Consider the following 568,578-nt stretch of genomic DNA (forward strand, 5'->3'; position numbering starts at 1 on the left):
CTGACATCTAGAATCACCCCAGGCATGCAGCCAATTCTGCTTGGAAAGTTACTGGCTGTGCCTTCTTGTCGTATTTAATCACCATACTTAGTCTACTTTAGGAAAGGGGAAAAGTTCCTATCTCCACAGCCTTTGGTTTTCTCACATTTTTAAATAAAATCTTTGGGCCATTGCCATCAGCTACTCCCACACTTTGCCTCAATTTCCTGACTACATGGTGAAGTTAGAAGCCAACAGCTCTCAACACACACGCACACACACACACACACACACACACACACACACTGTTTCTTGTGGGCCTGTTTTCCCAACACACTGGAGGCTGACCCCATGGAAATGATCTTGCCTTTGGTGGATTTAGCAGCCTACCCTAATCTGCAACATCAAAATCTGATATTGCTAAAATTCCTAAAATGTCCACTAGAGGGCACTATAACTCCATCTCTGACATCAATTTGTTACCAATGGCTTTTGTGAATTCCCAAGGGAAACTTTTCCTATCTAACCCACCCACATGTTCCTATCTATTTTTTATACTAAGCACCTAAGAATGGAAATAGATGGCATGAATAAGGAAGGAATGTAGTACTGCTATCTCTCTCCTATTCTTGAGACCCTGCTCCCCATACTCTCCCCATCCATCTTTTCCCTCAAGATGTATGTTACTGATAAAGATGTGTCATTAGTGAAGTTCATCTGACAGTGGTAGACTCCTGTCAGTGCTCCAGAAAAAGTCAGAGGGTTGAGCTGGGTCTTGGGTCATCATGCAAACATAAAGGTTATGTCCACATTGGCAGCCCCACCTTGTGACCAGGCTTTCCATGGTCTAGACCCAGCTCTTTTCATGGTCACCACCACCTCTTCCCCTCCTCCCTCCTACCCTGACCCTTTACCCAGGACCAGCTTTTATTGTTTTCTCTCCCCCAGGTTCTTATATCGAAAGTCAGGACGAATCTCTCATTAGCCCCCTCATGGGAATGGGTGGGTTAATGCTATTAGCACAATTCCTTCATCTTAAAAAAACAAAAATGAGCAAATTTCTGTATTGAAAACATTCCTATGACTGACGCTTCATAATAAAACATTGCTTCCTATTGTACCTTTTGAAATAGAAACCGACATATCTAAACATAAATATATTCAAGATGGTGCCTTTTGACAGTGCATGTTTTGTTTTTGGGTTTTTTTTTTTTTAATTTTTTAACATTTATTTATTTTTGAGACAGAGAGAGACACAGCACGAACGGGGGAGGGTCAGAGAGAGAGGGAGACACAGAATCCGAAACAGGCTCCAGGCTCTGAGCTGTCGGCCCAGAGCCCGACGCGGGGTTCGAACTCACCGACCGCGAGATCATGAGCTGAGCCGAAGTCGGACGCTTAACCGACTGAGCCACCCAGGCGCCCCAAGAGTGCATGTTTTCAAGCCAGACTGCCTCGGATCACATGGTATGCTTGCTATTTACTAGCCATGTGGACTTGAGCAAGTTACTTAATCTCTGTGCGTCAGTTTCCTCAGCTGTTAAAAGAGGAAGGTAAGAGTATCTACCGCACAGTGATGTGACGATCACAAGACTTCATGCATTTATATGGCGCTCTGCAAAACATGGCGGCCCCTGCCCCACGCTATGCCAACGGGAGCCGTTCCTTGGGATTTACAAGTACTGAAGCAGGGAAGGCTTATCTCGGCTCCTCTGACACCACTGGGCCCATGTCCTGTAAGACCTGAGCTGCTTTTGGTGGCGGTTTCCTGCCGTGGAAGAATCCCATCTGAAGTAGAAGCTGTAACAATAAAGGGGGAGAACGTTTGCGTCCCTGAACCTACATCTACTCTTGTTCCCTCTGGGCCCGTGTCAATAAACAACACTTCCTAACTGCCAGGCGCTATTCTGAACACTTGACAAGGATGGGCTCAGTAATTCCAGACACCTCCATGTTAGAGATGAAAAACCTGCCCAAGGTTGCAGAGCACGAGAGCTGGGATTCCAGCCCGGGCAGCAGGCGGACACTCTGCATTTGGGCCCAGTAATTCTTTCTTGTGGGGGAATGTCCTGCGCATTGTAGGATGTCGAGCAGCATCCCTGGCCTCCCCCCACTAGATGCCCAGCACACCTTTCTCCCAGTTACGGCACCCCAAACCATCTCCAGTTATAGACAAACTGCCCCCAGCTGAGAACCACTGCTGTCTCTCCTACTGCCTCTCAAATTCTTTTTCTTCATTTACTTTTATTTTTTTTTAAGTTTATTTTGAGAAAGACTGTGTGAGTTGGGGGTGGGGGGTGCAGAGAGAGAGGAGAGAGAGAGAGAGAAAGAAAGAGAGAGAATTTCAAGCAGGCCCCACGCTGCCAGCTCAGAGCCCGATGCAGCGTTCGAACCCACGAAGCCACAAGATCATGACCTGAGCCGAAACCAAGAGCCGGAGGCTCAACCGACTGAGGCACCCAGGCATGCCTCCAAATTCTTTTTGAATTGCTATCATGGAGTCACCCAGATCCTGTGTTAACCACGACTCAGGGTGACCCAATCCAAGTGTCAAACACAGACAACCCAATTTCTCTCAAACCCACATTGCCACCCAGAACCTGTGTTGTCTAAAACTCCACGTCGCCTCCAGTCTGTGTCCCCACAACTTCCTGTCACCACAGTCCTTTCACTGAGTTCTATGTGGTGTCCATGCCCTCTGTCACCAGCCAGAATTTCACTGGGTCAGGGCCACAGAGCTCTTCACAGAGACAGAGACAAGGAGACAGAAAAACAGACGCACAACACACATCAGGGAGAGGCAGAGAAACGTACAGAAGCAGAGATGCTCACATAGACAGAAGCAGAGACAGAGAGAGGCTCTACGCCTCCAAGAGGACCATAGCTGGTTATGCTAAATGGGTCACCAGGGACCCATCGAGGCCCTTCCCCCCACCCCAGGATTAGACCCGGGCGTGGGGAGGCTAGATTCTGAGAGTAAGGAGCTTAGACCCAACGTGACAGCTAATCACCCACACGAGGCTTTTGTCTAGGTCACCAAGCCCTGAGCAGCCCCCACCCCCACCCCCACAGTCACTCCTCTGTTCCTCCCATCAGGTACTCGACTGACAAGATCTCACCCCTGAAAAGTCACAGCTCGGGAGGCAGAGACAAGAAGTCAGACCCTCCAGCCTCCCCTCTAGCTCTACTACCAGAGTGCCAGGAGGGGGCAAGATCCACCAGCATCTAGAGTGTTGGTCGGGGCCGGGGGAGTCCCCGGACAGAGAGCTTGAGTTTCCCACTATATTGTCCCAGGAAGGATCTGGCTGAGTCCGGAGAAACACCTTTCTGAGTTGAGAGACGTGGTGGGGAGCAGATGGTTCCTCCTATCCTGGACCCCTCCGACACAGGGCCCTTGAGGATTACCAAAATGAAAGAATCAGGCCTACATTTTGAACAATAAAAGTCTTTAGAGCAGCCCCACCTGCAGGCTGGCCTGGCCTGGTTGCCATGGTGATACCCCAGTTGCTCCATAGGCAGCTGCTGGTCCTTGAAGTGGGGACCGGTGGGGGCAGTGTTTCCTCCAACTGCGGTGGGTTGGGGTGAGAGGTCGGTGCTCGCTGGGAACACTCCTGACCATGGCTGGGGCCTGAGTGCCCAGGTTTGTCTCCATTCCCGCTCTCTCAGCTCAGGCCCTATCCCCAACTTCCAGCCACTACTTCCTCTGCTGCTCCCTGAAATGGGCTACTCAGAGTCTGAATCCACCTGGGATGCAGTTCAGCCCTCAAGTGCAGGGTTCTGCTGTGAGGGCTGCTCGACAGGCTCCGGCACTCAGAGGCTCAGGTGAGAAGCTGGGGCGTGGTGTCCCAGGGTAAGGGCTCAGAGAGGTTCCAGTGGGAAAGATAGGGTGGGAAGGCTCAGCATAAAGGTTCTGGAAAAAATCAGGCAAGACATGGGTACCAGAGTTCAGGCTTGGGGTAAACACACCCTAAACGTGACATGGGACGTCGTGGGGGCTCAGGGGCAAGGACTCAAATGTGAGGCTCAGATGGGGCCCAAGGGAGGGTCTGTGTTGGTTCTTCCCTTCAGTAGTAGCTCAGTACTAAAGCGATTGCTAAGGGGCATCTGGGTGGCTCAGCCGGTGAAGCGGCCCACTCCCGGCTTCGGCTCAGGTCATGCTCTCACAGTTAGTGAGTTCAAGCCCCACACTGGGCTCTGGGCTCACAGCTCCGAGCCTGCTTCCCGTGTCCCCCTCTCTGCCCCTCCCCCACTTGTGCTCTCTCTCACACTCTCTCTCTCTCTCTCAAAAATAAATAAATGTTAAAAAAAAAACCGTTGAAAGCAATAATTAAGGTACTAAACTTTAGATGAATAACTTTTTTGAAAGTATAAATTAGAAGGGACTTTTGTGGCATATATACACCATGGAATATTATTATTCTGCCATAAAAAAAAAAAAAGAATGAAATCTCGCCATCTGCAAGAACAGGGATGCAGCTGGAGAGTATAATGCTAAGTGACACAAGTCAGTCAGAGAAGGATAAATACCATATGATCGCATTCATATATGGAATTTAGGAAACAAAAATGAGCAAGGGAGGAAAAAAGAGAGAGAGAGACAAACTGAGAAACAGACTCTTCACTATAGAGAACAAACTGCTGGTTACCAGAGGGCAGGGGGTGGGGGATGGGGGAAATACGGGATGGGGATTAAGGATTGCACTTACCAGGATGAAAAAATAAATAAATAAAATGATTATTTTTAAATATTCCTTTTTTTAAATTTATTTTTGAGAGAGAGAGACACACACACAGAGTGTGAGCTGGGGAAGGGCAGAGAGAGAAGGAGACACAGAATCCGAAGCAGTCTCCACGCTCTGAGCTGCCAGCACAGAGCCCGACGTGGGGCTCGAACTCACCAACCGCGAGATCATGACCTGAGCTGAAGTTGGACATTTAACCGACTGAGCCACCCAGGCACCCCGTAAATATTCCTTTAAAAAAATTTTTTTTAACATTTATTTATTTTTGAGAGACAGAGCATGAGCAGGGGAGAGGGAGAGAGAGAGAGAGAGAGACACAGAATCCAAGCAGCTTCCAGGCTCTGAGCTGTTCGTTAGCACAAAGCCCGATGCGGGGCTCGAATTCACGAACTGAGAGATGATGACCTGAGCTGAAGTCACACGCTTAACCAACTGAGCCACCCAGGCGCCCCTCCTTTTTTTTTAAAGGGACTTTAATGTAACTTAAGTTCACTTACATTCCTAGAAGTTTCTCCCAACCTTTCTGAGGTTTAGTTTCCTTATCTATAAAATGGGAAGAATAGTATCTAGCTTGTAGAGTCATTGTGAGTACTATTATGGGAAAATGAATGTAAAGTTCTTAACACAGAATGTACTCAATAAATAATAGTGTAAAAAAAAAAAGTGCACTTAGAAATGGAAGAGACTGCTTGAAGCAAGAGCTCTTGTAATTGCTTAGAACCCAGCCTGCCAGCCGATGTTATCAGTCCTGAGGGCAGCAGCTATTGAGAGATCAATTTTTCTTCTCCTTAAGAAAGACCAGACTGTATGGGGAGAAGGTGACATCAGGCAGATTCCGCAAGGGAGAGGGAATACTGCCAACCGCACCAGGAACATGCTGAAAATCTGTAGCTTATGTGCTTTATAATGTAAGTAGTAAAATAAGCGTATTTTCTCATAGTACACTATTTATAAAGGTTTAGAGCAAAAAAAAAAAAAAATAAGGGGAGGCTCTTTTCAAAAAATTCAGATACAATTGACATATAACATTGTATAAGTTTAAGGCAAACAACTTTTTTTTTTAATGTTTATTTTATTTTAAGAGAGAGCGGCAGAGCATGAGCAGGGGAGGGGTAGAGAGAGAGGGAGACACAGAATCCCAAGCAGGCTCTAGGCTCCGAGCTGTCACCACAGAGCCCAACACGGGGCTTAAACCCACGGATTGACCTAAGATGAAGTCAGACGCTAAAGTGACTGAGCCACCCAGGTGCCCTATGGCAAACAACTTCTTGATTTGCTACTTTTATGCTGCAATGTGACGGCCAATGTAGCATTAGCTAACACTTCTACTGGGCCACATAATTAACATTTCTTCTAGTGGTAAGAACAATGAAGATCTAGTTTCTTAGCAATTTTAATATTTATAATACAATTTTATTGTTTTTGTTTTCAAAATAAACCCCCAGTTCAATGGTTCTCAAACTTTTCGATCCCAGGACCTCTTGAGAGGGCACCTGGGTAGCTCAGTCGGCTAAGCCCCTGAGTCTTGATTTCCACTCGGGTCAGGATCTCATGCTTCATTAGTTCAAGCCCCACGTTGGGCTCTGCATTGACGGCATGGAGTCTGCTTGGGATTCTCTCTCTCCCTCTCCCTCCCTCTCTGCCCCTCCCCTGCTCATGCTCTCTCTCTCCCAAAATAAACTTAACAAAAAAATAACTGAGGACCCAAAAAAGTGTTATTTAAGTGGGTTTTATCTATTGATATTCACTGTATTCTAAGTTAAAACTGAGAGAAATTTAAAATACATATTCAAAATAACAACATAAATGTATTAGAAGCTAACAGAAAAAAATATGTCTATGAAAAAGAGCTATATATTTTCCAAAACAAACTTTAGTGAGACCAGTGACATTGTTTGACATCTTTGCAAATCTCTTTAACGTCTGGCTTGATAGAAGACAACTAGATTCTTATATCCACTTCTGTATTCAGTCTGTCGCCATATGTGGGTTTGGCTGAAATATGTGAAGGAAGTGCAGCTTCACAATGTATTTAGCTGGAAAGGGGAGAAGTGTTTTTATAGCCTTTTCAGCTCATTATGGATGTTTTCCTTTCATACTACACCAAAACTCGACAGGTGTGGTTGCTTAAAAGTTAGTTGCAGGGGCGCCTGGGTGGCTCAGTCGGTTAAGCGTCCGACTTCGGCTCAGGTCATGATCTCACGGTCCGTGAGTTCGAGCCCCACGTCGGGCTCTGTGCTGACAGCTCAGAGCCTGGAGCCTGCTTCAGATTCTGTGTCTCCCTCTTTCTCTGCCCCTCCCCACCTCAAAAATAAATAAACATTAAAAAAAATTTTAATTAATAATTTTACTGTTTCTGGGGCGCCTGGGTGGCTCAGTCGGTTAAGCGGCCGACTTCGGCTCAGGTCATGATCTCACGGTCCGTGAGTTCGAGCCCCACGTCGGGCTCTGTGCTGACAGCTCAGAGCCTGGAGCCTGCTTCAGATTCTGTGTCTCCCTCTTTCTCTGCCCCTCCCCACCTCAAAAATAAATAAACATTAAAAAAAATTTTAATTAATAATTTTACTGTTTCTGGGGCGCCTGGGTGGCTCAGTCGGTTAAGCGGCCGACTTCGGCTCAGGTCATGATCTCACGGTCCGTGAGTTCGAGCCCCACGTCGGGCTCTGTGCTGACAGCTCAGAGCCTGGAGCCTGCTTCAGATTCTGTGTCTCCCTCTTTCTCTGCCCCTCCCCACCTCAAAAATAAATAAACATTAAAAAAAATTTTAATTAATAATTTTACTGTTTCTGGGGCGCCTGGGTGGCTCAGTCGGTTAAGCGGCCGACTTCGGCTCAGGTCATGATCTCACGGTCCGTGAGTTCGAGCCCCGCGTCGGGCTCTGTGCTGACAGCTCAGAGCCTGGAGCCTGTTTCGGATTCTGTGTCTCCCTCTCTCTGACCCTCCCCCGTTCATGCTCTGTCTCTCTCTGTCCCAAAAATAAATAAACGTTAAAAAAAAATTAAAAAAAATTTTTTTTAAATAATTTTACTGTTTCATCAAGACATTTTTAAGTGAAACTGGCCCTTTTTATTCCTTTATATTTTTTCCTTTTATTTTATTTCATTTTATTTTTTTACTGTGTATGCATAGTGACAGACAAAACACAAAGAGTGCTGGTCCAGTTGGGAGCCATGCCGATTCCTACTTGGGCGTCAGCAGTTAAAACTGACCACTGTTGCCCTTCCTTCACTAACGTGAATATCAATGAAATAAAAATGGCAAATTATGAAAATTGCTTTTGTCTTGTGGACCCCCTGCAAGGTTCTTGGAGCACCTCCCCCCCCTCCTCCCCCAGGGATCTTCGAACAGCACCTTGGGAATCGGTGCTGACATTCAAATTAAAGAATTAGAGTGGCTACGTTTACTTTTCTTTTTAAAGGACTTTTTTTTTTGAGACATCACTCAAAGGTTTGTAAAATACCCCATGGAAAAAAAAGGAAGCCAGTTCCATTTGTGGTACTATTTGCTTTACTTCCTCCAAAAGAAGGGGAGGGAGAGGAGAGGAATAAGAAGCGGGCTGGCCCATGGGAGTGCACCAGGCATGTAAAGTCATCCATCATATGTGTCATGGTGAGAAGACACAGTCCTGGGACTGCAAACAGGCAAGTGGTGCTGGGAACTTAGGGCCCTCTGTCACCTTCCCCCACATAGTCTCAATAGCCACAGAAGCCTGCACAACACACACACACACACACACACACACACACACACACACACCACGGGCAAACAAGCCACATGTTTGCCATGGCTAATTTCACACAACTTAAATGGAAAGCCCAACCATGGTTATACTCACACAATACAATCAGTGGCATCAAAGCCACACAAAAAGTCTCAATAGTCAACTACCCAACCTTATTGTTCTCAAAACCAATTCACGTTTTTTTTTATTCACAGCTGGAGAATTTCAATGGCTATGTGCCCAATCATAGTTACACTCAAACTATCAGTATGGCACCAAAAAACACCTACTGGGTTGCCATGCGACTATGTATGCGTACCGTTCACAAGGTGAGAGTGTGGACTTGGGAGACAGGACAACATGGGTTCAAGTTCAAGTTCTACCACTTACTAGTTCTGTAACCTTGGACAAATTATTTAACCTTCCTGAGTCTTAACTCCAGAAAATGGACATAATTCCTACCTTGATGTGAGGACGACATAAAATAACGGGACAAGTGACAGGAGATGTGCTGGCCAGATGCGCCCAGGGATCCAGCTGTAACTGCTATGTATGACTTTTGTCACCAGAGGGCACCAGGGCTCCAAGGTATCCGTAGTGGGTGCAGGGAAAAACCAGGCCCAAAAGGCCAGGATTCCTGGGAAGGAGTCTTGAGGCAAATGCAGACCGGGAAGGTGTGGGGACTCATAGGGGGATGTGCAGCCTCGGAAACCCCAGACCCCGGCGAGGCCCAGGCCACCAGACCATGTTGCCAGGTAGGATGGGCACCTCCTGGAGAGGATCCTGACCTCTCCTGGGAAGGGAGATGAGTACTTACTGTCCACCAGAACTCTTCATTCCCACTTCACACATAATTAATGCTCACAATACTATGATGGATAGTCACTACTAATAGTATTCTTGCTGAGGAACACTGCAGAAACGGAGGGCCCAACTTCCCCGGGGTATGAAGTGGAAGAGCTGGGGTGTGAATGCAGGCATCCTGGCTTCAGAATCCCCGCTCCTGACCATCACTCTACACTGATCTCCCAGGGCCCCCTCCCCTCCCCCTCCTGGGTCTCTGTCAGGACTCCCTGACCCCTGCCGTCTGCTCTGGAGCTCAGCCAGACCCAGCTGACCCTTTCCCCTCTTCCAGCTTGCTCCCTGCCTGCTCACTGGGCCTGCCCTGGTAAGAGGCTTATCAGGCATGTGCGTGGGGGACAGATAAGGCGGGGCCCTGAATACAGCCTTATCCAGTCCTGCCACCCCCAGCTCCTGGGAGTTTGGGGAGCTGCCAGCGGATGGAACCCCACCCACCCAGACAGCCAAACACCACCCACCCCCAGAGCCTGGCGTCCCTCCCTGTGATGTCATAGCTCCCTATGATGTCATAATTTGCAGTGACATCATTGCTCTGTCCCTCCTTCGAGTCTAAAGGGGCTACTCAGATGGGAGTTGGGGAAGTAGAGGCAGACAAGACCCTATCCAGCGTCCAGGTCAGCAGGAAGAGAGGATGGTATTACAGGATCCTCTTCAGGGTGGATGGCTACTTTTGGTATTGACTGCTTCACTTATAGCCAGCCCTCTTCCTGCCTTCTCAATCCAAAGAGGCTCTGGGTCCAGCAGGAGCAGGGGCAGGAGGGAGAGGGGGGTCTCTAGGCCCACTGCAGGGCTAGAGGCTTTGAACCAGCCCCCTGCTCCCCACAGGTAGGAGTGACCCTGGCGAATAAGGGCCTTACATTCCTTCCCCTGGAAAGTAGTGAGGCAGGGAGGGACTATAAGGATGGCCAGACAGATGGATATAGTCGGACCTGCCCTGACAGTCACACACGTCAACTTGCGGACGCAGTTTATGTTCACAGCCCCTCACCAACACCATCCCGTGCCAAGAGCCATTCAGTCTCACAACCATGCCCTGTGTGGCCACAGGTGGCAACGTGGCAACATGGTGACCCACACCAATGCACTGGCACAGGCACATTGTCGTATGTCCCATATGGGAGAGCAGGGGCCCCTTTCCTCTCGTGGCTGCATTCCTAGAGATGAGCACACTTCCCAGTACACAGTAGATGTACACTCCTATGTGGTAACTGGGATGGGGATGGGCCTGGAGGAAAGCCATCCCTCCTGCAGCCCCTCTCGACCTCTCCAGATCCAAGATGGGGGCATCAAGGAAGCATTACTGCTGCTTCCAGCACCACCTGTAGCCCCAACTTCAGTGATGGCCCCTCCCCAGCTAATACCAGTCACTGAAAGGCCCTGGGCCATGCAGGGGCACTGCTCCATCCCCTCCAGGCTCTTTTCCAATGGGTTGGGACATTGGCACTCAAAATTGGGTATTAGGAATGTTGGGTGCCCTAGATGTTGGGTATGTCTGAGCATTAGGCTCTGTGGGTATTGGGCACCTGGGTTCTGGGTATTGAGAACTGTGGGCTTTGGATTCTCTAGAGTGTTAGGAGCTCTGGCACCCTTGGCACTGGGAATTCTGGATTTGGGGAGCTCTAAGGTGTTTCAGGATCCGGGCTTTGCATGCTCTGGACATTGGGGCTACCCCCAGACAGGGCCAAAGCCATTGTTTCCACTCTATAGGCCTAGTTTTACCTGGAGCTGCCAAGATCCAGTCTGGCACCCTGCTCTGAGCCCCATGATTGACTCCTGCTGCCTCCATGGACGGGAGCCAAAAATAGCACAACAGAATGGTCTGAGGGACACATGGAACCCCACAGACATCTCCTGGATCAGGAACCAATTTAACCTACTCCCTTGCATTGGGGTGGGGCAGGGAAGGTGCCAGGCACTGACCACTGGGCTCCAAGTTCAAGGGAGAAAGAATCTGAGAACAGAGCCCAGGCAAGCCACTCCCAGCAAAGCTTCCCGGTTCCTGAGGCTGGGACTCCAAGGAGGTGGAGACCAATGGTCAGGCCAGGCTGCAACTCAAACGGTGTCCACCCTCCTCCAATGTCTCAGCAGGGCCCCTCTGCACCCCTCCACCAAGTGCCTAATGCCACCAGCTCCTTCAGTGCCCTCCAGAAGTGGCCCAAGTTTGGCCTTATCCCTATTGCCACAGACATACATCTAAGCCAACTCTGTGTGTCCCAACACAGGCCTTGATCCTATAGGCTGACGACAACAAAGGAGGAAACCAGCCAGCACTGGGGGATCTGACGCTGGGTTCAGCCTGCGCAGGAAATAGCACAGTAACTAGAGGCTTGGGAGACACACCTTAGCCCACAGTGGGTGGGGCCCAGCCAGCTGCCTGCCCTCTTGCTGCCCTGCCCCAGGAAGAAGCAGGTCAGCAGGTCGTCTGACCCCATCGTCCTCCTGTGTGTCCTAGGCCTGATCCCCCTATTCTCCATGGCCCAGGCTAGCCATGGTCTTCCCACCCTGTGGGCCAGCTGCCCAGGGCCAGCAGCTCACAGCCAGGGATGAAGGCCATCCAAGTTCTGACCTGGGCTGGGCCCAGACCTGCCTCCCTTGGGGCCTCATTCTAGTTGGGGAAAAAAAAAAAAAAAAGCTGCTCTTGTCCCTGTCTCATGGAGCCAGCTTTTCAAACCAAAATCTTTCTCAAGTTTCTCCTTGGGTCTCAACTAACTGTATGGCTGCCTGAAGCCTTTTCTAGATCAAGGTGGTAAAATACATACATCCATGAATCTCTCTATATGAATACAAATATATTTTGTGCTATATCATCTCTGTCTAGCAAAACCCTCATGGGCAAATCTCCAACTTCCCCAAACACTCCAGGGAAAATCTTCTCCCCCCCGCCCCCCCGACCCCACGGACTAAGGTGCTAAACTGTCTCCTTGCCCCTGGATTAATCTCAAACTATCTTCATAATGAGTCCTCAGAGAGCTGACCCTGAGCACCCCACCCTCCGCTGCCCCCAGCCCCAGGGCCTCAGGGCCTCCTGGGGGTCAGCTCTGAGTATCCCAAACATGCCTCCCTGCATACGAGCGCCTCAGTGTGAGGTAGGAAGCCTCAGTGTTCGTGGACCATAATAATCATCAGAAACTTCACTTGGTGCCCCCTTCTTGTGCACCTTCACCCTCAGTCCACTGCTTCTTGGAAGAAAGCCATCACACTGCTCTCTGGCACACTTCCTTGTTCCCACTCCCTACCTGGGGACCTCTTCCTGCCTCCCCTGCGTGGTAGCCCTTTTTGACAAGCCTCAGGGGAGAGGGTGGGGGGGAGAAGCCAGAAACAGGATTTATGTCCTAGGCAGGAGAGTCGGGAAGGGCTTGGCTTAGATGTGCCCGATCCTTGGAGTTGGACACACACATACCACTGCACAGAGCAGTGCACATGGTCACTTCTCCACAAACACAGATCCACCTACACAAATCCACAGGGTAAGGGGACACAGACACAACATAGTGCCCAGGTGGAGATGCACTTGCATGTGTGTGTGTGTGTGCACGCACACACACACACATACACAAGACACCTGCAATTCTTTCATAGGAGAATATAACTCCCAAACATGTTATAACTCCTAGGTTTAGGAACAAAGTAAAAATGCAAATAATCTTATGATGAGATAAAGCATCTTCCCAGACTTGATGAGGTCTCCAATATAAATAGATTGTAAATTCTGAACCTAGAGCCCTGGGGAAAGTTTGTGAAATGGACTGTGTATGGTCTGAGAGTGCTCCTGTCGGCAGAAGTGTCTGTGTCTGGGGGCGCCTGGGTGGCGCAGTCGGTTAAGCGTCCGACTTCAGCCAGGTCACGATCTCGCGGTCCGTGAGTTCGAGCCCCGCGTCAGGCTCTGGGCTGATGGCTCAGAGCCTGGAGCCTGATTCCGATTCTGTGTCTCCCTCTCTCTCTGCCCCTCCCCCGTTCATGCTCTGTCTCTCTCTGTCCCAAAAATAAATAAAAACCGTTGAAAAAAAAATTAAAAAAAAAAAAAAAAAAAAAAAGAAGTGTCTGTGTCTGATACCTATTATCTTGCTCAGTGCCTCTGATTGTAAATTAATAAAGTGGAATCTCACTTGTGTGACTTTGGTGTGTGTGCATCAGCTTCTTGGAGGCTGACTGTCCCCAGGGAACAAATAAAACCAGCTTCCTGACCAGATAACAGTGAGGAACAGACTCAGGGTACAGAGGGGGTACTTTTGCTCCAGGCTGGGTCCCTTCAGAGTAGATGCCCCCACTCAGGCTGGGGCAACACCTGTTCCTCTGACAACCAGTACTAACTGGTGGCTCTCACAAGGTAAGGAAACTTTCCACCAACTGCCAGGCATTGCTGCCCAGAGGCAGCCTGGAGCAACGTGTTCTACATATAAGGACATGGATTACCTTAGGTTGTCCTCTCCATTTCACAGGGAAGGAAACTGAGGCTCAGCAGACTCCTTTTGGGGAAGTCTCCTTTATCGGGTATTGGAACCCAGGTCTGTCTTCCCAGGGAAGGAATAAGGGGCCCAGGTTGGTGTCTGCAACTCCCTAACAGAAGCAGCAGAGTAGGGGTGACCAAACCAGTGGTCAAAGGAGGGTCCCTGGAGGAAGGATTACCCCTAGACCTCCAGTTCTAAGGATTAGGACCCAGGCCTTACCCAGCTGTGCCCACAGTCCCTAGGGGCACCGTTCCAAAGGGAATGGAATTTGCTCTGATTTCTCCCTGGGGGCAACGCAGGCGCAGAAGACCAGGGGCCTGGAGGGCCAACTCCAGCTCCAGCCCCCCAAAGTGCCCCAGGCCTTCTGGCTTCATTCCAGTCTAGCCAAAGGGGGCAAAGACATCTGCTTCCTCCAAGGGCCCCAGCTGGAGGGCAGCAAGACAAGGGCGGAGAAGGGGGCTCCTTTGTGGAGCCCACTCCCAGGGGTTCCTGGGGATCAATCATCTGAAAGCTGGAGAGACTTGTAATTTTATTCCCTGGGAGGAGGAGCCTGAGAAGTCGGCCAGTGGGGTGGGGATGAAACGGGGGATGGGGGGGGAGCGGCCAGGGGAGCTGTTCAGGGAGGGGAGGGACTTGGCTAGGTCTCGCAAGCCTTCTCCACTCCAAACTTTCACCAAACTCTTGGCCCCCGCCTCCCCGAAACCAAAACACAACAAGCCCAGGAGGAGCCGCGAGCGGCGCGGCAGGGCGGGCGGACTCGCGGCGGTACTGAGCCTCGGGAGGCTGATGCAACTTTCCCTTTAAGAAAGCCACCTGGGCGCACCGCGGTGCGGACCCAGCACGCCTGGGCCGGGGGCTGCAGCATGGTAAGGGGGCTTGGGGAAGGGGGCGCTGCGGCCCGCGCCTCTGTCCGTCCTGCCGTCGGTCTGGGTTTGGTATCTCCGTGGGGCTAAGCCCCAGGACCAGCGAGCGTGAGTGTGTGTGTGTGTGTGTGTGTGTGTGTGTGTGTGTGTGTGAGAGATCGCGCTTGCATGCGGGCATCCGTGGTTAAGAGTGTGGGTGCACGCACGGGGATGTCTGTCTCGCCGCAAAGATCGGGGGTAGGTGCGCGCGTCTGGGTGTCACCGCTGTCGCCAAGGAGCTGAGGCGGGCGAGAACGGGGGGGGGGGGCGCTCCCGAAGGGGGGGCGCTGCGTGCCGACGCCGGCTTGGTCGGGGGCGGCGGGCGCAGAGCCGTGCGGGTAGCGCCGGAACCAGAACGTGTCACGGTCCGTCTGGAGCGCCAGTGGGTCTGCGCGCCGGGGGCCTTCGGCGGCCGGGAACCGGCGGGCCGGGTCTGCGCCCCGCGTGCGGGCTGCCGTTCCATCTCCTCGAACTGCTGGCCGGCCTGGCTGCCTATCTGGTTCCTCCAGCCGGCCTGCCTCCCTATCTGCCCACCCACCCACCGGCCGGGTTAGGGTTCCCGCGCACCCGCGGGTCCCGGGAAGCCGCGCCAGGGGGTCCCGACGCCCTCGGGATCTTTGTCCGCGGCTCCTGGCCGCGGCTTTGGGAAGGCACTACGGCCGTGGAGTTATTTTGGGGCTGCTACTCCGGGGAAAATCCGCGCCCTCCCTACCCCAACCTTCATTCCGGGTGCGTGTGGGGCGGGCCCGGGCGGCCACAGGTGAGGGCAGGGGCCTAGGAGCCGGGGGCGCCCACCCTCAGCCGGTGCCCCGCACCCCGTAGCCACCGCGGGGCTGTGGAAGGCGGCGGGGACGGGGCGGGACGGGAAGGGGGGCTAGCCAGGAGGGCCGGGAGGGGCCGGAGCCGGCCTGGGGGCGGGGCAAGGGGGCGGGGACCTCGGCGCCCCGGTACTTTTCCACCGCTGGGGCCGGGGGCGGGGCCGCCGCCTCCACACCAGCTGAGAGGCCCACACGTGGCGGCTGATGTAACACCGCCCCCCAACACCTCGCACCAGGATTGAATCGGACGCACCCCGCTTCGAGGAATCGGGGTGCTATGGAAGGTGCCGCAGCTCCAAAGGCGACCGCGCCCCTGCCTGCCGGCCCGGGGCCTCCTCGCTGTCTGCTGGCTGCTTCTTAAAGGAGCCGCGCCCCCTTTCGGGCCTGCTCTCCGTAGACCACGCCCCCTCCCTGGTCACTCTTAAAGGAGCCGCGTCCACAGCTCTCTGACAGCTCCAGCACAAAGCTTGGGTCTATTTCTTTGCTGAAACAAGCTTGATGCTTGGGCTGCTAGAAAATAAAGGTTGGGGTGGAGGGGGCGTGAGGAATGGAAAAGGAAAGAAGGACCGGAGAAGTCCAAAGTGAGGGAGCATCAGAAGGTTTGAGAATAGTGGGTGAGGGAACTGTGGAAGGGACCAATGGGCGGCACTGAGCATGCCCAAGTGTTTCCAAGGACCGCAGAGAAAACGCCCCCTTACTCGGCCTACACTGCGAGACTGCCGCGGTACCTGCTCTGTGCCCAGCCCTGGGGACACAGGAGAAGCACACCTTTGCCCTGGAAGATCTCTCCAGCTCATGGGGAGCCAGATTTGGACCTAGTAACCGTGCCTCAACACTGCATGTGACGAGCGTGTTAATTAGATGTACACAGCGTGCTTTGGGAGTACAGTGAAAAGGTGACTGCACCTGGAGGAGGAAGGAAGGCTTCTTGAACATAATGCTATTGAGACAGGTTTGAAGATGGGTAGGATATATACAGATGGAAATGGGGACAAGGATGCTTGAGGAAGACAGAGCCCCCTGAACAAACATGGAGACAAGAACCTTTGGGAAATGCTGAATAGTCCCACATGGCGGCAGGTGGCTGCATGCAGCCAACCTGGGCTCTAGGCAAAGCTAGAAGCCCTCCCTGGCTCCCACAGCCCCATCCACTTCCTCCATCACAGTGAACAGAGGTTATGCTTCCTCCTCCATCTTTCTCCTAAACTACAAGGTCCTTGAAGGCAGGGAAAGAGCCTGTCACCTTTCCATTCCCAGAGAGGACTCCCCAGCTGGCTCAGATGCACCTTTAGAATTGATTGACAGACAGCTTTAGCCCTGTTTGGGGAGAAGGAAATACTGAGCAGTGAGACCGTAAAGATAACCGGGTCCTGTGGCTGCCCTCTTACCATCCACAGCTCACTGGCAACTCACACCCAGCTCACCCTCTGCCCACTCTAAACCTGCAGGGCCCCAGCACTCCTGTCCCTGGGCCTGACACTGGCTTCTTCCTGTTGCACCAGCAGAAATCAGCGACCCCCTCCTTGTCCCTCACCTCCTGTCCAATTCATCACCAAGTCCTACCAATGTTACCTTCTATATTTTCCCAGATCTGTGCACCTTTCCCTACCCCATCACCACTTTCCTAGTCCAAGCCCCCTCATACCTGGCCTGGCCGCTTCCTGACTGTCTTCTCTTCCACTAACCCCTCTCTCCAGTCCTTTCCCCACACTGTATCTAGGGCTATGTTTTCAAAATGCACATTCCACCGATTGCCCCTGCCAGGTGCAACTCTGCCTCAAAGCCTTTGATCACTGACATTGCTCTTGGGATAAACACCAAAATCCAGGCCCCAAAGTCCCTGACCCTGCTTATCTGTCCACCTTTATCTTTGGCCACTTTCTCCCTGGCTATCTGAGTCCCAGCCTCAGGGTCTTTGCATGTATTATTTCATTTGCTTGACTCTCTCTTCCTTTTCTCTTCCTCACTATCGCCACTTTACCTAAATAAGTTCCTCTGAAATAAGTTCCTTAAACATAAACATCACTTCCTCAGGAGAGCCCTCTGTGACTCTCAGCCGAGGCCAGGTCCCCCTGCTGTAGACTCTCATAGAAGGATCTTTCTCCTCCACACCCTTTATCTCAGTGTGTGATTGCATTTGAGTCACAAGTTTCCCTCTTTCCCCCTAGCTTGTAAGATGCAGGAAGGCAGAGACCAATGAGTTCTTGCTGCCCAGTGCAGGTCGGGCCCAGAGCAAGCCTGAAATAAATATTTGTGGAATAAATGAATTGAATTGTGGCCAGCCTTAAACGCCTGCTAAACAATCTAGGCCATATCCTGTTGGCTGTGGAGAACGATGGGAGGGAATCAAGGCTTTAGGGCTTTGGGAAGATTAATGGATGGGAGGGGAGGAACATGTGGAGGACTTGTAGTAGAATCCAAAATTAAGCAGAGACTTCAGAACTTAACAAAGGAAGTATCACCAGACCCATCTTCCAGACTGAGAAAACTGAGGCTCAGAGAAGTTTAAGTAACTTGCTCAAAGTCACACACATGCTGAATGACAGAACCAGAATTCTAGCCCAGTTCTACCAGGTCTCAGTGCCCAAGCTCTTCATCACATGCTAAGCTAGCTGCTTGCCAGTGATGGTCCATAAGCGACAATGCTTCACACCCAACTCATTCTCCTGGAGACCAGCGCCAAGCAGTCTTTTCGTCACCGATCTCTAAACACTGTGAGCACAGGGACCGTATTTGCAGTCAGTGCTTGGGGATAACCTGAGTGAGAATGCTCTGTAGCCTCAGTTCCCGGGCAGAGTGTCCTCAGTTTACTTACCTCACCAGGGGCCATACTAATTACCCGCCCATGAGGTGGCTCTTAATTATGCCATCGGCTATTTTTACTATCATTATTATTACTGTCATTATTATTCGTTGGCTGAAGAGGGACGGCTTTGGCGAAGTCAGACCTAGAGTTTACGGCATGCGGTGAGTGAAGAAGACAAGGGTATGAGCTTCTAAGGGAGCATGCCCCTCCTTCTCCTCACAGCCTCCAGAAGGCCAGAGCCATGAGCAGCAGCCTCTTTAGGAGGACACTTTGAGAGGCAGAGAGAACAGCCTGGGTTACTGACAAAAGGGAGATGGTTACAAGTCACAACTGCACCTGCCCCTGCCTCGGGGAGAGGGCTGTATAGGACACTGAGTGGCCAGGGCAAGGTCCTAAGGAAGCCAATGCTTGGTTTTCACAGGCAAGGAATTTCTTCCTCATCTCTTCTGGCCTTTGAAAAACTTCCTGGGCCTGTAGGAGAGAGGTGGCCCTTGACAGGTGGCTGTGGGTGGGGCTGAGTGGCACAGAACGGCCTTTGGAGTAGAGTCTGCTCCCCGGGAGGGTAAAGAAGGGGCCAGAAGCTGAGCCCAGTCCCTCCTGAGACCTGACCCTATAGAGGTTGAACCTCCTTGTCCACCTGACCCAGGGTTTTCTTCCCATGAGAGAATTCTTTGAGGCTCCCTAAAGGTTGATTCCTCTCCTGAGGTCTGTCAAAAACTACCTCCTATTCCATCTGTGTTTGACATTAAACCTGTATACATCGGCACAGCCGTGTGGCCACTCCTTCCATTGGTCTGCTGCCTCCTCCAGCTTGTCAGCCCTACATTGCCTGTCAGATGTTTCCTACAAGGTCTCTGGCTGAGCTGGACCATCACCCCAGTACGTCAGCCTTACCCATCGCCCTTCAATTCAGTTCAACCAAGACTTGCTGCAAGCGAGCACTGGGCTGGGTGCTGACACAGGAGGTAAATGAAACACAGACCCAACCCTCGGGGGAATTCACAGACTCATGGTTGACGGACATAAGCAAATAAGTCTAATATGAGTTGATAAGGACACTAGTAGAAATATGCTTAAAAAAGAAAGGGTGAAGCAATTTGTTCACTCTCGTTGGGGAAGGTGCCAGGGAAGGTTACAGAGAAGTGACATTTAAGCATGGATTTGCAGTATTTTCCCGGGTGAGCAGGAGGGAAGATGTTGCAGGCAGAGGACAGCCTGAGCGAGGGCAGGGAGATGTGCCTGCCCGTGGTGTGTTTGGTGTTTGCAGAGCTTATGGTCCAGGTTGGTGACATGGCAACATGCCCAGCTGCCCCAGAGCCCAAGCTGAGTGGCACCAGGAGGAGGGAGGAGTCTCCTGGCTGTCTGGCTGGGGTGAGGTTGGGGAGTTGTGTGCTGACTCCCCTTCAGGAGAAAGGTTGAAGCCATTCACATAGACGATGAAGGAATTGGACTCTGTCCCAGTTCTGTGTTCATTTTTTTATCTTTTATAGAATTGGGCATCTGGAGAGTTAAAAATAGACCTTTGCCCATTGGGACGGGAAGCGTGGAGACCAAGGGATCTAGGGGAAGGGCTGGAAGAAGGGCTAGGAAGGAGCAGATCCAGGGTCATCCAGAAAGAAACGAGGAGGGAAATGGCCTGGCAGAGGGTGGGCCAGCCTGGGAGCGAAGTGAGGGCCTGCCAGCTGGTGGTCTGGGCCCTGCTCTACCTGTCCTGGAGAACCCTGAGGGCCACCCCGTCCCGTGTCCTGCCCTCCCCTTCCTGGGCCAGGTTCCCACCCCACTCTCTGCTCTCTCCACAGCTCTTGAGGTCTGTGGTCTGAAAGGTGCTGGAAGCAGAGCCTGTGAGTGGGGTCCAGGACTCCAGAGCCCCCCAACCTGCTGCTGCCATGGTAGGAAAAGGTGCCAAAGGGATGCTGGTAAGTACAGGGACCAGACTGCAGGGAGGAAGGGGGTGCGTCGTGAGCACCGCCCCCTCTGGGACCTTCTGCCAGCTGCTTGCTATGACAGGAGGGCCTAGGAGGCTTCTTGGGGCCCTGAGTCTGGCACTGCTAAGGCTCCTGAGTACTGGGGCTATCTCAGGCCCCAAGCAGGCAACCCCTTACCCAACGAGTTAGATGGTGGTGGGGCTCTGAGCCTGTAATAGGGCAGATTCTGCCACAGAGCCCACAAAGGCATGTCAGGAGGCAGGGGCACACTCCCAGTCCTCATCACCAGAGATGCTCTGGAGAGCCTGCAGTCTGTCCTGGGCTGGGAGGACAGCGGGACACCCAGGACCGTCACATGGTTGGCTCCCCAGCACCCCACCCCAACCCTGTGCTCTGCCTGCCTCAGGGAATGTCCAGTATGAGCCGATCAAGGGGTCTTCAGACCCGGTCTGGCTTTTCTCTACTTCCCTGGTTCCTTCTCACTCTGAAAAGTAACAAAGAGCGTTTCATTTTGAATCCTCTTCTGAGGCCTCGGAAAATTTCCCTCTCCCCCTTCCCCAAGCCGTGCCCCCCTTCCTTTGCCCACTGCCTCAGAGCACAGGAGAGGAGGTAGTGAGATGCCTCGAGAAACAGAGGGGCAAGGGCAGGACCTGGTCAGGGCTTGAAGGAGGCAGACTCATTGATGGATGGAGCAGGTTGGCACTGGAAGCAGGAAGTGGGGAAAGGATGTCAGATCCTATCCCAAGAGCAGTGGTTGGATTTCTTCTCTTGGGATCTTGCCTCGGGGACAGGCTAGACTGGGCAGCTGTCAGGGGAGGAAGCCAGTGATGAGTACAGCCCCTTCCCTTGGCACCTCTCTTGCCCGCATCAATTCCTTCTGTTGCTTTTCTCGTTCTGTTAAGAACTGATTGACCTAGGGTCTCTGCCAAGCTCCCCCCACCCCCTAAATAGGCTGTGTCTCTCATCAAAGATTTTTGGGACTCAGAGTACCTGGTCCAAAGGAATGGTCTGGGAGAAGGAGATGGGTGGTTTTTCCCCAAGGTAAGGACCCTCTATCTTGCCCTGTTCTGAGCTTCTAGCATTCAGCCCCTCAGACCTGCTCTGGCCTGACTCCTACCTGGTTGGAACAAGTCTGAATGAACTGGGCACGTGAAGGTATTCCTGAGCCAACCTGAACTCTGGGTGCTCAGAAACGGGCAGAAAGGGAAGCCTTATGACCTGAACACTTGCTAGAAATGGATGCTGTGACAGGACCAAAAATGGTCTCCCTTTCCCAGAGAAGTCTTGGAATTGCCACGGGCCTGTTGTACATAGGACATGGGGTGTGGCTCTGTCCCATCCTACATGGAGGCTCTGAGCCCCACGAAACCTAAGAAGCCCTCTGAGTATTCCCTGGCTGCTCTTCCTTCTCTGGAGTGACCCTGAAAGGACTGTGGCAGGCAGGCAGCGGGACCCATGTGGGCCACATAGGGAGCATGAATCACAATGTCCCATAATCCCTGCCAGGAGCTGAGCTTCCCGGACTCTGGGCTCTGCCTGCCGGGCCAGCATGTCTGTGGAAGGGAGCGCTGCCTTGGGACGCCGTTCCCAGCCCCAGGATGTGCCTAAAGATAGCCGGGGCTTAGTTTCCTCCATGCCCTCTGCCCTTTGGCTTCTGCCCGCCACTGCTGCGTTTTGAGGCCCGTAACATCTGTCCCCTGGGCTCCACCCCCACCCCCACCACCGCAGTGGTTGCTAGAGATTCTGTGCCTGCCTCTTTTTCAGTTCTGCTGATGACCTTGGGCTACTCTATTCTCTGGCCCCAGTTTGGAACTGGAGCCACCTCCTCCATTCAGTGCTTGTCTCTAGGATACAGGCTCTGAGGAGCGCCATCCCTCCTGGCTAACCTAGGCAGCTGAGCCAGGGCTTTATTAGGTGCCTGCGGTCCCCTAAAGGCAAATAGCTAAGGACGGTCCTTTCAGACGTCCCCTTCTCTGGATGCCATGGTAGGGCAGAAGAGAGGGCATTGAGGACCACGCATGGGAGCCGCTTGGACAGTCCCAGCCCCGTGACTTCTTTTACCACTTGTGCTCTGGTATGCAGGGAGCGGGTAGCTAGTCCCTGCCATGGGCTCCTCACTTCTATCTGCTTTGCCTCATGTCTGGGTGTGAGGACATGGGTCCCCTCGGCTCCCTTCAGTCAGCAGATACCCTGTGTCATCCTTGGCGCTCCTGCCCCGCTCTTCATGTGGCAGGTGCTCTGTGGAGAAGCAAGCCCCTTCGCAGCACGTGCCCAGGCCCACATGCCTGCTGCACGTGTCCCTCCCCCGACTCCCAGCCCAGATGGTCTCTGCCAGGCCAGCTCAGCTGCCTCCCTCACGCCTCAGCAGCTCCTAGGACGGGGCCGTGCGAGAACCCAGCTGGCCAGGGTGCCTCCAAGCCTGGGAGCAGCTGGGATGCTTGGGGGCACCGGGGGGTGGATGGGGTGATACTTCCATGGAGACCTAGTGCCTCTGTACACATGTGGGGTGGAGCTGCCTGAGGCTCAGAGGACGGGGAGCTAGAGGAGAGGAGCCCAGGACAGGAGAGCCCCACACACACATGGCCTCACACCAAGGTCACAAGCTGAGCTGATTCAGTCCCCTTCCCTCTGCCCACTGCCCACTAACACAGAGTCTTGGGCAACAGAGGCCTTGGTGAGCCTCGCTGGCCTCTCCCCATGTCTTCGAGCACACTGGTTGCTTCTGCCGCCGGGAAACCTTGTGATGAATAAGAACAGAGTCACCTGGGCTAGGGCCCCGGGTGCCAGAACGTCTAAATCATCCCAGAAGGCTTTGCAAGCACCGCTGGCCACCCGGGCTGCCCCGCCCTGACCTGTTCTGTTCCTCTCTGATATGAGGGTTTGTGCCCCTCTTATCTGCACCATCCATTGCAGGGCCAGGCACACAGCGGGTGCTCCCCCGGCCCAAGGCCTGGCATGTGGCACGTGCTCAACTCGTACAGGCTTGGCACACGCTGGGCACTCCCTCAGTATAGAGCCTATCACACATTGGGCACCATCTATCACAGTGCCAGGCGCACAGCGGGTGCTCCCCCATCTCAAGGCCGGGCATTCACTGGGTCCTCACCTGGCACAGAATTTGGCACACGAAGGATATGCTCATCTAGTGCGGAACATAGCACACGACAGGGGCTCACCGGCACCGGGCTGACACAAAGCGGGTGCTCTCTTAACACAGACCTGACACACTGTGTTCTCTTTTGGCCTCAGACGTTGTGCATAGTGGGCACTCTGCTAATAGGTCCTGGCACACGGAGTGCTTTCCAAACACCGGTCCTGGCATACGGTGGCTGCTTTGCTAGCATAGGGTTTGGCCCATAGTAGGTATTCTCCTAGCTCAGGGACTAGCACATAGTAGTGGGCACTCTCCTTATACGAGGCCTAACACAGAGGAGGGGCTCTCTTAGCTGGGACAATGACCCAGATGGTCACTGGTCTCTGAGCAATGACCCAGATGATCAACCAGGTGATTAGAGATGTGCAACGACATATACCCAGTGAACTGGACGATATCTAGATTCAGGGGAAAAGGTCCAACAGTCCTCAGGCCTCCTCTCTGGACCTGAGACCCTACCCTCCCTTCCCCTTGGTCTCCTTCCTCTCCCCCTCCAGCTTCCCTGGAGCACACCTGCTCAGTCCTGTGCCCTCACCTCCCCTCACGCAGCTTCCCTGCAGCCCTCCCCCCACTCAGGCCTAGCTCAGCGGGACCTTCCCCCTGGAGTCACAGGGCACAACAAAGCAACTAGATTGCTCGCCCCTCTGGAGGCATGCCCACTCTTATTAAGAAAAGTCAGAGGCGGGGGCTGGGGGAGTCGGCCTCCCAAAGTGGGGCCGGAGCAGCTGGATCCCACTAATGAGGCCTCATTACGGCCAGGGCCCAGCTGGGCTGCTGCCGCCTCCTGTCCCCATGGCCAGAGCCAGAGAAAGCTGTCCAGCCAGGGCTGCCTGTTCTGGGCAGCCTGCCCAGGCCAGGGCAGCCGGAGCCCAGAGCCCACCCTGGGTGGAAGTGAGCATTTGGGCATCATGGGTGACTGGGTCTTCCTGAAGCCAGTGGCCCAGCCAGCGCCTTGGCCCACAGTCTGCGCCCGCAGGAAGTCAGCAGAGCGTGTCTGGGGACCTGGCTGCGTGAGGCTGGCCCAGTGAGAGGCTGAGTCGGTGGGGTCTCAGGCCATTCTTAGGGGACTTGCTTGAGCCGAGGCTGGTCTCCACCTCCCCCACCAAGATGTACGTAATAATGTGTCTACATCAAGGCATTTGCGGGCTGTGGAGGGGAGATTAAATGAATTAATATATATAAAGTGTTGAGGACAGTGGCTCATAGTAAGCGCTGAATATGTACCATCTCTTACTATTATTGCTAATACTCACTAGATTCGATGATGGGTGGACATTATCCCTATTGCAGAGATGAGGAAACTAAGACTAGACATGTTAATGACTTGCCTAAGGCTGTATATGGTGAGAAACTGGCAGCGCGGCGGTTTGAACCAGACCTATCTGACTCTAAAGCCTGCGCCCTTTAAAAAAAAAAAAAAATCCATCCTGCCATGTTCCCTTTGGTGTCACCACACTTACCAAACTAACAGAAAAGCTGGCTGTTCTTTACATTAGAATCCATGCATGCTTCCATTTGGTGGATGCTTACCAAGATCCTTCCTTCTGCCAACCTATCAATTTCCGAGGACAGGTGCACCTTCCCGGGACCAGAATACTCATGCCCGCCTTCCTGACTGCTGGTTTGTGGTATCTCAGCATCAGCTGGAGACTGACTAGCGAGTGTGGCCCCAGAGAAGTGGGACTGGATGGGTCTGAGTGACCTCTCGCCCCGGTTACGGTGACACGTGCTGGTCTGTACCCAGCCCACACAGCACATACTCCCAGAGCAACGTCTGGGGTTCTGGGCAGTGCCGTGCAGATCTTCAAGGATTCTGTTGCGTGGCTCCGCCTTTGTCTGAACTCTGTGGTGACCACTCTCTTGGCTAGCGCCAACTTTCTTAGGGCAAGTGACAGTGCAGGCCCGAGCTTTCTTGCATGGTCACTCACATTCTCAATCATCTTGGCTGGTTGAGAGTCTCTAACTCTTGTGGGGGAACAGCTCCAGGGCCCAACACCCCCCCAGCCCACACCACTCTATGAAGTCTAAGCTGCTTTGGTAGTGCCTGTGGACGATGCCCCCTTCTTCCTGCCCTTTAATGTGTCTAGTGCCCAATGACACCCAACCACCCTACCAGGAGCCCACCAAGTGCCAGGACTGGGAGCTCAGAAGCGTCTAGGCCCTGAGGCCGCTCACTGTCTTCCGCGCTCGCTCTGCCTCACTCTGTGGTTGTGAGTATGTGAGTGTATGTTTTGTTCCAATAACTTGCTGGGAACAAGGGGAAAACACAACAAACCCCATGCCTCACTCTAGCTCTGGAGCACCCGCGCCGGGCTGCATGGGGACTGGCCGGAGGGGGAGGGCCAGCGGAGGGGGTAGGCAGAGCTTGGGGAGGAGATGAGGTGAAAGTAATTGACGCTGCCCAGCCGGCAGTGAGAGAGGCAGGGGATGCGTCAGTGTCGCCTAGAGCTGGCAGAGGTGTGAATGAGCAGCGGAGACACGCGCACTCCGCTCTGAGTGCTCATCCTGGGATGGCCTCGGCTCGTGGACCTGTGGCCCCCTCCTCCCCAGAACAGGTCAGTCACCTCCCAGAGGTTGAGCCCCCTCCGTGGAGCCAGGCGGTCTGGGAGGCTGGGCTGGGGGTGGGGAGAGGGGCTGAGTGGTCTGTGCCAGGGAGGGGCAGGCACAGCCAGCCAGCGAGACAGACACCGGCAAAAGTGACCCAGAAAGTTGCAACTGTGCAAAGGAGTGCAGGAAGAGTTAGCTATGTGGTGGGGGCATGGGGGAGGAGAGTGGGGGTGTGAGGGCTCCCCCAGCCCAAGGACCTGCTGAGAATCTGCTCTGTGTATCAAAGCTGCATTGTCCTAGCTCCCGGGGAGACGGGCCGGAGGTGCCCAGGAATTGTACTAATCAATACAGCCCCATTGTCCGTGCCACGGCAGTTACTCCTATGGGGAGAGTGAGTGAGGGGGCAGGGGACGTGGTACATGGACTCAGCAGTGAGGGTGGGGGAAGAGGATGGGATGGGAGGCTCAGCTGGGAGGCAAGAGACCCCAGAGAACGTTCACAGTGTCCACGGCAAGCGCCTGGGTGGGCATCAGTGTGGCCTCATCCCTAGAAGCTGGGGATGGGCAACGATGTCAGGGGCAGTGGGGCTGATGGCAGCGAGGGTTTGGGGACGGAGAAAGCCATCCTCCCCACCCTGTAGAGCATCCTGACTTGACCTTCAGAAGGCCAGAGAAGGAATGTCCTCTGGGGAGACATGGGTTGGGTTTGGGAGAAGCTTTATGCAGGGCTGCCCTCAAACCTGAGAACTGCCAGAGTCACAAACCAAAGCTACTTCCCAGAGTGCCAGCCTGCTGCCAACCGACTGGGGTAGAGGCTGCCCACAGCTGCTGCAGTGTGAGACAGGGCTGCTGGGCTTCTCCAGGGCAGGGGCAGGGCCCACCCAGTATTCCCCTTCGCTGCTCCCCAGGGCCTGGAGCGAAGCCTGGCGTGCCTGGGGGTGCATCTCCTGTCTGCTCTAAACAATGTCGGCAGGTCTGTCTCCACCAATGAGGGCTCTGGACGAAACAGCACAGGGCATGCCTTTGGTTCTCTCACCTGCTTGAAGGCTTGGACTCCTAACAGGTGCCCAGAGCTTGCTCTCAAGTTTTCCTTGGGGCAGGAGTCACAAACAGCCCCTGGGTACTGCTCGGGACTAGGGTGGATTTTCCCATGGTCCCGCTTCTTCACCTCTGGCCCCGGATTCTTTCCCATATCTGGATAAGCCAGGCAAGATGAAGGGTGCTACCTAAGGGCCAGCCTGGCTCCTGGATTGATGGGAGATAACTTGGGGGGGGGGGCAAGAATCTAGGGGGGCAAGGAGGTCGTGAGGTCTTCTAAGGCAGCCACAGTTTACTGTAATGGCTATTCTGCCTGAATTCCCCGCTGGGGCTCAGAGAAAGTTGCCAGTGATCTGGATTTGGCTCAAGGTCAGTCTGGGATGTGGGGTCTTGTCTGTCCTCCTCCATAAAGTTTGTCTTGGATGGGACTTCATCCCATGAGCAAACCCTGGGGCTGCAGAGTCCTGAACAAGAGGCCTGCTGGATCCCAGCGGGGCCCGCCCAGCCAGGGCAGCTCCAGGATTCTTTAGTGTCCACGGAGAGCAGGAGGAGGGAGCTCACAATTCACAAAAATATCCAGGGGACACTGATCTGGGAAGGCGGGAGTGAGGAGCCAGAGGAGAGCCACAGCCCAGGGTAGAAGTCTGGGCTGTCTCTAAGACTGTGCGTGACGAAAGGAGGAGGTACGTCCAGTGGTGGTGGTTACCTCTGGGGGTGGGCTTTGCAGCTCTGTTTCATTTTTACTCTTTGCTGTAGGTTCCTTTTTTCTTTTCTTTTTCTTTTCTTTTTTTTTTTTTTTTTTTGGTGCTAAGCTTGTAATGCTTTTATAATTAGAAGAAAAACAATAACATTTTAAAAAGTCATTTAGAAAGTTAGTGGGAACGGATGGAAGATACAGGAGAGAGTCAGAAATAGGAATATTCCAGGCAAGGCAGAATCACAGAAATTAGTAGATCTATTGAGGTTGTCTAGTCTGTCCACTGATTTCATAGTTAGTTAAGGACGCTGAGTTGCAGGGAGTGGAAATGACCTGCCCAGAGTCACTGGGGGAGCAGGCTCTAGAATGCTGGGGTTCTCACTGCCCCGTGCAGGGTCCTGCCCTGCCAAGGCCAAGACATAGAGAGGAGATCGGGATTCTGCCCTCATAGCTGAACACCCCTAGTTCCAAGAGTTCGTCTAGAGCAGGAATAAGCCAGGCACTGGGCTACAGAAAGGATTTATGTAAGTGACTGCTCAGAATGGCTCATCCGGCTAGCCAGGCACAGGGGTGGGAGGTCACAAGTCCTTGTGCGGGACTGGACACTGCTGCCTTAAGGACTGCTCCTAAGGGGAAGGGGCATCTGAGGGTCTTATGCACGTTGTACGGTAGACAACGCGGAGGATGATCATCCAGCTCACTGCACTCAACCATGGAAAGAAAGCTCCAAAGCCTGCATTCTGCCCAACTTGGGGGAGTTCAGGCACAGGGCAGGGCTGTCCATATTCTAGAGACCACCATCAGGCCCACGACCATGGAATCAGAGGTGAGGGTGGGGGCTATCCAAGGAGTCTGGGGAAGAAGCACCAGGCCACCATGGCTTAATTCACCACCGAGGTGTGAGCAGGGGAGGAAGAGAGAGCAGCGAGGGGCAGACAGTGAAAGATGGGTGATGGGCAGGAGAAACCTGGAGCCCGGCCAGTCGGCAGGGCTAAGCTGGGTTAGGCAGAAAGACTGCCAGTCTGGGTGAAACCATGAGCACCAAAGGATTCTTTCGTGGGCACCTCCAGGCCGACGTCCACTGCAGGGACAGTTCTTATCAGTGACACAGGCGTCCACCTGGCAGATGGAGAAAATGAGAGGCATAGGATAGGGAAGATTATGCAAGGAGAACAAAATCTAGGCAGCACTGGGAAACGCTCACCAGCCATGGGCTTTGCTGCCCAGGAAGGAAGTGACAGAGAGTCCCCAGAGGAGAACAGAGAAGGGAACTGGAACCCCCAGAAGCCTCGACGAGCACTTTGGAGATCCTTTCTTCCAGTGTACTTGGAGAAAGGTAGGCTTGCTCTATCCTCTGCAGAGAGCCAAGCCCTCACCAGCCAAGTCGCCTGAGCAGAGCTCGTGCTGGAATTGAAGTCCTGGCCATGGGGAGGCTCCCACAGTGACCTCCCAGCCACAGCTCCAGGAGGCGGCCCCACAGTGCTGAGATGCAGGGCTGGGGAGCGGGAGCTGTGCTGCTTCTGCCGGGCGCTTCTCACACTGCTTGCAGGGTGTCACTGACCTCCAGCTCTCTCTGCACTGCAGACCCCTAGTGCTGCCGGGAACTTCCACTAGAGCCCCATCCCCAGCTCCCCCGTCCCAGGCCTCTGTCCCAGGCCTCCTGCCTCCCCTCCCCGAGTTGTGGGCTGTGGCCAGCAGGGCTGAAGTGGTTAGCGCGAGGCCCAGTGGTATGCTGCTCATTAACTGAGCAGTGCTGGCTCCCGAGGGCTCAGCCAAGCGGCTGCCTGTGGCACGTGGCTGGGGGCATCACCACCCTTGCTGTCCCCCTCGATGCCAGGGAAGGAGCAGACCCCAGAACCCCAAGTCTCGTCCTGTTGCGCTTGGTTGCGGGGGTGGGGGGTGGGGGTGGGCGAGGGCGGGTGGCTGGGGCCAGGAGAGAGGCCCCAGGCTACAAGACTTCGGTCTCGGTCTCGGCAACGGGCCTTGACTCTGCCCTGCCCATGAAACCATCCTGGACCCTCGAGTGTCTCTTTTACAGCTGTAACCACTGCTTCGTGACCCCACCCATGTACTCCGCAGCTGCCACAGTCTCCCATTGTGCCCCTAAGTAAACAAGCTTTGGACAGAATAAAACTGTTATTGTAGGGTCAACATATAGGAGCCCTATTTGACCGGGATTTGTTTGGGAATGCATAAACTGCCCCCAAGCAGGCCTCCCAGCCTCTGAAAAAATGCCCCCCTGGACTGTGCAGAATTGCTAGGCCTGTCCCAAAGAAGGCCCTAGGAGGTGATAACAGCCTTAGGCGAGATTCAGTAGGGGCCGGTCCCAGAGGGCACGCTCAGACTGTGAGCCACCCTCTCCCAGAGCCAGACTGGCCTTCAGGCCCCTTCATCAGGGAAGCCTTCCTGACTTCACCCTACTTGCCCCTCACCTGGCCTCCTTCCATATTCCTGTGACTTGAGAACTTCCACTCTGTGGTCACCTTGTGGCTGCATATGAAAATCACATATTTGTTTATTTCATTGATGGCTTGCTTCCCCATTAGACTTTGAGCTCTGAGTGTGTAGGGGTGTCTGTTTAGTTCACTGCTGGATTCCCAATGCCTGGCAGAGGGCCTGGCACACAGTAGGTGTTAGTAAATCTCCATGGTTGCGTGAATGAATGTATGTAGACTCTTTCAGCCCGTCCATTTGCTCCGGGTGCTCCTTGAAGGGGACCCTGGTTCCTGGTGCTGTGTCCCCAGACCTCCCTGGAGGGTGTGAAGGTCAGTGTCTCCTCCAGGGGCAATGCTTGATTGCGTGTGCAGGACAGTTGATCCACAAGGGTGTCTCTGCCGTGGTGCCCGTGGCATGCAAGCCAAAATCTGCCCACCATGGGAACAAGGGGTGCTTGGCTGGGACCTCCACTGGCCGCTGGTGCCTCCTGTGCCTGCATTCCCAAATGGGCCTTTCTGGAAAGCACACAGGTCCCAATGAAACCGTTCCTTCCCTCTGCATTTGTGGGTCAGTGTCAGGATCCGACAGCATTTCAAAGCACCAGACCTCTTTGTTTATTGGCCAGTGTGACTGTTGTCCTTGAATATGTCTCTTTCAAGCTGAGGGTCAGTGTCACTTCAGCAACATCCCTCAGAAGCCATGCTGCTCTGTCTCTGATCCTGGTGTCCTCCTGGGATTCCTATCTGTTTCTCTCAAGAGAATAGCCCATCTCTGAGAGGCGCTCTCTGTCACTCAAGGACTGTGCTTCTCTGTTGGTGATTCTCAGGGTCCCTGTCTCCTAGTGAGACACCCCCACCCCCCAACCTCTAGGCTCTTGCTCAAGGTGGCTTGATTTCCAGTTCACCCTGGGAGGGGGTGGAATGGGCGTGGCATGGGAAGGGGTGCATTTACACTTATAAAGGGACTTGCTGAGCCAGTTCCAATAGTACGGTTGGGGTTTAAAAGGGGCTGTCCTCAGTGGGGCCTCAGGCCACCCAGCCCAGCCCTGCAGCTCTCCAGGAAGGCCTGACTTCCTTTCCTTGGGGCAAATCCCCTCTTCAGCCCTTCCTGGCCAGCCCCCTTCTCTCAGCTCCGAGACCTTTTTCCGGAGTCCCTCCCTCTGTTTCCCCTAGCAGAATCTGTCCTCCAAGTCTGGCGTGGTGCCTACAACTCTGGTCTCCTCCCCCAGCTCATGGCCAGCACCACCCAGCCCAGGTCAGCTTCCCCAGGGCCCTCTCCCCAGCCACGGGCGATATAGATGGCTCCCCTGGGCCCTCCCACCCAGAGTCCCAGAACGCCCTCCCCAAGTCTGGCCCTGCTCACTTGCTCCTCCAACCCCCACCTCACAGCCCTGCCCACCCTGTGCCCCCAGGAAAGCGCCTTCAGCTGGGGGGAAGGGGTCGGGCATCCCCTCCCCCGCACCGCCTGCCCATGGGCAGCGTGCTCAGCCTGGTGATGTGGTAGCGGCGGGTGGGGGGGGCTGTCTGGACACAGGCCCCTTTGTGCCCAGCCCGACTTGGCTGCTTGGTATGAGGCTCAGCTGCTCCCAGATCCTCACCCAGAGGGGAGAGGGGAGGCTTTGGAGGGGCTGGGGCTGGGGGGCTGTGGACTCGAGCACCCTCTCAGCGTCCCACCTCTCAGATGTTGGCAGTCGCTCCCCAGGTGGGCTGGTGCTCCTGGCACGGGGTGCTGGGGGGCTGGTGAGGGAGGCCCCGCTTGGCACCCTCTGGCAGCCACTCCTCCCTTCTCCCCTTCTCTGCCAGGCCTGCCAGCAGCTCCTGCCAGCAGAGGGGAAGCCCAGGGTGGGGGTGGGGGCTTGGAGGGTCCATGGTGTCCCCGCTGGGAGAGGCCCAGAGGGTCAGGCACGGGAGCACAAATGCCTTTCTGATGGTAGCTTCTCTCCTGTCCCCACAGAATGGTGCTGTGCCCAGCGAGGCCACCAAGAGGGACCAGAACCTCAAACGGGGCAACTGGGGCAACCAGATCGAGTTTGTACTGACGAGCGTGGGCTATGCCGTGGGCCTGGGCAATGTCTGGCGCTTCCCATACCTCTGCTATCGCAACGGGGGAGGTACCCAGTGGGCACAGGGCAGGGACCACCCACTTGGATAGAGCCTACCCACCAAGGCGCGGGCTACCCCCTCCCTGGCACAGACCCCACTCCAGACAGGCTGGCCTCTGGCCTCTGGCTCTCCTCTCCTTCGCCCCCATCCCTGGCTTAGGTACCCTTTACTAAGGCACAGACCACCACCCCCTGACCCTGGCTATCTGCTGTTTGGGCCAGACCCTGCTAGCCTGCTCCCTCGGGGCGAGGAGCCCTGGAGAAAGGCACCCCAACCTCCCAAGTTTCCCAGTCTTATACCCCCTGTGTTTCAACAACCCCCTAAATGGTTCAGGGAATTTGAGGATCCCAGTGACTTATGTTTGTGAAATTGCTTGGTTAAGCCATCAAAGCCCACCCTCACATGATGGCTCTGGGGCCAGGATTCTGCTCAGGAAGCCTCTGTCAAATTCAAAGACAGGCCGTAGGTAGGATACCTCGGACCCAGGCTCCTGTTCAATGCGTGGCTCACCCTCCTCAGGTCTCAGCCAAACGCAAAGGTTTTGCTGTTGGGTTCTTGGCAGGAAGAGGGTGGGACCCCCCAGGCCCACCCTGAGCCCGCCCTTTCCCTGCCTGCCAGGCGCCTTCATGTTCCCCTACTTCATCATGCTGATATTCTGCGGGATCCCTCTCTTCTTCATGGAGCTTTCCTTCGGCCAGTTTGCAAGTCAGGGCTGCCTGGGGGTCTGGAGGATCAGCCCCATGTTCAAAGGTGAGGCCTGGGTGGGGTGCGCACACACACACACACACTCACATGCACGTGTGCACACGCACACACACACGGGCTTCTGGGGGCCTACTCACCCATCTGTACAAACACTGCCAACCCCCACGGAGCCCTGGTGCTGACCCCAAGCCCTACATCAATGGCCAAGGCCATGGGTGCATGCTGGGATCCATGTTTACTCGGCCTCCACCCTCCCCTCCCACCACGTGTATACACAAAGCCCCTTTGCCCCCCCAGCTTGCCCCGGCCGAGGCCTTGACCTGTCCCTTCTGTGGCCCTCCATAACAGCCCGCCCCTTAAGCGCTTCGAAATTAACCTGGCCTCCTTCAGCTAGATGTGTGAGGCTGCTTCCATTCCTTCCCCTCTTCCAGGTGTGGGCTACGGCATGATGGTGGTATCGACGTATATTGGCATCTACTACAATGTGGTCATCTGCATTGCCTTCTACTACTTCTTCTCATCCATGACGCACGTGCTGCCCTGGGCCTACTGCAGTAACCCCTGGAACACGCCCGACTGTGCCGGAGTGCTGGACGCCTCCAACCTCACCAACGGCTCCCGGCCTGCTGCCCTACCCGGAAACCTTTCCCACCTGCTCAACCACTCCCTTCAGAGGACCAGCCCCAGCGAGGAGTACTGGAGGTGAGGCCCCACTGGGCCTGGGCCGGGCGGGGCGGGGGGGGGGAACTCCTGGTGCCAAGCCTCATCCCTCCCTCCCACCGTCGGGCAACTTCCCGCAGACTAGGTAGGATGCCGGGAACAGAGCATGGTAGAGGCGCATGAAGAGGTAGAAGGAGTTTACAGACTAGTTGAGGAGAAGAGGCTGACACCCCAGAGGGTGATGGAAGGCAAGATGTTGAAGTGAGAGTCCTTACAAAGTGCAGTGAGGGAGGCTCGGCAGGCAGGCAAGTCCGCAGAGGAGAGTCAGGGGGAATGGGGGTGGCTTCCTGGTAAGAACGGCATAGCAAAGGCCCTAGATCCCAGATGAGCAGAGGCTGGACCTGAGACCTAGGGGAAGCTGTTCTGATGTAACAGGTGTGTGGAAAACCCATGGACCATAAAGGGGACTGGCGGGGCCACCAGCCTTCTTCGAGAATATATGTGAATTAAGCTTAGACGTACTGCTGCAGAGCAAGGAGAGACAGCCATAGGGCTCTCCTGACCCCAGGGCTGTCATCATCAAGCTGTGCATAGGAAAGACAGCCTGGCACTCCTGTGCTCTGTGGTGACAGAGACTGGAGTCTTGGGGCTGGCTGCAGGGAAGCTGTTGCTGGAGGTGTTCTGTCACACCTCGTCCCAACAGGGTGGTTGTGAGGGCACAGTAGGATGTCCTAAAGGAAATTCCCCATGTCCTTGTGGGAAACCCGTGGGAAGAGAGTGTTGGGGGCGTGTGAGTAGGCCATGTTAATTCATTCACATTTTCGTGGTCTGCTCTGCCAGGCTCTGTGTACCCATGGGGTCTGAGTAGCCCAGAGTCCCTGCCCTGAGGAGTTCACCATCTAGGGGGGAGACAGGCAGCTAATCATATTAGGGCCAGGTACCTACATGCCGATACGCTCAGGGATGTGGTCGGGGACACAAAGGAGGTGGTCAGTTCTGAGGGGATGGGGGCAAGAGGAAGTGGTCCGCAAGGCTTCCCAAGGAGGGAGGAGGGAGGTGTAGAAGGGATTGGGAGAGACACAGGCAGGTAAGCTGTGACCAGGAGGTGGCAAGCTGGAGACAGGTGAGACAGAGTATTGAGACAGGAGAGGCCAGAGGCATCATAAGGCACAGGGCTTCCCGTGCCAGGCCGAGGGTTTGAAGTTTCTCCGCCAACTGGTAGAGAGGCATAGGGGAGACGGCCAAGGCCCCAGGGAGACTTGCAGTCCTAGGAGGTCAATATCTTCTAAGCCTGGTCCCAGTGCTCAGACCCTGCAGGGCCCAGCTTCCCTGTGCCAGCCTCTGTGGTGCACCACAGCCCTCCAAGGACAGCTAAGATGTCACTACCCGCAGGGGCTCATGGTGTAGACCACAGAGCTGCTGCCTCCCGGTGAGAGGCAGGCAAAATTACCTCTGGGCAGACTCAGCCATTCGGTCGCTGGACAGATCAGTTTTTGAGCACCTAGTAGGTACCAGACACTGCACTCAGGAGGGAGACAGAATGAGGAGTAAGACACACAGATCCTGCCCTCACGGAGGTCACGTCTACTGAGAGAACTAAGCAAATAAGTGCCCAGTTAGGTATTCTACTACGTTTGAGGCATGGCGTGGACTGGACAACTTGATTTAGACTAGGGGGTGAACCTGGGAGGACAAAGCCCCGCCCACACCCATGGGACTGCTCGGCGGGGTGAGAAGCTCTCACCCCAGAGGCCATCTGCCAGGGATTCCCAGCTGGGTAGGGCCACCCAGGGCAAAGCTCTGGAGATTTTATCCAGTACAATTAAAGGAGAATAGCTGTCAAAGAAAACTGGTCATGGGTGGGGCGTGGGTGCCCATTGGGTGGCCCATTGAACTCTCCTCAGGGCTGGAGCCAGGCCCGCCTGACTCGCCACTGTCCCAGACAGGACTTTCTCTGCAGGATGGCTCCCTGCTGCCCCCTCCTGGAGAGCCTGGGAACATGAGCCTTGAGAGGGCTGCCCAGGCTGGCTTCAGCAAGGGAAGTGAGGAGAGCAAACAACCGTATTTCCTGGGCACCTACTGTGTGCCGGGAGTATTATTTCGTATAGTGTTATCCCTATTTTTCAGATTCAGAGACTGATGTTCAGAGGTTAAGGAACTAGGCAGCAGTGCTGTGTCAGGATACGCATATCCCACTGTGCCTGGTGCCTGGTGTGAATTAGGCCAATGATACTCTGCAGGTGATCTCGGTCCACAGTCTCCAACACCCCTTTGGAAAGCTGTGTGATCGCATTTGAGCCCCACAACTTTGTTTGGTAGCTCGGGCAGGTAGGAGAAAATATTCCCATTTTACAAGTGAGGAAAACAACTCAGAAGGATTAAGAGACTCCTCTGAAGCAAGAGAAGCTCAGAGGGCAGATTTCCGAACGCGGGTCTGCCTCTTGCTCACCCTCTGGCCCATAATCTCCTCTCTCTCTTCCTCCCTTCCGTCTCGTTTTACGGTCCTCTGCGTGCTGGTCTGATTCCAGCCTGTAGGCCCTGAGCTCACGGCCATGCCCTCGCCTCCAGAGCCTGTGGTGCACCCCTCTCCCAGTGTCTTCATGGCAGTTCTGGAGTCACACAGACCTCACTCAAATCGTGGCTCTGCCGCTCATCAGCTGTCTGGCCTTGGGAGATCAGCAAACCTCTCTCAGTCATAGCTATTCATCCATTAAATGGGAGGAGTCACAACACCTACCTTGTCGTTATGAAGATGAAATGAGATAATGTGGCATAAATACCAAGAACAGTAATGGGTGTTCAGTAAGCCTAGTGACATCCACTGCTGGAGATGCAAAGAAATAGATTAGGGTGCTTTGTTTTCAAGGAGTTTATCATCAGGTTGGGGAAATTAATAAATAATGCAGAATGTGGGTCACCTGGGTGGCTCAGTCAGTCGGGCATCTGACTCTTGATTTCAGCTCAGGTCATGATCTCACAGTTTGTGGGATCAAACCCAATGTGAGGCTCTGCACTAACAGTGCTTAGCCTGCTTGGGATTCTCCCTCTCTCTCTCTCTCTCTCTCTGCCCCTCCCCCACTCTCTCTCTCTCAAAATAAAAAAAATAAACATTAAAAAATGATGCAGAATAATCCCAGAGATGTTATGCATCAAGAGCCAACTTATAAATGTACTGGGTTCCAAAAGTTCTTAGGTGAATTGATCTCAAAACACATGGTCCCAAAACAAAACAAAAAAATAAATATGGTGCCATAAAAAGAAAGGTAGAATTCATTATTTAGTTTTTAGCCCCTAATATTGTAAATGCTGTGCCCTCGCAAATAATATAAATAATTAAAAATTAAATGCTACCAGTTTAACATATATAATCAGACAAAGTTAAAAAAAAATCTTTGGAACAAGAAACAGTGCCTACTTTGAACGCTGTTGCTTGAAGTAAAGGAACTCTGAGTAATGGCAGTAGAAGGACCCTGGGCTATTCTGGGGCAGAGCTTCCCAGCCACAGGTGTTCTGAATAGGTGTGCCCGGTTGGGTGAGACCGGGGTAGCCTGGAGCCCCCAGTTGCCTTCAGCTTTGAGTGCCCTTGTCTGCTTACCCCAATGGCCCCAAAGTATTTTGTGTGTGTGCTATGAAGGAAAAAAGATTGGAAAGCACTGTTGAAGGGACCCAGGTGCCTCTTGGTAGTCCCACAGCCCCTGAACTTCTCCATCCCTTTTCCTTTGGTTCCCCCATCGACTAAGAGCCCAGAGAAGGTCAAAGGCAAGGCCTGGCTCTGATGCCTGTTCACCGTACCATCTCAGTGGTGGCAGTTGGGCAGGAGGGGGACGTGTTGGACAGCGCCCTTTCCTGGTCCTGGTGTGAAGGAAGGCCTCTAGGGAAGATTTGAGGCTAAGAAGAGGCCAAGCAAACAGCCTGGCAACATTGTCCCATGAGGGGACAGAATAACATCGCATCACAAGGTATTAAAAAATGCTGCCATGAGGTTTGAGAACTGATTTGGAAAAAAAAGTGAAAATAGCTGAGAATGATAGAGGACAGCCTATGAGCTATCCTGAGAGGTCCTAGCTGTAAGAGGGGAAAGAAGGGAGCCTGTGTTTACCTAAACTCATCTACATATTATGCTATGTTGGCGTTATTATGCCCATTTTGCAGATGAGGAAACTGAGGCTCAAGAACTTGTCTGTCACTCATCACTTCTAGCCTGCCTCCCTCCCCAGGTTCTCTCCTTTCTACCTCCTGGTCCATTTACCACAGTGTTCACTCATCCATTCAACAAATATTTACGGAGTACTTCTCTGTTCCAGGCACTTTTCCAGGCACTGGGGGTGCTAGGTACTCCTGCTTTCATAGAAGATGGATGACACACAAAATAAATAGATAAAATAAATAAGTTACAAAGAAAAAAAAAAGGAGACATGTGCTGTGGAGGAAAATATAGCAAAGAAGTGGGTGAGGAGTGCTGGGCTGGGGCCAGGGTTGCAGTTGGAAGCAGCGTAGCCAGAAAAGACCCCTTTGCAAAGAGGGTACCCTGAGTAAATACTTGAAGGAAATGCGGAGGGAGGAAGCCATGTTGGCAAACCCAGCTGCAGAATTTGTGGGGTCCAGTGTGAAATGAACATATGGGGCCCCATGTTCAAATGTATTAAGATTTCAAGATGCCAGTGGCAGAGCATTAAACCCAGCACAAAGCCTTCTCAGTATGGGGCCCCATACGACTGCATACCACGCACGTGTGTGAATGGATGTTTGAGGGAAAGAGCACACCAGACAGAAGAAACAGCACATGCAAAGGCCCTGAGGGAGGGCATGCCTGGCATGATTAAGGAACTGCGAGGAGCCCAGGGCAGCCAGTGCAGGGGAGTAGGGTGGGAAGACAGGCGACCAGAGAGATGGCAGGCAGGGGGCAGTAGGTCACTTAAGGCCTTGCAGCCACTGTAAGGACTTAAGCTTTTCCACGGTGAGAGCTGGGAGCCCCTGCAAAGTTTTGAGTCAAGGAGAGACCCTGACGATGCTCCTATAAAAACCCTTCAGAAGCTTCCCATTGCTCCTAGGATAAAATTCAAACTTCTTGGCCTTGACTTTGTGGCTTCTTATAATCTGGCTTCTTCCTATCCTTCACCCTTCTCTATTCCCTTTACTTTCTGTTCTAGCCTCACTGAGCTGCTGACATGCCCAGGCTAGGCCGTGTTATTTATTTCATGACCCCCTGTCCTGCTGCATGCTGCTGCCCCAGCCTGGCATGCACTTCCTCCTCCCAATTCCTCAAACCTTAGCTCTAGCCTCACCTCTTCCGGGAAGCCTTCCAGTGTGCCCCTCCCCGTGGCACTGAGACGCCCTTCCTGGTGGTACCCACGTGCCTGATTCAGGTCTGTATGCACAGCACCTAGCACAGGGCCTGGCACATAAGTGTCCGATTGATTGAAAGGGCACTGCTGGTGTGGCATAGGGCACCAGATAGAGCCACACATACCTAGGGGAGGAATTCTGGTTTGAGCCTAGGCCTGTACGCCCCAGAGCCTCCTGTCTTTAGTCAGCACTCCACCATCTCCCTCGGTTCATCAGAGATGGAGAAGACTAGTGTGGGTGAAAAGCTCACGGAAAGCTTCCTGGAGGAGGTGACGCCTGATAGGATATGTCCAGTCTAGAGGAGAAGATGTTACTGAAGGGAGAAACGCAAGCCAGGGCCTGGGATGGGCCTTGTAGGGAGTGAGACCTCCACATCCGAGGGACTGAGGAGGCCGGCCTCCAGGCGCCCTTGAGGGTCCTGGGAGAGGCTGCAACCAGTGGAGTCTTAGGGCAGCAGGCAGAGGGGGTAGGGCGGGGTTAGCTGGGGCTGGGGCCTTACAGTGACACCCTCCTCATACATGCGAGGACCTCTTGAGAAAGGAGGGAGCTGCCAGGCTGGGCCCCGGGCCTTGGGAATCTGTTGCTGGGTGTCAGGGTCCGGCCTTCAACCAGAGTATCCCCTTCCCCAGGCTCTATGTGCTGAAGCTGTCAGACGACATCGGGAACTTTGGGGAGGTGCGACTGCCCCTCCTCGGCTGCCTCGGTGTCTCCTGGGTGGTGGTGTTTCTCTGCCTCATCCGAGGGGTCAAGTCTTCAGGGAAAGTAAGTACCCCTCCCTCAGCAGGGTCTGTGCCCACCCAGAAAGATCCTGCCTCCCCTGCCGGGGTGGTGTGTAGGAGTCGGGGGCAGACGGTGATGAAGGGACATGAGAGGGGAGGAGGAACCGGAGGGCCGGCCGTGGTTGGGGGGCCAGGGAGGGGGCGCCCAGGGCAGGAAGAGCTTGGAGGAGTCCAGTGGAGCCCATCTTGCACGCAGGTGGTATATTTCACAGCCACATTTCCCTATGTGGTGCTGACCATCCTGTTCGTCCGCGGCGTGACCCTGGAAGGAGCCTTCACGGGCATCATGTACTACCTGACCCCACAGTGGGACAAGATCCTGGAGGCCAAGGTGGGCTGTGGAGGAGGGCCTGGAAGGGGCAGGGAGGGGCAGAGAGGCGCCCGCCTCTGACCCCAGCTGCTCTGCCCGTCCTGCCCCACAGGTGTGGGGGGATGCCGCCTCCCAGATATTCTATTCGCTGGGCTGTGCGTGGGGAGGCCTCATCACCATGGCTTCCTACAACAAGTTCCACAACAACTGCTACCGGTGAGACTCTCCCTGCCAGCCCGGGGCTGCCCCTCTACCCTGCAGCCTTCCCCAGGAGTCCCCAGACCCCCAGGTCCAGTGCAGCCCCCTGGACCCCCTGCTAGGGCCCTCCATTCCACTCACGGCCTTGAGGTCCTGGAAATGCTGAGTCTGGATCCGGCCACTGGAGAACACAGAAGAAGGTGGGGACAGTGATGCCCCAAGGGTCTGTGAGGACTCAAGAGCCTCAACCTACTTGAAAAGGCCCAGAGCAGGGGCATCTGGGTGGCTCAGTCGGTTAAGTGCCTGACTTCGGCTCAGGTCATGATCTCTCAGTTCGTGGGTTCGAGCCCCGCGTCTGGCTCTGTGCTGACAGCTCGGAGACTGGAGCCTGCTTCGGATTCTGTGTCTCCCTCTCTCTCTGCCCCTCCCCCACTGGTTCTCTCTTTCTCTCTCTCTCTCAAAAATAAATAAACTTTAAAAAAAAAAAATAAAGAAAGGCCCAGAGCAGACCAGGAAAGAGGTTGGGGGGCCTTCTGTTCCTAGAACTTTCCATCTCAGTTCTTCTCTCAGCCCTAACCGGGCAAAGGGAAGCAAATTGCACATCCTGAGCCCCATTTTCCTCCCCAACAGGGACAGCATCATCATCAGCATCACTAACTGTGCCACCAGCGTCTATGCTGGCTTCGTCATCTTCTCCATCCTGGGCTTCATGGCCAATCACCTGGGTGTGGACGTGTCCCGTGTGGCTGACCACGGCCCTGGCCTGGCCTTCGTGGCTTACCCTGAGGCCCTCACGCTGCTGCCCATCTCCCCGCTCTGGTCCCTGCTCTTTTTCTTCATGCTCATCTTGCTGGGGCTGGGCACTCAGGTATGAGGTGCAGGACCTGGGCCAGTGGCTTCGGGAGGGAGGAGGCAGGGCCAGAGGCCAGGCCCCTGCTCTGATGGCCACATCCTGCAGTTCTGCCTCCTAGAGACACTGGTCACAGCCATTGTGGATGAGGTGGGAAATGAGTGGATCCTGCAGAAGAAGACCTATGTGACCTTGGGCGTGGCTGTGGCTGGCTTCCTACTGGGCATCCCCCTCACCAGCCAGGTAAGACCTGAGGGAAAAGTTGGGCTGGAGTTGCCAAGGTAGGGGGGCATAGTGGGTGGGGGAGCCCAGCCTCAGGCACCCCCGGCTCAGCTGCCCACTGGCCCATAGGCAGGCATCTACTGGCTGCTGTTAATGGACAACTACGCGGCCAGCTTCTCCTTGGTTGTCATCTCCTGCATCATGTGTGTGTCCATCATGTACATCTATGGTAAGTGCCTGAGCTTCTGTGGCCTCTCTGGGCCCAGCCCCCGCCTATCCAAACTGCTCTCCCAGCCCTGCTGACACCACTCTCTCCAGGGCACCGGAACTATTTCCAGGACATCCAGATGATGCTGGGATTCCCGCCGCCCCTCTTCTTCCAGATCTGCTGGCGCTTTGTGTCTCCGGCCATCATCTTTGTAAGTTCCTGGGCTGGCCCCTCCCTCCCTGCTGCCCCCAGGCGAGCGTCCTTCTCTTGGGAACCAGCAGAGGGAGAACAGGAGCCCATTCATCTGGCCAGAGCTCCCCTACGGGGTCTCTGCATCCACAACTCTGGCCATTGGGAGACGGAGAGAGGTTGCATAGTCAGGCGAGACTTAGAAGCACCCAGGCACTGGCCTGGGGTTAGGAAGGGAGCATATAGAGAGCCCTGGATTTGACTGAAGACAGTGCCCAGCCTTGGAAGGGGAAAGCAGGCTGGCAGCAGCTGAGAGCTGGCCCTCCCTGCCTCCTTGGCGTTCCTGCCTGGTATCCCCAGAGAGGCCTCAGGAACAATTAGTGATATTGGTGTCAGCTCCATTGGCTTTGCTGAGCTCCTGCCTCCAACCCCTCTTAGCTGAGGTGCCTGGAGTACGTGGTGTGAATGCGTGAGTGTTCCAGAAGCGGGTGGTACAAGTCAGATGTCAGCTCAGGGTCAGGGGCAACCTCTTAAGCCTTCCAGACTTGGGAGAGGGAATATCTCCACCAGTATTCAACACCTGGGAAGCTCCCACGAGGGAGATGAATTGGTGGAGGGAACTTCCCCATGGCCAGCAACCAGGCATTTTCTGCATGGTGTTCATGTATCAACTCATGTGATACAACTCGGGTATCGTTATTATTCCCACTTTACAGATGAGGAAATGGAGGCACAGAGATGTTAAGTAATCGGCCGAAGTTTACACAGCTAATAAATGACAGAGCCAGCCTTCAAAGCAGGTAGTCCAATCTGGAGCCTGCAGGCTGGGCCAGTGCTACACTAGAAACACCCGCAGGAAGGGGGAGCGCTCCATGGACTACTATCTGATTTTGCCCCCTTATGGTCAGGGTGGGAGGAAGGGGCACAAAGTGTCTGACAGTGAAGTGGTCACTCCGCAAAGAGGCAGGGCCATCTCTGAGTGACGGGAGGGTCAGCCCAGTGGCAAGGGCAGCATTCAGTCCGGTTCCCGTCAAGCCCAGCTTCTCTGTGCCACAGGGAGCTCATCACCGGATTTCCACTTTGGCTCATGTTTCTGGGTGTGGTGGGGAAGGCCCCTGAGGGCTGAGGCCTCCACCACATGGGGGGTGTGGGATCTTCCCCGAGGCTGGCACAGGCACCAGCTCTGGCCACTGGCCCAGCTTTGAAACAGGAGGAACGGAAGCCTCCTGTAAGTGGTGGGAGGCCAGGGAGGCCAGACATTGCTGCCAAGCGCCCTGCTCTCCGGGGGTTGTGGCTGAGGCCGTGCCCAGGACCAGCCTGAGGGTAGCTCATCCTCTAGAGCTCCAAGGAGGCTGCCACCCTGGGCAGAGACCTGGGGTACCGACCAAGGCAGGGAAGGAGGCAGGAAGGAGATGGGCACAAGAAGGTTCCAGAGGGGCAGGCTTGGCCTGGGTCCAGTGTCTCTGCGAGATCGAGGCAAGGTGGGCAGTGCCCTCTCTGTGCTCAGAAAGCCAGGCTGGAGTCACCTTAAGGTGAGGACTCCAGGCCCCGTGGACTCGTGTGTCTGGGCTGTTGTGTCTTCTCTGGGAGCTTTACTTCTTTATATTTCTGAAAAACTCCTTTTGACAAACCATCTTTTTCTGTCAGGGATCAGGATCTAGTTCCATTCGGGAAACTTGACATAAGCTTTCACTATGTGCAGTATCCCAGGAGGGCCCCCCACTGGATGTGGGTCTTGCTCTCCTGAATTTGGTCACTGGGATGCATCTGAGAGCTCAGGAGGCCGATGCTGAGCCCTCCTGGTGAGTGGCGCACACATACCCAGGCCCTCTGGGTGGTCCATGAGCCACCCGCCCATCTTTCCGCTTCCTTAGTTTTTTGCTGTTGCTGCTGTGGCCCCAGGCTCCACTTCCCGTCCCACTCCTCTCTTTCCAAAGCGGCTCCTGGCCTCCAGCCTGACACCCATTATTTCTAGCCTTTGGGGCCTCCCCGGGCTCTCACCCTCTCTACAGCCATAGAGAGGGCTTCGTGCTCCCCTCTCCCCCATTGCCCCCACCTCTCTGCACAAGTCAGTTCAGATCAGCAAATGAGGTTGTGCCGGGCACTGTGCTGGGCCCTAGAGACCCAGAGCTGAGGCAATCCCAGGAGCTCCCCAGGCTATGGGAAACATTAAACGCTTAGCAGACAGAAAATGCCATTGAGAGCCCTTTGAGGAAGAGGGATGAGAAATCTGGAGAGCTTCTTGAAGGGGGCGACATTTGCACAGCATCTGACAAAAGGAAAATGTAGAGGATTCTCCAGAATAAATGAAGAGGGAGGAAAATGCTGGGTGCAGTCAAGACATTGAGACAAGGGTCATGTGGCCAGAAGGATGAGCTGAGATCTGGATGTGAGTTGGTAAAGCCCTAAGGCCAAGGATTTGGTCTTACTTCAGTAGGCAATAGGGAGCCATTGCGAGTCTTTGAGCAGAACTGACTGACTTCAAAGGGGACATCGATTGTTCCCTGGCTGATTCAGGATTATGGCGAAGATGGACCTCTCTTCCGCAATGCCTACCTGCCCACCATGCCTTGGCCTCTGGTTCCTTCCACTTCTTCCACTACCCAAAACTTGACTTTGCCCCTGTCCTTCCCCAAAAAATGTCTCTTTCTAGTTTGGGAAACTGGAGAGGAAGGGAAGGAGTGCTGAGAGGAGGACCGAGCCCCGGGGAAAGGCGGGGGTGGAGAGTACTGGGCAGGCCTCACGTGCACTCCCATCCCTCCTCTCTGCAGTTCATTCTCATTTTCACGGTGATCCAGTACCAGCCAATCACCTACAACCACTACCAGTATCCAGGCTGGGCTGTGGCCATCGGCTTTCTTCTGGCTCTGTCCTCCGTCATTTGCATCCCTCTCTATGCCCTGTTCCAGCTCTGCCGCACAGATGGGGACACCCTCCTCCAGGTGAGGGGTGGGGGCAGGCAGCAGCTAGCTGAACCGGGAGGGGGTGGGTGGATGGGGCTTAATGGCTTCTTTCTGAAGTGCCCTGCCCACCCCCCATGTCTACCTCTCCTGCAGCGTTTGAAAAATGCCACAAAGCCAAGCAGAGACTGGGGCCCCGCCCTCCTGGAGCACCGGACTGGACGCTATGCCCCCACCATACCGCCCTCTCCTGAAGATGGTCTTGAGGTCCAGCCGCTGCACCCAGACAAAGCCCAGATCCCCATGGTGGGCAGTAACAGCTCTAGCCGTCTGCAGGACTCCCGGATATGAGCACAGCTGCCCGGGGAGTGCCCCACCCCCGCCCATGCTCCCACCACAGAGACTGGGGAGACAGGGGACAGGTGTCACTGCCTGCCCCTGCCATGCCCTGGCCAGGGTGGCTGCTGTCACCTTGGCCATCACTGGTAGCGTGGTCATTTGTGCTCGTGTCCCCAGTGTTTACAGGTCCCTTGGATGCCAAGATGGCAGCTGGGGATGGGTGTGGGCGATGGGAGGGTCGGTGGGGGGCCCAAAGCACTTTGGAGGGGTCTCAGGCCAGGTCCCCAGAGATCTGCTGGGCTTTACATGGCCTCTGATGCCCCCACACTCTGCCCTGAGCTGAGGTTCTAGGTTGGCCCCCTACCTGTCCCCCTCCTTAGGCCTCCAGCCTCCTGACCAGTGTTCCTGCCCTCAGAGCAGACCCCAGCCCTGCCCAGGCAAATTTGGGTCTTCCTACCTGGGAGCAGGGTGACGGGCTAAGGGGCTATACAGTGTTACTCGTCAGGCTGTGCCACCCAGCCCTGTTTGTCTGTGTAATTATTTTTGTAAAAATTGTATTATCGTGGTTGCCACTCTCATGCCCCCAGCCTTGGGCCCCCTCTGTCTTCCAGGCCTGCCTGGACCTCACTTGGCTGCTCTGGGGTCTCCACACCTCATACCAGCCCTAGCTGTCAGGCCCAGCCAGCAGAGGCCCATGACCCAGCAGCCTGCCCAAAGCACTAGTTTCTGGGGGGTAGGGGTGGGGTGCTGCTCAGCAGGAGGTTTGAACCCAGAGCCCTGGGGAAGGGGACCTTACATGAAACCCCCTTGCCCTCCCTCCACCAGGCGAAAGGAAGGCCCAGGCTTCCCAAACTGGGCTGCCCTTGTTCATGTGCCAAATGGCCCCAGCCTGCGTGCCCCATCCCCTCTCTGGAGCCAGAGCTCCCTCCCCCTGCAGTGTCTGTCTGTCCAACCTCTGTGCCCCTCTGTGCAGTGACAGCCCCAGAACAGCCGCCTCTAATCCTCTGTAGCAATAACGGTGCACCGCCCACCCCTACCCATCCGTGCACCACTAGGATTTTAAAGTCCATAGATTTTAATGAAATTTCTATTCCTGTCTCTGAGCTGCTGCTGTGCTTTGTGTGAGTCCCCCAGGGGGACAAGAGTTGGGGCTGGGATGAGACCTCTGCCTGCCAAGAGTTTGTGGAGGGCTGAGAGAAGAAAGGCCAAAGGCTATGATTGTCAGAAGCAGACACTAGGGACTTGGCGAGGGGGTGGGGCAAGGGCCAGACAGACAGACAGCCTTGGCGTCCTGGCCAGGGCCCATCCAACCAAGACGAGATCTGAACCGGGCTGGGCCACGGCAGCTGAGAGGTGGCAGCAGCGGATGGGGCGAGTTCCACCAGGAGCCGAAGCCTACTTTGTGACCGGTCGTTCAGGTTGGGGCCTGGGGTGCTGTACTGGACATTGGAGTAGAAGCTGGCCTTTTCCCAGGGCTGCGCTGAAGCTTCCGTCCCCAGCGGCAGGTGGTAGTCAGGCCTCGAGGTCGGGGGCAGCGCTCCAGAGGAGGGGCAGGCAGGCAGCAACGGAGAGGCTCAGCCCAAACTCCAGAAGCGCCACGGAGGCAAGGCAAGGGTCTGAGACCCTTGGAGGACCCCGCGGGCTGCTGCCTGAACAGGAAAGAGTAGCTGTGAGTGAGCAGTGGCCTGACCCTAGGCCTACCCTGTCAGCCATCCACCTGCTCCGGTTTACCTGTGGCTGGAAGAGACACAGGAAGGCCTCAGAGGCACCTGCAGCTCTTGTTGCATGGCCACCTTCTGTTCCCGTAGCTCTGGAGGACAGGTGTACCTGAGTCACAGCACCCAGCAGTTCCGGGGTGTGTACAAGTGTGGGGCAGGGGGCAGCAGGCTGGGTGCTCTGGGGTCCACTTGGGATCCTTACCTGCCAGGGTGGGCTCTAGGGTGGCCTCAGAGGGCTGGGATGCCCCTGGATACTCCTCTTCCAGGCGGCGCTGCAGGGAGAGCTGGCTCAGGGCCCCGGCCACAGGCAAGGGAGGGGCAGGGCAGGATACAGAGGCCATGATCCCATGGCAGGACCCCAAAACCAGCCCAGGCAGTCCCTGGGGACAGCACACTCCCACCCTCCGCCCAAAAAGCCCAGCTTGGTAAAGTGCTGGCTGGCTTGGACTCAGACTTAGGGAAGGGAAGGAGCCAAGGACCAGGGGCAAATTTCACAAGTTAATCTAAAAGTGCTGACCTTGGACTTAGGGGCTCAACCAGAATCTTCTGGATTCACACACACACAGGGAACGTGCACGTGTGAGAAAAGGACACAGGACTCGCACACCTTTACATGCACACACGCACATGGACATGGCCGTTTGTGGGTCTCACACACCAGGTGAGAGGTAGGTGTGTCCACTCGGCAGAAGGGCTCTGGGCAGCGAAGCCCAGGGCCGCAGCTCACCTGTAGGATGGGGATCATCCTCTCCAACGTGTGACACTCCTCCTCCAGGAGGCTCCTGGGACACATGGGAGTAAGGCAGCCAGGACCAGTGCCACAGGACTGTCTCAGCTGAGCCGTCCACATAGCGCTAACCTCCAGCTTTCACCTCCACCAGGCCCTCCTTCCTCAGCCCACCTTGCTCTCTGTGGCCGGGTGCTGGCCCAGCCTTCCAGCCCTTGCGGGCCTCTCCCTGAGCAGGATGTGTCCGTCCCTTGCCTACCTCACAGTGCCCACCATCCTCTACTGCATGGGCCTCGTCCTGCCTCCATTCTGCCCTGCATCACGGCCATTCCCCTTCTCAAAACCCTTCCGTGGTTCCCCACCTCAGGATAAAAATCCTTGGGGCTCAGCGCCTGCTGGCATCCATCATTAACCACTTCCTGGCAGCAACTGCACAGGCCCTGCAGCAACCTGCCCTTTCCACCTCTCAGCCTTCCCCTCCTGGTCTCCTCACCAGGTGTGCGGCCTCCTCCTCCTCTCTCACAGTCCAGTCCCAGTACTTCAAGACTGGTCCCAGCCCCATCCTCCCTGTCTTCACCCTCACCACGCACACTCAGGGGCCTCACCGCAGGTGTCTGGCAACCTGGTCGATGCTGGACACGTTCAGCTGGTCCTTGATGACGCTGAGGTCCCTCTGACTGCTGCTGGCAGATGAGGCCAACATCATGCCCCCCCCCCCCCATGTTGCCTCACCCCAGGCCTTCAGGACACGAATGCCACTTCTCCCAGATAATCCTGTGTCTTTTCTCACAAAGGCAACATAACATAGTGCAAAAGGGGAGGAGTTCTGGAGCCTGGGTTTGCAAATGGACTCTGCCACCCTTCAGTGTGTGTGACCTTGTGCAAATCGAGTATCCCTTCTGAGTTTTAGTTTCCTCATCTGTAAAAGGGGGCCACTGCTCCCCACAGAGTTGTGTAAGAACTAGAAATAAGTGGCTGCTTCCATTCACTTACGAATGTGCTCCTTTCTCACTTCTTTCATTTGGTCCCCAGCGCTCTCTAACCCAGCCCTCACTGATCCATACATGTGGTTGTAGGAGATCCAGCTCCAGGCCAGGAACTTCTCCGTGGAGCCAGGTGGAACCCACCAGCTGGCTGGGGCCCTCTGCTAAGCAGGGAGCGATCCCTCCTCTCCTACATAGATTCACCTCCACTTTACCTGGATTCACCAGCTCTCATCTGGAATATCTCCTGTTCTGGCAAATCACACCCAGGCTCCTCCAGGGCAAAGCGCAGGACCCTGGGGCTATACTGGATCCAAGCCTGGGTCTGGTCTCTGCAGAAGATCACAGAAAGAAACTCCGAGGCTCCTTCCAGGGAACCACAGGAAGGCAATCCTGGCCCCTTATCAGGCACAGGGCTAGCCCCTCTTAGTTTTGCTGTGGGGCTTAGCCCTAGGTCTGAGGTTCCCACCTGCCCTCGCAGATGGCCTTCTGGCGGAGACCAAGGAGCAGCTGTCTCAGTTCCTGGCGCACGAGGTCTCTTAGGAGGGGCGGTGGTGCCAGAAGGGAGGAGGGGTCAGAGGTGGGTCGGGAGCCAGAGGCTTGGGAGGATCGAGCCTCACGGAGCAGTGACTGTAGCATCACCACCTGCAAGGAGAGCTGGGACACCTTGCGACTGGGGAGAGAAGTGACGGGCGTGAAGGGGGCTGGGGGACTGAGGGGCAGAGAGGAGTCAAGAGGGCTGGGCGGACAGTGAGATGCAGCAAGATCTCGAGAGTTATCGGGCAGGGCCAGGGATCCGGAGGAGGTGGGGAAATCACCCGAATCGTGGGACAGGCCTGGAGTGACCCATCAGCCCACTCCCTACCTCTGCCCGGAGTTCCAGGCTCAGGTCCACCGTCGTCTCCCCCAGAATCCTCTTCACTTCGGGCCGCTCCGGGAGCGGAACGTGCTCCTCTACCAGCACCCACAGCGACGGGGAGTCCCAAGACATGGCCCGCCCGCGCCGCCACTCCGCGACAAGCGGCCCCAGGCTCCGACCTGCGGGAGAGCAGGTCGGAGCGCAGCATCACTACAAGGCTGGTAGTCCAAGGCTGGGCCCTGCCCCTCGCTGGCCTCGCGGGCCACGCCTTCAAGCTTGTCGCGTTCTCCGGCCTCTCCCAAGCCCCACCCTTGTTCTGCCGCCAGTCAGAGACTGGAATTACTGGGTTGGGAGCACTGGCCTCTGGCGCTGTCCCTTCTGCCCCGCTTCTGCCTGACTCTCGGGGCCGCGATTCCCGGTCACGGCCCCCCAGGAGCCGGGCAGTGGAGACCAGGGCCCTAGCCCCGCCTCTTCCGCGTGGCCGTCACCCGGGAAACCGCGCCGCTACCCAGGCCCCGCCCCTAGCCATCCCAGGTGGGGTGGGCGGCGCCAGCTCGCGGGGAGTCGGACCCACGGCGGAGGCAGGTGGTTTGGAAGTCCGACCATCCACAGAGCTCTGACGCCAAGCGCTGTGGGCTCATCTCTGGGCAGCATTCGGCTTCGGGGCAGGTGGGAAGAACCCAGAAATGGGATTCCCCCTGGGATTATTACTTCGTTGCCTCCCCTAGCCCGGAGGCAGCGGCAGGGTAAACCTTTCCTCTTAGGCTCGGCGGAAGTCTCGCGAGCGACTGCGCTTGGAAGGGCCTGGGGAACCAGGACAGCCCGGGCCAGACAGAAGAATTGGGCCAGGTGCCCTCCCACAACACACAGAGGGACCTAGATCCCCAACCCCAAGCAGACAAAGGGGCTGCTCCATTCACGTTTTTTACTAAAGCACCCACACAAGTTTCTGTGCAATGTACAAACAACGAGCCGGCCCTGGGGCTACTGCCTTCTCTCCGACACAGGGAGGCAAGAACCTGACTGACTGATCTAAGCCCCGCCTGCCCCGCATGCAAAGCCCAACCCCAAGATCCCGGGCAGCGACACAGCACCCCCTCTGGTCCCCTCCTGGGGCTGCTCCTCAGCAGGGGGCGCACCAGAGTTTGCCCCTACAATGTTGAATGAAAAAGGTTTCCCCTCCCCTGGGAGTACGGGGGAATCCTCAGGTCTGAGAATTCCCCCTGGAAGCGACACTGCCCCCTAGTCATACCTCCCACTCTTCCAGGCCCTAGGGGGACTCAAGGGGGGAGAAACTGAGGCACAGAGAGGTGGAGTGACCTAGCCCAGGCCACTCGGTGAGGCAGTGCAGGGGCTGGCCCGACCCTGACGGCGAGGGAGGGCTGGGCTGGGGAGGAAGGGGCAGGAAGAAGGGTTGACCCCAGAGAGGGCCACACTTGAGGGGCTTGCCCAGGTTGGAAGTCCCCCAGAGTAGGTTCTGAAACTTCCAGGTGCAGCTGCAGGGGGGGCCTATTGAAGACCCTCCGGAAACAGAGCCCACAGTCTCAGTCCTGGGAGATCCCCCATAGAGCAACCACCAGCCAGGCTATATAGGTCAGTCCTCTGGCAGGCAATCCTTGGCACTGGGAGCCTTTGTCCATTAGTATCAGCCCCGAGGGGGCCATGATGGGGGCCGCCCAATGTCCACTGTGATATTGGTGAAGAGCGGTTGCCGAGACACCTCCAAGACCTGGTACCGCACTGACCCGATGCCATCCCGCTTCATGGTCAGCTTCGTGTTTTGAATCTTGGTAAACCTAGATAAGATGGAAGTGGGTCCAGATCAGGGTTACCCAGTAAACCCAGTAAACCTAGTATGAGATTTCTGGGCTAAGGCTCAAACCACCCTGGCTTCTTCCAGGGATGACTCCGTTCTCTCACCACCCCCTCTGCCCGTCACCGGCTTGGAGCCCTTTTGCTCTGGCATCTGCCTTCAGAACAGAGATCTTAAACCCTTGAATCCAGAACTGTGACACCCTCACAAATCTCTCTCATCTCAGACTTTTCTTCCAAGCCTTAGACCCAGACATGGGTAACCCACAGGCACCTCAAATGTGATGTGTCTTGTGTCGGGTCATCATCTTCACTCCCCAAGCCCCTCTTCTCTGTGCTATCTTCCCTGTCCCTCACCACTTACTTACTGAGTAGTCCCCAAGTGCCAGGCTCTGCTCTAAGTACCAGAGACACAGCCATGAACAGGACAGTAAGGTTCTTCCTCTCATGGCAAGTCTATTCCACTAGGGAAGACAGGTAACAGACAAGGAACACATCTGGGTGCTAAGGGAAACAGGAGAGGGAGACCAAGATGGCTGCCTTGGAAGGGGTGAACATGTGACACCACACTGACAGCAGGGGAAGAGCATTCGGGCAGAAGTAAGCATATCCTGACCCTAAACTGGGAATGAGAATTTGCACAGTAAGGGGTCAGAGCTTAATGGGCCAAGGGCTTAGGAATAGCATGGAGGCTAGAGCATGTAGAGGCGGGGCTATGTAAGTCAGAGGAAGCAGTTTTTTTATTCTGTGAGTGAGAAGACAGGGATTTTTAGCCCATTGGTGGGGTCGGGTGGGGGTGGGGGGGCAGAGGATGTGAACTGCAGAAGGGCAAGGGGAAACAGGGAAGCTGGTGAGAGGCCACTGCAGTAGTCCAGACAAAATGACAGAGGCGGTGGAGGGAGAGGTGGATGGGCTCAGATGTGTTTTGGGAATGGCACGGACACGACTTGCTGATGGTTTAGACATGGAGGGTGCGTGAAAGAAGAATCCAGGAGAACGGGATCTGAGGCAAAAGCAACTAGGTGGATGGAACCGCCATCCAGAGTTCCTTAAGCCAGAAATGCTGTGCTGTCTTGCCACGTCCTCACCCAAGGCAGATATCACGAACTGATGATGACACCTAGGCCTGAAACAGGACCTAGGCTCCTGGCATGTGCTTCTAGAGCTCTGCTCCCACCCTCATCCCGACTGTTTGGACCTTTCCGGTCCTTCCAAGCTCGGCTTGGATCCCTCTCTGGAGCCATCCCAACACCGAGCACTCTCCCTTGGATGCCCTGCAGCCCCTCTTCTCCCTCCCCCGCTCACCACGTCTGTTATCTGAACTGCTCTTTCATCAGCTCCCCGTGCCCTGTGCTTCATGCTCCTGCCAAATGTCAACCTTCCACTGGTGCTGCAACCGACCTCCCCACTCTTATATCCTGGGTTCAGAACAGAACAAGCCTACTGCTCCATCTGGGGGCACAGCAGGCACACACCTATCACACCCCTGGGCCCGGCGGATTCCTCCAAGCCTGGTCGGCTCCCTTCCTGGCCCACCAGCAGCTCTGCCAGCCCTTCACCTTCTTCAAACTCAAAGGGTGATCCTTTCAAACGCAAATCTCATCCTGCCCGTCCCCTGCTTAAAGCCCTTCTGTGACTCCCCAGTGCCCCTGGGACAAAAGTGAAACTCTCATCTTGGGATATGCGACCCCAAACACCCAGCACTGACCCCTCTACTGTCACTCCCAGCCTTCAGAGATTGTAATACCAGACTTTCAGACTCTCGGCATGTTCACATTTCAGACTCCTGCAAATGCTATTCCTTTTCAAACTGACCACCTCCACTAGCCTGGTGAAGATAGCACTGTGCCCAAGGCAGGTGTGTGACAAGTACCTATTGAATAAATAACCTTTCCAAGTTCCGAGTTTACCATCACCTCCTCCAGGAGGACTCCCACCATCACTCCCTCTTTCTGCCAGGACAGTACATGCCCTGAACCTTGTGCTGCAACTGCCTGTCTCCCTCCCTGGAATGAACTTCACATGGGATGTCCAGCTGGGACTGGCTCTGGGCCCCCCTCCCACCAAGGTTAAAGCAGTGCCAGGAAGTGCCGGTCTACACTGCATGCGCCCTCAGGTGCTCCTCCCAGCCAGCACCAGACACCAAATATTGCCGCATCCTCGGGGACGGAGCAGCCCACTCCCGTCTCAGAGAGGCCAGCACTATCTTTCCGTGCCCTGCCCCACATCGCTCAGGCCACCTTTATTGGGGCCCCAGGCCCAGGAGCTGTGCCCGGCACCTGCTATCTCTTGTCCCATCTGCTCTGGCACAAGGGAGGTCTGTGAGGACACCGACGGGAATGTAATCTACTCGGTGATGATTTGAGCCCTGCCTTTACATTCCTGTCACCTCTCCGAATCAGGAGGACAGAAGTCTGGAGTGAGGCTGAGCTAGGGGCTAGGGAACAGGAATCAGGGATGTGGGAGTCATCTCTAGGAATCGAGGGTCAGGGGCCTTGGGGAAACATCTGGGGATCAGCGGCGCTGGGGAGTCACTTCTAGGGAGTAAGGGATTAAGGGCACTTGGGGTCACCTCTGCGGGTTGGGCTCGTTATGCTTGTCCCGGTCGTGCTTGATCATGCGGTAGCGGCCTATGCGGATGTCTGGGCGCGAGATCTTCATCCCAGTCAGGGAGATCCTGGGGATGGGGACAGACGGGCTGGAGCAGGCACCAGGAAGGGCAAGGAGCCTCGCCCAGTCTGCGCTGCACCTTCTGCACCCGGTCTACTCCCGCCCCGCCCCTACTCACCGGTTGAAGATGTCGTCATCCTCGCCACCCCAGCCCCAGTACTCGTTGGGGAAGCCATTGATTCTCAGAAACTGGGCTTTACTCAGGCCCGACACACCTCCAAAGTACCCAGCATAAGGCAGCCTGTGGCATGGAAGGGCAGGTGTCAGTGAGAGGCCTGAGGGGATTCCAGAGGGAGGGCCAGAGATGGGGTGGGGGAGAGTGTGCCACAAGGGCCAGAAGCAAGGGGGCGCTGGGTGTGGTGCAGACAGTAGGGATGGGGAGTCTGGGTCCAGTTGAGAAAGGAGCCCTCACCGGAAACCAAACTTGTCCATGGCAATGGCAAAGTGGCGGGGCTGGTCACCACAGCGGTACAGGTTTCGGTCATCCATGGGGACCAGGTCCACGTCACTGAAGATGAAGCAGTCATAGGTGGCATCCTCCTTCAGCGCCTCTAGGAAGCCCACGTTGAGCAGCTTGGCCCGATTGAAGGTGTCCTCACCATGCTGGGGTTGGCGCAGGGGAAAGGTCAGTTCTGGGCCTGTGACTGGCAGGCACCTGCCACTCTACCACTGTCCAGAAGTCCCCAGGGGCCTACTACTACCCCCCGCCCCCGCCCTGCCCTCTGAGTGGATCCCCTAAGTCCAGCTTGTTGTCCTGGACCTGACTTCTAAGGCTTTCCATGACCTGGCTCTAGTCTCCTCTCTGGCTGTTGCCTTCAGACCCCATGGCCCAGCTGTACTATGTTCCTCAGCAGCCCCAGAACATGCCAGGCTTTACTGCCTCAAGGCCTCGGTGTTAGCTCTGGAAGGCTCTCCTTCTCTGCTTATCAGGCTTATGTCTGGCAAGGCCTCTCTGATCAAACCTCCCCTCCTCAGCATAATTATTCATTCTTTCCTATGAGCCTCACTTATGCCAGTGTCTGGGTAAACTGTGATTCAGAGCTCTCATTTCACTCCTTTCACCCCTACATTCCAGCACGCCCTACAGCCCTGTCCTTGATGCCAGGCATCATCTTTGTGCTGGTGGAAACCTTAGAGAAGAGCAGCCCTGTATCCCTGCTGAGCACAGTCACAAAATGAGATGAACAATGAATGCCCCAAATGACCAGTGTCTAAGGTAAAGAAACAATGGGGACTGAGCCACTAAGTCTCAGCCACCTGCCCCCTCTGGCTCATCTGGATCCACATCCAACTCCCTGGGCAGCCTCTGGGACTGGGACAGGACCTGGCTACATTCACTGGTCTCCCCAGCAAAATGACAAGCACAGGGTATACAGGCAGCCATGGCCCAGTGAGCCTGGGGGTCCCCTGAGAAATAGGGCTGCAGGGCCAGGCCTCCTTGAGGCTGGGTTCCTGGCCATGCAGGCCCAAGCTCCAAATTCTGGCCAGAGCGAGGAGGATCCCATGGAAGGAGGTGACCCTGAGCCCCTGTCCCAACTCATAAATTACAGACTGGAGCCAGACTGGAGAGGGTGGGCCCTGCTGGAAGAAGAAGAGGAATCCTGACCCCTCCTTCCCACCAGCCAACCTGGGCCTGACAGGGTGGGAGCTGCTCCCCTAAACCACCTAGCCCTGCTTGCTCTCTTTCCTCCCGGCCCTTCACTTCTCTCCTACCAGCCCTTGCAGCAACTCTGTGTTTTCTCCTGGCTCATCGGCTCTCCTTTCTGACCTCTCTCACCAGCCAGGAGCCCTAGGTTTCTCCCACGCAGCTCATAAGCACGCTCAATTTTACCCCATCTGAAAAATAAACCTCTCTCTAGCCACCGCCCTACCTTTGCCTTCCCTTCTCAGCAGAGTAGTTTTTTAAAGAGTTGTCTCCAATTGGCTATTTCCATTTTGTCAAATCTGATTCCTTCTTCAACCCACTGCAATCTGCTTCCGCCCCCACCATGCCCCTGAAATGGCTCTCGCTGGGCCCACCTTGTTGCTAAATCCACTGGACGCTTCTTAGTCCACATCCTCACTCCCCCGGCAATACTCACGTAGCCACCATGCTTCCTTCTGGACACTTATTCCTGGGCCTCTGGGACACCACACTCTCCAGGGGCTCCTTGAACATTTCTGGCCAACCTTCACAGCCTCTGTGGCACTGTCCCTTTCTCCACCCGTCCCTTACATACTGGTTTTCTCCTCTCGGGTCCCATGCTCCCTGGGCAGGTTGGATGTTGTTGGGTTTTAAGGACCATGTGCATGCTGGTGGCTCCCAGATCCCTCTCTGCACCTCAGGCCTCACTCCTGGTCCAACTGCCTCCTGAACATTCCTCTCATACTTCACCCAGACACTCAAACTCATCACATGCAAAAAAGAATTCAGAGTCATGTTCTCCCCCAGACTGGCCCAGCTCCTGTGCTCCCATCTCCCTCACAGGTGCAGCCAAGCACCTGGCAAACAGCCAAGAAGAAACCCTCGAGATGCCCTGGCAGAGCAATCTTCCCAATAAGAAACGTACACACCACTCCCTGTTTAGAACCTTCCAGTGGTGCCCCATTACCTGGGGCTCAATTGCTTCACATGCCTCCAGAGACCCTTCTGGATTTGGCCTCCACCAGCAACTCCAGCATCATCTTCGCTACCCACCCTACACGTTGGACTCCACACCTCAGCCAACAGTTCCCGAACACACGAGACCCATTCTCTCACTGGGGCCTGGGGCCTCCAGTCTGTCTGTTGGCTGATGCCTGTTCATCCCTCAGGGCTGGACAAGGCCTCTATGTGCTCCCACAGCGCCCTGCTCCGACTCATCTCACACCATCTTCCTGGAGTCTACAGAGATCCAAGTCCAAGTATGGGAGTCCCAAGTATGGGAAGGAGGACCTGATCGCATCCTCCCCAGACCCCAGCAGCCAGCCCCAGCGAGGCCCGTGGGAAGGCTTAGACACTAAGCTGAGTTCCCGGGCCTCTGCTATGGCCTTGGCCCTGATGCAGACTCCATTTCTCTTTCAGGGTCTAACTCTCCCTCTCCTGGGGCTCCTCCACATCTCCTCACAGCCAGCAGACCCTACATTTCCACCTCCATGGGGCGGGGCCTGTCAACCGTAGACAACGGGGCTCATCCCCATTGAGGCCATGCACACGCCTGTCAGTGTGCGTGCCAACATTCGCATGCGCACACTCCTCTTCACACACACGCAAACCTTCCTGTGTGTGCATGGGCGTACACGTAGCCCCAGGCGTACATCCACGGCTCCACACAACCATAGGCAGACAAGAACCCACGGATGCCCCCAACCCCACGGATGCCCCACAAGGCACGTGGGTCCCCACACCTACAGGTGCTTATGGGTTCCCTGGTGGCTGGTGCGCGGCCTGGGGCCACAGGAAGCACACCTGGTTGATGACGTAGACGCCATAGCGCAGCCGCTGTCGCCTCAGGATGGGGTGCAGGTAGTGGAGCCAGTAGCGTAGGTGGTGCTCCCGGTGTCGAAAGGGGATGATGACTGCCACTGTCTGGGCGGGCGTGCAGTCAGGTGGCGTATAGCGGCCGCCCAGAAGCACGCCTGGGTTCTCCCTCTGCACCCGCTCCAGTGGCATGGGTGAGGTGAACTCAATCAGCAGTCGGCCCACTGCAGGCAGGACGGTAGCGGGAATCAGGCCTTCATCAGAATCCAGGGACACCAGCCCTCTCCCGCAGCCCAGGGGTGGGCAAGGGAACCCCAGGAACAGCCCTCTCGCGACAGACCCAGAGCCCCAGCGCTCCCATGGGTCATTCCCCAAATCAAAATGGTCAGGTCTTCTGCCCACCCCAATAGGCAGGCCCCACCCTGCAGGCTCACCAAGACCAGGCGGCGAGTCAGGACAGGGAGGCAGGATGGGAGCCGTGGGGCCTGGCCGGGCACTGGGAGCCTCAGGGAGCCCCGAGCTGGGGGCAGTGGCGTTGGGCCGAGAGAAGTTGGTGCTGCTGCTGGCAGCTGGGTGGAGGGCACGGGCAGGGCCCCGAGCACTGAAGCGGCTGAAGAAGGCCAGGTGCTGGGCGTAGACGTCAAAGTAGAGGATGACGGCCACGAGAAAGTGCAGCAGGCAGAGAAGGAGCACAGCCTTGCACACGCGCTCCAGCGTCCCCCCCAGCAGTCTGCTCATCCCGCAGGCGGCCGCCGGCCCGCCCGATGGGCCCGGGCATCCGGCTGCCGGCCTGCACAGGGGGAAGAGAGAAACAGAGCCAGAAGGTCAGGGCCCTGTGGGCAAGGCTACCCACCCCTCTCCCGCCCGCTGCTCACACTCACGGATCCACATCCTCACACTTACCTGCTCGTACCCTGTGATACTCACGGGCTCACATTCCACCTGCAAACAGATACACAGACACGGTCCCTGGCAACTCACTACTCACACATCCTCACACACCTGAGTACTAACCCACATAGGTGTACATTCGTTGTCCTTGCGGACACGCATACACACAAGCACAGCCTCATGCACTCTCACACTCAGGTGCACGCCCTTACCGTATGTCTTGACACACACTCCCATGTGTTCTCAGAAACACGGACACATGACTTCTAGTCACACTGGTTCATACCTCAACACGGAAACACGTTTATCTGCAGACCCGTATGTGTACCTGCGCCCCCAGAGGACAACACCCCACAGGGTAGCATCCTCAACCCAGGACTCGTGGTCTGGGGAAGGGAGACCATTTATTGAGTACCCACCATGCAAGGGGGCTTAGTACTCACGACGTCAGTTAGTCTTCCCAGAAGCATGGGGGGCAGTGGTTGGGTTGGATAGGTACCAGTGGCAAGTAGGCCGGACCAACTAGGACCAGGCTGGGAAGTGGCCCTCAGCATCCAGGAGGCCCAAATACGAACGAGATGTTTATGGGCTCCCTTCCGTCCGGAGCACGAGGTCAAAATACAGGGTGGGGCATGAGACACCCCTCCTCTAAGACCTCAAGGATTGGGATGAACTTTCTGGCGCCTGCGCAGCACTGCTCGTGCTGATTCCCAGAAGAAGGAACATATGGGCCCTGGAGGTGGGTCCAGCACCAGCAGGCAGGAAAGGGTCTGCCTGGGCCACAGCTCCAGCTGCGGTTCCAACAGAGCACCAACACTTCTGGCAATGCTTCAGGAAGCAGGCTGAGTCTCACAGATACCCAGCAGCACACAACCACAGATACCTGGAGTCCCAGCTAAAGTCACCTGCACTCAGGACACACAGAGAACTACATATAGAGTCACAGACACACCCCAACGACAGTAACAGTAACGCAGAGTCACACACTCACAAACAAAGCCGCTGCTCCTCGATGTACACAGCCATGCATGCAGGCTCCCCGGCAGCTCAGACGCCCGGCCCCACGTGCAAACATTCCCACCCCTCCCTCCCGGGCAGGGGTTCTGGGTCAGGCTGGCGGCCAGGCTGCGAGGTGCGCTTGGGCGGGGCTGGAAGACAGAGCGGCCTGAACACGTGGCTCCCGGGACGGGGGAGGCAGCGAAGACCGGGTGGGTGTGGAGCCGGGGCGGGGGGCGGGGGGGGGGGCGTGGATGTGGGGCGGGGGCCGAGCCAAGGGGGAAACGTGAGTGGAGCGCCTCCCCGAGCCACGAGGCCAGGGCGAGCGAGGACAATAAGGGAGGCTGGCAGGGGGCGGGCAGAAGAGTCCGGGGGGAGCCGAGGGGGAGGGGTGGGGGTGGGGTGGGGAAACGCCAGGCCGGGGTCTGACCGCCGGCGCCTCTCACCGGCTCCTGGGCGGGGATCGCGGGGCCGCGCTCGGGGCGCTCCTGGCGGGGCCGGGTCTGGAATGTCGGGGCCCTGGGCTGGGGGCCGCGCGCGCACCCCTCTCACCCGGCGCTCGGGGCTCAGCAGGGGGTGCCGCTCCTGCTCGGGCTGGGTTCCCGGCTCCCGCGGCTGCGAACGGCTCCGTCCCCCATGGCCCGGCCCCGCCGCCTCCCGCCGCCCGGTCAGCGGCCCCTGCGGCCCCCGGGCCGCCTCCTGCCGCCGCCGCGGGCCATGGAGCCGAGCCGCCCCGGGGGGCAGGGCGGGGCCGGGCGGCCGGGCAGACCCACGGACCCGAGGACCGATGGACCACAGCGCCGCCGCCTCCCTCCCGCGCTACGGCGCCTCGGAGGGGCAGGCCCGGCCGGCGCGCCCGCGCGCGCGCCCCCGCGGCCCCCGCCTCCAGCGCGCCCGCACCCGCCGCGCGCCTCCGCCACCCGCCCCTCCCGCCGGCGGCCAAGCGCGGCGGAGCGAGGGGCCGGGGGTGGCGAGGGACCGGAGAGGGGCGGACATCGGTAAGGTCACTCCAGAGGTTGGATTCGGGGCCTGGATGGGGCGGTGTGGGTGGGTCAAACCCATTTCGGGGTGGGTGTGGGCTGGAGCTCGAACTCTGCCGAAGAAGGGGGCCTGGAAGTTAGGCGACACAAACGGGGAGGTTAGGGATTTGTCAATTCATGGATAGGAACAGGATTAAAGGCCCACCAGCTGGGCAGGACCCCTAAAGGCGAGGACAGACGTGTGTGGCAGGGGCTTCTAGGGTAACAGGAGGTTGGTTAAGAGACTGCACGGAAGTGGGAGGAACTGGACAGGGCCCTGGGAACAAGGATTCAAATTTGTTACTGGCAGGGGATGGCACGGGGATAGGCAGAGGCAAATGAATGGGCTCCAAGCTCCAGAGGGGTAGAGGGTGATGGATGCCGGAGGGTAGAGCCAGGTAAGCAGATGGCTCATCTGGGCTTAGACAAAACCTTGAAGACATGGGACTAAGGACAGACCCTTCCCCTGCACAATCACCTGGGTCCATATCCCCAGACTCCCTTGTTCCTTTCAGTAAGGATGTTCAGGGCCAGAGTCCTTAGCCCAGCACCATACCTCCCCACCCAGGAACTAGTTCTGTCCAGAGTAGAGACTATGTATGAGCCAGAAAAGTGCCAAGAGGCTGACATTAGGTTGAGGCCTACAGGCCCGTTTACCCTCCCTCCCTGAAAGAAAGTAGCAAAGGAAGGCAACAGAGGCGGCACTGACCCAGACAAATACCACGTTTATTTCACAAACACCAGGAAAATGGGTTAGGGGTGGAGGTGGGACACAGGTGCACAGCTGCACACGGTCATCAGTGACCCACTTCCCACACTGAGGCTCCAGCCAGGCAGTGCTTCCGAGTTGACAAACAAGTGAGTGCAGGGAGGGCTCTTGAACACAAGCCCCCTGAAAGGCCAAGGATGACAGCTCCAGCTGTCCCAGGAAAACCACAAATAAATAAGAGTGGGACACAGCCCCACCCATACAGATCATCTAGTCACCCATCTTCACCCTCGAGGTCTGCAAAAGAAGAACAGGAGAAATCAGACAGAGGCAGAGCAATAGATAAAACAGTGACAAATGACAGATCAGGCCTAGCAAACCCATGGCAGGATGGACAGACCACAACAGATGGATGACTAGACCAGGATGGGCATGCTGTGACAAACACAGATGAACAAGGACAGTCAGACAACCACAGAGTTAGGCGTGGGACAGAGAGATGGAGAGAAGTGGCATATGGACAGGACCAGTCACCAAGAGTCAACCCAGCTAAGCACTCAGTCACATTCAGACCATCAGGCTGATCCTTAGCCACGCTCACACATTGTCAAAGACAAGACGCACACAATTCAGACATGCTGTCCTACTGACAGCATACATACACACAAGCCCTGAGAAACATAGTCAAACACACCAAGACAGACTGACACACAGCCAAGATCCCAACCCAGTCTAGACTACAAATAGACAAAAAAATAACAGAACAGAAAGACTCAATGAAAGACAAAGACACAAAGCAGCAGGGAAATAAACATTACAGTTATCAATGATACCAGATTAGAAAGCTTCAAACAGAGAAACCAAAAAATGGGAATGAAATGGGGGGAGCTATTCAGGGGTTCTATGGTTATAGAGGGAAAGGGAGCACCGTGGCTCCTCTGGAAGGAGAATGAGTCTGGATTGGGGACAAGGACACAGGTTCCCCCACGGGATTCATCACCTGAAGGATTGCAACAATGACCCCAAAGAGGCCAATGGCACTGCCAAAGATCTCCACGATGAGAATCTTTACAAAGAGGCTGGGGTTCTGTGCATCAGCCAGGGCAGCTCCACTGCCCACGATGCCCACGCAGACTCCACAGAAGAGATTAGACAGGCCCACTGTGAGGCCTGCCCCAAACATGGAGTAGCCTGGGGGGATGGAAAGAGAGTATTGAGGCCAAGCCAGGCACAAGGGGAGAGGAAGACAAGGGCCCAAGATGGACTAATGGGGCCAGTCACCACCCCAACTCGGCAAAGCAGGCCAAACAAAGTGAGAGACTATTGAAATAAGTCTAAGCTGGGCCATGGAAGGGGGGGAAACAGACATGAAGCCCCAGCTTTTTTTCCTTCACACATCCACCTACCTGCATGGTAGTTTCGATGTCCAATGGCCTGGGGGTCAGTGGCACTGAAAGGCTGTGGGAGACAGAAAAGTAATCCGAAACCACTCCTTATGCCACTCCCCCTCCCTCAATATCACTAAGCATTGTACCCAACACACTGGAATAGATGCCCACCCTACCCTGGTTCTCCATACCTCCGCCATGTTGCTAATCACAATTGCCATGATGATGCCATAGATGGCCACAGCCTCACAGAAGATGATGCTGGTAGTGGTAGTGGTGGGCATGGGGATGGAGAGGAGAAAATAAGAAAGAAACCAACCTTCGTCCCCAGAGAGTCCCCAGCCACCATTTCCCCCACTGATACCCCACCCCATTGGGGGCTGGTCAGGAGCAGCATGTCAGATCAAACAAATATGCAGCTCACAATGCAGCTGGTTCTGACAACCATCCGAAGGCCCTACACTTACCTGACCAGGTTCTTGGTCTTGATCCTGGGGGCCTTCACCCCTCCCCCAATGATAGAAGATCCAGTAATATAGATGCCCCTGGTGGAAGGATAAGAAACTGATGAGCAGAGCCCAAGCTTGTCACTGACCCCAGGATGACTAAGGACCCAATGACCACCTGCTATGACTCAGCCCCTCCCCCCAGTCCCACCACCCCAACACTCACCATGCTGCCCCAACCACAGACAGGGAGATAGCCAGACCAATGCCCAAGTTTGACCACATGAAGGGGGAAGTCTCAGTCAGGAACCTGGTGTGGAAACAGGGAGGAAAGCAATTTCAGCCCCAGTGGAGAAGTGGGCACGAAATCCAGCCCCCAACCCCCCAAGCCCCCTGGTCCTAGATGTTGGGACAAAACATTTCATATCTCCCAAAGGTCCATATCGCAGGTAGCTGTGGATGGGGTGGAGTAGAGGCCTTAGGTCAGAGAGGAAAGGCTGCAGAAAAGCTCCTAGGGGAATCTTCTCCCTTCCCTCCCTTACCATGCCACATCAAAGCGGAAACCCAAGTCAAAAATGGTGTAGCAGATTCCTGCAGCAGTGAGAGAAAAAAAAAGGGGGGGGGGGGGTGGTTAGAGACGGCTCTCCAAAGAGAAGCTTCTCAACTTAGACAAGAAATTGCTGCCCGGCTGATGTGCCATCTCCTCGAAGGTCTGCCTACACCTAGGTCAAGGGAGAGTCCTCAAGCTGGCTTTCGTGTCAAAGCGCGGCTATCTATTCAAATCCCTCTGCTCATGGGGCGCCTGGGTGGCGCAGTCGGTTAAGCGTCCGACTTCAGCCAGGTCACGATCTCGCGGTCCGTGAGTTCGAGCCCCGCGTCAGGCTCTGGGCTGATGGCTCGGAGCCTGGAGCCTGTTTCCGATTCTGTGTCTCCCTCTCTCTCTGCCCCTCCCCCGTTCATGCTCTGTCTCTCTCTGTCCCAAAAATAAATAAAAAAACGTTGAAAAAAAAAAAAAATAAAAGCTTTAAAAAAAAAAAAAAAAAAAAAAAAAAACAAATCCCTCTGCTCAGGCCTCCATTTTCTGCCACTCCCTCAGTACCATATCCCCCCGCCCGGTGACTCCTCCTCCCAGACCAAGTCCCTCCACCGGCAGCTACTGGCAGACCTGGACACTCTGGAGAAAAGAAGGGAGCAGAAGCTCTGGCCGAGAACACCAGATTCCACCAGCCCAGTCTGAGCCGCTGTTTACCCAACAAGCTGTGGGTGGGGGAGGGCAAAACGACCGGGAAAAGAGGAACTGGAACAGTCGGCTCGTGACCCAAGCAGGCCCATCAGGAGCAAGCGAGGGGCGGCAGCAGTGAGACGGGGGGAGGAGGTGGTAGTGACCGAGAGGGACCGGGGCTGCTCTCGCGGCCCCTACCTCCCACCGCCCGCGCCCCTCCTTCAAGGAGCTGGTGATCTGGGTCTCCTCTGTCAGGGTCAGAAGCCCCAACAGGCATGAGGCAAGTCCTCGAGCCTCAGGCACAGGGCCAGCATAGGGGCCCAGCATTCCCGGGACTCCACTTCTCCCTCTGGGCTCTAACCCCACCAGCTCGGACTGGATGTCGGCCCCGCCCGCCAGGGCCCGGCCTCACCCACGACGAGCATGCAGGCCCAAAAGGCCACGAAGACCCCGGAGTAGAGCAGCGCTAGCCCCGTCATGGCGGCAACGACGGCGGGGCTCGGGTCCGTGGGGCCACTGCTAAACCCGCGTCCCTGCGTCCACCGTCCGCCCCGCAGTCTGTCCGCCCGCCCCGCAGCGTCACCTGACTTATCCACGTGACGCGCCCGCACCACGTGACCCCGCGCCGCGTCGCCTCCAGTCTAGGACTTGGCGACGCCGGAACTGCAAGCGCTAAGGATTGTGGTTGTTGTAGTCTTGCGCTTCGGAAGAGGCTCTGGCGTCATTAGTACCTCGACCTCTAGGTGGTCCCTGTCGCGTCTCTCCAAATCTGCGCCTCCTCAGCCCTGACATTCAGTCCCAGATCGGCCCACCAGCCCTGCAATACACCGGAGCCTGCTCTTGAGCCTCCCTAGCTTAGCCTCCAAGCCATTGCTTGGATCCCCTGGGCCCCCTCCCTTGTCGTCCTACCCAGTTCCGTGAGAGTGTCATGTTTTCTCACCTTGCTCATGCTTTCTTCTGCCTGGAGTACTCTTCTTCGTGCTCATCCCGTTGCCCAGCTAACACCTACTGGTCCCCGGAAAGCCCTGTCAGGAAGCCTTCCCTAACCCAGAGGCAGGGTGATAACCTGCTCTGGGCTTCCCGGTTGCCCTGGTGATCCTTACGAAACTTCAGATCATGTCACTCTTTGGTTTAAAATGCCATTTCACTTGGAATAAAAGCCACAGTCCTTATAATGGCCCACTAGGCCTCTCCCAGTGCGGCTTCCCATGCCCCTTACCTGACTTCATCTAATATTCTTCCACTAACTGCTTTTCCTTGAACATACCAGCCATACCCCCAGTACATCACCCTTGCACTTGTTCTCTGGTCTACTTATCCACGTGGTCCACTCCATAACTTCCTTTTGGTCTTTGTCACATTCTTAAAAAGGCCTTCCCTAACTATCTTGCTGAATATTGCAACCCACTCTTCCTTACACTCCTTCCCAGCTTTATAGTTCCCCATAGTACTTATCACCATCTGGCATGCCAATTACTTTATTTTGTTCATCTCTTCCCCCCCCCACCCCGCCCCATGAGAATGTAAGCAGTATGAAAGGGTTTTTGAGCTTACTGCTGTATTCCCAGTGCCTAGCACACTCCATACATTATTTGTAGAATACACGATTGGTGCCCACCTTGTCTGTTGCCATGGTCCTTTTACAGATCTGCCTCTACCAGTAGACCAGGCACTCCCTGAGGGCAAGGACCTCATCTCCCTGTTCACCTGCTTCTTTAACTAACTTTGGACAATGCCAGCATACCACGCTTCTCTGCAAATGTGGGGAATGAAGAAGTGTCCACAGGGGCTTCCCTCCTTATAGATGGTACTGTTTCACTGTGTGGCAATTGCTTACTTAACTGCCTCTCTTCCCAATTCCACTATGAGGACAGGAATCCAGTCAAATACAATTCAGACCTTCAGGACCTGTAGTGTTTGACGAATAAAAATAAACAGGAGAAAAAGTATCTAGTTTATTCAAGTTTCTGTGATTTCCCTGAGAAACAAATTAGTCATTGTAGACCAGCACTGTCCAAAAGAACTTCCTGCAATAATGGAAATGTCCTGTAGCTACACTGTCCTCTCATGTGACTAAATAAGCACTGAAATGTACTTGTTTTTATATAATATTCTATTTTTTTTTAACGTTTATTCATTTTTGACAGAGACACAGCACAAATAGGGGAGAGGCAGAGAGAGATGGAGACACAAAATGTGCAGCCTCCAGGCTCTGAGCTGTCAGCACAGAGCCTGACATGGGGCTCAAACCCACAAGCCGTGAGATCACAACCTAAGCCAAAGTCAGACACCTAGCCGACTGAGCCACCCAGGTGCCCCTATATAATGTTTTATAATATGCTTGTTATAAATAAATAAAACCTGCATTTTTATTTATTTTACTTACTTTTATTTTTATTTTTTTAATTTGTTTTTTAAAGGTTTATTTATTTATTTAAAAAAAAATTTTTTTTTAACGTTTATTTATTTCTGAGACAGAGAGACAGAGCATGAACGGGGGAGGGTCAGAGAGAGGGAGACACAGAATCTGAAACAGGCTCCAGGCTCTGAGCTGTCAGCACAGAGCCCGACGCGGGGCTCGAACTCACAGACCGCGAGATCATGACCTGAGCCGAAGTCAGCCGCTTAACCGACTGAGCCACCCAGGCGCCCCAAGGTTTATTTATTTTTGAGAGAGAGAGAGGGAGTCAGAGCATGAGTCAGGGAGGGGCAGACACAGACACACAGAATCTGAAATAGGCTCCAGGCTCTGAGCTGTCAGCACAGAGCCCCATGTGGGGCTCGAACCCATGAACTGTGAGATCATGACTTGAGCTGAAGCAGGATGCTTAACCGACTAAGCCACCCCGGTGCCCCTATTTATTTTACTTAGTTTTAAAGTTTATTTTTAGTAATCTCTACATTCAACACAAGGCTCGAACTCACAACCCTGAGAGATCAAGAGTCTCATGCTCTTCTGACTGAGCCAGCCAGGCACCTTAAGAAACTGAGTTTTTAATTTTAACTAGTTTAAGTTCATGTTTAAATAGGCATACGTGTCTAGCAGTTGCTTTATTGGACAACACAGGTCTAGACCAGTGGTTCTCAGCGAGGGACAGTTTTGCCCCACAGGAGACATTTGTCAATGTCTGGAGGCATTTTTGGTTATCACAATTGAAGAAGGGTATGTTAGGGGCATCTAGTGGGCAGAAGCCAGAGATAATGCTAAACATCCTATAACGTAAGGATAGCCCCTCACAGCAACGAATTATCTGACCCAAATTTGTCAATAGTACCAAAGTTGAGAAATCCTGGTCTAGACCACCTGGAACCTTTGACAAGGGTAGAACCTCAATTGCACACCAGAAACTGGGACTGGCCAGAGGTCCTGGGCTGTTCCCAGGAGGACAGACGGACCCATAAGACTTCAGGAAACCCCAAGTCAGTCCCCATCAGTTCAACAGACATTTATTAAACCGCTATATGCTAAGCCTCATGCCAGTGCCACAACAGGACAGAGCTGGGTCCCCTTCTTCAGTGAGGGGCTGTCTGTCCTTCCCTGCATCAAGGATCCAGGCAGAGGAGTAGGGTTGATGCAGGGAGTATTAAAGGTCTTTGCAGCAATTCTTCAGCCCATCTGTGTCTCTGGCCCCACATGGTATCAGCTGCCTCCCTCATCCTCATAGGCGATGGCAATCCCTCGTCTTCCACTCACAGCTCCTGTCACCGGTGTCTGACCCAGACGGGGTTGCAGCCCCTGCCAGCTCCGGGAACTAAGGAATGAAGCTGCAGAGAGAGGGGACTGAGGCCAAGTGGGCTGAATTTGGGGAAAGAGTTCAGCTGGGAGCAGAGACTTGGCACACTTACCTGCAGGGCTGCTCTCAGCCAGCTCCAGCTGGGGCCGCAAGGTCAGGGCCAAGCATCCAGGATCATTTGATGGCTTCCAGACAGGTGGGGGTCGGAGTTCCCCAGTAACGAGTGACACATCTGGGGTGTCCCACAGTTCTGAGTCAGGTGGTGGGAGGGGCACGTGGAAGGGAGAGCCTGGAGGGAGAAAGAGGATCCATACCGGCCCAATTCCATGCCCCAAGTGGTTCCAGCTCAGGCAGTACCCCACCACTCACCAGGCAATAAATCCGCATAATGTGTGAGGTAGGGAGCCAGGCCTGAAGGTGGCCAGGCAGGGTTGCAGGCAGCCTCCAGCTCACATGGTGCCAATACAGGCCGGAAGAAGCCACCAGAAGGTTGTGGAGCTAGAGCACCAAGAGGGCAGGCCAATAGCACAAAGACATCCATTTCAGGAAAGTTGGCAAGCTTAGGAGGTGTGGGCCGCCCCAGGGCCAACACATAGCTACGCTTGCCTGCAGCCTGAGCCAGGTTCCGCAAGTGTGACAATGCTTCACGGTGTCGGGCCACACCCAAAGTACCTGCCAACAGCCCCACCACTCGGGCATCTCTGGCCCTCTCTACCAGGTAGTGTCTACGTGCCCTTAGCCGTCCAGCCCGGACACCTTCATCCTGAGTCTGCCCTGTGTCCGGGCAGCAGGTGAAGAACGGCTGCCCTGGTGCCCAGCCCAAGAGCAACCGGCTCAGGTCTGGGTCAAGGTCAAGGTCAGTGCTGGCTTCAGAGCCCCCCACATAAAAGGCACCATATTCTTCCAGACACCTCCCTGGAGCCAGGGGAAAGCGGCGCCCAAAACGCTCCAGGGGCTCAGGTTCTGGACTGCAGGAACCCACTGGCAAGGGAAGAGCTGGGCTGGAGACAAGCAGGTCCAGGTAACGTGGGCGCAGGAGAGTGGCCAAGGCCTCTGGAAGAAAGGGGTGGTGTCAGGAACCCTTTCATCCCCAAAAGGCTGAATGTGACCCAAAAGCAAAGAATGGGATCAAGGCCATATCGAGAGCTCTACAGGAATGTACTGAAATGGGGCTATCAAGGCACTAAGCAGTTGGTCCACCCTTCCTGCATGCACAGGCAAAAACGCTCACCCAGGGCATGGGCACAGGCTGGCTCACTTAGCAGCACCACAGGCGCTTTGGGGTCTGGGTTCTGGGCCTCAAAGGCCTTGGCGCAGAGCTCCAAGTGCACAGAACGTTGACCAAGGACGAAGGCCACAGGCAGTGGGCGAGCTGGAGGGCTTAAGCAGGCAGGGCCAAAATGTACAAGGGCCTGAGCTCCAGCTTGCTCAGCACCCAGTACATCCACACAGCAGCTGCAGGAAAGATACCATTAGTGAGAAGAGTTCTCATCAGGAAAAGCTGCCTTTCATGGGAAATGTGGTCACTGAAGAAAATAATGTTATGAAAAGAAGACACTGTCATTGAGGGGAGGAAGTATCAGGAGAGGAGGAATCATCATCAAGGAAAAACACAGCCGCTGGGGGCAGACACTGTCCTAGGGGGGAAACACCATGAGCCCTGCATCAGTAGACCTACACCACCCTCAATCTTCAAGCTCAAATTCACACCTGCCATAAGCTGTGTCGCCCAGAATGAACATCTTCGACCCTGTGGTCTCCTCCAGTCGTGCAGCCACGGCCCCAGCATCTCCCAATAGCTGGTCAGGGAACTGCAAGGCCACCTGTAAGCATAAGCCATGGAGTCATGAACAACCTCTCCTCCACCGAGGGCCTCTTAAGGAAAACCTTCCAAGAGTCCCTACCTGACCTTCAAAGCCCCTCCTCCCAGAGGAGCAACTCCTCCCGCACCTCCATCCTCACAAAATTACACAAAGATCCCGATCTTCTGGGCGACCCATCCAGAGGTGAGCCACCCCTCCCCAATCTGCCCTTACCCGCTGACACTCTAGGTCGCGGACAAATCCAGCGACTCGCTCCAGCTCGTACACGCGGTCCAGGTCCGCGAGAGGAGTGAGCACTCCGGCAGCGCCCGCCTCTCGCAGCAGCGCTGCCTCCGCGGGGCTGCTGAACGTAGACTCCATGAGGTACAGCTTGGGTGGCAGAAAGCAGCAGGGACCTCCCTCGGTCAGCCTCAGGCACCGCGTCCTCAAAAGCAACCCCCAAAGAGTCAGAGTCACTTGGTAGGGACGGTGGGGCTGGGAAATCAGTGCGCAGCCCTTGAACCATCCCTCCACCCCTCCAAATTCACGTTTCTCCGTTACACCACTACACACGGACCAACGAGGGAATTACTTCCGGGTTTTTGAGGCGGGGCTGGTGGTAATTTTACCAATCAAACTAGCACGGCTCCCGCCCTCCAATCCTCGCCAGGCCGCCCACAGAGAACCAATAATCTGTCTCAGAGCCCCAGGCAATCGGTACTACCTCAGAAGGCGCGGGGCCTTGTGGGTATTGTAGTTCCCCTGGACCGCCTCTCCAGGCATTCGCGTTCCGTTCCCAAACCGCCAGCAGAGCTCAGAAAAACCGACCCCTAAGGGCTCCTGGTTGGCTCAGTTGGTGCAGCATGCGACCCCTGATCTCAGGGTCGTGAGTTTGAGCCCCACGTTGGGCGTAGAGATTAAATAAACTTAAAAAAAAAAAAAAAAAAGCAACTCCCTGAAAATACTCCAGTTTGAGCAGAACTTCATGTGCATTCTATCATTTGGGAGGTGACATTGCCTAATTTTCAACTCAGGTGCGGGGCTGTCTGGGTTTGAATATTGTGCTCTGCCATTACTTCTTACTCAACGTGTCTGTCACTGTTTCCTCATCCCCAAGATGGGGGTTGTAACAATAGCACTCCTGATAGGATTGCTGGATCAAATGAGTTTAGATATAAAACTTTATGAAGTAGTCCTTTGCATATCATATATACTGAAAGCATTTGCTGTTATCCTCACAGCAGTCTGTCAATTAGGCAAATATTGAGCACTTACTGTTCAGGCACTACATTCTTAGCATTTACAGCCTTTGGAGTCAGAATTGTCCCAGGAGTGCTTGGCTGGCTCTACCCAGTTGGTAGCGTGTGCAACTACTGATCTCAGGGTTGTGAGTTTGAGCCCCATGGTGGGTGTAGAGTACTTAAAAAAAAATTTGTCCCATTTTACAGATGAGGAAACTGAAGTTCTGGTAAGACACAGCAAATCAGTGGCACAATCAATATCAAAACCAGGTCTGACTTCAGGAACTAGGCTTTAGCCCCCTCAATCTCTTAGCTTATATATGCTACATTTGATCATGGGGGGTGGGGGAGGAAGAAGACACCTAGACACCATGCAGTAGGAGAAAAGGACTAAAAGAAGCATCCCCACATATTCTAGAAATGAGAAATTATGAATGTAATTTTGAATTATGAATGTAATACGAATTGTGAATGTAATAATGTGAGAATGGGACTGAGGAGGGATAGAAGAAAAGGAACAGAGTGGCCTCAGGGGATGGTACATGTAAGGGGGATGGATGCTGGCTGGCATTGGGAGAGATCGAAGAGAGATGTAGAATGGAAGACACAGAATTCATGCAAAGATTGGGAAAAGGACAGGGGAAGGAGTGAGATGAACAGGGGGGTAACCAGCTCTGTCACCTCCAAGGAGACTCAAGGTTCAGGAATGGAAATGGGGAGATCCAAGTCCTGCTCTTCAGATCTTACTGAGGGGAAGCCTGGGGTGTCTAAGAGACAGCAGGGGTGAAACTATGGCTGAGAGACAGAAAGTAAGGGACACCTACCAAGGGAAGAGAGCAACAGCCGCCGGGGAGCTGTCCCTGGTCCTGACTGAGCCCTGACCATCAAGATTTGGTCAGGTAGCACAGAGGTGGGAAGCTCCAGGTGTGAAGACAGCTTGAGGCCCTGCATTCCTCTTCCTCAGGGGCCTGCCATGCTTCCTCCTACACATCCTCAGCTCCACTTTCTATACCTTTCCTCAACCTTGTGCAAGTGTGGCCTCCATAACCCCATACAAGAAACCTATCCTGGGACTTAAAACCACTCTCCATTTCTTCCCTCCTAGTTGGACCCCACCCCACCTCACTTGCAGCTGAAAGCCCCAAGTCCTCTACCTGGGAAACCTTCCAGTCCCATCAGAAGTGAAAGTTCCTCCGAGCAGCCTTCCCTCACTGGTCCCATTCTCCCAGCTAAACATGGTAGCTATGGACTAGATCAGCCCTTGTTCAGACAGAACAAAGCAAGGCAGAACTAGAGGGCTAGTACTCAGCATTGCTGATTAAATAAATGTATGCATGCATGAATGCTGGGACTAATTTAATGGGTGGCAGTGGGCCGTGGGGAGGTTGCTGATACTACTGCAGGCCCACCCCAACCCAAGAGCAACAGCAGTATTATGTATGGCTCCAACCTAGGAGGCTTGGCTACAGCGGAGCACTTCCACTCTAGGAGCTAGAAGTTGGCCCCCAACTCCCTAATAAGGCCTGGATCCAAACATCCTCCCATCCTTCCCCAGGCCTTTGCCCAGTTAGGTGGTGGTGGCAGAAAAAAGGAAGCAGAGACAGCAATGCAGTGAAGATCCAGGTTTACTCTTTGGGAATAGGGAGGGGTGAGGAGGAGGTGTGGGTGGGACGGGGGCCCCTCTCAGTAGTCAGCTGTATAATCTGTGCCATGTAGCCCCCGGCACAGCAGTGTGAATTCTTTCACCATCTCCTTCACCCGCCTCTTGTTCACTCGCTCACTGAAGGGAAAGGACAGCAGGTTAGTACCGTCCACCACCACCACCCTCTCCTCTGGACCAGAGCCCAGGTGCCGCCGGCTCTGCTCACCGAAGGATCTGCTGGCTGAAGGTGTCCTTCTGTTCAGGGCTGAGGCGGGCGGAGGGAAAACCAGGTGGCTGTAGTGCCTCCTTGATCCACATGCTCAGGAGGCTGAAGCAGTGTTTGTTCAGAGCAAATAGGATGTCGGCAAAGCAGTCCATGAGGCTGCGGGAGGCCTGGCCCCCAATGGCCTGAGGGAGACGGGTTCTCAGCACACCAGGGCCTTGCCCCTTTTGCGGCAAGGGTGCCTAGCCATGCGCCACCCACTCCCAGACAGTTTCTCAGCCAAGCTGCACATGGTAAGTGCTGCTTTCTGAGAGCCAGCTGATCCTCACAGCAACCCTAACAACTGTCAGCCATTTAACTGCTGAAGAAATAGAGTCAGCTTAGGGAACCAAAGGCTCAAGCTTCCCAGAGGGCAGCTGCCTCAGGAGTGAGGGCCGCTCCACTCCCATCGAAGCCCCATCAAACACGGCTGCATCTCACCTCCAGCACTGCTACGAGCAGCACACGGCCATCCTCCTGTACCACTTTCCCCACAGGTTCTACTTCCCCACACCGAGGCAGCAGCTCTGTCTACGGAGGATGGAGAGGACTGTCAGCCTCAGCTCTTTCCCCACTCTCCCTGGGGACAAGACTTGCACACCATACCCCTACACTCTGGAGTCAGGGGCAGGACTGCGAATAGGGGCTGGGGTGCGGGGGGGGGAGGGTCAGGACTCAGCATGGGACTCACAAAGAAGCCACAGGAGGCCTTGACAGTAGGTGCCTCAGGGAACTTGAGGGCCAGCACAGCTGTAGGAGAGGCAGAGGCAGATCAGGTGGGGCTTAAGGATCCTCCTAAGGGGGACCCAGGCCCTCCTGTCCACCTGGCCCCACTTACCACACTGGAACACAGCTTTGACATCCAATCGTTCACACAGGAACAGATCTGGCTTCCGCTTCAGAGCCTGCAGGAGGTGGAGCTGGTAAGCCCAGCCCCAACCAGCTCCAAGGACCATCCCCCCTCCCCACCACTCACCTGCCACCCCAGGCCCCAACTTCACGCACCATAGGTACAGGCTGCCAAAATCAGCCACCCAGCCATCTCTGGGGGACCCAAACCACCCCACAGTTCAGTCAGGAGGGGAGCAGCCAGGGGATGCTACGTACATGTATGTGTACATGAATGCACAGGTGTGTGTGAGAGGTTAAGGGGGTGGTCACAATACAGAAAGCTTGGGTCCCAAGTCACTCCCTAAGCAAACGCTTTTATTTTCCCCTCCATCAAGGCCAGACCTCCTGCAGGCTCCAGGTAGCCAGCAGTGACTGCTTTGATTCAGAGGCAGTCAAAGCCCCCTGGATTTGTTAACAGGACAGCAGAAAGAAGAGATGGCAGCTGGATGTGGAGCCCAGTCCAACAGCCCCCACGTCCCACCTGCATTCCTCAGACACCCTCCAGCTTAGGAGGAGGAAAAGTAGGGTCGGAGCCTTGGAGCCATGGCCCCACCATTCAACCGGGATACCCTGAGTCCAGGCCCTTCTCAGCCACACCCAGCTCAGGAATCAGTGCTGCCATGTGGGGGGAATGAGTACAAGGGGCAGAAAGCCCACCCCAAGTGGTACTAGGACACGACTGGCACATCCTCAGGTCACAGGAGATGCTCTGCACAGCTCCAGCAGTTATCAAACACGGCTGCTCCCCACCAGCCCCCCAACACATACCATGTAGACCCCCAACCCTCCAGCCCCTCACATACCTTCCACTCCCGTTCATGTGCAAGCACCCCCACACTCACCCTCTCTGGAAACACCCTACTTACCCTCAAACACACCTCCATCACATCCCTTACACATACTTTCTCACATTTGCAACACACCCTGCTACATATTCACATCCCTCAAATGCCCCACATTCCCCAGTCATGTCCACATGCCCACACTTTCAAGCTACCCAGTCCTCTAGCACATGTACCCTCCTAACACACCCATCCACACACACACACACACACACACACACACACACACACACACACAAACGCCCTCACCCCCAAGGATGCACCCTCAGTTACCCACACACATGTCTATCCAGGCCCAGAACACACTCCCTATTCCCCCCTCCTCCTGCGCCCCACCCCCCCCACCATACTGTAAGTTCCAAGAGAGTAAGAACTATGCCTGTTTTTGTTTACCATTATACCCTCAGCACCTGGCAGAGCACCAGACATGTATCACACGCTAAGTATTTGTGGACTGATTAAGCGAAGGAACACATCATTTACCCCAACCCACAGGATCCCCACCATGGTCCCCGCACTAGCCCCATGTCCCCACAGCTCACCACATGTATCTTCCACAACACACATTCCCTGTATGTCAGACATACCGACACCACAACATACACTCCTTCCCCCAAATACGCACTCTCACAGCCCCACACACACACCTCCAACCCATGACACTGCTTCAAAACCCATCAATGCCTAATGCACACCAACATACAACATGCATCAGTGCACGTGCCCACACTTCAACTACACATTTTTCCCGACACAACACACGTACTACTTACAGCAGCTATGTGATTTGTTTCCAAACCAAACTAAACTGAAAACATACGAATAAGGTCCAACCCACTTACACATGCACCAAACACAAACACATCCCAACGCAGCCTCACAGTGGAGCCAGCACCCCACCTCCCAACAGCAGTACAACCTGAAGCCCAACTCCGGGCTCCACCCCAGCACATTCACCTTTGGCCCCTCCTTTCGGAGCTCCTCCCGGCCACCTCTCCAGAGCAGGTGGGGGGGTGGGGGCACTGAGGCAGGCAGTTCCCCGGCAGGAGCACGGGACAATGAACCCCAGGCCCTTCAACTCCGATCTCACCCCTGAACTTCAAGGGCACCCCAGCTACGAAGGAGCTGCCGGGCACAATTACTCCCCCTCCCCCGCCCAGGCCAGCCCAGCTCCCTCCCTTTGGGATCGCCTCTCCCTGGTCTTGGTGGAAGAATGAGCTAGTTGAGGCAAAGGGGCACTAAAGGAGGATGTTGGGTTGTCAACTTCCACGGAAACAGATGAAGAAACTCTATTCAACTGAACAGAAAAAAAATTTGTCAACAGAAAGCTAAAAATAGGCTTAAATTGAATTTCAACATAAGAGAAAGAGAAAGAGAGAGAACAGAACGTGAATGAATAAAACTAAAACACACCTGTGCCAGGAGTTGCATAAATGAATCAACAATATCAGGATGATCCCTGGGCCCTAAAATATAATAAAGATGGAACTTAAGAAAAAATTATACAAACAGCAACTCAACCTCATATAGTTATGTGGGACTGAGAGCCTGCAGGGAGACAGCGTGGGGGCACATGAGCAGCAGGAAGCAAGATAAAGAAACAAAACATACAAAAACCATGAACTGGGAGAAGCCCAACAGAAAGAGACGGCAAAGTGAAGGACGGGCCTGCCCCAGCTCCCTCCCAGGGGTCCTTCCACCTACTCCCCACTCCTCCTCAGGCCAGTCCCCCCAGTGAGCCTTTGGTGCTGAAGCAATGTTGGACTCCACAGAGCTGAAGAAACAACCCCCACTCTTGCTGCGGCCTCTGGCTGGCTGGGGTGGCCCTACACTGCCTCCTAGCACATTTCCCCAACACTAGCCATCAAAGAGGAGGGCAGGGATGGCGAGAGGTTAGTCCTTGGTAACTCCCTTGGGGGCCTGGCTGAAGGCCCTGGAAAGGCCAGGGTATCAGGGCCTGAGCAGGTGCCCCCTGACTTCCATGGCCTTAGGGCTCTTGGTCTGGCCAAGGGAAGGACTCCCTGGGGTCCACTTAAACCAGAGGACTCCTCCTTGGCTAGGGCAGAGTCCAATATGCTGTGGGGATGGCTGGGCAAGCCACCAGCGGGGCCTCGGGGAAGAAACTGTATCATGAGGCCAAAAATGAGAGCCCCACCCAGCAAAGCCCCTCCACACGGACACCAACTGAGCAGACAGCCAGGCTCAGGGCTGAAAACCAGCTCCCACCATCTGGACACACAGAGAAAGAGGGAAACCAGTCAACATGTCACCCCATGGTGCAGTGGGAGGGCAGAGGCTGAGAAGGGAATGGCAAGACCAGGACAGCATAACAGGTAAGGGGGCCATCCTGTCCTGCAAGACAACCAGCAAGCCCAGCAAGTATGATTGGTTTTGGACACTACTCTGCCTCCAGTTCTGTTGACACCTGTGGCAAGGACAAGGCATGTGTCTAGAGCTCCTGGGCTGTTCCCCTTTCAGGAGGAGGCGCTGCACGAACATCTGCCTGATACACCACTAAGGAGCCGTGTGATCTTGTGCAAGCCACAAATGCCCAGTTTCCCCAACTGTAAAGTAGATAATTATCTCTTCCATGCTTCCTTTTCCAGGCTATGAGGAGCCACTGATAAAGCCCATCTCTTTCACATCTGAGCCCTGATTTACTCAAGTCCTGGAGAGTGAGGCCCATGCCCTCTGCCAGGGTCCCCCTACAGACAGCACGTTTGACATTCGGCAGCCACCCTGCTAGTGGCTGGCCCCAGATAGTGAGGAAGAAAGGTTCCGAGGGCAGGGAGACCTCACCCTCCTTTCTTCAATAGTGTCTGATACCTACTCTATGCTGGCCTTGTTCTGGGCACTGAGGATGCAGAGAGAAGAGGCTCGACTCTGCCCTTGAGGGGCTTAGTCTAGGGAGAGAGACACACACATGAAAGCTGATTATTGAGTATGATTGGTACTATATCAGCAGTGTGTACATGATGCAGTTTCAGCATAAAGTCAGAAGCACCCAGTTCTGCCCCAGAGAAGCTTCTAGGACTGATGCATAAGTAAGGCATGGAGGAGTAAGAGCTCACCCAGTAAAGGGTACAGGGCATTCCAGTTAGAGGATCAAATGGGACATCAAAGGGAGAGGTCAGTGTGGCTAGACTGCTGGTGTCTCAGGGACACTGGCAGAAGACACTGAGGAGTATGCAGGAGCTGCACCATGTGGGTGGGAGCAGGGTGAGAACCGGAGGCAATGGACAGCCAACGAAAGGGTTTCCAGCCAGAGAGGGAAAATACTCAGATGTGTGTTTTCTAAAGAACATTACAACTGCAGGATGCAGAATGGACTGCAGGGAAGGGCAGATGTCAGGAAAACCAGTTAGAGAACTATTGGGGCAACCCGGACACTGAGGTGTGGTCATGGAGGAAGGGGAGAGGTGGGCAGTCTGCGGGATAATCAGGAGTCAGGACCACCTAGATTTGCCCCTGACTGGATGCAAGAAGTGGGAGAGGTGGAGTTAAGGATTTAAGGGTGGCCACACTTGGTTTCTGGCTCAAGTTTCTGCTCGCTTTGCACCTACCCATGGGCCACTGGAGCAGAGGCCAGCATCATGGGACCACATAATGATGACATCAGCAGAGAGCGCTCTGGCTCCAGCTGAAACCCCTGGTAAGCCTCAAACCTGCAACCACAAATCCAGACAAGACTCATGAGGCTGGTGGAGCAGCGCTGTTTCTTTTCCAAGTTAGAAGCCTGGGTTAGACAGCAGGGGAAGCCTGGAGCCCCCTGCTCCCAGCACTCTCAGGCAGAGGGCCACAGAGAACGGGGAGCTGGGACCACAGCCAAAAGCTTTGGGCCTAAAAAGGAATAAGCCCCGATGCAGGGAAAGGAACCAGAACTCCCTGAGTACTTCATGTGCAAAAACCCCAAGCCAGGGGACCAAGAGACACTGCTTTCATACCTATAACAATCCTATCAAGTACACGAAATCTCTATTTCACAGACATGGAAACAAAGGCTCCGCAAAGGTAAGTGACTTGCCCAAGGTCACACAACTAGTTGGTGGTGATGAGCTTAGAATCTAGGTCTATCTGACTCCAAAGCCCATGCTCTTTCCACTTTTCATTATATCCCAAAGAAAAGGAGCCAGCCTAGTGTCCCAAGTCCCTCAGAACTCTGGCCCCATCTCCCCCCACATCAAGACTGGCCCTAAGTCCAGCAGGCCAGTAGAAGACATCATTCACTCTCTTATCCACTTCAACCTACGGTGTCACTACTTGGAGGGTGACAATTGTGCTGTGCTTGATCCCCCAAGTTTCCCACCAAGTCCCATGTGCAACTCAGGGGACAGAGGAGAACAGAGTGGGCAGCTTTGGCTCCCCAATCGGGGAAGCAGAGGCAGTGGCAGTGGTGGCAGTGGCGGCAACAGCAGGGACCCTGGTCAGGACCTACCTTGTTGGAAGAGAGTGAGTGTGATGGAGGTGACGAGCAGGAAGAGGGCCTCGATTGGGGGAAAGTGGGCAGGTTCATGAGCAAAGATGTGGACCAGCTACAACAAAGCAGGGAATGCTGGTCAGCTGAGGCCCTGTCTCACCAAGAACTGGCCAGCATTCCTAGAATGCAGGTCAGGATCCCTGCCAGGACGCCATCCACCCCACTCTACCCACCACCCCATCCCTGGGTCAGACCTCTAACTAGGATGAAATTTAAAACACTGCTGCCTCAATCAGAAGGCCCACCTGTCGAGTGAGGTCAAGAGCAGAGGCCTGGGGGATGGTGCTGTACATCCGACCCAGCATCTCACACAGCTGTGGCACCATGGGGGCAAAGTCATCCAGCAGTGTCTTAACAGACTTCTCAAAGATAGCGCACACCGCCTTGGGAAAGAAGCAAAGGGGCCCAGGAAATAGACAACAGTATTATGATCATCAAACCTGCCAAGAGACTAGATCTCAATTATTCCAACCCCTAAAAAGAAGTATAATTATGTGATGTGATAGGGATTCTAATTATCATACAATGGCAATCATATTATAATCCATAAATGTGTCAAATCAACATGCTGTACACCTTAAATTTATACAATGTTAACTGTCAAATATATTTCGTTGAAAAAAAAAAGAAAAAAGGAAGAAAGCAAAGGGGTCCTGGTTAGCAGGTCACAATCACCCAGAACACAACTGAGGCTCTGCACAGAGGAGGCCTAAGGTGGGACCCTTACCTATAAGCCTGGCCTGGCCCTGCGAATCGAGAGAGGTAAATAAGCCTGACCCTCACCCTGAAAGGCAGCAGGCCAAAAGGCCTTCTCAGAGGAGCACGGGATGGAACTTTGTAACTCAAGTCTTGCTACTTACATCTCCACCATTTCCTCTCAGAGAGCAGCAATAGTAAGAAAATCCTGAATTGAAAACGGACCAAAGGCAGGTCTCTGATTACAAGTGGATCCCTGACTGTCACTCAGCCCCAACATCATAGTTCTTTGGTCAAGGACTTCCTGTGATATTGGAAAGTTCTGAATGTCTTCCCAAAACATTCCTTGTGTCTGTAAGGCAGGATTCACCTCCTTTATTTTCTCCAGACCACTGTAAGCCAAGATGGGGCAGCAACACCTTCATCCTGCTCCGTATCTAAGCAAAGTCACGATGGGGGCAGAGAGCAAGGATTGAGGCTCACCTCCACCACTTGGGCATCATTCAGCCATTTGCTCAGCACCTTCTGGATAAGCTGGAAGACCTGCTGCAACACCACAACCACCTGAAGACACAGAAGAAGTGAGGTGCCCCACCACCACTCTCACCCACCCCAGAAGGACCCGGTAGTACAAAGTTGGCCAGAAGTTCAAACCTATTACTCCAGACTGCATGTTGAGGACTCAATGGATGGGACCTTGGGGGAAGGAGTGGTGTGTTGAATCCCCCATGAATAAAGAGGATATCCTGAATTCTAGGGATCATTTTAGAGGAAGCCTCAAAGTGCAAAGCAGGGATATTATGAAGGCTTCAGAAGATTATTAACACTTTGTAACTTTTAAGAAAAATCACTCCCTATCCATTTCTGCTCAGAAAAATCCTTTCAGTATCAAAAGCCTATGGGTTAGCCCCTGCAGTGGAGATGCTGTCTCACTCAAACAGGCTTAGGGTGCAGAGCCCCAAGGGATGCACAGATATGGCAACTTATGGAGGAGCAGAGAGCAGACTGAGGTCCTGGGAGGTAAGGGAAGGCAGGACAATGACTACCACGGAAGGAGAAGGGGCTCTGTAGGAGGACGCTAGCCCAACTTTGGTCTAGAGCCAAAAGGGCAACTGAAACTAAGGTGGAGAGCTGAAGAGAGAAGCTAGGATACTGTGGCTCCCTTTTCTCCAGGAGAAACCCTGGGAACAATAATCCAAGCAGTGTCTCACATTTATACAAAATTTTACTCAAGACCACATATGCTACCCAGCATCATTCTATTGAGATAAGCAAGCCAGGTAGTCTGATGTTCATAGTTTTGAATGGGAAGCTGAGCCTTGCTCCAGATCAAACAGCTTGTAAGTGGTCACCCCAACCCCCTGTGCCTGAGCTTATCACAGTACTTATCACACTGCTTTGTGACAATCTGTTTACGTATGTTTCCTCTAGACTGGGAGCAAGTCGAAGGCAAGAACTATTACACGTAGAGCATGTAAGCATCCCCAGTGCCCACATGGGATGGTGAGGAGCCAAGTAGAAGACCCCCCCGGAACTGGGGGTCAAACAGGAACTCATAATTACATCATTTATGGGGTTGAAGGATAATGTCAATGTCTCCCATGAGATGGAGGAACCACAATGACATCACCCTGGTTGGGCTGGGGACAAAGACAAATATCACCCACAAGGTTGGATGACACAATGATATCACTCCCTACAGAATGAGGCACAATGATAAGGTCATTCACAGGGTCAGCACACCAAATGCATCATGCCCCATGGGGCCAAGGGAACCATGACAATATTATCCATGAAGTTGGGGAGTAACAATGATATTCCCACAGGGTGTGTGGTAGTGTGTGTGTGTGTGTGTGTGTGTGTGTGTGTGTGTTTGGGGTGGAGGGCAATGGCAACATCACCCACGGGGTTGGGTCCCTGTGGCACTGGCAGCTTCCGGAGCTCAGGGCCTTCATGTTCATCCTCATGATGACTGACATCCAGCGTGGTGAAGAGGTTGGAGAGAAGCCCCAAGATGTGGACAATGGCCAGTTTGTTGGAAGGATTAGGCTATGGGGAGAATCAAACCAAGCTCTGGATCTCCGAGGCCCAGCTTGGCCCCCAGACCCCAGCCCTGACTGTCAACTCCAACCCCACTCCCCAACAGCCATAGCCCACACAAAGGGCAACCCACCCCTGCCTTCTGGCCACACACACACACACACACACACCAGCTCACTCACTATCTCCTCTGCCAGCTTCTCCAGCTGCTGGATATAGGGTGAGATAAGGGAGTGCAGGTTCTTAAGGATCTCCTCCACCTGCAGGGCTGACAGCAGGAAGCCCAGTGCCTGCATCAGCCACATGCACTGGCTTGTCTGTGGGGCAGAACATGGAAAGTCAATCCTGGACACATCTGGATGTGGGCAGGAAGAATAAACCTCTTGGGGAAGCTTCCAAGAACAGAGAATAAAAGACAACGGGTAGGAAAAGGCAGAAGAGGATTTCTGCAGATTCCCATAATATCCCCAAGGACCCCCTAGAAACTTCTGGGCTCACCTTGTGGATCTGTTTCATCAACACATCCTGGAGATAAACAGAAGGAATTTGGTATCAGCACAGGGCAGTGTGCCCTGAGATCCAGCCCAACCCTAGCTCACGCATACCTGGGAGACAGCCACAATGTTAGCAGCATAGGGTGGCAGGTCATACTTGCATTCTCGGCAGATCTTCTTGAGGGTGGACACTGAAGAGACAGAGAGCTCAGGATTGCCTAGGGCATGCAGTACTAGGGGCAGAACACTGTTGATCATGACGGGGTGGTCAGCCAGCCATTCAGACAGAGCTCCTGGGGGAAGAAGGGAGAGGGGAGGATATCTGAGGCAGGCCAGGCTGGCTTTGTACCATGTCCCTGAGAGGCAGGCAGAGCTTCTGGCAGATCAAATTACAGCCCTAGAGCTGAATAGGCAAATATGCATGCACATGCTCAAACAGGAGCCTTATAGCTGAGAAGCAGGAAGAAGTTACTCAGAAGAGGTCTAGCACTGCTGTTCCATTGACAGCAAACTAGCTTCACTGAATTGCAGCTCAGAACACTGTAGGAAGGACCCCTAGATGTGCCAGGACAGCCAGTTGGCTGCAATGCTGATTGTGTGTGTGGGCATGTGTGTCTCTCCCATTTTGGACAGGAACCAGCAGGCCAACTATAGCTGGGGATGGGGTGCCTGTGGCTCTGGAAATGTGCTCATGGGTGTGTGCCAGGTCTCACCAATGGTGAACATGACAGTATCCGCCAGCTGCACGTTGCTGATGCTGATCCGTGGAATGAGGCCAATGAGCCCAGGCACCACATCAGAATAATTGACATCGATGGTCTCTGCGATGGATTGGAAGCCATAGAGCAGGGCCTCTGTGTGCTGAGGAAAGAGGGTGCCACTGGCTTGGCTGAGGAGGAGGGTGTGACAGTTCTGGGAGGGCTGAGGGAATCAGGCTTGGGAGGTACCTGCCAGGAGTAGGGCTCCTCTGAGCTGGTGAGCAAACGGCCCAGCTTGTCATAGAGGTTGCTGAGCAGCTCGGCCCCCAGCATCTCATACACATACATGAGCGTATCTGAGATGTCCACCCTAAGAAGTAGACGAAGACCTTATACACTGCCCGGATCCTGCTCCCAAGCCCAGGAGCCCACCCCAGCTCCCTCACAACTGCAAAAGTGCCTAGAGAATAGAGAAAGGAACCTCAGGATTCAAGAGGCCTGGTCTTGGGCTCCTCCCCTCATTGCCTTCATTATTTCAGGACTCTATTTAGAGGTAGGATTGGCCTGCTACCATCACCTGTAAATTCGGAACTGCTCCTTCTCATCTGAGGACCAGAATCCATATTCCTCATCAGAAGGAAACTGGGCCTTGTGCAGAAGCACATCCACCAGCTGGAAGTAGACCGGCCGGTACACCTGCTGGTACACAGCCTGCTTCTCTGCCTCAAAGGACAGAATGTCATCCTGAGAGAGCCAGGGAAGAAAGTTAGCCACCTCAGCACCAGGCCCAGAAGCCCATGATCTACCTTCTGTCATTACAGCCCAATTCTACTAGAGGTCACATAGACACACCTGCAACGTGTACCAGAAGGTGAGGGTCAGGGAACTGGTGGTCTCATTGACAGGATAGTGGCCAGGGATGCCGGTGCAGAACATAATCATGTTGACAAGGGCCAGGAAGCTCTGCCAGTGCTCCACTTGGTCCAGCAAGGCCCTTGGAAGGAGGAGGTATAGTAAGGTCATTCCCCCTCCCCCAACAGGGCTCCAAAACCACACCTCTTAGAGGGCCCTGCTATCCCACCCCCAGCTGCCCAACTGCTCACCGGGAGTGGTTCTCGCCCAGGGCCACAGCAATGCGACAGATGCCATGGGAGGTCTCCATGTCCCCATTCTGCACTGCCTGTCGCAGTTGATCTTGCAATCCCAGCACCAGCGGGATGAGTTTGAGGAGTGTGTTCACATACCTGGAGGCATGAGGTAAGGAGACCCATCAGAGCTGTCTACCCATCCCCCACCAGCTTTGAGAGAAAGGCATATTCTCCCTGTCTTCCATCAAAGCTCACTCCCCACAACAAACCCAAAGCAAAAAAGAGGTCAGGGCCTACATCGTAGCTTTGATGCTGCCCATGTTGAGAAGAACCTTCGGTCAGAGACTTCCAGGAGAACTCTGAGAAGGAAGTATGAGGTCAGTGTTACAGGTTAAATTGTGTCCTCTAATTGGACTTACAGTTGGTGCTGGTACGAGTTAAGACTTCTGGGGAAGTTGGGATGAGATGCATGTATTTTGCATGTGGGAAGGACATATTTTGGAGGGGCCAGGGGGCAGCCTGTTATGGGCTGAGTTGTATCCACCAAGAAGATGTGCTGAAGTCCTAATCTCCAATACCTCAGAATGTAATCTTATTTCAAAACAGTGTCATTGCAGATGAGATCACAGAGTGGGGGGGGGAGCTCTACTACAATACAATGGATGTCCTTATAAGACAACCATGTGAAGACAGAGGCTCATAGGGAGAATGACATGTGATGACAAAGGCAGAGATTGGAGTCATGCAACTTAAAGCCAAGGACCACCACAGATTGCCAGCAAACAAACAGAAGCTAGGAAGAGGTGAGGAAGGATTCTCCTCCGGGTTTTTAGAGGAAACCGACACCTTGATTTTGGACCCCCAGCCTCTGCAACTATGAGACAATAAATTTCTGTTGTTTAAAGCTGCCCAGTGTGGGGTACTTTATTACAGCCCCTCCAGAAAACTAATATAGACAGTGTTAAGGGAGACTGAACAGGATGAGTGACAGAGGAGTTAATACAGGCTCAGGAGCCCTGATAAAGACTTCAGAAGGCACCGACAGCATCAGTCCCCATCTTCCATTCCACTCCCTACCACCAGATCCTAATTCCTATGTACTCTGGTGGCAGTATGAAGGGACAGCAATAGATGATGAACTAGGAGACAGCTAAGAGGAAAAATGGACAGGACTTGATGACTGACTGAATATGACAATGGGGAAGAGTCAAGGACAACTCTCAGGTTATTGACTAAACAACTAAGTAGATGGTGGAGCTATTTACTGAGGCCAGGAGGGGTGGGTAGAGGGGAATAGTAATAAATTTAATGGGAGGCCAGAAGGCGATAAGTTCAGTGTTAGGCATGTTGAATCAGAGGTACCTGGTGAGATATGCAAACAGAGGTGTCCAGAGAGTTGGATATAAAAACCTGAAGCCCAAGGGAGAAGTTAGAGCAAGAGACATAGTCATCAGCAAACAGCTGGTAACTGAAGCTATGGGAGTAGATGAGCACTGCCCAGGAAGAAAGCGGTGAATGAGAGAAAAGAAGGTGCAAGTCAGAGTCCTGAAGCACAATGATCCTTAAAGGGGAGCAGGGGACACACAGTATACAAAGGAGACTGAGAATGCTAGCTCTATCTCACTGGACCCCTCCCCAGCAGCCTGCTGTGGAGATCAGACTAATCACATGAAGTGATACTCTCAGAGGTAATCAGATGCTTGAGACCCCTCTGCTACCAATCATAGTGTCACCATAGCAATCTATGGAGAGGTAGGAGGTTGAGAGTCCAGAGGAGTTCTATTTGCATTTGCCCTAAGCAGGCTGCTAGGCAGGTAGTCTCAACCTCAGGGGTAAGATGAAAACAAGGGGCAACCAGCCCAGATGTCAGCTTTCTCCAAATCCTCATTCTGGTTGGACAAGGTATCCACACCAGGATACTCCCAACCCAGAGACAGCCCTAGAGGGCTCTGCCTGGAAACAGCTGGGATAGCTTCAGTCTCATGACCCTGACACAGGCTGCACCACCAGACAATGGGCACCTTCAGGCCAGACTCTGGCACAGAGAGCAGGGACAGGGCCAAAGTCATGGCGTGTGAGCTTACCAGCAGCTGAGATGGGGGCAGGAGATAGTGCCCTGTCCCCAAAGTGTCCCCACCAAGGCTCCCTCACACCTGCCAAAGTTCATGTACACAGCAGGTACTCAATCTTCACTGAGTTCTTAATTGGTCACATTTGAGCTGCATAATAGGCTAAGTCACAGACAAGTCCAGAAGGGCTCAGAGTATAACTCAAGGTCATATAGCAACTTTGAGACAAATTCCAGGCTGAGGTAGCCTCTTCTGCTGCAGGACTGCTCTTTCAGAGCCCTACCTGAATTTTCCCCAAAGGATCTATGCAAATCTCAGCCCATATCTCAAATTCTAACTGATGGGAGCCCCCAAGAACTTGTCTAATTCACCTTCTCTCCTCCCCCAGCCCCCAGTGAAAGCTTTTCCAGGACTAAAAACATATTTCAGGAAAAAGAAAATTGAGGGAGAGAGAGTCAGGCAAGCAGCAGCAGCTGTGGAAGAGTGGGAAAGAGAGGACCTGAGTGCAAGCTCAGCCAAGGGGACAGCCAATATTAGGACACCTGGGGAAGGCAGTGGCTGGATAACCCAAGAGGCAAAACCACAGGTGACTTTCTCAAGCCAAAGTCTAAGAAGCTAGACTAGACAGAGCAAGACCCAAACTCTGACACTAGGCTGGTGCAGCACCCCGGTGGGGGAAACCCTTGTTTAGATTTCCCACCACCTGGGCACCTATTCCTGAGAACTATGCACACAGAAGAGCAGGTCTGAGGCTTCCAGAGGTTTCTAGGTTTGGGAGAGGGAGATAGAGAGGATGTCTTTAAGCCCATGGCTGAGACTGGGTTCAAGAGGCCTAGTTCTGTTGGTCAGCTCAAGCTGCCGGGGCAGGGCTGCTGGGACTTGCTGGCTGCCACTCACACTGAGCTCAGCCCAGACCTGCAATTAGAGCTCAGGGAGGAGAGCTGAGAAAATGGGGAGAGTTGCTAAGCAACCATGGGGGCTGCAGCCAATGGGCGCTCAGGAGGCTGTGGGTTCCCTCACTGGCTCCTTGTTCGCTCATTCGTTCAGAAGAGAAGAGGCATCAATTACCTGCCAAAGCCCTGGAGACCGGCTGGGCGGGTAAACCTGGGTGTATCCAAGGACACCCCACATCACCCATGCACTGGCCCTGGCCAATTCCCTTTAGCTACCAACTGTCTGAGTGCAGCCGGCACTCGAGCTTCAAGATGCCAAGAAAGGCTAGTCCTGGGACTTGATACCCACCTTGAGTTGGAAAACCTGGGAAACCATGGGAAAGATACACTAACTGCCAATGCAAAACGATACCAAATACTAACAACTGCCTTTTATGGGGCGTGCAAGAACCAGGCTAAACCTTTCATAGACATTTTCTTCTTTAATCCTATTAATATCAAAATATCCTTTATAGAATACCAGGGGCAGACCCTGTGCACATTGTCCTATTTAAGCCTTTACAACTCTCTCAGGTTAATATGATCACACCCATTTTACTGATGAGGAAACTGAGGCTTAAAAGCGACTTATCCAAGGTATCGGACCTAGTAAACAGACCATCTGGGATTCAAACTCAGACATGACTAATGCCAAGGCTAGAGCCATTAACCACTCTCTGATGCCATCTCTTTCAATGTTTTTCCCCTCCAAGTCTGCTAAGGGTTTCTAAAGTCCTACCTCTGAAGTGTTAGTGTCTCCAGTCTTGCCATGGCCAATCCAACTTATACCAAACATCTCATTATGGCATTTTCTCTACTTGAAATTCTTTAATATCTTTACATCATCCTCAGGATGAAGACCAAAATCTTAAGCCTGGCTGACAAGGTCTTACATAATCTGGGCCCAGACCTCCCACAACTGGTCCTTAAATCCTGCTGTTTAATCACCACCACTCACCAGGCTTTCTCAACACCCTTTCTTTGCTAAGGCTCTTTAAAGCACACTTCCTCTGGGAAGCCTTTCACAGTCCTAAGACCAGGTTAAATGCCTCCTCTGGGCTCTTACAGTCCCCCCACCATTTTCTCTATCATAGCGTTCATCTCGTTGACCACATTTGCCCCTCCATGTGTCTGTTAGACTATGAGCTCCTGGCTTGCTGAAGTCAACCCATTCATCTTTACGCACCTGGTGCTCAGCACAGGGCCCAAGACACAAAGAGGCACGCAACAAACATTTGCTGCACAAACACCTCGCTACACTCACCTTCCTTCAAGTCCTTAAAGGTACTATGGTGCTACGCACCAGGGGCCTTTGTCCCTGCTATAGTTCCTGAAGCCTGGAGCGCTCTCTCTTCCCCTGAACTCCCCCACCCTGCTCCCACCTCTCAGGCAACTCCTACTTTTCATCTGTTCAAAAAACACCGAATGCTACCAAATGCTGCCAGGCACAATGTGACAAAATAAAATGATTCAGTGTCTGTCCTCACAGAGCTGAGAGACCAATGAGGAGACATACATTAATTTATGATGAAACTGTGTTACAGGCTAAGAAGGAAAAACACTAGAAGCTCTGAGATACAATAATAGAGTAGACCAAACTTAGTCTTAAAAATCATTGAGGGCTTTCCTAAGATAATGAAATTTCAGTTGAGGTAGAGATGATGTGCCAAGTACCTGTGATGGTTCAGAAGCTAGAAGGAGCATGGAACATTCAAGCAACTGAAAAGACTATATGAGAGTGGAGAAAGGAGCATGACATGAGAAGAGGTTAGAGATGCCATGCTGTGCAGCACCTTGTGGATCACGTTAAGGATTCTGAACTTCATCCTAAGAGCTGCAAAAAGCCACTGAAGGGTTCTGAGCAGAAAGGACAAACTGGATCCTCCTTTTCAAAAGATCACTCTAGCTGCTCGGTGGACAATACGGGTACAGGAGTAAAAACCAGGGGACTAGTGAAAAATCTCTGCAATCATTTGGGGAGAGAGATGATGACAGCTCGGACTAGGGTGGTGGCAATGGAGATGGGAAAAATAGATTTGCAATGTGGTCAGGAGCAGAACAGCCAGGACATGGTGACTGATTGGTTGAGAGAAAGAGAAGAAAGAGTCAAATATTTTAACTGAATAATTTGTTGGATGATTAGTTGTGTCTCCCTCTCTGAACCATAAGGACAAGGACCATGTCTTGTTTGCCTCCTTGTGTATCTCCAGCATAGGACCAGGTATGCAGTAGGCACTCAATTCGTGTTTATTGAACAGATAGATGGAAGGCCAATCAAACTGTTCTTTTCTGGGAAGATGGGGACCAGCTCACCTCTGGGCATCAGGCTGTGAAATGGCATTGACAATGGCCTCCACACTGCTGTCGAAGAGCTCCGAGTCCTGCAGAGCAGCAAAGGCAGCCTGAATAAGCGCCTCACAGTCCTGCAGTGGCACCTCCAGCTGCACCCAGCTGGAAAAGCACTTGAGCACCTTCTGACGCACACAGCTGGGTGAGCTGGGCTGCTGTAGCAGCTGCTCTAGCAACGGGAAGACAGCCCCGCACTCCACTGCCAGGCTGGCCCGCACCAGGCCTTTGCGATACTGGGGCAGGCGGCTCGTCTGGAACTCCTCCGGCAGCACTGTCAGCAGCTCTAGTAGGGCCAGGCAGCGGCCCTGACCATCCACCGGTGAGTCCTCAGCCTGGAAGAGCCGTACCATATCTGCCACAGCACACGGCCAAGCATCAGGCATCATGCTGAGAGCCAGGGAGGCCAGTGCCACGCACAGCCGAGTCAGCACGATCTTGGAGCCACTAGCAAAGTGGGTGATCTGGGTGAAGAGCTGTGCCTTTAGACTTTCATACTGGTCAGTGGGGATGTCACTCCAGTAGCGAGAGATCTTGATGTGCAGGGCACTGGCCCCAAAGTACTGGATCTCAGGCACCTTGTCGGGCTGCAGTAGCTGCCAGCTGAAGTGCCAGGCCTGTGGGGAGACCTGGGCCTGCATCAGCCACTTCTGAGCCAGGTTCTTGTTCTCAATGTTGGGATCGTAGTAGAGCTGGTGCAGCGCCTGCAGGACAGCACAGGACTGAGCAGGTGTTGGCCACTCTGGATCCCGTCAGAGCCCAGAACTTGGTCTTGCAAATCTGCTCTCTCTTTCTGACTGAGGGGCTGAGCAGGTAGAGCTCACTGTTTCCTGAGCCGAGGATCCTACTGCTACCCGGAAAGCCTGAACTCTGCCCATGCTCTACCATGTTGTCATCATAGCCAAACATTAGGGGTTCAGAAAGTGAACCTTCACAGGAAAGCAGAAAGAGGCTGAGCTCCCCAAAGGGGAGGCATTTGAGGTAAAGGACAAGGCCCAGGTTGAAGGAATGGCTCCACAGGGATAAAGCTAAGCCTGAGAAGAGCATGGAACAGCCTGAAGGGCCCTGACCCTCCCAGGCACAGCTGGTCCCATCAACTCCAAAGGTTCTATTCAGCTCCCCCAGGATCATCCCTCGGTCACTCCAGATGCTGGCACCAAAGCCATTGTGAAATCTGAGCACGACTAAGGCTTTGCCAGGCAGCCTTAGGCCAGAGGCATACTGGAGGGGAGGGTGAGAACACCCCCCAGAGAGCGCATGTGAGGGTCCAAAAAGCTGGTCAAGAAGTCTTGGCTGGCAGCCCTGGCAAATGCCTTGCCTGGAGCTCTCAACTCGCCAAATCCCCAGGGTCCCAATTCCACAGGGACTTCACACAGTAAGAAAACAGTGGTTCGTCTCCCTGGTTGCACACGGAAGAGTGTGCCACCATGCCAACAGCACCCAGCCCCGGGGGGTGGAAGAGTGAGGTCAGGACTCTGACCCCCTAAGCAAGCTCCATCCAAGTAGACTTAGCCCTATTTGTACCTCTGACAGCAGCTTATATTTACAGTCCCTTGTTTGGCTCCTCAGGGATGCTGAATTCAGCAGGCAAAGAAGCAGCAGGGATGGATTTTCACCATTTGGTATGGCAAAAGGGGCTCAAAAATAACAAATGAATATCTGCAACCATTCCTTGCTTTCCATCTCCCCATTCAACCCAGCAGGGAGGCATTTCTGCATCCCAGGCCTCAGGGGCAGAACCCAGAAAAGAACCAGAGAAGCAGTTCAAAAAAGATGGGCTGGGCTGTGGGAGAGCCTGGGAAGACCGTGGCAGGAAGCTATGTGGACAGGTGAGCAGAGAAGGATCCTGAGGCTGCCAGCAGGACCGGATCCCTTAGATCCATTACCAGAGAGAGGGGGTTAGCCCTTCCTGCCTGCTCGGGACTCGTCTGGCCTCCATCCAATACAAGAAGGATCCTTCCCTAAGAAAGAGTGAAAACGTAACCCAGACTGTTTCAGTTCCAGGTTATTTTCTGAGCCCCTGGGTCACAAAACAGGTCCAGTATGGCTCAGCATCTGTATGGTTCCCGAGGGCTGAGCTGTAGGTCTCCTGGATTCCTGGTTTCTTACTGCACTGCTTATGCAGTACCCACGGAGCTGGAGAATAGCCAATCCGGCCGGAGGTCTAGGCTATCAGCACCCTGAAGGGACCAGCCCAAGACCCTAGAGTATCCAAAGAGAACCCATGTCTAAGGAAAGCCAAAAATAGCCCATTAGGACACCATAACACTGCTGTCCACGCCTGCCCAGAGAGACAGCAAATGCCAGGTGCTCTGGGGGCACCATCCCAGCAGGCACCCAGCCCAGGCCTGGGCTCTGGCATTAATGTCAGTCCCCAGAACTTCTGCTCTGTCACCGGTATGCCCACCCCCGGGCCCTCATACCTTCTCCACGTTCTCCACAGTGAAGTCCAAGGCTGGTGCTGCTCCAGCCCCTGCAGCCCCAGGCTGCTCCTCCCGCCGCTCCATCTTTGCTCCCTCCCCAGCAGGGAGGTGGACCCTGACCTGTCTCCTGCCCCAGCCCCTTGGCTGCTGGCCCCGTGCTAGACCCCAGCTTGGGTGCCCAGGGAGCGGTGGGGTGACAGGGGGCCCAGGGCGGGCATGGCTGCCGAGGCCTCCCCACCTCGGATGGGGATGGGGGGCTTGCCAGAGGCCAAAAGGAGTGCTCTCAGGAGGAGACCAACTGAGGGGGACTCTGAGGAGGGAGCCGTCAGTGAAGAGTTCACAGGCGGGGGTCCTGGTGGTAGGTCACGGCTCTGTCCCCAGACTCTCTGAGGAGGGAGTCACAGGGAAGGCAGGCCTGTGTGGGAAACCGAGCCCCTGGCCCGTGAGAGGTCACAGGGTCGATGGCCTGTACCCACAACACCCTGGTCTGAGTGCGCTCTCGGGTCCTACGAGGAGGTCACGGGGTGGGGGGTGACGAGGGAGAGAGCCCTTCGCGGGTTACGGAGGCGTCCGACGAGGCGCAGGGGTGCAGCTTCGCGAGTCTGGGGCGAAGAGTCCGTAGAGTTGAGGGGCTGTGGCAGATCCCCTCCGGCCGGCCTGGCCCGCGCTCTTCTCACCGCCCGGCTCCGGCCCCGCTACTGCCGCTGCCGCCGCCCCAGTGACTGACAGACGAGCCGGCCCGGCCGGGACGGGGCGGGGACCTCAGCGAGGCGCGGGCTGCCCCGAGCGCCTGTCCCCGGCACCGCCGACTCCGGCGCCGCCCTGCCCCTGAGCCTGCCCTGGCCCGGCCCGGCCCGGCACAGCCCGGCCAGGCAGAGCGGAACTGCGCGGAAACTCATTCCGGGTCCCTGGCCCTGTCCTCGCGCCGGCCCGCGCGCCCCCGGAGCAGGCGACGGCGCGGCGCGCCGCTCGAGGCCCCCGCTGAGCCAAGGCCCCGCCGCTGTGCACCCTGGGAAACGTAGTCCGTATTGCGCCTAGCGGGAGGGCGGCGCCTTGCGGCGGAGGTCGGGAGCACGTGGGCTGGGGACCCGCCGAACCCCGCCAGCCCCAGACGTTCTGCGGGCGACCGGGACAGACTCGCGGGTGGCGCTGATGAGCAGCTCCCTAAGACTGAAGGGGCCGGTGGATGGAGCTGGGAATCCAGGCTAGAGGATAAGGTGTGTGTTGTGGGTTCGCGGGGAGAAACAGGTCACTGATGCTGCGCTGTCTGCGCTTTCTGGCACCCAGGAAGGGGGCGGTCTGGGAAGAAGGTGTCAGCACCACCCTGAGAAGAAAGGGGGCTTGGCGCCCCTCAGGAGTAAAAAAGGACAGCTTTCCGGGCTGCCCAGTTAGCAACCCGGAAACCTCATACCATGGACAGTACTCGGAGAATTTTACGTGCTGCTTGGAAGCAACTTCTCTTTATGAGTAATTAGAATAAGAATAGCTCACCTTGAAGTGCTAGGAACAGTACTTTGCATACCTTAGGTCCGATTCTCTCAACATCTCGGAGGTGGGTATTTTAGTCACTATTTTCTGATGAGAAAACCGAGGTTGGGAAGGTTGAACTTTTCTTGTCCAGGGACACACGGCCTAGCCACAGATCTGGTCGGCCACAGACCCCAGCAGTCCCTACCCCTTACACTTGTCCTTTTATTAAATTTTTTTAAGTTTATTTATTAATTTTAGTAATCTCTAGGCTCAAACGCACAACCTAGAGATCAAAAGTCGCATGCTCTTCCCACTGAGCCAGCCAGGTGCCCTTTCCTGTTATTAACTCTTGCCAGCTATCCCAGAAGGGGAAATAGTAATCAAAAGGGAAAGGACCTCTGTACTTGTGTTCCGTGGAGGAAGCTGACATTGGCAATAGCTGCTGAGGCCTGAGGTGAATGAATGAAGGCTTCCCCGAGGAAGAGAAACTTGGTCTGAGCTTGAATAATAGAAACTGGTGAGGATGGGGCTCAATTAGATAGGAAGCAAAATTCAGTGGGAATTGAGACATTCAACAAATTTTAAGTGGGGTTTCAAGTGGGCAGTGATGATTGGATTTGCATTTTAGAAACACCTATCTGTAGTATGCAGAATAAATTGAAGGAAGGGGCTTTTCATCATGTTGGGGGTACAGGGAGAGAATCCTTGGCTTTCATCAGATTCTCTAAAGGACTCTATACCTCCAAAACAGGTTAAGAACCACTCCTATGGGGGCTCGTGGGTGGCTCAGTCAGTTAAGTGTCTGACTTTGGCTCAGGTCCTGATCTCGCGGTTCATGAGTTCGAGCCCTGCATGGGGCTCTGTGCTGACAGCTCAGAGCCTGGAGCCTGCTTTGGATTCTGTTTCCCTCTCTCTCTACCTCTCCCCTGCTCACGCTCTTTCTCTCAAAAATAAATAAACATTAACAAAAATTTTAAAAAAAGAAAGAACCACTCCTGTGAATAAGAAAGGTAATCTCACATGGCACAGACTCTTAGATCTTTTCTCAGATCCCTCAGCTTTCTATGCAACCTCTCCTTTTCCAGAAGACCTCAGTGAGTCGGCCAGTGCACATACACTCTGTCATAGGGATTCTAGGCAGGGGAAATAGGGCAACCTTTGGGCAGAGAGGAGGAAAGCCATTGGCAAGTGCAGGGGGAGCACATGGAACCCCAAACCTCAATTCCTAGATGAAACAAATCTAGAGAGAAGTTTTGGGTGCTCCCTGAAGCTGCTGTAGTTTTCAAAGCTGCCTGTAGTTTTCTTACAAGAGATGGTGACGTGATACCCCTTTGGAGGACACCGTACCTTAGTTCTGGGAAGATACTCAAATGGACGATGTAGTTTTGCAAATGTGAAACAAAGTCTGCAGTCAAAAATGGAGATAACCAGAACCACCTGTGGCTTTCAGGAGCAGAAAGTGCTCTGCCTGGTAAGATCATGTGTAGATCATGCCTCTAAGTTGTAGGCAGAGCACTGCAGTCCTGGAGCTTGTTTCCTTTGGGGAAAATGGCCTTATTTTTTAAAAGAGGGATTTGGGTTGTTGTGAGCTGCACACCGAGGCCAGTTCTTACAGGAACGTGTCTTCTCGTGGAGAAGGTGCTGTTTCATCTGGGACTTTGTGAGATGTTGGGCACAGTCTCTCTGGGGCCCCGAACGTAGCCTTGAGTTGGAAGGACCCTACTCGTTTGAGGACTGGCAATCTGGGGACTGTTGAGAGCTAGCGCCTTTGGCTTGGGTTCTGAACTGGCTCCTGCTATGAACATTGTCAGAGGTGCCTTCAGTCGGTCTCCTTTAAGTGGCTCAGAGATGACCACTGAAGGGCAGGGCCTGGAGGGTTTGGGGGCTAGGCTAGGCTTTCAAGTCTTTCTAGCAGGGGCTCCCTAGGCTCAGTGACCCTTCAATTGACAGGATGTCCCCCTTCACCCCTAACCAAGGCCAGGTAGTGTCTGCAAACTTGTATGGTACTGGTGCCACTTTCTTCAGGTGGAGGTGGGGAGCGCAGGAGACCGAGGATCCTGAATCAGTTTGGAGGCAGAAAGAGGTAAACACCAAAGGAGTGTTTGAAGGCAGTGCAAAAGCACCAGAGTTTGGGGAGCACCTAGAACTGGGGCAGTAAACACAGAAGAGTGGAAGCACAGACTTGTTTCTCCTTCTTGACCCAGAACGCACACAGCCCTCACTCTTGCCTGGGTGAAGGGGCACCTGTGCCAAAGCAGGCACTTAGTTTGGAAGGAATTTTGGTTCTCAGTGTCAGATGCCTTGGGCCGGGGGGGGGGGGGGGGGGGGGGGGGTGCGGCCTCCGCCGGCTCACTCTCATGGTGCTCTCCTGCGCCCCTGGCTGCGGCTACTGCCCTTGTACTTACAGCTGCGGAATTAATCTCCAGCCCAGACCTCCTTCCTCAGCTCCAGACCAGCATATCCCTTCCTCCCGACAGCCCCTCCGGATGTCCCATGGCTCCTCAGACTCAGTAGCCTTTCCATATGTATGTCTTATTGCCAAAGAACATCATATTGGACAAATTCACAGGACCCAGGAAACAGGGTTGCATAGGACATGCAGGAAAGCTCAGGATTGCATGGACTTTTAAGATGACTCGGGGGCACTGTGGAAGGCCAGGGTCAGCACTAACCTCTCCTTCCTTCCAGGTGAAAGTGTATACCGCTTAGCTTCTTGTCCTTTTTCATACTATTTGCCAAATTGAACTTAAAAAATAATTATTTAAGTAATTATTTATTGTCTGTCTCTCCCGATTTTAAGCTTAAGGGCAGGGATCATGTCCCTTTCACTTCTGCATTGCTGGTGTCTACCTAGTGTCTGACATATAATAGGTAATAAATATTTGTTGAATAAATGAATATCTTTGTTTATCACTCAAAATGCAGGTCCCTCTGGGGAGGGGGGAACCTCAGTTCTTTCCTGCCCTCTTATCCCTTGATGCACTCTGCTTCATTCTCCCAAACCAGCCTCCCGCTGCACCTTCTTCCCCACCTTCAGCCTTCTCAGATGCTCTTTTGCCCTGGGTGGCTTCATGGAATGTGGGTAGTGAGCTCCCCATGCTGGACTGTCTACAAGCAGAGGCAGTGTATGCACCCATTAGGGTGCCCTGGAGGGTAGGAAGATTAGTGACAGTGGGGTGGGGCAATGTGTGGTTTTCTGTGTCATTACACATTGTGAGGCCCCCAGGATGCCTGATGTCACAGGGATAGAGTTTTCTCCACCGGTAACTACAGGTCCCAAGTGCTGGGGACTGTGCAGGGGGGTGTGAGCTGCCCTTTCGGGACTGGTGAACACACCTTTGCCACCCACCCTGCCTGTGTTCTATGCCCCGTGTCCCAGAGCTGCTGGGTGGGGGGGCCAGCAATGGGAGATCACAGGCCTGTGATTGCTGAGTCAGCCTGAAGTGAGTGGGATGGCCAGCGCATGATCTCCATCCAGCTGCTTTTACCCATCCAGCCCCACTGCCCAAGAAAGGATGTGACAAACCACAGAAGTAAATAAATAACTTAGGAATAATAAATAGGGGTCCAGCAACCACGAAAGAGTACAGGCCCATGTCAGCAATGTGTCTCCTCCAATTCCATACTCCCCAGGGCCTGGGCTGAGGCTGGGACTTCAGAGCTGCTGAGTTCTCCAGAGGAGGAGTCCTGGGTCCGTGGCCTAGTCAGTGCCAGAGTCTGTGAGAAGTGGGTCCTAAGGTCTCCACAGCTGAGGTTGTCTGGTGCCTGCGGGGCTGGGACTTGCAGGGCGAGGACCCTGGGGCCGCAGGTCAGTCGTCCTTCCATCTCTCCAGGGCTGATAGCCATCACTCACCTGGCTGAGGCCTCCATCTCTGGCCCAGAGCCCCCCACCCGCCGGCCAGCGGGCTCCTGCGAGAAGGCCCCAGGTTCGAGGATCCGCGGGTAAGGGTACGGTCCGCAAACCCCTGGAGCGAGGTCTCAGCCCAGGCAGCCGCAGGCAGTGGCGGAAAGGCGGTCCACGGTCCTCCAGGTGCTGTTGACGTCCATGAAGGAGACCGCCTCGTAGCGCGTGGGTCGGCAGCACGGCTGGCTGACGGGGCGCGAGCCCGGGGGCGGCCGCAGGGCCCCGGCGCCCAGCAGGCTGGCCAGGCTGAGGTCGTGCGGGGAGCGCGCGCGGCGGCAGGAGCCGCTGCAGAAGCGGAAACGCACCAGCTCGTCGGAGCTGTGGCCCAGGCCGAGCGCGCGCACCGGCACCAGCTGCGACCGCAGGCGGCAGCCCCGCGCCCCCGCGGTCCGCGCGCGACTCCCCCAGCTCGCGCGGCCGCCCCGGCTCCCGGCCCGCGCCGCGCGGCCCCCGCGGGGAGGCGCGGGCGAGGGCGCAGGTGGCTGGGGCGCGGGCCGGGGCGGCTGGGGCGGCGGCCGCCGAGCTCTTCCGCCGCACGTGCGAGGCTGGCGGCCCCCTGCAATGAGATGGAGTCACTCGCTGGGTCCCGGGCCGGCCCCGCCCCGCCCCCCTCGCCTTCTCACCTACCCGGCAGGTGGCCGGTGGAGGCCGCCGGGGCCGGGGCGGGGCCGAGGCGCGGGGCGGGGCTGCGGGGCCCGGGGCCCAGGGAGGCCTCGGCGACGCTGCTCAGCAGGGCCAGAGCGGCCAGGGTTGGCCACAGGGCAGACTGCACAGAGAGAAAAGTGGAGCCTCAGGGAGGAAGAGGGCACCGAGGTCAGCTTGGGGTGTAGGGAGTTCGGGAAGGGGCTGGCTGGGGCAGCAGGGATCAGAGGCAGGATGGGCTCTTAATTGGGTGGGGGGAGCTATGGAAGGGTTTAGATAGGAGGACAATGGGTCCGCGGCTTCAGGGAGCCCAGGGGAGAGGTCAGCTGAGACACTGACTTTCCTACTTACTCCTAGTCCCTCCTTGACCATTTCCCTTTCTGCTTCTGTCACCCGCCTGCCGAGGCCAAGCCATGCGTTCTCTCCCCAATCAGACCACCTTTCCTCAATACCCAGTGGCATCACTGGGAGAACCACTCACCTGCCGCCCAAGCTGGGGCCAGTGGGACAGCACAGAAGGGCCTCCACATCTGGGCTCCATCTCTGTCAATACCAGGAGCTCCCATCAGCTGTAGTTGACCTGTTCACACACACACACACACACACACACACACACACACACACACGCCCCCTTCTCTTGAGGCAGCTCGGAACATTGAGAGCAGGCCACCGCTCCACTTCAGTGTCTTCAGGCCAGGAACAAGGGGCTTGGAAAGGCGGACCCAACCCAGGAGGAGAAGTAACTACATCAAGAACCTAACTATGTGTTGATGCTTTGCACCTGTTCCTTCTTTCAGTTCTCACAACTGCATGAGGTAGATGGCAGAATCCTCATGTTCCACCTGAGCAAATAAGGCTCAGAGAAGCTCAGTGACTGTCTAATGTCACAAGGCCTCTTTCCTCAGGACCTTCCTGCCCTGTGCTACAGAGATGGAGCTTCCAGGAGCAGCTGGAGAAGGAACTAGGGAGCTTTTTCTCCATGTCACAGAGCAGGAAACTATGGCCTAGAGAAGAATTAGGGTGCTTGCTATTGACCTAGCTGATGTTAGCGAGACCCCGGCCTCAGCCTGTGTTGCCCACCCAGCACTGCAGCACCTTGCTCCTCTAAGATTTCAGTCTGCACCCCGAGCTGCCAGAGTTCTGTCTTCTCGCCACAGATGTCCCTCAAGAGCTAGTCCATGATGGTGGCTGATGGGTCCTCTAACATAGGGCCTGGGCATGGCTCCCTATGGCCACCAGGGGGCAGCATTGCCAAACCTGTTGACTCAAAGGGTGGATGGGCTTTTCCCTTTGCTCAAATACTCAGGCTTGAGCTATTCCCAGGAGGACCAGCCAGGCCTCCACTTCAACCTCGTCTCTGAGAGCTGGTCCAGGTTTGTCCCCCTTCCAGCTTCCTGTAGGTCTGGAAACCTGGCCCTGCTTTTATAAGTTTCCCCCCATAAGCCATCCTTCCTGAGCCCATCCAGCCTTTCTGAGCCCCACCAACCTTTGGTGAACCCACATTGGCTGGCATTCCCATACACCCCTCTGGGGCCCTGGAGTCCTCACTAGCTGGTCTGCCCTTGGGTCCCAGCTGTCACTTTCCACCCCCACCCCATAGCCCACAGAACGTCTGCATACCTGTGGGCCAGATCTCCCCAGGCCTCACTGGTGTGGTCCTCCAGGGCTAGGTGTGCTCTGCTAACTGAATCGAGCCTTGATGGGCCAAGCTAGTAACTGTTTTCAATGATGGAGGGAAACCTGGGCCAGGCAGTCTTAGTAGCCCCCTGCACTAGGGGGAGCTCAGGAGCAGGTCTCTTGAGGGCAGGGCAGGGCAGGTCCAGTCTCCCTTCTGCAGCCTGGGGCCACTTGGTGGTCCTCCAGTCCTTGCCCCGCTTCTGCCAGCCAGATACTCACCACAGGGGTCCTGCTCCGTGTTCTTCTAGGCACCTTTCCTGGGACCAGTGCTGGGCTTTTCCCCGCAGCTTAAAAGGCTCATGCCCAAGGCTGTGCACCTGGCAGCGCCTCTTTTAGACAAAAGCGTGGCCTTGGCAGCCAGTCTGTGCCCTGTAGCGGCAGCAGGAGCCTCACATTACAGCGGGCTAGCGCAGTCCGACCAGCAACCGGGGGACCGAGGGGGCTGGGAGGGGCTGAGGGCTGTGCCTCCGGCCCAGGGGAGGGAGAGAGAATGTGAGAAAGGAGTGGAGGGGAACCATCCTGCCCGCTCCCCCTAGCCCCAGGGCTGGGCCAACAGGTCAGCTTACCGAGGTGCAGGGCTCCGGGTCCGGGACGCAGTGAAGGCTGGGGCCTGAGGGACCTGCTGCTGGCCGAGCCCCTGAGCCGTGTCTGGGGGCTGGGCCCAACTCCATCCCTCAGCAGCCTCATGCCCGCCGCCATCCGGTGTCAAATTCCAGCCCCGGCGTCACCGGATCCTGGGGTGGGGCCCAGAGCGCCCCCGCCCAACTCCACCTTTCAGGGCTCACCTGGCCACTCCACCTGCTGGGATCGAGTCCCCCCGCACCCCCCCCAACTACCCTAGGTCCCCAGAGCTTGGGGGGAGGAGACGCTGGGAGGGGACCCTGGGACTCAGAGCTAAGAACCCAGGCGGCGGAGAGGCGCGGGAACTGGGCGTTCAGAGTTTGTAGACACACGAAGTAGGGAGTCGGGAGGCTGGGCTGAGGGCGGGGAGGGAGGGGACAGGCCGGTCCCTGCCTCAGCCGAGGGCCCTGCAGTCGGTGCGGTCTCTGGGGTCCCGGCTGGCCGGCCCGCAGTGGCTGCTCCTTGCTGTCTGGCCCACCGCTAACTTCTCCCAGCGGACCCATGGAACTCGTCATGTTGGTGAGGCGCTGCGCTGGGGCCCTGGGGGCCTGACCCTGCTCCAGCCGCCCTGCCGCAGGGCCCCCACTGCCCGGGGCTTGGAGTGGAGACAGATCCGAGAACACCGCTGCTCACCCGGGCGCCACAGGGGCAGTGCTGGTAGGCGCGGGTGCCCGTGCTGGAGAAGGGAGGGTCACAGAGGAGAAACATGCGCGGAGGCTTTGAGGTAGCAGCTGGAGGGTAGTATTTCAGGTGCCTAATTACGGCAATTTGGCAGGTGGGGTGGAGGTTGAGTGAGTAACATGGATAGAGGTAAGGAAAGGCCAGATCCTGTGTGTCATACTAGAGTCTGGCCTTTATCCAGGTGGCACTGGGGACCACTGAAGGGTTTCAGGCAGGAGGATGGTGTGACCAGACAAGCATTTCAGAGACTGGCCGCAGTGGGGTGGATGGTCTGGGGATATGTAAGGAGGCTGCTGGGGAGAGAGGAGCCTGAGGCGGAGTGTGGGGCTAGCGGAGGGCTGCAAGCCTCTTTCGCGAGCACACCTTCTTGAAAACTCAATTGATCCCTGATTGGATGGGGTGAAGAGGTAGGACAAAGGTATGCCTTTGGCCTGGGTGACGAGGTGGAGGCGATGCATGCTGGCAGCTGGGGCTTCCCGGAGGAGGGGCATGTGGAGGACAGGAGCTCACGAGTTCAGTGTCCGAGACGTGTGGAGTTGGAAGGACCTGTGAATTACCCTAGCGGCGATGTTCAGGAAGTAGCTGAATCTGTAGCCTGCAGCAACGTGGAGAGAGCTGGGGTGGAGATGGCAATTTGGAAATTGTTGACCAACTGACAATTGGAAGCCATGGGTGGGGATGAAAGTGCTCAGGGGACGTGTGTGGACCAGCTGTACCTTGACTATGCATCAGAACCACCTGTGGACCTTTTAAAACCACCCACATCTGGGCTCCACCCCAGACCTGAATCAGAATCTTGGGGTGGGCATGTGCCGTTTTCCCAATCGGTGCAGGTTATTTTGGCATATGGCCGGGGCTGAGAACCACAGCTTTTGTGAGAGCAGTTTCTGTGCAGAAGCCAGACCACAGAAAACTGGTGGTGGCTGTCCGCAGGCTTGACAGGACCCTGGTAGGACAGGGGCCACGCAGTGAGTAGATCCTCTCTTTGCTGCCTCTTGCAACCTGGGGCTTTATCAGCCGTGGCTGCCTCTTGTAGGCATGCAGCCTATGCCCTGTACAACTCCAGGGGGCGACATTCCCGTAGAACATGATGTGCTTTGGAGTTGTGCCCAGTTGCCAGCAAAATCCCAAGGGAGTTCTGGGTGTGCCTGTGTCTCAGGGTCTTGCTTTCCCCTCAGCTGAGGAGGCTTCTGCCTGAGGACAAACCACGGCAGTAAGGGGGCAGGTGGGAAGGTGGTGGTCCTTGGGATGGCAAGGACTCTTGGATTGGGATGGCAGGTGAGAGGTGAGGGGACCAGCCAGCCTGTCATAGTGGCAGCTCTGGCAGAAAGCTCACTCCATGGCTTCAGATGCAGGTGTATGTTTGTCCCATTCTCAGGCTTGCCGGGGGATGCTGGAAAGGGAGGGATCAGACTCTAGCGCTCTAAGGGGGTGGGGGTGGGGATAGCCTTTCTAATGTTCACCTGAGGGTGCCCAGAGGGGGCTGTGCCTTCCTGTTCTGTGTGGGGAGAGGGGACCCTTTGTGCTCTGGATTGGGGTGGGACATACTCTCCCCAGGGCTCAGCCTGGGGTGCCAGGAGCAGGTAAGGTCTTTGAGCCTGTGTCAGAGGCTCAGTATAGATCTTTCCTGTACTTGTAGGAATCTCTGTCCCTGCTTGCAGAACTGGGGTTCTGGGGACTCAGAGGTGCTATCGTAAGGCTGTGGACTTCAGTGGCTCCTTTAGGAGGACTAGGGTAGACTCTGGGGCATGCCCTTATACCTTTGGTCTGCTTCTCTTAAAGCAAACAGGGTGTAGGACTTTGTGGGATGGGAGAGGCTTCAGGAGGCCCCTAGGTAGCTACCCGTGTCCAGCAGTTGACATGAGAAGGGAAAGAGACCCAGGAATCTGCGTGGGCTAGAGAGATGGCCCTTGAGTTTAACATAATTGCTGAGGCCCCAGGTTCCTGCCTCTTCCAGGAAAGTCAGAGAAAGCAAGAGGAGGCCAGATTCGGGGAAGAGCTTTATTGCTTCCAGGATGGCTGCCACAGCCTGGGTAAGGTCCTTGAGCCTCACTTCCCTCCGGTCCAAGCTAAAGGCAGAACCCAAGGACCTGACAGTCTCATTGCTGAAGTCCAGAACAGCTGCCAGGTTGGTCAGTCCAGGCTGGGGCACTGTCCTATGATCAGCTGCAGCTGGGGAGGGGGGCGCTATTCCCATCAGGTTGGGCCAGGCCCCATCTCCCAGGCTCTGTAGTTCTTTCTGCTTAACCCAGGGGCTGTCTTGTTGGCTTAAATGATGGCTCCAGGGTTTCCCTGTGGGGTAGTTAGGGGCTGGTGAATGGGAATACCCCATCTTCTCCTCAAGAAAGGCCAAACAGTGTCATGAGCTGGAGAGGGCTGGCATGAGACCTTGCCCACCTCCCCTGTAGTCCCGAGCAGGGTCCAGGCTAGTCATGGCACCCCTACGCTACAGGGAGCCCACTGGTACCACGACCCGATAGGCCCCCTAGTGGGCCTCTTTCTGTATGGCAAGTGGACCAAAGTTGACCTCTCCAACCTTATTTAAAAATAAATTATCCCTACCCTCCCCCCAACCCCAATTCACAAAATGATAATACACCAAACACTGATTGGAGAAATGATTCCAGCAGCAGCCCTGCTGCCTGACGTCCACCTCCTGCATGCTGGGCCTGCTGGGCACAGCTGGTGGCCTCCTGGCCCTCTAGCTTCAAGGACCCAGGCTGAGAATGAGGCCAAGTGCTGGTCTCTGAGGCTGGCCTCTGGGCAGACAGCTCTGGCTGCCCTGCCAAGGCCTCGCCACCCCTGGGGCCACTTGGCACTGTCCTTCTCGGGGTCTAAAGACTCCTGTGCCTTTCAGGCAGAGCCAGACCAAGGCCAATGAAGTGGGCAGGTGGTGGTGGCTGCTGCTTGCTCTTGGCGGTGCCAGGACCTCCGTGGCCATGTGCTGGGCCCGCCTCAGATGCCGCTGGTTAGGTCGGTGATGACACGTGCTTTCACCAGCTTCCGCAGAAACTCTTTCTCTCGCTGGATATTGTGCGTCCAGGACTGGAAGGAAAGACACGGAGATGTGATGAGTTGAGCTCAGTGCCCTCTTCTGACCACCACCCTCCCATGCTCCAGAAGGGCCACGGTTCATCCTCCCTCCTTCCCCACACTGGGAGAACTATGCCTCTTCTCCTCTTCCAAGTCTTAGATGTAGGCCTTCCAACCTTGTTCCCCACAGACTTCAGCACCTCCTTGTCTGGCCGTATGTCCAGGGCACCTAGGTCCTAGGCACCCTGAGGATAGGCAATGTGAGTCACTTAGGTCTGGCCCAGGCCTGGCGGGTGGGCCCTGCTGGAAAGAGAACCGCGTGGGGTGGCTTAGTCATCCTCTGGCCTGATGCAATCCAGTCTCCAGGCCTGGGGGCAGCTGATGAAATCCTGCCTCTCAGATCAGAGGAGCCAGGGGGCCCGAGACCAAGAGGCTCACCTTTCTGTTAATGTGGAAATTATAGGGAAGATGCTGCCTTCTGGGGCTTTCCTGGGGGAAGACTGCACCCAGGCTGAGGCTCTTTCCTGTCCCCAGTACTCCCACCAGGAGGCTCTGATGGCTAAGTCTCTGATGAAAAAGGGCTAACTGATTGACTCAGTGAGCGTGGACAGCCTCTTCACAGTTTGTACCCACCTGACTGCTCTGCTGGGTTGGTCAGCACCAAGCCTCACAGCGTTGTTAACAAGCACTGTTTACTGGTGCTAAGGATGCGGGGCTCTGTCCTGTCCTTATTCTCATTCAGTCAACTTTGTACAACTGGCCAGATCCTTTCAATCTAAAACGCAGGCAAAATCCCCTATATTCTCTGAGTGTTCCCTTCTACTTTTTTTTTTTAATTAAAAAAAATGTTCATTTTTGAGAGAGACAGAGTGAGAGAGCATGAGTGGGGGAGGGGCAGAGAGAGAGGGAGACAGAATCTGAAGCAGCTTCCAGGCTCTGAGCTGTCAGCACAGAGCCCAACACGGGGCTCAAACTCGTGAACCGTGAGATCATGACCTGGGCCGAAGTCAGACACTCAACCAACTGAGCCACTCAGGCGCCCCTCCCCTTCAACTTCTTATGCTAACCACAAACCCAGCTGCCCCTAAGGACAGTGTACCCCAGATGCATTTCAAGTGGGGACTGTTCTCCTCTCCCCCAATCCACACTCCATGACACCTGAAGGTCTACAGGGTCTTCCTCTCTCTATTGGTCCATCTACACAACTGTTCCTCCAAACTCCCTAAAACCTCTGGCTCCCTTGAGGCTTCTGTCATTATATTCTGCTGTCTGTGAACTGCCCCCTCCCTGTTGCAGCGTGATTTGCCCTCATTCCTTGAAAAGTCCATCTTCTGGCACACTCTCTCTTTGAGGGCAGGGACTGTTTGGCACAGAGTAGGTGCTCAATAAATATGTACTGAATGAAATTAGATTTTGTGGGTAAGCTTAGGAGTGCCTAGATGACGCAGTTGGTTAAGCGTCTGCGTGACCAACTCTGGATCTCAGCTCGCGTCATGATCTCACAGTTTGTGAGTTCGAGCCCCACATCGGGCTCTGCGTTGATAGCACAGAGCCTGCTTGGGATTCTGTCTCTCCTTCTCTCTGCCCCTTCCCTGCTTGTGCTCTCTTTTTCAGAATAAATAAACTAAAACAATTAAAAAAGAAAGAAAGAAAGAAAGAAAGAAAGAAAGAGGAAGGAAGGAAGAGAGAAAAAGAAAGAAAGAAAGAAAGAAAGAAAGAAAAAGAAAGAAAGGAAGAAAGAAAGAAAGAAAGAAAGAAAGAAAGAAAGAAAGAAAGAAAGAAAATGGATGCTTAGAGGAATGGTAGGGCCAGGATCTGAACAAATGTAGAAACTTACACTGCTCTCTGCTTATGTATCCCCTCCATCACCCCCAGCAAGAAGCAATCGATCTGATGGGTTAGTTTTAAGAACACCCACTGGGAATCACCAATGTTTGAAAGCTCAGTGGAAGAATGGACATTTTTTTCCTTAAGTTTATTATTTTTTTAGTAATCTCTACCCCCATTGTGGGGCCCACACTCACGAACCCGAAACCAAGGGTCGCATGCTCTTCTGACTGAGCCAGCCGGGTGCCCCAAGCCTAGACATTTTTTATGACGTTAAGGGATTATCCATTTTTTTAAAGGTGTGATAGCGGTATTGCGATACTTTTCATAAAGCTCTTCTCTTTTAGAGAAAGTTACTGAAATATTCAAGGCTGAAACAATACAATATCAGAGGCTTGTTTCCAAATAATCAGCGAGGAGGGGTGCATGAGGGGATAAACGGATGAAACACTGGCTATGTGCTGATAATTGAGGGATGTGGGTGACAGGTACTTGACAATTCATTATTCTCTGTATTTATGAACACGTTTGACAGTGTCCATAATGAAAGAGCAAACAAAAAGGTGCCCTGGGGTGTAGCTCTCTTGAACCAGGAAATTCCTCCTCATTCTCCCTTCTATACAGACAGCATAGGAGCTTACCAGAACTATCTGCACTGTGTTGTCTAGAGTGTCTACGGGCTGGGGCAGAATTCTGGTGGTCCTGGGTCCCCAGCCTCAGCAGAACCCCGAATTCTGGAGGCAGCTGTCTTTCCGACAGCCCTTTTTGTCTTCATCTCTGGCTCCCTGTCCTTCAGCCAATCATTAAACGCCAGTGCTGCCCCAACTGCCCATACTTCTACCCTGTCGGCTCCCTGGGCGATTCCATCCATGCTGGCCTTGTATCTGAACAGGCAGCTGTGACCACAACTCACAAAAGGACGTTTCCAGACCGGGTCTCTCTGCTGGGTGGCACGGACCTTTGTGAGCCTGTGTAAGCCTCGGGCAAGCTGCTGCTCTGTCCCTCTCCTCCTCCTCGTCCATGCTCCCCGGGAGCACGTCCTATGGACCATGCCTGCCTCTCTGTCCTCTCTGCACCACCTCTACTCACCGCTCAGCTAGCAGTCTAGCTCCTGGTCACCGGCCTTGGAAGCTGCTCTCGCCACCGTCCATGGGGCCCCCTCACTGGTGCAGCCACTGGCTATTTCCCAGTACTCATCTTGCTGGACTTCTCGACAGCACCCGACGTGGCAGACGGTCCATAAACGCTGCTCCCTTGGTATCCGTGACCCTGCACCTTCCTATCGCTTCTGTCCTTTCACTTTTCTCCCCTCTGAACTCCTTTGACGCCCCTTGCACATCCCCCAACATGCAATCCTTGCTCCACTGGCCTCCGCAGCCCGTGCACTCCCGCTGGGCCTGGAGAATGGGCCCATGGGCTGAGTGGAGGGGAAGCAGTGGTGGGGCCAGGGTGCTGCCTGGCTCACTTGCCTACTGGAGACACTAAAGGTGACGGCAGGGACCCTGAACCCAGGCACCAGCATTTCCAGTGCATCCTCGTCTAGGACATTGGGAGGTAACAGTGAGAAGCAGGGGTAAAACATTAATATTGGTAATACCGGTGGACCTTTATGTGTGCTTGCTATGTGGCAGGCCTTTTTTTTTTTTTTTTTTTTTTTTTTAAGCATCATCACATCTAATCTTCCCCCAAGGCAGTAGGTGCTGTCATTACCCTTTTTATTGGTAAGGAAAGGAAAGCACAGAGCCAGGCTCTGAACCCAGGCCATTTGATGTCATGGCTTGACCTCCTCGGCGCCCTGCATGAAGGGGGTGCAGCAGATACCAGGAGCCTCAAGCCAGCCTGTTTCACAGGGCTGGGCGGGGGCGGTTGGGCCTGAAAACGGAGATCTGGCGCACCGAAGAAAGGGAACGGTCTCCACCAGACGGCTTTTCAGGGAAGGTGCTGTCCCTTCTACTTTCTTCCCGTACCGAGGCAAGCCCAGGCCCTGCGGATTTAGAATTCTGTTTCTTTCTCTGTCTTCTCACTGACACTGAAAAGTTCCTGGTCAGGGGTGTTCATCTCTTGCCTAGACTGCTGTGACAGCCTCCCAGCTAGTTCTGTCTCCACCTAGTGCCCCTCATTTTTTTTTTCCTTTACTTATTCAAATTCAAGTGAGTTAACATATAGTGTAGTATTGATTGGTTTCAGGAACAGAACAGTGATCGTCACTTACATATAACACCCAATGCTCATCCCAACAAATGCCCTCCTTAGTGTCCATCACCCATTTAGCCATACCCCCCACCCACCTCCCCCAAAGCAACCCTCAGTTTGTTCTCTGTACTGAAGTCTGTGCCCCTGTATTTCATGCTGCAGGCGCAGTGGCCTACTATGCACTAATCTACAGCCTAAAATCCTTCCATGGCTCCTTCTGGCCTTCAGAGTAGAGTCCAAGCTCCTCACCATGGCACAGAAAGTCCTGAGTGACCTGGCTACTGCCCGTGTCTACAGCCTTTCACCCTCTGCCTGAAACGCCGACGCAAAATTTACACAAAGGGAGTATGTAAGAGACCACAGATACGAGGAAAGAGAAGCCAGGAGACAGGTAAAAGCTGTGCCAGTGGTTCAGAATGGGTGCTGGCAGGGGACAAGAAAAGCAAGAAGATACATGAAGAGAGACAGATGGAAAGACCAACAGGCTCCTGGCAATCAGGAGGCAGGCTTGGAGCCAGTCACTGCTGAAGGTGATGGGGTCAGACAGACAGTTCTGGAGCTGTGCTGGACCTGAAATGGGCCCCCTATTCCTGAACCCTATTCCAGGCAACAGGAGGCCCAGCCGTAAGGCAGTTTCTGGTTTCCCAAGTCTCTCTTACATTCTTGCAATAACTTCCCATTACTTGAGGTGGCCCGAGTGAACCCCAAGCATGAAACAATACAGATGGCAACTGAAGCCACGGATGGGGCTGTCAATCTCCCACAGAACGTGTACGGCAAGAGAAGACTGTCCAGGATGGAGCCCTAGCGAATGCTGACTCTGAAATCAAGGACGCTGAGAAAGAGAATGAGAGAGACTGGCAAGCGAAATCAGAAGAACGCCAGAAATTACTGACTCCGAAGCCCGAGCAGGAGAAGTTTCAAAGAGGAAGGAGTAGTCAACATAAAGCATGTTTCTGAGAGGTCAGGAAACATGTGTCCACTGGATTTGGCAGCCTTGAGGTGAGTCACTGGTGACCTTAGTGGGAGTCATGGCAGGTGGAGGAGGAAGCCAGGCTGGGAGGGAGTGAGGAGTGCAGCGGGCACGAGCCAGCAGGAGCTGACAGAGTCCCTGCCGCAGCCTCCGTTTTCCCCGCAGGACAAGAGGGTGGGGGAGCTTTCAGGGAGGACAGGGCTCTGGGCTGGAGAAGGGCGCACCAATAAGCGGTGAGCAGAAGGACGGCTGGCTGAGATGGGAACCCCTACACTTACAGAATCTGCACAGATGGGGGGCGTCTTCCAACCCCCCCTCCACCCCTCATTCCCTTGTGGGATCAGAGAAGCTGCTCGAAGTGCTGGCCCAAGATGTGCAGGTTCCAGGCTGGCATCAGTGGAAGGCTGGTGGTGGAGGTGGAGGGAGTTGTAAGAGGGGCTTACGTGGGCCCTGGGTGTGGAGGCAGAGATGCCATCAGAAGAGGCTGACTGATAGCCCGGGAGACCTGGAATGCTTCTGGAACATTAAGGCACCTGAATACAGGGATCACTTGGGAAGCAATGCTGGGCGATAGAGAGCTTCAGTGCTTTCCTCTGTGGGGGGGGCGGGGAGGGTCAGAAGAGGTACAGGGACTGAGAGGCAATGTCTGTGGGTGGTTTGAGGGGGCACAAAAGTCCTCGGGGGGAAGGTAGGACTTGCAGTAGAGAAGACGGTCCTGAGCTGGTGCCAGGATGAGCATGAGGGTTGGGAATAGCAAGGATGAGGCAGGTGCAGGACCAGGGCAGGGAGAGGGTCAGGGAGGGAAAGTTTGGGGAGAAGGGTGGGGAAAGGAGTCCTGGGTTCAGGGGCACAGAGGACGCTCGGTGGTCAGAGACCTGAATACAGGGATGGACCTTCAGGGATCCAACTTAGCTAAGGGCAGGGCAGAGCGTTCTTGCGAGCTCTTGGCAGCCAGACCAGCTGCTGGCTCACCCCTTTCTGTTCTTTTGTGCTGGGACACCCCTCCATCGGCCCTGCCCAAGGGACTGCCCCCCAGCCAGCCCGGCACCTCTTTGATGGCCGCCATGCGCACGGTCTCATAGTAGTGCAGGGGTGCATTGGGTGTGCTCATGTCGTAGCCAAAGCCTGCAACCGCCACCTCATCACAGCCGTGTAGTGCCATGGTCACTGCCACACTGCCAAGGGTCGGGATGTTCTGGAGGGGAGGGAGGAAGCGTAGAATTCAGCTGGAGGACCGAGTCAGGCTGAGACCCTTAGCGACACTCATCAGAGCTGAGTTCCATTTCTGAGGAACAAGCCCTCTGCCCCTCACCCTGCCACCCCGTCCTCCCCTCCCACAGCATCTCTGACCCAGCTCCCCTCTGCCCTCTCCCGGGGCCCCACTCTCTCACCCCGCGGCCCATGAGGCCGTTGTTGAAGGGCAGTCCGATGAGGGTGAAGGCGGCCTCCTGGATGAAATACGGGTTGAGGATGCGAATCTCAGGGGGCTCCTTGGGCACTCGAGTGGCCACAGATTTCCAGAAGCCATCCGACGCACTCTGTAGACACAGCGTAAGTGGGCATGAGCTGGGCACACAGCTTGAGATGGGGCCGCGTGCGTGTGTGGCCAGACCCCAAGTGTGTACAGGCAAATGAGAAACAAGGTGGGGCCTGTGTGGAATAAACACCGTGGTAGAGGGATGACCTGGTGTGTGTATGTGTGTGTGTGTGTGGCGGGGGGACACGGGATGTATGACAGTCACAAGAGGAGGTGGTGGGGAACAGAGAGCACATGGTGGGGCCACGGTGTATGATGGTGGACACAGAGTGAACTGCAGGGCAGGGGCACACAGCGTGGGGCACTGGGGTGTGCTGTTCCCGTTCGAGGGGATTCTTGGATCAGCACGAAGACCCAGTGGGCCAGTTGTCCCCTGCCCTTCGCAACTAGCTGAGGGGCCCACGAGGACCCTGCCCTCTCTCTCCTATCTGCTCTGCTGGGCTCTCCTCCTTTCCCTTCTGGTGTCTCCTTGCTTTCAGTCAACTGTTCTAAAGTGAACCTGAAAAATAAGGACAGAACGTGAGCTAGTAAGGCACAGAGGAACATAGTATGCCACTGATTAGTGGCGGATGACGTTAGGCAAGTCACAAACTCTCTGAACTTCAGTTTCTTTAACAGCAAAGTGGAGATCTCAGGGAGTGCAGTCCCATATGGGAAAGGCATCAGCTCTGAAACGCGACATCCCAGCATCCATTCCAAGGCCACACCTTCGTCTCCTCTCTCCCTTCTTCCAGTTCCCAGCCCTACATTTCTGTTCAGTACACGACCCCTTCCTGGTCTAGTCCCTGAAGTAGATCACGCCAGCTCTCTTGTGAGCTCCCTCAGTCCCCTGCCCCCTTGCTCTTCGATTGCCCCAGCCTAGGGAAACCCTGAACTTGGGCTCAGTCCATTCACCCACCTTTTCCACCCTTACAACTGGGCTTCAGTACTGCTGGAGAGAGTCACAGTAATCCTGCAGACTGGAGGCATTACCAAGCCATGGACTCTAACCTACTATTTCAGGGTGTTTGTTATTCGCCTAGAAAACCTAAAACAATCAACTAAACTTAGAAGGCACAGAATAATTTAGTAATGGGATCTGTACTCCAACAGAAAACAGTCACCAGATACAATACAAAGGAGATCCCATCTGCAATCCTAACAAAATCATCAAAACTGAGTAATAAACTTAACTATAATTAAAAAAAAAACAACACTACAATCCTTTATCGAGAGATATAAAAAGAGGACTTGAAAAAAAAATTGGAGATAAACCATGTTTTTAGATTGGAAGGCTGAATATTAACACAATGGCACACCCTCCCTGATAAATGAAGGCCTAACAGAAGTCTAAGAAAAATCCCAACAGGGCTTTTGAAATTTACCAAAAGGATTCTAAAAACCCACCCAAAATATTCAACAGGTAAAATAGCCCCCAGATTTAAAAATTAGATATTAACAGGGGTGCCTAGGTGGCTCAGTTGGTTGAGCATCCAACTCTTGACTTTAGCTCAGGTCATGATCCCCGGGTTGTGGGATCGAGCCCCCTGTCGGGCTCTGCACTGAGCCTGGAGCCTGCTTGAGATTCTCTCCCTACGCCCCCTCCCCTGCTCATTCTCTCTAAATAAACAAATAAATAAATAAGATATTAAGAATATATTATGAAATTGCAATTATTAAGATATGGGATACGTGTATAAGAATCTGTGTGTGACACAAAGATCCGTGAAACAAGACAGCCCAGAAGTAGAGCAATATATATATTTGTTACCCTCTAAAGTATGTGTATGCGTGTGTATGTGTCTCTGTGTATGTATCCTGGCGCTTTGTGGTGGAATGCACACCTAGGTAGAATTCTCCGGTATTGCTATAGGAGTAAAATTGGTAGAGCCTTTCTAAAAGACGATGTGAGGGGCACCTGGGTGGCTCAGTGGGTTAGGTAGCTGACCCCTAATTTCAGCTCAGGTCATGATCTCACAGCGAGATCTCATGTTGGACACTGTGCTGACAGTGCGGAGCCTGCTTGGGATTCTCTCTCTCCCTCTTTCTCTGCCCCTCCCCTGCTTATATGCACGCTCTTGCTCTCTCTCAAAATAAAAAATAAATAAAAGGCAATCGGACAATATGTATCAAAAGCCTCAAAGTTGTTTTTATATCCGCTGACTGCAATATTTCTCTTCTAAAAGTAGTCAGAATGGTGAAGACCTTTGGAAAAAGGTGTTTATTACAGTGTTATTCATAAAGGTGAAAAAAAAAATCCAGAGGCTTACAACAGAGGTTCGATTAAATGATACATCTGTATAACTCAGTGTTATAGACATCAAAAGTATGTTTTCTAAGAATTGTGTCACTAAGATGCACTGTAACTTATTTAACCAATCTGCTGTTGCTGGACACGGACCTGGTTTCTTCTGGTTTCTCCAGATCTGCTCTGCCTTCTGTGTTCTCTCTTCTACTATCCACCCATCTTCCAAACTAGAACACCAGGAATCCACATTAAATTCGTATCTTCAGCCCATCCTGGCTTACTTGGTCATCTGCTTCTTTCAATTCTATCTTCTTAGAATCCCACAGACCCAAGGTCAGGGGCGACAGTACCCGGTAGGAAAGGGAAGTGTGGACATGGCCCAGATCTCACGCAGACCTGGGGAGGAACCGCTCCTGGGAGGGCCAGGTGTGGACTGAAAGGAATGGCAGGTGCCAGCCTGTGCCAGGCCCCTGTCCCCTCTGCGGAGCCTGGCAGGCTCCAAGAGTTCTCCCCCCGGGGTTTCTGTCCGTGCCTGTCCCCCACACATGAAGAGCAGAGGGCACAGGGGCTGCTTGGGAGAGCCAGGAACAGGCACAGCCTGGGATGTGCGAGGTTTCAGGCTAGTTTTCACAGACAATACTTGATTTGTATCTCCTCCATTCTCCCCGACTTCACAGCTACAGATCCCAAGACAAAGTAGCATGCTCAAGGTCACACAAGTGGCTGGGCCAATACTCAAACCCAAGTGTCATAAAACCAAGACGGGCATACTTTCTCCACGCTAGTTATCACCATCACTACCATTCCCACCTCAGGAAGTCTGGGGCCTGGAGCTGAGGAAAAATGAGACCTCCCCTCTGCCTCCAGCAGCTCTGGGGTGAATAGGGGTCACCTGGTTGGTGCCCCACATCCCATTTCACGGAGGGCACTGGGGCCCAGAGAGGCGAGGAAATGGTCTGGCTGGATCCAACTTCAGAATCTGGCTCTCTCCATGACACCCTCTCTGAAACGTCTGAAGCCCCATATGTGACCACTATGCAAAACTGGCAAATGAGCTTATCACCTCAAACCCTCTGTGAAAATCTGATAAAAGCTTCAGCGGGGAGGAGGAGCAGCTGACCTGGCCACTTAGGTTTGAGGGTACTGAATGTGTCACATTTACTGGGACAAGGCAAAAAGTCTCTCTCTCTCTCTCTCTCTCTCTCTCTCTCTCACACACACACACACACACACACACACACACGCCTCTCTTTTTGACTCCCTGCTCCCATGCAGCACAGGCCCAGCTCCTGATCTTGGCCTCTGCTCCCTGCCTCAGGGGAAAAATGTAGGTCCCCCAGGGACAGGAGGCCTGCGCTTGGTCTCAAGTCCCAGGGAGCCCTGCGTGAGAGCCCTGGGAACTGGCATACGGAACAAGTCAGTGGCTCTGTTTTATTTTTCCCCATCTGTCACTGTCCTGAGGCAGAGTCTCCTTAGGAATTTCAGGGAAAGGAGGAACAATAAGACTAAGATATGATTTGGGTATTTCGGTGTTTCCCCAGCCATAAAATATCAAGTACCAGCCTGTCTCCTAAAATAGAAGCTATGGCTTCTCTTCTCAGAAAAACATATACAGGCACATACACATTACATTTTGCAACCCTTGCAGAGGTTCACAGAATCCCTGAACTCAAGGGATCTGCTGACTTCTGATTAAGAATCTCTGGTATCGTGGGGCACCTGGGTGGCTCAGTCGGTTGAGCGACCGACTTCGGCTCAGGTCATGATCGCACAGCTCATGAGTTCGAGCCCCGCGTGGGGCTCTGGGCTGAAAGCTCAGAGCCTGGAGCCAGCTTTGGATTCTGTGTCTCCCTCTCTCTCTCTGCCCCTCACCCACTCACATTCTGTCTCTGTCTCTCTCAAAAATAAATAAACTTAAAAAAAAAAAAGAATCTCTGGTATCAGGATGGGTTAAATAGGTGATGGGGATTAAGGAGGGCACTTGTGATGAGCACCAGGTGCTATATGTAAGTGATAAATCACTAAATTCTACTCCCGAAACTAAATTTACACTGTATGCTAACTAACTGGAATTTTATCTATCTATCTATCTATCTATCTATCTACCTATCTGTCTGTTTTGCTTTTAGACAATAATACAGGTATTTCTGAGGTCAGTTATGATCATTTGTTCCTTATTTTTTTAAAATTTTATGTAAATCCAAGTTAGTTAACATACCACTTACATGTAACACCCAGTGTTCATCCCGACAAGCGTCCTCCTTAATGCCCATCACCCATCTAGCCCATCCCTCCTCCCACCTCCCCTCCAGCAACCCTCAGTTTGTTCTCTGTATTTAAGAGTCTCTTATGGTTTGCCTCCCTCTCTGTTTTCATCTTATTTCTCCTTCTCTTCCCCAGTTTTGTTTCTTAAATTCCACATGAGTGAAATCATATGATATTTAGCTTTCTGACTGACTTATTTCCCTTAGCATAATACATTCTACTTCCATCCACATTGTTGCAAATGGCAAGATTTCATTCTTTCTGAGTAATGTTCCATCGCATACATATACCACATCTTTATCCATTCATCTGTCGATGGACATTTGGGTCCTTCCCATACTTTGGGTATTGTTGATAGCGCTGCTATAAACATTGGGATGTGTGTGCCCCTTCGAATCAGCATTTTTTATCCTTTGGACAACTAACTGGAATTTAAATAAAAACTTGGAAAGGAAAAAAAAATCTCGGGTTATCAGGTGAGAAGGGATGAGAACCCCATACCCACCAACGTCAACGGGGCAGGTGGAAGCAGAGGCACCTGGGGGAGACCAAGAAGAGCCATGAGACAGACAGGGATGCGAGTGAAAGAGCAGGAGCCTTGGAGTCTGGAAAACCAGGGTTCGCATCCTGATTCGACACGTGTGTGACCTGGGGGCAGTCACATCATCTCTTCAAGCCTCAACTTCCTCGGGCCTAACAGGGATGACGGGACCCACTTCCCAGACTGTTGCGAGGATTGTACGAGGTGCTATGCACTTTGCAAAAGCATCTGGCACCATGTTTGGCACATAGCGCGAGCTTAGTAAGTCTCGTCTATTATGTTTGTGAGCCAGTGTCACAGAAGTGGAGAGGCAAGGAGAGGGTGTGGTCGGAAACGCCGGATGCCACGCAGGCCAGTACACAGACACACACGCGTTCACACGGGGAAGCCTGCTTTTCCCTCCGGTTCCCTGCAGGAGGGCAGTGGGCGACGGAGCCTTCCCGCGCTGGGTGACCCTGCCAAGCCCGGCCCCACAACGCAGCCCTGTTCCAGAAGGCTTGCCCAAATTTGGCCCCAGGCCTCTCACAGCTCATTTCCCTGCCCCACAGGACACAACACAGAGGCCTATAAAGCCAGCCCATGACTCTGGCCCCAGAATGGTCAAACCTCTCCTCAAGGCCAGCTGTGGACTGCATTCCTTGTCGAGTCCCTCCCCCTCCAGGAATGTCCCTGCCTCAGTCAAGCCTGGACCCAGCTCATGGGTGTGCAGCCGCCAGTCTCCCGCTGATGCAACAGCCAGGAGCAATGGGGAAAGCTTCTGGGAAGAAGGTGCCTCCCTGGACAGGTCTCCTTCCGCAGCCCCTTCCTCCCTCTCCCTCAGGAGATGAGAGATCTGGGAGTAGAGAGGCTGACCTTGGGCTGGTGTCCCGCGGCCCAGGGCAGGGTGGGCGCACTCACTCGGGCTCCCAGCTGCTATTGCCTTGGGACAGGCTACCCCTTCTCCCTGGGGTCACCCCAACAGCTACCAGGTCTGCCCACCTCCACCTTCAGTTCCTTCCCTTCCCTGCACAGGTCTGACCTGCACACTCTCAGAAGGACTAGAATGTTCAGTGGCTTTCCACTGCCCACGGAGACAGCCTGTCAGGATAATTCAGCGCGTGGGTCTGGTTTTTGCTTTTGTTTTCCTAAACCAACAGGAATCTGTAACTCAGTGGAAAAGACAGGGTAGTATACAAAGACCTCAATACATGGTAGGATGATTATAATGTGAGCAAGAGCCAAAAAAGAGGCTTAGAATACCTGCCGTGCTTATTTAGAATACAGAGGAGACATACCCCAAAAATGTTCACACACGTGGCATATAAAATGGGAGGGAGGGCAAGGTGACACAGGAACAGAACTAGAAGCAAAATGAAGAGCTCGAAAAGAAGCTATTTACAGATGCAGATACTTCAAAGCTAATGATTGCAAATCACAAAGATCACAAATACTTGGGTGCCTGCTAGACATAAACCATGTTCTTTTTGTACAGACATATTCTATAGTATTCCAGACGACCAACCCTCAAAATGCAGATTACAATCATACAAAAAGAGACCTTCAAGAGCATGTGGTCCAGTCCCCTGCTGAAGAAACCCAGGCCCAAGAGGCTTGTTTTCTTATCCAATCTATGTCCCCCGAGGATCCACTACCACTGTTCTTCCCCAGCAACCCAAACCTAGTGATCCATCTCCCGTGACCTTGCCCTCTCCCTCCTGCCCGGGGACTAAGCAACTACCAAGTCTGCAGCTTCTGCGCTGGTTCACCGTGCGACCATACGCTTCCCACCTTCAAGCTTCAGCCCATCCTGCTTGCGGCCTGAGCTGCCCCAATTATTCTGCAGGTCTGTTTTTGAACCCTGACACCTTAACTGCTCACTCTGTGTCCCTGGCCTATGTTTTTGTCCTATCTAAGTCTTATTATCCTCGTCTATAGAGTAGGGGAAATAAGAATAGTTTCTGCTTCATGGCGTTTTGGGGCTATGACAATGAAGTCACGCGTGTCATATGTCTGGTGACAAGTCAGCTCTTTGGCTTCTGCTATTGTTTAGTCCACAGGATGAAGTCCGAGCTCCCTGACGTGACCTTTATACCAAAGACCCGTCCCAAGACCCTTCACCGTCTGTCCTCTGCCTACTCAGCCTCGTCTGCAGCCCTTGCCCCCCACATACATGCAGGCCAGCCCCATCGCTTGTGGGGCCAGGGACAAAATTTCAAATGGAAGTCCAGATACCACATGTCTGAATCTTGGATTCTAAATATTTGAGAGTTATAAATCAAGGTACCAAGCTGTTAAATAAAAATATATTCTCTTCTCCCTTGAAAAACCACCTGGGGACCCAGGTTTGAATTTAGAATCCGGCCTCCTGCAGATCTGTGCCGGGCCGTGGTGCTGTGAGGAGAGACAGCCCTAGCCCGGCTCCCTTCTCTCTCCACTCCCGTCCCCACCCCACGCCACGAGAAGCGTTGTGCACACGTGAGCAGACTCCCCAGCCCGCACCTCCACCTCCCTGCAAACAGCCCTCCTTGGGCTTAGGGGTCTGCACAGGGAGGTGGATTCTGTCTTTAGGAGGAAGGAAGTGGACTGACCGCTGCGAGTGCAAGAAATTCTGAGGTCTCTAGCAGCTGGTAATGGTCTAGCGCCTGGGGATGCGCCTGCGGGGGGCAGCTCCCTCTTGGCCTGCTTACTTCTCTTCACTCCATGGCAGGGGTGTGGTAGGAGGAGAACCAGGTGCCCTCCCGCCCCGGTACAGGGGCACTGCACTCACGTCGCACACCAGTTATACTGAATTATTTTTAATTCACCAACTGTACCACACTCACTACCAGTGCTCTTCTCTGTGCCCCAAACTTCATCTACGATCTCCAAGAGGCTGAGACGGGCAGCTGGTTAGGGTCCAAGGCAAATTTACTTAAGTGTCCTGGAGGCTGAGAAATGGGGTGGCTGGACCTTCCCGCCCAAGTGGCACTTGCCCTGTGCCCAGGCCCCGTGCTCTCCCTGACGCACTCACTCCTGGGCCCTTGCCTGGCTGAATCTCGCTTCTCAGAAGGGGACCGTCACCTGCAGGGGGAGCACACTGTGTCCAGCGTCGCCACGTGTACTGTCTTGCTCGCTCCTGAGGGCAGTCTGACAGGGAGACACACGGGGAAGCTTTTCCTGTCCCCACTGTACAGAAGAGGAAAAACGAACCCCGAAGACATGGGCTGAGGCAGAGGAATCATCGTTCCCAACACCGAACCCAGCACTGCTTTGCCAACCTTGCCTACACCAAAGGAGCATGGGGGGGGTGGGGGGGCGGCCGTGAGGACGGCTGTGAGGACAGCCATGAGGACAGCACTCCTTCACGTCACCGAACTATCATTTACATAATAGACCCCTCAGGTTATATTTGGGTTTGGCCATTATTAAATAACACTCTAATAAAACAATCTTTGTGTGCCGATCTGTCCTTCCTTTGGGTAATGGCTATTGGTGCCAAATGTCATTTTCTTTCCAAAAATCTTCTCCCCGTTTATACTCCGACCAGTAGCCTCTGAGAGCACCTGTCACTGAACTCTTGCCAGAATCACATATGATCATTTAAACATGTTCTTTAAAGATGTGGTGGGTGATAATGGCATCCTGTTGTCTTCACATGAATTTCTCTGACTGCTGGAAGGTTAAACATATTTTTGTTACTAGTTATATTTCCTTCTGTGTGATCTGCTCAGTCTCCTGCCCTTTATGTGCTGGGGTCCTAATGGTTTTCTTGTCAACTCTCATAACAATAACCATTTGTCTGTCATATTTCCCAAACACACTTTCCAAGGCTCTGTGGCATCCAGTCTCTTCATTCTTGTGAATTCAGTTTAAATTTTCATATATTATCAAGTCTCATTTCTCCTAGCGCGTCCACCCCTTGAAAGTTCTTTTCCCTCCGGGGATGTGATTTCTATTCTACTTACTTCAAAGTTCCCTTTGGTTGTATTTTTATATTTTACTTTTTAGTCCATTTGGAATTTATCTTGATGTGTGCTTTGAGGAGAGGGTCAAAAAAACCGTTTTGAAAGCTATATTTGGCAAAAGCAATGGACAGAAATAGGAGTCAGCTTGGGGCCGACTTCATGAGGTTGACAGACAACTGAAAGAGGCAAAGCGCCAGGCACCGTGCAGTTCTCGTTTTTTTTATCAAGGACAGTGATCTTGACCTGCAAAAAGAAGATCAAACATGGCTAAAGGAAAGAGAGGCCCCAGAGAAGCAAGAGGAGAGCAAGGGTCTGGATCTAAAAGAACGACCTCCCAGGGCCATGAAAGGGGGAGGCAGCCCAGCCAAGAGGAAAGAGTCCTGGCTGAGGGTCAGAAGACTTGGGTTGGAATCCTGACTCTTCCAGAGGTTCCTGACTTACTCTGGGCCTCAGTTTCCACATGTATTTATTCATTTATGTGTGGGCCAACTGTGTTTAAGACATTGCTGGAGGCGATGGACTTACAGAGACAAACCCCATGGTCCCGGTCCTCTGGGGGCTTGTGAGAGTTGGCAGGGCAGTGACCCCTCAGGCGTGAGGAGTGTTTCGGTGGGGACTCTGAAGAGAGGCATCTATGACAGCCTCACGAAGGGGAGCAGGTGAGGCGTGGAGGTGGGATATAGGATCTCTCTATTCCGGCACAGCCAGAGTGGAGGGTGTATGTTGGGTGCAAGGAAGAGGGGCAAGGACAAGGACCGGGTCGGCAGGGGCCAGGTCATGGGCGCTATGCCACAGAGCCTGGTTTTATCCTGCAGGCCAGTGGTTCTCACAGCTGAGCCTGTATCCAAACCTCCTGGAGGGCTCATTACAACAGATGGCTGGGCCCACCCCCAGAGGTTCTCATTCACCAGGCCAAAGGTGGGGCTCCAAATGCATTTCTGCCAAGTTTCTAGGTGATACCCACGTGTGGGCATAAGAAGGCCCTTTGAGAGTGGCAACATGTAGGCAAAGGGAACCATTAAGCAGGAGAAGGAACCAACCAGAGGGACACTTGAGGAGGATTCTTTTGGACACAGATTTGGAGAACAGACTGGAGGGTGACTGGACTGAAGGCAGGGAGATAGGAAGCTGCTGAAATAAGGCAAGTGAGGTTATTTTTAAAGGGGGGAAATCCCAGATTTGGAGACTGAATGAATACAGAAGGCAAAGGAGAAGGAGGAATGAAGCATGCCTCCCAGGAGTTTGGCCACGAGCCTGTAAGACCAGGGACTATCCCCGCAACTCGGTACTGTGCCCAGTTCACAGCAAATGCTCGCTGGGTATCTGCTGACAAGTTGTTCCTTTAAAGGGAGGCAGAGGTTGAGTCCACTGGATTTGGAATCAGGTCGCTGCCAGCAGAGAGACAGGTCTGGAAGCTGGACTGGAGAGGGTGGGGAAATAGAAGGGGAAGACATGGAGAGGCATCGTGGAGAGGTAATGACTCTTTCTGGAAACCTGAAAAGGAAGGAAGGACAGAGGAGGAACACAAAGTAAAGAGGGCTTTCACTTTTAAGGTGAGAGAGACCTGAACAAAATTACATGTGTGAGAGGAGGATCCAGTAAGAGGTGAGAAAAGAAGTAAAGGAAGATAGTTCCTGGGGAGGTGGGACAAGACGGCATCCAGAACCTGGGAGAAAAGTGACCTTGGATGGGAGAGGCACAGAAAGCATACTGAGGGAAGCCGGGATGGATGGGGAGGCAGGTAACTTCATACACTGGAGGCTGGGAAGTCCAGAGTTCTTGATTGCTGACCACCTTTATTCTCCCTGTGGAGTAGGGTGTGAGACTTCGGCTTAGGACAGGGATGGAGGTGTAGTGGAACTGAAGACGGTGGTGAGTAGGCTCCGAGAGGAACGACGGCCAGGGACAGGACACAGGGGTGGCAAGTGGCATCAAGATGCTGGTAAGGTGGGGCACCTGGGTGGTTCAGTCAGTTAAGCAGCCAACTTCGGCTCAGGTCATGATCTCACAGTTCGTGAGTTCGAGCTCTGCATCGGGCTCTACACAGACAGCGTGGAGCCTGCTTGGGATTCTCTCTCTCCCTCCCTCTCGGCCCCTCCCCAACTTGTGCTCTCTCAAAACAAATAAATAAACTTTAAAAAAAAGACGCCGGCAAGGTAACACCACTATCTCAGCTCAAGTTTCTCTCCATGGGGACTCCCTGGCAGTGGACTGGCTGGACGAGATAGTCGTGGGGAGGGGGAGTTGTCAGGCCAGGGAGACAGCACATGAAGCCTGGGGCTCTGTGTGATTTTGGTGATTGATTGGAATTGGCCGAATGAATGAATGAATGAGAGGTGTTACATGTTATGTTTACACAAGATACCTCTGGCTCCAAACGCGACCCTCCCACTTACTGTTACTTGTCGCCTGGCCTTGTAGGGTTGTTGACATGGCTGGCTGATGCACTGCTTGTAAATCGTGTGGCCCAGAGCCTGGTATGTGGAAGAGCTCAGTAAATGGCAGCTCTTATTCTCATGGGCCGTGACAGGTGGGAGCTGATCGACAGAGGATTCTACGCAGCAGGGTGATGTGGCTGAGCTTATTTCTTAGCAAGACCCCTGAAGCAGTCAGAGCTGGGTATGACTTCAGTTCTCCCACTCAGCTAGCTGTATGAGCTGGAGCAAGCAACTCATCCTCCCTGTGCCTCAGTTTCCCAATCCCCCAAATGGGGGTAGTAACAGAACTGATCTAATAGGATTGTTACGAGAATAAATTCAAAGGAGGCTGGCAAACTGGAGAGCATAACACGTGACAGCTGTGACGAGGGTGGCGGAAGCCGGAGGAGGCAGAGGAAGAGGAGAAAGGAGGATGAGGAGAGAGGCAGGAAGAGGGGAGAAGAGAAGGTGGCACAGTGATCATACTGATTATGAGGCTCAGTAACCAAGAGGTCACCGATGACAGTGACGAGAGGAGCAGGGGGTGAGACGGCATGAACCCCAATCCCTCAGCACTTTCTGTCTGCGCGCAGAGGAGTAGCAGTTAGCATGTGGCCGAGGGGCCGAGCATGGAGGCCTCCTGGCCCTCAGGGCAGAAGAGGAATGAGCCACCAGAGCTGGCTGCAAAGGAAACAGTGTCCCAGGAGAGCTTGTCTCTGAGGCCTGGCGGGGAGATGGTTGCTGGTTCAGCAGAAGCCTAGTCACAGCAGGAGGAAGCCACGCTGCGTGCCAGCCTCAGCACCCTTTCCAGGTGCCCTGTGCGGAGTCGCCCCTGACGTGAGGTGATGTCCACACTGAGCTCCTAAGGCTCGGCATCCCTCCCAGGTCTGGAACAGCATACAGGCTTAGGTGCAGATGGACATTCAGTCCCCATCTCGGGCCCAGTCCAATACGGCCTCATAGGCAGGGACCTGGTGGCCCTGTTTGCCCTGTGGATTTCCTAGACTATTAGCCCACCCCTGCTGTCTCTCCCAGGAGGCCCTGCGTCTCCTGCCTCAAGGCCTGGCCTCGGACCCCTGCTTTAGGTCATCTCCTAGGTCAGACCCTACAGCCTAGACAGACAATGCTTCATTCCCTAGTGCAACTGGGCTTTTCTACTGGCACCAATAATTAATAGATAGATAGATAGATAGATAGATAGATAGATAGACAGAAGTAGCATTAATCATTGCTACAGATAGCACTTGCTAAGTGTTGAGCACCAGGCCAGGTGCTTCTATATTTCAGCTGGTTTAATATTTAAAACAATCCTGAACAATGGGAAGGATTACTCCTGTTTTACGGATAAGACTAAATCTAAGGGGCCTGGGTAATTTGCCTAAGGTAACCCAGCTAACAAGTGACAGACTCTAAATCTAAACCCAAGTCTATATGACTCCAAGGCCTGATCTGCTTTCCCCTCTTAAGCCATGTTGTCTTCCCAAATTCTGGAGCCCAGTCCTCTCTTGTGCATGAATGCGGCACCCTGGCTGGCCTTAGGCCCCTCCCTCCTTCCGCAAGGCCTGAGCTACAGCTGGGAGGTTGGGCCTGTGTCCAGGCTATCCAGGGGCCAACCCCCCAGCCCCTGTCTTCTGTCCCCCTGCTGGGCTGGAACCACACCCATTCCAGCCCAACCTAGGTCTCAGGGCCTCGCTGAACTGACAACCAGTCAGAGGCCCCGCAGCAATGAGACCAGCTTTCCACTTTCAGGACTGAGGAGGGGGACAGGGAGGAGGTGGGGGATTAGGAAGGCAGCTCCTTTCTGGGTTACCGGGCATTCTGGGGCATGGGAAAGGGAGGCTGGTGGAGGCGGGAGGAATGGGGCCTGAGTGACTGCCTCTCACATGCCCTGTCCTCTCCAGACCCCACAGACAATGGACGGAGCACCTCCAGCCTTCATCAAGCATCAGGAGGGTGGTCAGTGACAGCACCTACTACATCGCATTACAACTCTAGTTTCGGGCCTGTTCCCACTAGACCGTGAGACAGGGAGCAGCATGGTGTCAGCACACAGGACACCTCAGTGACGCCTGGCAAATGAGCGCATGGCGAGATGGAGTGAGATGTGCCTCTGAACATTTCACAAGAGCTGGAGGCTGCCCTGTCCCACCATGGCCTTACATACACCTGCACCTCCGTGTCTCCGGACCTCATCTTCCCCACTCAACAGTCCACTGGTGCTCCTCTGAGCTGCCCTGAGCATGGCCTGCTGGGAACTCCTCCAAGCTTGCTGGCTGGCTCAGGGCTCCTGCGGGCTGGGAGATAACGAGCCTTGTGGTAACTTGTCTGGAACTTGTAGTGCAACTGTCCAGTGAATGAGGGAACCAAATGGCCACAAACGGTGACAAGAAAAGTTCCCATATGGATGAAGACAGTATGGCCAGCCTTAGCACAGGCTGTCTTCTGGGTTGTCCAGTCTTCCTTTCCGGTCTTTCCTCTCTCCAGACCCCACCATGACTCCTGGGTACCAGAAAGTTCCACCCACTGAGCAACTTGTTCACATAGCAAGCAGCAGGCAGCAGCCGTGACCGAGGCCTGACGCTTGTTCCAGCACTGCCCAGCCAGTCCTTAGCTCCCAAATGCAGAGCTGCCTCCTGCCAGAATTCTACAGGTGAGGCTTCCAGCAGGTGCAGAGAGTTCCCCAGTAGCCCAGAGGCTGCATGCTGGAAACATTGCTGCAGGAGCAGGACAAGCCTGTGGTTGGCACCAGACGGGGAGGCCCTGGAGAAGCAGTCTCTCCCACATTTACCTGGGTCTCAGATGCCAGAGAAGTGGAGTAGCGTGTGGGAGACGTCCTGTGAACTCATCGGCCCTGGGCTTGGAGTAGGGACGGGTTCTAAAGGACAGGCTTCTTAGGTCACCAGGAAGTGCTAGGGCGGGTGAGGCCATCGGCACTGCTGGCCTCCTCTGGCAGCTCACTCTAAAGGCCCAAATTATCTTTTTTTTTTTTTAATTTTTTTTTTTAACGTTTATTTTATTTTTGAGACAGAGAGAGACAGAGCATGAACAGGGGAGGGGCAGAGAGAGAGGGAGACACAGAATCGGAAACAGGCTCCGGGCTATGAGCCATCAGCCCAGAGCCCGACGCGGGGCTCGAACTCACGGACCGTGAGATCGTGACCTGAGCTGAAGTCGGACGCTTAACCGACTGAGCCACCCAGGCGCCCCTGGCCCAAATTATCTTTGACTTTGGAGCCAGGGAAGGATCACAGAACTTCAAAGGACTCTTCCCTGTCCCTTCTCTTCTCACTCACCCCTACCAACCCTGGGAATGAGTTCTCACTAACACAAGGCCAGTCCTACATCTCCAGGCACGGCCAGGCCAGGTCAGGACACAGACATCCACCAGAGTGACCATGTGCCTGAGCACAGCCCACACTTCCTCATCCCAACTGCTCTAGTATCTTCGATCAGACTGCAGCCTGGGCCAGGCCAGGTGGTAAGCTCCTCAGAGTCTTCCTGGGAACAGTGAGGCCCTAAGTGGCTAGAGTACAGTGAGTCTCTAATTGGCTGCCTTCCTTTTCTTCTTTCTTTCCTTAGTTCCGTGGATGAACTATAAAAGCCTTGAATTAACTGACCTTGTTGTTCTCAGAAGGAACATGTAAAAACAACCCACCTGGCTGCCCTGACCCACCTCCTTGGCCTGGCCTCCCGGTCTGCTCAGCAGAAAGCAGGATCTGGTATTTGAGCCAATTCCAGATCATTTATGATGACTGGGCATTGAGGGGTTAAAAAAAAAGCCAGTGGGATCAGGGCCCTGCCCTCCAGGAGCTCTTCTGACAGGTGTCCATGGGCAGAGGAAAGGATGTGCCAGGAGGGGGTGGGCAGATGGTCAGAGGCCAGGGTGAGAAAGCAGCTCCCAGCCGCCCTGGAGTTCACCAAGGTGGACCAATTCCCTCCCGTTTCCCCTTAGAAGTGCCTACCTGTGACCCCAATTCTGTTGCCTTCAAAGCAAAGAGAAGGGCTCTCCCACTAGTATCCAAGCCATGGTTCTAAAAACAGAGGGGTGCTCCTTCAGCCCCATTCTCTGCCTGGTTTGCATGGGCAGTGGGCCTTCTTGCAGCTGGAGCCGGCTGAAGCCAACCCCTTCCTCCCCTTTGGGGAGCCAGGCTAAACCCAGGGGAGCCTGCCTGTCTCATTCAGCTTCCCCTTCCCCACTGTCCCACCTACCTGAATTTCTGGACCTGACTTCTGTCTTCTCTCTCGCTTGCTACCTACTTGACACTGCCTGCACTTGGCCTTGCTTGGGAAAGGGCTGTGGAGTTAAACCAAATTGCACTGAGACCTCCATAGGAAGGTTAAGCTGTTCCCACCTCCCAACTCGCCTCTAAACCTCCAGAAAGAACAACTAGCTTCTTACTGTATGCGGAGGCCATCTGTCATCATTCTCCTCACATAAGAGGCTTGGGTGTTGGAAGACGAATGGCCTGAACTCTGCAGTACTCCTCCCCTGGGGTGGCTGGTGATAGCCGGTTGAGGGGAGAGGGGGGAACGGGCCTGGACAAGTTGGCAGGCATCCCTGTAAGCCCCGAGCTGTGAATGGAGGACTCAGGAGGGGATTCCGTGGGTGGTCCACCAAAAGGAGCAGTCACTCTACTTGGCCACACAATCCCCTAGAGAAACGGGCCTGGGCCCTAGTCTGCCTAGGACAAGGAGTACAGAATCTGATCATTCCTGGAGTAGAACCAGACTCAGTGGCAGCTGGGGATCTAACTGCAGGTCAGCGGTATAAGTACAAAGCAGGGAGAGGTGGGACTTATGGGCTTGGGAACTGGCACCCTCAAGCTCACTGAGGGGTCTGCTGTCCCTGCAGAATGGCCCCAGGGTCCAAATAAGGCCTTCCTCCCTTGGCTGGGAATGAGGGTAGATCCACATGAGAGTCAGAGTGTGAGGGGGCTTGGGGAGGCCACTACAAGGGCAGGGCAGGGCAGGAGAAGATGAATATTAGGAGTGATGCTGGGGCTAGCCAGAAAAAAGCGTTCCTTCCAGGGGGTCCTAAGGCCAGGGAAGGGCCTGCAGGGAATGCTGGGAGAGGGACTCTGAGTCTGGCTGAGAAAGAACTCACAGGCTGACCTGGAAGCCAGGCAAGGCCAGGGCAAAAGGGGAAGCAGCTGGCGTACGGGGAGCTTACCACTCTCTCCTTGTAGACAATGTACTTCAACCACTTGAAGTCCTGCCACTTGAAGCCAGCGAGGACAAAGAGAGAATCGCGTTCGTATTGTTCGGGCCGCTGCATGGCGCCCTCAGGGTAGGTGATGCGCAGTGTAGTTTTGCTGCCCACGTCCTTTTCAAAGCCTTTCACGGGTGCTGAGTTCAGTCTACAGAGAGCAGGCCCAGTCAGAGCCTGCCTTGAGCTCACTGCATGTAGTCTGTGGGCTTGTGTTTGGGAGGCACTATGACCCCGGAATTCCCCAGGGGCAGAGAATGGGGAGCCAGGTCACCTGGAGTCACCTAGCTTTTGGAGCCCTTCAAGCCAGGGTTCTTCTTGAGGCTTCTGCTGACCTTAGCCCAACTGGCCAGATGGCCAGATGGTTCTCAATGGACTCAGGGGCCAGGGTTTGGGCCAGGACACTCAGGTGCCTGAGGCACTGCTTTGGGGAGCTCACCTGACCACAATGTCATAGTCATCAATGCGTGACCCCAGAGACTTGTTGGCAAGGACACCTCCATTGCCCACGATGATGCAGCGGCGGCAGCTGAGGCTGAGGGGAGAGAGGCAGAGACCTCTGAAGAGCTGTCCGCTAGGTCTCCTTCTCCCTACCCCTTTGGCCCTTGGCCCCATGCCTTTGGCCATGTGCAGGCTGGAATGGGGGAAGAGCAATGGGCTTCTGGCAACATTCTGAGGCCAAAGGCATACTGTGGGTAGTTAGGTCACTCGGGACTCTCTGACATACCTAGTCCCAGATACTCTCCAGGAAAGCGTGGGTGTGGAAGGGGCAAGGGCACTAGTTCTGGGGTGGTGAGGAAGGAGCCTCTGGTAAGATGGCCTTCTAGGCTAAAGATTCCCCAAGGGTTAGTGGAGTTCAGAAGAGAGGGCAAAGTGTGCTGAGTTTGAAGGCTGTGCCAGAAAAGCAAGCAGAGAGGACAGGCCTGGGGGCACCAGGACCCATGGCTGGACTTATTTTCAAGTCAGAAGCCCCCATGCTTCCAGTAGCCACCAGAGAGCCCTATGCATTTTGCTTCCCCCACCTGGGGCTTCCCTCACCCAGGGCCCACTGGCTTCAGCACTGTCACCGCCTCCTGCATTTAAGCCATGGCATCTTCCGCTACCACCGCCACCCATGCCCTCAGACCTCTGATGGCTGAGGACCGAAATATCTTGCCAAGTGCTTTCAGTCCATGGGGTGCAGGCCCGCTGGAGGGCCTCGCTTATCTGCTCACCACCCCCAGCACGTGTGCTGTGCCTGCATGTGGGGACACGATACCCCGGGAAGTCTGGCTGGACCTCAACACCTCTGCGCATGCCAGGCAACTGAGGGCAGGAGGCTGGGTAGCAAGTGGCTCACCTGTCCAAGGCAGGGGTCAGGCGGTACTCTTTGGTGACTGACAGGATGGCTTTGATCAGATTGTCTGTGGACAGAGGAGGGAGGTTATTGTTAGAGGGTCACTGACGTCCCCATGAAGTGTTTGCGAATGACGTTGGAAGCACATGCTACTGCGTAGGTTGGAGGTGGATAGGAGGGTGGGGAGAGGGGACTCTGGGCACAAGGTTGGGCTGGGCCACTGGCCTAGCTTTCTCCCTGACGAACAAGATGGAGGCAGGGGTACAGGCAGGGACACTCAGCTCTGCCTGGAGCCGGTCCCCAGCGCTGGCATGCAGTTCCTCCCCTCAGGGCTCCCCAGCCCTTCCTGGGAAGTCTCCTCTGGCTTTCAAAGGCTCTGCAGTCAGGTCCCAGGACATGCGTTCCCAGGCCTGGGACCTGCTCAGAGACAGAGTACATGCTGGACTCACCTCTGTGCCCTGACTGAGCAGACACCAGAGAGCAAATGAGGAGACCACCAACGCTGAAGAGCTCAAGTGTGCCCAGGCAGCTCCCGACTCAGACCCCTTTGCCTCACTCACCCTCTGATATGGTCTTCCCCTCACTTCTCCCCCCAGTACTGCCCATCTCCAACCTTGGTCTTGGCAGACTGTCTCTTCCTACTTCCTTCCCTCTTCAACCTCTGAGGCCTGACATCTGCCCATCTGCACTCCACTCAGGCTGCCCCCAGCAAGGGCCCAGGACCTCTGTGTTCTCAGATCCTGTGACCACTATTCAGACCTCATTCTTCTTGGCCTCTCACTGGCTTTGGCCATGGTCATTGCTCTCCTTTCAAACTCTAGCATAATGAGAACATTATAATATACTGTATAATGATACTGGCTTTGGAGTCCAATCCTGGCTTGTGCTACTTCAGGGCTCTGTGACCTTAGATAAATCACTTACTTTCTTTGTGTTTTAGTTCCCCATCTTTCAAACGAAGATGGTAATTCCTACTCTGCAGTCATTAGGAAGATAAAAAGATAATGTGCACAGAGATCTAAAGATAAAGTAAGTAAATCGGTACAACCGTGGTGAAGACCATCTTAATAACATTAAGCAAAGATGTAGATGTGCACAGACTAAGATCTTGCAGCTCTCCTCCTAGGTAGATAGCATCAGAACACTCACTCATTTGTTTAAGGAAACCTGTACGAGAAGGTTCACTGCAGAACTGTTTGTAATAGCAAAATGTGGGAAGCAACTAAAAAGCCCGACAAAGGAAAACAGATTAAACGTGGTACACAGAATACTACCCAGCAGTAAAAATACATAAATCAGTGACCTTTGGCTTTGGGTACTAATACAGATATGCCTGTAAAGCATAAGCAAAAAAATCAATTTGAAACACACACACACACACACACACACACACACACACACACACACACAGAGTATTATTTGTAAAGTGTAAAAACATGCAAAAACGATAGCAGATTTTCAGTGGATATATAAATATGTCACAAAGATAGATAAAGAGACATTGAAACGATAACCCCCAAACCAGGATAATGGTCTCCTGGAGAAGGAGGAGAATGGAATGGGAAGGGATACACAGAGCTTTAATTGTATCTCCTGTTTTATTTCTTAAGCTGGGTACACATTGCATTGTATTCACCTTTATTCTTTTTTATATGCCTGAAATATTCCATGTAAAGAAAGGATGCCTCCCGACTTAAAAACGACAACTCCATAATTTTTTTTTAAAAGATGGGGTGGACAACACTGTCAGATGCAGCCAAGAGGTCAAGTTAGGAACTGAACAGTATCCTTTGGATTTCCCGGGGGCACTGAGCAGTTTCACTGGAATGATGGAGGAGAAGAGAGTGCTCCAGAGTAAAGGGTGAGAAAGAAGCAGTGAGCACAGTTAATCTTCCCAGGAGGTGAAGGAGAATGGGTAAGGAAATGAACCTTTAAGGAGTGTTCTATACTAAGTGCCTTCAGATGTACCTTATGGAGGGCTTCAGGGAAGGCCACAGACACCCTCCTTTTCCCACCTCCCATTTGACATCTAAGGAAAAGCATATTGCTACTAATTGCCCAAGGTCAAGGTATGGCTTGGGTTTTTGTTTTCTAGGAGGGGACCTTAGCAGAAAGGGTATAAATTAGCAGGTGCTCTCTTGTTGCTGGCCGATGGGCTATGGACCAGCCTTTCCAGGCCTTCATAGCTTTGTAGGATTGGAGTCTTGAGTGAGGATTTGGGAGAAAAGTAGGCTGCTTAGCTACCTGTACCCAGCAAAAAGGAGTTCTTCACATGGTTCAGCCCTACCCATTAGATTTGCCCTTGGGGATCTGAGGTCAAAACTCCCATTCTAGAGTGTCCTCCTGCTGGTCACTGTCTTCTTTTCAGGATGGTGTGGACTGGCTGAGTAGAGGACTCAGGTATTTTTAAGTCCCCTGGCCAAATGATATCACCCCTTCAACAGTTATCTTATTTAATTCTGACCACAACCTAATACAGTAGTATTATTTTCTCCATTTAACTGAGGAAGAAATTAAAGCACAGACAGGTTAAGTAACCTGTCCAAAGTCACAGCTGATAAAGAAGTAGTACTGAGATCTGATCCTTGAATGTCTGATCCTAAAGCCCAAACTCAACCATGCCATGAAATAGTGCAGGAACTTGACAAGGCATCAGAACCACTAAACCGTCAGAGGTGGGAAAGTCAGGAGGGAACTGCATGAGCGAAGTCCCTAAGGCAATGGAAGGGGACAGTTCTGAGGGCACTGGGGGGACATCAGCCTTGGACAGGGTAAGAAAGAACTGAAAGGGAGACCGGGGTAAAGAGGGGATGATGGAGGAGCCTGGGGGATGGCCTCTGTCTTCTCAGGGATTTCCCCCTCGTACCTGGTCCTCCAGGATGGATCTCCCTGATGTCCTTTCCTGTGATCTCTTCCCCCTTCAGAGCCATTACTGTCCTGCGCTCTAAATATCTGTGTCTCTACCAGACTGGAGCTTTTTTATGGAGAAGGATGGTACTGTCCATTCCACTGTTGTATACCTGGCCCTGGCCAAGTGGTGGGCTCAGAGTAAACGAAGAGTGAAGCAAGAAAAAGAAAGGAAGGGAAAAATGGAAGGAGAGGGGTGGATCACCAGCATGGGGACTTCTGAGGGTACAGCCCTATCCTGAGTGCAGGGAGACAGGCTGAGGGATGAGATGTTAATGTAGAGTGGGCCAGGGTTCCCAACGTACCTTGACCTTTGATCCCAAAAGGCGGCACAAATTCCCGAATCCTAGCCCACTTGCGGAAAGAGTCATCCAGGAACATGGGTGCTGGCTTGGAGAACCTGGAATACAACAGGGCTGTTGAGGATCCCCAAATGCAATAAGCTGGGGTATGGACTGGCTCTTCAGTACATCTGTCTTGGCAACGGATCTGCCGGGAGGACCTTGACACTCCAGCACACCCTCCCTGCCCCCGGTCAGTGGGTAGCTGCTGACATAGCTTGTCCAGTGGAACCTGAGTTCGAAGGGGCAGATCTGGCCAGTATCTATGTGGCCGGCCATAGGGGTGGAGAGGCAAGATCCACTTGCCCTGGATGGAACTGCAGCACGCCAGAAGCTCTCTGGCAGGCGACCCAGGCATGCACCCCACCAGTCGCTGCAGCCCATGCTGTTCCTGCGGTCTGGGAACACGGAGATGACACACTGGCCACGTGAACAGAAAGATACCCGAAGACAGCCAGTGCATGGAGACAAGAGTTTTGGAGAGAATTCTGGGAGGTGGACCACCCAGGGTGAGGAGGGAGAATTCACAGTGAAGACGGAGAAGAGCCACAGGAGACAGACGTTTGGTCGAGAAGAGAAAAATGGGAGCGTCCCATGGCTGAGAGGCAGGGCTGAGCGGAGGCCTCAGACAGGTAGGAGCCTGAGCACCTCTGCTGGCAGAGACCAGGAGGGAAGGCTAAGCTCCTCAGGAGGTGAGGGAGGGACACTAAACACAAGGGGGATGGTAATGTGGGCCTGGAGGAAAGATGGGAGGGAAACAGGGGGAGAAGGAAGGATGAGTTGATGCGGAGTTGAGAAGGGAAAAGAACGTTTCACTTCTCTTGGGAAAGCCCAAGGAGTGGGCAGGCTTTCAGGGGTGGGGGTGGTGGGGCAAAGTCAGAAGGGATTCATAAGGCAGTGTGGACAGAGGGAAAAGCTACAGGAGAAACCGAGCTCTTTGGGGATGCTTGGACAACACAACCTCACGTGGAACCAAGCACCCTGGCTCTAAGACCTTTCTCAGGGCACCTGGCAGCCTGGAAGAGGGCCAGTACCTGGTCATCTACTGTGTGTTGATTCTCGCTGTGGGGCCTGCTTGGGGCCTTGCTGGCCAAGAATGAATGTGTGGAGGCCTAGGCCTGGGCTCCGTCTCTGTATTTCTAACTCAGTCTGAATCAGCCACTGAAAACCTGAAGACTAGAGGAGAGGCCCTCTAGTCTGGGAGCCAGGGAGGTAGCCTGGGAGGTAGCCTTCTGAACGTACTCCAACTCAAGCAAACCTTTCTCACTTCCATCATCACTGACCACTATAATCAGCCTACCCAGGAGGAAGAATACCAGTAATCACTTGGACGTCTAATATTATTACAGATTTTGAAGTGAACTTGAAAGAGGCAGAAAACTTTCAATCCTGCTCCCTGTCCCATTACTCATGGCTGGAAAGACGTTGTCAACACTCGACAGCACGGACAGGGCATTCCTGCCGAACAGCCTGCCTCTGGACTTCTGAGTCAGCACACTTCCCTTCTGTGTACAAGGATCATGTATGTCTCTCATACCCAGTATATCAAATCCAAGTACATTAACATATTTGATGTTTCACCAGAGGCACCGAGGATCCTGGCCACAGCCTATATGAAACAGCGAAGGAAACAAGGTCCCTGGATAAGCCTGGAGCGAGAACCTCTCCTCCTGTGTCAGGAGCTTATAAAATGTTTGCAGGGGCGCCTGGGTGACGCAGTCGGTTAAGCGGCTGGCTCTTGGTTTCAGCTCAGGTCATGATCTCACAGGTTTGGGAGTTTGAGCCCTGCATCGGCCTCCTCACTGCTTGGGATTCTCTCTCTCTCTCTCTCTCTCTCTCTCTCTTTCTCTGCCCCTTCCCTGCTTGTTCTCTCTCTCTCTCTCTCTCTCTCTCTCTCTCTCAAAATAAACTTTTTTAAAAAGCTGGAACAAAGTCTTTGCAAAGTTTCTCAGTCAGGCTTGGACAGGCTTTATCTGCTTCCCAATATGTACTGGACATCATATGCTAATAAAATCTTCTAAGGTCTTACCAATGTTCTCAACATATTTTTTCCTTTGCTCTCTTTTCTTCCTGAGAAAGCGCATTTTGTTAATTTTTACTTTAAAAAAAAACTTATTTTCAGGGGCGCCTGGGTGGCGCAGTCGGTTAAGCGTCCGACTTCAGCCAGGTCACGATCTCGCGGTCCGTGAGTTCGAGCCCCGCGTCAGGCTCTGGGCTGACAGCTCGGAGCCTGGAGCCTGTTTCCAATTCTGTGTCTCCCTCTCTCTCTGCCCCTCCCCCGTTCATGCTCTGTCTCTCTCTGTCCCAAAAATAAATAAAAAAATGTTGAAAAAAAAAATTTAAAAAAAAAAACAAAAAAAAAACAAACTTATTTTCATTGTAGCTTGTAATATATGCTAATTATGGGGAAAATACTGACAGGTGCACACACATAAACAAACAAACAAACAAATAAATAAAACCCATAATCCTAAAACACAAAGGCAACTAACCTTATGGTATATATCTGTGCTGATTTTCCTTTTCCCATATTATTTCTTAAACTACTCTGTAGACTACTTTTTTCACTTTCTTTTTTTCAATTAAAAAAAATTTTTTTAATGTTTATTTATTTTTGAGAGAGAGACACACACACAGGCTCTGAGCTGTCAGCACAGAACCTGATGTGGGGCTTGAATGCAAGAACTGTGAGATCATGACTTGAGCTGAAGTCAGATGCTTAACCGACTGAGCCACACAGGCGCCTCTTTTTCACTAATAATGAAAACATTGCTGTGGAAATGGACACAACTTTCTCATAATACACAAAGGCTAGATCAAACAACAAAAACAATAAGCTGCTGGTCACCTGACACAAGTTGGTCCCCAACAATTGAATGTACAGGATACACAAATGAAAATATGACCAAAAAAGCAGAAGTTGCAACATTAGTGTTCTAGCCTGAATGTCTGTGTTCCCTCAAGTTTGTATGTTGAAATTTCATTCCCAGTGTGATGGTACTTGGACGCGGGGGCCTTTGGGAGATAATTAGGGCATGAGAATAGAGGCTTTATGAGTGGGATTAGTGCCTTTACAAGAAGAGGCCAGAGAGTTAACTAGCTCTCTTCCCCCATAGGAGGGTACAAGGAGAAGTCAGCCATATGAACCCTAAGATGCCTCTCACCAGAACTCGACCTTGCTGGCACCATGCTCTCCGACTTCCAGCCTCCAGAACTGTGAGAAATACATTTCTGCTGTTGAGAAGCCACCCAATTTACAGTAGTTTGTTACAGCAACTAGAGCTAAGTAAGTAATGAACAAAAAAAATTCACGGGAGAGATCCTGGCAAAAAGCATTAAATGGGTCTGGTAAGTGTTTTTTAAAAATCTTTGCCTCTAGGGGTGCTTGCATAGCTCAGCTGGTTAAGCGGCTGACTCTTGATTTCGGCTCAGGTCACGATCTCACGGTTCATGGGTTCAAGCCCTTGCATCGGGCTCTGTGCTGACAATGCAGAACCTGCTTGGGATTCTCTCTCCTTCTCTCTCTGCCCCTCCCCTGCTTGTGCACTCGCTTGCGTTCTCTTTCTCAAAAATAAATAACTAAATAACCTATTTATTTCTGGTTTTTAAACACTGTCCATCTCACCTTGTTCTTTTATTGGGTCTTTCTGTTTTAGGTGCTTATTTTGTAGACCCTCTTTATTCCTTGACAGATCAAGCCAGACTCCTCTAACATTTCCTACTGCTACTTGGGTGCACCTTTGTGCAAAGGGTACTCTTTTTTCCTGCTCTGGATATATTTAAAAAACTTTTTATTATGGGAAATTTCAAACATGCACACAAGTTGAGAAACAAAACAGTGAACCCCCATGGACCTATTATTCAGATGCAGCAATTATCAGTCATGATCAATTTCGTTTCCCTTCTACCCCATCTACTCTCTCTGTGTATTATTTTGGAAACTCTCAGAAATTATACCATTTAATCCATAAAATACCTTAGCATTAATTTCTAGAAGATAAGGACATCTTTAAAAACCTAACCACAGGGGCACCCTGTGGGTGGCTCAGTCAGTTAAGTGTCCGACTTCAGCTCAGGTCATGATTCCATGGTTCATGGGTTCAAGCCCTGTGTTGGGTTCTGTGCTGACAGCTCAGAGCCTGGAGCTTGCTTTGGATTCTGCGTCTCCCTCTCTCTTTTCCCCTTCCCTGCTCTCTCTCTCTCTCTCTCTCTCTCGCTCTCTCTCAAAAATAGACATTAAAAAAACCCAAACATAACCACACCTAAACAACTCTTCTTAAAGCCATTATCACACCTAAAACACTATAATTTCTTAATAGCAACAAATCATCAGTTTCAGATTTCTCCTTAATTAATGTTTGTTGTTATTTTAAAAGTTGTTTATTTAGATCAGAATGAAAGCATGGTCCACACACTGAATTGGGCTAATCTCTAGTCTCTTTCTAATCCATAGGTTTCCTCCTCTCTTTTTCTCTCTTTGGCCTTTTCATCTTGGCTCCTGAATCCTTCTAACACACTCCAGTAATCAAGGAAAGAAAATGTCCTTGCTTTCTAGTATGTGAAGATGTTCCCAGGTTTGGTCCTATATATTTCTTGCCTCCATCTGAAGTCAGTCGTTTTCCAAGGAGTCCTGGTTATTGGAAATGGTATTTAGAGACTACCATCTGGGTGGCTGGGTCGTGCATGTCACTATGGTTAGTCATTTTTCCCAGGTGTTTTCAGGGGGAAAAAGCCAGGAAATAATTTTTTTAACATTAATTAATTATTATTATTTTTAGAGAATATGCAGGTGTGGGAGAGGGGGAGAGAGAGAGAGAGAGAGAGAGAGAGAAAGAGAATCCTAAGCAGGCTCCATAGTCAGCATGGAGACCAACATGGGGCTCAATCCCATGACCCTGGGATCATGACCTGAGCCAAAATCAAGAGTTGGACACTCAACCAACTGAGCCACTCAGGCACCCCATAAACAGAAAATACATCATGCATTTATACTAGTATTCCCAACCCAAATTCAGGATTACAAGATTTGTACTTACTTTCTTTTTCTTGTTTAATAGCTTTATTGAGATATAATTCACATGTCATAAAAGTCATCTATGTAAGCTTCCTTTATATTTGTATCTCTTTTCAATTAAGTAGACATTCTTGCCTATAGTGATAGCAACACAATTACTTATCTGCTTTATCTTAATACATATTTACAGATAGATACATGTAGAAAAATATATAATATTTTTAGCATAACATTACTAACACTCTCATTACTAAAAACAATTTAAATACAGTTTCTTTACAGTTCTTTTTGTCTCTGGGTATACCATATTAGAGAAGTACAGACAAGTGATGGTGCTTTTGCCACTTGAAATAATTCTGCTGAGTTTTAATTCGTTAATGATACGTAGTTAAGTCCATTTGTTTCATTTTGCTTTTGCTTTTTAGGGGTTGCTTATACCCCATTTTAATTTAATTTTGTTTTATGACAATATAACACTTTACCTAGTGCCAAACTAAATTCACAAAACAAGATACATTCAGAGGAGTCTGACATTTATTTCTGTGTCTGACTTCTGTTGCTTCTATTCCCCTACAGTATTTATTTTTTATTATTAACTTCATTTTATTTGTATTTTATTCACATTAGTATTATTCCTACAATGAATTCATTTTTATTTTACCCTTCCTTTTTTTTTTTTTGAGGTGAGCAAATACACAGCACATATATATGTGTGTGCAGAGTACTACTATTCCCTTCTTTATTCAATAAAAATAACATATACTGTTTCGCCTACTGAGGTGTTTTTTTTTTGTTTGTTTGTTTGCTATACAATATTCTGTGGTAATCACTCCATAGTAGTATGTAGAGTTATATACATGATAATATCATTCAGTCCCCTGAGTTGTTGCAATCTTGTATAAAGTAGGTTCTACCAACAGCGGTTACAGTGAATAACTTCATGCATACGTCTTTTCTCTTTGCCAACATATCTTTGGAATAGATCCCGAGGAGTGGGTTGGTTGGGTCAAAGGGAAAATGCACATAAGTAATTTTGCTCCATGTTGCCAAATTACGCTCCACAGGGATTGTGCCCCACCAGCCATGTAAAAGTACACTGTCCAGCACTGCAATGCGGCCAGTCTGATAGGAGAGAAAAGAGTATCTCTGTGTTGTTTTCATTTGTATCTCTTTTAGTGTAAGTGAAATTGCACATCGTTATATCTATAAAAGGGCCATTTGCACTTCTCTTTCTGTTACCTTGGTTCCTATCTGTTGCCCATTTTTCTATAGGATTACTGGTTTTCCCTTTTTTTCTCCCAGCTTAAAAAAATTATTTTAATGTTTATTTTATTTATTTTGAAAGAGAGAGAGAGAGAGAGCGTGCAAGCAGGGGAGGGGCTGAAGCGGGGGGAGAGAGAGAGAGAGAGAGAGAGAGAGAGAGAATCTCAAGCACGCTCTGTGCCATTAGCACATGCGCCTGATGTGTGACTCACAAACCGTGAGATCATAACCTGAGCTGAAACTAAGAGACGCTTAACCAACTGAGCCACCCAGGTGCCCCTCTCCCAGATTTTTTGAGATATAACTGACATCTAGGTTGTGTCACTGTGTAAGAGTATGATGCGTTGGTTTCATATACTCGTATATTACATTATAATCACCAACATAGTGTTAGCTAACAATCTTCCCTTTTTTGACACCCTGCATATATTAAATATATAAACCCACTGAGACACAATTACAAATATTTCTCCTAGTTTGTTTATTTAACATTTACTTGGCTTATGGCATTTTCTTGCTTTCTTTTTTCCCCTCATTTTTTGCAATAGGTTTTTTAAAAATGTAGTAAAATTTGTCAACCTTTTACCTTATTGTTTCTGGATTCTGAGTCTTAGTTAGAAAAATTCTCTTCATTCTCAGGTTATGTCTCTTTCCTGGCTAGAATCCCATCCATTTCTCCTGTCTTTCTTGCCAGGACCCTGGACCCCCAGTTCCACTGTCTTTTTGCCCCATCCATTAGGCAAAATCTACCCAGAGATTAATCTAATCCTACACTCTTGTATTCTTTGTGCTGCTAGAACACACACACACACACACACACACACACACACACACACACCCCACATTGAAGTCAAATGATACCAATACAAATTCATAGACTTGAACCTTAGGCTGGACCCTCAACTTTGCTCAGTAGCTATTCCAAACCTTCTCCACACTCCACAAATGCTCTATCCTTTCCAACTTTGTTTAAGCAGATTATTTCTTCTCTCACTTCACAGCCCAATCCAGGACACTCAGATAGGAACTCATTCAGTTTCCTGCTTCCTTATCTCACCCTTTCGCCCCCCAAAGTTGATCTCTTCAGCATGCTCTGGTTCCCTTTCCTGTTTGTCGCCCCCCCTCCATACCGCACCCCGAGGCATACAATCAAGCTCAGGTCTCTCTTATGTGAAAACAAACACACAAACCCACTCAACAAACTTTCCTGAGCACATACCCCTTCAGCCATCCATCTCTCTCTCTCTCTACGCCTTCATGGCGAGACATCTAGAAAGAGCAATGGATATTCTGTCTCAACTCCCCCATCTCCTGTTCACTCTTTAATCTAACGTAATTGGGATTTACTCTTCTGAGACTACTATCACACTCCAGCACGGTGCACTATTTGTAGCTTCCTGAACATGCTGGTCTTCACACGCTTACATGTGCAGTGCCCCACCCCCCACTCTATTCCCCAATCCCCTCCCGTCTCTATCTGCCTGGAAAATCCCTTGTTATTCTTTCAGTTTAAAGGCTATTTCCTCTGGACAACCTTCCCTGCTGCCTCCAGGTAGGCCTGTCGTCTTCCTACAGTGTTTCCACTGCACTTTGCTCAGCCCCCATGAGGTGGCTCAGTGCCTGCAGAGGCCTTGGAAGCTGAGCTAGGGGCCATAAACAACAGGAAATGGGGTGGGGTGGTGGTAGAGGTGGTGCATGTATGTGTGTTTGTGTTAATTCTGCAGGTGGCCTGGGCAGAGCCTCATGCTACACCTGGGACGGAACCAGGGGCTTCTGTCCCGGGACTAGTGTGCCAGTGTGGGGGCCTGGCCAGGGTGGAGGTGGCCTCTGAGGTGCAGAAGGACTGGTCAGACTAGCGGGGGTGTGGGACGCCTGACCTGCTTGCCCTGGCCTGGGGGGTAGCAGGGTAGGGTGGGGCAGGCTCAGGCAGACGGGCCCCAGCCTGCCAGCCCAGGGCTCCAGCACGCGAGGCAGCCTTAGGATCAGGTTTCAGCAGGGTGTGTGAGTGCGTGAGAAGGAACAGGGGAAGGAGGAGAGGGAAGTTGCACTGGAACCTGTCCCTCTTTTCTCCTTAGATCCTAGAGCGTAGTTTGGAGACTTGTGGCACTAGGAGGGCACATGATGAGGGTGGGTCTGACCCCTGTGCCTCTCATAACAAGGCTGTGACCGCAGGAACCACAGGCTGCCCTGTCCACAGACCTACAGACTCTGACCAGCTAGCAAGGCAACCCAGGGCCCTCTGAAGATAGCTTTCAGCTCATTTTATGCCCAGTGGTGTGACTGAGGCGCAGTGTAGAAGGTGAATGTCCCCAACTCTGGCTCATCAACCTAAACCACTACTACTGAAGGTCCAGCACTTAAAAAAATTTTTTTTAATGTTTATTTATTTTTGAGAGAGAGACACACACACAAAGTGTGAGTGGGGAAAGGGCAGAGAGAGAGAGAGAGGGAGACACAGGATCTGAAGCACTGAGCTGGTTAGCACAGAGCCCGATACAGGGCTTGAACTCACGAACTGTGAGATCATGACCTGAGCCGAAGTTGGACGCTTAACCAACTGAGCCACCCAGGTGCTCTGAAGGTCCAGCACTTTAGCCTGTATCCAGAGACCAGCAAGAAAGGTGACTGGGTCTTATCAGGGCGTGAGGAGTACTTATACGTGGGCACCAGCAGACCCAGAGAAGGATCTCCCTCGTAGCTCCCACCAATCAAACTGAAAGAGGAGCCTCCAGATGTGGGTTTGCTGGATTAGGTAACACACATCTTCTGTTCTCTATCTGTGCCTGTCTGGCCTTCTAGCTAGTAAGTGTGAACAGCCTAAGCAGCCCAAGGGACAAAGGGAAGACAGAACCCAGCAGTGGGTCCTGAGGACCAGGGGCCACAACTAATCTGTCTGTTAGATTCAGCCATAGACCTTGGCCCCCCAGAAGTGAGATTGTCATCCAGCAGGGTGAAGGCCAATCCCCACAGATCCACTGTCCCAGAACCTGTTCTGGGAAGTGGGGAGGTGGACAACACAGAGGGACATGGGCTTTCTAGAATCTACCTGGTCTCGTTTGGGATCTTGTTGCAGCAGCCCCACCACAAAAGGCCCTGCACAGTAAGACCTTGGTATACATCCAAGCCAGCAAGATGAGCACTTCCTAAATGCCTCGCAAACTTCTGTCTTCCTGCGTATTTCCCTCACTGACCACCTGAATGGATCTCCTGGAGAACAGGAAGAGAAAGGATGGTCAACCCGTAGGGCAGGTGGACATATGTCCAGGGAGAAGCAGCACAGAGGTAGAGAACACAAACAACAGGTAACAACCAACAAGTCCTGTTCCAAACATCAGCATGCAGTTCCTGCCTCCTTACCCTGTGTGGGACTAGATGGAGTAGAAAATGCTGCCCTATCCAACAACTACTGGCCTACTCAGTGCCAGCCCTTGTGCTGAGTGCTGGCTGGGGCCTAAAGGAAAATCAGCTCTGGCCCTTCCCTTCAGGAGCTAGTAGTAGACATAGGTAAACAAATAATCATAAAATGCATCCGTCCATCGTGCATCGTGTAACAGGGATACAAAGGTCTTAGACCGACTTAGGGCTACAGGAGAATCTTCGTGAAGAAGGTGACAACAAAACTGAGCTGGGCCTTGAAGGACAAGTAAATGAGCCTGGTGGAGAATGTTAGGAGGAGAGTTCCAGGAGAAGGGTAGTGTAGGCAAAGGCACAGGAGAGAAGAGAATCTTCCCCTCAAGGTATCACTGGGGTCAGACAGAGTAAAGCAGCACGTACCAGGGGTTAGAGTAGCTCAGCCTGGTGACCCCTCCCAATGAATCTGCCCCCTAGTCCCACCCAGGGGGTGGAGCAGTGCGTGAGGAAGGAAGGAGCTGGCGAGTGTATTCCGACTGGTGTAAATAAAGCAGTTGAGGTGTAAACTCTGCACGGAGGGAAAGGCCAGGGCAGGGCGTGCATCAGCCCCGCCGGGGTTGGCCTGGTGCCCTGACGCTGTGTCAGGACCAATTTCAAGCCAGATCATCACTGGAAACTCGGGCACTCGGTTCATGCTCTTTCTTGTTGACACCTTGCAGTGGGTATCTGCATTCCTTCCCCCTCCCTGTGTAAATGCAGGCTACTTTTCATTCCGTATGGTTCCACTGAGCTGACCTCCCCTCCCCCCACTGCTGCTGGGAGGAGCGCATGTCCCAGGCTGGCCAATCAGGACGGTTCACCTGGAACCAGAGTAACTGGCTTAAAATGGGCACCTGATCCAAGTGGGACAAATCAAATTCTTCTCTGAGGTCTAATATTTGGCCACTGGGGGATATGGGAGTCTCTTTTTCTCTGAGATAGTGAGCTGTCATGACCGTGTAAGCCAAGAACAGGGCTTGTACAAACTGCAGCCCATAGACCAGATGCCGGTTTCTATAAATAGTTTTATTAAAACACAGACATGCGGGGCGCCTGGGTGGTCAGTCGGTTGGGCGTCCGACTTCAGCTCAGGTCACGATCTCGCGGTCCGTGAGTTCAAGCCTCGCTTCGGGCTCTGGGCTGATGGCTCAGAGCCTGGAGCCTGCTTCCGATTCTCTGTCTCCCTCTCTCTGCCCCTCCCCCGTTCATGCTCTGTCTCTCTCTGTCCCAAAAATAAATAAACGTTAAAAAAAAAAATTAAAACACAGACATGCTCATTCATTTACCTCATGTCTGTGCCTGATGTCACGCTTTAACAGCAAAGTTAAGTAGCTGTGGCAATTGTTTGTGGCCCACAAAGCCAAAATATCTACTAACTGGACCTTTAAGAAAAAATGGGCTGACCCTGGGCCTAGAGCTGCTGGAGCCATCTTCGTGGCTACATAGAGACAACAGTCTACATAACAGGCAAACCAAGATGAACCCAGAGCCAAAACACTGGGAGAAAGACACTGTTTGCGTCCCATATTCAGGCGAGCCTGAAGATAGTTCAGCCCCTTGATACAGGTTTCTACCCACGACAGCTGCTACCTAGAGGAAAAAGTTTAAGCTCTTTTGTCTGGTTTATGAAGCCCCTGTGATCTGGTTCCTGTCTACCTCTCCTGCCTCAGATACCCCCTCCTCCCTTTCCCTAAGGGCTACCCATACCCAACTATGTAGAGTTTCTGTAACCTGCCAGACTCTTTAATGCCTCCACGCTTTCATACATGCTATTCCCTTCGCCTAGAATTTTCTTCCCCTTTTCATTCACAGGCTGAATTTCTGCTCATTCTTCAACCGGACCCCAGCACCTCTACCTTCTGAAGGTAAGAGTCCTGGGGTGCCTGGTGGCTCAGTCGGTTAAGCAACCAACTCTTGATTTTGAGTCAGGTTATGATCCTACGGTTTGTGAGATCGAGCCCTGTGTTGGGCTCCATGCTTTCAGCGCAGAGCCTGCTTAAGATTCTCTCTCTCTCTCTCTCTCTCTCTCTCTCTCTCTCTCTTTGCCTCTTCCCCACTTGTGCTCTCTCTCTCAAAATAAATATTTTTAAAGTTTATTTATTTATTTTGAGAGAGAGAGAGAGAGAGAGAGAGAGAGAGCAAGTGGGGGAGGGGCAGAGAGAGGGAGAGAGAGAGAGAGAGAGAGAGAGAGAAAATCCCAAGCAGGCTCTGCACTTCCAGCACGGAGCCCAACACAGTGCTCAAACCCACAAAGTCATGAGATCATGACCTGAGCTGAAACCAAGAGTCAGACACTTAACCAACTGAGCCACCCAGGTGCCCCTCTCTCAAAATAAAGAAACTTTAAAATAAAATAAAATAAAATAAAATAAAATAAAATAAAATAAAATAAAATAAAATAAAATAATAAAATAAAATAGAATAAATAAAATAAAATAGAAAAAATAAAATAAAATAATAAAATAAAATAGAATAAATAAAATAAAATAAAATAGAAAAAATAAAATAAGATAAAATAAAATAAAATAAAATACAATAAAGGTAAGAGGTCTTCCCTGAGTCACACAGGGCTGACGGGGCCCTCCTCTGGTCTCCATGGTTCCTTGTGCACTCTGTCCTCATGGCACTTACCACACGCTAGTGCAATCGCCTGTTTCCCCACCAGACCGTGTGGTAGCCCTGGCACACGGCCAAGCACACACAGGTGTTCAGCAAACGCCTGCTGGCCAGAAGCAGGGGGAGCAGCTCAGGTGGGGGACTCCACAGTGTGGACCCTGGTGGGCCACTCCAGGCCTAATTTTTGCTCCGCTATTGAGGTCTGGGGGCTGCCTTCTTGGGGCTTCTCACGGAAACTTGGATCTCCCTGCTCCAAACGGCCAGGCTTCTAGCGACGTTTCTATTGTTTCAAAGCAAACCCTTCCTGAATCTGAAACACGGCCAGCTACTGCCCCTCGGCCTGCTCTAGGACTGTGGCCACAGACAGACTGGAGCCACATGTATGACATGTATGACAGGCAGGGAGGCCTATGCTGAAGGAGGAGAGGAAAGGCTGAGCCAGGCGCCCTTCAGGGAGCAGTGCCCAGGCTCCTGCTTGACAGGGCTCCCACTGACGATGTTGACAGCCTGTGCTCAGTGTGGATGAAGGAGGGGGGAAGGGGCTGAGACTTCCTAGTGAGGGGAGGGAAGCGCGGGAGGCAAAGGGGAGAACTGTGAGCTGAGAAGCTGCTGAGAGGCAAGCACTCCTCTCCCTGTGAGAGCGTGGGTGATGGCCAGACTGCCCATGGGGGCCATGTGTCTTTGGTGCCCACCATCCATCTCGTCAACGTGTGCTACAACAGCTCAGAGTCCCTGCCTTCGAGGATGATGGGGAAAGCAGCCAAGCACAGACAGACACAGCTGTGAAATATCTGACAAGGGCCACAATAATCACAACAGTAATGACAGCAGTTTACAGTTATCGAGACCTTACTACATTCTGGACGCTGCCCTAAGTGCTCTACGCGCATTATCTTTTTTCATCCTCACAACACCCTCATGGATTGGCACTACTTGCACCCGTATTTTTACTGATCACACTGCCTGTGGGAATACACTCAAGCCACCCACCCCTCTGGGAAGCGCGTTATTGGGGCTGGAGAGAGGACCGAGCCAGACTGCAGGGGACTGAGGAGGGAGAGAAGTAAGTGTTCAGGAGAGCTCAGGCCATTTCGAAAGGAACTTGGTAGTGAAGGAGAAGACAGAAATAGGATGATAGCTGCTGAGTAGGGGGGTGGGTAGGCAATGAGCGTGTTTGTATCCGGCCAGAAGGAGACGAGCAGAAGAGAGAGGGGGTGCAAGAGATGGGGCAGGGGGACAAGGGAACGAGGCCCAAGGAGGAAGGGGGACAGGATCCAGAGTAGAAGGGGAGGGACACAGAAGGCAGGATACCTTCTCCCTGGAAACAGGGGGGCAGGATGTGAAGATGGCCACTCTGAGAGGTGCGGCTACAGACAGGGGAACCTGAGAGAATGCTCCCCAGACAGACTCTTTGCTCTGGGAAATGCCTGGGCCTGGGGATTTGGGGGATTGTGGGTATGAAGGTGTAGACTGCAGTAACCTGTGAATGGTGAAGACTGGAACAGTCACCGTGATAAGTCCACCAGGGACAAGGAGCACTGAGCAGTGCTGACACTGAGAAGAGGCTGAGGCCATGGAGCCCCAGTGGGGCCCATGCATGCGTTGTGTTCTCCATCAGCAGCTCAGCGGCCCAAAAGCAGAAGCAGAGACATGGTTGGATGAATACAACAAGCATGGGCATTGCTGTATCGGGTTCGTTGGAAGGATCGGAACATAATGGAACTCAGAGAAATGATGAGAGTACCACTGATGCCTAAGACCATACTCCTTGCTGCCTTAGGGCCTTTACTCTGCCTGGAACGTTCTTCCTCCAGATATCCATTTGGCCTACTCCCTCCTCTCCCTCCAGTCTTTATTCAAATGTCACCTCTCCCACAAGGTGAACTCTGACCAGCCTATTTAACACTGCAATCTGCTCCTACCCGCCTACTACATTTTCTTTTTTCTCTACAGTATTTATTTTGTTCTGATTTACTAAATAATTTCCTGATTCATTGTTTAGTGTCTGTGCTTCCCTGGTAGGACATAAGCTTCGTGAAGGTAGGATTTTGAGGTGAGGACATTATCCTAGATTATCCAGGTGAGCCCTTATGCATTCACAAGTGTCCTTATAAGAGAGAGGTGGAGAGAAGTTTTCCCACATGCAGAAGAAAAGGCAATATGACCACAGGGGCAGAGACTGAAGTGATGTGGCCACAAGCCAGGGAACATCAGCAGCCATGAGAAGCTGGAAGAGGCAAGGAACAGATAATCTCCCAGAGCATCCCAAGGGAGTGTGGGTCCTGCTGACACTTTGATTTGTGCCCAATGACGCTTATTTTGGACTTCTGGCTTCCAGAACTGTGAGAAAATAATTTGTTATAGCAGCTACAGGAAACTCACACAAGTACACTATTTTCTCAGGCCCAGAGATAAATGAAATTCTTAGAAGAAGGCTTCAGCCATTTTTTCCCCTCTGCTTAGACATAGTGATAGTGAATGAGCAGAAGCTGTCTTGTCGTATGAGACCTCTTGCCCTCAGAGGAGAGGGCTGGGGAAGGCAGTCCAGGGGAGGGGCACAGGGCAGTTGTTGCTGACCACCATCTACTCTGCATCCCACCACAGCTTACGGGCCCAGGAAGGACTGGAAAAAAAAGACTAGAAAACATGACTGTCTTAAGAGGGTTCAAGTTCCAAATACCCAGATGCTTATGCCCAACTGGTGGTTGCCAAATTTCCGTCTCAAATCCAGACCTATATCCTGTGCTCAAGACTTATTATCCAGCTGCATCTGGAGTGTCTTGGCCAAGATATCTCACTGGCACCTGAGTTCAACATATTTTTAAAAAGGAATCCATGATCTTCCCCTAAACCTATGCCTCTTCTCTTTTTTTCAGTGAAGAGCACCCAAGTCACAGACTAAGGGGCAACCTATCTGGCTGCTCGCTGCTTCTGGGGTCTCAGGGTGGCCTCGCTGCTTCTATCGGCAGGGAAGCTGAAGGCTGTGCCATCTGTGCTGGCCACAGAAGCCTGAGCCTCTGACCCAACGTGCTGGATTATGTCACACACCTCTTCACTGGCCGAGGGTGGACAAGGCATCAATGCAGACTGCTCTTGGAATTTCCTCTGCAGGTCGCCCTGGGCCCTAGCTGGGCATGCTGTTCCTACAGGGAAGTACTCTAGCCGTCTTCTTTAGTCCAAGGGCCCCAGCTTTGCTCTGGACTTTGGAGACTTTGGGTGAGGCTGCACGGGCGGGATGTTCTCTCTCCTAAAGCTACACCAATTGCCAAATGGAACGGGTCAAGCTAGTGACAGATGGGAACCCCACCAGTCACAGTGTTACTGTTCAGATCCACAGAGAGAACAGTCTCACAATAAGAATTCCAGCCCACGTGAAACACAGACGCGGCTACTTGCACTGTTTCCGCCACCTTTTGCCTCCATACAGATGGCCTGGCCCCTGCAAACCCAAGAGGCCCTACCTCTGCACAATAAGCTGAGAGGTGTCCTGAGAGACAGACTCTCTTATCACCATGTCTGACACTTACCGCCATATCCTTAATACTCAGGAGAGCACCTAGCATATTGTAGTTAATCAACGAACAAATGAATGGCCAGCCACAACATGTGGGCCCTGCACATGAGGCAGGGATCCGTCAGAGCCGTAAACCAAATTGAACCAGCATTCAATTTCCTCTTTCACATCCATCCATCCTGTGCTCCGCTACTTAGCTCTGCATGGCCATCTAGCCAACCACCAGGAAGGAGGACCAGAGACTTGCTAGAGTCATGGAGTCATTCCATGTACTTTCCCAAGACACGCATTGCTAATGCCTGGTAGAATAAAGGGTCCTGCAGACAAGCAGGCCCCAGCCCATCCTGCCCTTCCTTGGAAGATCTTCAGATTGCGCTGTTATCTCTAGAGTAACTTGTTCCGTCGATCAAATTTTTGGATCAATAAGTGATGCGATGCTTTTGACTGGTTAGTCTAGATCAAAATCATTCGGAGGTTGTTTTATTCTCCGAGGTCACCCCAACCTAAATTGTTGACTCATGGTGAGGTCTGTTGTCCCTGTTGGTTGATTGATAAGGTCTCTTTGAGCTAGTTAATTAAAGCTCCATGGGGTCTTCTCGTCTTGTTATTATATTCCCGTCTCTTCACGGGAAGGTCAATTTCACGGATTGGAAGTAAGAGACAGTAAAGCCCTCGTGTGGCCATTCATACAAGTCCCTATTTAGGGAACAAGTGATTATGCTACAGAAGTTTCATATCATTGATATCATTGACCTAGGTTCAAATCCCTAATCCTACCTACTGATACCTTATAACAGCCTCTGTGACTTAATCTCTTATACTTGACAGCCAAGACCCTCACTTCTGATGCTTGACAGGCTCTCGTCCCCTTATGACCTTTGCTGACTTTCTGATCTCTGCCAGCCTTGACTGTGGCCATAGACTGGTTCCCAGATTTGGTGAAGTCTAGCACCACCTTCCTTAGCAGGCTCCTGTTCCCTCAACTCCAGTCTCAGTGTAAAATAAAGTGCAGAAGAGAAACCCTAAAGCAGTTATCGTCAGTCTCAATACTTGTAGCATATTCCTTCCTCACAAAGCCAGAAACAGGAAAGATGAGCTTCCTTCTCAACTAGAAACTGGTAAACTCCAAGGGGGAGGGGGGGCTGCCTTGACCTCCCCTCTCCTGGTGATCTTATTCTCCACCCCACCTCACTTATTTACTCCTAAATTATACCCTAGACCGGGTCATTACTGATAACCAAAGCCCTCTCTAATCCCAATCTCAAACTGTCTCTCTCGCCACCTCCACCTCTGTAAGCACAGCTCACCTACTCTTGTAGCTAAATTCCCATCCTTCAACCCACTAGATCTTCAAGCCACAGGTTCTGCCATCTTTCCAATGTCCTTCAGCTCCTTCTGTTCGTACTGTAATTCTTACCCATCTTGAATTACACATCAATCATAATAATCACTTCCTTAATTCACCCTCAGCTTCTTCGCTCCTCTCTCAGTCAGCTAAAACACAACCGTGGCTAAATTCTGCTCCCTACCTACTCCGGGCATGTGCCTGCACAGGTGAAGGAAGCTGGCTGGAGAAAGATGCATGCTGGTTCATCTTTTTTTTTTTTTTTTTTTTTTTTAAGATTTAAAAAAAATGTTTATTTATTTTGAGACAGAGAGAGAGCAAGAGAGTGAGCATGAACAGGGGAGGGGAAGAGAGAGAGGGAGAGAGAGAGTCCCAAGCAGGGTCTGTGCTGTCAGCATGGAGCTGGACGTGGGGCTCGATCTCATGAACCGTAAGATCCTGACCTGAGCTGAAATCAAGAGTCAGACGCTTAACTGACTGAGCCACCCAGACACCCCTTGTCTCACCTTAACTGCAAATGAGTGAGGCCCCTGTGCTGCCTGGCAACCATACTATATGTTACTAGTTCATTCTCTGGTTCTAGATAACTATTCACACCTTCTCCTCTTGTCATGTCCCCAACACCTCCTCCCTCATTCTTGCTGTCCACAGATGGTGTCACTTAGCACGGCACCAAAAGAGCAGAAACAGAACAGAGTTTCCATAAGCTCCCTATCACCACTTGCCTGCATCTGTGCCCCCAGTCTCTACTTTCTTTCCTGTTTGAAGTCTCCATACTCACCACCGGGCCAGCTTTTGTTCCCTAGACCTGATCCCTTCCCATTTTCTACAGACACTGCTCCGGGAAGTCTTCACTCCTGCATCATCTCATTTCTCGCTGATTCCCGTTAGCCTAGAGATGTTATTTTCCCCCCATAATGAACTTGCCCCTGCCCCCTCTCTCTTTTAAAGCTTTAACATTTTCACTTTCCCAACTCTCTATTACAAAAAAATCAAACATACAGAAAAGTTGAAAGAATAATACAGGGGCGCCTGGGTGGCGCAGTCGGTTAAGCGTCCGACTTCAGCCAGGTCACGATCTCGCGGTCCGTGAGTTCGAGCTCCGCGTCGGGCTCTGGGCTGATGGCTCAGAGCCTGGAGCCTGTTTCCGATTCTGTGTCTCCCTCTCTCTCTGCCCCTCCCCCGTTCATGCTCTGTCTCTCTCAGTCCCAAAAATAAATAAAAAACGTTGAAAAAAAATTAAAAAAAAAAAAAAAAAAAAAAGAAAGAATAATACAATGATCACCTATATATCTACCACCTAGATTCATGCATTTGCTTCTTTCTCTTTACAGAAACACACCTTGAAAGGGTTGCCTACACCTGCCATCTCTAAGCTCTCTCCTCCCATGTGTCCTGAATCCATTCTAATGACTCCCTCTCAACTCATCATTCAAGGTCACCAACTTTCTTTTTAAAAAAAAATTTTTTTAGGGGCACCTGGGTGGCTCAGTCGGTTAAGCGTCCGACTTCGGCTCAGGTCATGATCTCACGGTTCGTGAGTTCAAGCCCCGCGTCGGGCTCTGTGCTGACAGCTCAGAGCCTGGAGCCTGTTTCAGATTCTGTGTCTCCCTCTCTCTCTCTGACCCTCCCCCATTCATGCTCTGTCTCTCTGTCTCAAAAATAAATAAACGTTAAGAAAAAAAAAAAATTAAAAAAAAATTTTTTTTAATGTTTATTCATTTTTGAGACAGAGGGAGATAGAGTGCAAGTGGGGGAGGGGCAGAGAGCGAGGGAGACACAGAATCTGAAACAGGCTCCAGGCTCTGAGCTGTCGGCACAGAGCCCGACGCGGGGCTCGAACCCACGAACCGTGAGGTCATGGCCTGAGCTGAAGTCAGGCGGTTAACCGACTGAGCCACCCAGGTGCCCCATCAAGGTCACCAACTTTCATGTTGCTACATCCAATGGTCAATTCTTATTGACCTATTAGTAGAGTGACCACACAACATTCTGATCTTCCTGGGACGATCTTGGATTCCATGTCTCCTCCTGGAGTAATTACTAAAAGTGTCCTGATTTGGACAATTCATAGGCGCACCCTACCTACGAGCAACATATGATACAGTTCATCGTTCCTCTTAAAAGACTTTCATAGTTTGGTTTCCAGAACGCCACACTTTCCTGGTTTTCCTCCTGTGACACTGGGCATTCTTCTTTCTCCTTTGCAGATTCGTCTGCATCTTCCACAGCACTAAATGCCAGTTTGTCCTACGCCTCAGTCCTTGCTTTTCTTCCGCATCTGCATTCACTGATTTGGCAGTCTCTTCCATTTTCACAGCCTGGACCTCTCCCCTGAATGCCAGACTTGTACATTCTCCTGCCTTCTCGATACCTCCACTTTCATGTCTATGAGGCCTCTCAAATTTTACGTGTTTAAACTCGAGTTCCCGATACTCCCCCGAAAACCTGCTTTTCTTGCAATCATCTCTCCATCTTGGTAAAAGGCACCTTCTTTATGCTTCTAGTTGCTCAGGCTAAACACTGGAAGTCAGCCTAGATTCTTTTCTTTCTCTCACACCCACATCTGAGCTGCTGGCAAACCTGTCATCTTTACCTTCAGGATATCTCTTCTTACCGCCTCCGCTGCTTCCACCGTGGTCCGAGTCACCATCTTCTCTCTGGTAGATTATTATAACGGTCTCCTAATTGGACTCCCGACCTTCCTGGCAACAGTCGACTCTCATCAAGGCAGCCAGAATGATCCTGTAAAACCTATGATACTCCTCTGCCCATTCCTCCATCCGTATAATGACCTACAATATCCCCAGGCTTTGGACTTCTCTTAACTTTCAGACTTCATCTCTTATTATTCTCCACTCCAGCAACACAGGCCTCCTTCCTGTTCTGGGATCCCACCTCAGAGCTTTTGCACTGGCTATTCCCTGTCCCCAAAGGGCTCTTCCCTCAGATGTCAGCACACCCCACCCCCCCAACTTCCTTCAGAGTCTTACGTAAGTGTCATCTTTCCAGGGAGGGCTTCCCCAGGCACCCTATCTAAAGTGGCAACCCGTGGGGCGCCTGGGTTAAGCGTCTAACTTCAGGCTCAGGTCATGAGCTCATGGTTCCTGAGTTCGAGCCCTACATCGGGCTCTGTGCTGACAGCATAGAGCCCACTTCGGATCCTCTGTCTCCCCCCACTGCCTCTCCTCTGAGCATTTGCTCTTTCTTTCTCTCTCTCTCTCTCCCTCAAAAATAAACATTAAAAGGGGTGCCTGGGTGGTTCAGTCAGTTAAGCGTCTGACTTCAGCTCAGGTCATGATCTCACGGTCTATGGGCTAGAGCTCCGCGTCGGGCTTTGAGCTCAGAGGCTGGAGCCTGCTTCAGATCCTGTCTCCCTCCCTCTCTGCCCCTCCCCTGCTTGTGCTCTGTCTCCCTCACTTTCTTTTTTTTTTTAATTTTTTTTTTCTTAATGTTTTTATTTATTTTTGAGACAGAGAGAGAGCATGAGCAGGGAAGGGGCAGAGAGGAGGGAGACACAGAATCGGAAGCAGGCTCCAGGCTCTGAGCCATCAGCACAGAGCCTGATGCGAGGCTCGAACTCACAGACTGTGAGATCATGACCTGAGCCGAAGTCAGACGCTCAACCGACTGAGCCACCCAGGTGCCCCTGTCTCCCTCACTTTCAAAAGTAAACATAAAAAAATTTGTTTAATAAAAAATAAACATTAAAAAAAAACTTAACAAAAATAATGTGGCAACCGTTCCCTAACTTTCTAGTCCCCACTCCTGCTTTAGTTTTCTCTGGCACTCCCCACTATCTAATATACCACACATTTTACTTACATGTCTTGATTTTTTTTGCCTGCTTCCACTAGAATATGAGCTCCACGAAGGCAGGGATGTTTGTGTATTTATTTTGCTCACTGCTGTATCTCCAGCACCTGGAGCAGCACCTGATGCCTAGCAGGCACTCCATAAATATTTGTAGAATGAATGAATGTAAAATGGGGCTAACATCCCCACCTCACGGATTACCGTGGAGATGAAATGAGATAAAGCATGCAAAGTTCCTGGCACACCATGTTGCTCAATAACTGTCAGCTTCCTTCACCTCCCTCCCTCCCCTCCCAGTTTTGGTATCAGCCATGCCCTCCCTCTCCCTCGGGGAGTGCCGGGTCAGAGGCAGGGGTGATGGCAGTAGCTGCCTTACCAGCAACCACCGAAAGCCCTCCCGGGATTCCCTCAGTCCCGAGGTGCAGCCCTGCTCCCAGACACTGATTTCTCTGGTGAGGTGTGAGCCACCTCACTTTAACTCAGGAAGCTGGAGGCTCCAGAATGACTAAGTGAGGCTTTCAGAAACCCCATCTGCGACCAGATCTTTGTATCGAAGGCCCAGGGACTGTGGTGCCCAGTACCCCAGCCTCTCGCACACACCCCAGCAACACTGCTCTGATGTGCCTCACCCCTGGGCGAACGTCTTAGCCTCGCAGGTTTGTGCAGTGACACTACCTCACTGTCTCCCCAGCCGTCCTCCAGAATTCTCTACCACAGTGCTTCTGGGCCCCTCCACGTTACAGTGTGCAACCTGCCCAGGACTTTGCCCACTTCATTTCAGGAAGCCCGGTGTGCTCTGTGCCCCAGAGACTACTGCTGTCCCCACACACAGGAGGGTCCCGGGAACTAACATCCTTGGCCAGCTGCCGGCCAGGCACAATCCGTTCTGGCTATGGCCGCTCCCTTCTGGAATGGCCTGAGTCCTGTCCCTGCCCTGACTCTGGGCACGCTTCTCTTCACTTTAGGAACTGAGGCAGGCCTGGGGTTACCTCTTTTAGCATCCCTGCCCCTATACTTGGATGACTAAGCCAGCTGGAGAAAACCCTCACAAGCACAACTGGTGCCACTACAGATCCCGGGTCTCCCACGTGGCCTGCTCTGCTGCTTGGCGGTCTTTGGGCTGCCCATTCTCCACAGTGGCCTCATAAGCATCTTCCACTCTTCCCAAACCTCCATCCTAGCACCCCGCCCTCATGTGCAGCGCGTGAACCCATCTCCTGCTTTCTAGGGAAAATTAAAGCCACCAGGAGGGAATCCCTTCACTCTTGCACTGCACTTAACAAGCCCATCTATGTTTCTACCACTCTCTCCTCTTGAGATCAAAGGCCAGTCTCTCCCCTCCCTATCCTCAGGGACCTTGTGGTGCCACCCACCCAGTCATTCTCTCCTGTGTTCCCACCTCTCCTCTCTGTGAACAGGACTCTCCGACACCCTCTTCACTCTCATGGCCATACCCTCTTCCCTCCCTCACTCCCCAAAGACCACACACAACGACCACAGGTCCTGCTTCACAATTCGGCCGGAAGTGTGGCCTCCTCCAGGTCCCCTACCCCAGAGGCATAGGTCTCGCCCAGGACTTCTCTGTCTCTAGTTCCAACCTCTGAGGCCCCGTTCCTGCCTTGCCTCTGACAGGTTTCAAGCCTCTTATTCTCAAAACACGTGTTCTGACACTGGACCAGACTAAGCAAAGGCTGACTGTTCTCAGCCTGATCTCAGACCTTCCTAGGAAGCCCTTCCTCTACCCTGTCTCTGGTCCCTGAGCGCTGACTTCGCCTGATCCCATCTTCTGGCTCCCTTGTTCTTGGCCTGGCCTGTGACTGCTAGGGGCTGGTGGCATATCCAAACCTCCTGCTGGATTGAAATTCAGCAGGGTCTGTGTGGTTCCTATTTGCATCCTGCATAGTGCTTACACTCTCACCTACTGTTTTGCATTATAATAGAATTCTTTCATCCTCACAAAAGCCATGTGAAGTGAGCAGGGTGGGCATTTCCCCTCATTTACAGATGAAGAGACTGAGGTTCAAAGAGTTTAAGTGAGTTGTCCAAGGTGAAAAGGTGCTAAGCCAGGTCTGAAACCTGGGATTTCTGATTTCAAAGTCAGTGTGCCTCTTAGGACTCTGCAATGCTGATTTAAAGGATGTGTCTTGGAAGTGCGCCTGGGTGGCCCAGTCGGTTGAGCGTCTGACCCTTGGTTTCAGCTCGGGTCGTGATCTCCATGGTTCGTGAGTTTGAGCCCCACATCACCCTCTGCGCTGACAGTGAGGAGCCTGCCTGGGATTCTCTTTCTCCCTCTCTCTGTCTCTCAAAATGAATGAACTTAAAAAATAAAAAATAAAAAAATAAAGGATGTGGCTTGTGGATGGAGCTCTCAGACACCACATGGGGGTTGTGACAACGTCCCAGAAGAGCATGTGGCCAATGTCCTCTCGGATAGACTCATTCAGGTATAAGACACGGGTAGCAGAGTGGGCGAGGTGGTAGGACAGTTCAGGGGTTTGGTAGCTGGTGCACAGCTCTGTTCATGCCCACGAGGTCAGTGGCAAGATTCTGTTTTAGGCTTATCTTGGTCACTGTTCTTACGTATATTGTTTGGACAGGGATAGAATCGCTTGGTCATCAAATCTACGGAAGACAAAGAAAGGAAAGAAACAGCTTATGCTGGAGGTCTAAGGAGGATCCAGAAAGCTCCAGACAGGCAGCTACATGGCCAGGCCTGGTTTAGGCCCATAAATTCCACCATACATGCTGAGTAGGACAGGGATAGGGATTTGGCATCAGCATGTATAAAATAAGCTTCCAGTCTATGAGACGTGCCCGCTAAAGTAGTGTCTCTTGGAGGTCAGTCACTATAAGGAACATCAAAAATAGGGAAATGCCTACCCCACTATCCTCCGTGCCTGCAAGGCTACCTCGGAGTGAGCCTGAGCTCCATTCTGGGTGTCTCCTAAGGGAACAGCAATAAAGTAGACCTGTCCCAGAGAAGAGGACTACCATGACAGCAAGGGGCCTTCCGTAATTCAAGGGAACTAAGGTGTTGCAGGCTCAAGATCACCAACTTCAAATCTCTGACCATCTGATAGAGGGGATCCAATTTGTTCTGTGTGGCTCTGACAGGCACAATTAGGCCCGTAGGTGGAAGTCACAGAAAGACAGATTTTGCCTTTTCCTAGTTAAAACTCTCTAGTTACGGAGGATCTTGAAATGGATGGGCTGTTTCTGCAGGTTAAGAGCCTCTGGTTCTTGGGAATGGGGGTAGACTGGGCAATCTCCATGGTTCAGAGACACCGGGTTCTAGATCTACCAAGCCCGGGGAAATGGCAAGAATCGTCTCCTCCATGGGCCTCCCCGGGGTGAGGCTGGGCTGGAAGTGGTGGCAGGCCCAGCCTCCAGTACCACCTCCATGGCTGAGGCTGCAAATTCAGTCACTCAGTGCTAGTGTCTGGGGACTTTCTTGGTAGGGCTGTCTACAGCTTGGTTAACTTGTCTTCTTTCTTTAAAAGGAAAAACTTCAGAAAGGGGGGAGGCTGTGGGAGACTATTTCCATCTCGGGTATCTATTCCAAAGCTCTGGTGTTTTGCCAGGATTTAAGCATGGTATACACGACACTGTTAAAAATAACTCCTTGATTGAACAGGAGGCGTGGGAGAGAGGGGACAGCCAGGCAATTTTGCTGGAGGGTCGGGAGGTGAATGTGGAGATGAAACTTGTACCCAGAGATCCTGGGAAGGTTTTATTCCAGAAGAGTTATGTAGACTCCAAGAGCCTTAAGGACCACAGAAATACTATCCCTCAGTGCTCCTTTTCAGAGAATTACCCAATAAGTGCCCTGCTTTGGGCATGCCTAGGACATAAACAAGCTACCAGTTTTGAAGGGCTCTCCCAGGATTGAGTCTGCCATTTTTCGGTCCTGATTGCCAGCCTATGAGACAAAGGTCAGGGAATAACAACAAGAAGTTGAAGCCAAGAGAGGTTAACAATGTCAAAAGCCACAGAGAGGTCAAAGCCACAGAGGCCAGAGAAAGGTCTACTAGATTTAGCTACTGGGAGGTCCTTGTGATCATATGTGAAGTCTTCCAGACTTTTCCTTCTATAACCATAGCATAAATGGAATTATCTCATATGTACTGTTTCACAGCTTGCTTTTGAAAAATTTAACGATAAATTGTGGGGTCGTGACAATAAATATAATCTGACATCATTTTTTATGACTACATAGTATTTCATCATGCGGGCATACTATATTTACTTAATCATTCTCAACTAAGAGACATTCATGTTGTTTCCAATTTTTTGCTATTATAAACATGCTGCGACAAGCATCAGATTACAATAACTTACATGCACAGACATGATTATGTCCTTCTGTTAAGTATTTAGAAGTAGAATTGCTGGATCAAGTGGAATCCACATTTTATATTTTATTACACATTGCCTACGTTGCCCTCTATAATTTTGGGGAGAACAAAATGCTGTTCTCATGACTTCCTCCAATCTTTCGAGCCATTCTCTCTCCTCTTTCTCCTTTATGTGTTGGGATTCCCCAATTACATCCTTCTGTTTTCTTCTTCCTCCCCAAATTACAAACTCAAATGCCTACGAGAGCCAAGAAGGTACTGTAAATACAGGAATTGGGCCAGATGTGAGACAGTAAGAAGTGGCAGGGTTACAGCAAGCTGGAACATACACACTGCCTAAAAGCATTCACATTACTTGAAAACACTGTGCCAGCCACACAAAGCATGTCTGCAGGTGGGTTTGGCTGGTAAACAACTAGTTGGGACCCAGTCTATACACTTTTCCTACGGTACCTCATCCACTGCGAAAACTCCATCTATATGCTGACAGCTCCCACTGCATCATCTCGGGCCCTGACCTCTCCTCCTGGACTCCAGACTCATGCACGCAAATGACTACTCTACATCTCCCAAGCGTCCTCAAAGCATCTCAAAACCACCATGTCCCCAACCAAGTTCATTATCTTCATCCTTTCCTCTCCTCCTGACAAAAGCCAGAAAGCTAAAACCAGAAATAACTGCCCTTCTTTGCAGGTCCCCTATCTCAATGAATGGCACCCTCGGTTTTCCTATCTGGAAGCCAGAAACCTTGGGAGTCATTCCAGATTCTTCTCTCGCCCTAGCCTTCCAAATTATCAAATCAATTCAATAGGCATAATAAGCACTTCCTTGAGTACCTCATCAGTACCAGGTGCTATTAGGTGTTAGGACTGACCACAAAGGTGGATGATATGCAGCCCCTGCCCTGGAGGGGGAGACAGATAACAATGTCACGATCAGATGTGGCGGTGGTGGTGTGGTGGTAGGAGAAACACCATACAAGATGTTCTGGGATGAGAGAAAGGGCATTCTTTGATCCTATTTCCTAAGTGTTCCTCAAATAGTCCCTATTCTCCATCCTCACAGGATTGCCATTTTCAGTGACTGCAACAGTGTTGTAACTGATCTCCACGTTTCCAAGTTCTCTCCTCCAATTCATCTTCCATACTGGGTTAGAACAATCTTTCCAAATAGCAGATCTGGCCATGTCTTTCTCTCATCTTTTGTCTAAAACATTTCAATAATACCCCATGCTATTCAGGATAGAATAAAAATCCTTTCAGAATGACTTGTAAGGTGTCCCAGGATCTGGCCCTGGATGACTTCTCTAGTCCCGTCTTCCAGCATTATAGGATATAACCCTACACCCTGAACATGCCAAACCACTGGCAGCTCTCTGAATACCCTTGTGTGTCTCATGCTCTTGGTTTATGCATTCCCTCTGTCTAGAACACCTGCCCTATCATTTCTCATTTGCCTAATTCCTATGCAATCTTTAAGACTTGGAAAAAATATCACCTCCTTCAAAAATCTTTCCCTTACCACTTCACCAAAAAAGATGGCTTCTCCAGGTGTTTTCTGTTACACACCCTCCCCTACTCCCTACTGCAGGCTGATAGCAGGGGAGGGAAAGGAACTTCTGAGACATTTTGCCCTTGCTGCTGAAGGGGACCATGACACGTCCTTACCTGGAGGTCTTTGAGAACAGGCAGTGTTCAGAAACCATGGGATTGTGGGGCAGACAGTGAGCAATTCCAGAGGTTAGGAGACCAGAAAGAGGCACAGTTCTTTGGCTCTGGTTGGGCATAGCCTTGAGGAGCTCATGAATATTTCTGGTCCATAGACTACATATTTTGAGGAGCTACTGACATGACCTATCCTACCCACTGACATTTAAAGCACCCACTCCTGCCAAATACAAAACAAAACAAAAACAAACAAAAAAAGAAAGCAAGTTTCAACTAAATGATGGTGAGATACCACTCACTGTTGTACCAATGAAAGGATCATCTCTGGCTTTTACGTTTTTATTTTATTAAAAAAAATTTTTTTTAACGTTTATTCATTTTAAGAGACAGAGAGAGACAGAGCGTGAGTGGGGGAGGGGCAGAGAGAGCAAGACACAATCCAAAGCAGGCTCCAGGCTCTGAGCTGTCAGCACAGAGCCTGACGCAGGGCTCAAACTCACCGACCGCGAGATCATGACTTAAGCCAAAGTGAGCCGCTCAACCAACTGAGCCGCCCAGGTGCCCCTTTTTTTATTTTTATTTTTTTATTTATTATTATTATTTCTTTAATGTTTATTTATTTTTGAGACAGGGCGTGAGTGGGGGAGCAGCAGAGAGAGAGGGAGACACAGAATCTGAAGCAGGCTCCAAGCTCTGAGCTGTCAGCACAGAGCCTGACACAGAGCTCGAACTCACAAACCATGAGATCGTGACCTGTGAGATGAAGTCCGATGCTTAACTGACTGAGCCACCCAGGCGCCCCTATTTTTTTTAATTAAATTAAAATTTTTTTAGAGAGTGAGTGTGCTCAAGTGGGGGAGGGGCGAAGGGGTGGGGAGAGAGAGAAAATCCTAAGCACGTTCCATGCTGAGCACAAAGCCTGACATGGGGCTCGATCCCACGACCCTAGGATCATGACCTGAGCCAAAATCAAGAGTCAGACGCTCAACCAACTATGCCACCCAGGCACCCCCATCTCTGGGTTTTTTTTTTTTAACGTTTATTTATTTTTGAGACAGAGAGAGACAGAGCATGAACGGGGGAGGGGCAGAGAGAGAGGGAGACACAGAATCGGAAGCATGCTCCAGGCTCTGAGCCATCAGCCCAGAGCCCGACGCGGGGCTCGAACTCACGGACCGTGAGATCGTGACCTGAGCCGAAGTCAGACGCCCAACCGACTGAGCCACCCAGGCGCCCCCCCCATCTCTGGGTTTTAAATGCTTGAAGCAGATTATTAGAATGAAAGTCGAGAAGTACTGTAAATAATAATGGTACAGGAGTGGATCCAGAAATCCAAGCCTTCTCTGACCCCCTCAATTTAATTAGGTGTCTCCTTTCTGTACATTCATGGCATCCTACGCTTTCCTCTACCATTGTGTCAATAATCTATATTATAACCATTTTGTGTTCATGCCTGACTCCCCTTTCTAGACCGACTTCTAGGCTGGGAATTATATGTTACTCTGCATCCTTAGTACCTAGCATGGTGCCAGTACATGGAAATGCTTACAAGATACATACCGGGGGAGGGAGTCAAAGGAAGTTTAGGCAGACAGATTTCAAGTGAAGTCTGGTGATAAAGAGGGAGATATACAATGAATCTGTGTGATATCGAGAAAAAAAAATGTCTTTTATTACGTCAGAGACTTGAGGAAATTGTCAAGGAACCGCATAAAGACTTCGTTATAAGAATATGGTTCAGAGCGATGTTGAACCAAATGAGGGTTGCTGGAGGGGTGTTAGGTGGGGGGGATGGGCTAAATGGGGGATGGGCATTAAGGAGGGCACTTGTGGGGATGAGCACTGGGTGTTGTACGTGGGTGATGAATCACTAAATTCTACTCCTGAAATCATTATTACACTATATGTTAACTAATTTGGATCAAAATAAGATTAGAAAAGAACGGGCAGTAAAAGTAGACTTAAAAAAAAAAAAAAGAAAAAGAACAGAAAGGACGGTGGTGATTCTCATCTCCCCTGGATGTTCCACTGGAATCTCAAGGTCAGCAATTCCCCCAATGAACTCAACAGCTGCCCCCCAAACTTGTGTTCTCTAGGATAGGAAGTGGCACCCCAGCTGCCTCAAACAGCAGGGGGGCTGTTTTCACTACTCCCTCCACCAGCCACTTAACATCCCCATTTCTCTCCTGCTGACATCTCACCAATCCACCCCTGTCCCATCACTGCCTCCTGAGGGTCGCCCTCCTCATTCTCACCTCCTCTGACCACCCGCCCTTCCCCTTTTCAGGTACTGATCTTTCTAAAGCACAAATCCCATGCCACCCCTCCCCCGCCTTGCCTTGAAACCATCGCTGACCTCATCATAAACTCCTTGGCATGGCATTTGGGGCCTGTTCCAAGCCCAGGGCCTGTACTCCAGGCAGCCCAGGTGACCTGCCAGGGAGCCTCCTTCCCTCAGGGTGAGTGCCTTTCCTAGACTCTCTGCCTTGCCAGCTGCTAATGTCCTCTAATAGTCAGCATGGGTGGCACCTCCTCTAGGAAGCCCTTCCTGCCTCCCTGCCCCCATGTGGTTAGATGTCCCTAATTCTGCTTGGCTTGCTGGTTCCCTGCAGTCAACCCATTCTCCTGCTTGTCACCCACTCACTGCAAGCTCCTAGGAGGCAGTGACCATTTCTTACCACTGTCCCCCAAAGCTGTGCATAAGGCTTGGCAGAGAAGGGGTGCTCAGGGGCTGGGAAAGGGGCGGAATCTACCTTGGGTCCCTAGGGGTCAGGAATGGGGCAAGTCCCCATGGACAGGGTGCAGATGGAGATCTGTGAGGCCTGGTCCGGTCTTCACAGAGGTGGAGGATGCGGGAGGTTTTCTTGTATGCTGAGGGCAGCACTGCCATGCTGGAACCTGTGCAGGGGGCCCGAGGGATTAAGGCCACATGCTGTGGGAATGCAAGCTGGTGCAGTCATTCTGGAAAACAGTATGGAGGTTCCTCAAAAAACTAAAAATAGAACTACCTTAACAATTACACTACTAGGTATTTATCCAAGGGATACAGGTATGCTGTTTCAAAGGAACACATGCACCCCCATGTTTATAGCAGTGCTATCGACAATAGCCAGAGTATGGAAAGAGCCCAAATGTCCATCGATGGATGAATGGATAAAGAAGATGTGGTATATATCTACAACGGAGTATTATTCAGCAATCAAAAAGAATGAAATCTTGCCATTTGCAACTACATGGATGGAACTGGAGGGTATTACGCTAAGTGAAATTAGTCAGAGAAAGACAAAAATCATATGACTTCACTCATAGGAGGACTTTAAGAGACAAAACAGATGAACATAAGGGAAGGGAAACAAAAAAAAATATAAAAACAGGGAGGGGGACAAAACGTAAGATACTCATAAATATGGAGAACAAACTGAGGGTTACTGGAGGGGGTGTGGAAGGGGGGATGGGCTAAATGGGTAAGGGGCATTAAGGAATCTACTCCTGAAATCACTGTTGCACCATATGCTAATTTGGATGTAAATTTAAAAAAAATTAAATTAATTAAAAAAAAAGACCACAAGCTGTACAGACATGCCCAATCCTAGGGGGCTGATGTTGGCTTCATGATGGAGCCACGCTTTCCCCAAGCCATTCTTCATTCTTTATAGTTTCTGAATTGCAGAAGCAGAAATTGCTCACCCTCAGTCTGAAGCTTTTCGTGACTTGTGCAGAAGAAATGTCATCAACAGCCTTTTGTTTAGGCTTGACTTGGGTGAACGTGCCAAGAAGACTTGCTCAGAAGAGTCTTTTCAGATGTCATTTCTGTCTCCCTAAAACCCTGCTCCATGAAAGCCATTCACAAGCCGGTTTTTCTGCGGCTCCAAAGCTGTCATCCTCTCAGTCCTGCCACAGCCCACAGAGCTACCGTGACACTCACTCGGCAATGGCATGTGCTGTTAGCCCGGGGCGGGGATGCAGCAGTGGGGAGGCTCCCAGCCGAGTGTCTCGCTTTCAGCCCGGCCCGAATGCCCCGAGAACCCTGAGGTACAACTTCAACTTACATCCCCTAGATCGTGATCTGGCACCATGCCCACATTTTTCAAAACCATTTTCCCAATGCCCAACACAGGCACTCAATAAATGTGCAATGAGTAAATAAACAAATATGCAACGCTCAATTATTTGAGCTAATTGAGGGAGACCATCAAACTCAGAGTTTTGAGGGGAGAATTATCTAGAAATTAACATATTCTTAGACTTGGGGCGCCTTTGCCCTCTCCAGGCCAAAGCTAGCTGTGACAGCTGTGCTGGGAACTGACAGAGGCAAGGGAGATGGGAGCTGTCTCCAGCTCATTCTCAGTAAGCGGTGACACAGGGTGAATTAAAGGTGAAAATGAGACCGGGATCAGTGGAGGACTAATCAGAGGGGGGCACTACCAAACGGCGTGTGGAGTGTCAGGCAGAGACGCACAAAGGGCTGCGGGAGCCCCAGGGCCCACTCTGCCTGGGGATCCAGGGAAGAGCTTCAAGGAGGAGGCGACATTTGAGTCGGGAGTGTGAGAGGTAGAGAATGTGAGGAGATAGCAGGTGCATGTGGCCAGTCGCCCGGGCTGAGAGCGCACCCCATCCAGGCCCCTTCTGAGGGGGAAGCTGCCACGAGCAGCTCTTGGAGTAGAGATACCAGGGCATGGAGCCAAGTGATGTGTGGGCGGCTTGCCGAAGCTAAAGCAGTGGTTCTAAAGGCAGAGAGTTTGCAGAAGAGCGTTCCAGGCTGGGGGAACAGCACGTGTACAGCACAAAGGTGAACAAGACCATGGCTTAGTAGGGCGAGGCCACCCGGGGGGTTACAGCACCAGGAGGCATCAGGTCCCTGGTGCTCTGACAGCTCTGAGAAGCCGTTTTACTAAATTACAAGTTATCAGTTGCGTCCTGTGCGGCTGGAGTTGCCCAGAGCCACACTTCCCGATATGTGGAGGCATTCCTGTATCAACAAATGCCAATCACCTGGGTTTGTATACACAGTCTGTACAAGTCCTGACGGCTCCCGGCCGAGACGCACTACCGGAAGGTCTCACTGAAAGCTGAAGCAGCCAGGGTATGAGGGCAGAACAGCAGCAGCAACTACCACCACTGACCAGGTGCTCCCTGACTGGGTGCTCCCTGACCGGACGCTCACTGACCCAGTGCTCCCCGTCGGTCAGCACCACGCCACAAGCCTCATGGGTGTGAAACTCCCATAACTGCCCATGAGGTAGGACTATTACCTCACTCTGCACATGAGGGGGCCAAAGCCGACACGACTGTGGAGCTTGTCCAAGGTCACACAGCTAGGTGAGTGGCAAAGCTGGGATTCAAACCCACGTTTGCTGGATACCAAAGCCAACCTCTTTTCACTTGCCCAGAGTGAGGAAGGGGATCCCCGAGCCCCATCCGGTCGTTGCTAAGATAGCATGAATGAGCAGCTGTGAACCCGGCACGGGCACTGACAAGGCCCCGACCTCAAGGGATCGCTGACCCAGTGGTGAAGTCAAGTGGTAAAGATGCCCCTCCCCACATCCCCTGCCCAACTTCACCCCAGCACCGAGTGACAACAGTCTGAATATGGTTGGACCATTGCTGTCCCAGCTGCAAGGCTCTCTGCTTCCTGAAATCCAGGCCCACCCTCAGAATAAGGGCTGAAGTATAGCCTGTAGTTCAATCCAATCATGGCCCGGGAAGAAAATGAGCAACCTCTGGCTTGAGGGAGCATGGTGGCTGCAGCCATGGAGCCCATGTCCTTGCCCTCTCTCTCTGCCCGCATCTGGCCCCCAAGCCCCATCTAGAAGGGGTTCGTGGCTGGATGAGGACACGGCCTGCTACTCACAGGGGTGGGTCCTGGGGCTCCGGATGCAGGGCAGAGAAAGGCCAGTCCCTTCTTTCTTCAGCAAGTGCTCCTTCATGGAGTGGGAGTCCCAGCAGAGATGGATGGAGCCAGGCTCACTCCTGAACCTGCACCCTATATCAGCTGTGCCTGTGCTGACAGCTCTCCTTGGCCGGACCGCAGCCCCCAAACCCTTTGTTTCCTCCTCATAATTTGAGCGGCAAAAGAATGCATTTTCATGAGGGTCAGTGACTCTGCTGGAGGCTGCTGGTGACAGGGCTGGGTCAAAGGCCCAAGTGTCCCGATGAGCAGTCCTCCCCCACAGCCTCGAGCACTGGGGCATGGTTTGCTGTGCTCTGCCCTGCCACCTCTTACATTGCTCTTCATTCAACTTCGAGAAGACTGGGCCACCCGCAGGACTGGCTACACCACAGGAAGCTGCTGGGCGTATTAAAACAAGGTCACTCAGGAAAGGATTCTTTCCATCAGGGGAACCACGTGGGCTCACAGGACCTAATCAAATCAGTGGTCATTCTCACTGCATCCTCCCAAGGAGTTAAAGAGTGGAGACAAGCCCACTGAGGGGGAAGGGATACCCCTAAATTTCAGGGGCATCTGAGTATGCAACAGCTTCTGAGCAGGAAGAGAAAGGAGCAGCGTATAGGCAGTGGCTTAGAGAGGATCCTCAAGGCAAACACATGGCGGGGCAAAGTCCCGCCCTTAATCCCCCTTGCGGGTCCTGGGGGTGTGCAGGAGGGCTAATAGGGCAGACAGGGAATCAGGTGGAGACAGCTTTACCAGGCCAGAACTGATCAGAGCCACCCTCGGATGCATGGGAGCAAGGCCAGTGGGGATAGCCGGCACAGACTCATCCCTAATTAGGCCCCATGGAGCTGGTTTCTGAGCCCAGGCTCCATGCACCATTGCCTTGCCCCACGTGGGGGGCTTGTTCCATTTGGGGGTATGCTTCTCGGGCAAGCTCTGCAGCTGGCTTTTGGCCTAGACCCTCCTTCTCGAGGGGCTGAGCAACAGTGCAAGATGTCTTTTGTTTCTTCCAACTATTCCAAACTGTGTTCTCAAGTGGTCCTGCTGCAGGGAAGTTCCTCATACTAAGCCCCCGGAACACAGGGAAGGGGGGTGGGTCTGTCCCAACACGAGAGGCACAGAGATGTCACAGGGCCAGCTGTCAACAGACCTGCCTTTGTGACGCTGCCAGGAGTCAGACTTGTGTTTTCCCATTCAGGGTCTCCCAAGAGCAGAGACCGTGTTGGCCGATATTCTCCACATCATCTCAGACAATCTCGTCCACCCTCTGAGGTTCGTGTATGAATCATCTCCAGGGTTTTCCCTCCAGCCCGGACCTCCCCCCTGAGTGATCCACTGTGCTCCTGTGCGGAGCTATGGCTTCCCTCTGGCTACTTCATTCGCCCAGGTCCAGACTCCACACACAGCATTCGGGCAGAGAGTAGAAAGCTCTCGTGCCAGAAGGCAGGCATGGACTGGTGTCTTGCATCCACCTGGGGGAGGTGAGGCTTCAGCCCTGCTTCTCCCCTCTAGCTCTGGTCCCACAATGACCACTCCCATCCCCCGAAGTGCAGACAGAGTAGGGAGAGCAGGACTGAGTCCTGAAAATGCCAGCACCCTCCTCTCTGCCCACCTTCTGCCTGGGCCCTGGGACGTGTGTGGGTGGAGCTCGGACTGGAACCTTCCCTCTGGCTGCAGAGCCGCAGAGACGGAGCCCTGCAGGGCTGTTCCTGGCCTGGAGCCTCTCTCCTTGGGAGGAGGGCCAGGATTACGTTTTGTACTTTCACCAGCCGTTGCAGCTCACAGGCAGTAGGGCTCCCCAGGCTCCCCACGTGGGGAATTTGTAGCTCAACTAAGAAAAGCAAAGCTGCTAATCTGACAAGATCAATCCTCAAAGACCGCAGGAATGCAGCCTGCCTACTCTCACCAGGGACAGTGCTTCTGAACACCTCTAGGATTCCTGCTTCCGGGTAGAGCCTGGAGCTTGGTCTGCAAAGCAGGAAGCTGCTCCACACCTTGTCCGACCTTGACACTGAAGCCCCAGCCTTCTAGGCATAGCTCAGGCATCCCTTGCACCAGGAACTCCTCTCATTCATCTTTCATCAGCCCTTCCTGCCTAAGGGCCTCCTCAACCCTCTGTCCTCACCTCTTTCAGAGCACATATTCCGGATATGTGTTCATGTCCCTGCGTTGCCTCCTTGAACCCTGAGGTCAGTAGGTACAGATGAGGAAAGGGAGGCCCAGGGGGTTTAAGCCACCCAGCCCTACTCACTTTTAAAGCCTGGGCATTAATCACTACAGTCCAGTGCTTCTCAAACCATCTGTGAAGAAGGACTGGTTTGTTTGGCTTTTGAAATTTCAATTCTGTCACAGAGCGATACTTTTATAAAGCATAATAAAAATGAATCGCTAGAAAATTTAAAACATATAAAATGCGAACTCCATTCTTAAATTACTAGGTTCAACTGACATAAACTTACTCTAGTTGCTATAGACATGTCTAAAATTTTATTATCAATTTCTCAGAAATCTGGCTGCAGACCAGTTCACATCACTTTTGATTCCATAGCTCACAACAGGTTTCCAAATGACTGACACCCAAGGGTTCTGCCTGGCACTCACCTTCAGGAGAAGCTGGAGAGGGGACAAGACATGGCTCCGCAGGTCCTGAACCCGGCAAGAGAAAGACACACTGACATCATCAGGGGCTGAGGCCCAGCCCCTCATCTGCAGCAGATGAATTTACAACTAGGGAAAACCCAACAGGTTTTCTACAAGATTCACCTGTTCAAAGAAGTATGGGTCCCCAGTCATCTAGGGAAGGAGATTTTTCCAAAGCAAACACAACTTCTGGTCATTTACTGCACACTCACCTAGAAGGGTTAGTACACAGAGCAAAGAGGAAGGAGATGGAATGCACAGCTACAGGGTCCAGGGGAGGGGAGGGGGCAGGTGACAGTGGCTGAATTCCTTGAAGGGTGGGGGAGGCAGAAGGGATAGACTGAGACAGGAAGTGGTGTTAATTTAAAAGCAGATCATGGATTGGTTCCCAGAGGAGGTCAGAACAGCTGATACCAAAAAATGCATGGAGACAAAACTGACGCCAGAGAAACCAAGAGGACACAGATGGCGATTCCTCTAGCTTCAAGCTGGAGGCCAGGTCAAGGACAGCCATTCGGTCTGCCTAGCTAGCCCATGAGGGGCTGTAGATCCCTGGACAACACGCAGAGAAGCTTTAGTTACTGAGGACTCTGCACTTCCTGAAAAGGCCCAGCACCCAAAGATTTCACTGCAGGGATTCCCCGCTGAAAATATTTAAAACAGTCTCCAATCAAAAGGAATCTGCATTCCCCTCCGGGCTCATGGCTCAGAGCCATGACTCAAGGTAGGGTTAGTGGGTTTGATTGCTCGCTCTGTGCTACTATGACTATGGCCAAGTTACAGCTTTTTCATCTGTAAAATGGGCATAAACAACACTTATTCCACAGCGTCATTGTAAAAACTAAATGAAGAAATGAATATACAACGTTTAGCACAGTGGCTGGAACATAGTAAGTGCTCTATATAAAACTATGTGACCTTTTATATACACAGGCTGTCTATATCTGCCAATGGAATGTAAGCTCTTTGAGGGGACAGATTTTATGTATCTTTTTCTTTTTTAATTTATTTATTTTTGAGAGAGACAGAGAGACAGAGTGTGGGCAGGGGAGGGGCATAGAGAGAGAGGGAGACACAGAATCTGAAGCAGGCTCCAGGCTCTGAGCTGTCAGCACGGAACCCGATGCGGGGCTTGAACTCACGGATTGTGAGATCATGACCTGAGCTGAAGTAGGATGCTTAACCGACTGAGCCACCCAGGTGCTCCAGATTTTCTGTATCTTATACAATGCTGAAGCTCTAGCACCTAGAGAAGTGTCAGGCACATAGTAGGTGCTCAATAAGGTTTGTTAAGTGAATGAAATGGGAGCTATTACCATTGGGTTTACAGGATAGTAGAGTCAATGTGGCAGCCTTTTCAGGGAACTGAGAGACTTCAGTATGACTAAACAGTGGTATGAAGGAGTCAGTAAAGAGAATGAAGATCCAGGTCCTGGATCTTTAGGTCCAAGATCTAGGAAAGGTTGAAGAACCAGGGCACAGGGAAGAGACTGACCTCAGAGAAGAGATCTTACAGAGGGCAGAAGTGTCATGACTCAATGACTAGCCGGATATTTGGTTGAGAGAAGGAGAAAGAAGAACTCACAGATTTCTGGCTCATGTTACCCTCTCAGGTGGATACTGGTGTCATTCACTGAAAGAGGCAATATGGACTGATTTTTTTTAGAAATTCAGTGATTTGGGCACATTGAGTTTGAGATGCTCGAGAGTCCTCCAAGTGGAGTTGTCTGGCAGGAAGTTGGGCGTCTGGGTCCACAGATCAGGAGCTGAGAGAGTCACTGGCACACAGGTGTTCACTGATGCTGTGGAGTAAGAAGTGAAGAAGACCATAACCGAGCCCTGGCAGACATCAGCATTTAAAGGTGGACACAGGAACAGGAGGTTGCTTGAGAAAGAGACTGAGAAGGAACAATCAGAGAAGTAGGAGAACTGGAAGGGAGTGTGGACAAAGAATTACTGAGGAGAGAGTTTGAAAATGAAGGAAGAAATGAATACTGCCAAATGCTTCAAAGAGGTCAGAAAAAGAAAAGGTCCACCCTTGGATTTGTCAGTTAGTCCTTTCAAGTGATCTGGGTGAGAGCATTTCAGGGAGGGAAGTGGTGGGAGTGGAGAAAGCAATTGACGAGTCTGCACTCTCCTGTCTGGGCTGGGGCGGGGGCGGTACTCAACTTGCTACCACTCTGAAAGGACAACAATTCTGTAGAAGTAGATGATGATCTATTCTCCTTTGTCATTTATGTCTGGAACAAAGCTTAGCAAGGATGCCTTTCAATCCTACCATCCCTCTCTGGTATTGTAGTAATAAGAATCCTAGGATCTGCCCTGGAAGAGCAGAGAGAGAGGAGCTTTGGAATGTGGAGATACTAGGTACCCAGTTACTCTGGCCAGGAACCCACAAGCTTTCAAAACCCCCAGGAGGCAGTGCAATAGGCCTCCTGTACCTTTTAACGCAGGGGTCCCAAAACATGCAGCTAGGGGCTCTGTCAATATTCCAGACTTCCTGCCTCAGAGAGCTCAGTGGGGTTTCAAAGGCCATCCCTGCACTCTTAAGAATTCAGCCAGCTTGGACCGTGGCTAAAAATCACAGATACATACAGTCACAGATACCGTGCACCTCGGCTTTTTGAAAGCAAAGTACATCTCAAAAGACGTTCGTTTTCCCCTGTAGAGATGGGCAAGAGGGCAATTTCTACACCAGTACCTCATTAACCACCACCGGGCATCAGGTAGACCTCTGTACTCTGGCCACTAGCCAGCCTGTCCATGAGACAGCAGCTATGAGAGGAAGCAGAAAGTAGCAGTTAAGCTTGTGGGCTCTGCGGTCGGAGGGCTTGGGTTCGAAACTCGGCTTCATCGCTTCCTACTGCTATGACCTTAAGCAAATGGATGGACTCTCTCCACCCTCATCTTCTCCTGCTTAACACTGGATTAATGACAACACCTATGTCACAAGACTGTTGGGAAGATTAAAACAGGAAAGACAGGGAAAGGTCTCAGCATAGGAACCGCTACATCAAGAGGTGTGGGCTAGCATTGTTGCTACTGATGTTTCTGCCCTGCAGCACGGCCACCGCCTCAATTTGGATTCTGCTTTCTGCTGAAACTGCCTGCCACGGGCTTACCCTGCCGATGCTGCACTGGCTCCCCATGCCCATGGTTCCAATGGCCACCACCTAAAAGACACGACACTAAATCTTTCACGAAAGCACAAAAAGCGACTCCTACGCACATAGCAAAGTACTGCCAGGAGAATGGGGTGTGTCGATTAAGGTTTTTATCAGTCACATTTCTTTGCTTTGAAATCTACCTTTCCCCCCTGCCCCGGAAACCTACATTTTTAATGTTTATCATGATCTATTCTGGGATCTTTATTCCTTCCTGAAAAAAACTTACCTGTTCATAAGAAAAGTCACTGAGAAAACAGAATTCACTTAGTAAGTGTCTGACATTAAAATTTTCTGGAATGATCAGCATTTACAGCCCCAGGATACAACATCTCATTTCATTCTCTTCACTAATGAGATAAGCAATGCTCAGACTTTTCCAAGATCACACAGTATGTTAAGTGAGAAAGCCGAGAGAACTTTCTGTCTCCAAATCTCATCTCCTTCCAGTCTATCATGTATTGGTCTATGTCAGAATAATTTTTCTACATCAAAATAATTACTTTTCTTCACTCTTTCCATCAAGAGTATTTTATTAACAACCCTCATACCCTTGAGTCTCTCAATTTCCTGAGGGCAGAGATTAATATCCACTCGTAAAACAAATATTAAGTGCCTACTAAGTGTCAAAAGCTCTGCTAAGTGTTGGCAGCCATGAACAAGACCATGTCTCTATGTTGAGAAGTTCACATCCTACTATGGGAGAAGACACATCAATCAATAGTTGTAAGTACGATGACAGAGCTGTGTATGCGACACTGTGGTGGCACAAGCTGAGGAAAGAGTAACTGGGTGTGTGTAGATGGGTGGGGGTCCGGGAAGACTTTCCCTTCCATGAGACCAACAATGTTCAGAGCACAGCAGGTGCTCAATAAATCTGAGTTGCTTTAAGCCTTATGCCCTCTCTTCCCTATCTCTCTCATTAGAAGAAGATGTCTCAGGGCGCCTGGGTGGCTCAGTCAGTTGAATGTCTGGCTCTTGATTTTGGCTTGAGTCATGACCTCATGGTTTGTGAGATCAAGCCCCACGTCGGGCTCTGTGTTGACAACACAGGGCCTCCTTGGGATTCTCTCTCTTTCCCTCCCTCTCTGCCCCTCACCCCCTCTCAAAATAAATAAACATTAAAAAAAAGAAAAAAAGATGTCTCTAGGCAGGCAAGTCTCAGGGAAAGTAAGGAAGACTTCCCAGGAGACAGTACAAAGGTCTAAGAGGGAACAGGCTGGCTTCCCTGAGAGGCAGGACTCTGTAGGCAGAACAGGCTGGCATACTGGCATCCCTTCCATTACCACCGCCTGCTCCCCCACAAGCGAGGCTTGGGAACAGAGTAAGAATGTATGCTTCACACAACACTTGACAATAAAGGAGAAATAAATAAAGTAAAGATTTAATGGTTTATTTATATTGGGTTGTGTCAAAAACTAATACATCAAAACTGCATTAAGGCTTTTTGTGTCAAAATATTAATGCTATCAAAACTAAAATCCTGACTTTACTTAGTATATTTAGTCAAAATATCAAGAAATGCTAGCTACTCACTAGGAAAAAGTAAAGAAACCTCAATCGCAATATCAGGGATCACTCGTAACACCAAGACAACACAAAATACAAACAAAAACAACAACAACAAAAACGCAGATGGCTATATATATCCATATAAAAAATAAAGTTATAAAAATACTAGAAGAAAGCGTAAAGGAAGGCATATTCATAAACTACCACATATGGATGTGAATCCAGAAACTGCTACGGAAGGCAATTTGCCAATAACTTTCAAAATTTCAAACATCTACAATTGTGATCCAGACATTTTCTTCTTTATTCTAGATGATCTCACGTGTGTAGGAAAAAGTCATTCACTGATGTAATAATACTTGTTGTAATAGAAAAGATTAGAAGTTGCCTAAATGTCCATCAATAGGGAATTAACTAATTAAACTACTATACATCTGCACAATGGAATCCATGTAACATGGAATAAGGGACTTCTGTTTCTAGCCACGATGTGGTAACAGGGATGGGATTTAACCTCTTACCTTAAACAACTAGCAAGCAAGTCAAAATACACGAAAAAAACATTTTTCAGACCAGTGCAGGAATGGAGAACCCAAAAAGAGCCCAGTGGTCTTTCAGAGTTGAGATAATGGGTCACAATTTAGAAGACAAAAACGCTAGAATTTGTGAAGAAGACTAGTATAGAGGACAGAGCTGCACAAAAAGGTCCAGAGATCTTCAAAGGGTTCCCTTACCCCTCTGGTAACTATAATAGACTTTCCCCCATGAAAAATCTTTTAAAAACTGGGGGGGCCTGGCTGGCTTAGTCGGTAGAGCATGTGACTCTTGGTCTCTTGGATGTGAGTTCAAACCCCACACTGGGTATAGAGATTACTTAAAAATAAAATCTTTTTAAAATTTTGTCAAAAAATTAAATTGTTGGGGCACCAGGTGGCTCAGTTGGTTAGGCGTCCAACTTCAGCTCAGGTCATGATCTCGCGGTTTGTGAGCTCCAGTCCCATATCAGGCTCTGTGCTGACAGCTCAGAGCCTGGAGCCTGCTTCGGATTCTGTCTCCCTCTCTCTGCCCCTCCCATGCTCATACTCTGTCTCTCTCTCTCTCTCTCTCTCTCTCTCTCTCAATATTAAATAAAAGTTGGGGCGCCTGGGTGGCTCAGTTGGTTGGACGTCCAACTTCGGCTCAGGTCATGATCTTGCAGTCTGTGAGTTCGAGCCCCGCGTCGGGCTCTGTGCTGACAGCTCAGAGCCTGGAGCCTGTTTCAGATTCTGTGTGTGTCTCTCTCTCTCTGACCCTCCCCCATTCATGCTCTGTTGCTCTCTGTCTCAAAAATAAATAAACGTTAAAAAAAAAAATCTTAAAAAAAATAAAAAATAAATAAAAGTTAAAAAAAAATTTTTTTTAATTTAAATCGTGGTAAAATACACATAACATAAAATCTACCATCTTAAACATTTTTTTAAGTAAGCTCTACATGCAGCATGGGGCTCGAACTCATGACCCTGAGATCAAGAGTCAAATGCTCCACCTACTGAGCCAGCCAGATGCTTTCCATCTTAAACATTTTTGACTGTACAATTCAGTAGTGTTAAAGTACATACACATTATTACACAGTCAATCTCCAGAACTCTTTTCATCTTGAAAAAGATGATGAAACTCTATATCCATTAAAGAGCAACTTCCTGTTTCCTCTTACCCCCAGTCCCTGGCAATCACGATTCTGCTTTCTGTCTCTATGAATCTGACTGCTCTAGGTACTTCATATAGTGGAATCAAACATATTTTTCTTTCTATGACTGGCTTATTTCACTTAGCATAATATCTTCAATCTCACACATGTTGTAGCATATCAAAATTTCCTTCCTTTTTAAGGGTGAATAATGTTCCATTGTATAAATATATCACATTTTATTTATCATTCCATCTCTTGATGGACACTTGGATTGCTCTGGCTATTGTAAAATAATGCTGTTATGAAACGGGTGTACAACTATCAGTGTGAGACCCTGCTTTCATTTCTTTTGGGTATATATCCGGAAATGGAATTACTAGGTCACATGGTAATTACATTTTCTTTTTCTTTTTTTTTTTTTTTTTTTAGGAATTACCATACTGTTCCCATAGTGGCCACACCATTTTATATTCTGACCACGAGTGTACAAGGATTCTGATTTTTCTATATCTTCATCAACACTTGCTATTTTCTTTCTTTCTTTCTCTTTTTTCTTCCTCTCTCTCCCTCTCTCTCCCCTTCTTTCTTTCTTTTTTGATAGCAGCCATCTAATGCGGGTGAGGTATAGCTCATTGTGGTTTTAATTTGCATTTCCCTAGTGATTAGTGATGTTGAGCAGTTTTCCATGTGCTTGCTGGGTCATTTGCTTTGGAGAAATGTCTACTCAACTCCTTTGCCCATTTTTTAATCAGTTGTTTTGCTGTTGTTGAGTTGTAGTTCTTTACATATTCTAAACATAATTCCACATCAGATATATGATTTGCAAATATCTTCTCCCACTCTGCAGGCTGCCTTTTTCTGGTTCATTGCTAAATCACTTTAAATAACTGACTCTTTAAGACAAAAATAAATAAGAACAGTGCCATGTGGATTTACAATATATAGATGTAAAATGTATGACAAAAATAGCACAAAGGATGGGAGAGATAATGGAACTATACTGTTGCAAGGTTCTTAAACTCTAAGTGAAGTCCTATAATATTATTTGAAAATAGATTATAAATTAAAGACATATATTGTAAACTCTAGAACAGTCACAAAAAACATAAACAAAGAATTAAACCTATAAGCCAATACTGAAGGTAAAATGAAGTCATAAAACACATTTAATTTCTGGCTCAACAAGAGCCAGAAAAAGAAAGAAAAAATAAGAAAAACAGAAAACTAATACCAAGATAGATTTAAACCCAACCATATTGATGATTACATTAAATGTAAATGGTATAAGATCTGCAATAAAAGGCAGACATGGCCAAATTGGATAAAAAAGCAATACTCAGCTATGAACTACGTTCTGTCTACAAGAAACTCACTTTAATTGTGAAGACACAGTCAAACATAAAAGGACAGATTGTTGTAAACCAGCGCCGAGACTCAACTTTTCTGAGGCTCAAGGGTATACACAAACATATGCTTCCCCCCACAACACACACAGAAGTAAAAGTATGGGAAACATATACCACAATGAAGCTAACTCTAAAAAGGCTGGAGTGGTTACATAAATATCAAACAAGGGAGATTTAAGAATAAGGAAAAAAAGGACAATTCAAAATAATGAAAGGATCTATTCACATCAAGGGAATATGATAATCCTAAATGTGCATACACTAAATGTCACAGCTTCAAAATATGGGAAGCTAAAACTAATAAATGGAGACCTCAACATCTGTCTGTCAAGAACTGTTGGAAAATCAGTAAGGATATAAGAGACTTGAAAAACACTATCAACCAACGTAATCTAATTGCCATTTATAGAATACCCAATAACAGCAGAAAAATCTCCAAGTGCACACAGAATATTCACCAAAATAGACCATATTTTATCTTATAACTCAGGTCTCAATCAACTTAAAAGTGTTAAAATCCTATGAAAACTATTTTCTGATCACAACAAAAATAAATTAGATATCTGTCACACATGGATATTTGGAACACCCTCAAATACTTGGAAATTAAGCTAAATTTCCAACACTTCAAAAGAAACCATGGGACAAAGTAGAAATCACAAGTAAAGTTAGAAAATATCTTTAACTCAATGAAACTAATAATACAATATCAAAATTTGTGGGATGTACCTGATGCAGTTTATAGAGGGAAATTTATAGCATGAAATCAAGGAATCAAATCAGTGGTCTAACCTTCTATCCCAAGAAACAAACAACAAATTAAACCCCAAATAAGCGTAAGGTAGGAAATAATAAAGATAAGAACAAAAAATAATGATTACAGTGAAAAAAAATACCAATAGAGAAAAATCAATGAACCCAAAAGCTAGTTCTGTGAGAACAATGAAAACAATAAAACTCTAACCAGAAAGACTAGTAAAAAAAAAAGGGAAAATATATAAATGACCAATATCAGGCGTATTATGCCAATACATTCAACAACTTAGAGGAAATCCACAAATTCCCTGTCAGGCACAAACTACCAAAGAAGAAATAGGAAAACCCAAATAGAAATAGAAAAGCTCCAGATCTATTAAAAAAATGTAATTCTTTTTTTTTTTTTTTTTAGAAATATAATTCTTTGGGTTTTTTTTGTTTTTGGTTTTTGAGAGAGAGAGTGCGAGCAGGAAAGGGGCAGAGGGAGAGAGAAAGAGAGAGAGAGACAGAGAGAGAGAGAGAGAGAGAGAGAGAATATCTTAAGCAGGCTCCACACCTAGCGTGGAGCCCAATATGGAGTTTAATCCCAGGATCCTGGGATCATGACCTGAGATCAAGAGTCAGACACTCAACTGACTGAGCTACCCAGGTGCCCCTAGAAATGTAATTCTATGTTTTTTTATTAAAAAACTTCCCACAAGGGGATTTTCTTAACACAAAACCTAGGGAGCCCTAGATGTCTTTGCTGGTACATTCTATCAATCATTTAAAGAAAAATATTATCAATTCTATACAAAACTTTCAGGAAAATGCAAATGAAGGAATATTTTCTCACTGATTCTATAATGTCAGCATTACTCTGATATCAAAACCAAAAACGTTACAAAAAAACGACAGACCAATCTCTCACGAACAGAGAAACAAAAATCCTTAATAAAACATTAGTGAATTAAATCTAGAAATATATAAAAGAGAATAATAAATTAGAATAAAATGAAGTTTATTCTAGTATTAAAAGGTTGGCTTAACATTAAAAAAATCAGTCAACGAAAAAAATCACTGTGATTCACTATATTAATAGATTAAAGAAGAAAAGCCATCTGGTCGTGTCAAAAGATGCAGAAAAGGAAGCATTTGACAAAATTTGACATTATTCATTATAAAAATTCTCAACAAACCAGAAATAGAAGAGAATTCCCTCTATCCTAAAAGGGTATCTATGAAAAACCTACAGCTAACACCATAATGGTAATAGACTAAATGCCTTCCCCCTGAAATTGGAAACAAGTCACGGATATTCACTCTCACCTCATCTATTCAACACTGTATTGATGAGTCTAGCCAGTGCAATGAGGCAAGAAAAAGGAAAAAGAGGCAACCAGAATGGAAAGGAAGAAATAAAACTGTCCTTAATAGAAGACATGATTGTTGAGGTGCCTGGCTGGCTCAGTCAGCAGAGCATGTGACTCTTGATTTCAGGGTCATGAGTTCAAGCCCCACACTGGGCATGGAGCCTACTCAAAAAAAAAAAGACATGAGTGTCTACATATTGTGATATTAATGCATGGACAGATATAAAGATCCATGAAATGGAATAAAAATTCCAGAAAGAGCCCCACATACATATGTTTGGCTGATTTTTAACAAATAGGCCAACGTAATTCAATGAAGAAAGAAGTCTTCAACAAATGGTTCTGGAACAACTAAACATACATATGCAAAACTATATACAAGAATTAACTTGATATGAGTCATAGACCTAAATGTAAGAGCTAAACCTATAAAAATTCTAGAAGAAAACACAGGAAAAGACCTTTTGACTTTGGATTAGGGTAAGATTTCTTAGATAAACCACCAAAAGCAAAATCCATAAAAGAAAAAATTTATAAATTGGACTTCATCATGATTAAAAACTTCTGCTTTGTAAAAGATATTGTTAAGACAATGAAAAGGCGAGCCATAGGCTGGAAGAAAATATTTGCAAATCGCATGACAGAGGGCTTCAATCCAGAATATGTAAAGTTGTCTTACATTCAATAAGGAAACAACCAATTTACAAAATGACAATTTTGACAATTCCTCAGAGCTTTGACAATTCCTCAGAGATAAAAGAATGCTAAATAAGCACATGAAAATGAAAATGAATATCATTAGTATTACTAAAATGCAAATTAAAACCACAGTGAGGTATCACTAAATTTTAGAATAGCTAAAATTAAAAAGACTGATGGCAGAGACGTAGAGCACCTGGAACTCTTATACAACGATGGCAGGAAAGCAACATAGCACAGTCAATTTGGAAAACTCTGGCAATTCTTGGGGTGCCTGGGTGGCTCAGTCGGTTGAACATCCAACTCTTGATTTTGGCTTAGGACATGACACCATTCATGAGATCAAGCCCCGCAACAGGCTCTGCGCTGACAGCGTGGAGCCTGCTTGGGATTCTCTCTCCCTCTCTCTCTGCCCCTCCTCCACTCACATTCTCTCCCTCTCAAAATAAATAAATAGACATTAAAAAAAAAGTTTGGCAATTTCTTATAGAGTTAATGAGACATCCCATATACAAATTTTATGGTGGCTTTATTTATAATCACCAAAAACTGGAATCTACCCAAATGTCTTTTGACTACTGAGTAGATATTTTTTATTGTTTATTCATTTTTAAACTTTTTAAAATGTTTATTCATTTTTAAGAGAGAGAGCGAGCGAGCGAGCGGAGTGGGGGAGGGGCACAGGGAGAGGGAGACACAGAATCTGAAGTAGGCTCCAGGCTCCAAACTGTCAGCACAGAACCCAACGTGGGGCTCGAACTCATAGACTGCGAGATCATGACCTGAGCCAAAGTTGGACACTTAACTGACTGAGCCACCCAGGCGCCCCTCAACTATTGAGTAGATAAACAGACTGTTGTATCCATACGATGGAATACCATTCAGCAATAAAAAAGAACTGATACACACAATACATGTATGAACCTCAAATGCATTAGAGTGAATGAAAGAGGCACACTCAAAAGGCTTCATACTATATGATTCCATGAATATAACACTCTGAAAATGCTACAGGAACAGAAAACTGTTCAGTGGTTGCCAGGGGTTGGGGGTTAGGGGAGAGGTTAACTACAAAGCAGCACAAGGGAGCTTTCAGGAGGTGATCATGGGAATGCTCTACTGGATTGCTGTGGTTACTCAAAGGTGTGCATTTACCAAAACCCCTACAACTACACCAAAAAGTAAGTTTTGCTGCATGTAAATTAAACTTCAATAAGTCTTAACTTGTGAAAAAATTATTATACATCCATATAATCATGTTATGCAAGCATCAAATGAATAAGATTACCATGTATGCTGGTAATAGGATGATTTCTAACATATATTGTTAGGAGTAAAAAGCAAGATACAAAACAATAAATACATGATATTTCTATTTATATTACCCAGGCTGTCTGGGTAATATTGGCTATCTCTGGGGATCTAGAGTGAGAGCAAATACCCTTTTGCACATTTTCAGTTATTATTTTTTTGACCGTATGCTTGCATTACTTTCAATTATAAAAAGTAAAGGGGTGCCTGGGTGGCTCAGTCGGTTGAGCATCCCACTTCGGCTCAGGTCATGATTTCGTGGTTCATGAGTTCTAGCCCCACGTCAGGCTCACTGCTGTCAGTGTGGAGCCTGCTTCAGATCCTCTGTCCCCCACTCTCTCTATCCCTCCCCCAATGGTGCTCTCTATCTCAAAAGTAAATAAACATTTTAAAATATATATAAAGAAAGAAAGAAAAAAGAAAAAGTAAAACAAAACAAAACAAAACCCAACACCTATATCCAGGTCAAGGAAAACTCGTAGGTGTCTGGCCCAAGGCACTGAGTCAAGTAAACTTAAGAAAAGATGTATAAGAATATGGAACATAATACCAGACACTTACGAGGTGCTCAATAAATAGCTGGGGGAAGAAAAATATTTGGAAGCAAGTCAGAAGGCAGACCCTAGACAAAGAGATCTCTATCTGAACACCAGATATTCAGCAGAGTCCCTGTTTTAGACAAGGAGCTTCCATCACTCCCATTAGAAAAAGAAAAGGAGCATAAAAACCACATATTCTGGATCTACTTTGGGGCAAGTTGTTTCTCAGCCTTCCTCGGCAAGCACGTTGTATGCCCTAACCTCAGTCTTCTCAGGGATGGGATGTAAGCCCTTCCCCCAGTGAACGGACCCCACCCCAGGAGGCCACCCCAAGGGCTCCCCTGTGGTCCAAGTGCTGCATCCCCACTCCCAGAGGGTCCTGAGCGGCCTTTCCTCCAGCTCCTCTAAGTCAGACACTCCGATAACTTTCTGAAGGAACAAAATGACCCTGGCAGTCTCACTACACTCCAGACTGCAGACAAGCCCATCTTGGCACATCAGGTCCTTCTCCACACTGTAGCTTCATGGAAAGAAAACTCAAGAGGAAAAGGCAGATATGTAAGCAAGGCCCCTCAGCAGAATGTGGTCAAAGAAACTCCCAGGGTTTGGCACAGTTTCTTCCAGCAAGCTTGGTTATCAGGAAATCAGGAACTCCAGAATGCAAAACGGACAAAGAGAGAAGGTGCCAGAACAGCCAGGCCAGGCTCAGAAACCTCTCTTTGTTCCCTGCTTTATTTGGATATGCTTCCCTGAAGCCATGTAGTTTTGATGCTATGACTTGGAGCTTCTATGCTGAGGAGGCTTATCTGGCTGCCTCTGGGTACCTGGCTTCCAAGGAGTGCCACGCAGGTTCTACCTGTCCCCTCCCCTCCACAGAAACAGGCTGTGCTGGCAGGTGCAAGCTCCAGAGACAGGACGGGGGTAAGGTATAGCAAGGGCACAGAGTGGGACTGGGGTAGGAACCGACCCGAAACAAGTCCTCTCCAGGTACCCACAGACTCAAGGACACAGGGCAGTAAGTTACACCAGAATTTCACTTTCTCAGAGCACATCACTTGCACAGCATAGAGTTTCTGACTCCTGGGCCATGGACCAGGCTGTCTGGGCAGCAGGAAGAAATAGGAACACTTACCGAGGAAAGATGGCAGTCATCAAGGCTGAAGCATAGCCAGGCTTGCAAGCTCCCTCTGAAAAGTTTGCGTATTTGGTGGCTAACTCAGCAGGCCTATGGGAAGAAAAGGAAAGTCACAGCTTGCCAGGCACTGAGCAGTCAGTGGGGTATTAGTTCTTAAAGAGCTGTAGCTGTTTGAACCTTGAATAACGCTTCATTCTCTACAATCAGCCTTTCAGCCCCTTTTCCACACCAAGGCTTCGGGGCGGGGGGAGGGGGGGAGTGGGGAACCCAAACCAAAAATTCTAAAGGAATATAGGTAGATAAATTAGCAAGGCCCCTGTACAGAATTTGGCAAAAGGAACTTGCTGGGTTTTGCAGCAAGCTTAATACCAAGGAAATCACGAACTCCATCCAGGCTCCCAGACTAGAAATATGGAGCCTGCAGACCTAGGGAGAGAGCTGCCCAGGCTTTGACAGTCACAGGCACCTGCCCTTTCAGGCTTCATTGTGGGGTTGTACACGCCCAGCCACACCTGCCTCTACTCTCTCCACATATACTATGATCCCGCCAGTGGGAAACACTCTCAGTATCCTGAATATAGGTCAAATATATGTTGGGACTATTGCTGTAACCGTTAGATGTTTAGTTGAGGATGCTCTGCTGCTTTCCTATTCTCTTTGCCCAGAATGTTCCTCCTTGTCCTTCTCCACCTGGCTATGCCGACTGGTCCTTCACAACTAAGCTTAGGTCTCAGCTTCACTGGGAGTAACTCCCTGGCCCCCAGGTTGGGCTAAGTGCCTCTTCTGTGCTCCACAGTCTGTCCCCCGTCACCCACATTACATGCTTATCCCCAGAGGCACTTGCCATACTATACTGTAACTGTTGGTAGTTTGTCTCCCTCATCATACTGTGAACTCCCAAGGTCAGAGTCTGATTTAACCCTGCATCCCCAGTACCTTTGTGCAGAGATGGGCCCACAGAAGATGCCTATAATTTTCTGAAGGAACAAAATGACTCTGATAGTCTCATTGCACTTGTACTGAAAACAAGACAGTCTCGAGAGCCCACAAGCCCTCTAGAGTGTTTGCTGCATATTTGCTGAAAATTTTTTCAGAAGACCTGTGTGTTCCAGCCCCGGCTTTGTTGCTGTGTGACTGTAGTCGAGTCACTTCACGTCTTTGGGCTTCAGTGCCCTTATGTGTTCGATGTGGGGCTAGAGTCACCGCCTTGCCACCAAAATCCGTGCCAGTGCAGCTTAGAGAAAACCGCCGTGGAAGAACAGGACACATTCAGCGACTGCTGAGGCTGGCGGCCCTGCATGCTGGGGCACCTGAGAGAGCCCTGGCTGGCTGCCAGTTCCCAGGCCCAACCTCCCCCGCCTCCACCCTTGGGCCTGCCGCCAACATGCTGGTGCCCAGCTGCTCTACTGTGCTGGGGCCCCCCGTGGTAAGTCTTCCCTCGGGGCTGCTGCAGGAACTGGGTGGGGCAGGCCTGGGGGGAAGGGGGCTGGCGCCTATACTAGACAGCCAGAAACGATGATGCCACTGCCTAGCATGTGTCATGTGTGATTCACTCCCATGCCCCTGCGGGCCTAGCCCAGGGCCTTGCACAGAGTAATTGCTCACTGAATTTAGACAAACCCATCTGTATCCGTGTGCGTTTCTTCTGGAAATCTACAATTTTTTTTAGCATTTCCTACCAGTGAAATGTAAAGCCCGAAATGCAAATACAAATGCTGAGTAATAAGCCAGAGTCGAGACTTTATTTGGTAGGCAAAAGAAAAGTCAGAGGTTTAACAAGAGAATTTACATAACAGTATTTTCTTATATAAACAACTGTATTTCCGAAACAAAACAGAAACTTCAGCATACTTCGTGAACTTGCGGAAAGCTCTGAGACTAGGTGCAGTGACTGAAATACAGATTTTTTTCAATTACGTCTTCAACAGCCATGTGAGTAGGTGCTATTAGTTATCCACTTACACGTGAGCCCAGAAAGAGAAAGAGACTTATCCAAGATCCTATAGCGCGTAAGTGGTAGACATCAGTAAAGGAGCTCTTCACATGGAAGTACCACCAGTGCGGATCGTGGTAAGGGCCATCACAGAGGGAAGCACAGAGTCCAGGGACAGCACATAAGTGGTGAGCGCCAATGGACAGGGGTAGAGAAGAGGGTCAAGAAAGCCTCACACAGCTCTCCGACAGCGTGTCTACAAGCAGTGAGGTGTTGTGAGTCTCCCAATCCCCCACTCTCTGTGTCCTGCCTTGTAGCAGTGGATTCCTGTGCTCTTCCTGAATTCCAGAAAGTTTCACACTGAGGACGAAAGACGGACAGCAGCTGCCCCTCTAACACGGTGTACCACAGACACAGATATACAACAACAGATAAACCTTTGGCCCCATCTTTCCTCTCTCTGGCTTACATCGTCCACCTCTGGCAAGGTGCTTCTGGAATAAGGGCTATGGGCAGTCCAAGATCCATGGACTCAGGTAATCTATCATGGAAAAGAGGGGGGCACCGGCCAGCTGGAGCACAAGGAAGCCAGAACCTACCCCGGAAGGCTCTTCCCATGACAGTGCAAGGTAGTCAGATGTCAAGGATGAGCACCTCTAAATCAACCCCCCCACCTCCATTTAGAAAGCAACAGTAACTTCTAAAACATACAGCCCCGGGGACAGTGGGCCATGTCAAGTTATTACCAAATTAAAATGCCTTAGCAATGGCCTCCTGACTATCCCAGTGGGAGAAGAATAGGGGGAGTGTTGGGGATTCTGAGTCATACAGCAGGCTGGGACCTCTGGGGCAGTTAGCGGTCAAAACCACCAAGATTAACAGTCGCCAACTCCCTCAGGCCAGAATAGTTAGTTTCTCTAAGGCACTCACACTCCAAATGCCAGGAGGCCCCCACAGATGTCTGATCAAATCATTCAGCCCTTGTTCCTCTCAAACTCTGCAGCTGGCCTTTCATTTTGGGAGATTTAGCATTTCAACCAGTAAGAGCACCCATTGTCCTGCAAACGTGACGACCAAGCCCCTGGGGTGAAGAGTGTAAACCACTGTACTCAAGAGGAAATCCAGATGGACAGACTGGAACCCAAAAGAAGGAACCAAACATCCACTCCCCTGCTTCACCCCAGAGCATGGAGTTTAAGGATCAGGCCAAGCAAAGGGTTGTAAATGAGAAGAGCATAGGATCTGGGATCAGAAACTTCAGTGTCCAGGGGACACTGGCAAGTTGTGTGACCTTGGGCAATGATGAAACTCTGATTCTCAACTTTCTCATCTGCAAATGGGAACCACTCACTTCCCAGGGATCTTGGGAGGATGTGGCGAGAAAGTGCACGCGAAGGGGCTGGCTGTCCTACAGAGTGCCACCCAAATGTTATGTGAAAGATGAGATGCCAGAGGCAGGCATCGGATCGTGGAGGCTTTGAACACTTGGCTCTAGTTTGAATTCTGTGGTAGGGGAGGGTCACTGAAGGATTCCCAGAGGGCGAGTGCTCTGACCAACGTGTGCATTTTTAAGGATCAATGCCTGGGAGGCGAGGAGGCAGAGAGAGGCTGAAAGGAAAAGTCCAGGAGACAGAACACTAATCTGGAGAGAGTGCTCTCTCAGTTGCCGAGGGGAGGAAGTGTCTCAAGAAGGACACAGGAACCAACCGAGTGCAACACAGTGGGAGGCCTGGTGAGGTGTGGCCACTGGATCAACAGCTGGCTTTGGCAACAGGGAGGTTACTCTTGACCTTGACAAAAGCTGGTTCATTGGAGAGTGGGGGTGAAATGCTGATTTCATTGGGTTTAAGAGAACACAGAAAAAGTGGAGTCATGGAATACAGACTACTATTTTTAGGAGTTTTGCTATAAAGGAAGACAGAGAAATGGGGCAATGAGGGAAGAAGCAGGGAGAGACGTTTTTGAGGTTAGAAATTAGCTTAGCATGTTTGTAAGCTGGCTGGAATAAGAGGGAAATTCCTGATGTGATAGAGAGAGGATGGCCATAGGAGAAATGTCCTAGAAGAGGTGAGGGGGGAAAGGACCTAATACAGAAGTAAGAGGGTTGGCCTTCCTCTGCTCGCCCTGCCCTGCCCTGCCCTGGCCCATGACTACCTCTTTATCTTGCAACACTCAGTTTAAGCACCACCCCTTTATGAAACTTTGTAAAAATTTTTTCCCCTCCCTGGCAGAACCAACCTACCTGCCTGTGGACCCCATTTCGCTTTGCTGACTTTCACCTTAGCTCGCTCACTTGTTCCCACACTCTTCTCTCCCTTCCTCCTTCCCTTCCTCCCTCTCATTCATTCATGCATGCATGCATGCATTCATGTAACAAATATTTAGAGGCGAAAGAGACACTCTGCTTGGATTTGTAACCTGGCTCTATCCCTTCCTCGTTGTTTGACTTTGGGCATGTTATTTAATTGCTCTGTGCCTTAACTTCCACATCTTGAAAAACTGGGATTATACTCATACAATTGTACTGAGAATTATGTTAAGAATAAAGTGTGTTTAACTAACTAGAATTAAAAAAAAAAAAAAAAAAGACATGACAGGGGCACCTGGGTGGCTTGGTCGGTTAAGCATCTGGCTCTTGGTTTCAGCTCAGGTCATGATCTCATGGTTCATGAATTCAAGCCCAGCACTGGGCTCTGCGCTGGCAGGAGGAAGCCTGCTTCAGATTCTCTCTCTCTTTCTCTCTCTGCCCCTCCCCCACTTGTGCTCGCTCTCTCTCTCTCTCTCAAAATAAACTTAAAAAAAAAAAGACATGACAAATAAATACAAAAACAAAACAACAACAACAACAAAAAATAAATTGCATCCAGGTCTTTGCATAGCTTAATGTTCATTTGTTTTAATCACTGAATATTATTTAATTGTATGGATGCCCCACTCTTCATGTATCCATTCACCTTGACAGATATCTTGGCTCCTTCCAGTTTTTGATGATTTTGAATAAAATTGCTACAGTTATTTATATTTTAAAAAAGATAATAAAGTGCTTACTACAATGCCAAGGCACTTGGTTTTCTCTCAATACATGTGAACTGTAACAGCCTTGTTGTTGTTGTGTTCCAGACACTGGCCTGGGATTAGGGATACAATGATGACTAAGACCTGGTTATAGCCTAGCATTGACCACACTAAAGAGTAACTGTCCATTTAAATGATCTTTCTCTCGTACACCACGAAAACTGAGTGTGGTGCATGGCACAGAGTACCATGCATATTGGACTGAACTCAACTGATTACTTTGACAACTGGAAGGTTAATTAATAAAAAGTGGGGGGGAAGCAGTGGTGATGGCTGGGGGAAATGGAGATGGGACTTTGAGGGTTCTTCCTAGGCCTCTATATTCCAGTCAATGATCTAATTTCTAGAACCCTCCCAGAAAGGACTGAAATCAGATCAGCCCTCTACTATGTCTCTTCCTTCATTCAGACACTAGTTCACTGATGTAGAGTACAGGAACTGGCCATGAAAATGAAACAAGACCACATAGAGAACACTCAACACAATGCCTGACAAGGAACAGTTAATAAATATTAATGTCCTTTCATGCAAGCATAGTTATTTAATCAAAGCTGGCCAACATTACTGTTGGAGGACTTGCACGAACACACAGATGAGAACCCTCAGCCCAGGGTGGGTCCGACCACTGCTTCTTCAATACTCTCTTCTCTGACATTCCTGATGGTGCATTTCTCCATTTACTAAAGGGCTGTTCCTGGAACAGGACTTGGGAAATGGCAGAAGCAGCTTAGATTAGTTTTAGTAATCCTATTCTGTCATTAAACATTTTCATTTTTATTTTTTTCTGAAGTAGACTTCATGTAAGGAAGGGTACTTAATACTGCCACAGATCCTTTCAAGCTCCAAGATGGGAACTTTTCTCCTTAAGGACAATTTCTATCTCCTCTGACTACCTCTTCTGTCTGACTTCATTATTATGGATCTGCTGGCTCTTCCTACATTATCATTAGTCTCTTCATTTACCCACATTCAGGAGTTGTGGATCCATCCTTCCCTGGGCATCACCAACCCTCTGCTCTTGTGAACTCCCAATGCAGACCAGGGCTTCCATATAGGTTCTGCCCCACTTACGGTGACCTATAATAAACTTGGCAGCACTGGCTTATGTCTTTCATCACGTTAAGGCAGAGGGACTGCTTCATCTGAGCCATGTGGAATTTGTGGTATTTCTCAGCTCTAGAGGACCTGCCTTTCAGCTCTTGCTACTTACTGCGCACCGTAATACCTTTTCAACACACCAGGCCACTCTGCTGTTTGATCAGTGACTCTGGAGCTGACATAACTGCAGTTTATTTTTGTCTCCAGGATCTTGTCATTTATGTCATTTTGGCTGGGAAGACGTCCTCCAGTAATCTCTTGCAAACGCGTTAGCCTGAACTGTATAGGCAATGCTCACAGAGACTCTCCGTCAGGGATCTATTGGAAATGCTCCAATTCAATTTTGTTTCTACATTTCATTTATTTGGAAAAAAAAAAAACAAACAACCACATCCTCTTTAAGGATGGTAGTGGAAAGAACATGGAAACTAACATTTATTGAGCACAAGCCATGTGCTAATAGTTGACCTAGTTATTTAATTTAGCTTTACAATAATCCTCTAAAGCAGTACAGCCCTTAGATTCAGGCATGAGTCCAAAAGAAGACATGGTTGGAAGATGTACTGTTCTATTTTTAACACTATAAAATTTCAAATGATAAATTTTGATAGGGTTTGCACTGAAACTGTTGATTGCTTTGGGTAGTCGACATTTTAACAATATTAATTCTTCCAATCCAAGAGCATGTAATACCTTTGCGTTTATTTGTGTCTACTTCAACTTCTTTCATCTAAGTCTTATAGTCTATTGGTACAGGTCTTTCACCTCCTTGGTTAAATTTATTTCTAGGTATTTTATTCTTTGAGGCAACCGTAAACGGACTTCGAAGGAATTTCTCTTACTGATAGTTATTGCTGCATAAAAATGCAACTGATTTTGTGTATTAATTTTGTATCCTGCACCTTTACTGAGTTTGTGTATTAGTTCTAACAGTTTTCCGGTGGAGTCTTCAGGATCTTCTCCATATAATATCATGTCATCTGCAAATACAGACAGTTTCACTTCTTCCTTTCTGATGTGGATGCCTTTATTTCTTTTTCTTGCTTGTTTTGGCTAGGTCCTCAAATAGTATGACGAAGAAAAATGGTGGGAATGGATATCCTTGTCTTCTTCCTGATCTTAAAGGAAAAGCTTTCAGCTTCTTATTGTTGAGTATGGTGTTAGCTGTGGGCTTGTCATTTATGGCCTTCATTTTGTTGAGGTAAATTCCCTCTATACTCACTTTTTTGAGAGCTTTTATTATGAACGGATGTTGAAATTTGTCAAATGCCTTGTCTGCATCTATTGGGATGATCATTTAATTTTTATCCTTCATTTTGTTACTGTGGTATATCACACTAATTGATTTGCGATGGTAAACCATCCTTGCGTCCCTGGAATAAATCCCATTTAGTCATGGTGTGTGATCTTTTCAATGTATTGTTGAATTTAGTTTGCTAAAATTTTGTTGAGGATTTTTGCATCTATGTTCGCAAGGAAAATTGGCCTGTAATTTTCTCTTCTTGTAGTGTCTTTGTCTGGTTTTGATATCAGGGTAACACTGGCCTCATAAAATGAGTTTGGAAGTGTTCCCCACCCCCTCTAGTTTTCGGAAAAGTTTGAGAAGAATTGATATGAATTCTTCTTTCGATGTTTGGTAGAATTCGCCAGTGAAGCCATTTGGTCCAGGACTTTTGTTTTCTGGGAGTTTCTGATGACCAATTCAATCTCCTTACTAGCAATTGGTCTGTTCAGATTTTCTATTTCTCCATGATTCAGTCCCGATAGGTTCAAATGATAAACTTAACATGACTAGAAAACTAACTGCAATTCACATTTCCCCTGCATACTCTGGGTAAGACTTGCATTTGTGGCCATTGTCAACAAAGCACAGTCACAACCTTTGAGAGTCAATGGAAGCCAGTATTCACGGGCAGCACAAAGGATAAAGATAATGAAGCATCATGAGTAATGATATAACTAGCATGACATAAGTGGTACTGGAGAACTGAAGAGAAAGAAGATCTATACTGTTTCCATTCTTTTTTTTTTTTTATTTTTAAATGTTTATGCATTTTTGAGAGAGACAGACAGAGAGAGCGAGCAGAGGAGGGTTAGAGAGAGACGGAGACACAGAATCTGAAGCAGGCTCCAGGCTCCAAGCTGTCAGCATAGAGTTTGACTTGGGGCTCAAACCCATGGACTGCAATATCATGACCTGAGATGGTTGGAAGCTTAACTGACTGAGCCACCCAGGCGCCCCTATACCATTCTATAAAACAGGTTTCAGACAGCCATGGCTACTATGAATAGTAACAGTATTATTAGCTTTTTCTTGTGGGAGATGTGAATTAGCCAGGAATGATGCAATGGACCGTAAAATACACGAAGAGATGGTTCCTGAACCTGAACAGAAAGACATGGTGTCTGGATACTATGAAGAACTGTCATGTATACTGATTAGGTAATAAACAAATACATAAGTATCTCCTTTCCCCATTGTTCTAAATCCTCATCAGTAAATCAATGTATTTCACATGGACCCATCAACATGTTTACACACCAAAGGCATTACAAAAAATATTTAGCCAGGGCTCTGCACACCCTTAGAGAAGCCCTACTTTAAGTATTATTCTCATTTTTGACAAGACAAACTGACTCTAAAATCCATTCTCTGCTCTCACCAAAGCTCTTGCTTTCTTTGGTATAAACTGTAATGGGCATAAAGGTAAAAAGACTTGAATTTAAGTAACCAGCTCTTCACTTACTAGCTGTGTAACCTCAGGTAGGTAATCGGTTTCCTTAACTCTTGTAATAGCTGTAATAATACATATTTTATAGAGTTGATGGAAAGATCAAATGATTTCCTGCAACAACGTATGTCAGAGCATTCTTTGAAAGGTTATACAAATGTGAGTTACTGTTCCTACTGTTGTAATGCTTGATTTCTGTTTTTACTACTTCTAGATCATCTGAATTAGTATCATTTCACTAATCTAATGATGAAAAATTGTTCCTTTTATTTTTCTTACTTGGATTATTTTCTCCAACTTACTTGGCTGTCTCCAAACTTCTGCAAATAGGTAGGGGTGTGCAGGTGTGTGTGTGTGTGTGTGTGTGTGTGTGTGTGTGTGTGTGTGCAGTTAGATTTATGCCTAAGTCTTTCTTTGCATGTGTGCTTGCTAATATAAATGATATTGTGCTTTTAATGCCAAATTCCAATATAGGAAAACAACTGACTTTTGTATATTATTAGCCTCATATCCTATAATCTTGCTGTAATTGCTAATTAGCTCCAGGAGTTTTTGGCAAGTCCCTGGGTTTTTCTACATAGACAATCGTGTCATCTGTGAACAAAGACAGTGTTATTTCTTCATTCCCAATCTCTACGCCTTTTAATTCCTTTTCTTTTTTTATTGAATTAGCTGGAGCTTAGAGTATAACACTGGAAAGGAGTGGTGAAGGGGACATTCTTGCCTTTTCCCAATCTTGGGGGAAAGCATTTAGTTTCTCATCATTAAGCATGACGTTGGCTACAGGTTTTTTTATAAGTATTCTTTACCATACTCTATTCCGAGTTTGCTGACAGTTTTTTTGTAAAATCATGATTGGATGTTGGATTGTTATCAAGTGCTTTTTCTGCATCTTATAGGTATGATCATATGATTTTTCTCCTTCAGCCTGTTCATATGATGGAATACAGTCACTGATTTGCTAATGTTGAAGCAGGCTTGCATACTTGGAATAAATCCTACTTGGTTGGAGTGTTTGATTCTTCTTACATATTATTGGATTCAATATGCTAATATTTTGTTGGGATTTTTATGTTAGCAAAAGATAACAGTCTGTGGTTTTCCTTTCTTACGATGTCTTTTTTCAAAGTAAACTCTACCCCCAACATGGGGCTTGAACTTATGGCCCCAACATCAAGAGTCTCACACTTTCCCAAATGAGCCAGCCAGGCACCACCTTTCGTATAATGTCTTCATCTAGTTTTGGTTTTAGGATAATGCTAGCTTCACAGAACAAGTTAGGAAGTGTTCCCTCTGCTTCTATTTTCTGGAAGAGACTGTAGAGAACTGGTATCATCTTTTCCTGAAATGTTTGATAGAATTCACCAGTGAAACCAACTGAGTGTAGTGTTTTCTGTTTTAGGTTATTAAATTTTGATTCAGTTTCTTTAGTAGATACAGGCTTATTCAGATGATCTATTTCTTCTTGTGTGAGTTTTGATGGTTTGTGTCTTCCAAGGAATTGGTCCATTTTCCCCTAAGTTATCAAATATGCCTTTACAGAGTTGTTCACACTATTCTTTTATTATCCTTTTAATATCCATGGGATTCAGTACTGATGATCCCCCTTTTATTTCTGATCTTAGTCATTTGTATCTTCTTTTTTCTTGGTTAGCCTGGCTAGAGGTTTCTCAATTTCATTAGTATTTTCAAAGAACCAGTTGTGGGTTTTGCTGATTTTCTCTACTCATTTCTGCTCTCTACTTCTTTGATGGCCTCCTAAGTATTACACCTCTTTACACTTCTGTCCTCTCCAATCAGCAGCCCAAGTCATCTTCCTACGGGTCAAAACTGATGATGTTTTTCACCCGCTTAAAACATTTCAGTGGCATCTTCTGACCTCAAGATGAAGCCTAAACTTCTTACTGTTATATCTAAAGCCCTGCATGATTTGGCCGCCCCATTCTTCCAGACTTATTATGTCTCACCCTCAGATCTCCTGGAGATTTGACAGCCCAGCAAAGATAAATATTGAATATTAAGCCTTTACACAAATATTAATTTCAATTGTAGATAAGGATGAGATACTTAAACAGGCTCATAGGATATACAGAAAACTCTCCAACTGATTCAGAATTTAAAAGACCATAAAGAAAAACCAGATTAGCAAAATCTAATATATGTTAGCAAAAATTAATATATGTTTTTGAAAACAGTGTTTAGAGACCTAGAGATTATGAAAGTTTGAAAAAAATTACAGAAAAGAAGGCACATCCAAATATATCTTTTCACTGTAAATGTACATGAGGAAACACAGAAAATGTAAACTCAAAAGGAAGAAAAGTACCCACAATCCCACTATCCTAATATAACTACTACATTCTGCCATAGCGATTATGATATAGTCAGATCTGATTATAATGACAGACTTGAAGGCTATACCCCCATGGTTCTCAACCCTGGCATGTTAGAATCACCTGGGAGAACTTTTAAACTTTAAGGCACCTACACCTGATTCCTGATCAACTAAATCAGAATCTCTGGGTGGTGAGGACTTGGGTTGAGAGACACTGTATATGGGCAGACTCCTGTGTGTCAAGCAGGGCTCTCTCCTCAAAGCTGAGTTTACTCTTGGTATCAATCAACTGGGAAAGTGGAGAGTTCCTCAGACAGAAGGCAGCATCTTTTAGAGCAATGATTCTCAACTTGGACCCATATTGGACTCACCCGAAGAGCTTAAAAAACCCCTAATGCCCAAGCTACACCTCAACCCAATGACATCAGAAGCTATACGGGGTGGAATGCAGGCATCAGCAATTTTTTAAGCTCCCCAGGTGATTCCAATATGTAGTTCAGTTTAAGAGCCACTGTGCTGAGAGTTCCAGGTAAGCTACAAAGTGAGAATGTGGCTCTTTGGGTCTTGATCATATAGGTATCGAGATGTATAGCAGGAAGCCCTGTTGTGAAACAGGGCAGAAGTTGTGAGGCAAAAAGCCCAGTCAAATCCAGCGATGCTGAGCTCTCCTGTTGTGAACTAAGTATGGCCCTGGCTTGAGCTGTCTACAGAAGAGACAGACTACTATTTTGAGTTTCTTATATTTTCAGGGTTTATTTCTCTGTTGTCCTCTTTTAATTCTTAGTGAAATATTTTTAGCTCTGCTTAGAGGAACCAAGATAAAAAGGTTTCTGTTGTTGTTTTCTTTTTGACAGCATTAAAGAAAACCTATGCTCTCTGGAATCAACGTAATGGTAGTGGCAGTTCCTGAAGTGAGAGACCCTCCAGGAGATGGTGACACTCGGGGTTAAAGGCAGGGGCCACGTGACAGTTCCATTCCCCCCAAATCTTCCAATATGGAGACTTGGGCCTGGGTTTTGTTATTAAAGATGGCACTATTCTGTCTTACATCCTCTTCCTCTGCCCTTAATTAATTTAACATTTATCGAATATTTACTGTGAGCCACAAACACTATACAAGGCACTGGGAATACAACTGTGAGCAAGACATTCATACCTCCTGCCCTTATAATGCTTACTTAAGATCAAGTTGACAGAGTGAATTTGGGAAAAAGAGAAAGCACTATGGAATAGTGGGATGGGTAGAAAATTTGGAGCCAGGTGGAGAAGGAGTAGAATGCTAGCTTGATCACATACAGTTCTCTGAACACAGGTAAATTATTTCTATGGTTACTTTCTCATTTGTTAAAATGCATTTAAATACCACCTACTTCGGGGCGCCTGGGTGGCTCAGTTGGTTCAGCGCCCAACTCTTGATTTCGGCTTAGGTCATGATCTCGTGGTTTGTGGCATCAAGTGTCAGGGTCTGCACTGACAGCACAGGGTCTGCTTGGGATTCTCTCTCTCTCCCTCTCTCTCTGCCCCTCCCCCATTCGCATGCATATTCTCTCTCTCTCTCAAAAATAAATTTAAAAAACATTAAAAAACAATAAAATAAGGGGCGCCTGGGTGGCTCAGTCTGACTCTTGGTTTCAGCCCAGGTCATGATCTTGCAATTCGTGGGTTCGAACCCCACATCGGGCTCCATGCTAACCGTGTAGAGCCGGCTTGGGATTTTCTCTCTCTCCCTCTCTTTCTGCCCCTCCCCTGCTCATGCTCTCTAAGTAAATAAATAAACTTTAAAAACTAAAATAAATTAAATGCCACCTATTTCATAGAATTGTCCACCAATTAATCCATCCATCCATCCATCCATCCATCCATCCATCCATCTATCCAACAAATGTTTATTGAGCAATCACTAAGTGCTAGGCCCTGTTTTATGTGCTAAGAAATAGTTGTGAAAAAAAACAGACAAGTACCTTCCACCTGCCCTCCCTCTACTGGAAGGAGACAATCAACAAGTAAGTGAAACATAGATATCCAACAGTAAAAAACACCCTAGAGAAAAATGACACAGTAGAGGGAACAGGGAATGAATGCCAATGGAGGTTGTGGCTACAACTTTAAATGGGACGGACAGGGAAGACTTCACTGAGAAAGGGGATATTTGAGCCAACCTCTGAAAAAGTGGGGCAGATGTCAGGGGAAGAGCACCCCAAACAAAGAAATGAGCAAATGCCAAGAGTCTGAGGCGGGAATGGGCCTGGAGGATTTGAGGCACGGCAAAGGGCCCAGTATAGTATAATAAACAAGGAAAGTCATTAAGAAAACAGGAGTCTAGACCATGTAGGGGCCTTGGTTGAGCATGGTAAAACCAAACTGGCTCTTAGCTAAGAGAAGTCACTGGAGAGTTCTGATCGCAGGAGCAATCAGGTCTATCTTACACTTGAACAGGATCACTTTGGCTTCAGTGTGGAACTGGACCACCGGGAAACAAGCATGAAAGCAGCCAGGAGTGAAATAATGGAGGAGACGATGGTTGTCTGGACAGAGGGATGGTGGCAGAGATAGCGAGGAACAGTTGGCTCTGGAGGTATTTAAGGTAAAGCCAATAGGCTCTGCTGATGATTAGTGTCAGAGACATGATGCTAGGTTTTTTTCCTGAGCAACTGGAAGGATGAAGTCACCATTTACCGGGGTCGGGAAGATTCTGGGGGGAGGCAGGGGTTGTGAATCAGGGGTTTGGTTCTGGACATGTTAAGTGTGAGATGCCCACACATCCAAGTAAAGAAGACAACTGGATAAGTGAGTCAGAAGTATGGGGAAAGAGGACTAGGCTTGCACTGTGCATTTGGGAGATACCAGCTTCAGATGATACAGCATCTAAAGTCACGGGACTGGTGAGATCTTCTAAGAAAAGCATGAGGCACATAGTAAGTGTTCAATAAACACTTTCCCCATGCAGCCACAGGGACTTGGCAGGCCATTCTGGAAAGAGTTAACTGGCCTTGGGGTATATTACAGACTGTTCTGGGTTTATAGGCCTTTCACAGTTGGCTTGGTTTTCACAAGCCTTTGGGGGTTAAAAATGGTTGGTTTTGGCTTTCGGATCTTTGTGTCTTCACAGAGAATTCATTATGAAAGTAGACAGAGCGCCAAAGTCCCCATGCTCTTGCCCATATGGTGACGATAAAACACCACATCCTGGCAGTAGACAGGAGCTCTCCCAGAGCACAGAGCACCTACCCACATGCAGCTGATGTGGATGAAGCCTCCCTTTGACTAAACCAGCTCCCTGAAGGCTGACATCAGCTCAGGAAACACACACCTGGACACCACGGTCTGGCTCCGTCAAGGCTCCAGGTGGCTCTTCTCTCCATTCCTGGCTCCTGGTGTCACATTCCTCATAACTGAGATTTCCTTCAGGTTCTGTGCTGAATGTTCCTCCTGCGGATACTGGCAGACCTAACCCCCTCTCTTCCCCTCATCTGCTCGGATGTCACCTTTCAACGAGGCCTGCCCTGACCACTCCATTTAAACCTGTAATCTCTTCATGAGCATTTCCTTGTCCTGCGCGACTGTCTTCCGTGCCACATACTACCTTCCAAGATATTGAAAACTTTACTTATTTATTACACTTTTTGTTTAATGACCTTTTTAAAAAATATTTTTGAGAAAGAGAGACAGAACGTGATTGGGGGAGGGGCAGAGAGAGGGAGACACAGAATCCGAAGCAGGCTCTAAGCTCTGAGGTGTCAGCACCGGGTCTGACATGGCGCTCGAACTCACGAACTGCGAGATCGTGATCTGAGTCAAAGTCACAGCTTAACTGACTGAGCCACCCAGGTGCTCCTAATGACCATCCTGTTCACTGGGCTATCCTCAGAACAGAGAACGCTGCTTGCCACATCGCACTTGCTGGAGAAGTTTGTTAAATAAATGAGGAGGTGCTTACCTCAATGTTGGGGCAGCAGCCTGTAGCCCTGAGACTTTCCCCAGGACCCTCAACTTTAAACAACAGACTTGCAGAGAACCCAGAGCCTCCCCAGGGACCAGACTGGACACCCCACCCCCACCCCGGAGGTATCATCCAATCAAACTGTAGTTGAATACACTCAACAGCCTGAGTGTCCACCCCCAGGGGAATATGAGATTAGTTCTTGGGCAATCTTGAGGCCAGCAAAACCCAGCTCACCAGCCTCACATCCTGGTTATTCTTGTTCAGTCCCCCAATTATGCCTTCTCAGTTTCCTCATGCTCAAGTCACTGCTCTCTGCTTCTTCGTGGCCCACATCTCCCCCGCTGCCCCATATTCTAACTTTCCACTGTGTTCTCTGAAGCCTTGTTCCTTTATATCCTCAGCTTCTCCAGTGAACGTCCCTTCCATCTGCTGCTTTCACAGAAACCTGGGTCTCCCCTGAAAACGCCATTTCCTCTACAGCCCTGTGCGACGGAGGCTGCTCTTTCCTGTGTTCTCCACGCACCTGAGAATCCCTTGTCTCCTCTTTGTGCTCCATCTTTCCAGCTACCAGTATGTCATTCTTATTAGATAAAATCAGAAACAAGAACCTGTTCCTTGTTCGTGCTATCCAGAAATACTACCCCTTACCATCCCTCACTGTTCTCATTTACTCCCTTCCCATTCACTAAGTCTTTAGCTCACAGGATAGTCTTTCCCATCAAACTTATAAGGGTGTTCATTTGGCTTAGAATTTTCAGTTTTAGGGTGCCTGGGTGGCTCAGTCATTTGAGCACTGGCTCTTGGTTTCAGCTCAGGTTAGGATCTCAGAGTTTGTGAGTTCAAGCTCCACATGGGGCTCCATGCTGACAGTGCAGAGCCTGATTGGGATTCTCTCTCTCCCTCAAAATAAATAAATAAACTTTAAAAAAAAGAATTTTCAGGGGCGCGTAGATGGCTCAGTCAGTTAAGCATCCGACTTTGGCTCAGGTCATGATCTTGCTGGTCATGAAAGTGAGCCCCTTGTCGGTCTCTGTGCTGACAGCTCAGAGCCTGAAGCCTGCTTCGAATTCTGTGTCTCCCTCTCCCTCTGCACCCCCTTCAAAAACGAATAAACATTAAACATTTTTTTTTAATAAATAAAAGTATTTTCAATTTTATCCCAATTACAAAGCACAGAGTTGGTACTTAAGAAATAGTTGCTAAATGAATGAGTGAAAAAATGAAATCTGGGGCATGGAGCAGGAGGCAAGCTGAAGTTCAAGTCTCATTTTGGGGCTAGATTTTTCCTAGTTTAGCAGACACAGATAAGGGTACAGGATAGGCTGAATCTCATCCTTGGGTGATTATTATTATCCCCATTTTATAACTCTCTCAAGATTATATCAAGTGAGATGTGGAACTGGGCTTTAAAAATCCATGTCTGACACCATAGCCTATGTTTCTAACTGCCAATAAACACTGCCCTCCTCAACAACATAGCTTGCAGTTAAAAGACAAAGTTTCAGACAGATCACTGCATTGAAGTATTTTGAGTAATTTTCATAGTGCTGACACATGATCTTGTCATATACATACGAGCAGTAGGGAATTCTCAAAGGAAATGGAAAACTATTTTTTCCACAAAGGTATCAAGAAATATAGTGAAGACAAACAAAAATCCAAAGCATCTATTTTCAGATTTGTAGAGAATCACTGGATATAGAGACATTTAAAGAATATTTCTCTATATTAGGAATTTAAGAATGGAAAAACACCTGAGGTGGGGACACAATTTTTATGCAGCTATATCTGTGCAGAACTCTCAATTCAAGCAACTATGATTCATGGGCCAAATCTGACCCACTATCTTGTTTTTCATATGGCCTGTGAGTTAAGAGTTATTTTTAATGGTTGAGAATAAAAATCAGAAGAGTATTTCATGACACATAAAAATTATAATAAAATTTCAGTATCCATAAATAAAATTTCATTGGAATACAGACCTATTCATTTGTCTACGTGACATCCATGGCTGTTTTCATGTTACAGTGGCAGAGTTGAGTAGTTGCAACAGAAACAATAAAGCCAAAAAACCTAACATATCGATCATCTGGCCCTTACAGAAAACGTTGCCCAACCCATAATAGTTCATTTCTTCTGACTTATCTTCCAGTTTGCTAATGCTGTCTTCAGTTGTCTCTAATCTGCTGCTAAATCCTATTGAGTTTTTAATTTTAGTAAATGTGTTTAATTCTAGAAGCTTTGTTTTTCCAACCTAATATTTTGCTTTTTCTAATCCCCCAGTCCATGTATACAGCTCAATCTTGTCTTTATTTCCTTAAATATAGTATATCTAATTGCCTTATCAACTGTGTCTGGTAAGCCCAATTTCACAAGTCTTTGTGGGCCCCCCTCTGTTGTCTGTTGTTTTTCACGGTTCTCACTAATGGAGACTTGTTCCCTTGCGCACTTCAGTTATTTTTACTCTGAGCTGTTTGTTTCTTTTAAAGGTTATTTGCAGGGATTTCACGTCTTCCTCCAGAGCAGGTTTGCATTTGCCTCTGCCAGGACTTTGGCGGCACTGCCAGTCTGGGATACATTAAACTCTCATATAATTAAAGTTCACAGCTTGAGGTTCCACAGATCACCTGAGCGACGAGAACCCTGGCTGCAAATAGCAAGTGTGGCTTTTTTTTAATGAATTTATTGCTCTGATCCACTAAGAGTTCTGGAAACCTGAGTTGAACTTCTAGCTCCACCTATGCTAAGTCCTTTGGGGTTCCAGTTTGATGTGGAAAGGGTCAAAAGATGGAAAATATGGAAGACATGTCAGTAGACCTGGAGGCTAGAATGAAAAGGTCTAACAATTTAATCAGAGTTTCAGAAGAGGAGTGGAGAGAGGGTGGGCAGAGGCAATATTTAAAGAGATGATGGCTGAAAATTTTCCAAAACATATGAGTTCTTATACTACAGAAGTATAGTGACAGACAGTAGCTACACTTGTGGTTAGCAAGGTGTAACATATGGACTCTTCAAATCCCTATGTTGTACACCTGAAACTAATATAACACTGTATGTCAACTATACTTCAATTTAAAAAACCAATTCTGTAAACACACACACACACACACACACACACACACAATCTGTTTGATTTGAAAATTAAATAATTTTTGGGGTGCCTGAGTGGCTCAGTCGGTTAAGCATCCAACTCTTGGTTTTGGCTCAGGTCATGATTTCACGGTTCGTGAGCTCGAGCCCCACATCAGGCTCTGCACAGACAGTGCGGAGCCTACTTGGGATTTTCTCTCTCCCTCTCTCTCTGTTCCTCTTTCCCTCTCAAAATAAATAAACATTTTTTAAATTAATTAAATTTTAAAAATCTAAATGAATCTAATCACGATAAATAAAAAGAAATGCTCACATTTATAAATCTATTTATACTTTGTAGAACCCTTTCTTCTAGTCTTCCTTAAAAACCTTGGGAAGTGGATCTTATTATCTACATTTTTGATAAGAAAAAACTGGTATTCAGAGAGCTAAAACAAATTATCTAAGGTCGCATAATTCTTTTCTTTTAATTATTGTTTATTTATTTTTGAGAGAGAGACAGATCACGAGCAGGGGAGGGGCAGAGAGAGAGGGAGACACAGAATGTGAAGCAGGCTCCAGGCTCTGAGCTGTCAGCACAGAGCCTGACGCAGGGCTTGAACCCATGAACTATGAGATCATGACCTGAGCCGAAGTCAGACGCCCAACTGACCAAGCCACCCAGGCGCCCCTAAGGTCACATAATTCTAAGCAGCAGGGGCAGAATTCAAATCTAGTTCTTCTGATTCAAGTTCAGGTCCTTTCCTGTGCATTAGAATTAGAACACAACACAGCAGGGGCACCTGGGTGGCTCAGTCGGTTGGGTGTCTGACTTCAGCTCAGGTCATGATCTCCTGGTCGGTGAGTTCTCATGCTGTCAGCTTGTCAGTGCAGAGCCTGCTTCGGAAGCTCTGTCCCTGTCTCTCTCTCTGCCCCTCCCCTGCTTACACTCACTCTCTCAAAAATTAAAAAAAAAAAAAAAAAAAAAAAAAAAGAACACAACACAGAAGGTGACTTCATAAGAGGCGATCTGGATACTGCCGAGGGATCAACTCCAAAACCCAGAATCGTTCACTTGGAAACTTCTCCTTGGAAGCAGGTAAAGACCGTTTCCACACATCTGTGCTTTCTTCTAAAGATAGCACTGGATTGGAAAAGTCTTTGCAATCAGAGGCAGGAAAGTTCTAGCTTATACCTTAACTTGTGAGTTATTCCCCAGGCTAAAGACCAAGTTGACTCAAATGGCTCATGGATCTGGCCTGGTACACACCAGAAAGCTGCACATCAGCCTGCTGTGTACCACCCAACTGTTGAGACAACAGGGCAGGAGTGTCCTCCTAATTCCCCTTCTTACGCTGCTGGAGACAGTTTAAATACCATAGTTAACATGTCCTAAATAACATGCCTTTTGTTCATCGATGTGATTTGACTTGGTAAATTACTACATCTCTTCCATTCTGGTGGCATTTCACTTGCTTAGCTGATACTTGATTTTTTTTTTTTGCCCAGAGTACTAAATTAAGAATTTTCGAAGAGTGAAGGCTGTAGCTTTCTAGCATAATTGAGCCCCATTCCCCAGATGTTAACATATAGCTGACATCTCTCTACTAGCCTGGTATAAAGGGCAGACCATCCTTCCCTCGTGGCTGCCTCCGTGATGTATAAAAGCTGGAAGAATTACAATGCCTGAATTCACAGTATGAGGCATGAAAGCCAAAATGCCAGAAGCCAGGGAAAGGGTTTAGATGCTAGATAATTCAGTGGGAAAGCCAAATAGCCCCAGATTCAATGTCTTGTATGTAGGCACAGCCATCACCATCACAAGCGGCTGTGGGCAAGGCTTCATGCAAGAGAGGAAAGGAGACACAATGCCCATCTTTCATGTCAGTCTGGTGCTGGCAGGGGACACGGGACTACAAAAGTGACTGACAACAGAATGGAGCCACAGGCAGTTTTTCAACCATTTACTGCATATCAACCATGTGAGAGGTGCCATGCAGGGTATGAACACACAGAATGGATACAGTCCAATCTCAAGGCATCCCAGTCTAACTGGAGAAGTGCACGGTCATCCACCTATCATCCATGCATCCATCCATGCAGCCATGGTTACTGAGCACCTCACAAACATAAACCAGCGCTGGCTGGGTGCTAGAAAGGACAAGAAGGCCAGAACAGAGCAGGATTCTGAAAGGATTAGACTCTCTGTAGTTGAAAGCCCTTATGAAGTAATCACTTCAGTTAAGTCCTCACAATAACCCTAAGAGGTAGGTATATTGGTGTCCTCCTCTTACAGATGGACTGAGGCTCACAGTGGCTAAGTAGCTTGCCCCAAATCAGAAAGAGAATAAATGGCAATCTGGGATTTGAACCAAGGCAGGCCTGGCTCTAAGCCTGTGCTCTTAATAAATTGATAATTATGACATAGTTCATTATACTACAATGAGATAATCGGTGGCAGAAGGAGAAAATTCACAGGAAGCAGAGGGGGAGAGATCGTGAATTTTGTGCAGGGAAGAGGTAGTCTTTGAGTTTTCCCAGGAGACCAGCAAGGAAAGGGAATTGCAGGCACAGAGAAGAAGCACACGCAAAGGCAGACGGGAACGGGGGGTTTGCCAGTGGCAGAGACAGGAGCTAACGCAGCAGAGGAAGCCTGATCACAGCAGTCTTTTGCACATCAGGCCACAGAGCATCTCTGACAGGCCACTACCTCCTGCTACAATTCAACCATCCTCCGCTCTGTAGCAGAAGCCTTCCCAGGGCCTCCTTGTCCCTCAAACCTGGCAGTGGCTCCTTCTGTAGGGAGCTCCCTGTGCCAGCCAAATCTAAGGCTTCATGTTTGCACTCACAATCCCATCCCCTCTGGGCCCCTGCAGACTATAACATGCTCCAAGATTCTGCTGATGGCGGGGGCGGGGAGCAGAGGTCCCAGGGAGTCCCCCAACAAAAGCAGGGCTGAGGAGGTGACCCTTCGAAGATGGACCCCAGTTCTCACAGACGTCTCTACCACAGAGTCAAGGTGCTTTCTTGTTCTACTCACAGTTTAGAGTCCAGCTTCAGGAGGAAACCCAACCGATCATACTCTGAAAAAGAACAGAAAAGCAGAAAATGTCACTAAAGTCAAGCCACTGTTGACACTAGCAGGTTACATTCCCCAGACACAGATCATGGGGACAGACAACTGCTCAAGGAACAGACCCAAATACATAAGCCGTAACTAAATTCAAGTCTCAGAACTCTTGCTGAACACCTGTTTTATGAAGGACGAGGTTCAATGCCAGGTGTTTCCCAGACCCTCTAGGCCAACCAGTTCCTATGCTGGTATATAACTGCCTTCCTGTTTAAACGTGGTGCTTGACTGAAACTTAGTTAAACCGCAAAACTGGACCCCCAAAGAAGTAACAGGGTTAGAAGCAATTTCTGATTCCTCTAAGCTCTAGTCATAATTTTTGCTGGAGCAGCCGTGTTAACTATGGAGTGAAGATGTGGCAGCCAAGGGGTCCTCAAATCCAGGGCAATGACCCCATCGTCTTCATGACAGGCACAAGGAACTGACAGGTCTGATTACATAAAGGGTAGGAAATTTAGAGTGAAATCTAAAAATAAGTTGTAAGGTGTTTACAACAAACGATAAATCATGAATATTTTAGGTTCTTTATATCTTGTCTCATCCTAAAACGAGGTTGAAGCAGTTTTACAAAATTGTAATGAAGTACAAGATCTTTTAAAAAGAAGGTATCTGGGGGGAGGCACCTCGGTGGCTCAGTCAGTTAAGTGTCTGCCTCTTGATTTCAGCTCAGGTCATGATCTTAGGGCTGTGAGACAGAGCCCCGCATCAGACTCCATGCTGAGCATGGAGCCTGCTTAAGATTCCCTCCCCTGCTCTCTCTCTTTCTCTCTCTAAATAAAAAAAGAATAAAACAAGGAAGATATCTGGTATCTGGGACCACAGGGGAAATAAGCATAAGAAAAATAGTACAGCCAGGATAAGAATACCAAAACTGGATGATCTAAGGTCCTATGTGCTGGCTGGAGCAAGATTATAGATTTACCCCCAAGATTTCTCACAGCTAAAGCTAAATGCGAAGCACTGATGAAATGATTTATAGTGTTCATCAAATAAACCAGGAGAAACACAGCTATCCCTGCTACTAAGACTTGAGGGAAGTATCATGAGGTTATTTCTTATAGCTTTGGTCAATGTTTGCAAAGCGTGTGTGTGTGTGTTTGTGTGTGCGTGGTGTTGGCTATGTCAAAATAAAGCAGTCTATGAATTCAGTTCTCAGTTGGCCTGGCTTAACCTGAGGATAAAACAGAATACCAAGGCCAAACACCTAAATGGCAAAGGCCATGCAGCAAGGTTTTCGAGGAACTCAGTCTTCAATAAGAATGATGGCCAAGAGAAAGAAGGTACCCATATTGACAAGTACCTCACAGGAGCCATTCAGCAAGGCCAACTAAGGCCCAAATCTGTACCCTTTCTTAAACAGCAGAACTGCAGTGAGAGAATAATTCTTCTTAAAATTGAAGATACCGAATAGAACATACAGCTCAACAGAAGGCTTGCCTCCCAGGAGGAAAGTCAAAGCCTTTCCTCAAAATAATTCTGCTTTTGCTCGAACTGAGATAAATGGATGGGAGACTTTGCTTAATATATCAGGAACTCATAAAAGTAAAAAAAAAAAAAAGTGTCAATTTTTAAAATAAAGTGAAAACAAAATTTGCAAAAAGAGTTAGTTTCAAAGGTTAATACTCTTTCAACAATCCTAGTTATCATTCCATAAAAAAGAAAATCTCATTAACTTGCCAACACCTGTTGCTTTCCCCCCATGTGGTCATAACCTTGGGGCAAGTATTCTGCTACTGCTCCTCAGACCCAAGCTAAGACTTCACTGGATATACAATGAATCCACATTTTGGCTGTTTCCTTCCAGAGACTCCAGAGAATGCCCTCCCCTTGTTGCAAACTCAGATGTTGGGGGCCAGGCAAGAACCTAACACAAATGAAGGGAAGGAGGGAATGTGATACCTTTCCAGAGTAACTCATACTACTGATTTCAGTTGCATTAAAAACAAATCCCATTGAAATGTATTTTTTCACCACGTATTTTTGTACAGTAGCCATGATTATCTCTGCGGGTTATTTTCCAATGGCATCTTAAGTTTTGTTTTATGGACACATACACTAATTGCATATTAAACATATGAGAACACTGCATATCTAAAGAAATCCCCTTCATAGCTCTCTGGGACTGTTGTTTTCTCTCTTTTGCTAAAAGACAGGAGTGCCAGAAATATTTCTCTTCATTCTGTTAATTTGAGAAAAGGTAACTGCGTGAGCCCAATAATGATAAATGGCAACTGGCATTGCCTTTGGGTCACAGAGCCACGAGGGAATGGAGCCCATCTGGAGACTCCATGCCCTGTCCAACGGGGAGTTTCCACCAGCGCTAGCGGACGATGTCAGGCAGTAATGCAGGCCCAGCACTGCCACATCTTCTGATTTTTTTTTTTAAGCCAAGGATCTGGGGCACTTGGGTGGCTCAGTCAGTTAAGCGTGCAACTCTTGGTTTCGGCTCAGGTCACAATCTCAGTTGTGTGGGTTCAAGCCCCATATCAGGCTCTGCACTCTCAGTGCTTGAGATTCTCTGTCTCACTCTCTCTCTGCCCCTTCCCAACTCATGCTGTCTCTATGTCTCTCAAAATAAATAAACTTTATAAAGCCAAGAATCTGGATCTTTTCTTTCTTTTTTTTTTAAGTAGGTTCCATGCCCAGTGTGGAGCCCAATGTGGAGCTTGAACTCTCAAGACCCTGAGATCAAGACCTGAGCTGAGCTCAAGAGTCAGATGCTTAACCAACTGAGCCACCCAGGCACCCCAGAATCTGGATCTTTTAAGGTAAAAATTTTCAATGTGTAACTATTGGCAGTAGATTCCACAAAACTTTGGGGAGCACCTGGTCGGCTGTTGGTTAAGCGTCAGACTCTTGATTTTGCCTCAGGTCATGATCTCACGGTCATGAGATCGAGCCCTGCATCGGGCTCTGCACTGGGCATGAAGCCTGCTTGAGATTCTCTCTCCCTCCCCCTCTACCCCTCCCCATCTTGTGTTCTTTCTCTCTGTAAAAATAAAAAAAAATAACTTAAAAAAAAGAAAAATTTAAAGATTATGATGATTAACCAAAATACGTCCACGGGCAGGATTCAGCCAGTGGGCTAACAATCTGTAAACTCTGTCCTAGACTGGCAGCCTGTGAGGACTGGAAGCATTTCTCTTTTGTGGCTGCACACAGTAGATGCTCAATAAATATTTGTCGACTGTTACTACCAGGATTATTTGGTCACAATGGTCATAAATCCAAATCAAATTAGTCTAACAGGATGCTAAAAAGAATATTTCAGTCCAGCCTCCGGGATGATAAATTTCAGACACTAACGTGAGGTTCTAGACTGAGATGTAAATTTTCAAAGGAAATATCTGAAAACTGAAAAATTTCAAAGGAAATATCAAATCAAAATGATCTGAAAGGCCCTCCCTACATCAAATATAAAAGTAACCGGCAATGAGAAGTTAAGGAAAGAGAATTTGAACAACTTGCCTGGACTGAGCAGTGCTATGGACTCCTCACTTAAGGGGCAGAATGAGTACTTGTCTCTCCCTCATGCCTGGTGAGGGAAGCTTAACTTTGACCCTTAAAAAATGGGGAACACAGTGGACTTCTAGGTGCTTGACTTCTACCTGACAAGTGTAAAGGCCACAAGATAGGCTGGATGCAGGAACTGGTCTGCACTCCTGGAATTTGTTGTAAAAAAGGGTGCATAAATGAGCGAGAGTGGGTTTGTTTTAGGTCCTTTCCAAAACACGGGTCCAGAGGGTTGCCAGGGGCCTCAGCAGACAGCAGTGGGGACAGACACTGGGAGTCCTAGGGGCCACAGGAGTGAGTGACAAGGTTTGGGCAAGTACATGACCTCCATCAGGGGAGCTGTACAGCAGAGGTCCCTAGTTGCAGGGGTCTCCAAAATGCCTCCCAGAGCACCCACAGGCGTTAGTTTTAAACACTCAACAGCTCAGACAGCGCTGACACTATCTTATGTCTTTTCTATTCACATTGTCTCTTTCCCTTCCCCACCGATTCCAGAGAGGTCAGAAACCACAACCAGCATCCGAGGAGGAGTGGGAAAATGACAGGCAGGGCACATCCCCTTCCCAGGGTCAGGCACCTGCTGGTACTAAGCCCTAAATGCAGGGAGGGGAAGTCACTGTAGCTTTGAATGAATTGAAAGCTATGGCTCTTACATAAGGCCAGATACTCTAATTTTGGAATTGGTGACTCAATGTGACCATGGGATTTTTAGTACCTCCTCGATATCAAAAAATTCTCTGGACTTCCCACACTGAAAACATTTTAAGAGGGCACAGGGAGACAAAATAAAACCGGCTTTGATTATCTCCTGATGTGTCTTGGACGTTCAATACACTGGTTGTACTAATCTAGGCAAAAAGGGCAATGTAATGGTTCACGCAACCAGTGTGGAAAGGGTCAAGGTACAGAAGGTTTCAGGGACCACAGAAAGTGACTGGACCACCACTGCGCCTCCCTGAGTCATTGCTCTCCCCTGACCAGCTTCCTTCCTCAGTTAGAAAACATGCTGCTGGCAACCTTCAGATACACACCTTCAGCTTTGCCTCTGAAAGGGACTGAGACTCGGTCTCTGCACAAAATGGCAAAACTCCCAGGGAAGGGCCAGGAGTGGCCTTGTGTACATCTGTTCCTCACACCCGCTCTAATCACAGTGACAGGAAGCAAGGATTGTAAAAAAATTACTACTCCCACATTACACATGTGGTTAGAAGAATTTACCAGAAGAACGGACATGCCGTCCTGAACAAATGCAGGCTCTCGGGAACAGTAGGAAGTCTTTGGAAAACATACAGCTAGCTCAGTCTCCGCAGAAAATAGGTATAGCCATGGACGATATTAAATGGACCACTGTTAAAATGGGCTTCGGACTTTTTCCTTCCCATCCTCATTCTGCCGTGGGTTTTTTCTTCCCTGACCAATCTCCTTTTATTTAAAAAAAAATTTTTTTTTTAACGTTTATTTATTTTTGAGACAGAGAGAGACAGAGCATGAACGGGGGAGGGTCAGAGAGAGGGAGACACAGAATCTAAAACAGGTTCCAGGCTCCGAGCTGTCAGCACAAAGCCTGACGCAGGGCTCGAACTCACGGACCGCGAGATCGTGATCTGGGCCGAAGTCGGCTGCTCAACCGACTGAGCCACCCAGGCGCCCCACCAATCTCCTTTTAAAATCTTTCTCATAATGCGCTCTGGCTTACCTCCCTCGACCTCCTTGCAGACTTGAAGCCCCGCTCTGCCATATGAGACCTCACTTTTCCTGTGGCTTTCAAGGGGAAGCTGCTTTTTCTGTCAGATGCCAAGTCCCTGTGGCCATGAGGGGGAAGTTCTTCTGATGTGCTGTGGTGGTTTTTTTTCATCACTTTTCTTGGGTTTGGGGTTCCTTGAGCTTCTTAGATCTATTATGGGTCTATGGTTTTCATCAAATTTGAAAAATTTCTGGCCATTATTTCTTCAAAAAATTTTCTGCCCTCCCCTCTCTGGGGGAGTTCCAGTGACACAAGTATTAGGCTGCTTGATGCCCCACCACTCACTGATGTTCTGTTACTTTTTTTTCCCAGTAATTTTGCTCTCTTATTATTTTAGATACTTCCTATTGCAATATCTTCCAGTTGACTACTCTTCTCTTCTGCAGTGTCGAATTGCCTGTTTATCCATCTCGTCTGCAGTGTCGAATTGCCTGTTTACCCATTCAGTATGTTTTCATCTCAAACACTATTTTTTCACCTCTAAATTTCTTTTTCGTGTCTTATATGTCTTTCCTTAATATTCTCATGCTTTCTTCTACCTTCTTGAAGATATGGACTATGTTTTAATGTCTTTGCCTACTAATTCTATCTTTTGTGTTATCACTAGGCTTATTTCTATTGTTTTTTTCTCATTATGGGTTGTATTTTCATGCTTTTCTGAATTAGTTAGTCATTCTTTACACACACACACACACACACACACACACACACACACACACACACACACACTTTTTAATTTTAATTCCGGAATAGTTAACATACAGTATTATAGTAGCTTCAGGTGAGCCTGGTCACTCTTGACCGGATGCCAGCCATGTGAATTTTACTTTGCTGAGCACAGAATATTTGTGCATTCTTTATTTATTTTTGAGGTGCAGTTAAATTACTTGGAAACAGTTGGATCCTTTCAAGGCTTGCTTTCAAGCTTTGTAGGATTAAGATGAGAGGCAAAGTGGACTTTCATCTAGGGCTAATTTTGCACCACTGCTAACACTGCCCCACGACTAAGGCAATGCCCTTCTGAATGTGCCATGGATGCCCATGTATTATGATGCTTCACCACTATTCCCAGCCCTGTGTGAACTGTAGTGAGTCTAAGGGGACCCTCTACAGATCTCTAGAGCTGTCTCTGTGTGCAGCTCTTCCCTCTTTGGTACTTATGAATTCTGGCAGCCCTTCTCTCAAATTCTCAAATCTGTTTCCTCTTAGGAAGACTCTAGGATCCTGTATGGGTTCTTCTTCCCTGTGCAGGGGTCTGGAAACTCCATCCAGGCTGTTAGCTTGGACAATTATAGGGCTAACCTCATTTGTTCCTCTTCTTTCAGAGACCAGTGCTGTGTGCTACCTATTGTTCAATGTCAGAAAAAATTTTTTCATATATTTTGTCTGTTTTGTTGTTGTTGTTGTTGTTGTTGTTTTCCCTCTTTCTTTGCTTTTTCCTTATCCAGGGTAGACTTCACCCCACTCAACTATTCAGGTTAGCCTGCCCAACGATCCTTCCATCGCACCCAAACCCAACCTCTCATTCCTGCCCAACCCCTCTCCTGAGTCCCAGACTTATATATTCAGCTGTCTGCTGCACATTTCCACCTCCTACAGACACCCGAAACTCAGGCTGCCCCACACAGAGTTCACAATCACAGAACTCACATACCTGTAGAGCCTGGTTCTCCTCCTGTATTCCCTACCTTAATGAATTGTACCACTATTCACCCAGCTGCCCAAGCTTGAAACCTGAGAGAATTACTTGATTTCTGTTTCCTTCTTATTTAATTACCATGTCCGTTTTTTAAGTTTCTATTTAAATTTCAGTTAGTTAACATACAGTGTAATATTAGCTTCATGTGTACAACATAGTGATTTAATACTCCCATACACCACCCAGTGCTCAGTACAACAAGTGCCCTCCTTAATCCCTAACACCTATTTAATCCATCCTCCCACTCACATCTTCTCTGGTAACCATCAGTTTGTTCTGTATAGTTAAGAGTCTGTTTTTTGGTTTGCCTCTCTCTCTTTTTTTTCCCCTCTGCTCATTTGTTTTGTTTCTTAAATTCCACATGTAAGCGAAATCATATGGTATTTGTCTATCTCTTATTTCGCTTGCCATAACACTCTCTGGCTCCATCCATGTCCTTGCAAATGGCAAGATTCCATTCTTTTTTAAGGCTAACATTCCATTGTATATATATACACCATATCTTCATTTTCCATCCATCAATTGATAGACACTTGGGCTATTTCCATAATTTGGCGATGGTAGATAACACTGCTATAAACATTGGAGTGCTTGAATTACCATGTCCTTTTAATTTCATCTTCTAAATGGATCTCCAACCCACTTACTTTTGTTCATTTTTGTTCTCTAAGAAGCCAGCTTTACCTCTCATCTGGATTACTGCTAGGCTTCCTGCCTCCTGTCTTGTCCCCCTCTAATAGATTTTTCCTGATGTGATCAGAGCTATCTTTCTATAGGACAAACATGGTTATGTCATAACCCTGCTTAAAACCTTTGAACAGCCTCTACTGTTCTAAGAACGAATCCCAGTCTCTTGATTCATAAGGTCCTTCAGGATCTGACCTACAGTGACCATTCCAACTTTACTTTTGGAGTCCCTATATTACCGCCACCCTGCCCCTGCCAAAGTCTATGCTCTGACCAAACTGAACTATTTTATTTGCCTCCTAAGTATCTTTACAATCTCCAGCCCTTTGTACCCGCTTTTCCTTTCACTTAAAACATTATTCCTGGGGCGCCTGGGTGGCTCAGCTGGTTAAGTGTCCGACTTCAGCTCAGGTCATGATCTCTCGGCCCGTGGGTTCAAGCCCTGTGTCAGGCTCTGTGCCAACAGCTCAGAGCCTGGAACCTGCTTTGGATTCTGCGTCTCCCTCTCTCTCTCTGACCTTCCCCTGCTCATGCTCTGTCTCTCTCTCTCAAAAATAAATAAACATTAAAAAAAATTTTAACATTATTCCCAACCCCTTTCCACATTGGTTCTTTCCTACGCATTGCTCCTAAATGATCCAGTCACCGCAAACTCAGAATGCCGCAAATCAGATTTATGCGCACCCTGTTCCCCAGCCACGTTTTTTGTTTTGTTTTGTTTGTTTGCTAGTGCCATTGCCATTCAGTACTTCAAGGCAGACATGTTTGGTATACTCTTTCTCATTTCTAAATACAGATCCTGTTCCCTAAACCACGGCCACTGCTTTTGCCGCATATGCACTGTTGCTTAGACCACACAGCCACCTCTCACTCTGTACCTGTCTCCCTAGCCTCACCTTCCATCACTCCTCTGTGTGCAGCCTCTATGCCTGAGAGCTACTCAGACCACGTTACCTCTCTTTGTAATGCCCTCCCTCAGCCTGCTGACTTGGCAAACACCCACTCATCCTTCACGATTTTGGTTGTCACCGAAGCAAAATCTAACAGGTATTTTTGTAGAGCCACAAGACCTTTCATGGCTTGGCTTTTAGCTACCTTTCCATCTCCATCTTCCACTATCTTGCCCCCTGTGCCTGCTGCTCAGGCCATCCCAGCCTTCTTCAGTTCCCTGCATAAGCCGTGAGCTCCCTCGGCATAGGACTCTTTTGTAGAAGCAGCTTTTTTCTGCCTGAAATGTGCTCTCATCTCTTTACTCGTGTTAATTCCTGCTTATCCTTTAGACTGTAGTTCAAACGTACTCTCTTTCAGAAGAGCATTTGTTGACCCTCCTGCCTCGGATGTGCCCACTCTTACATGCTCCTCGAACGCAGCATTAGAGCATCAACGATTACTTGCCCTCACGGCACTTCTGCCTCCCCTTGGAAACAAGTCGCTTGAATTTCTTTTAAGGAACTGCCTTTCTTCTACAGCAGGCAAGTGGTGAGACTGTCAGTGGGATTTGCCTGTCCAGAGTGGGGGCACTCGACAACAGCTAGGTTAGCCGGACCCTTCTCTCTTAAGCGGCGTGGCACTGGGGAGAGCAACAGGATGCTGAAAAAATGGACCACTGGTTGCAATCTAGATTCCTGGCACTGCCTTTGTGTCCTGAGGGCCGGCTGTTTGACGCTTAATTTTATTCTATGGGTACCCGTGTCCTTCCAGTAAATTCCTTTTTCTTTTAAACTAGCCGGGTTCCGTTTCTGTTGCTTGCAATTAAACAATCCTAGCTATATGTATCTGTATCTCTAGCCCCTCGTATGGGGTGTGGCAGAGAGGCGGTATTCCGTAAATGTGCTAAGCAAATGGAAGAATGAAGGGAGTGACCTAATGACCAAGAGAGTCTAATAGTAACCTCAAGACCTGGATTCTTTGTCTTCCTCCACCCTTGCAAGGGGGCAACATTAAGAGCATAACAATGGTGGCATCAGTGGCTTCATCTGTCACTAGCCCACCACCTTTTGCAGTGCTCTGGCCACTTCTGCTCCCAGCCCTACAGATAACTGCATCACAGTCACCTCTGCTTATGCAGAGGCTGCCCTGCTCTTCTGGGGAAACTCCTCCCCTGTATCGGTTTCTGGCTTTTACTTTGGGGTTCCCTTTTGAGGACTCCACACTTGCCAAGGTTAATTCCCTCCCGGCATTTATAATAGCCTAAAACTTAACTTCCTCCACAAAGACTTTCTGAGGCTTCTGACTGCCCGTTTCCAGCACACCCGGGGATCTTACCAACAAGCACCCCACTCTCATATTCATAAGCTGGTACTGGTGGTTGGATCTGTGCCCAGCTCCTCATAGAGTTCCGGGACTAGCAGGGAAGCTTAAGTCTAGTGTTCAGGAAATATAAACCAGAGAAAGCAATCAGGAAGGCCGAGGCATAATGCTCTGGGACACAGGAGCAGAGCTTCCTACCGTCGGGTTTGCGCAAGGCAAATCTGCAGATCGCAGAGCATCTCACTGTTTATGAATGTGTTTTTGAAGTTGCATGTGAATTCGGTTTTACAATACGGAAATGCTAGTCTGAGCATTTCTTCAGCGTCAACTCACATCTGGGGAAGTTGGCAGTAAAGCCTGGGCCTCACTGACAGTCCACTGATCCCAAATCTGTAGTAAGTACAGAAGACTCTGGGACTCACCAGTCAGCCAGGCATAATGTAGGTTGATGTGCATATACAGCACCCCCAGCACCTGAAGGTATTCTCTCCTCAGGTGTCAAAGCAGCAAGCCCACAGCTATGCAGTGAAGGAGAGATGTTTAGTCTGGTGGTTTGGGCTTCCTGCCTTAGCCAGGCTGCAAAGCTCAGCAGTACAAAACCCCCTGGCCGAGGAGCACATGTGTGTCCTTTGCCTGGCTCCAGGTGGGAAGTGGCATGGATAATGCAAATATCTGCTCTTCTCCTCCTGCACCTGTACCAAGTCAGACCTGTGAATGCACACGGTGCTTTTTCAAATGACTCAGGTCTCCGAAATTAACCATTAACTCTTCCATTTCCATTCCAAAGGACTAGGTCAGTGTTCTGAGCTCACATAAACTCCTAGAAGGTTCAGAAACTGGACATAAACAAAAGGGGGCTATGTGCTCAAATGTGTATGTACCTAGTGACGAAGCCTCTCTCTCTAAAAGGCCAAATTCACAAAAATTACAAGGAGAAATATACAAGTCTCTTGTCATCATAATGGGAAACACAACCACTGAAAAACCAGGCTCTCTGAATCAGTGAGAATTCAAAGGATTTGAGCAGAACAATTAATAAATTTGAACCGATATAGACTACCTTACATCCACTGAGTGGAGAATGCACATTCTTTTCAAGCATATATGGAACATTTATGAAAACTGACCACCTCTGAGGCTCAAACCCTGATATGAAAATTTATGAACACTGAAACAAGCTCAAGCTTTTCACTTAAAAATCTGAAAATATTAGGGCACCTTCGTGGCTCAGTTGGTTAGGCGTCTGACTCTTGGTTTCAGCTCAGGTCACGATCTCATGGTCTGTAAGTTCTAGCCCCGCACTGGGATCTGTGCCGACAGTGCAGAGCCTGCTTGGGGTTCTCTCTCTCCCTCTCTCTCTGCCCCTCCCTGCCTGTCTCTCTCTCTCAAAATAAACAAACTTTAAAAAATTTTGGAAAATATTTATTTTATAGCAATTCAACATTTAATATATTCCATAATACTTTGTATTTCACTTTGTTCATAATTCCGAAAAGAAAATTATGAATGCTTGGGGTGCCTGAGTGGCTCAGTCAGTTAAGCATCTGACTCTTGATCTCAGGTCAGGTCATGATCTCATGGTTTGTGAGATCAAGCCCCACCTCAGGCTCTGCGCTAACATCTTAGGGCCTGCTTGGGATTCTCTCTCTCCCTCACTCTCTGCCCCTGCTCTCTCTCTCAAAATAAATAAATAAACATTTAAAAAAAGAAAGTTATGAATGCTTTCACAATGCCCGATTTACACACAGTGTCTTCCTGTTTATCTCAGCATGGTGTACAAATTAGTATCACTCTCAGCCTCTGTTCTCTCTCACGTGTAAACAGCTGGGAGCACTGCATGACACAGCGAGATCCTCTTCTAGAATGAAGGGAGACCTCCCTGAAAGTTCCCCAAGCCAAGTATCCTACTCTAGCCTCATCAGCAGGCCACTGAGCCCCAGAATGGAATTTCTGGGAACACAGGTGCATGTCGCGAGCCAACTGTGCTGCTGGCATTTTTGGTCTCCAGTGACCCACTTCCTTTTTTCATTCTAAGGGACCGCCAGAAATTCCCACCAGCTGTCCCTATGCTCTGCACAAAGCAGATGTTCATTAAGTAATTGCTGCTGCCCCCCACGTGAATCACGGGAGTTAACCACGGCCCGAGAGGGGCTGGCCAAAATGCAAACAGCTCCCACATCATCTCAAGTCAGGGAAATAAATCATAATGGAGGATCAATTAATCAAAGACAAACTAAAATAGGAAAAGCAGTATCATAAAATAAACAGAAAAATTCACTGACCTAGACTAAATTAAGTGACCCAGTAAAATAACTTAGAAGTTCACACACTGAAATCCAATCTCAAACGGGTGCACATCGGCATGGGGGCAGAGAGGGCCTCGCAAGAAACTCCTGATAAGCCCCGATCTCCTGTGACTCTGCACCACGCTCCCTCTGAGCACAGCACAGCTGTGACACACCTGGGGACAAAGGAAAGTGGAACCTCCCCTGGAAGGTAAAAGCCCCAGCCCAGCCAGTGGAGGCAAAGGGGTCATGTACCCATTTCCCCTCTGTCCTGGGAAAATAGCAATGTCCAGTGTCCAGAGCAGGGCATGCAGTGAATTCAATTCTATTCATGATAGCAAGCGTGTCCAGACCATGTCAGGCCATCTCGCGTGAAGCTGCAGCAGAATTTTGGTGGAAAACACGTCAAAAGAGCAGCTGGGGCAGGAAAAAAAAAATGGCTCACTCTGCAATTTGTATCTTAAACTTCATGGAGCTTACCACCTAGTAGGTAGAGAAGTACAAATAATCACCAAGCAATTATTGTATAAAATAAGACAGAGTCCCTCTCTCCAAACAAAAATAATTTTATTTTTTCCCCAGTTTAGGGTTAACACATGCTTACCATATAAGTTTTTTTACATTTGGATTTTCATTTTATTTTTTTAGTTTCTTTATTTTTGAGAGAGAGAGAGAGAGAGAGAGAGACAGAGGCAGAGAGAGAGAGAAAGAGAGCGCGCACAAGTGGGGAAGGGGCAGAGAAAGAGAAGGAGACTTAGAATCTGAAGCAGGCTCCAGGCTCTGAGCTGTCAGCACAGAGCCCGATGCGGGGCTCTAACCCACAAACTGTGAGATCATGACCTGAGCTGAAGCAGGATGCCCAACCGACTGAGCCACCAGGTGCCCCTACATTTGGATTTTGAAAGCATGAAGTAAGCACCATTTGAAATTCTGATTTTCTAAAGTTAATATCTTCAAACGTTTTGGTGACTACCTTCACAGAAATCTCTTTCCATAAATACATGTGTGAACGTGCATATATAATTTTATTTACGTGTGGCCTCAATATACATGTTCTTTGTTCCTGTTTTGTTCACTCAGCAATATCCCTAATGTCTTCTGTGTCAATAAACATAAGACTGCATCATTTTTAATGGCTGTTGGAGTCCATTTCACCATACGGATGTGCCATTTCTATGTAATCCCTAAGTATGTGTTACATGATGGACATTACGGTTTCCATTTTCCTACTTTTCATTCAACAAATATTTGCTGAGCACCTATTATATGCCAGGTACTGTTCTAAGTACCAGGGACACAGTGATAAATAAGATAGGCAAGGTCCCTGGCCAAATTCTACTGGGGGAGACTGACAGTATGCAAGTAAATAGCAGATAATTTGAAGGAAGGATGAGTGCTAAGAAGAAATAAAGACAAACTCTCTTAGAGAAGGACTGGGTGTCAAGAGAGTAGACTACTTTAGACGCAGTGATCCAAGAAGGCCTTTCTGCAGAATGACATTTGAACACAGACCTTGGACAGTCATGTAAAGCAGGAGTAAAGCATTCTAGAGGCAGGAGGCATGGAGTACAAAGGCCCTGGTGCAGGAAGGGGTCTGGCATATTCATGGATTCACAGGAATGACAATGTGGCTTGAGGGCAGAGAGGGACAAAATGGCCTAAGCATTGAGAAAACTCAAGAGAAACCACAGTAGGAGCTAGCAAGTCAGATCCTATAGGTCATGGAGTTTGGGTCTTATTTTAAGTGTACCATGAAGTCAATGGAGAGTTTTCAGTGGGAACAAGATATGATCTGATGTACATTTTAAAAGATCACTCTGGCTACAATGTGGAGAATGGACTACTGGGAAACGACAAATGAGCAGAGAGACCAGTAGATGTTTCCTTATCCAAGGGAGAGAAGATGGTACCTTGGACAGAGCTGCTGGAAAAAGGCTAGACAAGAACACATTGTGAAGACAGAAAAAGTGAGAAAGGGAGAGGAGGGGCAACAATCAAAGAGGTTTCCGGGTCTGTGGCTTGAACACTTGGGCAGATGGGGACAAAAACATGGGAGAGGAACAGCTTTGAGCACACAGATCCCACACACATTCCATTAGATTTATATGTAACTATTTTGGTTTGGGGACAGGAGGGCTACTGCTAATTTATTTTTTTTATTTTATTTATGTATTTTTATTTTCATTTGAGAGAGAGAGAGAGAGAGCAAAGGTGGGGGGGGGAGGGGAGAGAATCTTAAGCAGGCTCCATGCACAGCACAAAGGGCTTTATCCCACAGCTCATGACCTGAGCCAAAATCCAGTCAGAAGTTCAACCCTCTGAGCCACCCAGGTACCCCTAATTTTTTATTTTCAATTATTCATTGCTAACATATATAAATATATTTTTAATTTTTACATTTTGATCTTCTTTCTTATCTTGCTAAACTCAGTTATTAGTTCTAGGATTTTTTTTTTGTAGATTCCTTGAGATTTTCTATGTAAACAATCATGTCACCTGTGAAGAGAGCCAGTTTTATTCCTTCCTTTCCAATTTATATTCTTGTTGTCTCTTTTTCTTGCCTCACCACACTGGCTGGGACTTTTAGGAGTGGTTCCTGATCTCTGGGGGAGAACAGTTTTTTACCATGAAGCATGATGTTTGCTGTGGGCTGTTTGTAGATGCCCCACATCCAGTTGAAGAAGTTCCCTTTTAAGCATGCTGAGAGTTTTTGTCACGAGTAGATGCTGAATCTTTGTCAGATGCTTTTTCTTCACCAATTGACATGACCATGTGGTTCCCCTTCTTTAGACAGTGAACATGGTGGACTCCATTGAGTGACTTTTGAATGCTGACCCAGCCTTCCATCTCTAGGATAAACCCCAGGTGGGCACCAAACCTGGGGAGTTTTAGCAGTATCTCTTCTGCACTGCACTTTCTTCTTCTGGGACTCCAACGACAGACAGCAAAGCTTCTGGTGTTGTCCCACAAGTCACTGAGGCTCTGCTCAACTTTGTAACTCTTTCCTGTTGTTCATATTGGGTAATTTCTATTGCTTTCCTTTCAAGGTCATTGATTCTTTGTTCTTCATCTCCATTTTGTTATTGAGTCCACTCAGTTTTTAAAATTTCAACTATTGCATTTTTTTCTTATATCTCCATTTGGTTCCTTTTTATTTCCTTTTTGGAGGGTAGTGGCTAACAGTTTCTATCTTTTTTGCATCAATACCGTTTGCCCTTATTTTGGAGAGCATTTTCATAACAGCTTCTTTAAAGGAAGTGTCTGGTTATTCCAACATCTGTGTTGAGATGTTCCTGGTCCTTCACATGATGATTAATTCTGGATTGTATCCTGGATATTTTGAATATGAGGTTATGAACATTTAGGTCTTGTTTAAATCCAGTGGAGAGTGTTGACATTTTTGTTTTCCCAGACTCTCAACCAGGTTGGATTTAGGTGGCAAGTTTTGACCAGCCTTCCATAGGTTATAGTTTCAACGCCAGTTCCATTTTCAAAGCCTCCTCAAGTGGGTCCTCTGTGGACACCACCCAATGTCCAGTCTAGGACTCAGTCAGTGGTCTATCCCTTGGACCACTTCTCAGAGTCTTTGGCGTTTGCTAGAATCAGATGCGTGCGTGCACAGCTCAGCGGTTAGCTGTTCATAAACAACTTTAAAGGGCTGCTTTCCTGAGCTCTTCCCTGTTTTCTCCTGGTGATTTCCAGTTCATCGGGCCTCCCCCTCTCGGACCTCTGGCTAGACAGCTGAGATCTTAGTTACTGCCTTCTCCCTCACATTTCCTGAACGGTACCCAGATCTGGGCCCCAGCAGCAGGAAGGCAGAGGAAAAAGAGCAACCGATTTCACCCCCTGCCCCCACCATCCTGGGATTACAGCTCCTCTGATCAGAGAGGAACATTTCCCTTTTTCAGTTTTAGGTGCTTGGCGACCCCACTGCTGTCACAGGCGGTACCACCACCACTATAGTGGGGCTGCCTGCCGTCTAAGGCACGAGGGAAAAGGGAGGAAAATAAAACCAACCTTTGGAATTTCCCCCTCTGTCTGAGTCTCAGAGCCCCGTCCCCGCCCCAGAGCCATAACTAGAGGTCTTCTGGAATTCTCTCTGGCTGTCCTCTAACAGGCACTGCTGGGTTTGGGGCCTTGCATTGAGGACATGGGATACCAGAGGAAAAAATGAAAAATTCACTGCCAGCGTGGTAGTGCTTTTAATTCTGGTCTCTTCCCCCAATCTGCCTACTACTCTTTATATTTCAGAGTCCTCAAATAGCTGCTAAATGCACCTGTCCAGGCCTTTAGCTGCAGCCAATGAGAGAGATTCCTGTCCATGTATCTTGTACATATATCCTGGTACATACAGACGCATCCATTTCTGTAGGGAATATAGCTACGAGAGGAAGTGCCAGCTCATGAGGTATGTGTATATTCAAATTGTGCTAGATACTACATAGTCTTTTCTAAAGGGATTGCAACCAATTTACCCTCTGACCAGTGGAGACCCAGAGTTTCCACTGTCCCACATCCACACCAATACTGGAATATGGAGCTTTTCAAGTTTTGCTACTTTGGTGGATGTGCAGTGGTATCTCAAGGTAATCCTAATTTGCCTCTCCCTAGGCAGCGATGCAACCGAACACGTTTTCATAAGTTTATCGGCCATTTGGATTTCCTCTTTCATGGAGTGCTTACTCAGGCCTTTTGCTTGTTTTGATACTGGGTTGTTTCTTTATTCCTGTTGATTTCTGTAGCTCTCTATTCTGGAAACACACCCTCTGTTGGCTGTTCATGTTATAAATATCTTTTTTTCACTCTGGATTGCCTTTTCATTCTCTTAATGGTGTCTTCCTGGTGAATGAGAAGTTCTTAACTTTAATACAGCAAAAGCGATCGATCTTTTCCTATAGCAGCAGACACAACTTTTGTGTCTATTTAAGAACCTTCTGTCTGTCCACTCTATCTTAAAGTGATCTCTCTTGTCTCAGCATTTGAGTGGAGTATACCTCAAGCATACAAAGTATGAAAGAGCAAGATAGCAAGGGAGAGAGTATGAGCTCTAGAGGTGGACAGATAAGAGTGGTCCTGGACAGGTTACTTTACCTTTGGGAGCATTAGTTTCTTTTATCTGTAATCAAAGATACACTATCCACCTTGCACGATGTGTATAAAGCACCTACCACAGTGTTGGCACATAGTAGGCCCTTAGTAAGCAGTGGTAGCAGTGATTATAGTCTCTGAACTCACCTCTCCCCTTGCCCACATGGCCACAACTGTCAAAGCCTCAGGGCTGCTCTGTGAAACACCAATCTGCTGCATTCAAGGACAGCTACACGGATTCAATTAACTGCCCTCGGCAGGCCAGCAAAGTCTCCCTGTTGTTCACAGGCAGCACCCACCACCAAGGCCCACTATCTCCAACTAGAAATGCAGGCTTGATGCCCGGAGATGCTCTTCTCACAAAGGAAAGTCGTCCTGGGGCTCCCATACGAACGTGATGTCAGCCAAGGTGAAGAATCAAAACGACGTCTCTTTCTGCTCACTGCCAAGCTCCACTGAGCCGGAGTGATTTGGTGTCAAAGGTGACTTGTAAGTCCATATGTGGGTCCCACATTTCGACACAGGGAAGAGAGACAGCATGATGACATGCATGTGGGTTGGCACAAGTACACAGTAAAGTGCACACCCTGGAGGGGGTGTATATTGGGGTACATGGGATGTGCGTGCAAACGTGCAACAGTGTATGTCCGCAGGAAGCCGGGACATTCTCCTCAGCCTAAGGTTTTGCTGGAGAGGCCTGATAATTATCTACTCCAACATACCCGGAGCTCCGGGCCTCTTAATGCCCTCTGCCCCACCCTCTAGGCCGCAATCTGTGCTCAGGAAACAGATTCCTGTTCTATGGACCTGGATGGATCTGAATGAGGAAGGAGCATCTACTGCAAATTCTTTAAGCAACTGGCAGAGTCTTCTAGATGCTACATCCCACTTCTGAGACCACAAGTCTCCAGAAAAGCTTCATAAGACTTTCCCACAATCCTGAGATATCCCACTGCCCTTCCCAGAGACCCCCTCCCCCACCTCACCAGGCTCCACTTCAAATGTGGCCAAGTGCTGAGTGCAGAAAGGACAGAGGGGGGAAGATTGGTACCTGCGCCTAGTGTTTGTCCAGCGGAGTCAAAGGAAAGAACCACTGAATCTGCAACACAAGAGGACAAGTTCATTTCTTTCTCCTTGCTAGAGTTAAAAAGACAAAAAAAAAAAAAAAAAAAAAAAATCCAAGCTCCCACTGACTCTGCCCAAACCCTCCCCCATGAGGGAAAATCAACTGGATTGGAACTCAGCTGCATAGACAGCCTCCACAGGCCCATGCCCACCCATCCACTGGGCCAGGAGGCCCTACCGAGCCCAGCCCCTAGCCTCCCACCACTGGGAGGAACGCCTCAGGGCAGAGACAGGCCTCAAATTCTTCAGAGGCATTTCCTGCAAAACTAGGGGACAAATTTACTTTTTTTCCCCCTTCTTATAATGAAAATAAAATTAAAACAATGCAAAAGAAAACTCTTCTGCAGCTGGTTAAAGGCACTAACATTTCCCTTTGACTTCTCCCTTTCTTTTCCTACTCATATACCCAATTTGTTTATTATTTCTTCCCCAGAAGGGCTTAAAATGGCCTACAGGAATTTACAGGACACACTGGAATTTTTTAAAAAATGAAGAAGTCAAGAAAGGAAAAATATTACATAGTCCGGGGAATGTTAGTGCACAAAACGCATGCCATGAGGACCTGTGCATATGCCACAGGTGGAATCAAGAAGGCTTGAGCTCCCAAACTGCCAAAGGAAAGGAGAAAATGAACAGTCACAAGATTTAGTACCCACAGCACATTCATTCATTTGACCAGTCAGCAAATATTTATTGGGCATGACAATATGCTATGACTTTGAGATACAGCCACAAACAAAAGGGCATGGTCTCTACCCTCACAGGTCTCCCTAACATCAGTCTAAGAGACAAAAAAAAAAAGTTACCAAACAACAAATCACCCAACTAAAAATTGTCTGAGTGAAACAGAGTGCTTTGAATATCTCTATTAAGAATCAGACCGAGGGACACCTGGGTGGCTCAGTCAGTTAAGCGTCTGACTTCAGCTCAGGCCATGATCTCACAGTTTGTGAGTTCGAGCCCCGCATCGGGCTCCGACAGCTCAGAGCCTGGAGACTGCTTCGGATTCTGTGTCTCCCTCTCTCTCTGCCCCTCCCCTGCTCGCACTGTATCTCTCTCTCAAAAAATAAATGAACATTAAAAGAAATGAAAAAAAAAAAAAAAAAAGAATCAGACCGAGTTTGGAAGGGGACGGGGGGCTGGTTAGGGAAGGCTTCCCTGAAGAAGTGACACCTGGACTAACAGCTGAGGGATAAGTGAGGGTTAAACCCCACAAACCCCTGGAATGAGGCATTCCAGGTAGAGAGAATACCTGTGTGGAGACCTGAAGCGTGATGCAGCAGGGTGCTTCGGGGCGACTGAAGACCAAAATATAAAAGCAAATATGAAACAGTCAGCAGGAAGAAATTTCTCCTATGGGTCCTAATAATAAAAGGGGATCCTATATGACGTTGAAGACTGTAACTTCTACAACATTTCTATAATACATAAGCGTGACTCTTGTATGGCTATTTCTTACAACGCGAGTTCATACAAAATGATGGAATAAAGCCAATGCATAATTCAATAAAAGCTATTACAAGGAACACTGAGATAAGGCCCAAGATAACCCCAGAAACCCCAGACTCAAAAGGGATCATATTCAAAAGGCTCACTCACCACCAAGGAAAGCCAGCTAGATGTATATAGGACCAGGGTCTATAGCCACACCCCCACCCCAGCCATATCCTCTGACCTCAGGCTGAGGTCATTTTCTCTTAACTGCACAAGGAAACCCAACACATGATAAATCATTATCACAACTGTACATAACATCTGTCCCCACTGCTGAACTATCAGCTCCATGAGGGCAGACACTATACCTGCTTTATTCCCTGGCACATTACCAGCAGAACACCGGGAAGTAACCATCTGCTGAAGGGCCCAACCGTGGCTCAGTCGGTTGAGCGTCTTACTCTTAATTTCAGGTCGGGTCATGATCCCACAGTTGTGGGATTGAGCCCCGCATCGGGCTCCACGCTGAGCATGGAGCCTGCTTGGGACTCACTCTCTCTCTCTCTCTCTCTCTCTCTCTCTCTCTCACTCTCACTCTCTCTCTCTCTCTCCCTCTGCCCCTCTCCCCTGCTTGCATGCACTCTCTCTCTCTCTAATAAAACAAAAATTTACCCATTTGCTGAATAACAGTGCCTAGAGAAGGAAATGGATCACAGATGCTTCATAAATATCATGTCTTAAAACCAAATGTTTACAAAGAACAAGGTGGCAGAGAGCCGACAGATATGGTTTCTGATAAGGGTCCAGAGGCAGACATTCTGTGCTTCCAATAAAGGGCAGATCCATATGCCGTGAAACCTACCAAGTAGAAGGTAGGGTTGAAGTTTTCTCACAAAGATGCAGAAGCACAATTAGGACACCTGGCTGATCAGATAGGTGACTGTCCTATCTCGTATGAGATCAAATCAATGTCTCACTCTACAACCTCTTCTTCTTTATCAACATTTCACACATCTGTCTTCTCTCAGTGCTACTGCTCTTCTAGAAGAGAGCCCCTTATTTTTTGTCTCTCTTTTTAAAAGAAGCTTTACTGAGGTATAATTTACATACTATAAAATTCACTCATTTTAAATGTACAATTCAGTGGTTTTTAGAAAATTTGCAGAGCTATGTAACCATCACCACACGCAATTTTGACATTTCCATCATTCCAAAAAGATCCCTCATGTCCATTTACAGTCCTGCCCTGCTCTCACCTCCAGCCCCAGGCAACCACTGATTTACTTTCTGTCTCTGTAAATTCCCCTTTCTGGACATCTATCTATCTGCTTTTGTTAGAACTGTTCCATAGCCCCTAACCATACCCCTGCCTCTGATGTGGCCCACTTCCATCATCCTTTATAGCGCTGATCTTTCTTTCTTTCTTTCTTTCTTTCTTTCTTTCTTTCTTTCTATTTATTTATTTATTTATTTATAGACAGACAGACAGACTGCAGGAGAAGAGAGGGAGAGAGAATCCCAAGCAGGTTCTGAGCCATGAGCCCAGAGCCCAAAGTGGGGCTTGAACCCACAAACTGCAAGACCATGACCCAAGCCAAGACAAAGAACCGGATGCCCAACTGACTGAGCCACCCAGGTGCCCCTATATCCCTGATGACCTTTCTAAACAGTATGCCTCACTGTGGCTTTACTCTTAAATAAAATCCTTCAGAGACCAAAAACCATAAAATACCTAAGAATAAATCTAACCAAAGAGGTGGAAAATTTATACACTGAAAACCAAAGAAAGCTTATGAAAGAAATTGAAGAAGACACAAAAAAATAGAAAAAGATTCCATGCTCCTGGATAGGAAGAATAAATATTGTTTAAATGTCGATACTACCCAAAGCAATCTACATATTCAATGCAATCCCTATCAAAATTATAGCAGCATTCTTCACAGAGCTAGAACAAACAATCCTAAAATTTGTATGGAACCAGAAAAGACCCCAAATAGCCAAAGCAATCTTGAAAAAGAAAACCAAAGCAGGAGGCATCATAATCCTGGACTTCAAGCTATACTACAAAGCTGTAATCATCAAGACAGTATGGTACTGGCATAAGAACAGACACTCAGATCAATGGAACAGAATAGAGAACCCAGAAATGGATCCACAAACGTATGGCCAACTAATCTTTGACAAAGCAGGAAAGAATATCCAGTGGAATAAAGACAGTCTCTTCAGCAAGTGGTGCTGGGAAAACTGGACAGCGACATGCAGAAGAACGAACCTGGACCACTTTCTTACCCCATACACTAAAATAAACTCAAAATGGATGAAAGACCTAAATATAAGACAGGAAGCCATCAAAATCCTCGAGGAGAAAGCAGGCAAAAACCTCTTTGATCTTGGCCGCAGCAACTTCTTATTCAACACGTCTCCAGAGGCAAGGGAAACAAAAGCAAAAATGAACTACTGGGACCTCATCAAGATAAAAAAGCTTCTGCATATCAAAGAAACAATCAGCAAAACTAAAAGGCAACCGACAGAATGGGAGAAGATATTTGCAAATGACATATCAGATAAAGGGTTAGTATCCAAAATTTATAAAGAACTTCTCAAACTCAACGCCCAAAAAGCAAATAATCCAGTGAAGAAATGGGCAAAAGACATGAATAGACACTTCTCCAAAGAAGACATCCAGATGGCCAACCGACACATGAAAAGATACTCAACATCACTCACCATCAGGGAAATACAAATCAAAACCACCATGAGATACCACTTTACACCTGTCAGAATGGCTAACATTAACAACTCAGAAATCAACAGATGTTGGCGAGGATGTGGAGAAAGAGGATCTCTTTTGCACTGCTGGTGGGAATGCAAACAGGTGCAGCCACTTTGGAAAACAGTATGGAGGTTCCTCAAAAAACTAAAAATAGAACTACCCTATGACCCAGCAATTGCACTACTAGGTATTTATCCAAAGGATACAGGCGTGCTGTTTCAAAGGGATACATGCACCCCCATGTTTATAGCAGCACTATCAACAATAGCAAAAGTATGGAAAGAGCCCAAATGTCCATCGATGGATGAATGGATAAAGAAGATGTGGTATATATATATACAATGGAGTAATACTCAGCAGTCAAAAAGAATGAAATCTTGCCATTTGCAACTATGTGGATGGAACTGGAGGGTATTATGCTAAGTGAAATTAGTCAGAGAAAGACAAATATCATATGGCTTCTCTCATATGAGGTCTTTAAGAGACAAAACAGATGAACATAAGGGAAGGGAAACAAAATAATATAAAAACAGGAAGGGGGTTAAAACAGAAGAGACTTGGGGCGCCTGGGTGGCTCAGTCAGTTGGGCGTCCGACTTCAGCTCAGGTCACGATCTTGCGGTCAGTGAGTTCGAGCCCCGCGTCGGGCTCTGGGCTGATGGCTCAGAGCCTGGAGCCTGTTTCCGATTCTGTGTCTCCCTCTCTCTCTGCCCCTCCCCCGTTCATGCTCTGTCTCTGTCTCAAAAATAAATAAAACGTTAAAAAAAAAAATTAAAAAAAAAAAAAAAAAAAACAGAAGAGACTCATGAATATGGAGAACAAACAGAGGGTTACTGGAGGGGGTGTGGGAGGGGGGATGGGCTAAATGAGTAAAGGGCATTAAGGAATCTACTCCTGAAATCATTGTTGCACTATATGCTAATTTGGATGTAAATTAAAAAAATAAAATTAAAAAAAAAGACAAAAAAACAAAATCCAAAAAAAAAAAAAAAAATCCTTCAGAGGGTTCGCACGGCCTGGAAAATAAAGTCCAAGCTCTGACATTCCTTCATTTTCTCTCATTTGCCATTTTTAATATATCTTATGTTCCAGATATGGCAAACTACCTCCATTTCCCCAGAGGCATACACCGTCTTTTCTTCACACATCAGACACACTGTGCTCACTGCCTGTTTGCATGCAAAAACCTCCAACTTTTTCATTAAGATCCAACTCAGTCATCCCCACTTCTTGACGCCTTCTCTGGTCAGTTCTGCTCATCCTCTCCTTTAGGCCAAGACTGTACTGTTATTGTCATTTATTGTAATCCCTGGTTACCTCTCTTTTTCTCTTCTTTTTTTTTTTCTTTTTCTCTTATTAAACATTTCAAGTTCCCTGAGGACAAGGAATATTTATTCATCTTGAGGCTGTGATGCCTAGCTCAGTAACTGACACACAGAAAGTGGTCAAGATGCTTCTTAAACAAAGGAATAAACCGGTAAATGTCCTTGCTTGCTTCCAAAGGTGATGTTATCTAAGTGGTATTTCACAAGCTGGGAGGACAGGGCAGCGGGGAGGGAATCCATTCTGCATACAGATTCTCATTCGACTCAAGTCGACCTAACTGTCCCTGGACAGTGAAGCTTTGGGGGTTCAAGTGTGGCCTCCTCCCAGGAAGATAAAAACATGTGCACAAATCAGAATAAGAAAAGTGGCAGGGAGCTTCCTAGGTTAGAGGCTGCAGTCACCTGGAGAAGATTAGGCCCAGCTTCCTGAGGCGCTGACTGCCCGCACGACCAACAATAAAAACAGCATCTGAAATTTTTATTGCAGTTGACAAGTACTTTTCCAATTGCAATTTACCTTCTTTGTACTCACAAGCAGACTTGAAATAATCTCTTTTAAACTTTTCGATCTAAACAAAGACAAAGGGCTTAGAAGTTAAGTAAAAGATGATAACTTAACTAAGCCTTAAAAGAAACGAGACAAAATGTTAACAGTGGCTGTCTCTGGGTGAAAGAATTACAGGTGATAGTTTTTCTCTGCGCTTTTGCAAAATTTCTACAGTGAACATGTATTCCTTATATCATCAGAATAAAAATTAAAAAAAAAAACTAAAAAAAAAAAAGAACTCTACTCCAGCTGTAGGATTTTAACCTCTAATTCACTGGTACCAAAGCAAAATGATGGAAAGTTCCTGACTGCCTTCATTTTTCTGTGCATGCCCAAAAGCTGTTCAGCTCTTCCCTGTAGGTACTGAGGTCATCCTTGTATTTCATGCCGTTTAAATATTATCTCCATGACATCAATTCCTAGCTCAGCTACAACAATTCCTAAATAGACTGGACTTTTTTTTTCTTCCCTCTCCCCTCCCCCACAAATAGTATCAAATGCCTATTATGTGCCAGGCCCAGTGCTAGATACTAGAGACAGGGAGCCGAGTAAGAGACAGTCTCTGCCTTGCAGCCAAGAAAGACAGGCAAGTTCACTGGAACCTAAAATAAAAATAAAGTATGATCAGGGTATGCAAAGAGCAAGCAGTGAGCAGAGGAGAGACTCCCTGGAAAGAAAAAGTCAGAGTGTCGGTGGAATGCTCCCAAGACCACGTGTCCGTACCGTGGAAGGTGCAAGTAACAGGGCAGAAATTGCAGGAGGAAGTTAGTGACATATTCATGTTTTGTGTGAGTTTTCATGGATTTTGCTTTGAACGTGAAAAGCACTGACTTGAGAATGTTTGGTCATTTGTTGTTTACGTTTATTCTAAGGGATGGAAGATCACTTCAGACATAAACTACACTGTGGCAGCTAAAGGGGAAAACTCGGTATTCAACAAATCAAGAAGTTTCTTTTGTAAGACGCAGAGCAAGAATATCCAGACTGCTCCCTCTCAGGCTAACAAATATGTCATTTTTATTTCAAGCAGCCCAGGCTCCAGCTGTTCCTGGCTCCCAGGCCAGAGGCAGCCATGTGGTGCACTATACAAGTGAGCAAATAGAATTCCAGACCCAGGTACAACAGAGCATTGCTGTGTATGACTTTGTTCAATGAGGAAACCTAGAATTTACTGGAAATCTTTTATTGTAGTCAGATGTTTCCTGTGTCTGGTTTCTGAAGTGGATAAAAGGAGTATGAAGAAGAGTGGAGCTCAGTCTTTCTAGCACTGGAGGGGCTTCCAAAGCTCAAATGATGTGAACAAGCTATATATTCAGGTAGTACCTGGCACAGTACAGATTCAACATGTATCTTCTGCTATCTACCACGTGTAAGCGCTAGAGATCCACGAATGAGTAATTTAAAAAAAAAAAATGTCCCCTCAAACAGCTTGCAAGCAGGTAAAATAAAAACATACAAAGCTGGGGCACCTGGGTGGCTCAGTCGGTTGGGCGTCCAACTTCACAGGTCATGATCTCGCAGTCATGAGTTCAAGCACGACATCGGGCTCTGTGCTGATAGCTCAGAGCCTGGAGCCTGCTTCAGATTCTGTGTCTCCCTCTCTCTCTGCTTCTCCCCCACGTGCACTCTATCTCTCTCTGTCTCTCAAAAATGAATAAATGTTAAAAAAAATTTTTTAACACATACAAAGCTAAGCATTTGATACTTATCAATATCGTACTATACACCTGATATTTGCTAAGAGGGTAGATCTTAAATGTTCTCACCACAGGCACACCCACACAAAGGTAACTAGGTGAGCCAACGGACGTGCCAACTTGCCTTCTTTCACAAATACATATATATATATCAAACCATCACATCATACACCCTGACCTCACACAATGTTATTTGTCAATTAGCTCTTAATAAAGTTGGGGATAAAAAGCTAAGTATAATACACCAGGATAGAAATAAGAGTAACGAAGGAAATAGCTCACTGTTTCTTAATTTAACAGATATTTATTAAATAACTACTACACATCAGACTTAGGGATACAACGGTAAGCCAAGAACAAGAATGTTCCTATTCTCGAAGACTTTTATGTTTTAGGCAGGGAGCCCGGAAAAAACAGGAGTAAACGATCGAACAAACCAACTTCTGACAGTGAGTAAGTGGTATGAGGAACAGTCAGGGATGTGACAGTGACCGAGACTGAAGTACAGGCACTGCCAGAGGAAGTGTTTTGGGAAGGCTTCTCTAAGGAGGTGACACAGGGGCCGAGACCTGAAGGCAGGAGCCAGCCAAGACAAGATGAAGGGATAAAAGAGCTCCAGGCCAAAGGAGAAGGAAGTACAGCAATCTTAGTACATTTAAGGAACAGGGAGAAGGCAGTTGTTGGAACGCAGACCATGGAAAATAAAAGGAGGTGGGCAATGAGGTCAGAGAGGAAGACGGGAACTAGATCCTTGGGAGGCCCTGTGTAGGAGGCCATAGAAAAAGTCTGCATTGTGTTTTAATAGCTTAAACCCGGGGTGTAACATAATCTGATTTATTTTTTAAATATAAACTTTGCTATGTGGGAATGAAATTGACTATTCTGGCAAGGGAATGAAAGACAGCTTAGGGCAGAGAGACTGAAGGCAGGGAGATCGGTAATGTGGAGAACGCTCATTCCAGAGAGGACACGGCAGCCTGAACCAAGGCAGGGGCAACAGGAAGAGAAAAAAGGACGGATGCTAAATATTGAACAAAAGGAAAACTTTACGGGATGAGTGACTGGTGGGACAAGAGTGAGAGATGAGGAAGGAGGTGGATTATATCTACATTTGGGGCTTGGGGCAAACAGATGGTGACTGCTGCCTGATTGCAAATGGCCTTCATCTAAACTGCACAACCCTGCCCCTCCTCTGGCCACTGACAGCTGGACCACCGTGGGTACCTGACCCAGGGGCAGCCAATCCAAAGACCAATCATCATCCATCTATGAGGCAGATGGGAGTCTGCCTTTGGGAGACTTGAACTGGGAAGTACAGAGAGTTGGGGAGACACAAGCAGACAAAGAAGAGCAAAGACTGGGAGGCCATGGGCCAGACCTGATGCTGGGCCCTGGGGCCCACGCTGGTGGCAGAGATCAGAGTGAAAGCCACAGACCAGCCATTGAGGGCAAAAAGATGCCTTAAAGAGCGGTCTTAAATCCAGAATGTTCTTCCAGTGCCCTCTCTGTGGCATTTGACTGTGCCATGATCACCTTTCCACTAGACCTTTAGAGTTCAGCTTTTCCTCAGTTCCTTTGAAGCTTACCTTATAATCCTATAATTGAGATTCTCCTTGCCATATCTGTTGCTATCACAGAGCCATCTATAGTATGAGTGGGCTCACTTCCTCTAACTTCCAGTCCTCACCCTTTCATACCCTGGGGCACTCTCTCTCTCTCTCTCTCTCTCTCTCTTTTTTTTTTTTGGCCTTCCTGATGACTGGGTGTAATGTGTGGATCTGACAGCAGGCTGGACCTGCTCCAAGCACAACTTACCCCACAGGGTCTGACTCTCAGAAGTAAAAGGCCCCACTCGGACCTTAGGTCTAAGCTGTGTTCTCCAATCTAGCTTTACGGAAGAGCCTCAACTTTAGGGCTTTATTGGTCTATCAGCGGCACTAAAACTTTAATGGCCACACGGCTCTTTCTTGTAGATTCTCCATTGCCTAGATCCTGGGGGGAGGGCTCTAACCCCCTAGTCTTAGTCCCTCAATTTCTCCCTGATCCCAATCGAGACCTGAGTAAATGAGATTCCTGAAGATACAGAGAAAGAGGTCAGAAGACAGAATATAAAACACAATCATTAATGTGGTTTATGGAAGAGAAATCAGTGAAATAATTAAAGAGACAGGAGTAGCGGGACAGGGCGAGCCAGAGGAGGTGACAACCAGTTACAAGAAGGAATGCTGAAATGTGGCAAAGAGGTGGAAGAAAGGAGTAGATGAAAAGATACAGCAGAATTGTCCCCTGGGAAGACATCTGCAACCTTGGTGGGAACAATTTCGGTACAACGATCAGAATGCAGATGCGGCTGTGAGTAAGTAGAGGCTGTTGATACAGTAGACTTATTTCAGGGAGTTTCTCCTTAGATTTATTTCATTAATTTATCAAACATATTTGAGTCCTTCCCAAGCTCAAAAGACAGCAGGAAGGGACGCCTGGATGGCTTAGACAGTTAAACTTCTGACTTCAGCTCAGGTCATGATCTCACGGTTTCATGAGTTTGATCCCCACATCGGGCTCCACACTGACAGGGCAGAGCCTGCTTGGGCGTTTCTCTCTCTCTCTCTCAAAATAAATAAATAAACTTTAAAAAAAAAAAAAAAAAGGCTGCAGGAAAAGATCCTGTCCCTGACATGGAAGTGTTTACAAACTATCAGGAGGAGAATATAGAGAACTTGCTGTAGGAGTTCAGATGCAAAAGGCAGAGTTTTTGCTGGGAGAACCTGGTAAGATCGTGGAGATGGTGTTTAAGCTTGCATTAGATGACCTTATAGGTCACCTTATAGGCTATGCTGGTAGAGTGCGAACAGCTTAGGAGAAGCACTGAAGCACTGAAAGTAAGGGGTGTGTGGTTTCAGGAAGCTAAAATCAGGCCTAATTAATATATTAGGGTTTCTTTCAGGAGGTAAAAATGCATGTGACTGAAAGGGAACTAGTCAATACAATCTGTTTAAACTTTCAAAAAAAGGCTTTGACACATCAAAGACTATTTTTAAAAAGTGAGTCACCATGAAATTGAGGAAGAAACTGCTATATCATCCAGGAAACAAAAGGTGCTTGGCTGAGGATCTAGGGCAGGACACCCCCTGGGGCACCAGCACCCACAGGGAGACCAGAAAGTCTGGCAGTAGCTGGAATTCTACTACTCACTGCCTTTAGGAGGGTGGGGGATGGGAAGCTGGACATCTGTGTGTGCAACAGAAGAAGCTGGAATGAGAACACAACTAGGCATGTGCTGCAACTGAGTGAGATGGAGGATGAGGTCTGGAACTTCAGGGGCATGCGAAAGCTTTAGTCCTGGTGCCCTGCAAACTCAAGGACTGGATGTGGTACAGAGACTACAGTTTGCTGCACTCTGATTTACAGTACCCACATCCCTCCACTCCCTTCCAAACCCCTCAAAATGGCATAAAAGATTGTTTGTTGTAAAGCAGAAGTACACAGGGGCACCTGGGTGGCTCAGTCGATTAAGCGTCCAACTTCGGTTCCGGTCGTGATCTCGTGGTTCATGGGTTCGAGCCCCGCATCAGGCTCTGTGCTGACAACTCGCAGCCTGGAGCCTGCTTCAGATTCTGTGTCTTCGCTTTCTCTGCCCTCCCCCGCTTGCTCTCTCTCTGTCTCTCTCTCAAAGACAAATCAACATTTAAAAATTAAAAAAAAAAAAAGCAGACATACACAAAGACAAAGAAAACAGAAGAAGAGACACCAGCAATAAAGGTTTTGAAGCTGGAAAGCAGGTAAACAGACAGAACTAACGCAGCAAACCCCAAAAAGCTGAATCCTATACTACTAGTGGGGAAAGCTGGCATATAACCTGAAATACCCCACAGAACTCCCCAAAGGCTCAGTTGCTGAGGGCACTGGGTACCACAGGAAGTGGGAGAGCAAACAATACTAAAAACAAGACACCACACTCTTAAGTATGGGCTGAGATCATGAGACATTAGGAGAAAGTATCCAATGTAAACACAGAGACCAAAACAATTGAAAAATAAACACAGTGTGGAAAAACAGAAAATGCACACGGAGATGAAAACTTAGGGGGAAAAAATCATTAAAATCCTAAGAGAGAAAACATTTTATTTATAAAACAAATAAATGATGTCAATTATTCAAAAAGGTATAGTTAGTGAATAAAAAGAAAATTCTTGAAAAGAAAACTCTTGAAAATTAAAAACAGGATAGCAGAAATAAGAAGGATTGAAAAATAAGTTGAGGAAATCTCTCAGAATGTAGAGCAAACGACAGAGATGGAAAACAGGAGAGAAAAGTTGGGTTTGCTTTTTTTTTAATTAGAAGACCAGTCTATGAGACATGACATCTGAATACAGGAGTTCTAGGAAGAGAAAATAAGAGGAAAAAAATGGAAGGGGAAAATATTGAAGGAAATAATTCAATAAAACGCCTCCATAATTAGAGGGGTTGTTTTGTTTTGTTTTGTTTTAGTGTAAGGGACCTCTGAGTGCATAGCACAGTATGAAAATAACCCTCCACACCAAGGTACAGCATCATGAAACTTCAGAACACTCAAATTTCCAGAAAGAACAATGGGTTTTATACAAATAAAAAATCAGAATGGCATAAGATGCCTCAATAGGAACACTGAAAACCTAATTGTAGTGGGGCAACATCATTAAAACACTGAGGGAAAATAGTTTCTAACCAAGAATTCTATGCCCAGCCATACTATCAATAAAGTGTGAGACAAACACTTTCAAACAGACAAGGTCTCAAAAATTTATTTCTTATGCATCCTTTCTTGGGAAATTATTAGAAGATGTGTCCCATGAGATAAAGAAGAACATGAAAAAAAATGGGATCCATGAAACAAGATACACCAAAAGAAGATGATGGTAGAGGCTGACTCCAAGATCATAGCTCGGCAGCAGCGATAAACAGCAAACAGTCCAAAACACAGCCCATCAAAGCCTCCAAGAGAGATTTATTCAACAAAATGGAACTGATACACTACCTAATGTGTTTGAACATATGGAGAACAGATTCATACAGCTAAGGAACAGTTTAGGACTGAAGTAAAGATAAATACACAGAAAACTAAGCAAAATAAAAGGCAAGACTGTTAATGGACTTTAGAGCAAACAAAATGTGCAGCAAAAAACCAGTAATCTTGTTATCTATGAATAGCATTTTCATGGTCAGAATATGTGGATTGAATGCTGTTCTAACTATATTAGGAGAATGGGACGAGGTACTTCATATCTGTGGTGGAGAAACAGTGAGTGTGATAGAGTACTAAATCTTCATCTTCCATTGTGGAAAGCCAATAGATAATACCCTAAGTAGAGATATTAAGAACTGGCAATATAAGTGTGTTACTCTCAGGTTTGGAGGTAAATACCAAACAGATTAGTTGGAAGAATTGAAACTGGATGCTTCCTGGATAAGAAATCTAGTAGTGGCGGAAATGAGGGAGTGCTTTCTTTCTGGTTCATGTTTGTTGGTAACCAGTCTTGTAGAATTGTCTTTTTGAACTATGCACAGGTATAACTTCAATAAGAACAAACACTAAATTAGCTTGCACAAGATTACAGGACTACTGAGGCTGGCCTGGGGCTTCAAATCTAGTTGATCTAGTTGTCTAACCTATTTGTCATAGATCTACCAATAGGGCCAATGAAGACTCTATTAGAAACCTAGATGACTCATATTTTACCATATCCTACTTAATGCCTGACTAGATACTACTTTATGTTATTTTGTGATTATTTATCTAAATATAATTTATCAGGGGCACCTGGATGGCTCAGTCAGTTAACTGTGTGACTTCAGCTCAGGTCAGGATCTTGTGGCTTGTGGATTCAGGCCCATGTCAGGCTCTGTGCTGACAGTTCAGAGCCTGGAGCCTGCTTCAGATTCTGTGTCTCCCTCTCTCTCTACCCTTCCCCTGCTCATGCTCTCTCTCTCTCTCAGAGATAAATAAAACATTTTTAAAAATTAAAAATATTTCTATAAATATGGCACAAAAACAGATACTCAGGTCAATGGAACAGAATAGAGAACCCAGAAATGGACCCACAAATGTATGGTCAACTAATCTCTGACAAAGCAGGAAAGAATATCCAGTGGAATAAAGACAGTCTCTTCAGCAAGTGGTGCTGGGAAAACTGGACAGCGACATGCAGAAGAATGAACCTGGACCACTTTCTTACCCCATACACAAACATAAATTCAAAATGGATGAAAGACCTAAATATAAGACAGGAAGCCATCAAAATCCTCGAGGAGAAAGCAGGCAAAAACCTCTTTGATCTTGGCCGCAGCAACTTCTTATTCAACACGTCTCCAGAGGCAAGGGAAACAAAAGCAAAAATGAACTACTGGGACCTCATCAAGATAAAAAAGCTTCTGCATATCAAAGAAACAATCAGCAAAACTAAAAGGCAACCGACAGAATGGGAGAAGATATTTGCAAATGACATATCAGATAAAGGGTTAGTATCCAAAATTTATAAAGAACTTCTCAAACTCAACGCCCAAAAAGCAAATAATCCAGTGAAGAAATGGGCAAAAGACATGAATAGACACTTCTCCAAAGAAGACATCCAGATGGCCAACCGACACATGAAAAGATACTCAACATCACTCACCATCAGGGAAATACAAATCAAAACCACCATGAGATACCACTTTACACCTGTCAGAATGGCTAACATTAACAACTCAGAAATCAACAGATGTTGGCGAGGATGTGGAGAAAGAGGATCTCTTTTGCACTGCTGGTGGGAATGCAAACAGGTGCAGCCACTCTGGAAACAGTATGGAGGTTCCTCAAAAAACTAAAAATAGAACTACCCTATGACCCAGCAATTGCACTACTAGGTATTTATCCAAAGGATACAGGCGTGCTGTTTCAAAGGGATACATGCACCCCCATGTTTATAGCAGCACTATCAACAATAGCAAAAGTATGGAAAGAGCCCAAAAGTCCACTGATGGATGAATGGATAAAGAAGATGTGGTATATATATATATATATATATATATATATATATATATATATATATATACATATATATATACACACACACACACACACACAATGGAGTATTACTCAGCAATCAAAAAGAATGAAATCTTGCCATTTGCAACTACGTAGATGGAACTGGAGGGTATTACGCTAAGTGAAATTAGTCAGTCAGAGAAAGACAAATATCATATGACTTCACTCATATGAGGACTTTAAGACACAGAACAGATGAACATAAGGGAAGGGAAGCAAAAATAATATAAAAACAGGGAGGGGGACAAAACATAAGAGACTTTTAAGTATGGAGAACAAACAGAGGGTTACTGGAAGGGTTGTAGGAGGGGGGATGGGCTAAATGGGTAAGGGGCACTAAGGAATCTACTCCTGAAATCACTGTTGCACTATATGCTAACTAATTTGGATGTAAATTTTAAAAAAAATTAAAAATAAATATTTCTATAAATAAATAAACAAATAAATTTTTATCAAAAATAATTAGTTTAGGATAAAAAATAACCAAATGTGTGGAACTGATCTGGACCCAGGTGAAAACAACCTGGTCCCCAATACAACAACAACAACAACATGAGACTCTTGACCTCAGGGTCGTGAGTTCAAGCCCCACATTGGGTGTACAGCCTACTTAAAAAAAAAAAAAAAAAAACTATGAAAAGGCATATTTAAGATAATTACAGACGTTTGAGTATGGATTAGGTATTAGAAGATATTCAGGAATTATAGTTAGTGTGAGATAGTAACATTATGGCTACACTTTTAAAAGTTCTTACCTTAGAAATATATATACTGGAATATGTAGGGGTAAAATGACACAATGTCTGGGATTTGCTTTAAAATCCAATGTAATTTTAGAAATCACAGAAATGGACCCACAAACATATGGCCAACTAATCTCTGACAAAGCAAGAAAGAATACCCAATGGAATAAAGACAGTCTCTTCAGCAAGTGGTGCTGGGAAAACTGGACAGCGACATGCAGAAGAATGAACCTGGACCACTTTCTTACCCCATACACAAACATAAACTCAAAATGGATGAAAGACCTAAATATAAGACAGGAAGCCATCAAAATCCTCGAGGAGAAAGTAGGCAAAAACCTCTTTGATCTTGGCCGCAGCAACTTCTTACTCAACATGCGGAGAAAGAGGATCTCTTTTGCACTGCTGCTGGGAATGCAAACTGGTGCAGCCACTCTGGAAAAGAGTATGGAGGATCCTCAAAAACTAAAAATAGAACTACCCTACGACCCAGCAATTGCATTACTAGGTATTTATCCAAAGGATACAAAAATGCTGATTTTTTATAGGGGCACATGCACCCCAATGTTTATAGCAGCGCTATCAACAATAGCCAAAGTATGGTGAGAGCCCAAATGTCCATCGATGGATGAATGGATAAAGAAGATGTGGTATATATATATATATATACAATGGAGTTATTACTCAGCAATCAAAAAGAATGAAATCTTGCCATCTGCAACAATGTGGATGGAAATAGAGTATATTATGCTAACTTAAATAAGTCAGTCAGAAAGACAAATCTATAATTTCATTCACATGTGGAATTTAAGAAACACAACAGATGAACATAGGGGGAGGAAAGGAAAAATGAGATAACAGAGAGGGAGACAAACCATAAGAGACTCTTAACTACAGCTAACAAACTGAGGGTTGATGACAGGGAGGTGAGTGGGGGGATGGGCTAAATGGGTGATGGACATTAAGGAGGGCATTTGTTGGGATGAGCACTGGATATTACATGTAAGTGATGAATCACTAAATTCTATTCCTGAAATCATTATTGTACTACATGTTAACTAACTTGGATTTAAATTTAAATAAATAAATAAATACATAAATAAATAATAAATAAAATAAAATAAAAAATGAAAAAAAAAATTAACAAGGGTGCCCGGGTGGTTCAGTCGGTTAAGTGTCCAACCCTTGGTTTCAGCTCAGGTCATGATCTTGCAGCTTGAGCCCCACATTGGCACTGACAGGGCAGGGCATCTTTGGGATTCTCTCTCTCTCTCTGCCCCACCCCTGCTCGTCCTCTTTCTCTCTCTCTCTCTCTCAAAATAAATAAACTTTAAAAAATTATTAAATGAATAAATACAGGAGGACGGGGCGCCTGGCTGGCTCAGTGGGAAGTGCATGCGACTCTTGATTTAGAGGTCATGAGTTTGAGTTCCACGTTGGGTGTAGAGATTACTAAAAATAATAATAAACTATTTCATTTTTTTAAGTTTATTTATTTACCTTGAGAGAGAGAGAGAGAGAGGGCCAGGGAAGGGCAGAGAGAAAGGGAGAGAGAATCCCAAGCAGGCTCCACACTGTTAGCGTGGAGCCTGAGCAGCGCTCGAAGCCCCAAACGGCAAGATCATGACCTGAACGGAAATCAAGAGTCGGTCACCCGACCAACTGAGCCACCCAGGTGCCCCTAAATAAACTATTTTTTTTAAAAAGGAGGATATGCATCGCTCAATACCCCAGCTGAGAAATGAAAAGTTGTAACTGGTTGTCACCACTGTCATTCATCTAAAATATTAAGAGTGGATGGAAGGGGGAGAAATGGAATATATCACCGGTGAGAATATAAAATGGTGAAGCGGATTGGGAAAAGAGTCTGGGATTTCCTCAGTAGGCTTTTTTTTTAAGTTTTTATTTATTTATTTAAGCAGTCTCTACACCCAATGTGGGGCTCAATTCACGACCCTGAGATCAAGAGACCCTGAGATCAAGAGTCACATGCTCTACCAACTGAGCCAGACAGGCGCCCCCTCAGTAGGTTAAATATAGTTACTGTAGGACTCAGCAATTCTACTGAGAGGTATATACATACCCAGGAGAATTTTATGTCCACACAAAAACTTGAACATGAATGTTTACACCAGTCTTGTTCATTAATAGCCAAAAAGTAGAAGCATCCTAAATATCCATCGACTGACAAATGGATACATCAAATGTGGAATAACCATATAATGGAGTATCATTTCACCATAAAAAGGAATGAAGTATTGTTACATGCTTCGACATGGATGAACCTTGAAACATTATGCAAAGTGAAAGCCAGTCACAAAAGACCACATACTGTATGATTCCATTTATATGAAATGCCCCAAATAGACAAATCTATCCTGATAGAAAACAGATTAGTGGCTGCCTAGGGCTAGTGGTGGTTGGCGAGAAATGGAGCATGACTGCAAGAGGGTACAGAGTTTCTTTCTAAAATAATGAAAATGTTCAAAATAGACCTACCCTATGACCCAGCAATAGCACTGCTAGGAATTTATCCAAGGGATACAGGAGTACTGATGCATAGGGGCACCTGTACCCCAATGTTTATAGCGGCACTCTCAACAATAGCCAAATTATGGAAAGAGCCTAAATGTCCATCAACTGATGAATGGATAAAGAAATTGTGGTTTATATACACAATGGAATACTACGTGGCAATGAGAAAAAATGAAATATGGCCTTTTGTAGCAACATGGATGGAACTGGAGAGTGTGATGCTAAGTGAAATAAGCCATACAGAGAAAGACAGATACCATATGGTTTCACTCTTATGTGGATCCTGAGAAACATAACAGAAACCCATGGGGGAGGGGAAGGAAAAAAAAAAAAAAAAAAAAAGAGGTTAGAGTGGGAGAGAGCCAAAGCATTAGAGACTGTTAAAAACTGAGAACAAACTGAGGGTTGATGGGGGGTGGGAGGGAGGGCAGGGTGGGTGATGGGTATTGAGGAGGGCACCTTTTGGGATGAGCACTGGGTGTTGTATGGAAACCAATTTGACAGTAAATTTCATATATTAAAAAATAAAATAAAAAAAAAAATAATGAAAATGTTCGAAAATTAACTGTGGTGATGTGTGAATACTCTATGAATACACTAAAAAACATTTAATGCTATACTTTCAATGGGTGAGTTGTATGGAATATAAATTATATTTTAAGAAAGCTATTATCTAAAAAGGGGGGAAGGAGAGTGGAAGGTATGTCATGTTCACTCTAGGGAAACATGGACCCCTATTGCCATGGAGGCTGACCATGGGCAAATCTCTGCTCCTCTGAACAGAGGGAACCGGACTGTTTGGATTTTTTTTTTTTTTTTTTTAATGAAAGCAACAAAGAAACCCCATCAGCAGTGGGCTAAGAAATCAGTAAAGGTAATCATTATTTATTACTTATTATACTGAGGAGAAAATTAAAAGGAGCTGGCTTTGAAAGCCCTCTTTCAGTTTCTGTCCTTAGTATTCTGAACTTCTTGTTTAATAACCTTTTTATTTTTTTTAAGAACTAGACAAGAAGGGAATTTTGCCTCATCTTTTGACTTAGAATTCTCCTATACCTGAACTTCCGTCCCCTCAAGCAGATATTGCAAACTGGAGGCTCTCAGCTGTGTTATATTTAGCCCACAAAGTGTATGACCATTTTTGAATTTGGTAACATTTATAAGTCAGGAGATGTCACATAAAAATTTGCATTTCCAGCTTCTCTTGAAAAAATGGACAGATTCTGATAATAAAGAAGAATGTGTCTTTTATTCAGCAAGGTGACGAATGATCTTTGTACATCGATATCCAAAGTACTCGAAGAATAAGTTAGCCAGTTCGTGCTCTGAAACTGGGGAAGAGAAGGTAAAGGAATCAGGCAGACAGGGACAGGGTGTACCAGAGGCAGAGGACAGAGATGGAAGGGCGAACATCTTTAGAGCTATCCTCTGAGGTAACATGCAAGTTGGGACAGTCTTCCCGTTATTCCCTGTCAGAGCCCCTCTACCTCTCTCCATGGAGGGCTTACCACAGATCAACTGAGTATTTACTTGTGTTCAATGCTGGTTTCCCATAAAGACTTTTAAAAAGCTCCAGGTGACACGTACTGCCTTATTCACAATACTCTTCACTTAACACAGTACCTGACACACAGCAGACACTCGATAAATACCTATTGAATGATAAATTTAAAAATCAATGAAGAAATGATGTGGAAAGGGATCTGGAAACCAGGTAATCTAGGAAACAAAAATCCTAAAAGAAAGGGTCAAAAACTGTGTAGAGTCACTACAGCTTTTTAGAAGTCTGTATTTTAGAATATCCACAGGATGCTTGGCTCCCCCTCCCTCAGAGAGATGAATCATGTATGTCTTCATGCAGGACTTTCCCATACTTCACCGGGGCTTTACTACTCTAGTCCTGTCTCTGGCCCCTAAGCTAAAAACTCCAGTTCACGGTCTGCAATGCAAAGGTCCTGAATCTGCCACTCAGGGGCCCACATACCTGCACGTACAGCAAGGTGCAATCTTCTGGAAGCATTCACTGCAAAACTCTCCACAAGGGAATGGCACAGAACACAGCTTTGATTTTTATTAAAATATATTGTAAGTTACACAGCCCTATTTGCTCAGTGAAGCAAGAATCAAAATATCAAAAGAAAAAAAAACAAGTTAGAACTGGAATCACCACAACTTCTAACACTACTTTATATAATAACAAGGATTCAGGGTCATCACATACAGTACCTATTAAAATTTAATCAATTGCCCTCCAAATGTTTTTAATGGCTTTTCCCCTCACATCTGGGTTCCAATCAAAGACACCCATTGCACTTGGTTATTTTGTCTCCTTAACCTCTCTTAATTAGGAATAGCCCACCTCCTCCATGTTTGTTTATTCGTGTCACTGACTTTTTTTTTTCAAGAGTCCAGGTCAGTCAGCTAGTAGCATGTCCCACGTGTTGAATTTGTCTGATTATTTCCTCAATATTAGATTCAGGTTAAACATTTTTGGCACAAACACTCTGTAGATGATGGGTATTTACTACTGCATCACACTAGAAGGCTATCCTACTGGTCAGATATCATACTAGTGATATTAAATTTGATCATCTGGTCAACGTATTGACCCTCAGACCACTTTTCCCCCCTTGTGATTAGTAAGGTAATTATTAAGTAATTAATAATAAAGCAATTAAGGTAATTAGTAAGTAATTAAGTAATTATTAAGTAATTAATATGAGAATTAATAAGTCAATTTTCTCTATGTCATAATGGTACTGTGGCTATGTAGGAGAATATCCTTGTTTTTAAGAAATGCAAGATGAGATATTTAAGAAAAAGTACAAAAACTCTGTAACTTCTAAAGGAATACTATAAACAACTCTAGGCCCACTCTAGATGAGATGGACCAATTCCCTGGAGACACAATATGTCAAAACTCACACAAGAAAAAAAAATCAACAATCTGAATAGGCCTGTATCTATTAAAGAAATTAAATCAAGAGCACCTGGGTGGCTCAATCAGTTGGATGTTCGACTTCAGCTCAGGTCATGATCTCACAATTTGTGGGTTCAAGCCCCGTGTCAGGCTCTGCGTTGACAGCTCAGAGCCTGGAGCCTGCTTCAGAGTCTGTGTCTCCCTCTCTCTCTCTGCTCCTCCTCTGCTTGTGCTCTCTTTCTCTCTCTCTCAAAAGTAAATAAAAAATAAACATTAAAAAAATTTTTTTAAGAAAATAAACCAATAATTAATAACCTTCCAAAATAGAAGGCACCAGGCCCAGATGAATTCACCAGTGAATTCCACCCATCATTTAAGGAAGACATTAAACCAATTCTGTACTCTATCTTCCAGAAGATAGAAGCAGAGGGAATGCTTCCTCACTCATTCTAAAAGGCTGGCATTACCCTAATACCAAAATAGGACAAAGACATTACAGGAAAAGAAAACTACAGACTAATATCTCTCATGAACACAGATGTAAAAATCCTCAAGAAAATATTAGCAAACTGAATCCAGAAATGTGTTAAAAATTATATACCACAACCAAGTGAGATTTACCCCAGGGATGCAAGGCTGATTCGCCATTTGAAAATCAATTAATGTAATATACCAATATCAACAGGTTAACGAAGAAAAAGCAAATGATCATATCAAGAGATGCAGGAAAAGCATTTGACAAATCTAACAATCATGAGAAAAACTCTCAGTAAACTAAGGAAAGAGCAGAACTTTCTCAACTTGATAAAGAATATCTACCAAAAACCTATTGCTAATACCACTTAATGGTGAGAAACTAGAAGTTTTCCCAGTAAGATAAGGAATGAGGCAAGGATGTCCCCACTCACCACTCCTTTTTAACACTGTACTGCAAGTCTGAGCTAATGCAATGAGAAAAGAACAGGAAATAAGGTATACTGATAGGGAGGGAAGACAGAAAACTGTCTTTGTTCACAGATGACATGACTGTCTATGCAGAAAATCTGGAAGAATTGGCAAAAAACTCCTGGAACTAATATGCAATTATAGCAAGTGTGCAAGATACAAGGTTAATATATAAACGTCAATCACTCCTATAAACTAGCACCGAAGAAATGAAATTTGAAATTTAAAACAATACCATTTACATTAGTACATCCCCAAATGAAATACTTACATTTAAATCTAACAAAATACAAGATCTATATTAGGAAAACTATAAAACTCTGATGACTGAAATCAAAGAAAAACTAAATAAATGAAGAGATATCTCATATTCCATAAGAAGACTAAATATTTCCAAGATGTCAGTTCTTCCAAACTTGAGCTATAGATTCAAGGCAATCCCAATCAAAATCCCAGCAAGTTGTTTCATGAATACTGACAAATGGATTCTAAAGTTTATAGGGAGAGGTAAAAGACCCAGAATGGGCAACACAATACTACAGAAGAACAGGGGTGCGTGGGTGGCTCAGTAGGTTGAGCAGCCACCCGAGTTCGGCTCAGGTCATGATCTCATGGTTCACAAAATTCAAGTCCCACATCAGGCTCTGTGCTGACAGCTGGGAGCCTGGAACCTGCTTTGGATTCTCTGTCTCCCTCTCTCTCTGCCCCTCCCCCGCCACACACTGTCTCTCTCTCTCTCTTTCAAAAATAAACAAACATTTATAGAAGAAGAACAAAGGTGGGAGACCGGCATTACCTAACTTCAACACTTACTATAACACTATAGTAATCAAGACAGTGTGGTATTGGCAAAAGACAAACAGATCAATGGAACAGCATAGAGAGCCCAGAAATAGACCCACATAAATACAGTCAACTGATCTCGGACAAAGGAGCAGAGGCAATACAATAGAGCAGACACAGCCCCTTCAACAAGTTGGTACTGGACGCCCACATGCAAAAAAGTGAACCTAAGTAGAGACCCTTCAAAAAACTCAAAATGGATCACAGACCTATGTATAAAACAGAAAACTATAAAACTGTTAGAACACTGAGAAGAAATCTAGATGACCTTGGGTTTGGCTTTGACTTTTAAAAAAAAATTTTTTTTTAACATTTATTTATTTTTGAGACAGAGAGACAGCATGAACAGGGGAGGGTCAGAGAAAGAAGGAGACACAGAATCTGAAACAGGCTCCAGGCTCTGAGCTGTCAGCACAGAGCCCGACGCGGGGCTCAAACCCACGGACCGCAAGATCATGACCTGAGCCGAAGTCAGACGCTCAACCAACTGAGCCACCCAAGCGCCCCTGGCTGTGACTTTTTAGATACGCCACCAAAGATGGGATTCAGGAAAGAAAGAGCTGTTATGCCAGACCTCATTAAAATGAAAAACTGCTCTGTAAAGAGAATGAAAAGACAAGCACAGTTTGGGAGAAAATAATTATAAAGGCATATCTGATAAAGGACGTTTATCCAAAATATACAAAGAACTCTTAAAACTCAACAATAAGAACACAGACAACCCAATTAAAAAAATGGGCCAAAGATGTCAACAGACTCCTCATCAAACAAGATATACTGATGGCAAATAAACATTTAAAAAGATGGGCGCCTGGGTGGCTCAGTCGGTTAAGCATCCATCTTCTCTTCGGCTTAGGTCATGAGCTCATGGTTCATGAGTTCAAGCCCTGTATCGGGCTCTCTGCCGTCAGCACAGAGCCCACTTGAGATCCTCTGTTCCCCTCTCTCTCTGTCCCTCCCCCACTAGCATGTGTGCAGCTTCTCTTTTTTTCTCTCTCTCAAAAATAAATAAACTTAAAACAAACAAACAAACATAAAAAGATGTTCCACAGGGCACCTGGCTGGCTCAGTTGGTAGAGCATGTGACCCTTGATCTCAGGGTTGTGAGTTCAAGCCCCATAATGGGTGTGGAGCCTAATTAAAATAAATAAAATAAACACTTCCAAAAAAAAGAAGATGTTCTACATCATATGTCAACAGAGAAATACAAATTTTAAAACAACAATGACATACACATATTAGAATGGCCAAAATGCAGAACACTGACAACACCAAAAACTGACAGGGATGTAGAGTGACAGTGGTTCTCGTTCATTGCCGGTAGGCGTGTAAAATGGTACGGCCATTTCGGAACACTGTGGGGCCGCTTCTCACAAAACTAAACACACTCTACTATACAATGCAACAACGTATGTGGTATTTATCCAAAGGGACTGAAATTTTATGTCCACAGAAAAACCTTCATACAGATGTTTATAGCCGCTGTATTCATAACTGCCAAAACTGGGAAGCAATCGCAATGTCCTTTAATAGTTGAATGGAGAAATCAACTGTGGCAGATCCAGACAATGAAATATTATTAAGTGCCAAAAAGAAATAAACTATCAAGTCATGAAAAGACATGGAGGAGCCTTCATGCCTATTGTTTGGTGAAAGAGGCCAATCTGAAAAGGCTGCATACTGTGTGATTCCAACTATATGACACCTGGAAAAGGCAGAACTATGGAGGCCATAAAAAGATCAGTGGTTGCCGGCGGGGAGGGAGAAATGAACAGGTGGAGCACAGAGGATTTTTAGAGCAGTGAAACTATTCTGCATGATTATATAACAGTGGATACATGTCATTATACGTTTATCCAAAGCCACAGACAGTAGAACACCAAAAGTAAACCCTAACGTAAACCATGGGTTTTGGGTAATAATGATGTATCAATGCAGGTTCATCAATTGTAATAAATGTGGATGGTGGGGATGTTGGTTATGGGGGGAGGCTGTGCATATGTGGGGACAGAGGGTTTATGGGAAACATCTGTACTCTCCCTTCAATTTTACTGAAAACCTAAAAATGCTCAAAAAAATAAAGTCTTAAAAATAAAAACTCTGCAACTCACTTTCAAACAGTGAAGAAAAATGTGTGTCTGTCTACCTCCAAAGACAGAACAAATGTGGCAAAACATTAACATGTTAACTTTTCTTAATGTTTTCATTTTTGAGAAAGAAAGAGCACAAGCAAGGAAGGGAGAGGCACCGAGAGAGGGAGACACAGAATCCAAAGCAGGCTCCAGGCTGAGCTGTCAGCACAGAGCCCGACACAGGGCTCGAACCCACAAACTGTGAGATCATGACCTGAGCTGAAGTTGGAGGTTTAACTGACTGAGCCATCCAGGTGTCCAAAAACATTAACATGTTAACCAGATAATCTAGCTGAAAGGATCCTCATGCTCCCTGTACTGTTCTATCAACTTTTTACTGTTTGCAATTTTTCCAAAGCAAAAAGTTGAGGTGAAACACACAGAAAGGATTAACAACGAGTCAGAACTGAAGCCCTGAGACCAGAGCACGTGGTAACCGCTGTAGGACAACACTAAGATACCAAAGGAAGTCGAACCAGAATCTCTCCACTCCTTGGGGAAAAAGAATAAAAGAAAAAGAAAAAGAAAAAGAAAAGAATAAAAGAAAAAAAAAAATAAACTCACAGGTTGAATGCCAACCAGGAGCCAAAATCACAGCCACCAGAGCTGGGTCAGATGTGAACCTCCAAACTGAGGTAAACTGAGAAGGCACTGCAGTTACAACACGCAAAACCCTGCCCTTCCTCCTTCCTCACTTCCATTTTCCTACTTGTGAGGACATTCAGAACCTAATTAAGAAGTTCACTAATACAGAGACTTTTTTTCCAAAAAAAGATTTGAAAACAAAGGTTGTATTAGTCAAAAGAGAACAAATAATGTCCCCACTTGACTCCATTTATTGAACAACTGGACTAAATAAAAAATTCTTTCTTTAAAAAAAAAAACAAACCTTGTGGGATAAGAAAGGACACAGAAAATGTAGAAGAGCACTTAAGCAATGAGTTAGTTCATAAAGGAAGGTCAGTTCTGTCATCAGAGCTCTGGATTTCAGATAATATGTATATAATTAGAAAAAGCACACACATGTATCAAATAAAAAACTGGACTGCCCCTACTGGATGTGTTTGATTTCAAGTCAGCAGGCTTCGAATATTCCCCCCTTTCTTATTTTTTCTTTTAACTTTCATGCTCCTGGAGGAGAGACAAAGGAGATCCCATATCCAGGAGCACACATCTTTGAAAAGGGCAATCTTCTGTAGAATACGAAGTATCCATTTGTTTAAGAAACTTATTTTTCTGGGGTGCCTGGGTGGCTCAGTCAGTTAAGCATCTGACTCTTGATTTCAGCTCAGGTCACGATCTCCCAGTTCGTGGGTTCAAACCCTGCATCAGGCTCCATGCTGACAGTGTGGAGCCTGCTTTGGATTCTCTCTCTCTGCCCCTCTCCACCTGTGCTCTCGCTCTCAAAAATAAATAAATAAACTTTAAAAAAAAAAGAAAGAAACTTATTTCCCTGAAAATAATAGTATAGGTGTCACAGCTGTAATCACCCTGGATGGCAGAAACATCCATACACATACACAAAACACACATCCATGAAAATGGCCTAGAGAGATCCACGCCAAACCTTTCGAGTGGGACTGTGTGATGGGTCAGTTTTAGTTTTTACTCTGTACATTCGTTCACTGAAGTTAGGTAAATGAGCATGTGTTCATGTTTGAAACGTCTAATTTATGTATTTACTTTAAATATTTATTTTTGAGCGACTGCACACGCGATCAGTGCAAGCAGGGGAGGGGCAAAGAGTGAGGGAGACAGAGGATCCAGAGCAGGCTCAGCCCTGACAGCAGAGAGCCCGATGAAGGGCTCAAACTCACAAACCGTGAGATCCTGACCTGAGCCAAAGTCAGACGCTCAACCGACTGAGCCACCCAGGTGCCCCTAAAATGGATGCCTAATTTAATAAGGCCCTATGATCTTCTAATATCAGGCTACTAACGCTATACCATATAAGTCACACAATTAAAAACTTTAAAAAACATATGTATACACAAGTGTGATTCATTATATGTAACAAGGAAAAACATTCGGGACACAGAAAACAATTCAGGAAAAAAATAAAACAAAAATTACCTCAGATTGCCTCTGAATGACAGAAGCGTAGATGTTTATTCTAAAATGAGCCTTATTTTATCGTGGCTCAAACACACAGCCTCACAAAATTTTGTGAAAAATTGTAATTTCTGAGCTCTAATTTTGAGATTACTGCATCAAAAGTGGTCTCCAAAAAGACGCAGCCCCACTTATTCAAATATAAATGATGATTCCCAAGAATCTGTTTTTACAGTACATGGAAAAAAGGTCTCTAATTCATGTCTTCTAAACCAGCCAGTCTGTTTATGGCAGACATGCTCAAGCACTCATTTTGGATATAAAATGCATTCACAATTTTCACGTACATGTAAATAAGCGAAGCGTGTTGATTGCCCAAAGGGAGGGAGCCGGGAGAAACCGCAGGCTGGGAAAGGCAGAGGGAGAAATGCTGATGGACTGATGCGGGACTAGAGAATCCCACTGGACTTGGAAAACTGGAAGAGTGAAGGTCCGAGTCCGGCAGACACACGGTGAGGCCCTGAGACGCGACAGATGCCAGCCACCCTTGTTCCTGTGGCAGTCGAGGCTGCACCCATCAGAACGTGAAAAGGGCTTTGTCTACCTTGAGGGGAAGATCTGAATACCTCCTGCTCGAGACTGGGGCACAGCGCTTCCTTCCAGCTCAGAGATGGAACTTCATTTGATTAAGATCCCAGGCAGTTGGCAAAGTATCTGGCATGAAGCGGGAACTCGGCAATGTTTGCTCAACTTCTCCCTTCTTTTTTTCTAAATGTATGTTTGTTTGTTTGTTTTGTGAGAGAGAGAGAGAGAGAGAGAGAGGGGGGGGGGGGGGCCCTTGCGTGCAAGCAGAGGAGGGGCAGAGAGAGTGAGAGAGAGAGAATGAATCCTAAGCAATGCATCCACACTGTCAGCAGGGAGCCCGACGCAGGCAGAGCTCATGAACCGTGAGATCATGATCTGAACAAGTCAGATGCTTAACCACTGAGCCACCCGGTGCCCCTCTTCTCCCTTCCAAGCAATGAAGAAGCAAGGTGCGATTTTATCAGAGGCTTTGTTTCTAGCATTAACAGTCTGTCAAAAACTGTCCAACTGATTCTCATCCCTGTTCTCACTTCCAGGATAGCTTGTTTCTTTTCCTCGGATCAAGGTGGTGTTTGAACAAGACACCCTCTTTCTTTAGGATCTTGTCACCAGCTCTACCTGAACAAGTCAAGATGAGACTGCACCTTCCTTCTTGGGCCAAAAGCTTCCAATCTGCACTGTCTGCGTTAATCTATGCATACAGCTGAGGACTGCAGGCCGGTCACGGAGGCAGAAGTTCTCTCTCTCAAAACTTCTGGCATAAAATTGCTCACAATATTGTCTCTTTATCTTTTTCATGTCTGTTAGCTTCTCTACTGTCGCCCCTGCCCATTCCTGGTGTTGCTCATTGGGCACTGGGGCTCCCACGCTCTCCCTCCCCTGATTCCTCTGTGGTCAGTCTTGCCAGAGCTCTGACCATTTTATCTGTCTTTTGAAAGGACAAACTTTTGGGTTTGTTAATCCTCTATATTCTGTTTTGTTTTTCTCTTCATACTCTTAATTATTTTGGTTTCCTTCTTTGGGTTTAATTCACTGTATATTTTCTAACTTCTTGAAACACATGTTTAGATCACTGATTTTCACCCTTTGTTTCAGTTTTTTCCCCATATACACATTTAGGTCTATAGATTTCCCTCTAAGCTTGGTTTTAGTAGCATTACATAAGTTCTAACGTAGTGTTTTTACTATCATTTAATTCAAAATACTCTCCAGTTTCCATTATGATTTCGCCATTGACCCAATGATTATTTACAAGTTCATTTCTTAACTTCTAAACATACAAGGATTTTCTAGTTATCTTTCTGTTACTGATTTCTAGCTTAATTCCACTGTGGCTAGAGAATTTGTTCCATATGCTACCAATCCTGGGAAACTTGAGATTTGCTGCATGTATGACCTGATGTTTTCTCTTCATTTACCCAATAAAATCTACACTCTTCAACGTGACCTGAATCATGACCTACCCACCCGGTAAGGGATGTCCCCCCATTTACACCCTACATGCCGGCCACACTGGACTCCCCGTAGATGCCAGGCTCTTTCACATTCTGTGCCTTTTCCCATAATCTTCACTTTGCCAGAAATGCCCCTCTCTGTCTGCTCCTCCTCATCCTTCTCTATGTAGTTCAGAGGACCCCTCCTCCATGCAGCCCTTCCAGCCCTCTCCCCATTCCTGGCCTAAGGGGCAGCCAGTCCCTGTACCTCCAGGTTTTCCCTTGCCACCACTCCTCCACACTGCTGCCAGAACTATCTTACTCAAGCACAAATCCGACCACTTCTCTCTCTGGTTTACAATCCTTTCATCAGAGGCTCCCCTCCACCCAGAGCCCAAACTTGGTGCTCCAATGCAGGACTCTCTCCCAGCCCTTCTCCAGGTCCCCCGCACCTCTGTTCATGCTATTCCCTCCACCTAAAATGCACTTCCCAAACAGTAAATATCAAGGGCAGTGGTGGGGGCAGAAGAATTTCCCTTCATTAATTTGTAATTACAGTATTTATTTTATTTCAGGAGGATTCCAGTGCTCTCCCAGCAGAGTGTGGGCTGTGCAAAAGGCTGGACGGCACTGTGTGCCCACCTATACCTCTCTGTCTTAGTATGTGTAACACCTGGTGCCCTCGTGTTTTGTTTTTTTTTTTAATTTTTTTTTTTAACGTTTATTTAATTTTTGAGACAGAGAGAGACAGAGCATGAATGGGGGAGGGTCAGAGAGAGGGAGACACAGAATCTGAAACAGGCTCCGGGCTCTGAGCTGTCAGCACAGGGGCCCGATGCGGGGCTGGAACTCACGGACCGCGAGATCGTGACCTGAGCCGAAGTCGGCGTTCAACCGACGGAGCCACCCAGGCGCCCCGGTGCCCTCGTGTTTTAAAGCATGCCTTGCTCTGTCTCTCTCTGTCCCAAAAATAAAAATAAAAAACGTTGAAAAAAAAAATTTTAAAAAGGGGCGCCTGGGTGGCGCAGTCGGTTAAGCGTCCGACTTCAGCCAGGTCACGATCTCGCGGTCCGTGAGTTCGAGCCCCGCGTCAGGCTCTGGGCTGATGGCTCCGAGCCTGGAGCCTGTTTCCGATTCTGTGTCTCCCTCTCTCTCTGCCCCTCCCCCGTTCATGCTCTGTCTCTCTCTGTCCCAAAAATAAAAATAAAAAACGTTGAAAAAAAAAATTTTTTAAAGCATGCCTTACCAGGGACGCCTGGGTGGCTCAGTCGGTTAAGCATCTGACTTCAGCTCAGGTCATGATCTCACGGTTCATCAGGCTCTGGGCCGACAGCTCGGAGTCTGAAGCCTGCTTCGGATTCTGTGTCTCCCTCTCTCTCTTCCCCTCCCCTGCTTGCACTCTCTCTCTTTCAAAAATTAATAAACGTTTAAAAAACAATAATAAAATAAAGTATGCCTTACCTAACCAGGCTATAATTTCCTTAAAGGTATGGACTGAGGCTGATTTAATTTTGATCTCAGGAGACTAGCATAGTAACTAGCTTAATAAGTACAACTAAATGAACTTCACTGAGGGAATAAAGGAAGGCAATTTTAAATTCTAGGTACTCAAATGGAAAATCCAGAAGAAAACTCTGCGTTCTGTTAATTCTCCTTCACACCCAAGTCCAGAACACCACGTCTCCACCAGTTATTTCCATTCCGTGTAAGAATATTTAATGGCCGGGCTACATCAAACCTAAACTTGGACGGCTGATATGGGGGCCTCCATAAATGGGACTCTGCCCCACTCCAATCTTCCGTCCCACTCCCCCCGCCCCCATTCTTCACTGGCTGCTCTCAGCAATCACCGTCGCTTCAGAAATACTGCTAATGCTCTACTTACCTAGATCACTTTTCCTAGGTCCCCTAACGTCTTACCCCTTTCTTTTTTAAAGTTTTGTTTTTGTTTTTTTTTTGTTGTTTTGTTTTGTTTTGAGAGAAAGAGAGCTGGGGAGGGGCAGAGAGAGAGAGAGAGAGAGAGAGAGAGAGAGAAAGAAAGAATTCCAAGCAAGCTGTCAGTGCAAAGCCTGACACAGGGCTCGATCTCACAAACAGTGAGATCAAGACCTGAGCTGAAACCAAGAGTCGGACGCTTAACCAACTGAGGCACCCAGGCGCCCCAGTCTTACCCCTTCCATCAGGGTCCCTGCTTTAGGGCACATGTGTTTCTCAAGGCCCCCCTCGATTTCACTTCTTCCTCCTCACCTCTGAAACACTTAATCTGGCCCTGTCTTACCCCTGGGTCCTTTCTCTGAGCCTCGGCTTTCAGGCTGCAAACTTCCCAGACCCTGGTGCCTCTCATCCTACGTGTCCCACACTGCCTAGAACAAAGCTAGCTGTCAGCTGTCACTCAACAGTAACACCCGTTGACTGACAAGTCACTGATGTCTCTACCTTGGCTTCTCTCCGTCCGACTCAAGGGCTGCTTGGGTGGTGCCCAGGTGAATCCCCAGGAGCTATCAGTGCTATTTGCATGAACATTTCCTGTAATCCTAGCTCCCCCAACCACCTCCATGTTACCACGAGAAGACCTGCCTGCATAGCTGAGCGATTCTCACAGCTCTGTGACAGAACCAGAGGCTTTTCCATTTCCTTCTGTACCACTAGAAATACACACACACACACACACACACACACACACACACACACACACGCACGTACACAACTGAAGTCGTTTTGCCTCTTTTTGCCTTTCCAGAGCAAGTAAGCTTTAAATTCTCAGCTCTGTACGACTTTGTTCTGTCCCTACCCTCTGGTAAAACCTTGCTTTCCTGAGCCTTTGAAAAATACCCCCTCCCCCCCAGGTAAAAATAAAACTGTGATATTACGCTTTTGGAAACTTCAACATGTAATTCTATGAAAGTAAAAACATACAGTTTTGAAGTGTCTTTGGTTCACCAACAGTGACGGAGTCCAGCCACCGCAGGGTGTGAGCACTAGAATACCCCAGCAGTGCAGGCTCCACGTCTGTCTTCGTCCTCCCGGCCGCACGGCTATGCTAGGGTCCAGCTCCCCTCAGCCGGTGCCTGGCGTCTGGAGGATGGGATGTGGGCGGCGGAGGTACACCACCTCCGGCCCTGGCCCTTGGAGCTTCTGCAAAACCTCCATGTTCTCTCCTATTCGTCCTCTGTGAACTGGGTCAGAGGACCAGGAGAGGCCTCCAAGGCTGCAGGAGCTGCTGGGGTCACTAGATGGGAACGGTCTGTGTCCCTGAACGATGAGGTGGAAGGGAACTCTTCCCCCGGCCCCCACAGCCCTGCCCTAGAGGTGTTAAGTCACTGCAATTTGGGGGTAGTTTGTAATTATAGCAAGTCTGCCCTAAAATGATAGTATCCTGAATTCTTTTTATTTTTTTAAATATATTTTTAAAAAATTTTGGGGGCGCCTGGGTGGCTCAGCCGGTTAAGCGGCCGACTTCGGCTCAGGTCACGATCTCACGGTCCGTGAGTTCGAGCCCCGCGTCGGGCTCTGGGCTGATGGCTCAGAGCCTGGAGCCTGCTTCGGATTCTGTGTCTCCCTCTCTCTGACCCTCCCCCGTTCATGCTCTGTCTCTCCCTGTCTCAAAAATAAATAAAACGTTAAAAAAAAATAATAAATTAAAAAATAAAAAAAAAATTTTTAATGTTTATTTTGGAGAGAGAGAGGCGGGGGGTGGGGGGTGGGTACAGAGAGAGAGGGAGACACAGAATCCGAAGCGGGCTCCAGGCTCTGAGCTGTCAGCACAGAGACCCATACAGGCCCAGAACTCACGAGCTGTGAGATCATGACGTGAGCCGAAGTCAGACACTCAACCGACTTGAACCACCCAGGCACCCCCTGAATTCTTAAAGTTAAAAATAGCAATTATTCCTGAGTGTTACTTACAAGCAACTCTGTCTAAAGCCCTTTTGTTACACTGCACTAGCCATGTTACTATTTTCCCTTTCGGGTGACTTGGGCACTGGTGGGAGCTGTGGTGCACCCCTCAGATCCCCTCCCCACCGCCCCTTAAGGAACTGACGACTAGTCCCCATCTGCTGGGATCATGGTGGGCAGAAAGCCTCCAGCTGTCAGGCATCTTCAGGAAATGCTTAGATGAAAACAGATGCTTGCCCAGGATCATGCCTTCTTGGTCTTCCAATGACTAGTGGCAGCCTATGGCCAGTCAAGGAGAAACTATACAGACGAAGTCCCCTCCCTTCAACTCAGAAGGGCCATCCCAACTTTACAGCCCCCACGGCATCGGCTGAAGCCTTTCTTGGGACTGAACCACAGTCCAACTTCTCCCTCTGCACGATCCAGCCTCCCTTTCCTCCCTTTCCTTTCTTTTCCTATCGAGAATGTTGACCCCAAACCACTCCCCAATAAGACTAACCTTTGTGTCAGAGTTGCTTTTTCAGGATCCAAGCAGAGACAGGCACTGTATTCTTGACACAGCAACCCTGCCTCCGAATATGACACAAATACCATACTTCCCAATCAAAAATGAAAATACACAAAGTCCCAATGGGATAGAAGCTTTAAGCTTAAAACTTAGACTCTCCACGAGGGGTGAAACAGGTGATGGGGATTAAGGAGTGCACTTGTTGTGATGAGCACCGGGTCATGGATGGAAGTGTTGAATCACTATTCTGTGTACCTGAAACTAATATTACACTACAGGTGAACTAACTGGAATTTAAATAAAAACTTCCCCAAAATAAAATAAAACAGACTCTCTACAAAAATTCAGAATGTATTATACTATTAAAAGACAGACTCTTTCCAAGAAAACAAGTAAAAGAAACCATAAACATTTTAAGATCCGCTTTGAGAAAAGGAGCCTTGAAACTGTCCTAAAGAAAATGTTACCACCTGGCTTGTAATCAAATAAAATTATTAAATACGTAGCAAAGAGGTACACAATAAAAATTACTGAGGATCTATTATCCATCCATGCAGGTATTGAGTTTTTGTTTTTGTTTTGTTGTTGTTGTTTTGAGAGAGAGATCGCAAACAGGGAAGGGACAGAGAGAGAGGGAGACAGAATCCCAAGCAGGCTCCACACTGTCAACACAGCACCCAGTGTGGGGCTCAAACTCACGAACTGTAAGATCATGACCTGAGCCAAACAAGAGTCGGATGCTTAACCGACCGAGCCACACAGGCACCCCTAGACCAGTTGCTTTTTCAGTACTCACTACAACACAGCGCTGGGAGCTTTATTCACATGCACTATCTCATTAAATTCTTTCTAAGTTCTGCAGGCAGTAAAACTCAGGTTCAGAAAGCGTAAATAAACTACTTAAAGTCCCAGAGTTAGAACTCCAAGTCAGGTTGGGCTTCTTCCAGAGCCTCAACTCCTGTGGTAGTCTTTCATATTCAAGCTACTATGAGGTGTTGACTAAGTAATTTGCAAGGGGGAAGGAAGAGCAAAAGGCGAGTATATGTGGTTCCAAAACCTGTTCTCTCCTCTTACCTGTCTCTACTGACAGTAGGCACAGGCACTGCCTTCTAGATACACACACTCCAAGGAATGAGTTAAAGAACTATTCCATGCACGATTCTAACAGAAGGAAGATACCCAGGACAAAACTGTTCTCTAGCAATTCAAAAGGTTCTTCTGCCCTCTTGTGGCTGAAGGAGACTACTACAGATCAAAGCTCCATTAAAAAGCTAAAATACCATATAAAGGCAATTGGCAGTCACACAACACAGGAGGCAACTGTGATGGGCTCATAATGAACCAGATTTAATAACTCAAAAATTTGATCTTGCCACTCTTCCATGACAACCACTGCTTGGAATAAGATAAGAATAACAATACTAGAGATCAGGGAGAAAAACGACAAAAATCAGTATTTTTGTAATGATAATAAGGACTATGACAACCGCTACATCCATCCAAAACAATGATAAAAGTGTAAAACATTCTAAACCCCAAACAAAAATCCTCATCTTTACTTTCCACACATAACAATGTATTTTAGAAATCTTCTCACAGCAGCCAATACAGAGCCTCCTCATGAGCCAATACAGAAGCTCCTCAGAGCTTCTGGGGCACAGCACCCCCTTGGATGGGTGAACTTGGCCTCTACTGGTGAATGCTTCGCCACCTTCCAAACTTTCACCATTAAAAACAATGCTGCAAAAAGCAAACAAATAAAAACTACGACAGTGCTATCATTTTCTAAGTGTGCAAGGATACCTGCAGATGAATTCCTAGGGGAGGAAATGGGGGGTCAAAGGGCACATGCATGCCTTTGCACTACTTTTTAAAAACTCTTTTCTCCCTCTGATTTTCCCTCCTCTCTCTCTGGCTGCTCCTTCTCATGCTTTCTTAAAAGTTTTATTTTAAGAAAAACAAAAGTTTTATCTGGGGTGACTTTCTAAGCAGTGACCACGTGTGCTGCTCACCCCTTAGTTATAAATTCCTCCAGGACTTGGTCTTTGGTCCTCTTTCATCCTGTAACCTTTCCCAACTATCATTACTCTTCCCTGAAGGCAATCAAAGTTACTATTTGGGGGTTTTATGCTTCCAGAGTGATTTTATGCATATATATGCAAATGTATATGTACTGTGTATGCCTGTGTATGTATAAATATGAACATACATGCACGAGACTTTTTCCTCCCTTGCTCTACAAATCCATACTCTAAACTGAAGGGGTGGTAAGGGGACACTGCCAAGCAGCAACTTTCATAAGAGATGAAACTGAGGCCCCAAACCTTTTTCAACCTGCAGGTCTGTGCCAGACAACTGGAGTGGACCCACAGGGGAAGATCAGATTCGAGTACTGTCTCCCATCCTAGCCTACTGTAGGACAGGTTTCACCAAGTAGCCACAGATTAACTCAAAGGAAGGACAGAGCACAGAAGCCAATAAGTCAAAGATCAGAGTCTAAATACGATCTTTCACACCTATGGTTATTTGCCTATGAAAGATTTTTGATTTTTTAAAAACACTTCTTTATTTTGAGAGAGACGGTGCAAATGGGGGAGGGACAGAGAGGGACAGAGAGAATCCCAAGCAGGCTCCACACTGTCAGCACAGAGCCCGATGTGGGACTTAAACTCACGACCATGAGATCATGACCTGGCCCTAAAACAAGAGTCGGACATTTAACCAGCTGAGCCACCCAGGCGCCCCTGATTTTACTTTCAATGAAAGTTTTCTAACTACACAAAAGTAGAGAGGAATGTAATGAACCCCATCCAACAGATTAAGCAATTAAAACATTTTGCTATTGGTTTCCTGGTTTCACTCCTTTCTTCTTTCGCTCTCTCTCTTCCCTTGCCTCCCCTCGCCCCTCTTTCTTTCTCCTTCTCTCTGTTTTGGCTACATTATTTTAAAATAAGTCCCTGACATCATGCTATTTCATCTCTAAATACTTTGTCTGGACATAATTATAAGACAGAAAGAGATTTCCTTATTGTGACCACAGTATCATGATCACATCTAACAAAGTTAATTTCTTAATATCATCAAATGCTCAGTCCCCATTATTTCCACAATTATCTCAAAAAAAAAATCTTTCTAGAGCTGACTCCTTAGGTTTCAAGAGAACCTAGAGCCAAACAAATTCCAAGCCCAGCGTGCAACAGCCCATGACTACTAAATCTTAAAAGAATTTCCAGGTTCCTAAACCCCCACCAACAGGAAATGAACTGCTAAGGCTCCCAGGAAGGGCATTCCTCCCAATGCCCATGCTGACGTAGCCTTGGCAGGTATGGGTTCAGGAAGAACCACCCTATACCTCTCATACTCCCATCCCTCCAGTTCTAAGCAAATACTAATCTATTTTCTGTCTCTACAGATTTGCCTCATTTGGACATCTCATACCGCATGTGGTCCTTTATGACCGGTTCACATGCTTTCAATGTTCATTCACGTTGTAGGATATATCAGTACCTCATTCCTTTCTTCATATTCCATTGTGTGGAGAGACCACATTTCATTTATCCACTCACCAGTTGATAGATATCTGGGTTGTTTCCACTTTTTGGCTGTTATGAATAATGCCACTATGAAAGTTTGTACAAGTTTTAATTTGGACATGTGTTTTCATTTCTCTTGAGATCCTAGGTATAAACTCTAGGTCAAACGTTAGCCCTGTGTTTAACTTTTTTTTTTTTTTTAATGTTAATTTACTTATTTTGAGAGAAAGAGAAAGAGAGAGCGCGGGGGAGGGGCAGAGAGTGAGGGAGAGACAGAGAGAATCCCGTGAGATCATCACCTAAGCCAAAACCAAGAGTCCGACCAAGCCACCCAGGCACCCTGGTAACCCTGTGTTTAACTTTTTAAGGAACTGCCAGGCTGTTTTCCAAAGTGTCTACACCATTTTACATTCCCACCAGCAGAGCATGAGGGCTCTAACTTCTCCACATCCTCACCAACGCTTGCCCTGTCAGTCATTTTGATTACAGCCATCCTCCTAGGTGTTAAGTGGTGTCTCATCATGATCTTTATTTGCACTGCTCTGGTGACTCATGATATTGGGCATCTTTTCACGTGCTTACTGACCATGTGTACACGGGTTTCCCCAATATCCGAAAGCAGAGCATTCCTATGAAACCTTTCATAAGCCAAAATGGCCTAAAGTGAGGAAGCAATTACCACTAATTTATATGGAAAAATGTTTGAGCGTTCCCAGGCACAAAAATAATAACCCCTTTAGGCTTTTCTGGTATTTTAGGACACATCTTGCTAAAGGATGCACAAAATAAGCTGAGATAAAGCACTGATGCTCACAGACACAGTCCAAAGCTTATGGCAGCTTGAGGCTGACACAGTGACTGTGGTTCCCGCAGAAGGAACTAGGGGGCGCCACTCTCACTGCTTGAAGGGCACGCTTCCTGGATAATAGCTCACTGCAAAACACTGAACGCTACTTTCTCTTTTCACCTTTTTTCATAAAAACAAAAATCCTCTTCAGAGTTCTCTCAGCGAAAACAGGTACTAATAATGCAGGTCTTTCGGAAAAGCAAAGTGGCTAACACAAACTTTTGCAAAGCAGGAAATACCCGCATCTTCTTTGCAGAGATGGCTATTCGGATCCTTTGCCCATTTGAAAAATTGGGTTGTCTTTTTATTTTTGAGTTATGAGAGTTGCGCACTCTATTTTTCCCATCTGTTCCACTGAGAATAAAAGCTTCCCAACCACTTAAGAAAGTAGTGATTGTTCTTTTTCTATAGCAAGAAGTAACTACCAGAACTGGTTTCGAGCTCACCCAAATCAATGACAGCTTCACACCATTATACAAGCTTTTGAAAAGCCAGGCAATCAACAACAGCTTCACCTCAATGACCATGCTTCTGAAAGCCATTCCATTTAACAAGAATCCTACTCAGACAGCTGTGTATCCAGAGCTAAAGGTCAACCAACCCCTAAACACTCTTACTTCTGAAAGTCTACCAATGCCTGAACTCCACTCTTTTGAAGACTCTAGAATAAACAGGGGTTCTTGAAGTCCTGGTATCAGGACCATTTTACGTCTTTAAAACTCACTGAGGATTCCAAAGAGGGCCTATATGATATGGGTTAATAATTATACTAACATTTACTATATTGGACATTAAAACTAAGAAATAAATTAAAAAAATAATAAAAAAGTAAAACTAAGAAATATTTAAATAGCAATTTAAAATTAACAGTAAAAAGCTCATATTATAAGTTTAAGAAAAATAACTATTTTCCCCCCAAAATTAGTAGGAAGAGTGGCACTGTTTTAAATTTGTGCAAATGTCATTTACTGCTTTATAAAAGTCTGGATATGCATCCATTTCCACATTCAATCTGTTGTGAAATGTTTTAAATATACGAAATTTTTTTTGGCCTCTCACAGATACACAGTTAGAAGAGGGAAAGGTATTATAATAACCTTTTCAGATGGTTATGGATATTCCTCTTTGATGCTACCCCAAACTCAAAAAGCAGTAGTTTCTTACAAGTTAGTGGCAATACTGAATCTGAAAGCATATCAGTAAACATTTTCATACTTTGTTACATTAACATCCACTGCTCTTACACTTTGAATGAATCTTTTAGCCATGCATAATTTGTTAACATCGTAACAGTGGTCTTTTGGACATTATTAGTTCACTGAATTATACAAAACTTCCAATGTTTTCACACTCATTTTGCCATATTAAAAAAAATCACATTTGTTAATATCACTACCAATCTCATCAGAAACGTGTTTAAATATTGAGAAGGTGTCAGTTTCATGGCAGCAGACAGAAGCTTTTCAGAATTCTAATTTTCGTTTGAAAGCTCAAGTTTTATCTAAATAACAAAAAAACCCGTTGTTTCCCTTGAAGTGACAGGTGTACTGTATTCCTTTTTGAGAAAGTCTCCCAAATACCCAAGTCTGAATAACCATGGTTTGCCTGTCAGTCATTTTTTCAAGTAAAAATGGTGTTCCCTCAAAAGAGTAGCTAGTTCAGCTTGCAGCTCAATCACACAAGTGCTTTTCCTTGAGACAATAATAAAACGTCAGTGTGCATAGTAGTGCTTTATGCATACTTATGCATATTTCCCATTTCATCATCGTATTTGTTTTGTTATTAATTTATTTTTTTAAATAGGCTCTACACCCAATGCGGGGCTCGAACTCACAACTCCGAGATCCACAGCTACATGCTCTACCAACTGAACCAGCCAGATGCTCCCATCATATTTGTTTTTTAGAAAAATGATATATACTCAAAGGTCAAGATTTAGTCAAATTAATATCTGTTTCATCAAGAACTTTCTTCAAAAAAAAATTTACTTAAGTAATCTCTGCATTCAATGTGGGGCTCAAACTCACGACCCCAAGATCAAGAGTTACATGCTCTACCAACTGAGCCAGCCAGACACCCCTCACCAAGAACATTAAGTGAGGGGCGCCTGGGTGGCTCAGTTGGTTGACTCTTGATTTCTGCTCAGGTCACGATCCCAGAATTGTGGAATCAAGCTCTGCGTTGGGTTCCATGCTGAGCGTGGAACCTGCTTGGGATTCTCTCTCTCTCCCCTGCTCATGCTCACACACACTCTCTAAAATAAAAATTAGGGGCGCTTGCCTGGGTGGCTCAGCTGTTTGAGCATCCATCTCTTGATTTTGGCTCAGGTCATGATCTCACAGTTGGTGAGATAGAGCCCTGGGTTGGGCTCCATGCTGTTAGCCCTTTTAGCTCAGAGCCCACTTGGAATTCCCTCTCTCTTCCCTACCCTCTGCCCCTCCCCCCATCAAAATAAACTTTTAAAAATTAATAAATTTAATTTAATTAAAATTAAAAAACAACATTCTCAGGATGCCTGGGTGGCTCAGTCAGTTAAGCATCTGACTTCATCTCACGGTTCGTTGAGTTCAAGCCCCATGTCGGGCTCTGTGCTGACAGCTCAGAGCCTGGAGCCTGCTTTGGATTCTGTGTCTCCCTCTGTCTGTCCCTCCCCTGCTCGTGCTCTCTCTCTCTCTCAAAGAATAAATGAACATTAAACAATTTTTAATAAAAAAATTTTTAATAAAAAAATTTTAAACATTCTTAAATGAAACTGGCTTTTTTTTTCCCCTCAGTGTGTGGGGCAGTGAAAAGTACAATGACTGTTAGTTCAGTTTGGTACCCTGCTTTGCTCCGTGCTGAGGTGTGAGCGGTTGTACCCACCATCACTTTGCAACATCAATGTAAATGGCAACCCGCTGCAATGGGCAACCAGTATCTTATTATTAACATGAAAACGCTCTTGACAAAACTCTGAAAACCACTGCTAGGAAAGAGGGCTCTCTGTTTTGTTCTAAGAAACTATGTCTTACAAGCACAGTTCTTGCTCAAATGACCAATACGTTCAACTTTTTGTTTCATGTATAAGTGTTGGCCTGTTCTTTCAAACATTTGTTTGACATCCTGCCTTCTTTTTTCTTTTCCTCGCTACATTTTTTTCTTCTGTTAGTTCTGGAGTCACGCACTTTACACACTCTATTCATGTAGCAGTTAAGCGAGAAAACTCACCTGCACGTAAAACTTAGAATTCTAAATTTATCAATATATTGAACCCTCCTACCAAACAACGTAAGAATACTTTAACTCTTAACCTCTCTCAATTGATATGCTATTACTGACTAGTAGTATAGTTCTCTCCCTTTGTTTCTATAATACCAAATATTGGGCAACAGCATCAATGTTTGCTTAGATATCCTGACATTTACCATTCTCTTTGCTTACCATTCCTTCCTGCGTCTTTCTTCTGGAATCATTTTCTTTTTTCTGAGGTTTATGCTTTGTAAGTGCCTTTACTGAGTATCTGTTAGTATGAACTTTCTTCCGCGTTTGTGTCATTCTTGAAACATACATATGCAGGGTTCTAGGTTGACAGGTGTTTTCTTTACACAAAATAAAATAGTTCACTGTCTCTGGCTTTTACTGCTGCTCTTGAGAAGTCAATTGTCAGTCTAACTGTTGTTCTTTGGAAGGCAATCGCTCCTTTTCCTCTGGCTATTTTTTTAAAATATTTATTTATTTTTGGGGGAGAGAACAAGTGGAGGAGGGGCAGAGAGAGGGAAACGGGATCCGAAGTAGGCTCTATGCTGAGAGCAGAGAGCTCGACGCAGGGCTCAAACTCACGAACCATGAAATCATGACCTGAGCCGAAGTTGGACACTTAAACCCACTCAGCCACCCAGGCGCCCCATCTCTGGCTATTTTTAAAAACAGTATTGGGGCGCCTGGGTGGCTCGGTCGGTTAAGCGTCTGACTTCGGCTCAGGTCACGACCTCACAGTTCATGTGTTCAAGTCCTGCATCAGGTTCTGTGCTGACAGCTCACAGCCTGGAACCTGTTTTGAACTGTGTCTCCCTCTCTCTCTGTCCCTCCCCTGTTTGTGCTCTGTCTCTCTCAAAAATAAATAAAAATTTTAAAAATTAAAAAAACACAGTATTCCTGAGGTCTAAATTAACATACAATAAACTGTCTATATATAAAGTGTACAACTTGAATTTTGACATATATCTGTGAAACCATCACCACAACTATGATAAGAAAGATATCAACCCCACAAGTTTCCTCAGGCTCCTTTAATCCCACCCCTCACCCTACTCCATTCCCAAGCTACCCCTGACCTGCTTCTTGTCACTATAAGTAAGTTTGCCTTTTATAAATAGAATCATATTTTACGTACTCATTTGTGTCTGGCTTCTCTCAGCGCAATTACTGTGAGATTCATCCATGTTATTTGTGTATGAACAGTTCATTCCTCTTTTGTACTCACATGAGATGACAGACGTTACATAAATTTGTTGTGGTAGTTATTTCACAACACATACGTATATCAAATCATCGTGCTGGACACCTAAAACCAATAGAATGCTGTGTGCCAATTATATCTCATAAAACTGGGAAAAAACGGTTCACTCTTCTAAGTTCATTCCTTTTTAATGCTGAGTAGCATTCCATTGTGTAGATGTACCACAATGTATTCATTTACCTACTGATGGATCTTTGAGTTGTTTCTAGTTTGGAGCTATTACAAACAAAGCTATGATGAATGCACACGTACAAGTCTTTGCATGAACATACACTTTCATCCCTCTTGAAGAGGAATAGCTAGGTATGTTAGGTGAATGTTTAATGTTTTTAAGAACTGCCAAATTGCTTTTCCAAGTGGTTGTACCATTTTCCATGACCACTTGCAGTGCAGAAGTGTTAACAGCTGTCTCATTCTGGACAACACCTGATGTAATCTATCTTTTTCATATTAGCCATTCTAAAGAGTTTAGAGTAATACTTTCTTATGGTTTTAACTTCTATTTTCTCCTAAGGACTAATCATGATTAGTATCTTTTCATGTGCTCACATGCCATCTGCATATCTACTTTGGTAAAGTGTCTATTTACATCTCTGCCCACTTTGATGTATTCAAAATACAAGTTATTTATTGTATTTATGGTTTGCAAATTTTCTCCCAGTCCATGGCTTGCCTTAAAATTTTTGTTAACAATGTTTTTTGAAGAGCAAAATTTTTTACCTTTGATGCAGCCCCATTTATTAATGTTTTCATGCTTTTTTTTTTACCCTCCTATCTTTAGCAAATTCAAGGTTACCAAGATTCTGCCCTATATTTTGTTTATAGTTTTAGCACTTCCATTTAGATATATGATACATATCAAATTAATCTTGTATACGGTGAGAAACATGAGTCAAGATTTGTTTGCTACCATTTATCAAAAAGATTGTATTTTTTTCCTATTGAATTGCCTTGGTATCTTTATCAAAAATCAACTGGCTATTAAATAAGTAAATCATAGGAATAAAAGGCACAGCATAAGGAACACAGTCAATGTATGTGTATTTCCTTCCCTTTCCCTTATGTTCATCTATTTTAAGTTCCACATGAGTGAAATCAGATATTTGTCTTTCTCTGATTTATTTCACTAATACGCTCTAATTCCATCCACACTGTTGCAAATGATAAGACTTCATTCTTTTTGATCACGGAGTAATATTCCATTGTGCATGTGTGTGTGTGTGTGTGTGTGTATACACACACATACACACATACTACATATGTGTATATATACACACACATACACACATACTACATATGTGTATATATACACACACATACACACATACTACATATGTGTGTGTGTATATATATTGTGTGTGTGTATACACACACACACACACACACACACACACACACATACACATACTACATCTTCTTTATCTATTCATCAGTCAATGGACATTTGGGTTCTTTCCATAATTTGGCTATTGTTGATAGCACTGCTATAAATATTGGGGTGCATATGTCCCTTCGAATCAGCATTTTTATACCCTTTGGGTAAATACCTAGTAGTGCAATTGCTGGGCCATAGGGTAGTTCTTTTTTTTTATTACTAAAAAAAATGTTTTCTTAATGTTTATGTATTTTTGAGAGAGAGAGAGAGAGAGAGAGAGAGAGTCAGAGTGTGAGTGGGGGAGGGACAGAAAGAAAGGGAGACACAGAACCTGAAGCAGGCTCTAGGCTCTGAGCTGTCAGCAGAGAGCCCGATGTGGGGCTCAAACTCACGAACCACAAGATCATGACCTGAACCAAAATCAGACGCTTAACTGACTGAGCCACCCAGGCACTCCAGGGTAGTTCTATTTTTAATTTTTTGAGGAACCTCCATACTGTTTTCCAGAGTGGCTGCACCAGTTTGCATTCCCACCAACAGTCCAAAAGGGCTCCCCTTTCTCTGCACCCTTGCCAACATACATCTGTTGTTTCTTGAGTTGTTAATTTTAGCCATTATAAGTAAGCTCTGTGCCCAACCTGGGGCTTGAACTCACGACCCCATGATCAAGAAGAGTCACATGCCCTACCAAAACTATTTTGACAATTTTAAATTCTCTGTATTTTCATATTAACTTTAGAGTCAGCAATTTCTAGCAAAAAAGTGAATTTTTAAAAGAACCCACCACACCTTCTGGGATTTTTAGTGGAAATGTGTTGAATCCTAAAACAAATTGGGGAGATTCAGTATCTTAAGATCATGCCTTCTGCTCCATGAACACGGTGTATCTTTATTTCAATATTCTTTCATTTCTTACGCAGCAATGTTATGTGGATTTTAGCCTACATGCTGGCTATTCTGCTCCCTAGAGGGTCTTTCCTGCATTCAGATAGGCTAGTCTCCTAACTATCACAGAATGTACCTGCATACAGAAACGATTACCCAACCACATTGAGGGAATTGCAAAGAACCCTATGGAAAATAGTATAAATCAAGTCATAAATTTTATTCCCGTTTTTCTCCCATTTCTTCCTCCTACAGAGGCAACCATTCTATTGTTTAATGGATACATTTGCTTATGTTCTTTTAATATATGTATGTTTGATATGCATTTACTCTTTCTTATCAACTTTATCCAGGAGTAATTTACATACAATAAACTGCTTCAATTTAATGTATACAATTTGAAGAGTATTGACAGTTATATACATTCACAAAACCACTGCCATTATCAAGACACAGGGCATTTCTATCTCAAAAAATTCCTGTGCCCGTTTGCAATCCATTTCTCCCTTCATGTTTCATCCAAGGTAACTAACAATCTGCTTTTAATTATTAATAATTAGCTTGTATTTTATATAAATGGAACATATAATATGTAGTCATAATATACTATTATACTAATATCAATTAATATTAATGTGTACTAATATTAATATTAGTATGTACTTAATATGTACTTAATAATATTAATATATACTCATTCATGAGCTTAACATTCATCCACGATGCTGAACGTATCAACTTTTTTCCTTTTCATTGTTAAATGGTACTTCACTGTGTGAATATGTCACATTTTGTTCATCCATTCACCTGTTGATAGACATTTGGGTTGGTTTCCAGTTTGGAGCTCCTGGGAATAAAGCTGCTGTGAGCATTCATGTACAGGTCTTATTTGGTCATATGCTTTTACTTTTTCTTAGGTAAATACTTACGAGTGGAATGACTGCCATTTGGCAGGTGTATGTATAACTTTTTTTTTTTTTAATTTTTTTTTTAACGTTTATTTATTTTTCAGACAGAGAGACACAGCATGAACGGGGGAGGGGCAGAGAGAGAGGGAAACACAGAATTGGAAGCAGGCTCCAGGCTCTGAGCCATCAGCCCAGAGCCCAACGCGGGGCTCGAACCCGCGGACCACGAGATCGTGACCTGAGCTGAAGTCGGACGCTTAACCGACTGAGCCACCCAGGCGCCCCAGCTTTTTAAGAGATTGCCAAACTGGTTTTCAAAGGAGTTGCACCATTTTACATTCACAACAGCAATATAAGAGTTCCATTTACTTCATATTCTTGCTACCACTTTGTTATCTTTTATCAAAACTTAAGTCATTCTAGTTGATATGTAATGTTATCTCACTATGGTTTTAATTTGTATTTCTATGATGAGTAACAATGTTGAGCATCTTTTCATGTGCTTATTACCATTCGTACATCTTTTGTAAAGTGTCTCTTCAAATATTTTACCCATTTTTGGTTAAGCTGTTTACCCTCTTATTAAATTATAAGAATTTTTTATATATTTTAGATACAAACATATGCATGTACTAAATATTTTTAACTGAATGTTATATATACAAGCACTGAATATTCTTCCCCATTCTATGGCTTGTCTTTTCATTTTCTTGGTGTTTTTTAAAAGACATTTTTTTTTTTGACAGGAAGCAGGATTTATTGGTGGGCATGAATGGGGAAGGGCAGTGCTGAGGTTCTCATGAGTGCAGAGCCCTCCATTTGTCCAAGAGGCCACGATTAGGGGTGTATTTGACCCCACAGCCATCTGTGGATGAGCCGCTTTTCAGCCACCATGTCTTCAAATTCGTCCACATTAAACTTAGTAAAGCCCCACTTCTTGGAAATGTGGATCTTCTGGCGGCCAGGGAACTTGAACTTGGCCCTAGGTAGGGCCTCAATCACATGCTCCTTGTTCTGCAACTTGGTACGGATGGACATGATGACTTGGCCAATGTGGACCCTGGCCACTGTGCCCTGGGGCTTTCCAAAGGCACCCCGCATACCTGTCTGGAGCCTAGACTGGAGAAAGCGTGAGGCCAAACCTCAACGTCCACCAGAAGAAAACTGTCTCCAAGGTCCCTTAGGGCAACCCATACAACCAACAGGCTGCATACCTACCAAGGAGGCTGCTGTTCACAGCCAATGCACACTGGGCCCCACGGGGAAAGAGCACAGTCGGCTTAATTGGCTGCAGAGGACAAACATTTTTAGTTTGGGTCAAGTTAATTTATCACTTTTTAATTTTATGGCTCATGTTTTTTGTTTCCTAAGAAATCTTTGTATTCCTGTTCTTTTAATTCACAAAAGTGGCACTGTGTTATTCTGTTTCACTTTTGACTTAAATTATGTATTTTGGGGCACCTGGGTGGCTCGGTCGGTTAAGTGTCCGACTTTGGCTCAGGTCATGATCTCGTGGTCCGTGAGTTCGAGCCCCGCGTCGGGCTCTGTGCTGACAGCTCAGAGCCTGGAGCCTGTTTCAGATTCTGTGTCTCGCTCTCTCTCTGCCCCTCCCCTGTTCATGCTCTGTCCCTCTCTGTCTCAAAAATAAATAAACGTTAAAAAAATTTTTTTTTAATTATGTGTTTAAAGTTCCATCCATGTTGTTTTGTGTATATTGGATCTGTTACTTCTAACAGCTGGAAATCATTTCATGATATAAATACCCTACTTTTTGCCTACTCACCCCCACCCCTAGGATGGAAATACATTCATCCTCCAACTCCCTGAGCACACAAATAATGTATGTCTCTGGTAAGTGCCATGGAATGAATGAATATATATATATATATATATACACACACACACACACACACACACACATATACATATATATACACACACACACACATACATTCACACACATACATATATATATGGCAGATTTGCTGAGCTAAAGGATGTATGTATACTTCAGTTAGTTATTACAAGAATGTGTTCCAGAATGGCTTTACCAGTCTACTTCCCACTGACAAAGAATACAGGTTACTATATTCTCACATTCCTGCCAACACTTGGATTATCCAGCTTTCTAACATTTCTTTTGTCAGTCTAAGGTATAAGGAGATATCTTGTTTTAATTTTAATATTTGTTATAGCTCATGAGTTTGAATATCTATTCCTACGCTTAACCTTATGGGTTTCTTATTCTGTAAACTCGTTCTAATTCTTTGCCCATTTTCTACTGGGATTGCTGCCTTTTTCTTCTTCGTTTGCAGGAATTCCTTGTATATTCTAAATATCAAACCTAGCAAATTTTTTTTTAATTTTATTTTAATTCCAGTATCATTGACAAATACTGAAATTTTCTCCTCCCAGTATATTATCTACATATTAACTTCATCTATCATGTCCTCAATAGCACAAAAATCTCAATGAACATTCTCTGTACACTTGGAACGAATGTGTATTCTGCCATTGGGTAAAATGTTCTATAAATGTCAATTAGGAAAAGGTAGTTCATAGAGTTGCTTAGGTCTTCTATATCCTTACAGATTTTTGACTTGTTTTATTAATTATTGAGAGAGGGGTATTAATATATTTGAACATGATTGTGGATTTGTCCCTTTCTCCCTTAGTTTTAACCAGTTTTTGCTTAATGAAGTTTAACACTCTCTGATTATTAGGTACATACATATTTATGTATGTCTTCTTGACAAACTGCTCCTTTTATCATTATGTAATAACCCTCTGTAATCTCTTGTCATATTTTTTGTCATAAGGTATAATGACTGAAATTAATAGTTATGCCAACTTTCCTATGCTTATTATTTATATAAGATATATTTTCCATATCTTTGACCCTGTTTTTACTTTGAACCTGTTTTTAAATTTAAAATACAGGTCTCTTAGGGGTGCCTGGGTGGCTTGGTTGGTTAAGCATCTGACTTCGGCTCAGGTCATGATCTCGCGATTCGTGGGTTCGAGCCCCGCATCGGGCTCTGTGCTGACAGCTCAGAGCCTGGAGCCTGCTTGATTTTGTCTCCCTCTCTCTCTGCCCCTCTAGCTCACACTCTGTGTGTGTGTGTGTGTGTGTGTGTGTGTGTGTGTGTGTGTGTGTCAAAAATAAATAAACACTAAAAAACAGATTTAAAATACAGGTCTCCTATATCAGGACATACATCCTGCTTTGTTAACCATTCTGACAATTTCTGCCTTTAGCTGGAGTTTTAATCCATTCCCATTGAAATGTAATTGTTAACACAGTCAGGATTAAGTCAACTGTCTTAAATTTGTTTTCCATTTCTCTCTCCGGTTTTTTTGCTCTTATATTGCTGTTTTCCTGCTTTTGGGGGCGGTTAACTATTTTTTAGTGCTTTTTATTTCTTCATTGGCCTCTCAGATAAATATACCTCTTTGTGTTATTTTTTTTTCCTAGTAGTTGTTCTACCAAGGAGTTCTGCTAAGGAATACACATCCTTAACTTATCAGAGTCTATTTAGAGCCAATATAATACCTCTTCACGTCTGACATTTCCTACCTCTTACTTTACTCTTTCCTCACTTTATACACAACATTCCTACTTCCCACTTCTTCTTTTCACAAATGTAATAACTTTACGACAGGTAAGGTTCCACTTATCTCCCCTCTCCCCATTTCTTGTGCAAGTTTTGTCATATCTTACCTTTACATAAATTCTAAGCCTCATTCTACAGGGTTATTATTTTTGCTGTAAGCAATTAGTTGTCTTTTAAGCAAACGATGAGAAAAAAAGGAATGAGTCTTTTATATTTGCCCCTTATTTACCATTTCCAGCAACCTTCGCTTTTCCCTGTTGATCCAAATGTCCATCTGCTCTCACGTCCTGTTGGCCTGAAGGATATTCTTTAGTGTTTTTTCTGTTAATGCAGCTTTGCTAGCAACAAACTCTCTTAACTGTTATCTGAAAAAAATGTCTTCATTTCATCCTCATTTTTGAAGGATATTTCCAACAGATAAAGGATTCTGGGATGACAGGTGTTTGGTATTTCTCTTTCAGCACTTTGAAGATCTTTCATTGTGTGAACTCTACTGCTTCTGGTGAAAGGTCAGTGGGGTTTCCTACTCCCATAGACAATGTTTCTTTTTCTTTGTCTTCAAGATTTTCACTTTAGATTTCAGACGTTTAACTATCATATGTCTAAACTTTCCCAATATTTATCCTTTTTAGAGTTTGCTGAACTTCTTAGATCTGTAAGTCAACGTTTTTCACCAAATTTAGGAAGCTTTCAGCCGTTATTTCTTAACATTTTTTTCTGTCCAACACTCATATATATTAGACAATTTTATACTGCCCCACAGGTCCCTGAGGCTCAGTTCATTTTTCCTCAATATTTTTTTTCTTTCTGTGTTTCAGACTGGATAATTTCTATTGCACTCCCTTCAACTTCACTGACTTCTGTTATATTCAACCTACTGTGAAGTGCAATCTTCATTTTCTGTTCCTATACTTTTTAGTACTAGAATTTGTTTTTGGTTTTTTTATAGTTTTGATTTCTCTGCTGAGACTACTTATTGTTCACTGTATTTTTCTTTAATCCTTTAAATTATTTGTAATAGGAGCAGTTGGGTGGCTCAGTCAGTTAAGTGCCAGACTTTGGCTCAGGTCATGATCTTGCAGTTTGTGGGTTCAAGCCCCACACTGGGTTCTGCACTGATGGTACAGAGCCTGCTTAGAATACTCTCTATCTCGCTCACACTCTCTGCCCCTCCCCCACATGCATTCACACTCTCTCAAAATAAATAAGCTTAAAAAAAAAAAAAAAGAACAGCATTTATTTAAAAAAATAAAATAGGGGCAACGGGGTGGCTCAGTCGGTTGAGTGTCCAACTTCGGCTCAGGTCATGATCTCACAGCTTGTGAGTTCAAGCCCTATGTCGGGCTCTGTGCTGGCAGCTCAGAGCTTAGAGCCTGTTTCAGATTCTGTGTCTCCCTCTCTCTCTCTGTGTCTCCCCTGCTTGTGCTCTGTCTCTGTCTCTGTCTCTCTCTCTCTCTCAAAAATAAACAAAGAAATGTTTAATAAAATAAAATAAATTATTTGTAATAGCTATTTTGCTATGTGAGTTCTCTCATCTACAGGCTTTGTTTTTTCTTTAATATGGGTCACTATTTCCTTCCTGTCTGTTTGTATGTCTACTAACTTTTTATTGAACACTGACCACTCTGGATGTTGCATGCAGAAACTATGAATACTGCTATCTTCCTCTGAAGCGTGCCGATTTCTATTTTATCAGGCAGTTCAATTACTGCCTGACCACCTTGAATTTGTGGAGGCAGGATTCGACGCTATGTTTAGTGTGGATCTGAGGAAAGTCCATGGTATTTTTGACTCTTCTCTAACTTGACAGGACCCAGCCTTGGTTGGGGCTTGGTTTTAGGTCTTGTTAGGGTGAGTCTTACTCTGGAGTGAGATCTTTATTCTTAAGGCATGAACTTTCTGGCATCTGGATGCCAGGGGTAGTAAAGTTCTAATGAGATTTCTCCACTCTGGTAGGGCTGCAACTTCAAAGTCCCTGACTCTTCAGCCACCCACAGACTGCTTGACCTCTACTCCTGTCCTGTACAGCTGTTACCTACATAGTTAAATTCAGGTGGTTTTGCCCTGCACATACATAGCCCAGTCCACAGCTACCGACTCCTAGGAATTCCTCCCCCAGCCCGGCTTGTGTCTCTCAAAAATTCCCTACTCAGTGATGACCTGCCTCACGGACTCCAACTACTTCAGCTGCCCTACACCCTGATCTCTGCCTCCTCAGTCAAGTGGAGGCACTATGGTCTGTTGAGATTCCAGCTCTGTGGGCAGGGCTGGGAAATTGCCCCCACAAAGAGAACTGCAGAGCTCACCTCATAAGTTTTCCTTTTCTTAGGCACTGAAATTTTATACTGCTTCCTGTCCACTGCTTGGCAAGAGTTGCTTCATTTATACTGTCCAGCTCTGTAACTATTTATAGAGAGACGGCTAGCTTGATACCAGTTATGCCATTATCATAAGAAGCAGAGTGTTACCCTAAGCCACAGGCTAGAAATACCAGCCTCCATTTCGTTTTTAAGATGGAAAACTAAGAGTGAACATAATTTCCTATGTCTATTAAGCTAAACTTAATCTACCCTTCTCCCAACATCAGATCAAAACTCCAACTTACTTGCCAGATGGTATTCTCCATAGTAATCAGATCAATAATGCATATTTTATGATCTCTCCCGTTATGATCTTTTGTAAAATATAGGCAAGAACACAGAGGGAATTGCAATATTGATAAATATGGTAACATGAATTTTTAAAGGTCCCATAAGAAATTAATCCTACTCCTCCAAAATATCCACTTTAACTTATGAAATACATATAGATAAAAATTAAAATAATAAAATATGTAAAGTTTCCATGAAAGGGAGCACGGGAATCAGGTCTACCGATAAGAGGCAACAACCCAACTCTCCTATAAGACCTGACCTGAATAAAGCATCAGAGCCAAGAGAAATGTCAGTATTTTGTCTCCATTTTGGAGATGAAGAAACTGAAGTACATCTAACTCACTCCAAGACTGTGTTCATTTGTTCATTAAGTTAAACATATGTACATATATATTTTTATCATCTTACATGTGTGTGTGTATAAACATGCACACACATACATAAAATATGATAATTCTACAGTACTTTACTAAGAGTATTTTTTTAGAGCAGTTAGGTTCACAGAAAATTCAAGGGAAAGTACAAATATTTCCTATTATACCTCCTGCCCCCACACATGTATATCCTCCCCCATTATCAATATCCCTCACCAGAGTGGTACACTTTTAAAACTGATGAACCTATCCTGATACATCATAATTACCTAAAGTCCATAGTTTACATAAGGGTTTATGCCTGGTGTTGCACAGCCTCTGTGTTTGGACAAAAGTACAAAAACATATTCATCATTATGATATCTTATAGATTCACCACCCGAAAAATCCTCTATGCCCTGCTTATACCTACCTCTCCCCACTTCCAACCTCGGCAACCACTAATCTTTTTATTATCGCCATAGTTTTGCCTTTTCCAGAATGTCATATAGTTGGAATCATACAGTGTGTAGCATTTTCAGATTGGCTTCCTTCACTTAGAAATATGCATTTAAGGCTCCCCCATGTCTATTCCTGACTTGATAGTTCACTTACGTTTAGCGATTGACAATATTCCATTGTCTGGATCTACCACAGTTTCTCCATTCAACTATTAAAGGACATCTTGGTTGCTTCCAACTTTTGGCCATTATGATGAATATAGCTGCTATAAACATCTGTGTGCAGGGTTTTTTGTGGACAAAAAAACAACCAACTCCTTTGGGTAAATACCAAGGAATGTGACTGCTAGATCACAGAGTAAGAATATGTTTAGTATTATAAGAAACTGCCAAACTGTCTTCCAAAGTGTCTGTACCATCTTGTGTTCCCACCAGCAATGAATGAGGGTTCCTGTTGCTCCACATCCTCGCCAGCATTTGATGTTGTCAGTGTTCTAGGACTTTGACCATTCTAATAGGTACATAGTGGTATCTCAACGTTGTTTTAGTTTGTATATCCCTGATGATGTACGATGTCTTTTCATCATTTCCCATCTGTATCCCTTCCATGGGGAATTCTTTGCCCTCAAGGATGGAACTGGATATTTCCTTTCTCCCACGTGGAAGGCTAGAGATGACTGGAGCTGGATACTTCCCTTTCCCCAGATCAGTTAGGTTCTGATACTACTCCAACAGGCTGGGCTCTGGTTAACTAGTTTCCCTTGAGGGCAGGTCTTATTAAGAAGAAAAAACTGTCCTGGCATATTTCAAAACGGTTCCTTTCTTCTCATGTGCCAGATGCATGGGAAGACCTTTCCCCAATATCTCCTGTGAGAATCTGGCTGAGCCCCTGGAAATAAATCTCACAATACTGTGGGGGCCCCCTGTGACTGGCTCCTCCTAGAGTTTTTGATTCTCGGACTTGTCCAGAGCCTCCAGCAATTCATCTATTATAATTCAGGTTTTCCTATTCTGGCACTGCTTCCTGTGACAGTTTTTGCATGCCACTCCCTGTATTCACCTGTCTCTCCAATCTCAGAGGCAGCAGTCTGCCCTGTGTCCTCCCCTCTCTTATGGATCCAAAAAGAATTACTGGTTTTTCTGTCTGCTCAGGTTTTTAGGTGTTGTGAGGACAGAGCGGTAACTTCCAAGCTCCTTAACATAAGAAACCAAAAACTGCAAGCTACAGAACTTTTAAAAACAAGTTGATAATGAGACCAATCTTATACTTAAAGCCTTTCAGGTTAAGCACTTGACCCAGGTCCTGGCAAGTTGACCAAGCCTTGGCCACACACGGCTCTAAGCTGCTCAAAACAAAGCAGTGTGCACCTTGCCACAATGTCTTGGGACTGATGAAATCATAAGATTTTCTGTCTAGAAGGGATTCTATGCCCTAACATGGCATTTCATACACACATCTCTTTTAGAACACAACATATAAGGGGCACCTGGGTGGCTAAGTCAGTTGAGCGTCCGACTTCAGCTCATCTCACAGTTCATGGGTTCGAGGCCTGCATTGGGCTCACTGCTGTCAGCATAGAGCCTGCTTCAGATTCTCTGTCTCCCTCTCTCTCTCCGCCCCTCCCCTGCTTGCGCGCTCTCTTTCAAAAATAAATAAACTATTTTTTAAAAATAGAGCTGTTATTGTGTCAATAGGCTGAGACCATGAAGGTCTACGTTCATCTTATATCCACTTTACACAGAATAGTACATGGGCCAAAATAGGAATATACTGCTTACTGAATGCACAATAATAAAAATCTCTAGATTCCCCCCACCACCATGAAGGAATTCCAATAGATAACCTTGGTAAGTCATAAAAAAGTGTAAAAATTAAGGAAGAATAATGCTAAAGACATTTATTGTTCAAACTTGGAAATACCCCCCCGGATGAAAGACATACAAACTCTTATTGAGCCTCTTTGAAGCCTCAGCTCCTGCATCTGTAAGAGAGGATAATAATAATCAATCTAAACTATGAGGACCAGGGGCACTTGGGTGGCTCAGTCAGTTCAGCGTCTGACTCTTGATTTTGGCTCAGGTCACAGGATTGAGCCCCACATCAGGCACCACACTGAGCATGAAGCCTGCTTAAGATTGTCTCTCTCTTTCTCTCTCTCTCTCTCTCTCTCTGTCTCTGTCTCTCCGTCTCTCTCTCTCTCTCTCCCTCAGCCCCTCTGCCCCGCTCGTGCTCTCTCCCTGTCTCTAAACAAAAGAAATCAGTGTGCCTGGATGGCTGAGTCGGTTAAGTGTCCGACTTTGGCTCGGGTCACGATCTGATGGTTCACAAACTGGAGCCCCGCATCAGGCTGTCTGCTGTCAGCACAGAGCCTTCTTCAGAAACTCTGTCCCCCTGTCTCTCTGCCCCTCCCCTGCTCATTTTCTCTCAAAAATAAGCATTAAAAAAATAATAATAATAAATTTAATTAAAAAAAACTTTTAATGTTTGTTTATTTTGAGAGAGACAGCATGCGACCAGGGAAGGGGCAGAGAGAGGGAGAGAGCAGGCTCGACATAGGGCTCAATCTCACAAACCGTGAGATCGTGACCTGAGCCAAAATTGAGAGTCAGACACTTAACTGACTCAGCCAGCCAGGAGCCCCCACAAAAAAAAATCTTAATAAACTATGAGGTTCAAATACATTATGAATACAAAGTTCCCATCACAGCACATAGACACTCAGTAAATTACTATTTTCGTTTTATTATTATTAGCAGCAGCAGTAAATTTCACTGCACAATGGCCATCTCCTATAGGAGGCTCAATAAACTGACTTTTGTTTCTTGAGTAAAAGACACTTCTCTGCCTTGGTCAGCCATCAGAGTTGGTCATATTACCCTGCTCTCTGATGTTACAGTACAGAAAACAATATGCTACAGTAAGACGGTCTAAAACGACCTATTCAAAGTCAAGTATCTAAAAGGCCTGAGTGTCAGAAGAACAAAAAGATGCAAATAGTGGTTAGTCAGCTGATAATTCACTCCAAGGAAAGCAGACAGCTATTAATAAACTACTGAAGCCTACAGCGCTGGCTCGTGAACACACAGCACCCTGCCACCTCCAAGCCAATAAACTGCTCGCTCGTTTGGAGAACTTCCTTTCTTTCCCTTCCCCTTACTTCCCTTCCTTCTTTCTTCTCCGCCTCCGTCCTGACACTCTCTGCTATTTCTTCTCTGAGTCCCTCTCCTCTCTTTTTACCAATTAGAATACAGAATTCAATCCTATCCTTAGTCTTAGTATTTATTATACTTTTCAATAAAATAAGGAACATGGGTTTTAAAGACAAACCAGGATTCAGTTCCGGTTCTAACAATTAGCTGTGTAACATTTAATTAAGTCCTTGTTTGCTCAGCTGGAAAACAGGGATAACAGCATCTCCACATGGTTACAGTGAGAAGTAAATTTATTTTAATTTAATTTAACTTCATATAATTTAATATAATTAATAAGTTGTGTAGCCTAACACCTGGCATATGATAGGTCTTCCATAAAGTTAATGTCCTTCTCAACTTCTCTAGGAAAATATTATCTAATTCTTAGTTATGTTGTCTACAGGTCAAGAGTTCTCAACAGAAAAGGAGACCACCATTCCTTGAACATATTTCTATTTTATGGATACAGATGAAATCTATCCATGATGGATATAGAGAATGCTTTTGACTACAGAATTTTGCACTGCACTGATGCAAACACTTGATTCTGGGTAGTCTTCTTGTTTTAAAAAATAAGTTGGGACAGAGAAATTTAAATAAACTCTGGAAAGACAAAGTAATTAGTGAAAATTATAAGCTAACCGTTTAAGAGGCACTGAAACATTCCACGTAAAACAAGAAGTTAAGAGGTAACACTACATTTTAAAAATTGGCTTGAGGGGCGCCTGGGTGGCTCAGTCGGTTGGGTGTCGACTTTGGCTTAGGTCATGATCTTACGGTTCACAAATTTGGGCCCTGCATCAGGCTCTGTGCTGACAGCTCGGAGCCTGGAGCCTGCTTCAGATTCTGTGTCTTCCTCTCTCTCTGCCCCTCCCCTCCTCACACTCTGTTGCTCTCTCTCTCTCCCAAAACTAAATAAACATTAAAAAAAATTTTTTTTAGTTGGCTTGAAACTGCTTCAGGAGTTTGGGCCATGTAAGAAATAAATGAATTACTTCATAGGAATGGTTCTGCTATCAAGGTCTCAATACAATAATAGTAGGTCAATGCCACTTGCCTCTTCCCACTCATTTTAACCTGAGACCCAGAGACTGACTCGACTCTCGAGTGAATTCTACACTGGTAGCCAGTCAATGTTTGTAAAAACAAAACTATTTTAGGGAAGTCGCATTCACCAGGAATCAGGACCAGACTACCCAGTGTTTCCTGCACCGAACTCAGCCAGCCATCAGACAAACAGAACCAAAAGGAAAACTACATATGGTCACTGTGTGATACTTCGGGCAACATCCAAGAAGAGAATGTGCACCTGCTGGTGACGCCCAATGCGAGCCCTTTGGCCACAAGCCTCAAAACACCACAGCACAGGCCATACTGCATGAGTCGAAACCAAGTCAGGGGGTACAGAGAACTGTGTGGCAAACACTGTGTAACATAGGAGGCCAGGAGTACAAGCCAGAGAAAGGGATTAGGAGGTACTGGGGAGGGTGCGGGGAGGGGAGCCATTATTCTGTTCAGGTACAAGTTCAGTGCCAGCAAGGACAAAATAACTAGGTAGACAAAATTTCTTCAGGGAACATAAAACAAAGACAGTATTAAATTGAAAACTGCAAATTCAAAGAAAAGGTAAAGGTGAACGTTTTCAGGACAGAAGAAAACCAGCTGTGATACGGAGCCCCGAGGCAACGAATACAAATGGGAGAGGCAATGCACTTTAGTAATTAAAAAGCACGGCATTCAGAAACCAGAAGTACTGGAAGAGTTTGGGCTTTTATTGCAGAATAGCATGTTTTTACGGAGATCATAAGAGGATATGCCATGGCATGCAGTTTTTGAAAAACATCAAAGATCTCAACCTATAGCCACAAAAATGGGAGGCAATTTCTGAGCCTGAGCCCCAGGAGCGTGCGGTCTCCTCTCACTGCCTGTCTCCGAAGGGTGTGAGGGCACTGCAGCCCAGCGAACACCCCACGTTCCCTGGGGGCAGGCTGGGGTGACCATACTTACTGGGGTCCTCCCACTGGAGTAAATGCAGCTTCCACGCAGAGTAATACAAAAATCCCAGTACCAGAAAAAGGCAGAGGGCTAGCAGCAGATTGCGCACAAATACCAAGAGTCCCATCTTCACATGGTTTACAATTTCCTACATGACCTAAAAGGAAAAAAAAAAAAAAAAATCAAAAAAATAATTCAGGTCTTAAAGGATAAAGCAATCATCTTGTTGATATACTCTATCTTAAAATAAGTATTTACAGGAGAATTTCCAAACGAAGAACCACCTGGAGATACCACTGAGTTCCTGACCTAGCAATCCTCCAAGCTGCCCGTCCTGGCCTTGAGACACAGCTCCACCAGTCACTCAGCATCCAAAGCCAGAACTCAGCAATTGTCCCTGCGTTCCTCCTCTCCCTCCTTCCCAGCACCCAATCAATGACCAAATTGTGGCGATTCCAACCTCCCACGTAAGTCTTGAGTCATGCCCCTTCCCCCCATCACTACCCTAGTCCACACCACCGCTGCATTCCCACAGACGGTTCCCCGCCTCCGAAGTGCGCTCTCCCGGATCCATTCTCACACGGAGGTAGGACTGGTCCGTTATTCTGACGCCACTCTCCTGCTTCAACCCCGCTGAGCTGGCGTTCCACCGACGTGTAACAAAGTACCGCAAACCCGGCAGCTCCAAGCAACACAGATGTGTTGTCTCAGAGCTCCGGGTGCCCAACGTCCCGGTACACTGTGTCTCAACAGGGTCCTCTGCACAGGGTGTCACAGGGCCAAAACCAAGGAGTCGGTCGGTAGGGCTGTGTTCCTTTCTACAGACACCGGAGACGGATCTGCTTCCGAGCTCATTCCAGCTATGGGCTGAACGCAGTTCCCAGCAGCTGTAGGGCTGATGTCCCCATCTCCTCGCCGGATATCAGTCTCTGCTCCACGCGGCCCCCTTCAGCCACGCTGGGTTAGGTCCCTCTCACTCTGAATCTCTCCAACTTCCCTTTCTACCACATCTTGCTTCTGTCCCCAGCCAGAGAAACTTCTTTGCTTCTCAGGCTCATATGATTAGGTCGGGTCCACTTGAAGAATCCAGGATAATCTCCCTGTTTTAAGGTCTGTCGTCTTTAAAAAAAAAATTTTTTTAATGTTTCTTTATTTTTGAGAGAGAAAGAGAGAGATAGAGCATGAGCAGGGGAGGAATAGAGAGAGAGGGAGCCACAGAATCCAAAGCAGGCTCGAGGCTCTGGGCTGTCAGCACAGAGCCCGACGTGGGGCTCAAACTCACGAACCGTGAGATCATGACCTGAGCTGAAGTCGGATGCTTAACTGACTGAGCCACCCAGGCTCCCCAAGGTCTGTAGTCTTAACTGCATTTGCAAAGTCCCTTCTGCCACACGAGGGAACATATTTATGGATACCAGGGATTCAGATGTGGACATCTTTGGGGGGCCATTCTGCCTAACACATCTTTCATTAAATTCTCAATTCCTTGAGAATAAAGGAATTGCTCCTTAGAGTTTAGCAGTTTCTGACTGTACCCCTATTTACTCTCCAACCCATCTCTTGCACTTTCCAACCCTGTCTGTGTCCTTTGCCTTTCTTCTTCCAACTCACTGAACGCAGCCTTGTTTCTTTCCTCAAGGCCTGCCTGGAACATTCTCTGATGATCAGCATTCTCTGATGCTCACCTTAAATGTAACATCAGCCGGGAAGACTTCCTAGGATCACCACCCCCTACCCCACTAAGATATCTTGGCCATGAAATAACATATGAGAAAGAAATTATGTATAAACACTATACATGAAGTGATTAAAAAGTTATCAACTAGAGATTATATAACTGTCCACCTAGAAAAGCCAAGAGAATCAACTGAAAAAACCATCAGAACAAATAAGTAGGTGATAAGATTAATTTACAAAACTCAACAGCTTTTTTTAAGTTTCAATTTAAGTAATCTCTACACTCCACATGGGGCTCGAACTCACAACCCTGAGATTAAGAGTCGCATGCTCTTTCAACTGAGCCAGCCAGGCACCCCACAAAAATCTTCTTAAAAACTATACCAACAATAACTGATGAGAAGATGTAAGAGGAAGAATTCCATTCATGATGGCAACAAAACCTATAATATATCTAAAAATAAACTTAGGAGGAAATGGGCAAGATTTTCACCAAAGGGCATAAAAGATCTGAATAAATAAAGAAAACACACCAGGCTCCTAAGTGAGAAGTTTCGATATTGGAAATATGTCAGTTCTCTATAAATTCAGTCTGACTCCAGCCAAGATCCATGTTTGTTTGTTTGTTTTAACTTAAATCTAAAGTTAATCCAAAGACTTCATGCCCAAGAAGAGCCAAGAAATTGTTTTTCATGAAAAATAATGAGGATTTGCCTTACCAGATATCAAAACAACTCAAAAAACTAAAAGTAAATAAAATAAAAATACAAATAAAATTAAAAAAAAAAACAACAAAACTCAAAGTGTAATTCTTAAGATAGATGAGTACTGGCACAGGAAAAGACAAACAGATGAATAGAACAGAGTCTACAAATGAGCTTCCTTAGTAGAGACAGATAAATAGAGATATACACACATACATACATGTATAAATGATTTCACTTTATCTATATATGAATTTATTCTATGATAAGGATATAAATCTTATAAAGAAAAAAAACATGATAGGATACATAGCTGTTGATGGGGTTACCTCCAGGAAATAGGATGCAATGTTAGGAAGTACTTTTTCCTTTATATATTTCTAAGTTAAGTTTATTTGTTGTAAGTCACAAGTATCACCTCTACAATTTTTTAACATTAAAAAAACCAAACACCACACTGTAGAAATGTAAAATGGCAGACTCTTTCAGAAGCAATGGGGAAGTAAGTGGCTACTGAAATTTACAACATTCGTGCACCCTGGCCCAGCATTTCTATTTCTGTGGCTTCTTCCTAAAGGAACATTCCAACAAATACTTTACAAAATAGGTACATAAATGTCCATTAGCAACACTCATTATAAGAACAAAATACTAGAAAAAAAATTCAAATGTCCATCAACAGGGAACCAAACAAATAAATTATTGTGCATCTACACAATGACATCTATATCAGCTGGGGTCTTGGCAGGAAACAGATGGCACATGCAGAGAATGAACCGAAGGAAATTAATGACAGGATTTTTTATAGCTGTGTGAGTAGAGTGAAAGGAACCAACCACGGGTGGTGAAGCATCCAGGGACTATCAACAGTAGGAAGCTACTCTCGCCCTCAAGGTGAAAGAGCAGGAGACAAAGGGTATCATTGGAAAAGAGAGGCCAGCCATCAGGAAGATCACTACCAAGGGCACAGCGGCTCCTGGAGCCCCAGTAAGGGGTGGGAGGGGTAAGGAATGCTCTGACTTCTCCCACCACTCACCCTCTGATCCCTGTCCATGTCTTTTATCAGCTGATTCCAAGCCAGGGGGCAAAAAAGCCCAGATGATGCTGTTCTTAGATGTCAGTCACCAGCACAGAGGATACAAGGTGGGTGATGGATTGATGAGGGCAAGAGAATGACATGTATAGTATACGATGTACCCATTACACAGAATGAGACACAGCTGTATGTCCTCACATAGGCAAAACGTCTAGTATATACTGCTAAGTGGAAAAAAATCTAGTTGTAGAGTCGTAATATATATGTATGGCCCATATGCTGGTGGTAACAAACAAGGACGACACTGATATTGAAAATTAAGGTTACGTGTTAAGCACATACTTACAAGAATAGGCACCAAACTGAAAAGTGGGTTTGGAGGGTTGTTTTCTTTTCACAATCTGTTTATTTGTATATTTATGTTTAATTTTAATTTTTATATTTATGCAAATAACAAATGTACAAAGGGGTGCTTGGGTGGCTCAGTTGGTTGAGCGTCTGACTTCAGCTCAGGTCATGATCTCGCAGTCTGTGGGTTCGAGCCCCGCGTCGGGCTCTGTGCTGACAGTGCAGAGCCTGGAGCCTGCTTCAGATTCTGTCTCCCTCTCTCTCTGCCCCTCCCCGCTCATGCTCTGTCACTCTCTCTGTCAAAAATAAATAAACATTAAAAAAAATATAACAAATGTACAAAGTTTTCACATTGAAACAGGAATTAGAGACTTGCAATTCCAGCAACACAAAGGCCTGTATCCCATCCAGGGCTCCCGTTAAAAACAACAACAAATTTAAGGGGTAAGCAGCCTGCCTACAAAGGCAGGTGGCTGTTGGAAAGCTATTCCTTTCAGGGACGCCTGGGTGGCTCAGTCGGTTAAGCGTCCAACTTCGGCTCAGGTCAGGATTTCATGGTTCATGAGGTCGAGCTCCGAGTCGGGCTCTGTGCTGACAGCTCAGAGCCTGGAGCCTGCTTTGGATTCTGTGTCTCCCTCTCTCTCTGCTCCTGCCCTGCTCGCACTCCGTCTCTCTCTCTCTCTCTCAAACACAAACGTTAAAAAACAATTAAAAACAAAACAAAACAAGCCTTGCCTTTCAGAAGGCGGCCGTACCTTCCCCTGCTTTCTGTCCTGAATGCAGATGTGATGCCTGAACATACATACAGTCTACAAACCTGAGGCTCCAGCAGACACAGGACCATCAGTCAGTCAACAGATTTACCTATCTGTTCAGCAAATATGACAGCGAGAAGGCTGAACTAATCACCTATTTCACTTCTACCTCCTCTTCCATTAAGGAAAAGGATCTTCAAATGAAGATGTAGAACAAACACCCAAACACCCAAAGAGGAAACTGGTTTCCTAAAGTGGATGACATACAAAGAAACAAATAAAATAAGCGCTTAAAATACGCAAAAACCTCCAAGACGGAAAAATAACAGCACCTCAAAATTCTGAGAGACAAAATTTCAAACTCACAGCTAGGACAAAAGCTTGAGGGTGTTGGGGGAAACCGCTCCTCTCACACACTGTGTGGTGGTGGGAAGGATGGGGCCATGTCTAACGAAATTACATGCTTTGCCCTTTACCCCAGTAATCTCACATTTAAGAAACTATCCAAAGACACACCGACAAAAATTCACAATTCACGCACATGGCTATTTACCGCAGCACTATTTGTAATATAAGAGAGTTAAGTCCTTTGGTCGGAACTGAATAAACTACGGTATATCCACTAAAATGGAGGATTATGCAGCCATGAAAAGGAATGAGCTCCCTCCTTGTCTGCCTTTCTGAATAATTTAATCTAAAAGCCATTAAGCTTCAGGTGCCAATCAGGGTAGGCGTGGACTGGAGTGAAGAGAGGTGCGGGGCATCCAGCCATCGTGAGGGGGTCTCGGGGTGTGGCAACAGGCAATGCTGGGATTAACCAAATAAGTAAGTAAGTACACTGACGCTAGCTAACAGGAGCCAGATTTCTCCATGGTGGGGAAGGGAATCGCAAACAGGAAAAGGGAAAAACTAGAAAAAATTTTGGGGGTTGTACTGAAATTGAAAGGTTTGGTATAAATGGATGGTTTTTGATATATAAAGATATGAACTATAAAAATAAATATAGATGTGGGCAGTGTGTGTGCCTTTGTGTGATACATGCATATATTCCCTAGCTCTGGTCACTGGGAAGAGCCTGGCAGCAGTCATGTCCCAATTACAAAGAGCATGTCTAGCAGCTAGACCTTGGTTTCTAAATACCATTCTTCCCTGACAAGAACCAGGGATCCCTGGAAGCATGGCTGACTGCAGGGCTGAGGCAAAGAAGGCACAAACAAGATAAGCCTGGATCCTTTGCGGTGCCTCGGAGCAGGTAAAGGCTCAAGGAGTGAGGCCATATCGAACGTAAAATGAAGCCAACTTGTGGGGCTCCTAATGGTCAGCTCTGGAGCAGTTCAGATCAATAATAAAAGATCATAACCCATTAAACAAGAGTCTAATAAATGAGGAGAGGAGAAAGTGCTCCCTTAGATCAGAATACCAACTAATGAATGTAGAAGGAATAACGTAATTAGAAAGTCACCATTTGTTATAGCGGCATTATCAACAACAGCCATAGTATGGAAAGAGCCCAAATGTCCATCGATGGATGAATGCATAAAGAAGATGTGGTATATATATATAGATATATATCTATAGATATATCTATATCTATCTATAGATAGATAGATATAGATATCTACATATAGATATATATCTATCTATATCTATCTATAGATATATATCTATATAGATAGATAGATATAGATAGATATATATCTATATAGATACATAGATATAGATATCTATATATACATAGATATCCATATATAGATATATACATAGATACCTATATATAGATAGATAGATATAGTATATATATACACAGATATAGATATATATATAATATATAGATAGATGTATATATATATAGTATATATATATATACATACACACACACACACACACACTGGAGTATTACTCGGCAATCAAAAAGAATGAAATCTTGCCATTTGCAACTACATGGATGGAACTAGAGGGTATTATGCTAAGTGAAATTAGTCAGTCAGAGAAAGACAAATATCATACGACTTCACTCATATGAGGACTTTAAGAGACAAAACAGATGAACATAAGGGAAGAGAGGCAAAAATCATATGAAAACAGGGTGGGTGATAAAACAGAAGAGACTCTTAAACATGGAGAACAAAGAGAGAGTTACTGGAGGGGTTGTGGGAGCGGGAATGGGCTAAATGGGTAAGGGGCATTACAGAATCTACTCCTGAAATCACTGTTGCACTATATGCTAACTAACTTGAAAGTAAATTTTAAAAATAAATTAAATTTAAAAAAAAAGAAAGTCACCATTTGGTAACCATTTCAGCAATAATTCAGCTAAGAAACATCAAAGGATGCTAAAATTAATGGGCAGAATTTTGAGAAATGGGGTATTCTACAGTCTTCAAGTTTCTGCCCATAAGATACTTCTTATAATTAGAGGGGAAAAGTGTAACCTTACAATGGAGAAATCGGATAGACGACACAATAAATGAGCTAAACGCTATATGGGAATTCTTGGCAATATTTTTGCAACTCTTTTGTAATTATTTCAAATTATTACAAAAGAAAAAAATTAAACCAGTCCTCAAATGAATGTTCAAATACACATCCAAGTGAGAGATTTTGCAGCCACTTAAGATGTAATTTATGAAATTATTACATTTCATAAATTATGGGGGAAGATGTAATTTATGAAAAAATTATAGTGACATGGGGAAGTGCTTATGGTACAGTAGTGAATGAAAAAAAGACACAGGTATCATGTACCCAGCCATGAAAAAGAAAAGAAAAAGACTAGAGTAAAACATAAAAATAACACTAGATTAATAGCGAGAACTGTTCAGGCTGCAGGAGCTCACCTGGCCTCCCTGTACAGCCACAAAAAAAGCATGCAGGTAAAGAGTTGCCATAAGCTTGCTGCAGCACGTAGAGTGGAGCAGCAATCAGGCTCATCCTCTTCCCGTGTATTCACCTTGGAGAAGGAGGTGTCTCGCTTCTGCCCAAAGCTAGCGCAACAAACACTAAGTGCCAGGAATTATGCAAAGCCCAGGAGACACGAAGACAATCAAACGCATACTCTGCTCTAGAGGGTCACTAAGTTCGCCACTGACCTCTTAACTGTCAAACCCAATAGACATTACTGTCCTCTCGGGCCTTGACCTTCCTGCAGCCTCTGAAACTGGGAGAGGCAGTACAGCATGGTGGTAGGTCCTTTCTCTGCCTTCTTTGCCTACCAATGCCAGCTCATCTTCTAGGTCTCTAAGTCAGAGCAGACTTGGGTCTTACCTCTCTCAGGAAGCTTTCCTTAATGCCCTATACTATGGCTATGTCTGCTCCCATAACATCCCATGCTTACCTATATCACAGCATTTATAAAACATCTTGCCTATTTTTCTGTCTCTGCAAAGAATCAGCATATAATTTGAAAGCAGAATCTATAACTTAGGTCTGTGAATCACCTGCATCTAACAGCACAGCACCTAGTACAGAGCAACACTCAAGAAGTGTTTGTTTAGGGGCCCCTGGGTGGCTCAGATGGCTGAGTGTCTGACTCTTGATTTCAGCTCAGGTCACGATCCCAGAGTCGTGAGATCAAGCCACGCTGAGCGTGGAGCCTGCTTAAGATTCTCATTCTCTCTCTCCCTTTGCCCCTCTTCTCCCCGGCTTGCCGGCTCTCTCTCTAAAAGAAAAAAGAAAAATTTTCTGAAGTATTTGTTTAAGAAATAAACCAATATATTTCTAATTATGTGCACCAACTCAAGACACGATATAAGCTGTACACATTCCAAAACATAATATATCCTGAAGCTATGATTTGTGTGCAAATCATATATCGGCATAGCAATTTTGAAAGAGGAGAGGAGCTTGGGGTACTACGTGAGGCCGTCTTAACATTTTCATTCTGCAGATATCCCCAAGGCAATTTTGTTCCACGTCTATGATTTAATTTGCCATCATTATGCTGACCATCCCGAACTTTACCTTCTAAGTAACTGCTTCTGAGTTCCACATCCACGCAACGTCCTGCTCTACAGCATCATCTAGATGTTTCACAGATGCCCCACATTTCCTCCTTCTCCTCTGTTCACTATCTCAGGTGAAAGGCGACATCTTCACAGGTGCTTCTGTCAGAAACCTGGAAATCATCCTTGACACCACCCTCCTTCCCACTCCCACCTCCACATATAATCAATCACTGAGTCCTATGAGTTTCACCTGTGAAATCCTTCTTGCATCCATCCACCCCTCCACCTTCACTACCACCATCCTATTTCAAGTCGCTATAATCTTTGGCTTGGACTCCTACTACAGCCCCCTGGTAAGCCTCCATTACCCATTCTTGGTCTTCGCCGACTCATTCCCCACAGAGCAGCCAATGTGAATTTATCTCATTCCCAAGCTTAGACTTTGCAAATGTCCCACTGTCCTTAGGGTAAGGTCCCAGATTCCTTCACAAGCCACGTAAGGCTCTGCATCATTTGGTCCCTGCCCACCGCTTCCCACGTCTCCTGCCATCCCCTACACCTCACCTCGATGAGTCTGCAACACTGACCGTCTTTCAGTGTTTTCCACTCCCCATGCTCTCTCCCAAGGTCAGGCTGACACTGTCCCGACACTTACGCTTCATATCACCAATTCCCACTCAGACTTAAAGGTTAATTCCACAGAGAAAGCCTTACCTGTCTCCACACTTCAGGTCTCCCTGTTCTAAATTCCCACAGCAGCTGCTTATCCTCTTATGAGCATTTACAGCAATAATTTAACATTCATATTCTGGCTAATTCAGGCAGGGAACGTGTCTGTTTGGTTCACCATTGTATCCTTGGTAGTGACTCAAAAATCTACCTGCTCACTGACTGAATATTTAGTCAGAGTGTGCTCAAAACAAGGTACAGGGGCGCACCTGGGTGGCTCAGTTGGTTGAGCGTCCAACTGCAGCTCAGGTCATGATCTCATGGTTTGTGAGTTCGAGCCCCGCATCAGGCTCTGTGCTGACAGCTCAGAGCCTGGAGTCTACTCCAGATCCTGTGTCTCCCTCTCTCTCTGCCCCTCCCCCACTCACACTCTGTCTCTCTCTTTCTTTCAAAATAAATAAAAACATTTTAAAAAGGTACAAAAGGCATATAATGCTAGGTTATTTTAATTTAGCCATGAAAGTAAAATTATATTAAAAATATGAACTCATTGAAACAAACTGTATCAAACTCCTATAATTTCTAAAACATCCTACAATATGGTTATTTTCTGAACTATACTTAGCAAGAATTTTTAGCCTAAAATGTCAGAATTTTGCTGACCTTCAAGTATCAGTCCCTATTGGATATAAACTCAAGTATGACAAAAGCATGCAGAGCAAAAACCAAAGTATTTCCTGAGCATGTCTCCTATGAATATTTTCAAGGCAAGCTAATTAGAAGTTATTATATACTGTACTATTTATTATACAGCTTCCCAAAAAATTACTGAAAAGCTCATCAATTTTTTGAAAACATTTTTGCTGAATGCACACCTCCTATTCAGATGTTATGCATGACTAGGCAGATTTAAGTAATTAATATGCAATATGTTAAATCCTTCTATGCAAAAAAGCTGTGCATTTTCTAAGTGCAAGTAAGTGTGTAGGGTAGGTTAATATTGTTAATATTCATACAGCACACACCGTGAACTGGCCACAGTTTTAAGAGTTTTGAACAACTTAACTCACTGAATCTTCTCACCAATCCTGTGAGGTTACTGTTTCCATTGTATAGAGAAAAAACTGAGACACAGAAAGGTTAAATTACCTTAAGATCACAGAGCCAGTCAGTGACAAAGCCAGAATTCAAATCCTGACCTGGCTTCAGTCACATAACTTTTTCCACTTGAAGACGCCCTAGAATGTATCAAAACAATAATAAAAGGGCGCCTGGGTGGCTCAGTCAGTTACGCATCTGACTTCAGCTCAGGTCATGATTTCACGGTTTGAGTTCGAGCCCCACATCGGGTTCTCTGCTGTCGCCATGGAACTGGCCTAGGATCCTCTGTCCCCTGCTCTCTCTGCCCCTACCCCACTTGCTTTATCTCTCTCTCTCTCTCAAAATAAATAAACTTTAAAAAAAAAAAAAGAGGGGCGCCTGGGTGGCTCAGTCGGTTAAGCATCCGACTTCGGCTCAGGTCATGATCTCACGGTCCGTGAGTTCGAGCCCCGCGTCGGGCTCTGTGCTGGCAGCTCAGAGCCTGGAGCCTGTTTCGGATTCTGTGTCTCCCTCTCTCTCTCTGACCCTCCCCCATTCATGCTCTGTCTCTCTCTGTCTCAAAAATAAATAAACATTAAAAAAAATAATAAAAAAATTAAAAAAAGAGGAACTAGCCATAACCTCTTAAAAGAAAATAAAAATAGTAAAAAGAAATCAGTATAGGATCTAAACAAAAATGCTGCAACAATGTTAGAGAGGAACCGGAGGGTGGGGAGAAGCATAGTAGATGAAGACCACAAGACAGGAAAAATGTTGTCACAGAACAGATGAAGATCATTAACAAAGATTACCCCAGCCCTACCCACTCCCAAATGGCGCTATAAAGCAAGAGATAACTAAGAGCAGAGACTACAGGTAGCGCTCAGGGAAAAAACAGTAAGACAACATTAAAAAAAATAAAATAAAATTAGCATTCAGGAAGAGTAAACAAAGAAAACTAACAACATCATGGAAATTAAAACCTCAGTGGAAAGTGGTCACTGCTGAAAAGACAGTAAGAGTCATGAGAGCAACGGTGGGGCACCTGGTCGGCTCCGTCCATACAGCATAGAGCTCTTGATCTTGGGGTTGTGGGTTGGAGCCCCACATGGGATGTAGAGCTTACTTAAAAAAAATAAAATCTGTAGGAAGAAAGAAAGAAAGAAAGAAAGACTGGAAGAAAGCAAGCAAGCAAGCCATGGTGGATAAAAAAATGAGCAAGATAAAATGAAAAAGAATAAAAAGTATAAGAGGATTACCAAAACCCAAACAACAAAACAAAAACATGCAGCAGTAGTAGTCACAGGAGATCCAGCATAAGTGTAAATGGTATCTGAAAAAGAGAACTGGGCAAACAGAAGAGGAAACAAGATGTAAAAATGGATTAGAGAGAGCTGGGCTAAGGGCAAGTTGGCCCAAAGATACAGCGTCTTTGGCTTCTCCAAACCACAACAGCCTAAGGGCAAGGATTACCTGGGGACCTCCAAAGGGAATTCAAAAGCTAGAGGTATGCTGAGGTTCCGGTGACTTCTGCGTGGGTTACAGATTTATTGCCTTTCAGTTCCACATTCACCCTTTTTGCTTGCTCTGTGAAAATGAGCCCGGGCCCTTTTAAGTATTTTTCTTTGCCAGCTCGCATGACGTGGAGCTTTGTTAGAAGTTGCTGAAGAGCTACTGCAGGAGGAAAATAGTTTTGCTTCTGGGTGCCAGTGTGTTCCTCTGGGTAGGCTCCTACAGCGCACCTGGCTTTTCCAGTGCCCAGCCGTCAGCAATGAGGAGCAGCAGCCAACAGCTGCCCTCAGCACCCCTCCTGGGCGGTTTTGTACCAGTGCCTCTCATGAGACCCCTCTGTGCAAACAGCTTCCCCCAACACCCCAGAAGGCTGGTTTCCCACTAATTCCACCATGTGGCATCACAGGAACTCATCTGCAACCCAGTGAGTCATGGTCATGTCCACAAAGTCTGTAACTCAACCTGCAGCAGGTGTGGGGGAGACTGTGGGGCTCCTCATGGAGCACTCTCTCTCAGCCCTGGGGTGGGGGCTGCTCCTTATATCTGCTACATCTATATTCTTTAGAGTCCTCTTTACTTCTTTTGAAAAGCTTTATCGAGGGGCACCTGGGTGGTTCAGTCGGTTAAGCGTCCAACTTTGGCTCGGGTCATGATCTCACGGTTCATGAAATCAAGTCCTGTGTCAAGCTCTGTGCCTGCCTACAGCTCGGAGCCGGAAGCCTGCTTCAGATTCTGTGTCTCCCTCTCTCTCTGCCCCTCCCCACTCGAGCTCTGTCTCTTTCTCACTCAAAAATAAATAAACATAAAAAATTTAAAAAATAAAAAAGAAGGGGCACCCAGGTGGCTCAGTCGATTAGGTGTCTGACTTCAGCTGGGGTCATGATCTCACGGTTCGTGAGTTCAAGCCCCGTGTAGGGCTCTGTGCTGACAGCTCAGAGCCTGGAGCCTGCTTTGGATTCTATGACTCCCTCTCTCTGTCCATCCCCTGCTCACACACTCTCTCTCTCTCTCTCTCTCTCTCTCAAGAATAAATAAAACATTAAAAAAAGAAAAGAAAAAAGAAAAGCTTTATTGAGATATCATTCACATACCATACAATTCACCCAAAGTGTACATTTCGATGGCTTTTAGTATTTTTACACAGTTGGGCAAACATTACTACAATCAATTTTAGAAGATTTCCATCACCCCAAAACAATACCCAGCACCTCTTAGCTGCTACCCCCCTGCCCAACATCCTGTTCTCTGAGCCCTAATCTACTTTCTGTTCCACAGAATAGGCAAATGTCTATAGACATTTCATACACAGTAAAACCTTGGATTGTGAGTAACTTGTTCTGCGAGTGTTCCGCAAGAAGAGCAAACATTTCTAATATATTTTAACTTGATAAATGAGCGATGTCTTGCAACACCAGTAGCATAGAACACTGAATGTCACATGATCACAATGGAGTCAATGGTTCTTCTCTCTTGCACACGCTGCAGGATTGTGGGTGATCGTCTCCCATGCTCAGATGCTCCGTCTCAGGCTGCAGCGTTTGGCAGAAATCAGTGATTTTTCAGAACACTGGAAGGTGCCCACACCTGGCACTAGGATAATTTTGTCACTTCAAAGCACCTACAGACAGTCCTCTGCTTTTCCATACAAGAGTAAGCTTAGGAATGCTTTGCTTCACTCTAGGTCAGGCTGCTTGCAGACATAGACCCTTTCCTCTGCTGCCTTATTGCCAGTTATATTAAATACAGTATATGACAAGGGTTTACTAATACTGTACTGTAGTCAACATCCGTGTGAGCATATACAATGGTCCCCATGCAGAAAAAAGTTAAAAAGAACAGTGGTAAGAAGGAGATCATTACGGTGGAAATTAAGAAGGAAATCATCAAGAAGTACGAACAAGGTATGCGAGTGGCCGAAACTGTAAGATTTTCTAAGAAGTCTATGTCTGCATCTCATCTGCAGAGAAGGAGGAGAAAAAGGTGGAGGAATCCCTCACTTTAAATGAAGTTAGGGAGATGTGTAAAATGTGGGAAACAGTGCAAAACGAAATTCTGCAGAAAAGCACTACCCAAATAAGGCTGTAGCCCCCAAATAAGGTTGTAGCGGGGCAAACAATGAATCTGTTTAATGACAATGCAATGTCACATTTCTGCAACATCCTCAGAAGGAGGCAAAAGCAAGTGTCATTGGAAAGGTTCCTTGCTAAAGTTGCACAAAAGGAAAAAGATTACATTGAGCCAAGAGATAGCAGTGATTCCGTTAGTGATAGTGAAAGTTGTCTGACATGATAACCCTCCTCTCTTGTCTCCCTCGCACGAGCCACAAAGGTTTCCAAAGGTAAGTGCAGGTTAATTTACTTTTCTTTACATTTTGTATTTTATTTATTACTTTGTATTATATTATAGTATTGTAATCATTTTTATATCAATATTTTTGGGTTGTGGAACGAATCATCTGAGTTTCCATTATTTCTTTTTTTTAATTTTTTAAATGTTTATGTATTTTTGAGAGCAAAAGAGGCAGAAAGAGGGAAACACAGAATCTGAAGCAGGCTCCAGGCTCTGAGCTGCCAGCACAGAGCCTGATGCAGGGCTTGAACCCACAAACCGCAAGATCATGACCTGAGCTGAAGTCGGACATTTAACCAACTGAGCCACCCAGGCTACCCTTCATTATTTCTTATGCAGAAATTTGCTTTGATATACAAATGCTGTGGATTACAAGCATGTTTCCAGAACAAATTACACTCGCAAACCAAGGTTTTACTGTATATGGAATAATACAATATGTGGTCTTTTGTGACAGGCTCCTTTCACTTAGCATAACATTTTCAAGGTTCATGTATATTGTAGCATGTTATCAGTACTTCATTTCTTTTTATTGCCAAATAACATTCCATCATACGAACACATCACATTTTATTCATCCGTTTATCAGTTGACTGACGTTGGGTTGTTTCCACTTTTTGGCTGAATAATGCTGCTAGGAACACTGATGTGCAAGTTTCTACATGGACATAAGTTTTAATTTCTCTTGGGTATATACTTATGAATGCACTTGGGTATACACCTAGGAGTGAAATATACCTGGTACATATGGTGACTCTATGTTTAACTGTTTGAGGAAATGCCAGCTGTACCTTTGTATGTTCCCATCAGCAGGGTTGTGAGAGTTCTGATTTCTCCACACCTGTGCCAACCCTAGTTCTTATCTATCTTTTTGATTACAGCCATCCTAGTGGGTATGAACCAAGCAAATGGAACAACAGATGTATAGATACAAAAATGGATAATTAGAGAGAGCTGGGGTGAGGGCAAGCGTCTCATTCTGGTTTTGCTTTACATTCCATTAGTTAATGATGTTGAGGAGGGGCGCCTGGGCAGCTCAGTCGGTTAAGCTTCCAACTTTGGCTCAGGTCATGATATCGCGGTCCGTTAGTTCGAGCCCAGGCTCCGTGCAGACAGCTCAGAGCAGGGAGCCTGCTTAGGATTCTGTGTCTCCCTCTCTCTCTGCCCCTTTCCCCACTTGTGCTCTATCTCTCTCTCTCAAAAAGTAAATAAACATTTTTTAAAAATTGTTTTAATAATAAAAAAATGATGTTAAGCATCCTTCCACATGCTTATTTTTTTACTTACTAGTTGATTTCATGTTACTTCAAATCCCTGTTATAGTTAACAATTCTTGAAGTTTGGGGGCACCTGGGTGGCTCAGTTGGTTAAGCGTCCGACTTCGGCTCAGGTCATGATCTCACAGTTCATGGGTTCAAGCCCCGCATGGGCTCTGTGCTGACAGCTCAAGCCCTGGAGCCTGCTTCAGATTCTGTGTCTCCCTCTCTCTCTGCCCCTCCCTTGCTCACATTCTGTGAGTGTGATCAAAAGTAAATAAACATTTAAAATAATAATAACAACAATAATAATTCTTAAAGCTTGACTGCTCAAAGTCCCATGTGGTTTCTCTCCCCTGATTGGACCCAGGCTCCTATAACACAGGTCGTCAGTGACTAAGTGAAAATTAGATATCTACCAAGATGATAAAAACAGAAGACGGAAAATGTTTTGTCCCTGGTCGGATACTCCCTTCAGAAGTAGCTGAGGGAAAGGGGGGTTGGGGAGGGGTTACCCAAGGAAACAAAACTTTCAGTTCTTTGTTTTTACTCAAAAACCAAACAAACAAAAAACAACCCTTTCGGAATAGGAGCTGTTAAGGTTTGGTTTTAAGGGGGTTTTGCTTAACACTGTTTTAATGGTGTTTGGAGGACAAGGTTGTAGACATGATGCCTTATTTGGAAAAGGTAAATTCTATGTGGAAGTTTAAAAATTGCTGAACGCAATCAGTTTGAGGAGATGACCCTCCTTTGCCTGAGCCAACTGAGATCAACAGGCAGGGGCTGAAGGGGGCTGGGAGATGGCAATGTGTCCAGAAAACTATAGCATGAGAGCAGTCAATAACAACACTTAAACATGGGCATGGCAGTGTTCCAATAAAACCCGCAAGTTCATTCGCCAACCCCTGGTATGTACAGTACGTGGGATATAACGTGGCAAAAGCATAAAAACACATATGGGGCTTTAAAAACTTTAAATTCAAGATAGTTTTCTCTGGTGAACGAGGAAAAAGACTAGGGAAAAATACTTATGAGGCATTTATTGGAAATGTAATGTTCTATCTCTTTAAGCAAAACAAAACAAAACTCTGATACGATATGGCATATTAAGGCTTTAGGGGCACCTGGGTGCCTCGGGCAGTTTCCTGTCCGGCTTCGGCTCAGGTCACGATCTCACAGTTTGTGAGTTCAAGCCCCACGTCGGGCTTCCTGCTGTCAGTGCAGAGCTTGCTTCTGATCCTCCGTCCCCTGGCCCCCTTTCAAAAATAAACATTAAAAAAGAAAAAATAAAAAAAGACCTAGTGATAGGTATCATTATAGTGTTCTGTTGTTTTAAGCGTAAAATACAATATTAGAAAATATGGGGGCACTGGCTGGCTCAGAGGGTAGAGCATGCGACTTTTGATCTCAGGGTTGTGAGTTTGAGCCCCAAGTTGGGTAGAGAAAGTACTAAAAATAAATAAATAAACTTAAAAAAAAAATAAAACAGGGCCACCTGGGTGGCTCAGTTGGTTAAGCATCCGACTTCAGCTCAGGTGTCATCTCACTGTTTGTGAGTTCAAGCCCCATGTCAGGTTCTGTGCTGATAGCTCAGAGCCTGGAGCCTGCTTCAGATTCTGTGTCTCCCTCTCTCTCTGACCATCCCCCACTCACAATCTCTCTCTCTCTCTCTCTCTCTCTCTCTCTCTCAAAAATAAGTAAGCATTAAATTTTTTTTTTTTAAAAATAAAGCATTTAAGGGACCTGGGTGGCTCAGTCAGTAGAGCATCCAATTCTTGATCTGAGAGTCATGAGTTCAAGCCCCACACTGGGCAGGGAGACTACATACATACACACATGATCTAAAGACAAAGAAAGAAGAAAGAAAGAAAGAAAGAAAGAAAGAAAGAAAGAAAGAAAGAAAAGAAAGAAAAGAAAGAAAGAAAGAAGAAAGAGGGAGGGAGGGAGGGAGAGAGAGAAAGAAAGAGAGAGAGAGAGAAAGAAAGAAGAAAGAGGGAGGGAGGGAGAGAGAGAGAGAGAGAAAGAAAGAGAAAGAGAGAAAGAAAGAAAGAAAGAAAGAAAATACAAGTTAACTGTTCTCTTCACTCCCGTTATTTGAGACATTAAATGTCTTAGGCCTACATAGTAGTTCCACATTGTTTATCTGCCATGCTTTATATATATATAAATAATACTATATACGCCATATAGAACATATAACGTTAATCTATCTACAGACAACATGTTAGCTTAATGTATAGAACGTATATTATAACATACGTCCAGGCAGAAGCCATTATTAGGCACCTGAGTACAACAGTAGGAACACAGTGTGATGTCTGCCCTCGAGAGAGAGCAGGGTGGTGCATGCAGTTAGAGTACAAACATTGTAAGATGATGGAAATTAATGACATATAGGAAAAGCTTCAGCAAAGAAGGTGAGGCAGTAAAAGGGTAGGAGAGGCCTTAGATGCCATGCTAAAGAGTCTGAAATTTATCCCATTGGCAATGGAAAACCACTTCGGGGATTAAGCAGAGAAATGATACAGTCAGATCTGTATTTTGGAAAGATCACTGGGATAGTGATATGGAGCACAGCCTGGAAAAGACTAAGCCAAGACCAAGAAGAGGCTACTGCAATACCTCAGGCCCTTTGCCTTCAGACAGGATGTGCATCTCAAAGCATACTCAAAATGATTCACCAAAGTATGGAAAGAAACAAAACTTTTACTTATAAACATTTCTAACATTTAACTTCAACCAACACTTACACAACCCCATGTCAAATGTCTTGTGGCACGAGGCTCAGGAAAAATCCTCAGGAAGCATGAAAGTCCCACAGCATGGAGGAGAGTGGATCATTATTTCTTCACCTGCTCTGTGATGCAGTGCAGTTTACGCATTACAGAATGACATTAATGTCGCTAATCTCGTAAGAATCGAATCTCTGAAATAGGATCATAACCAAATTTGATAACGAGACGGTGAGTAACCACGAAACTCTTACATCTCAAAGAAGTTCTCTAAGTATTGTCTGACAGACAGCATATTAAGATTTCTAGAACTCAAAGAGCAGTTGTGTATTTTTCTTTTACAAAAATACTCGTGTTCCAAGTTTGCTGACCATGACTGGCATGACAAATGTCTGTTAGCAGTATGGTACTTTGCAGATATTCCAAAAATACACACAATTGTCCTTTCAAGGTAAAGGACTTGTCTTAACCAAAGCTAGAAACTAGTTACTTTAAAAAAAAAATATACTGTGTTGAACGCATTTTGAAAACCAATGTTTGGTAGTATATCCACCTTTATGTTACTTTGTTACCAAAAAGATATAAAAGTGTCACTTATAAAAACTCTCACATTTATATGTCAGTAGTCATCAAAGTGGTCCATGTACCCATGAGGGTCCCCAAGGCCCTTTCAGCAGATCCATGAGTTTAAAACTACTTTCATAATAATTCGAACACACCATTTGCCTTATTCACTCTCATTTTCTCACAAGGGTCTAGCACATTATCCAAAGGCTACATAACAGCTGTTGTCACATCACTGTCCTCACAGCTAATGGAATGTATGGTTGTATTCTTAGGATTTAAAGTTTTCTCAGTAATTTTTAGTACATTAAATATCAATAGACAAAGCCCACAGAAGTAGAAGTTCTTTAGGGTTTCAATAATTTTTAAATTTATAAAGGGGTCCTGAGACTAAAAACCCTAAGAATCACTGATGCATAATTTATTTTTTATATGTTTTAAAGATTTAGTAATAAAGCATTAACTAGACTTCAATTAAAAAAAAAAAAAACTTAGTGGGGTACCTGGCTGGCTCAGTCAGAAGAGCATACAACTCTTGATCTCGGGGTCATGAGTTTGAGCCCTACACTGGATGCAGAGTTTACATTAGTTAATTAATTAATTAAGAAAAAAACTTGGGGCGCCTGGGTTGCTCAATCAGTTAAGTGTCCGACTCTTGACTTTGGCTCGGGTCATGATCTCAGTTCGTGAGATCAAGCCCAGCATCCGGCTCTGCAATGACAGCAAGGAGCCTGCTTGGGATTCTCTCTCTCCCAGTCTCTCTACCCCTCTCCCACATGCACACATGTGTGCTCTCTCTCAAAATAAATAAACTTTTTTTTTTAAATCTAGCAATATAATTTTCTCTTTTTTAAACATTTTACTTTTAAGTAATCTCTACACCCAATGTGGGGCTCCAGCTTACAACCCCAAGATCAAGAGTTGCATACTCTACCAACCGAGTCAGCCAGGCACCCCAGTCATTGAATTTTCTAACCTGTTCAACATATTTCAAACAAAAGGCTTCAGTGGGTTTTTAAGTCATGTTAAAAATACATAAACATGCCATCTTTCTATTACTGTGTAAGAAAAACTGACATCAAGGAATGGGAAAATGTACTGATATATAGACAAATAATGATAAGACAAGGCAGTAGATGACATTTAATCAGAATAACATAAATTAAGTGGTACAGGAGCTCAGAGGGGAGGAACTCCTGTCAGCCAGGATGACCAGGGAGGAACCTAATGGAGAACAAACCCAATTAAAGTTCCATTATCATCTTTAAAAACATGTTCAGGGGCGCCTGGGTGGCGCAGTCGGTTAAGCGTCCGACTTCAGCCAGGTCACGATCTCGCGGTCCGTGAGTTCGAGCCCCGCGTCAGGCTCTGGGCTGATGGCTCGGAGCCTGGAGCCTGTTTCCGATTCTGTGTCTCCCTCTCTCTCTGACCCTTCCCCGTTCATGCTCTGTCTCTCTCTGTCCCAAAATAAATAAAAAACGTTGAAAAAAAAAAAAAATTTAAAAACATGTTCAGGGGGCGCCTGGGTGGCTCAGTCGGTTGAGTGTCCGACCTCGGCTCAGGTCATGATCTCACGGTCCGTGAGTTCGAGCCCCGCGTCAGGCTCCGTGCTGACAGCTCAGAGCCTGGAGCCTGTTTCAGATTCTGTGTCTCCCTCTCTCTCTGCCCCTCCCCTGTTCATGCTCTGTCTCTCTCCGTCTCAAAAATAAATAAACATTAAAAAAATAAATAAATGTTAAAAAAAGCTTTTAATAAAAAATAAAAACATGCTCAGAAGACTGAGGAGGAGCAAAATTTCAGGGGGGAAGCCGTCGATGATGACAACAGGCTGAAGAAATACACACTTTTTTGTTGCACATGCAGTGAGCACATTATAGTAACACCAGTAGCAAGAGTATGTGCACATGTGCATGTGTGACTTCTGGGTGAGGGCTGGCAGCAGCTGAAGAGCCATATATAATGTGCTGGCCTTTAAAGAATGTTTAAGTTGGTATGATATCTGTATCAATTCTTCCCTTCCTGATCTCAGAATAATCCCCTGATGCCTAACACTCCCAGACAGACCAGCATCACCAACCACTTAAAATGCAGAAATAAAACCACAGGGATGGCAGTGGTTATCTCTAGATGGTGGGATTTAAGGCTAATAATTTCATCACCTACCATGAGCCAGGTAATATGCTAAACCTTAGAAGTCTTAAAACTATTATTATCATTATCATTTTTTAAATGTTTATTTAATTTTGAGAGAGAAAGAGAGAAAGAGAGGGAGAGAGAAAGAGAGAGAGCACAAGTAAAAGAGGGGCAGAGAGAGAGGGAGACACAGAATCAGAAACAGGCTCCAGGCTCCGAGCTGTCAGCACAGAGCCCGATGTAGGGCTCGAACTCGGGAACAGCGAGATCATGACATAGGTTGAAGTCGGAAGCTTAACCAACTGAGCCGCCCAGGCGCCCCTTAAAATTATTATTTTTATTAGAAGAAGGTCCCTTATGTTATCTAATAGCACCAGGCTTTTAACATCTTTTTGCCCAAGTCTCCAGGGCAGCAATCTTGCAAGGTAGCTGTTTTTTACCCCATTTTACAAATCTGGAAACCAAGACACAAGGGGTTCTGAAACTGGCCCGGGGTCCTACTGTAGAAACTGCGGAAGCCATGACTGAAACCCTGGTCTGCTGGCCCCCGTCCAGGGCGCTCTTCCCGCCCAGGAAGGGCACGGACACAGCCTTCGCATCATGGCAGTAGTCCAACTGGTACCCTCCCCGCACTCGCCTCCTTCTCCTCTCTCCCCACACATAAATATTTTACAACCCTCGTGTAGCAGGCTCAGAACTGTGGCTGCACACTCAGCACTTCCCCTGTCAGGGAAACGGGATAATCACTCCTTGGCGCCCTCCACACACAGGGACCTTCCTAAAAGGCAGAGCTGATTTCCTACCCTGGAACCCCTCCGTGGCTACTAATCATGCGCAGGATAAAAGCTTTGTCCCCTGAACTCACAGCCTTCGCAAGCCGCCTCCTGCAGCCTCCACACACTCCACAAACATACCCTTTCCTCCTGCCACTCAAGTGTCCTCAGGATGTAGCCACACTCTCGTGTTTCTAGGGCATTACACACATTTCCTGCCTGAAAGCCTTTCAAACCCACATCCACCCTTCTTATAACCAGTCGTTCTTCAAGACTTGGGCTGGTGTGAACGTCTCCGGAAAACCATGATTTATATTCCAGTGTGACAGCAGGTGCCCTTTTAGGAGATCCCACAGGCCCCTCAAATGTATTTTCACTGCTGGGTTCACTGGCTTCCGGTCCTACCAGACTACAGGCCCCTTCAGGCCAGGGACACACCTTTCTTACTTACAATGCCATGACCCAGCACAGAGCCTTGCACACAGCACCTGTTCAGTAAATACTTGGGTCACAAGTAGGGTGTCGAGTGGGATGGAGGACACAGACAGGCACACAGCTTCGTCATATAAAATACGACACATGTGAAAATAAGAAAGGTGTGGCAGGAATGCTATCCAAGGAAAGGAAAAAGGTAGGAAAATCTGGGGGAACACCTCTACCTACATTCCTGAGTTTTCTCAAAGGTTTTTCAAATCCTGCTACTGCTGCTGGTGATGTCCCTGAACGGGGGTGCGTCCTCTGAACGAGGTACTGCGCAAAGCACTTGCCAATAAACGAACCCTTTTTATTCACCCTATGCACTGAGAACACCCTGCGCATTTTACTGATGGGGAATCTCGGGCTCAAGAATAAGATGCTTCCTCAGTGTCAGACAATTAGTGGCAGAGACAAGGTTTCAACCCAGACCCTGTCTTCTGAACCACAGCTCCAACCGCTCTCTGCTTCTCTTCTTTACCAAAAGTGAAATCCCCTCGCCAAATACCCAAGTTTGATGGCCTCAAGCAAACCCAATTAAACCAACGTGAAACTAAGAGTCCTTCTTAGTTCAGCAAGCAATAATGTACCTCAAGTTACTTCACTCTTCCTGGCTAAATAACTTGAATAGAACTTAACTATTTTTGGACCATTCAGGTGTTCATTACTGAGGGCACTATAAAACTGTGATGCCCTTAGGCATGACTGCACTGTGGTTAGGGTATACCCTGTACCAGCAGCCCTGGCCTGTGGGCAGGTACAGTGCCTGTTACGGAGTTCCAGCTTCCCAATTCACCTTCATCTCATGCCAAGTTAGAGCGACCATTTCTTGCTACTGTCAATGTGCTGGTCTCTACCGGGCCAGCTGATTTTGCTACTTCCAATCTTCTAGGGGCTGTGATAGTCATAAATGATGTAGCGGTCCTTCGTGCCGTCCACCAGTCATGTCCAACTCTTTGCTTCCCAGGCACATGCTAAGTGTGATTTCCCGTTCTTCTTTAAAGTCAGGTGTGGCCACGTGACTTGCCTCAGTCCATGAAATGTGACCGAAAGTGACACACGCCATTTGGGACCGAGACTTCAAAAATCAGTGCCCCTTGGGGTGCCTGGGTGGCCCAGCTGGCTAAGCGTCCGACTCTTGATTTCAGCTCAGCTCATGATCTCACAGTTTGTGGGTTTGAGCCCTGCGTCTGGCTCTGCGCTGACAGCACAGAGCCTGCTTGGGATTCTCCCTCCCTCTCTCTCTCTCTCTGCCCTTCTCCTGCTTGCACTCTCTTTCTCTCAAAATAAATAAGTAAACTTTAAAAATAAAAATAAAAATCAGTGCCCCTTGGGGTGCCTGGGTGGCTCAGTCAGCCAAGCATCTGACTAGGTTTTGGCTCAGGTCACGATCTCACAGTTCGTGAGATCGAGCCCCATTTCAGGCTCTGCCCTGACAGCACAGAACCTGCTTGGGATCCTCTCTCTCTGCCCCTCCCCTGATTGCTCTCTCTCTCAAAATAAACAAACTTAAAAAAACAAAATCAGTGCCCCTTAACCACCATCTTTCACTCAATCGAAGTGATCATGGAAAACACTATGTTCAGATGGAGTTTCCATCAGTCTGGGTCCCTGAGTGACTGTGAGGAGCAGAGTTCCCTGTGCATGAAGGAAAAATCAACTTTTGTTCTATTAAGCCACTTAAGTCTTAATGGGCTTTTGTTATGCAGTCTAATCCAAGTTATCCAGATCAATACATCAGATCAATACGTCAGATCTCTTAGTAAGGAATTCTCTCACGTAAGTTACTTTCTTTGCATCCATCTCTGTTCCAGGCTATGTGCAATATAAAACACACCTGTCAAGTACCTACTATGTACAAAATACCATGCTAGATGACGAAGATAGTCTATGTCTCGAAAAAGTTGCAGTCTTATGTTGACGACTGTGCCAAAAAGGCAGACGCCAGCGTTACAATGGTTTAAAGGAGAGACAAGTCCCATGTGGATGGGAAGAAAAGTACAGAGAAGTTTCACAAAGGAAGTTCCATATCACATGGCCCTGAAACACGGGTAAGAACCAACAATTAGAGATCCAAGGGGGTCATTTAAGATAGAAAAAGCAACATAAGCAAAGATATGGAGCACAAACAGCAAAGCACAAAGAGCAAATACTTCTACTGACCTGGAAAACTTAATAAAATCTAAGGGAATGACAAGAAATTGGTTCACCCGTAGTGTCTTTGCCAGGCGGGTCTGTGCCTAATTCAACGGACAGGAGGGAACCATTCAAAGTCTTGACTGGGGAAGTGAGATGTCTGGAGGTGATGGCAGTACACAGCATAGATGGGAGGAAAGAAAAGAAAACGTTGGGGGATGTCTGCAACAACTCAAGAGAACGGTATCAATGACCCCAAATAAGTGTGATGACAGTAGAAATGGAAAGAAGCAAAAACAGCGTGGCAGTATGTCAGCAAGGCCTGGCACCCAAGTGAACACGAGGGGAGGAGAGTCTAGAAAGGCAAGAGGGAGTCTCGAGGGGCAGATCCTGGGTAGCTACGAGGACTGTCCATCCACACTGCGGAGATTAATCACAAAAGTGACAAGAACAAATAAAGTGCTACCATGTATTTTTCTAAATGCTAGCTCCAGCTTCACCTGAAGTAAATGCTACTACTAGTTTAATCCTTTGCTCTCCTGGGACAAAGTTACTTCTCAATCTGACACTACACCTCCCTCTTTTGTACAAACTTATCTCCTACTTTTCCCTGATAGGAACGCCCTGGAATCACCCTTAAGCACTTTGGGTTCTCCCCTGCCCCCCCCCACCCCCACCCCAGACCGTCCTCACTTTCTCCTTTCTTCACTTCTTCCTCTTCATCCCCCCCCCCCCCCCACCCCACAGGCTTACCCATTCATGGCTTAAGTCAAGCTTCACCTTCCCTGTAAAACCTTCCTCAAACACATGGGTTTCTCCTTTTCCCGATTTCCATACCTACTGTCTAGGAATTCCAGAGGCAACAGCATTAGTTATCAGTTTCCCGTGTGTCCTTTATTCCCACAACTATCTCTTGGGCCTGGTCAGAACAAGTCTCTTCCATTACAGGTCTTGAGTTCCCCACAGTCCAATGACCTTGTGCACAATATGCATTCATTAGACACTCTAGTGATAACCCAAAGCCAATTAAGAACATGCACATCTTATTTCCTCTTTAATAACTTGTTTTCAGTAAATCACGATTATATAGACATGCAAAATAGGCAGCTTCAGCACCTAATACTTCAAAATGTCCTTGAGTTAAGCATCCTTAAATCTTAGGAGCTGTTTATTGCCTTAATAAGAGATCTGAAAACACCATTTGGTCATAAACTTTTCGGCCAGCTTCCTTTTAATCCTTTTGACTTGAAGGCATACCAAACAGTTCAATGATCATCACTCCAAGGTGATTCTGACTCAGAAATAAATAACCTAATTTCCCATGCGGACTATTTCACTTTTGGGAACCTAATAAGTGTTCCGTTGTACCCTCACGTTCAACCAGCTATATAGTATAGACAGCGCAAACTAGATCCACAAAAAAAAGTTCCTAGATTTTACAAAATAACAGCTGTCTCCATTGGTCTCTCTCTCTCTCTCTCTCTCAATTAACGACTATGCTTTATAGCTCAACACGTTTCACTCCTCCCTGGCATGTGAGGGAAACACAAACAGAAATCAAGTTTATTGCGGAATCCTAAAAATGAGCATTTGTAAAAAGGAATCCAAAATATTCGTAGGACACCATCCTAACCAAACCTGCTGTCATCACGAAGACTATTTCCTCTTGCAAGCAAGACCGGCGAGTTAACAATGGGGGAAAGAAAAGTGTGAGAGGGAAAGGAAGCAGGAGAGGAGGCGTACTATGCCGATCAAACTGACCGGGTTTCCAGGACGTCTGGCTGCTAGGAAAACGGTAAGCAAGGACAGCCGCTACCAGTACGCTGCAGATTCCCGCTCAAGCTCTCCCTGCACTTTTCCTTCCCCTTCCCACAGCCGAGGCCCGCCTGCCCGTCCTTCCTCTGCACCAAGGTGCGCAGCGCGGCGGGGTCCCGCACGCAGGTGACCTCACACCGCTCGGCCCGGGTCCAGCCGTCCTCCCCGGAGGCCTGGCGGCCCCTTCCCGGCCGAGGTCGCCCAGGGGCCGGGCTCCGGGCCGGAGTCCCCAGTCCGAACCGGACTTCGGTACTCGAGGACAGCTAGGCCGTGTGTCCCGACCGTCCCTTCTTCCCCAGCGCGAGCAGGCAGGCGGGCTCCGCGCGCCCCGCTGGGACCCGGGGCGGCGGGGGAAGGGAGGGGAGGGGAGGGGAGGGGAGGAAAGGGGTGGCGCGGACACCGTTAGCCGCGGTGGCTGCCGCGCCCCGACGCGCGCGCGACTGGCTCTTACCGCAGCGGAGAGGGAGGCAGGGGGGAGGCGGCGCCCGGCCCGGCGCGGGCGGGAAGGCGGAGGCGAGGGCGCAGGCGGCGGCGGCAGCCGCGGGGGACCCCGGCGGGCGCCCACGACGCGGTGGGCTGCCTGGGCGCCGCCATAGTGGGGACGCAGCGGCGGGCGGAGCGCGCGGCCGCGACCCGGGGACGGCGGGACCACCAATCCCGCTCTCCGCCTCAGCGCCCTCGCCGGGGGTCGGGCACATCCACGGCCAATCGGGGCGCGGGAGCCGGGCGGGGCGCCGGGCTGACCAATGCAGAGCTGCGCTGCGGGCAGCGGGCGAGCGCAAGCTCGCGGAGGCCCAATAGGCGCGGGCACCCCCACTTTCCCGACCCGGGCTGCGGGTGGTGAGGAGCCGAGCGGGGCCGGCCTGCTGGTCAACGCGAACACCTCGCCTTGGCTCCTCGGAGCACGTCCGCCGCCTGGAGACATCCTTCTCCCCCCAGCATCACGCCCGGAGGGCGCCCGTTCGTGCGGACACCTGAAGCCCGCGGGGATGACCCAGCCCCTCGGGAGCCTTTCTCGCCGTGCGGCACGGTGGGCCGGGGGCCTCCCGGGCGCAGAGTGCTGGGCGGTCACCGTCATTCCACGCCGAGGGCGCAGCTGCCGCCCGGAGACCAGCTGAGCGCCTCCACTGGGCTCTCGGAGGCCCAAGGCTTGGAGACCTCTACGGATCCTGTGGGGTAAAGGGTGGGTGTGGTGGGGGCAGGATTCGCTGGCTGCTATTCGTTATTTCCCATTTCAGAGTCTGGCAGGAAGGGTTTTAGTTCGGGCACCGGACCACTCGCCCCGTCTACCCTTTGCAGCTCCCGAGGTCCCAGCTCTCTTCCACCCTACCCCTCCTTCCCGCAGCAGAGCACCGGCATCCATCTGGGGCACAATTTGAAACGTAGGACCTCCAGTGGGATTAACGGAAGGGAGAAGATACTGTCGGGTTGCGATCCTTGGCTGCCAACCCAGGGATCCTACCTTAGGAAAAGAGAGCAGTTTGCCCTGACAAAAAGGGTTCTGGTTAGAACCTGCCTAAAACGCTTCCCTGGAGTGTGTCCTCTAAGTCCTGGGCCTGACTGCACTGGCAGGCAGTGAGGAAGAAAACCAAGGAGCCTGGAGTCCCTGGCTGACTCAGTCATAAGAGCATGCAGCTCTTGATCTCAGGGTCATGAGTTCGAGCCCCCCTAACCCCCATGGGGTGTAGAGATCACTTAAAATCTGAAAAATACAACAGCCTGCTCTGTGGGACTTGAGCAACGCTTTAAACTTCGGGTTTCCCCAGAGTTATTACTTAAACTAAAATTCAAAGTGCAAAATTTCTAGAAAAACAGCTGCTAAGAATTCTTCTGGGGTTAGACCAGGCACCTCAGCCCTGCAGGTCATTCAGCAGGGATGGGGATGGTGGGGTCAGTGAGAGGTAGCAAGGCCTGGGGCCCTGCCAAGTCTAGGGAAGTGTTCCTTCCCTTCAAAGATGTGTGCTCTGAGGGATCAAACAATTCATTAAGGCCTGGCTCCGCCTAGTCTCTCAAATGAATTCTTGGATGCTGGACAAAAAAAAGTCAACTTCCTTTTCTTGGGCCCAGGAAGGAGTTGGCATAGAAAAGTGTTTTTGAAACCTCCTGTTCCTGCCTTCCCCCACAATCAGACACGAGGTAGCATCCACCTCCTAAGCCCCAGGACACAAAGAAGCATTGAGAGCTACTGAGCTGACCCAAGCCTCTCCGGCACCTGGAAAGGGCCAGGCCATCCAAGGGCCAGCTGGAGCAGCTCTACTGTGCCCACGTCCTGCACCTAGTCACTGGCACCTCCCTGCCCTGCCGCTGCTCTATCCTCATCCACCTGGACCCCAGAAACCCACCAGGCAAAGGGACCGATCTTTCTCCAGGGATGCTTCTCAGCAACTAGACAGCTCAGAGCAGCTTCAAGACCCCACTGGATCCCACTAGGAGCCGAGTCTCTTGCTCTTAAAGCACCTAAAATACACTCCTTCCTTTCAAGCTGGCTCCACAATTTGTACAGGACACAGATGCTTGCATGAACTTAGACTAGCTCCATGAAGATAATAATCAAGCGCTGCAGGAGTGAGAGCTCAAACCCAGTTTGACTGTGGAAGTGGTCTGGTCCTCTATGCCCATCTCTTTCCCATACCTAAGGCAAAGGAAGCAAAACAAAGTGCTCAGAGCCACAGGTGCCTCTGCCCCCCATGTCCCACCTTGCTTGTCCTAACTCAGAGCCACAGGACCGGAGCCCATCGCTTTAGGACAGCTTCCTAGATCCCGCCCAAGTTTTCTTAAAGTGTCCAGCCCTTCTTCAGAGCCTATAACTAGATACACCCCCAGCCTGACCCTGGGCCACTCAGGCTCCTTGGGGCAGACACAGCCAATCCTCTGCTCAACACATTTTATTGCTAAGGACAAGGTGATGCACCAGTTTTCAAAATAATTTGGTTTATAGCGTTCATACGTAACAAAAAACAGGGAAGTATTATAAATCTGATTCTTGTATACACAGGGTATAGGTGTGAAGCCCTCCAATCCCAGGCAAACAAATTCATGAGGAGCAAAACCTGTTTAACCCCTTCAGTGTTGCCCTCCAGTCCCTCCCCCACCCCCAAATCAGCTCCCTCCCACCCCCAGACCAGGGGCATATCTAAACCTGCCCCTGGTCTCCAGTGGCCCCAGTTCATCTTAACCCTCCCAGCCCCTGCATGATTGCAAATTTTCTGTTGACAAAATCACCCACCAGGCTCTGCCTGCTTCCATCATTAAGATCCCCCCTTCAGGGTGTTCCCCACCCACACCCTCTAATACTGTGCCACAGGGGCTCTGTGCCTAGAATGATATGGGCACAAACCCACACTGCCCCTATCTGCTCCTTCAAGACAGGACAAAGAGGTGGCATTAACTCCTTAACATCTCAATACTGCAGCTTTGCCAGCACTTCCTTGAGGCAGTTCCAGGGACATAGATGCCACACTCATCTCCAGCCAACCCCCAGGAGCCTTTACTCCACTCAGCTGAGGGCAGAATTTCACATTTTGTTTGCCCTGGACAGGCAAGGAAGAAAGTAAAGGCCAGGGGCTGGCAGAAGCTGGTCCAAACCAAACATACATGTGCGCACACGTACACACACGCGCGCGCACGCGCATACACACACACACACACATATATACGCGCGCACACATAAATACAAAAGGGGAGAGGGAGTAAGCACCAGCACCTCTGCCTAGTTGGTGCAGGTGATTGTTAGGAAGCTAAGTCCTAGGCCAGGAACAGGGCAACCAGCCTGGCCAGCACAGTCAACCCCACTGGAGACTGGGGCCAGTGCAGCCACAGCATTTCAGTGCTCAGCCCTTCAGCTGGGTGATAGGCGGCTGCTGCCACATGTCCAAGAAAGGCTTGTCCTTTCACTACAGCGGAATGCGAGGGCGGGGGGGAGGGGTGGCGGGTAGGGGCGTGAGAAGACGATGGGGTCGGTTATTCCATTCCTTTTCATTTTACAACTTCACTTTCAGAGACTTCAGAGTTCCAAGTGTCTGCTGTGCTGTGGAACCCCCGAGTGCTCTCGCCTTGATGGCTGGGCACCTCTCGGCCCCTGGAAGCACCTACTCCATGATGGCTCGGTATAGTGCAGGCTCGATGTAATCTTCCCGATATCTTGAGTTGATCACTCGTTGCCGTTTCTTTTCCTGTTTAACCTCTTTCTCCGTGAAAATCTCATTGAAGCGCATGTCTGAGGCTACTGACTATAGAAGAATAAGCAAGCCAGATGAGCACTTTGTGGCCAACCACCCAGAAGGGAAAAACAAAATGACACACCCTTGCCTCATTCCCTCTCTCCCAGACCTGGAACAAGGGCACACAGAAAACACACTCACCAGTCTAGACTTGACTCTCTTGGGAAGCTCTTCATCCAGCGTGTACACATCATCTCTCTTAACCACAAGCTGTGAGCCGTCCTCGAACTCCACCTACCAAGCAAACAGAGGCCTTTGGCTAAGACATCCCTGACTCTCTCCCTGGTCCCCAAAGCACAATGGCAACTTTCTGCTGTCACAGGAAGGATCCAGAACACTGAAGTAAGGACTGCCAAATTCGAAGCCACCCCCGGCAAACTGAACACAGGGCAGCCCCTAGCTCTGAAAAGGTTGTTAGTGACCCCTGAGCTCTTCCAAGAGCAAAGGCTTGCCTCTAAGAGGAAGCACTGAATTAATCAAGAACTCCCCCAGAGCCCAACAAAAACTTTTGGCTACCTGGTACATCTGGATAGGATGGGATGCCACAAATTTGGCTCCGTAGACTTGGCCATCTGTCCATCTGACTTGGACCACTTCTCCCTCAGCAGGAGGACCCAACTGGAGGCAGTCCTGGCTCTGAGGGGACAGTAAGGGAGAAGGATGAGAGGAAGGCCCCTTGAGCACAGGGGTGACCACCACCTACTTAGGGAAGAATGAACCAGGGCAGATTCCTGCCCAGACACCCAAGCAAGGCAGGCTCTCTCCGAGCTAGAAGACACAATGGTTAAAGACCTACCTGCCTGCTAAGTCATAAGCTGGCCCCAGATCTCTGCCCTTGCTGCTTCCAGGGGACAGAAAAGAAGAGCCAGAATAAACTTCGAGTGAACTTCATAAACACAGTGCCAAGATCAAGAATCCTCCTTGTGTTCCTTCAACTGTCCCTCTAAAGAACAGGGGACAGAGCTCTACCCCGAAGAAATACTAGAACAAGAATTTCAGAGTACTATGAAAACATTAGCCTCATTCACTGTGCTGACCTTGGCAGTGATGGTATAAAATCTGTAACAGGCAAAACTGCTCACATCTTAACACAGGGCAGGGGCTCCAAGCATTATTAGTTGTTACTACATCCTGTATCACTGCGTGCTCATAATTTAGGGTAAAAAGAAAAAAGAAAAATGCCCAGTCTCACATGACAATATCTCTCAACAAAGCAGAAAAATGTATTAATTCTGTCAAACCCCAGTTCTTGAGAACACGTGTGAGTACTCAAAAGGGCGCTTTGCTGCATGCTGAGGTAGGATGGTTATCTTGAGGAAAAGCACTGTGTAACTTAATTGTTGTGTAGCTGCTTTGTTCATGGAGCACCAGCTTTATTTGAAAAAATGCCTGACATAAACAAACTATGGTTACTCAGACATGGGTACTGGCAGACATCTTGGAAATGAATGAACAAGCCTGTCACTTTACGGAAAATATCAGACCGTACTGCCAAGGATAAAACTTAAGCTTTTGGAAAAATTAGAACTTCAGAAATGTAGTAATCACCAAAATCAGCTTGAAGCTTTGCCAAATTTAAAGATAATTTCTAAGAATGGTGACACTAATAAATGTGTTTTTTGAGACTGTATAATAAAATTTAACATTTGGAAGATCTGCGTAGCCCAACGTATGAGTATTTTCTAAATAACCAATGTATGAGGTTGCAAAATTTGGCAGAGGTGAAGAACTAGTCTCAGTGCAAGACAGACCAGTGGATTTTAATGTAACAGAGTGTACAAAGCTCATTGACCTGCTTTCAGATTCCACCCTGCAACTAACTTTTAAGAAACTATTACTCGTTGAGTTTTGGTGTAGTATTAAATAATCACAATGGTATGAAAGGCTATTAAAAGACTCCTCCTCTTTCCAATTAGCACACAACTGTGTGAGGTTGAATTTTCTTCATAGACCTTAACGAAAACAATATATCAAAACTGACTGAATGAACACATGACATAGAGATTTGCAGGAAAATGGCATTCTTCCCACGAATATTTTGTTTTAAAATAGTTATTTTTCATTTTTAAAAACCCAGACTATTTCAAATCAATTAATCTCTATTTTAATTTCTAACAGAGTAAACATTGATAAACATAACCCACAAAAAAGCTCTCTGGGGTCCTCAGTAACTTTTAGAAAAGAGAGTGCTGAGGTCATTGATCTGTAAGTCAGAGATAACACCACCTGCTTCTCAGAACTGGTATGAGAAGTGAGAGACACACCTGATCTGAAGCACTTAGCACAGGGCCTTGTGTACTAGAAAAGCTAGTAAATTATAGCTATTCCACTGCCACAAATACTGTTAATATGATCTTTACCATGACTTAAGTCTACCTTGTAAGTAATGAATGTGCTTCTAGCAACTAAGCTGCTAATGAAGTATAAAAGTGGGAAATACCTGGTTTGTCAAAGGAAGAAGTGGCTTCTTCCCACTGCCGTGGTGCTTAATCTCACAAGTGAAAAGGCTGTGCGGGTGAGGGAAATTCGAACTAAGTCCTGAATACTGAGCCAGGAAACCTAGAAGTGGGTCCAGGCAGAGCCTCCAGTGTGTCAGGTGTCAATAACATAAGCAGGCCAGGGAGGTCTCCAAGCAGTTTCTGCTTAGCCCCTTCAACTGTAAAGGACCACACATCTACTAAGGGGGCATGACGGGAAAGAGAGTTGGATTAATTCTTCCAATATCACACAGCTACTAGGCAATGGAGCTAGTATTGGCACACTGGTTGGTTTCCAATGCCGGGCTCTTCCACTGCATAAGAACACCTTCAAGTGTAGTTTAGACTGAAATATAAGCATGTTTCACGGTGTTGCAGAAAACACAGATTCCAAGAAGCTTCCAGAGAGGAAGCAGGGCAGCCTAGCAGCACACAATTTTCTTTGCAAGGAAAGACCAGCACAAATGGTTCTTTCTGTTCAGGGAACTAATGGGCCTGAGGACCTGGCTAGAAATGGCGGGCTGGCCCACAGCCAGACCTAAAAACGCCCCCATCCCACCTGCCCAGGAAGCTCCTTGCAGACATTACCACTATGTCCTCAGGATAGAGATTGTCACTGAAGGAGCCATCGTCAAAGTTGACTTCATAGAAGGTCTCGGTGGTGAGCCTGACCACCTCACACTGGTAGAAGCGCCCGTTCTTGTGCTTGCTAATGACCTTCTGGCCTGCGGTGATGCTCTGCAAGGCCCCCTTGGCACGCTGGAAAAAACAGAGGCTTGGGTTACTCCCACATGGAGTTGCCAGGACTGGAAAATGGGGACCAAGATCAACTGGTTGTCCTTCACCAGGGAGAAAGAATGGGACTGGAAAAATAAAAAGGAGAAGGGGATGGGAGCTGAACCAGGTCTTTTCCATATATCCACACCTCAGCAGGGACACTACCAGAAACCAGTGTCCTATTTTCCTCCATAAATGTAGCACCTCCCTAGTTCCCGTTCCACAACTGGTCCTTACACGATACTGTCTCCCAAAATACTCTTGTGTTAACTTCCCTACTGTTGCCGGGAACTGACCAAATAGCATCTACTAATGCACACAGCTTAGATAGACATCCAGGGAGACACTCAACAGGAGATCTGAGCCCAGGGCCCCAGACAATGCTCTACGTAGATCTCAGCACTAGTTCCCTGGACATCTGCAGATGCATGTGACAAGGGGCTCCCATTACAAGGGCCATGCCAACCCTCACATCACCCCATCATTCTGAATTTGCCCTTGATGCAAATGGCATCAGAGAGCATCTGGTAACACTGTATCCAACCACTCCCCGCCAAGTTCCCCAAGCACTGCGCTCCAGCCATGCTGGCCTCCTTGCTGTTCCCGGAGCACGTGTGCCAAACACGTTCCCTCCTCAGAGCCATTGCCCTGCTGTTCCCTCTACCTGAAATGCTATTCCCCAGCCCTCTGCACACTGGCCCCTCACAACCAAATGTCAACCTACTGATGCTGTTCCTTATTATACCTCTTCCATTCCCCTTATCCTGCTACATTTTTATCCACCACCCTTCTCCCATCTGAGATACTCTACTAATGCATTTCTGTATGTCTTTCAACTACATGCAGCAAGAGGACAGGCACTGTTTTGTCTTGTTCACTTATATTTCCAGCACCTAAAGTTGGGACTGACATGTAATAGATGCTCAATAGATATTTAAAGAATGATTAGCGAGGACACATGGGGGGCTCAGTTGGTTAAGTAAGCATCTAACTCTTGGTTTCGGCCCAGGTCATGATCTCACGGTTCATGAGTTCAAGCCCCATGTCAGGCTCTGTGCTGACAGTGTGGAGCCTGCTTGGGATTGTCTCCTTCTCTCTCTCTCTCTTTCTCTCTCTCTCTCTCTGGGCCTCCCCTGCTCACTCACTCTCTCTCAAAATAAACTTTAAAAAATTAAAAAACTACAGAATGATTAGTGAAAATAATACTACATAGTACCCCATTTTCTCAAAGCATCAGCAGTCTATGGGTGCCAATTTAAGGATGTGCAATGTTAATGACAGTCCCCAAATCGCCATCCTGGCTCCATAACAAAACTCCTGCTTCCCTGAGCCCTCTGGGCTCAGCACTACCTCACCCACCACCCCTCCAGAGTTTCTTCCTCACAATGACTATCTTCCCCCTTCCTGAGCTCCTAACCCACCTGACCACCTCTCATGCCCAGTGTAACATCTCTATGGAAAAGGAGAAGCCAGTTGGCCAACAAGGCCTTTTCCATGACCCCAGATTGTAGTGACACGTTTGCTCCTCCAGACTGGTACTCCACTGTGCCCTTCACTACCATGTTTCCTGCACTGTTGACAAATCTTCATCACGGTCTCTTCTAGTAGCCTCTAACTTCCCCAACTACAGTCTGGTTTCTGACCAGAAGACCCCCCGACAACTCCTCAGTATGGGGCACCAACAAGCATTATACCAGACCTGCCTGCCCCAGAGCACACAGCTTCCTGATCCCCTCCACTGGCTTCTGTCTGCCCTTTCTCAGCTGCTTTCACTGGCTCGTCCTCTGCCATCTGCTCCTTACATTAGGAATCTCCAGAGTCCAGTTTCTAATGGCAACTGGAGTGAACTACCCTATTAAATGCTGAGAAGATCCAAATCTTCACCCTCATCGTTACAGCAGCTGTTTCCTGGTAGCTCCATCAGAATGCTCCAGCAATGACCTCAAGGTCATCCTCTTTTTCACTTCTCTCCCTTTCCCCTGGAAACCTGCCCTGCTCTGAATCAGTTCTGGTCACAGTTAATAGCATCACATATTCATCCTCTCCATCTTCCAGGAGAGCCACCTGAGCCATCTTAACTTCACATTCCTTCACCCCTTCCCCACTAATCTCTCCAGGATGGTCAACAAACCCTGTCGATCCCACCCATCGTAGGATCCCACGTAAGATGTGACCCCAGAGCTCTGGCTACGTGTTCCCACTCCAGACCTCACTTCGCTCCCAGCCCAACCAGTCTCCCTGCCTCAAATTCTTATTCTTTGAGCCCTGAATCCACCACCAGAATTAAGTGTTTCAAAATATGGTTCAAAATCCAAATTTTTGAGAAGTTCTCCTCATTTAGTGGAAGAGGGATCAAACTCCTAAGTAGGGCAGTCCAGGGCCTTCAGTGTCGGCTGCCATTTGTCTTTTATCACCCCTGCCATATTCCCAGAACATCTTCCATGTTCATTCTCCTGAGACTTGTTTGTTCAGCTTTTTTTTTTAATTTAGCTTGAGAGAAAGAGTTTGTGTGTGCGAATGGGGGAGGGGCAGAGAGACAGGGAAAGAGAATCCCAAGCAGGCTCTGTGCTGTCAGCTTGGGAGCCCAATGCAGGGCTCGATCTCATGAACTAGGAGACCATGACTTGGGGCTGAAATCAAGAGTTGGACACTTAAGCAACTGAGCCAACTGAGTCACCCAGGTGCCCCTCGTTCTACTTCTGAAGGCTTGAACACCCTCCCTCTCATAATTCCTACTTACTGTTTAAGTCCCACTTCAATATTTATTTATTTTTGACAGACAGACAGACAGACAGACAGAATGCAAGCTGTTCCGAGCTCTCTCCGTCAGTTTGCAATATCTGCATAGCTTCTGCTCTGCCCCAGACACGGTGGTAGGTGACAGGGACACTCATATTAATAACAGGACCCCTCAAGGAGAGGCAAACAGGTAAACATAATCACAAGGAATCAACCACAAGCAGTTTGGTGCCGGTGGATTAGGAAGCACAAGGCAGGCAGCAGAGATGGACAGGGGCCACCTCCGAATCCCTACTTATTAGCACTCTCCATAAAGGGTAAAGCTGGAGAAAATACGTGCTGACATAGGCAGAGAAAATGATCCCAGAAACAGTCAATTCTAGAAACAGAGGATTCTAGAACGGCACCTTCCCTCACCTCCAAATTCGGAATCTTGTGCCGAAAGCAGGTAATGAAGACGACGAAAGGCCAGTCGTCCGGCTGCATCATCACTCCGGCAGCCTGGGCGCAGCTCACGTGGAAGGCAGTTGGACAGCGGCCATGGGAGCACTGCACACAGCAGCCGGCGGCTCTTTTCCTCCGCTTCTTACAGAAGACACATTTCTAGGACACAGGGGAAGCAAGCCAGTGATTCCAGGAACTAACGGTGTGGTGTCCTCCACTGCTCCCCTGCCTAAACGCACAGAGTCCAACGGGCAAAAGCCAACCTTCTTCCCCAAACAAGAGGGTACACACACCTCTTTTAACCTCTTATCTGAGGACACGTGTCCTCTTTTAATATTCAGTGGCTCATAAGCCCTGACCTAACCCAAGGGTAACAGATGACCACTGGGCCACATGGGGCACGTTATGTTCTCCTCCACTCAGAGACTTAGAATAGGACAAAGATGCAGTGTCTCCAAGCTCATCTCCTCTTCCTTACCAGTTTGAAGCGGGGCAGGGGTATTTTGCTCACGTCCACTGGACTTCTTTCGGCAATGTTGACAAACCTTGCTTCCAAAATTGCCACAGCACACGAGACGTGGACCCACCTGCCAAAAGGCAAAGTGTACCTCAGTCACCTCTGGCTCCAAGGCCCTGTGGCCTCCTCATCAAATGTAACGATTCAAGAGTGGGTGGGCCTGCTGATCGTGCTTCCTCCTTCCTCCCCAGTCCAACACGGCCACTTACTTCCACCTACCTGCAAGGTCCCAGGACCCAGCAAGGAAGGAAACAGAGGTGTCTCCATACCAAGTATGAAAATGGGCCCCCACCACACCGCCCTGGGTTAGCACAGGGTTGCACTTCGTACACCGCTAACTCATTCACAATCTGTTGCAAAATAAGTGGAACCAGAACTAATGGAGTGGGGTAGGTTTCAGGGAGAAGGAACAAATCAGAGAGTCCTATACAGACCTCTTTTACCGCAGGAGCTGGGTGCTTCCTCAGATGTCTCCATCTGTGCCCCGTCTGCCCGTAGCCAGAGCTCTACCTTCTAGGCCTCCTCCCAACCTTTCCCTTGGGCTGAGATGACCTCTGCCTCTGCTCCCTCCATCCACTGCACACTCATTTGTTAAGGTCCGGCCCAAGCCCCACTTGCTCTGACAGGTCTACTCAGTGGATATCCTCAGAAAATTAAAGTTTCCGGGCATTTTGAGAAACTGACACGCACCACGAAGAGAACAATTAAGATGCTGAAAGTTCTTAATGTGAGGCCAGGTGAAAACCTACGACAGACAGCGCGGGGCCCACACGGAAGCCGTCTGCGGTGCTGGCGGGGCCCCTATGCAAGTGGGAACAGATCTGTCTGGCGTGGCCCCACAGGGCAGAACTGGCATTGTGCGGTTACGGTGGGAGGCTCAAGCAGAGCCCTTTCCACTGCAAGTAAGGAAGAACTTTTAACAGCGCTCTCTCCCAACTGTGAGGGACACGATCACCTCAAGTCGTGGCAGCAAGTACCTTTAAAGGTTGGAAGCAGCAATCAGAAGAGCGGTCTATGTGGAACAGCATGAAGGGGGTTCTCGTGCTGCAGGAGGCTCCGATCCCCACAGGACCTTAGCCGGAGGCAGGATATTCACCACTGGCTGCCTGCTGTTATCTCCTAGACAGCCAGGTTTTCCAGGGCAAAAACCTCATTCACCTCACATTTCTACCTCAGAACAAGTAAGCAAAGACCAGGTACAAAAAGCAACCTGACGGCTGCTATGCCCATACTTCTGTAGACTTGACTCCACAGCAGGTGGGTGAGGCTGAGCTCTCCAAGTCCCACTCTCCTCCCCAAGGACACACACGCTCAGTCAGACGCCAGGTCTGAGCCAGAGGGCGCATGCTCACGAGCCCACGGCCACGGCCACCTCTGCACCAGCCCGGCTGCAACAAGGTTAACAGTCCTTTCAACAGGCCCTGAGCCTCTGCATCACCTGTACAGGATCTCCACACCCTTGAGAGTCTGTCTTAGCTCCCCTGCAAGGAAGACATCACTGATACCCCTGCCTCGGAGGGGAAGGTGGAGTTGGAAAGGTGTAGGGCTGCTTGGCTCCCCTTGGCATCTCATTTTTAAAATTAGTCTTGGAGATGCTATTGCACCTCCAACAACATGCTTCCCAAACCCTCATCAGCCACTCTGATGAACAGCCACTGCCGTCTCGGTGCCTCTGCACGCTGCTCCAGAACACTGCTCAGAAACTCACCTGTCATCATTGGCTCTCTGGAGGGCTCCCCCTCGTAATGAGCACAAACAGCAGTCCTGCCAAGAAGGGAGGGGGAGGAAGGAAGGGTGGTTACCACCAAGTCATTAACATCCAATCTGCTCTCTCCTTGGCCTCCTTTGGATAACTGGAGCCTCCACATAAGAAAGTGGCTTATCGGCAGGTGGGGCCTCGCCTACGCAGCCCATGTAAGCAGGACTCCCCTACAGGAAGACAGGGAGACCACCCGGGGCTAAAGTACACCAAGTATTCCACTTGACTTAACATAATCCTCTTTGCTGTTACTGTTTGTTATCAACTGTAACCAATGATACTCTGCTCAAACTGGAAGCGTTACAGGACTCTGCCTTGTATGTGGGGTACTGCTAGGTTCCGGGGCAGGGAGTGATGAAGACAAAGCTACAAAATGAACCACCTGAACCCCATTCTGATGGCCAAACCCAATGCATTCTTTAAAGGGGGTTATAGCTTGTCCACAGGAGGGCCTCTGCTTAGTCTGGACACAATGTAGCAAACACAGCTTCCAGACTCCATTCATGCCCTGCCACAGCTGGGCAGCAACCACACTGTCTGGGGAGATTTATTCTGACAGTACGCACTCTCTAACATCACTGTGTACCAGGCTCTGTACAGACTGCTGGGGACAGAAAGTCCACACGAAAAAGCCTGGCCCTGAGCAAATCCCGAGTCTCAGGGGGAAGACAGCAACACTGTGGACACACTCACCTCCTCCAGGGCATTGGCGGAACACCGAGAACACATCCAGTCTTCAGAAGCCTTTGCAGGGGGTACTCCATAGCAACCTAACAAGGACACCAAGATGAGCAAATTAAACCCAGAGGCCAGAGTCAGAATGCAGACCTGTGACTCTTTTTCACATACCATGAGTCTGAAGGCTGCGACCAAGTCTTACGGGAAAACCCCTGAATTCTAGAGTCAGGGTCCCCCAGGATTCACCCATACACTATGGCCCAAGGTCTCGAAAAGTCAGAGCCTGTAGGTCCACTGGTACAAACACCTAGGGAGCAGCAGGGACTACTAATCCCCTCCTGGCATCTACAGCCCAGAGAACAGCACAAGGTTGACCGTACAAGGACGCACCCAAAGTCAGTGAAACTCCCAACTCCATCAGCAGCAAACTCCCCAAGAACACGAGAGCAATCTTTGCACTCGGGACCTGGGGGTGCCACTGGGAGGCTGGAGGGAGGCCAACACGGGGTGAGACTTGCAGTGAGAAGGCTCAGGCCCTCTGGGTCAAGACGCAGACAAAAGCGGAGGCACTCACTGGCATGGACCCGGACACTGCACTTCTTGCAGGAAACTAGAAGGCTGGTGCCGTCCTCCTCAAGGTAAGGGGTAGAAAGGTTGATGTCTGTGCTGCAGCCAGTCGAGGTGAAACACATTTCAGGAATCAATGGCTTGGTCCTCTGCTTCTGGGGGGCTAAATCTGGAGCGTTTCCACAGCTCTGACTAAGGCCTCCAAACTCCACCTAAGGAGAGACAGCAGTGCAGAGTTCCCAGAATCCCGTGAACATGCGCCTGTGTCTCCACTTCCACCTGCTCTGTCAGCAGAAAGCCGCCTCTCTTCCTGGTAGGACTCTGTGGCTAAGGCTCTCGGGTGCACAGCCATTATCCCAGAGCTGCTAATTGAAGTTACCTCTAATGACTCCAATTCAATTTCTCACAGAGGCATCAAACAAAGGACCCTGGGGACAACTAAGGAAAGGGAGCAAGGTAAGAGGCAACTGGGATTTCAATCTTCCCAAACCAAGTGGTAATAAAATGCACTGAGACGTTAGCGAGGCTGCTCTTGTGGGCTCCCTTATGCGCTGCACTGCATGGTGGCCCGTACCCAGGGAGAGGACCCAGAGCAGGTGCTCCTAATGGACCAGCACGGAATCCCTCCTGGGCCCCATGGCAGCACGTGACCTGAGCAGCAGCACTGCCACACGGCTGGAGCCCCACCTGTGATTCCTGGCTCGGGTCCCTCCAGAAAGAATGCCCAGAAAGAACATCCACATACTTTCCTTGGCAAACACCCTGACTGCAAATATTTGCTGGCTCTGTCTATGGATGGCACCATCACCACCATTTCAAGGACAGGGCCCAAAACATGTCACCCCTAAGCATGTGCCCCTCCTGAAACCCTGGGGCCCTCTCAGTGGACCTGCTGACAGTGCACCCAGTCCGTTCACTTGTCTCGCAGGCCAAGGGTACACACACTTCAGTTTTGCTTTTTCGTCAGTGGAAAGAAGTACTGAGCTGCTAATCCAAAGTATGTTGGCCTGAGGTTCCATTCTCTGGCAAGCGTGAATCTGTGGCTGTGCCAGCTCAGTGTAGCCATGCCACCTTAACCAACAGAGGACTGGTTATCCACATGCCGCCCTGTGCAGGTCCCAGGTGAACCTCAGCTGCTCACCCGGCACGTGCCCCTGTAGATGCATTCCCGACCTTCCCAAGCTGAACCCGAAGGCTACCATCAAGTGCCCCAGGACGGGGAGGGGCACAGACAAGCTCAGCTCCAGTGCTTCCCCCTCCACTTCCTCCCGCAGTCCCTCCCCTAGTTCCTTCTGGGTACTGCCAGTACCCACGGTGGCAATGAGAAAGGAAGACACAACACTGGAGAATCTGGCAGACTGTCCTGAAGAAAGGCACAGTGCTCCAGACTGGCCAGGAGGAAAAACCACCCGGAAGGAATCATCACTGCCTAGAATAATTACAAAAGAGCAAGATTCCTCTGCAAACAATGCGAGTGCCACAGGGTGCAGGGAAACCCACCAAGTCAAGGCTAAGCCACACTCCAGCTCTTCTGCAAACCATTGTCAAGTGAAAAGCCCCATTGCTAGATTATCTGCCTGGCCAGAGTAGCCTGGCCAGCACTCAGATCACTCAGATGGGGCACTGAACACCAGAAGAACGCACCTTTCCCAAGATGACCAGTGACAAGCTATGTACCCACAACTAAACCCCACCTCCCTCTGGACTGCAGGTCCCAGGTAAACAAAGGACGAAGTGGACTTACCTGATGGTAAGTCTGAAAGATCATACAGACAGCGCAGTGAGGGGCCTGCTGGGCCATGGTCTCATTGAATTCCTTCTCGGCCTCAAAGTTCGGGGGTCGGTTCTGCCATAGTTGGCTCAGGGGCTTAGCCCAGGCCTCTGTCTCCTCAGCCTCCTCCTCGGGGGTTGGCTGTTCAGAGGACTCTAAAGCAGGAAGCAGAACATGAGTCGGTACCAGTGCCACACATCTGTAGCTCTGCCTAGAAAGCAGATGAGCTCAGCCCAGACTTTTGGTCTCAGGTTTGGCCTAAAGCCAAGATCCTACAGATCATAAAGGCAAAGGGCAGAAGCGATTTCCAATAGACTCCTTCAGTACTTGGATGAAACTGCACAGTCCTGTCCGTAGCCCCCTCTCTGGCAGGAATTCAGACTTCTTGCCAGGAAGAAGTCCCTCTTCTTGCCCCAGGAGTTCAGCCCACTCTCCTCTCCCCTAAAAACTGCCAGCATTCAACCCTTGGGCAGCACAGTACAACGGGGTCTTGCCAGAAACCATGTTGCTTGCTGCCTCCAATACGTCAGCATATTGAGTCCTTATTTAAGAGTTTTCTCTTTAGTTACACTGAAGGGAAACAAGGGGAAAAACACACACACACACACACACACACACACACACACACACACACACACAAGGAAATAGCAAGCTTAATAATTTTTACATCATGTGCCTTAGTCAGAACTTTCTAGCTCCCTCTGGAAAGGCCAGTGGGATATCTGCCTTTCTGAACAGGGATCCGCAACCATCCTGGCTCTGTCTCAGAGGAAGGCAGAGTGTGTCCAAGACAAACCCTCTTTCCCAGCCAAAGGATGGAACACCTTGAGTCTAGACCAAGGCCTAGCAAACAACGGCCTGCAGGCCAAATGCAATCCACTTGGGGAGCTTTTAAAAATGTAAAAACAAAAAAAAATTTTTTTACATTTTTTTTTTAACTTTATTTATTTTGAGAGAGACAGAACAAGCAGGGGAGGGGCAGAGAGAGGGGGACAGAGGATTTGAAGCAGAGGTGCTGACAGCAGAGAGCCCCGTGTAAGACTTGAACTCACGCACCTCGAGATCGTGACCCAAGACAAAGTCGGACGCTTAACCAACTGAGCCACCTGGGTGGCCCTGTTTTTACATTTTTATAGGACTCAGAGAAAGACAGTGGGATATGTGACAGAAGGTGTAGCACCTCTGCAGACCTCTGGTCTAGATGACAAATTTCTATCTATTCGTTACTCCAAACAGCAAAGCATAGGATTCATCCGGCCTCAGCACTGCTGAGGAAGGAAAATCCCCTCTGGCTGCCATCTTCCTGGAAGAAAGGGACACACTGCTGAATGGAAACAAAAACCTACACTCGCAAAACAAGATGGAGGCAACAAAGGTGCACACTTTCCAGGTCCCCCCTCAATCGGAAGGGCACAGGCCAATCGATCCCCATGGAAACAGGGTCAAGGAGGTAGCAAAACACATTAACTCGAGGATTATGGGTGAATGAAGGCAATCCTTGATTGAAGAAGCAACACATATCAAAATAAATAAATCCAGAGCTTTTCTCCAAATCCTCCCCCAAGTGACGGAAATATAAGAAGTTATATCTGGGATGTTCTTCTTTGACAACTGAGTCCCCAAAGCAGTCCATGTATGGATTTGGAGCACCTGACAGAGCAGCTCCACGCCAGCTCCACCACATTAGGCACCCCACGCCTGGCATCTAGCTATGTGTGACCGTCAGGAGGCCCCAGCTACAACCCCTCAAATGGTCTTGCTTTGACCAAGACAGAACTGTTTTGAGGAAGCCCTAGAGACTCAGGCAGAGCAGCCCATGCAACACTCCACGACATGCTTATTTATTTGTTCATTTCCGGCAACTGCAGCTCAGTGCAGATAAACAGTTACCTACTCTGCCTTCATAGTCCTGTTTAACCGAATGAGACCTGGCAGCTGCCTCATGTGGGACCTGAGTGAAGCGTACCGTAACGTAGGGAGGCCACTGCAGACAATTAAAATCAACCTCTATAAGCCACAGCCAGGTCCAGCAAGAACAACGGTGCCAAACCAAAGCGGCTATTTTCCTTATCCTAACCAGAACAAGAGTGACCGACACAGACTAGAAGAAAAAGCAACAGGTACCCAATCAGAAAAGGAAGATTAACACAGTGATGTCTGCTGTTTTCAAAACCATAGGTGGCCAAAAATCACTTCACTCGTGAACACTGTAATGATGAGGAAAAATGTTCACCATGGTAAGTGAAAACCGCAGGAATTTTACAGTTTACATACATAAGACATCACGGAGACGTAACAGGTAAGATGTGTTCATTTCACCAAGTATTTTATGCCTCAACTGAAAAACAATTTGATGGCAGCGGTGGGGGGGGGAGGGGGGCGCGGGGAGGGGGGTGCAGGGTGTGCATGCTTGACTAAAAGAAACTAAAGAAAAAAAAAAAGAAACTAAAGAAACAAAACTTTGAAATGGATGACTCTGGTTTGGTTTATAGGTTTAAAGGAAAAAAAGCTATAAAACATATTTTTGGGATAAGCAGGGAAAAATGAACATGGACTGAAGATAAGACAATATTACAAAACACTGCTTATTTTCCTAGGTGTGGTAAAAGTATCTGTATAGGAGAATCCTGAGCAAAGCACCTCGCGGTGCACTTCGAGTGACTGGAGGGCTCCAGCTCGCTCTCAGATGAGACAGCAAGTGCGTGTACAGCAAGTTCATCAACGCCTGTGGAGACAGCGCCCACGGCAACATGGCAGCTGTTGGATACAGGAGGCGTGCACAGTGCTTTCCACAATGGAAATTTATCATAAAAAGTTGGGCGGCTGTATTTTATGATCTCAATTACACTATCATAAAAACATATACACGGATATACTCTAATGACTGACTAGAAAAGTCAGAAGATTAACACATGAAGACGTGCAAGTGGTCACCTTTGCAGGGTAATTTTATTGTCCTCTTTATAACTTTGTTTGCTTTTCCAATTTTCTACAACCTATATTTAGAGCCTTCGGGGGTGGGGGGGTTGCAGGGGTAAATCCTGAAGCCAGGCTGTTGCTACCCAGAGATCCCAAGCCCCACATGGGCCAGAGGAAGAGGACTTCCTAAGACTCTGAACTCAAGGTCTGGCCTACATTGAACTCAAGAGATTTTGATCTCAAGAGACTTTCCTCACCCAGTGTATCACGATCCTTCTACCAAGAAAAACAGTAGAGATGGGCACCGGCATCAGATCAGAAAGGGAACGTGGGGCTCACTTATGGAGCAGAGAGGCTGGTGAACTCTGGATCTTTCCACACAGCCACTGGTGTCAGGAAGGACAGGGCAGGAAGGGCCCGGGCACCAGTGAAGAGTGACAAGGGACCTGCCAGAGACTCACCCATGCTCTCGTTCCTGATCTCACTGCGCTGATGGCAACAACTCCCTGAGCGCCAGCAACACACACAGTTCCCGGTTCTGCTCCACACCGCTGTCTACTCCCCCCTGTCTCCTTCACAGGCTCCTCTTCCTGTCTCCCCACCCCAGTCTCTGCCCTCTCCAGAGTGGCCGCGTGTGCTCAAGGTAAAGATAGTGAACAGATGGCAGCGACACTCATGGGGAGCACAGGGAAAGGCAAAGTTGCCGAATCACTAAGTTGTATACCCGGAAGTAACATTAACAGCGTGTCAACTGCACTTAAATAAAAATTTTTAATAATTTTTTTAATGTTTATTAATTTTTGAGAGCGTATGTGAGCAGGGGAGAGGCAGTGAGAGGGACAGAGGATCCCAAGCAGAATCCTCGCTGACAGCAGAGAACCCAATGCAGGGCTCTAACTCACAAACCGAGATCATGACCTGAGCCGAAGTCAGACGCTCAACTGAGTTGAGCCACCCAGGTGCCCCTTTAATAAATTTTTTTTTTTAACGTTTATTTATTTTTGGGACAGAGACAGAGCATGAACGGGGGAGGGGCAGAGAGAGAGGGAGACACAGAATCGGAAGCAGGCTCCAGGCTCTGAGCCGTCAGCCCAGAGCCCGACGCGGGGCTCGAACTCACAGACCGCGAGATCGTGACCCGAGCTGAAGTTGGACGCTCAACCGACTGAGCCACCCAGGCGCCCCAATAAATTTTTTAAAAAGGTATCAAATACCACCTCTGCTCGCCCTCCTCTATGTTTCTCCACCAGTGGCCTCATGTACCCCAATAACATTACCAAACACCACCTCTGCTCAGCCCCAAGTTTACATCCTCCACAGACACTGGACGTAGGTTTCCAAACCCAACCACAACCAGAAGTCAGGGAGGCACTGAACCCAGGCTTCTCCGGACCCTACCAAGCTCACAGGTCTACAACCAACCCCCAAATCCAGCTGGCTTTAACCTCCCAACACCTTCACTACATCCCTCCCCAACCCCAACCACCATCATCCTGCTCCAGACCCTCCCCTAGCTCTCAGAGACCACAGCAAAAGCCCATCTGTTGCCCTCAAAGCCACTCTCAATATGCAGTCACTTCTAATGTAAATCTGGCCACTTAAAACACGTCAAAAGCTCCTGAAGGCCTGCTAGAAAAAGGCACTCCCTCTTTAGCCTCCCCCCACCTCACTCCTGCCTGCCCCACACCTTGGCCTGGCCCTTTGAGCTGCTTCCTCTGAATCTATCCTCCAGCTCCCCCTCCCTAGATTAGCATCTCCTTTCTTTAGATCTGTTTTCCTGTCAGTTTGCCCCACTACCTTGTAAGCTTTTTGGGGGCATGGACATATCTTAGTTATCTTTGTAGCTACACATTCAGCATTGGGCTTGGTATCATTGAAAGAAATGCTATCCAGAAAAATCAGCCTGTACCTCCTAGTAAAGAAAGAGAAGAACCTGCATGTGATCATCCTGTATCAGGCATATTCCAAGACACACAGACATATAAAGAAATCTGACTATGAAGTAAGTAACAAATGAGATCCTGCCCTCTTTGTGGAGCATCTGGGAGAACTAAGCCACAGGCCCACCCCTGGCGCTCAGCCCTGCCTCCTGATGTCCTGTCAGAGCAAGTCCTATAGGGTGAGCCACGTTCCCCTTCCTGGTTAAGAGAGAAAACACTTACCATCATCACTGACGCAATCCTGCAACACAAGCGGGTGATGGCGTGGGAGCTTGCTTAAGGGCTGACGACGGCCCTTGGACTTCTTATTCTCCTCCAGGGAAAACATGTATTCATCGGCCACCTGGGCAAACCAGAAGAGGAAATCAAATTGGTCTTGCCTCCACTTTGGGTCATAGCAGAAGTTAGTCTTACAATGAAAGCCAAGGGAAAAGACAGGCCTAGAGACATAAATATAAAACCAAACCCAGAAAACACCTGTCTTAGGAAAAGCCAAAATGACAATACCATCCAAACTAATTTAAACTAGGATTATGTAAAAATTTTAGGACAAAATTTGTGCCTAGTAAGCGTAGGTCCTGTTCTCAGAAGCAGCCTGAAACAAATGTACCAAAAATAAACACACTCTACAGGAGAGTCACGCCCCTCCCTTGAGCTCACTGTCATGAGATTATGTCTCTGAGAGCCCCAGAGAAACCAGGTGCCCCTCCTCTTGGACCAGAAGGCCAGCAGCACCTGTTACAAAGAGCCAGGCAGCCGGGCCATTGGACTTGAAAGCTAGAGGACATCCAAAGGGGTGAGGAACAGCTGACCCATTAAAGTAAAATAGGCCAGCTTCTCCTTATGTGCTGTCAGGCCCTCAGCTCTAACTGACACTATTCATTCTTGAGTTCGTTTCCTCAGCAGACAGGACAGAGTGCGCATCTAAAACCCTAACGTAGCTACAAAAGCAAAAGTTGACAAAATTAATGCTGTGTTTACATAATATCAGAGCAAATGCAATTAGGTTTAAGATGTACAAGACTGAATCAGTAATAATACCATGAGAGTTTCTTTCCAGTGTATTTAAAACTTGTCATACTCTCAGGTAAAGAACTTGACAAAGTACAACACACATTCATGATAACAACTCCCAAAACAGTAAGTTTATAGGGAACATACTTCAACATAATAAAGGCCATACGTGAAAAACCCACAGCAAACATCATACTCAATGGAGAAAAACTGAGAGCCTTTCCCCTAAGATCAGGAACAAGAGAGGGATGTCCACTTTCACTTCATTCAACACAGAACTGGAACTCCTAGTCATAGCACTCAGACAAGAAAAAGGAATACAAGGCATCCATATCAGTAAGGAAGAAGTTAAACTCTTACTATTTTCAGATGACATGACACTCTATATAGAAAACCCGAAAGACTCCACCAAGAAACTGCTAGAACTAATAAACGAATTCAGTAAGGTCACAGATACATCAATCTACAGAAATCTGTTGCATTTCTATACACCAATAATGAAGCAATAGAAAGAGAAAATAAGAAAACAATCCCATTTACAACTGCACCAAAAATAGCAAGATACGTAGGAATAAACCTAACCAAGGAGGTGAAAAACTGTACTCTGGAAACTAGAAAATAGTGATGAAAGAAACTGAAGACATTCCAATGATTAAAGAAAGGAAGACATTCCAATGCTCATGAACTGGAAGAACAATTATTAAAATGTCTACACTATCCAAAGCAATCTACACATTTAATGCAATTCCTATCAAAATACCAACAGCATATTTCATAGAACTAGAAAAACCCTAAAATTCATATGAACCCACAAAAAAAACCTCGAATAGGCAAAGCAATCTTGGAAAAGAAAAGCAGGGGACACCTGGGTGGCTCAGTGGGTTAAGTCATGATCTTTGCTTAGGTCATGATCTCACGGTTGGTGAGTTTGAGCTCCGCATCAGGCTCTCTGTCAGGGAGGAGCAAACTTCAGATCCTATCTCCCTCTCTCTCTCTCTGCCCCTCCCTTGAGCACACGCTCAAGCTCAAGAGCACATGCTCTCTCAAAAATAAACATTAAAAAAAAAAAAAAAAAAGCAGGGATGCCTGGGTGGGTCAGTTGGTTGAGCTTCCAGCTCTTGGTTTTGGCTCAGGTCATGATCTCAGTTTGGGGAATCAAGCCTTGTGTTGGGCTCTGCATGCTCACGTGCTCTCTCACTCACAATGAATAAATAAACATTAAAAAAAAAGAAACCTGAAGGCATCACAATTCTAGATTTGAAGTTACATTACCAAGCCACAGTAATCAAAACAGTATGGTAATAGCACAAAAATAGACATAGATCAATGGAATGGAAAATCCAGAAATAAAACCACAACTGTATAGTCCATTAATCTTCAACAAAGCAGGAAAGAATATCCAATGGGAGAAAGATGATCTCTTCAACAAATGGTGTTGGGAAAACTGGACAGCAACATGTAGAAGAATAAAACTGGACCACCTTCTTATACCATACACAAAAGCAAACTTAAGGTGGACTAAAAATCTAAATGTGAGACCTAAAACCATAAAAATCCCACAAAGTAGCACCGAGAGTAATTTCTCTGACATTGGTTATAGCAACTTTTTCCTAGATAGGTGTCCTGAGGCAAGGGGAACAAAAGCAAAAGTAAATTTGGGGACTACATCAAAATAAAAGGCTTCTGCACAGGAAAGGAAAAAAAAATCAACAAAACTAAAAGGCAATCTATGGAATGGGGGAAAATATCAGCAAATGACATATCTGATAAAGGGTTAGTATCCAAAATATATAAAGAACTTCTCCAAGTCAACACCCAAAAACCAAATAATTCAATTAAAAAGGGGCAAGGGTGCCAAGGTGGCTCAGTCAGTTGAATGTCCCCAACTCTTGATTCTGGCTCAAGTCATGATTCTAGGATCGTGGGATTGAGCCCCACACGGGGCTCCATGCTGAGCGTGGAACCTGCTTGAGATTCTCTCCCTCTGTCCCTCTTCCCAACTTGCACACACATGCTCTAAAATAAAAAAAAAAAATAAGGGGTGCCTGGGTGGCTCAGTCAAATGTCTGACGCACCTGTCAGAATGGCTAAAATCAACAACACAAGAAACAAGAGATGTTGGCAAGGATACGGAGAAAAAGGAGCCCTACTGCACTGTTGGTGGGAATGCAAACTAGTGCAGCCACTCTGGAAAACAGTATAGATGTTCCTCAAAAAAATAAAACATATAACTACCCTACAATCCAGTAATCACATTACTAGGTATTTACCCAAAAAATATAAAATACTAATGCAAAGGGATACATGCACCCCCTGTTTATAGCAGCATTATTTATAATAGCCAAATTATGGAAGCAGTCCAAGTGAGCATTTACTGATGAATGTATAAAGAAGTGGTATATATACACAACTATTATTCAGCTATTAAAAAGAATGAAATATTGGGGCGCCTAGGTGGCTCAGTCGGTTAAGCGGCCGACTTCAGCTCAGGTCACGATCTCACGTTCCGTGAGTTCGAGCCCCGCGTCAGGCTCTGGACTGATGGCTCAGAGCCTGGAGCCTGCTTCCGGTTCTGTGTCTCCCTCTCTCTCTGACCCTCCCCCGTTCATGCTCTGTCTCTCTCTGTCTCAAAATAAATAAATGTTAAAAAAAAAAAAAAAAAAAAAGAAGAAGAAGTGATATATATACACAACTATTATTCAGCTATTAAAAAGAATGAAATATTGGGGCGCCTAGGTGGCTCAGTCAATTAAGTGTCTGACTCTTGGTTTTGGCCCAGGTCATCATCTCGCAGCTTCATGGGTTTGAGCCCCGCATCAGGCTCCGCACTGACAGCGTGGAACCTGCTTGGGTTTCTCTCTCTCTCTCTCTCTCTCTCTCTCTCTCTCTCTGTCGCTCCCCCACTCGCAGTCTCTCAAAATAAATAAACCTTAAAAAAAAAAAAAAAAAAGAATCAAATCTGACCATTTGCAACAACATGGATGCAGCTAAAGAATATAATGCTACGTGACATAAATCAGTAAGAGAAAAACAAACACCATACGATTTCACTCCTGTGTGGAATTTAAGAAACAAAACAAACAAGCAAAGGGAAATAAACGAGAGTGATTAAAATAAAAAAAAACTTGGGGTCATCCTGCCTTTAGGAGACACGGAGTTAGCAAAACCCATTAAGCAAGGAATTGAGGCCTGGAAAAGGGCTACTTTGCAACTGTGACAAAAACCAATTCATTAGGAGCACTAGGAAGAAGTGGTGGCAGGGCAGGGCCACTTCAGAAAAGTCACACTGGGCCCACAGGCTCCACGTGCAATCACAGAACCCATAGCTGAATGCCAAGAAAAACCAAATTCTGAGCAGGCTGTGTCCAGGAAGAACAGAGCCTGCCCTTCCCAACATGAATTCAAACAAGTTTGAGTGTCCACTGGCCCATTCATTCAATAAATATTTACTGAGGGGCACGTGGGGGGCTCAAAGCACAGACTTCGGCTCAGGTCATGATCTGGCAGTTCGGGAGTTCGAGCCCTGCGTTCTGTACTGACAGCTCAGAGCCTGAAGCGTGCTTCAAATTCTGTTTCCCTCTCTCTGCCCCTCCCCCATTTGCACCCTGTCTCTCTCTCAAAGGTAAATGAAACATTGAAAAATATTTTAATAAAAAAATGAAATTAAAAAAAATAAAATAAACTTCCATCATCTTATTTCCGCACCCTAACAATCTTCTTGCACTCCCCACTTTGAAGACCTGCTAGATAACAGGCCTAAATCTGGGATATGGTAGTGGCGGGGACCAGGAAGTAAGAAAAGGACAAAATAAAGGAACAGAAATGATGGGATTTCCAGCCTGGATCGCCAAGGTGAGAGAGACTCAACAGGACTCACATGGATGAAGAAGAGGCAGTAGTAACAAGCCAAGTTAAACAGGCTGTGCACAGTACACTGCCCCATTTCTATAGAAATACCCAGGGGCTAAGAAGAAATTGAACCTGAGGGTTCAGAAAATAAGTCTGAGCATGGGGCACCTGGGTGACTCAGTCAGTTAAGCATCCAACTATTGATTTCAGCTCAGGTCATGATCTCAGGGATCCTCGAGCCTGGAGACAGGCTCTGCACTGATAGCATGGAGCCTGCCTGGGATTCTCTCTCTCCCGGATCTCTACCCCTCCCCAACTCACGTGTTTGCAGGCTCTCTCTCTCAAACATTTAAAAAAAAAAAAAAAATCAAGTTTGAGCAAGAGCTGTAGATTTGGGGATCCTCAGCATCAAGTTCAGAATTGCAATCATGGGAGTGGATGACATTACCAGTGGAAGATAAACTGAATGGAGACTAAGCCCTTCCAGGATAGGAGACAAGAGAAAAAAAGGGAGATTCAGGTGCGGAGTAGGATGAAAGTAGAAAGCAAGGAGGGGAGGGGCTCACGGAGGGGAAAGAGGCAGTGCCAAAGGGTACATAAGAGCTGAGCAGGAAGTGGCCAAGGGACTCAGCAACTGGGAGGTCTCAGGACTTTCAGAGAAAGTTCCAGCAGGCAGATAGTAAGGAACTAAGGAATGAATGCATCAGAGACTCTTCTTGAGAAGATTAAGGGAAGAAATGAGATCATAGCCTGAAAAGGGAATTTCCTATAATTGTATTTCAGGAAAGAGACTGAATATGGTTTTATAGGCAGAGAGGGAAAAAATGTGTGGAAGAAGAGATATGAAGATATGTGGTAGAACAAGGAAGGTGTGCAATTCTAACCCTTGTGAATGTTATGTTAATATGACAAGACTATTAAGGATACTAATCAGATAAACTTAAAATACAAAGATTATCCTAGATTATCTGGGCAGGTAATCAATGTAATCAAACAGTGCTTAATGATGAGAGGTGTGCCTGAGTGGCTTAGTTAAGCATCCAACTCTTGATCTCAGCTCAGGTCTTGATTTTAGGGTTGTGAGTTCAAGTCCCACAACTGGGCTCTGCGTTGGGTGTGAAACCTACTTAATTTTTTTTAACGTTTATTTATTTTTGAGACAGAGAGAGACAGAGCATGAACAGGGGAGGGTCAGAGAGAGAGAGAGACACCGAATCTGAAACAGGCTCCAGGCTCTGAGCTGTCAGCACACAGCCCGACATGGGGTTCGAACTCACGGACCACGAGATCATGACCTGAGCCGAAGTCGGCCGCTCAACCGACTGAGCCACCCAGGCGCCCCTGAAACCTACTTAAAAATGGTAACAAAGAGGGAAGCAGAACACTCGGTGTGTCCAAGTGATGTGATGTGAGCGAGACTTGGCCCTATCTGGCTGCTTTTGAAAATGGAAGAAAAAGGCCAAGGAATATGGGCAGTCTGAAGAAGCTAGGCAGGGCAAGGAGTCTCAGTCTGGAGCCTCCAAGAAGGTACACAGTCCTGCTGACACCTTGACTTCAGCGTAGTGAGGCCCATGTCAGACTTCTGAACTAAAGAACCGGAAGATAATAAACATGGTCTAAGACTCCCAGTTCATGGGAACTTGTTTAAGCAGCAATAGGACATGAATATGGGGTAGGAGACAGAGACAAATCAATTTATAGGTCCAAGTACTGTAGGAAATAGAGGGATCAAGACAAAGAACACCAGAATGCAGCTCTGGGAAAGGAAGACACCTGTTTATTCTGAGTGCTTCCTACAGGACCAGCATAGGTACCCAGCAGACTGGGTTCGGTGCTGTGGCAATGCAGACACAGGTGACACAGGATCCCTAGCCTCAAGGAGCTCATGGCCCAGCCAGAGGGGGACTTGGTGTGTGAGTCTCAAGTCTCTGCCCTTTCCACTACCATCATGTTGCCTCTGACCAAATTAGTCAGGTCTATCAAATAGTAAAATATCTTTCCACGTTTTCTCATCTTCTGGACAAAGCACTCCTCCTGCTACATGGTGCCCACAGCCTTGCTCAGAGCGCTGCCTTTTCCTTTTCCTGAGATGTGCTCCGACTTCTAAATCCCTTCAGTGTGTAACAAGAGCTGGGTCCAAACCTCAGTCTATCAACTAGCTGTGTGAGCCCAGGCAAGGAGCAATCCACTACCAGTGTGGGAGTAGTGAACACTGCCCCACCAAGGATCTTGTGTGAGGATGGAGTGGGACATCAGGTAGAGTCTCCCAGGGCCCTGCCTGCAGGAAAGCCACATCTCAGGTTCCTGAGTTCTATGTTCCCTCGTCTAACATCAGGTACCCAGGTCAAGGTCAATGTTCTTGATGGGGTTTCTTCTGTACAGAGAAGAACTGTGCCCTCCTGGTTTTGGGAACTCACTTTTCCAAAGCAGCTTAAACAAGAACTTTTACAGCAGACATCACTGTAGCTCTGTCTGCAGTTAAATGAAAATTCTGAAGCTTTGATGCTTCAGCAGTCAGTCGATCTGGGTGCTTTTACCAAGGCCCTCGACACAGAGCGTCACATAAACTGAACAGCAAGAGGCCTGAATTACACTGCAGGGGATGCTCAAAGTAGGGGTAGGAGGGACACAAGGGTGCTCTTCAAAACCCAGCTGTTTCCAAATATAGATACAATGCCATTAGACCTCTCCAGGGATAGACAAAGTGGTTCAGCTTCTGCCCCAAGCCTTGACTGTCAGTCCCCCATTCCACCCAATCAATCCATCCTGAGGTCAGCCTCCTACTACAACTAACTTCCCTGCATTCCTTCCACATTTACAGAAGGCTCACGGCCCAAGCCCCAGGACCATGCTGGGGCCACAAGAAGCCAGGCGAATGGGGCACAGGGAGTGGCTCCTAGTTTACCTTCTGCAGCCTATGACAACTGTGCTGAGACCAAGATGCACGGTTGTTAAAAAGAAGCCAAGTGCTGCAGGTGTTCAAAGGAGGAAGGAAAGTAGACGGGAGCGATGAAAGGTTTCTGGGAGCAGTGACTTGAAAAGAGCCGGGTTCCAATGAGCAAAGAACTGTTCCGGGAGACCTATGCCGAGGACTCCCTGACTCCTCCCACCTCAACATAATCTGTAGCCTGCCGACGGCCGTACACTAAATGAGAATGTATAGAAGGCCACTGAACTAGACGCTAAACAATGGTTAAAATGACAGATTTTAGGTCATGTGTATTTTACATATATTAAAAACAGATCAACCCAAACTTTTAAAACTAAATATAATAAAATGAAAGGAGTTAATTACAAGTTGAAAAAAACAAACCACCTTGCAGCCCTCCCCTCCTATGTCCACGTATGCTGGAGCCCCACACCCTCCCCTCCTGCTCAGACTTCAGGATCCAGTCCCCACACCTCACCCTCATGAACTCCAACAACACAGCCACACTTGGCCACTGCTCCCAGGTCTTCTTTAGTCGTTCTCCTCCCCCGGGCCTGGACACATGGCCTTCTCCTAGTCCCCCAAAACATCAAGCTATTCTTCTTCCCCGGCCTCTACCTCCACCCTAACGATGAAAAGTGTTCCTCCTGCTCCACAGGTGAGCTCTTCCATGCCCCTCGATACCCTGCTGGAGACTGCCTCCCACAGACCCCCCCTGAGCTTTATGTCTGTGCTCACATTATCTCCGTCACCCACCCCACACGCCGGTCACACTCAGCATGGCCCAAAACTGAACTCACCTCCAGAGCCACGCTCAAATACCCCTTGGCTTCTCCACTGATGCACCCCTATCCATCCGGTAACTCATGCCAGAACCCCGAGTCAACCCCCGCCCACCTCCTTACCCACCCCACAGCCAGCCCCCTAGTCCTGTGCTCCTGCCCTCACAGTGGCCCTCAGGTCCACTTCCTGCTCCCCTTCCCTGTCACCACTAGACAGTCCAGGTCCGCTCCACCTCTCTTTCAGACTAAAGGAACAGGTTCCAAATTGATTTCCCTATTGCAAATCTTTCGCTCCTCCCGAAATAGAAATATTTGATTATACACGGCAGTCATAAAAAATATTCCAATAATTCATATATGTAAGAAATGAAAATCATCCATAATACCACCTTCAGGAGAACCTCTGCTGTTTCTAATTTTGCCCACTTCCTCTCCCCACCCCAAAACCTTTATACTGTTTTCAAAGCAATCTTCTAAAACATTAGTGTAGAGCTTAAAAAACCCTTTGCCAGACAACTTGAAGAATAACTGACATGGTTTCTTGAGTAAGTCAGGGAGTGGAGGGAGCACTGCCTTAGAAGATGGGATTTAAGAGACATAATAAACACAAGGTGTGAGACTAGACTAAACCCTGATTCAAACAAACCTACTATAAAATCACTTTAGACAACTGGGGAAGCCTGATTTTGGACTGGGTATTAGATGCTGCTAAGTTTTCTGATTTTGCTATGCACAATAATGACACAGTGATCACAGAAATACCCGTTTTTGGAGGGAACACCAAGTGGGGAAGAAACGACACCTGTGACTTAACACACTTCAAATGACAAAAGGACAGATGAGGCAAATGTGGCAAAGCACTGACAACCATCGGGTCTAGGTGAGGAGCACATGCGGGTTTATTTATCCATATGCATCTTTGTACATTTAAAAATTCATTCTGGGGACACCTGGGTGGCTCAGTCGGTTAAGTGTCTGGCTCTTGACTTCAGCTCAGGTCATGGTCTCACAGTTCATGGGTTCAAGCCCCACATCGGGCTCTGCACTGACTGACTCTCTCTCTCTCTCTCTCTCTCTCTCTTTCTCTCTCTGCCCCTCCCCCACTCGAGTGCTATGTCTCTCAAAATAAACTTCAAAAACCACATGGTGGTGAACTTTCCAAACTCAAACTGCTTCGTGGAACATAGGCAAGACCACTACGACCTGGCTCCTGACACCCTCCAGCAACATCTCCCAAGTTCCTCTCAGAACCTGAGACCAAGTGCAGTCCCCCAAATGCTCTGACTCTGGACAAGCTACCATCACCACTCGGAACACACTCTTCTTCCAGATTCCCTTCCCAACTTCACTCCAGCCACCGGGCGTACTCCTGCAAACCTTCGGCCTAGCTACAATGCCTGCTTCACTGCAGTCTCGCCAAACGCATCGCCAACCCCAGGCTGAGCTGCTAACTCTTCCACCTGGACTACAAGATTTATCCCTAAGGAACACCCTTATTTGCTCGCACCTAGACTATGAGCTCTTTGAGAGCAGAGTCCACGCCAGAGTAGGCACACCTAAGTGATGACGGAGTAAAGCAAAGGGGCAGAGCAGCCAAGGTATCTTCAGAGAATCTGAAGTAGTTCCAAGATGGCAGCACATCAAGGAGGGGGCGGACAGAGGGTTGGGTGGGGATGGAGCAGAGAAGGGCATTACCACCAGACTACAGCTGAGAAGGCCATACAGAAGTAAACAGGAGCCAGGAAGGCACTCAATGATTTTTGAGCAGAAATAAGAAGCATGTCAGAGAGGAGCCTCCTTCTCCCTAGCACATTCCCATGTGGAGGGCTTCCTGGCTTTTCTCCCCAACACTTGGATGGTAATGAGCTTCACTTGGCTGGAATCTGCCTTTTGCAGAGTGAGTGCGCTGGGGTCTGTGTCCACAACACATGAAAGGCAGGTGGGAAATGTTCAGCCACTAGGAGAGGCCTGCGTCCTCCAGGACTACCTGTGACCAGGTAGGTAACCTGTGTCACTGAGGGTAAATGAGCAGCAAAGCCATTTGGCCATAGGTTTAAAGCCACTCTCTTCAATCATTTTTACTGGCAATGAAGTGACGTTCTGCGCTCCATATGCCTGACACCTGTATGATTCGTTCCTTAACTAGTTCCTAATTTGGGAAGGAAAAAGTGGGTTACATACACACACACACACACACACACACACACACACACAACCTTGACCCTTGACTCTGGTAAGATTAACTGAGCAGTAACAGAGTCTGAACGGCGTATGAAGTATCTTGCGTGTAGTAACTCCTTGCTACTGTCAGCTGTTTTTGTGGTTGTGAGTGCAACAGCAGGCAAGAATGTCAGGAGGATGCTGCAAGAGGACAGCGTGACCTGTAGTGTGACAGCAGGATGAAGGAGGACAGAGGAGCTTTGTGAAGAAGAATGGCTCAGATGTGGCAACGGGGACTGTGAGGGATTCTGGTGTCCAAGCTGGAAAGCCGCCTCTTGTGGAAGCTGCCACAGGAGAGCAGACAACAGCTACTGGAAGCAGTGAGAAGGAGACGTGATCCTCAGCTTATCTGCCTGCCTGCTCCCACCCAGATGGAGGGAGGGACACGCACAGGGGAAAGGAGAGCTACAGAAACTGAGCCCTGATATCGAGGGAAGGCAGAAAGGAAAGTTATGCGGGTATTCAAGACAAGGGACAAACCAACCACAAAAAGGGACTCCTGGGAAAACTAGAAGGACTGTAATATGTACTCAGGGTCAGCACTTCAGCCAAGAGAAGAGAAAGCCAATACGCCAAACGTGAACATTCAGAGACAATGAGTATATGTAAACAATTGGTGATGGTTATTCTATCTGCATACTTTTAAAATGTTTCATAATACAGGTGCCTGGGTGGCTCAGTCAGTTAAGCAGCCGACTTCAGCTCAGGTCATGATCTTGCTGGCTGTGAGTTCGAGCCCCGTGTCGGGCTCTGTGCTGACAGCTCAGAGCCTGGAGCCTGCTTAGGATTCTGTGTCTCCCTCTCTCTCTGCCCCTCCCCCGCTCTCAGTGTCTCTCTGTGACACAGAGAAGCTCCCCGCTTCTGTGTCTCTCTCAGAAATAAACCTTAAAAAAAAATTTTAAATGAAAAAATAAAAGTTTCATAATAAAAACTTTTAGAAGACCAAAGTAAGGAAATGGGGAATAAATGAAACCTTTCTGCACTGATCTCCATCTGCCACTAACCCCATCCCACCCCCACCTCCACCACCCCCCCCTCCCGCCTCACAGCTGCAACTTGACCCACATAAGCCGTGAGGCTGGGGAGTAAGAGCAGGTCACTTGGGTAGGCATGAGTCTGGCTGCATTCAATACAGCTCTGCTATATCCCACTCAGATCCACCAAGAGCCTTTTTACACAAAACAGAGAACAGCTTTTGATGACAACATGTTCTAGAAGGAAGCCTGAACAAACGTTCACATTTACAGCTTTGGGAATTCATTCTGGTCTCTGAGAGGATGTTCTGTCAACAATGCTGCACTTGAAGATGAAGAACGTATGGGGGGAGTGGAGGGAGAATCCCTCCAGGCAACTACACGGCAGCGGAGATTTGTAAGAAAAAGGGGACACTGGGGTGGCTTAATCCATTGGGTGTCCAATTCTTGATTTCCGCTCAAGTCATGATCTCACAGTCATGGGATCGAGCCCTGCGTCGCAGCTCTGGGCTGACAGTGCAGAGCCAGCTTGGGATTCTCTCTTTCCCTCTCCTTCTACCCACCCCCATCTCCACTTGTACTCTCTTGCTCTCAAAAATAAACACTGAAAAAAAAAAAAAAAAGATTTTGTAAGGAAAAAAACCTTGAATTTTAGAGTAAGGAAGACCACCTTGTCCCTAACAGATGAACATCTGGGCTGCAAGCACTACCCCTGTAACCCTCATGCTCTAGGGCAAGGAGGCTCAGAGGGCGCCCTGATAGCTACACATCTGCAGCTGTCACTAAGGCTGCAATTCTCTGCAACTGTCACCCAGGGGCAAGCGAAAAGGAATTCCCGGCAAAGAGCAAACTGGAAGGGACCCAACACCACTTGGCTTTCTGCCGGACACTGCAGATTGGAGGTCCATTCTGGGGGTCTCCCCTGCCATCCTGGACACCTGCAGAAGCACCTCCTGGCCCCCAGACTCCCTGCCCTCCACGGGACCCCTGCCAGGGTGGCTCCTCCCCCACGAGCGCTGCCCAGGGCCCATACCTCTGCCAGCTCCCGCTCACTGACACTTCCGGTGGCACTACCCTTCTTCCTGGTGCAGGGCTCTCCCATGGTGACCCTGCCATCCCCTTTGGCATAGCTGTGCACAGTGAGAACTCCCGACTGCCCTTGGGCTCGGCAGGCCAGAGGCTCACTGGTTTCTGAGTCGGAAGAAATAGAATCCCGTGAAGAACTGGAGCCCACGCTAGAAGATGATTTCTTTTTGGAACCTGAGAAGACAAGGCGTCCCCCTATAGAGGCAGGATTCACAGAAAGATCCAAGGCAGCCGCTTCTTGTTCCTCCTCTTCCTCCTCATCCTCTTCTTCCAGTTTAACGTTTTTAAGCTCTTCAAATTTGACTTCCGTGGAGTCAGAATAATCTGAAACACACATACACATTGGCCAGAGCCAACTTCCTCCTGCATGTCTGAAGCTACTGAAAAGCAAAGTGGCACAGCACAAGGAACGTGGGTGGCAAGTGAGGCCTGGCGTCATATTCTGGCTCTGTCACCTCCAGGGTCACTGTGTGATCTGGGGCTGACCGCTCAGCCGCGCCGGGCCTCCAGTTCTGTCCTGTGGAATGCAAGCCGTCTACCACCTATCTCCATAGTTGCGTCTACGATGGGGGCCTAGCCCGGCATGCAGCAGACACTCAGTAAGTGACAGCTGCTGTTTCCTCAGAAGTCTCCTGCAGGAAACAAAGGCCTGAGCTCAGCAGAGACCTGGTGACCTCAAAAGCTAGAAAATTTGAACAGAGAGGGGCTCCTGGGTGGCTCAGTCAGTTAAGCGTCCGATTTCAGCTCAGGTCATGATCTCATAGTCCGTGAGTTCGAGCCCTGCATCGGGCTCTGTGCTGACAGCTCAGAGCCTGGAGCCTATTTCAGATTCTGTGTCTCCCTCTCTCTGACCTTCCCCTGCTCATGTTTTGTCTCTGTCTCAAAAATAAATACAAACATTTAAAAAAAAAATTTTTTTAAGAAAATTTCAACAGAGGGAGCCCAGCCCCAGGGCCCCATCCATAGTGCCATCCAGGTGTCTGCAGACACACCAGGGCACCCTCAGTACAGACGCTCCAAGCCTCACCTGAGACTGAAGCGAGACCCCCCCCCAACAAGTCTGTCCGCAACAACTCCCAGTGACTGCTCCACCACGCCTCATTTGACGTCGCTTCCTTCCCAAAATACAAGCGGCCCCTCAAGCCCCGACGTGCGCAAACTCTAAGACGGCAGCCAGTCCACACACCATCTCACTCCTACTTCTCGTGCCTCATCTGCTAGCACAGCCCTTCCCACCCTTATCTTCAAATTACAGGACACCAATGCCAACTTCCCAAATTACAGCCAAGAAAGCTCACGTGCTTCCACACCTGCACACCATCACCCCTGCTACTCCCCTCTGGGCGCCCTTTCTATGTGCCCCCACTCCCTGCCGACCTGGAAAGCTCCCACCTCTCTCGTAAGAGCCGGTTCACTGTCACTTCACCAACCTTCAGCGTCTCCCTGAGCCCTCACCAGGTAGAGGGAGAGGGACTCCCCTACCTTCCACCCCTCATCCCTCATGTCCCTATCCAAAGTGCCTTCTCACACCAATTCTCACACTGCACTGACACTCTGTCCTCACAGACCCACCTCCCCACTTTTCTGTATCTGTGACCCTGCACTCAACATGGCATCCAACTCAGAACAGAATGCAGTTACATCTCTGGGGAAAATATAACCAACTAACCTGGGAAGGGAAGGCCGTCTTCGACTTGCCGCACGGAGCTGTGGGTGGGCCTCACGGGAGCGAGGGCAGCCTGGCACTCTGTCATATCGTACTGTCCCGTACTCAGCTCCTCCTTGGGGAAGAGCTCGCTCTGACTCACCTCCTGGGGTATTTCAAGACAAACTCGGTGCCTCTTTGTCCCTATACGATGCTTGGCTAGGCTGCAAGAAGGAGAGCCAACTTTTTAAGGGGCCGCAAGTTCATTTACCTACATACATATTCACACATAGCCCCAAATGAGTGAATGGCCAGGGTCTGTCTACTATGCGTCACACTTCAGTCCCACCTCTTATCTGTAGAAGAGACAAGGGACTTCACCTCTCTGAGCCTGTTCCACCCAATGGAAAATAGGAGTATCACCATCCTCCTCAAAGATGTGATGTGAAGCTGAAGGTATGCAGAGCACCTGGCACACAGCAGGTACCCCACAAATGTTCCTTCCTCCTCCATGTGGCCCAGATCCTCTGGCTCAGACACCAAAGGCGCTGGCCAACTTCACTCACACCACCCCCTGCCCTTGCGAGTTTCATTCCCACCACCATACTCTCCTTTTTAAAAAATGTCTCATATGGTAAGGAGAAAATGTGGCTTTTCTGGCTCAGAGGGAGCCATGCTCTCTTATGTGACCTCTGCTCCAGCCAATTACAGGCCCGCATACAGAGGTGATCACTCTTGGGTGACAGCTGTAAGAAATAGCCTGAATGCCCTCGCTCTGGGGATTCTGGAGCCTTTACCAAGAAGAAAGTTCCCTCCGCTGTGGCTCAAACACCCCACTTAGAAACAGCCTCCTGGCAGGTTATGGAAGTTGCCAGACACCCCTCCCTTAAACCGGGGGGGAGCTAGGCCCAGAGCCTGTAGGGTTACCTTCTCTTTAAGTCACCCTCCTCTCCATCCTCAATCCCTTCCATGCCATCCTCCTCTGGACACTCCTCCTCGTTTCTGGCTCTTGGAGGCAGTTCATTCTCCTTAAGAAACTCCGCTGCTTCTGGCGTGGGCAGAGTATGGTCGATAACTGTGGTGTCCTTCCCCGCTTTCCAAAGTTTGTACCTTTCTGGCTGGAACTTCCTCACAAACACATCCATGGAGATCTTCACCATGTCCTTTCTACAGGAGCACTATCCCAGGGAACCAGGAGAGCTCCAGTCAACACTCTTTAACGGCTTCCATGCGACTCCCACATCCCATCTCCTCCCTCCAAGTGCAAAAGACACAAGACAATTGAAAGCCAAACTGTTTGCGTTCACAGGCTGAGGCCATACTGTCCTTGCAGAGCCTTCGAGCATGGAGGGAAGCAGGGGAAAAAGCAGAGAGCAATGTGCAGCGCTGGGGTGAGCCCACCTGGGCACGAACTAGGATGCATAAAGAAATGCTGGAGGTGAGGCTCTGCACTTCGACCCAGGATGCTCCACATCCACCGTCCCTCTGAGACATATCCAAGCCAGGACCACATAAGCGAGTCTGCTCCCTGCCAAACGTCCAGCCCTGCTTGCTTCCCTAACCCTAAGAATTTCTCAACGGAGAAATCCCAGAGTGGCCAAAGCAAGAAACAGCCATGTGCGTGGGTGTGGTCTTCATGCTCAAATGGACTTTAAGCATGGAAACCTCACCTTACGCATCCCAAACCTGAACAAATTCTTCTAATTTCTGTATGAACGCAACATACTAGCTCTTTTGCACAGCCCTGTCAGTCTGTTTCTGAATTCCAGCAGTTCAAAGAACGTTCTAATCACCAGCCAGTGTATCTAACAAGAATTTGCTCACCAGACATTTTCGGTCATGGCGTTACAGAAAGCAATCAAACAGACTTACCAGCACAGCTTGTTTGCCATACTCAATCCACCGCCGGGTAGCAAAGTTGGTGGATTCCGCACAGTTGAAGCCATGGTTAAAGCCGGCATGGTAACCATAAGGAAAAGTGATCATGAATTCTCCAGCTTCTTGAGTCACCTGAACAAGAGCAGACTTGAACCAGCTGCATCAAATGGCTGAAGTCTAACGGACTGGAACTCAGAGCTCGGCTACAGCTTCATAACCCAGCATAAGTCATAAGACCACCAGGGTCTTTGTAAGACGCGAAGCCTGATCATATCAGACCCCAACACTGTAACTGACCATTCCCCGAAGTTAACAATGTTCTAGGGGATGTGACTCTCCTCTGGCACCGGGAAGCTACAGAACCTCCACCTTTAATATCCTTGGATCCAAGTACTGCTATATGGGTTACCTCTGGCCCACGCCTGGGACAGAGAGATGAACCAGAATAAAGCCCCTCTGTGAAACAGACCGAAAAGGGTGGCTGCCTTCCTTGTAAGCCTAAGACCATATGTAAAGTCAGCTCACCTTGTCAAAGGGAATTCCATATTTCTTCAGCATTAAAGGGGAAATCAAAGTCATCTTGTGGCGGAGAAAAGCTTCGCAGCTTTGAGCGCTTCCAGGGAAAAAGCCTGTTTCATTGAAAATGGGCACAGGTGAACACACTGCTCCACACCAGCTCTGCAGCCCTGCAGCCACTGCACACCTGTGCATCTCATCTGGCTGTGTCAGGAGGATAAATCAGCACAGGACCTCCACAGATCCTTCTGGCTTCGGGCCAATCCTGATTCTACAGTGAGCCTCCGGGCTCTCCAATGGCTTACCTGGGTAATCAAATTCTGTTAGGGAGACTGAGATCACCCAGCCTGCCTTGTGCTTAAAGAGAGCTTTGCAACTATTTAGGACCTTGCTCCTACTCTATCCCTCAATCTTTTGCTAGTAACACATCTACAGCACAGAATACCCAAACTCTCTTGAAATTGGCCCTCTAGAGGTACAAATCTATTAAAGTCCACTTAAAAGAACCAAAGCACAAAAATTCAATTTTAACCTTTAGGTTTCTGGCAGAAGAACCAGACCCAGGATGATGGGTATACTCTCCGTGGTCAAATAAACCTATGCTTGGTAAAACTGAGACAGAGACTGTCTAAGAATTACTTAGTCCCTTCCCAGGACAAATGGAGGAAGTTTCCAGATTTTTATTTGCTCTGCTAGGGTAACCACTCTGGCAGTGTAGCTTATCACCTACATGCAGGCCTGTGAAAGGACACATAAGAAATCTGACCGCAGAGAACGGACATTTTAGAGCAATTAGTGCAGTTCACAGGGTCTCAGGGTCTGAGCAGGCACAGGGAAGAGAGACAGTACCTTTGGCAAGGCGCTCCAACCGCTTTCCGTGCTCCGGGGGGACAGAGTACCTGCAATCACATAGAAGCACTGGATGCTGAGGAGAGCCCCCTTCAGGACCTAAGGGGCTCATCCCCACTCTCAAAACAGCTCCCAACCACAAAAACTGGAAAGGAGTCTGGAGAAATGATATATTGGACTTTGGGGAGAGGAGCCCACAAGGTACAAGTGAATTTATTTCTCTAATACTCATTCATTTACCGAGACTTTCACTGAATGTTTACCATGAGCCAGAATTTATAGTATGCAACCAGCCTTGTTCTCCTTTATAATGTCGAAGCAATAAAAAAAAATTTTTTTAAAGGATAGCATTAAAGTGCTCCTGGTGGAGGCTGAAAGCCTAACTGGGACAGGATGGAGGGGGAATGGTGAATGGGAAAAATGGATTTGATACTAGAGACCCGGCCCTGTATCTGCTGCTGACCCCATTTTCACATCATCTCTGTGACAGCTACACTGATTACCCAATAATTAATTATTCTTCCACCCCACAGGGTAGCAAGACACCACAGAAACTGTTCATTTAAAAAAAAAAAAAACCAAAAAAAAAAACCACCTGTAACTACGTAAAATTTTTGCAAAACTGAGGTGCCTGGTGGCTCAGTCGGTTGAGCGTCTGCCTCTTGATTTCGGCTCAGGTTATGATCTCAGTTGTGAGACTGAGCCATACTCCGTGCAGAGCCTGTTTAAGATTCTCTCTCCCTCTGCCCCTCTCCCTTGCTCTCTCTCTCTCTCAAAATAAAAAAATAAAATAAAATAAAATGAAATCTTAAAAAATAAATAATAAAAAATAAAAGTTTTACAAAACTGTTAAACTTTATTGTATTCTGAAACTCACAGTTAAGTCTATTTTAACCATTATAATTGATTATAAAGATCATTCCACGACAAGAGAAACTTCCCATCCCAAATAGTTTCACTACCAAACAAAACAGATGGGGAGTGGAGGAAAATGTTGGTCACCCAAAGGACCTTGGGATCCATCAGGCAACCTTGCCCAGAAGTCTCTGGAAGTCCCACTTTAGATGATCTAAAAAGAGTGTATGCAATAACTAGAAAATCTCTCTACAGGAGAGTGAAAATCCAATCTCAGGGAAGTTGGGAATAAATAGAAGGAAAGCACAAAAGCTATTTTTACAGATTCTAGAAGTCTAGCCATCTAAGAAAGGTTATGGGACAGCAGTCAGGGGGTCCACACAGGCTCAGAAGGTCACACACACCCCCAAAACTAGAAACTGGAAAGCATTAGAAAAAAAAGGAAAACCTCTGGGAAAAGAAGTGGTTGAAAATGCCGGAAAAGGAAATGAAGGTGCATACGGTTTCCACGACTCCCCGTGACCTGGCCCACAGTGTCCCTGTCAGCCTCCTCGCTCATCCATCCTTGTACACAGCACCCAAACCACAAAGGACTTCCTCTAGTTCCCGAAGACATCGTGCTTCCTCTCAGCTTAGGATCTCTGCACGTGTCATTCCAACCACCCGGACACACTTTCCTCAGTCTTCCCTGTCTGAAACCCGCCACTGTCTCACCCAGCTAGGCCTCCTCATGTTAGGCCTCAGCTTGGTGGTCACCTCTTCCAGGGAAGCTTCTCCAATTCCCACCCCACCTTCGTGTACCCTTCCTACGAGGATCTAGAGTGCCCATCGGTGCTTCTCTCACCCCTTCTCTCTCCTGACCAGTCTCCTGTGTGACAGCACATAACCTATGTCTCTGTCACTATAGTCGAATGCAGAACCTTCACTGAAATGCTGGGGTTGAGAGACGGATCAACACAGGGAGAGAGGAGAGAACAGATCTTTGCCTCCCCAACTAGACTGAGAACATCCTGGAGAGCAGGAAGCATATATGGAGTAGCCCTGCATCCCCTCTTGGGTTAAGCACACACTGCTGCTCACCAAATATTTTTTCCATGAGGAAAAGAAAGCTTTCTATCATCTGAAGGAGTGACTCCAGTCTTGGAAGTCTGCCTCTAAGAAATGCCTCAGGCCTGTTCGGAGAAAGAAATCAGAAAGCAGTGGGCAAGCCTGGGAGAGCCTCTGTAGCTCTCAGTAACTCAGACGACTTATCTTTCCATCCAGTAGTATTAAATGACCTGCCCTCTGAAGCCTCACTATTCGAAGAGAGGTCTAAGCACCAGAGCTCTAACAGCATCTCACAGCTTAAAAACCTGGAGAAAATGTCAAGTGCCAGTCCCACCCCAGGCCTACGGAACCAGAATGTGCATTTTAACAAGACCCCAAGGTGCCGCCTCGGCACACTAGAGCCAAGGGGCCCTACCGCGTCGCGAGAAGCCCGGTGCCAACTGCAACCCGACTTTACCAGGACTTTGGCTCTCCAAAGTGCAGGTAGTTGATGCTATACAGGTCCATGTCTTCAGTGTGCCAGGCAAAGGAGGTCTTCCACATGCCGAAGTACAGGTACGGGGTGTTCACACCCTCAATGGTGATCCCGCTCTCCTTCTCCACCAAGTCCAGGATGGTTTTCAGCCGCCCGATATTCCACTCATCGACATGCTGCAAAGTAAATCACAGCTGAGGGCAACTGCAGTACCCACAAGCTGAGGCTCTGAACCTACAAGAGCAAGGGTCACAGGTGACCTGTCACCCCTAATGATGATGTGGAACAATGTCAAAACAGCCTGGACATGAAGACCACAGCCCCCCTCACTCACACTTCACAGCCACCGCTAGAGCTGACGCCATCAGACCTCCAAAAGGCAAATACCACTCGGTAAAGAAAACTGGCATGTGAAAGATGAATAAGGAGGGGACAGCCACCTGTTTTTAACCCCAGGAGGAAGACTTTGATCTGAAACTAAAGAAACTGAGGTCAAAATAGGAAAGAACTCCTAAATCACTAAAAATACAAAACATGGGAATTTACCATCCCAGTCTGTGACTGTTTAGCCCCAGCTTCCACTAGGCAGCGTCATCAGTAAAAAGTCTACAATGTCACCCAAATCCATTGCCAAAACTTTAATGGTCAGCTAGAAGCCCACCTCTTATACGCACGTTCTCGATTCTTATGTCCTGCTTCTGTACCTCCCCATCCCAGATCCTTACAGTATCTTTCTGCCATTTAACATCTGTAAGTTTCACTTTCCGCCACTCAATAAATTGTCATCGACAAGTTGAGAATCTTTTCAAACTCCTTCTTTCCAATAATTTACAAAATCATTACAATTAATGTGAGTGATAATCCCTAAAATTCTCCACAGATTTTTTTAATTATCAAAAACAATCCCAAATGTTCCTTCCTTATGCCATCTAAGGCTGTTTTTTATTCTTTTTTTATTTAAAAAAAATTTTTTTTAATGTTTATTTACTTTTGAGAGAGAAAGACAGAACACGAGCAGGGAAGGGCAGAGAGAGGGAGACACAGAATCCAGAGCAGGGTTCAGGCTCTGAGCTGTCAGCACAGACAGAACCCAATGAGGGGCCCGAACCCATGAACCACGAGGTCATGACCCAAGCCGAAGTCAGAGGCTCAACTGACTGAGCCACCCAGGAGCCCCAAGGCTGTTCTTTATTCTGAAAAGCACTATACCGCAATCCGACACAAGTTGTTAAAATAGGTTCTGCTAAAGAATCTTGTTTGAGGGTTCTGAAAATCGGAATGTTTCTCTTCTTAAATACATACCCCTTTCACTAAATTAGTCAGTGATCTTTTTTCTGCAGAAACCACACTGCCTCTCCCCCAACATTTCATTTACTGTGAGCCCACCCTTTGAAGAACTATCGGCTACCACCCACAGACTATTCTAACAGCCCTTGCAAAGAACACTATATCACCCAATTCACATGGAGAGTGGGAGAAATAAAATTCAGTCACATGCAAAAATACCCACCATTAAGTGTGCATAGCACATCGGCTGGTGGTGGGTCACTCTTTTGTTTAACTACTCAACTCAGCAAGCAGCTTCTGGGTGCCTACTAAGTGCTGGGCAGGTAAAAATTGTGTTAAATTGCAAAAATGCTGCAGAGGGCTTCCTGGAAGTCTCACCTTTTCATAGAGAGTGCCATTCACATCTGCACCATAGATTGGAGGATTGAATGTGAGATTTTTCCAGTACTTCCGTTCAAGCTCTTCAAACTCACTGTAGCGTGGGGTACAGTACCTTTCAAAAGTAAAACAAAAACAAGTAAAAAAAATATATATATATATACGTATATATATATATATATATGTATATATATATATTTTTTTTTTTTTTTTAACAAGGACTAAATTCATCAGGCATTATGAAAGGACAAGACACAATCCCATTCTAGGGAAAACAAGACATTTCAAACGAACAAGACAAAACCTTGGCCTTCAAGGCTCCATTACACAAGTAACCTCCTCCACATCCCTTCCTTGGGCTCTGGGCCTGAGGAAGGTAACATATATGAAGACGTTAAGCCCATCTTCCCTAAGAAGCAGAATACTCTCAACTTTTTCAAGAGACCACTAAAAACAACATCCTGGCCAGAATCAGGAGTGGCCCAGACACTCAGGGAGAAACCAAGAACTGCAAATCCCTATATATCCACAGACAACCAAAACCTGCCAGCATGTGAAGGGCTGAGGTTCTAGAACAGTATTGCACTCTGTAAAGGAAGCGGCTCCATGACAGCTCATCTGTATTGTCACTGTTACATTCCCACCACCCTATGTAGTGACTAACTCAAATAATCACACCTAAAAACAAAGTATTTTAATAAAAAAATAAAATTCTTAAAAATGTAGATTTTTGCAAATCAAATGTTTAAGAAAGATATTTTTAAAAAGATATTTTTATATATGCACATACACGTACACAGCTGTCTATATATAGATGTCTATATCTCTATATAAAGACATTAAAAATATCTATATTCTTTAGCTCAATTATCACATACTGAGAATTTACTCCAAAATCTTTTTAAAAATTCAAACCCCTTAAGATTACATAGCAATTTTAAAAAGAATAATGTGTAGGGGCGCCTGGGTGGCGCAGTCGGTTAAGCGTCCGACTTCAGCCAGGTCACGATCTCGCGGTCCGTGAGTTCGAGCCCCGCGTCAGGCTCTGGGCTGATGGCTCGGAGCCTGGAGCCTGTTTCCGATTCTGTGTCTCCCTTTCTCTCTGCCCCTCCCCCGTTCATGCTCTGTCTCTCTCTGTCCCAAAAATAAAAAAAAATAAAAAATAAAAAAAATAAAAAAAAAAAGAATAATGTGTAAATTGAATAGATATTTGAAAATGCACATTATAAATCAAATGGCAAGAAAATATTATGAATGGATAAAGAGTAGAAGCAAAGACCCAAGACAAACTGTGGAGACAACGGGCTGGGTGGGGAAAAAAATCTTACTTTAAATGCGGCCTTACATTTTAACCATTTTAACTTCAACCTATTGAATGATCAAGTTTAAGACCCCTGAATTCCCTTTGAAATATAAGTAACTCTTCCACCTCCAACTGCTCTGCTTTATAAACTTAGATTTTTACCTGCTGGGTTTTCTTAAAGCTGGCTGACCAAGCAGATAAGAAATCAAGGGTAAGAATTCGTTGCATCTCAGGTAAAGGGAAAAGACAGGCCTGGCTAATTTAAAAAGAAAAGAGGTATCCTGAAAGACCTACCATTTTTGAGAAGAGAGACTGGATACAGGAGGCTGAGGCCTCTGGTGGAACCCCATGTGAGCTTGAAAGCAGGGGGCCCTGGCCCCAGCGCACAGCTAGAAACCAGACAGAAAGGACGGCACAGCCTCTCCTGTGCAGAGCATGTCGCTCTTCTTCAACATGCTCTTACACAAATTCACTCATTAGACAGCAGGTGAGTCAGCAATACAGAGGTTTTTAAGAGTTAAGCTGCCAGGGCAACTGGGTGGCTCAGTCAGTTGAACGTCCGACTTCAGCTCAGGTCATGATCTGTTTGTGGGTTCGAGCCCAGCGTCAGGCTCTGTGCTGACAGCTCGGATTGTGTGTCCCTCTCTCTGCCCCTCCCCTGCTCACGCCCTGTCTCTCTCCCCCCCAAAAAATTAATAAATAAATATTAAAAAATTTTTTCTAAAGAGTTAAGCTGTCAATAAAACTGGAAAACCACATTTTGAATTGTGCGAAGTTAAAGGAAAAGAAGGCAAAGCATAGAAATAGAACAAGATCTGATGTGAGACAGAGCAATGAATAAAGCACAGGAAGGGACACCCCCAGGAGCGTGAAGACTGGCCAGCTACAGATCTAGCTCTGGGCTCATGCACAGAAAAGACGAAATATAATGTCTGACTGGCTGAAGTCATGACATGCACAGATCAAAAGGGCTCAGGAAAAAAAAGCAAGAGAGAAGGAAGGAATCCCTTGTGGACACTCAAAATTGAGGAATAACATTGGAAAGGAGAAAGTCCAAGAGAGAGAATTAAGAAGGAACAGTCAGAGCTCAATGAGGGAACCACAAAATTCATTCCAAATGTGAGGTCAAATGAAGCTAAATATTATAAACAGAAAACAAATGAAAACAGCAGGCCTAAACAAAGATGTTTCTAACAGATCAATCAGCACGTATGGATGATGAAGAATGGAGACAGAAAATAGCAAACAGCTTGACAGTTTATTCACATTCTGTCATGTCAAAATGGAAAAGAGATAGCTTCTGGATGGGTAGTGAGGAATTTGAGCATGATAAAACACAGAAGGACCCAGAAGGAAGAGAATAAACTACTGAGGCCACTTTTCGATAAGCAGGTGTTAAGACATCCGGCAAAAACTCCTTTTGAACCAACTCCAACACTCTCCTTTGCAACTCTGCAACTTACCAGGGTCAGAAAATGATTCTGCTTCTGATGGAAGAACAATGGGATTACTTTAGGTAAGGACACAGACGTGTTTAGACTGCGACACAGTACTGAGAGTAGGAATGCTTCCATAAAAAGAGCAGAAAGGGAGACAAGCTAGAGCTGAGAAAAGTGTTCTTCAGCGTCACGGCAGCAGTCTTAGGAGACAGCTATGAAGATGAGACGTTAGTTCCTAGATGCTATGGCAGGTGGGAAGGAACGTGTTTTCACTCACTTATCACTATTGGCTATCTTGCGGAACTCTCGAACAGTCATGGCTTTCTTCTGTATGTTGTACTGAGTAAAGAGGCCAGACTGCCCAGTCACCAACTGTTGGATGGGGGCAGGAATGACCAGATCATCAATATCATCGTAGGACGCCCGGGGCTTCCACTCCTTTGGAGGAACAACCTGTAGGGAACACAGGAAACACAGAGATCAGAAATCCAACAAGCTGCTCATAGTCCAGGACGTGGGTAGGCTGCTATCCAACCAGCCAATTTTACTACAAAGTGACTCTGATTTAACCACACTCACCCCAACATAGCGAGTCACACTGCTGTGCTAACCCTGATCCAGTTCAGCCACCAACTAGCTGCCTAGTTGCAGTGACCAAAGACGAGTAATACTCATTCTCAGCTCAGCATTTCCTCTGGGCACAGAGAGGAGGCTGAAGAGTTGACTTTCTTAATCTAACAAAGTGCACAAGAGAACCCAACCTGCTATCAGAGTACTGGATGAGACTGAAATGAGAACAAGAGAAGGTGGATGGCATAAGCCCTCCGAGTGCAAACACTAAAGCACCCATCTCCACCAAGAGAATGGAAGCACCACAGCAGCTGGCCCGGGGACACTAGCTCTACACCGCCCTTTAAAGACTCCAAGCTCTCCTCCAACTTAAAAGGTGCTTCAGATGTTAACAAAAGGAATTAACTTGCAAATAGGAAGTGTATACTCCACACCCTGCCTTTAGGAAAGATTTCTGCTGCTGCCCGGTTGGTCACAAAAGCTCCGTGGACCAATCCCACCCACCCTCACCTTGGCCAGCCCAGCCCGATGAGCTCCTTGGGATTCAATGTAGGCCATGTATCGACTGAAGTTCCGGAACTCCTCCATGGTCGGGTAAAAAGTCATTATCCGAGCACTGGGATTCAGAGTTTCAGATTCTGAAGCCATTTTCCCTCCTTTTTGAAGTCACTCTGGTCAGACAGGAACCTGAAGAAATACATTAAGAACATAAAATCATATAAAATGTAATTAGAGTTAAATGCTGGGAATGTCAAGGAGGATGGGTGATGGGAATTAAGGAAGGCACTTGTTGGGATGAGCACTGGATGTTGTATGTGAATTCTCCACCTGAAACAAATATTACACTGTATGTTAAATAACTGGAATGTAAATAGAACTTGAAAAAGAAAGAAAAAATGCTGGGAATGTCAGGGCTGAAACAGTAAAAGATGCAGAAATTCTGAAGAAGCATTAAGACCTCACACCTGGAATCTGCCTCTACACAGGTTATTTAAATGAACAAAAAAACAGATAGAAAAGTTTATATTTAAAAGAATCTAAAAGAATCGGATGCATTAGGGCACCTGGGTGGCTCAGTGGGTTGAGCGTCCACACTCAGCTCAGGTCACGATCTCACGGTTCAGGAGTTTGAGCCCTGCATTGGGCTCCGCACTCAGTGCAATGCCTGCTTGGGATTTTCTCTGTCTCTGTCCCACCTGTGTGCTTTCTCTCTCAAAATAAATAAATAAAAACTTAAAAAAGAAAAAAGAATCCGATGTATCAAAATTGTGGGTATTCAAATCTCATTTAAATGGAGACACTGTTTCAGCTAAACTGTTACTAGAGCGTTAATCCTATCTAACAATATTATCGCTGCCCTGCCCATATTTTACTCTTATCTTTTCAAGTTGCTCCCTTATTCACCTTTGATAACTGCTTTGGGGTATATTAAACAATGTATTACAACCAGATGTAAAAAAACAACCTTTGGGCTTCCTTCTAGGTCACAGCTTAAAGCTTAAAGCAGTATTCTAGATTCCTAAAGACAGTTACTTGGCTACAAGATTACAAAGTTTAAGAGGTAAAAAGTACACTGATATTAGTTTTTAAAACCCTAAAGTGAAACTGTTCTCATATCTAAGCCAAAATGTAATTTCAGCAGTATTACATGAGATCAAACTAGAGACTAGTTCAACTGTACCATACCCAGAATTCAAAGGACAAAATTTAAATGGGCAATAACCTGGCAATACAGGGCAAGCCTCAAACTGACTGGAAAAGGTCAAATATTGTGTTTCTAGATGAGGCCTTCAACTAAGTGGGTGCATCCCCATTACCTGATAACACAATAGACTATTCCAGCTGAATAAGAACCAAGCATACTAGACAAAAGGAGCCACTTCAGAAGCAAAAACATTTCCCTCCTCAACTCCCCCAATCTGGGCCCCAAAGCCATGGCAGTTCAGCTTCAAGTTCCCTAGAGAGCTGGAGAGCTCAGAAGGGAAAACTGTCTCCAACCTACCAGCAACCTAGTAACAGACTAGGAAGACAGCATGGGCACAGAACTATCTAAGATAGGAGAGAAAAGCCACTACCCGCATCTCTCAAGCTTCCATTTCTCCAAAAACAAAGTCTGCTCTTGGCCAGGAGCTTTTCACACACCTCACCAAAACTTTACATGGCAGGTTTACGTTTATCTTTTTACATACCAGGAAATTTCCCCACAGTCCTGCGATGCACTCCCAGCACTTCTTCCGCTACTCGATGCTGCCTGCAACATAACTTCCACCTAGACTAAGCAAGTGTGGAGGAACCTCTCAAGTTTAATCAATTTTGAGGACCCTCTTTTTTAAAAATGCCAAATATCTTACTTCAACAAATTTGACAACAACACACAATCCTGTGAACACTGTAGGCCCCGTCACCTGGGCCTTGGAAGCCACTAATGGGGCTTCACCTGCCTCTGGACTTGGTCATCTTTGTTATGCCTACAACCTAGAACAATGCACCGCACAGAGTAGGCACTCGGTACCTATTGAATAACTGATTTCCTCGCCCCCACTTCAGTTGCTCACTCCCTTTTTCAACCCTAGGATTCCCTTCCCCCAATCTACTCCCTGGGGAAAGCTCTTGTTCCTTGACTCCTTCATTTCCCCCATCCAGCAACAAAGCCGAGTAGTTTCAGAGCACCGGCTCCGGGATCAAAACAACTCTGAATACAGATCCGGTCTCTGCTATTCAGTAGCTGTGTGACCTTGACTGTATGAGTTGCCCAAGTCTCAGTTTCCCCACCTGTAAAATGGGGATCCCAACCTCCCTGCTCAGCAGGGTTGCTGTGATTAACTCAGATGATGCAAGCGAAACCCTAAGCACTAGGCCCTGTACCTAATAACTCAATAAAGGTCGCTGTTGCTAACAACCACCTCTAACTCCCGCCCCCTCCCCTCGCAGCCACCCCCGCGGGTACCACTCCCAAGGTAGCCCCCGCTCCCAAGGTCCCCGATCCTCACCGCATAGAGGGCCAGCCCCTCCCGGCCCCGCCGCCTAGGCGAGTGAGGCCCGGCCGCAGGAAGAAGAAAATAAGGCCTAAGAGACCCGCCTCCCTTCCCGACGTGCATTGGCCATAAGAGATTAGAAAGGACCAATCTTAGGACCCATATTAGAAGCTCCTGTTCCCATTGGCCAAGAACCATGCCTTTCACTCACCGCTGACGGCAACCCCGCCCCTCCCCCACTGGAGCTCACGGTCACGGCTACAGCAGCAACAAACCTAAAGGATTCCAAAACCCTGTGGTTCCTACCTAAAGCCCACCGCCCCGGCAGGGCTAATGCTGGGCTCCTGCTGTCGCCACTAGCCGTATCTACTGCTTTTTCAGCCGGCGAAGGGCGAAGCTCCGCCTCCTCTAGAAAGTCGGCCTCTGCGCAGCCGTACAGCGTCAACCAATCTGAGGGACGCTATCACTCCTCAAACAGCCAATGAGCACGCGCTGCAGTCGCCCAAGTCAGGGCATATCAATCTGCTCAGCCTATGAGCGCTGGGTCGGGCTGTTGCCAGGAGGAAACGCTGTACCACTCGGGACTGCGGCCACTGAGCATCTCGGCTGGATTACGGGGCTGGCCAATCATAGGCGCGCTTCTGGCCGCCCAGAGCTAATCAGAATTGAAAGAGGCGAATGCCTGGAAATAGGATGGTCGGCAAAGGTAGAGGCAGTGAGATTATTGTAGGATGTTACTAACGGAAGGGTGGGGCAGAGTCTTTTTAGGGTGAGACCCTTGCCTAAGGTAGAAGTGCGCTGGGAGCCTAATCTTCCGAGATCAAGCAATTTCTGATAGGGTGACCAACTTGTCCCATTTTACGAGACTGCCTTGGTTTTTAAAACTGTAAGTCCCGTATCATGGGGAACCCCTCGCCCGCCCGCAAAGCGAGACATTTCCTGAAGGGGGCAGTTCCTGAAAGGAAGAGAGCTCCGAGGTGGGATGTCCTTAGAGTCATTAAAAAGCAGTTTCTCAATGAGCAGGGATTTGGGGGTCATTAAGAGCAGCTCTTGGGGCGGGGGAGAAGGTCCTGGGAATCATTAGACACACTTCTGGTGAGTTGAGGGGGTGCCTCGAAGTCATTAGGAGCTGTTCCTAAGGGGTACTTAGTCGCCCTAAGGACTTCCAGATTATCACGGATGATGAGCAAGGAAGCCTACATACAGGGCGCTCTGATAGGTACAATAGAAAAGTAGAATACTCACAACCAGAATCATTAAAAAATGTGCAAATTTACCCATAGATGAGTTAGGGAGTAGTGCACTGTAAGGAGCTATGGAGTCAGATCGGTGTTCAAGATCTGCCACTCCTCTGAGCCTGGGTTTTCCCATCGGTAAAATGGAAACAATAGTACCTGCCTTGCGGGATTGTTGTGAAAATGAGAGGTAATATATGTTGGCAAAAAGGATGATATTACCTACGTGGCACGGAGGTAGATCAATCGTGATTTATTCCCCTGGGTCCGGCCACATGTGTCCTGGAAAAAAAAAAAAAAAAGTGGGGGGTGGGGTCTGTTTCAAAAAAGACAAGGGAATGAATTCGTTGTTCATTGGGTAGGCAACCAATAGCTTTTCACAATTGCAAAGTTGTTCTCTCGACCTAGTAAGAGAATATATTGGATAATAGATTATATTGGGTAGCCCACAAAATTGTTGAGAGCCTTAAGAATTCAACTTGGAGGACACATCATAAGGAAAGCCAGCCCAAATCATGCCAAAGAATTCACCTACCGCTCCCCTAGCTGCTCCGTTGCTGCTGCCGCCACCAAGCGAGATGCTACAGCGTGCCTTACCAACTCCACTGACCTGGGAATAGATACAGTTGCTACTACTTCTGTCACTACCAACTACATCATGAATTTTATCTTGCTAGAATTCCCACTGCTACCGAAGAGGATTTTTCCAAGATCACTGCTACTTTGTATCGCTAGATTCCGATTGGTGTGCGCTAGTGAAAGTGAAAGACGGGCGAGCTCTCTTGACATTCTCCCATTTCTCTGGCCAGTTTATCTGTCACCTTTTTAAGCCCATCTTTCCTTTCCCACAGCTTAAATGTTGATATTTACAGCAAAACTAATCGTGAAGAAAGAAGTCAAAGGTGAGGTTACCTTTGGGTGGGGGGCAGGCAATGATGAGGGAGTAGTGTAAAGAATGATTCTGGAGGGAAAAAAAAAAAAAAAAAGAATGCTTCTGGAGTGTTAGTAAAGTTTGTCGTTATTTGGGTTTTTTTCTTTTCTTCTTTTTTTTTTTTTTTTTTGGTAATGTTCTATTTCTCCATCTGGATAGCAGGCTATTACAATGGCATGTTCACATTTTAAAATGTCACTGAGCTGTACACTTATAAGTTGTCCATAACATCCAAAACACATGATACCTTAAATGTTTTTGATACCTTAATTTTTTTTAATTAGAAAATTATTTTTTAATTTAAAAAAAATTTAAAGAACTAAAAACATGTTGATGTCCTCATGGCTCTCTGTCTTTGCCCTCTTCTCTCATTCTACAAACTCCTTAGGTGTTTCTGTTTTCACGACCCACTAGCAGTATGACCTCGGACAAGGTTACTTAATTTCTCTAATCTTCAATTATAACTAAAATTGGAATGGTACTTCCCTTTCTTGGTACTTCCTTTTCTTGCAGTGACAACTGAATGAGATAATGCAGATAAAGCACTTACTAATGAAACTGGCATGTATTAAGTGCTCTGTAAATGTTAGCTGTGGAATGGATGATGATGGAGATGGTAATAAGACAAAGCTCTCAGCATAAAGCCTGAAACAAGAATTCAAAACACTTAAACTCTCAGGCTTCACTCACGAGCACACTGACGACACCTATTCTGTACTCCAGGGTAATCTTCCCTGTGTTCAGATCCAAACACCCTCCTATCTCTGGATGCCTCCCCCTGGATCCCTACAGGTACCTAAAACCCACATGCCCAATAAAGAACTAATCTATTTGCCCCACAAATGAGCTCCACCTCCTAGGGTTTTCTTTTATCTCAGTTAGTGGGGCAGTCATCCACCTAACCACGTAAGCCAGAAACCAGTATCTAACTAGGGATTCCTTGATGGGGTCCATTACCTCACCCTGTACAGGGTGCCACAAACAAGTGTTCTACAAATGCCTTGATTTGTTTACATGTCCATCTTCCTCCACTAGACAAAAATCTCTCAAGAGTATCCCTTCAGTCTTATTGATATTATCATTTAGAAAAGTGTTCCATTACCAGAAATAGAAAACCTTAGCAACAAGGTCTTAAATAAATATGGTTTGGGGCGCCTGGGTGGCTCAGTCAGTTAAGCATCCAACTTCAGCTCAGGTCATGATCTCACAGCCTGTGAGTTCGAGCCCCGCCTCAGGCTCGGTGCTGACAGCTCAGAGCCTGGAGCCTGCTTCGGATCCTGTGTCTCCGTCTCTCTCTGCCCTTCCCCAGCTCATGCTCTGTCTCTTTGTCTCAAAAGAAAATAAACACTAAGAAAATGTTTTTTAATAAAAATAAATATGTTTTTTTCCTCATGTGTAATAATAAATCTGAAGCGGGGTATTTATTGGCTTTGGCTCATTGCCCAACAAAGTCACCAAAGAGATGGGCTCCTTCCATCTTTCTCCACACTTCACAACCTGGCTTTGGGCCTCAGAGGAATGCACCTCATGGTTGTAAAGTGACTGCTGAAACTCCAGACATCCCATCCGCATTCATGGGAATAAGGAGGAAAGGGACAGTATCAGCAGCAACTACTGTTCCTATCAGACCCAGCAAAAAGTCTCCCAGAATGGGGCCCCTGGCTGGCTCAGTTGATAGAGTTCTCCCGATCTCAGGGTCATGAATTTGAGCCGCATGTTGGGTGTAGAGATTACTTTTTAAAAAATTTGGGGCACTTGGGTGGCTCAGTCGGTTGGGCGTCCGACTTCAGCTCAGGTCATGATCTCACGGTCTGTGAGTTTGAGCCCCACGTCAGGCTCTGGGCTGACAGCTCAGAGCCTGGAGCCCGCTTCGGATTCTGTGTCTCCCTCTCTCTCTGCCCCTCCCCCATTCACGTGCTGTCTCTGTCTCTTCAAAATTAAATAAACATTAAAAAAAATTTTTTTTAATTAAAAATGAAGGGCACCTGGGTGGCTCTGTCAGTTAAACATCTAACTTCTGCTCAGGTCATGATCTCACCATTCCTAAGTTTGAGCCCCTCATCGGGCTCTCGGCTGTCAATGCGGAGCCTGCTTTGGATCCTCTGTCTCCCTGTCTCTCTGCCCCTCCTCCTCACTCTCTCTTTCTCTCTCTCTTCCTCTCTCAAAAATAAGTTAACGTTTTTAAAAAAATAAGTAAATAATAAGCCAAAATCTCCTAGAAGGTGCCTATCTGCCGGTAATGAGTGGAACGGAACTTTCCCTGCCCTCGTGGTGTTTACAATCCAGTGAGGGAGACAGACATGAAACAGGTGTTCTCATAAATAAATAAAATCACAGAAGTTGTGCTTACTATGAAGGCAAAAAAACAGGGGTGAACAGATGTAAGAGTCACTTGCTAGCAGTGGCAGTAGGATCTGAACATTAAAGTCCGTCTTCATGGCATAAAGTTTGTGACCTTCTAGCTCAAGGATTCTTCCTTGGAGCTTCACTTTATCCAGCACTCAGCATGGTGCCCAACACATAGTAAGTACTCCATCGGGAATGATAATGGTAACATTATCAGCTTAAAAGGTTAATATTGAGGTGCCTGGCAGGCTTAGTTGATAGAGCATGCAACTCTGGATCTTGGGGATGTGAGTTTGAGCCCTACACTGGGTGCAGACTTTAATTTTTTTTTTTAATGTTTATTTATTTTTGAGAGAGAGGGAGACAGAGTGCGAGAGGGGAAGGGGCAGAGAGAGAGGGAGACACAGAATCCGAAGCAGGCTCCAGGCTCTGAGCTGTCAGTACAGAGCCTGACACGGGGCTCGAACCTACGGACCGTGAGATCATGACCTGAGCCGAAGTTGGATGCTCAACCCAACTGACTGAACCACCCAGGTGCCACTAGACTTTACCTTAAAAAAAAAATTAACGTTTATTGGGTGCTTATTATGTTCCAGATGCTCTGCTAAATGCTTTATATACACATAAATTATTTACATTGTCATTGACATTGTTCTTTTTTAAAAAAAACAACTTTATTGGGGCTCTTGGGTCCAACTCTTAATATCAGCTCAGGTCATGATCTCACAGTTCATGAGTTGGAGCTCTGCATAGGGCTCTGCGCTGACAGTATGGAACCTGTTTGGGGTTCTCTCCCTCTCTCTCTGCCCCTTTCCTCTAATGCTCTCTCTCTCTCTCTCTCAAAACAAATATACTTTTAAAAATAAATAAATAATAAAAACAATTTTTAAGGTTTATTTATTTTAATGTTATTTTTAATGTTTATTTACTATTGAGAGAGAGAGAGAGAGAGAGAGCAAGAGCAGGGGAGGGGCAGAGAGGGAGACAGAGGATCCAAAGTGGGCTCTGAGCCATTCACACAGAACCCAACACAGGGCTCAAACTCATGAACGGTGAGATCGTGACCTGAGCTAAAGTCAGACACTTAACCGACTGAGCCACCCAGGCACCCCTTAAGATTTTATTTTTAAGTAATTTGTGTACCCAATGGTGGGACTTGAACACACAACCCCAAGATCAAGAGTCTCATGCTCCACCCACTGAGCCAGCCACATGCCCCTGGCTTTTTTCACTTAGCATAATTTTTATTTGAGATTCATCCCTGTTATAGCATGCATCAGTATTTCTTTCCTTTTTTAATGTTGAATAGTATCCCACTGTAGTATTTTTTTTTTTAAAAGCATCTCTACACCCGACGTGGGGCTCGAGCTCACAACCCCGAGAAAACAAGAGTTGTATGCTCTACTGACTGAGCCAGCTGGGGGCCCTCCCATGGTAGTATTGTTAGCTAGGATGCCATGGGAAGTTATTCTGCGGAAAGGAGGAGGGGGAGGGACAAAAGCAGGGAAGAAATGTGTTTTGTTTTGCAGAACCAACGGTTCTCCAGCCCAGGAGACACCCAAATAGTTTTGTCACCTGATAACCCCTTGCTAGGTGTGTCACACGTGATAGCCTCTTATGCCAGCCAGTTTCGGATGGATCGGAACTTCAGACCTGTGCAGATGTCCCGAAACCCCTAGTTGTCCTCAGGTTACCTTTGGCTCATTACGATACTAAGATCTTCTCCTATATGTGGAGTTTACGGTCATTTTTTTAAACATTAGATGTATGCACTAGTGTGTTGACATGTTAGGAGGAATGCACAATTGAATCGGAAGTGTCTAGGCAAGCTCCCCACCCCCATCCCCTATGATGCTGAATAAGGGGCGCCTGGGTGGCTCAGTCGGTTGTGTCCAACTTCGGCTCAGGTCATGATCTCGAGGTTCGTGAGTTCAAGCCCCACGTCAGGCTCTGTGCTGACAGCTCAGAGCCCGGAGCCTGTTTCAGATTCTGTGTCTCCCTCTCTCTCTGACCCTCCCCCGTTCATGCTCTGTCTCTCTCTGTCTCAAAAATAAATAAACGTTAAAAAAAAATTTTATACTGAATAAAAAATCCTCCTGCTAACCCCTTCAGTGCCTAAAGCACTCTCTCCCTGTCTCCTTACTTGTAACAAGCAATACAAATTTCTTTGCTTTCTACATTTCCTTGGGTTGTGTTCAATTTGATGCACTCCAAGGAGTGAACCCTCTGAGTTAGATTACAGTATTGATTGACATTTGGGTCGTTTCCACTTTTTAGGTATCATGAATAGGGATTCTATAAACATTTATGTGCAAATCTTTGTGTGAACGTATGTTTTCATTTCTTTTGGTAGATAAAGGGCGGAATGTCTGTGTCATATAGTAAATTTGTTATCTTTTAAGAAACTGCCAAACTTTTCCAAAATGGTTGTACATTTTATATTTCCATTGACAATAGATGAGGGGCCCCATTTCTCCACATCCTTGTCAACATTTGTTATTGTCCATCTTTCTGATTAGAGCCATTCTAATGAGTGTGATGTGGTATCTCCTTGGGGATTTAATTTGCATATTTCTAATGATGGATGATGTTGAATATCTTTTTATTTGCTTATTAGTCATTCACATATCTTCTTTGGTGAAATATCTATTTAAATCTTTTATCCATTTTTTTCCTTTTGTCTACTTTTTAATTGAATTGTCTTAACATTGACTTGTAAGAGTTCTTTACATATTCTGGATGCAAGTCCTTTATCAGATTTGGCTTTGTAAATATTTTCCCTCACTCTGTGGCTTGTCTTTTCATCTTCATAGGGTCTTTTGAAGTGTAAACGTTTTTAATTCTTTTAAGTTTATCTATTCTGGGAGGAAGAGATATCCCATGTGCCAGTGGGGGAGGGGCAGAGAGAGAGGGAGAGAGAGAATCCCAAGCGGGCTCCACACTGCCCGCACAGAGCTCAATGCCGGGCTTGGTCTCATAAACCGTGAGATCATGACCTGAACCAAACTCCAGAGTCGGAGGCTTAACCGACCGAGCCACCCAGGTACCCTGCAAATGTTTTTTAATTTTGATGAGGTCTAACTTATTGAATTATTTTCTTTCATGAATTGTGCTTTCGGTGCATTCACATTAACATTTATATCAGCCTGATCAGGATAATTCTCCTTGCCTCTGCCCCTGCCCACTACAGTCTCCTCAACCCAGCTGACAGAGTGATTCTTTAATACTAGAACCAGATAGATCACGTTGCTCCTCTTAGAAACATCAGATGGCTGCCCGTCTCATTCTGGAGGGAAGCCAAGTCCTCTGATGACTTACGACGTTCCCCTGCCCCCAGTCCTGTGTAAGTGCTCTCCCAGCTCACTGCTCCAGTTCCCCTATTCTCCCAAGTGTTGATGGCTTGCTCCTTTACCCGCTTCAGGGCCTTGCTGACATATGGCCTCCCCAGTGAGGACTTCTCTGCCCACCACGACGTGCTTTATTTGCTTATTTTTCTTTCCGCTTTCCCTGTTAGAATGTCCGCTCCATGAGGGCAGGGATCTGTGTTTTGTTCACCACTATCCCGAGCACTTAGGACAGCCCCAGCTCTTTGTGCTACATATTTGTTGAGTGAATGAATGACATCCCCTAATTTCATCCTCCCAATGAACTTTGGAAAAAGGCATTATTACTGTCCCCACTGTAGAGCTCAGGGAATTGGGATGCAGAGAGTCTCAGCAACTTGAACACCAGACCTGAGGCTATTTGTTGAATAAACGAATGAGTGATGAACGAAATGAGTGAACAAACAGGAAGGACTGTTTGTATGGTAATAAATAATGCTTTCGGTTTTCACCTCTGGGTCAGCCACATTCCAACCCTTGCCTGTGGGCGCTACCTACTCAACTTAAACATCTCTCTCTGGAGCTTCGAGAGGCTCTGGGCTAAGAGCCTGACACTAGCTGCTCAGAAAAGTAAGCCATGATCCGCAAGCAACAGGAATGTGTTGCCTGACCCGAGCTCAGCCTGGCCCGCTGGGGGTTGGGTGGGGTTCTGCAGTCAGGTTAGTCCATGTAAATGAGAAGAGAATTCAGCCTTGCAGGCAAGGTCAATTGGAAAGACCAGGGCCTTCTAGCCTATGAAATATAGAAATACAAATATAAAAATGCTTAGAGGCAGACACGCACATACCCATGAATACACTCTAGATTCCTCTGTTTAATAAAAACGTACTTTTTCTTTGTCGCCCTGACTTACTTTCCTGCTCAGCAGAGGACGGCTCAGCATTAGAGGCAAAGGCACAGAGGGCCTTGGTGAACGGCGACTCCAGGCGACCCGTGGGTCACTTCTGCATCACATTTGGTCCTTTATTTGCTTCCACCAGCTGTTGTATTTGGGTTTTGTTTTGATCTCAGGCTCTAAAATGTCTTCATCTCAAGGCCAAATCCCATCCATTCTTCAAGACTTGACTCAATGGGGCGCCTGGGTGACTCAGCCGGTTAGGTGTCTGACTTCGACTCAGGTCATGATCTCGTGGTTCATGAGTTCAAGCCCCGCATTGGTCTCTCTGCTGTCCCCATAGAGCCTACTTCCAATCTCTGTCTTTCTCTCTCTCTGTCCCTACACCATTCCCTCTCTCTCAAAACTAAAAAAACAACAAAACAAAAAACACTCGGCTCAAATTCTACCCATTTGTGCATTCTTTTATTTACAGATTAAAATTTTTTTAATGTTTATTTATTTTCTAGAGAGAGAGAGAGAGAGAGAGAGGGGAGAGAGAAACAGAGCATGAGCGGGGGAGGGGCAGAGAGACAGGGAGACACAGAATCCGAAGCAGGATCCAGGCTCTGAGCTGTCAGCACAGAGCTCCAGGCGGGGCTCGAACCCACAAGCCATGAGATCATCACCTGAGCTGAAGTCAGACGCTTAACCCAGGCACCCCCAGGCATTCTTGATTCTTCTTTCATAGCCCACATTCAATCCTACTGGCCTTAGTTTCAAAATGATATCCCCCTTCCCCCTCTTCTTCCCTCTCCTGTCATTACCATCCTACATCACCATCACCATTTACCTGCACGCACCCCGGTAACTGTTGCCCCTTCCAATCTGTTCTCCAAATGGCAGCCAGAGAGATCTTTCCCAAAAGCAAGCCTGGGGGCGTCTGGGTGGCTCAGTCGGTTGAGGGTTGAGTGTAGGACTTCAGTTCAGATGATGATTTCATGGCTTGTGAATTGGCATGTCTCCTCTCTCTGCCTCATCCCAGCTCGGGCTCTGTGTCTCTCTCTCAAAATAAATAAACATTAAAAAAATTATTTTAATAAAAAATAAAATAAAAAAGACAAAAAGCAAGCCTGAATTCACCACTCTACTAAAAATCCTTTAAATATTCCCAAGTTCCCTACCTTGGCCTACCAGGCCTTCAGTGATCTAGCCCCTGCCCACTCCCTCCCCAGCCCTGCACCACTCTCTGGTGCTCTCTGGGCTCCAGCCATGTTGGCCTTTGTCCTGTTTTTCTAAAATACTCCTTGAAGGAGCTACGTTCCCTCCCTCCTCAGGGTCTTTCCTAAAGCCCACTTCCTTCCAGAAGCCTTTCTGAATCCTAGTCCTGTGCTGCTTCCTTTTTATTTGGTACTTTGCCCACAGAGCATCCAGGAGAGCTTGTAATTATGTACGTGAGATTTTTGGGATTGATGTCTGTTTCCCACCAAATGAGGCTTCTCAGGGGAGGGACTTTGTTTTGCCACCATCGAATCCCATCACTTTGTACAAAGCCTGGTTCATAGCAAGTGCTCGGTTAACACTCCTGGAATATTATTTGTTGGAAGAATGGATAAACGAAGCCTCATGGATTGTAATTTGTACAGTAGTTTAAGCATTCAGGCTCTGGGGTCACACACATCCGGGTTTTTTTTTTTTTTTTTAATTTATTTTTTCAACGTTTTTAATTTATTTTTGGGACAGAGAGAGACAGAGCATGAACGGGGGAGGGGCAGAGAGAGAGGGAGACACAGAATCGGAAACAGGCTCCAGGCTCCGAGCCATCAGCCCAGAGCCTGACGCGGGGCTCGAACTCACGGACCGTGAGATCGTGACCTGGCTGAAGTCGGACGCTTAACCGACTGCGCCACCCAGGCGCCCCACACATCCGGGTTTGTATCTAGGTTCTGCTCCTTTCCTGTGTGCCTTAGAGTGACTTGCTTGACCTCTCTGAATCTTAGTCTTCTGCGAAAGGAGATAATAATACAACCAACGGTCCAGGGCTGTTGGGGGAATTAAATTTTAACAACACAGGTAGAGTGCTTGTTAATTTAAGTGGTTGGTAACTAGCAGGTAATATTACAGCACTTGATAAATGTGTACCATGGGGCTCCCGGGTGGCTCAGTAGGTTAAACATCTGACTCCAGGCACTCAGGTCATGATCTCACTGTTCGTGAGTTCGAGCCCTGCATCTGGCCCTGCGCTGACGGTGCAGAGCCTGCTTGGGATTCTCTCTCCCTCTGTCTCTCAAAATAAATAAATAAACTTAAAAAAAAAAAAAGTGTGTGGCGGCACCTGGGTGGCTCAGTCGGTTGAGTGTCCGATTTTGGCTTGGGTCATGATCTATCGGTTCATGAGTTGGAACCCGCATCAGGATCTCTGCCGTCAGCCTGTCAGCGCAGAGCCCCCGCTTCAGATCCTCTGTCCCCTCTCCCTGCCTTGCCACCGCTTGCGTTCTCCCCAAAATAAATATAAAAAAAAAAAGAAAATGTATGCCATGTTTGTTGGATTTAAATCTTCAGGACCACGTAGAAGCTCAGACAGCAGTAACTGCAGAGACTGCTCTGAGATGAGGCTGGAAAAGACCATCCCTGGAAAGGGGTTTGGGACACAAGGTGGTTGAGGAGCACCCTAGTTCCGGGGCCGAAAACCTCTCTGCCGGTCGAAGTCCAGTTCAGGTCCCGGGTGACCCCTATTTACTTATTTATTTGTTTGTTTATGAAAAAAACTGTTGCTGGGCACATCTCCATTTCAGCCATTCCTACCATTAGTGTGGGGGAGGGGAGAAAAGCAGCTCATCAGGGAGAAGGTTGAGTCTGGTGGGGTGGATGCAGGTCCTTTCTTAGCTGAGGTGGCTGAAGGGTGGGAAGTCCCTCTAGGAGCTGACTAGGGGGTGCGCTCCTGATGGGAGCAGAAGGAAGGGCTGGGAGGGGAGATACTGAGGACTGAGTACTCTGGCAGCCCCAGCCAGAGTTCCTCCTGCCCAGATTTACTTCTTGCCTCAGGGCCAGCGCAAACACCTTCCCCTTCATCCATTTAGTCCCTACTCTGGGCCAGACTGAGTAAGCTAGGAGGCAAGTGAGACACGGTCCTTGCCTTTGAGAAGTTCACAGTCCACTGGAGGAGACAGATGAATCAGGCCATAATTATAATGTCAATTTGCATCTCTTTTCTGCGCGGCAGCCTGGATAATTTCTTTGGTATTTTTTCCTATTTTAGTTTGTGAACAGCTGAAGGAGCAAGGGTAATAATTTCAGCACAGCGCTATGGTTACTGGACTAACAACACAGCTGGATGTGAGGCCGTTCTAGTTGGGGGTGGAGAAGGAAGGGGCTAAGATTGGGATTTCCTAGAGGAAATTTCCTTGGTCTTGGATGAGGTGTGCCCAGAAGGGTGTCCAGGCATGTTTCACCACGGCATGGTGCGTTCTACAATTGACACATTCTTATGAAAACAGTGCGTGTCAGAGGTAGAAAAACTAGCAAATGCAGTTAACATAGGGAGCATCACTACCCAGAAAATCACTGCTAACATTTTGATGTATATCCTTGCCTGGGCTTCTCGAATCTTTTTTTTTTTTTTTTTTTTTTTTTTTACATTTACTTATTTTTGAGAGACAAAGCATGAGCAGGGAAGGGGTAGACACACAGAATCTGAAACAGGCTCCAGGCTCTGAGATGTCAGCACAGAGCCCGAGACGGGGCTCCAACCCATGAACCTCGCGATCATGACCCCAGCCGAAGTTGGACGCTTAACCGACTGAGCCAACCAGGCGCCCCATGGGCTTCTCGAATCTTAATGCTCATACAAATACCCTAAGGAGCTGTCAGAATAAAAATTGTTTCAGTAGGTCTGCGGTGGGACCTAAGAGTGTTTCTAAAATGTCCCCAGGTGATACAGATAGTCTCCAAATTCACTTGAGCAAGACTGAAGTCTATGTAGGTGTTTGTGCGGGTGTGGGTGTGTGTATTTTGGGTTGTTTCCAACTTTTTAGTATTAGTAATGAGGCGGTGTTGAATCTTTGTCCATAAATTTTTAAAATATTTGTCCAATTGTTTCCTTTGTATAAATTCCTAAATATCTATCTCTAGGTCACAGATAAAGCATGTTTTAAGGCTTTTGATAGATACTGCAAATATTCCTCCAGAAAGGTAGAACCAGCTTATATCCCCACTAACAATTATGAGCATGCACTTCCCCATATTAACACACGATTTTTGCCAATTTGATAGTCAAACAACAGTACCTCATTGTTGTTTCAATTTGCATTTCTTTTTCTTTTTTTGATTTGCGTTTCTTTGATAGTGAGACTGAGTATCTTCCACATTTTTATTGGAATTTGTGTATCCTATTTTGTAAATTGCCTATTTGTGTCCATGCACAGCTTTCAATTAGGGTATGTGCTTTCTTTTCTTAATGTTTATTTATTTTGAAAGAGAGGGAGACAGAAAATCCCAAGCAGGCTCCACGCTCAGTGTGGACACCTCCACGGGGCTCGATCTCATGACCGACCTGAGATCATGACCTGAGCCAAATCAAGAATTGGATGCTTAACTCACTGAACCACCCAGGTGCCCCTAGGGTGTTTACTTTTGTTCTTATTGATTTGAAAGAAGTTTTGGACTTAACCCTTTCATTGTTACAAACCGTCCGGCATGATGTACTTAAGAAATGGCAAGTCTTTAGATCGGCCTGGGGTAAACGGTTTAAGGGGAGATGAGTCACGCGTGGAAAAAGAGGATGGTGGTCTAAAGTGCCAGGTTGTCAACACTGGGAATGTTGAGAACCTGTGACATCTTTCAGCCACGTTATAGCACTTGCTCTAGAAACTGGAATGGGTGCGGACACCGGGGTTTCCTCCTTGTCAGTGGTGCTGGATGTGCACAGCTTACTTTTGATCCCAGATTCTAGGTTTCATTGAGACCTCAACCAGCTTTTTCTGTCTTATGTTAACACATATTCTTCATACACATTGTTGCCAATTTTATTTATTGAGGTACAATAAGATCTGCAACCAACATTGAGGGATGGGAATTTTCCAAAAAAAATCTAGAGTCCAGTTGGAAGAAAAACGTGAATAGCACTACTTTTTTTTTTTTTTTAATGTTTATTTATTTTTGAAGGAGACAGAGCATGGGTGGGGGAAGAGCAGAGAGAGGGAGACACAGAATCCGAAGCAGGCTCCAGGCTCTGAGCTGTCAGCACAGAGTCCAATGGGGGCTGGAATCACGAGCCGTGAGATCACGACCTGAGCTGAAGTTGGACACTTAACCGACTGAGCCACCCAGGAGCCCCAACCATGTGACTCCTGATTTCGGCTCAGGTCATGATCTCACAGTTTGTTAGTTTGAGCCCCACATCAGGCTCTGCTTGGGTTTCTCTCTCTCCCCTCTCTGTACCTACCCTGCTTGCTCTCACTTTCAATCTAAATAAATAAACTTAAAAAAAAAAAGTCGCACATTCTACTGACTGAGCCAGCCAGGTGCCCCCACCCCCAAAGTATTATTATTATTATTATTAAATTTGTTTTCAGAGAGCGAGCGAGAGACAGAGAGAGCAAGAATGGGGGCAGGGCAGAGAGAGAGGGAGAGAGACAGAACCCTGATGTGGGGCTCGAACTCATGAACCATGAGATCAAGACCTGAGCTGAAATCAAGAGTCAGATGCTTAACTGACTGAGCCACCCAGGCACCTCCAAAGTATTTTTAAAAGTAAGAATTCCAAAAAATAGTAGGCAGACGGAATCAGACTGATGGAGAAGTCAGAACTTAGAAAACCACATTTTCTTAAAACAAACAAAAAACAAATCCACGTTCTTCTTAAAACCAAGATATTTGAGTCAAAGGTTGTTCTTCCCAAGGGAAGCTTGGACAGGTTTTGAGTTCAGAGTCTACAAATAAAAAATCAACGTGATGAACAGGGCAAATATCAGAGTAATTTGGTACAGAAACCTATTTGCAGAGCCTCAACAGTGGCCAGTACAACCCCTCCTCCTTTAACAAGTGGTCAATACAAAACTAGGAAAAATGTCTTCAGGTTTCTGGGGAAAACAATTTTTTTCTTTATAAAGAAGTCCATTCCAGGCAAAGTTAAAACTTGCAAGTGAGCGTAAAAGATATTTTCAGATATACAAGCATCAGAGAGGTTCTAATCCTGTGTGAAAAAACTCTCACGAGAGAATACTCACCAAAGAAAAAGACGAGCAGGCTGTACAAGAAACAACAGCAGCTGAGAGGGAGCCCCAAAGTGAAGGAGGTAAAGAAGAAATTAGAAAAAAAATCTTATTTGAAATTGGTGCTGGAAAGATGTTTCATAAACATACAACTGAAGTGCTGTTTATCGGTTCTCAATTTCTGGAACGAAGACTTAACTGTACTAATAGGACAGGAACTATTGCAAACCACGACAACGTGAAATACAGAAAATAGTTGGGAGGAGGGAGGAGGGGGAATCTAGGGAAGTGAGCTAATGTCCTCATTCTTCTTGGAGGGCAATCAGTAGGTACTGCCTAAAGCCTTAAGTCAAGTCAGAGATGTTTAAGGGTGTTTGAAGTCATGAGGGAGTTCCAGAAACATGAAAAGTAATAATATATCTAACGAAAGCAGGAGGTACAGGTGGGAGGTCACATAAACTGATTAAACCCCACACCTGGGTCACCAGGTATTGTCTATTAAAAGTGCAACCCGTTGTTTGAAGCTGCGATGCTTCCAGCCTGGAAAAAACTACAACCGGAAGCTTCAGGAATGAAACTAGGGCTGGGGAGAGGAGTGAGGAAGGCTGATCCCTTGTTTTGTACCTTCAAGACTTACGTAATTATTTTTTTAAGTTTATTTATTTATTTTGAGAGAGAGAGAGAGAGAGCGCACGCACCTACACGCAGGTGGCAGAGAGAGGGAGGGAGAGACCATCCCAGGCAGACTCTGCAAGAACAGTGTGGAGCCCGACGCGGGGCTTGAACCCACAAACCAAACTGCAAGATCATGACCTGAGCCAAAGTCGGACGCGTAACTGAGCCACCCGGGTGCCCCTAGAGTTAATTATTTTTATCTATAATGTGCATTCATTTTTCTCTTTAGTAAAAAAAGTTGTATTGATAACCATTTAACAAAATTATGGGACATCTGTAGCAGTAGAGTGTGTAGCAGTTTAAATGAGATACTGGAGCTCTTCCTGCCCACAGGTCCTGTCCCTGTGCTTTGTTTAATAAAAACACCGTTTGGGGCACCTGGGTGGCTCAGTCGGTTGAGCGTCCGACTTCAGCTCAGGTCACGATCTCACGGTCTGTGAGTTCGAGCCCCACGTCGGGCTCTGGGCTGACAGCTCAGAGCCTGGAGCCAGCTTCACATTCTGTGTCTCCCTCTGCCCCTCCCCCGTTCATGCTCTGTCTCTCTCTGTCTCAAAAATAAATAAATGTTAAAAAAAATAAATAAATAAATAAATTAAAAAAAAAATAAAAACACCGTTTTGCCCGGGGGCGGGGGGGGGGGGGGAGATGAGGTACTAATATGGAAAGAGGCCCACGATATATTTAAATGAAAAGGGCAATTTACAGAAAGATATGACTAGGATTCTAGTTGCATAAAAAAATAAAGTTTATATACATGTTCGTATATTCATAGAAAATGCCCAGTAGGATATAGACTAAATTGTCCAGTGATTTTGAGGGCAGGGAAAGAATGGGGACTTTAACATTTTCCACTTCTATCCTATTTGAAATACTTTTTATTTTCTTCTTTAAAAAAATTTTTTTTAATGTTTATTTTTGAAAGAGAGAGAGACAGAGTCAGAGACAGAGTGTGAGCAGGGGAGGGTCAGAGAGAGAGGGAGACACAGAATCTGAAGCGGGTTCTGTGCTGCCAGCTCAGAGCCTGACGTGGGGCTCGAACTCACAAACAATGAGATCAGACCTGAGCCGAGGTCAGACGCTTAACCCACTGAGCCACCCAGGCGCCCCTTTTTTATTCTTTATTTGAGAGAGAGAGTGAGAGCGCAAGGGGGAGAGGGGCAGAGGGGGAGAGAGAGAACCTTAAGCAGATTCCACACAGTGTGGTAGAGCCTGATGTGGGGCTCGATCCCACGACACTGGGATCGTGACCTGAACCAACTGACTGAGCCACCCAGGCGCCCCAACTTTTGTTTTTAAAAACAAAGAAGTATTCATTGTATAAGTTTGTCTTTTAAAAAAATTAAAGCAATATTCTTTACAAAAAATTTGAAAAATTATGAAGAAAATCACCCAACCTTACAACTCTTGGAGTATTTCCTTCCAGATACTTTTTCCTCAATGCACCTGTGTTCCCAGCTGTAAGCAGGTGGCAGTGTGGAAAGTGCCCTGGAGTCAGGCAGACCCGGGAGTGCGGTCAACTCCACCACATTCCAGTTGGGATCCTCGAGTAGGCTATTCAGCACTTAGGTCCGGGATGGGTGGGGGAGAGGGGAAAATGGGTGATGGGCATTGAGGAGCGCACTTGTTGGGATGAGCACTAGGTGTGGTACGTAAGCGATGAATCAAGGGAACCTACCCCCGAAACCAAGAGCACACTGTATACACTGTATGTTAGCTAACTTAACAATAAATTACATATAAACCCCTCCCCCCGCAAAAAACCCCGAAAAACCAAAGAAACTGAACTTAGGTTCAGCCTTCCCGATCTCAACGAATGACAACTTCATCCTTCCATTTATTCAAGCCAAGACTGTGGGGTCAACCTTGACTCTTTATCTGACCCATAAGCAAATCGTCTTAGTGCCCACTCCAAGATAAAAGCAGTATCTGGCCACTTCTCACCACCCCTGGGTTTCTGCAAGGTTCTCCCTGACGGCCTAGGAGCTGGTTCCCATTTCCTCTCTTTTACAAGATTTTTTTTTTTAAATGTTTGTTTTTGAGAGAGAGAGTGCAAGTGAGGGAGGGGCAGAGAGAGAGGGAGACACAGAATCTGAAGCAGGCTCCAGGCTCTGAGCTGTCAGCACAGAGCCCAACTCGGGGCTTGAACCCACAAACGTGAGATCATGACCTGAGCAGAAGCTGGACTCAGCCACCCAGGTGCCCCCCCCCCCCCATTTCCTTTCTAACCTCATCTCCCACTACTCTCTCACCCCTGGCTCAGGGTGTAATGGCCACACCAGCCTCCACAATCAGGCACATTCCTGCCCAGGGCATTTGCTTTAGCTGCTTTCTGCCAGGTGCTCATGCGTTGTTGGGGCAAAATCCCTCATCAGCTTTGTCTTCCTTCACATCCCATGTTTTCAATGAAGGTTCCTCTGACCACACTTCCCCAACAGGAGCCTGATCCCTCCTATTTTAACCCCCCCCCCCCCCCCCGCCCGGCCACCATGGCACTTATCAGTGACAAGTTACATATACATTTGCTTATTATTTTTCATATGCACCATGTTTCCTCCTATGAGTATAAACACTACAAGGGCAGAAGTCTCTGTTTAGGTCACAGGTGTGACTAGCACACAGCCAATGCTCATAAAGTTATGTGTTGAGTGAGTGGACGAGATCTAATTTTCTCACCTACAAAATGGGCCTCATAGGACCCCCACCCTGTACGGCTTTTTGAGGATTACGTGAGAAAAAATTCAAATTCCCTTTGTACAGCAGGGTCACCTAATCTCATGGAGGACATTAAGGGCAGATTCTGAAGGAAATATTTCAGTGGAGACCTAATGAGCAGGATTAGGCTCATGGGGTAGAACGTTCCAGAATAGCTTGAGAGAAGGTATGGAGCAGAAAGGCAGAATGGTGAGACAGGCACGAAGCTGACAGAGCAGACCGTGTGATGGCTGGAGAGCAGGGGGTGACGGGCAAGGAGGAAAGAGGAGGCCACAGAGGCTGGGTCCTGCAGCTTTGGAGACGACCGTGAGGGTTTGGCAGGGTCTGGTCTGGACAGTGACATAGTCACGGCTGCCCACAGGAAGAGCCACTCTGGCCGCTGTGCTGAGAATGGGTTGGTGGGGGCAGGCAGACCTGGGTAGGTGGGGTGCCACCCACTGTGATGGGGGGGCAAGACAGGGGAGGGGAGGCTGATGTGGGGTGATGGCAGACACCCCGGAGCAGACACAATCAGGTGTGGGTCCCAGCTCTGGCGCCTCCTTGCCCTGTGGTCTTTGACAAATAAATCCACGGAAGCCTCAGTCTTCTCTGTGAGGCCAAGAGAAGAGGGTCTGCTCAGCTGGCTTGTTCTGAGGTTTAGTGATCACGTCCTAAAGCATTCTCTGTGCAGAGTCTGTCCCACAGTCCTCGCACTCTCGTTCAAGTGACGATCTGAGATTTGTCCCTCACTCAAAGATGTTTAATGGCCCATTCTTTTCGTTAGTAATTAATTACTCAAACTTAATAGCATCGACTGTAATGCAATGATGGTATCATTTTTCTACACAAGTAGAAATACGCCAGGCACTGACATAGGTGCTGGGGAGCCAAAAGCCCTAATCCCAAGCCTCGGTCACTCCCAGCCTCCAAGGAGACAGCTGCCAACACTGGATGGCAGTGAGGCCCGAGGTGGAGGCGGCACGGTCACCTGCCAGGGACCACGTCCCTTCCACAATCAAATCAAGCTTCGCGCTGTGCCATCTGGCTGTTTCCAGCCTACCTCTCTCACCGCGTCCCACCTGCCCCAGTCAAGCTGCGCGCCTTGGGTTTCTCTTTTTTGTTGGTTTCATGTTTCCAAGCCTTTGTACAAGTTGCTCTCTTCATTGGAAATGCCTTTCCCACTTTTTTTTGGTAACCACTGCTTGCCCTATGGGACACTCAGAATCCAGCCGACGTCACCTTCAGAAAGCCTTCGTTGACCCCAGCTCAGGGTTAGGTGCTGCCTTAGTGTGGGGCTGGTCACGGCACTAACAGTCCGGTCACTGCTGACTTCTCTTTCCCATTTGTTCTGGGTCTTGCTCTTCTCTGTGCCACGGGAAGTTCCGCGGCCTGACTACTCGGTGGGTCTAGTCTGATCACTGGTGGAAAGGCTGCAAGGCTCAACAAGCAGATGTTGCTGGCGGTCGAATGGCCACACTGTGTCCAGTATCCCCATTGCAAGGACTACAAGGGTCTTCATTAATCAATTTCTGTATCATCCCAGCTTCCACTGGCACATGCCATCTCTATCCTTACAGCAGGGGAGGAGGAGAGGAAAGGGGAGGGGAGGCCCGGGGTCCCAAACATGATGGCCCAGAACATCCTGAGGGTGAGGAGAGGCAAAGGGTCTGCTGTCTGCCTGGGGAGCTGGGTCCCATGTGGGGTGCCCTTGACAACACACTGGCATCTGGTTTTCAGGGTTTATAATGTTCCTTTCTGAAAGTGGGCAGCCACGCTGGGAGCCCGACTGCTGCAAATACTCAGGACAGCTCACTGTCTCCTTAGGAGCAGGAAATCTCCAGAATGTACCCCTAGGTATTGAACTCACAGAGCCCACTCTTCGGTTCCAGAAAGAGCTGAGACGGAGGCCCGGTTTGTAAGAAATCTGATTATTCAAATTTATTACCATCAAGAATTATGCAATGATGCTGTAGTTTTCTTAACAAATAGAAAACAGACTGTGTACAACAGTGGACTCTACAGCACTAGCATCCACAAGGTAAAAATGAATGTTTCATCCAACATTACCAACCCTGGATTGTTGATCTTGACTGAGCCTAGCTAGATCTGGGGACATGTGCTCCACATCCCTCAGCTAAAACAGCTATGCACCCTTCCCCGCCCCCACTTACCTACCTAGATAGTGCTGCCCAGAGGAAGAGGCCCTCTCCCTGCCCCTCAGCAAGCCAAGATAATAAGGATCGAGTATAGTACCATTGAGAGAAGTCCAGTAGTCTTGCCACATTGGTTTAGGAGGGCATCTTGAAGGAGTGGAAAAGAGCGATTCTCAGGGGCTTTGAAAACAGCTGCAAACCAGGGAGAGAAATCATCTGGCCCTGCTCTGAGGACAGACATGTGCTACCAGGCCCACTGGCCTGGACCTGAAGGGCCAGCTGTGCCCCTGCTCGGCCCTGAGGTGTGCGGGGCGTGGTACACACCCTGACCTGTGTCAGTCACCTTGGCCCCATGGCCAGATCCACAGCTTACCAACACCACGCCGTACCCGCAATGCTGGGGACAAAAGCAAGGCTCTGTGGGCCCAGAGGTCAGTCTGGCAGCTCCCCTGGGAAGCCCAGGAACACAGAGCTGCCTCCCCTCTTGGGGTTTTGAAGCAGAGGCCAGGGGGATGACTCTGTGTTTTTCTTGGTGGGTTTTTTTTTTTTTTGGTTTTTTTTTGGATTTTTTTTGTTTTTTTTTTTTTCTTTGTGTTTTTTTTTAACCTTTGCAAACACGATGGTGATGAGGAACGCCTTGCCAGGCTCCCCGAGACACGTCTGTGGTTCTGGGCTGTGAATGTTACACACACACACGGGAATAGACAACTGGGGATGAGTGTTTCCTATCTCCTCCCCGCCCACCACTGTCTGTGGGGCCTAAAATAAGGCTCTGAAGGAAAAACAAAACAAAACTCAAAAAAAGAATTGTGTTTCCCTGCATTTGGCTGAAACAGGATCTTGTCTGAACGGCCAGAAGAGCAGCTGGACCGGTGATGCCTCCCAGGCCCACGGCTGGGCCCGCACTTAGGCTGGTGGCCCCAGCTCCACGCAGAGGAAGGCATGTTCTGTCCTTCAGCAGCAAGACTCATACAGAAAGAAGATCCAAAACGAACTCAGAAAAGAAAACAAACTGAACCCCAACCCCCACAGCGGCCCATTCTGCAGTTAAGGATTTGCAAAAGGAAAATCAGAGGGAAGAGGCTAGAATCCCTCAGTCTACCCCACTTAACGTATAAAAAAGGAGACTTTGTCTCCATCCCCACCCCATGAAAAGAAGCATGAGAAACGCGGCAGCAGCGGAACAGAGAGCTCGAAGCAGGCTCCGGGCGGGCCTGGTGGACAGAGACGGGCCACGGCACCTGCCTGCCGGCCCACCCACTCGCCCAGGGGTGGTCTGGGCTCTCCATTTGGTGTGGCAATGTTCCTGAAACGCTGTGACCCCAGTGGGCTGTGCTCTGCCAGCAACAGCATCCGTGCAGGAGGGCTAGACGATGGTCGGTATGGCTCAGAGGAGCTGAGTCCCCTCCGGAGCCCCAGGCAGGGGCGGCGGAGGAGAGGGGAGCGGTAGTTACGTTGCATAGTGGTCAAAGCTGCCAAGGTACTCCAGGGCCGCACGATAGCACAGCTGGTACTGGTCCTGCCGGAACAGGGGACTGGTATGAGTGGAGACTCCCGACACGCTGCCAAGGGCACTCACACTGTAGCTGGTGGGCCACAAGCAGGTGCTAGACACAGACATCTGCCCCAAGCCGTGTCCAGAGAGCCTGGAGGAGCCTCCGAAGGCTCATCTTTCTCCCCCGGTGCCCCATACTTACCTGCTCCCCCAGCCCCCACAGCCACCTCCATCAAGTTTATCTGCTCCTAGAGCGTGCACTCCATAAGGACTCTGGTCCAACCCTCGCCGGAAACCCGGCACTCTGCTAGTGCTCAGTGCAGAGCTGCTGAATGAGAAGCGGGTTCCACTCATCCTACTCTGGCACCTCAGGCTGAGCAGGTAATGGTAAATGCTGGCGGCGTGTACATGTGAGGAGCCTGGCCTGTGCACCGGCCAGTGGGCCCGCCTACCTCCGTCTGCACCATGGCCGGGCGCTGTGTGCGTAGGGTCTTCACGGTCTGGAACATGTCGACCACGCCCTCATAGCGCATCCGCTCCAGGACGATGCTCAGAGTGATGAACACCCCAGTGCGGCCCACACCGGCACTGCTCAGGGACAGCACTGGATCAGGGATCCCGCCCACCAGGCCCACAGTCACCCCCCCTCCCCCAGCCCTCCACGGGGTCAGCCCGACCTGCAATGCACCGTGATGGGCCCGTCCTGCCCGAACTGCTCCTTGGTCTTGTGCACCTGCCCGATGAAGTCAATGAAGCCCTCACCCGTCTTGGGCACGCCCTGCTCGGGCCAGTCTGTGAACTGGAACTGCCGGATCGTCCTCGACTGCCCATCCTGGGAGAGGCGGGTAGGGAACAAGTACGTCGCTTGTTCCCCACGCTGCAGCCCCACCAGGCCAGGCGGGCAGGACAATGACACAGGGTGTGTACCCGTGAAATTACGACACCTGAAGCCACCCTGGGAAATGCATTCACACACACCTGCGCCCTCGCCTCAGACTCCTGCAGCCTGAGCCAGGGCGCCATGCAGGCAGCCACCACCCCACATGTGCTCGGGAAATGTCGTAGACATGCTTTCACGCAAAGGTACACGCTCCCCTCTCCACACTTACCCGGGCATCCGTGACCTTGAACTCACGCAGGATATACTGGGGCATGTTGTACTCAGCCATTGGGTCAACAACAAAGTACTGGTAGCGAGCAGAGCGCTCTGCTGGCCAATACTGGTGGCATTTCTCCTGTGGACAAAGGACCCAGCCCCCATGATCAGGCAGGGAGGAGTCAGGGAGGAGAGCCCCGGGTTTCAGAGAACTCTGAGGTAGGGCACCTCAGGTGGTGAGGAAGGGGTCCGAGGGCCTGGGTGTGAAAGGAGGGAGGGGTGAAGACGTGGCCGGCGTGCTCCCAGGCATGGCAAGGGCCCTGGGGTGGGGGTAGGGTGGTGGGCTCACCCTGCCCATCTCCCGAAGCCTCGTCAGCATGACGATGATGGTGGAGTTGTGCTCCCATAACATGCGCCAGAAGTCCTCGGTGCTCTCTGCCAGAGGCCCCTGCGTGGCGATGTAGGCCTTCTGCTGTCTGCAGTGGACACAAGACCGGACATGCCGGAGGGGCTGCCGCCCCTCGAGTCTCCCTCAGACTGTCTAGTCCCTTGAAGCCCTGCCCAGATTGACTACCCCTCCTCCAGGAAGCCCACTCTGATCTTCTGGCCTGGCCCTACTCTGCTGGGCCTCCAGCTAGCCAGCTGCAGGCCTGCGCACCCGTGGGGCGTGGTGTGCAGTCACGGGCATGCTGACCTATAGCCATCCAAGAAGCTGGCATTGATGTAGTCAGAGCCTTCCACACCACGGATGGGCTGCAGACACACGCGGGTCAATTCATAGGGCATGATGTTCACCAGGCGGTTCTTGAACTTGTTGCAGGGGAGGTTGGCGCTAATGAAGCGGGATGTGTGGGCCTTGGAGCTGGCCAGCAACTAGACAGAGGAAGGGGCTGGTCAGGCCTGGCCTTCTGGGGAGATCATCCCCATGACCCAGTCCAGGCCCCTGCGCCCACCTTGAACTCGAGCTCCATAGCGGTCACACTCTCCCCGGGAGGCACTTGGCCCAGCTTCTGGATGTGGGCATACAGGCTGCGGGCAGGCACCTCCGTGTGTCCGCACGTGGCGGCTTCCAGCAGCGCCTCGTGGATGAACACATACTGGTCCTCTGTCTGTACCATATAGTTCCGCTGCGATCGCATGCATGTCACATGGCCATAGATGTCGACCGTCTTCTCATGCTTCATCCGCTCCAGCATGGCATCGATAACGATGAAGCAGCCCGTGCGGCCCACGCCCGCGCTGCAGGACACGGGCTCGGCTTGGGGCAGAGGTCCACCCCACCTCCCACCCCACCCCTCTGGTGGCACTCTACCCCCTCACCTGCAGTGCACCACCATGGGCCCTGCATCGAGTGGGTTGCAGGCCTTGACCCGCCGCAGGAAGGCCAGGATGGGGGTCGGGTACTCGGGAACCCCGTGGTCTGGCCAGGCCATGAATTGGAACTGACGCAGCTCCCGCTTCTCACTGGAGCCACTCTGGGAAGAAAAGTGGGGGCAGGTGATGTCACAGGGGGAGTATGCTGAGGCCAGACCTGCTGCTCTCACCAGACTCAGAAGCCATGCGGGGCGGAGTGAAGGAGCTCGAGGCGCTCTTTCCATTCATCCCACCCACAGCCTTGGCTGCCACGGGGCACTCGCATACCTCTAAGCCCCGGCTTCCAGCACTGAGTTCCCGCTCGCCCGTCCCCAGCACGCTTAGCTCACGCTGCTGTCTGGTAGGGCCCGGGTGGGGAACGAGTACCAGGGCAGGGCCATACCTTGTGGAGTGCAAAGGTGCGTACGGTGTATGTGGCCAGCTCCACTGTGTCCAGCAGGGACACCTGAATGAGGCCGTAGGTCTCAGTGCCCCGGGCTGGCCAGTACTGGTCGCACTTCACCTACAGGGGGACAAGTGGGGCAGGTGCAAGGGTGCTCAGAGTTGCCCAAAGGCTCAGACTGGCAGGGGCCCCAGGGGCAAAGAAGGGTGGGAGGTCTAGCTTACTTGGCTGCAAGGCCCCCCCGCCCTGACCTCTCAGATCTATTGTGCCACCCTCTCACCAAACCGTATCAGGTTCTCGTGCTATAATGCCATCCCTACCCGAGCTGGGAGAATGAGGGCCGTAATTGAAAATTATTTATTCATGACCAGATCACACCAGGCACATTTTCTGCCAAATTTACCCATAAGGTTTATGCGCCATTTTCAAGCTCTGTAAATTTTACGTTCCAGTCAATGCTTTGCAGTGCAAAAGCAGATAACAGCAGCTCTTTGCACTAATTAACTTAGGAGATGTGTTAATGCCCCAGGAACACTCCAGCATCTGGGGAACATGTGAACATCTTGGGAACATGCTAGCAACTGGGGAACATATTAACATTCTTGGAAAATGACAGCATCTGGTACAACATGTTAATATCCTAGGAACCTGCTGGTGACTAGGGAACACGCCATACCCCAGGAATACCCAGCAGCTAGGGAACGTGGGAACACTCCGAGAAGACAACAGCACTTGGTGCGTTCCTTGAGGAACTTCGGACAGAGACAGAAAAAGGTGCCTGAAGTCACCTGGTGGCTGGGTGTTTCCCACCCCACCTCCTGGCAGGCCCCTGCACCGTCCTACCCGGGACTTCTCCTCCAGCCGTGTCATCATGACCACAGTGGCCGTGCGCTGTTCCCACACCATCCGCCAGAAATCGCCCATGGTCTCAGGCAGTGGGCCCTGTGTGGCAATGTAGGCATTCTGTTTGCGGTAGCCATCGATGTAGTTGGCGTTGATATAGTCACTCCCTGGGACACCTATGGGCACGAAGGGACATGGGAGAGCATTATCCCAGAGCCCCCCGTCCAGCCCACCATCCCCTGGTGCACCCCTGGGACTCACGGGCCTCTCGTACAGGATGGAATGTCACCCCAGCCAGCAAGGAGGAGAGCAAGGGGATGGGAGGGGGCGCTGCCCTTGGCTCACCATCGATGGAGGTAAGGATGACCCGTGAGTGGTCGTAGGCGATGACATTTGCGTAGCGATTCTTGGGCTTGTTCACCTCCAGGTTTGAATTCTCCCATGTGAACTGCTGTCCAGGGTCAATGGACTGTAGGAAGTGGAGGAGGCAGGTAGAGCAGGGTAATAGCTGAGGTCTCCCTACTGCCCCCAAGACCCAGACTGCCAGGTGGTGGCCACATGCTGCTTTTGCTCCTAGGCCACAACCAGCTCCGTGCCCCCAGCTGTGGAGCTCAGAGGCTCCCACACCACCTGTCAGGTAGGTGATGAACAGAGGCCCTTCTGACCATGGCACCAAATCCCCTTGCCTGGTAGAGTGGTCGGGGTGGGGCAGAGGCAGAGGAATGTCCCTCGAGCCCTGCACCCAACTAATGAAATGAGTACAGACCAAGAGAGAGCAATGGTAGCCAGCCATGCAGTCCCCGACATCGTTGGGGCCTCTGGGCACCTGCTGCACCACCCTGTCCAGCTCTCCTTCCTGCAGGCAGGGCACAGTGCTCCTCGGGGTTCACTCCCAGGCCTTTGCACTCTGAAACCTTGCGGGGGGCCCTCCTTTGCCCGTGGGATCTTGCACGCACAATCTGGAGCTGCCCACTACCCCGGCTGCATCCTGGGCTCCCCGAGCTCCCGAGCTGAAGTGAGTGGTCAGCAGCCACCTGGGGGTCCCCCAGGCCCTGCCATCTCAACCCTTGCCAAGCGGAGCTCATCAGCTTCCCTCTATGCCCGGCTCTGCCACTGGAACACCATCTCGGTCAAAGGCACCTTCACCCCTTTACCCCCAAACCCTGGCCAGAACCCTCAAGCCATCCTCAAAAACCCCTCCGTGCCCGTCCCCTCAGTCACTGTGCCCTTGTGCTACCCCGCCCCCGTGGCTCTCTTCCACCTGCTGCCACTGGCCTCAGCCAGGCCACTGCAGCCTAGACTCGGGTATTTCCCTCTTTGCTTCTGCCCCACTCTGACTTACTCTGTCCTGGAGCCAGAACAATCCTCAGAAAATGCAGATCTGATTATCCATTTCCTGCTCCAATGCCTTCCACGGCTCCAAATCCCCACAGACGATGATGACCGTAACAGCTGAGTCTCCGTGAGAACTCACCGTGTGCCTGGCACTGTTCTAAGCACTTTGCATGTATTCCCTCACGTAAGCCTCCTATGAAGCAGGCTCTATTATTATCCCCCTTTTACAGAAGGATACGATCCAAAGTTCCCAGCAGAGCCCACGATGCCCGCCATGTTTTGGCGCCAGCCTACTACTCTCCACACGACAGCAGGCACTGTTTCTTTGAGACATTCTTGCCCACCCCACCCCTCAGCCTGCCTCGGTGCCGTCAGCCTACTTTCTCTGCACACTCTGTCATATTTAATACTAGGGTATACTGTCATATTCAATGTCGACTATCTGTCTGAGCTTGTCTCCCCCACCGGTTGAGCTGCCTGAGGCATTTGTATCCATGTTCCCAGTATTCAGCACGGGTAAGCGCTCGACAGCGCGTGATGACTGACGGACTGACTGACCGACAAAGGTGACAGGGCTATGGGATTCGGGCTGAGGGAAAGCCCACAGCAGGCCTAGGCAGGCAGAGAAGGCTTCCTGGAGGAGGAGGGAAAGCTCACACTCGAGAAGTGGGCAGAAGGCATGAGGGGGAACACCGTGAGCCTAGACAGTGAGATGCAGAGTCTCGTGGCAAGGAAGGGCCGGTGTGGGACATGGGACTGGATGAGTGTGGGCAGAGACTATGGAAGGCCCTCCTGGCCAGGTCAAGAACAGGGAGCATGATTCATCAATCTTGGTACCTTTGCAGCAGGGACTTATCGCAAAGCAGGCTGCAGTGGGTGCTCTACAGGTAGAGGCGGTATGCTCTCCTCGCAGCAGACACGTTCATCAATTTGCCTGCCAAGCTCAATTGCCTCTGTGGAAACCTGGCCCACAGCCCTCAGAAGGGGAATCCTGGGACCCCAGGGTACCACGCACAGCCGAGGGCGGACGTCTGACTAGAGGGAGCAGACTTGCCGGCTGGGCTGAGCCAGCCCATCAATCACCTATCCATTCATCATTGATCGAGGGTGAGTCCTGGGCCAGGCCTGTGCTAGGAGCAGGGGCAACAGCGGGACAGGACCCGACGAGGCAGAACGACACCTCTGTCTGTGCTCCTTAGAGGAGGGGAGGCTCTCCTTTATCGTCTCCTTCTCTAGCAAATCCTTCCCCCAGCCCCCGACCAGCTGGGCTGCCTGGAAGCCCTCAGACCCCAGAAGCTGAAGTCGGGGCCCCAGCAGCTAGGAGCGAACAGAGTGAACCAGAGTGAACAGAGTATGTGGAGGGCTGTGAGCAGGAAGGTTTGTGCAGCCTGAGCGGCGAGCCTCGAGTCACCCAACTGTCCACTCTGTGACCTGTGCGGCTCTGAGAACACACGTGAGGGTGTGCGTGAGCAGGACAAAGGCTGTCAGGCAGGCCTGGGTCTGACTGCCGGCTCCACTACACATCAGCTACTTGACCTCGGGCAAGTCACTTCCCTTCTCTGCGCTTCAGCTTCCTCATCTGTAAGATGGGATAATAATGGTACCATTTCATACTTCGAGGAAGACAGGATGAGAGGGCACATGCAAATTGCCCAGTTTGGTCTGGCCTGAGGTAACCTCTTGATAAATGAGCTATTACTACTTGTCTCTGTGTGTGTGTGTGTGTGTGTGTGTGTGTGTGTGTGCGCGCGTGCGCACGCGCGACCCTCTGTCTGCTTCTGTTAGCATGTGGGCACGTGTCTGAGTGTCCAGACTTAGGGTGCTTAAAAGGGCCTCAGCCAGGCCTGGCACCCCAAGAGCTGAATTCCCTACTTGCCACTGCTGATCCCTCCAATCTGTACTCTGGGGAAGCCTGGAGCCGCCCACCCACAGCTGGGGCCCGAGGCAGGGCAGGAGCTGGCACGGGGCTAGGCCTGGAGCAGGCACATGGCAGGGGGTACGGACGTCTCACCTCATACTCCTGGGAGAACTTGAGGCCATCGTTGGCTTTGAGGCGCTCAATGTTGTCTGCCAGGTCAGTGATGGGGATGGGCGGGTGGTCTCGCATACCTGGGGGCGGAGGCACATAAAGGCAGAGTCAGCGTGAGGCCTGTGTGGGGTGGTGGAGACAGCCCCAATCCATGTATGTGCACACGTGAACATGTGTGACCATGGAGCACTCGGCACTGGTGGCATGGAGACGGCAGCACATGCGGCGACAGGATGGTGGAACACACGGCGGCCAGAAGGTGGGAGAGGACAGAGGGGAGTGTGTGTGCTGAGAGCACGTGTAGGCATGTGCGCAGGGCATGTGTGCGGGACACGGCGCTGAGTGGGGGCACCAGGGCCTTGCCCGGCGGGTTCTCAGGGATGCCAGGCATCCTTCCTCCTGGGCTGGGGCTGGAAGCCCAGGTTGGGGGGTGGCGCAGCCGCACACCTGCCCCACAGGCCCGGCTTATGCACAGCCCTCCTGCCCCTCACTGGCGCCAGTCACTGTGGGAGACTGGGTGACGTCATCGTCTCCACACTGAGCGTGTGGATGGAGTAGACGCAAAGTACAGAGACATGGCAGAATGACCCAGAAGAATCTAGAGAGAGAGGCAGAGATGAGGAGGGAGATGTGGAGACAGGAGAGGCACCCAGAAGGGGGTCAGACTGGGACTGGAGGCTACAGAGGCAGAGAGACAGGGCCGGGGCCAGAGGTAGGGAAGACAGGACTGGAGGGAGCTGGGGAGAGAGGTGGAGAAGGGGAGAAGAAGAGAGGAGAGAAGGGAAAGAATCTAAGGAAGGACGGTGGAGGCGACGGGGTGAGAAAAAGTTGAAGGAAACACACAGAAGCCAGAGTAGCCCCCGGAACTTGGAAAACTAACTTGAGATATTCGGGCAACTGGGGACACTGGAACCTGCAGAGAAAGAAAACACAAAAGATAGCGGGGCACGAGAAGAGAGCCCATCGACCTTCTCTGGTTACAGGGGACACGTGGAGGGGCTGAGGGGGGTGGGCAGGCCCCACCACGGGCCCCTGCTGCCTCCCGGGGACACAGACCCATCTCCCACCCAGAGCGGAGCGCTCCCAACACCCGGGGGTCTGGACAGCCTTGGGGGCCCCTTTTTAAGACTGAATCCTATCCAACCAACCCTCATCCCCACTGGTATCAAAACCTGACCTTGGCTATTTTCAGATGGGGAGGCGAAAGGGGAGCGTGCTGCTTTCGTATTGAGAGAGGAGGCATGTATGGCCAGAAATGACAGGGTAAGTCTGCACGAGGAGGTGCAGGAAACAACTATATATTCTGTGGGTCTGAAAACTTTTCAGAATAAAGACTAAATTATAGGAGGAAAAAAAAAGTTCACTCAAGTAAAAAAAACAAAAAACACTAAGAAAACTTGCCATGCCCCTGGTCCCTCTGCCCCTTCTGATTCCTGGTTCTCTCAACACTCTGGGGACCACCGTGTCCACAGAGATGCCTCTCCCCACTGGCAGCCCCATTTCCTTGAGCTCCGCATCTCTGGGGGCTCATGGCCGGCCCCATTCCACAGTCCCTTCTGAACGCCCTCATCCTCTGCACTTGGCCTTTACCACATCTACACACTTCGTCTTTATCCCTCCTTTCCTCCCAGATCTCTGCAGCCACAGTGACTCAGGATCAGGGCCCTGGGCTCCTAGCTGCTCAGCAGTCCTCCTGGGCATATCTGCTCAGTGCCCACACCCAGGCCATGCCTTCCCTGCTGTTCTGACCACTTTCTTCTCATTGTGGAGAAAACCGAGCCCACCAGCCTAGAACCCCGGCTTCACCCGCCTCCTGTCCTCTGCTGACCTGAACGCAGGGAGGCATGGCCACACTGCTCCCCTGGGCTACGTCACACCCCTCCCACTTGGGCCAGGGGCCTGAAGCCAGCTTCTGGGTTCTTGTCCCACAGCTGAGCACCCTTTACCCCTGCATCGATGGATCATCACCGGTAAGCAATTTCCATATCAGTTAAAAGAAAAATCCCTCTTTAAGCCACACCTCTCTCCTCTCCTGCTATGGTCCTGTCCATCCTATCCGTCACACCCTGGCCTCTGGAAGGGGTCTCTCCACCTGCTCACTCCCCACTCACTGCTCCTCAACCAACCGAGATGCTTCTGCCCCCAGGACTCGGCCACCATGCTCTCTCTCTCCCCAGTCCCAACTGCCAAAGCCAGTGGTCCTCCTGGGTGCACAGCCATCCCCGGCCTTGGCTTCAGGGACACTCCACTCTTCCCATACCCTGCCTCCTTGGCTGCTCCTTCTTAATCTCCCTGGCTACTCTTCATTCATCGTTTCTCAACATTTCACCTCCTATTGGCTGCCCCCCCCTTCCGTTCTCCGGCTTTGGTCACTGCAGGCCGCTTGGCACCTCCTCCCACGTCCGTGGTTTCAGGCGGATGGGGGTGTGGAGGTCCAGACCCACAGGCCCAGTTGCCACCCGGAACCCCCTCCTCATTGTTCAGCCATAAGCCCGAGCCCTGCCATCTACTTCACGCTTCCTAAGACTGCCCTCCACCCCCACAGCCACCCTCCTCATGCACCTTTCACTTACTCCCGGGGCCTTCCAGGCTCCCCATTTCTCTCCTCCAATCTGTCTTCCGCACAGCAGCCAGAGCGAGATTTCCAAATCACAGTTCTGACTCTGTCACTCCCCTGCTGAAAACGTCTAATGCCTCCCTGGTGCTCTCCTGATGCAGTCCAAACCCCTGAGCCTGGTGCTCAGGTTCCTTTGTGATAGACCTCTGCGTACCCTCCAGTCTCATCCGTGGGCTTTCAATACCTCAACTCCAATGAGGCAGGACACCCAGTGTCCGTATGCTGACTCCGCAGGACTATTTCCAACGAAGGGAGCTCCCTCCCATTTGCTTGACTCACGCCCACATGGCTCAGCAACCCCTCTCAGAGGGGGCTTCTCTGCCCTGCAGGCCCCCTGGCATCCTGGAGCATGGATTCCTCACAGATATGATTCTGCTGGGTCACAACAGCCCACTAGGCCACCCGGTTCACTTGCTCTCAGGACGCAGGACTTTGGAACTCAGTCACCATGGTGTTGAGGGAGCCCAGGCCACAGAAAGAGGCCGCGTGTGGTCGTCACAGATGACAACCCCAGGTGGGCTCATGGCTGACTCTCGCACCAACACTGAGTCTTCAGAATTCAGAGGACAGGAAACTTTTCCATAAAAGCCAGACAGTAAATATTCTTGGCTTTGTGGATGTATGGTAGATGCTACTTAGCTTTACCTTTGTAGCGTGAACGTAGCCATACATAATTCATAAACGAATGAGTGTGGCTGTGTTCCAATAAAACTTTATTTGCAAAAACAGGTAATGGACCATATTTGGTCATGGGCCAAAGTTTGCTAACCTTTGCTTTAAGTTTGTATTTATTTATTTTGAGAGAGAGACAGTGTGAGCACGAGCAGGGGAGGAGCAGAGAGAAAGGGGAACAGAGGATCTGAAGTGGGCTCTGCGTCGACAGCAGAGAGCCCGATGTGGGGCTCAAACCCACAAACCGTGAGATCATGACCTGAGCTGAAGGCAGACGCTTAACTGACTGAGTCACCCAGGCGCACCATTCCCCGCCCCCCAACCTTTTTAAAGTTTTTATTTATTTATTTGCTGACCTTTGCTTTAAATGATTCTAGCTCTCAGACTCCAAGTTTTCCAGGTGAGGGCCCAGACATTCTGGAATAGAGACAAGCTGTTCCTGCTATACTCTTATCTGAATTTCTAATTCACAAAAACTATGAGGGGTAACACATAATTATTTTTTCAAGCCATTAAGTTTTGCAGTACGTTAATATGCACCGATTTAACTAGCTCACATATACACAAGCCCTGTATGTATGTTAGTTCACTCACTCAACTCAGTTGTCTGTGTGTCCATTTTACAGGTACCCAATTAGAGACCACTGTGTGCACAGTACAAGGGATGACAATGAACAAGACACAGTTCATGGTCCCACAGAGCTTGGATTGTCATTGAGGCAATTCTAGCCCAGTGTAAGAGGAGTCATAGTGGAAGAATCAGAGAGGTTCTGGGAGCCAGGGGAGACCCCCAGGCCTATGTAGGGGGCTGGGGCAGGTTGGGAAGCTTCTAGGGGACGGGTCTGAGCTGCATCTACTGGGGCACAGGGAGGGAGTGACACCTTAGAAAGAGGAGACAAGAGAGCCATGCGTAAGTGGCTGGAGAAGGAAGGCAGATATAAAGCCCTATGTGGGGTCCCTGTGCTCACACCGTAAATCTAGGTACCCTATCCTACCCCAAATGACTGATGGGGCATTTCCTACCAACACACCCCTCTTTGGGGCAGAGGAGACAAAGTGCAGGTGCAGAGGCTGGCCACCTTGTGGCTGGGATGTGGGCTATGTGAGGATCCTTAGCCTATATTTGGAGGCCTGACCCAAGGTAAGGCAGGACCTGAGTAGCTGTTGGATATAGAAGCTTCTGTCACTTCAGTGAAGTGAATGGGTTCAAGAAGAGGGGCAGAAAGAAGAAACAGGGATAGGAAATGGGGGCATGAGGCTAGAGTCTCTTGGTAGAGACTCCAGCACCTGCAGGCCCGGGCTGGGGGGCAGGTGGGCTGGAGGAGCCGCCCTACCTGGCGTCTGGTAGTTGAGCCGTCGCATCTCCACGGGATCTGAGGAGTGGGCCAGCAGGGAGTCCTTCAGCCCGATTGACTGCTCGTCCTTGGACGATGGCGAGTGGGTCCTCTTCCTGAAGAGGCAGAAGGATGATTGGTGAGAACTTGAGGTCCAGGTGGAGGACAGAGATGGACGGCATGGTTGGCTGTGGCAGAGCCCCTGTGTGTCCGGCTTGGTCCCTCCCACTGCCCCACCCTGGGGTCTCTGAGCGCAGGGGAGCCAGTGGCAGAGCAGCTTTAACATGGAGAACACAGGGTGGGGCGGGTGGGGACACAGAAGGACTGGAGAGTGGACAGAGGGCCAGTGCAGCGAGGGGGAAAGGGGTTGCAAAGGCTGGTGGCACCTTCCAAGAGGGGGGAGGTCACCACTGGGCAGTGGCTGCTGTCCCCAAGGCCACCACAGCTGAGGCAGCAGGAGCCACCAGGAGTAAACATGCAAACAACACGTATGATACACAAACATCACAGAGAGCTGGGCCCCGGATGTCTGTCTCTCGGTATCAGGGTAAATGTCCAGAGCAGCAGGGGAAGGACGGGGAAGGCGTCACCCTAGCTGGGCGGAGTCCTCCCTCATCGGCCTCAGTTCCCCCGTCTACAGGGACAGGGTCAGAGACAGACCACGGGGTCTAGCTGCTGACAAGCATCCAGGGGCTGCTCCCGCTATGTGCACGCGGGTGTTTGCATAAGTGTGAACGAGTGTGTAGAAACACACACGTCCCCCTGCCCTGCAGCCAGTGCTCTCTGCACATAGGTCTCCTGCAGCACTCAGGTAATCTTAGAGAACTGGTTGCTGGTAGAAGGCTCTGGTGAGCTCGGAGTCAGTCTGTGCACTCCGGGGAAGCACTAAAGTCTGCACTATGCTTGTGCCCTGGGGAAGGGGCATCCCCTGTGCAGCGTACAAGTCGAGACAGTGACAGAGCCCACCCCAGAGCCTGCTGAGCCGACCAGACAAGCATAGGCCAGGAGGCTTCCGGTCAAAGCACCGCCCCTCCCTGCTGGGCCCAAAATGTGCACAGGGATAAGGAGTGAATGGGGAGGCGTGTGAAGAGAGAAGGAACGAGTCCTACCTTTCTTGTTTACTAGGTCCCGAAAGACAGGCAAGGACAGAAGAGAGGAACGGTCATTGTTTCCACCAAGCACTCAGGCCCTCTCACGACATGGGGAGATGCTGAGGGACCTGTTTACGGCACCTATACGGCCTTCACAGGCAGGGGGTTGGCTCTCCTAACAGACACCAGGACCCAGACGGGATGGAAAGGACACTCCTCAGGGTCCACCCCCCACTAGTCTCCATGCCCTGGACCAGGAAAGCCTGTCCCTATTCACCCTGGGAGGAAGGAATGAACTCTTCAGGAAGGAGGCCCTCGGACCAGGTCAGGGACAGGGGAGAGATGGGACACAGAGCACAGGAACTCCTATGTGGAGACGTGTTCAGACATACAAACCGATGTGTGCTCACTGACAAACGTTCGTGAACGAGCCTTATGGGCTCAGCAGTGTGGTGGCTGCTGAAACACAGGCCTAGTGATGTGCCCAATGAAGGGCAGAAGTAGGGACCTGGGACAGCCTTGTGGGCACCAGAGCCGGGAAGGGAGTCTTTTTTTTTTTTTTTAAAGTAAGCTCTATGCTCAACATGGGGCTTAAACTCACAACCCCACGATCAAGAGTGGCAAACTCTCTCAACTGAGAGCCCCTGGAAGGGAGTCTTGAAGGACGCAATGACAGCAGCCTGATGGGCACGAGTGGGAAAGCTGCAGAATGGAGGGGGCACAGCCCCGGCCAGCCAAGCGAACTGCATCAGTTCCGTGACAATGTTGGGAATGGGACCAGACTGGTTAGCCAGGCGTTTGTCTGTCAGGTTAGAGAGCTCATGCTTTACTTCAGGAGCCACTAAAAAGTTTTAAACTGAGGGTGACGAAGCTTTGGAAGTACCTTTCAGGTTGGCAGGGGGATGGGTAGGAGGGGAGGCTCTAAGAGCAGGTGGCTACTACTAGCTGAGAGAGAGCACTGAGGAACACCGTTTACCAGGTCCCCAGCTGTGCCTGGACATGCACCGTCTTGTGAGGAGCCTACTGGGAGTGGAGGAGGAGATGTAGCCATCTTTAGGACAGAACTCCCGGGAGACCAGGTGGAGTGAGGGAAGAGGAGGGCTGAGGCTGGCCCCCAGGTTTCTGACTGCCAACTAGTCCCTCGTGGTAGGGACTGCAGGGGAAGAAGGTTAAGGGGAAGGTTCAAGACACGCTGAGTCTGGGACTACTGGGGATGCCGTGGTTACAGCAGGTGTTCAATAAATGTGTGCCAAATGAATGTCTGTGGGTACATGGGCCCGCAGCTGGGCCTGGACCTCTCTAGGCCTAAGCGGGAGAGCCAGGCTGGGGAGTCATCTAGGAATGGCGTCAGAGGAAGTGCTGAAGGTAGGAGACCAGGAGAGGGCGGTGTCCTGAAGCTTAAAGACAGACATGTTCACACCCACCGAAACAGAGAGACAGATGGACACACGTGCCCAGGGATGCAGGTGAACCAGCCCTCTGTGAAGCTGTGGCTCCTCGTCACACCTAGGCTAACATACACGCGTGTGCACACACACTGCTTCTGCTCTTGTGGGCTCCCACTGAGCCCAGGGGCCGGGTGCAGGCCGCTGTGGCTGCCCTGTACCTGCGCGAACCATGCCGGGAAGGACCTGAGAGTCCAGGGGCAGGTGGCTGTCTCCTGGGGTGCTGGGTGCAGCACTCACCTCTTGAACAGGAGGATGGCGATGACAATGAGGATGATGAGGATGACTGCCAGGACGGGGCCTGTCACCCACAGCATCTCAGGCTCCTCCTGCTGCTGGGCTGGTGTCACCTGGACCACGATCTCATCGGAGTAGGGGCTGGAGGCATAGCGCTTCTGTGGCCCAGTGGAGGAACAGCATGGGCGGTGAGTTCAGTGTGAGGTCCCCCACCCTCTGCCCACCAAACTTGGAGAAAGGGCTCTGGGGCTGGGCTATGCTGGGCTGTAGCCAAACAGGCCGACCTGAGCCTGGCCAGCTGACCGAGTCCCTAGGGCTAGATTACGTCTGGCCTTCTGGGTCCTAGGGGCTGACGTCTTTTGAGATCCCCTAGTGCAGGTCTGGGGTCTCTGGGGCAGCCCTAGGGCTGGGATCTCATGGTGTTTGAGACTAGTCTAGTCTCGGGGTACTGAGAGCCCAGGCGGCTCAGGCAGACCTGGTCCATGGGTTCCTTCAGGGAGGCGAGCACAAAGCACTGATAGCTCAGGTCCGGAGACAGGGGCCGGTTGTAGAAGCCCCGGTAGCTCTTCTTGTCCCCCAGGGTGAAGGTCTCAGGGAGCACGTCCACCTGAGCAGCCACGTACGGCTTCAGCCGCTCTGCCTGTCGCCGACGTCGCCGTTCCTCACTCCCCTGCTCGATGGCCTCCAGAAGCTGACAGAGCAGAGCACAGGAGTCACGCCGGACCTCAGACCACGTGCCCCTGGGCCTGTGGCCTCAGACATCTTCTCCTGGGACTGAGACTGAGGCTCACCGTCTACATAACAGGCCTGGGCCCGGCCTGGCCCACTGCCCTCACGGAATAATGCCACACACGGGCACAATGCCACTCTACCCTGCCAACCCAGTGAGGAGAGGCCCTCTGGGTAACCTGCCCCTCACTCTAACCAGAGAGGGCTGGCTCCACACCTCTGTGAGGACAAGGGATTCCCAACATGCCGAGGGCTCTACTCTAGCCTCTCGGGACTGCCCCAAGTCTACAGGGCTCAGGAACTTCTAGACCCGTACAGGGGTCTCTGCTTCTTCCTGTCCTGAGGGATCCTCAGCAAATCCCTCTAGGGAGTCTCTGCAAGCCTTCCAGTTTCCTGGGAAACTCCCAGGGGGCTGCTTCAGAGTCCCAGAGAGGACCAGGCTTCCAGGCAGAGCAGCCAGAGAGTGAGTCCAATTTGGGGGAGAAACTGGGGCCACAGCCAAGCAGAGCAATGGGGCTGTCATTGCCAGTGCCCCGTCCCATCGCAGGCACCTCGTCCAGCTCTAGCTCCTCGGGTGTGCTCCATCTCGGGGCCAGCATGCTCCCGCCCACACGGTCGATGGGTACCACCACGATGTAGAACCACCTAGGCAGGCAGAGCGGGAATCAGGCCTGTCGTCACCCACGCACCCGTCGCCAGTCCTGCCCCGCCCCCACCCACGGCCTCATCTGCACACCTGATGAGGGTGCTGTCCTGCACGTGGGGCATGGAGAGGGTGAAGCGACCGTCCTCTATGTAGGCGGAGGCAGGCAGTGGCTTGTGCGGCAGGAGGTCCGGGGCCGTGCGGATGGACACGAGGTGCTGCAGGCCCCCCGCGCTGCTGCCGCGGTTCATCAGCACAAATGAGTACTCCGTGTTCGGCTGCAGGTCTGCGATCAGCTTCCGCATGGAGTGCCCGTCCACCTCCACACTCTGCCCGTTGTACAGAATCTGTGGGGGAGAGGGACAGGCAGTGCGCTGGGGTGAGCCCCCCCACCCCCCACCCCCCACTGTGGGCCTACAGGGCACAGAGTGTGCATCCACCTGACCGGGAAACCGCGCCACAGACGCCCACACCTGGGACTGGCGTGACGCCCTGGGGCAGGCCGGCAAGTGTGCCGGGCTTGGCTGGCCGTAGCCCTCACCCACCTTGAAGGGTACCGTGGACTTGTAGGAATCAGGGACCTCCCAGCTGAGCAGCACAGAAGTTTTCATAGCAGCCGCCACACGGAAGTTCTTGGCGAACACTGTGGAACACAAGGAAGGGCGGGGAGTCAGCCGTGGCTGTGTAACCGGGGGCTGGGGCGAAGGGTTCCCTGCCAGGAAGAGATGCTGGCCAGGGCTGAGGGTCCGGAATGGCTGCGGAGGCCAGGTACCCCACTCCGAGCCAGCTTCAAATCCCATAGCTCGGCTCTCAGCCCAGACTCCTCTTCACAGGGAGGACTGAGCTGGGCAGATGCCACAGGACCCGTGGTCAGGATCTCCAGAGGTGCTGGTCAGTGACCAGATGTCAGTGGGATTCAGTCATGAGAAGCACGTGACCCCACGCCAGAGCACGGTGGAGCATGCTCACTAGAAGTCAGTGGGTCATGGCCCCAAGAGATCAGTGTCCCACACCCAAGGATGGTGATGCAGTCAAGAGATCAGTGGGTCAAGGTCACGAAAGATTGGAGTCACACAGCAGAGGTCAGTAGGTCAAGGAGAGCAGAGGTCAGGGGTCGCACACTGAGAATGTGGCGCCTGTTCGCTAGAGGTTAGTGGTCATGGTCATGAGAGATTGGAGGGTCACACAGCAGAGGCTGGTGGATCACAGTCGCCAGAGGTCAGTGGGTCAAGGAGAGCAGCCAGAGTTCCCCAGGCGCAGCCACATGCCCGCGGCACACACCTTGCTCCACGGGCATGGTCCGGGACTGGATGCTGGGGCTGAGTGGGCCGGCGCCTTTGCTGGTACGAGCGCGGACCTTGATGTCATAAGTGGTATCCGGCTTGAGGCCGGACAGTACCAGGTGGGTGTCAGCAGTGATGTTTTGTAGCTCCTGCTGGCTGTTGATGTCACGGTACACCACGGAGTAGTTGGTGATGCGCCCGTTCCTCTCCGCCAGCACTGGGGGGTCCCAGGTCAGCTCCGTGGTAGAGGTGGTCAGCCCTACCACACGCAGGTTTTGGGGGAAGCCGCTGGGTGCATCCTCAGGAGTGGTGATCTCCTTCTCGAATTCCTCTCCGGGGCCAGCCCGGTTCTTGGCAGCAAGCCAGAAAATGTAGGTGGCCCCCTTGTGCAGGCCGATGACTGTAAAGTGCTGGTCATCTTTGCCAAAATCCATGATAGTGGGCTCTGCCTCGTCGGCACGGCGGTACCGCAGTCGGTAGCCCAGCAGTTCGCCAGGCAGCTCCTTGGGAGGGTGCCATTGCAGCAGGGCGGTGTTCATGGCCGTGGCGCTGACCATCATGGTGGGCCGGCCTGGGACTGAACAACCACGCGCTGGGCTCTGGCGCTGCCCGCCCTGCCGCACCACCCTCGGCTCTGTCCCCGACCCCGCACTCACCTGCCCCGGTCGTCGCCACAATTTTGGGCTTGCTGCGGGCACCATCCCCCTTGGTGGTGTAGGCGGCGACAGTAATGGAGTAGGTGGTCTCTGGGGTCAGGCCGCTGATGGTGGTTTCCTAAGAAGGAGGAGGGGCCCAGTCTCATCACAGAGGAGCCAGGAGGCCAGCCCGTGCCAGCCACCTGAGGACCTTCACCGGCAGGGAGCCTCCGGGGCACACAGGGCCAGAGGTCCCGGGGTGTGGGATGCTGGGCGATGCCGGACTCTGCTGGATGCGGGGCAGGCAGGTGGGATGTGTGCCCAGGAGGACCCCACCTGTCCCAGGAGCTGCACGCCTGGAGCAGACAGCTCACCCTTCCTTTCAGATTAGAACAAAGGGCTACACTGTTCCTCCACTCCACTGCGCTGCGAGTGACCCCTCAGGAGGTCTGTGTACACATGACACACAGGGCACAGAGCTCCGCACGCACGGGGCACCTTGCATGACTCTTGGCACGCACATGCACGCAGCCTACAGCTTCTCTTGTAGGAGGGCAAAGGGCTACCATAGTGCACGCGTGCACACACCACACCCACACCCACACCCACACCCACACCCACACCGACAAGCAAGGTGCAGCGGGCCAAGGTGCTGCCCTGCAGGACCCGGCCAGGACCCCATCTGGCCACATGTAGGAGTGGGCTCTGTGACTACCGAATGCCTTGCAAATACGTTGTGAGAAGGGAAGAAAGATGAGGGAAGGAAGATGAATAGGACAGGAAACACCCACCCCAGGGAACGTACTTCCCCATTGTCCCCAGTGATACCTAAGAAGTCAGCCAGGGCAGTGTCTCCCAGCCTTGGCAGGCCCTGCCTACATGCCCATCTCCAGCCAAGGCATCCTTTCCAGACATGCGGAGAAACACCACAGGAGGCCAAGCCACGCCACACGGGGAGAGTGGGAAGAAGGGAGGGGACCACCGTGCAGTGGGAACAGAGCTGTCACCACCAACCCTGGTGTCCCTCCAGCTCTGAGTGGTAGGTGGGGCCCCCGCAGCCACCACCAACCCCTCGCAGACACCCACCTGCCCCGGCTGGAGGGTGTCCCAGGGCTGGGGCTCCAGAACGCACCAATGCCGGAACCAGCTCCCCAGGTTTCCCTCCCAGCCTGGGCCCAGGAGCAGGTGATTTTTCACTCCAGGGATCAATAAGGCCTAATGATCAGGATCGGATTTAACTCCATCCCTGTCTGGCCAGAGCAGGGGCCAGGCCCTGGTCGATCACAAACACTGGCCCGAAATTGCTGCTCGACAGGCGAGAAGTAAGGATTAGAGGAAATGCCAATCGCTGCTCAGCTCGCCGCTTGAGTCTAAACGCCAATTTTCTCTGGAGGTGGCTGGTGGCCTGTGGATCTCGGCGGCTCAGGCTGGGGGGAAAGGCGGGGGAGGGGAGTGTCCCATGAGCCCAACCTGACCCAGGTCTCGCCCGCGCTCGCACACCTGTTACTTACATAGTCCTCGGACTCCTCTGGCCGCCACTGACCGCGGGAGGGAGAGAAAGGGAGACAGGATGTGAAGGACTCTTGCTGGAGGGGGCCCGGCCCAGCAGGGCAGAGGGAGGGCAAGGGCCTCTGAAATGCCCATGGGGGTAACACCCCAAAACCACTCCCCATCTGGAGATCCCAGCCCATGCCGTAAGCCAGGGCCGAGGAGGGGAGGGAGACTAGGAAGCACACAGACTGAAGAGGGAGGGCTCCTGGGCACGGGAGGGACCAGAGAGCGCCACCTATAGGTGCTTTGAGGGAGAGGCTGCCAGACAAGGGGTGAAGAAACCCACTCCTTTGGGAGCAGGGCGACTGTATCCGAAGGTCCTGGCCTGCGGCTGTTGTCATGGTATGATTATTCAGCGTCTCCTTTCACTCTCAGTTGGGAGACAGATTATACAGTTTTCCCAGGCAGGAGGGTGTCCCAGGAATAGCGAGAGCTATACTGGGGTAGGGCGATGGGGGCAGGCTGGCCAGCAAGATGACGGAAGTGTGAATGCCAAGCTTGGAGTCTAGGCCCTTCCCCATAGGCACAGGGGGAACAGTCAGACCCCTATTCCTTCCTGAGGGTGCCTGAGATCTTATTATGGTAGCAAGGCATGGTTCAGGGCTGGCAATGTCGCTGTTTCTTGGTACGTTCTTTAGGCCGTGATGCATGTAGGTGGAGGGACTGAGATGTCTGCTCTGTGGTCTGGGGACACTGGAGGACTGAGGCTGGCTGGTGTCCAGCACAGCAAAGGGAGATGGCCCATGACATCTTCAGGCTAGAGCAACCAGAGGGTCCTCTGGCCCAACCACCCTTAAAGTGCTGGTCCAACCTCTGTCCACTGACTGCGGTCCCTCTTGTTCTGAGAAAATCTGTTGGAAAGGCCTTGCAAGGAGCATGGGACAGAATATGGCAGGAGGCCATCAACAGGTCCCTACTGGCCACGGACACTTTCAAAGGTATGGCTGGGCCCACCTCTGCTCTAGGTTCCTTGTCTCGGAGCGGGGGTGGGGGGTGGGGGGGGTGGGGGGGGAGACTCTCGCTGTCCAAGCCAGGTCTGGGCAGGAAGGTCTTCACAACGCACCTCTCCCACGTTGGAGGCAGAGTGAGGGCAAAGAAGGAGAGACAAAGCAGATGAAGCACAACGGAGGGAGAGAAGACAGAAGGGAGCAGTGGGAAGGAGAGAGGAGAAGAGGGCGAGGCAGGCACAGGCAGTGAGAGGAGACACAGAGAGGGAGGAAAAACATCGAGTGAGAAACAGACAAACCCGACATGGAGACACACATAAAAGGAGACAGGTCTGGCTACACACTCGAGGGGGGCAGGACCCTCATGGTTTTTCCAGAACTGATGGGGACCCTGGGCTAAGCAGATGGTGATGTTGGGTGAAGACGGACAGGCTGTGGTGTCCCTGACAGGGTGGTCGGAGGACAGCTGGGCCCTGTGGCTGGGCTGGGGACCAGGCCCCTCCATCTTCAGTTGGCTTTCCTGGAGCTCGGGTTTACCCCCGTCATGATATGTTTGAAACCAGATGGACAGTGTCCCTCCTCCTGTAGCCCAGCTCCCTTCAAACCACTTGGAACCAGAAGGGGGCACCTGAAAGGGTGGCTCCAGAACCCCACTGGCTGCAGCTGTGCCGCTGGCCCTCTAGGATGGGAGGGGCTGGAGGGAGCCCATTCCGGGGATGTTTCTGGGTGGGTGTGTCTGTGGAGGCTCCAGGAGGAGTCCTCAACCTGCCCCAGGAATGCAGGCGGGTGCACATGTCCGCCTCCTCCACCCCCGTTCTCTCTCAGCACTGGGCAGGATGAGAGGAGGAAGAGGGCACCCTCTGGCCAGAGAAGAATTTGGCTTCAGAGTGCTAAGCTCAGCCGGAGGCAAGAAGGCCCCATCTGTCTGTGTGGGTGAGCCCACCCTGAGTACAGTAGGCAGAACATGGGGTCTGCACCTGCACTTCTGGGCCCAGCCCAGGTAGGGGTGAAAAGCTGGATGGGGAGGGCATGTGGGCTCTGAAGGGAATCTGGGCTCCTTCCCCCAGGGCTGCCTCAGTGCTGCCCACTGTAAACCCCCTCCCCAAGACCCTGATTCTGGATGGGGAGACCTTGAAAGCAGACCACACCACATGTTACGACTCTTCAGCAGAATCTTTTGGGAGGAAACTCGCCATAACAATTACAGCCCTTTCTAGGAGTTCAGAGTCCAGAGACTGGGTTTCTTACCCGAGCTCAGCCACCTATTTCCTGGGAAACTCTGGGCCATTCACATAACCTCCCAGTATCCCAGGCTCTTTACCTGAACAGCAAACCAGTGCTCAGAATACCCCAGGGACCTCACCCTAAGCTCACTGGTGAAACTGTTATCCCCTGGAGGACATTAGTGCACAGAGGAAGACAGGAGGCTGGCTGGCGGGCCCAGACCTTGAGCGTAAACACCAGGGGCCAAGCCATCCTCCTGAGGGCCAGGTGTAGAGCCACACCCAGCTGGACCATTCACAGAACTCTGCCATGGCCAAAGGCTGAGTTGGGGGAGATGACAGGAGGAGGGCTCTCCCTGCCCTGGCTGTGGGAGGAATGGCTGCCCAGCCCAGCACTGTTGAGGGGGGGAAGGCAAATCTCAAATCCCAGCCTAACTGACAGTGAATGTGCTTTCTGCAAAACACAAAGGAGGGCTTAGGGGGCTGAACCCCGGACAGGGGGTGACAATGGAAGCCGAGCTCTGTGCAGAGAGGGCTCCTCACTGCTAGTGCTGGTATCTGAGCCACAGAGGTGGCTGCCAGGCTGGGATAGTCACCGGGGCAGATGGGGCCGGCAGGGCCTGGGCTGGCGTAGGCAAGACGGAAGAGAGTGTTTCCTGGAACCCAGCCCTAACCTTCTGGTCTGAGCACCTCCCAAGCCTAATGCGGCAGGACACCTTGGTGTCTTAGTCCCGAGGGCAGGCAGGGGATGGGTCAAACCTGGGCTCCAAAGAGGTAGCAGAGCATGCTGGCCTCGTCCACCTTTCCACCCCACCGCCTCCCAGTGACACACCTGAGCCTCAGCCAGCATGACATCCTGGATGATGGGTGGGCCACGGGGCTCGCCATTCTCCAGCCGCACGTAGGTGACCTGGTAGCCGCGGATCTGGCCATGCTGCTTGCTGGGGACGGGCAGCTTCCAAGAGACACGCACAGCAGTGGAGTTCAACGGTTCCACCTCCACCTTTCGCGGTGGCCCACTGGGCACTGGGGACCGGGAAGAGAAGAAAGTCAGGCCTGGTGGTACGGACCTTGGCTCGGGGGGGGGGGGGGGGGGGCACAGCACATTCCAGGGCCTTGCCTTTGCACCCCACTGCTCCAGTAAAGGCCCTCACAGAGTTTTTGTAGACTGTCTGTCCCTGCTGAGGACACAGGAGGGGTCCCTTCACCTAGCACAAGGAAGCCCTGCCGACCCCCTGGGCCCAGAGCTATCTCACTTGGTGGGGAGGGCAGTGGTGAGGCACCAGGCCTTTGGTCATCCTAAGGTGGGCACAACCTGTCCCATCTCCTCCTGGCACCCACATCATGCCAACATCTGGCCAAGAGTGAGTCTTGCTGGTTCTACTCTGAGCGTCTCTTGGACCAGTCTTCCCAGTCTCCACCTCCCAGATCTTAGGTGGGACTGCTTCTTTCATCTTAGCCTTTTAAGGCTCCAGCTGCCTTGGAGACCGCTGCAAAGGCTGGGATTTGGTCATGGGCTATCCCACAAGCTCTGTTTCCCCACTCTGGGCTATTAAGCCCCCACCAGGAAGAGGAGTCCTTCCCGGCTTGTGTGAGGCAGAGGCCCTGGGGTGCGCGGTGGGTGGTGTCTGGGAGGGGTGCCTCCCCTCCCCCGCCCCTCCCCTCGGTGCCAGCGCCTACCGTCCTCGTCCGTGCGCACTAGCACCGGGCTGCTCTCCGGGCCGGGGCCCACGTCCGTGTGTGCCCGCACCCACACCCGGTACTCCGTCCACTTCTCCAGGCCCACCAGGTCCCAGCTGGAGTGCTCGCGACTGATGCTCTCCACCACATGCCGCCCTCGGTCCTCGCCGTCCACTGCCTCGTAGGCCACCGAGTACTGGGTGATAACGCCGTTGCGGCTGTCGGCTGGCGGCGGGACCCAACTTACCCGGACCGTGGTGGAGCCCGTGCTCACACAGGTCACCTTCTGGGGAGGGGCGGAGGGGGCTGGGGAAGACAAATGGGGGGAAGCAGGCAGATGGAGGGTGGGGGTCACGGACACAGTGACGAGTCACAGAGGATGGGAAACTCACCCAGGCCGGCTAGTCCCTGAGTACAGAATGGCTAACCCAGGGCCCCTCCTAGGCAGGCTGCCACCGCTGTTGCCAGACAGCCTGGCTCCCTCTGGACCACAGGCTCTGCCTGTGTACACACACACACACACACACACACACACACACCGTGTGTCCCACATACACATATGGTGTCTTTCGCACATATGGGGCTTTAACAGCACCTCACACACACACAAGGTCTCTCCCACACATATGCTTTCTCTCACAAAACACACACAACTGCCAGATACACATGAGCGTGGGCCGGGACTCCCTGACCCCTTGCCCCCATCACACACACAACCACATATGGAGAACTCTAGCTGCTGTGCCCACAGCTCTTGTCAGGACCAGCAGCCCCAGTGGCTCTTCTGGCACAAGGTAGCTGTGGCCTGTGCCTTCTTGGACAGGGTGCCGGAGCCACAAGCAACCACAGAGACTGGAGGCCAGATGGGAAAGAGGCCAACGGCCTTGACTGATTTGGAGAAAGTGTGCCCTATGGAGGTGCTCGCACTCAACCAGTTCCTTGGAGTTAGGACACAGGGCTGTGCCTCCCTTATTCCCAGTGACGTTTCTAGACCTTGTTCCCACTGAGGAACCTAGTGCCACAGCATGGTTTCCTCACCGTCCAGAGTTCTGCTCCCACCCCTTGCCTGGGTGACTTCGGGAGTCCCCCTCCCGAGCCCCCAAGCCCCTCATCTCCAGGGCTTTCTCCTCCCCGGCACGGCTGTGGCCGTGCCCTTGATACTGCCAAGGCTCAGAATGGCCCTATCCCCCAAACCGTGGCCTCCGACATCCCCTTGCAGACCTTCCCCCTCCCCCAGCTCAGCTGCTCAAGGTCCCCAGCACTGTACTGGCTCTTCAGCGCCCCCAGGGACCTCCGCCCATTGACCTACCATTCTTTACCGCCCTCAATACTGAGCTTAGACCCGGAGGTCCCACACCTCACCGCTCTTACATTCCCCTTCAACTCTCTCACCTACTTCTCTTCCCATGCTCTTGCCCGGCCTGTGCCAAGCCCTGGATGGATCCAACCCCTCTGCCCTCTTCCAGGCAGCCCTGGGACAGGTAGGTCACCTGCCCTGGAAGGCCGGCATCCTATGAGCACGTCCCCAGTGGCCTCACCCGGGCCTGCATGCTGCCTGTGGCCTCTGTCCTCTGCCCGGCTTGATTCACCGCTGTACACAGCATACTTTCAACCTCCTCCACGCTCTAACCTTCAGCTCTCAGCACACAACTGTCTCCCACCTTGCAGAGAAGACCGAAGCCTCCCACCAGCAGCTCCCTCCATCTCTTGCTACCAAACCCACCCAACAATTGTAATCTCACTGAGCCGCCCTTGCTTCCCACACGGAGAGAGGTACGCCCTCCTGTCCAAGGCAGATCTCTCCCATCCATGCTCTGCCCCCTTCCCCAACCTCCTGAGCTTCCAAAATCCTTCTCTTTCCCAAATTTTTGACTTTTCTGAACAGACTCATTCCTAGTAATGCTTAAATATGCTCAAAATCCTATCTTAAAAGACAAAACCCACACCGAGGACCACAACCCTCCTCTCCAGCTGCAGTGGTCCCTCCCTCCAGCTAAAGTCCTCACAGTCCTCAACCCAGTGGACACTCCAGTGTTCCTCTGGCTCTGGTCAAGCATCTGGTCTGCTTCTTCCAACCTCTAAGATGCTCCCCTCTCCTTAATTTCCTGCCACCTCTGGTCATCCTCCTCAGGGTCCCCCACCTCTAGCCCAACATCACCACTGACACGGCATAAGGCATCTCGGGCTGTGGTGCCTGCTTAGGTCCCACTTCCTACACTCTTCCCAGGTCCATACCTCAGAAGCAAGGAATCTGCCTGACACTTCCCTTTCCCTCAGCACCCCAAACCCAATCCATCACCAAGTCCCAGCCAGCTGGCATCCCAGGCAGCTCTCCAATCCACCACCACCTTATCTGAGCTGCCACCTTTTGCACAGACTACCACACAGCCCCCTACCTGGCCTTAGGCATCCTGCCGGGCTGTCCTGTGCACTCTTGCACAGTGGCCAGTCAGCCCTCCCACCCGTCCTCTGAACCTGAAGCCAGCTGCCATGGTCTGGTGGCTGCTCCAGCCACACTGGCCCCCTGCTCACCACTCACCACTTTAGGGCCTTTGCACCTGCTGACCCTCTGCCTAAGGCCTGTGTCACCCAAGGAAGCCCCTTTGGCCCTTCAGACCAGATGAAGCTCCCATCCCATCATCTGTCTCTTCCACAGCACTTAACACAAACATAATTAAGAGCTCATTTGGGTAACTGCAGGTTTAACATCTATCTGCCCCACTAGACCAGGATCCCCCCAGGTGGAGGCCACGTCAGGGTCACTGCCAGCCCCGCACCGTGCACGGGCGCAGCAGGAGCACAGCAGGTGCTCGCAGGATGGATCCATGAACACCAGGTCCCACATAGCTGCCCGACATCACTGGCACATTCACACACAGCCCCGTGTCACATGGACCGCCTCACAGACGCTGCCGTGTCTAGGGTGAGCACCTGTGCTGCCTCAATGCCATGATCCTCTCCAGCCATACATCTGTGGCCCCCATTATCACACAGACCCTCATGGCCACTCCATCACAGGGCACGCCAGACACTCGTTGGACACACATGCAGGTGCTGTACAGTCAGGCGGTCAGACGGAGTCACACGCAGGCAGGAACACGGTAACACACAAAGCCACAAAGTGTAGTACAAATGGCCTCACAGACAGACCCACACGTGGAAGGTCACGTGGTCTTAAGGCAGGCACGTGGACACTCTCAGTCACAAAGTCTCATGCTCACAGATGTGTCCCTACATGCGGTTGGCCCGGTGTGATGACACAGCTCACACATCTTTCTCATGGTGGGGGGCACGGGGCAGGGAATGTAGGTGATGGGGGAGATGAGATGTGGGGACATGGAAAGGGAGGACAGCTGCCAAAGCGGGGGCGTGTCTGAGACTGGGCAAGCGTGGCCGTCCCACCAGTGGGAATGGCCTAGTCAGCCAGTGTGGCCAGCGCAGACAGGCCGGGGGTAGGGGGGGTGGGGGGGAAGAGGATGAGTCACAGACACAGAACTTACCTGGGTGGTCGTGGGGGGGGTGGCCTGGGAGAGGGAGGGGCGGGAGCGGGTGGGGTGTGGGGAGCAGCGCGGGCAGCAACCGCCCGGACGCAGACCAGTGGGAACTTACCTGTCCCTCTCTCGGGGTCCAGACCTGGAGCCCAGACAAGGGTCCAGTCCAGGGCCTGGCAGACCTGACCACCCCCCTGGTCAAGGGAGAAGGGTGTGTATGTCTGTGTCCCTCCCAGCTACAGCAGGCAGTAGCCTCAGAAGACACTTACTGGACTGCGCTGTGCGGGCCTCAATGGTGGGGGTGAAGACGCCCACCCCCATCTCGGAACGGGCGGCCAGCTGGAAGTGGTACAGTGTGTCAGGCTTCAGGTCCTCTAGAGTGTAGGAGGAGGTGGGGTCGAAGGTCACCTTGTGCTGGAAGAGCAGGGAGCACTCACTGACCGCTCTGACCTCAAAGGTCACTCAGAGGCTGTTCCCCAACACGGGCTGCAGCTGACCCCTGCGGACCCACCGTGGCTCCAGGGCTGGCTCCACGTCACATGGCCACCTGGACCATATAAGGGACTCGGCCCAGCCCATGCCACGGACACCGCACAGACTACATGGCCACGAACACCTGGGACACGTGGCTCCAGTGGGGAACTTTAGGGCTCCGCCAGTGCCGTGTAAGCCACAGAACCCAAGAAACCCACGGACAGACCCAAGGACAGACTCTGCCCCCAGCAAAGGGGCAACAAAGACTATGGAACCTTATCAGCCATGTGAGCCCCAGAGCCCCAAGGAGAACCCTGGGGGCTGCGTCCGTACAACCACAAAATCCAGAAAGCCTGCCTGGGTGAGCCCACCACAGACTCTAAGGGATCAGGAGGAGCCCCCCTCCTTTCTCCTGTCCCCGCTGGGCACTCACCTGCTGGCCTTCATCCTCCACGGCCCAGTACACCAGCTCATACTTGATGATCCGTTCCTGCGGGGGCAGCAGCCACGAGAGCTGGATCCTGGTGTCCGACTCTGCCTCCGCCTGGAAGTCCGCCGGCTGGGCAGGCACTGCAACGCCCCATGCCAGGCGCCGTGAACCTCACCGATCCCCTCGAGGGCGGGGGAAGACACCCTCGCACCCGTGTCCTGCATCCCAAGTGACCACGCGTGTGTGGAATATAGGCCCCCAAGCCCACGGCCTGACGGAAGAGGCCTCGCCACAGCCTTGCCCACCCCAGCTCTGCTGTGGCCACCCAGCCAGCACGCTGCCCGCACTTACCTCCCTGCTGCGTCTTGACCTGGATGGTGGGGCTGGGTGGGCCGTCACCCACGGCAGTGAAGGCCAGCACGCGCAGGCTGTAGGTGATGCCAGGCAGCAGGCTGCCCACGGTGGTGAGGAGCCCGGCGTCTGTGTTGTGCTTGTGCCAGGCGCTCAGGGGGCGGCGGGAATCGGGAGTGTAGTAGACGCGGTACCCTCGCACCAGGCCATTGGGCTCCTCAGGCGGCTCCCACTGCACCAGCATGGTGCTGGCGCTCAGCATGCGTGCCTGCACACGGCGCGGGGGGCTGGAGGGCGCCTGCTCCCCTGTGCGTGCCCGCACTGCCTCGCTGGGTGGTCCTCGTCCGATGCTGTTCACCGCCAGCACGCGGAAGGCATATTCTGAGAAAGGGCTGAGGCCACCAATGCTGTAGCGGGTGGTGGCCACGCCATCCACCTCCTGGAAGGGGCCCTCCGCACCTGCTGCACGGTACTGGATGCCGTAGTAGGACACGGGCTCTGAGTTCCCAGAGTCCCAGGTGAGGGTGACACTGGTGGCAGTTGTCTCTGTCACCACAAGGTCAATTGGAGGCTTCGGCAGAGCTGGGAAGAAAGTGAGAGGCTCAGGATGGCCTGAGGTCATGACTCCAGGAGCCAAGCCTGCCTTTGATGTTATCCAACCAGAATGTGGTTGACCCCCAGAACCCACCTTGAAGAACAGCTTGAAAAGTTCAAGGTGACCTCTAAGGGCACCTAGCAGGGGATGGTGACCACACCTGTCAGGGCCTCCAGGGGCCTTTGGTCATCTAGTGTCTTCGAGACACTACTTCGTTACTTCGAGACTGTTCTCGTTACTTCAAGAACTCACTGGATCCTCACCTAACAACCTAAGACACAGAGGTGGCATGGCCTGACCAGGTCCCATGCACACAGGCTGGGACGCTGAGGTCTGCCTCTGGGGCTTGCCTGCGCTCCCTGTGGGCACCTACGCGTGACTGGGGCTGGTGTTGGGGAGAGACACGCCTAAGGGAAAGGTCTGGATTTTAGAAAGTGTTGGGGCTTTGGGCCCCACACACCTGTGGCTTGGCTCAAACTGAAGGTAGAAAAGCCCCAGATCCACAGCCGACCATTTAACAAATAATTATCAAAAGCCTACTAATTGCTGGGCACTGCGCTGGGGCTGAGGACACAGGTCACACGGCCGCACCCCTGCCCTTGCGGAGTTTACACTCTAGGGTGAGTGGGAAGCACTGCGTCCATACTCATGATTCCGGTGCACACAAGGACAGCAGACAGCAGGGTGCTGAGCTGGGGACATCCATGAGGGCCTCACAGGGCTGAGACCTGGACTGGGGGAGAACCAGCATAGTGAGGGCTGGGTGAGCGCCCGGCAGAACTGAGTAGTGCCAGCAGAGCTGGGTGAGGGGAGTGAGGATCCCGGTGTTTACCCTAAAAGCAACGGGAAGCCACTGGAAGGCTGTTTTCTTAAAAGAGAGTGGTGAGAACCTGCTTCACATCTTCAAAAGATCACTTCAGTTGCCGAATGGAGGACAGCTCTGAGGGAGGAACGGAGGCAGGGAGCCTGGAGGAGTGTGCATATGCATGCCTATCCCAGGGAGCTGGTGGAGAGCCCATGTCCCCTTGGCCACTATTTCACCATATCCTTCCTGCCAGGGGGTTGGTAAACCTGAGGGTCTGGTGCCATGTAGTGGCTAGGGGGTCATACTGTAGCATCAGACTATAGCATCAGACCCCCAAGGGTTCAAGTCTCTGCTCTGTCATTTCCTCCCATGTGACCCTGCATCTCTGTTCCCTCACTTGTAAAACAGGAAGAGGGCCTACCTCCCAGCATAATACAAATGAAACAAAGTACTCTGTGCTTACCAGTGCGGTATCTGCCCACGGGAACTCAGTATCTGTTTGCTATTACTAACACTATGAATGACAGAAACTCCTCTCTCCACCAGTGAGGGCCAGGAGACCCCAGGAGAGGGCGATGACCCCTAGACCTCATCCATCCCCACAACAGCCATCCTCACCAGCTATGGGTGCTGGGACCTCCTGTCACCCTGTGCGACAGGGCGGGCCGCAGGCCACGGCAGGCATGCATGTGGCACTCACCTTTCACTGTGACCTGGGCTGTGGCTTCGATCATGCCCAGGGAGGAGATGGCCACGCAGGTGTAGTTGGCAGAGCGCACGACATTGCTGAGCTCCAGCACGTTGCGGCCAACAGGCATCTCATCCTCCTTGGTGAGCTCCTCAGCCCCCATCATCCACTTCACGTACGGCATAGGTGCGCCCACCGCAACGCAAGTCAGGTTCACGCTGCCACCTGGCATCACCTCTTGGCTGCTGGGAGGGATGGAGAAACGAGGAGCCACACGGCGCACTGTGGGAGGAGGGAGAGAGGTACTCACGGGCCGGGCAGGACACTCTGGAGGATGGAAGGGCAGGGGCCCCTCATCCAGGAAGCCCCGCTTGCCAGAGTCAAACCCACCTCAGAGACAGGTGGGGTAGAGTCCCTGGGCCCCAACTTACCACCTCCCACCACCCCACTTTTGGGCTAGAAGTAACCCCCACACTCAGACCGGAACATAAGAGATTCCGCAACCAAGCTCCCACTTTACAGCCTAGGAGACTGAGGCCCAGAAAAGTCCTTTCTGCCCAGGGTCACACAGGGACTCAGTGCAAGGTTCGGGCCTCAGGTCTACACTGAGGGCCTAGTCAGGGCCACATCCCAGGTTGCCTTCCAGTGCCTGCCCCCACCTGCTCTTGACCCTCTCCAGAGGGGCTAAATGGGGCACCAGTGAGAGAAGTCCAGGCACCTGAGGGTGGAGGACCTCAGAGCATGGCTGGGGCAGGGGAGAGGGTCTGCCCAGGAGTGACACGGCCACCTTCTCTGGAGTCACTGCCTCCACCTCCAGGCTGTGACCCGAGGTGAGAGATGAGGGCAAGGGGCATGACCACTTGCCAGGACCTCAACCAGGCTCAAGACACAGCCTGGGAACCCAAGGGGAAGAGCTGCCCCTCAGAAGGGGCTGGGCAAGGGGTCAGGGCAGGCCAGGGACGTGGTCCGCGGGCAGGATGGGCATGACGATGGCAGTAACACGATGAGGGCGCCGAACAGATGGCTTTCTGCGCCAATGAACAAGGGTCTCAAGAGGGAGGGTAGCTGTGCCTGGCCACGACCTCTGGTCTTGGGCTTTCCAGGCCAGAAGCTGTTCTGAGCTTCTCAGGCCAAGTTGTAGCCTGGAACCCCCCCCTGAAAGTTGGAAGCTGGGCACAGACATTTGGAACATGCAGAAGGGGGGAAGGCAGGCAAGACCTAGCCATGGGCAGGCATGCGTGGCATGCTGACGGGTCATGCAGCTGGTGGGCAGGGGCACCCCTACAGACAGTGCTGGAGAAGGCAGGCAGCGAGGCTAAGGAACCAAAAGGCGGCACCGAGAGTGCGTGCGGGTCTCCGAGGACCCTTGCTGGGGAGCCAGGGCATGCAAAGGACCCATGCTGTCACATCAGGAGCACCTCCACCATAGGTTCCAGACTCTGCTGCTCAGACAGCCTAAACCACAGAATCAGAGCTGGAAGGGACCGCAGAAACCACCTGGTCCCATCTCTGACCTCACTGCACAGGGGTCAAGCTGCAGCCCAGAGACTAGACACCCAACAAATCACCAGGTCCTGTTGGCGCGTGGCTAAAGTATCTTTCAAACCCACTAAATTTCTTTCCAGACCCAGAGGCCACTGCCCCCACCAAAGTCTCGGCCACGGCGGCTTCCTCCAGGCCCCTCCACAAACAGCACAGTTCTGCTCACATTACTTCTCTGTTAAAACACCTGCATGGTTCCTCAGGCCACATGACCAGACCCCACCTCACTCAGCTCCTGCCCCAACTCTGTCCACACCACCTCACTCCGAGACCTCTAGGCAGAACCCCCAAGAAAGCCACGTGTGACTGGCATCACGGGCTGAGTCTACTTCCCTCTGTGTCCCCAGGCTCACTTGGGATCTCAATGTGTCTCATGGACATCTAGTGTTCTGCCTTCTAGAATTGGCCTCCTCATCTTCTTTAGGGGAACTGCCTCTCCTCCCATTCTTGCTACATGGGGCATGTGACCCAGATCGGGTTAGCGAGATATATAGCCTTTGGACTTCTGCAAAAACTATTAGAACAGCTTTCTTTCTGTACTGCCGTGGCTATTCTTAGAGGGACTGGGGACCACCTTTTGTAACACTTGGAAGAACACACTTGAGAACAAAGAAGTCAATTGAGGAGAACAGAGCTAAGAGACACACCAGAGCCTGACCAAACTGTTTAAATATCTGGATCCAGCCCTGCCTGACACCAAATTTCTACCTCTACATATTTGAGTTTGGTTAAGACAAGAATCTCCTTGTTTTGCTTAAGCCAATTAAGTAGGTTTCTGTCACTTGTCCCAAAGCTGGGAGTCCACATGGAACAATGACAACATGTCACAGGTAGAGAGTTCTGCATGGCAGAGAATAGTTGGATCCTGGGCACAGCTGGCAGGAGGGACCCACAAGAGCGCCCTTTGGGCACTCACTCCCTCGAATGATACCAGAGTGAGACTGGGATGCACAGAGAGAAGCACTGCCCAGCCTGGTGCTGTGGGCCCTCCCTGAGCTCCAGGGTTGGGCCTGGGGGGCTGGCAGTGGGAGGAGAGGTACGGGCAGGCAGGTCTATTTGCAGACCAGGCCCAGGCTTGCCGACGAAGGAAGGGGTCCAGCACAGTCCTGGCTTGGGCGGACAGGCACAGGGGAACAGTCTTAACTGATCAGGTCTTTATTCTCAGCCCATGTCCTCCTCATTCATGGGCACCGAAAGAAGCTCGGGGAAGGGAAACCACTCTTGAATATCTATTACGTGCTGAAGGCTTCCTTGCTAGAGATGCTATCACCTCCCAATTACAGACAAGAGAACCGACTTAAGACTGATCCTTCTAAGTGCCATGCCCGAATTTACGTATTACCAGGAGATCGTCTGTGTGATGAAAAGCTCACACCCTTTTGAGCCCTGGCTGATAAGTCTTAAAAAAGACAACTGGGAGGCTCTAGGGAGAAGCTTCTGGACAGCCAGGGCTGGCAGAAGATATTCTCCAGTTGGCAGAAGGATGGGATTTGGATGGGGCACCTGGGTGGCTCAGTCGTTTGGGTGTCCGACTTCAGCTCAGGTCATGATCTCACGGCTTGTGAATTTGAGCCCCGTGTCAGGCTCTGTGCTGACAGCTCAGAGCCTGGAGCCTGCTTTGGATTCCATGTCTCTCTCTCTCTCTCTCTGCCCCGTTCCCCCTCACACTCTGTCTCTCTCAAGAATAAACAAACAAACATACAAAAGAAGGATGGGACTTGGAAAGCCTGTGCCAGGGGACACCATGGCTGCAAGCTTGACCCTGGTCAGTGGTGGAATCTTGGGGCCTGATTAGTGCCGGGACATAAAAACAAAGAGCCCCAGGGAAAGGACATAAATAGTCCTGGGAGGACAAGGTCTTCTGTTCCACTGTCAGGAAGTGGAGGCCCTTCAGAATAAACGTTGAGAATAGTTTTGTTTTCCCTTGTATTTTTCCCCTCCTACCTGCAGGTGGAAGACAGAACATTGCGGGGACTAAGGATGAGGTCAGATGTGACCCTTAGGATCATCCCTAGCACCTGGGCAAGTGTCTCAAGCCCAGAGGCTGCTAGGGATGCACCCTTGACTTTGCCGGAGCACCGGGCTTCGGGCACACACAAGGAGCTCTGGAGCGAGACTTCCCAAAGCTCAGGCTCATCTTCACTGCAGTGTGAGGGAGGTTAGGGTATGTCTGCAGAGGGAGGGTGGGGGCAAGAGAGGTAAGAAGTGGCCTCCTGGGATCCCGAGTGCCAGTGGGGCCCTGCACCCTGGACCTGCCTGGACAGCCACCCCCGCCCTAACAGCCAGGAGTGGCCGGCGCCTCCCTGCAGCAGCCCCATGGTCACTCCTCCCACCGTCCCAGACACAAGGCCTCCAAAAGGGGCAGAACTTGCCCTGGACTCAGTCTATTGACAGAGCAACAGCAGGGAAGAAAAAAGCCAGAGCCAGGAAAAATGCACTTAGGTCTAATCTTGGGCTCCAACAATGCCGGTCTATTACTGTTCCCCGTGCATCTTTACTGCTGACATTTTATAGACAATTTCCAAAACAGGGCTCTGCCATGTCTGGATTATATTTCAGCTGTAACTTTTAAGTCTAATTATTTGCGCTGACAACCCCCTATAATAGGGCGGTGTGGCGCCCGGAGGCATCAGCATTCAGTGGAGTGACAGCCTAATCGCAGGGGGAGGCAGCCCCGCAATCTGCATTCACTCACAGAAATTTCTCTGATGAAAATAACACAACATTAAGGAGGGGATGAGGGGCAGGATCCACTGTATCAAGATAAAATAACTCTTTAATAAATAACCTTGTGGCTGCCGCAGAGCAGTAATTAAATGCCGGCGCACTCGGCACACAGTTTTAAGTAAAGCTGGAAAAATGTAAGATGTAATTATCAGCGCCAAACAAATTACCAGCCCGGCAAATCCCCCTGGAATATTTAGAAACTCATTTCTGCTTTCCCGTTAAATATTTGTATACGTGCTTATTTTTGGTGGGACCACAGAGGGGGAGACAGAAAAGGGATGTGGGACCAGGATGGTGGGGGAATGGGTGTAGGGGGAGGCGGCTGCAGGCAGGCTGGGCTGTCTGCTGATGACTGCTTTCTGGACGCCCCGGCAGATCCGCCTGGTCAGCGAAATGGTGTAACCGAAATGCCCCAGAGCTCAGGAGCGCATATGGACGGATGCTCAGGGCTGATATCTGAGCTGGGGCCTCAGCCCTCCTCCCGCCTGACTCTCTTCTCCCTCACGGAGGAAAGGGGACCAGGTGGCCTGAGTCTGCTCCCTGGGGCTCAGCCTAAAGCCCAGTGGACAGGTGAGTCTCCTCTGACCACTGAGATCATGTGACACAGGAAGGAGTGCCAGCCTCTGCTGCTGGCCCCAAGGCTAGCAGTAGAGGTCTGGCCCTGAGGGTGGGGCTGAAAACAGAGCCCCATGTGAGAATGTTCTGGAATGGGCTGGAGCAGGGTCTCTGCGGAGCCCTTCCCAACCTGTGGCTGGGCCGGGGCCTCTTCTGGCTCCCATGTGGGCCTTACCAAGTTGCAGTCAACTGTTCGGTCAGGTGTGAGCTCCCTGAATCTGAATGCTCAGCGCCCAGCACAGGCCTGAGGAAACACCAGAGGGCTGGGAGGGCCTTGGCAAAGGGGCTGGGGCAGGTGGGAAGATCTTCATTCAGCTCTGGTTGGAAAGGGGGAAAAGACAAGAGTGTAGATTTCCTTCGGCCCAAGATGATGCCACCCACCTGTGCCATGGACACCAAACTTCACGAGGCCCATCGGGGCTTGGTGGGAACCTCAAGGTCAGGGCAGACCCGCAGGACTTTGTGGGGTGAGCTCATTCTACATTAGCCTTTTCCCTTCGTCTTTCCAGTGGCTGCAGCTGAGCTCGGGCAAAGGTGGAGTTTAGGTGATACGGTTGGGGAGAAAGGCCCCACAGGCACACTTAAGGCTCTACTGCTCTCAGCTCCCCCAACCACTCCTGAGCCCCACCTGGAACAGAGAGCTGGCCTGGCCCAGGCACAAAGGGGGGCACAGTTTCGTGTCATGCACCATGCCTGCCTGACCGCCCCAGCAGGGGAGCCCAGCTAAGGGGACATGCAGCACGTGGCACATCAGGGACCCAAGCGGCACAAACATGCAGGGCAGGGGGCCAGCCCGCCCACCCCTGGTCCTGCCGGCCTGCCGGCCCAAACAGCAGAGAGCGGAGCCCGACTGGCGGGCAGGCCTGGCTGGAGCGAGCCTGAGGGAGCTGACCGAGCCCTCTGGGCCGTACTGACGGGAGCATCCCATCGACGGGCGAACTGCAGATGGATAAGAAGTGAAAAGGACCAACCTTCTCGCTGATCTGAGAGATGAGAGTTTGGGTTGATGGCAGAGTGCGATGAGGATGAGGAGGGAATAAAAAAAAGACAAGGAGAAACACAGAGAGAGTAAAAACAGGCCAACCTTCAACTGCCCACACAGCACGGAAACAAGACAAGACTCTTGTGCCCCACGCACACGCACGTGCACGCAGGTGCACGCGGACCACGCCGCTCACGAAAGACTCAGGACTCATGGAGGACATGGTGGACAGGGCTGGGTCCCACTGGCAGGCGCTGGGGCGCCAAGGGTGGAACAGGGCGGGGTGAAAGGGGAGCACAGGCGGGTCCCCATGCCTCACACACACCCCACGGCTCGACAGACCCAGTGAGCTGGGCTCTGGGGTCGGGACCCACCCAGCCCACAAACGCACCAAGGCACACGGGCTGCTAGATTCCCACCACCTTCAGGAAGCCCCACACTGCACAGCACCAGCTTGAGGAGCTGGTATGGACACCTATGGGGAGAAAGGCTGTAGAGACACTGCCCCGTTGAGACTCAGCTGTGGCCAGCGGCCAGCTCCCTGAAGAGAAGGGGGAAGGTTGGGCGTGGCCACACCCTGGCCCCTGGCAGCTCTGTGTCCTGAGAGCTGGAGGAGAGAAACGCTGTGGATGGAAGGAGAGTGTGAGTCACTCGGAGACAAAGACGTATGGTGACACAGAAAGGCTGGTCCACCCAGCCTGCCTGGGCCCGCTGGACTGTGGGTGGAGCTGTGGGCAACCGTGAGCAAAGGCACGTGTAACTGGATGACACATCCCCAACAGCTATCTCGACAGCAGCAGGGGTCACTGGCCACCAAGCACTTCCCATGTGCCTGCCACTGTGCCGGGAGCTTCACACATGCTGTCCCATTAAATGCAGCGGCTGCAGGGGCTCAGACAGAGAGCAGAGCCCTGAGAGTTTAGAGGACAGAGGAGATGCGAGGCACCGAAAACAAATCCAAGGAGGAGATGTGGCCTCGAGCCCAGTGGACACAGCGGGAGAAGAGAGATGGAGGGAGGTGAATGCTGGCAGGGAGGCCATCTATCTACTGTAGTGGTTCCCAGCAGGTAGGGTCCCCCCAGGCGACACTGGGCAAGGTCTGGAGAAGTTGTGGATTGTCATGGCTAGGGGGTACTGCTGGCATCTAGGGGGCCAGAGGTGCTGCTAGACATCATACAATGTCCAGGATAGCCCCACATAACTGAGTCACGCAGCTGCAAGTATCGACTATGCTGAGGTTGAGAAACCTGGGCTAGAGTCCACACCAACCCGGATGCCGAGGCTCCCGACAGCTGGAGCCCACTGGCCTGGAGGGGCCCCAGGTGCCTGCGCTGGAAGACCTCACAGCCGCTCTGCTGGCAGCAGGCAGGCATTGGGGGATTTCTCCATGGGCGGCGCACTCGCAAGCAGGGTTCAGGATAGAGCTGGTGGCCAGCACAGGAGAGGCAGTCTCAGAGGAGCTGGGGCTGATGGGCCCTCTGCACTGCTGGGGGTGGAAAGCAGGGGCTTTGCCAGGACAGAGATGAGGAGCAGTGGGGACATGGGAAGCAAAAGTCCTAGGAGCAGGTTTTCCAGGTCTCATTACAAGTCCTGGGGCTACAGGGCAAATTGCTGTTGACCAAACAGGGCAGGTACAGGTTCAGGTGGGGCCTGGGTATAAGTCAGGTCTTGGGGACAGAAACTTAGGGCTGAACCTTACATATCAGGGGCCACAGGAACATGTGTGTGAGGGAGGAAAAGACAGAGCCAGGCTGGACGGCCTGCGTTAGGGTCCCTGGCAAGTGGGGCTGAACTAAAGAAACTCCCACACTCCCTGCCCCAAAGACTTTGTGGGTATTGGTCAGAAAGGTGATTTAGGAAGACTTGGTGGGAAGGGGGGATGGACCATGGCAGGGTCCTGCCTGAGGACCTTGTGTGGCTGGAGGTAAGAGTTCCCTGGTTAGTGCCCGGCTGGCAGCTACAGTGGCTGAGCTCTCCTCATCTCCAAAGAGACCCACCGCCTCGCCTCAGGGATGAGGCCAGTGTGACGGTGACTTCAGGGACTACCACCCAGTCAAGATAACAATGCAGGGCCCATCACCTATGTCTGGGCCTTTTCCTGCTTCAGTAGGACCTCCTGCAGATCTGCTCCAGGAAATGTGCCCATAGGACCAGCCCATACCCAGGCAGCAAGGGTTTCTCAGTGGCTCTGCCGGGCCTCTCCTCTCCCTGATGCAGCCACTCTGGACCCGATGATCTTTTGGAAGAAGTGTTCAGTCAGGACCGCAGAGCACTTGGAATGGACAGTCCAGGTGGGAGGAGGCACCTAGGGCTGTTCCAGCTGCTCCTCTCTAGGAGGGGACTTGTCAGACCCCTTGTGTGCCAGTCAGAAGCTCTGGCTGCAGCCGTGTGGGGAAGGGCTGTGCACCTCACAACTCCACTCTCTTGGCCTTGTGGGTGGCTCTCAGGCGCCTGGCCTCTCTGTTCTGATGATGTTCTTTAAGATAGGTCCTGGGTCCACTTAGGCGTGCCTTGATGAGGACACCTGACAAGGGGGCTGAGTGGGAACCTCCCACCCCACACCCCCAACTCTGATGAAGATAGTTCCATAGTCTCTGAAGCACAATTTGCCTGTCACCCAGTGGGCTGGCAGGCTGGGCCTCTTGGGAACCTGTGCCCTAACACAGAGCAGCTCCTCCATAACTATATGGTTGACAGCCTGATTTTCCCTGCCCTGTCTATGTGGCCCCAAAGAGTGGGACAGGCCATTGACAGGGCCTGGGCAGACAGGCAGATGACCCCCTCAAGAAGCGGCCCTAAGCACTTAGCATGATGAAGTCATCGCTGCAAGGAAGCCGTGTCCACTTTCCTTTTCAAATCCCCTGAGTAGAGACAGTTTCACTTGTAATGATGTCCATCTGTGCGGGAGGGCTAAGCGAGGGGATGTGGGAGGAGAAGCAGGGTCCCTGCTGGGCACTGTGCACACCAGACCCTGGGTGTCCTCAAGGAGGAGCAGGTGGCCGGCTTTGGTCACCCTTGGGCTGTGAGCAGAGCAGACACTGGACACTCCAAAACAGTCCCCAAGCTCTCTCTGCTGGGTATCTGGACTTGTGAAAATGCACGATCCATTAAGTCCCAGCAAGGAACACCTGAAATACAGTAGGTGCTCACCTACAGGGGCTCACAACTACCTCAGACTGACACTCTCTACAAGAGTCCTGGCTGGTGACAGAGCACAGCCGGCTCTTCCTCCAGGAAGGCCCTGGGCAGACCTGGCCTCCAGAGGGGCAGGTTCACCTGGCCTGGAGGTCCCCCCGCCCCCCCTCGCCTCCCGCCGGCTGGGGTAGGCAGGACAGACTCGAGGAATACTGGGCCGGTATGCCCATGTTTACACACAATCATGTATGCTCGCCTGTGCACACACACACACACACACACACACACACACACACTGACAGTGAGAAGTCTGCTTGGAAGGCTCGAGACTCCCGTGGGGCTCTGGGCCCACGTGGCAGGACCTACAAGAGATACAAATGCTCCCAAGAGCGGCTGCCTCCCAGAGGGCCTGCAGAGAAGGAAGGAAAAGTAGCAGTAGACATGGGGAGTCTGCCCAGTGGGAGCACTGTGACGGCTGTTCTTGCTGCGGCAGAAAGAGGTAGGAAAGGAGAGACTGGGCCCACGGCAGCCCCCACCGTCCACACCAAGGGCTCCGGACAACGTGCCCAGCAGGGCCAGTTCAGCTCCGCAGAGACAGGGCTGGGCTCTGCCTGCATCCTTACCTCGCACATACAGGTTGGCGGGGGCCGAGTAGCGTGTGCCTTTAGAGTTGGTCGCCACACACTCGTACTTGCCTTGGTCCGACTCCTCACTGCTCTCAATCTGCAAGGCACCTGTGGGGACACAGCGACAGAGGTCAGGCCTGGAACACGGGGAGGGGGCTTGTGTTGATGAGATGTTGCAAAAATCGGGGCCACGCCTGGGCACCAGTGTTGCTTCCAGGAAGCTCTGCCTGATGAGCCCACTGGCCTCCCGGCTGGAAGCAAGGGTCACACTCTGGAACACAATCCTGCTTGTCCTGCCCTGCAGTCTAGTAGGGCCTGTGGGCTGGGCCAGGGGCTCCATCACACCCCCTACCGCCCTGGAGTGTCCAGCACTACAGCCCGTTTGCCAGGGAGCATCCCCATTAGTGCTCCCAGACCTACCGGGCCTGCCAGGCAACGCGGAGCCAGGCATAGGTGGGAGCAGCCTGTATACCTGGGGGCCTGGGAGCTGCAAGCATGCAACGGCTCTCACTGGGCAAGAGCCTGAGAATCTGCCGCCCGCCAGAAGTCCGCGGGAAGGAAGGGGCTTGCTCTGGGGGCCTGGTGCCCTGCTCGCAGCACCCATCCTCTCCTCCCACCCCATCCCCACCCCACTGGCCCCACCCATTCCGGCTCCTCTCCTCAGCCTGGTCCTGCTAAAGTGCTTCGACCCACCACGGCTGCTGCATAATTCAGGAGGCTAATGGAGGCTGTAGCTCCCACTCGGGCCAGTGCTCTGAGGGGCTGCTCCGGCCGCAGACGGACAGACAGGAGCCAGGATTCGGGGGGGAGGGGGGGAGAGGCGGGCAGCTGAAAAGGACCCTCACAGAGGTCCAGTTGTGGCAGGTACAGGTAGGGGAGCCCAAGGCAGGGGGCAGGTGGCAGGTGTAACCACTTGACTTGGCCACCCCCCAGCTCTGGCAGTAAACACTGGAAAAACACCGTTCATGAGCGCACACCAGAAAGCTGTCTGTGACAGTAACACCCCGAGGCACAGGCAACACCCCCTCCCTGGAACAAACCGACAGACAATCAAACCCACACAGGACAGCCCAATGGACACTTAACCCCATAGCACACAGCCTGACAGAAAACCGCCGCCTGCATGGAACAGCCAGGGTGACCCTGACAGTCCCACCCTTCCCAGGGGAGGCTGGTTGATGGTCACCACACCCACACAGGACACAGACAGAACCTGTGGGACCCCACCTGACTGGACTGGTCAGGGGCCACAGGAAGAGTTCCACATCACACTCTAGTGGCCCAGCCCCCAGGGGAGGACCCCCACGGGTCCTGGCTGCAGCCTCTTCACTGCCTGACACCCCTCTCCCACCACCCAGGCCCAGGGCAGCAGGAGGGGCCCTGAATATGCAGGGGGCTGGGCGCTGGAGGTGGGGGAAGAGCCTGCGAAGGCTCAACCCCGATGCAGGACAAAGGGCTGGCCTGCTCCCTGGTCCTAGCCTCAGCCCTCCCCACTGGGCGTCAGGCAGCACGAGCATGAGGGCCCAGCGCACGTGCCAAATACCCATCTCCTCCAAGAACAGCCCTGTCGGGCACTCAACAGGTCATGTGTATGGGATGGATGGACGTTGTTACAGAAAATGTTCATTTGAGCAGGTGGGGTCAGCCCCTGGCTAGTGGTGGGGTAGGGGTGGGGGTGCTGCACTGGGTCGGCTCAGCTGGGGAGGGAGGGGAGACACAGTGGCTGGTGCCACAGGCAGGGACAAGAAGTAGTGCCTGGGTGGGACCCCTGCTGGGGGAGGAGGCTCCCCTCCCCCCCCTCCCCCCCCATGCCGTGCTGAGAAGTAGGACTGGTCAGGGGACCCAGTTCAGACCCTGAGCCTATATGCACACAGAAACTCCCAAACCTGGAGTCAACACCAAGCCCCAGCGGCAGGGACATGAAGAACTGGTACAGGCTGACAGGACGGGTGGGGGGTCTGCAGGGTCAGTCCCATCCTTGGAGGGTGATGGACAAGATGCCCCACAGGGAGGCAGCTGTTCCTCAGCCCAGCTTCCGTCCTGAGACCACCCTGGCCCTGGACTGAGGGGTCTAGAGGTACCCGAGGACGCTGAGAGACGTGTGAAGAGATGAAGTGAATAAAATCAGTGCAGAAGCAACCATTTTACAGCGTGGCTGCTCCAAGCCAGACACCGCCCAGACCCCTGTCTCCTCCTCTAAATCTCATGAGCCCTGAAGTGGGCCCTGGCCCCGATTTAAAGATGAGGAAGCAGACTTCTGAGAGATGGATTGATTTTCTGAAGGTCACACAGGTGAGTCAAACTCGCACCCAGATCTCTGAGTCCAGAGTCTGATTTCTGAAGCCCCAGGCTGCGGGGCTCTGGAAGCAGCCGGGGCTGGCAGGTCATTTGATCTGGTCACAGGAGACCCTGGTTATTCTGTGTTACTGCAGCACCTACACTAAAGTCTTCACTGCATGTTCCTCCTAGCGTGTGCTGAGCTAACGGGATTTACAGGATGGTCCTCACCCTGTCCTAGGGCCAGGAGGTTAAAAGGAAGTCAAGCAGTCATTGAGGGCCCCAAGAAAAAGGAGCTTCTTGGGAGGCAAGGCAAGGCAAGGCCTGGTCACGCTGCCCCACTTCCTGGGAAGACTCTCCATCTGTGACCGGGCTTGGGGATCAGCACTTGGCTTCGCTGTGGGAGCTGACAGGGTCCCTTCTGTGGGGTTGGCCTGGAAGGCCCAGGAAGCAGGGCTTGCCATCCCCGAGGCAGGGCTCAGTGGAGTTATTTCTACAGTCCAGACTTGCAATGGATGAGTCCACAGGAGGGAATGACCAAGAGTGGAGGTGTGTGGTGGCCGGTGGTGCTGAGGGGACCGGAGCTGGAGATGAGGAGGCTGGAGAGGTCGGGATGGGCATGGGGGAGGTGACGGACTGGACGGGATGGAGTGGTGGTGACAGCAGTGGCGTGGCGTGGCGTGGCGAGATGCACGGACAGCATTCTTACCTCTGATTGGTGAACCACCTGGCGAGGTAATTTGAATGCAAATAAGATCAGAGAGAAGCATTAGTACAAAAGGAAGGAAAGCCACAAAAAGCCAAACCAGATAAAATAAAACATGAGAAAGGGCCTTAAATACACGGAGAAATCGAGGCCCGAGTTAGGCCGACGCAGGTGACAAGTGCGCAGGCACCAGGCTGAGCCAGGCTGAATGCAGGTGAAGCTGTGTCCCCCGGGTCACTGGCACTGCTCTGAGGAGGTGAGGGAGGGTGGGGCCGGGGATATCGGGGCTGGAGGTGATGGGACTCAGGAAGGTGGAATCAGGGCTCCTGCAGACCCAGCTGGCTGAAGCCAACGAGGGGAAAAGTGAATAAAAGTAGTAGCAACCCCACTCCTTAAGGGCACCTAAATTTCATAGGTGGGTAAGATTTCAAAACAAAGCACTTACCAAAAGCAACCAAGGAGGTTAAGCACACAGAAAGGGCTAAAGGGAGGGCCTGCCACAGGCCACCACCACCAGGCCAGGTTTCCCTCAAGCAAAGCAGACATACCAGCCAAGCCCCACCATGGCACTCGGGGTGAACTTACACCCCAGTAGCAAACACCTTCTACAGCCCACTCGACCCTGCTCAAAAGCAAGTAACTACTGAGTTTACCCCCAACCTGACTGGTGAGAGCCAGAGGCCGGTGTCCCCTCCCTGCCTGTTCAGTGCTTCAAGCCCAGAGGGCCAGACGCACACCTCCAAATGCCTGTTGCAGGGTGGTTACGAGGTCTGAACAGCTGCCTTCCCAGCAGGTGCCTCCTCTGAGGCTGTGTTCGGGCCCCATCTTCTACCTCCGCCTCATCCAGAGGAGTGAGGAGCCTCCGGGCGAGCCTGGGCCCAGGGCTGTCCACCCTGACCCTCTCTGCCCATTGCTACGGGAGGGAAATATGCCAAAAGACAAATCAAACACTGATTACTCTCTCATTAAACTCGATGACAACTGCCTAGGAGGATTTATCCATGTTCACACGGGAAAGATGAAACAAGCTGAGGAACAGTAAGTGACTTGCCCAAACCCCAAGGTCACATGGCCTGTAAGTGAGGTCGCAGGAACTAATCACGTCTGGTGCACAGCCTCCCCACTGCAGATACAGAGGCTGGAGGGGAGGTAAAGGCAGCTGCTGGGACCTGGGCTGGGGGTGTGAGGGGCTGCAGAGAGACTGGGAAGAACCATCATCACAGTGATCCTCCAGGCATGGTCCAGGGGACCTTTAGTGGCCCTGAGACCCTTTCAGAGGGTCCACAAGGTCAAAACTATTTTCATGATACTAAGAAGTTATTTGCATTTTTCACTTTTGTTGTCTTGTGAATATAGAGTGGAGTTTTCCAGAAGCTCCGTGAAGTGTGATACTGCAACAGAGCAAATGTGGAAGCAGATGTGAGAATCTAGTGACCATCTTCGATCAAGCCCCAAATTAAAGAGATTTGTTAAAGTGTAAAACAATGCCACTGTCCTCGTGAAATGTTTGCTTGAGGAAACATAATTATTTTTCACGAAAACATATTATTTAACATATAATGGTTTTTTTAAAAATCTTTTTAAAGTTTAAATATTTAAAACTTTTTCAGTCTTAATATGTAATATGGTAAATGCTGACAGGAAAAACCTCCAGAAACGAAAGCTCCTTGAGATTCTCTAATATTTACAATCGGAGGTGCTAAGACGAAAAAGTCAACAGCCACTGATCTACTTCTACAGTGCTTGCTGGACATGGCAGAGGGTGGCTGTGTAAATGGCCCAGGACTCGGATCCCTAGCTTCTGGCCTCTGCTCTCCCCAAACCTAACCTGCTGTGTGACGAGTCTCTGGACCTCTCGGAAGAGTCATTTCTCTACCAAACTGAAAGAAGAATTTGCCTTACCATTTCACAAGGTGGGTGTGGGAGACTGGCAGGGACCCAGGAGTCTGCATGGTTCCCGAGAGGTGCCAGTGTGCTGAGGCCAAAGGGAAATCATGACCATGCACCGCCAGTGTGCCCGCCTGACAGACCCAGACCCTGATGGGTGAAGAGGGTTGGGGGCAGGCTCTTCTGGTCAGAGCTGGGCCAGCCAGCAGAGTAGGGGACTGCAGGCGTCAGGCCCACCCTGAAGCCTGCTCCGCCCTTGGCTCTGGGTCCTATCTGCCAGAGCCGGTGGGCCTCCGCCTGCAGCCAGATGCTGGCATCTCTGCTCAGGCCCTGTAGTCTCAGCTCAGGTTTCAGAGGGTGTGGAAGGAGGCTGTGCTCTGGGTGAGAACGTAGCTGTGTGGATCAGGTTGTCCTCGACGGTGATGAGATGGCGGCTTGCACATTCAGGCCACTGAGCAGAGCACGGGAGGTCTCCTTGGCGCCCTGTCCAGGCTTGGCAGAGCGTGTGGGCCACCAGCTCCTTTCAGGACCCGGCAGTGGCTCTGAACCCCACTTGGAGACTGGCCCCTGCTAGCTGCTCCAGTGACACCATCTGCTCCTGACTTGATTTCCATTCTCCCTGAACTTGTCTCCATTCCTCCTGGGTCCACCAAGGGCCTCGAGTTCAAATTCCCAACAGGCTCCTATGTCAGCACGTCATGTCACTTCAGTGAGGAAAGCGCCCGTGGAGCAGAGCTCACACGTGAGTAAGGCTCACACCAGCTGCCTTCCTCTCCAGCTCCTGTTCCGGGGCCATGCCCCGTGACATGTGCTGTAGCTCAACCTGCAGGTGCCTGACAAGTTCTGGGACCGGTCAGGGAGGGCCTGAGCTCTGGAGAGGATGGGGCCGTGGAACTCTGGAGGGCCTGCAGTGTCCAGCCACTCCCCAGGTCCCAGATTTGGTGTATGCGATACTAGAAGGCCTCTGGGTGACTGCACAGGGGGGCTCCCTGGCTCTGGATCTCCACGTGTGACCCCAAGTGACTCCCCTAAGTCAGCTGTAAAGTGGGCATGATAATCACAGCCTGTCCTACTTCTCAGGCTTGGGGAGAATCAAATGCAACAAAAGACAGGAAAATACTTTGTGATCTGTCGGCGATGCGTAAACTGTGACGGTCCCTGTAAACGGCTGAGTGCTTGGGGGCCTGATTCCACTCCACTGAAGGGATATCCCTGTCACATGTGCAGGGCACCCTTTTAAGTGATAACAGGACAGGGGCAGCAGCGACTGGAGTGGAGGGCCAGGCAGCAATGGGGGAGAGAATCCTGTCTATCACTACAGAGGTGGGGTGATTGAGACCCCAAGGGTGTCATCCTAGGAACTGGACCCTGGGTCCACAACCCTCCAGGTGACGGCTTCCAGGTGGCAGTAAAGGTCAAACGAGGTCTTCCTCAGAGCTAAGAAGCAGGAGAGGTGGACATTGGTCTGCAGGAACAGGGCCCAAAGGTCACGTTCATGAAATAATTTATCAGAGATAAATTTATCAGAGATACCTGTCCTACAGGTGGGTTTGTGCTAGGAGCTGGGGGAGACCTTGCGGCTGCACGGCAGGGAGCCAGACCCAGGCCCTCCCTGCAAGCAGCACCTAGCCTAAGTGAGCAGAACAAGAGCCAGGCAGTAACAACACAGGGCGGGTGCGTCCTGAAGGAGTAGGCCTTACTTAGGCAGAGGAGGGAGAGGCTTCATGATCTGGTGAATTAGAGCAGAGGGCAAGGATGGGGTCAGGGTGGTTCAGGGCAAGTGGGGAATGGCCACCGGTAACAAGAGCCCGGTTCACGGAGCCCTCCCAGTACCCGAGGCAGCAAACTACAGTTTCCACTGCTGTCGTCTCACTTAGTGCTTACTGTCACTCCGTTTTAATGGTGAGAAAACAGAAGCTCAGAGCAGTTAAAGGACTTAACAGAACTGCTAAGTTGGGTAGCTGAGATGGAGGAGGTAAAGCTGGAGATGTGAGCTGGGAAGATCGAGAGGGGTTCCGTGTGCCTTGTTCGGGAGCAGGTGCCCGGCCACTCAGGCAGTGAGAGGCCACTGCGGTTGTCGGAACATGGAGGCACCAAGGGGAAAACTGACAGCTGCTGGGGGACAGATTCCCGGGGGGAGCCTGGAGGCAGGGAGGGCAGTGCTCGGCACTGCGATATGGCCGAGGCAGCAGAAGGAAAAAGAGGGGTCCAACATGAGAACCATGTGGGTGATGAGAAGATTTGATTCTTCCTCAATGGAAGAGTCGGGGTGTGTCCCAGGTTTCGGGCTGAGGGGGCTGCCACTTGCCGGGAGAGGGTCAGGATGGGGGAGAAGGGTGTGGCTGTTTGGGAAGGAAGTCACCACTCATGGCGGCCAGGGTGACACTAAGAAGGCAGATAGGTTTTTTTAGTCTAAAGCTCAGGTAAGCTGTGTGGTGCTGGAGAGACAGACCTAGGCATGCAGGAGTGGAGAGGCGACCTGAAGCTGCAGGAGCGGGTGAGCTGGCCTAGGGGAAGGCCCTGCCCGTGGGGCAAGGGCAGGGTGACAAGGGCTCCCCGGCTGGAGGAAGGAGCAGGGGAAGGTGAGGCCTCCGGGAAGACAGGAGTGAGAGGGAAGCCAGGGAGAAGGGGAGGAGCAGCAGCCAGTGGAGTAACGGGCAGGCGCCGACTCACTGGGCAGTGAATGGGTGGCACAGGGCCTGGCATACAGTAAGCACTGCATAAATACTTGATGAACAAGCACGCAAGACAGTGTGCCTTCCCAGAATTGCTGCCACGGGCAGTCAGTGCCATTCTGGGGTGGAGGCCAGGCTTGCAGGGAAGACCATCTGCCTGTTTGGGGAGCCTGCCTGGGCGGACTGTGGGGAAATGCAGAGGAGCCGAACCATGCCGGCCACTGGGCAGCGCTGGGCAGCGGTTGCAAATGCTACCGGACCATTTCCTGCCTTGATTATGGCTGTTTTAATTAACTGCGTTACAGCTGCCTCCATCTTGTTGAGTTTTAATTAAATTAAATGAGCTAACACTTCGTAGGCCGTCTCAGGCGGCCATGGCTAGGGCCTGAATCCTGCCCTGCTGGGCAGCTCATCCCTCCCTCCTCCCCTGGGCACTGCAGGGGTGTCTACCTGATGGGAGGTAGCAGGGAGGGGCTGGAACCCCAGAGAGTGGCAGGGGCACCTCTAAAGCCTGCAGGGCCCTGAAAGGGTTAGAGTCACGTCCTCCTTTGCAGTGTTGACATCACAGCTGATGGGCAGCAGGGGCTCTGGTTGGTGCCGGCCATCTTGCCTGAGCCCACTGGCCTGCAGCTAGCAGGAGTTTCTGGACCAAGGTCTATCGGTCCAGCCCTTGCTGGCGGCAAATGCAGAACGCAGCTAAGCTGATTCTGAGCCTCCTTTCCCGCCTGCGCCATTCCCACAAAAACTGAATCAATTATCCTGGCGGGAGCCTCAGAGGTGGATCGATCAATGGGGCGACACCTCCTGCCTGGTCATGACGGCATCCTTGCTCCCGGGCCTCCGAGCTGGCTCGACTGAGATATCCAGAGGAGACAGGTGGCCCTGGTGGCCAAGGGATGGCAGCAAGTCCTCCTGGCTCTAAGCTCCTGAGGTCCAGCCTTTTGAAGCCTGATGCATAAAGCATCTTTGGCCTCTTGGCTAAACCCTGCTGTCTGGAGAAGTAAGGAGAAGCATCACGAAGGCCCCCTCGCAGGCCAGGCTATAGGAAAAATAGAGGACGAACGCCCATAGAGCACCCCTGCAGAGCCCAACGCTATGCTGGGGCACATCACTCATGCTGCAAGGAGCCGGGATGGACCAAAGTCTAGACTCTGATGATCCCAGGAAGGTAAAAGAATCACCGATGACTAGACCTCGCTGTCCAGCTCTTTCCTGGGCCAGGTGGGCCTGTACCAAGATCTGGCCTGCCCAGTGGATGCCCTCTGCATGGCTCCAGAAGGTCGGCCCCAGGCTGAGACCTCCTGTGGCTCCCAGGTATCCAGGCCCAAGAGGGAAGGATGTGCTTAGTTTCAGCTGGACACCTTTCCTAAAGTCTGTGCAGCCCCTTGTCCCTCACCCTCTGCTCACCTGAACGCAGCTGCTTGATGCGGCCATTGCTCGTGGCAGGGTCCACAGGGAGGAAGTCCTTGAACCAAGAGATCTCTGGATCTGGATTCCCGCCTGCTGCACACAGCATGGTGGCTGTGCGTGCCTTCTCCACCACCTTCAGCTGAGGCCCCATGTCGATGGAAGGGAAGCCAGAGGGCAGCTGTTCCTCTGCAGACAAAGGACAGACATGTGAGTTAGGGCTGGCACTGCCTGCCCTCTAGAACCCTCTGCTATGGGCAGCTTCTCCTGACTCCCAGGTTGGATGGCACCCTCAAGACCCCTGTCTCCCAATTCCTGACTTTTAAGGGTGGAGCCTGCTCCACGTAAGGACTGGGGAGTCCTGAGTCCCACTACCCAGGCCTGCCCTCTCTGGGGCTCAGGCGGGGGCAGGGAGGGGCTACAGTGGGGCCCGTCCTGCCCTGTCAGGGAGTTTCCAGGTCTGAGAAACAATGCCTCAGAGGGGAGATGTCAGCACTTATCTCTCTGGGCCCCGGGAAAAACAAGGATTGATGCTCTGCTGGCCACAGCAGAAAGTGCTATACAGATGCTGGGCTGCACGTGGCCCACAGCTCGTACGGCAGCACCCAGAGCCACAACTGAGCCCAAAAGCCCCCTGTGCTGTCTAATCCCCATTCCCGCTTCTGCACGTGCAGTGTCCCCTCCACTGTTCACATCTAGCCTCTAGCTCTACAGCATAGCAGAGCCCCACATCACAGCCTGAATTCTGAACCTGACTCTGGGTACCCCCTGCCCTGCCAATGACCCCTCACTCAACCCCTGGTCCTGACCCTGACCCATTCTCTACTGCAGTCGTGACCCTAACCCTCGTCCCTCAGGCCTGGGGACCATGTCAGAGCATGTGGAGGCTAAGGAGATAAAAAAACTCTATGAGGAGTTCACCAAAATTTGATGAAGGCAAAACCCTTCCCTGGCTGCCTTTTTCCATCTTGCCGGGGGTTGGCGACTCACATAAGAGTCAGTTCCCTGGAAGCAACAGGTATCAGCGCATCCTCACTCCTGCTGCACCTAGGCTTCTGCACACAGCCCCTGAGGGGCTGCCGGCACAGGCTCTGGACTAGCACAGGCCACATAGGGCTTAACCTCCACCACTAACTAGCTCTGTGACCTGGATGCATTACTAATCCTCTCCGTGCCTCCATTTATCTGGAAACAGGGTTCAAGTGCCTACCTTGTAAAGCCATCTTGAGGACTACATCTGATGATGTATAAGTGCTGGGCAGTGTCTGACACAGAACCTGCACCAATGAATATTAGCTGACGTTATCATTATAACTAGCAACGGCTAAGCCACCAGGGCAGACAGGTACCAAGGCTAGGGCCTGGGGCTGGTGAGAGGTCCTCCCCACCAGAGTGTGTGTGTGAGAACTGGGCAGAGTCTCTCCGTCGGTGTGGACACCAGGCACGCCCAATAGAGGATGGGAACACTGTCAGTCTTCCTCTGGGGCAGGGGGCGGGGGCAAGGCTCTATGGTGGCAGCGACCAGGATATAGCACCGCCTGGACCTTCCTCTCTTGGGCCCAGCACAAGATGGATGTGTTGGGACACTTGCTGAGGTCAGGCTCCTGTGCCGGGAAAAAGGCACATGGCATTCTCAGAAGCGATTCTAGAAAGTAAAGGCTTGAAAGGCTGGTTCTCCCTCTAGACTCTCAGGGAACCAGGGGGACTGACTGGGGAGGCAGGCAGGAGAGGAAGCTGGAGGAGCCCCAGTAGGCAGGGGCAAAACATCCCTCTATCTGCTGCTAGATCCCAGGAGAGGCCCTGCTAAGGTTCCAGCATCCCAAATGCCCTCTGGGGCATCCCAAAAGGACTGTGGCCCCCTCAGGAGAGGGGGGTCTCAGGCTAGGGAGCAGTAGGATTCCCAGCACGGCCTTGCCTCCTCAGCCTCTCCCAGTAGCTGGCAGGATGCTTACTTCCCCATCTGCAGCCCTATAAATTCCAGATGTGAACCCAGCATCTCCTTGGCTGTAAATATGATCCCACTGTGTCCTGACTTTCAGCTCTGATTTTTAAAAGGAAAATGTTAAACAGTGGCAGGAAAAAGGAAAGTGGCAAGAAAACACGACTTGGGAAATACCAAGCAGGAAGCAGCCTCCTTTGGGTCTGCTGTCACTTGCTTTCACAGAAAGGCCAAGGCAGAGGCCCAGCCTGAGGGGCCCGCCCCCTACACCCTCCTTGCCCTTCCCAGCAGCTGGGGGACACTCAGGAGAGTGAGAGCCACCCTAGCCCACCAGGGTGCCAGTCCTGAATCCTACCCTGCTCAGTTCCTCTGAGCAGTGGGGGCACAGGGGTGTCAGGGCCTGCCAGAGTTCGGGCCCAGGAGTCGGCTGGTCCCCATCTCCACCAGCAAGGTAGATCAAGGGAGAAGGGAAGAATCGCAAACACCTGCAGCCCCGTGTCCCGGAATCTACTCTGAATTCCTAACACGGGGAAGGTCTTGGGGATTTACGCCAAATTAAGGACAATTAATTTTCCTCCCTCAATTATCGTGCCCTCAATGGCTCCGTCCTTGGCTCAGATCATGCCTCAGGCACTGCCGCCAGAGCCTAAAACGGGCATGTGTGAAGAGCTGTCCATAAAACAGCGGGACCCAAAAGCCAGTCCCTTGTGCCAACTAGGCTTCTAGGCAGAACTGGGAAGGCTGCAGTTCTGCACCTCCAGCGGGGGAAGCGTGTCTCACAGGAGGACTCCAGCCCCTCGAGAGTGACCGCGCTGCTGTCTCTTCCTTCTACACTCCCCAGGAGGCCTCCGGCACATTCAAATGTAGCCAAGGTCAGCAGCTGTTTACTGATGCCTGTCGTGTGTCTGGCCAAGCTGGGCACTAGGCACGCTGGTGTAAACTGACCCATCCACTGGTCCGGCACATTTATTCTCTGCACACCCCCAGTACCCACAGGGATCAGGTCCACCATAGCCTGAAGCACTGAGGCTAAGGACCAGGGCGAGTCTTTCAGTCAGACTTCACACGATCACTCCAAACCCATCAGCAATCAGGAAAACTGAGGCTCGGATATGAGAAGTAAAAAGTTACAGTTATGGAGCATTTATTATGTTCCACGCACTGAGTTAAAATGCTTTAAAAAAATGAGTTAATCTTTGCCAAAACCCTATGTGGTAGATGAGTGAACGGGGGCTTAGACACCCGCCCAAGGTCACACCACTAAATCTGAGGTAGGGCCGGGACGACCCCCGGGGGTGGGACCCCGCCCAGGCAGGGTTGGGTCCTGGGCTCTCGGGAGGGGCGGCCCGGGGAGCAGCGCCACCATCCTGCCACATACCACGCCCTCCGACGGCTTCAGGGCTCCGCGCTCCACAGAAGCCCGCTGCACACAAGCTGCACGCACCCACACCCCGATGTGTGGTCATCGAGTCCCCTCAAAATCTGTCCCCCCCACCCCCCCGCGGCTGCGGGTGGAGGGAAGGGCTCCTCCCCCTCCAGGCCACCCGGTAACCATGGCAACGCGAGAGGCGGGCTCGCGGAGGAAGGCTGCGCGTGCCCGCGTCCCAGCGGGCGCGCAACCGTGATTGGTCCAGGCAGCTGCCGCCCCTCCGGCCCCCGTCTGGGTGGAGCGGGCGTGCCCCTCCGGGACCCTGTTCCTCCACTCCAACTCCCCACCTCTCTGCTTCCCCCCCCCCCCCCCTTAGGCTTCCTTCCCGCTCAACCGCCCAACCGCTCAACCGCGTAACTGGGGTTCCCTACACCTGCCTCACAGCTCAGCCAGGCATTTGCAGTGTCTGTGCCTCTAGGGCGGAGGCCCTTCTGTTCTCTGAAAAGGGGGTCCTTGGGAGAGAAAGAGAAGTCCATGGGGCCTTTAAGGGGCTTCAGAGGTACCAGGGAGCCTAAGTCTCTACAGCTGTCTGTGGATTTCACCTGCACGCACAGGTAGGGCGCGCACACATTCCCAGGGCTCTCCCGCCAGGACCACTGTCTGCGTACTTGGGGTGGGTGCGCAGGAGTACATTAACGGCTCCTGCACCAAACTGCACTGGTCTTTAGATACTGCAACGGGAGGTCTAAACTCCTTCCCTGCTGTCCCCACTGGGCAGAGGAAGATGACAGGGTGTGTGTGGTGGGGGGAAGGGGGTGGAGGGAGACTAAGGCTCAGAGAGGGGTAGACACTTGGCCGAAACCCCACAGCAATGGTGGAGCTGCTTCAAATCCATGACTCACCTGCTATCTTGGTGGCTTCCTGGAGGAGGAGACAGTCACAAGAGTACTAAACCCTTGAGCATGGGAGGCAGGAAGAGATTTCTGGGGGGAGGGAGAGACTGCCCAAATAAAGGCTAGGGGGAGGGTGGGGGGCCAGTAGTAAGGTGAGGCTGGTTGGAGCTAAGGCAAATGTTGGGGTTCTGACAGATGAGGCCAGAGTAGGGGTGGACAGGGGATGGGCTTAGGCTGGCTGCGATGGCTGGAGGAGGGAGGCTGCAGAGGCCCCTACAAAGCACACACAGGTTTCTTTGTCCAGCTCAGCCTGGATGCCTCAGGCTGAGTCTGGGCCAGAGGGAGGGGGCTGCACCAGGGAAGCTGACAGATGGAGACGCCTTGCAGGGTCCTGGGGCGGGCAGCACCGTCTGTCAGCACGACCTTCTCACCCGTGTTTACCCAGCTTCATGGCGTCTCTGTGCACACGCAGGCACACATCGGCACACACGTACACAGGCTCCCTGGGGTGGCACCATCTGCAAGCCTGACCTCCTCCTCTGTGCATGAGTGTTGGGCCTGGCCTCACCCGGTCTCTGAACACAGACACCTAGAAACATGCACAGCCAGGGACCCACAGAGATATACATGGCGAAAGAGACAGGTGCAAAAATAGAAACCTCCACACGCGTATGGAGGGGCACCTGCAGTGACAAGCACCTGTGGAAACAAGACTCATGCAAGCAGATCCAGAGGCAGTGCACACAGGCACTCCACACACATGTGGAAACATGCAGTCAGAGATACACGTATGCTGAGGCACGTGTACCCAGAGACACGGGAAATGCAGAGACGTGTAGAGAAACACGAAGAAACGTCATGAGTAGCGGGGCAGCTGGTTCCCCCAACCCCTGTGCACTCTAAGGAAACCAAGGCCACCTTAAGCCTTGTCCCTGAGGCAGCTCCATCCTTTGCAGGGTTGGGGCCAAGACACCACCTATCAATTCAGATGCCTTCCCCAGACCTACAGTCTCCCCGTCTCCCAGCTTCCAAGCAGTAAGCGGGGGCCTAGGGAGCCTTGGGCCCATCTTCCTTCACAGCTTTCAGTCTCCATTTTCAGCTTTTTCTAAGAGAAAACTCCCACCTCTTGCAGCACTCAGATTTCATCAAACTTGGCATCTTAAAAGCCTGTTTTGTTTTTGAATCTGAGCTGTTTGGGGCCTGTCAGCAGCGAGAGCCCAAGAGTGGTAGTGAGAGCGGAGAGCAGCCGTGGCCTCCCCCTCCTCCAGGGCTTCCCTGGCACCTCACACTACCCTACTCAACCTGGTTGGTGAGGCCTCAGGGCCACACACACTCAAGTGAATCCTGGGGCTGTCCCTGAGCACACACCTCAGCAGCACTCTGGCTTCCCGGGCCCTGGCCCAGGCTGGACTCGGCTCCTGGGGTTCCCCCACCTTGGCCCTACTCCAGGAAGATTCTTTTCATCCATTTACCCCCCTAGGTTCAGACCACAGACAGCCTCCCACTTACTCCTCAGACCCCGCCACCCCCACTGCTTCTGGCCAGCTCACCAAGGTCAACCATGACTCCACGAGACTAAATTCAAAGGGCACTTCTCAGTGTTCATCTCGCCTGACCTCTCGACAGCACCCCGCCCCACTGACCACTCGCTCCTCCTTCACATGCCTGTCTTCTCTCCATCCCCGCAGCCTCACTCCAGGTCTCTCTCCTACCTCTCAAGCCCCTTCTCACCAGATTCCCAGGGACCACCCCACCACGTGCTGCCCCCCAACATGAAGCATTAGCCAGCTGGGGCTCCATCCGGGCCCTCTTCCTCCCTCTTGGCTCTGGCTCCCTGAGATTTGCCATTTCTCAGCCTTCAAAACGCCATTTCCAGAGGTCCCTTGAAGTGCTGGCGAATCTGCACAAGCCTCCTGGATTCTTCCGCCTGGATGCCTACACACGCCTGATACAACAGATTTCTAACTAGACTCGTTGACTTGCCCTTTCAGACCTGGTCCTGAACCGTAGAAAATAGTACCACCATCTACCTGGGCCCAGAGCCATAACCCACAGTTTCCCACCTCCCCGGTTCCATAGTAGCCAGGCAGGTCACCACTCTTTCTCCACCGCTTCTAGCCCATTCTCCCTTCCTCCCCTTCCTGCTGCCTGGGTATAGGCCATTACTGCCTGTAAGGCTGCCCCAATCTCTCGCTGGTCTCCTTTCACCCTGCTCTGCACCCCCAGGGACCTTTCTGAAGCATACATTTGATCATGTCATTCCTCTGATTAAAATCCTCTCTCCCCAGGCAACCAGAGGGAGGCACCTTACTAAGGATGGAGACTGCACACACGGGGGCATTTAAAACCTCCAACTTGGCTAGCTATTCCCAGAGCTGCTGGGCTCCACTCTGTGGTCATGAGTCTGTGGGAGAGGGGAGCCAGCAAGGAAGCCAAACACATAGTAGGGCCTTGTAAGTACCTCTGAGTGCAGGAGTGGGGAGGAGAGGCAGGCTGGGCGCAGGGGAGGTGCCTACTGCCTGTCTAACAGAAGAGGCAAGTGTACTGCCTATACCACAGGAGGACCACTCAGAAGGGAGTCCACTTGGGCCCTTGGAGAAGGATCAAAACCAGAGAAGATGGGGGATTCTAGGTACCAAGAAACCCAGAGCCTGACCTTAGGCCCTCCTGGCAGTGCCCACCTACCTGACACCTCTCCCAACCCCATGCCTAGGGCCCAGAACTTTCCAGGAAATGGCTGCAGAGCCTCATGTCTGCGGGGTCCCAAATGCTACAGTGGTCATGATGGGGGATGGGAGGTGTGTGGAAGGATAGGTCAGAGAGACCACAGTCACTGGACCAGAAAAGCATGTAGGTCATGCCTTGGCTGTGAGGGGAGGGGCAGGAGCTGGCCTGGGTTCTAGGCCTTCTGTGGCTGCCAATTAGGGCGGTGACAGGCCCAGCTTCTGCAAAACCAGCCTGTTACCCAGACACTTATGTAGGCAACAGGGAGAGGGCACAGCCTGCCACTTGGGAAGTCATCCTCTGCCTGTGGTAGCTCTTTATCCCAACGACCCCAACCCCAAAGCCAGGCCTGGGCCAGGGGCAGGGAGGAGGGTGGGGCAGGGAGTGCTGACTCCCTGGGAAAACACCCACCCGTCCTGAAAGCAAGCTCCCTTCAGGGTCTGCTCTGGGTCCAGCACAGCCCAGGATCTCAGGACAGGGTCATATGTTGCTCATCAGCCCTCTTGTCCCTGAGGCTGTTTCCAAAAGGACTGAGTATGGGGGTGAACAGTGAGGGGGGGCGGTCTCAAGAGGTCCTTCATCACCCCACAGGTCCCAAAGCCAGCCAGGGTCAGAGCCACTGCAGAACCCGGGGGTCCAGGCCCAGCACCGACTGACCCCCTACCCCAGTCACTGTCCCACTTGCCTAACGGCATCCCCTGAGCCTATCACAAAGTAGGCAAGACCAGACACACTCCATGTGTGGCACCCGTGGGTGGTATGGTTCTGGTCAGTCGACTGGGTGAAAAAAGGTGAAAGGCAGCCTGGCCTTGGTAAGAAGAGGGGAGGAAGAAGTGGGGTCCCAAGGTCTGGGCAGGATCTCTATCTGGTGCACCCTCCCTCCTGGCTTGGCTGCACAGGAAGTGCTGAGGAGCTACTGTACTCGAGAACAGGTCAGCCTGACCACTCGGTCCCGCGTTCATCCCTGTCCAGCCGTCCTGCCTGCCAGCAGCTCTGAGCAGGGAACCCGTGGGTCCGAGAGACAATGAGCCCAGATGCAGCCTCTCTGACCATCCCCCCAGTGTCAGACCGACCCCCACACATTCAGCTCAAGATGCTTGTCGCCCACCACACCCCACACACACACTAATGCGTGCACACACACACAGACACTGCATGGTATGGAGTGTATACCACCTACTGTATACACACCCCCTACAGTGCTCATGGGCACACAGGCATGCACACAGGCACACACAGTCCGCTGCGCACCCCGTGCTGTACATGTAGCACGTAAGGCACACACCCGCTGCATTAACACCATGCCACGCACCTCACACAATGCCTTACCCTGGCACACGGGGCACCCACAGCACACACAGGGTGCCTGTAATCTGCTGCATCCATGATCACAAGGCAAACGCTGCCACCTGCACTCTGAGCCGGGCCCCTCCGGGACAGAGTCAAAAACAGCCCATTCCTGCTCTTGGGCTCACCTGCCCCCCCACCCCAAGTCCTCCACCTCTCCCCCTCCCCTTCCATCGCCCTCCAGAACCTACCCAAGTCACCAGGGCCCTGCCCACATCTCTGCTGTCTGGCCTCCTCCGGGGCTTTCCTGACCACTGTCCTGCCTGGCTTGGAACCCACTGGCTCAGCTGAATCGTAACCTCCAGAATGAGCTCTAAGACCCTCACTCCCCCCACCTCCTGGAGGGAAAGGCCAAGAAGCAAAGCCTGCCTCCCCTCCCCCTCCCTCCAGAGGGAAAATGTCAGATTCTCTGTCTCAGTGGCGGCAGCGGGCGGGTTGGAGGGGGAGTGATTCAGCCGCTGCCTCAAGAGTGCGGAGTGAGAAGAGCTTTTCCTGCCATTACCGGGCGAGGGAGAGGCTGGCGCGCTAATGGCTTCAATTACCACTCAGACAGGAACACTGGGCGGCAGGGCCGTCACAGCCTGGACAGGCTCACCCCCAGTCAGCTTGTGCTGGGCACCCCTACCCCGTCCACAGCCATGGGTGTGGGGGGAGGGCAGGCAGCCGGCTGCACACCACAGGGCAGCTGGGGCACATTGGGCCACACCTGGTCACACGGGGAGTGGCAGTCCTGTCGGGGAGCTGGGTGCAAAGGCCGGGACCAGGGAGAGGCTCAGGGAGCCTTAGGCAGTGTGGGGTGTTTCCCGAGTCACGTATGGGGGAGGCTGGGCCTGTTGCGGAACAACACAGGACAGGGGGGAACAGGACCAGACTCGCAGGCCTGGGCTCCCTTTTGGGGGTACACCAATTCCTCCCCTGAGCCAGGTCGCCGCAGGCGGCCCTCAGCCACTCCTCTGAAAAGCCCAATGCGCAGTAAGCATGACCGTGTACTGGTGCTTTTGGCCTACGTGCAGTGTGTGACGCCAGAAGAGGACTCCACTCTTATTCCTGTCCCCCAAACCAGCTTCATCCTCACCCCAGGCTTCCTGAGAACTTGTGGTGGCCTCCCGGGATTGGCCCTGGCTCTCCTCCCAGTCACACTATCCTTTCTCCCTGCTCCCTCCACACCCCCCAACTTTCCAGGCCTGCACTGGAGGGCAGGGAGGGGTGGGATGGTCGCTGTCTGGGCTGCTTCCTCCTGGCCCCACCTCCTGGCCCCTTTGAGGCCTCCTACTCCACTCCTTTCTGCCAAGCCAGGAGCCTGGTCAAGGTTACACAGACCAACACGGTAAGTCAGCATTTCATCTTCCTGGATGGGTGTTTCAGGAGGAGGAGGGGCTCAGAGCTCCGCCCTCACGGGGGACAGGAGCACAAGCAGGGCAGGGACCTGCCCCACACTCACCACGGACCTCCTCCCACAGCCCAGAAACACAAACAAACCCCAGACCCCTGCTAGAGAAACCTTCATTCAAGAATGCCCCTCAGGACGGAGGGGGTCCCTCCAAGTCTGAATCCCCTCACTTTCCGAGCCTGAAAGACCAGCTGTATCCTCCCCAATCCTTTAAAATACAAAGCTGTCCAGGGCAGTGGTGGGGTTAGGAGAGTGTCCACAAAGGAACAGGGGCATAGAAGCTCTGGCAGGGGCCTGGGGGGGGGGGGGGCGGGGAGTGGAGAGGGGTGGATTTCTCTTTCAACACTAACCCAGAGGTCCTCTTTCTTCAACATGACAGTCTCAGAAGATGCCCTCTTGGGCAGGAGCCACAGTTCTGGCCCTTCAGCCAGATGCCTGGATGCCAGGGTAGGACAGAAGGCTCCCCACTGGGGCAGATGCCAACAGGAGGGAAGGCAAGGCTGAACTACTTGTCCCCTGGTTAGAGGACAGAAACTGAGCTCAGGGCGCTTGGCAACCAGTGGTCCTGGCCCAACGCCTGTCCTCTGGGGCCCTGCTCCACAGGGGAGTCCCCTCCATGGGAATGGACCATGGGGCCGCATCACCTGGATGATGCCATGGGAGCCAGGTACCGCCAGGATGTACAACTTCCAGCACAATAGCAGCTACCGTTCGCTGGATCCTGCAAGGTACTTTACATCATATTCAATCCTCCAAATCAGCTTGGGCAGTAGGTATTACATCCCCATTTACAGGTGGGGCAGATGAGGCTCAAAGGCATAGTTACTAGTCAAGGTCACAAGGTAAGAGAGGAAGTGGTCTGGAGCCCCTGCTCTTAACCACTGTCTTCCACTGCCCCTCTAAACTGGAGTTCCCCCCATCCCTCACCGCCCACAGGAGACACACAGGCACGAGGAAGTTACTGAATGGATGCATGCGAACACATAAAGCCATAGCGTAAAAATGGCCAATGTGAAAAGATGTTCAACTGCTCTTGTAATCAAAGAAATGCAAATTAAATTGAGATGCCATTTTTTGCCTATTAACTTGGCAAAGACTTTTTTTTAATGATAATTCCCACTGCTGGTGAGGATATGCAGAAAAGAGGCCCTCTTATGCCCTGCTTGGTGGGAGTGTAAACTGACACAATCTTCTGGAAATACTGAAAGGCTTAAAAATTCATGTGTCCTTTGATTCAGCAATTCCACTTCCATGAATCTAGAATAAGGAAATAATCAGGAAGGTGAACACATCTGATCTGCAAGAAAGTGTATAGCGCTTTGTTTATAAAAGCAAAAAAAAAAAAAAAAAAAAAAAAAAAAAGGGGAACAACGTATGTGTCCAACAATAAATGAATGGCCAAATAAACTGAGGTACTTCTTGTGATACCTACAGCCATTAAAAATAATGATACAGAATATTTAACGGTGAGGAAGATGTTCATGATGTGTTACGTTAAAAAGTGGTCTACCGGGGCGCCTGGGTGGCGCAGTCGGTTAAGCGTCCGACTTCAGCCAGGTCACGATCTCACGGTCCGTGAGTTCGAGCCCCGCGTCAGGCTCTGGGCTGATGGCTCGGAGCCTGGAGCCTGTTTCCGATTCTGTGTCTCCCTCTCTCTCTGCCCCTCCCCCGTTCATGCTCTGTCTCTCTCTGTCCCAAAAATAAAAAAAAAAAAAAAAAAAAAAAAAAAGTGGTCTACCAATGAGGGGCACCTGGCTGGCTCAGTCAGCGGAGCACATCACTCTTGATCTCGGGATTGTGAGTTGGAGCCCCACACTGGGTGCGGAGATTACTTAAAATCTTGGAGGGGCGCCTGGATGGCTCAACCAGTTAAGCGTTGGACTTGGGCTCAGGTCATGATCTCACCGTTCATGGGTTCAAGCCCTGTGTCAGGTTCTTTGCTGTCAGTGCAGAACCCACTTCAGATCCTGTCTCACTCTCTGCCCCTCCCCCACTTGCACACGCGCGCGTGCTCTCTCTCTCTCAGAAATTTATTTTATTAAAAAAAAATTTGTTTTGGGGCGCCTGGGTGGCGCAGTCGGTTAAGCGTCCGACTTCAGCCAGGTCACGATCTCGCGGTCCATGAGTTCGAGCCCCGCGTCGGGCTCTGGGCTGATGGCTCGGAGCCTGGAGCCTGTTTCCGATTCTGTGTCTCCCTCTCTCTCTGCCCCTCCCCCGTTCATGCTCTGTCTCTCTCTGTCCCAAAAATAAATAAAAAAAAAAAAAAAAAAAAAAAAAACACGTTGAAAAAAAAATTTGTTTTAATGTTTATCTATTTTTTGAGAGAGACAGAGACAGAACACGAGTGGGTTAGGGGCAGAGAGACAGGGAGACACAGAATCCGAAGCAGGCTCCAGGCTCCGAGCTGTCAGCACAGAGCCCGACATGGGCCTCGAACTCACGAGCTGTGAGATCCTGACCTGAGCTGAAGTTGGGCGCTCAACCGACTGAGACACCCAGGTACCCCTCAGAAATTTTTTTTTAAATAAAATCTTGGGGGAAAAAAAGCAGTCCACAAATCATTGGGGAGGGCCCGATCCCACTTTTCTTATACAATTGACCCTCCCACAACACGGGTTTGAACTGCACAGGTGCACTTATATGTGGACTTTTTTCAATATAGTATAGGACTATATTTAAATGTATTTTCTCTCATAATTTTCTTTTAAGTTTATTTTTTTAGTAATCTCTACACCCCATGTTGGGCTTAAACTCACAACCCTAAGGTCAAGAGTTGCATGCTCTACTGACTGAACCAGCCAGGCACCCCTCTCTCATTTTTCTTTTTTTATTTAAAAAATTTTTTTAAATTTACTTATTTATTTTGAGAGAGACAGAGACAGTGTGAGTGGGGGACAGGGAGAGAGAGAGGGAGACAGAATCCCAAGCAGGCTCTGCACTGCCAGCGCAGAGCCCAATGCAGGGCTCGATCCCACAAACCATGGGATCATGACCTGAGCCACGCCAAAACCAAGAGTCGGATGCTTAACCGACTGAGCCACCCAGGAGCCGCTCTCATGATTTTCTTAACGAGATTTTCTTTTCTTCATCTAGTTTTATCCTAAGAATACAGTATATAATACATATATAAGAGATGTGTTAATTGACTTTTATGTTATCGGCAAGGCTTCCAGTAGACCATAGACTATTAGTAGCTAAGTTTTGGAAACGTCAAAAGCAATATGCAGATTTTCAACTGCTTGGCAGTGGTGGGGAGGGTTGGCAAACTAACCCCTGCACTATTCAAGGGTCAACTGTATATATAATGCCTGCACAGAAAATGGGCAAGGAAAAAACCAAATGTTACTGAAAGAGGCAAAATAACATCTGATTTTTACTTTTTTCTACGTGCTATTTCATATTTATCAAATTTTCAACAGCCAACAGGTATTGTTACTGCAATTTTTTTTTAAAAAAGGCAACAATCAAGGCTCTATTTTGAAAATACACACAGACATATTCAGACTGATGAATCCATTGTGGCTGGGGACTGATCATGTCACTCCCTAGCCCGTGGCTTCTTACATCCCCAGGAAAGTGTTCAATTCTTAGCCTGGGCCTGTGTGATCTGCCCTCTAACCTCCCCAGGTCCATGCTGAATGGTTTCTCCCCCGGCTTCTCTCTGTGCCCTCAAGCTCCACCCATCCCCCAGACCAAACTGAACTACTCAGAGTTCCGTGAAAATTCCCTTCTCTCCTCCCTCTGGGCCTTGGTATATGCAGATGCTGTTATTTCTGCCTAGCCCCCCACCCCAGCTCCTACTTATCCTTAGGACTCAGCTTAGATAACAGCTCCCCCTCCTCTGTGCTCTCCTACCCCCCTGGCTGCCCCCATAGGACTTACTGGAAACTATATCAAGGGCAGGGCCCTGGTCAGATGCCCCCTGGACTTTACGGCAGCATTAGGGAGTATTTGTGAATGAATGCAGCAACCATCAGGTGAGAAGACACTAAAATCCACCCACGGAGTCCTAGCCCCCAGCCTAGGGCCCTGGTTCATAAGGGAACACATCTCTCTGAAGCCCACTGCCCCACAGGACAATCAGATCCACCGCTACAAGCCAAGTAACCCAAACGATACATAATTGCAGCCCCACACCTCAAATCAGACCTCAGACCCAAACCCTACCAGAGCAATGCCATGGCTCAACAGGACATAAAGACACAGCTGGCCTCGGCGCAAGCCAAACAATCCAGGCCAGATCCAATGACCATCCCTGTCCACTTCTGACCTTTGCTGATGCCAAGATGGCCAGTTTTCCTTTCTGCCAAACACACACCCGCCCATGGCAGGGACGGGGCTGGCTGACTGGCTCTTCCCACACGTCATTCTACCCACCCACCATGCCACGTTCCTCTCCAGCACGTACCTTCAAGCACTGAGAGCTTGGCACTAGTGTTGATCTCTCCCAGACTGTTGGTGGCCGTGCACTCGTAGATGGCTTCATCTCGTTGCGCCCGCAATGGCTGGATCCGCAGCACGGACCCTGCCCCATCATCAAACTCAATCACCTGCCAGAGGACAGACACAGGGTCACAGTCTGCTCAGGATCAGACATCCTCCCACCTCCAAAAGGCCCCTGAGGAGGAAGACCAAGGAGAGGGGATGTAGGACCAGACCCCAGAATAGGATAGGCAGACCCTGAACTCTCTGCCAGCCCCTTCCTACCCAAGGTCTTACCTCAAAGCGCTGGGAGCTGACTTTCTTCCCCTTCTTCATCCATGTGATGCGTGGCTTGGGCTCCCCTGTGGCTTGGCACACAAAGGAAGCCACTCCTCCCGACAGCCCAGTCTGGTCCTCAGGGACTTTAATGAAGACAGGTTTGCCTGGAGAGATGGAAACACCAAGTCACCATGACACAGTCACCACCGACATCACCAACACTCCGCAGGTGGCAGTCATGGGGGGGGGGGGGGGTTGTGTGTGTGTGTGGCAAGATCTATAAAGAAAATATGAATACTGACACCTAACCCTTACACAGTGCTTACTATGTGCCAGGCACTACTCAAAAGAACTGCAGTATATGAGGTGGGTGCTATAATCACATCCGCTTATAGAGAAGAAAATCAAGGCACAGAGAGGTTAAGGGATTTGTCTAACATGACACAGCTGGTTAGTGGCAGAGCTGAGATTTGAACCCAAGAGTCCTGTGTCTGGAGTCCATGCTTTAACCACTATACTACTCGCTGTCTCCCATCCCCCATCAGTTCCAAGCAAGAGGACAAAGGCATGCTGAGTGCTGCCTGGAAGAGCCCCAGCACCTCTCAGACTGGTCCCTCCCCCACTGCTCTCCATCTGGGGGATGGTACCTCCATCTACCCCAAGGCTCAAGCCAGAAACCGTGATTCCTCCTCTCTCAGCCCCCACATACCAGCAGTCCTGAAAGACCTAGACATTCCACCTCTTTAAGTGTCTCTGGACGTCTTCCCAGGTGAATGCTTTCCTGTAAATCTGCCCTGCCCCCACCCCCACTGACTTGGCTATTGCCTTCTGATAGCCTGTACATCTCCCCGGCGTGTCCACTGGGAGGTAGGGGAGGGGAAGGAAGAAGGGGGCTCAGACACTGTACTGTCATGCCCATATCACCTTGGTACACACACCAGGGCTGACCTGGAGCACCTGTCCCTATGAATCCCACCCCCTGGCGGGGGTCACAAGACCAGAGAAACCTGCTTTTCATTAAAATGTAGCAACGCCTCGTTAATCCTGACAGAGGATCCATTTCCTATTAATCAGGCCAATGAACAGCTCCAGAAAGGCTAATACCGTGAGAAATGACCTTTCAGACCACCTGCTCAGTACCAATGAGCCCAGGCCTGACCTGATCTCTGGCACAGAAACACGTGTGTGCAGTGATGACCATCCCTCGCTAAGCACCCACTCCGCACCAGGTACTTTATCTCATTTAGTCCTTCCTCGTTGTTATCCCCAGTTTATAGGCCCAGAAAGGTGAAGTCACTTGCCCAAGGTCACACAGACAACGAGTGGCATTTCCGAGGCTTGAATTCAAGCCTGTCTGACTCCCAAACACCTGGTACAGAATAGTGGGGCTTTATGAAGAGCAGGGTCAGTGATGTGCTGGGGGAAACCGGACCAAAGAAGGTGGAAGGGTGAGCGGGGATGGTGAGAAAGTGGAGAGAAGAGTGCAGTGACCATTTAAAGGAGACTGGTTGTGATGAGAAGCCACAGAAAGGATGGCACCTACAGGGGGTAAGGGGTCCAGGGAGGCTTACATCTTGGTTTCTTTCTTGATTTCCTAAGACGTGAAAGACAATGTTTAAATGCTGCTGGGAAGGAGGAAGCAGACAGGGAAAGCGTGCCGACCCAGGATCCAGTGGACATCGATGGGCGCAGTCCCGCAGGAGGGGAGGGTCCGGGGACCAGCGGGGTCAGCAGTTACAGAGTAAGAGGGCTTAGCCTTGCATCGAGCAGGAAGGGAACCACTTTATCCAGCACCCAGGGGCCCGGCAGGCTCTGCAAGTTTTATGTAATTTTTACGCAAGTCACTCATCATCTCTGAGCCTCTGTTTTCTCATCTGCAAAATGGTGCCAGGGCCCACGGGTCTGTGTGGACAGAATGTGATGAGGTCTGTCGAGGGTGTGCACAGACATGACGGTTGGTGGGTCCTGCGTGGGAGGCAGCTGCTGCTCTCACTTGAAGTCTTAAAACAATGATGTGGGGGCACCTGTGTGGTTCAGTCAGTCAGGCGTCTGACTCTTGGTTTTGGCTCAGGTCATGATCTCACAGGTTCGTGACTCGAGCCTCATGTTGAGCTCTACCCTCAGCGCAGCACTTGCTTGGGACTCTCTGTCCCCCTCTCTCTCTGCCCCTCCCCTGCTTGCTCACGCACACTCTCTCTCTCTCTTAAAAATAAATACTTTATAAAGAAAACAAAACAAAATGACGTGGGTAGTAGTATCATCTTCATTTTAAGAGATGAGGAAATGGAGCCTCGGAAGGTTAAGTAACAAGTCACACAGTGATGGGGGGGGTGGAGCTAGGGTTTGATTGGTGTTTCCAATCCTAAGCTCTTCCTGCAGCACTGAAGGCTCCCTGGAGGAGGGAAACTCAGGCCTCCCCACCTGACTGCTTGCGGAGTACTCAGAGGGGGTGAGAGCAGCTGGGCCCGAAGAGCCAGGGGCAGCCTTGGTGGGGAAACACATACCCTTGGTGAGGGTCAGAGTGGCATGGGAATAACGTAGAGGGCCTAGAAGCTACAATTTGCTCCCCATTTCCTCCGACTGCGCCCTGAAAGAGGCTCCAGACTCTCCCAGTCTGCCGCTGTCCGCAGAGCCTGTCCCTGTTTGCCGGTCCTTTCAGACGGGCCTCCTTGGTCCTCTCAGACAGGACTCTGCCCACTCAGGCTCCACTGGGTGTGCACCTCCCCGACACCCGAGGACCTGCCGACAGCAGCTCCACGATCTCCTTCTGCACTGCCACTACCTTAGTCCAGATGCCACCTTCCCTTGACTGAAGATTCGGCCCGCCCAGCAAGCTGCGTCCCTGCCTCCAGTCTAGTGTCTATTCAGCAGCCCGAGTGAACTGCCCCTCTCCTCTGACCAAAACCCTGCAGAGGCCTCCCACTGCTATCAAAACAAAACTTCAACTCCTTTCAGGGTGGACAGAGCCTCGCCAGGTCTGACCCCAGCCACTCCCCACCTGCCCCCCACCCCAGCCCTGGCTTCCCAGCCCCTGGAGGAGTGACGTTCCCTGTGGCCTCAGGACCCTTGAAGTAGCTGTTCCTGCTGCCACAAACCTTTCAGACATCCTCTTCACCCACGAACTCCTATTCACCTTCCTGATCTCAACTTAAACATCATTTCCTCAGAAAACCTTCCTTGGTCTCCCTGTCGCCGTCCGCTGCTCCATTAGCTCAGTTCCTGGCTTTAAGCTCTCTCGTAACTCTCCCCGCCTCTCTCACAGCACTGCTCACAGTTTGTTACATAGCACGTGTGTGAGGTTATTACTTTTTCTACATTTGGGGGGCGGGGAGTATCTGGTTCACAGCCGCTTCCTCACCCTGCTTTGCTTCCTGCCCCGTCCCAGTTGCCCGACCCAGTTCCTGGCACACGGGGGTGTAGAACAAGTGAAGGGGTGACCTGACGAGGGAAGGCATGCCTGCGGAGGATGGAGACCGCAGCCCCTCACACGCCAGGGGGAAGCCCGCTCCACCAGGGAGAGGAGCCCAGGGTAGAAACCCTCCTGGACTCCTGCCTCAACGTGTCTGCAGCAGAAAGCAGAGGCTGGAACCTGCTGAACCGGAATGGCCGGAGAGCGCGCCTGGGGGCGGGGCCTCCCCACCAAACAAAGAACCAGGGGAGGCGAGCCAGGTCTGGGTCGAGAGAGAGAGAGAGAGAGAGAGAGAGAGAGAGAGAGAGAGAGAGAGAAAGAGAGAGAGAGAGACAGAGAGAGAGAGAGACAGAGAGAGAGAGAGACAGAGAGAGAGAGAGAATGGCGAGGAGGGAAAAGGCCTAAGCAGTGCGGAGGCTGGATGGTGCCCAAGTCCTGGGGCCACTGAGGAGGCAGAACCCTGGAAGGCTGGAGAGAGGCCAGTGCCCCGCCCAGCCCACCCACCCGCCTGACTGGCAGAGCCTCCTGAGCTCCCCCCCACCCCCCACCAGTGCTAGCGGGCAGGGCAGGCCCCTCCCCTTACTCAGGCCTCACCCTCCACTTCCTGAACCCACCCCCACTCCCACCCAGGGGCCCCTCACCCAGCATGACAGCCAAACCCCACTACCCCAGCTCGTTGGTGTCCCACAGCCCTGCCAAGCCCCTGCCCCTTTTGTTCACCAGGCCCACCTTTGGGGAGCACAAATCTGACCAGGTCTCTTCCCAGCTACAAACCCTGGGCTGATTTCGGTCTCCCTACTCCCCTTCCCACACTTGCTCCTGCTAACCTCTCTCCAGGTTCACCTTTCCTGACTCTTTCAAAAGAGAGCACCTATCATGGGCCAAACAGTGTGCTGGGGCACCGCTTGGCTCTGGTGGGCTGGCTACCCCCTACCCAGACCTGCCCTGACAGGCCAGGCCAGTGGGTACCTGCTTGCCTTTGCGTGTGCCCTGCCCTCTCGTGCACCCCACGCCCAAGCCTGTGGGAGCCTGCCCTGCATCCAGCAGCCCTCTGGGTTTCCCATTCCAGCACTGGTAACAGCTACACTGACTGATTTCGTCCCCAGACATGCTGTCAAAATGAAGCCACTAGACCACTCTTGCCAGGTGCTGACTCAGGTGCTGCCTGGTGTTTAGTGGGGGTCTGAAGAACTTCACAGACCACGTGCCGGGAGGGGCTTTCTGCCCCCACCAGAATGTCGTTCCAGCGCTCCTCTGGACCTTCCCCCCTTCTTCACTGCACGGAGGTTGTGGGCCACACAGCAATTTGGGCAGCAGGTCCCAGAGGTAAGCCCTGGGACACTCTCCATTCAAGAAGGCCACTGACCCCATGTACAATGGGAATGAGTGGCCAAATAAAGGAAACGAGTGGGCTAGCTTAGACAGAGGGTGGGCACACTTCTGGGGCAGAGGGTGTTCAGCCAGCCAAGCTGGGCCACCCTGGAGGCTCCTCCACAGGGAGAGACGGACTGCTATTTTGTGCCTTCCCTGCAGAGCACATACACACACGTCCACACACGTGTACACGGAAGCAGAGAGCAGACACGTGGCCATGAGGGAGTGAGGGACAGCGAGGCAGGGGAGGGAGCTCCTGGAGAGGTGGATTTCCCAGGCCCTGAACCGCCTAATGAGCTGGGGACTCATTAACTCTGGCTCCTATGACCGTTCTTGGTGCCCTCCAGAGGGGAGCCTGCTCAGAGACAACCCTGGGCTCCCAGGGGACACACAGGGAGCCCCCAGGTCATGGCCCCAGATGCAGGGACCACATACTTGGTGCCAGGTGCCTCGAACATGTGACCTCAGTTAACCTTTCCAGGTAGGAATGACTACCCTTATTGTGCAATAGGAAAACAGGCCCAGAGAGAGAAAGCAACCTGCCAGAAGTGCCACGGAGGGCAGAGTCTAGGCAGGCCACCAGGTCCTACCTAGCCGGTGGCCCTGCCTCCCCATAAGGCTGGCAGGGCAGGGGTATGACATGACAGACACACCCTCAGCCACTCAGGCCCCTGCCCTGACCCCATCTACCCCTCCAGCATCGGGCATCCTACTCCAGGCTCCTATGATTCCAAGTCACTAGGCTGTAACCAGGTCCTTGCTCAAACCTGATCACCTGTGCTGCATCCCTGCCTCTGTCCTATGCTATCCGGGAACAAAAGGGAGATGGTTTTCACTGTATCTCTTTCATGAGCTCCATGGAGAAGGCCAAGGGCCATCCCTATCCCCCCCGCCCCATCTTATCCCATTGTGCAACACCCACCATCAGCAAATATCCAGTCACTGTTCAGGGTTCCCTTCTTCCAGGAAGCCTCCCAACGCCCTTCCCAAGTGCTTAGATCACTACCTCTGTGCCAGTGCTGCCCCCCAACAGCACACACCGTAGTAACCCCCCACTGCATGTTCCAGAGGCAGGCCTGGGTGGCCACCTAGCACCTGACTTGCACGTTAGAGAAGGAGAAACCTCTTCCTGCTTGGGACCACCTTTAGCCCCCTACAAGCCTTCCCCTTGAGAAACCACAAAGACCTGGGCTGGAGGAGCTGCCCGCACCCCGCGTGCCTGGGTCTCCATCGGAGCTGAGTCGGCATTAACGCTGGGGCCTCTGGGCTAACTCTTGGCAGCTGCTTCTCCACCCCCCTTCCCTCCACTCCCCTCAGAGGCCAGGGCTCCCATTCATTTGTCTCGTTAAGAGGCCTATAGAAACACATTTGTCCGCTCCGCGCTTCACTGCTCCGGTCGTCAATTCTCTGGGGCGCCTGCCCTACCTTTTGCAGTAGCTCTGTCCACGTTTGCTCAGTCACCCCTGGCTAGAAGTCTCCTAAGCCCAGCCTAAGCCTGGTCACGGTGGGAGGGGTACAGATCCAAAAGCGTATGTAGCATGAAGCAGGTCTATAGGACAGACCCTGCTTCACAGGGCCAAGTCACAGTCCCCAACCCAGGCTCCCCTCCCATGGCTCTCTGTCTGGGAGCAGAGTCCCACTCACCCTATTTCAGCATCTCCAGCTGGTTCCTACTTTCAAGACCCTGGTCCTTGGGTTCTGGTTCTTAAGGACCAGCATGGAGGTTCTGGGACCCTGTTCTAAAAATTGTTTCGCTCTGTCCCCCAAGTAGCACATGACCCAGACTCCTGGAGGAAGTGATGGTTCCAAGTGTGTGGGAACTGGTCAGGTGGGAGGACAAGGAAGAGTGTTCCAAGCAGAGGGATCAGAAGGAACAGAGGCCCGGGGAACATATGAGTGACAGAAGTCAGCATGGCGGGAGCCTGGGGCGGGAGGCAGAGTGAAGGATGAGGTTGGCAGAGGCCAGAAAATGCAAAGCCTTGAGAAGCGTCGAGACCCCTAGGCTTGATCCTGAAGGCAACAGGGGAGGAGAGTGAGGGATTTTAAACTGAGCGGTGACACAGTCAGGCTTTCATTTTGCAACCTGACTCTTAGACTCCGGAAGGGAGAATGGATTATGAGGGAATGGAGGCAGGGAAGACATCAGGAGGCAGTTGCGTGCAAAAGCCCAAAAAAGAGCTGAGCGTGGCTTGGGTGAAGGCAGTGGAGAGGAAGGTGGATGCATTCCAGAGATGTTTAGAAGGGAGAAACAACAGAAGTTGGTGATGGATTAGATGTGCGGAACGAGACAGGGAGGAGGCCCTGGGCTCTGACTTGGGTGGCGGGGTGGGTGGTAATGCCATTCGCCAGGGGAGAGAACACAGAAGGAGGAACAGGTTTGGGGGGAATGAGGGTACACGTCAGGGCATGTTTGGTCTGAAGCAGGAGGGGAAGGCAGTTATTCTCCCAGGATGTGTTCTCTGAAAGTCCAGCTGGGCGGTCCTCCCTCTGCCCTCAAACTCCTGTCTGAAGGCCATGAGAGTGTCCGGGGTGAGGTCGGAGAGCAAGGACAGTATTTCAGTGTCTAAGGGCTACTGACCACACCTGACTGTTGACAAGCCTTTGCCTCCCCTGCCAACGTCAGAGTCACACCCAGTGACTTCTACCCCAACCTGCCCCTGCAGGCTCAAGCTCTCCAGCAGCCCCAGCTAGGCCTGGAGATCACCCCCTGCCCCCAAACCCAGCCCTGCTTCTGCTTGCCCAGCCCTCCCTTGGCCTGAACCTCAAAGCTCCCACTCCCCCTCAGCCCCTGCCCCCAAGAGGAATGCCCTCCCCTTCCCCTGGCCCTACCAGCCCCATCAGGGCCCAGCCTCTGAGGACAAAGGGCGGGGCGCCCTAGTCCCACCCCTCTCCAGGATCTGGTCCTGAATAATCAATGAGCCATTAGGAGAAAGGGTCTGGGAGGGGCAAGGATAGAGATCTGTGCCCAGATACTTGGAGAGGGGGGTGAGGGAAGCCCTATGGCTTGCTGACCCCCAGGCTGATCCCGGGGTTGGCCCCTGGCCACCTCTGGGCTCCGGACAGGCTGGGAACAGCGCCTTTCCCCAGGGACCTTGGCTCCGACCTCACCCCTCCCTGTCAGTGTGCAGATTGGCTAAATCTGCCCTGTGCTCCGCCTCCCACCAGTAACCAAGCAGTGGTAACCATGGTGACGGGGCGGGCTGCGGCCAGTCTTGTAGTGCCAGGCAGGGGGAAGGGCGGCAGGAAAGGAAGGAAAGTTCAGAGTTGGATTTGGGCAGGGGACAATCCCACTTCCGCCAACGCGCGCACGCGCGCGTGCACGCGCGCACACACACGCACACACACACACACACGCACACACACACACACACACACACACACACAGGTCCACTGGAGCCCAGCATCCTGCTGGCCAGGTGCAATCTTCCCCGGATTCCCAATGCTGAGGGGCTGGTGGAAGGGGGATGCCCTTTTGCCTTGAAGGTGGTGGGGAAGGGGAAGGAGGGACTCAGTGTCCCCACATATGAATCCCAAGGGTCTAGCCCAGGGGAAGGGCTGTGGTGGCTCCAGCTTCTGATCTCTCCCTGGACCTGTGGACACATGTGGCATCCCATTCACACATCCATATAGATTCCTTGTGAGCCACCCCCCCTATTCCCACTCAACTCTGACATGGCTCACACTGTGTCTTTTGCACAGATCTGCAGTGGCAGGCACAGTACACGCCTGAGCATGTCACCCAATGACCACATGAATCTTGGACATGGCTCACTCCCATTCCATAAAATAGGGGCATACTTAGACATGCCCCACTCCACAGTGCCTTAAGGGACATGCAGGCATTTCACAGGATGCTCCCAGGAAGCATGAGGCTGGAGTACTCCTTGGGAGGGGGGGTTATCTAACTGAGAGGGCGATGTCTTTCTAGGACAGTACGAGGTCTGGGGAGGTATCTAACTATCTTGCCTCTTGTAGTACCTGGTTGTGCCCCTCACCCTAGAATCTTGCTAGGAGGAATGCCACCTTTTAACCTGGGAGATCCCGCACCATGAGGGGTCAGACTTACTGTCACCATGGGCACCTGCCACCAAACCAAGCATCACGAGTGCAGGCACAAGGGGTACCATCGTCTTCCCTGGGGCTGGCTCTGGGGCCATCCAGGGCTCTAGCACCACGGCCAGCCACAGCCCAGGACAATCAACCTGTGATAGAGAGAAGGGAAGAGTCAGTTAGCTGGTTTCCAACAATGTCCCTACTGCCCACCTAATGCCACCTCCTCATCCCTACTCACCACCCAGACCCTGCTCTTCCTCACGGACCATCCAGAGTCTAGTTCAACAGACACCCCCACCCCCACCTTGGACTATGCAACGACCACCCAGACCCACAGAGCCCTGGCTCCTCACTGACTCCCCCTGCCCTTCCTCAGTGACCCCAAAGGTAATCCAAAAGTCACACTGTAGGGAGAGAGTACAAGAGGCCTTCAGGTCATTCTCTAAACCTGAGTAGGAGGGCAGGGGGCCACTGAGGCCAGAGGATGTATAGGGATGTTCTGTCCCAGACAGTGAGTTTCCAACTTGCCTCCATAAGGGGACAGGAAGAGGGAAACAGGATTGGACAGACACAGAGACACACAGGTGGAGACAGACAAAGAGAGAGCAGTGAGAAGGTAGCAGACCCATGTAGGCTAGTCCCTGGGGCACCCCATTGTCTCTTCTCTCCCCAGCAGGGAGGGAGGAGGCAGTAGGCCAGACCCCGCATGCCGAGCACGGGCCCCAGAGCACTTGTTAGCAGCAGACAGGATCCACGTATCAGAGGCTCGAAGCCAAAGCCACAACCCGTCCAGGCTCGCCAGGACGCGCTCTTGACAAGTTGTAGATGCCCTGCCTGACCACCCTCGTCCTACCCAATTCCCATGGCACCTTCCCACTCCAAAAGGAAACCATAGGGAAGCCCTATTGGCCAGGAATGGGGGGGGGGTGGTGGCTGGACCCTCAGATTCCACCCACATCACCCTTGCTCCAGTGGCCCATTACAGATCAAACTTCAGGGAGCTGCTTGCTGAGAACTGCCTTCCAGGCTGAGACAGGCACCTGTGCACAGGGAAGACCGTGTTTGGGATTGGCTCAATGCCTCCAGGCCTTTACTCATAAGGCTCCTCAGCCAGGTGTGCCCTCCCCACTCTAACAGACACCTGTATGAAGCCTTCAGCATGGCCACACCATACACTACAGATACACTGCTATCACTCCACAGGCCCAATGATGAGCTCTCTCCTATGCCCCCCCCAACCCAGGGGGTTTCAGGGGATCCCCAACAGTGTCCACTAGCACTGCTCACACCTTACTCTGAGCAGGTGGCTGGTGCCGTGAGAAGCCCCCCAGTAATGCTCTGAAAACACAACAGGACATAGAGGGGCAAGTGAGTGACAATGAATGCAGGGACTCTGGTGAGAGTCTTGATCAGATCCAGGTACTAGCTGACCCACAATGGTAACAGAATTTGCAAGGAAGGACAAGCCTGGTGAATGTGAAGGGGCAGGGCTCAAAGATGGCTCTGCTCCTTTCTGGAACTTGAACCCTAGTCTCAACTGGGACAGTCAGAGGTCCTAAGATCAGAGGGCGGTAGGTGAGCAAGGTGCGAAGACAAAACAGGAAGGACTGTGAAGTGAGGCGGGGGCTGACCGCAAAAGGCAAAGGGAGGGAGATGTCCTTTGTCCCAAGATCTTGCTAAAAGTCTCAGATAGGAGCTGAGAAGTAAAAGCAAGAGAGCTGAAGGGGGCGTGATGGGCACCGAGCCCCATTCACACCATACCTGGGGTTCCCACTCAGTGATCACAGAGCTCAGGTGGCTGAGGCTAGGAGAGAGGGAGTCCCTACCATGATGCCCCGTACGGCCAGTCTGGGATTCCGGCCATGGGTGTCAGAGAATTTGAGCCTCTGGTAACCCCACCCCCAGGGTGACACTTATTTGGGGATTCCAAGGACCTCCCACGTATCTGAGTCTGGGATACTCAGCTCACTGTTCAGATACTGAAAGCAGGACAAAGGTTAGAGAAATTGAAAACAAAGACATCCCCTCCCCAAAGAGCTTCTCCTAGGGGTCCATGGACACAGGGACGTGGCTATACCCAGAGGCGGGGGACACGGGACACACAAACATGGACACATTCTTAGGGAACTACTCTGGCAACCACACAGCTATCCAAGGCAAGGCCTCTCCGTCACCAGCTCCTGGCAAGAGCAAACTGCTACCTACCCCAAACACTGGAAACAGAGCCTGCTCCCTCATCTGAGTCCTGGGTCCCTGGGCCTGACCTCAGTCTAGTCCTTGGCCCTGCCCCCACCCCCAGAATGCTCAGGGTCATCTATGGGCAGAAAGTGGGAAAGGAGCAGTGAGGCAGGACTGATGCTAACGTCGCTGGGGTTGCCGAGAATTCAGTGCAAGTGTGAAGAGCTAGGCGTCCACTTCCCCCAGCATGGCTGGGTGAGTCGGGGATGAGAACAAGGCCTGAGCCCTTGACATTAACTAAGGCTTGTCTCTGAAGTGCACTGTGGGCCACTGGTTCTCCCACACTGATGTACTTGGGCAGGAAAACAACTCCATACTGTATGACATTACAGAATATAATTGGATATGATTTTTCTACATTCAGAATGGTTTTAATATATCCTTTTTCCTTGCTACATCAGTGCAAAGCTGCCAAATGCCCTTTCTTGGGAAGAACTGTCCGTTATTTCTCATATTTTGTTTTGGTGTTAAAAGGTCCTTTCTTGTATGCAATATGGGTGTTAGCAGATAGTGGTATTTTCCCATAATATCCTTACTTTGCAAAATAAAAAATTGCCATTCCCATGTCTGGCCCCCAAGTACTTTTGGAAAGTGTACTAGTTTGTGAAATCGAAGAGCCTGGGAATCACTGCTTGGAGGAAAAAGGAATGAGCAGGCACCACACCAAGCCACAAGATTCAAATAAGAACGTCATGGAAATGCATATAACACAGAGGCCATGTCACCTCTCCGTAGCCTGACCTAAGCACCCCTGCAACCTCAATGGGTGCCCCCAACTCCTGAGACCATGTTACGCCAGAGATGGGGGGGCGGGAGGGGCTCCCTGGCTAGAGAACAGCTGGGATCATTCATTCGGAGTCCTCTTCATGAATATGCAAACACAGATTGATTTGTTTCCCATGGGCACGTGTTATTATTCAAAAATATTAATTAGTCTCCAAATACCACCTGTTCCTACAGCTCCCCCACCCCCAGACCAGGACCCTGGCTCCCAGGAGGCTGGGGCCCCAAAATGACATCAACAGGAGAAAGGATATTCAGGGCCCCCAGAGGGGTCAGCCAAGAGGAGAGACCAGTGCTTGGGCGAGAGGAGCCTGAGGGCAGGGAGAGCCAGGAGCCGTTCATGTTCAAAGCTGCAGGCGGCTAACCCAGCCCTTTTGTCATGTCCTGGACAGTTCACCGCGTGGCACTGCAGCAGCGGCCGCGGAGGCGGAAACAGGCCTTGTTACACTTGGGAAGGAAAACCAACGTGTTTCCAACTCTCACCAAACCGACCGCGGGATTATGACGGGAATAAATCAGTCTCAGCCTCGACCCCCGCCCCAGGGAGTGAGGCAGCCAGCAGCAGGCAGCTTCGCTCAGCCAGCCAGTTGGCCAGAGTCTGTGAGCACTGCCTGGCACAGCCCGCCCACTCTCTTACAGCCAGGCCCCCTGCCCTCTCAACAGCGCTCAGCTTCTTGGGCCCCTGGGGAATGGAGGGAGGAACTCAGGAAGAGCGTCCCAGAGTCTCTCCGGGTGGCACAACGTCCAGCAGAGGCTTAGCTCGGGGCAGAAGACCAAGGGGACCAGCAAAGGCACCTGCCTCCAGCTATCGCCCCTAACCTACCAGTCCTCCAATTTCCTTCCTGCGGCAGTGGAACCTCCCTCGGGTTAACGCTCTCCAAAACCTGTAGACACACCTCTGCATTTGCTGTTCTCTCTCCTGGGAGGAATGCCCTTCTCTTGCCCCCAGCCACCTACTCACCCCTAAGAACTCAGCTCAAGCGACCCTCCCCAGTTTAGTGAAGACAGCAAGAGGTGGTGTAGACCAGTGGTTCTCAATCCAGGGTGATTCTGCATTCCCCTCCCCTCACCTCCATGGGATATCAGGCAATGTCTGGGGACATTTTTTACTGTCAAGACTGCAGGTGTCGGGGGGCAGGTGCTACTGGCATTTAGTGGGAAGATACAAGGAATGCTGCTAGATATCTTACAGTAATAGGCCAGGCCCCCGCAACAAAGGATTGTCTGGTCCAAAACATCAATAGTATCTAGACTGAAAAACCCTGATGTAGACAGCAAGATCCCTTGCTGATATAGGCCAGGGCCTGCCCCAGAACCAGGTCTCCTATCAGCACCTTGGGCCCTGTACCTAAAGAGGCCTCAGCCTGGCTTAACTCTTGTACCAGCTGTGCCAGGGCCTCAGGATGTTAGGGCATCTTCTCCCCCTCAAAGTCAGCCCTGCCTCCAGAAGCCAGGCAGGCCTTACAGCACATCTCCTGCACCCCTTCACACATGCCATCAGCAAGCGGCCTCCCTAGAAGACACAGAGCTCCACTTTCAGGCACCTCTTCCTGCTGAGGATGGGCTCCCAGGTAGGCCATACCCAGCTTCTGAGGATGGATAGGTGAAGGGACGCATGGTACCTCCACCTCCACCTCCCCGTCTGCCCGGGGACCCAGCCTCCGCCACACACTGTATATTGCCCCAGTGCCCATCTCGCCATGCACAGGGCCTGGCCCGTAGCAGTACCCAGCACATGCTCAGTTCCTTTTCCTACCTAGCCCAGACCCATCTCTCGTAACCCTCTTCATCAGCTGACCGTGCAGAACTATTCAGTGGGTCCTCCCGGGCCCTGAGCCAAGGGGCAGCCATGGGCTATGCCTTCCAACAGCTTACAGAAGACGGTCCAACTAGAACTCATTCTCCCCAGCACCGCCCCTCTTCAGGTCCCCATCTTGGTGACAAGCACTACCAGCGACGTGGTCACCCAAGCCAGCCAGTCCTCCTCAAATTCTCTCTTTTCTTCACCCCATTCACCCAACTGGTCAGTAAGTTTGAATCTGCACTGCCTCCACTCCGACCTCCACGTGTCAGTAAGACCTCAGGAGTGCATACCTCTTTAGGGGGCTTCCGCCCTCAGATTTCTCCCAGTTCACCCTGCACACAAACCAATGCCCCAGGCAAGCTTATAAAAACGCAAGGTGATCGTGGCCCTCAAGCACATTTTGCTGCTTGATTCCATAGCAGACACACAGATAATGTTTCAGGACTGAACAGATGGGCAAATGGAGAGATGTTGCTTCTCTGCTTAGGAACCTTCGGTGTCGGGGCGCCTGGGTGGCTCAGTTGGTTAAGCATCTGACTTCAGCTCAGGTCACAATCTTATGGTTCGTGAGTTCGAGCCCCACATCGGGCCCTGTGCTGACAGCTCAGAGCCTGAAGCCTGCTTTGGATTCTGTCTCCCGCTCTCTGCCCCTCCCCCACTCATGCTCTGTCTCTGTCTCTCTCTCCAAAATAAATAAACATTAAAAAAAGAAAAAAAAGAACCTTCAGTGTCTCCATATGACCCTCAGGAAAAAGTCTAGAGTCTTAGCCAACATCCATGGCTCCCCGTGCTCTGTCTCCCAACTTCCCTCTCTCCCAACCCAACCCACCTGCTCTATGCGGTGGCAGAAAGACGAGAGGAGAAGTGGACCTGAAAAAGATAAGGAGGTGCTCCAGATCCTGGAGGTACCTTGCTCTTTCTACCACAACCTACAGTTGATGGGAACAGACTTCCCTACAGAAACATGATGACTGAAAAAGCAGACAGTTCCTAGTGGAAGTCCCAGAATGTCACCCAGAAGCCTATTTCACACCTACAGCAGCTGACAAGCTGTATGTATATCACTCCCCACCCACCTCCATCAACCATTCTGGCCAGAAACCCAGGCACCATCCTGGACACCTCCCCTTCTTTCTCATGCCCCACATTCAGTCCTGCACCATGTCCTGTCTCCTCCACGTCCCGAAACAGCACTCACATCCCTTCTCTCCACGTCCATCACCACCTCCCTTCACCGTCACTCAGCCATATGCACACTGGACCATGTCACGCCCCGAGTGGCAACACTTCCATGGCTCGCCACCAGTCTCCATCACAATCTGAGGTGCTCGGCCTGGCCCACAGGACCCCTCTGTGCCCTGGCCCCCGCCACCTCTTGGGGCACACCCACCAGGTCTCTGCTTGCTCACACCAGTCACTCTTGGACAACCAGCACTGAGGGCAGGGCACCAGGGTCTCCGCTCCTTCCTAGAGAGAGAGGAAAGGATGAGAAAACACCAAGAATTTCATCACAGCATAGTATACACTGACACAGAAAGACATGCAGAATTTGCTGTTTATGGAACAACAACAACAACAACAACAACAAAGCAGGCGTCAAAACTTTGTGCAGGACAATCCCCATTTAGTAAAAATGCCCATCTCTTCACTCAGTTACTCTTTTCAGTACTCCTGAGCATCTACTAGTGTGCTGGGCTTTCTTCCGGGAACCCGGCATACAGCAAACAACACAAACTGAGACCCCCCACCTCAGTGGTAACACTTGTGTCTGAACCCTCGAGGCACCCCTCCAGCTACCCCTCCAGCAGAGCCCAGGCCCCGCCCACCTCTGCACCTGCCAGCCAACCACAAGAACTTCCCCCTCTGATCCTCAAATGTGCGCTCTCTAGCCTGCCAGTGCCTGCAACATGTTGCCCACACTCTGTGCCAAGTACCCCTTAGACATCAGAGCCAATGGCACTTTCTCAGGAAGGCCTTCCATGATGTCCCAGACTACACGCCTGGACCTTGCCTAGGAGCAGTGACCACAAATGTGAGGAATTATTTTTTTATACAATTGTTGCAGGGTCACGGAGTCATGACCACGAGCCTGGTGTGTGCCTGGCCCCAATTCCATATTCCCAGCGCTCAGCAGAGAGCAGGCACACAGTAGGTGCTTCATTAGGACACAATGAACGAGTGCACAGATGCATGAATGAGTTCACAGAAAACACCCCAGCTTCGGAGAACCACACCAGCATACATTATGGCCTTCAAAGAAACTTCCGAAGCAATATTTATTTTTGACTTTCTGCTTCTCTGTAATTTTTTAAATGAAGGTGTGCCCCTGGATGCCTCCTCTGCTGGCACATACACAGCCATGCAGCCCATCTCTTCCCTCTAGAATGATGACTGAGCCCCCACCAGGGTGGGCACCCTCCTGAGTGGGGTGGGGGCTGAACACACACCACCTCACCACAGCTCAGTGACCTGGCACCACTGGGGCCCACTCGACACAGGACGCACGTCACAGTGGGTTTCTCTTCGGCCTCACATGCACAGTGATGACCCCGACACATAGCAATTCTCCCGAGGCTCCTCCCAAAATGGACACTCAGGGATGGGGGTCAGGGAGTGCCCTCACCAACTCTGAGCCAGCCTCCCGCACCTGGGAATTGTCCTCACTTGAGATTGACCACCTTTGGCAACATGGGGGGTGTCCTTGGAAGGCCCATCATATCTGACCAAGACGGGCCCCGCCAACCCAGTACTGTCTCATGCTGACCCTGCAGCACACCCTCTCTGGCCTCCATTGCCCCCTGCCTGTGCCAGTACCAGCAGTTCCGGCCTCAGGAGGGCTGCCCGCCTCCCTGTCCTAGTCCACTGAGTTTCCACAATGTTCCCTGTGGCCGCTGCTCCCAACACACAGGCTGCTGGGCGAGTCCGGGCAGAAAAACCAGCTTCCATGTCCCAAACTCCAAGGCCGGTTTGTCTGGGGACGCCTGCCTTGTGGTACCAAATGTGAGGTTACTGGCTCCACCGTTGCTCAGGGACCGTGGGACAGAGGGACAGAGTCTGAGGCAGAGAATGGGGAGGGTCCCCTAAGCCAGCTGGCTCTAGTGCCATGCCCGAGGCCATGCCAGGATGGACCTACACTGAGCAGGAGTCACACCTGAGAAGAGATGTGTGTCCAAAATGGCCTGGAGGTGGGTCAGAGAACAAAGAAAACAGGCAGAGACAAAACTCTGCACGTGGAAAGACCTTCAAGTACACGGAACAGCACCAGGGCAGGATTCTGGAACAGCCAGGATAGCACCTGGTACCACACCAGTCCAAGATCAAACCGGACTCAAAACAACCTAGACAGGCAATCAGAATTGACCAGCAGCAGCTCCCAGAACCACTCCAGACTCACCCTGGGACACACCTAGATCACGACCACCAGACACGCCCAGAAAGCCAACTAGAAAGCTACTCAGTGAGGACTTGACTGGTACCGAGCCCAAGTCTGCAATCGCTGGAAAGGCCTCAGAAGTGGTGAGGCTGGCAGCAACGACCAGGATCAGGTAAGAGGCCTTGGCACCAACACAGGGCTGGCCCCCAGGAGGCCTCTCGGTCACCTGCCACACCTGGAACCCAGCCTGGCAGCAGGACCAGGAGCAAGCTGAAATCAGAGGAGCACAGGCACTGGGGGCCCTCCAGAGCAGCTCCCCGGCAGGCCCTAGGACTACCAGGAACAGTCCCCGGAAGCGGCAGCTAGAACAACGCCAAGGATCTCGACTCAGGTCATGATCTCACTGTCGTGGGACAGAGCCGTCGTCGGGCTCTGTGCTGATGGTGTGCAGCCTGCTTGGGAATCTCTCTCTCCCTCTCTCTGGCCCTCCCCCACTTGTGCACGCGCTTTCTCTCTCTCAAAATAAATAAATTAACTTAAAAAAAAACTTTAAAACAATGCTGAGGAGCAAAAACCGCTGTTCTCAGATCTGGAGGTTGGGGACACAAAGAGACCGGTGCATCTGGACCTCAGACGCAGAACCTCATTAGACACCCAGGGCCCAGGTGGGGTGGTGGAAATGGGGAACTGAGCGTGCTGAGGCCTCTAGTCTTCTCATACCAGCCCACCAGAAGGTCAAATACACCTGAGCCATACACACAATCCCAGAGATGATGACAAGGGCAGAAGGCTAGGGGCCAGGCACTCTCCTTGCTGAGCTCCCCCAACCTGCAAACCTCAGCTCAGAACTGCAGTTACTTTAGGCGAGCAGGTGCCCTAACCTTAACAAGGTATTGTCTTACTTATTTTTAAAATTATTTCTGTTTTATTTTATTTTCAAGGTTTATTTATTTTTGAGATAAGGAGAAAAAGAGGGTGCAGGCGGGGTGAGGAAGGCGCAGAGAGAGGGGGAGACAGAGGATCCACAGCAGGCTCCATGATGACAGCAGAGAGCCCGATGCAGGGCTCGAACCCAAGAACTGTGAGATCATGACCTGATCATGACCGAAGTCAGATGCTTAACCAACTGAGCCACCCAGGCGCCCCTATTTATTTTTTTAAAGTTTATTTATTTTGAAAAAGAGAGCATGAGCGTGAGTGGGGGAGAGGCAGAGAGAAGGAAAGAGAGAATCCCAAGCAGGCTCCTCACTGATAGAGGGGCTTGAACTCATGAACTGTGAGATCATGAGCTGAGCCAAAACCAAGAGACAGACACCTAACCGCTTAACCGACTGAGCCACCCAGGCTCCCCTTACAAGGTATTGTTTTAAAGGCCACCCCCCACCCCCAATTCTGATGGGGGTGGGTTTGCACCCACTATTAACGACTGCTGATACCATCGAGACACCATTGCTTACTAGATGCCAGGCCCTGTTCTAAGCACTTCTTGCATATTCGACCTTAATCCTCATAACAACACACGGCATGGAATTGTCTTAGGCCCGCTTGACAAAGGAGAAAACGGACTCAGAGATGTTAAGCAACTCGCTCAAGGTCACACTGCTACTAACAGAGTGGCACCCCAACGGTTAGGAACCAGAACCCACACAACCCACTGAGATTGTGGGCTCCTGATGAGCACAGCTCAGCACGCTCTCAGAGAACTCTCCGTCCTTCCTCTGGCCCAGCTTTCTCTCCCAAACTCCAGATCCTCACACCCAGCCCCCTCCTGGATGTCTCCCCTGCCCCCACTGGACCTCAAATGCCCCAAGCATCTCAAAGACAAGGCGCCCAACCATGAGCTTGTTATCTGCCCCCCCAATCTCCCTCTCCTCCCCAAGTTCCCAGCTCAGTGAACCTGCAGGGCCTTCAGTAAAGGCCTCACCCAGTCGCTCCCAGGAACCCGGACCCCTTCCTCTTCCTCTTCCCCACCCCCACATCCAATAAATCATCCTGTCCTGATAAAGGTGCCTTCTGAATCGCTCCATGCTACTCCCCTATCTAAGACACCATCACCTCTCACCTGATTTCCTCCTCAATGGGCATCGTGGGTCCATCCGCTTCCCATAGCCACAGAATCCTCTTCTGGAAACATCTGATCATAGCACATTCCACACCCCCTACCCAAGCTTTAAATCTTTGGCGGCTCCCTTCTCCCTTCTGTGTTCTCAAAGTAAAGTCACAGCTATTTAAAACAGGGCATTAAAGGCCCTCTGATCTGCTGTATCTTGGAATACGTCAAGACCTCTGAGTCTTTACCCACACTATTCTTTTCTGCCCGGAGTGCTCTTTCTTCAGCTGGAAAACTCCTGTTCATTCCTCAAAACTCACTTCAGATAGCCCCTTCTTGGGCTCTTCTGGGACTCACCTCATTTTGACCCTTGAACTCTCCCTTGCCTCATATGGAAGCAGCTCATCCAACCTTGTAACTTCGGCTCAGAATTGTAGCTGCTTTAGATGAGCTGATGCTGGGCTCAACCACAGCAGTTCCTAAGGGATGGGCTCCCTCTTCCAAAAGCTCCTAGTCCCATAGGAAGCAGGGCAGCTTGGCTGAAAGTGCCTAGCCCAGTGTCTGGCACACAGTCGGCAATCAATAAGAGTCTAGTGAATTGCTCTGCATTCCCATGATGCAATCTGTTCCCCCAGGGACCATGAGCTTCTCAAGGGCAGGGCCCTGGCTGCAAGCTTGGCCCAAGCACACAGCAGTGTCAGTCATACGAGAAGGGACTGCCACTGCTGATTATGCACTGCCACACATCTCCCTTAGATTCTCACAACAGCCTTGGGACCAATCAAGGTTGGACGAGATGCCCCATTTCACAGGAGGGGAAAACTGAGACCTGGGAAGGAACAAGCTAGAAAGTGGAGAAACTGTGACATGTCTCAGCCTCTATCAAAGAGCTGCGGGGCCCACTTGAGGGTCCTCAACACTGAACTCCCAGTTAGGGCTGACGGAAGAGCTTACAGACCACAAATTGCCAGGGCCAGCATTTTGCTGCATATCAATACAATTCCCAAGAAAAGCTCTTCAGTCATCTACTCTTACTGCAGCCATCCCTCTCCAACTGCTCCATCAGCCCCCAAATCAACACCCCCAACACCACCCCCATGCTCACAGTGTGAACAAGGTTGAACAGAGGAAAGGTCAGGAGCTGCAGGGCAAAGAGCAAGAAGGAAGGAATAATATTAAAACAATGCCCTCATTAAAGGAAAGAAAAAAGGGAAGAGGAAGAACAACTGGAAAAGAAAACAAAACTACAGACACATTTCAAATAATAAGGGGGAAACTGAGCCAGCCAAAAAGTGCAAGAAAGTGTGTGCAGGAGAGTGCAAAATTCTGTGGGTGTGCACATACACACGGTTCTTAGGGATGTGCAAAGAGGTGTTGTGAGGGCACAAGCAAACAGAGTGGTGCATGGCCATGCGAGCACGGTAGATTTCTGAGCTCCGGCTGCTGTGCAGGCCCAGGTGTGCAAGTGTGAGGGCAAGAAGGCAAGTGGATGCGCAGGGGGGGGGGGGGGGGGGTGAGTGTAGGAATGATGGTAGAGGGGTGTGTGTGTGTGTGTGTGTGTGTGTGTGTGTGTGTGGCCTGTGCCTGAGGGTGCGGATGTTGGGGGCTGTGCTTGGGGAGTTACACCTTCTCCTTCTTGAAGCCTTAGGCTCATTCATATAATCAGTGAAAAACAGGGATTTTCTTGCTCCCTGAAGCAAGAGTTAATAAGGCGCCAAGCATAGAATTTTCTAAGATTTCCTCCCAGAACCCTCTTCTGGATCCCATCAGATCTCTGATGTCTCCCAAAGGATCTCTCAGCAGAGCTCTTCCCTTCCCGGGGGATCTCCCACCATTGAGGATCCCCCAGAAAGACCCTTCTGAATCTTTTTCTAGGCCTACCACCCCAGTGCACTTCCCAGGATTTTATGGCCAGATTCCGCACCAGGTCACTCTGGATCCCTGCCCTTGTCTATTCAGGAGCCAAAGTGGAGCCTTCATCACCAACACTCAGCAGTCCAGCTTCCCAGGCTCTGCCTGGCTGCCCCCAGGGGAATCCAGAGAATCCCCTCCTGCTGGAGGGCTCCCAGCTCAGGTACAGGGCTCCCACCCCCAACCTGCTCCAACTTGGGGGGGTGCCCTGCACTGCGGGGGGGGGGGGGGGTGGATGTTGAAATGGGGAGAAAGGCTAGCCCCTCCCCCACCCTAGGGTGGAAAAACCAGAGAGGCAGCATTCCAGAGAAATGGGGAGGGGGCCTAGCAGAGGACGCACAGAGATTATGGTCAAGTGGGAGACAGAGACACCAAGAAACCAATAAGAGACACGAGAGAGAGACCTGGAGAGAGAGACTCAGAGATGGGGGAGGGAGCACAGCGAGCCCTGGGAAGAAAAAACAGAGACCCAGGAAGAAAGAACAGAGAGACCCGAGGAGAGAGAACAGAGAGATCCGGCACGGGAGGACAGAGAGACCCGGGTAGAAAGAACAGAGAGACCCGGGAGAGAGAACGGCGAGACCCAGGGCGGGAGAACAGAGAGATCCGGGGAGGGAGCCACAGACAGCAGGAGAGACCCCGGGGCTGCGGGGGGTGAGACTGGGAGGCAGTGACACAGGGAGACAGAGATACACAGACACTGAAGGGCACTGAGACCAAGGCACGGAGGAAAACAGAAAGCAGCTGAGACTGAAACGTGGGCACAGCGATGAGGACCGGGGCACACCAGGACGAGACGGGACGGGACGGGACGCGGGGCGGCGACTGAGTGAACTTTCCGGAGCCGGTCCGAGTGGACACGTCCTCACGGGACAGGTCGCTCCGGGGCCTTCAGGTCGTTGCACCAGGGTGGGGGTGGGCACAGTCCGCCAGGCCTCTCCCCTGCCCACGCCGGCGACCGAGGCTGGCGGGGGGGGGCTCCAAACTCGCGCCCGGCAAACCCCGGGCCCGCACGTGCGCCAGGGCGGCGAGCGAGACGGGGGCGCGTCGGCTGCGGATCCCCTGCCGGCTGGGAGGGGGCGCCTGTGCGGCGGGGGCGGGGGCGCGGCCTGGACCCGCCCGGGGCTGGGGTAGCGGTGGGTGGCGGTGAGAGGTGGAGGGCCGCCCCCGGAGCGCGGCCGCGCCGGCGGGGGGAGACGAGGCGGAACCGAGAACGGGGAGCACAAATGCAAAGGGAAACTTTGCACTGGGGGCGCGCGGGCTGCGGCTCAGGTGCGGCGCGGAGGGCGGGGAGGAGGGGGGCGGCGAGGGGCGGCGAGGACCTAGCCAGCCGGCGGCGGTGGGGGGGGGGGGCGCGTCTGCCGCGGGGTAAGCGCGGGGAGGAGCCGCCAGGCTCGGGGCGGGGGGGGGGGGGGGCGCCCAGCCGAGGCTGCGGGCGCGGCAGGTGGGGGCGCGGCCCGGCCTAAGCGGCGCCTCCAGCCCCGCTCGGAAGACGCGAGGAACGGGGAGAGGGCGGGGGGAGTGGGGAAGGAACGGATGCGAAGGGGACTGTAGGGGGGCCCGGGGGTCACTCACCGCCAATCCAGGGGCCGTCGGTCCGCATGTCCCCCCCCAACACACACAAGCCGCTGGGGCCGCTGATCCCGCTGCTCTTCTGCCGCCGCCGCCACCGCCGGGTCTTACTCCCGCCACCGCCGCCCGAGCCGGAGCCGGAGCCGGAGCCCGAGGTGGAGCAGGAGCCGGAGCCGGAGCCGGAGCCGGAGCCGGAGCCGCCGCCTCTGCCGACGCCGCCGCCACCGCTCCCGCCGCTCCCGCGCCAGCTCCAGCCGCGCGCCCCCGCTCGCGCCCGCGCCCGCGCCCCTGCCCCTGCCGTGCGCGTCCCCGGCGCCGCCCCTCCCCTCGTGCACTCTCGCTCGTAGAGCCGTGGAGCCGCGTAGGCCCAGCGAGGCCACAACCCAACCCTGAGTCTAAACGGACTGAACTCCAATATTGGACCAGAACCTCAGTTGTGAGCAAGGACAGACCCAAACTCCCATACGAAGTCCATATCCTACTAGTGCCTCCCAGTCCTTACTATGAACCGGATACTACTCTTGGACCCCATTTCCTTCCTCTACAAATATGCCCCTGATACTGAGCCCAGACCCGTCTCCAAACTCAATATTGAGTCCAGACTCCTAATTCTGCTCCCACATTGGCCCAAGTAGTAATTTTAATCTACACCCGTATATTGGCCCCCAATACCGGTTCTGACTCTAAATCCCTCTATCATCTCTACCTACCTAAGCTTGATAAGGACACCAGCACTAACTCTGGGCCTTAAGTGGACTCCAGTTCTAATACTGAGCCCCAGATCCCTATATTAACCCTAAAGTCCAACAGTTACTTTGTTATGGGCCCCAGTACTTTTCTGAACCCCAAAACTTACATAAAACGCCAACACTGCACTCCCAGTCCCAGGTCAACACCAATACTTTCTGAATTGGGATTCCCAATTCCAGAATTGGGTTGGGTCATCAGAAAAGAACCCTACCACAGATGCTGACCTTAAACCCCACAAATCCTTGGGGCAACTTAGGACCCTAACTTGCCCCAACCGTAATTATCTTGGAATGCAAGATTAGTGAGACTGGCTTTGCAGAAACTCCGCACGAATCTTCATCCCCATGTTTGCCCTCCACTTATCTGACCTGATTTCAACCCCAGTTCCAACTGTGAACCTGAATCAAGTCTTTCATTGGCCCCTGAGTTCAAGACTTAATAATGTCACTCGAACCTGATGTAAAAAAAACTTTGGTATTGAGTTTCTGATTCCTCATACCAAAACTCAAATGCTGACCTTATAAATTTCTGGGCTAAACCCATAAATTACCTGAAGATTTATTCCAAGTCCTAACTCAGAGGGAGACTTGGTAAGCTCCACACCAAGAATCACACACACCAAAGTCCCCCCGCCATCCTCGCCCACCATCTAGACCCACCCTCCCGGTCCATGCCACCACTATTTAAGAATCAGCCACACAACCCTCTCCTTCCCTGGGCAAGATGGCAACCTGCCCCTATTGCCCTAGCTCAGTTGAGGATCCCGATGAGATTTCTGATCTCCTATGGGTCTCCTTGATACCTTTGTGAGTTTGGAGGTCAGGTGAGAAATAAACAAAGCTTGGGGATTGCTGAGACACCTGGATTCAGGGATCAAAGAGTTAATGTGCAGGGCAGGTGTGGAAGAGGGGTTTAGAGATCTGGGCTGAGGGGTCAAGTTCTGGTTTATCACGTAATTCACTGCCTGCTTTTGCCCAGGATTTGGATTCAGAAACAGTACGTGTGCGCCCCCTGGTGTGTAAGAAGGGGATGGACTGGCTCTGGTGATTCTGGGCAAACAGATCCGGATGACAAATGGATCAAAAATGAATATTCCTAAACCAGTGGTTTTTCACCCATTGGTAATTTTGGTACCCTGAGGAGGAGGTATTGTAAGTTTCATGTATCTTTAGACATTTTTCTTGGTTTTCTGAGTTTGGAACCAGTTTAGTTTCTTGTTTTTGTTTTCTGAATTTAAAAACATATACTTTTTAGTCAATTATGCCTGCTCTTTGCTGACTTATGAACAGTCCTTCCCCTTGGCGTCAATGACCTATACCTTCCTCAAAGGCCTATTCCCTTTCTCAATCTCCTTTACCATCGCCTGCTTTTCCCAAGGTCTGTCCTAGGCCACCCTTTTTCCCTATCTGCCCCTTCTCCCTGGGCCATCTTGATCACTGCCAACTGTATGTTGATGACTTCCAAATCGATCTCCAGTTTGGGCCTCTCTTCTGAACTCAGTTCTCGTATAGCCAACAACCTTCTCCATAGCGCTCCCTGGATGTTCCTCAGGTAAACTGAATTCACTCTGTCTCCCACTGCAGATCTATTGACCACCAGGTCTTCGTGTCATGCCATGGAATCCTTCATTCCATCACTGGGTGAGAAACACAGACACTTTCTCTCCCGCATCCCCATCCAGTCACCAGTCCTACAAACCTTGAAAATAGAAAGGGACTAGAGGCCTTATATGTAGCTCTGTGAGGGACATAAGGGAGGGTGCAGGAGGAGAGAGAGAAAGATGAGGAAGGGGGAGGGAAGGAGCTGCAGGAGAGAGAGAGTTTATGATTTTTGGGGGTTTTGGTCCATACAAAACCAAGTTGGCCATCAAATCTCTTGCATATGGTGAAAAAATCACAGCCCTTAAGTCTTGCTCTTTCTTTTTTTTAATATTTATTTTTTTTTAATGATTATTTTTGAGAGAGCGTGAGCAAGGGAGGGGCAGAGAAAGGGGGAGACAGAGAATTTGAAGCAGGCTCCTTGCTGTCAGCGCAAAGCGCGATGTGGGGCTCACACCCACAAACCATGAGATCATGACCTAAGCTGAAGTCAGATGCTCAACCAACTGAGCCACCCAGGTGACCCAAGTCTTGCTCTTTTTTAAGTGGGTACCTTGGAACTTGTTTACAGCCATTGCTTCCTCCGGAAAGCCATTTTTTATGTGTACTTACTTATTTTGAGAATCCCAAGTAGGCTCTATAATAATAGCATTCAGAGCCCCATGCGGGGATCAAACTCATGAACCATGAGGTCATGACCTGAGCCAAAATCAAGAGTTGGAGGGACGCTTAACCCACAGAGCCACCAGGGGTCCCAACTTTTTTTTTTTTTTTTAATGTTCATTTATTTTTGGAGCGAGAGAGTGGAGGAGGGGCAGAGAGAGAGGGAGACAGAGGATCTAAAGAGGGCTCTGCGCTGACAGCAGAGAGCCTGATGCGGGACTCCTCACTCATGAACCGTGAGATCATGACTTGAGCCAAAGTTGAACCCTTAACCAACTGAGTCACCCAAGCACCCCTAGAAAGACATTCTTTTTTTTTTTTTAATTTTTTAATGTTTATTTTTGAGAGAGAGAGAGACAGAGTATGAGCAGAAGAGGGGCAGAGAGAGAGAGAGGGATACACAGAATCAGAAGCAGGATCCAGGCTCTGAGCTGCCAGCACAGAGCCTGACATGGGGCTCGAACCCACGAACCATGACATCATGACTTGAGCTGAAGTTGGACGCTTAACCGACTGAGCCACCCAGGCTCCCCCCCCCCCCCCCCCCCCGCCCCAAGAAAGCCATTCTTAACCCCTGGCTGGGTTGAGGGCTTGCCCGCTGAAGCACTAAGCACTCAATATCACCACCCCACAAACTGTGGGTTCCTTGCAGGCAGGAGGGATGAGACTGTTGTCCACTGCCATATCCCTGTGTCTAGCACAGGGGCCTGACACACCTGACAAGAGGTGCTCAATACGTACTTGTTACAGGCATGGAAAGGTACATTTTCCTCTTCTGTGCTCAGGGATGCATCAGACATAAAGGACTAGGGAGGGAGAAGCTCCCTGACCAGGCCTCAGAGCTCATCCATACCTGGGGCTTCTGTAGGCCCAGCATGTGAGGAAGAGGGGCTTATGATGTTTACTGCCATGCACACCTGCTAGCCCGGGCCACACTAGGTCTGGAGCTCTGGCAGCCCAGCTCCCTCTGCCCAGCACAGCCTGGTCTGTGACCACGACGCTGGGAAGGTAGGTGGCCAAGGGCCCTCACACTCCTGTGGTTGAAGTCGGCAGCCCCCTCTCACCACCGCGCTGACCAGGCTCTTGCTTCAACCCCCACAAGGACGCAGTGGTCTTAGAACCTCGGCCCACTGGGATCCGGCCCCCTGCTCACCCACCTTTTGTTGCCACGTGTGGTCAAGTGTTGGCTGAGGCACGGCACGAGAGTGCCTATGTGCAGGCTGCCTGGGCCTCACGTGAAACTGGACACAAGGCCAAGGTGGAGAAAGCAGAGGCCCAGGCCACAGGGCCACACAGACAAGAGCTCAGGTGGCTCGGCCTGTGAGAGCATGACAGCTATGGAAGGAGAGGAGCCAAGGCTCTGTCCGGACTGCCAAACTCTGAGCACAGGGTCCATGTGGGACTGCCCTGCCGCCCCGCTCCTGGGCCTGGCGGGGAGGGACGTCCTTGTGCTCATCTGTGAAGGCCGAGTGGTACCACGTGGTAGTTCTGTGTCCGCTGTGTTCCAGCCCCAGGGTGCAGGGTGAGGGGAGAGCCAGATGTCAACTCCCACTCACTGTTCACCCTTTGTCCAGGTCCTGGGCCCACTGGACACACTCTTCAAACTCATGACGTAAATACATCTCTTAGTCAGTCTAAATCAAATTAAATTCAGCTTGAGTCCCCACCCAGCAGATCAGCAAGACGTCCGTTTCACTCGCAGCTCTCCTTCACCCCCCTCCAGTTGTCCAAGAATTCCAGGGGCTGCATAACCCCCAAAACGCTAAGTCTGTGCTCCACGGCTTTGCAGGGAAAGGCTGAGGTCTTTTCTAATGTTTATTTATTTATTTTAAGAGAAAGAGTGAGCACAAGCTGAGGGAGGGACAGAGAGAGGGAGAGAGAGAGAGACAGACAGACAGAGAGAGAGAGAGAGAATCCCAGGCAGGGTCCACCCTCAGCACAGAGCCTGATGTGGGGATCGATCCCATGAGCCCTGAAATGATGACCTGAGCCGAAATCGAGAGTAGGACGCTCAACCCACTGAGCCACCCAGGCGCCTAAGGCTGATGTCTTTTTGACGCCACTGATGTTGTTGTAGACTTCAGCCGTCACTGCCACGGGGCTCCACTATTCGGCCCTGTCTTCAGGGCCTCACTTGTCCGGCTTAGGCCTTGGTAAGGGGGCCCCTCACTCCCTCCATCCAGGCCCTTTCAAGGGGGCCTCTCCTCGAGGGCCACAACGTTGCAACCTCAAGTTCTTGGCATTTGGGGTGCTACCCAGGCACTTTCCTGGAGGTTGTGTCAGAGTGGTCTGGGGAATGCCTGACCCCTGGTCCTGTCTTCTGTGCTGGCCAATCAATACCCTGAGATACATGGTGTCCTCCCTTTCAGCCAGTCGGAAAGAGTTTAGTTTAGACTCCAGAACTGCAAAGCAGTCTGTTTACCCTCTCAGGTGTGGGGTGGGAGAAAAAAGGTGGAGGCCTCAAACACAAAGACCTGGCTAATGCCTTTCATTCCTTCCTGATGAGTCACTATAGGGGGGGCGGGGGGAATAAGCCAGGGGTTCATTTTTCAGTAGAACACTCGGCTGAGGACTTCGCCTTAAGCTTCTCTGAGGAAACAGAAGCCACCAAAGGAAGACTCCATCATCCCCCCTCAACCGCTACCAAATCCATAGACCCAGACACTTCTATTCCTTCCTCTCTGTCTCCCTCCTGGTTCCAAGGAGGCTGCACCCCACCATAGCAGGGGCTGACCCCCACCTGTGTGCAGGATGCTTTGGCTCCTCCAGGACTTTGTTAGTCTCCCCGCCCCCGCCATATTTTTTTCCCTTGTCATTTCCACCTGCTTGCAGTCAAGCTCAGGTCTCTCCCATCCTCAGAAAAATTCCTTGCTTTGATCCCACACTCCTTAGAGGGGGGACATTAACCATTTCTCCGCTCTCCTTCACAGCAAGCCCCAGAGTTGTTTATACACGAAGCTCCCACTCTTTCATCTCGTGGGCACACTCAGCCCACTGCAATCTCGCTTTCGGACCAACTCTCCACGGCGATTGCTCTTGACATGATGGCTATTCACCTCCATCTTGCCAAACCCGATGGCCTTGACTCTGTTTTCAGCTCAGTGGCCTTTGCTACCTCCTGCCATCCACCGGAGTCACTTCAGTATAAGTGCAGACAGGCCAGCTCCTTGACCTCATCACAATGGCCATCTTCCACAGGCCACTTAGGTCACCCATTCTCTCTCTCTCTCTCTCTCCTTTTTTTTTTTTTTTAAGATTTTATTTTTACATAATCTTCACACCCAGCACGGGGCTCAAACTCACAACCCCGAGATGAAGCGTCTCATGTTGTACCAACTGAGCCAGTCAGGCGCCCCAGGCCACCCATTCTCACTGGGTCTTGTCCCCATCTCTGACCTCACCTCTGCTGTTCCCACCTTGCTCTTGTGACTTCGTGATAGCTCTTTGGTCTCCTCAGACACCACCCTTTTTGACCTGTTGGTGTTCTCCTAACACATCAGCTCTCTCCCTGTTTCACTTTTTTTCTTGGCCCTCTTAGATGCCAAGGCCCCAAATTTTAATAACACTTGACAATACCCCAAGTCCTTTGCCTCTTTGCTTTTTGATCATATGTATTGGGCATCCCCCAACTCCGATGAACACTCCTATCTGCTTTCTTTCTTTCTTTCTTACAATTTTATTTTTTTTATTTTAAAAAAAAATTTTTTTTTAACGTTTTATTTATTTTTGAGACAGAGAGAGACAGAGCATGAACGGGGGAGGGGCAGAGAGAGAGGGAGACACAGAATCGGAAGCAGGCTCCAGGCTCTGAGCCATCAGCCAAGAGCCCGACGCGGGGCTCGAACTCACGGACCGCGAGATCATGACCTGAGCCGAAGTCGGACACCCAACCGACTGAGCCACCCAGGCACCCCACAATTTTATTTTTAAGTAATCTCCACACTCAATGTGGGGCTTGAACTCACAACCCTGAGATCAAGAGTCGCGTGTTCTACCGACTGAGCCAGCCAGGTGCCCCTCCTGTGTGCCCTCTTGTGCTGTGCTCAAGCAAGCAAGTGACTCCACAGGTCAGCTTGACGTTCGCATAAATCATAGGCACTGGCTGCATGTTGGCCCTCGACACGGCTCTCTACCTATGCTCGGTGACGGCTACTTCCAGCCTTCCCCTTCCTCTTTCAGCCTCCCTCCAGCCCATTTCTTCCTCCGTGGCAGATGTGACTGTGCTGCTCCTTGACAGGAGTAGAGCCGCCAGACCAGAACTCCCCCACTCTCCATCCACAACCCACATCTCCCTACAGCTGCCCTCTCCCCTGCTACACTAGAGAAAGCCCCCCTCCTCCTACCTCAGGCTGGTTCTGCCCATCTTTGATTCCCTAGGCCCCACTCCTTCTCTGAGCGCCCTCCCAACTAGATCCTTCCTATCAACCTGCCCCCTGCGACCTCCACCAGCTCCCTTCCCCACTGCTGGCCATTATGGGTTCCTGTTCACTCCAGCATTCAGTCAGATTTGACTTTCACCTCCCACAGCTCCCCCAAAACACGATATTGGACATATCACCTCTGTGTCTCACACTGGATGGGCTTTTAATTTTTTTTCAGTATTCATCTTATTAGACCTCTTGATTATGTCACTCTTAAAAAAAAAAAAAACACTAGCTTCTTTGACTCCCTGGACACTGTACTTTCCTGGTTTGTCTCTTAACTCCTTGATCTCCTCCTCAGGCTTCTCTGCAGGGTCACCTTCCCACACGAAATGCTCATGTTCCTCAAGGCTGATTCCCAGGCCTTTCCCCTCTCTCACTGTGGAGTCTCCCTGGTGATCTCATCCATGCCTACAGCTTTGATTACCATGTATCTGCTGACAGTTCACACCTTTATGTCTCCAGCCCGGGGAAGCTCCTGTCTAAGCTCCTGACCAGCAGGTATCTGGCCAACCGCCTAGTCAACATCTCCACCTCGATGTCTCAAAGGCACCCATCCCCAGCATGTCCAAGATCTAACTTGTGACCCTCGCTTTCTCACCTCTCCGATGTTCTCTCAGTAAACGGCACCATTGTCCACCGAACAGGCAAGCCAGAGTCCTAGGAGCCACCCCCAAATCCTGCCAATTTTCCCTCCAAAGCATCTCTCCAACCTCCCTTCTTCTCTTCATCTCTACGGGTACTTCACTAGTCCTAGCTACCATTGCGTCTTGTCTGGATTCCTACAGTGGCTCCTAAGTGATCTCACTCCACCTGCTCTGCCCTTCTCCGGTCTTACCACGACACTCCCCTTTCAAGACCTTCTAATGGCTTCCTATTACTCCTGGGATAAAAAAGCCAGCTCCTTACCTTGTGCCGACTGCTCTCCTCTTGCCTACCGCCCAGTCTCATCCAGGATCATGCTTCCCCTTGTTCAGCTCCCTCCAGCTGTGCTGTCTTCCTTCCAGTTCCTCAAACACACAAGTACACCCCACCCCCAACCACCAGTCCATTCTTTCTAGAAGATTTCCCCACCCACCTTTTTTACCTTTTAGGCCATCTTTAGCCTTCCTTGACCCTTGGCCTAGGTCAGAGTTGTTTGTTAGACATTCTTACGGAGCCCTGTTTCCTCCATCAATAATGATGCATATATATCTGTCTGGGACCCCAGCTCTGTGTAGAAGGTGGATGGAGTCCACGGGCATCCCAGGCAATGTGGGCGATGGGATTCAGAAGCGCGGTGAGAGCTTCTGGCTAGAGCCCTGGAGCTGCATAGGTGTATGTCGGGAACACCTCCAGTTTTCCAGGGAGGAAACCCGCGCCGCCAGTATCCCCAACGCCAGAGGCTGGACTAGCCCCCGTCAGGACAGACCAGACGCTGGGGGCAGCCTGGGATCTGGAGACAAACGCACCTGGTCTGAGTTACTCCCATGGCACTTACTAGCCCCGTGGTCTTGAACAAATTACTTCTCTCAGCCTCAGTTTCCTCTTCTGTAAAAAGGGCACGCTACTTACTTTGCCAGCATTGTAAGAGTGGCATGAAATTGTGTTTCTAAAGAGCTTCACCAGAGCCTCACACCACAGGTTCTTGAAAATAGAAGCCATTTGATGATTATTGGAATTAGCATAATCAAGCCTCTAATAGCACCAGTTTGGAGGACTGTTTAAAAGCTAATCCCACTGGGCCCCATATCCTGGTAATCCTCAGCCACTATCTGAATGAGAGCTGGCTTCATCCTCCATCAACCTTCTTCTGCATTTCCTCTCCCCTGATCCAGCTCCCCACTGCTCCCTCCCCAACCTTCCCTGGAGCCCTCCAGAAGCCCTCAGCCCCCTTGGAGGTCCTTCTTCTAATTCCCGCCTAACTGAGGACCCAGCAACAGTCTCCAGGGCGGCTGCCATTCTCTACAGCTACAGAGTGAGGAGGCAGGGGCAGAGCCTTCCTCGTTCTCAAAAGCCACTCCCAGATCATTATTCCTTCAGCCTCACGGAAAAAAAGCCCTGCTCATTTAAGGCTCATGCCATCTGGCTCTTGCAATTCATTCATTCAACCAAGATTTATCGAGTGCTTTTTCCTCCTTCTCTCCCTTATCTTCTTTCAGGAAGGATTTTGGTGACTTGGAAAAAAACACGTAATGTAAGATGCCTAGAACCTAGTAGGACTCTGTGTTTGTGAATAAATGAATACATTTAGAAATATTATATAGATATCGACCTCTCCCCGATACCCGCTTCAGAGGTGGGTTTCGACGAACACAGAAAAGCGGAAGGCTTAGTCTTAGACCTCCCTTGAGTTGTTCCGTTGGGAGCTGGTCTGCCATTTTAAATGTCCTTCTAAGTTCTAAAGGGGATCACATCTCATAATGCTTGTCACCATCTGGAGCTTGGGATATAGATACCTCAAGAAAATGTTGCTCTCTCCCCATGAACCCCAGCAAAGAGATGCAGGAAAGCAGGACCCCTACCCCATTTACCACAGCACGTTCTTATTCTCCTCAAGACCATCATATGAGGCTGGGCTGCCAAATGTGACTTGCTTTAATGACGGGCAGGGCAGCTTAAAGAGAAATTATGATGCAGAAAGAGAAAATTACAGGTGGACAATAAGCCAGACTTTCCCAGAGATCAAAGGAAAAAATATCTCAAGGTTCAAATGTTAACTTGACTCTCGGTCCTCCATTCTACAAGCCACTTTCAGAAAATCCTTTCCTTCTTGGCCACATGGGGCAGTGGGGCAGCGGCGGGGGGGGGGGGGGTGTCTATCTCTCTGGCTCTCTTCCCTTCCTTCATTCATTTCCCCAAGTCAAGATAACTGAGGAGTCATGTCTGCAGCTTTATTAAGTTGGTCAGTAACATTCACGCTGACACCTCTTCCCAAAGATCATGCTTGGGGGGAAGGGTGTCGGCAGTCTACATTCCATCTTTCAAGGTGGGTTTCTTTTCTTTGAGGGCTTTCTTTTCGAGATTCAATATCTATACTGGTTTCCTTAAATGTTGAACTCGCTAAACAAACACATTGATACCCATAACTCAAAGACAGATGTTTCTTCTTATTCTAAAGCCATGTTGAGAAAGGAAATAATTCCTTAACTGCCTCATAATTAGCAGTGTGTCTTCCCTTTTCCCTGGGAATCAGTAAATCCGATTATTGTGGCAAGGGTAGAATGTCTGCTCCTTTCTTGATCCCCTTTGGGATTTGTTTGAATAAGAATATGGTCATAGTCCCTTTAATGACTTCTCAATGATTTTCACAAGAGAGGCTTTGATGGCTTGATTTTAGGAAGCCTCAATTACATTCTTGCCAAGAGCTAATATCAATTTGGGGGAAAGAGAAAGGGGATGACCTATTCTCCCAGTTAAATAAAATTACGAGTAAGTGTATGAAGAAACTGAGAAGAAAAAAAAAAAAACCCAAGCAGTAATCAAGACGGTGTGATGCTGGCATAAAATATACAAACCAATGGAACAGAACTGAGAGTCCCGAAATAAACCCTTATTACATTTATGGTCAGTTGATTTTGACAGAGTGCCAAGGCAGTTTGATGAAGGTAAGCATAGTCTTTTCAACAAATGGTTCTGGGGCAATTGGATATCCACGTGCAAAAATATTAATTTAGACTCTTATCTCATGCCATACTCAAAAGTTAACTCAAAATGGGTCACAGATCTAACTGTAGGAGCTAAAACTATAACACTCTCAGAAGTAAACGTAGGGCGTGCCTGGGTTGGCACCTGACATTGATTTTAGCTCAGGTAGTGATCTCAGGGTCATGAGTTCAAGCTCCGAGTTAGGCTCCGCATTGGGCTCTGACCTGGGCATGAAGCCTACTTAAAAAACAAAATAAAATAAAAAGAAGAAAACATAGGAGTAAATCTTTGCGACCTTGGGCTAGGAAGCGTTCTTAGGTATGACACCAAAAGCACAAGTAATAGAAGAGAAAATGATACATCAGGCTTCATAAAAATTAAAAACTTTTCATTTCAAAAAACACCATTAAGAAAGTGAAAACAAGGTTCAGACTAGGGGAAAATATCTGTAAAACTTATGTCTGATTAAAGGATTTGTATCCAGAATATACCACTCAGTGATTAGAAGACTAATAACTAAATTTAAAAGTGGACAAAGGGGGGCGCCTGGGTGGCTCAGTCGGTTAAGCGTCTGACTTGCTCTCAGGTCATGATCTCACAGTTCGTGAGTTCGAGCCCCGCATTGGGCTCTGTGCTGACAGCTCAGAGCCTGGAGCCTGCTTCGGATTCTGTGTCTCGATCTGTCTCTGCCCCTGCCCCGCTCATGCTCTGTCTCTCTCCTTAAAAAATAAATAAAAACATTTAAATAAATAAATAAATAAAAGTGGGCAAAGGAATTGATTAGATATTCTGCCAAAGAAGATATATGAATGGCCAATAGACGTGTGAAAAGACGCTCACCGTTAGCCGTTAGGCTCATGTGGATTAAAACCACAATGAGATACCACCGTGCGCCCACTAGGATGGCTATAATAAAAGAGGCATAACAAATGGTGATGAGGACGCAGAGAAAGAGGAGCCTTCATACCTCGCTGGTGGGAATGAGAAATGGTGCAGCTTGTGACACCAGTTTGGCAGATTCTTCACATAAATTTGCCCTGTAACCCCGCAATCTTACTTGTAGGTACCTGCCTGGGAGGAAAGAAAACACACACGTCTATGCAAAGACTTCTGTATGGAAGTCCATAGTAGCAGTGTTCTCAATACTCAACTGTTTATCTCAATAAACTCAACTGTTTATCAACTGGCGGATGGATAAACAAAATGTAGTGTATATGTGCTGTAGAATACTATTTGGCAATAAAAAGGATGGATTCTATGGATGAACTTCAAAAACATGCTCAGTGAAAGAAGCCAAACACAAAAAAATCACATATGATACGATTCCATTTATAGAAAATGCCCAGAAAAAGCACATCTACAGAAACAGAAAGTAGATTAGTGGTTGCCTGTGGGAACATGGAGCGGCTAGAAATGAGCACAAGGATTCTGTTTGGGGCGATGGAAATGTGTGTGGGATAGTTGCACAACTCGGCAAATGTACTAAAAATCATTGAAGGATGCGCTAAAAACAAAACAGACAAGCAAAAACAACAACAAGGTAGGAAAGAGACAAATGGAACTAAGGGCGATGTCAGTATCCATGACGAGTTCCATATTTGACTGAGCTTCCTGACAGCCAAAGGAAAAAGGAAACATAATTGAGAATGCAGTTCATAGTAGCTTTAGGATTCAGAACAAAACAAAACAAGTTGTTTAAGAGCAACCTTGCCTCTTCAGGACAATAGACCTGAGAAAATTTTTTCCTAGTGAGAAGACAGCACATGAGCTAGTGAACACCCCATGCACCATACTACTGTCGATTTAATTTTGAGATTTCTTTGACAGTTTCATGTGATGTCGTCACTGTCATTGCTGGAATCAGGCTAGAGTTGTGTCGTTCAATATGGTAGCCACCGTTTGCGTGTGGCTATTTCAATTCAAATTAATTAAACGTAAATACAATTAGAAATCAATTTCCTTAGGTACCCTAGCCACATTCCAAGTGCTCTGTAGCCACATGGGATCGTGGCTACCATATTGGATGGTGCACTTATAGAATATTTCCATCACTGCAGAAAGTTCTATTGGGTAGTACGAGGCCAGAGGGTCGTTTAGTGAAAGCAAATAAAAGTTTGAAGGTTGGAATGTTGGGGAAAGAGTGATTCTGTTCCAACCTTGGCAAGGGCAGAACTTTTTTTTTTATTTTAATAAAACTTTATTAAAGTTGTGAGCTTAACATTAAGTATTCAGGAAACCGTGTTTCTTACATAGAGAAGGTGAAAACATGAGGCAGAACAAGTATTCGATCTGCTTTCAATTTATTTTCATTCTTTATTTACTAAGTTTGTTTTCATGTTTATTTATTTGAGAGAGAGAGACAGAGAGAATATGAGAAGGGGTGGAGGAGGGACAGGGAGAGAGGGAGACACAGAACTTGAAGCAGGCTCAGGCTCCGCACTGTCAGCACGGAGCGGGACTCCAACCGACAAACTGTGAGATCATGACCTGAGCCAAAGTCGGACCCTTAACCGACTGAGCCACCCAGGTGCCCCTGATCTGCTTTCAATTTAATGGCAACAAGCGGCCACTTGATCTGGGGATGGTCCAGATCTCTTCCCCTGTATATTCCACCTCTTTCTCTCCCCTCAGCCTAATCAGTTAAGGGTCAGTTCTCTGATGTAATCGTACCCAGTTTATTCACACAATGAAACATCTTATTAGCGAGTGCCAGATAATGACTGTTTGCCCCATCAGTATTTATGGACAACACACATGTTGAACGAGGGACAGGCCTCTTCAATCTACTCTGCTAACTTCACAACACTGAGAAAGCGGGAGGGGAGCGCAGAAAGATGGGTTGGGGGTAGGAGTGGAGATTTTTATCATAAAATGTTATCAATAGGACAGAGTTTGGCATAGAAATTTCTCAGCTTTTTCTAACTCGTCCATGGAGCAGTGGGGTAGGCAGAGGCCCACGAGGGGCACACTCGAGGAGCAACATTTGGTTAGTTTAGCCGCTTAGCTAATGACTGGGCTTTTGTTTTGCAAAGCTCCCTTTGGCTGCCTTCTCTTTTGCTGAGTGGAGTATTCAGGCTGCCGGAGTTTGATATGCAGAGCCGGGGAGGGCCAGAGCCCGTCTGGCCAGCAGAGGCGGAAGCATCAGTGGATGGGGGAGGAGAGGAAGAGCGTGTGATCTGCCTTGGGGTGAGATGCTTCAGGGGCACGAGTCTGAGGGGATTCTGCCCTACAGAGGGTCGCTCAATCCGTTCTCCCAGTTCTCCAAGAAACTTTTGGTCACGCCGGAGTCAGGTTCGTATCTGGGGGGATTTCATGGTGTGTGACTTCAAGCAGTGGTCAAGGAGATTCAATCCAGGGGGTTTTGTCTGAGGTTTTTTTATTTTTAAATATTTATTTTGGGAAGAGCGCAAGTGGGGAAGGGGCAGAGAGAGAGGGGAACAGAGGATCCGAAGCGGGCTCTGTGCTGACAACCAGCGAGCCTGATGTGGGGCTCGAACTGACAAACTGCGAGATCATGACCTGAGCCCAAGTCGGACACACTCAACCGACTGAGGCACCCAGGTGCCCGTGAGATTTTTTTTTTTACCTCACGGGTGATGGGTCTAAGGCTACATCTTGGATTAATCCATTCTTCTCAAACTCCAGAGAACAACCTCAGACTGCCAAGCTTGCAGATTTCCAGCACAAAGAAATGAAGATTGATCAGGCCTGAGCTGTAATGAAACTTGGATTCCCATCTCAAAGTCAGGGGGAGATTGTGGAAACCACTCTGAGATAGAAACAACAACTGTGGTAGTACTAGGTCTCTTTGGGGCCCGTATGTGCCTTCCTGAAGCATGGGACATACAAAGACCAGAGTGACAAAAGGGCCATGTGGCCACGTGACTCCTGACCCAAGAGTCAACAGCTCTTTCTGCATAATAGCACACAGCATCTTGGCCAGATGCCCAGAGGAGACCGATGAAAGTCTTTCTTTCTCGTAGATCCTCTAACCAACGGCTTAGCCCCGCCCCGACCCCTCCTCAGCTGGTGTGAAACCAAAGGGAACCAAACCCCTGACAGCTTGTACCAGAATCCACGGAGCCAGGCTCCTGCAGGAGGGAAGGAAAGGGATTCTGGGACACACATAGGTGGAGCTGAAGAAGAGAACAGGAGAGTTTGAGAGAAGTTTTTCCTCCCAGCGTCGAGTGGGTGGGCATTTTCGATGCAGGCAGAGCCTGCGTGAAAAGCCCCTTGCTTACTGAGGTGCTGTTAGGGGTCCAGCCATTCCTAAAAACCGTTCTCTGGACACTCTTGTCCAGGTTGGAAAAAAGCTCAAGTCAGAAGTCAGCCACGATTTTGTACATTTTTTTCTGTGATTTAGGTATGTGTGTTTCTGGTTAATTGGTCACTTACAGTAAACAGTGCTTCTCCATCCCTTCCACATTTGGAGTGTGGTATTGGAGTGAAAAACACCCAGAATTATTGACCAAAGCAGGTCGGGAGTGGACCCAACCATGCCACTGAGGTGAGCAAGGTGGGTGCCCCATTGTGGCATCCGGGGGGCGGTGAGGAATATACTGAGGAGCAGTGGACATCCGGCAGGAGAAGGAAAAGAGAGGAGAGACCAGGTGGAGGCCACAGTGACGTCTGGCTCTGGAGCTGCTGGAGGGTGTAACTGCTGAGAACGGACGGTTCAACCACCCAGCCAGACAGTGTGGAGGGGTGGCAGCCCGGGCAGGGAGCTGTGTGGACACATTCGATCAGAACAAATCTTGAGCAGCAGCTGTAGTTATCGCTAAGAGGCATGTGATGACCCTTGGCCATTCTCCAAGACTCCTCCTTCTTTGGCTGTACCAGAAAAAAAAAAAAAAAAAAAAAGAGAATTAGTTGTCATGTGATGGGAATCACTAACTCTGTATATTTCAAGTTGTTAGCGCTTTCACTAACATCTATAATTGTCCGGGGGATGTAGTATACATTTTATTTTGTTTCGTAGGGAGGGAGAACCCAGTAACTCACATAGGTCCTTCCTATAGGAAAAGCTCTCAATCCATATAGTCAGGGATCTGGGTAGAGGGGATCAGGAGATGGCAGGGCTGTGCACTCCGGCTGCACGCTCTGGAACTAGGAGAATGATGGTGGGATTAGGGTTGGGGCCTCTTGAGGCCTCCTGTAAGGTGGACCCAGGTTTAGATCTCCATTTGCCCCAACCCCATACACTCCCACTCTAACCAGTGGGCCTTAGGGGCAACGTAGAGCTCTAGGAATCAGTGTTGGGTCAGTGCCAGTGCCCAAGAATCTCTAAAATATGTGGCGTAGCCCCGAGCCCTGAAAGAGGTTAGGGTGTTCAGAACCCCAGGGATCAGCGAGTTTGTGCACCTGTATTCACTCTGCCGACGCATCTAGCCTTGGCCTCCCTCACCACTCCCTCCTGGCAGGTATATTAGTCAGGGTTCTTTCCACTGCACGTGGCAAAGAAAAGAAGATTGGTGTGGCCTTGGGAAAGTTGAGTCAATGTGTCTATGCCTTGGGGCACCTGGCTGGCTCAGGCAGTAGAGCGTGCGACTCTTGATTTCTGGGTTGTGAGTTCCAGCCCCACATTGGGGAGAGAGATTACTTAAATTAAAAAAAATATATACTAGTAAAAAAGAACGATTCATTTACAGAAGGGAAAAGCCCATTGAGAAGTAATTGGCATGCATCACTGTACAAGTTTAAAGTATACATCATGATGGTTTGGTTTACATATATTGTGAAATGATTACCATAATAGGGTCAGCTAACATTCATCTTCTCGTATACGTAAAATTTTTTTTTTTTAATGTTTATTTATTTTTGAGACAGAGAGAGACAGAGCATGAGCAGGGGAGGGTCAGAGAGAGAGGGAGACATAGATTCCGAAAGAGGCTCTAGGCTCTGAGCTGTCAGCCCAGAGCCCGATGCGGGGCTCGAACTCACGGACCGCGAGATCGTGACCTGAGCCGAAGTCGGACGCCCAACCGACTGAGCCACCCAGGCACCCCTTTTTTCCTCTCTTTTTGAAAAAATTTTGGGGCGCCTGGGTGGCTCAGTCGGTTAAGCGGCTGACTTTGGCTCAGGTCACGATCTCGCGGTCCGTGAGTTCGAGCCCCGCATCGGGCTCTGTGCTGACAGCTCAGAGCCTGGAGCCTGTTTCAGATTCTGTGTCTCCCTCTCTCTCTGCCCCTCCCCTGTTCATGCTCTGTCTCTCTCTGTCTCAAAAATAAATAAATGTTAAAAAAATTAAAAAAAAAAAAGAGAAAAAAGAAAAGAGGAAGAAAGTTCTCTCCTTGTGATAAGAACTCACAACTTTCCTATGTATCATGCAACAATGTTAGCCATTGTGTTGCATTCTTTTTAAGTTTATTTATTTTTATTTTGAGAGAGAGAGAGAGAGCGAGAGAGAGAGAGCAGTGGAGGGGCAGAGGGAGAGGGAGAGAGAGAATCCCAAGCAGGCTCCATGCTGTCAGTGCAGAGCCTGATGCAGGGGCTCCAACTGACGAACCATGAGGTCATGACCTGAACCATCAGCAAGAGTCAGAGGCCCAACCGATTGAGCCACTGAGGAGCCCCACTATTGTATGGTGCTTTAATGGGACTTTGCTGTAATCAGTACTTGCTTTTTTTGCATAACTTGTGTGAGAGGGAAAGAACTTACAACTACTTTTCCTAAATGCCTAGAAACTCTACCCTTCCTATACTGCTGGTTGGTTTAAATAAAACAAGACCGCTGAAGTCATACTCAGCAGGTTAAATATTACAAGATTGATGGAAAGTTCAATATCCTATAATAAACTTACAATGAGTAAATACAACTTTCTACAATACACAAGCATCATAGTCTCAAGGTTAAGGGTTATAAAACAATAAACCATTGTAGCTAGAGTAGAATATTATAGGAGAGGTTCTTGCATACAAACTACTCAATATCATCACGACAAGACACAAAATAAGAATAAATGTAATTTGAAATAAGATCTAAACTCCATATGGTTAATATTCTCCTTCTCTCTCTTTCTGTTCCTTGTACCTTTTAACCCGCTCCTAGTCTTTGCCACACAAAAAATTATATCCCGCCGATGCTTTGCATTCTCAAAAGCTCTCATGCCAGGAACCTCTCATTCTCTTAAGATTCCTTATTTCTCGTTATTGAGACCTCTGGTTTCAACTACGATTCTAAACAAAGATGAAATAAGATTGGGGGCTTATAACATTTTACTTGAAGGATAGATACTCTGAAATGGCTGGGGCCGGGGGCTCAAGTCATGGTCATCAGAGTTATCTCTTTCTTTGTCTCTGCTCATTTCTGAACAGAAATGTCTGTTCATCTCTCAGCTCTATTTAATCTCTGATTGGATTGGCTTGTTGGCCTCATTTCTCTTCTCTTTTTAAAAAAAATTTTTTTTTAATGTTTATTTATTTTTGAGACAGAGAGAGACAGAGTGCAAGTGGGGGAGGGGCAGAGAGACACAGAATCTGAAACAGGCTCCAGGCTCTGAGCTGTCAGCACAGAGCCCGATGCGGGGCTCGAACCCACGAACCGTGAGATCATGACCTGAGCTGAAATCGGACGCTTAACCGACTGAGCCACCCAGGCGCCCCTTTTTTTTTTTTTTTTTAAGTTTATTTATTTTGAGAGAGAGAGAAAGTCACAAGCAGGCCCCACGATTTTAGTGCAGAGCCCAATGTGGGGCCCGAACTCATGAACTGTGACATCATGACCTGAGCCAAAGTTGGATGCTTAACCAACTGAGCCACCTAGGTGCCCCAGCCTCATAATCTTCTAGTGTAGAATTTTTCTTCCATGGGGACAATGAGATAGCCCCAGACAGCTCCAGCTTGTACTTTCTGGGAATGAGTGTGTACTTTCTTGAGAGGTCTAACAGAAAACTCCCAGGGGAAGAATCAGGTAGGCCCAGCTTTGTGTGTGCCTATCCCTGAACTCACTAAGGCTAGAGAAATGGAATGGTCTGTAGGCCTCCTCGTCTTTGGGTTCTGGAGGTAGGGATCCAGTGGGGATCAGTGCCATCTACACCACATGGAATGAAGGAGGGACAGGCCTCCAAAGGAAAAGATGCTACGCAGACAACTATGGTCTAAGACAAAAGGATAAAAGGTAGTGTTAGGTCATTAGGTCAATGGGGTTAATAAAATTATGATATTTGCTCATCAAAGCCCATCTGGCAGTGAGGCCCAGACTATAGAGTTAACAGACTATAGAGTTTTTAATGCTGGAAGTGGATTATCGAGGATATATTTAGGGAATATGGATATGGAGCGACCTTCCAGGGTGGGTTGCTACCTGTCTCACTTACTCGTGTCGAATTGGATATTAGAAGGAATGCCAGATGGGGTGGAGGCTCCTAGCGTGTAATTCCAGGATTGTTGTCATATACTCTGAGGCACAGCTGCTATGCTACAAGGGTCGCATCCTCGGGTCGCTGAGACCATCTTTAATGAGGGAGTGTAGGCCAACTGGACAGGCAAAGGGGTCCGGAAAAGAGGCTTGGCGGACAGCCTGGGGCAACCCTCTGAAGCTGTACTTGCAACCTTGAATTACATGACCCAAATCTACCTCCCAGCTGCATATGGAGGTGGGGAATGAGCAAAGAGCCTTACTAGGGAGTGAGCCGTTGTTGAGAGTAGGGGAAGAAGTCGGTCCTTTTGGCAGAAAGGATACAAAAGTCCTCCTATGGCCTGACCGCCCTGATTTTTGGCCATCGCGCTGGACTCTGTGCACCTCATAAACGGACTGTGGAAGCAGTTGGTACCGTTCAGAAAGGCTGCCCTGTGGCACCGAGGTCCACGCCTGATGATTTCGGGCCTTGGGGAGGGAACAGATGCTGGGGCTAATTAGGGCACAGTTCCTCTGGCCCGAGATGGCCGGAGGAATAAAATGGGACACCTGCGCCCTGTGCATTACGTGGACAACACTCGCCGCTCACCACCCAGCTTGTCAGGAGATGACTCAGAGTGGCACGCTCTTAGAAACCGTGTTTCGATTGTTGTCTTCTGAAACCCAACAGTCGAAATCAGGATGGCACCGCTCCTCCTGTGCCTGGGTATCCCACCAGGGATCAAGAAGCTTCCTCTGCGGCAGGGGTGTGCTGGGAGAGGTTCTCAGCTTATGCGTTTCCTGTTTTTAAACATCCTCATCCAGAAGCTGTGAGATTTTGAGAAAGGTTTTACCAACAGAATTGTAATGGCAAGGCTAGGACCGCTCTCCCAAAGGGACCTCGAGCCGAGGGATCTCACAGAACTTTATTAAGCGCGCCTGGAATGCTCTATCCACATCCCACACGGCAGCGGTGCTGGTGAGCGGCCACCCTAATCCCTACGCTGCCCTGGGAACGGTGCCACCGGCTATGCCCTCTCTATCGCGATAGCTGTCCTGGAGCCACGGCCACTATCGATCTAACTCGGGGCTTGACGACAAGGGGACACGCAGGGACAGTCTCACTCTGTATGCCACCAAGCTGAAGGATAAATTCCAGGTGGCTGATGTTTCGCCGCCACGGCAGCTTGGTTTCACGCTGCACGGAAAACGAGATCAGAGCCTGCCGAGCAGACATCTGTTGTTTTGGCCTGCTCAGCAGCCATCTACCCTCCTGGTGACCACACTCTGACTGTCACTTGGGAACCACGCCTCAGCCACGCTCAGCCTCTGTAGCTTGGGGGACAGGGGTGAGAGGAATGGACAACGCCATCAGGCAAGAATAGAGGTAGACTCCTGATGATACTGTTTAGGCCAGGGCTTGGCAAAGGTTTCCTATAAACGGTCAGTGGCAAATATTTTCACCTTTGCAGGCTATACCTGCAATGGGGAAGTTTCTTGCTAATTCACCACATACAGAGAGCCAGGGTTGCAAACTGGAGATTGGGTTTCATAATGGATCTGGTGGCCCCAGGTAGGCAAGAGACAGCTTAGCGCTAAAGGAAACCCCTTATCTGAGAGGGGACTGCTCAGGATCCCTGACCATTTATGACATGCAGCCAGAGGCCAGAGCGCTTAAGATCGTGAGCCCCACCAAGCTTCTGCCCAAGAGAGACCTGGAGGGATGGGAAAACACATATGAGGACATTGACTGTCACCCCCATGATCAGCCGAAGAGGCAATGTCCCCAGTGAAGCCAAGGAGGAGCCAGCCCTCTCCTTGAGAGGACCAGGTGGGAGACCAATGGTGAGGAGGAGGATGGCAAGGTGGGCGTCTGGTGGTGCCCTTTGGAATGCGAGTCCAGTGAGGCCTTGATCCCAGGTCAGGGTGAACCGCTCATGACATGGGGGTGTGGCAAGCCCTCTCTACAACACTTAATCTGGAGACAGCAGAGGATAAGGAGGAAGAAAAGAGCATCATCGAGGGAAGGTGGTGGGTGGAACAGAGGGGCAAGTTTCAGCCCTCACGGGGCACAGAGGAATCCACCAGTCACTTGGCTGATGGACTGAGGTTGGTTTTGTCCAAGACAGACCCCACCTGTCTAGGGGCTGCCTGATCTGCGGGTCATGTGATATGCTCCAGGCTACCCTTTCTGTGGAAGGGATCTGTGTTCCTCCCATTATAAGGAAGCAGGAAACTCCAGCCTTGACAGACTTACAATTCTTTAGGGGGTTGAGTCTTTTCCTGGAGGAGAGAAGAGGTGGGAAGAGATACAGCTGAACTAGTTTGGGGTCCAGTCCTGCTTCGCCTGCTGGCTGAGCAGATGCCGGGGGAGCGACAGGGCACTCGGGCCCAAGGATGGGAGATGGGCTAGAGTAGGGGCTAGAACATGCCAGAGGAGTATGGCAGCACAGCAGTCTCTGCTATTCAGAGTTTGCACTAGAAGGTCATCAGAGAGAGGCTGTAGCTGGCAAGGTCAGCACTCAGCCCATAGTCCCCTCGATCGTTTTTCTGCACACCAGCTCCCGGAGGGCTTTCACACCCAGCAGCCTGCTGGAGCAGCCAGCCCGAGACTGGGCTCAGGCAAGGGCCTGGGGACTGACCTGGGGGCAGAGGCAGCCTTTACCAGTGACAGTGGGGCTCCCCTGCTCCCCGTCAGGACAATCCTGGGGGTGGCCCACACCACCTCCAAAGCCCACTGTGGGGTCAGATTACCCTCTGTGGGACTTGGCTCAATATTCCACTTCACTTGACCCCCTCTCAGCCTTCTCCCCTCCCGTCACCTGGCCCCACTCCTTTGGCCTGGGAGCTCTTAGATCACCGGAACATGTACCTTCCTTTTAGGGTTTGCTTCTGAGGAACCAGCCCAAGTGTCTGTGGTCCTGTGAGCTGACAGCTGTGACAGGGCCTCACAAAGGTGCCATTCCAGTGCTGAGTTAGTGACCCCAGGTCACCGGGGGTGGGGAGGCGCTCTCACACCTGTGCCAGGTCTCTGGGAACGTTTGGGGGAAGTTGTTTCACAAGGTGCACAGGCTCAGCTTTGAGAATCTGGAATGGTGAAGCCAGTCAGTGTGGGAAACCAGGCCTTCCTGAACAATTTTAGACCCTCCAGAATTCCAGCTTTTAGTGAGGAGCAAGAGAGGGAGGTTGGGGTCAGGGCTGGCATCAGAGGGGGACAGCCATCGGGAGGTGGTGGTGATGTGGGTCCAGTTCTCAACAGGTGAAGCCTGGGGAGGGGGGAGATAAGCCCCTCATCTGAGGGCCCCTCAGGCCTTAGACCTGGCTAGATACCACTCCCTACTTTGTCTTTGGAGTGATCCATTGGGATTACTGCGTCTCTCGGCACCTCTAAGGCCTCAGCAAATGTCCGGTGGTCTTAGGGACAACTCAGGACAGCCCCGGGCTTTGTGGCATAAAATCCTCCACTCTCTCCTGCCCCGTGAACATGTACGGAGCGAGGCAGTGAAGGGCATCTTTTAGCAGACTGCGTCCACTGGGAAAGAGCATGGCACACATTGCCTTTCTCCTGAGGAAGGGGGGCTGAAGAAGGCAGGGCATCCACTCTGGTTGCTCGTTTTGGAGTGAGGGAGTGAGAGACAGAGCGGTAGGCTGGAAGAAGGGCTTTGCCTCCACCGCCGTCTCACAGTCCTCAGCTCCCAGGCGTCACCCAAAGGCTTTGGTAACCACTGAGGGTCGCTGGTGGGCCAGCTGGGGTCCGAGGAGAGGCCCTGGAGAGAAGATTAGGTAAAGAGCCAGGCTGGGGCTGGTGAGCACATCCTCAAGCAAAGCTTCAGGGGTGAAGGCGAGATTGGGGAGAAGAGGGAGAAGGGGACAGTGGGCTGGGCTTGAGCCCAACAAGACTAGGACACAAGCAAATAGCATACCTACAGCTCTTTACGAAAGACCACAAGCATCTGCCGAGCAGGAGACGGTGGGGAGGTGGACCAAGGCCTCCCAGGGAATGCTGGGTGAGTGGCCGGTAGCTTCTATCTGGCCATTGATGCCAGAGTTTTGCACACTGATTTTGAGAGAGAATGGGTAAGGAGGCTGGAGGCACCATGGAGAGAGAGCAAGGAAGAGAGGCTGCAGAGAGGGGAGGGATGTGGCGCAGGGGAAGGAGCACGTGGGGAGCATTAGGACGCCTCTGTCATCTCACAAACCCTCAGGAAAACCCACACTATCCATCGCTGCCTTGGGAGTTGGAATTCTGTTTTTCCAGGATGCAGAAACATAGAGGCACACAGGAACTGGCCTCTAGGCTGTCAGAGGAAGATCTATTCGGTCCACTCACATGCAGGCGACATGATAAGCCAGCGAAATCCAGAGAAGGTTCAAGTGGAGGCGTGAGAGAGGCCCCTGTGCTCAGAATCCCAATGAAGTCCTTCTGTTTCTGCTCCTCTGTTTTCCAGGACAAACACGACCCTCTGCAGCCCAGGAGAGGTGGTTAGCACAGGAGAATGGCTTTAGGACTCAGAGAAGGCTCCCAGCTCTCATCCAGCAGGATGGAGAGGGCAGGCTTTATTGCTTTGGAGACCACCTCCAACTGGCCAGGTCCTGGAACTAGACCTCCCTGGTTGGGGGACGTTTCAGGGGGCACATATCTGGGGAAAAGGGGGATTGGGGAGCCCATGTGCTTGCCCCGAATTTGATCCCCGGCCCATGAAGTATGAAGCCTTCAGAGCCACAGGGACTTCAGGAAAAAAATGAGGGACTCGATGGGACCCCAGGAAGTGTAAGTGATCCAGACCCCTGGCGAGTAGAAGAGGGACCCTCTCTCCATGGTTGTGTGAGCTTATCCCCCCCCCCCCCACACACACACAGGACTCTCCTCTCCAGGGCTGGCCGTTTGGGGAGCAGGGAAGTCTTATGTGTGATGCTTGTGAGGGAAAAGGTGGAGACATCTACACTTTAGCAGCTATTGGGTCCCCAGTCGTATCAAAGACCGATAAGTCTGGCCCAAGGCAGATTATGCCTTCACCATGGGTCTGTTATTAAGGAAAGTTAAGATGGTTCTGAACAGAAAAATATCCCCTCTTGTTGCTGTCATCTGCCAAGCTTCTAGACCTGTTGTTCTCAAGGCGATCACACCCAACACACATTTCTCACAAATTGTTTCCTAACATCCCCTTCATTATCCTGAAATAAATGCATAGGTAATATCACCTACAGCATCATAGTTTCAGCCTTCCAAACCGTTCAAACGTCAAAAGTGTCTAAGTAAGGCCCCAAGAGTAACATAAAGGAGAAACACAGGGAGAATGAAGTGTGATGATGATGCACTTGTGGCTCAGTGTGTAAACGCTCAGGCATGACCGCCCCGAGGCCATAACGAAGGGGTCACTTCCCTTTATATGAATGTGGAAGTGCCGTGAGCACCGTGGCTACAAATGTAGTCTCTGGCGTGAAAATATCTCCAGGGACTTTGCTCTCAGTGGTTTTCCAAAATGGTGAGCAGGTATTGGAAAAGTTCTAAGCAAAACGAAGGCCAGCCTTCCCTCGACCTACTCTGGGTTTGCTCCATGTGTTGTCCACGAGGACAGTGAAGTCACTCAGGATACTGGCAGAACGTGGGGGTGTGGGGAGAGCTAAGCCATCATTTGGTCTTCATAAGATGAGGAAGAGTCTATAGGCGACCCCCCAGGAAGAGTTTAGAAAATGTATTGGAGTATTATAGTTTTTTGGGTTTTTTTAATTTTTTAATGTTTATTTTTAAGAGAGAGAGACAGAGAGCATGAGCAGGGGAGGGACAGAGAGAGGGGGAGACACAGAACCCAAGCAGGCTGCAGGCTCTGAGCTGTCAGCACAGAGCCCGACGTGGGGCTCTAACCCACGAGCTGTGAGATCATGACCTGTGTCGAAGTCGGATGCCCAAGCGACGGAGCCGTCCAGACACCCCTGTTTATTTTTTTTATGTTTATTTATTTTTGAGAGAGAGCGAGAGAGAGACAGAGAGCGAGCATGAGTAGGGGAGGGGCAGAAAGGAGACAGAGAATCCCAAGTAGGCTCCTCCCTGTCAGCGCAGAGCCCAACTCAGGGCTCCAGCTCACGAACAGCAAGATCATGACCTGAGCGGAAAACGAGAGTCAGACTCTTAACTGACTGAGCCACCCAGGTGCCCCGTATTGGAGTATTTTTGCTTGTCTTCGCAGTGGGGGGGAGTCCTTGGCATTTTTTAGCGGTCAGGTGTAAGAGATGCTGCTGCTCTAGAAACTCAGGACAGTCTTGCACAGTGAAGAATCACCCTACACATTGTGCAACTTGGGACAAGCCCACTGGACTCTCCTGTAAGTGGGCGTCCTGTTCGTAATAATCTGAACCCAGCCCCTAACTCTGTGTTGCATGACAACGGAGCGTGCAGTGCCTTCAAAACAGTGTGGCCTGGGCCCCGTGGCCTCTGTATCGATGCAGCAAATGCAGAGGGCACTGCACTTGCACGCCGCGGGCTTCCGCCTGGGCCTGACTTTGGAACCCAGCCAGGGACCGGATATCTGGGTAGCCCCACTCTCCATGGAGAGCTAGCACCTGGTGCGTGAAATCAGACTGGGAGTTCTGTGGACCTGTACTGGTGAGTGCCCCCTCCCCCTGCCATCTCAGGTCCCACAACCTCCCCCTGTTCCCTCCTTTTCAGCCCTGCTGGCCTCCTCCCTCCAGCCCCACCTTCACAGACTCTGCTCTCCCTGCCCTGGCGGCCTGCAACTCCTCTGTGTTCTTTAGATGTCAGCTTAACTGACATCTAACTAGTAACTACTACTAACTCCTAACCACTAACTCCTAACCAGGTCTGATGACAGAGGTGCAACGTGGTTTGGCTGGGTCTGTGTAGCACTTCTCCAGTGGGACAGCACGAGGTAACAGAGCTCCCCAGAGTTTCAAAGAGCCATCTGAAGCCAAAAGGTGGCTTTGTGTATCGCAGGCTCAAGGTTCCCTGGACTCCTCCATTGCCTATGCTCAGCATGAGGACAGCACCTTCAGGAAACAGCTACTAAGGGAAGGACAGAAGGGGCAGGCTGAGGGGGAGAGACGTGTGCAAGAGCCCTGGCTGCAGAAAGGGAAGAGTACCAGAAAACCCATCCTGTGAGAAATGGGTAATTACTGCTTTTGGCCTTGGAGCACGTTTCTTTCTTCCTGTTGGTAACACCTGATACTCCTTTCGGGGGATCCCTCCTGAACTCTGAGATATCTTAGTGTGGAGGTCATGGTGTGCCGCCTACCTGACTTTCCCCAGACCCTCAGGGAGACCCTCACGGGGTCCTGCCCACCTGACTTCCACTCAGGCTTGGCCAATCAGAATTCCCCCTTTCTCTCCGATGCTGTGAGTGGTCAGGAAAGGCATGTGACCTAAGCTGGGCCAATCACCAGTTGTCTGGGTCTTGCAAACATGCAGACGGTGAGAGAAACAAAAGGGGGGAGTCGGTGGATCTGGAACTGGCAGCGTCGATCTCCCCTGGCAACACAGGGGCAATCCATCCAGGGCTGGAGAGGATGAGATGGGCACACAGAGGGGAGCAGAGGGGGTCTCGCTGGCGCGAAGGGCGCTCTGGATCCAGCTGTGCAGGGTGCGAGAGTGAGGTGATGAATCCACACCCCTCCCCTCTTCTCTTGCTATCACGAGTTTGAGATGGATTGTAGTGGAACGAGTCCCAACGTCTACCGAGAACATTATTCCAGTCACCAAACCTGTACTGAGTGTCTGTCACATACCAGGCATTGTCGTTTACCCTAAAGCTATGAGAGTAAACAAGTAGATCTCATCCCTGCCCTCAGAGAGCTTCACCAGTTGGTGGGGGAAGCAGAATAAAAACAAGTCCACAGTCAATTATTTTACTTAGTAATTCGGAGAAGTGCTATGAAGAATACCTGTAGACTGGAGCTCCATAAGGGCGGGACCTTCGTCTTTGGTGTTCGCTGACGTATCTTCAGGCTCTAGAACAGTGGACACCGGATAAATGTTTACTGGAAAAAAATGAACAAAGGACAAAGTTCCGGACGTGGCAGAGAGGAGGTGTGGGAGTCCGGGAGTTTCCTCAGGAAGCAACATTGAAGCTGACCTCTAAAGAACACAGAGGAGTTGCAGGCCGCCAGGGAGCCAGGGCGGGGAGAGCAGAGTCTGTGAAGGTGGGGTTGGAGGGAGGAGGACAGCAGGGCTGGAAAGGAGGGAACAGGGGGAGGTAGTGGGACCTGAGATGGCGGGCGGAGGGCACTCACCAGAGGCTGCACTGGCCGCACTTGGGTTTTGGATCTTTTGCTGAGAGCAGTGGAGAGCTAGTGTTCAGAGTGGTGAACAGAGGGGTCAGGGTGCACGGCCTCCAGGGTCATAAATGAGGGTAGAGAACGAAAAAGGAATAGGGGCTCGAGTGAAAGGGGAGAGACTAGTTTGAAGGTTGCTGCATCCGCCCTAGAGCGGGATGATGGAGGGGAGGTCACAGCCAAGAGATATTTACAATCATTACAATCAAATGAACGGAAGTAATACTCCCATGTCCAGTGGAAGATGCCTTCCTATGCGGAAAAATGATGAGGTAAATAAATCAACGGGTTCCAGGGGAAAATTAATAAAGAATCATATAAGGGCATATCCTGGCAATGAAGGAATTATTTTTTTCTAAGACGGAAGAAAAATATTATACGGATCCATACATTAAGTCAGGTGACAAAGGGAAAATTTAGGCTTCGCCTCAGCGTTTCTAAACTCGAGAAGACGGGAGCAGTGGTTATAGGTTTGAGAAAAAAAGATGGTGACACAAGAAATCTGTGCCCAACGAACTGTCATTCACGTGCACAAAGAACAGAAGTATATTCCAGATTTACAGAGAAGGATGTAGAAAAGAATGTACCACTCATGTGTTCTCTCCAAGTAAACAACTTGAGAACGCACTTCAGCTGCTCAAGAGATGAATTAAAATCAAGAACTTGAAAGTGGGAACATTATAATACTATAAAAGATTTAGTTGTAAGCATTAAAACCAACTAAATATATCATAAAGAATTGAACAGCAACAAAAAAGATAAATAAGGTTGAAATGCAAGTTGGATTTATAAACCCCATTACATTTTCAAAGACTGAGAAGCATGTGGGGAGAGGGCAAGGCAGGTGGAGGGAGCCGAAATCATCATCTGAGGCAGAGGAAGGGAGTTGGGAGAAATTGACTCTTCTCAACTTTTCTAATCAGGGAAATAAAGGTTTAAGAATATATCTGGTGATATAAAAGTCAATCACTAGTAAAATTAAAAACAGGATCACAACCTTTTAAACCATCGGAGGTGACAAAAGAAAACAGAATATTCTTTTTTTTTTTTTTTAATGTTTATTTATGAGAGAGAGAAAGAGTGTGTGTGTGCCCGTGCAGGAGGGACAGAGAGAGAGAAAAAGAGAGAGACAGAGAATCCCAAGCAGGCTTTCCTCTGCTAGCACAGAGGGGGCTCAAACTCACAAGCCATGAGATCACGACCCGAGCCGAAACCAAGAGCCAGACACTCAACTGACTGAGCCACTCAGGCACCCCAAAACCAGAACATCCTAAGGCTTTTTAAAAAGTAATCTCTATGCCCAACGTGGGGCTCGAACTCATCACCCTGAGACCAAGAGTCTCATGCTCTACTGACAGCCAGCTAGGTGCCCCCAGGACATTCTATAAAGCAAAAAAGCAGAAAGTAAAGGATTCCTAAGTAACAGGGGTAGAATGTGAAAAGAGATTTAAAAAAATAATCTGATACTAAGATTTCAAATGACTTCAACAAAACAGGGGACATAAGGGATAAGGAGTGGAGTTCAGGTATATTGTTTCAGTATTTAACAAAATATTAAGGATAACCACTAGAAGGGAAGAAACAGAATGCAGAACGTCCAGATCACAAAAGAATCAAAATTGTGCTATCAAGCCTCAAAAGGCAGGGAGAGGAAAAAGGAAATCAGAAGGCGTGATCGGTAGAAAATATAGAATAAAGCAGTAGGCACAAGTCCAAATACAACAGTAATTACAGTAAACTTATTTGCAAACGATACAATGGTCTCCCTAGGAAAGGAATGATAACTGTAAAACTATTAAAATCAAGAAAAATGTTCAGAAAGGATGCCAACACACCAAAATCAATAGTGTTTCTATTTGTCTGTAGCAATCAATTAACAACAATCACTTCAACATGCCTAGGAATAAACTTAAAAATAACGTGTGCAAGAGAAGCAAATGACAAACTACCCGGCAGAAAAATAAGCAAAGGTAACAAGCAGTCAGCTCACAGAAAAAGGAAAACGGTCAAAAACCATAAAAACATGTTGAAGCTCACTAGTCATCAGAGATATGGAAGTGGAAACAATATTAATATCAAAAGTGAAAAATGATTCTTAATATTTCGTGATGATGATGGAGTGGAGAAACGTTCTCACGGGAGTAAAAATCGGTAAAGCCGTTTTGGTAGGGCAATTTGGGAATGTTTTACATTTAAATGCATGTGTCTTTCTGACCCAGCAATTGTGCTTTCAAGAATCTATTCTACAGAAATATCTGCACTCATGCCAAGATACTCTTGCAGAATTATTTATAATAATCAAAAAGGAGGGAAACAAATACCCCAAAGTAGAGGAACAATCAATTAAATTACAATATATCCATATGTAAGAGAGTGCCAAGCAGCCGTCCCTCTTCTCTGCTTAGGTGGATTTAGTGTTTCACCTTGAAACAAGTCTCCTCCATTCGGGGAAGGAGAACCTTAGTGGTATCCATTATTTATGGGAGTGCGTGTTAGATCGGAGCCCCTTGCCCTGAGGGAATGGAGAGATGAAGCCTTCTGTGGCTTCGAAAAAGCAGGATTCTTACATATGCCCTTGGTATGGAGGCTTGGACTGTGAGGAGAGGGTAAAGCTGATTTGCATCGGAAACCCCAGGCCTGTGAGGAGGAAGGGATGACGGTGATAACCCCCCTTCTCTGATGTTTGACATTAGGGGAGACCTGACCTGGTCGGGTGGAGCACTGAAGTGTTGATGCACGTCTGCCGGTAGGAAGAAGACGATGGTTTCCGAGGGAGGGACTACCGTGAAGGCAGGTGGACTGCGGGCTTAAAATGAGTATCCAGGAGATCACAGGGAAAGCTGCCCTTTAGGTCAGGGTACCTCCGCATGGCATTGTTTTGGGGAAACCAGAGCTGGGTTTGCAGCTCTCCTGAGAAAGACCCAGGCCAACTAGTCCATCAACAGAGTAGAAAAGCATTCATTGGACTGTGGGGGCCGGGTTCAATGGGAACGCCATGTGGTACCAACGGAAGAAAACACACTAGTGGTTTGAGGGGTCAAAATGCCTCCTTCCATGGAATGTCATGCAGAGATTGACAGCTACAGCGGCCTCCAAGGCCAGGGTCACCTGGCCCTCTGTAGCAGTCTGACTTGATATTCTATTACTGCTGCTTCTCTCACTCTGCTCTCTCACACAGCAGCCTCTTTATTGTTCCCCAAACATGCTAGCATGTTCCTGCTGAGACTTTGCTCCTGCTCCATCTCTGTCTGGAAAGTTCTTTTCTCCTACGGCCTCCCTTCTTACGAGTCTGCTCAGACATCACAGTGTGAGCGAGGCCTTCCTTGTTTATCCTTTGAAAACTTGCCAACTCCTGACCCACCCAGAGGGCCGAGACTCTCTATTGCCTCTCTCACTTGATTTCTCTCCACAGCACTTAACACATTATTGTATGTATTGCTTGTTTCTGATCCATCGCCTCCCACCCTGCGGAAGCCAGTTTTGTGCATGTTTGGTTCACAGATTTGGTTGCCAGGACCTAGAATGGTGCCTGACACACAGCAAATGCTGTATGAATATGTGACGAAAGAATAAATAGGTACCTATAGAAAGACTCTGAAACACGCAGCAAGTGAACAAAATGCGGATTGTCAAATAACATGGATAGTGTCATATCATTCGTGTGTGTGTGTGTGTGTGTGTGTGTGTGTGTTTATAAAGGAGAAATATCAAACTATTATTGGAGAAGGAGATGAGATGTGAATAACTAGAAACAAGTAAAGTGATGGGGGCACCTAGGCGGCTTACTCGGTTAAGCACCCAACTCTGGCTCAGGTTATGATCTCACGGTTTGTGGGTTCGAACCCCGCTTAGGGTGAGCCCCACTTCTCTCTCTCCCTCTCTCTCTGCCCCTTGCTCCCTTATGCCCCCCCAAAAAAATGATGTATTTTTTAATTCCTTAAAAACTGATTTTTCCTTTGATGCTTCTGTACCATTTGACAATTTTTTAACATATGAGTATTTATTAGTTGTATAGTAAAATAGATAATAAATACTTTTTTATTTTTTTATTTTTTTTAAATTAAAAAAAATTTTTTTTTTAACGTTTATTTATTTTTGAGACAGGGAGAGACAGCATGAACGGGGGAGGGTCAGAGAGAGAGGGAGACACAGAATCTGAAACAGGTTCCAGGCTCCGAGCTGTCAGCACAGAGCCCGATGCGGGGCTCGAACTCACGGACCGCGAGATCATGACCTGAGCCGAAGTCGGATGCTTAACCGACTGAGCCACCCAGGCGCCCCAATAAATACTTTTTAAAAGAATTTATTTTATTTTATTTATTTTTTAAATGTTTATTTTGAGAGAGAGTGTGTGAGTGCAAGTTGGGGAGTGGCAGAGACAGAGGGAGAGAGAATTCCAAGCAGACTCTGTGCTGTCAGCACAGAGCCCGACGCAGGGCTTGATCTCACAAAACATGAGATCGTGACCTGAGCCAAGACCAAGAGTGGGACACCCAACCAACTGAGTCACCCAGGCACCACAAAGATTTTATTTTATTTTTTAAAGTAACCTCTATAGCCGGGACACCTGGGTGTCTCAGTCAGTCTGGCGTCTAACTCTTGGTCTCTGCTCAGGACGTGATCTCGCGGTTCGTAAGAAAGAGACCTTCGTCAGGCTCTGTGCTGACAGGGTGGAGTCTGCTTGGGATTCTCTGCCTCCCTCTCTCTCTGCCCCTCCCTCACTTGTGTGCGCGCATGCTCTCTCAAAGTAATAACTAAATAAATTTAAAAAACCAAAATAATCTCTACATCCAACATGGGGCTCAAATTCACAACCGTGAGATCCAGAGTTGCATGTTCTACCACCTGAGCCAGCCAGGCACCCGGATAATAAATACTTTTTATAACTAATATAAAAAGGTTAATAGTGCAGGAACAGAGTCCTAACTTTGGGTATTGGCAGTGTGGTCTACCACAGATTAGTCCTCTTGCAGATAAAAATGATAAACTCTCATCAAAATATTTTTAAAGATGCCTGGAAGGCACTGGAGAATGACAAAAAGCAGGCAGAAGCTTGAGGGGATTCGATTCTTGGAATAAGGCAACGTGTGGGTGAGATCCACATTTATATGGTTTCTCCTCAGAGAGTACTTCCCAGTTGTTGCAAAACATAGGGATAGAGAGAACACAGAAAGCTGTAGCCTGAGTAGTCACAGGACAGAGCTGGGGGCTGTCAGAGCAGCAGGACATTGAGGAGGGAAAACCAGAAAGGAGGGGGTTACAGAAGGGGCAGCACTAAAGCTATATATAAGTTTTTCTAAAATCCTTGGCTGATCCCTAAACTACATGAGTGGAGAGACTCCAAAGAGATTAAGGGAGAAAAAACAGCTGGAAGCCTAAAAGAGCTGAACAGAGACTTCAATAGCTGCCTACTTCAGGAGAAGCAGTTCTTAAAAACAAGACAATAGGTCCCCAAATGGAGTCACTTATGCAAAGTCCCACATGGCCAAAATGAGACTTAACTACAGTTGGAGCTTCTTCCGGAAACAGAATCTTAAACCAGCCAATCAGGTTGGGACTGGGGAGGTAACCTGTCTGATAGACCCCTGCCATCCCTCAAAGGAAAGTGACGTTGCCACAACCAACCTGCCGCTGGCTGTTATCATGTCCTTGTCCCACTCCCTTCTGCTGATAAAGGTAAAAAGCCGATAGAATCCAAAGAAGATATACGAATGGCCAATAAGCACAGAAAAAGATCTCAACATCATTCACCATCAGGGAAGTGCAAATCAAAAGCACAAAGAGATGCGCTCACTAGGATGGAACTTTATATTTTGCCAGTGGAATGTAAAACAGGTCACTTTGGAAAACAATACAGCAGTTCATCAAATGTTGAAATACGGAGTTACCATATGACCCCAACACGTAAACTCCTAGGTGACACTCAAGAAAAATGAAAGGACGTGACTCACACACACATGTTCGTGGCAGTATTATTCATTATAGCCCCAAAGTAGAAACAACTCAGTAGCCATCGACTGATGAGTGAAATTCGTATGTCCACGAAATGGAATAAAAGAAATGAAGTACTGATACGGGCTATAACATGGATGAATCTTGAAAACATTACATTAAGTGACAGGAGCCGGACCCAAAAGGCCCCCATGATAAAACATTCTGTTTAAATTTTTTTTTTTAACGTTTATTTATTTTTGAGACAGAGAGAGATAGAGCATGAACGGGGGAGGGTCAGAGAGAGGGAGACACAGAATCCGAAACAGGCTCCAGGCTCTGAGCTGTCAGCACAGAGTCCGACGCGGGGCTCGAACCCACGGACCGTGAGATCATGACCCAAGCCGAAGTCGGCCACCTAACCGACTGAGCCACCCAGGCGCCCCTAAAACATTCTGTTTATATGACATGTCCAGGATAGGCAAGTCTGTGGAGACAGTAAGTAGATTACTGGTTGACTAGGGCCTAGGAGGCGCTTGGCAGCAGAAAGAAGGGAAACCAGGGGGCATGAGGTGTTTTGGGTGGGATGATGACGATGTTTCAAAATTGATTGTGGTGATGGCTGCACGAGTCTGTGAATACACCTAAACCATTGAATAGCATACTTGAAAATAGGCGCAGCAGTGCTCAATCTAAGACTAATTATTCCCCACTCCTGGGGCATTCTACAAAATGCTTGAATACTGTGCCTAGTATCTGGTGAATTTAGTTTTCTAGCCTAGCCTTGTGTGAGCGCCAGGCACTGTTCCCTCTAATCCTTTTGGATGATTCTTTCTCTAGCCTCAGAGGTTGTCCTCACACGCATGTGCCGACGGTGACTCTGTTGAATGCTGGAGCGGAGTCCTCTGTCAATCTTCAGGGTCTTCTCTTTGTGCAGCTCTCTACTCTCTCGTATTCTCTTCTATGAACTCTAGCTTCCTTGTCTCCAGACTCTCAGTTCCATCTTCTCAACTCAGGGCATCGCTCATGTTCTGCCCAAGTTCCCCCTATTTATGACATGACCTAGCAGCTCTCCCAAGGCGATAAGTTTGGACAATCATAGGATTTAAGTCATTTGTCTCCCATCTTGCAGGGATCACTATTTTTCTTTGCCTGATGTTGGCTGTCTTGAAAACTTCTGTCCCACGTATTTTGTTTATTTTCATTTGTTTGTTTCCAGTGAGAGGATAAATCTGGTCCCTGCTACTCTGTCTTGACTGGAAGGGTAAGAAATCGGTTATTGCTGTATCAATATTAGAAAAGGAATATTATCAGAGATAAAGATATCATTCTTTTTTTTTTTAAGTTTATTTGTTTCCTTTGTGAGACAGAGAGAGAGAGAGTACGAGTGGGGTAGAGGCAGAGAGAGAAGGAGAGAATCCTAAGCAGGCTCTGGGCCATCAATGCAGAGCCCAATGTGGGGGCTTGATCTCATAAACCATGAGATCATGACCTGAGCCCAAATCAAGAGTTGGACACTTAACCGACTGAGCCACCCAGGCACCCCAAGATATCACTTCTTAGTGATAAAAGGATCGGCCTTTCTTTTTATTTTATTTTATTTTATTTTTACTGTTTATTTTTCATTTTTGAGACAGAGACAGAGCATGAACAGGGGAGGGGCAGAGAGAGAGAGGAGACACAGAATCTGAAACGGGCTCCAGGCTCTGAGCTGTCAGAACAGAGCCCGACATGGGGCTCGAACCCATGAACTGTGAGATCATGACCTGAGCTGAAGTCGGACGCTTAACCTGAGCCACTCAGGCGCCCCAGGATCGGCCTTTCAAGAAAGAGGGTGAAATCTCCAGTGATTGTGGATTTGACTAGTTCTCTTGATAGTTCTATCAATTTTGCTTTATGTATCTGAAGCTCTGTTGTTAGCTGCTGTTATGGACTGAATGTTTGTGTCCCCCTCCCCAAATTTATATGTCGAAGCCTTAATCCACAAAGTGATGGTATTTGTAGGTAGGGCTTTTGGCAGATAATTAGGTTTAGATGAAGTCATGAGGGTGGGGCCCTCATGATGAAATTATTGTCCATATAAGGAGAGGAAGAGACACAGCTCTTCCTTTCTCAGCCATGTGAAGATACAGCAAGTCTGGCTGTTTGCAAGCCAGGAAGATGGCTCTCACTATGGACTGAATCTGCTCACACTTTGATGCTGGACTTCACAGCCTCCAGAACTATGACAAATAAATGTCTGTGGTTTAAGCCACCCAGTTGTAGTATTTTGTTATGGCAGCCTAAGCTGACTGATACAGGTACATATACATATTTCACATTGTTGTCTCTTCTTGGTGATTGATCAAAGAAGCACTAAAAATAGTAAGGATACAGGGGCGCCTGGGTGGCTCAGTTGGTTAAGCATCTGACTTTAGCTCAGGTCATGATCTCATACTCTGTGAGTTCGAGCCCAGCGTCGAGCTCTGTGTTGACAACTCAGAGCCTGGAGCCTACTTCAGATTCTGTGTCTCCCTCTCTCTCTGCCCCTCCCCTGGCTCGTGCTCTGTCTCTGTCTCAAAAATAAATAAAAACATTTAAAAAAAATTAAAAAAAATAGTAAGGATACAGAAAATTTAAACAAAATTATCAACCAATTTGACCTAATCGACATTTACAGAACACTGATTTCAAAACCTCAGAATACATTTTCTGTTCAAGTGCACAAGGAACTTTTACCAAAGTAGCCTATTTTCTAGGCAATAGGACAAGTCTCAGCGAATTTCGAAGGACTTAAACCATACAGAGTATGTTCTTTGATCACCATGGAATTAAGTTAAAAACAAACAAAAATAAACGTAAAAGCTAGAAAACACCCAAACATTTAGATATTAGAGGACACACTTTTAACCTGTAGGTGAGTAAAAGATTACAAAGGATATGAAAAAATATTTTGAAGTGAGTGATGATGAAATTATACCATCTCGGGGCGCCTGGGTGGCTCGGTCGGTTAAGCATCCGACTTCGGCTCAAGTCATGATCTCACGGTCCGTGAGTTCGAGCCCCATGTCGGGCTCTGTGCTGATCACTCAGAGCCTGGAGCCTGTTTCAGATTCTGTGTCTCCCTCTCTCTCTGCCCCTCCCCTGTTCATGCTCTGTCTCTCTCTGTCTCAAAAATAAAAATAAACGTTAAAATTAAAAAAAAAAAAAGAAATTATACCATCTCAAAATTTGGGGAATGCAGCTAAAGCAACACTTAGAAGGACATTTATAGCTGTCAATGCTAATTCTAGAAAACAAAACAATTATCTAATTTTTCACCTTAAAATGTTAGGAAGAGAAGGGTCAATTAAACTCAAATAATAAAAGAGAAAGGAAATAAAAAAGAGGAAAGGAGAAAACAATGAAAGAGAAACAGGTAATACAGAAAAAAATCAACACACCCCGAATGAGTAAAAAGGGTAATTGATCAATGCAATAACATGGTTTGAATCTTAAAAGTATGTTAAGTAAAGAAGCCAGACTAAAAGAATACATACTGCATGATTCCACTTATATGGGGTTCTAGATCATGGCCCATTGGTCAAATCTGGCCCAATGCCTGCTTCTGGGTGACCTTGAGCTCAGAGCGGTTTTTGCATTTTTAGAAGATTGTAAAGGAAAAGGAGGAGACGTAGTAGTGACACAATCATAAGTGGCCCACAAAGCCTGAAATAGTTACCATTTGTCTCTTTACAGAAGAGTTTTCCAATGTACGAACCGGACAAACTGAGCTATGACAATAGATGCGAGAATAGTAGCTACCTCTGGGGGTGAGGGTGCGGGTGAGGGTGGGGGTGACTGGAACTGGGCATGGGCAGCTTTCCTATGTAATGGAAACGGTTAATATCTTGATTGCAATGATACTTGAACGTACATAAATTTTACCTCAATAGAAGAACCAGGAGGAGGTCCCGCCACCCCACCCATGTATTTCAGTCATTGGTTAAAATAAAAATGGATCTTTAAAACGTGTGTTTAACTCCCCCCTACCCTAATATCTTTTCTTCTAAGTGGGATTGATATTTGGAACAAAGAGCTTTCTTCTAGAGGTTCTCTTTGATATTTTCACTTGGGTGAGAGCCAATCAACTAAAAAACTGATTATAAGGCTTCAGAAATTATTTCCTTAAAATTGTGCTTCCCAAGTCACAGTTTAACATGATTGAAAATGTAAATGTGTGGGTTTGCCTGGCTGGCTCAGTTAGAAGAGCATGTGACTCTTAATCTTGGGGTCATGAGTTTGAACCCCATGTTTGGTGTAGAGATTACTAAAAATAAGTAAGTAAGTAAGTAAATAAATAAATAAATAAATAAATAAGAAAATATAAATTTATGTTGTGAGAACTGCTGTTCTTTCTAAAGTCTGTCTATACGTGAATGGGGCTGAGCAGTGTGTGCTCTCTGCCTATTTTTAAACACACTGTAAATTATTTTGCAACATATTCCGTTTTCCATCCACTGGAATGAATTTGCCCGATGGAAAATTGACTTGGTCTTTAAACTGATATTAAATTCTGTTCCAGTATGATTTTTGGTTTTGAGAATCCAAAGTTATGAATTCTTCCTCCTTTGAAATTTATGATTTTTTTAAAATGCAAAATGATGCTGACCTGTGTTTGCTTCATCTGTATGTCAGAAGACCTGGCTCCCTCTTCCCTCTGATCAAGTGATAAAATTGGATTGTTAGAAAAAAACTTTGTAATATAGATTTTGAGATATGTGTGATTTATTCATAAAGCAATACACAGGAGCAAAAATCCCAGAGCCCCTAAAGGAGTCAATATTCTTACAATTTTTAATTTTGAGGATATTTCACTTAGAAGTAGGTTTCCATGAGTCTTTTAATGTCCTGCCCCAATGAGCAACAGGAAATAGGGATGAAATGTTTTAATTAATTAATTAATTAAAGTTTATTTATTTATTTTGAGAGAGAGAGCAAGCAGGGGAGAGGCAGAGAGAGAGTCTCAGTCAGGCTGTGCACTGTCAGTGGAGAGCCCGACGTGCAGCTCGATCCCACGGACCGTGAGATCATGACCTGAGCTGAAATCAAGAGTCAGAAGCTTAACCTACTGAGCCACCCAGGCACCCAGGATGAAATGCTTTAAAAGTTTAAAGGATACCACTTTTGTGACTGGCAAAGAGTTTGGATGGGAACCCTCTACGTGATGGCGGGATTCCTTGCACGTGAACTAGAGACATGACTGAACTGGAAAAACGCGACTAACAGAAAAAGACAATGAGGATACCCTGTCTCCAAACCTGGGGCCATCCTCACTTGGAAGTGATGCCCCATAACTTCGTGTTAAAAAAACCCTCAAGCCTAAAACTTAGCTGAAGTGATTTTAAGTTTGTGGTGCCTCCAGTCAGTTGGCAGAAGCAAATATGGAAGAGGTCTCCATAGTGGGACACATTTTCACCGAGGCCTCACCTCCCACAGATACGTTTCCAAAGATATTATAAAAATTTTTTTTAACATTTATTTATTTTTGAGACACAGAGCATGAGTGGGGGAGGGGCAGAGAGAGAGGGAGATAGAATCCAAAGCAGGCTCCAGGCTCCGAGCTGTCAGCACAGAGCCCAACGTGGGGCTCAAACTCACGAACTGTGAGATCATGACCTGAGCCCAAGTCAGATGCTTAACCGACTGAGCCACCCAGGCACCCCTCCAATGATATTTTTAAGTAATCTTTACACCCAGCATTGGGCTTGAACTCGCAACCCTGAGATCAAGGGTCATATGCTCAACTGACTGAGCCAGCCAGGTGCCCCTGCATACATTTTTAAAAGCCCTCAAACATAGGAGGTAAGAAGACACTACGTGTGTATCAGCAGAAACAATGCATGGCAGAATCAGACCCATGCATCTGACAGCTACTAGAATGATCATACAGAGAATAGAATATATGAACTTAATCTCTTTAAAGAAATACAAAAGACATCAAAAGTTTGACAAGGGGGTAACAGACCATCAAGAAAGGATTAGGCAGAGTTGAAAAGAAACTAAACAGAACTTCTAGAAAGTAAACAGAACTTCTAGAAAGTAAAAGTAAAGTGGGAAGGAAGACTAAAGTCCAGAAATGGACCTGCCCGTATTGTGGTCAATTTGTTTTTTTTACAAAGTTGCAAAGGCAAATGTGGAGAAAGGATGCTATTTTCAAAAAAACAGCGCTGGGACAATCGAATATTCACATGTGAAAACTGAACTTTGGCCCACCCCTTTCACTTTATACCAAAATTAACTCGAAATGGATTGTAGGCTCAATGTAAAACCTACCACTATAAAACTTCTTGAAGAAAACATGAAAGAAAATGACTGTGTCCTGGGAGTAGGCAAAGGGTTTTTTATATATGATGCCAAAAGCATGATTCATTTTTTAAAAACATAAATAAAAACTTTAATTAAAAAAGTCAGGCTTCATCAAAATGAAACATTTCTGCTCTGTGGAAGGCACTGTTGAAGAATGAAAAGTCAAGTCACAGACTGGGAGGAAATATTTGCAAAACACGTATGTGACAAAGGATATGTGTCTAGAATACATAAAAAAAAAACCAAACCTCTCAAAACTCAGTAATAACAAAATAGCTCAATTTAAAAGTAGGCAAATACTTTTAACAGACACTTCCCTCAAAAAGATATTTGGAGGGGCGCCTGGGTGGTTCAGTCGGTTAAGCGTCCGACTTCACCCCAGGTCACGATCTCACAGTCCATGAGTTCGAGCCCTGCATCGGGCTCTGGGCTGATGGCTCAGAGCCTGGAGCCTGCTTCGGATTCTGTGTCTCCCTCTCTCTCTGCCCCTCCCCCGTTCATGCTCTGTCTCTCTCTGTCTCAAAAATAAATAAACGTTAAAAAAAAATTAAAAAAAAAAAGATATTTGGATAGCAAATCAGCAAATCAAAAGATGCTCGACATCATTAGGTCTTAGGGAAGAGCAAAGAAAAACACCGCCGGACATTGCCATGCATCTGTCAGGATGGTTCACGAAGCCAGGAGATCAGAGCTGACAGCAGTCAGTGGTGATGGTGAGACAGAGAGGCTGGGACTCTCCCAGGGCGCCTGCGAGCCTGCCGAAAAGGCAGAGCTACTCTGGGAAACAATTTGGTGGAGTGTCTCACAAAGTTAAACACACACTTAACATGTCTCTCAGCAATCACACACCTAGGTATTTTTCTGAGGAAAATGAAAACTTGTGTTTGTACTACAATCTATACACAAACGTTTATAGCAGCCTTACTCATGATTATGGAAAACTGGAAACTCAAATACCCATCAACCGGAGAACAAATCAACTGCAATACATCCGTACAATGTAATACAACGTAACATAGCCGTAAAAACCAACTAGCAACGCGCATTAGCAAGAATGAGTCTCACGCATTAATGTCAGGACAGAAAGCAAATCCCCAAAGAAAACATACAGTGTAATTTCACAACACAGGCTAAACAATGTGTAGTATTATATATAATATTACATAGTAAAATATATATAATAAAACTATTGGAGGACCTGCGTGGCTCGGCCGGTTAAGTGTCTGACTCTTGGTTTCAGCTCAGGTCATGATCTCATGGTCTGCGGGATCGAGCTCTGAGTCAGGCTCTGCACTGAAATCATGGAACTTGCTTGGGACTCTCTCTAACCTTGCTCTCTGCCCCTCCCCCCACTCGCTCAAACTCTCTCCCTCTCTCTCTCTCTCTCTCGAAATAAATAAACATTAAAAATAACACCGAGGCACGTGGGTGGTTCAGTTAAGCGTCCAACTTTGGCTCAGGTCATGATCTCACGGTTCGTGGGTTCGAGCCCCGTGTCGGGCTCCGTGCTGACGACTCAGAGCCTGGAGTCTGCTTCGGAGTCTGTGTCTCCCTCTCTCTCTGCCCCTGCCCCGCTCATGCTATGTCTCTCTCTCAAAAAAAAATAAATATTTAAAAAATTAAAAAAAAAAAAAAATATATATATATAATAAAACTATAAAGACAAGCAATGAAGTAATCAACACCTATTTGGGATAGCAATTACCTCTGGGTTCAGGGAGGACACATTTGCCTTCGAAAAGGGGCACATAAAAAACCTCAAAGGTTCGGGGCACCTGAGTGGCTCAGTCGGTTAAGCGTCCAACTTCAGGTCAGGTCATGATCTTGCTGCTTGTGGGTTGAAGCCCCAAGTTGGGCTCTCTGCTGACAGCTCAGAGCCTGGAGCCTGTTTTGGATTCTGTGTCCCCCCCGCCCCCCCGCCTCCCCCCCCCAAAATAAATAAAACATTGAAAACAAACAAACAAAAAAGAACCGTAGGCTTTAGTGGATCTGAAGGTTCTACTGTTCACAGTAGTAATTCTCCCACCAGAAAGCATGGCCACGGTGCTAATGAACTAGCAGCTGAAATGTACTCTGCTCATTTTAGGTTCCTCAGGTCACTACACAGCCAGGGAAGAGGTTCTCTAGCTGTTCCTGGTCACCAGGGGGAGACTGCGTTGTTGCCCAGCAGGGGGCGAGGATACAAGGCTCTGGTCGGTGGAAAACTGAGAACACAGCTGCTACGGGAAGGAAGGTACGAGTCATTGCACCAGGTAGGGAAGCTCATCCCGTTGAGGTGCTGGAGGAGGACAAAGCGAACTTGGATGGAGCATTGGAAGCAGACGGCCGGGATACGATTTAGGCCTTATGACGAGCTACAATCATGTGGATGGTAACAGCTATGCTTCTGTGACTTTACTGTCTGCCCCTGTTTGGTTTCTGTGGCTACCCGAAGAGTTATCACGAATACCACTCGTTAGCTCACATTCTGGAGGTCAGAGGTCACCACGTTCACCATGCCTGCCTGGGTTCTCAGCTCAAAAGGCCAATATCAGAGTTAGGTTGCATTCTCGTCTGGAGCTCAGGGTCCTCTCTCAGGTGCACATGGTTGTGGCAGAGTCCAGTTCCCTGTGGCCATAGAACTGAGGCCTCCATATATCCAGATCTTCTCCAGGAAGAGCTCTCACCCTTTCAAAAACTCATCTGATTAGGTCAGGCTCACCCGGGACAATCTCCCTTTCATAACTGGTTTGGGACCTTAATTATATCTGCAGAATCTCTTTATAGCAGTACCTAGATTAGGGTTTGGTTGAATATCCGCGAGAAGGTGTGCAAACACCAGGGAGCAGGAGTTGGAGAGGCCATTTCCAAATTCTGCTGACACACGCTCCTCACTTTCACCTGATTCCTTATCCAAAGAACATCAGTGGTAGTAAAGTTTTAGCTTTCAGGAGGGCTGATGCCGGGCTGAGATTGTCTTGTGGTAAAACAGTAGCCAATGGGATTTTGTGCATCCCGTTGACTGGGACGTTGAGTTTTTCACTCAGATGAAGGGTAAGCATGTATCCTGAGGGAGGAAGAGAGACGAACGGGGCCAGATACACTGTTTGTCCCTCCAGAGCTTATTTCCTCCTTGCTCACTGTCCAAGGAGGCGGGCCTATGTTGATTACATCAGCGGGTTCCCTTTGTTCTCTGGTGACGTGTGGTTTACCTAGGCCGGAGGGAAGCGGGAGATTTGAAGGGGAAAGGAGAGCAAGGTCAGGGTGTGCATTTCTCAGGCTTCCACTCTACAGGCTGCTTCAAGCTGTCAGTGTCCTTCAACTGAGGGCTTCTGCAACTTGGAAGGCGGCTATCTCTACATGACCTTTCCGCCAGATTGGAGTCACCACCCCCCCAAACCTTTCACCTTTTCGGGCCTAGGGACGGTGGCAGAGCTGCTGGCACCAGCCCTACCTTGCTGAGCTATCTCAGGTATCTCCCCTACACCCTGCCCACACCTTCCTAAATAGTGCCTTTAAAGAAAACCTCTTGAATTATCCTAATTTGAATGTGCCATCTGTTTTCTGTTTGGACTCTGACTGATACAAAAACCCATCAAGAGATAGACACAGGAGTGTGGGACAGATGGAGATACAAATATTACTTTTATGACTACCACAACCGAGGCTGGACAATATGGCTTAGGTCTGCGAGGCAAGCAGGTTTGCTGATGGCCCGCCCTCGGGGGGACCGGCCCTGGGACACCGGTGGCCTGGGCAGACTGGGATGTGTGCTTTCTCACAGACAACAGGGAGGAAGAGACTGAGCTGAGCAATTTGGCTACTCCTTCGGGCCCAAGTTACCAAGCACATGAGTCACTCCTTCCAGTGGGGAAGACAGAGAAGGTGGGACAGGAGGCCCGGAGCCTTCCCCATGGAGGGCAGGCCTCCTTCTACACAGGAACAGGAAGCTCCGTGAAAGGCAGGACTCCTAAATGTTGCTTTAAATAAAGTGAGAGATAAGCAAAAAACCTGAAGACATAATATCTGGACTTTCTATAAAGAACACCTACAAATCGACGCATTAGGATACTGGGAATCCGGTTGAGAAGTGGACAGAGGCTACCGATAAGCAATTCACAGAAGAGGGAATAACAATGGCAAAGAAACATCTGGAAAGATCTTTGATCTCAGTAATAATCAAGGACTTGAGTTTTTAAATGTTTCTTCCCTTTCAGGTTGGCAAAAATCTTAAAAACTGATATTCTGGGGCACCTGGGTGGCTCAGTCGGTCAAGCATCCGACTTCAGCTCAGGTCATGATCTCGCGGATCGTGAGATCGAGCCCTGCGTCGGGCTCTGTGCTGACAGCTCAGAGCCTGGAGCCTGCTTCAGATTCTGTATCCCCCTCTCTCTCTGTCCCACCCCTGCTTGTGCTCTGCCTCTCTCTTTCAAAAAATGAATAAACATAAAAAATTAAAAAAAAACTGATATTCTTGAGTGTTGATGAAGATGGAGGGGAACAGGTTCTCTAACAGACTGTCAGAAGGAATGTGAATTGAGAAAGCCCTTCAAAGAGCAATTTAGTGGTGAATTAGAGCTTTAAATGTACATGTCCTCTGACACCACAAGTCCACTTACGGGATAGATGCAAGAAAAATATTCATATTTGTACACAAGCAAAAAAAAAAAAAACCCATATACAAGCATGTTTATTGTTTGTAATAGTGATGATTTGGAGGCAATCTTGTCCATCAAGAGGGGAATGATAAAAATCTTCATATTTGGGGGCACCAGGCTGGCTCAGTTGGAAGAGCATGTGACTCTTGATCTCATGGTCATGAGCTCAAGCCCCACATGGGGTGTAGATTACTTAAATGAAAACAGAAAAACAAAAAACCTTCATATTTGGGTGGGGGTGCCTAGCTGGCTCTGTCGATAGAACATGTGACTCTTTTTTTTTTTTTTTTAAGTTTATGTATTTATTTTTGGGAGCAAGAGTGCATGCGCGTGAGTGGGAAGGGGCATAGAGAGGGACAGACAGAACCCCAAGGAGGCTCTGTGCTGTCAGCACAGAGACCAATGAGGGGCTTAAACTCCTGAACCATGAGATCATGACCTGAGCTGAGATAAAGAGTCAGATGCTTAACCCACTGAGCTACCCAGGTGCCCTGAACATGTGACTCTTAATCTAGGGGTTGAGTTTGAGCCCCACGTTGCGTATGGAGATTACCTAATAATGAAATCTTAAAAAAACAAACAAAAAAAAACTTCATATTTTGGAATCAAATGCTGTTGAAAGAATGGCCAAAGAAAGGGGAAGAGAACAGTAAGGTAAACGGAGTTTATTCATATTTTCCTAAAAAATGACTTCCTACATATATTGGATTATATACTGGAAAAAAACAAGCTGCAAAAAATATACACATAACACCATGAGTAGAATTCATGTGTGTAAAAATTAAAAATTAAACAAGGGAAGGACAGGATTTTGTAGTCAGAGTTGCTGAGATTTTTCAAAAATCCAAATGTAAAAAACACTTTTTTGAATATTCACACCTGTACCCTTTGAGTCACATATAGACTGGTTGTATTTAACCAAGTTTAAAGTTTGCACGTGGATGGGTGTGTAATTAGTTAAGGCTGTCAAGGCCTTGTGTGTTACTGATAGCATGCATATGTAAGAGAAGGGCACAAGAAAGCATCTGGGTGTGATCCAACCACCAGTAATAGAATAGAAACTAGGGGTACCTGGGTGGCTCAGTTGGTTAAGTGTCCAACCTTGGATCAGGTCATGATCTCAGGGTTTGTGAGTTCGAGCCCTGCATCGGGCTCTGACTGGTGGCGTGGAGCCTGCTTGGGATTCTCTCTCTTTCTCTCTCTCTGACCCTTCCGGACTTGCACTCTCTCTCTCTCTCTTTCAAAATAAATAAATCAACTTAAAAAAAAAAAGAAAGAAACTAAAGGGTCAGTTATAGGACTCCCCTTTGAAAGATAAGGGTCTATAACACGAAACAGCAAATATTATAATACTCTTCCAAGAATATTATATGATCACTCATGCAAACAAGTTTCATAAAATGATTCAATGCTGTTTTGTATAATGATGTTATTCAATGTACTGTGTATACGAGATGATTCTATTTAAATGTGCTGAAGTTTTAGCGATAGAGTCCTAATGTAAATGTACCACAGATATTTCTCTATGATGTGCTTGGATACAATAGAAAACTATGAAAGAAAAATTTTTACCAAAGATTTAGTTTCCCTCTTTTTTTTTTTTTTTAATTTTTTTAAATTTTTTTTTTTTCAACGTTTTTTATTTATTTTTGGGACAGAGAGAGACAGAGCATGAACGGGGGAGGGGCAGAGAGAGAGAGAGACACAGAATCGGAAACAGGCTCCAGGCTCCGAGCCATCAGCCCAGAGCCTGACGCGGGGCTCGAACTCACGGACCGCGAGATCGTGACCTGGCTGAAGTCGGACGCTTAACCAACTGCGCCACCCAGGCGCCCCTGCCTCTTGACACAGTCACAAGCAATCATAAATCTGTGTGATATGGATTGTTGCTGGCATACTGAATAAAGCAGGAAAGTTAAGTTCCAAAGCCTTAGCAATACAGACTCAATGGCTCAAAAAAAAAAATAATAGAGTAACACTTGAATATTGATATTCTTAAATCTAGGCACGGTTGGATGTGAAAACACATAACATGATATGTGGAGCCCAATCTGACCATACCGTGTAAAAGTGATATAAAGACCAGTAGCTCGAAAAAGAAAGTTAAATAGAAATGAAGATGCTCTTGTATTAGAACAAGGTAGGAAAGAGCTTAATGAAGATTGGGTGAAATCGGGGCGCCTGGGTGGCTCTGTCGGTTAAGCCTCTGACTTCGGCTCAGGTCATGATCTCACAGTTTGTGAGTTCAAGCCCCACGTCAGGCTGACAGCTCAGAGCCTGGAGCCTGCTTCGGATTCTGTCTCCCTCGCTCTCTGCCCCTCCCCTGCTCGTGCTCTGTCTCTCTCAAAAAATAAATAAAAAACAACAAAAAATTAAAAAAAAAAAAGATTGGGTGAAATAAAAAACATCAGCATAAACTCATGACTTTGAAAGATTAAGACTCTGATACAGGCTATATGAAATTATATAAATTTAGAAAATGCTATAAATACATAGTCCCAGTACCCAGAGAAGCAAGTATTTCCCGAAATGTGCACTATTCTGGATCTTGGGATGAAAGAAGCAAGTTAGTCCTGGGATACCTTGTTTTTAGAAAGAGTTAAGAGGAAGTAGAAAGACCAGCCTGGTTGATTCCCTTACAGTTCCCAAGAGCTGAACATAATGCCTCTTGGTTTTTCTTTGCTACTTTGCTCTGTACGTTCGCTTTATCCTTTCTGGCGGGCTGTCCCCAGGAGCTATGGTTCCATTAGGAAGGAGAAAAGACGGAATAGAAGTTGGGTAGGTGACCTACAATGTCTGTAACAGGTTATCTGGTTGATCCAACTTGGGTCAGGTGCCCATTCATTGACCAGCTCATGTGACTTGGAGGAGAGAATCATATCAAAAAAACGGCAGCACCCATTTATACCTTACGGGGAAGAAATGGTCAAAATTGTTCTGCCAAACCAAGGAACTCATCCCAGAAGAAGAAAGCCATCCTTTATTTGTTATCTATTGCTGCTAACAAATTACCTGAAAACTTAGTGTCTTGAAACAACGAACATCAAAGAGTTTCTACAGGTCAGGAATCCAGGTGTAGCTTAGCTGGTATCTCTGATTCAAACCTTATCTGTCACGAGGCTGCAATTAAGATATTATTGGAGGTACAGTCTTTAGGCTTAATGGCAGCAGACTTTCTTCCAAGCTCACTCACATGGCTGTTGGCAGGTCTCAGATCCTTGCTGGCTGTTAGCCAGAGACATTAGTCCCTTGACTTACAGCCCTTTCCATCAGGCAGCTCACAATCTGGCAGCTGGTTTTCTGCAGAGTGAGTGAGTAGAAGAGTGAGAAAGGGCACCCAAGACAGAAGCCACAGCCTTTTTATAACCGAATCTCTGAGGTGACATTGTACCACTTTTGCCGTATTGTTAGAAGTAAGTTGCTAGGTCCAGCCCGCATTCAAGGGGAGAGGGTGGGAAGACTGGGAGGCAGACATCATTGGGGGGGGGGGCATTTTATAGGCTGTCTACCATAGGTTCTAAGCAGGTAACACAATAAAAGACCACTGCACGGAGCAGTGACACATTGAATCCAAAAAAGTGGTGATTATAGTCTATTACAAACAAGCTGAGTCTATAGAAAAAGGCTTGAGGGGCACCTGGGTGGCTCAGTTGGTTAAACATCTGATTGGTGGTTTCGACTCAGGTCATGATCTCAGGGTTGGTGGGATCAAGCCTGCTTGGGGTTCTCTCTCTCTGCCCCTCTCCTGCTCACACACACTATCTCTCAAGACAAATAAATACATTAAAAAAAAGAAAAAGAAAAAGCCTTGAGGTTATGATGATACTACCAGAAGGATGTTAATATAAAATGTGCTAACAGGTGGCAGTAATGCTTACAGAAGTTTTTAAAAAAATTTTTAATGTTTATTTATTTTTGAGAGAGAGAGAGAGCGTGAGCAGGGGAGGGGCGGAGAGAAGGGGAGACACAGAATCCGAAGCAGCTCCAGGCTCTGAGCTGTCAGCACAGAGCCTGACTCGGGGCTCGAACTCACGGACCGTGAGATCATGACCTGAGCCAAAGTCGGATGCCTAACCCACTGAGCCACCCAGGCACCCCATGTGTACAGAGGTTCTTAAAAATTCATTTTTATTAAATCTGAAACATACAAAATGGTATTTATAAAATACAAGTGAGATATAAAGAATAGTGATAAAATGGAGGTGCGTAGATGCGTGATCATCTCAGCCAGTATAAGAGAAAGGGGATGGCCATTACTTCTGAAGCCTCCAATGCGCCCCTCTTGCCTCCGCGTCTGGGGTTCACCATCATCCTGTATTTTGTGATCATTATTCACTTGCCCGTCTTCACAGTTCTGCCACAGATGCTTGTATCCTTACACAAGATATTGTTTGGTTTTCCTTGCTTTTGACTTTATATAAATGGGATCACACTCTCTGTATTTTGCTTTTCACTCAAGATGAGGTTTCTGAGATGTATCTAGCTGATATGTTCACACTGATGTTTCGAATTTGACCCAAACTTCTCCAAGCTCTTCAGAGATCACTCGAATACAAGAGCAAACTCCATTTTATTATTTGAGCCACCAGCTTTCCCTTCACTTTTGCATACAACACTGGATGGCTATCCTGCAACTCACGTGTATACGTATTAGTGGACAATTGGGTTAGTTTTGTATTTTTGCTACATAAATAGTGCTGCCATGATCATCACTGGTTTCCTGGTCCACCCTTGCAAACATGTCTTCAGGGGATATACCTGGGAAAGGAACTGTGGGATCAAATGTATATAAAGGCTCAGCCTGAAGAGGTAATCCAGATTGTTTTCCAAAGTGATTGTAGTGATTCACACGTCGACCAGCAGTGAATAAATGTTTCAGTTGTTCCAAATCCAATCCGATATTTGGTAACGTCTGGCTTAGTATTTTTTGCAAACCTGGGGGTACCTGGGTGGCTCGGTCGGTTAAGCGTCCGACTTTGTCTCAGGTCATGGGGGTTCTCGAGTTAAAGCCCCAAGTCGGGTTCTCTGATGGCAGCTCAGAATCCACTTCAGACCCTCTGTCCCCCTCTCTCTCTGCCCCTCTCCCGCTTGCTCTCTCCCTCTCAAAATAAATAAACATTAAAAAAAATTGTTTTTGCCAACCCGGAAGGTGTAAAATGAGTTTCATTAAGGTTTGGATTTGTATTTCACAGCAGGTGTGTGTGTGCATGTGTATATAATTTTTTTAACCACACTGGCAAGTGCAATCCGGTGATCAAACAAGACTCTGAACTCTACACTCAAATTTTCGCCATCATCCATGTAACTATTTACAAATTGTTGTTACCTTAACTCATTGTCATACTGAGTTCTTTGGATAAAAGTTAGATGCATAGAGTCAAGATCTGTAATAATAACTTAGTGTAATACCTGTGTTGCAAAGTGGTATATGGTAGAAAGCCAAATGGTGAATAAAGAAAATAATTTTCATGGGCACCGTACTCCTTTTGCGTTTATTTTGATGTATCATAGGAAGGTGTTGAAGAGAATTAGAGGGGAAAAGGAGTCATACACCTCTAGTTTATACATCATTTCTGCTGCCCTAAACAGTATACATGCAAAGAAGGAGTGGACCACTGATGTTGCTCAAATTTTGTTCCTGGTTAGACCCCAGCAGGTGGGGCTTTTCACAGACTCAGAGAAGTGTTACAAAGAAGTGTTAAAAAGGAATTACTTTCCTTAGATGTTATTCTGTACGGTCAACATTGGACTGTAAACATGCTGGAGTTGGGACTGATTAAAATGTTAAACTTAGTGAGGTCACATCCTGATTGGACTATACCCGAGAAACACGTTTCAGGACAAGTCCAAGTTCCAAGTATAACAAATGGGCAAGAGATCAGGTGATCATAATAGCTGGTGGCAGTCCGTTCTTAGAGGCAGAGCTGAAGAAATAGAACTTGCTAGCCACATGGATTAACTCTGATGCTGGCCTGGACCCCAGGTGTCTGAGTGGGCCTGACTTGGAGTGGAGGCAAGCAATGACAGATCAGACAGTGGAGGTTGGGTGTGCCTAACGTTGTACTTGGAGCTTCCTTCTCTCAAAGCTAGCACAGAAAACAGACCAAGGTGACTTCCACTCATGTATTGTTGGAATATAACTTACAAAATATATATATTTTTAAATTTATTTATTTTAAGGAGGGAGGGAAGCGAAGAGAGGGTGGGAAAGAGAATCCCAAGCAGGTTCCACACTGTCAGCGCAGAACCCAACATGGGGCTTGAACCCATGAACCGTGAGATCGGGACCTGAGCAGAAATCCAGTCGGGCGCTTAACCGACTGAGCCATCCAGGAGCCCCTAAACTTACAGTTTTTAAAAGCATTTTAGCAGAGTATTGAGACCTTAATCACCTATTTGCTGACCATGTGAACCTGCCCAATCGTTTGGGTTACTGAGGATGAAATAAACGCATTCGAATTGTCTCAAGAAACATGAAGAGGCTACAAATACAAGAGCCCAGCTAAGAGTCAACATCCCAGCTTGGGAAGTGCACAGTCCCCCCGCAGCTGTGGGGTTGGCTAGCCTGGGGGACTCTACACAGAGGTTCTCAAGTTGCTACCTCTACCCCTACTGTTCTAGTGCTTGCTTACCCTCATCTCTGAGCTAGCTTTCCACCTGACTCCTGCTTATTTTGTTTCTACAGCCACAATCATCTTCCGGCAAGACCACCTCTTAGTTGACTTTCTCCTACGAACCTTGAAGAAGAGAATCTGATTGGCCAGATCATCTTCCCAAACCAGGCAAGTAAGGGGTCTTAGACCAGCGGAAGCCTTGGCTGCACTTGGATCACACGTCCTCCTGTGGCCCAATCAGCTAGGGATAAGGGGGAACTGCCCGTCCATAGCCCCTCAGTGCAGAGACCACTGGTGGGGCCAGTTTTCCTACAGGACTTTGGGCCGGCAAATACTGTAATGGACATTTCAAAGGAACCTAAGAAAAAGATTCAGAGATGGAACCAAGAGGTGCTTTAAAGTACTTTTACAGCATACGCACACACACAAATATTGAAAAGCCCTAATGACCATCAATAAAGGATAAATTCTGGGCTGCCTGGGTATGCGACAATGAGCAGCAAATGCAAGGACTTTTAAGGATATTGAAGAACACGGGAAATGCTCACAAAATCATATTAAATTAAAAAGCAGACCATAAAACTATGTACAGTATGATCAGAAGTCTCTAAGAAAAAAACCTGCACTTAGTTTATTTTTTAATCTGTAAGGGAGAGTTAATGGGTAGCGGTGCGCTGACTGGTGATTTAAATGCCCCCGATTTGGTCTTGTAGCCCTCAAACACTACGTAAAGAACAGATACAGTGTTTATAATGAGGGGAAATACTAAGTCTTTGCTAAAGTTCACGTTTCTCGAATTTAACTGGGCTCTCTCGCCCCTCTCCGCCGGCTCTCGGCCCAGGAGTCCCAGGCCCAGCCTGCCCCGCGCAGCTGGGGGGCTGTCCCGCCCACGCCCGGACCCAGCTCCTTCCGCTCGGCCCTCTGGCCTCTCCCCGCCTTTCCCCTTCTCCGGTCTCGAAAAACGTCACTTTTCTGGACCATCCGCGGTCTTTCCCCGCTCGCAGCTTTTCTAACCTGAAAAGGCAGGCGCGGACGGCTGGTGGATCGGCTCGCGGCGCCAGCGCGCCCCCGCTCGGTCGGCCTCCCGACACGCGCCCGCCCCGCCCCCGCCCCGCCCGCTTCCGCCTTCCGGCCCCGGACTCTGCCCCGCGAGCGTGTCCCCTGGCCGCTATGGCTCCGCTCCGCTTCTCGGCCAACGTGTCGTGGCTGTTCCCCGAGCTCCCCGGCCTCCCCGCGCGGCTCCGGGCGGCGGGCAGCTCGGGCTTCGAGGCCGCCGAGGTCGCCTGGCCGTACTCGGAGTCGCCCGAGGCGCTGGCGCGCGCGGCGCGGGAAGCGGGCCTGCGGCTGGTGCTGATCAACACGCCCCCCGGTGCGCCGCGGGGCCGAACCGGGGCGGCGGTCGGGGGGGGGGGGGGGGGACGGGGACGGGGAGCGCCTGGGACGCTAGCCGCAGCTGACGCCCGTTCTCTCCTCAGGGGACCGAGAGAAAGGGGAGATGGGGCTGGGGGCCGTTCCCGGGAGGCAAGCGGCTTTCCGAGAGGGGCTGGAGCAGGCGGTGCTGTACGCCAAGGCTCTGGGCTGTCCCAGGTATCCTATGCTCTTCTCCTCCACCCCCCTCCCCTTCTTGCCCTGTCTCCTCCCAGACCCTGCCTCACGTTTGGGGTCTGGGAGAACAGGACGCCAGGTCAGAGAGCTCGGAGTCTGAGCGCACTGGCCTTTCCACTCCTTCAGTCCTGGTCCTTTGTCAGTTGCCTTTGGATTTTATCTGTCGTGTGCGGTTCTCCTGTTTGCTACTCTTTCATCCTGGGATCCTGTGCTGGGGGCTGTCTGACCAGGGAGGTAGCCAGCTAAACATACAGAGATCCAGTTGAGGAAGGGTCAGTTCATGGCAGCTGTGGGAGCAGAGTAGGCACCTGTCTGGGATCAGAGGAAGCTTCTTACAGGTAGTGATGTTGAACAGGGTCTCTTGATGGAAGGAGCACTGGAGGCGAGGATGCAGCAGAGAGAGACCAGGGAAGGCTTCGTTTGCTCAGCAGAATTCCTAAGGTTGGAAATGTGACCTTTTGGAGTTGAGTGTGGCCGAGAAAGATCAGGTGGTAACAGGAGGAGGTAGAAGGCACACCATGGGCTTGATCAAATAAACACATCCCACCGAGTGCGAATGGGCTGAAGTGGAACTGGAAACGGGTCATTACTGGCGAGTGGTGGGGGCAGAAAGCAGATGGGAAGAATCTAAGGAGCAGATGCAGGAAGTGGAGACAAGCAGCATGGAATACTCATGGGAAAGGGTCAAAATAATTTCTAGAAAGGGAGGCTGACACATGTTTACAGCCTGAGGAGAGGACCACTGGAAAGGAGATGGACAGGGAGAGCCGAGTGAGAGGTCTCTGAAGCAGGAAGACGGGGTGTCTCTCAGAAGGCATCTGGGGAAGGGCACGGCCTCAGGCTGACCATGGAGTGTGAGGGTGCTGGAGGGCATCACTGCCAGGTGATAGATCACCAGCAGGGGAGATGGGGGGAAGGCAGCTGGAGGAGATGCCCACAGGGAGCCAAAGGAGGGCCCTGCTTCCAGGACGGACTCCCCAGCCCCCACCAGTGCTGTCTCCCCCCAGGATTCACCTGATGGCTGGCCGAGTACCCCAGGGTGCTGACCGAGCAGCAGTCAGGAGTGAAATGGAGACAGTTTTTCTGGAGAACCTGAGGCACGCGGCTGGGGTTTTGGCTCAGGTGAGACCAAGAACAAACGGACACACGATACTTACACGAATGCCCATGTGCGCAGAGGGGGCACACGGTGGGCAGAACAGATGAGGCACAAGGCCGGGCACTAGCCCAGCTCACAGGGAACGGGGAGGGGCTTCACCAGTGACTGACTGATGGGACACAGGTCCACCATGCTAGGAGAGCCTCGTGGGACTGCTGGAGCCCATCAATACCCGCAGCACTGACCCTCAGTACTTCCTGGACACGCCCCAGCAGGGTAGGACTGCAGCCTTGTGCTCCCTCCAGTCCCGTGTGATCCTTGTGCTCTCCTTGTGTCTCACGACCCCCTCCCCACTTTCTCTCCCAGCGGCAGCCATCTTACAGAAGGTCGGAAGACCCAACCTCCAGTTACAGATGGTGAGTGGAAGAAAGGGAGTGCTTCACAGAAGGCCCGTGTTCTCCACATCTGGGAAGAATGGGGTGAGGGAAAGGGCCCTGCAGGGCCTCTGACTGTAGTAATCTCTACGCAGGACATATTCCACTGGCAGATCATGGATGGCAACCTGACAGGAAACATCCGGGAGTTCCTACCCCTTGTTGGTGAGAGGGGTCTCTTGGCTCCTTGTTGTCTGCTGTGTTACTCCCTCTATCCTCCCACCCCTTCAGACCCTCGCATCTGTCCCTCGGGCCCCAGCTGGAGCGTGGGCCCCACATCTGCCCACATCTGTCTCCAGGGCACGTGCAGGTGGCACAGGTCCCGGGCCGGGGGGAACCTGACAGCCCTGGAGAGCTGAACTTCCCCTATCTATTCCAACTGCTGGAGGATGAAGGCTACAAGGGCTTTGTGGGCTGCGAGTACCAGCCTCAAGGTGAGGGGGTGCTGGGGCTCCAGGCCTAGGGCTGGGGAACGGAGCTCTGAGGGATAGGTAGCAGACATGGCTGTTTTTCTCCCCACGGGTCGAGATGCCACGGCCTCCCTCTCTCCTCAGGAGACACAGCAGAGGGCCTGAACTGGCTTCGTTCCTACTGGGATAGGCGGGGCCGCCCACAGGCTGGCCAGTGAGGTCCTGCCCGGCACCCACCTGCCTCTGTGGGACAGTGCACCAAGCATCCCAAATCTCCTGAATTAAAAGACCACCTGCTGAACGTTTTCCTCTGTGTGTTATTGGGTGGGGGGAGGACACACGGTGTCTAAACTTCTGTCTCCCTGGGTTACTTCCCTCCTGTTGAGAAGGGACGTACAGCTCACACTCAAGTCCTCCAGTCCGTTGTGCCAGTGTCGCTGTGGAGATGGGGGTTTTCGAGCCCACCTCTTCATTAACACACCAGAAACCACGGGTCCGAGAGCAATGGGGCTTGCCTGTGGTCACAGGGGCTTCAGAAGCAGAGCTGGGATGGGAACCAAGTTGTCGTTATCTCAACAACAATGTTTGGCGATGATGTTCACGTGGGAAATGAAGACCAGAGGGCTCAAAATGCAGGGAGGCTGAAAGCAATCGAAGACTTGAGAGGCAGCATTCAGGCAGAGGAGCTCTCAGGGGTGAGTGCTTGGCACCTGGTGTGAATTCCTGGGACTCCACCAGGGCAGCAGGCAGGTGGAGTCCCTTTCTGGGGAGGGTCCAGGGGCCTGAGAGGAGATGGGCACCTCAGGGAACTGACCTGACCCTCTGGAGCCCTGGGCCGGTCACCCTGGCAGGTGCTCAGCGGGGCAGCTCCTACTGCTAGGCTGCGACTCAGGCCCCTGAGATCTAGTCACAAAGCCTTCGGTGTCCGTCAATGTCTGGGCCCAGAAGGGCTGGTCAGTCCTGCTTCAAGTGGACAGTCTCACAGATCCATGGTTTGAGTAAGGATGACATTCACTGGTCTGGGCCTCACAGGAGGCGGGTCCAGAGGGTGAAGCAAGCTGTGTTGATGACGGACTCCAGGTGGTGGTAGGTGGAGACCAGCTGGGCAGGAGGGCTCTCACTGTCCTGGGGCTGCACTGGGAAGGGCTCTCGGAAAACCACTGTCAGAGACTGTGGGGAACATGGTGGGGGTGCCATGGTGAGTGGAGGGCAGAGTGGGTACCGGGGGCAGGGCTCCCCAGCCTCAGCAGGCTCCGGGCAGAGCCTCCTACTGGGCTGACGCAAAGCCCCTCCCCGCTGTGCTCACCGTCTTTCCCAAGTGGGAATCCAGAAACACCAGCACGAAACAGTCTGTGAACTTCTGATTCAGCACAACCTGCAATGAAAGACAAAGTGAGGTGGGGAGTGAGGTCTGTCTCACCTGAGGCAGCATCCCTCTTCCTCGAGGGCATTCTGGAAGTGGGACCCATTTGAGGAAGGCCTGCGTCCATCACCAAACCTGTGCCCACCCACATTCCACAGTCACCCAGGACCTTGTCTCTAAACTGAACCTCAGTCCTCGTCCTCACTGACTCCCAGTCAGCCTGACCGGAAGTCTGTTTCAGAGGTCATCTACCGAGAGGCCGCGCACAAAGCCGAAGTGTATCAATGAAGGAGAGTTCTCTACACTTGACACGACCCCTCCTTGCCTCCTGTCCTGGGTCTCGTATCTCTTTGACCTCCCCTGGGACTTACGTCTGTCTGTCCCTATGCTCAGCTCTGCAATCCCTTCCACATGATTCCTTCTACTCCCAGGCTTCAGTTCATGTAGATGCTGCCCAGGTCTCCCTCCTGGGCTCCAGTTCCTGGCATCCATATACCTTCTAGAATATGGTCCTGGGAGGGCCTCACGACTTCAGACTCCACTTGTCACCCGTCCCCCAAGGCTGCTCCTGCTTCAGGCTCCCACCACCCGCAGAAGCACCCCATCTGCTCACACCCCCTGCACAACTGCAGCTAGACCAACTCACGTCCACATCCAAAGATGCCCCTTCCCACCCTGAAACTACCCTTCTCCACAAGCAGGGTTGCAGGACCCCTCTCTACAGACCAACTCCTACTTTTGAAGCCCTCTTCTGCACGTCTCCTCCCCAGAACCACTGCTTTTGTCAGGCCCACCTCTTCAGTCTCTTAATTCCCATGCTCTCGTGAACCCTTTTCTACCTGGCCCAGGCAGTGCTTTCAGTCTCTCACACGCCCCTGGGCATCGGGCTAGGAGGCACGTTCTGAGTCTGGGGTGGGGCCTGAGAGTTTGCATTCTGGCAAGCTCCCAGGTGCCACTGCCGCTGCCGGCCTGAGGACCACACTTTGGGTAACGGGGCTTTAAAGCTCCAGAGGCCCTTTCTGGGATTCCTGCCCCTAAGACCAACCACTGATGAAGTTCCAGAGCTTGGCCCTCGGGATCTCTAGCCAAAGGTTTGTGTTTTTGTGAGCTTTTGAGGACAGAGCTCTAGGCTGTTTTCACGAATCCCATGTTGAGGGTCAAGTGCTTGAAGGGTTTTACATGGATCCGGGTAGTCTCATTTCATCTAGGCCTCTTTCCAGAGCAGACCTTGTTCAGGCAGGCTGGGGCTCCTTCGGGGGACACCTGTCATCTCTCTGATGAGGACTTCCGCTGTGTCTCCCCTTTCAGGGGAGGATCAGGGAGACTTACCAGGTACTGAGTTCCCAAGTCTGGGCTCTGGAAATGGCGACAGCTCTGAGGAAAACGGCTTAGGAGAACCTTGATCAGGCTCTGGTACCAGGAGACCGTCATAGACAGGAAGCAGTCCTAGGGGAAGGTCCATGGGGCTGCATCTGCTGTCCCAGAGCCACCCGAGACCTCTGCACCCTCTACCCTGGCTGCTGGTAGGATTCCTAGTATCCAAACCAGCCCCTTCCAGAATCCACAGCTGCTTACCAGCTGGGGGTCAATGTCCCCGATGGATTTGGCATGGACTGCTTCCAGTAGCTCCTCCAGCTCAGCCAGGGCCAGGCGCCCCCCTAGCCGTAGCCGGTCAGGCCCTGGAGGCTCCAGCAAAAAGAGGCGCTTCCAGAGGGTGTCCCGGCGGCAGTGCCCTCCGGCCAGCCGGACCAGCTGAGCCAGCCGTGCCCGTGCCACGCCTACCTCCGTAGCCAATGGGGGGAACAGGGGAGCTGGTCCAGAGGCCAGGCCAAGCCCTGAGGCCTCCCCGGGGCTACCAGCTGAGCTCCCGGGAGTTTCCGGCTCAGGGGGCAGTCTGGGTGGCTTCCGGAACCGGCGCATGTCGGCAGTGAGCCTGGGGAAGAGCTCTCGTTGGCTGGTGAGCACCACGAAGAACTGTAGCCTGGGGGGTGGGAGGGGTAGGAATGTGGTGATCGCAACAGGAGACGCTCAGAGCAAGGGCACAGGGGAGCTGGACAACGAGCACAGTCAAGGTGGGGGATCTGCTGACCGCAGAACATGCCGCTCAGCTTCTCCTTGCTCTTCAAAGGGTGCAGCACAGTGACACACAAGCAGAGACACATCAAAGTCATCCTGGTGACGAAGTCCCTCAGAGTCCAGGTAGGAGCCAGAGCTGTACAATGAGGGTGGGTGAGATGCCAACACTGAGGTTCTAATGAAGCCAACCCCCTCCTCCCTCCTGCTCGAGACTCGGTCTCCCTACTGCCAGGATGGCCTCGACCTCAGCTTCACCAGATCACATGCTGGTGCCCCCTTGCCACTCTACCTGTGCCACGCTGATACCAGGGCATATTCATTATGTTCTGGGCCTCCTGGCCGCGCCATCCGCAATGGCTTCATGTGGTAGGAGCTGGCATGGTCGGCCACGTAGTTATACAGCTGGTGGGCAGCAATGAGTGGTGTGGAAAGCTCCAGGGTCCCTGAGGGGCAAGTTACAGGAGATGCTGAGCCTGGGACAGACACACTGCATGGGTGGGGCAGGAGGTTAGAAGTCCCTAAGGCTCTGATCGACAAGTGGCCTGGCTCTGTTTTTCTGGGGAGCTCCTGTGGAACATCGAGATGGGACAAAAGTGGCTCGGGAGAGACAGAGGGCAGGGTACACATGACACAGGATCTAAACTTTGATGTGAAACAGCGTGAAGAACTTAAGATAAAGACACAAACCAGAGACATGGGGACAGGGTCCAAGTGACCTGAGGCGATTAACAATACAGGACAGGAGGTGCAGAGACTAGGTCTGGCCCCAGGAAGTGGTCCCGTCGGCCCTGGCTTGGAGACACCGTGTGGTCTATTTCTGGTTCACTGGCTTGCCCTTGGGCACAGACCTTGGTAAATGTGATTACGACCAAAGTGGGGCCCGTCAGGGTGGTGGGCCAGGAAGTGTCGCAGGAAGGTGGTGAGGTGGTAGCCATGTCGCAGCACTAGGTGGGCGCCCAGGACGTGTTGGTGCACCAGGCGCAGGTGGAAGTCGTAGCTGAATGAGTGCACGTGCATCAGGTCCCGCACCTTGTCACATTCCTCAGTGAACAGCATGGACAGCTGGGGAGGTGGCGGCAGGGGACTGGGTCAGGATATGGCACATGGCCCAGCACATTCCCATTTCTCTCCCATCAATGGGAGGTTCAAGATTCACCCTGTTGCTGTGGGCCTGGGGGAACCCCGTCTGCCGGAGTAACTTCTATGGGGAGCCCTCCTCATTACGTCCCCTGTTTCATACAGTATCGTGACTCTGTTGACGTGAAACCACGACCATTTTGATAGATGGGCCTTTTCACTCTATCCCAGATTCCAATAAAGTCTGAGGCAGATTCACTGACGCAAAAAATCCTTGTTCAGTGTCTTACTAGGTACTGTTCCGGGTGCTGGGGATACAGCGGGAAACAAGCAAACCCTACCTTCAAGAGCTCCCGTTCTAGTAAGTGGGTAGGTAAGATGATAACTGTTAGGCAGAATAAATGAGGAGGCAGTACGCTAGAAGGTGGGGTTGTGGAAAATGTAGTAAAGCAGCTGCAGTTTTAAACAGGGTGATCCGGGTAGGCCAGGTGTATAATTTACTATTAGAAAGTCTTTCCCGGCCCCTCCCATCTCTCCAGCTTTACCTTCCCATCAAAGCACCGCTCTTCCCAGTACATCATACATTCTCTTCACACTTTTGTAACTGCTTGTTCTCTCTGCCTGGAATGCTGCTCTCCCTGCTCCCCAAATGTGGCTAACTCCTACTCAATCGTAAAGCTTCATCTGGGATATCCTGCGAAGGCTAGGCCGGGGTAGGCCTCCTCTAATTGATCTGCGAATGAATGAACCATGAACGGAGGAAGGAAGGAAGGCAGAGACACAGAGCTGGTGCTTCTCTTGGTGGAAATCACCATCACTGAGAGTGTTAGCGGCTGGATCTGCGGTGCTGGGATGGCAGAATCTACACGACCATTCCATCAGAAGCACTGGGCACAGGAGTTACTAGGAAAGGAAATAACTGGCTGTCAAAGAAGTGACAGCCTAGGGGCCAGGGGAGCTGTGTGATCTTGGCTGAGTCATGGTCTCTCAGCCTTAGTTTCCTCATGTACATGAATATAAAGTAAAGGTCTTTGTAAAGCTAGAGAGCTTGTGATAAACTGAAATAACCAAGGACTATGATTATCATGAGCACCAGAGAGGCGGCCGAAGAAATGTCACAGGATGCTCACGGAGGAGGGGAAGAGGAAGAAAGGAAGGCTCGGGGACACTGGTGTCTGGGACATCACTGATTTCACTGTTAGGAAGGCACATGATGATGTGTTACCTTAGGGCTCACGTCCCCCAGACCTAGATTCCAACCCCAGTACTGCCACCAACTAGCATGTGCCCAGGCAATTAATATCCACGCACATCGGTTTCCTCAAGTGTGCTGCAGGAGGAAAACTCTCCGCTGAGCACATACTCCACACTTAATAAACAACAGCAACAATAAAACAATTTACAAATCTAAGTAGGGTCAGAGATTACACAAGTAGGGGCAAAGCGAGCCAAACTGGATGGAAATCAGGGGCAGAGAAGCCACAAGGACTTCAAGAAGCTCGAGAGAGTCATGGGGGTGGGTCTTCCCCACTAGTACAGCACTACATGGACAGTGTACCTGCTCGTCCAGAGCTCCCTTCATAGCGCTCTGGCCCAGGTAGGTTCCTGCACATAAAGTCCCCACGCTTTTCTAGGTCACCTTATCTTGTGATGAGTGGACTAGGGATCCACACTGAAGTCAAAGGCAACCATCTATGGGCTGGACGTGAGCATTCCAGATATGAGGAGTCTGACTAGGCCCAGTCAGACCTTGATCTCAAACTAGATGAGAGGCACAGAGAAGGTACAGGCCCTCACATGACATGCCTGATGACCTGAAGGAGCTGAACTAACTCAAGTACAGAGGGCTTTAGGTCCCTGACCTCACTCAATCCTCTGACTCATTCTGAGCACTCCTGAGTTGTGTGGTCCTCACCGGTACAGGGCTCTGCCCTGAAGCCGACAGGGATGTAAATAACAACTAAGGGCCAGGGGTATGCTGTGTGGCTGGGAACTCTGGTCCTCACTCTAAGTGTTAGTGATGACACTGACAAAGTCTGGCTGTCTCCAGCTCTAGATTAGGCCAGGACTGCCCTTGGCACTGGCCTACCCATGTGTCAGGTTACCCACTATGTTCAAATGTGCTAGCTGACCATCTCTGGTTATGGCTTAACCACAGTGCCAGGCTCCTGTCAGTGCCAGACCAGCCACGGTGCTGGACTGCCTTCTGCCTCCAGTGCTATGGTTGAATAACAGCTCCGGGCCATTGGCACAGTGACACTGATGGGTGGATGACCCAGTCATGGCACCAGAATGACCACTGACTTGGCCAGCCCACAGCATCAGATCACCACTGGGCCAGACTATCTGTGTTCCTCTTACTGGCCACAGCACACTGGGGATGTGCTGAGTATGCCCGAGACCCCCTATTCCCTCTGTTCCTACCACATACCTGAGAGTTGACAGCTTGCCCCATGGGGATTCGGGAACATTCTAGGGCGAACTGTTTGACACAGAAGTAACAGCCCTGGAGAGAGGGTGAAGATGAGGTCAGGGGGGCAAGAGACAGATGGATCTGGCTCTCCCTACTCAGTGCTCCTCCTGCTCACCTGAAAAGCCAGCTCCATGAGGATGATGCCCCCGGGCAGTGCCCTCTGTAGGTGGTAGGTGGTGACTGGAGAGCCAGTGCTCTAAAGAAAGGAGACAAACCGGGGTTCAGGGGCAGGGGTTGGAGATTCACCAGCCTCGAACCCGCAGGGGAGGATCAGGGATGCTAGCTTGGGTCTGGGGCCTCATGGGTTTCACTGTCAGTGAAGGTACACAATGATGCATTACCTTGGGGCTCCCATCAGTCTTGGTTTTAGGGCAGGAGAAGGAGCCACGCCCCTCTGTTCCAAGGATAGCCATGGCTCGCAGCCGGCTGGTGCTGCAGGAAACAGAACAAGAGGATGAGGCAGGCCAGCGGCTGAGGCGGTATGGCCTGCACACCTAGAATCCATTTCATGGGCGAGCAGGGGCGGAAACAGGGCCAGAGAGGGGATGGAGCTGCCTGGGCTCCCGTGTCGGGTAAGTGGCCGAGACCAGAGTCCAGGTCTAGAGCGTGGGGCAGGATTCTCTCCACAGCAGCTGCTGCGGTCAGGGGAAGCCAGAGGAGTACTCCATGGTGAGGGGGACAGCAGGCCTCGCTCTACCAGTGAGAGAAGGAGGGTCAGGTGAGGGTGCGAGAGAGGCTGCTGGGACTGTGGGGAGACACCGTGATGCGTACTGGGGGCAGTGGGAGCGGGGGGACGGAGAGGCTGATGTACGTCTAAGATTTCAGGAGGAAAATTCAAGCACATGCTTGAGGCCGTAGTTAGGCACTTTTGCTGAGAGGGAAAAAGGCTTTTTTTTTTTTGACTAAGAAATGGCAGCTTCAGTGTCCCATAGGTCTGCTCAACTCAGAGGCAAGGGGAGCAGAGAAGCAGGGAAGGTACTGTGAAGAAGGGAAATAGGGACCAGTGGGACACACTCATCACTTCAGGAGCTATAAACTGCCAGAGTTCTTGCTGGCAGTCTGGGGTGGGGAGTGTCAAAGCCTCTGGGGAAAAGCAGCGTCTCATTTAATCCTCAAGGAAATTGGGACAAGACTTAGGCAGCGATTGGAAATGGTTAAAGACTGATGAGAAAGGAAGGCCTGACAATAAATTTTGCTCTAGAAATGTATTTTTCAACCCAGTGTCTTTTGTTTTAAAAAGGAATCCAGGGGCGCCTGGGTGGCTCAGTCGGTTAAGCATCCGACTTTGGCTCAGGTCACGATCTCATGGTTTGTGGGTCTGAGCCCCGTGTCGGGCTCTACGCTGACAGCTCAGAGCCTGGAGCCTGCTTCAGATTCTGTGTCTCCCTCTCTCTCTGCTCCTCCCCTGCTCACATTCTCTCTCTCTCTCTCTCCCTCTCTCGCAAAAATGAATAAACATTAAAAAAAATAAAAAAAATTAAAAAATTAAAATAATAAAAAAAAAAGGAATCCAGAGTTTCGGGAAGAGCTTCACTGAATGGAAAGTATGGACGCTGAAGTCTCTCAGAGACACTCCTTTAGGAGGACCTGTCTAGACAGCAAGCAGAGCTCCTGCTCAGTCCCTGTCGCCCAGAAACGAGAGGGGTGAGGTCCCAGAGGCGCAGGCCTGTCCTCTCCTCCTAATGCCTGGAAGAGCAAGGGAGGTCTGGCAGCTGGAACGCTGGTTTCAGAAATGCTAAGGAGTTGGAATTGGCTTTCTGGGCCAAGTGGTGTCTTGAGGAAGTAAGTACAACTTACCAGCTTAAAAACAGAGAGGAGGGAGAGAACGCCTTGATAAACTCACAAACGTGGAGACCCAAAAGTAACCGTGCCATGTGAAGAGATACGTTCCCATGGCCACTGGGAAGGGGCTGGGAACGCAGACTCTGGAGGCCCAGATGTTGAGATGAACATAAAGCAGGGGCCACGGAAACGGGGATTTGAGATTTGACACAGAACAGGGAAGGTGGCTGTGGATGTTTCATGTGCTCTGGGGAGAGGAAAGGTGATGACAGAAGAGCTGCCTACTTCCCAAGACTCAGGCCTGTCACAACTGCCCACGAGCAGGCCAGACACAGGGGTCTCTGTTGAGAGAGACCACTAGCTTCCTGGGGCCACGAAGGACTTCCTGGGCCACGAAGCATGTGAAATACCAGGAGAGGCCCATGCAGGATCTGGCCAGGAATCAGTAAGCCCCAGATTCAGAAGCCTGGGAGCTTCACATGCGTGGTTGTACACCGGCACGTAAGCAACAAGACATACGCGGGCACGAACCCTGTGAGGATGTACACGGCTCCGCGTACAAACGTGGCCGCGAGGTTTAGACGACGTGCGGGAGGCCCGCACAAAAGCGTCCAAGATCCTCATGCTTGTGTTCAGCCCGGTGGGATGAACGTGCACGAGAACCCAGTTGTTCCAACGGGACCCGTGTGAAGAGAGCAAGGGTGTGTGGGGCCTGGCCCGCGGCAGAGGGGAGCGGGGTGGGGGGAAGGAAGAGACGGGCTCACCTGCGGGCGGGTGAGGGGGGCCGCAGCGGCACCAGCACAAAGCCCATGCTCTGCAGATACTGCACGTACTGCTGCAGGAAAGCCAAGCTCAGCTCCTTCAGCCAAGGCTCCTCACGGGCACCTGGCGGAGGCACATCTGAGGGCTCGCAGCCTGCGGGGGCCTCGCGGCTCCCGGAGCCTGACTCGGGGCGATGGCGCCGCTGTGGGAGTGGAGATTAAGGGAGGCTCTAGCCGCCGTCAAACACGCCACAGTGGGGGAGGAATGGAGGGCACTGCAGGTAAACGGAGGTCCCGTGGGAGAAGCCCAGGAGTCCCCAGCCTCACCTGGCCCTCAGGGGGCCCAGAGGTCTCTGGGGGCCCATGCAGCCAGGCAGCCGGGTCGAAGAGCAGGGCTGTCGCACAGTAATGCACCAGGCGGGACGACTGCTTCAGGGTCTCCAGCTCCGCAGCCTGGGGACATGGGGCGGTGAATACCAGAACGGTGGCCAGGAGAGGGTCACAGGATGCTCACGGAGGGCACGGGCTCGGGCCACTCACACTGATGGGCATGCTGGCAGGGGCAGAACGCTGCTGCCAGGTCACGAACAGGTTCTCCATCTTCATCTGGCGCTCCAGCTCTGGGGGTTGCAGGCATTGGTAACGGCCCGGGAGCTGTCAGCCCTCTCTCTCCCACATTCTGCCCGGCCCAGTGCCCTCACCTCTGCGCTCGGCCATCTTGATCTCCAGGAACTGTTGTCCATGGTAGGTGACGGGATCAGGGGGTCTGGGCACAGGACCGAGTGAGGAGCTGGGGCGGGCAGCTGTGATATCCCGCAGGGCCTCATCGAAGGGGAATGTGTCCAGGGGAAGGGGGCCCCCACCCCGAGAGGATGCACTCAGCCGGCCCTGTTCACGGCTCAGAGGGGGGCTTGCACTCCGGATGAGGGTCTCTGCTTCCATGGTTGGCAGCAGAAATGGGTTTGGCTCCTGAGAGAGACAGAGTGTCACAATGGGTTCGTGGCCTTTGCCCTCAGATCCTCTCGCTCACCCCATGGCCTCCTTTCTCAGACTCACCCTCCCCACTACCTCTGCCCTCAGTCTGTCCCCTCTCCCCTGCTCTCGGACTGGCACTTCCTTGAACTAATCCCTCAGGAACCAGAACTAGAGGAGGGGGCCCAAGCAACGGGCACCTTTTCATCCCGCACCGGGAAGTCCAACTGGCCGTAATGATGGAAGAGCCCGAGCTTCTGGCTGAGGAGGCAGAAGATGAGATGGGCACGTGAGTTCTGCCACTGCACGAGGCGAACCAGCGCTCGGCCCAATGCCGCTCCCAGGTCTGGAGCCCAGTTGTAGGTCAGCAGCTGCAGCTGGAAGTCAGGGGTCAGGGTCAGGGAGATCACCGAACCCCTTCTCAGACCCAGCCGCTGGCCCCACATCTACCTTTTTGTCCACGACCTCCAACAGCAGGAACCTCTGCCGGGGAGCACTTCGCCCAGAGCTCCCATCACCTCCTGGCTCGAAGCGCTGCATGGCCTTGGCGGCTAGAGAGGGAGCGGCTCGATAGGGGTCTGGAGGCAGATCCCCTTGAGCCCACCCTGCCCCCACAGCTATCTGAACTCACCCCCATTAGGCCATGCCCTCACCCTGCTGGGTTGGTCTTCTCCACTGCAAGAAGTTCCTGCCCAGAAGCAGCAGATGTCTCTCAGCTGCTGGGCGTGGGGTTGGGCCCAGTTGTCCAAGGGAGCAAGGACTGAAGATCTCAGGCTCTGAACCCCTGGAGGGAGGGACAGAAAGCAGACCACCCGTGGCTCTATTCTCTGGCCACCACCTCCCAGGCCTAGCCCTCACCTGCCCTAGCTCAGCCTCCATGAGACCCCAAACTCACAAATGCTGCTCAAAGACACGGACGCTGGTGTCTGCAGCCATGGAGGTAACAAGAGCGGTGAACTCAGAAAGGACAGATGGAAGGAGGAATCGGGACACCATGTGGGTGGAGCTTCTGGACACTGAGGCACAACCTGGAACCAGCGCAGAGAAGTCATGATGGGGCTGCAGGATGGGGACCAGGCCATGGGGTTGAGTACAGGGGAGGGGGGCCTAGGGTCTCACCGATCTGAACCATAAACTCCATCCAGCGCTGAGTCACACGAGCAAACACAGGCTGCAGGGTCCCCACCTCACCCTCTTCTAGCTGTGTGGTCCGGCGTCTGAAGACACAGTAGGAGTGAGACCCTTACATCCATATGTGACACGAGTGTGTTTACACAAACTCGATACTCACCTGTGACTTCACACCCTCCCATGACATAACAGGACACCACAACACACACAAACCTTTGTCTCTGGGCTCCAGAATCCGGGCCCGGTGCCCGCTCAGTTCCACCCGGAGTCCGAACACTTTCAGTTTTGTGACGCCTCCGGCCCCGGGTGTCTTCTGGCCGATCCAGGACAATGTCATCCGTTGTTTTGGGGGAACCCAAGTCCCCACATTCTGTTTTACTCTGGGGGCAAGGCAGTGAATGAGGAAGAGCCGTCGGGAAGGGGGATGGCATGAAGGATGGGGGCATCGTGGAAAAGTAACAAGAGCCTGGAGGGCTTGGTGCAGGCCCTGGCGTTGCTGCAGGCTCACTAAGGAGCTTTGGGCAGACTACTCAGCTTTCCTGAGCTTTGGCACCCACGTTGGGAAAAGCCCTACTTATCCTGCAGGCTACTGTGAGGGCCCCGTAAGAAAAAGGGAAGCGAAGGCACTTGATACGCTGAGGCTCTCTATGTCAGAGAGAACCTGCCACATTCTGCAAACCCCTAACGACAGGATCGTTTATATGACAGGTGATCTGGGGCAAGATCTGCAGGGGAAGGTAGGAGGGCTAGGAAGCAGGCAAGAAGGTAGATGCCAACTTCACCACTTCTTCCCATCCTCCCATTACCAGCATATCCCAGAAGCTACGCCGGCCAGCCTTGCTGGGGGGAGTCACAGGCTCCCCAGGGCCAGGGCCAGGGCCAGGGCCAGGGGGAAAGGTGCTAGCTCGGCCTGCAGGGCTCTTGGTTTCCAACGACCCGCTCCTGAGACTTCCTGCGGACATCAGACATTACAGAAGCCTGTCACTGACCGTCAATCCCTATTTCCGACAACCTAGCCCCAAGCCCCTAGAGTGACTTGTCCCTTACTCTACCTGTTAGTGAATGACAGTATGTGCAACTGATAGCCACACGTTTGTGAGCAGATATCCCTCTCTAAGTGGGTGACCAACTGCATGTGTGCCTTTTGCTGGCGTGTCACCTTGCTGATGCAGGGAAGATAAAGGACAACCATGAATCTGTATTTTGGAGGGAGCCTCTGTGATGCCTTCCTGGACCCCATCTTTGCAATCTCACCAGCTACCACTGTCTTCCAGGGGCCTGGGGTGTTCTCTGGACCCCACGTACCCGGAGATGTGTCCTCTGTACACAGTGAGGCTGGCAGCAGCCGCAGCTCCATAATGCCATCAGCCAGGGCCTGGCGAGCTGCTCCTCGGAGCTTTTCCTCTAGCTGTACGATACTGATGTTCCCCTTCTCCCACACATCCAGTCGAAGCCGCGGGGCCCCATTCTGAGCTGAAGGAAAGAATGGAGGTGACCTGGGGGTGCCTCTTGTTCCCAGAGCATTAACTATACACCCCCTCCTCTGACCAAGCTGCCCCACCTGAAGAACTGTCTGGCACGATTGGGCAGCGGGTGACCTGGGTCAGCTGCTCAAATTCCTCCTCTTGCAGTGGGTCTAGGGGCCCCGGAGAGGAGGGGGGCCATGATGCCAGTGAGATGGGGTTCCCCCCTTCATCCACGAAGGCTAGAGTGATGCAGGCAACCCCTGGGTAGAAATCCACAGGAAGGCTCAGGTCTGAGACCTCCAGACATCCTGTCGCCCCCTCTGGATCGCCCTGAGCTGCAAGGCTGGAAAAGGCCCTGTCAGCCACAAGACAAGAAAGGCTTTCCCACAGTCAGCAGTGGCACAGGCCTGCCTTGTACCTTTGCCCCCGGTGCCCTGTCCGCCAGGCTTGTTATACAAGTAGATGTCCAAGTCGGGGAGGCCGCCCTGCGGTGGGAGCGGGTGCTGGGGAGACAAGCACAGAGAACGAAGACTAAGCGGATGGGACAGAAGCCATCAGGGGGTGGTGTCCACAGTGGGGGATGGCAGACAGGCACACCCGGGAGCACAGAAAGACAATAAAGGTGCAGGGGGTGGGGGAGGCATGGGTGTATACAGGTCCACGGGCAAAGGTAAGCACGTGACACCTGTAGAAAACGGTTACAACGGCAAGGGGGTGAGTGGGGGCATCTGTGCACGGGAGGGACTGAAACCTCACCTGGAAGTGGTTCCGGCTGTTGCTGTCCGTGTACTTGGGAGAGTGCAGGAAGATGAGCAAGTTCTGCCGCAGGTACCAGGCCAGGGCAGGAAGCCAGGGCCTGCAGGAGGCAGGCAGGGCCAGATGCAGCACTTCTGAGGGGAGACTTCCGGGGGGCTGGATGAACTGCAGAGTGGGAAGGGGAGTCAGAGCTGCACGGAGAGGGTACAGCGGAGATGGTCCCTATACCCGAGCCTTGGAGGGATGTTGGAGGCTGGGAGGGAGCTGACCTCCACGTCAGCCGGTGTCAGCTTGCAGTTCCGAACCAGCATGACTGTGATGACATCCAGCGTGGCCTCGTCCAGGCGCCGACGCAGAACCCGTACCAGCTCATCTGTAATCTCGGGACCTTGACACAGCCATGGTAAGGTGGAGACACCGACCGAGGATCCAGCAACCCCCAGTACGGCCCTTAAACCCCAGCCTTGAACATTCCCCCACACACTGGAGGCAGCCAGCACTAGTTTCTAGCGCTGCCAAGTTCTAGTTTACTGTGTAACTGTGGACAAGTGAGTCTCACCTCTCAAAGCCTCAGTGTCCTCATCCATAAGATGGGAGAAATAATAACATCTACCTCATATGTAACAGTCTTAGCCCAAGACCTGGTACACGTGAAACCAGCTATAAATATCAGCTGGAACACCCAGTCACCTACTGGATGCCCCATGCTCAACATATCCCAAACCGAACCCATCACCTTCACCCCAGACCTATCAATAGAACACCATCTACACATAGTCACCCAGGCTAGATACCTGATATCACTTTTAACGGCTTCTCTTCCCCAAGCTGCATTTCATTCAGCTACAGGGCCTACCCTCTAAACATCACCGGAGTCTGTCTGTCCCACCCAGCTCTGGCCTGAGGGAAACCCAGAGCACAGCATGAGCTAGAGTGGGAAGGTACCAAAAGAAGTCTCGGGGAATTCCGGAACCTCATCTGGTTACACTCCTGCCCCCTCCTCACAGTGCGTACCTGCCTGTCCTACGCCATGCACAAGCAGCTGGATATGCCTGTCCACCTGGCCCACAGGACGAGCAGCATCTGAACCGCGGCTAGAAGCCATGTCCAGGGGAGAACGAGGACCCTGCAGGGAAACTTGGTCAGGGCCCGGCTCCAGGGGGTAGAGTATGAGGGGAGCACAGGGCACCAGGATATGGGGGTGATACATGCCGAGGCTTCCTCAGAGTAGATGGGCTCCTGGCTTCGGGACAGAGCTAGGGAGGGGGGCAGGGCATCACCTTCCCAAGGCCGCTCACTGCAGGACGTCTCCAGGAGTCTGGAAAAGAGAGGCAGAGTCTTTGGACATACCTCCTCTGCCTCCGTCCTTGATCCATGCTTTGCCCTGTCTTCCCAGGACCCACATACCTCAGGTAGTACACAGCCTTCGTTGCTCGTTCCTGATAGACAAACATATTCTTCCGGTTCACCACAGAGAAGGCATTGAGCACAGAGCGCAGGGCCTGGATGGCTGTGTGAGTAACAGGGGCTCAGGACGCTCCCCTCTCCACATTCCCTCCCACTCCACCTGCCCTCTCATGCCCATCACACACCCCGAGAGACCCCCATGCTGGGCCCCATTTTCAGGCGCGAATGGACTCGAATCACGGTTTTCCACACAACGTCACAGGAGAAATGGCCAGGGACAAACTGCATGGTGGCTGCTAGGTACCCTCGGGGTGTACAACTCTCGTCAGCAGCGTAATCTGGGGAGAAGGGAGACACTGGATCAGAAGCGGGACACGGCCCTCTGCCCTTGCTACTTCACACTAATGAACTGCCTACTTGTCCTCACTCCCCAGGACTCCTTGGCCCTGTCTATTAGCCCGCAGGGGCAAGACGGTCATTCTGGGCAACAAGGCAGGACCATGCTCTTGGGAAGCCAGGTGACAGCACAGAGGCTCTCGGGAGGTGTGGAGAAGGAGCTAAGAAGAGGCGTCAGGTAAGGCAGAGCACAGGAAAATCCCAAAGATAATGCCAAGACACTCTGACTGTGTTATACTAGAACATGTTATAATCCATCTGTGTGCTCACAGGGAGTGGCAACAAGAACCCCGTTAGAACGGAGAGGATGTGAGTGCAGACACACGCTCACAGCAGAGTCAGGGAAAATGCTCTGGAGGACAGCTATCCCAGGGAACCCCTAGGGCGGTAGGACACAATGCGAGAGCCCAAGGACACGGTCCAGTGCCTCGTCGGACCCCTGCCAGGTTCCCAGGTTGATGCGGAACCTCCCAGTAGGGCCAAGGTGGCGATCTGGTTTCTCAGAGAAGCTGCTGCCGGGTGTGAGTGGTGTACGGGCCACACAGGGGGCTGCAGAGTTTGAAATGGAATGCTGGTTGCTAAGACCTTCGGCAAAACCACACGGAGAGACTATAACGAGGAGCAGCCATCTCTGGGCTCCAACCGGTCTTACATCTCAGGCTGCTAGAAGTCATTTTGAAGCAAAAGCACTTGGCTGTCCTGGCTCATGCTCAATTTGTAGAAGATGCCATCAACTCCCCGGGAAGTCCGCTAATTAGGGGACTTCTGCTTTGATATGGAGCACATCTCAGGATGTGCAGAGAGATGCAGTGTCCAGGACTGTTAGGGACATTTGCCCACAGACTTGTGGAGAATGTTACAATTAAGAAGCGGTCTGATTTTACTTTTAAACCAGAAGGGAGAACTGCAAAGGAATGCCATGATGTGGGTTTCCCCTCTGAGCTGGGGTGAGAGGTCATCAGGAGTAAGAGAAGACCACAGAAGTGTCAAGACTTCAATTAGCATCTTGAGAATTACCATGTTTCCCAACCATGACCAGAAATCTGAGGAATCCCAAAGGGATCTTGTACCTGCCTGTCTGGAGGGACAGCCAACTGGAAGACACATCCTCCTACTGGCCTTAGCCTCCTCCCCTCTGGCCTTCTCCCCCCTGTGACTTGGCCTATAAGTCCACACTCCCTCACTCCATTCTTCGGCCCTGTCTGTTACCCAAAGGGGAAAGACGGTCATTTTGGAAAAGAAGGTGGGGCCAGGCAGAGGCACGCCCTCGGGAAGACAGGTCACAGCCGGTGCCCCTTCCACAGTCCCTTTTCTCCTATATTCTTCAACCTTTCCTTCTCTACTGGCTCTTTCCCTGTGGAACATAAATGTGCGAGTCTCTACCTCACTGTCAAGTTCCTCCGTTGCCTCCCATCTTCCTCTAGTCTCCGCCACTTGAATGAGTAGCTATTCTCTGCTCCGGCTGTGTAATTATCTTCGCTTCTGTTTCTCTGGTTCCTAGTCCCACCTCCCTGCTAAAACTACTTTCACTGACAACACAGAGGAACTCTTCAAGAACCCAACTCAGCAATCCTTTTCTGTCCTATCCTCCCTGCTCTCCTGGCACTGGTGACCAGGTCACGGTGCCTCCGCTCTTGTCTTTTCACCCAAGAATGGATACAGAGAGGGCAGCAGCCCGTGAGGGAGGCTCCTGGGTGGGGTCTCACCATCGCTGGGCAGCGGTGCCCGCTGACGGGAGTGGAAGGGGGTCTCGCTGCGCCATAGATCTTCTTCACTCTCGGCCACCAGAAGAGAGTTACACACATGACTGTCATGGAGGTCCTGCAGAAGCAGTCGCTGGGAGAAGGAGCCAGGTATGAGGGAAATGAAATATTTCTCATAAATTGGTGGTGGTGGTCAGGGGTGATCAAAGGCCAGAGCTGATGCCTGTTATTACTGGGGGTCAGTGGTCAGCAGAGCATCAGTAATCACTGGGGTGGGGGTCGGGGTGGGGGGTCAGAGATGTGCCCCATAGTCACTGGGCTCTGAACCCCCGTTAGAACTCATCCCTCTTCTTTGCCAGAACGTGTTCCCCATCCTTCAGGTCTCAGCTTAAAAATCAACTCTTCCCCTGACACTTCAGAAGGTCAAGACTGTCATTCGCTCTCCTAATTCTTCACAATTGTAATGGATACAATTCATACTATTCAGTTGTTCAATGCCTCTCTGCCCCACTCGACACAAGCTCCAGAGAATTTTCCCTGTGCAGTTCACTATTCTATCCCTAACACTGGCACAGTGCAACCAGAAGGGACAGCTCATAGTCAGGGTCTGGGAGAGTAACCCGCGTTACTGGGACGAGTGAGGGAGCGTTCCCAGTTTGTAGAGTCCGTGGAGTAATAGTACCCCGGTAACCAGGTGTCAAAGAAAATGGCCAAGATGGATCAAGAGCCTGTGAAGGTCAAGTTCCTGGAAACTCCTTCCTCATCTGAACAGTGTCCCGTGCCTAGAGAGCCCTGCCCCCAGCCGTCCCTTACCTGGTTGACCTCCCTGCAGATCTCCCCAACTCGCCTCACCAGGAGCTGCTGCAGGTGGCGACACTCGGTGCCTGGTCCCCCATCCTCCCGAATCAGGCTCCTAGAGGGGAGGGATGGATCAGACACACTTCTGGGGTGGGGGCGGGGGGCTTGAGAGCTGAGGCCAAGAGAAATCACGAAAACAGAGTAGGACTGGACAAAGAGAAGCAAATGCTGGGAAAGAGGAGAAACAGAATTCTCGGTAGCAGTTATGGTAGCATAGGCTCCACGCTTGCTTTGTCAGCCCTCACGTGGGCAGCACACCAACCCCAAGGCTTCCTTCACACGGTGCACCTCTTCTCCATTCTCCAATCTTGATCAGAATGGCGGTCTTCCCTTCTCAAACTCCCTCCACTCTGTGATGAGAGCCATATCTAACCAGAGGCCTACCTGTGAATTCTGGCTGTGCCCTTTACTGTGACCTTAGGCAAGTATTTAATTTCTCTGTGCTTGAGTTTTGTCATCCATGCCATAAGGAGAATAATACTTTCGAGGACTATTTCATAGATGAAAGGAGCTGATCCAGGTAGAACACTTAGAACACTGTCTGCTGCATAATAAGCACTTGTGAAATATTACCTATTATTCCCATATCAACTTCTGAAGCTGCTCTGAACTGTAGATGCTCTTAATGCTTGACGAGGAGCCCAAATCCTACCAGCTTTTTACCTCTGTTAGGAAAGCAAAGAGTAACCTGCTTTGCTATATATAGGCTGTGGGAAGGGGTCAGGACCCCCCAGCCTTAGAATACAAACCCTCAGTCCCAAGTTTTACTTTTGAGTGATATCGGAGAGGAGTGTTGTGGGACCAGGGGAAAGCAGCTAACCTCAGAGTCAGGCGCAGGACCCTACTTACCGCGCATGTGCATACACTTCTACACGATCCTGTAGTATGCGGACGATGAGCCAGAAGTCAGGCAGGCAGGGCCCAGGGAGGCCTGAGAGTGAAGGCTGTGGAGGTGCCTGCCCAGGTGGGGTCCGCAACGTGAAGGGAGGCTTCTCCCCCAGGGTCTCATTGGGGCCCTCGCTGTCTGAGCCACTGCTGCCACCATCATAACCTGTTTCAAATGTGCCGAAGTTCAGCCCCGTCCTTTGGCTCATCTGAGCCTCCGAGCATATCAGGCTTGATGGGCCCTTCCATGTTAGTCCTTTCTGATGCCCCCTGCCCAGTCCTTCTGCTACACAGCCCTGAGTCTGCTTCCTATCAGCTCAGAGGCCTCCGCCCATCGCCCCGGCTTACCTAGGTGGTCAGAGTCCACACTGCCCTGACTGGACATAAGGCTCAGCCCCCGGCTAGGCCCAGGCTGTCTCCCTGGGAAGAGAAGGAAAATCCTGGAATGTCTAGTGATCCTGTTTAGGACCACCATCTGAAAATGGAAGCAGGGCCAGGGATCTGCAAGTCCCTGGTCCTAGCCCCCAGACTTTGTTGCCCAAGTCTTCTCTTACCTCCCTGTGGCAGGCTGAGGAGGGGCGTGCCATCAGAACCCTCTGGGGAGCCAGGGGCTTGGGGGCTGGCTGTCAGCGCCTAAGGTTAGGCAGAAATTCAGGACTGAATATAGGCCCCACACACCCACCTCCACCCCCTCCATTCCCAGGTCATCCCAGGAAAGGCCCACCTCCGCTTCGACGCCTTCGGCCTTGTCCTCATGGCTGTGCCAAGCCCAGGCTGCTGAAGGGAGCTCCCCTTGGGACCCTCCTGGCTGTTGGCCAACTGCCACAAAGAAGAAGCCACTGTCAGGATCCTCAAGAAGAATGTGGCCAGGGAGGTGAAGGCGGCGGAACTCCTGGGGAGCAGGAGCCAAGGTCACAGTTTAGGCAGGAGCAGCCCTCCCTATTCACGCCCTCCCCCTCCAACCCCCCGCTTCCTCAGCAGACCCCCACAATCATCTGGTAAAGCAGACACCGGCATCCCCATTGCTGAGGTATGCAGAGGTTCAGCGAATTGCCTAAGGTTCAACAGGCCTAGTGGCAAGGAGGGGAGCCGGGTCTCTTCCCACCCTTCCCAGGCATGGGGTGAGGGACGATGTGGTGAGGAGGCTGTTCTGGAGGGAGGCCAGTCTCCTTCCGTATCTGGAGTCCAGGGAAGAATGGGCCCCAGGATGACCAGGGGGTGTTCTGAGGGTAGCATACCTCCTTGAATTGTGTGAGGGAACGTTCTGGCCCAAACACAAAACTCAGTGGCAGGGTCTGGCGAAGGCAGGTGGAGCGTCCAGGAGAGCTATGGATGTGGGCAGCTGCACGGTGCAGGGTAGGGCTCTGGGGGATGCCCCCTCTTCGGAGGGCCGCTACCATCTCGTCTTCCAGCAACCAGTGGATCTACAGTCAGAGAGCGATCAGGGGAGTGGCCAAGGGCACCTCCCTCGCTGCCTGGCACATCACCTCACTCCCAGACTAGAAGGTACTCTGCCTCACAGATTGAGGGCAGCCCTACTCTGATCCCAGAATAAAGGGGCGCCTTAGCTTACTCATATGAGGGAGAGGGTATCGGTTACAGTGCTGAGGGGCTGTCAGTTAGGCTGGGGGAGGGAAGGCCCTCACCTCACTCATGGTGGTCTCAATAGCCAGTCTGTGGGGTGTGGCCAAATTGGACAGTCCAGGGTGCCTAAGTGGAAGAAAGGTTTAGATGTTGGTTTCCAGAAAACAAAACGGACAGGAAGTGAGGAACTCTGAGCGGGACAAAGGGAAGTACCTGTCTTCTTCTGGGGGTGGCATTGGGGGCCCCAGGCCATCATCCGACCTTAAAGATGATGGCTGCCCCGGGGATCGTGGGTAGGAAGCACTGCTTTCAGATGTGGACCTGAACAGAGTGGGAGCGAAGGTCAAAGATCAGCAGCCACGGCAGCTACTCTCCTCCTAGGGCTTCCTTAGCACTCCTTTCTTGGACTCTTTAAGGGGTCCTAGAGCCCTCAAGTACCTCTAGATTCCTTTAAAGGGCCCCTACCCAAACAAGGCCCCAGATCCCCCCACGAGACTTGCTGCCACACCGGTGGTGCTGAGGGTCCGAGGTCGGGGGAAGCTCCACTTCCAGAGGCAGTGTCAGCACAAAGACGTCCAGCGTAATACTGAGGTCCCTCAGGGGCACGCGGCCTCCAATGGGGGGGCCCTCCAGACTGGAAAGGACCTGGCCTGGGAGAGGGAGAGAGTCAGGGGTTGCTGGAGCCTGGGGACAAGCACAGACTTCAAGTTCTCAGTGCTAATGAGTTACGTCCACCCACAGACAGACAGGCAGGCAGGCTGTACTGGGACCTGTGGCCTTCCCTTGGGCACCCCAAACTCACCCAGGCAGGTGGGCAGGCTGCACACAGGTACTGAGCTGTGCTGCCCGCGCAGCCGCACAGAGCACGTGAGGTGCAGGAAGAGAGGTGGCAGGTCATGTACCAGGCCCTCAGGCCCGGTAGGCGAATCACCCCCCAGGATACTGAAGGAGTCTTCATCAGGGTTCACAGTGTCCGCATCTGACAGCGAGGCAGAGTCGAGCCCAGCTGGCCCCAGGTCTGGTTCACGGCTCTCACGATACTCCACCTCTAGCTCTGGGTCACTCTCAGTGACCACACAGCAGGCTGTGTCTCCTAGACGTGGATGCATGTCGTGTGGTTAATGGGAGAGGCTGGCAGTGGAGGGCCCTGAATCCTGGCTTTAAGCAGCCTTCTCATCTCTATCCACTGTCCACACACCTTCTTCTCCTAGGAGTTCAGCCTCCGAAAACTCCAGGTCACTGACTTTTCTGTCTACTGTGTCCCGGGGGCCCTCATCCTGAACAAAACAAAGAGAGCTTTATCCAACGCAGGACAAGAGCCACATCTGGACCCCAGGGAGCCAAGAGTCAAGAGGACCTGGGTGGGCCCAGTGGGGCCTCTGGGCTACAGGTCGGGGGTCCGAGAGAGGAAGGGAGGAAGCCGCTCACCTCTCGCCTGCTGGATGGAGGGCAATAGAAGAAGTAGTGGGGATTGGAGGGCACCGTGCGGAAGTAGAGACCACTGATCTCCAGGAACTTCTCCTGTTTTGGGGTTAGAAAGAGGCTGTTATGTCAGCCAGCCCTCAGCAGAACACTATCCCCTACCTTAGAATAGACAGCTACATACCCCCACCCCAGGAGAGAACACTGCGCCCGGTGCAGGCAGGGCTCCACCCCTCTTCTGCCCTCACCAAGCGTCCCACCTGGATGAGGCTATGAAGGGCATCATGTGCCTCTCCTCGGAGCTGGCAGACGTCTGTCAGAGAGATCTCCAGGCTAGGGTCTGGAATCCCAGGGACACGGCTGCTCTGAAACTCAGGCTCACTGAGGTCCTCAGTCTCTATGCTGAGTGGTCAGGGAGGGGGTGAAGGGTGCGTTAAGGAGGTGTTAAGAATCAGCGAGCCCTAGAGGAGGCTGCTTCCCTACTAGGCGCAGCCCACACCTGTCTCTAGCAAGCGTGCTCAGCACAATGGCACGGGCAGTGGAAGAGGCGAGGAGAACAAGCCGACCTATTTTGGCTCGAACCTCCGTGTTTGTTAACGACCAGACATTGCTGTGACGCAGAGGAATGAGTACAGGTGACTCCCAGTTTTCTGACTTAGACCACTGGGTGGAGGGTGATCTCACTCACCACGGAAGGAGAACAGGTGGGAAAGCAAGGTCTGGTGGGAAGAAGATGCACTGATTTCGGGGCATGAAAGGTGGGGGATCTAGGGCTCCAGACAGGGAACTGGCTGGAGTGCAGACCTGAGTGTCATCAGCACACTCCTCCCTCCGTGTCTGCCGCTTCCCCGATGCTAATATGCGGCAGGCACGGCAGGATGGCAGGTGCCAGACACAGCCGTCTGCCTGCTTGCCTTTCTCCCTTCAGGGACCTGCTGGGCCCGAGGTGAGCTGGGGACTCAGCAGTGAGGGCAACACTCTGCGAAACTCACAGGTTGTTCCAGAGATTATTACTATTGTATGAGCATCCTCAGAACAAGCTTCTACTTTCACTGATGGCGAGTGGCAACTCCCTACTCCTAACCCAGCTCAATACTTCACACCAGAACAGAAGAGACGGGGAGGAGACTCGGGTCTATGCCAAACAGGTGGGAGCAGGAAGCCAGCGACGAAGCAACTGCCTCCTTGGTGTGTGGGCACGATCGTGCGTGGCCGTTCCCCCAGATGGGAAGGTCTCTGTTTACAGGACCTTTGTGCACCCCGGACACATCACTAAGGGACAATCCTAACCTGGACTCAGAAGCCAGGACAGCTCGTTCCCGAGGCTCGGGGCCCTCCTCGATGCTGCTGCTGAAAGGCCCAGGGCTAAGAGGCCCAGGGCTTGGGGGTGCCTGAGGCAAAACCCGAATGTGGCCGCACAGTGCAAGCAGGAAAGGGGTGATGTCTACTTCTTGTAGTAGCTCCTCGCAGGCATCTACCGCTATCAGCAAGTCCTGTGAGGTGACGCTCTGTGCTTGCTGCAAACTCCGGAACAGTCCTGAGGAAGAGGAAGGGGCCACGACCGGAATGGCCTCTCCAGTTCCCATCCCCGTAATCCTGCGAAGCCCCACTCCTCCCTGAGGCTCCCTCAGGCGGCCCCCTCCTCACCACGGACGTAGCATCGCTGTGCGTGCTCCTGTAGCAAGGCACAATGATTGGCTGCCTCCTTGTGCCTGGGCTCCATCCAGACTGAGGATGGGGAGGGCTGATCGAGGAACTGAGTCCTAGGAACGGGAGCAAAGAGAGAGCTCGGCCAGGTCTCCTTAGTGACATCTCTGACTCGCCGTCTACCCACACTCCACTGGAGGGTCTGTACACCTCTACTGAATATATTCACGGCCCAGCAAGTTCACTTGATTTGCTGAAGGAAGCTGAGCAAGGGGCTGGCAGGACCTGGCTAAGAAACTGAGTTCTGACCACTGATGGTCAGCCTGTCTGTCCGTGCCCTGGACTATGGTCATGAGCCTTGGCTGGGAGCCACGGTTGGGGGAGGACCTAGGTCCACATTGAGGGTACTCACCGGAAGATGAGGTCTCGGGGTGCCTGAGGGGGCTGCAGGCCAACCATTTGCTCCCTCAGTGCTTCCAGGGCACAGCTATAGATGTAAACAGGACACCGGGTCCGGGGACCATCTGCACCCTCTGTCTGTGGAGCCTGACGCCCAGCGTAAGCCTGTAAGTCCCGACGGAAAGGTGGGCTTAGGTCTCCTGGAATCTGGGCAGTGTCTGTGGGAAGAGGGTCACATGGTCTCCAAGCCTTCTATTTGTTCCCAATCCTGCTCCTGCTTAACTGACTTCAGAGTCAGCGGCCTTACCTCCAGCTGGAGTGACACTGAGTGTGGGAACCTGGGCCTTTGTAGCCCTCACCCCAGTTCCTCCCAGGTCTTTCAGGCTGGGGGCCCCGCTCCCATCCCCAAACTTAGGCTTTGTCTCCTCTTGAGAGGGTCCCTCCAGGCCACAGGCAGCCAGATGTTGGACATCTGAAGACGAAAAGAGAGACATAAGTTAGAGCTGCCTGGTGGGCTGGTGACAGAGAAGAGGGGTTTGTATCTGAAGCCAGTGATAAAGGCCATTGGGTGGTACCTGAGAAGGTAGCTGGGAGGAAAGTCAGAAACACATGCTGGGGAGTCACAAGCCTTGCATAGCAGCGCCACTGAGGGGAATGGGTAGAGATGAGAGGCTTGAGAGTCTCAGGAGGGCCTATAACCTTTAAGACAGAAAATCAGAACAATCTGTAAGGGACCGCCCAACCCCTGCTCCCTCCCTCCACCCTGGAGCGCAGCCTTAGGTATAGAGTGCAAGATGCAGGGCAAAGGGGAACTCAGTACCCTGTCACTGGCAGGAGGCATTCAGTATCCCTGGTGATAGAAAGCTGGGGTAGGGGTGGCACGAATATGTGGTAATAGAAGGAGGTCAGTGTGAAAAGGGGCTGAAGGAGACAAATCAGTGCTGACCAGGGGAGGAAGCGCTGAGTCTCCAGCGGCCTGGGCGCTGCTGACTGCTTGATCCTTTAGGATCCCGTGGCCCCCCATGGGAGACTCCTCCGGACCTACGATGGGGGTAGAGGTGGGTGGAAGAGGGCAGGGCCGGCATAGAGGCAGGGCTCTGAGGTGAAGAGAGGGGGAGACCAAAACCCAAAGACAGAAGCCCCCCTGAGGGGTGGGGAAATGGGGCTAGGCCAGAGCGTGCTGTTCGGGAAAGAGGCAGGAGCTCACCTGGACTGTGGCAGGTCCGCCGCAACACCTCACTCAAGAAGGTGGCCTGGTCAGCAGTGGTCAGTGGGATCTCCCGGTCACTCAGCTCCTGCCCCAGGCAGCTGTGCAGCAGGCACAGCACCATGTCGTTGGTGGGACAGGGCCCCTCGGCGAGAGGGACACCCTCTGGTTCTGCCCGACATACACTCCACTCAGCACCAAGAGCCTCCTGCCGGCCAGCCCCCTGGCTCAGCCCTGACCATGGCAGCCCTCCTGCAGCCTCCAAGCCTCCTCCTGTCCCAATGTTCCCACGCATGCTGACCCTCTACGTGTGGGTGAGTAAGTACGAAGTTCACCCACCTCTGGAAAGCAGAAGGAAGAACATCTGGAGCTGCTGACACTGAGGCAACAGTCCCATTAGGTCAAAATGGAAAGGGATCTCGTGGACACAGGTATCTCCTCCCTGGTCCAATCCTAGGAGGCAGGGAAGGAGGACGATAGCCACAGTGAGACCCGGACTCCCCAGCTACGGTTGCCTTCTCCCCACACACTTTCCTGTTCCATCCCAGGAGCCCCTTCCCCACTGACCATTAGAGATCCTCGGCTCTGGGGGCAGGGGACTCCATTCCTTGCTCTGGCACAGCTGTATCAGGTATTCAAAGCTCAGCATGGAGCCTATGCAGGCAGCGTCCCGAGGGTGGAGCTAGGGGACAAACAGCAGAGGTCAGGGGTCAGCCTGTCCTAGCCCAGAGTACTCTGGTGTCCAGCTCTCAAGGAAGCCCACACAGTCACAGACATGCAGAACACAGAGATTCAGAGGGACCAGGAAGCCCACAGCTGTGGTACTCCAGAGGGACGGCAGCTAACCCGGTAAGGTGTGGGGCTGCTTCAGAGGTCACTCACAGCTCGAGGGATCTCAGAGTATGTCAGGTCCCTCAGGTGCTTCCAGCTCTCGGGGCCAGGCCCCACTCGCCCATACTGCGGCTCTACCCACACCTCGGTGACCAGGTTGAGCTCTGAGTCTCCTTCCAGGGCCTCCACCTCCACATCGTTGTCATCATCTGTCGAGAAGCTAAAGGAGGAGGAGCCCTGAGCCTGGCAGAGCGGAGAGTCCGATCCACAACCGAATGGCAGGGGGTCAGTTCACGGAAGGCACACAGGTTGAACACAACTTGCGCGTGGCCTCTCTGGGCCCGTGTCTGCCTGAGGAAACGTCTGATGGGGTGCCTGGGTGGCTCAGTTAAGCGTCAGACTCTTGATTTTGGCTCAGGTCATGATCTCACAGTTTGTGAGATCGAGCCCCACATAGGGCTCTGGGCTGACAGTGTGGAGCCTGCTTGGGATTCTCTCTCTCTCTCTCTCTCTCTCTCTCTCTGCCCCTCCCGCCTCCCCCCAAAAAACTTAAAACAAACAAACAAACAAACAAACAAACAACAAACAGCACCCTTACCCCGACTCTCCTGCAGCCCGGGAGACAGAACTTCAGGGGTAGTAGGGAGAAGGGAGAATGTGGAGAGAGGCAGCTCTCCAGGCAGACCCGGGTCTCACCTGTCTTTGGTGGAGGTAGAGTGTGGGGGGAAGAGGATGTACTGGACAACACATGTGTGCCTCTCTTCGCCTGCAGCCTGCCCCAGGGGCTCATTCTGGGGGCAGAATGGGAGATCTTGGGTAAACCTCAGCCAAGCCAGAGACTTGGCCCGGCCCAGCTCTGGCCCCCAGAACTCTAGCCCCTTGCCACGTTGTCCTGGGACTGGCCTCAGGCTCTGGGTCCTCTGGCCACAGGGTCCCCATGAGGCACCGTTTCCAGCAGCCCCAATGCAGCTCAGAGGCAAGTGTCCCTCCAGTGACAGACCTTGTTGGGGAGGTGTCACAAGGGATGGCACACACCTGAATTGGAAGCTCCAGGACCATGTTGATGATTCCTTCCCCACTGCAGGCAAAGTGGAACCCTTCTGACAGTCGGACTCTGAAGCCCCGTAAAGGTGGGGGCGGCGACAGGATGAGATGGGAGAGAGATGCTCAGAGTCCGTCCCCCTGCCCCATGCCACTTCCATGCCCACCTCCCAGCAGCCATCCAGGCAGACCCGTGTGCTGACAGCCCTGTTCAGACTACTGGTGCCTCAGGTGCAACAGCTCTAGCTGCACAGGCCAAAGTGAACAGACCTGGGGGAGGGGCAGGGGAGGGCAGTGGCAGGCGCTGCTCTGCGCTAAATCCTGTGCAGAACAGCAGTGGCTCAGAGGCTTAGAGATGGGCGGGCTCTGACTCAGGCTTCCTGCCAGCGGTCACCCAGAGTCTATGCTTGCTCTCTCCCTGCCCTGAGCTGCCCGGCCAGGCTTGGGTAACATACTCGGTGAGGACAGAGAGGAGCTGCGCGATGGCGCTGAGTGGCAGTGCGGGGACCAGGCCCGATGGGATGCTCCAGAGCCAGCGCTGGTGGTAGAGGTAGCGGGACAGCGACGCTAGGCTAGAGGAGGCTGAGCGGCCTGACACCAACGGCAGTGGCCCTGGTGGCTCCAGCGTCAGTAAGAAGGGTGCCCGGTAGTCCAGGGGTAGCTTCTCATACCTGGACAATGGAGGCAATCGCTTGATCTCCGCTCATTCCCAGCTACGCCCCAGCCCTCCCACATGCCCCGGCCTGGGCCCCAGCCTCTACACCAACCTGATGAGTAGCTTGTCCAGGGGTTTATGCAGGACCACAAGGCAGGGCCGGTCAGACAGGGCCTGCTGCGGGCCCAGCATGGGGGGGGACTTGGAGGGAGAGCTGCCCCCACCAACACCCCCCAGCCCTTTTCGTTTGACCTTGGGTGTTGGCTCCTTGCTTTGCACCCGGTGGGGGAAACGCAGCCGCAGGATCTCTTCCCGCAAGCCCGACACAATCTGAGAAGAAATGTGATCAGATCCTCCTAACCCCGTCTCCTATAGATCTGGGAGAAAGGGTCCCCAGATAAAGTGATTCAGCCCTCTACTCCAAGCATTCCTTGGCCTGGGGGCTCCTTTCTCCACTGGCCCTGGCCTTGTGCAGTTTGTGGGGAAGGAGCTAGTCCACTCTACAGGGCTCCTAGGTCTGGGAGTCAGGCAGTGCCCAGCTTACCTTGTGCCGGGCCTGGGCCGGTGTGCCGATGGGAAAACCCAGACGAAGAACCATGCATGGGGCCTTGGAAATGATGCGGACCATGTAGAAGGAGGAGGGGGGCTGGTCTGGGGCACTAAGGAAAAATGGGGGTGAGTGAGCAGCCCTAGACTGGGAGTAAGTGGGTTGAGAAGGAGGGGGGAGGTCTGGGGTCAGAGGAAGAGACATGGGATGCAGTGGAGGGGGAGGAGTGAGGGGACATCATTTTGCCCACCTGGAGAGCAGCTTCACATAGGAATAGCCCTCGACCAGCACGAAGCTGCTCCAGTCCCGGAGCAGAGAGGTCAGCGAGGAGTGAGAGATCCTGCACTGCACGGTGCTGTAGCGCCCATTGCTGCCGGGAGTGTGCAAGTGCTTGGGAATTGGTCTGGAAGACAGGTGCACAGAGGTCACATCTCACAGCCCCAAGCTTGGGGACAAAAAACAGATAAATTGCTACTTCTCTCTTCTGGGTGCTATCTGAGGATGTGGGGGTGGACGAGCAGGAAGACCAGGAAAGGAAAGGGTCATCGTTTTTCCTTGGCTAAAGTTGGTGAGGGCTCATCTGCTGTTCCCCTTTCCCATCACCCCCTGTCCCCTCAGCCCGTGGAGGGTACCCACGTGTCGTGCTCCAGGATCAGTACTAGGCGATGCATGTGCAGCCATCGCTGCCACGAATTAGCATCCATGGACAGCACTGGCTTCCAGTAGGCAGCGAACTGGGCGTGGGATGAGTCAGATCCGCTGTGCTGCAGGGAGAGCACCTGGGGACAGGAAGGCCTGTCCTATAGAAGCACTTGTGGACAAAGAGGGCACAACCTCCAAACAGCGAACAGGACCGGGGGCCCAGGGGTCGGAGATGGCAGTGGTTTACGGCCAAAGGAACTTAGAGCCCAGCCTGAGACAGAAGCGAAAAACAGAGGCCTCTAGTATGAAGGCCAGATTAGGATGAGCTCAGAAACAGACCATGTAGCCCTTTAGAGGTAAATCCAGGCAAAGGATGGAGCCTGCCACGTTTCCGTCACTGACTTAAGAGGAATGCCGCTAAATGATGGGAGGAACTCGGGATGAGGCCACCACACGCCAGCATAAACCCCCACTCATGGTTCAAGGCTGACAACTGTGGGCTGAGTGCGAAATAAGCACAGGACAAAGGAAGCTATGGTCTTCAGGAGGCGCACAGTTGAGGGTGGTTGGCACTGGTGGAAAATAGAGTTGCCAGAGAAAGCCAGAGTATGTCACATGGAGATGGGGCGAAGGGGCTCACAGTCAGCTGGGATGCCACCACCTACACGACACCCGTGGTCTGTCGAGGACAGCCTCTCTCTACAGACCCTTCTCTGCCAGGAACTTGGAAGGAAGGAGAATTGCTCTCAGGGATAAAGCTTAGAATTCTGGTCCAGGTGCCTCAGACACGAGGGAAAGAAAGAGAAGGTGGTTCTGGCCTCCAGAAGCTGTGCCAGTCCAACATGGGCGGGCATGAAGCAGGGATCCCGAGCATCAGGGCTACTCACCGGGGTGGTGGAGCCAGGAGGGATATAGAAGAGTGGCACCCCACTCTTGGTGCTGTCAGGAAGCGTGAAATGTTCTGGGACCGAAGAGAAGGACTGAAGGTGGGCTAGCATCTGGTCCGTCTGGTTAATGCTGCAGAACAAGGGCTGGCCCTGAGTCACACCTGACTGTGGCGGGTACGGAGGAAGGCAGCTCGGGGGGGCACCTGGGACCCTCGACACGAGCCTGCTCCTCAGGGGCACTCTCTCCAGCTCCCAGTTTCACACCTCTGTCCCTCCCACACAACAAACGGCGTCGCTCACTGAGTGGTGACCTCACTCACCTCTGCAACGTGTTCCAGAACCGCCGGATAACATGGGTACGATATAGTGAGCGAATGGGTTGCCTTAGCGCACAGGACACATCATGCAGAATGTCATAGCCGCCTTCCATCGTCACTTCCACCCGTGTTCCTCGAGGGCCCTCCGGCTCCAGGGGCCAGGGCGCCACAGCCACATACTCAATGCGCATGTTGTGTTTCCACAGCAGCACCAGCTTCACCTCCAGCTGAGACCCTCCTTCAGGGGAAGCAGGAGGCTACTCAGGGGAAGAAGGGACAGGACTCCAGCCTGGGACTGAGTTCTATCCGAAACCCCCACCTACCTCATGGAACTCTAGCCTGGCTAAAGGTTCCAAGCATGGTTCCAGAGATTTCAGGCCTAGAGCCTGCCAACTGCCACAAACAGAAGTTTACAGGAGTGATCTGAAAACAGAGCCAAGTTCAGGACACCACACCAACCTCAGCTGACTTCTCTCTGGCAAAGGAGATGGAACTGGGAAGCTAAATGCTAAGAAGACTAACCCCTGAAGGCAGCTCAGAACCCATGTGTCTCAAATGACAAGCAGAATCTCATGTGTGATACCGAGGTGGCTTCTGCTTTGCCCAGCAGGTCTGACCCTTGTATGATGTGGCAGGGTTTAGTGACCCTTACCTTTGGCCAGGGTGACTTCTCGAACACTGTAGCCCTCTCGAAGCCGTACAGACACGGTGCTGACCAGGTCGGCTGGCACCTCCTTCTCAGTGTGCTTCTTCCGGCGCAGAGCCAAGGCAGGGTTGCTGCTTGCAGAGACCAGGTGCTCGTTAAATAAGCGGTGCTGAGAGCCTAGAAGACCAGCAAGGATGTGCAAGAGGCAGGCGGTTCTCTGTGAGCCTACAGAGATCTAGGGGGAGGGGCTACGCTGAAATCCCGGGGAGAGAAGAGTGTCAGAACAGTCAGCCCCAGGCACGCGCTCAATCTCTCTAGGGACCAGAACTCTCAAACCATTCCCGAATCACCTCTGGGTCCGTGCTACACTCCCCTGCCAGCCCCCACTTGCCCCAGTCTGATCCTCACCGCAGTAATACTCAGGATTCAGGGCTTCCCCACTGCGCAGGAAGGAGTAGAGGAGAAATGCCCGGTGGTAGACAGTCAGACCCAGGCTGCCTGGTTCTGGCTCAGGACAAGTGGACAGGTAGGAACCAAACGTGGCCATTGCGATGAACTTCATCAATTCCACATTGGGCACGTGGCCAAAACTGCAGTCATAAGAGTAAACTCCTCCCACCTAGAGAAAATGAGGAATTAGAGGCACCAAAAGAGGCACCTGAGAAGGAAGTACAAAAAAGTGGAAGAGACTGGGCTGGGTGGCTGCGCCCATCTCCCAGATGACAGAGCGGGAAGAGGGTCAACATTCTCCCAGGAAAGAACACTGCTCTGCAACTTTCCTTCCCTGGGCTCCTGTCTGAAGCCCATTCCATCTGGCCATGCCCTTTTTCAGAACGTCAAACACCAGACTGCACCACTCACTAAAGATTGTGAGAAATGGTTCATTGGCTTCCTGTCACCATCCGAGAGACGTCAGCGTCTCTAACAAAATGCTTCTCAAACCTTAGGGTACAAAACACCTGGGGAATCGCTTCTCGGCCTTTTGGCTAAGATCAAGTGCAAAACACCTGGGGATATTGTTAAAGTGCAGTAGGTCTGGGATGGGCCTAAGATTTTCCATTCCTAACAAGCTCTGTGGTGATGCCAATGCTGCTGGTCCATGGGCCATATTTTGAACCCGAAGCCTGTAGATCAGAGATTGGCAAACTACACATAACCTGTGTGCCAAATCTAGCACATCAGCCATTTTTATAAATAAAGTTTTATTGGAACAAAGCCATTCCCATTCATCTTGTCTATGACTGCTTCGATACGGTAAGAGCAGAGCTGAGTAGCTGCGACATCCGTTTGGCCAGCAAAGCTTAAAATACTGACTAGCTGGCCCCTTCAGAAAATGATGACAGACCTATTCTAGAAGGTTCATTCATATCCCTGGCCTCTCAGAGTTCCTGAACCCTCATTTCCAGAAACGAACTCTATTCCACTCACTTGCCTGCTGGCTACATGCTGGCTCTTAGCTTCACTTGGAACCACTTCATTTTTGCAATTTCAGTTGCCACATCCTACTGATTACACACAATTTTATCTCTTTGGATTCCTTCCATCCTCCTTCTCCTGCTGCTCTCTGACCTCATTAAGACTGCCAGCCCTCGAACCTCTACTCTTTCCAAGTCTATCCCTGGCCCTCTTGACTTTACTCCTCTTCCCCCTTAAAAGCCCAACTAGGATCACAACCTCTATACCTGGGTCCCAAATGGAGACAAGTGCAATGGTGTATAGGCTGACACCACATCAGAACATATGACACCCAACCCAGCAAGTCCTTCAGGGCTGTCCTCAATCCTGTTCTCCCAACTCTGGCCTCCCTCACAGTACTTACCCTTCCCTTTTCCTTCAGGGAGAGACCAGAGACCCTTAGCAGAATTATCTACATCTTCACTTCTATCCACTCCAAAAGAGTCCCTTGATCTACTTCTTGAGCCAACACCGTCCTGTCAATGTAGAGACTTTACTCCATCAGGTTTCCTTTTCTTTCCCTTATTTTCAAATCCTGCTTCCTCACGGTTCCTCAGAAACATGCTGGTATCTAGCTTAAAACAACAAAACAACAGGGGCGCCTGGGTGGCTTGGGCAGTTAAGCGTCCGACTTTGGCTTAGGTCATGATCTCACGGTTCATGAGTTCAAGCTCCGCACCGGGCTCTCTGCTGTCTGCACGGAGCCCGCTTGGAATCCTCTGTCCCCCTTGCTCTCTGCCCCTTCCCCGCTCGTGCTCTTACTCATGTTCTCTCTCAAAGATAAATAAACATTTAAAAACACAAAACCAAACAGAACAGAACCAAGCATCTGTCTCTTCCACCCTGCACTTCCCTCTGGCTACTGTTCTCGCTCTTGTTCCCCCACTTGATCTGAGCAGCCAAATTCCCTGTGTTAACACTCTTCCATCCACTGCAATCATTTCCCTGGCCACCTCTTCACTGAAATGACCTGAAGAAGATCCCCGTGACCTCTTAATCACCAAATCCAAAGGGTACTGTTCATTCCTCATTTTACACGATCTTTCTGCTGCCATCTCACACTGTTAACTACTTCTTTCCTCCCCAAACTCTGACTCCTTTGACATGAGAACCTCCTGGTTCTTGTCTGATTATTTCCCTTCATTCTTTGCTGGGTTCTCTTCTTACAAAAGACCTTTAAACACCGGTATTCCCCAAGGTTCTTCAGGGACCCTCTTCTCTTCTCAATCACCATCTGTAGGCTGACAAATTCTAACTCTCTCAACTAGTGCTGTCTCCTGAGTACCAGATCTGCATCTCCAACTGCTAACTGCTATGAATAGCAGCCATCTATTACATAATTATGCACTCTGCCGAGCACTTTAAATGCATTGTCGCACCCAGTGAAGTAGGCACCGTTATAATCTCCACTTACAAATGAATCCGACCAAGAATCAAGTGATGTGCCCAATGTCACACAGCTAATAAGCAGAGATGGGATTCAGGCCAAGTATGCCTAACCCCGAAGGTGATGCTTCCAACTGCTATCCCACGGATCCATAAGCGCCTCAAATGCAACATGCACAAACTTGGGCTCATCATCTTGTCCTCACTCCACCCCAGTTGCTTCTCCTCGTTTGCTCTGCTGGCTACCCAGCCACCACTGGAGTCACAAACTTAGAGACATCTTTAACCTCTCTTTCTTGCTCACCCCTCACACCTTGCTAATCATAAGTCATGCTGACTCCACCTCTTCATTTTCTCAATTCTATCCCCTTGTCTCTTACCCTTTATCCCCCTAATTTAAGCCCTGCTCCTCTCTCACACTGACCACCACAATTAATAATCTCCCGGCCTCCACTCCGGATTTCACGCAACAGCAAGAGTGACCTTTATAAAACATAAACCCAACTAGTGGCTTTCCTTATACTTACCCACGTCACCCACAGAGTTATGCTGAAATGCCGTAATACAGCAGAACCAGCTCTTCGTGTTCTGGCCAGTGCCTACCCTCCAGCCTTGTTTCCCAGAGTGCTTTGCCTCCCACCCTACAGTCCATCAATCCAAACTGGCTGTGGTTCACTGAAAATTCCTATTCCTTCCTTTGCTCAAGCTAGTTTTTGGGTTTTCTGATCCTTGCAATGAAAATGGTAATCACTCATCTAATGGGGGAGATGAGGCTGGAAATGGCTGTCAAATTTCAAAACTTGCACTCTTTTTACTATAACATGCTGTTTCCCCACACCCTGAGGACAAAGATGAGAGTCCTCTCCCACCACTGCCATCTATCCTGTTCCATTTTTTTTTTAATTTTTTTTTTTAACGTTTATTTATTTTTGAGACAGAGAGAGACAGAGCATGAACGGGGGAGGGTCAGAGAGAGGGAGACACAGAATCCAAAACAGGCTCCAGGCTCCGAGCTGTCAGCACAGAGCCTGACGCGGGGCTCGAACTCACAGACCGCGAGATCGTGACCTGAGCCGAAGTCGGCCGCTCAACCGACTGAGCCACCCAGGCGCCCCCATCTATCATGTTCTAGACAGGACACCTATTCCCCCCACCGACACACAAGCAACTACGTTATTGGCTTTATGTGGGAAATCATCCCCTGTAAGAAAGTAACCAGGCATATCCAACTTTGTGATATACCACACTTCCCTCTCATCCTTTCTAGAAAGTCCTCACCTGCACAAAGGAACAAGCCACGGTGCCACTGCGAAGCTGGTTCAGCAATGTCTCACAGACAGCAACATCAGGGACACTGGTCACCCCATCTGTGATCACGATGATACCTGGGGCAGGAAATATCAGACAGATCTGGGGACACTGACCAGATCAAAGCTACAGGGGGGCATCCAATTGATGGGGCCCTTCAGACCTCAGTGTCTACCGACTGATGTGTTTTATGATCCACACCCTTCCCTTTTCCCTTCCCTCCTGCTTCTCCCTCCTGAGTGCTGGACCCCAGTCTCCGAAGTGATGTCCTTGGAGCTCGACTCCCTCCCACTAGGGTCCTGGATGGTTGTCAGAGCTGGGGGTGCTTGAGAGAGATGCTCAAACACACACACAAGGAGACAGATCCTCTTCTCTGGGGCCCACTGGTCCCCTGGAACCTGTATCTATACTGCTAATGCCCCCTTCCCATACCCTCCTATTTCCCCAGCCCCACCAAATGTCCTTCTACTGACCTGCACTAGAGTTTGAAGGGAGCAACTGCAGTGCCAAGATGCCTTGACGAATCATACTGACCAACCCAAGGTCAGCTGTCACCATGGAGACTCCCACCTTCCGGCCAGGGGGCTCCCCCGAGTCTGGGGACTGGTCTTCGGCCTGGCCCGAGTTACAGATGAGACAGAATGGGTCAGAGAGAATTACCGTCCCTCCCATCCACAGCAAAGCCAGAATTTACAGCCCAGCACTGCCACCCAGGCCTGACAGGCCTACTCCTGTGAGGACCTCAACCCCTTGCCATGCAGCCAAGTCCTGACTGTGCTTGCTCTCCTAGCATGTGCTCAGATGCTGACAAGGAGTCGGACACCAGATGAAGCACCAGATTATACTGGAGCAGGCTTCTCCACCTTTTATGGCCCCTTTCCCATCACGATTATGAAATATTTTATACATCAATCGAATTAAGTCTTCAGACATAGAGCACTCAATTTGCTTGGCTACTTCTAGGATATCCAAAGGAATGAGCCAAGTGCATTCTAGTGAGTTCAAGCAGCTTTATCCCTGACTGAACAAAATCGTAGCGATCAAAGCCACACACGATCACCTTCTCAGATCCACTGGGGGAGGAGATCTAGGACTGAAAAAGACACCAGCACACGGTCTTCACGTTTTCTCCTGGCAAGAATGTGTGTCTTGGGAATGTATCTGAGCCCTCCTCCTCCAGCAGGGAACCTGTTGCGTGCACTCACCAGCGCTTCTAACCTTGGCTCACTCTGGCTTTTAGCCCCTTTCCCTGACCTCTCTTCCCTCTGTACTGGGGCTTGTCCTTCCTCTCTCCCCTCTGTCCCTTAAGAGCTCCTCTTTCTAAGTGGTCTCCACCCACTTTCTCTCCCACATACCTGACTCTGAGGGTCATACTGCTGCTGCAGCATGGTGGCCACCTTGTCCTCAAAGAGACAGAGCTGTTCATATACCTGCTGCAGGAACACCTCCCGCTGGGAAGGGTCCAAAAGGCAGCCCTGTACCAGCACCTGAGAAGCACAAGGGAAAGACCAAGAAATGAAGGTCAGGGGGACACTGGAAAGTACTCTTCTGGTGTGCCTATGTATCTCCACAGCTCTCTCTAGGCGCTCCTGACTTCTCGTGCAAGCAGGGTGACTAAATCCACAGCCAGTTCTTCTCGTGTCAGATCATCTACTCCACCGGGGATACCAGGCCGTTAGTTATCTTCATCTGGGTTCACAACCTTCCTCTGCTTACGGTCCTGCACACTGGGTTTCCCCAAGCTCCCACATGGGGGTGCCATAAGAGCTTCCATCTTGGGTCATCAGACAGCCCCACCTCAGCCTGGCAAAGCCTTTCTCATTCCGACTCATACATTTTTATTCTTGTTGATCTTGAAGCACTGCACACAGAGGCAGCTCTGGACCTTTTTTCTTTTCGGTACAACATCATCTTCCCTGTGAATGTTCCTTCCTTCCTTTTCCCCTCAGCAGGTAACTCCTACCCCCCCCCCCCCTTCTTCATAGAGAAAGGAAACCAGTCAGCAGGAACTCCCTGCTTGCCTTAACCCCAGGGGGGTACTACTCTCCAACCACCGAAAACACCCACAATATTTACTCGAAGTTTGTATCTGTGTCCTTGTTCTTCTTTTGAAACTCTGAAGAAACGATTCCTCATCCTCTTCTGTTTCCCAAAAGCTAATCTCTCCAACTAATCTTGGACCTCTTGCCTAATGCCTTCATTCTCTCTCCATGGGGTTCCTTTCCTCCTCCTTTCAACATAAATGAAGTGCCCCCATCCTAGAAATTTCATACGGGCCTGGTGGTCCCTGGGAACTCTCCTTTCAGACTCCTACAACCTTTTCACAGGCCCACTACTCCCCTACCCCTGCCCTCCTGCGCAACAACTACTTCTTCACTCCCTATTCGGAACTGGGGAAATGGGTGGTCACAGCCGGGAGAGGGGGACTCTGTAAGTCCACAGGCCTAAGAGAAGAAAAATGGAATCAGAGGAATAGTAGGGACTGGGGTTATAAGGTGAGAAAGATGTTCACAGCTATATTGTTTAGATGTGAAAAGTGGGTCAGCCCAAGAATCCTACACTAGGGTTTGGCCAAATATATAATGATAAATTGTGATGAAATATCAAACCAAGCAGCAATTAAAAATCATATTTTCAGGGGCGCCTGGGTGGCTCAGTCGGATGGGCGGCCGACTTCGGCTCAGGTCATGATCTCGCTGTCCGTGAGTTTGAGCCCCGCGTCGGGCTCTGTACTGACCGCACAGAGCCTGGAGCCTGTTTCGGATTCTGTGTCTCCCTCTCTCTCTGACCCTCCCCTGTTCATGCTCTGTCTCTCTCTGTCTCAAAAATAAATAAACGTTAAAAAAAAAAAATCATATTTTCAAAGAATACTTAGTGACAAGGAAGAATGCCCATATTATAGATTTAAAAAGCAGGATGTAAAATTATGTGTCTGGAATCAGCCTGATAGTTTCTTCTCCTCTCTTTGGATGGTGGTGGCGAGGGAGGATAAACAAGTACTCAAAAGCAAGAAGGAAATTCCATAAAATGTTAATTGTAGTTATTTCTGGGTGGTGTATTATGGGTAAGCTTTGTTTTTCTTTATATTTTATGTATTTTTCAAGTTTCCTCCAATGGACATACATTATAAAGGTGATTTAACTTGTTCTGTTTTTTATTTTTTTAAATGTTATTTGAGAGAGAGAGAGCACGCGCACGCACGCACATGCATGTGAGTGGGGGGAGTGGGGCAGAGGGAGAGAATCCCAAGCAGAGTGGGCTCCATGCTGAGCTCAATCCCATGACCCTGGGATCATGACCTGAGCAAAATCAAGAGTTGGGACACTCAACCAGCTGAGCCACCCAGGTGCCTCTTTTTTTGTTCTGTTTTAAGGAACAGTAGAATACATCTTGGGGAGCTTTAGAGATGGTGAGGAAGCTAGCCCAGGGCTAACAAGTGGCCCTGAGGGCTTAAACTGAGTAAGCCTGCTCCTTCTCCATAGCTGTTGGCCTTGTTCAGGGCTCACCTCCCCTCCTGTACTGCAATAATCTTCGGCCTGTTCTTCCCAATGCAGAATTTGCCCCCCAGTCCATCTTTCTTCCTGGCTACAAACCAGCCTGATCTTCCCAGTGTACAAATCTGATCTCATAACTGTCCACTTAAAAACCTTCCATTTTTAACAGTTAGAATAACAATGAACAGTTTTAATAGCTAACTTTTCCGTGTTTTCTATGGGGCAGGCACTGTTCTAAATGCTTGATATATATGAACTCAGTCACCACATAATATCAGTACTGTTAATCTTCCCATTTTGAAGAAAAGACAGATGTACAGAGAGGTTAAGTTATTTGCATAAGGGCACACAGCAAGCAAATACAGGGGGTGTGAATCTAGATCCAGCGCTTGTCATCATCACCACACTAAACTCTCCTATAGTTCTTAGCCATGACATTCAGGGTCTCTCATAATTCTGCCTCTACTTCTCTCTCATCTCCTCTTTACCACCACTCCCCACCTCCACATTCAAATACTACTGTGTCAAACAGAATAATGTGTAGTCCCCTAGAGCACCTGTGACCAAGAGCACAATCTCACAGCTCTGCAGCTTTGCTTTTGCTGGCCCCTCTGTCTGGAAAGCCCACTCCCCTTCTTTGAAGGGCTAACCTCAATCCTTCCTTCAACACTCAGTTCAAATGCCTCTCTGTCCAAAAGTCTTCCCTGGGTTTGGCTGGCTGCTCCCTCTTGGTGCTCCCACAGCATTCGAGTCATTACTTAACTAGTGTCTTTATCACATTCGACCGAAATTACCTCCTTTAATATCTGTCTCCCCTACTAAAATCTCAAGTCCTCCCATCAGGACAGGGACAGTGCCTGATTCATCTGTGACTGCAGGACCTAGCCCAGGCCTCGCATAGATCAGGCTTCAGTAAATGTTTGCTGAAATGAACCAAGTGTGGAGTGATTACCTAACACTCATGCTTTCCCGGTCTTGGCCATCAGTGCCTGAGAAGCCCGGCCTCTGTCTGGGGATGCAGGCCACAAGCAACAGTCCTAACAGCTGTGCTAGGAGAGCACTTTAATCCACAGCAGTGGGCTGGGATCCAGACACGCACCGACTGCCTTGTAGATCTCGGGTCCTCAGGAGCTGTTCCTTGCATCCCTATCTCAAAGCGAGTTTGACAGCCAAGGTGACAACATGGCCATTAGGGGCAGTTTCAGGGTAAGCCCCTAACAGTGAGTTGAAGGTGGTTAAGAGCAGATGAGGGGAAACTGGGCCACTGCTTATCTAAGCCAAAAACAGATATTCCAGTAACAGACCTGGCCATTCTCCAAAAGGAGTGTCTTGTGATGGCCTGTTTGGGTGTTGGATAAGGCTCGTAATTATCTGTATGGTCAGCATAACACCCGGCACTTCACAGGGCCCTCAGGGAAGATGACCCTCCTCTGTCGTTGGAAGAAATTATGGTTCTGGGCATATGTTACATTTCAAAATCATAAAATTATTCTAAAAGATCATCTCCTAGAGGTAGTGCCAGGAGTCAGGATATAAGCAAACCCTCTAATCAAATTAAAAGGAGGGTGGTAGTGGCAGCATGAAACAGACATCCAGTGGCGAGAACCACAGCCTTGCAGAAGGAGTGGGAGAGGCATTTGTCCAATCAAGGCCAACGGACCTAAAGCTCGTGAGAAGGCTCTTTTAAAAAAAAATTTTTTTTTAACGTTTATTTATTTTTGAGACAGAGAGAGACAGAGCATGAACGGGGGAGGGGCAGAGAGAGAGGGAGACACAGAACCGGAAGCAGGCTCCAGGCTCTGAGCCATCAGCCCAGAGCCCGATGCAGGGCTCGAACTCACAGACCGCGAGATCGTGACCTGAGCTGAAGTCGGCGCTTAACCGACTGAGCCACCCAGGTGCCCCGAGAAGGCTCTTTAAGAGCTGAGGAATGGATCCTTCTCAAGAGGAGACAGACTCAGAGACGATTGGTAAACAGGTTGGGACTTTGAAAATAGACAGTAGAGACAGAATAAGGACTTAGTCAATGGACTACCAGAAATGAGGTCTGAGGGTACAAACTTGGAGAAAGGATGCGATACCTGGTGGGCCTGCAGGCCAATGATTGAGGAGTAGGCCTGGATAGTTATGTAGATCTCAGGCTGGAAGTCGATGCAAGATCCGGGCACTCGGAAGGGTCGAAGCAGCCCGCCTAGGCAGCGGGAGAGCGCATGGAAAACTTCATCAAACAAGATCTCCCCTGTGGAATCATCCTGAGGGCAATGCAGAGAAAGATCTCTCGAATGTGAGCAAAAGCAGCCCTGAGCAGAGGGCAGAAACAAGCAGCTTCCGTGGGTCAGTGGAACTCCCATCTTAAAGTTGGTCACACCCCCAAATACAGTGCCACGTGTGGAATGGGACGTCTTCAAACGCTGACCATTTAAAAGCCTGTTTCCTTTCCATGATGGTAGACTGGGATCACTGTTCACATCTCTGAGGCCTCTCCCTCTCCTCCTCACCCCCTACTCCATCCCTTATTCCTTCTTCCCACTGTCTCCCTTTAGTCCCTTACCACAATGCCAGTAGACGGGCTAAGGTCGAGCTCAATGACAAATCGGTACTGCCAAGCCAGGAAGGTAACCCGGGTAGAAGGTACAAGGAGGAATGGCCTTGGGACCACTGGTTCATCTGGCTGCCACCCAGGGGGCAGGACGCTGAGGACTTCCAACTCCTGCTCAGACTGGAGCTGACAATTAGGACAGAGAGAAAAGGAAAGGGTCAGGGAAGAGTCACCCCTTTATTTCCTGGACCTGAACTTCTTCTTCTTCCTTTTTTAAAAAACTTTTTTAAAATGTTTATTTTTGGGGCGCCTGGGTGGCTCAGTCGGTTAAGCGACCGACTTCGGCTCAGGTCATGATCTCGCGGTCCGTGAGTTCGAGCCCCGCGTCGGGCTCTGTGCTGACAGCTCAGAGCCTGGAGCCTGTTTCAGATTCTGTGTCTCCCTCTCTCTCTCTGACCCTCCCCCATTCATGCTCTGTCTCTCTCTGTCTCAAAAATAAATAAACGTTAAAAAAAATTTAAAAAAAAATGTTTATTTTTGAGAGAGAGAGAGAGAGAGAGAGAAAGTGTGTGCACCAGAAGGACAGAGGGAGGGAGACACAGAATCTGAAGCAGGCTCCGGGCTCTGAGCTGTCAGCACAGAGCCTGACATGGGACTCAAACTCATGAACTGTGAGATCATGACCTGAGCCGACTGAGCTACCCAGGCGCCCCGTCCAGGACCTGAACTCTTGTATCCAAAATGGCAAACCACTGGTTCTATCTCCTGCAACCCAACTATATACTCTTCCTACTTGGAAAATTAAAATTTCCTGGGTGGAATCATTTTCTGGGAAAAGTCACTTGCCCCTTCTAGAATGAGACCCATTAGAGTTCGTCTCCTATCCTGTTTCTAGGACCCCCTTAAAAAAGCAGATCCTTCTGAGCCAGCCCCTCCCATCCTGTAGGTTTCTGGGCCTCACCAGCATCTCCTGAGGTGTAGCCTGCACAGTTTGATGCAGGTGATTGAGGAACCAAGCCAGGCGGACATTTCGGGAGATTCGATAATCTTTTTTCATCAACAGGAACACCTGCCCAGCTTCTTCCACCTGGAGACAAAGAGACATTAGAAATAATCTAGAAAAATTCACTGAGTTCCTGGTATACATAGATCGCTGTGCAAGTGACTTGTTCAAGGAGTTCACAACACGTAAGGGAGAGGCAAGGCAGCAGAGGAGAAAAATTAGCTCCCCCCTCAGGGCAACGTGTTCCCAAGGACTCAGTTCTCTGGTCCCATTCCCCTTATGTGTACTTCTGTGTTGACCAAGTGCCCTTTTAACATTATTGAATGTGTAGGTGTTTTTCCTATAAGCTACAAGCTCGTTAAGGGTGGGGATTGTGTCTTGCTCTATGTGTGTGTCCCTATGCTTGGCAAATTGCTGACAACAAAGCAGATACTCAGTAATGCTGGACACTTCCTCCTAATAAGCCTTGACGACAGCGGCCCCTAAAGGACTCTTCACTGGGTGACTAGCAAGCCCGCTGACTGCCTCAAAATTAAACTCCTGTGGGTCACGACCCACATTTTCCCCACCCTCCACACTTCTCAGTGCAGTGGTCAGTGCTCCAGCTCCTTCCCACCACTGCCTCAGAGGCAGCTGGCTCCGCGGTGTCCGGACAGGCATCAGTTCCCTTACCCGTGTCCTTGTCCTTCCACTCATGAGCCGAATCTTGGCTCGGGATGAATTCGACGCTCTCCCTCATCCACACATATACCATGCCAGCGGCACTCTGACAGAGAGAAACCTGTCACTTTGCCAGGGGCACCAGCTCCAGCAGGACTTTACCTATCCCTTCACTTCTCCCTGGTGAGCAACCTCTCCCATCCCCTTCAGAACCTTTTCCCATCTCTCAGCCCCTGGGGGCCTGGCAGATAAACTCACCCACTGTTTCACAGAGAAAATAAGGGTCCACTGCCCTGAACTCCCCCAACATTTTTTCCTGACCAATCTTTACCTGAAATTCCTTTATTCCCTTACTCTAGCCTCTGATGAAAAGATGACTCTCCTTCTGGTTTAGACAAATTGCAAATTTCTCCCCCTGGGTCCCTGGCCGGTGAGGGGAAGGGCCAGGCGGTGAGGACTGAAGAGGGTGGTAGAAATAAACAGAAGCCAGTAACTGTTAAGAAATGTGGTACTGAAAGGAAGTGAAGGTTTCTTCCCTCCGAATGGGGAAATTTGAAGAAATAGAAAAAGCCCTGGAAAAGCAATAACGAAGGATGGTTGATGGCGGAGAGGAGTGTGGAAAGCAGACACAATGACTAAAGATGAAGAAAGCCATTCTTCTTCAGGACAGAAGGCCTGCTTCAAAAGACACAAAACAGGGGCACCTCGTGGCTCAGTTGGTTAAGCATCTGACTCTTGATTTCAGCTCAGGATCACAGAGCCTGCTTAAGATCTTCTCTCTCCCTCTTCCTCTGCCTCTCTCCCCTGCTCATGCTTGCTCTTGCTCTCTCTCTCTCTCTCTCTCTCTCTCAAAACACACACACACACACACACACACACACACACACACACACACACACAGAAACAGGTACTGGGAAATGGCATAGGTGGAAGCAGGCAGGAAACTCCCATTTCTGGGAGCACCTGTAATATATTCAACTCCCATTTCTGGGAGCACCTGTAATATATTCAACAGTCCCCTGGAGATGCTAAGTGCAAGAACTTCAGTTTCAGACGGCCTGGTGTGAATCCCAATTTGGCCTCTTCTTAGCCTGTGAGATCGGGGAAAAGGTACTTAATTAACCTCCTTAAGCCTCAGTGCCCTCATTTGTAAAATGGATATAATCCTAATACCGATCTAACAGTGTTGTTAAGGGGGCTAAGCGAAATCAGGTATAGGAAATGCTCAGCACAATGCCTGGCGCTCAGAAAGAATGTTATAAAAGTGAACTATCACCAGGTTATTACCGGACATAATAGAAGGCTCTTCACACTTGTACACTCAATCAGGCTTCACATAAAACACTTAACAGAAACAAACGGAGGTCCAAAAAAGTGAAATGATTTAACACAATTAGTAGGTGCAGGGTCAGAAGTCAGACCCAGGCCTCATGAGCTGCAAAGCCCAACTACTGAAGAGCGACAAGCGGATAAAACTGGGGGTTTAAGAACAGAAAAGATTTGAAGTGGTACCGAGAAAGAACACGATGGGTCTCTACAAGCATAAAGGATGCTCCGTCATAATCAGAAAGACAAAAAGGCAACTGAAATATCGATATAGGATTCAATATTATTTTGTGTTACGTCTCTATACTACCTAAAATCACACTATTCTCTATTGTGCTGCTTCTGTACGCCAGGCTAAGGTAGGTGCTGGCCAAGGATTTGTCCCAAGAGTTGGAGCAAGCTACTGAACTTTTTTTTCACAGAGCTATAATATTTTATCTGCATTTAAAAAAAAAAAAATTCCCTCTGGCTACCATGTGATTCAGAAAGATCCCCTGACAACCAGGGGAGATGGCAGTGGCCTAGACCAGAGCTACTCATAGTAGCCATTCTGTGAACTGTTTGAGACTGGTCTCCGATGAGACAGCACTTGTGCCAGAATGTAAAGCCAGTACTGCCTCTCATCGACAAAGCCTGGTTTTACACACACACACACACACACACACACACACACACACTCAGCTAACGCAACCTTCAAGACAAGTGAGCTTAGCTGCCATTTTAAGGACCCTTTAGAATAAGACAACAATCAGTGATTAATTGGAAGCAGTGGGGAGGAAGGAATGAAACTGTATCAAGGACGACTAAGATAGCCCTGGAAACCGGTAAGTTGCAGAATGATTTCCAAGTTAGTGAGAAAAATCAGATACAGGTATTTACCATCATTTCTAACCACCATTCCCCTCAAAAGGTCCCTTAAGATTGTACACCCTTATCACCAAGATGCTAGAAACAGCAAAGGGTCTACCGGCCAAGAAGGAATGTGCAGCAGTCACTTGCCCTCTGCCTGACCTTGGTCTCGGGATGGGATGCTCTCCTAAACCAGTCAAGCTCTCCCTCCGGACTGGCTGAGCAGGTGTGGGTGTGAGATTGATGCCCACTCTTGTCTAACTGATGGTGCTGGATCCCTGCCAAGGCTCTTATCTAGGAAAGGATGGGCTGGGGCCGGGAGTACTATCAGAATAGGAAGGATACCTGCATTCAGCAGTCCTTTGTTTATCATTCTATCTTCAGAGCCTACAGCAGTGCCTGGCACATCAGATGCTCCATACAAGTTGCTGAATAAGTGAATCTGCCATATGTTCTAAGCAAAGCAAAGTTGATGTTTAAAGCTAATAATCAGTACAACTCTTTTTCTCTACAACTCTTCTCAAGGTGAGATAATCTTAACACTAATCCCAGTACTATATTCCTCTGGTTCTTCTTTGGTAGTTAGTAAAGACTTTTTTTCCCCCAAATGCCAGCCTGTTTCAGCTATGCAAGAAAACACCATAGGAAGGAATCTGGGCCCATACTGAGATGGATTAAACAGAGGAGAACACACACCCATGGGTCAGCACCATAAGAACAATTGGGAACACTTGGTCACTCCACCTTCTAGGTCTAAAATGTTGGTGATTCTGGGTTTCACGAACGAATCTATGATCCCCTGCACTATGTTAGGCATGACAGGTTTCACTTCTGTCACACAGTCACAAAGCAGTTTAGAATTCTTCATGGCACCCACCAGTTTATAATGAAGAATTTGTGTACTTTGTAAATTTTGTTTCCCCTGCAAGTCTAGAAGCTCTAAGGAGGTAGAAGCTTTTGTCTATATGTTGTCCTTTGCTGTATCCCTAGCAACCAGCACAATGCCAAGACGTACTAGGTGTTCAAATATTTGTTGACCGAATGTGTGAGGGAAATGGCTCTCCCAAGCTATGTTTCTTCTGTTTTGAGCTATGTTCTGAATTTCTTACCACTGATTCCCAACTTTTCATTTTTAGCAACGTCTGCTCTGTGTTGTCCAAGAGATCCCATCCTTCCTCATCCACTTTATAGAAAAACGAGCCTATTTTATGTCTGGGTTTTTCTTTTGCTTCCACCAAAGTTGTTTTTACCAGGTTTTCACTACTATTTTCTTTTCAAATATTATCTCTTTTTTACAGTTCTTGGAATCTGGGGAAGGGCTGCAGGTGTGAGTTCTAATCGATTTGTTTTGAAAGAAAGTGCGATTTGATAGCTGAGCCTCTGGACTTGAACTTTATTTTCCTCCTCCATAAAACACTACCATGTATCCCAATGGCGTGTGAAAGTATAAATGCACGCATTAGTGTAACAAGTGAAAACAAGCAATTCATTGATCAGTTGCTGCTTTGTGTCTGGAAAGTCCCGCACAACCATTCAGTTCAGCTTTTTTGCTCGTCCCCATTTACCTGGCATAGCTGGATATTTCCTCACACTAAGCCAGAATCTGTCTTCTTGATATAATCTTGACCTTGAGATCTGTTCTCTTGAAAACATCTAACCCATTTCTGGTTTTACCCCTGGATAAAACCCAAAGGAAAGTCTGACCCTCTGCCAAAGGAGAATCTATCAAACATCCGATGGCAGCCCTGAGTCTCTGTTTCTCTGTAATAAACATCTCCTGAGTTCTTCAGGTAAATCTTAAAGAGCATTGTTTCAAGTTTCCCCACTATATCTTAGATCATATGCCTATGAACTCTGGCTGGTCTGTGTTTCAACTCAAAATGTGGGGGCTAGGATGGAACACAATACCCAGGTGAGGGCACAGATTCAGAGTCTCCTAAGTCCGACTGACTTTTACCATACTGTTGGCGCAGGGAACCTCCGTAACTTTTTCACTTGTGTTGCTGTCAAGACACATCCTCTGTTCTGTCCTCATGCAGCTGGCTTTTTGGGACATATCCAGTTATTCAATTAGTCCTGTTATATTGGATAAATTCAGTCTCTTATTCTATTGTAAAACCTAGAGTCCTGTTTTGTCTTTTAGCAAATCTCTTTCCAGCTTAATTTCCCTGCTAATTTCATCAGGATGCCATCAAGTCCTCATTCCTGTCCAAAGAGGACAAAGACATGGTGGGTGTGCATTCATTCATCGGTCAACAAATTTATGGAGGGCCAGCTACAGGCTAGCACCAGGCTAGGTCCTAAGGATACCATGAAAAGCAAAAACTGGCATTCTCTGCTCTCATAACATTTACCCCCTGTAATGGAGAAAAAAATTAATCAAATAATCATTCTACTAACTATATGATTACAAACTGAGTAAGTGTGCCAAAGGAAAAGAAAGTGGTTCTATGGCAGCATATAACAAAGTAACCTGACCCAAGCTAGGATCTTAGGAGAAAGTGACACTGAAGGTTGACTGGGGTTTGCTAAGTGAAGAGGAAAAGGGGAGAAAAAGCGGATGGAAGACACAGATGGGTGCTGTGCTATTAGTAAACGTTCTTTAGATTATTAGTTAGTAGACGGCTTGATTTCATTACAGTACAGCTTCCATTTCTCCACCTTGTCTTCGAAGTTATTTTGAATGACAGGGGTGCTGGGTGGCTCAGTCGGTTGAGCGACTGACGCTTGGTTTTGACTCAGGTCCTGATCCCAGGACTGTGGGATCAAGCCCCTGTGTCGGGCTCCTGCTGTGGAGCCTGCTTGGAACTCTCTCTCTCTCTCTCTCTCTCTCTCTCTCTCTCTGCCCCTCCTCTGCTTGTGCTCACACATGCTCTCTCAAACTAAAACGAACAAATAAATGTTATTTTGAATGATGGACTGACTGTCCAAGGCCAAGTGAAGCTTACGTAGTTAGATCATCAACCAGTTCTTACAGAATCCACTCTCTTGAAACCAGGAACATTGGCCTAACTTAATCTTTCTCACATTTCTCCCTCAAACATGACCCTTCGAAGTCAACAGCAACATGTTCAAACCATCATCTTGAAGTTTGCCTCACATTCAAGATGTAATTGATCAGAACCAGAAAACATAAGAATTTAAGCAGCTAAAATAGTATTTTTCAAAGTATGATCCAAGGACCAGGTGCATGAGAGTGGCGAGGTGCTTATTAAGATACAGATTCCTGGGCCCCAGCCAAACCAACCGAATTCGAGTTGACAGGACTCAGGAATCTAAATTCAACAAGCTCCCCAAGTGATTCTTCCGCTTTGACAAACCCTGAATTAGCTGTATTCTCTCGGCATCCACACTCACATGGAGCTTCAATGCCCTAATACGTAATCTCCCTGAGTCTGAAATGCATTACTCTTGGGACTAATCTGGCAAAGAGAAAGCAGGGTTTCAGAGTCAGAGACCTGGACTGAAATCTGGTTCTACTACTTGCTATCTATGTGAGCTTGAACAATTTACTTAATTTTTCCAGGACTCAGCTTCTTCATCGATAACATGTGGGTAAGAATATCTACTTCATAAGGATGTTGCTGCAATTAAACGTGAGAATGAGAACAATGGTAGAGGAAGCCTGTCATTCTCTGGAACATTTATTGAGGCCTACATACCATTTACAAGATGAATAATCCATTATTAGGCACTGTACTGCATACCATATATATCAGGATGACGGAAACATCGCCCGTCTCAATTTGTTTTTTGTTTGTTCTTTGCACCTGTCCCTTTGTGGTTAAGGTATAAATAATTTTTGAAGCCTTTTCCAACCATTATGCTGTTTTCTAACAGAATCCCATGAGGAGCGCCTGGATGGCTCAGTCGGCTGCATCCGACTCTTGACACTGGCTCAGGTCATGATTCCAGGGTCGTGGGATTCTCTCTGTCTCTCTCTGCCTCTCTTCCCCGCTCACGTGCGCTCATGCTAATAAAAAAAAAAAAAAAAAAATTAAAAATAAAGAATCCCATGAAGTCATGTAGACATTTTCTCCCTTGAACTGTCTGAAGGCTCCTTACCACTAGACTTATGCCACATAAGTCCTGAACCTCTAGCATGGACTCAGCCTGAATCTTCTTCTCATCTCTTACCAATCTCTTGCCAATTTAGAGCACCTAGAGGGATCAAACGTTGGTTCTGTTGCTGCTTATTAATACAAGGCCTTGGTGAAGTTACTGTGCCTTAGTTTCCTCATCTGTGCCATCAGGAAAATAATAGTGCCTATTTTGTGGAGATTTTACAAGGATTAGGTGATACTTAGTAAGCACTCTGGAAGTGTTAGCTGTTCTCATTGTCACATTGCACCCACACTAGCAGCTGCTGCTTCTGTTCTCTGAGGGCTCTACGCTCCTTCTCACATCAGGATTTTCACTATTGCCTCTGCCTGTGATGCGCTCTGCCTCTTCTCGTGGCCAACTTCTACTTGGTCTTCAGGCTGAAGTGTCATTTCTCTGAGAAGGCATCCCAAACCACCCCCGCCCCACACACTTCTTAACAAAGTCTGTTAAGAACCTCTTTTAAACACTCATTCATTCTGTAGTTTTCCTTTGCAGCCCTTTTTATAATTCAATGTTTGTTTACTCTATTAAAATAGAGGACATGTCTGTCTCACACTGCTCGGTATCCACCCTGATACCTAGAACGATTCTGAATCCACAGCACTCATAAACTATTTTAAATATATGATGAATGAATGATTTCTTAAATCTGACTATGCCCAATTTTGTCTCTTCGGATTGTAACAACCTCTCAAAGTCAGTGACTTTTCTGCCCAGGGGCAAACTTCACTCCCTTTACTTTCTGAGATAAAATTTTCAGGAATGCAAATCAAGAACTTAACAGATGCTTAACTTTTGGCTGAATGAGGCTCCCAGAAGTATGTGTCTTGACTCCAAGCTACTATAGATCTGCACTGATCAATATGGTAGCCACTACCAAATGGGGCTACTGAGAACCTGAAATGTTGTGAGTCCAAAAGTCCAAAATGAGATGTGCTCCAAGTGTAAAATACACACTGGATTTTTAAAGATTTGGTACAAAAAAGAATAAGTAGCTCATAGTTTTTAATACTTATTACCTGTTGAAATAATATCTTGGAAATATATATAAATAAAATACATTATTAAAATTGATTTCCTCTGTTTCTTTTTACCATTTTAAATGTGTCTACTAGAAAATTTGCATACACGCCTTCTATTAGATTTCTGTTGGACAGTGCTGTTTTACACCACCTGCCTGAAAGGTATGTCGTATTTTGCTACAACATCCCATTTCCTCTCATCTTTGCTGCTGTTGTTTTTTATTTATTATTTTTTTTAATTTTTATTTTTTTAAAAGTTCATTTCTTTTTTTTTTTTTTTTTTAACGTTTATTTATTTTTGAGACAGAGAGAGACAGAGCATGAACGGGGGAGGGTCAGAGAGAGGGAGACACAGAATCCGAAACAGGCTCCAGGCTAGGCTCTGAGCTGTCAGCACAGAGCCCGACGCGGGGCTCGAACTCAAGGACCACGAGATCATGACCTGAGCCGAACTAAGCCACCCAGGCGTCCCACTGCTGTTGTTTTTTAAATGTTTATTTATTTTTGAGAGAGAGAGAGAGAAACCAGAGAGACAGAGAGAGCAGGGGAGGGGCAGAGAGAGAGGGAGGCACAGAATCTGAAGCAGGCTCCAGGCTCTGAGCCGTCAGCACAGAGCCTGAGGCGAGGCTTGAACTTGTGAACCGAAAGATCATGACCTGAGCTAAGTTGAACGCTTAACCGCTTAACCGTTACCTACTGAGCCACCCAGGTGCCTCCATTTCCTCTCATCTTAATTCTTGCGGAGAGGTACTCCAAATTCTTTCAGTCTTTCTCAGTATTGACATTTCAGATGTATGGCTTCTTTGTGAACATGTCTGATTCTTTAAAATAGGGTAGAGTTTCCTACTTAATCTTGGGTTTCATAACACCAAATCCCAACAAACTGGAGACTTACCATCCTGTGGCTATTTTATTATTTATACTATAATCACTATGGTTAAAAACACAAGATCTGGGACCAGGCCACCTGTTTTGGGAGTCCTGGCTCCCCTACTTACTAGCTGTGTAACTATGCTGCAAGGATCTCTGTGTTTCAATTTCCACAACTGAAAGATGGGAGATGATAAAAGTGTCTAGGGGGCGCCTGGGTGGCGCAGTCGGTTAAGCGTCCGACTTCAGCCAGGTCACGATCTCACGGTCCGTGAGTTCGAGCCCCGCGTCAGGCTCTGGGCTGATGGCTCGGAGCCTGGAGCCTGCTTCCGATTCTGTGTCTCCCTCTCTCTCTGCCCCTCCCCCATTCATGCTCTGTCTCTCTCTGTCCCAAAAATAAAAAAAAAAAAAAAAAAAAAAAAAAAAGTGTCTAGGACAAGAGGATTAATTGATATTGGCAAAGCATCTGGAATGGTGCCTGGCATGCAGTACTCATTCAATAAATGACTTCTATTTTTGTCATTCTACACATCCTTGACCCTTCCCACCTACTCATATATTCTCTTACATCACTGGGCATCTGTTCTAGTGTTCCGTTTTTTCCAAAGCTGAGAGATTTTATGCTCAGGTCTTCTAACTTCAACTCTGCTAGTCCCCAGCTGAGGAGCACTTGGGTAAGGTACTTAACCTCCCTCACTTTTCAATTCCTTTATCTGTAAATGAGAGCGGATACTGCCACATTCTTCGCCTAAGTTTTAATAACATAATGCATGTATGAGTTCCTCGCGTGGTCCTTGGCACCTAATCGATGCCTCCTGTGCATTTTCTGGTTTAACACGTCAAGTCCTCACAACACACCATAAGACAGGTATTTTATGAAGAAAGAAACAGGATCCTGGAAATCAAGACTTGCCCAAAGTTGCACAGATAGCTAAATGGCAGTGCCAATGCTGGACGAGGTTTCACTCCGAGTCAAAAATGTTTTTTCGCGAAACCAAAGCTGCTCCCCAAATGCACGAGCGCTAGAACTAAATTAATTCATGCTGTCTACGGCATTCCGATGTTTGGAGAAATGCATAAACCATCGATGCCTACTGCCGTGCTGCCCACGGAAACTGCAGCAGAAAATCAAACTACAGATTTTGTTAATAGCATTATTAAGATCAAAGAATACGAAAGCCCCAGAGTCAGCGACGTGTCTGAAATTTCAGTAACCAAAACAAAGCGACGGCGACGGGTTTCTGCTCCAGCCCCCCGACAAAACTGCGGGCCAGGGAAGGAGGTTCAATGGTCGGGCCTACGGGGCAGGGCCTCCCCCGGACGGGGAGGAGGCCACCGCCGTGCCAGGCCGCCGGATCCTCCTCCTCGGAGCTCGGGGCCCAGTGCCCAGCCTTGCACCCGCCCGCCCCTCACCTCCGGCTCCGGGCGCTCCGAGGCCATCACACAGCCCTCCCGCGCCGGCCCGGGCCAGAGAAGATGCTCCACTCGTGACCCCTGACCCGGCTACAAGCGTCCCGCAGGAACCGGAAGTGAGTGGGAGGACCGAGTTCTGAGTTTCCTGATTGGGGGACGAAGACCTCTCAGCGAGGCTCTCGGACTAGGAAACCGGAAGGGGAAGTCGTTGCCGCCTACACTGACGCCGCAATGCAGGTGAGAGCGGGCTTGGGACTGTTGACCGCTAGCTGGTTTCGGGTAGCGGGGTCGATAGCGGGCTGGCCGAGGGGAGGGTGAGGAGTTGGGGCTGAGAGGAGGGGTTAGAGCCCGCAGCTGACGAGTAAGGGACCGCGGGATGGGGGGCGCGACCGAATGGAGAGGTGGGGGTGGGGCCCGGACTGCCGAGTCGTGTGGAAAGAGGCCCCGCTGACTTGCTGGGGTGCGCGAAAGGGTCAGGCTGTAAACTGGCAAAGTTGAAATGCGATCCAAGGAAGATGGCTCAAGAAGGAGGCGTGTTGGCTCAGGCCCCGGCCTAGGTCGTTGGATGGACTCTGTTGGATGCAGACGTAACAGGGGATCTGGAATTGGAGAGCAGCCCAAGAGGTGAAGGAATTGTTGGGCGGGGGGCGGTGGCCAAAAGCTAAGCTAATTATAATCTGAGGCTGTGGGTGGAACCCAGGATCCAGGCCCCTGTCTTGCACGTTGGCGAGTTTGCAAGACAATTTTGCATCTTTCTTCCCAGCCTGAGCCGGTTAGTTATTAAGGATGGAGAAATGAAGTAAAACTGGAGACCCCAGATGGGAGGAAAACGCTTTGCGGATACCCTAGCGTTTAAAATTGTTTCTCTGGTGCTCAGGAGCATATGCATTTTGTTTTGTTTTGTTTTGTTTTGTTTTTCACTTGCCACTTACTTTCTTGCACCTGGTCCGCTGTCAGTAAATGTTGTTCAGTTGACTGAGCTTGTGAAAGAGATACAGAAATATTGGCATTGAGAAAAAAAATGGGTGCTGATTAATTCAGCAAGAAGAAGCTTGAAAACATCAAATGCTGAGGGCAAATGAAGAGTGGGAGGTGGGGGGTGGGGTGGGCGGTGGTGGTACAAGCCTGGTATTCAGGGAAACCTTCATGTGTAGGTAGGTTTCCCAGGGATTGTGTCTTTGGCAAGACTGCCACTCTCACAAGGCAGGTTCTAGTACAGGAGAAGTTGGAGTACATGTGCTGCAGGGGTTCACAAAAGATTATAAAGCCCAGGCATTAGGTCTGGTGAAAATGTCTCAGTGAGAGAGTATAGAGTGTATCTAACACAGAGAAAAGCCAGACGTGAATTAGGAGACGATGAGAGAAAGGAGGAATTGAGGTCAGGCGAATGGATTGAAAGGTCTGAGGGTTGATGCTGTCTGTAACCCAAATACCAAAGATAGAAAACCACGCTCTCCTGTGCGAGTGAGATCCTGTGTTTCTCGACTGGTGTTGCACACTGTCATCCTGGCTCTTCAGCCTTCCTCTGTATGTGTCATACACCTATCTGGGTAA

At 49.7% G+C, this 568,578-nt stretch overlaps 13 protein-coding genes, 1 long non-coding RNA gene and 1 other non-coding gene across 48 annotated transcripts in view; 3 read left to right on the forward strand and 12 right to left on the reverse strand.

Annotated features, from left to right (window-relative positions):
• The first annotated feature begins 25,804 nt into the window (after positions 1 to 25,804).
• Positions 25,805 to 45,984, forward strand: SLC6A9 (solute carrier family 6 member 9). The gene is given in 14 exon segments (XM_060621864.2): positions 25,805 to 25,840; positions 25,843 to 25,911; positions 32,027 to 32,183; positions 32,794 to 32,925; positions 33,312 to 33,582; positions 39,516 to 39,648; positions 39,862 to 39,996; positions 40,088 to 40,191; positions 40,804 to 41,041; positions 41,132 to 41,266; positions 41,375 to 41,474; positions 41,564 to 41,664; positions 44,414 to 44,584; positions 44,699 to 45,984. Coding segments are annotated over 14 exon segments (1,962 nt in total). The 5' UTR covers positions 25,805 to 25,819; the 3' UTR covers positions 44,894 to 45,984.
• Positions 45,939 to 49,964, reverse strand: CCDC24 (coiled-coil domain containing 24). 5 transcript variants are annotated; one of them, XM_060621895.2, is made up of 9 exons: positions 49,512 to 49,964; positions 49,175 to 49,347; positions 48,779 to 48,954; positions 48,525 to 48,641; positions 47,932 to 48,009; positions 47,327 to 47,381; positions 46,802 to 46,871; positions 46,613 to 46,691; positions 45,939 to 46,530 (listed from the first exon to the last, which is right to left on the reverse strand). In XM_060621895.2, exons 2-9 carry the CDS (start codon positions 49,298 to 49,300, stop codon positions 46,296 to 46,298), a joined length of 936 nt encoding a protein of 311 aa, XP_060477878.2. In that variant the 5' UTR covers positions 49,301 to 49,347; positions 49,512 to 49,964; the 3' UTR covers positions 45,939 to 46,295. The 5 variants fall into 5 exon arrangements, with proteins under 5 accessions (XP_060477878.2, XP_060477879.2, XP_060477880.2 ...); XM_060621896.2 differs by having other exon boundaries at positions 47,932 to 48,006; positions 49,175 to 49,964; XM_060621897.2 differs by having other exon boundaries at positions 45,939 to 46,526; positions 49,175 to 49,964.
• A 115-nt stretch (positions 49,965 to 50,079) lies between these two features.
• B4GALT2 (beta-1,4-galactosyltransferase 2) lies at positions 50,080 to 59,834 on the reverse strand. 4 transcript variants are annotated; one of them, XM_060621879.2, is made up of 8 exons: positions 59,423 to 59,834; positions 58,972 to 59,128; positions 57,524 to 57,879; positions 57,078 to 57,313; positions 54,063 to 54,253; positions 53,769 to 53,891; positions 53,553 to 53,657; positions 50,080 to 50,964 (listed from the first exon to the last, which is right to left on the reverse strand). In XM_060621879.2, the coding sequence occupies exons 2-8, from the start codon at positions 59,004 to 59,006 to the stop codon at positions 50,814 to 50,816; spliced, it is 1,197 nt and encodes a 398-aa protein (XP_060477862.1). In that variant the 5' UTR covers positions 59,007 to 59,128; positions 59,423 to 59,834; the 3' UTR covers positions 50,080 to 50,813. The 4 variants fall into 4 exon arrangements, with proteins under 4 accessions (XP_060477862.1, XP_060477863.1, XP_060477864.1 ...); XM_060621880.2 differs by lacking the exon at positions 58,972 to 59,128 and having other exon boundaries at positions 59,529 to 59,832; XM_060621881.2 differs by lacking the exon at positions 58,972 to 59,128 and having other exon boundaries at positions 59,423 to 59,832.
• Positions 59,835 to 60,700: 866 nt separating this feature from the next.
• On the reverse strand, positions 60,701 to 64,352 carry ATP6V0B (ATPase H+ transporting V0 subunit b). 2 transcript variants are annotated; one of them, XM_060621901.3, is made up of 8 exons: positions 64,173 to 64,352; positions 63,081 to 63,129; positions 62,765 to 62,848; positions 62,560 to 62,637; positions 62,284 to 62,353; positions 62,111 to 62,162; positions 61,705 to 61,895; positions 60,701 to 61,001 (listed from the first exon to the last, which is right to left on the reverse strand). In XM_060621901.3, exons 1-8 carry the CDS (start codon positions 64,237 to 64,239, stop codon positions 60,975 to 60,977), a joined length of 618 nt encoding a protein of 205 aa, XP_060477884.1. In that variant the 5' UTR covers positions 64,240 to 64,352; the 3' UTR covers positions 60,701 to 60,974. The 2 variants fall into 2 exon arrangements, with proteins under 2 accessions (XP_060477884.1, XP_060477885.1); XM_060621902.2 differs by lacking the exon at positions 64,173 to 64,352 and adding an exon at positions 63,704 to 64,097.
• A 2,839-nt stretch (positions 64,353 to 67,191) lies between these two features.
• On the reverse strand, positions 67,192 to 69,900 carry DPH2 (diphthamide biosynthesis 2). 2 transcript variants are annotated; one of them, XM_060621866.3, is made up of 7 exons: positions 69,531 to 69,808; positions 69,205 to 69,317; positions 68,726 to 68,949; positions 68,389 to 68,547; positions 67,864 to 67,992; positions 67,607 to 67,783; positions 67,192 to 67,525 (listed from the first exon to the last, which is right to left on the reverse strand). In XM_060621866.3, exons 1-7 carry the CDS (start codon positions 69,675 to 69,677, stop codon positions 67,401 to 67,403), a joined length of 1,074 nt encoding a protein of 357 aa, XP_060477849.1. In that variant the 5' UTR covers positions 69,678 to 69,808; the 3' UTR covers positions 67,192 to 67,400. The 2 variants fall into 2 exon arrangements, with proteins under 2 accessions (XP_060477849.1, XP_060477848.1); XM_060621865.3 differs by having other exon boundaries at positions 67,864 to 68,547; positions 69,531 to 69,900.
• A 2,244-nt stretch (positions 69,901 to 72,144) lies between these two features.
• On the reverse strand, positions 72,145 to 92,337 carry IPO13 (importin 13). 2 transcript variants are annotated; one of them, XM_060621862.2, is made up of 20 exons: positions 91,438 to 92,334; positions 88,982 to 89,718; positions 83,683 to 83,823; positions 83,432 to 83,573; positions 83,157 to 83,323; positions 82,829 to 82,949; positions 82,595 to 82,742; positions 81,993 to 82,174; positions 81,886 to 81,912; positions 81,570 to 81,704; positions 81,253 to 81,396; positions 79,831 to 79,911; positions 78,897 to 79,034; positions 78,610 to 78,706; positions 75,588 to 75,640; positions 73,280 to 73,346; positions 73,133 to 73,191; positions 72,883 to 72,972; positions 72,406 to 72,587; positions 72,145 to 72,317 (listed from the first exon to the last, which is right to left on the reverse strand). In XM_060621862.2, exons 1-20 carry the CDS (start codon positions 91,519 to 91,521, stop codon positions 72,221 to 72,223), a joined length of 2,892 nt encoding a protein of 963 aa, XP_060477845.1. In that variant the 5' UTR covers positions 91,522 to 92,334; the 3' UTR covers positions 72,145 to 72,220. The 2 variants fall into 2 exon arrangements, 1 of the variants encoding a protein (XP_060477845.1); XR_009607028.2 differs by lacking the exons at positions 72,145 to 72,317; positions 72,406 to 72,587; positions 75,588 to 75,640 and having other exon boundaries at positions 72,918 to 72,972; positions 91,438 to 92,337.
• A 4,008-nt stretch (positions 92,338 to 96,345) lies between these two features.
• ARTN (artemin) lies at positions 96,346 to 100,004 on the reverse strand. The gene is given in 5 exon segments (XM_078451997.2): positions 96,346 to 97,367; positions 97,439 to 97,591; positions 97,594 to 97,996; positions 99,350 to 99,499; positions 99,697 to 100,004. Coding segments are annotated over 3 exon segments (957 nt in total). The 5' UTR covers positions 97,916 to 97,996; positions 99,350 to 99,499; positions 99,697 to 100,004; the 3' UTR covers positions 96,346 to 96,885.
• Positions 100,005 to 103,278: 3,274 nt separating this feature from the next.
• Positions 103,279 to 304,282, reverse strand: ST3GAL3 (ST3 beta-galactoside alpha-2,3-sialyltransferase 3). 4 transcript variants are annotated; one of them, XM_060621875.3, is made up of 13 exons: positions 304,076 to 304,280; positions 277,680 to 277,824; positions 219,848 to 219,895; positions 201,441 to 201,483; positions 180,213 to 180,305; positions 131,123 to 131,217; positions 127,914 to 127,977; positions 127,014 to 127,109; positions 126,539 to 126,725; positions 118,068 to 118,172; positions 109,850 to 109,996; positions 109,507 to 109,653; positions 103,279 to 103,477 (listed from the first exon to the last, which is right to left on the reverse strand). In XM_060621875.3, the coding sequence occupies exons 2-13, from the start codon at positions 277,792 to 277,794 to the stop codon at positions 103,388 to 103,390; spliced, it is 1,230 nt and encodes a 409-aa protein (XP_060477858.2). In that variant the 5' UTR covers positions 277,795 to 277,824; positions 304,076 to 304,280; the 3' UTR covers positions 103,279 to 103,387. The 4 variants fall into 4 exon arrangements, with proteins under 4 accessions (XP_060477858.2, XP_060477859.2, XP_060477860.1 ...); XM_060621876.3 differs by lacking the exon at positions 219,848 to 219,895 and having other exon boundaries at positions 304,076 to 304,282; XM_060621877.3 differs by lacking the exon at positions 118,068 to 118,172 and having other exon boundaries at positions 304,076 to 304,276.
• Positions 266,561 to 266,692, reverse strand: LOC132674078 (small nucleolar RNA SNORA70). The gene has a single exon (XR_009608389.1). It is a non-coding gene; the product is annotated as a small nucleolar RNA SNORA70 (small nucleolar RNA).
• A 2,256-nt stretch (positions 304,283 to 306,538) lies between the features above and the next one.
• On the reverse strand, positions 306,539 to 352,934 carry KDM4A (lysine demethylase 4A). Of its 3 annotated transcripts, none has more exons than XM_060621859.3 (22): positions 352,810 to 352,934; positions 350,039 to 350,215; positions 349,236 to 349,411; positions 346,217 to 346,331; positions 344,534 to 344,727; positions 342,175 to 342,224; positions 341,335 to 341,438; positions 340,804 to 340,941; positions 339,859 to 340,109; positions 338,956 to 339,155; positions 337,234 to 337,610; positions 324,655 to 324,775; positions 319,547 to 319,728; positions 317,810 to 318,014; positions 317,251 to 317,327; positions 316,507 to 316,562; positions 314,760 to 314,868; positions 314,255 to 314,440; positions 310,910 to 311,080; positions 308,361 to 308,480; positions 307,986 to 308,078; positions 306,539 to 307,853 (listed from the first exon to the last, which is right to left on the reverse strand). In XM_060621859.3, the coding sequence occupies exons 2-22, from the start codon at positions 350,174 to 350,176 to the stop codon at positions 307,713 to 307,715; spliced, it is 3,204 nt and encodes a 1,067-aa protein (XP_060477842.2). In that variant the 5' UTR covers positions 350,177 to 350,215; positions 352,810 to 352,934; the 3' UTR covers positions 306,539 to 307,712. The 3 variants fall into 3 exon arrangements, with proteins under 3 accessions (XP_060477842.2, XP_060477841.2, XP_060477843.2); XM_060621858.3 differs by lacking the exon at positions 352,810 to 352,934 and adding an exon at positions 352,519 to 352,648; XM_060621860.2 differs by lacking the exons at positions 306,539 to 307,853; positions 307,986 to 308,078; positions 308,361 to 308,480; ... (3 more) ...; positions 316,507 to 316,562; positions 352,810 to 352,934 and adding exons at positions 316,590 to 316,727; positions 352,519 to 352,648.
• Positions 352,935 to 373,466: 20,532 nt separating this feature from the next.
• PTPRF (protein tyrosine phosphatase receptor type F) lies at positions 373,467 to 460,174 on the reverse strand. Of its 13 annotated transcripts, XM_060623811.3 has the most exons (36): positions 459,931 to 460,174; positions 452,412 to 452,488; positions 446,210 to 446,345; positions 437,379 to 437,524; positions 437,068 to 437,209; positions 422,998 to 423,186; positions 417,032 to 417,049; positions 414,043 to 414,153; positions 404,431 to 404,700; positions 402,331 to 402,912; positions 401,983 to 402,119; positions 401,345 to 401,489; positions 397,585 to 397,890; positions 396,737 to 396,930; positions 393,695 to 393,721; positions 392,205 to 392,322; positions 391,547 to 392,125; positions 390,811 to 390,908; positions 390,359 to 390,612; positions 390,174 to 390,267; positions 389,369 to 389,584; positions 388,897 to 389,051; positions 386,121 to 386,236; positions 382,378 to 382,410; positions 381,480 to 381,577; positions 378,479 to 378,602; positions 378,134 to 378,309; positions 377,291 to 377,410; positions 376,855 to 377,009; positions 376,488 to 376,773; positions 376,229 to 376,407; positions 375,884 to 376,010; positions 375,548 to 375,673; positions 375,116 to 375,270; positions 374,891 to 375,026; positions 373,467 to 374,462 (listed from the first exon to the last, which is right to left on the reverse strand). In XM_060623811.3, exons 3-36 carry the CDS (start codon positions 446,298 to 446,300, stop codon positions 374,394 to 374,396), a joined length of 5,772 nt encoding a protein of 1,923 aa, XP_060479794.2. In that variant the 5' UTR covers positions 446,301 to 446,345; positions 452,412 to 452,488; positions 459,931 to 460,174; the 3' UTR covers positions 373,467 to 374,393. The 13 variants fall into 13 exon arrangements, with proteins under 13 accessions (XP_060479794.2, XP_060479795.2, XP_060479796.2 ...); XM_060623812.3 differs by lacking the exon at positions 452,412 to 452,488; XM_060623813.3 differs by lacking the exon at positions 417,032 to 417,049.
• A 14,817-nt stretch (positions 460,175 to 474,991) lies between these two features.
• LOC132670810 (uncharacterized) lies at positions 474,992 to 487,297 on the reverse strand. The gene is made up of 5 exons (XR_009606927.3): positions 487,218 to 487,297; positions 483,652 to 483,784; positions 483,245 to 483,378; positions 482,194 to 482,408; positions 474,992 to 475,816 (listed from the first exon to the last, which is right to left on the reverse strand). It is a non-coding gene; the product is annotated as an uncharacterized LOC132670810 (long non-coding RNA).
• A 24,736-nt stretch (positions 487,298 to 512,033) lies between these two features.
• HYI (hydroxypyruvate isomerase (putative)) lies at positions 512,034 to 514,969 on the forward strand. Of its 3 annotated transcripts, XM_060621224.2 has the most exons (9): positions 512,034 to 512,485; positions 512,592 to 512,704; positions 513,080 to 513,162; positions 513,729 to 513,843; positions 514,018 to 514,096; positions 514,187 to 514,236; positions 514,350 to 514,419; positions 514,554 to 514,688; positions 514,809 to 514,969. In XM_060621224.2, exons 1-9 carry the CDS (start codon positions 512,287 to 512,289, stop codon positions 514,880 to 514,882), a joined length of 918 nt encoding a protein of 305 aa, XP_060477207.1. In that variant the 5' UTR covers positions 512,034 to 512,286; the 3' UTR covers positions 514,883 to 514,969. The 3 variants fall into 3 exon arrangements, with proteins under 3 accessions (XP_060477207.1, XP_060477206.1, XP_060477205.1); XM_060621223.3 differs by lacking the exon at positions 513,080 to 513,162 and having other exon boundaries at positions 512,053 to 512,485; positions 512,592 to 512,703; positions 514,783 to 514,969; XM_060621222.3 differs by lacking the exon at positions 513,080 to 513,162 and having other exon boundaries at positions 512,067 to 512,485; positions 512,592 to 512,703.
• Positions 514,962 to 567,170, reverse strand: SZT2 (SZT2 subunit of KICSTOR complex). 3 transcript variants are annotated; one of them, XM_060621210.3, is made up of 72 exons: positions 567,025 to 567,170; positions 556,739 to 556,864; positions 555,790 to 555,963; positions 555,320 to 555,490; positions 551,100 to 551,231; positions 550,218 to 550,359; positions 549,715 to 549,821; positions 546,004 to 546,214; positions 545,602 to 545,772; positions 544,953 to 545,187; positions 544,633 to 544,762; positions 543,740 to 543,882; positions 543,354 to 543,506; positions 543,101 to 543,215; positions 542,669 to 542,886; positions 542,357 to 542,572; positions 541,896 to 541,974; positions 541,557 to 541,651; positions 540,912 to 541,080; positions 540,597 to 540,711; positions 540,369 to 540,482; positions 540,030 to 540,200; positions 539,769 to 539,863; positions 539,398 to 539,521; positions 539,130 to 539,294; positions 538,836 to 539,040; positions 538,424 to 538,539; positions 538,067 to 538,313; positions 537,037 to 537,178; positions 536,783 to 536,875; positions 536,553 to 536,631; positions 536,157 to 536,447; positions 535,863 to 536,004; positions 535,568 to 535,675; positions 535,417 to 535,480; positions 535,009 to 535,194; positions 534,495 to 534,662; positions 534,325 to 534,403; positions 534,119 to 534,190; positions 533,735 to 533,936; positions 532,841 to 532,940; positions 532,031 to 532,160; positions 530,114 to 530,266; positions 529,929 to 530,031; positions 529,734 to 529,839; positions 529,536 to 529,647; positions 528,791 to 528,909; positions 528,522 to 528,686; positions 528,184 to 528,268; positions 527,861 to 528,025; positions 527,605 to 527,772; positions 527,106 to 527,251; positions 526,513 to 526,679; positions 526,288 to 526,385; positions 526,064 to 526,196; positions 525,822 to 525,952; positions 525,619 to 525,719; positions 525,384 to 525,545; positions 524,898 to 525,165; positions 524,737 to 524,816; positions 524,524 to 524,649; positions 524,200 to 524,399; positions 521,995 to 522,085; positions 521,769 to 521,849; positions 521,612 to 521,686; positions 518,952 to 519,165; positions 518,393 to 518,546; positions 518,117 to 518,239; positions 517,603 to 518,008; positions 517,357 to 517,473; positions 515,971 to 516,039; positions 514,962 to 515,834 (listed from the first exon to the last, which is right to left on the reverse strand). In XM_060621210.3, the coding sequence occupies exons 1-72, from the start codon at positions 567,049 to 567,051 to the stop codon at positions 515,691 to 515,693; spliced, it is 10,284 nt and encodes a 3,427-aa protein (XP_060477193.2). In that variant the 5' UTR covers positions 567,052 to 567,170; the 3' UTR covers positions 514,962 to 515,690. The 3 variants fall into 3 exon arrangements, with proteins under 3 accessions (XP_060477193.2, XP_060477192.2, XP_060477195.2); XM_060621209.3 differs by having other exon boundaries at positions 525,369 to 525,545; XM_060621212.3 differs by lacking the exons at positions 514,962 to 515,834; positions 515,971 to 516,039; positions 517,357 to 517,473; ... (2 more) ...; positions 518,393 to 518,546; positions 518,952 to 519,165 and adding an exon at positions 519,180 to 520,083 and having other exon boundaries at positions 525,369 to 525,545.
• A 12-nt stretch (positions 567,171 to 567,182) lies between these two features.
• The window catches only part of MED8 (mediator complex subunit 8), a 5,033-nt gene continuing 3,637 nt past the window's right edge, over positions 567,183 to 568,578 (forward strand). For 2 of the 3 annotated variants that reach the window (XM_060621227.2, XM_060621226.2), the window contains exon 1: positions 567,344 to 567,648. Coding sequence is in view for 1 of the 3 variants with exons in the window: in XM_060621225.2 (XP_060477208.1) it covers positions 567,256 to 567,261 (6 nt within the window). In the remaining 2 variants the exon portion in view is untranslated. Of the gene's footprint in view, positions 567,262 to 567,343; positions 567,649 to 568,578 lie in introns of those variants that run through there. The other variant, XM_060621225.2, reaches the window with a different exon arrangement.

The sequence above is a fragment of the Panthera onca genome, chromosome C1 (assembly GCF_046562875.1).
Source record: "Panthera onca isolate mPanOnc1 chromosome C1, mPanOnc1 haplotype 2, whole genome shotgun sequence".
NCBI lineage: Eukaryota > Metazoa > Chordata > Mammalia > Carnivora > Felidae > Panthera > Panthera onca.

Coding starts and splice junctions, on each gene's coding strand:
- CCDC24 (XM_060621895.2), bottom strand. CDS start 49,300: ATGTCTTGGGACTCCCCGTCGCTGTGGGTGCTGGTAGAGGAGCACGTT. Junction 47,382..47,931: donor CAGGTTGCCAGACACCTGCG/GTGAGGCCCCTG, acceptor CATGTGTCCCAG/GAGCCTCCTGGAGGAGGAGT. Junction 46,692..46,801: donor CCTAGAGCCCACCCTGGCAG/GTAAGGATCCCA, acceptor CCTGTCCTCCAG/AGCTACGGGAACAGAAGGTG.
- B4GALT2 (XM_060621879.2), bottom strand. CDS start 59,006: ATGGCTGTGTACATCGAGGAGCAGCGGCTTTGTTT. Junction 54,254..57,077: donor GCGTCTACGTCATCAACCAG/GTGTGCTTCCTG, acceptor CGCCAACCCCAG/CATGGTGAGGACACCTTCAA. Junction 50,965..53,552: donor AACGAGCCCAACCCGCAGAG/GTGACCCCAAGT, acceptor CATCTTATCTAG/GTTTACCAAGATTCAAAACA.
- ATP6V0B (XM_060621901.3), bottom strand. CDS start 64,239: ATGACGGGGCTAGCGCTGCTCTACTCCGGGGTCTTCGTGGCCTTTTGG. Junction 62,849..63,080: donor TTCCGCTTTGATGTGGCATG/GTAAGGGAGGGA, acceptor TTTCCACACCAG/GTTCCTGACTGAGACTTCCC. Junction 61,896..62,110: donor ACATCGAAACTACCATGCAG/GTAGGTGGATGT, acceptor CCATCCCCCCAG/GCTACTCCATGTTTGGGGCA.
- DPH2 (XM_060621865.3), bottom strand. CDS start 69,677: ATGGAGTCTACGTTCAGCAGCCCCGCGGAGGCAGCGCTGCTGCGAGAG. Junction 69,318..69,530: donor GCGACCTAGAGTGTCAGCGG/GTAAGGGCAGAT, acceptor TTATGCTTACAG/GTGGCCTTGCAGTTCCCTGA. Junction 68,950..69,204: donor GGCGACACAGCTTATGGCAG/GTGTGAATTTGA, acceptor TCTTTCCTGCAG/CTGCTGTGTGGATGTACTGG.
- IPO13 (XM_060621862.2), bottom strand. CDS start 91,521: ATGGAGCGGCGGGAGGAGCAGCCTGGGGCTGCAGGGGCTGGAGCAGCA. Junction 83,324..83,431: donor CCTTCTGGTACACGTTGCAG/GTGTGTCTATGT, acceptor TGGCTCTCTCAG/GATGACATTCTGTCCTTTGA. Junction 82,743..82,828: donor AGGAGCCCTACTCCTGGCAG/GTACCTCCCAAG, acceptor CTCTTTCCTCAG/CACACAGAGGCCCTGCTCTA.
- ST3GAL3 (XM_060621875.3), bottom strand. CDS start 277,794: ATGGGACTCTTGGTATTTGTGCGCAATCTGCTGCTAGCCCTCTGCCTT. Junction 127,978..131,122: donor TTTTGGGATCAAAGGTCAAG/GTACGTTGGGAA, acceptor CTCTGTCCACAG/ACAATCTGATCAAAGCCATC. Junction 109,654..109,849: donor ACGGCCTCATGGGCCGCGGG/GTGAGAGAGTGG, acceptor CCTCCCCTCCAG/AACATCCCGACCCTTGGCAG.
- KDM4A (XM_060621859.3), bottom strand. CDS start 350,176: ATGGCTTCAGAATCTGAAACTCTGAATCCCAGTGCTCGGATAATGACT. Junction 340,110..340,803: donor ATGGCAAACAAGCTGTGCTG/GTAAGTCTGTTT, acceptor TCCCTGGGATAG/TGCTCCTGTAGAAAGGACAT. Junction 308,079..308,360: donor ATCCTATCCAGATGTACCAG/GTAGCCAAAAGT, acceptor TTTGCTTGGTAG/GTGGAGTTCGAGGACGGCTC.
- PTPRF (XM_060623812.3), bottom strand. CDS start 446,300: ATGGCCCCAGAGCCAGCCCCAGGGAAGACGATGGTACCCCTTGTGCCT. Junction 389,585..390,173: donor AGGAGCTAGAGCTGGACGAG/GTGCCTGCGATG, acceptor CTGCTCTGTCAG/CTTCTGGAGGCCATCGAGCA. Junction 375,674..375,883: donor GGCTTCGGGAGATGGGCAGG/GTGAGCCCACCA, acceptor CTTTGTCCACAG/GAGAAATGCCACCAGTATTG.
- HYI (XM_060621224.2), top strand. CDS start 512,287: ATGGCTCCGCTCCGCTTCTCGGCCAACGTGTCGTGGCTGTTCCCCGAG. Junction 512,705..513,079: donor AGGCTCTGGGCTGTCCCAGG/TATCCTATGCTC, acceptor GTTGAACAGGGT/CTCTTGATGGAAGGAGCACT. Junction 513,163..513,728: donor TGCTCAGCAGAATTCCTAAG/GTTGGAAATGTG, acceptor GTCTCCCCCCAG/GATTCACCTGATGGCTGGCC.
- SZT2 (XM_060621209.3), bottom strand. CDS start 567,051: ATGGCCTCGGAGCGCCCGGAGCCGGAG. Junction 529,840..529,928: donor AAGGCTGTGTACTACCTGAG/GTATGTGGGTCC, acceptor TCTCTTTTCCAG/ACTCCTGGAGACGTCCTGCA. Junction 528,269..528,521: donor ACAGCCGGAACCACTTCCAG/GTGAGGTTTCAG, acceptor TTGTCTCCCCAG/CACCCGCTCCCACCGCAGGG.